Genomic DNA, 576,716 nt, shown 5'->3' on the forward strand with positions numbered 1-576,716 from the left:
TTGAGGCATAGATGGGACAGTCTTTGGGTCTTTGAAGCCAGGGTTAAGCTCATTTTGAATTTCTCCCATATTAGCGTGTAACCGTTGCCACATTGACATTTAAATGTCCACTTTAGCATCTTAAGCTTCCTGAAGTGGTAACTCCACCTTCAGTAGAAGAGGGAGGAAAAAAGCAGGAAAATTGGAACTGCATGAGTTCTACAAAAGCATGTTGGAGTCATATAATGAAAAAGCAGGTTTTTTTTTATTATTATGTTTCTCCATATTTGGCATTGCTGTAATTGGCTAACTAACATTTACTGCCAATTCAGTACAAATGTGTGGTTTGGTAATACCAGAAGAGCAACTTTAAATGAAAAATAAAAGTTAAACATTTCCACACAAGATTTTACAGTCTGACATTTCACTGCGTAGGTAAAAAGACACTTTTTTTTTTTAAACTACAGATTATTATTCAGCATGAATAAAAAACTACAACTTTTATTTTTAAACAGGAGTCACTGGTTTTAATTTTTACACATTTTAAAATTACTGTGATAAAAAATAATGAAAAAGCTTCTTAATAATGCCATACACAGTATAATATAGATTTGTCCCCATTATATAGCATTTGTTTAATATACAAAATAGAATATTGACACACTTGAATCTATGTGTAGTTAAGCAAGTTATTCGAGGAGGGTATTTTCATACAGCCTTTCATCAGAAAATAAAATCCTTCTTTCAGGCATCTTCTAGAGAGAAGGTAATCCTTTCCCAAAAACCTGGTAACTAATCCTTGGTGGACCAGGCTGACTGAAAACGATAAACTTCCATTCCAAGTGGTTAACATGTCCTCCTTACACTCTTACTTCCAATTCTCAAACCAGGCACAGAAAAACACTTTCATCTACAGCTACAGTCTTTTGGGTGATCCACCAAGATCAAAATCTCACTGAGGGCTGCCACAGTTCTTGACTTCTATCAGATCAAAGTATAATAATATTGTTTATCTCATGGTGATGTAGTTTTAGGATATTTAACAGAGAACTAAAATGATAAGACTTAACGATAATAGGTTGTGTAGATAGATAAGTGAAATTGGAATTGCTCCTTCTCCCATCCCCCAGTTCTGAAGTGAGGCTGGCTTTCCTTTATATGCATATCCAGAGCTCATCCTATGCTAAATATTAAGCTCTTCATAAACACTAATCATGCTGGTTTTCCTTTTGGGGTGTCTTTTTTTTTTTCAGGAGAAGGAAGGTGCTCTTTTAGGGTCCCCTCCCATAGTTTTAGACAGTTGGGTATACATATCCCAAAGCACTTGTATAGTATCCCATAGCAAGGCCTAAAAATACAGAGAGGGTCACTTTTTTCTACCAGTAATTAAAAATACTTTTCAGGATTTGTTGTGAGTCACCTAGGCACGTCACCTCTCGCTGAAATTACTACAAACGTCAACAGTTTGGGATGGCAAGATACAACATACATAGAAGATGAAGCTGCTTTCAAATAGCACCATAGCTTTCTTCACTTAAATCCATAATTATACTCACACATAATTCAGGTAAATTTCTTCTTTCCCACATATCCTAAATTGTCACAGCTTCTTTTTCCATTTAATGTACAGCCTCCTATAGTTTTATGAGTGTCAGTCCATTTCCTTTTAACCACAAAGTGCACATATCTTTTATTCACTGAGCTCTATTTCTGGGGAGCCAAGGTTGTTGGGGCTAAAGTCCAGATTCCCGTGTGATGTGCTTTCTGCAGCGTTCTATAAATGAATAATAATTTATCTTTCAGAAGCTCTTTCTGAAACGTAACACTGTCGCTGATGATAATATTCAAGCGGTATTTCTTAGGCACCAAAAATTTCACATCCAGCTGGGTTACAAACCATTCTAAAATACTTTGAGATCAATTTAAACAATTACAAAGGAATAGCCCCTTTTAGAGAGCATTCAAAAAGCAAATGATTACATTTTTTATTAAATAATTTCTCTAAAATACCGAAAAATAAGAACATTCAAAAAGCATTCAAAGAAAACATAAACATGTCCTCATTTGGAAAGGAACTCTTGTAGGAAAGAAGGGAATTAGTGTATTATTGGCAACCTATGAGATTCTGCACTATTTACATATTGCTGGTACCTCTATGCGTATTATTGCCAAACTTCTAAAGCCTCTGTTTTTATTAAACTGTTGGAGAGGCTGTACGTGATGGTGCCTGTAGGTGTGTAAGCACCGCCTTTCTGTCCCCTGTTTAAACACTTTAGCGCAAGGGGAGGTTCAGTAAACTAAACCTGCGCGGACAGACTCACTGTTGGAATGAGAAGGGTGGCCATTCTGGGAGGCAGAGGGTGACTTCCTCTCTGACCTCAATGGGACGGAGCCTCGAGAACCTTCATAGCACACAGGGCCAGCCTCCATTTCCCTCTTCCTATAGAGCAGACCTGTTTGGTTTCTGAGCCCACTGCTGCCTGTATGAATGCTCGCACACATTATAAATCATAGAGGTTATCCGTCAACATTTCTTTGACCCCTACAAAAAATATATAACATGTCATGATAAAACAATCTCATCTAAAAATCATTCTTATTTTACACTATACAAGCTATTTTACAATCATTTTAATAAATTGCATGTAAAGCTGCAGTAGCCCTTCCCTTCCCAGATTAGTGAATACCAATATGATATATATCTGAAACTATAACTAAATATAAAAATATATTAGAAGTTTCATATTTTTAATATTAGATTTTCAGTTTTCTATTACACAAATAATTTGGCCACCTTGAATAGAAATCAAATTTCTTGTGGCTTAGTAAATACAAGTTTTGAGTTTACAGAAAGTTGGTAAGGTGCACACAGAAAGGGCTACTACAGCTTCTATCTTGTTTAAAATGATAATTCTCAACAGTGAGGAGGAGAAATTCACATGACTTTTGTTGAACTCCATGGCACACATAAGGATGTGAGGGATGTATAGTTTTACGAACACGGAAGTCTGACGTATAGTCCTAAATCAGAAAAATCAGTAGCTGAGCTTTCCTGTACCCCCAGGAAAGAAAGACCAATTGGTGACAAATGGGAATGTGAAAATGGGTGTCTAGCCACTTTTGCCATATTACAGACTTTGGGGGGGGGGGGGTGTAAAGTTTAGAGGGAGGAATTACTTGGACAGATTAAAATCTTCTCAGCTGTGTTTCAGCTGGTTATCTGGAATCATAACTTTTAAGAAGTTATACAAACTACAACAAAAGGTCCTGAAAGACAGTTTACCAACTTTCTTGCCATCTAACCATTGCAGTGATAGGGCGTTAGGTACAAACAGGGCCTCTTGGTAGTTTTATTTTTTTTATTTTTTATTTTTAAATTTTTTTTTAATTAGTCTTTTGTAATCCATGGTTTACCCAGCAGGTCACTGGACTAGCTGCTCTACACCAGTTAGGATGGTTAATTTGCACAATCTATATAATTCTCCACTGAAGCAGATATGTACAAAATATGAGCTTTTTTGACAAGAAAACTGGAGATTTGAGTCAATTTTTGTGGTCTTCTGATAGCTAAGTGCCATCAGGTTAGAAGCACCAACCCATTTTCACACAGAAGATTAATGTTTAGAGTTTATTTAGGAAAGCTATGAACTAGCTGCCCATCTTAAACAGCTATACAATAACTTGAATACAAAAATTATGTAAGAAAAAATGAGCAAGCATAGTTCACTGAATATAAAGGAAATTGTTAAAACCAGACAGTAATAGCTATAAAAGGCACAACTTCCCTTTTCTGATAATACACTTGTAAACTTTTTTCAGGTTTCCATGCATAAATCAAAAAATGCTATCCTAACTATACAGGGGAAAATACACCAACAAAAAGTCTAGAAAATCTTGTCCAGCCAACTGTGAAAAGTATGAGCAGAAAGTTCATCACGCAGACTTCGGGCACTGGTGGTTTAGGTGCCATCCTTCTCTGAAAGTGGAGCTTACCCCTGTGTTATTGTTTCTAATTTCTGGGATCCACCAACTATCACTTTCTACTTTTCCCATCACTGAAAAGTGATGGCTCAACTGCTTCTGTTGCCAAGTCTTGGCCCTCTATAAACCACATGTAGTGCGTATTTAAAACAAAACAAAAACCAAAACCAGACAAAAACAAAAAAGAAAAACAAAACTGCTACAGGACAGATTGACAGTGTGTACAATAAAAGCTATAAATTCAACTTTCTTTAAGGCAACCCTTCTTATTAAGGCAGTCACTTTTGATGAAACAGAAGTTTTTTGATATTTCCACTTGAATATTTTGGTATCTGATTGGTGATGATTTCAGCTAACATCTCTGGGAATTCAATACTCATGGTCTTATCCAAAAATGTTTGGAAGCAATAGTTAAGGAGATTTTCAACCACCTGCAAGAGAATATATAGTAATGATCAGTCTTAAAAACTTAGCAGTAGGGATATCTCATGCTTGTTGTTGGCCTCTTTTTTTTTTTTTTTTTTTTTTTAAATTTCTGACTTAGAATATACCAATCTCTGCTGGAATTCCCCAGGTGAAAAAGAAGTTTACCCAAATAAAATGAGCACTCAGGTACCAAAGATCTTTGAATTTCTTAAATTGTATATAGAATTATACGGAATTAAGTATTTTGTGAAGAATTGCAGTACCATAGTATATGAAGGACACATTCGAACTTACTGGATAAATTCATACAAAAATAAGGAATTCTACCTTTTAAAAAAATAGTGCTGTTAAATTCTGTACTAGCATCATGATGTTAGATGCACATAACTAGATGAAACAGTATTTCATAATTGGCCTTAGGAGAAATGTGTGCCAAACTGAACTTTATAGGTTGAAATCAAACCATCACGAAAATCCATAAATGGGAAAAAAAAAAAAACCCCAACAACTACTGGTATATAATTATATACACTAATCAGGACATACTTTATGTCTCAGAAAATTCTTTTGATATTTGGATTTTTGTTTGACACTTACATCATGCATGGAGTCCAAGAGTTTTGTCAGCTGGTAAAACCGCTGCCAGTTCTGACTGGAGTTTCCTTCTCTCTTGACGATGGCTTTTCCTAGCTCTTTGATGTAGGTCATTCTAATTTCATCAAATAGCTCTTGACTCTTCAAACCTTCCTTAGGAACTAAAAGGTTAAGATGTAATCAATTAAAGAATTTTCTTGTGATAACTTTTCATTTATGCAAGTAGGGCATTTATTAGTAGTAGCACATTTCATGATTTACATAGTCTATCTGTTCTTAATGCACTCCATTAAAACAGAAGCATTTTTGAAGGATTATGAAACTACAGCCATGAGAGAATATGGGATAATAGAACATTGGAGGACTTAACTTTGGGTTTATCACTTTGTTTCTCATTTATGAATGGAGCTGGTAAGCACCTTCCTCCTTAGTTCACAAAGCTAATTTGAAGACCAAATGAATAATACAGTGACTGTCATTCTGCCCTTGAGTTTAATTCTAGTACAGACATAGACGGTTTCAACAAAACAGTGTTTATTCTTTCAATTACATCTTGGAATATCTGTGATATCACCAGTCAATTAGGACCTTAAAATCAGCATGCAATACATTTTATTAATCAGTGTGTTAACATACTGAGTTGGTACAATTCCAGTCTAAAAAGAAACTTGTTTTTTTATGTGGCTTATATATAAGCCTTACTGGGGAGCAAATATCTGCCTTTCCTTATGTACAGAAATACAGAAAATACCTCATGGATCATAAAGTTGGTATAAAATCAGTTTTTTACATTACTCTTCAAAAAATGATACCAGTAAGAGGGACTGTGAACAGAGTGTTAACCATGGTTTCACTTAGTCTTGCAGAGATTATGACTTTTGTGGATGCTACATTTCTTAAAGTGTGCTCCTAGGAACTCTGGTTCTGTGTTAATGATGATTAGGGAAAAAAGGATTTGATGGTCAGAATTTAGCAAAACTAAGTGTTTAATACAAAGTTAGGCAGATTTCTGGATTTCAGGACTTCTCAGAGCTATAATTATGCACTCTCCAGGGAGGGGAACACATTGTTTCCCGAACTTAAACTTCATTGCTGCTGACATCTTAGAAAATGCTGGAATAGAGGAAAAGCAGTGGGTTCAGGAGAAGGAAGTCTTTTTCATTCTTACTTGCCCTGTGGACTTGAGTATAACCTCCCTGAGCCCGTTTCCTACTCTTTCTCAGTGAATTAAAAAAAATTTTTTTATTTAAAAAAATTTAGATATAATTAATATATAACATTACAATTTCAGGTGTATAACACAATGATTTAATATTTGTATATATTGCAAAATGATCACCACAGTAAGTCTAGTTAACATCCATCACCATAAATTGTTACAAAACTTTTCTTGTGATCAACTTTTGAAGATTTTACCCTTAGCAATTTTCAAATATACAGTATCATTATTAACTGTAGGCACCCTGCTGTACATCTCCATGAATTATTTATTTTATAGCTAGAAGTCTGTACTCTCTAAACTCTTCACCCATTTCTCCCATCCCCCAACACCAGCCCCCCAACACACACACAACTCTGGTATCCACCAGTTTGTACTCTGTGTCCATGAGCTTTTGTTTTTAGATTCCACATACAAGTAAGATTATATGGTATTTGTCTTCTCTGACTTATTTCACTTAGCATAATGCCCTCAAGGTCCATCCACGTTGTTGCAAATGATGAGATTTCATTCTTTCTTATGGCTGAGTAATATGCCAGCAAATATATATACCACATTTTCTTTATGCAGTCATCCATCAGCGGACACTTAGGCTGTTTCCATATCTTGGCTATCATAAATTATTCTGCAGTGAACGTGGGGGTGCACTTCTCTTTTCCATATCTTTTTTTGTTTCCTATGGTTAAATACCCCAAAGTGGAATTGCTGGATCATACAGTAGTTCTATTTTTAATTTGCTGAAAAACCTCCATACTGTTTTCTATAGTGGCTGCACCAATTTACATTCCCTGAAGAGTGCACAAAGGTCCCCTTTTTCTCCACACCCTTGCCAACACTTGTTTTCTTTGGGCTTTTTGATAATAGTCATTCTAATAGATGTAAGGTGTGGTTTTGATTTGCATGCATTTCCCTGATGACTAATGATGTTAAGCACCTTCTTATGTACTTGTTGACTGTTTGTATGTCTTTGTGAGATGTCTGTTCAGGTCCTTCGCCCATTTTAAAAACCAGGGTATTTGTTTTTTTGCTATTGAGTTGTATGAGTTCTTTATACGTTGTGGATATTAACCCCTTATCAGATATATGATTTGCAAATATTTCCTCTCATTTGGTAGGTTGCCTCTTCATTCTGTTGATGGTTCCCTTTGCTGTGTAGAAGCTCTTTAGTTTGATATAGTCTCATTTGTTTATTTTGCTTTTGTTGCCTTGGCTTTTGGTGTCCAATCTGAAAAATCAACCCCAAGACGGACATCAAGGAGCTTACGGCCTATGTTTTCTTCTAGGACTTCTATGATTTCAGGACTTATGTACAAGTCTGATGTATTTTGAGTTAATTTTTGTGTATGGTGTAAGACAGTGGTCCAGTTTCATTCTTTTGCATGTAGCTGTCCAGTTTTCCCAACATCTTTACTAAAGAGACTGTTGTTTCCCCATTGTATACTGTTGGCTCCTTTGTCAATATATGCACGGCTTTATTTCTTGGCTCTCAATTATGTTCCATTGATCTATGTGAATGGTTTTATGCCAGTACCATACTGTACAGCTTTATAATATAGTTTGAAACCAGGGCGTGTGTTCAGCTTTGTTCTTCTTTCTCAAGATTGCTTTGGCTATTCTGGGTCTTTATGCTTCCATACAAATTTTAGCATTGTTTGTTCTGTTTCTGTGACAAATGCCATAGGAATTTTGATAGGGATTGCATTGAATCTGTTGATTTCTTTGAACAGTATGGACATTTTAACAATATTAATTCTTCCAATACATAAGCACACAATGTCCATTTATTTTTTTTATTTCCTTCAGTTTCTTTCACTGAAACGTCTTAGTTTTCAGCGTACAAGTCTTTTACCTCTGTGGTTAAATTTATTCCTGTGTTTTTTGTTCTTTTTGATGCAACTGTAAATGGAATTGTTTTCTTAATTTTTTGTAAATTGAATTTGTATCCTGCAACTTCACTGAATTTATTAGTTCAAACAGTTTTTTTTGATGGCATCTTTAGGGTTTTCTATATATAAAATCAGATCATCTGCAAATAGTGAGGGTTTTACCTATTAAAAAATTTTTTTTTCAAATAGTTTTATTGATTACAATTAAACAGGCAGTAATAATTAGACCACCCAGGATGTGCAGACCCCAGTTAGAGTTTTACTTCTTCCTTTTTTGATTTTGGATGCCATTTATTTCTTTTTCTTGCCTAACTGCTCTGGTTAGAACTTCCAGTACTAGGTTGACTAGAAGTGGCTAGAGTGGGCATCCTTGGCTCTCACTCCTTATTTCAGAGGAAAAGCTTTCAGCTTTTCACCACTGAGTATGACATTAGCTGTGGGCTTGTCATATATGGCCTTTATTATGTTCGGATACCCTATTTCTATACTGGGTTTGTTGAGAGTTTTTATTATAAATGGATGTTGAATTTTTCTTTTTAAATAACATCTCTATTGGAGTATAATTGCTTTACAATGGTGTGTTTGTTAGTTTCTGCTGTGTAACAAAGTGAATCAGCTCTACATATATCCCCATATCTCTTCCCTCTTGCGTCTCCCTCCCATGGATGTTGAATTTTGTCAAATGCTTTTTCTACATTTATTGAGATGATCATATGGTTTTATCCTTCATTTTTTTAATGTGGTATATCACTCTCATAGGATTTTGGTTAGGATTAGACCAAAGAATACATATGAAAACGTCTTGATTCCATAAAGCAAAGTCGACACTTCTAAGATGTCAGTATTAGTGTGAAAATGAAGGCCACTTAATCAGGAGTGATACTCTTATCACTGCCATGTTTAAAGTGGGTTACAAATAATCTAGTTATTGCTAATTTTTAAAATAATGACTGCTTACTTATAAATTTTTTTCCCTGCTGGTTGTCCTCATTCTAAAAATAATTAGGGGAGAAATCCTATTCAGTATTTATATTTAAAAGAATTTCATCCATTCCAAATTACCGCCAATAATCCTTGGGATTTTTGCTTTATGTAGTTCAGGGCCATATATTCAGAATTATTTTCCTGGTGAGTAGAATGCTGTATCTAATGAGTATCTTTAAATATAGAACTGTTTTGGGGGGCCTTAGAGTCTATTTTGATAATAATGTAGCTGCTTCAGCTTTCTTTTGGGTAAAGCCGTGGTCAGCAATGACCCACTACCTGCAGCCTGTTTTTGTAAATAAAGTTTTACTGAAACACAGCCATGGCTGTTCTCCTTAAGTATTGTTGATGACTGTGGTCACGTCACAAGGGGCAGAGTTTGAGTACTACTGACAGAGACTGTATGCAAAGCTGAAAACATTTACCATCTGGCCTTTTACAGAAAGTTTGCCACCACTGGGTTACACTATGCATAGTATATCAGCCACTCAACATCTTTATTTAGGTATATCTCTTGTAAATAGCACAAAGTTGGATTGTTTTCTTAATCCAGTCTTGCACTTTCTATATCTTTTTATCTTGGAGCCTTGCAGCATTTAGTCCATCTATATTTAATGAAATTGCTGATATATTTGAATTATTTGTACCATCTATTTGTTACTTCCTCTTATCATGCCTTTGTTTATGCTTCCCCACCCACCGCCTCTCATTTCTTTTATTCTTTTGGATTGATTTTTCTTACCATGTTCTCCCCCCAACCCCTCATGGTTTGGTATGTACTTTGTATACTCTGTACAGTCTTTCTATTTCTTGTTGTCATCCTTGAAATTTAAACACTCATTTTTAACTTATCAAACTTGCCTTTTTTTAAAAAAATAAATGTATTTATTTATCTTTGGCTGTGGTGGCTCTTTGTTGCTGCGCGCGGGCTTTCTCTAGTTGTGGCGAGTGGGGGCTACTCTGTTGCGGAGCAGGGGCTCTAGGTGCATGGGCTTCAGTAGTTGTGGCACGTGGGCTCATTAGTTGTGGCTCGCAGGCTCAGTAGTTGTGGCACACAGGCTTAGCTGCTCCGCAGCATGTGGGATCTTCCCGGACCAGGGCTTGAACCCATGTTCTGCATTGGCAGGTGGATTCTTAACCACTGCGCCACCAGGGAAGCCCACCTTCTTGCATGTATGTAACTATTGTGTACTTTAGTTGTATTTTTTAACTCCCCAAAGACACTATTACTGTTATTTTATACAGTGTTAGTTTAAATGTATCTAAATATTTACCACTTTCTGTGTTCTTTTTTCCCCCTACAAAGATGGGATTACTTTCCTTAGCCTAAGTATATCCTTTAATATTACTTTACTGAGGATCTGTGGTGGCAAATTTTCTTTTGACCTTCATTAAAAATAAATAGGACTATTGGTATATTTAGGTCTTTCAAATTTAAAGTGGTTGAGATATTTGGATTAATATCTACATGTTTGTGACTTTTCTACTCACTGTTCTTGTTATTTCCTTTTTTCTGCCTTTTCTAGTTTTTATTGTGTTTCGTATGATTCTATTTTTCTCTCCTCTCAGTATATCAATTATTACTTCTTTTTAAAGTTGTGTTTAGTGGCTGCCCTAGAGTTTGCAATGTACATTTACAACTAATCTACATCTCCTTTCAAATAGCACTGCACTATTTTATAGGTAGTGCAGGTATCCTTAAAACAGAGTATTCCCAATTCTTCACCCCCATCCTTTTAACATTGCTAACATTCATTTCACTTATCCATATGTTATAATTATCCCATACACTGTTGCTATTATTACTTTAAACAGTTATTAGATCAATTAAGAAGAAAAATGAAATTTTATTTTCATCTATTCCTTCTCTAGAGCTCTTCCTTTCTTTAAGTAGATCCGTGTTTCTGAACTAAATTAATCTCCTTTCCTCAGCAGAACTTCTTTTAACATTTTATGCAAGGCAGGTCTTCTACGACTAATTCTCCCAGATTTTTGTCTGTGAAAGTCTTCCTTTTGCCTTCACTTATGAAGGGTACTTTCACTGGACACCAAATCTTACATGGGTGATCTTTTTCTTTCTTTCAACACTGAATAAATAGTTCACTACCTTCTTGCTTGCATGGTTTCTAATGAGAATTCTAATGTAATTTTTATCCTTGTTCCTTTATAAGGAACAAGTAAGCTGTTTTTTCCTCTGGCCTCTTTCAAGATTTCCTTATTGTCTTTGGTTTTCTGTAATTTGAGTAAAATATGCCTAGGTGTAGATTTTTTGCTGTTTATTTATCTTTCTGGGTATTTTCCGAGCTTCCTGGATCTGTGCTTTGGCGTGTGTCATTAATTTTGGAAATTTATCAGCCTTTATTGCTTCAAATATTTCTTCTGTTCCTTCCTTTTTACTTCTGATATTCCCATTACTTGTACGTTACACCTTGTGCAATTGTCCTCACAGTTCTTGAATGTTTTGTTGCATTTTTTTCATTCCTTTTTCTCTTTGCATTTGAGTTTGGGAAGTTTCTACTGAGGTATCTTCAAGCTCAGTGATTCTTTCCTTGGCTGTGTCAAATCTGCTGATGAGCCCGGCATTCTTCATTTTCATTACAGTATTTTTAATTAATTTCTAGCATTTCATTTTGATTCTTTCTTAGAGTTTCTACCTCTCTGCTTACAAAACCCATATATTCTTATATGTTTACTTTTTCCATTAGAGCCCTTAATATATTAATTGTTGTTATTTTAAATTCCCTATCTGATAATTATAACATCTGTGTTATATCTGAGTCTGGTTTTGATGCTTGTCTCTCCAGATTGTAGTTTTAAATTTTTTGCTGAGAGCTGGATATGACATATCAGAACTGAGGTAATTAATTAGGCTTTTAATCTGGTTAGGAGCAGGTTGTGTTTAAGGCTTGCTGAAGCTATAGGTGTTAAGAGGTTTCAGTTTCCTCTAATTTCCTTGTTCTTATTTTTTTTCCCCCTGTTGTCTTTGAGTTTCCCTAAGAACACCTTCTTAAATAGCTGTGTTCTGTAGGTCTCCCAGTTGTAATTCTGGATTATACTGGAACTCTGTTAATATGATTGTAAGGTGTTGGGGATGTGGAGTGTTTTATACTTTTATGGTTAAATCTCAGGTTTTTCTTTTTTCTTTTTTTTTAAATTAATTATAGTAGGCCTGAGTCCCTAGGCTCTGACCTTTAGACGTGCTTCTGAACCTTTTTTTTCCCCTCCTCCTTCTCCTCCCTTACATGAGATACGAAGGTAAAGGGGGCTGGAATTATCTATTTGCCCGTTTCGCCACGTCAGAAACATGAGGGAATCTTTCTCTGATCTTCACCTTGAAAACCTGGTGGGGCTTCTGGAGGTAAACCCCAGAAAACTGTGGGGGACAACCCCCCTAAGACTGGGTCCCCAGAGTTTTTAACGTGCCAGCTTTTCCTCACTTCATCTCCAGAAATTCATCAAAAATACTGTAAGTGTTCCTATGTTACTGGCTCCAGTAGCTTCTGTTTCCAGAAAGCTGATCTTGGCTGAGCTTCTCTGTATTTGCCTGTTTCTCCAGATTTTCAGGTAGTGGTTTGCGCCCTGTGACCTTACTTTACTGATGGATCTAAAAAGAAGTCATTGACTGTCAGTTTGCTCAGCTTTTACTTATTTGTGAGGATGGGAATGATAACTGCCAAGCTGTTTAATTGTGAGAGCTGAAACTGGAAAGCCACCCTCATTTTTCAATTTTTTTTTCCTTAGCTTTCTGAAAAAACTTACTCCGCTTTCTTCAATTGCTGCTGTTCTGGAAAGTTTTCAGCCATTATATCTTTTCTCCTTTCATTTTGGATCTCTCATAATTATAATAAGACCAGAGCTTTTTTCAGCTGGTGTGCTATGAATGGGTTACGAATGTGTTGATAATGTCTGTTACGCTGGTTGCCACTGGTTGCAAGTAGCCTTATTCATTTACCTCATTGTGCTATGTATGAATGCTATTTTTTATGTTCATTATGACACGAAAAGAGTTGTGAAGCACTGTTTTAGACCTCCTCCCTCAATCATGCCTCTTATTGTTGTTCATTTACATACATACATAACACACATATATAAATAATGAATACATGTACATGTATACACACATATATATGCATCTTAAAAATTGTATTCTGGCTAATTTCTTCAGATACATATTTCAGTTTAAAGTCTCTTCAAATGCATCTAATCTGCCTTTAGAGCCATCATTTTTTTTTTTTACAATTGCACTTGTCTTTAAACTTACTAAGTATACTAATTTACCAGGCTTTGCAAATATCCTCTAAGAGAAAGCTAGCTTCAGAGTGCAGCTTACCTCTTTCAGTACCTGCCTGCACAAAGTTTTAGTCTAGCATTTTTTTAGTGGGAGGTAAGGATACCTATGTCAGAGTAGAAGTCTAATTATATCTTAAGGTATGTATTTTCATTCTTCTGATTTTATTTTTTTTTTAAAGAACCAGTGATATATACTGGTTCAATTTACTTTTTCTTATCATCTACAATGGAAAAAAAAATACATATAGCTCAGTGAGTCTGGAATGTATAAAACTTAAAGCATCATTTTTTACCAGTAAGGTTAGTCAGTATCTTAGCACTGACCTGTACCTGGATATTACCAATCAAAATGATTCATGATCAGAAATTTAACTGTTTCCTCAAATAACATCAAGCTCACTTCTTTAACAAGAGTACTGCTATAGGTAACCTTAAAAATTAGTATTTTTAATGGGTTGTGGAAATTTTTCTTACTTTGATTGAAATATTAATATTCCTTAAATCTAGTGACATTAAACAACCTTTTGTAAAATGAAGATAGTATGAAAGCATTAATATTGATGTGTGCTTTGGAAAAGCTTAAACAGATATAGTCGTGCAGTTATTTAGCAACTTTGAAACCACAGTTGTTACTAATGGAATGAAGGCTTTTTTAAAAAATTGGAAAGCTACTTGTTTGTATATGAAAGAGGTACTCAGCTATCAACTCTGTATTTTATAAATACTAACCTAATCATTTTTACTGGAGTGACCTGAAGTTTATAATGCTAACTGGTTCACAGACCTTCTTTTATTAGTTGTTGAAAATGCCACATTTTTACTAAGGTAGATAGACGAGATACTTCGTATTTTTCAAAAGTTTTCTAGTATGCCTTTCCTAGCTGAAAGTAGTCTCACTGAAGTTCATATACCAATAACTTCATCTAAACTTTCAAGATTGTTCTATAAACTCTAGATAGAATCTGTCCAGCAGTCCAGCTCCAGTGCTGCATTAACCAACCTTCTAATAGTAATCAAGCACACCTTTTGTAGGTTATATCTTTTTCTCCCATAATTTTTTTTTTAAATTAATTTTTACTGGAGTATAGTTGATTCACAATGTTGTGTTAGTTTCTGCTGTACAGTAAAGTGGATCAGTTATATTGTATATATACATATACCCACTCTTTTTAGATTCTTTTCCCCTATAGGCCATTACAGAGTATTGAGTAGAGTTCCCTGTGCTATATGGTAGGTTCTTATTAGTTATCTATTTTATGTATAGTAGTGTGTATATGTCAATTCCAATCTCCCAATTTATCCCTCCCCCCGCTTCCCCCTTGGCAACCATAAGTTTTTCTACATCTATGACTCTTTCTGTTTTGTAAATAAGTTCATTTGTATCATTTTTTATTAATTTATTAATTAATTAATTTATTTATTTTTGGCTGTGTTGGGTCTTCACTTCTGTGTGAGGGCTTTCTCTAGTTGCGGTGAGCGGGGGGCCACTCTTCAATCGCGGTGCACGGGCCTCTCACTGTCGCAGCCTCTCTTGTTGTGGAGCACAAGCTCCAGATGCGCAGGCTCAGTAGTTGTGGCTCACGGGCCTAGCTGCTCTGCGGCATGTGGGATCTTCCCAGACCAGGGCTTGAACCAGGGTCCCCTGCATCAGCAGGCAGATTCTCAACCACTGCGCCACCAGGGAAGCCCCATTTGTATCATTTTTTAAGATTTCACGTATAAGCAATATCATATGATATTTGTCTTTCTCTGTCTGACTTACTTCACTCAGTATGACAATCTCTAGGTCCATCCATGTTGCTGCAAATGAATGACATTATTTTGTTCTTTTTTTATGGCTAATACTCTACTGTATATTACCACATCTTCTTTATCCATTCCTCTGTTGATGGACATTTAGGTGGCTTCCATGTCTTGGCTATTGTAAATAGTGCTGCAGTGAACACTGGGGTGCATGTATCTTTTCGAATTATGGTTTTCTACAGATATGTGTCTTGGAGCGGGACTGCTGGATCATATGGTAGCTCTATTTTTAGTTTTTCAAGAAACTTTTTATACTGTCCTCCATAGTGGGTGTATCAATTTACATTCCCACCAACAGTGCAAGAGGGTTCCCTTTTCTTCACACCCTCTCCAGCATTTACTGTTTGTAGATTTTTGTGGTGCTAGCCATTCTGACTGGTGTGAGGTGATATCTCATTGTAGTTTTGATTTGCATTTCTCTAATAATTAGTGATGTTGAGCAGCTTTTCATGTGACTCTTGGCCATTTCTTTGTCAGTATTTCTTCTTTGGAGATATGTCTATTTAGATCTTCTGCCCATTTTTGATTGGGTTGTTTTTTTGATATTGAGCTGCATTAACTGTTTGTATATTTTAGAGATTAATCCCTTGTTGGTCACTTTGTTTGCAAATATTTTCTCCCATTCTGTGGGCTGTCTTTTCGTTTTGTTTATGGCTTCCTTTGCTGTGCAAAAGCTTTTAAGTTTTATTAGGTCTCATCTGTAATTTCGTATACACAGTAGTACTCATTGTATAACTAAAATTTTTCACCAAATAACAGTGCAGTAGAGAAACAAAAATCATTCTTGTTGGCATTCTTCTCTGTGTCTTCTATACTGGCATTGTCAAAGGTTGCAGGACGGAAGAAGGCTGTAGATATTCCAGATCAGTAGAGACCCCCTCCTCCCTGCCATGTGATTCATATACCTCTCCATTTCTCCATGATACCTATCTATCTATCTTATTAATCTTGGTATCACTGACTGTACCTTTCTAAAATTTTACATTTATGAAAATCTAAGGTACCTGACTAGCAGGAAATAGTAGACTTGGTATAATCATTAGTGCTTTGTATACAAATAAACCTTTGTTTCTAGACTTCTATATTTTTACGCTTTTGAATATTTAGGTGACTATTTATTAGAAGAGAGTAGGTGTTCTACCAACCTGAAGAGAGAAGCAGTAAGGTTTTCATACAGAGATACTCTTCATAAGATACCTGAAGTCTGTTTAACTCAGAGGAAACATATAGCATATGTTTACATTGGTCATACATGCAGGGTAAAGCCATTCTCTGCCTGTGAAAGACAAATATCAGTGTTTGAGTTAGGAAGAAATAATTCTTGTTCCCCAAAAAAGTACTTTTTTGTTCTATTTTGCAAAGCCATGAACTCATCTAACTATTGCAATTAATGCTAATTCTCTCTGGATTAGAATTTTGGAAAACTTTCCTTAATATAGTGGAGAAATTATTATTCTACATTTGTTTTATTTAAGTATTTTAGAATTTATTTCTACAGAATTTATTACCAGGTTTTATGGTAGTATTTGAATATGTCCAGTTAGACAACACAGTTTTTAAAATCCTACCCATTTGAAAATCAAACGGTATTTTTTTTCACAGCATTCCATTCTAAAGACAACTATATGTGATACTGTTTACAGTTACGTAGAGGGTCAGAATTAGAACTTGACTGTAGGCTTTCTGATACCCAAAATCCGCCTCTGACTGACATTATGCGACTGAATATTCTTCCAACTAAAGGTACCCCAAATGAATTCTCAATTAGGATTCTCAACAGTTAGTATCACATCTATGATTTTCAAATAGACTCTCAAACACTAAGAGCCTGAAACTGAGCCTCATTCATGCTTTTAAAAATGCCTCAAGATCTGTTTTTTTTAAAAAATTTTCTGACAGAAAGTGATCTTGGACTTCTTAACAGAAAAAAAAAAAGATGATTATTATCACAACAGCATAAGGATACAAGAATGGGAAATAAGAATGCCCACTTAAAAGCTGTTGTTTCTGTAAGCCATTTATCCTCCAATAAAGTTGAACACTGAGAAAAAATTTCTGTTAACTCCTACTTTATGTAAGAAATACCAGGTTATGCTATAACTGTTAAAGTCTAAATTTGAGTGCCCCCCAAATAAAAACTCTGAATTAGATTAATTTTATAAAAGAGGATATGTTGGTGTTTCATATAAATTCAGAGTTTTAATCCCAATTAAATGACTTCAAATTGCCTTTTAGAAAGTGACTATGAAGAGTAAATACAGTCAACAACATGTTGTTTTGGTTTAAAGATTTTTTTTTTGATGTGGACCATTTTTAAACTCTTTATTGAATTTGTTACAACATTGATTCTGTTTTATGTTTTGGATTTTTGGCTGCGAGGCATGTGGGATCTTAGCTCCCCAACCAGGGATCGAACCCACACCCCCTGCATTGGAAGGCGAAGTCTTAACCACTGGACTGCCAGGGAAGTCCCTGTCAACATGTTTTTAACTTTTTAAGTAAGCATGGTCAGATTCTGAAATGAGCAAGTACTAAGAAATTTCAAATGTCTTTGAATATACATATAAGCTACATATTTTGATCAGTTAAATTTGATCAAACAACTTAAAATCTTGTCAAATTGTGAGGCAGTGGTTTGAGCAGTCTTTTTTGGCAATAGATAGTCAAGGTGACTTCTTTCTTTGAAGTAGATACCTAAGAGTATGTGTGGAGATCTGGTCTGGTGAACCACATGGCAGTGCCTACTAACTGAGAGCAGAGATATGGCCCCTTCTTGGAATACAAAGAGTCTGATTATAGTACATATTTCACATGCCTCTTGTCATGTTTCTTCTCACTATGAAGACTGGTCTTCTCCTTCAGGTCTCACTCAGCTCAAATGAATGACACCTCCTCCAAGAAGCTATTAGCCACCCTATCTGAAAAAGACCTCTCTCTAGTAAAAACTCCATCACAGTCTGAGATTACTTCTGTGTCTCCCCAACTAGAGTGTAAGCAATAAAGGTCAGGAACTTTGTCTTGTCCTCTGCTAATACTGTACCAGGCACATATTAGGAGTGTGGTCAGTATTTGATGTTCCCCTGTAATCCATTTTCCATCATGTTTTCCTCTGTTTGAAACCCCCCCTCCCCCGTGCACTGGTTTCTTCATGCTCTGAGAATAAAATCTAAACTCTATTTCATGGCCTACAAGATGCTGCTTGACTTGGTCCCTGTCCACTTCTCTAAACTCACAGAATATCCTCAGTGGCTTTCTCTCAGTTCCTTACACATGCCAAGGTTGTTTCCAGCCTTTGTACTCATCTTTTCTGCCTGAGATGCCCTACCTTTCCTATAAGCTTGTTCTTTTGTACTATTTAGTGCTCAGCTATTTAGAGAGGCCTTCTATGGTCCCCGAATCTAACGTAGCCTATACCCCTCTCCCTTCCCCTCCCCACACACTATTCTATCATGGCTCTCGGAAATAATTTTGGTCATTTATTTGATTTTCCTCATCAGTATGTTAGCAGGGGCCTCATCTATTATATAGTTCAAGCTCTTAAATAGTGTCTGGCACTTGGTAAGTACTCAAATATGATTATTACCAATAGAGCAACAACACCAAGTTTAACTCAATAATTCAGCCTCTTTTAAAATAGTTAGAGCTAGCATCATCCAGCCTCTACTAAAATAGATACAATAATTCGAGCTTACTACATAAGGCAAGCCCCCTCCCATTTCACACTCAGCTCAGCTCAAATAGATGCTTTTCTGTAACTTCTACCTGTTATTTTTGTGCCTGGCATACCCAACAGATAAAACACTATGTTTGCTTTATCTTCACAGGCTATCTTTTTAGGCTGTCCTCATCATTCTCAAGTGTCCTTTTCTCCTTCCTCCATTCATCCTCTGTTCATCAGTTGATGTTAATTTCCAAACTCCTTGCCACTCTGGACATATTTACAATTGTCAGTCAGTCACTGTTACTTTTAATATGGCATCCTGAACACAAACTACTAATGCCATCATTAACTCACATAGAGTACAACAACAAGACTATTATTCTAATAATGTGGTTTAAGACTTCATTAATTTTTTTGGAATCCTTAGTCAGTAGCACCCAGAGCTCACAATTTTAAAATCTCTACCTTTTTTCACATGAACACGAATCTCCTTCATTTTTCACTCTGCCCAGACCAATGGGTATGTATATATGAGTGTGTGACTCTCCTGTTTGCATTCTAATAAAGGAAATAAGCTGTGAGTACTAAAAGGTAGAAAGTGATAAGAGCTAGGGATGTACAGCAGAGAGGTTTTACATGGTGGTATGAACATCATGAGCTAGGGGTATGTTTGAAGAATAGATCATTCTGAGTGGGAACAAAGAGTATGTGAAGGAGAACGACGAGAGATAAAATTAGGCCGGATTCTGGGAAGCCAGAAACCATGCTGAGTATGCACTGAGTGCTCACTGAAGACACCTGTGTGTTGGGGTGATAACATTATATGATCAAACTGTGTTAGGAAGAAAAACTTAGCATGATGGAGGATAAACTGGAGGCGGAAAACTAGTTAGAAAACAACTGCAATGGGTAAGGGGGAATGGATATCTGAAGTATTTCACAGGCCTAGAGGACTAGAGAATAGCTGATTTATCAAATCTTAAAGTGTGGTTGGTTCTCTCCCAAATTTAAAAATAAAATCTTGTTCCCATGTTCTTTCCAAGTCACAGACATTGAGTGAGCCTTGCCATGCAAAGAGATACCTCTTGTCTCTGGGTCCAGACCTGTCATCCCCTCATCCTAGTTGTCCTCATCTGTAATTGTCCCTGCTGAAAGCAAGATCAGTATGAATTGCATCATACAGTGCAAACACTGCATCTGTTTCCTTTCTGAAATAGGGTTATATAATTAAAACAACGCCACAGTAAGATTCCTTTTTACTTGCTGTAGACTTAACTGACCCAAAGCAATGCTATTTAAAAAAATATCCTTAAATATGTCCTGGTACAGTAATAATGCCACATGTAATTTGCTCTGCATTACACTTGGCCTGCCTTAAGCATTGATAAACTCTATTTCAAGTTTGCCCAGTTCCAAGACACCTGGTAGGATTGATTCAGTCCTGAAGGAATATGAATACAGGGAAAATGACTCACAAATGACTTACTCATTAATAATCAGATCAGGAGCAAAACACAGCAAGTTTGAACTTGATTGTCTATATGATCTCCACCCCAGGGCAAATGACATGAGGAACATCCATGAATATTGCAGTAGGGTCATTTGGTCATCCAGATGTAAGTTCCTGAATCCTGAATTAAGAGGAATAAAGGTATGAGGAAACATTCTAGTTGCCAAAGAGAAGATCATCTCCCTGGGAACTGCCAAAGACAGTTTTGGAGGACTCTTAACAGATAGAGGAAATGAAGGACAAACTGGGCACAGTTTTCCTTTGTCATCTGACATGTTAAGCACCAAAGCCCTCAGTACTTTTTAATAGCATTCAATGTAAGAAAACTTAAGAGTTGCCAGTTTTTGTCACCTTTTGCCTATGTGAGTAAATATGGACTAAATAGTAAAATAGAAAGCCAAGAGTCCTGTCCTGGGATGTTACTCATTCAGTGAATTTAAGTTAAACAAACTTCCCCTGATATTTATACCTCTTTCCCCCTTGATGGAGTGGGGATGGCAGGAGGCCATGGGACCAGGGCGATAGAAAGCCCGAATGTTTTATTTAAAAGATTCTTAAGACTTGTGCCTTAGCTATGTTATCTTTGCATCTTACCTGGTATCGCCTTCGCCCATTTCACCGCTGCGATCACCTGCCGCCCACCTAACATGTTGAGTGTGGTCATGATCCGCCAAGTTGTATCTGGAATGGAGCTGTCGTAGCCCGCATATATCACCTCCGGCTCAATGACCTCCAGCAGTGACACCAGGGTAGGGGTGAGTTGCGGTAACGTTGCAGGGACTATTGTTTTGTTAGCAGAATTTTCAGAAGTTTCTTGTGAGACTCCTGTAGTGGCCTGCTGAATTCCTTTTATCTTTTTCTTTGTTTTTCGAGCTGTGGGTATATTAAGAAAAATACACAGAAATCAGCTGTAATGGGAAAATCTGGGCAGCACAGTTTATTAAAGAGGTATTTTAATATCTGCAACTATTTAATTTGAAAGAAGAGAAATCTTTTATTTAGCAATTATGATAAGAAGAGAAAAACACATTTTTGCCTGAAAGCAAAGGATCAAGAGGAACCCGTTCATTCATTAATTTCCTCTACAGATAAGCCATTCTTCATTATAGTTATACTTTATATAAAATTAAGTGTCTTACAACACTATGTTAAAACAATATAAACAAATCACTCACCTAGATTCTTCCATAAAGTAATTTCTGTCTCAGTTTCACCCCAAAGTAAAAATTTTCATTAGTTATACAAGGCAAATTACTTTTATTATCAATTGAAAGAAAGAATCTCAGTTTGTAATCCCAGACTAGTAACTGTGGCTTACGGTTAATCTAATTATGGGTATATGTAATGAAGAGAGTGATACTGTTTATACGCTTGCAAAAAGTCCACTTCTTATCAAGACAGTAAGATGACATAGGAGATCACACACTAAAAAGAGTATTAGTTCTAACAGCAGAAAAATCCACTTTTTACCTTTATATGATGGATACTATATGGGACTTAAAAACCTTTGTGGAGATGAAGAGAAAAACTTTAAATTTCTTTACATAAATTACCAGTGGGTAATTTCCCTTTTATAAGAGATTTATATTCATGACTCTATAAGCCTGAAGTATCCATTTTCATGTAATAGATAAAGTAACTAAAACCATCTTTTATTTTTGACTTAGTTTGGAACAGTACAGTCAAATTACAGCATGGATTCTATAGATTTTTTAGTCTTCATACTCTTGAATTTACTTGTTCTAGTGACAAATAAAAATATTAGGCAAGAAAAGAATTTTAGTATTCCTAAAGAGAAAGTACTCAGAACTCCAAGGAAGGGTAAGGAATGTAATTTGTATGAAAGAAGAAATGTACCTATCTCAGTTGTCAGGTATGCGAACCATTTTGCTAAGGGAAAAGTAAATGCTAATCACATTTAAAAATAATTATTAGATCCTCTGTCCCTAAAATGCCAAAGTACCTAGTTTGTGGAGGACAGATGTGGTGGCGAGAACTATGTATCTCAACGTACAGTGTTAGAAAGGGAAAAAACCCTGTTGTTTACATTGAATAGAATGGTCCCATTTCTTATTGTGCTCTGTGCTGAGACATTTAAGAATTTTTAGTTAACATTTCAAAACAGAGAAACAGGATCGCGATAGATCTGTTCTAATTTATTTTACCATGCTCTATTGAAGATACAGTATGCTGTAGTAGTAGAGAGAGCATAAATATGAAACCAGCATGTTTGACTATAACCCTGACTCTGCCACTGAGTAGTTGGGTATCTGTGCAAGTTACTCCCTGGGCCTTAGTTTCCTCTTCTGTAAAATAAGGATAATATTAGTACCTACCTCACAGGGTCCGTTGATAATTAAGTCAGTTAAAATATATAAAATGCGTAAAATAGTTCTTGGCATATGTTAAGTGCTATATATAAGAATGATCACTGCTGCAACTGGTAGTAAAATACAGTTGTAGAATATTTTGAATTCACGTAGTCCAAGTCTACAGAGAAGTGATGAAGTTTTAAAAAAGGAAGAGCTCCTACACGTAAGGAAACCCTTTAAACAACCGAAGGTATCTCACTGACACCCAGATCTCCAAATCGTGGAATGTACTTTGTTGACAAAGTAAACAAGAACATGCATATCCCCAATCAATACACTGAAACAGTACTGTAAAAACTTCAATTAACCATAACTTTAAATTTGTCTAGAATATGTGTTCCTACACTCCACATTAGAACAAAGAAGAAAGGACAATGACAAACTGGAGGATTTTAAAGTCTTCTCACCATAAAACTAGAAGAGAACATAAGAAAACATTGGTATGATTTATATCAGAATGTTTTGCCTAAGTCTGTCTCCCAAGGCAATAGAAATGAAAACCAAAATAAACAAATGAGACCTAATCAAACTTACAAGCTTTTGCACAGCAAAGGAAACCATACAAAAAAAAAATGAAAAGACAATCTACAGACTGGGAGAAAATATTTGTAAATGATGTGACTGACAAGGGATTAATTTCCAAAATATACAAACAGCTCATACAACTCGACAACAAAGAAACAAACAACCCATTCGAAAAATAGGCAGAAGACCTAGATAGACAGACAGTTCTCCAAAGAAATACAGATGGCCAATGGGCACATGAAAAGATGCTCAACACTGCTAATTATTAGAGAAATGCAAATTAAAACTACAATGAGGCACCACCTCATGCCAGTCAGAATGGCCATCATTAAGAAGTCTACAAATAACAAGTGCTGGAGAGGGTGTGGAGAAAAGGGAACCCTCCTGCACTGTTGGTGGGAATGTAAGTTGGTATAACTACTGTGGAAAACAGTATGGAGGTTCCTCAGAAAATGAAAAATAGAGTTACCATATGATCCAGCAATCCCACTCCTGGGCATATATCCAGACAAAACTGTAATTCAAAAAGAGGGATGCATCCCTATGTTCATAGCAGCACTGTTCACAATAGCCAAGACACGTTAACAACCTAAGTCTCCATCGACAGATGAATGGATAAAGAAGATGTGGTACATGTACACAGTGGAGTACTACTCAGACATAAAAAAACCCAAAAATAATGCCATTTGATGCAACTAGGGATTAGCATACTAAGTAAAATAAGTCAGAAAGAGAAAGACAAATACCATATGATATCACTTATATGTGGAATCTGAAATAGGACACAAATGAAGCTATCTACAAAACAGAAACAGACTCACGGACACAGAGAATAGACTGGTGGCTGCCAAGGGAGAGTGTGGTGGGAGAGGGCTGGATTGGGAGTTTGGGATTAGCAGATGTGAACTGGTACATAAAGAATGGATAAATAACAAGGCCCTAATGTATAGCACAGGGAACTATATTCAGTATCCTGTGATAAAGTATGACGGAAAAGAATATGAAAAGAATGCATATATATGTATAACTGAGTCACTCTGCTGTACAGCAGTAATTACCACAACATTGTAATTCAACTATACTTCAATAAAAAATAAATTAAAAACGTAAAAAAATAAAGATCAAAGGAAAAAAATGAAAAAAATCATCTTCTATACTCAATATATAATCAGTTTAATTTCTTACTGCTTATCTATAGTCCTAAGAGAGAACTGATGCTTCTGAATAAAGCTCAGAAAGGCCTGTTGAGCCCAACTGTGTTGTGCTATGTACTATTTTCACATAACTGGGGCAAGGAGTCGTTAATTGAATTAGTTAAGCAATCACTATTTTTAATCACAATTTAGTTAATAAGATTTTACTCTAAAGTTCCTGACGCCTTGGAGCATACAGGAGATTAGCAGTCAATATATGATCTCTACAGAAGTGTTCATGAGTCTGTGATAGCTCCATTTCATTCTTAAGAAAAGTAAAGAAATCTTATTTAGCTTAAAAATATTAGTTATGAAATCTGATACCATAAGCCTCCTTGCCTATAAGTTCCACTTGACCCTTATGACAAAAATAAAACTATAATTACCTTAAAATGAAAAAACATTTAGGATCACCGTTAAAAACCTTACTGTACTCTAATGCCAGGCACTTTAAGCAGTGAAGAAGGCTGCCTTAAAATAAATCTTGAGAATCACTTGGTATGGAGCAACAGTATCAAAATACAGCACTTGCAGTACTAAATTACATTTATGGAGAGCACTGGGCTCTGAGAGAGTTGACTGCTTCTGCAGAATTACTCTGGCGCTATCGTGAAACTGCCTGGCTTAGGGGAAACACTCCGATGAACAAGAGAACATTTTTAAAGATTGTTTAAAAAAAAAACAAAGAAGAACAATGTAGTTCAGCCATGTGTTTCATGCTTAAGTACTAAGTATTACTGCCCACCAAAGACTTCTGAGACACACACATACCTACTCCAAATAAGTTTTATATATACTGGAATAATTAAAAACAAAAGTGAGGCTTTCACACTAAAACCACATATACACAAAAACTCTATTAGATTTTTTAAAGCCTTTCTTTAAATTTTTCTACAAGTAGAGTTACATTATCAACTGCATGATATGTGCTACCTAATATATTATTAAATAACAAACTAGAACTGTGTAGTGTAAGTGGACATAAGGTTAATCTTGGTTCTACTTGAAGGTGGTTTCAATATGAGGGTCCAAAATAACCTCTTTGAGTAGAAGAATGTATATCAAAGACTAGCATGTAGTAGCTCTTGACAAAGGCTAGTTTCCCCACTATTCTGATATTTTATATGACAACTTATAGAAGCATGCACTGTGGTGGTTTTTTATTTCAGTGTTTTGAGAAATTGCAGCTTAGTTTAAATTGTACGTTTAAATTTTATTCATTCAAAAAAGTTGACTTTTCAACGGAAGACTTTTCAACGGATTAGAAATGGCAGTGATGGTATATTTGATAATACAGAGAAAATGAGATGTCACTCGCTGCCTTGGTCTTCTGGTGAGGTAAAGGCAAAGGGCACTACAGTTGTTACTAAATTGTAAGAAGGAGGAGAAATGGGACAAACTTACTAACCTGGTCCATCAGAATCATTATTTTATAGGTGATATATCTTATTTCTTTTGAATAAAAAAATTCCCTTATACTTGGGATAGGGAAGGAATTGCTCAAAAGAGCATTATATGCTTAAAGCTCCAAAGATCAAAGTTAAGCTTGATGTGTATTTGGGAAAGCATCTAAAATGTTACTGGGTAAGCAACCACACTATATTAGTGATATGACAGAATTTTATTTGAGCTTGTCCTTTGAGTAAACTTATTTCTAAATATAAAATAGCTGAGATGAAAACATGGGGATTAAAGGAAAGTAGTAAAACTGGGGCTGGAGAAAAAAATATATAAACCAAGCACTAAAACCTGACATGCGTTAGTATATATTTATTTAAATGGTGAGAGAACAGAAAAATGAAACTTAAAATATGCACAGAAATGTGATATGTAAGAAAGTTAGGAATAACTGGTTTTTTTTGTAACAAGAAGAAATTATCCTTGTGGCACTGAAAGTGAACTTCTACATGAATGTGTAATCAATCTCTGTAGCTTTTGTAACACCTACAAGAAGATGGGCATTTATCATTTTCTTTTTTCTTTTTTTTTTTAACATTTTTGGGGTTTTGTTTTTTTGGCCGCAGCATGCGGGATCTTAGTTCCCCAACCAGGGATTGAACCCATGCCCCCTGCATTGGAAGCGCAGAGAACCGCTGGATCGCCAGGAAAGTCCCAGCTTATCATTTTCTTTAAAGCAATGTTTAACATGTTGATACTCTGTAATAAAGTGATTGGTGTGTCATGAAGGTCTGTAAACATGGTGAAGAAAAGACTAATTTAATATGTCTTTTTTGCTATCGAAGTAATATGAAGAACTGAGAAGATAATGTTGTGTGTCTGGTTTGGTTTGGGGAATCAGACTATAGTCACACCCATAAATCTATTTTATATTTAAAAACATATACACACAGTGTGTCCTAGATAGCACCAACAGTCTCTCTTCTGTCAAAAGAACCACATGGTTTCCATTCTCCCTCTAATATCACCATATTAGACAAGATTAGTCTTTCCAAAATACAAGTCTGATCATATCTCTGCCCTTATTTTCCACCTAACTCCTAGATTTAAAATTCAATGTTGCTTCTTCTAGGAAGCTTTCCCTGCCTTTTAGGACAGAATTAGGTGACCTTCCTTTTGCTCCTGTAGCTCTCTATTTCTTTTGTAGTGTGCTGTACCATTTTGTGATTGACTCTGCAACCTAACTAGACAGTAAAGTACTTGAATAGAGGCACTATTTTACTGATGTTGAATGCAGACACTGTTTTATTCGTTTTATGTCTAGTGCTTGCCTTGGTGAGTACTTGCTGAATCAAAGTGCACAGGGGTTATTAGATCACCACTACCACCTTCATGGAACTTGCAGTTTCAACTAAGGCAAAATTCCAAACTTTTTTCCAGAGGAAAGATTTTAAATGATGAGATCAATTTTAATTATACAGCTTGTTATATAAACCAGGATATGAAACTTATAACTAGTTTCAGATTTCTTCTTTGCTTGAAAAACAAAACAAACAAAACCCATCCAATGCCTCCTTGAGGAGTTTTTCCCCCCCTGTAGATTTGTAACAAAAGATTTATATATACACATATGTGCCAAGTAAAAGGTAAATAACAGAATAATGGACATGCAACTATATCTGGTATAAAAACATTTCTAACCCTAGCAAATAGTTTTGAGCTTGAAAAAAGATCAAAGTAATGTTTCTTCAAGTCTTATAAGTTTCATTATTACATAATTTTCTTTCTTAGCATATAGTCTGGCTACACTGAATTCAGTGTGTACAGTAAAAGTTGGTGAATAAACAAGCAGAATATGAAATACTCATTAAAAAATCCTGCTTTTAATTATTACATCTGCTTATGTATATTTTAAAAAGTAAAACAATAAATTTTTATATGATGCAGAGACAGTTCATTTTAGATATTTACATTACCTTCCAGGTTCATTCCTGCTTGAAGACATTTTCTATAGCGGCATGCTGGGCAGTTTTTTCTTCGAATTTTATCAATGATGCAATCATTTCTTCCAGCACAAAGATAATTGTGCTGTCCTATATGGAAAATAAAGGCACTGTTAAAATTTCACAGGCCTTAAAGGGTATTTTTATGGAGAGGCTCTTTGCTGCTGTTGTTGTTTTGGGTGGAACATAGCCAAGGACCAAAGGCACTGATTAAGGAACATATAGTGTACTTTCTTACATTCATTACAAAGTTGAGAGGTCAACTTAAAATAAAAAGCCTTTCGTATTCTGTTTGACATAGTTCATTAAAAAAAACTTTACTGCAGTATACACATAGAAAAGCTCACAAATCCTAAGTGTACCACCTAACCTAATAAATTTTCATAAGCCAAACACTTCCATGTAATCAGCTCTCATATCAAGAAGCAGAACGGTTCCCCCACAAACCCTCTTCTTGCCCCCTTCCAGTCACTACCTACCAGGGGTAACCTCTTTCTTGATAAGCTGTTCTTTAAATTGTGCTTTAAACAGTTTCTTCTTCTAACAATTATAGAAGATCTCTGTATTTTATTTATTTATTCTATTTATAGAAGATCTCACTATTTTATTATGACTTCTACCTTAATGCTAAGGAGGACTAGAGAAAGAGGAAACTGGTTTAAAAATACTGTGAGAGTCCCAAAGGGAAAATGACTTTAATTCAGCATTGTACCACCGTATGCAAATAAAGCGTGCTCCCCTTCCAAATTTTTAAATAAAGTGATAGGTAAACACTTAAATTATGTTAAGGTCGCCAGCAATTAGTTAGGTGTATCACAGACTTGGCAAACTAAGCTACTGTATATAGGACTTAGGGAGATTTGTTCATTATTTCACATGCTTTTTGACTCCAAATACTGAAGATCATTACTGTCCAAAATCTTCTGCCACCCAGTATTAAATGTGCTAAGAGGTAGAAATGCAGTTTTCACCTGTCAAAAATTTTCAAGGAAAATTTAAAAGGGAAAGACAGAAAGTCTTCCTACCCTCTCCCTCCCCTCAATTGTACCCTCTTTTGTTGAAGAAAACTATCTGAAGATTTGCTAGCCTGGCAAAAACTGAAAGAATCCTCCTACACAAGGCCAGCATATCTAAATAGATACACTAGATAATTAAGAGTCTGTGTCTTTACACTAGAGGGGATGGTCTTCAGAAGACTACAGGACATTTGTCTTCTCAAAAATAAATCATATTCAAAGAAAAGAGAAAACATCATAATCATCAGTTCATTAGGTTGAATATACCTAGTCTGATTTCTGGGAAAAGATACTTTATGCATAGAATAATCTACTTGACTTGGATGAAAAAAAACTATATTCATTTCTTCCTAACATGTTAAATCACAGTGCTAACTGTTAAGCATTAGTTTGGGGTAGATGGTTAACTGTATCAGGTTCAATTCTTTGTGAGAAATAGGCCACAGAATTGACTAACGGTCTACAATTCAGCTTTGTTCCAGAGTTGTTCTCCAATGCCAAATGTCTGTACGAGCTGTTTCAATTCCTTTCTGTATTGTGTAAGTTTGCTAGCTTCTTTACTTGGACATGAAATGGAAGCACTAATGCAATAATTCTATCCTCTATACAGTTTAAGTAGGAACAACAGATGCCATCATAATTGAAGCAGTTATAATACAAAGAAGTTCTACCCCATAAGAATATCCCTGAATCATTGTCCTGTAGTTGATTGAAAAAATTACTCATTGCTAAACACAGAAAAAGTTTCAGTGCGTTATTTATATCTAACCAAAAGATGAGAATGTGCATGTTATGCTAATAATGATTTCTTTATCCCAGGCATGTCTTGAGCACGATTAAGAATCTGAGCTACACGATCAGGGGGCATTGTACCTTCATAAGTTCAAATCAGCTCTATCTGGTTATTAGTATGAAGTTGGACAAGCCTTTGGGTGTCTTATCTATAAAAAGAGGAGTTTCGAATAGTGGTCACTATTTACAAGGCATGGACATGTACCACTAATAGTCACTCCCTGTCAGTCATTTTTATAAGACAATAAGCCATCTTAGTTTGGAATTCCTGTGTCTTCTACCACTTGGTAAATTCCCTTTCTAACTAAAAAGAGAGAGTAGATGTCAGGAGAAGAGCCTTGGGGCCAGCTGGAATTTCTCAACATTGTTTTGTTTGCATTGTATTTATTTTTATGGTAAAAATCTATTTTTGGCAATTGATTCTATTTCTGGTAGGTGTGGTAGCCAGCCTCCAAGATGGCCCCCAGTGGTCTCTGTTTCCTGGTATTCACACTCTTAGATAGTCCCTTCCCAAACTATACCAGCACTGGTCTGTGTGACCAATAAAATATGGCACAAGTGACAAGTATGTCACATCTGAGATTAAGTTATAAAGATATTACGTTCCCATATTCATCACAGCCTCTCTTGTGGATCATTTGTTCCAGGGGAGGCCAGCTGCTATGTTGAGAGCGGCACTAGAGGAGGCCCACATAATGAGGAACTGAAGCTTCCTGTGAAAAGCAAAGTTAATGGGCTGGGAAGTGGATCCTCTAGCCCCGCTCAAGCCTTCAGATGACTGCAGCTTCCACCAACAGTCGGAATGTAACTTCATGAGAGTCCCAGGACTACCCAGCTAATGAGCTGCTCCCAAATTCGTGACTCTCAGAAGCTGCGTGATATAATAAAAAACATCTGTTGTTTTAAGCTACTAATTTTGGGGGTAATTTGTTACACATCAATAGATAACTAATACAGTAGGGATAGTAAAGTTGTTTTAAAATAAAGTTATAAAAAAGACTAATCCAAGAAAAATATTAGGTAGTAAATAGAACAGTGATGCTTGGACATGATCAAGATAATGAAAGTGGTATAGGAAATGGGCAGCACAGCAAAGGGCATGTCCTAGGGTTTTCTGTAGTTTGTATACCCTATTGGAAGTATCCAAGTTTCAAATGTGAGCTGTGACTGTCAGCTTGAGCATCTTTCTTTACTGCTCTCAGAAACAGTGTGGTATAGTGCAAAGTGCACTTGGCAAAGGGCCAGGAAGCCCTTGGTCTGATCTGCAGCTCTACTGCCTAGCTGTGTGATCTCAGTAATGTTTATTAACCTTTCTGAACCCCCCGTTTCTCCATCTGTAAAGTTGGAAAATTAGCACCTACCTACCTTGCTGTGCTTCTGCAAGGGTTAAAGGCAGCTGTGTAGAAGGTTCTTAAAATAGTGCCTAGCACATTGTAAGCACTCAATAAACACTAGCTATTAAATAATTCCCTTGTTATTGCTTTCATCTCAGTATTTAACTAGATTACAAACTGCCAGGAGATGTGATTTTTATCCTTTCAGGAAGTCAGTATAGCACTGAGATTGAGCCTGTTTGGAGACAGCTATGTTTGAATCCTAGCTCTGTCAAACTGTGTGAGCTTCAGTTTCCTAGTCTATCAAATATGGACCATAATAGCATCTAAGATCTCACGGAGCTGTTAATTAAGTGGTATGACATATAAAACATAGTGCTTGGTACATCGTAAATTAAGGGTAGCTGATATCCATCTCCATTATGACCCACCAACAAAGATTATATGCAATTTGTGCAAAGGGAACATAAGAAAAAGGGACTCAGCGAAAAAAAAGATCATTCAGCTAGTATACATCTAAAGAAATGGAGCTACCCAAATTCTTCTCTGTATGCAAAAAAGCAACTCCCAGAATAATGAATAAAAAAATTCAAAATATCAATCCTCGATCTGGGTTGTATGGATAATAAATAAGTAAAACTTTTGCAAATTTCCTAAAAATATTTAAATGTTTGGGTATCTACAATACTTTGCCAGTTTGGTGGGCAACCTATAATTTCTAGCAGGTGTTAAAAATGGAATGAATGTAGTGTAATGAAAATCATACAAGCTTCATCTTTGTAACTGTTCAAGAAAGTGCTCCAAAATATGTATCTGGACTTAAAAACAGATTTCCATCATGTCTAGAAGGGAAAAGTAGAACTGCCATGAGTTAGGTTAGCAAATGATTACAGAATTTTAGAGCTGGAAGTGACCCTGGAGAAAATTTAAGTCCAAATAAAGGATTTACTTAACACAGTTCACATTTTAACCTTTTCTTATTAATCATGTAATCTAGCCATCGTATTTAACTGAAATACTTATATGATATACATTTTGAAATAGTATAGCTAATATTCAATGAAATTTTACCTTAAAACAAATACAAGAATTTAATTCTAAAGCAGAAATTAAGCCCAGAGGGCATATGGCCTGCAGTGATGTCTTATTTGTAGTATGTTTAGCTTTTTTTTTCTTTTTTAAATTGCATTTGGATGCTTTTAGGTAGGGCATGCTTGCACTCTCTAACATAAATAACTGCCCTTCTTTGCCCAGTTGTATTATATTTGGCCAGAATGACCCACACTCAGTCCCTGTAGGCATTGGAATTGGAATTTGTAGCCCTGTTTTAAGGAATGATTTTAGTTAAAATGAGGACAAATGAAAAAAAAATTTTTTTTAATTCCTGTATTTCTCTTAAGGCTCCATTGTCTCATTCTGAATTTCACTTTCAGAATTAAAGTTTGTCAATATTATTTTGATATACAGGAATACTGTAATACTGTTACCACTGCATTTACATATACCATGGAAAGAACTAATCAGTGAAGAAAGTGCTGAATAAAGTAAAGTGAGGACAAGAAGAACCTTCCGTCTGTGGTGAATAACATCTACTTTGTTAGAGACATTGCATTAGTTAGGGGTGGGCTTTACTTAATGACTCTACTCAGTAGTTGGATGATACCAAACTGGTTAAAGCCTGCATCCCTGTGCTCTCTGCGGGATAACACGAGTAATTTTATAGTTTGTTAATATACTAAAAGCAATCCAAACAAAAGAAAATGACTCATCTAACTCTTAAGGACATGCAAACTCAACTGAAGCCAGATAATAATAATAATCTTTCTCGTACTGTGAATGAATATGTTAATTTTTAAAAAATATAACTATCTAATCAGAGCTTTAGGTAATCCATTCAGGCCACACTGCCTTCCAAATGCTTTACAAATAACTAAATTACAAAACAGTTTTTTCTAAGACGATTCACTGGTAATATTAAAAAATTTTAGTGTGACTTCCAATAATTTGCTTATGGAATGAATTTTTCCTTCTTTAAGGAGCTGATGTGCAGGCTGAACCTGTAACAAGGGTAAAATTTATATGAATATAATATTTGTCAAGTGAAATCACCTTCTCTAAAACACCTTCTTTCCTGACCTCCTCAGGCAGTTTGTCACTTGCTCCTCTGTATTATAATCTCTGTACCTTGTAACTGTTAACTCATCTTTCACTTCCAAGTACACTGTGACCTCCCAGAGAGCAGGGATCAGGTCTTACACCACATTTATATCACAAAGCACAGCCCTGGCTTATTGGAAAACAAAACAAAACACTTTCCCCCCTCACAGTTCTCATTATCACTCATTTTTGCCAGACTGGAATAGTTGGTGGCTTTAAAACCAGCTAATTCATGGGAATTGAAGCCCATAATACTAACACAATGAGCACTAATTACTGCTGAAACCTAACACCATCATTTCACATGATAGCACTTTCTTAGTTATCTTCTGTTCTCTGACCATACTCCCTTCAGTTTATAGTTTTCTATTTTATTCTAGTTTGTTTTTTAAAGTATCTCTTCCCCACTAGAGCACTTAGGAGCTACCCTCCTCTCCCTGCTTTTACTGACTTCTAGCCTTAATGGGCTTTGCATATAATAGAAATTTCAGAATCCACTCTGAGAAATAGGAACCAAATAGAGGAATAAAACTCTTCAAAACACACACTACCTTCCACTGCTCTTTTGAAGAATACTTTACAGCTTCCACAAGTTAAGACCCCATAATGACATCCCGAAGCTTCATCAGAGCACACTAGGCAGAGTTTGGGAGGTGGTCCCGTTGCTGCTGAGGAGCTGGATGGAGGAGAGCTTACATCTGGTCTCATTCCAGGGCTAAAAAAGGAAGAAAGCAGTGTTACAATTTAATTGTCATGACTGTCAAAGAAGTATCAAAATACAGTTCTCTTGCCTTCTCACTCCACAGTGAGCATGTTCACACTGAACTCTGGCTTCGAGTACTAGCAAGCATTAAAATATCCTACCTAGATATAGTCAAATAATGTTTTATTCTTCTTCTATACACAATTAAGAGCGAAGTAATTTCTTTTTAAGTATTCCTTGGGAGTTCCCTGGTGGTCTGGTGGTTAGGATTTGGTACTTTCACTGCCATAGTCCAGGTTCAATCCTTGGTCGGGGAACTGAAATCCCAGAAGCCATGTGGCGTGGCAAAAAAAAAAAAGAAAAGTATCCCTTTAAAAGAATGGACTTAGATATTATAATTTTTAGTTGCTTGGGAGTTGTTTATAATCACCTTTACTAAAGTATCATTTACATACAGTAACATTAACCATTTATAAGTGTACAATTGATGAGTTTTGTTAAATGGATAATTGTGTAACTACCACCATGATCAAGAGATATAGTATATATCCATCAACCGCCAAAGATTCCTTAGGACATCATTTTTTTTCCTCCAATTTTACAATATTGTACAGGCATAGGACAATTCTTTAATTGCTTAGGACATCATTTTTTTTTCTCTAATTTTAAGATATTGTACAGGGATCTTTCTAATTTCATTCAAGTCTCATTACAATTCTACCCATTCCTCTACTTGAGTTAAAATTTCTTACAATACACACATAATTTATTCTATTGTGCTTCACTTTATTGCACTTAACAGATGCTGCAAAATTGTCAGATGGTTAGTATTTTTTAGCAAGAAAGTATTTTATTTTTTTTTTGAATTTTTGAATTTTATTTTATTTATTTTTTATACAGCAGGTTCTTATTAGTTATCTATTTTAGCCATATTAGTGTATACATGTCAATCCCAATCTCCCAGTTCATCACACTACCCCCACCACCACTCTCCCCGCTTGGTGCCCATAGGTTTGTTCTCTACATCTGTGTCTCTATTTCAGCCCTGCAAACCGGTTCATCTGTACCATTTTTCTAGGTTCCACATATATGCATTAATATACGATATTTTTTTCTTTCTGACTTACTTCACTCTGTATGACAGTCCCTAGATCCATCCACATCTCTACAAATGACCCAATTTCGTTCCTTTTTATGGCTGAGTAATATTCCATTGTATATATGTACCACATCTTCTCTATTCATTCGTCTGTCGATGGGCATTTAGGTTGCTCCCGTGACCCAGCTATTGTAAATGGTGCTGCAGCGAACACTGGGGTGCGTGTGTCTTCCTGAATTATGGTTTTCTCTGGGTATACGCCCAACAAAGTATTTTAAAATTAAGGTATGTACATTGTTTTTCAGACACACTGCACACACACTTCACAGACTATAGTATAGTGTAAACATAACTTTTATATGCACTGGAAAGTGACTTGCTTTACTGCAACATTTTCTTTCTTGCTGTGGTCTGGAACCAAACCAGCAGTATCTCTGAGGTATGACTGTATTAAAGTTTGGTCCAGCATCTCTCATTCCCAACGTCATCCTAGCTGAAATATCAGTTTTTTATGACTTAGAAGAGAATGATGCAGAAACATTACCTCCTATAACTTTCTAGTCTGGCTTGCAGCAAGTAAGACTTTTTTCCAGCACTGGGCTTTCAACAGTAAGAACTATGCTGCCCTCCCCACTCTGTGTACATATGTCCTGGAGAAAAAGATGGAAAATGGGAATCTGCTTCTCCTGCTAGGTCTTGTTTTCATTTTGTAGATTTCTCACCACAAAAGATAAATATTCTTTTTCTAATTTGTTGTTTTGAGAATTTTCAGACACTCAAAAGTTGAAAGTATTGTGCAATGGATATATAGCCTTCACTTATACTCACCAATTCTCAACATTTTGCCACATTTGCTTATAAAGATATATCTTTATAAACCAATGAAACAGTGATCCCTTTAATGCTAGAGGAAAAATTAACTATAAAACCTTCATTATAGATGATACAGTGGTTTCCAGTGTTGTATATTTCTAAGGAATGTTCATCTTACATGCTAACTTTAGAACCAAAACTGTATTGTATAACTCAAAAGAGTTCCTAACCTTTCTAACCTTGTGTAACTAAAAAGAGTCCCTGAAAATAGTTTCTAGAGACTGCTAATTCCTTCTCCGGTTATGTGTTCTTCAAAAATATGGATGGTAGCAATCTGTTGATTTTGGAACTTTACACATTAAAGTGTATTGTTCATCACCTATATAAGAAATCTCTCTCTGAGATTTTCTTTATCTGCCTATTCTCTAAAAGAGATGGTATTTAGGAATAAATTATCCATAAATAATAAATTATTATTAAATCTCAATTACAAATACACTTAAACTAAATCACAGAGCAAACTGACTTAAGAAATTGTTTGGGTTATTAACATGGTTAGAAATTATATTTATTAAGTAACATCTTTTTGTTATTCTGTTTTTGGAATAAAAGTTAAAAGTTGGACTTCCCTGGTGGCATAGTGGTTAAGCATCTGCCTGCCAATGCAGGGGACACGGGTTTGAGCCCTGGTCCAGGAAGATCCCACATGCCGTGGAGCAACTAAGCCCGTGCGCCACAACTACTGAGCCTGTGCTCTAGAGCCCGTGAGCCACAACTACTGAAGCCCGCGTGCCTAGAGCCCATGCTCCGCAACAAGAGAAGCCACCGCAATGAGAAGCCCGTGCACCGCAACAAAGAGTAGCCTGCGCTTGCCGCAACTAGAGAAAGCCTGCGCGCAGCAACGAACACCCAACACAGCCAAAAATTTTAAATAAATAAATATAAAAAACGTTAAAAGTTAATTGTAGAATGACAATTTGTTTTGTAAATGTCACTTTAAATAATTAGGTCGATAAACTCCAAAGCTCCCCCTGAATTCTGTCCTCAAAGGAAGCTAGCCAACCCTATGTTTATCTAGAGGCTTAGCGAATGACAGCATTCCCACCACTCCAGTTCTGGGAATAGGCCCCAGGGTTTCATGTTGTTCTCTGAACACTGTCAAGGAGAATTTCTGGATGCTTCCGTATCACAAGGCATTGATCCCCTGCTAGATTTGGGAGAGTGTACTGAGTGCATATTGAAAGCCTACAATGGAAGAGAATTACCTGAAATGACTCTGCTGTAGGTCTGGCATGAACCATCCTTGATTAATGGAAACTTGTGACTAATGTAGCAGAGCTGCTCTGGGCCAGAGTTTTACAGAGAAGTAGGAAGGTCTTGGAGTGAGTGAACAGAGCAATGTGTTAGGGAAGCAAAAAATTCCTTGGCTTCTGTTCTGAAGATGCTCCTATTCCTGCTCAGCCAGTCTCTGTCATCTGACATCTATTTTTAGGGACCAACCAGTTGTTTGTATATTTAGTTTATGGAAAATAAGTGCAATATTTATTGATTTGAAAGGTTAACTCTGTAATGTTTCCTCAACTAATTTTATATATATATATATATATATATACACACACACACACACACACACAGAAATACATATTAAAAATGTCTAAACAGTACTTCGGTACTATTTTATAGTTTTAAAACACTTTCATGAATAGAATCTCATCTGTCCTCTCAACAACCCTGTGAAAAGGATGCCATCACATCTAGATGAGGTCACGTAGTTGTTGGAAGTTGATCAGGGAGCCTGTTTGTGGTCAAATTGACATGTTTCAGATCCCAGTTCTACCATTTCAAAGCTTATGTGACCTTGGATAGGTATCTACTACTTTGAACCTCTGTTTTCTCACAAGTAAACTGGAAGGACATCACCTGTGTGTGTGTGTTGTGAAAACAAGAGAACACACAGAAAGTCTAGCACATAGTTCCTCCCTCTAGCAGGCACCTGATAAATGTTCATTCTTTTCTCTTTCAGGAAAATGAGATTTTTATGAGAAAGCCTGATATAAGTATTATGTAAGTAGTATTAAGTCTAAAATCTAGGACAGTATTCCCAAATTCTCAGTTATAATTAGAGCACATGCAAAACATGTTCAGGCCACTCAACTGTGAGCTAGAGATGGCAAACAAAAGAGAAAGTTAAAACTAAATGAACAGGGCTTTCCTGGTGGCGCAGTGGTTGAGTCCTCCTGCCAATGCAGGGGACACAGGTTTGAGCCCTGATCAAAGAAGATCTCACAAACCACGGAGCAACTAAGCCCATGCGCCACAACTGCTGAGCCTGCACTCTAGAGCCTGTGAGCCACAACTACTGAAGCCCATGCACCTAGAGCCTGTGCTCTACAACAAGAGAAGCCACCGCAATGAGAAGCCTGTGCACTGCAATGAAGAGTAGCCCCTGCTCGCCGCAACTAGAGATAGCCCGCAGGCAGCAATGAAGACCCAACACAGCCATAAAAAAAAAAGAAAAAAAAAAAAAAACTACATGAACAAATGGACTGATCAAACTGCAACTAAGAATCTGGAACTTAAGTCAGGCCTTCGGCATCCCTTCTGGCAGTCACTCTAGGCTACATCAGATAAAAACTAAATAAGTGGAAAGCTGCTAAGTGTACCATTGACATCAATGGAAAAAAATCAGTTTTTGTCACACAAATATGAGCACTATGATGGCCTATAGTGAACACCACTGGGAGAAATGAATGAACACAAAATGTTATTCAATTGCAAACGTGACCCTATGATACTGCTAAAAGGGCTGGGGTTCAACAAAATGGTTAGAACTCAAAGGAAAACCATATGGAATCATCATCTTTTAATAAGGATACATGACAACAAGAAAGAAAAAGCACACCATAATAAGACTGCATATTACACCCCTTTTGAACAGAAAAGCTGAAATGTCCCGGTCTTTGCTCAGTGTGTGTTTACAGCTGTGTCAAACATTCTGAAGATGCTAAGAGGTTCTATTATGAACTGACTGTATCCAGAGTGCTTTCTTTTAAGTGAAGAGTGTAAATAACACAATGTGTTGTTTCAGGTGAATACCTGAATGCTGTCTCCCACTCAAAATGGCAAGTGTGCTGGACATCAAGTTATTCCTGAGGCTACTGAGTTTACATTAGAGAGAGAAAAGACACATATAAAGCAGGTTTTTCTATTTAATTGTTTTGCAAGAAAGACAGTTGATGAAAGGAGGATCACGGATGGATGGAAGTTACACACCTTGAGAAACATGTAAAATGTGCAGGTAAATTACACCCTTTCAGCACATGATTCCTGGCATCTGAATGCCAGGCACTGTGAGGATACAGAGGTCATATCCTATATGGAAGTCATATCATACCTGAAAATGTGTTACTGAAATGATAGTGGACCTAGAAACTTTGATCCAGGTAGGAGTAGCAGAATATTTTTGGCTGCTTCAGTGTCATGGTAGCACTACTAGGAAGTGATTCAGCTATATATATAGACAAATCTGGGTTTACATCCTAGCTCCAGTGCTTTAACAACTGTGTGACTGTGGCTAGCTGATAAACCCTTGACTCTTTTTCCTTATTAGTACCATTTTAGGACTTTCTGTGTAGATTATATATTTGAGTTACATAAAGTACTGGCACACACTTGGTGATCATCAAACAATATGTTTCTCCTTAACCCTCAGTCATTAACTTCTTTTTTCTCCCTCCCCCCAACTTCTCCTTCCTTTCTGGAGGATCCCAAGGAATGAGAAGTGCTTTGAAGAACCTTCCCTGTGAGCCAGGGGAAGGTTAATGGTCCTCCAGAAACTTAAGTTCAGGTAATTGTAGATATTCTTTCTTGATTCTGCACCAAAAATCGACAATTTAGTTTTGTAAAGGTTAGTGTTGCAATGAGGAATCTAAAACCATATCAGTGCACTTTTTTGTATCTATGTTACATTAAAATCCACTGGTCTGTTTTGAACTTTGAATGGATCTTTTACCCATGCATGATTCTGAACTATCATGCATTAGTCATTTGGAAAATACTGGTTCACTAAGTTATGCAGATCTTCCAAATGTTGACACAGTTCATTATACAGTATAAGAGTTGTATTTGTCAAGCTCACAGTGGCAGATAGAAGGTTTCCAAAATTCTGAATTTTGTTTGGAAAACTCTAATTTTTATTGATTGGCAACAAGTACTGTCAGTTGTCTTCTTTGAAGTGATAAGCTCACTTCAGTCATTTTTGAGAAAACATTTGCCATATTCCCAAGGCTGAAAACCCGTAGTTTATCCATTCTATACCATGAAAAAAGTAGTTTGTTCAACTCACAACTTAAAGAAAAGCACAAGTAAGACTGTTTGAGACAACCCTCAAATACTATATGCAGCATAAGTGCTTTACACAAAATGGATATTAAGAAGACACATATATTAAAGGGTGGAGATTTAAGTGAATTAGTATATTGCTTCCTCAAAGGTATCTTTAAGTGGAACTGGCTTGCTCTCTTCTTTAACTGTGAGTATACTGCAGTTAAATACAATGACTACTGTACCCTAAGACACCAGGAGTTTTACTCATCATTGGTTTTGGTACCATCAGTGCAAATGTCAACAGAGTGAAAAATGCAAATAAAGACTATGTATTATCATGAAAATAGTTTTGAAAGGAATGGGGACTCCCAGGGGTCCATAGATCACATGTTGAGAACTGCTGTTACAGAGGATAGTGAGAACTTTAAGTCAGACATGCTAGAATTCATAACCTAACTGCAATGTAGTAGCTTCATGACCTTTTAATGTCTCTAAATCTCAATTGCCTTATTTCTAAATGGGGACTGTAATGTACTTGGCAAAATGATACAGTATTGCTTACTAAGTGAGAGGCTTTCCCCCACAGAGGAAGGAAGAGAGATGATAAACTACTATAAACCCAAATGGTGTGGTTGGCTTAGCCTTCAATTTAAGTGAATTTAATCAACAATTTTTCAATGAAATGCAAGAAATTCATTTTGGAAAAAAGCAAAACTGATATTATCTCAAAAAGCAAATATTAATTAACATGGGAAAAACTCCTGGAAATAAAGCTGCTACAACTCGATTAATTTTTACCAACTACAAATGGAATAGGTATATTCTCACTGGCTTACCAGTTTCTGTCCTTATACCATAAAGCAGTGGTTCTCAATTGGGAGCAGTTTTACTCCCCAGGGGACATCTGGCTACCTCTGGAGACATTTTTGGTTGTCACAGCTCGGGAAATGCTACTGGGATCTAGTGGGAAGAGGCTAGGGTGCCGCTAAACCTCCTACAATGCACAGCAGACAGTCTTCCACAACAAATAATTATCCAGCTTCAATGTCAATAGTGCTGAGGTTAAGAAATCCTTGCTATAAATCTTTAAGCAACATAAAAGTGGAAAAAAAAAAAAAAAAGAAAATTCAACAAGGACCAGAAACTTATTGTAAAACCTTCTAAACTATCTTTTAAAATGGAACAACTGCCCTACTGAGGTAGCTGTAAATATTCTTTGATTCAAGACAAGTCCCAAAAGAGATTCAAAACAGAGCTGAGGCCAGGGACTATACAAGTTTAGTGATTAGCTTGAGTTAGTAATTTACTTTTATTTTTCCCTCTAGCACTAGCATTAAGAGGTGATTTTTACACATTAAAGTCACCTGCACTTTTCTTATCTTTGTTCATTAGGAAAAATGTAAATACTCAGCTGCACACACCAGGTGATTATATTTTCTGACTGCCCATTTATCCCTGCATTAGCTAAAGGATTACTGATTTGTTTGATAATAAGCTATGGAATAGTTTTCAAATCAAATAGAAAAATACTCTGGGGGAAGGCTTTCACAATATTTCTGTTAAATGGTTTTAGCAGAGTGCATTTTATCTTATTTAGCAAGCCAAAAAAAAAAAAAAAAAGAAGACTGATTAAACTCTTCGTATTTGTTGAGAGAGGTCTCTATTGGTTTTAACTTTAGGTGCCTACTAAGACAGTTTCCTCCAACTATGCATCCTTTATACTCACTCATCTTAGGGAGGAAGTTAGAGCAACAAAACCTGTACTGTAAACCTGTACTGTAGTGACCAGGAACATTTTCAGTAAAGGATGACTGTTAGAGGAGATGTCGTTTTTTAGATCTCTGAGACACCAATGGCCTGTCATTTAACATCTCTGCACTTAGTTTCCCTGTCTGTAAAATGAAGGTGTTGAATCAATAAACTCCAAAGAAGCTGTCACTATTTCCCAAGGTAGGGGTAGGAAGTAGGCAAGAATATACTTGGGTCTGTGAAAGACTTCTTTGGACCTGTTACTTATATGAAGAGAGAATATGGTCACCCTATCTATATGCTCCTTTCTTAAAGTCTAATCTAACATGTTTTCCTCTGTTTTTCTTTCTCTCTGGAAGGATCAGTCCTCAGTCTAGTGATTGTGCTGGGTAACTTAGTTCCTGAGAGATGAAATCTTGTTTCATGTTTTCAGTTCCGTTTGCTCAGGCCTGCACTGAGGGACATGAGTTTCAATGAAAGGAGGAGTAATGATGCTCTAGTAACAGAACACTAAGACCAAGAGTAAGTAGCAAGCACAGTGAGGAAAAAACTTTTTTCATTACATGGTTATTTCTAGAATGAAGACCTGATTTTGTTCTATCTGATGCTTTCTTGCTTCTTAAGAGCACACAAGAATAACTATGATTTCATACATGCAGAATTATGAATGTGACATCTTCAAATAAGGCAAGAACAGGTTTGAGACAATGTTACACTTACTGCCTTCTTCTAATATATATATTTATATATCTAGGGTTGATGGCTGTGGAGTTGTATTTTTGAGCTTGAATCTCACTTGTGATTAATTTTTAAAAATGTCCTTTCATGACTTGTTTTTTCTCATATACCAATGTATTTGTAGTTTTACTTGGGTTTTATTTTTAGGGAGTGGGGCGGTAATACCTTGTCTTCCTACAGTACTATTCAGTAGGTAACTTAGGAGTCAAGTCCCATAGCTGAATGCCATTGTTACTATAATTATTTGTAATTCCATTATAAGCTTTAATTGGGGCTTGTACCTGCATCTTTTGTATTTTGTACATTCAGTTATTTGGACTTTGGGAGTCCTCTTTGGTTTTAGTAATGTGTGTCTGCTTTGTAGATTTCACCAACTGTGGTCTATTTTGGGTTTGTACTTTAATTTAGAATAGTGTTAAGTTGATGGTTTGTATTTTATTTCATTTTACATTAGTTTGAAGTAAATTATTTAATTTTTGGATTCTGGAATTTTGATCATTTACTGTAATTTGTAATACAACTGCTGTGAAATGGTTGACAAGGAAAAACGCTGTTCATTTCCACCTCAACTACAACCACCACATATTTCTAAATATCTTACTCCGTTCTCAGAGAGACTTGACTTCCTCTCACTATACTTAGTAACCCTTAGTACTTAGTTGCCAATTCCAACCCTTTTCCACATCCTATTTATTATTCCCTATGATGTACCTTTCCCTTTCTGTCCACTCTGCCTCCATCTTAATGCATGTCTTCCCTCACCTCTTGCCTTAACCACTGCAGTGGTTTATACTAAGTAGTCCTCCTGGCTCTGGCTGCTTCTCTTTCCATTATGCCCCCTACAATGCTAAAACTCATTTTTCTCATCATCATTAAAAATCTCCGAGGCTCTTCCATGTAATAAGCAGTACAAGCCCAAGATGGTCCACAATCTGGTTCCTCTTTCTATCTCCAATTATATGTTTTCCCACTCCTCTACACAAACCATTTGGTTTCTTTATCACCTTAGGGATCCTGTATTCTAAAAATATTTATTTTTTATTTAATATTTATTTTATTTATTTATTTGGCTGTGCCAGGTCTTAGTTGTGGCACATGGGATCCTCATCATGTGCGGGATCTTTTTTAGTTGCAGCATGAGGGATCCAGTTCCCTGACCACAGATCAGACCCAGACCCCCTGCATTGGGAGTGCGGAGTCCCATCCACTGGACCACCAGGGAAGTCCCTCTACAAATGTTTATGAAGTGACTACTATGTGCCTCATTTCCCTCGAAGCTTGTCCTAAGATCTCTTCTTCCAGCCTGGAGTGTCTGCCATGGCCTTTCTGATCCAAGACAACCTCTAGACTCCCTTAAACACTGCCATGTAGCACTTTACACATGATACCTTTTGATTTATATTTCCATCAGTAATTCCTTTTAGGTAGGGTCCATGTCTTAGGCCTCTTATATCACCAGCATCTTGTTACAGTGTCCAGTATATGTTATTTTATTTAGCTTATTTATATGTTACATCTTTGTATGTTCTGCAAATGAATTTGAGGCAGCTAACATGTTAATTGTATTATGGGTACAATCTCATAAACATCTATCACCTCACTACTACTAGGAGCTACTCTGCAAGCTCTTTCTTTATATACATTATCCCCTTTAATCCTCTCCACAAACGTACGAGGTGGGTACTGTTTTCAGTGTTTTACAGATGAGGAAGCAGATTTAGAGAAGCTGACTTGCCTACAGTGACACAGTAACTAGCAAAGTCAGGATTCAAATGCCTATCTTTCTGACACCAAAATCGGCATTCTTAACCAGTATTCCACCTCCCTCACTACAATAAAGTGGCAAAACTGAGAAGACGAGGTAGATCTAGGTCTTCAAATTGAGGAATGAATTGCCTTCTACTTTGAGGGCTGAGGTTTGATCTCTCAGTGTTATACAGCAAAAGGAAGCAAATTCCCTGTGCCTGCTTCCAAACATGATCTGCAAAAGATTTTTGCCCAAATAAGGATTGCCAGAGCAGGTCAAATAGGTAAAAACAATTGCCTTAAAACTGTGCGACAGTCTGTGTATCATTTGAAAATTTAGTCAAACTAATGTATAATCTCATACTGTACAATTAGCACAATTCCTACTAAGATGTTTATAAAATCAAACAAAATGCAGAACAGCTATGTCTACATTCATATTTATTTTAGTATAAAGGAAAGAACAAAACCCTCAAAACCAACCTGAACTTGGTCTAAAGCCACAAACTCCCACCTTCAGTCAAAAGCCAAGACTTGATTCTTAAATTAGATTAGATTCTTAAATTAGTATGAGAACTTCCTTACTTATATACATTTCCCTCAGGTTTTGATGACGATGCTCTCACTTCACACCCTGATTCTTAGATATCCACTGAAACAATTTAAAGGAGTAATTTGAGGTATTTATATACAGTGAGAACATTGGTAAACTTGTCCCTAGAAGAGGAAGGAAGAAAGGAGTAAGAAATTACTCTCTGGAATGATGTAAAAGTTACTTATTCCTTTCTTCCTTCCTCTTCTAGGGACGTCTGCAATGCAGGCAGTTAGATGAAAAATTTAAGACTGGGAAGGTTTTCAGGTAGGTGGAACAAAACACTCCCATCATAGTAATAATCATATTGGACACCAATTTGTTGACTTTTAGTTCTACAAACCAAGATCCATGGCTAAGTACTTTAATAAATGTATTATCTCAAATAATCCTTACCACTAGTCCATTTTACAAATGAGAATACAGAAATTAAGCCATGTGTTTGGCCAAAGTCGCATTAGCACAATCTGGATTTGAATTCAGCACTGTCTGATTCCAAAATCCAGGCTCCTTACCCTCATCACTGTGTTACCTGGCAGGGACCCGCAGGGTAATATCTGTTCAGCTTGACAGAGTTTTTAAAAGTGTGTGTGAGTCATCAAGTAGATAGTCTTGAGGTAAAGGTAAACATCAAAAATAATTTCTGTTTTTCCCTCTTCTGACTATCCTGGTTATCACAATGAAGTAGAAATTATCTATAATTAAAAAGATACAAAAGTATCCTAGTCACTTCCATTTTTCCTTTAGATTCTTATTATACTGACTTAAATCTTAAATTAGCATATTCACATTCTACATTATTAAGACAATGTCACACGAGCCATTAAATACTGAATTAATAACACGGAGACCTCGTATCAAAAATACAAAAATAGAAATAGGAGTGTTTTGCATATTCAAAACACCATTTTTGCCCTTAGAGGAGCTTTGAAGCAGTTATGCCTGACTTAATTCTATTAGACCTTAGAATTTTTTGAAATGCATTTAATTTTTATGAAATATACTGCTCCACCAAAGTATCCAGCTGGGGATATACAATGATGTGAATAATTTCTGTATTATTTTGAAAAATGCATAACACTTAATAGGATCCAGCCTTAACTAGAAAGGAGCTGTCTAGCCACAGTACCAGTTTTATAGATGGAAGATTTACGTCTATTGACTAGAAGAAAATCATGGACATAAATTAACATGTCCACTGATGTCAAGAAGACTGATAGAGCCAAAAAAGAAAAAAACTGTAGTTATTTAATTTAAAGGTGCTAAGGTAGTAGAATTATATATTCAACTGGACTACATAATAACAGCTACCATTTAGCACTTCTTATGTCTTAGGCACCTGACATACTCTATAATCCTCATTAATATCCTGAAAACAGATGTTACTAATCCCATTGTATAGAAGCATAAATTGAAACTCAGAACTTAGAAATTAAAGCTCAACTAGTTAGAGAACTAGTCCCAGGACCTTTATACAAAATCAGTACACAGAAATCTGTTGCATTTCTATACACTAACAATGAAAGATCAGAAAGAGAAATTCAAGAAACTATCCCATTTACCATCACATCAAAAAGAATAAAATACCTAGGAATAAAACCTACCTAAGGAGGCAAAAGCCCCGTACTCAGAAAACCATAAGACGCTGATGAAAGAAATCAAAGATGACACAGACGGAAAGATACACCATGGTCTTAACCTGGACGAATTAATACTGTCAAAATGACTGTACTACCCAAGGCAATCTACAGATTCAGTACAATCCCTATCAAATTACCAATGGCATTTTTCACAGAACTAGAACAAAAAAACCTTAAAAATTTGTGTGGAGACACGAAAGACCCTGAATAGCCAAAGCAATCTAGAGAAAGAAAAACAGAGCTGGAGGAATCAGGCACCCTGACTTCAGACTATACTACAAAGCGACAGTCACCAAAACAGTATGGTACTGGCACAAAAACAGAAATATAGATCAATGGTACAAGATAGAAAGCCCAGAAATAAACCCACGCACCTATGGCCAATTGATCTACGACAAAGGAGGCAAGACTATACAATGGAGAAAAGACAGTCTCTTCAATAAGTGGTGCTGGGAAAACTGGACAGCTACATGTAAAAGAATGACACTAGAACATTCTTTAACACCATATGCAAAAATAAACTCAAAATGGATTAAAGACCTAAATGTAAGACTGGATACTGTAAAACTTTTAGAGGGAAACACAGGCAGAACGGTCTTTGACATAAAGTGCACCAAGATGTTTTTCGATCCATTTCCTAGAGTAATGGAAATAACAAAAACAAACAAATGGGCCCTAATTAAAATCAAAAGCTTTTGCACAGCCATAAACAAAATGAAAAGACAACCCACAGAATGAGAGAAAATATTTGAAAATGATGTGACCGACAAGGGATTAATTTCCAAAATTTACAAACAGCTCATGAGGCTCAATATCAAAAAACCAAATATTCCAATCGAAAAATGGGTAGAAGACCTAAATAGGCATTTCTCCAAAGAAGACATACAGATGGCCAAGAGGCACATGAAAAGATGCTCAACATCATTAATTATTAGAGAAATGCAAATCAAAACTACAATGAGGTATCACCTCACACCAGTCAAAATGGCTATCATCAAAAAATCCACAAACAATAAATGCTGGAGGGGGTGTGGAACGAAGGGATCCCTCCTACAATGTTGGTGGGAAAGTAAATTGGTGCAGCCACTATGGAGAACAGTATGGAAGTTCCTTAAAAAACTAAAAATAGAGCTGCCATATGACCCTGCAATCCCACTCCTGGGCATATATCTGGAGAAAAACATGGTTCAAAAGGATTCAGGCACCCTAATGTTCATTGCAGCACTATTTACAATAGCCAAGACATGGAAGCCACCTGAATGGGTAAAGAAGATGTGGAACATATATACAATGTCATATTATTCCACTATTTAAAAGAATGAAACAATGCCATGTGCAGCAACATGGATGGACCTAGAGATTATCATACTAAGTGAAGTAAGTCAGTTAGAGAAAGACAAATATCTTATGACATCACTTATATGTGGAATCTAAAAAAAAAAAAAGATATAAATGAACTTATTTACAAAACAGAAACAGACTCACATACTTAGAGAATGAACTTATGGTTGGGGGCGGCGGGGATAGATTAGGAGTTTGGGATTGACATGTGCACACTGCTATATTTAAAACAGATAAACAACAAGGACCTACTGTATAGCACAGGGAACTCTGCTGAATACTCCATAATAACCTAAATGGGAAAAGAGTTTGAAAAAGAATAGATACATGTCTCTATATATAACTGAATCACTTTGCTGTACACCCCAAACTGACACAACATTGTCAATCAACTATACTCCAATAGAAAATAAAAAATAATACTATTGAGAGGCAAAGTCTAAATCTGTATCAAAATTCAAATTTAAAAATTTATTTAGATGTATTTTCAGTTTATTTGAAAAGTCTACTGCTTTTTAAATTTTTAGCACATATAGTAATAGACTTCTGGCTAACTATATGGTAGATTAAATTAGTACAACATTATAGTGATAATAGGATGTTAAGAGCTCCTATTTCAGAGAAACTAAGGTCAAGTGATACCCAAAGTAACAGTTACCATAGATCTAGAATTACTACTTTTCACCAATTCTCACTTATTATCTATTTACCGTGCATTCTCCAGGCATAGATAAAAAAGGCTGACTACATTTTGAAAACACATGTGAATTGTTCTAAAATTCCTGTGCTAAATTATATAATTAAATATCAGTCTAAACATACTGAAAATATAATGTACTATGACTTCAATATGTTTGTCTATGTACAGATTTTCTCAATAAAATTTCATAAATAACAGTGATAAGCAACATAAACTATCATATAGTTTCACTTTGCTGAACTAAACAATAAAGAACAAGCAAGCTTTAATTTTTCTGTAGATTACTGCAGTTCAATTTAGAATATTAGACAAGTAACTTGTTTCTTCTAAAATGGTGTCTGCTAACATTTCAGAAACCATATGGGAATGGAAAAGAAACTTTGAAAGCAAGTGATGACATGATTTTTGCTTTAAAAAGTTTTGGGGATATTCCTAGGAGTATAAAAATTTCAAGGGCACGAGCAGCGCTTTTTTGAGAACAGATAAATGGTAGCTACTGTTGTAGTGGGAAACTTGCAATCTGCAAGCTCTGAATTTGATATGCAATTATGACCAAATAATAGTAATTCTTTTTCTAAAATAATTTGCAGAAGATTTAAAAACAAAATCAACGCTGTATTCTCACAAACTTAAACACTTTATCAAAAGTATTACAAAAATTGTTTTTAACTAAACCACATCCCTTCCTTAAAAGAATAAGAACATGAGTAGTCAGCCATTAGAGAGTGTTTTAAAATTGAGTTCTTATGTAAGCAGTTAGTTCTGTACGCAGGAAACAGAACGTGCTGAATACCAGTGCAGATCTGACATCCCTGTTTGAAATTTCAATTTTTCTCACGGTCCCCAAAAAGAGTAATATAAAGGAAAATTTTTATTTCTGAAATGTAGTGTAAGCCTGAAAAGAATGAGAAACAGTTTTACGATAGAGAACATGAAAGGCTCACACTTTCTTGCCACTGCAGTGGGTAGCTGAAATGACTCGTTGACTCTATTTGTGGGCTTGAAGGTCTCATTTGGAATAGAAAATTGCTTCTCTCCCTGCAAGCATCATGCGCAGTAGAGTGTTACTTGCTAAGGCGGTTCTAGGTGTGGACTTGCCCCATTTTTCATTCATGTGGGAAAGGAAAACTGAATAAACTCAATACAACTATGATCCCCACACTGAGGAAAACTTGTTACTATGTCCATAAAAAGCCCAAACTATTTTTTCCTAGTTTATTTCTTTATATCTAATCCATAATCTACTCCAGGATTATTGCTTTACATTCATTTAGAAATATACAAGTAGATACATTAAAAAAGTAATTTGCCAAATAAAGCTAAACTGGAAGATACTTTTTAAAATTATAAAAATAATATTTAGTTAAGAAATTTGGAAAACACCAAAAAGTTTAAATTAGAAAAAAATGCCATCTTACTTTTGTCAGAGAAAACCCAGCAAACACTTCTATACAAATCCTTCATCTTATTTAATTTATTTTGGTGATAACACTATAGATGGCTCAGCGTTTTATATGTGAGACATGGTTCATTGCTGTTCGTTACTTAGCATTTTGAGAAAACGTCCTATATGTCAATAGATAATCTTTTATTACATGATTCTCTGATGGTGGCAAAGTTTTAACTTAGCCAGTCCCTCATTATTGGTCATTCTTTGTTTTTGTTTTTTCACTATTATAAATACCACTGCATAAACCTTTCCAAACATCTTTGATTATATACTTAAGTTAAATACCTAGAAGGGCAAGGAAAGCCAATGGACAATTTAGGGCTTTCCACACATGGTGTTAAACTGCCTACCCTCCCTTGTTCCAGGAAAGCAGGCACATGCATGTCCCTACATCCACTCCAAATAGAAAACAAATCTGGTCAGCTGTCAACTGATGATCACTGCCTATTTCTCTACTGGGGTATTTGTCTTCTCTTGATTTGTAAGAATGTTTTAGACATTAAGTATTTCAACACTTAGTCCATTGAGGATGTATCTATAAAGCCCTAATTTTAAATCAATTTAAAAATATTTCAAGTCTGATGGTACGGTCTATGATCATCAGAGCCTGTACTATTGCTCACTTGATACTTCTTTTAGCCATATTATTGTTTGAAGTGTCTGTGAGCTTGAAAATAAAATGACCATCCATCTATATAGTTCTGGTTAAAGATGATATTTTTAACGCAAGCTTTTATTTCAGCTCCCTCTGGAGCCCAGCAAAATGAGAGTAATGACATTTGTTTTAAAAGGCATAAACCTCTAAGAATAAAGATAAGAGAAGTGATTTTTTGTCAATTATACCACAATAGCGCTGGGGGGAAAAAGAGAAGAGATAATACCAGCAATATTTTATATTGGATTGGGTGTTCTGGGGTCTGTTAAGTTACCAGTGGGGAAAGCTAAGAAGCAACCTAATTAGTATGACAGAACTTCCAAAAAGCTCAGAAACTTGGGTTAAAGGTAGGGTCAAAATCAGGAAGATTGGTTCAAAGTCTGTTGAGCATTTACAGCTTTCTTTTTATAGAAATGGCAGGCCAGGTTATGGGGCCAACTTGCCTGACAAAAACAAAATGCTGGATAAAAAATTTTTTGAAAAATCACCTTAAAAGCACTAGTGAGCTGATAAAATGATACAGGATTTAGGCTAAAATCTAAGGAAAAGCACCCTAGCCACTTGTCCTCTGAGAATATTTACAAATTTAGGTTTCAAATAAAAGGACAGAAAACCTGCTAGAAAAAATGGACAAAAAACTTATACTTTATAAAATAGGAACTCCAAAATTTTATCAGCCTTGTTAGTAATCAGGGAAATGTAAATTAGAACCACTATGAAATACCATTATACACACACACCAACCAGATGGCCAAAAATTAAACATTTAACAATAAGAAGGAACTGAACTGAGTTTAAATGGTACATCACTTTTAAAGGCAGTTTGGCATTACCCAATAAAGATGAAGACAAGAATATCCCAAGATCCAGCAACTGCACCACCTGACATATACCAAGAAATTAATATTCATCAAGACATTAATGTGCATATACAGTAAAATGTATACCAATGCTGACAGCAGCATTTTTTGTAATAAACCAAAACTAGAAACTACTCAAATGTTCATAATAATGGAATGGATATATAAACAGTGGTACAATTCTAAACAGCAGTGAACTACCGTTAAATATAGTAACATGGATGAATTATGTAATGTAGAGTGAAAGAAACTAGACACAAAATAATACATGGAATATTATTCTATTCATTAAAGTTCAGAAAGATGCAAACTAAGATATTGTTTAAGGATGTATGTATAGGTAGTAAGGAAAGCAAGAAAATAATTATCGTAAGTGTCAGGATAGTGGTTACCTCTAGGGAGGGGGAGCAAAATGGGACTGTAATCTTGGAAGTTCACACTGCAGGCTTCCAGGGTACTGGCAATGTTCTTTTTCTTTTCCTGGATGATACTGACACAAGTGCTAGCTTTATAATTATTCAATAAATTGTATATACATGTGTTTTGTTTATTCTTTTTTAAAAAAAATAAATTTATTTATTTTATTTATTTATTTTTGGCTGTGTTGGGTCTTTGTTGCTGGGCGCGGGTTGCTTCTCTAGTTGCGGCGAGCGGGGACTACTCTCTGTTGCGGTACATGGGCTTCTCATTGTGGTGGCATCTCTTGTTGCGGAGCACAGGCTCTAGGCGCGCAGGCTTCAGTAGTTGTGGCTCGCGGGCTCTAGAGCGCAGGCTCAGTAGTTGTGGCGCACGGGCTTAGTTGCTCCACGGCATGTGGGATCTTCCCAGAGCAGGGTTCGAACCCGTGTCCCCTGCACAGGCAGGCGGATTCTTAACCACTGCGCCACCAAGGAAGCCCTGTTTATATTCTTATGTATGCTTTGTTTTATAGTAAATTCTTTTTTAAACTCTAAATAAAATAAATAGGGAAAGGCACAAATAACTTAATCGCTATATTACATCTCCTATTCCAATCCCTGATGATTTCTTTCCTTTTGTTGTCTGCATTTTCTCTTTCTGGAACTCTTTGGTCCTCTCATTTTCTCTCCTATTTTCCATTTCTTTGTCTCTTTTTTCTTATTTCTGGGTTAATATCCCAATCCTTCTACTGAGCTTAGCACCTATGCTGTCACCTTTTTAATTTCCAAGAGTTTGCTTTTATTCTCCAAAACGTCTTCCCTTTTTTAAAACCCCTTACTCTTATTTGATGAATGCAATATTTTTCTTATCTCTGAGCATACAGATGATAGGTTTTTGGAAAGTCCCTTCTCTCTGCATATTTTCTGTCTCCTCCAAGGTGGATTCCTCTGTTATTTTGATCCCAGTTTTTGAAACTAGATGTTATCATCCTTCCTTTCACCCTATCTATCCCCCTAGACAGAAGATTGAAGGCCTTTCTCTGTAAAGAGCAAAATAAAAGGGCTCTGGAATGAAGGATTCCAGACAGAGCTGAGGGCAGAGGTACCTTACAAAAAAACAGGAGGATTAAGTGAACTGTTACATACCCAATATCCATGGAATTTTCATATGGTCTGAAGAACAGAAAGGTAAAAAAGACTTGATGAAAAATTAATAGTACTTAAGGGACCTGAGAGACGATATCAAATTGCCTAACATACATGTAAATGAAGTCTCAGAAGTGGAAGACAGTGAGAACGAAGCAGAAAGATATTCAAAGAAATACTGGCTAAAAAGAAATTGGAATAAATCAATAAATTTAGTATGGTGACAGAGCACAATATATAAACCTCAACCCTCTTTCTATATATTGCAACAAACAATTCAAAAATGAAATTTAACATTAATGTCACTTACGATTACAGCAAAACAAATACATATATATACACACAAAACATAGGAATAAATGGGAAAAAAAGGTAAGAGCTCTAAGGGAAAATTAGAAAACATTGTTGAAAGAAACTAAAGAATATCTAACTAAATGGAAGGATATAAAATGTTAGTTATGTGTGTTCTCACCATACTGATTTATAAATTGAATGCAATACCAATCGTAATCTCAGCAGGCTTTTTGTGTGTGTGTAGAAACTGACAAGCCGACTCTCAAAATTTACATGGAAATGCAAAAATTTAGAAGATCCAAACCTTGGTTCTGCCTTCTGGGAGGGTTAAATATTTTGAAAGATGGTATCATTCATTTACCAAATATTTTTGAGTGCCAGCCATTAAGTATACATAATGAAGGCAGCTCATCCATTAAAAATGAAACAATTTTTCAATCTGTGGGCGTATGCAAAACTCTTCTTTCAGATGTTTTATAAGCTCTTGTAGTTTCAAAATATTAACCTATATTACTTGGTTTAGTCAAAAGCCTGAAATATACTAAACAAGTCATTGCTCCAAAGAAAAAAATCAGCAAAAATTGACAGTGGAATGTTAAAGGAAAGCAAATCAACTTAAAGGAAAGTTCCTTTTGCCAAAGGCTTGGTTGGATGTGTTGACTCCGAATTATAGCTGTTCTTTTATTTATGAGGTTCTCATTTGAGTACTTTAAAAAATTAAAGGTAAGTGCTCTGATGGCTTATAGTAAAAGGAGGTGCTCTACTTAAGCAAAGTCATTAGAACAATAGTGACTTTGAACAGAAGAAGTGAAAACAGAAGTCAATCACTCAGCAACCAGAATGCCAATCACAAAAGTACAAAGAACTACATCCACCGTTGGTCTTTTCAGGGACATCTGTATATACTGTTCACAGCTGCCCTAAGGAACATGCCAGAAGACAAGTCTTCTAACTGCCAAAACTCTTTTAACAGGACATATGCTTCATATCCTTTAGTATTAATACAGTTATTTTGCTTTACAACCAGAAAGTTGAAAGTGAAATGACATTAAATACTTAATATAAACCTGCTCTTAAATATTCTTAGAGAATTATTATTCTTCCATTATTAAAGTAGTATCCTTGGTAAAGAAAAGGCCTATTTGAAATAAATTATGACTGAATATAGCATTATTCAGTTTACAACAGATAATATACACAAATGCCCTCAATTTTTATTATGAATTGAGCTGAAATGTTCTTACTATGGAACATTTGGGCTTGACATGACTAGAGTTTTGTGGCAAAGAAAACACAGAGAAGGAAGAGAGGAGAAATGAATGTCTTTCATCTCATCATGTCCTGGCTCACACCCATCTGATGCTCGTCCAGGATGACGTGACTGATGAGTCATAAGCTCTTCTACTGACGCCACGTTCAAAGTGACAAATTGGTCTCTCAGACCTTCAGCAGGAATCCAGGACGGCCACAGTCAAAACAGTATGAATAACAAAGAGGTGCCTTGCAGGTGTTTCACAGAAAAAAGGGCTCTGAAACATGTTCTAACTGAATTTCTTTCCTGTTGGTTACCTCATGTAATCTGTTAATTTGCTTATTTAATCTACAATTAATTATTGTTAATTTTCACTTAATATGTGTTACGCACTGTGCCAAATGCAGCACAGGAATTATCTTGATTATTTTCATCTTGGTGACATCTTTCAGAATGGGCTCTACTACTATCCTCACTTTAAGAATAAAGAAACAGGGCTTGTTTGAATAATCCAAATGATGCTGAATATATGTTGACTGAATGAATAAATAATTACTGAATGAATAAAAAAAAAAAAGAAAGAGGGCTTCCCTGGTGGTGCAGTGGTTAAGAATCCTCCTGCCAATGCAGGGGACATGGGTTCAAGCCCTGGTCCACGAAGATCCCACATGCCATGGAGCAACTAAGCCCGTGCGCCACAACTACTGAGTCTGTGCTCTAGAGCCCGCGAGCCACAACTACTGAGCCCACGTGCCACAACTACTGAAGCCTGCACACCTAGATCTAGCCCGTGCTCTGCAACAAGAGAAGCCACCGCAATGAGAAGCCCTCGCACCACAACAAAGAGTAGCCCCCACTTGCTGCAACTAGAGAAAGCCCGCACGCAGCAACCAAGACCCACCACGGCCAAAAAAAAAAAAAAAGAATAAAGAAACAGGCTCAGAGGGTCAATTGTCCAAGGCCACCAAGGTGGTAGCTCTTTGAGAACTGGAATCTAGATTCTCAAACATCTTGCTGAGGAGTTTCTTTACTGAGTTCTGTGCTCCTCTGCATTTTGATGACAGATCAATAATATTTACTATGCATACACATTTGAAGAATCAATTTTTAGGAGAAGCTGGAAAAGCCATCAAAAGGCAGTAAGATAAAAATGATAGCAAAACCAAGAGAAGGAGATGCCCCCAAATGTTTTGAGATGGAACCATAAAGTCCTGAGCAAGGAAGGAAGGATGACCTAATTCTTAACCAGGAGCTATAGGAGATAGGAAACGTGCTATGTACTTAGGATTACAATGAGAAGTTAGATAGACACAGATTCTGTTTTCATGAAGCTTCTATAGCCCACTGTAAGAGACATGCAAGGAGATGGGCAGTTATAATATTCTATGATTCATGCTGCCATGGGAGAATATGGTAGGACCTTTAGGTAGAGAGAGGTGTCAGGGAAGTGTTCCTGGAGGAGATGACATCAATGCTAAAAGCTGGAAAGGTAAGGAGAAGAGGGAGTGAGGTCAAGGGAGAAAAGATAGCATGTGCAGAGGTCTTTTGATATAGAGTATGGCTCTTTTGGGAACCTCAAAGTAGAGACAACAGAACAGGACCAAGAAAAATACTAAAGAACAGTAGAAAATACTGTCTAACCAAGGTCCCAAGAGATCTGGAAGCCATGAAGTGCAAACGTTAGATAGCATCTAGGGAAAGGTAGTAAGACAGAAATTTTAGTAACAAATGGTCATAGTGCATTTTCATATTTAGAAAGGCACAGCATTTTAGTGCAAAGCAGATCCCTGTCCCCCCCATTCCCAGAAATGGGCAACCAGAGAAATTCCAGATGTCTTACCACCAACTCACTGAGTGACCATCGATAACTTATTCAGCTTCCCTGGAATTTCAAGCTCCCTCTTCTGTGACTCACAGATAAAGCCACTTATCTTGCAGGTGGCAGGAGCTGGACCTGATACTTTTCTCAGGATTTTTTCAGTTATAATATCCATGATTCTCTAACTCAGACACATAATGGCAAACAACCAGAGATGAACAACAACAGTAACACTATCTTAGTGAGAACCGGTAATAGCAGGTGTGTATTAAGGACCAAGCAATGTGAGTGAACTCGACATTCCTTACCTTAATCAATCTTCACCACTGCCATATGAGGTAGGTACTACTGCTATCCCCAAACAGACAAGGAAGATGCAAACTCAGAGAAGTTACCTGTCCAAGGTCATGTAACTAGCAATTAGTGGAGCCAGATTTCTCTTCTAGGCATGCCAGCTACAGAGTCCACGCCCTTAACCAGCAGCATGTGCTCTGTGCTGCCTCTCTTTTATGCACTGTTAGTAGCAATAGTCCCAGTACTGTCATCCTGTGTATATTGATAATACTTAACCTTTTCAAAATATTTTCACATTAGCAATTTGTCTTATTTTCATAATATTCTTGGAAGGTAAACAGTATTATTACCCCTATTTAGAGATGAGGTAACTGAAGCTCTGCAAGGTCCCGAGGGATTTAGTGATGGCACTAGGACTAAAATCCAGATTTTATGACCTCCATTTCTGTGCTCTTCCAAATACAGCAAGTAATATAGATTTAAAAAGCCAACATCATAGAGAGATAAATTGCATATGTTCTCACTCAACTGTCTGTGGTTAATTAATTTATAAAAGGACAATTAATAAAAAGTATTTACTTTTATAAATCAGTTTTAGGCTAGCATTTTTTCTGAATTATAGTTTAATTATGTTCCCGTAAGGCATAACATGGAGCAGTCTTTAAGTTACTTTACTGTGATGTAGTACTTAACATTTAAATATTATATATTACTGTATCTAGTTTGGGGAATCCAGACTTTAAAAGGACTAGGATAAATTAGACACGAAAGAGAGAAAAATAGACTCCCAACAGTCTTCCACTACTTATCATCATTGTATAAAAGTTTGCTTTTCTCTAACATGAAGTCAGTTCTTAAACTTTATTTCAGTGTATCCTGTTAGCACACAAGTCAACCACATAGAGCCATATCAAAATAATAGCGATGATAACAATTAATATTGAGTAATTACTATGTACTAAACACTGGTCTAAGTATTTTATAAATATTAGCTCTTTCTAACCCTTACAAAAACCTTACCTTATTCAATCCTCACTACAACCATATGAGGTAGATACTATTATTATCCCCAAATAACCAAGGAAAATGCACTCAGAGAAGTTACCTGCCCAAGGTCATATAACTAGCAATTAGTGGCGCCAAATTTCTCATCTTGCACATGCATTATTTTTAGCCCCATTTTATGGATGAAGAAATTTAGGCTCAGAAAGGTTAGGTAATTTTCCCAAAGAAAGTGACACAACTAGAAAATACCTGTATCTGGATCCCAAATGAGGTAGACTACTCCAGATGCCACTCTCTTAACCACTATGCTAAACATACAATGTTATACCTTTAATAAAGGGCAGATTATTAAGAGACATACATTGCATGCTGTCAGAATCCTAAATCTAGGTTATCAAAGTAAGTTACTGAAAAGCTAGAAACAACTGGCAAGCGATTGAGCTGATATCCACTTGGTTAAATGAGACAGTGGCTGTGGTCAGCCAAGGGGCTATGTCAGGGTCACTGTTCCACTGTTTCCTTTTTTCCTCCTTCCTCACAACAAACTTAAAATTTTGGGCATTTGCCATTTCAGGTATGGCACAGTCTCCTAATTTGTTCCCACCTAGGTCCCACCCACAGACCTCAAATCTTCAATCCATACAGAGTGGTCTCCCAAAGAAAAGATGAGACAGGATGGAAGAGGAAAATAGGTCTCTATCCAGCTACTTAAAAAGTGAGCGTCAGTTTATGATTTTTCCATCTACTATGCCATCAATACATTAAAATAATTTGACAAAAGGCCTAGGGCCTTGAACATTATATAGGAAACTGGATTTTTGTGTTTCTATAATAAAATTATAAATCTAGAAAATTAAAATTTCCCAAATTTGGATACTCTCAGGATTACAAGGAGAAGACTGCCACCAAAATAACTTTCAGATCCCAGGAGTGGTTAAAATGAAACATTCTTAAAAGATGTTAATAAAGTATAGCAGCAAAACTGAAATGACGAGAAACTTCAAAACTTAATTATACTTTTAAAAACTAAAAACGTAGCAAGCAGTTTTTAAATTTAGGGAGAAAAAATTAGAATCAGAAAATCAAATAAGATTCTTTTATAATTAAAGGTTGCTTGGCAGAAACACAGTACATGTTACAAAGGTTACTGAAAACTGGTTTCTAATATTACCAAAGCAGCAAGAAGAGGGTGACCTTGTATGTGCTCCGTGTCTTATGATTTACAATACAGGCTTCAGTAAGTAGCACTGTAAAAGACATCCCTTTTCAGAGGAGAAGCTCCTCTTAATAAGAAGTCCCCCCTCAATCTTTTCCTGATGCTTAGATGTAACAGTATATAAAATGTATATTTGATACAAAAAATGCCAAATATCCACATATCCATAAATATACAAATCTTTTGCAATTATCTTTAACTGCAATTTATTCTAATTGTCTTTTATTAAAGTGGTAAGAAAGTAGAGACTAAAATTCAAAATATTCTCATTTGTTACAAAAGGGAATAAAACCTGTAACATTTTTATAAATTGCAGTCACTACCATTTGTAAGAAATGAAACTGGAATTAGTACTGGCATTTCCCCCTTACTTCTATTAAAAAACAAAGAGAAAAAAACTTGCACGCGAAAACTTGTAACTTAAGCCAGTGCCACTACCTCTGTGCCCCAAATCTTATGTTAATTATTTTTACAGGGTTATCACACTGTTAAAGAATTAAAGGCCTTCTTCTCTTGTAAATTCCACTTAAATTATATGACATTTCTGATATCTGTCATAGACATGAGAGGGCATACACAATGACTTTTTGGGAAACCCATTTTACTATGCATAGAAATGGAGATTGCCAAGAGCTTAATTAGGTAGGAACTTTTGGTACCCACGAATTTCAGCTCAAAAAGGCCACCACCTCTCCCTAGTCAAGAATGTGCAATCGCACTCCCATGGTAGAAACTTAGACCAAACTGTACACGGAGGAATATCATTTGGTGAAATGACGTTGATACTTTCAGGCAGGTAAAAGCTCTATCAAATATATGTCACTAAAATGCAGTTTTGGGGGCTTCCCTGGTGGCGCAGTGGTTAAGAATCCGCCTACCAAGGCAGGGGACATGGGTTCCAGCCCTGGTCCAGGAAGATCCCACATGCTGCGGAGCAGTGAAGCCCGTGCGCCACAACTACTGAGCCTGCGCTCTAGAGCCCACGAGCCACAACTACTGAGCCCACAAGCCACAACTACTGAAGCCCACACGCCTAGAGCCCGTGCTCCGCAACAAAGAGAAGCCACCACAATGAGAAGCCTGTGCACCGCAACAAAGAGTAGCCCCCGCTCGCCGCAACTAGAGAAAGCCCACGTGCAGCAACAAAGACCCAACGCAGCCAAAAATAAATAAATTTATTTTAAAAAAATGCAGCTTTTATGCAATCCCTCAAAAACCAATAGCTTTGCTTTGTAGAAGATAGAGGCCAAGTTTCTTCATTTAGCAAATACAGCTCTCCACAGCCTGTGCCCAGTCTGCCTTTCCAGGTTGAGCTCTTGCTCCTTTAAGTACACACTCCAGTGTCAGCTTTCAAACTCTGTCCTCTGACCGCATTATCTGAAATCCTGTCCATTTGTGTCTTTTTGGTCTGAGGCCTAGACCCTCAAAATACAGGTAGCCTGATAGAGTTACCCTGCACACGATTCTTTAGTATTCATCTCAAATCTCAGGACCTCCATGAAGGTTTAAAATTTTTTCCAGCTCAAAGTTATGATGATAGATATCTGTTGATTTTGCCTCACATCCTCAACTCACCTTTCGTATAGCATACTTTGGGACTTCAATTATAAGATATGAAACGTGACTTCTGATAAAACTACTGAAAATGCCCACTGAAACTATAAGCTACAACACTGACTAAAAATCAGGGCAGGTTCTAAGGTACTGTAAAACTACTTTTAAAAACTGATTTAATGATCAGATAAACTGGTATAGGCGATTCTCATTATCTGCAGCTTCCGTATCTGCAAGTTCGCCTACTTGCTGAAATTTACTTTTAACTCCAAAATCAATTGCTCACAGTGCTTTCCTGGCCTTTTGTGGATAAGCACAGAATGGTGAAAAATTTGAGTTGCTTAATGCGCACGTTCCCAGCTGATGTCAAACAAAATGACACTATGAAACACTGTTTCAGATCTCATACTGTAAACAAGTGTCCTTTTTGTGGTATATTTAATGCCATGTTTTTGCATTTTTGTGTTTTTTGCTGGTGACTTCCCTGTTTAAAATGAACTGTTTAGTATTCCTAAGCACAAGAAGGTTGTGATGTACCTTAAGAGGAGTGATACAGTATCAGAAACGCTTTGATCAGGCCTGATTTACAGTGCTACTGGCCATGAGTTCAATGCAAATGAATTAGTGATACTTATTAAATAAGGCATCTTTAAGTAGGAACACACATGAAACAAGGTTACATATTGATAGGTTGGCAAAAACATTGTGAACAAAAGGATCATAGAAACCTAACCCTGTATTTTTCCTAGTAGTATCTGCCTCTCAGTATTTGCTAACTTGATGTTCATTGAGAGTACTCTGGAACATAACTAGAGTGAATAATGAGAACAGACTATATATATCCATATGATGAATATCATACACCCACTGAAAAGAATGATTAGATGAAGGGTCAGCAATTTTTTTCTGTAAAGGGCTAGACAATAAATATTATACGCTCTGCGGACCGTGTGTCACGTACTCTTTGTTTACTTGTTTGTTTTTACAATCCTTTAAATATGTAAAAACCATTCTTGGCTCATGGCTTTTGAAGGGCCAGGTTTGGCTTGTGGGCTGTAGGCCTGCCAACCCCTGATGTAGATCTAGATGCATTATCCATACCCATCCATTATCCTTATCATTATGCATATCCATCCATCTATCCATAAATACGTTCATGCATTTATCCACTGAATCACTCCTTCATTCAACACATTATTATATGAATATACTTTTTTGTCAGAATATTAATTGCTTTTCCTTTTTAAAAAAATCTAAGGGCTCAATTTAAAGTTTGTATATGAATATAGAAAGAGAATGGGTTTTACTATATTGTAAATATTTTTCCACAAATACTCCTTGGATGGGCGGGGGAAAACATCCAAATAATTACTTTTCTCTCCATGCATGCCATCCTAGTGAAATTTTATACAAATTCCTAATTATTGCTGAGTAACGTGTGGTAAAAACTGAAATAAGGAATGGGTGGAGGGTAGAAGCTTCTTAAACTCAGAAGAATTCTTCTCTTCTTAGCCCTCCCAAGTCCCTGAGAAAGGATGGAGAGTCAAAGATGATCATACTGTCTTTTTTTGGTGGTGGTGGTTAAAAAATGTTAACACAATCTTCCTTAGCTGCACTGCTTTACAAAACACCCAAGCTTCCCCATTGACACCATTTTCCTTACGACACTGTCTGACGATGGCTACTCCTCCTCTCACAGCTTCAATCTGAGATGAAAGGCCAAGAAGAGGAATTAGAAATCTCTGCCTTCCCTCTGCCACTGCTGTTACTCTCTTTACCATGACTCAGTAATCCCTTATGTGTGAGAGCTGTACGTGGAATAGGCTTATCTTTCCATCCCCTAATCCTCCTTGCTAGTATTTATCATTTCAGAGAATTTTAATCCTTCTTCTAGGTCTACTTTGGAGCTTGGATATCTTTCCATTCTGTCACCTACCACTATCCATTGGTTGAATATTCTGCCCACACCCAGGCCTCAGTTTTTTGCTTCAGTTACAGTGGTCTAAAACACAGTATTTCCTAAAACAAATTCAACTCTTCTACCTCTTATCCTGCTCCTTTCCTACATCTTTCATAGTCTTGTTTCCTTGCCTTCCAACTTCCTCTCTCTTCCTGCTCACTTTTTCATATTTATTTTTTGCATAAATATTTTGAATATTTATTTAATATTTATTGAGCACCCATCATGTACCAGGCACTGGGTATATCACAGTGAAAAAGACAGACACAGTCCTCTACTCTCACAGAACTTTTAGACTAATGGGAGACAGAGATAAGTAATGCTAGGATAGAGAAAATGCCTGGTACTGAGGAGGGGCATCTAACCCGGATGTGGGGGATCAGGAACGGGCTTGCTTGAGGATGTGAGTTTTAGCTGGCTTTTGGCTACCCAGGAGGAGGAGCTGGCTAGCCAGGTGGAAAGGATATGGGGTTAGAGGTGGGGTGATGTATACAGAACAGCATTATGCAAAGGCACAGATGCAAGAAAGAGGGAAATAATAGCAGTTTGGAAAGGTTACACAATAAAAAGCTTATTGCCAGATCCTAAAAATCCTTGAAATCACGGTAAACTGTTAGACTGTCCTGAAGCAATGAAGACTGTAAGGCATTATAAAGAGCGGAGTGATCTGATCATTATCTGTATGTTTGAATGCTCTAGCTGCAGGACAGGGTATAAGATTAAAGAAGGAAGCAAAAAGGAAGCATGGCTTGGAATAAGTTGATGAATTATTTTGGACGTGTTGAGCTTGAGAGGACTATAACTCATCCAAGAGAAGACAGTCAGTAGGTAGTTGGAAATAAGGGTCAGGAGGTCGAGAGAATGCATCTGAGCTGGAGATACAGAAAATACGGGTGTCCACTGCATGTGGACAGGTTGCAGCCAAAGCAACAGAAGAGATAAGATTATTCAGGAAGAGGGAGAAAGTGAGAAGAGGGCCTAGTTCAGAGCTCTGAGAAACTCTAAAAGGAAGAGGAACTTGCAAAGAGGAGGCCAGAGAGGTAGAAGGAGGAAAACTAGAAAGAGTACTATGTTACAAAAACCATAGGAAGAAGCCTTTACAAATAGGATCCTGGTATCTAGCACAGGGCTGGTACACAGTAGGTTCCTGGAAAGTGTCCACTGGATTTAAGAACAAGAAGGTAATCGGTAACTTTGGAAAGATGTCAATAGTGTAGACAGAAACCAGTGATTCTCCAAGGTCAAGCGGTTGCCTCATCATATCTTCCAAGTGACTCTCACGTCTGTCCATGTATTTCCTTCTCCACTGCCACTACTCCAGTTCATGCTTTTACTACTACTTGCCTGATCTTTGTTAATGGCTCATATAACCACCTTTCTATATGGTCTCTCTTCTGCAGCTCTCCCTTCCTCAAATAAAACAAAGCAATATATAACTAATCCTACAGGTGACTGCCAGAGTAATTTTTTTAAGATACAGCTTAGAGCAAATCAGTCCTGGGTCAAAAACATAATGGTTGGGGCTTCCCTGGTGGTGCAGTGGTTAAGACTCTGCCTGCCAGTGCAGGGGACCTGGGTTCGAGCCCTGGTCCGGGAAGATCCCACATGCCACGGAGCAACAAAGCCCGTGCACCACAACTACTGAGCCTGCGCTCTAGAGCCCATGAGCCACAACTACTGAAGCCCGCGTGCCTAGAGCCCGTGCTCCGCAACAAGAGAAGCCACTGCAATGAGAAGCCTGCGTAATGCAACGAAGAGTAGCCCCTGCTCCCCACAACTAGAGAAAGCCCGTGCGCAGCAGTGAGGACCCAACACAGACAAAAATAAATAAATAAATAAATTTATTTAAAAAAAAAAAAACAAAGAACATAATGGTTCTCTACTGCCTTCAGAATAAAATCCCAACTCCTTAGAGTGACACTGAAAGACTTCCATTATTTTGTACCAATCTGTGTCCAGTCATTTTGCCCACACTCTTAACAGCCCACACTCCACACACTTGACTTTGTAAAAAAATGATCTTAAAATTTTTTTTAAACATTTTTAAAAAGTCAAGATTTTAATTATAAGCACATAGGTGAGAGTAATTTTTTCTTTTATTAAGAAAAAGGGGGGTGGATGGGTCCGGGGCTGTATTTACCCCACCACCATGAACAAAAACATCTGACAGAGCAGAACTGTCATATAACTCAGATACTCCCTGTTGTGTTATGGCATGAAACATATAGCTTAAAGAGGGAAAATGGTGTTTTATTTTTTTAATATTTTATTTTTTTGGAAATGGTGTTTTAAACACTTAAAAATGAATTTTATAAATACTAAACTGTTTGTAGAAAATATTTCCACCCTCTTATCAGTTCACTCATTCTACTACATTCTCAGCTAAGTAAAATGACAAGAAATAATGGCTTTCTTTTTAAAGGTTTTCCCCCTACCAATCTTGTAGAAGCTGTCCAATGGTTTGTAATTGGAAGATAGTAGTTTGTACATACTGTACTAGACCAGCAAGTGTCATAGCTTCATAACTTTCCAGTTATACCACATGCTTATTAGGAAATAATTATATGGGTCAAAAGCCATTTAAGACTTTCAGACCAATTTTACTCCAAACAGATCAGAGAGGCCTGGGACACATCTAAAAGAGATATTAAAGATGACCTAACAGGTCAAGTGGGTTTTGTTATGTAATTTTAGGCATAGCTGAATCCCTCACAACATTCCCATTCCCTTAATTTTGGGGGTTTTTTTGGTGGCTTTCTAAGATTTTGCACAATGACATATGTGGGTAAACACACACTTGATGCAGTGCAGTGATGATAAAAATGCTTAGCAATATGTTGCCCTTTTATAATTTATGCTGCTTGCCTTGGTACTACATTACGTGGTGAATGAAATAAATGATATACAAATATAAATGCATATATATGTTCACATATATATAGATATATAAATGAAATGATCCTAGGATCAATCAGAAGATTACTGTGCACTTTATAAATCCTATATCCCAAACAAATAATATTTATGAAAAACTTTTTCTTACTGAGATTGGTACAGCAAAAATTTATTATTGTGGACTTAAAATTTCACTTAATAGCATGAATTGATTATCATGGACATATCTTCTTGGTTTATAGAGGAATGTCATGAAGTCTGTTCCCCTTCTGTAATTGTAGTTTATCATGTTCTCAATTAGAGAAAAAACATTTTCATTCATATTGCTGAAAATCTCAACATCTTCTATAACGTGTCTTTTTTACATGCTGGGTTAATTTTTCAGTCACAAAATATTGTTAATATTTAAATATGACAGAATACTCCTACAATGGCCACAGCTATCATGTTAACAGCAATTCTCAGAAGAAATATCTGAAGCATTTAGAAGGCTTTATCAATATATAAATAACCAATCCAGAGCCCCCAAATTTGAATTTATTAAATCTGCTATTTTCTCGGCAGCCCGAGAATTTCCCAGGGGATTCTAATTTGGTGATTAGCTACTTTTTACTCATCACAGTCTTTGCACCAGTTAGAAGTGACAGAACATATAATTTATATGTTACATACTTGGCGCACACAATCAAAATAATTTAGTGCCTCTGTCATTGCTAAATTCTAGTTTAATTCAAATTAAGATAAATGTCTTGACTTCACGTCTTTTTGGTAAACTGCCATGGATACTTTTTAGAGATAACGGCCAATTTCTTAGTATTGTTTACATCACCAAATATCCTAATTTTTAGCCCATTATTACAGTTCAAAATAAGTAAAGCATTATTGTACAAAATGGCAAATGCTAATCCCAGTTCTGACCTGCTTTTTTAGTTTTCAAGAGCAAAGGAGTTTCACGTTATTTGAGTTCCGTAAACTTTGGTAACAACAGAGATGTTCAAACCTAACCCTTCTAGATTTTATTCTTTCTGAAATGTTGACAGAACCATAGGGCTTATTTATTAACTTGAGTTTCATGAATGAGCTTTAGCTAGTTCCAAGAATTTCCTCATTGGTAAAATGATAAAATATTGTATGTATCTGTGTCTCGTGAAGTTTTTCTTTGGGAGCAGGTCAGTTACTTTCATCAGATTCTCAAGAGGGCTTATGGCCCAAGAAAACTTAAAAATACTGATTCAGTGAGAATTGAAACATTCACTAAAGTACACTGTATGCTCTAAAAAAATTATTTTCATATTTTAACAATGAAAGAAGGACAGGCTATCTAAAATCAAATGTCCTTCTGTTTACAGCTTGCAGTTATATTAGTTTTAAATGCATTGAAAGAACAGACAGGAATATAAGTGATCTTAGAAAGGGAAACATATGCCACCTCAATAAATGTCTCCTCACTGAAAGAAAACTTACTGATTTGTTTTAATAATCAGGTATTACGCCATGCAGTTAAATCCTACCTGAAAGACTTTCAGGTATGAAAGAGGTTTTAAAGTATTTAAGGGTGAAAGATACAAACTAATGTATCACTTCATTCTTAAGTGATAATATAAGATTTTACTGTCAAAAGACACGTATTTTTCTTAGATTTTAATGCTTTAATTTTTTCTTAACATCTTTATTGGAGTATAATTGCTTTACAATGTTGTGTTAGTTTCTGCAATATAACAAAGTGAATCAGCTATATGTATACATATATCCCCTCACTTTTGCATCTCCCTCCCAACCCTCCCTATCCCACCCCTCTAGGTAGGTGGTCACAAAGCACAGAGCTGATCTCCCTGTGCTATGTAGCTGCTTCCCACTAGCTATCTATTTTGCAACTGGTAGTGTAAATATGTCAGTGCTACTCTCCCACTTCGTCCCAGCTTACCTTTACCCCTGCCCATGTCCTCAAGTCCATTATCTAGGTCTGCGTCTATATTCCTGTCCTGCCCCTAGGTTCATCAGAACCTTTTCTTTTTTTAGATTCCATATATATGTGTTAGCATATGGTATTTTTCTCTTTCTGACTTACTTTACTCCGCGTGACAGACTCTAGCTCCATCCACCTCACTACAAATAACTCAATTTCATTTCTTTTTCTGGCTGAGTAATATTCCATTGTACGTATGTGCCACATTTTTTTTATCCATTCATCTGTCAATGGACACCTAGGTTGCTTCCATGTCCTGGCAATTGTAAATAGTGCTGCAATGAACATTGTGGTACATGACTCTTTTTGAATTATGGTTTTCTCAGGGTATATGCCCAGTAGTGGGATTGCTGGGTCATACGGTAGTTCTATTTTTAGTTTTTTAAGGAACCCCCATACTGTTCACAGTGGCTGTATCAATTTACATTCTGAACAACAGTGCAAGAGGGTTCCCTTTTCTCCACACCCTCTCCAGCATTTACTGTTTGTAGACTTTTTGATGATGGCCATTCTAACTGGTGTGAGGTGATACCTCATTATAGTTTTGATTTGCATTTCTCTAATGATTAGTGATGTTGAGCATCCTTTTATGTGTTTGTTGACAATCTGTATATCTTCTTGGGAGAAATGTCTATTTAGATCTTCTGCCCATTTTTGGATTGGGCTGTTTGTTTTTTTGAGATTGAGCTGCATGAGCTGCTTGTATATTTTGGAGATTAATCCTTTGTCAGTTGCTTTGTTTGCAAATATTTTCTCCCCTTCTGAGGGTTGTCTTTTCATCTTGTTTATGGTTTCCTTTGCTGTGCAAAAGCTTTTAAGTTTCATTAGGTCCCATTTGTTTATTTTTGTTTTTATTTCCATTTCTCTAGGAGGTGGGTTAAAAAGGATCTTGCTGTGATTTATGTCAAAGAGTGTTCTGCCTATGTTTTCCTCTAAGAGTTTTATGGTGTCTGGCCTTACATTTAGGCCTTTAATCCATTTTGAGTTTATTTTTGTGTATGGTATTAGGGAGTGTTCTAATTTCATTCTTTTACACATAGCTGTCCAGTTTTCCCAGCACCACTTAACTGAAGAGGCTGTCTTTTCTCCATTGTATATTCTTGCCTCCTTTATCAAAGATAAGGTGAACATATGTGCACGGGTTTATCTCTGGGCTTTCTATCCTATTCCACTGATCTATATTTCTGTTTCTGTGCCAGTACCATACTGTCTTGATTATTGTAGCTATGTAGTATAGTCTGAAGTCAGCGAGCCTGATTCCTCCAGCCCCATTTTTGTTTCTCAAGATTGCTTTGGCTATTTGGGGTCTTTTGTGTTTCCATACAATTTGTGAAATTTTTTGTTCTAGTTCTGTGAAAAATGCCATTGGTAGTTTGATAGGGATTGCATTGAATCTGTAGATTGCTTTGGGTAGTATAGTCATTTTCATAATATTGATTCTTCCAATCCAAGAACATGGTATATCTCTCCATCTGTTTGTATCGTCTTTAATTTCTTTCATCAGTATCTTATAGTTTTCTGCATACAGGTCTTTTGCCTCCTTAGGTAGGTTTATTCCTAGGTATTTTTATTCTTTCTGTTGCAGTGATAAATGGGAGTGTTTCTTTAATTTGTCTTTCAGGTATTTCATCATTACTGTATAGGAATGCAAGAGATTTCTGTGCATTAATTTTGTATCCTGCTACTTTACCAAATTCATTGAGTAGCTCTAGTAGTTTTCTGGTAGCATCTTTAGGATTCTCTATGTATAGTATTGTCATCTGCAAACAGTGACAGCTTTACTTCTTCTTTTCCAATTTGCATTCCTTTTATTTCTTTTTCTTCTCTGATTGCTGTGGCTAAAACTTCCAAAACTATGTTGAATAATAGTGGTGAGAGTGGGCATCCTTGTCTTGTTCCTGATCTTAGAGGAAATGGTTTCACCTTTTCACCATTGAGAATGATGTTGGCTGTGGGTTTGTCATATATGGCCTTTATTATGGTGAGGTAAGTTCCCCATATGCCTACTTTCTGGAGACTTTTTATCATAAATGGGTGTTGAATTTTGTCAAAAGCTTTTTCCTGCATCTGTTGAGATGATCATATGGTTTTTATCCTTCAGTCTGTTAATATGGTGTATCACATTGATTGATTTGCATATATTGAAGAATCCTTGCATTCCTGGGACAAACCCCACTTGATCATGGTGTATGATCCTTTTAATGTGCTGCTGGATTCTGTTTGCTAGTATTTTGTTGAGGATTTTTGCATCTATGTTCATCAGTGATATTGGTCGGTAGTTTTCTTTGTGACATCTTTGTCTGGTTTTGGTATCAGGGTGGTGGTGGCCTCGTAGAATGAGTTTGGGAGTGTTCCTCCCTCTGCTATATTATGGAGGAGTTTGAGAAGGATAGGGCTTAGCTCTTCTTCTCTAAATGTTTGATAGAATTTGCCTGTGAAGCCATCTGGTCCTGGGCTTTTGTTTGTTGGAAGATTTTAAATCACAGTTTCAATTTCAGTGCTTGTGACTGGCCCGTTTATATTTTCTATTTCTTCCTGGTTCAGTCTCGGAAGGTTGTGCTTTTCTAAGAATTTATCCATTTCTTCCAGGTTGTCCATTTTATTGGCATATAGTTGCTTGTAGTAATTCCTCATGATTCCTTGTATTTCTGCAGGGTTAGTTGTTACTTCTCCTTTTTCATTTCTAATTCTCTTGATTTGAGTCTTCTCCCTTTTTTTCCTTGATGAGTCTGGCTAGTGGTTTATTAATTTTGTTTATCTTCTCAAAGAACCAGCTTTTAGTTTTATTGATCTTTGCTACTGTTTCCTTCATTTCTTTTTCATTTATTTCTGATCTGATCTTTATGATTTCTTTCCTTCTGCTACCTTTGGGGATTTTTTGCTTTAGGTGTAAGGTTAGGTTGTTTATTTGAGATTTTTCTTGTCTCTTGAGGTAGAATTGTATTGCTATAAACTTCCCCTCTTAGAACTGCTTTTGCTGCATCCATTGGTTTTGGGTTGTTATGTTTTCATTGTCAGTCATTCGTTTCTAGGTATTTTTTGATTTCCTCTTTGATTTCTTCAGTGATCTCTTGGTTATTTAGTAGTGTATTGTTTAGCCTCCCTATGTTTGTATTTTTTAGTTTTTTTCCCATAATTGATATCTAGTCTCATAGTGTTATGGTTGGAAAAGATACTTGATACGATTTCAATTTTCTTAAGTTTACCAAGACTTGATCTGTGACCGAAGATATGATCTATCCTGCAGAATGTTCCATGAGCACTTGAGAAGAAAGTGTATTCTGTTGTTTTTGGATGGAATGTCCTATAAATATCAATTAAGTCCATCTTCTTTAATGTGTCATTTAAAGCTTGTGTTTCCTTATGTATTTTCATTTTGGATGATCTGTCCATTGGTGAAGTGGGGTGTTAAAGTCCCCCTACTATTATTGTGTCGCTGTCGATTTCCCCTTTTATGGCTGTTAGCATTTGCCTTATGTATTGAGGTGCTCCTATGTTGGGTGCATAAATATTTACAATTGTTATAACTTCTTCTTGGATTGATCCCTTGATCATTATGTAGTGTCCTTCTTTGTCTCTTGTAATAGTCTTTATTTTAAAGTCTATTTTATCTGATACGAGTATGGCTACTCTAGCTTTCTTTTGATTTCCATTTGCATGGAATATCTTTTTCCATGCTCTCACTTTCAGTCTGTATGTGTCCCTAGGTCTGAAGTGGGTGTCTTACAGACAGCATATATACGGGTCTTGTTTTCATAACCATTCAGCCAGTCTATGTCTTTTGGTTGGAGCGTTTAATCCATTTACATTTAAGGTAATTATTGATATGTATGTTCCTATTACCATTTTCTTGTTTTGGGTTTGTTTTGTAGGTCTTTTCCTTCTCTTGTGTTTCCCACCTAGAGAAGTTCCTTTAGTATTTGCTGTAAAGCTGGTTTGTTGCTGCTGAATTCTCCTAGCTTTTGCTTGTCTGTAAAGGTTTTAATTTCTTCGTGGAATATGATGAGATCCTTGCTGGGTAGAGTGATCTTAGTTGTAGGTTTTTTCCCTTTCATCACTTTAATATGTCCTGCCACTCCCTTCTGGCTTGCAGAGTTTCTGCTGAAAGATCAGCTGTAAACCTTATGGGGATTCCGTTGTATGTTATTTGTTGCTTTTCCCTTGCTGCTTTTAGTATTTAATTTTTGATAGTTTGATTAATATGTGTCTTGGCATGTTTCTCCTTGGATTTATTCTGTATGGGACTCTCTGCAGTTCCTGGAGTTGATTGACTATTTCCTTTCCCATGTTAGGCAAATTTTCAACTATAATCTCTTCAAGTATTTTCTCAGACCCTTTCTCTCTTCTTCTGGGACCCCTATAATTCGAATGTTGGTGCGTTTAATGTTGTCCCCGAGGTCTCTGAGACTGTCCTCAATTCATTTCATTCTTTTTTGTTTATTCTGCTCTGCAGTAGTTATTTCCACTATTTTATCTTCCAGGTCACTTATCCGTTCTTCTCCCTCACTTATTCTGTTATTGATTCCTTCTAGAGAATTTTTCATTTCATTTTTTGTGTTGTTCATTATTGTTTGTTTGCTCTTTAGTTCTTCTAGGTGCTTGTTAAATGTTTCTTGTATTTTCTCCATTCTATTTCCAAGATTTTGTATCATCTTTACTATCATTACTCTGAATTCATTTTCGGGTAGAATGCCTGTTTCCTCTTCATTTGGTCTGGTGGGTTTTCACCTTGCTCCTTCATCTGCTGCAAATTTCTCTGTCTTTCCATTTTGCTTAACTTACTGTGTTTGGGGTCTCCTTTTTGCAGGCTGCAAGTTCATAGTTCTCATTGTTTTTAGTGTGTGTCCCCAGTGGGTAAGGTTGGTTCAGTGGCTTGTGTAGGCTTCCTGGTGGGGGGACTGGTGCCTGTGTGCTGGTGGGTGGGACTGGATCTTGTCTTTCTGGTGGGCAGGGCTGCATCTGTGTGTGTTTTGGGGTGTCTGTGAACTTAGTATTATTTGAGGCAGCCTCTCTGCTAATGGGTGGGGTTGTGTTCCTGTCTTGCTAGTTATTTGGCATGGGGTGTCTAGCACTGGAGCTTGCTGGCCGCTGGGTGGAGCTGGGTCTTAGTGTTGAGACGGAGATCTCTGGGAGAGCTCTTGCCGACTAATATTACATGAGGCTGGGAGGTCTCTGGTGGTCCAATGTCCTGAACTTTCCCTCCCACCTCAGAGGCTCAGGCCTGACACCAGGCCGGAGCACCAAGACACCGTCAGCCACATGGCTCAGAAGAAAAGGGAGTAAAAAAGAGGAAAAAAAAAATTTTTTTAATAAATAATTAAAATTTAAAAATTATTAAAATAAAAAAAAATACTAAAAAAAAAGAGAGCAACCAAACCAATAAAGAAATCCATTAACGATAAGAAGTGCTAAAAACTATACTACGATAAACATAAAAATCAGAAACAAGTCAGTTGCAGAAAGCAAACCCCAAGGCTACAGTTGCTCCCAAAATCCACCGCCTCAATTTTGGGTTGATTCATTGTCTATTCAGGTATTCCACAGATGCAGGGTACCTCAGGTTGACTGTTGGGATTTAATCCACTGCTCCTGAGGCTGCACGGAGAGATTTCCCTTTCTCTTCTGTGTTTGCACAGCTCCTGGAGTTAAATTTTGGTTTTGGCCCCACTTCTGCATGTAGGTTGCCCTCGGACTTCTGTTCCCACCCAGACAGGACGGTGTTAAAGCAGTGGCTGATCAGGACGCTCTGGCTCACTCATGCCGGGGGGAGGGAGGGGTATGGTAGTTATAATCAGAATGCGGGGCGAGACTGCAGCAGCAGAGGCCAACACGACATCGCAACAGCCTGAGGTGCGCCGTGTGTTCTCCCAGAGAAGCTGTCCTTGGATCACACAATGCTGGCAGTGGCGGGCTGCACAGGCTCCGGGGGCGGGTGTGTGGATAGTGACCTGTGCTCGCACACAGGCTTCTTGATGGCTGCAGCAGCAGCAGTAGCGGTTCATGCCCATCTCTGGGGTCCGAGGTGATAGCCGCGGCTCACACCTGTTTCTGGAACTTGTTTAGGCGGTGCTCTGCCTTCTGTGGGCAGACAGGGAAGGAATCCCCTCTCCTCGCGCACCCCGACACAATGGTCTCTTGCCTCTTAGGCAGGTTCAGAGTTTTTCCCGGACTCCCTCCCGGCTAGCTGTGGCGCACTAGTCCCCTTCAGGCTGTGTTCACGCAGCCAACCCCAGTTCTTTCCCTGGGATCTGACCTCCGAAGCCCGAGCCTCAGCTCCCAGCCCCCATGCGCCCCAGCAGGTGAGCAGACAAGCCTCTCGGGCTGGTGAGTGCTGGTTGGCACTGATCCTCTGTGCAGGAATCTCTCTGCTTTGCCCTCTGCACCCCTGTTGCTGCACTCTCCTCCGTGGCTCTGAAGCTTCCCCCCCGCCCACCCCCTGTCTCCGCCAGTGAAGGGGCTTCCTAGTGTGTGGAAACTTTTCCTCCTTCACAGCTCCCTCCAGAGATGCAGGTCCCGTCCCTATTCTTTTGTCTCTGTTTTTTCTTTCTTCTTTTGCACTACCCAGGTACGTGGGGACTTTCTTGCCTTTTGGGGAGTCTGAGGTCTTCAGCCAGCGTTCAGTAGGCGTTCTGTAGGAGTTGTTCCTCATGTAGATGTATTTTTGATGTATTTGTGGGGAGGAAGGTGATCTCCACATCTTACTCCTCTGCCATCTTGAAGGTCCCCCCTAATGCTTTAATTTTTAAAATAAATTTCAATTTAGACAAAATGTCCTCCATCCAATTTCCAAGTAAATAAAAATCTACAAAAATCTTTTAGAAACCTTCAAATTAATAATTTGATTCCACAAAACTGCTCTAACCTTAATAGAAAAAAAAAAAAAAAACTAACCACAAGCATTTCTTGAATTGTGGATACAGTATGATAGAATATTCAAGAAGACCATTAGGCCTTGACTAGTTTTTCAATAAAAAATTGTACAGAATTCAGGAGCCTCCACTTTTCATACAGGGATGACCCTCAGTGGGCTTAGGTGGTTAAATGATTCACTAGCTCCAAACAACTGCTTTGGGCATAATACATCTTTAAAGGAAAGGTAAGTTCTTTCCCTCTTTTCCAAGATATTTTTTGGGTTTATCTTATGTAAGTAAAAAAATAAAATGGAAAAAACTCAGTTTTTTATATAATATTTTTTTCCCAAAATAGTGTTGGTCAGTAAATTAAATTCTCTGAAACTAGGTCAGAGAAGCTCCCAAATAAAATCCCAAATAGACAAGGTGAGGGCAAGCCAATTCGAAAAATTTGTTTTAATATTTAAAACTGCCTTTTAAAACTTATCATTGTTATGTGAGAGGTATTCAGATCCAGTGACATAGTACTGATAAGTTCCATGGGATTCCTAAAAGATCTTGTAAGCCTTGAAAGATCTTATGAGGTACTTAAATCAGTATAGTTGTGCCTTTTTTCCCTGTTTAAAAGAAGCGGAAATGAATAAGTTAAAAGGCATTTTCCTAACCCTGACTGCAAATCACAAGCTTGAGGCTGCTTGAAGCCAGCTGGCATGGTGCCCATTTACAGTAAGTTGTTTACTCCTTGTCGACCAATCACGCCACAAAGAATGAATGCCGACAGACAGAGTCAGACTGTCTTTTCAAGACAGAGCAAAAGAGAGGTTTATAAGCTTTATTAAATTCTTAGAGGTATTACTTTTAATACTGCTCTAAAATATTATAATCCAGTTTCCATAACCTCAGCGTTTTAAAGTCAAATAATTGCCCCTCAATAGACAATCTTAAAATAATAGTTTATCAGTGGAACGAGTGGTGTCCTCTAATCATTTTAAGTACCTTTTAAGTATAACTTTTAAAGGCTACAATATCTATCTTAAAATGGATTTGAACTTAATTAGACTGAAACCTTTAAATATACAGTGTTTAGCACGCAGATTGAGAATAGTAAAAGAAACAGAATGTCCAGAGGAAGAGTAAAAAACATAAAAAATGAACTCTCATTAACAAGAGAGACGTGGGTAAGAATAACACGATGATTCAAACAAGTGATTCCTGGTCTGCCCTCAGAAATCATGTTTGCTACCTGGCACTTGGAGAGCCTCTTCCCACCCACACTGGCTAGTTTAGGGAAAACCAGGTAGTAATAAACCTTTTTCTTTTGGACCAAACTTGTCTACTATTGCTATTCCCTAAATGTCTCCCCAGGGTTATCTGCCATCATTGTTATCAGCTGCCATTGAAAAGTTCAGAACATATCTTTCACTCAGTGTGTTCAATGAATGTTAAAATGAGTGACTGACAGACATAAAAAGGGAATGTCTCATCAAATAATCCTAGAATCAAGCCACCAACCATTTTGAACAAACCCCAGCTCAAAGGGCCCCAGGAACCAAAAGTACTTTTTTTTTTTTTTCAAAAGTACTTTTAAAGCTGCATATCTGGAGCAAAAAGATGACCAAACACAGAAATGAGAGATACCTTCAACAGCTTCTGTGGAAAGAGGACGAAGCTAGTAAGACCACAGAAACATCCAAAGCTAACTACTGTAAAACAGAAAGCACTATTATGTACGACTTGGCGTCTCTGGCTTCTTCCTTATATGCTTCTTGAGTCAATTTTTCAGTAGGTTCTAGAGACTTACACCTTTTACTATTAGAGGACCCTAAACAAATCATTTCATGACAGACATTTTGTAGTTATCTCAGTAATTTTACCTAATTTCCAAGCCCAAATGGCAGAGTGAATCATTTTATTAAATGTAGGATTATTTAGGCTCTCGGAGCTAGTATGGGTTGTTTTTTGTCTGTTTGTTTCTCCATGTTCTAAGTCCATTATGCCCAGTAAATTCGGAGTGTTAGTTCCTGCAACCTTTGGTCCTATGATAATAATTCTTCTGCCATGTCTTTAAGTTTTTTGTGTTTCTCACTTTCCATTTTTTTAAAAAAATCATGTGCAAATTCTATCAAATAACTTACTAAATTATCCTATACTACTTTCTAAAAAAATTAGGGGTGGGGGGTTTAGTGTTAATGATCATCATACTTAGGTTAAATTTCTCTTTTAAGAGCCCCGAAAGAGGCCCCGAAAATATACACAGAGTACTGGGACTAGTTACAGGTCAGAGTACATGATATTTCTAAGATCTCACTAGGGTGTGAGGTTTAAATTAGACTTCACTAGGTAAATAAAATCAAATTCTATCTTTGTTACAATAGTTAATACCTGGAAAGGTGCCACACTCATGGCCTTGGGAATTATATAGTTTATAAACAGGATTTCAAAATAATGATGAGACAAAAGTGGTACTTCCTCACTTCCTCAGTCACTTCTAAACCCAAAGGGCTAACAATCATCAATTATTCATTAAATAGGTTGAAAGTTTTATTTTATATGGGTAATGTATTTCCTAGTACATTTGCTACAGGACAGCAAGTTGGTTTGTCAACACAATGATAAATAGCCTGGTAATAAGGTTATGCATAGTACTGACAAAATTCAAATTTAATAGGTTGATAATTAAATATAATTCTTCTATAAATAGTTCCATTTTTCAGATAAATTTCTAACCTCACTTTCCCTTTCAATTTTAACCAATGAAAAAAACATAAACAAAAAACAGTTTTGTTTAACAAAACAACTCTATTCCGTACAAAATTGAGCATCAAAGCATGAGAAAGCTGAAACTGAAGGAAATCAAAAGATGTGCATTTTACCTATTAAGTGAAAAATAATTCTATAATTAAAAAAATTTAAATGAATTCTGTAATCCTCATTTTAGAGCTGAACGAAAGAAGGGCAATGTAGGCACTACAAATAGGGTAATGAACTACAAGTAGGGTAATGCCAGAGGCTTTTTTTCCCTCCTTTTCTTCACCTCGCCCACTATTTTTTATAAAAGTTTTTCAGAGTAGTACCTTCAAATTCGCATTTTTAACATTCGATAAGAAAGAAAATTCTGTGGTATTAGTTGTCCTCACTGAAAAATACATACCCTTCATAATTGTAATTTAATTGTCTCATATTAAGGTGGTATGTATTCCTAAGTATCATCTCATCTTCCCCCAAGCCTCACCTTCCCTTATATAGTTGTTAGACATCCAGAACTAAAAGTAGTTCTGAAAGTTTGGTTAATAGGTAACCAAAAAACCTGAGGTAAACAAGAAAAAACTTTAGCAGATATTTTCTTGAATATCTTTTCAAGCCAAATGAACAGTTCTTTCATCTGAAAACAGCCCAGTTAAGATGCCTTGATCTTTAGGTTATTATGTGCTACTGAATAGGAAATTTATTTTCAGTAAAGTATGTCAGGATTTGGTTAAATGGGGCTGGGCTACAAGGAAATGAAAGTAGACATCTCTTCTCTTTGTATCCTCTCTTACCAGCAGCTCTTCCCATTCCCCACCCCAATAAACAAAACATTTATAGAATTGTTAAGTTTTGTTCTTTTTACTTCTTTATTCATCCTTTCAAATATTTTGCTGCCATTTTCCAAAAGACATTATTATTTAACATTCAGTATATAGAGAATTCTCCATCAGAGAATTTTTCTTAATCATATTCAGTGAGACCCATGTTAGTTCAGCAGTGGACAGGTCACAAGAGGACATGAGAAAGGAAGAAAGGCTCTGAGACACCTGCATTAACAGCAAGTATTCCACACAAGTAAATGATGTAATTTTGAAGAGGGATAGCCTTAATGTCATTTTGATCATGAGTCATGAATATCGTAGCATCCTCTTAACACTTTAGCCATTACAACCGTCTAATATCTGGTACCATTAAATACTTCTGAAAGGAATTCTACTGTGTAAATGTTACCAAAGAAATCTGAACACAAGAACCTCGTAACTATTCTCTTTGTCTGTAGTTTTACCTGCTTTAATCCGTTTTCCTAAAACAAGAGTTTTCAAGCCCTTAGCTGCAAAATCCTTCGTTTTAAAAAGTAAACCTTATGCAGAACCCCCAACACATAAAACAGGTAGAAGTGATATTATACTGATAAAGCATATTTTATACAAAATCATAATACTAATCTATATAGGAAGCAATCAGATCAGTGAAGCTGTTTTGCTAAAACCAGTAAAACTGAAATTGGAATGCCAGGCTTACCATCAAACTTGTATTTGTATTTAAACAGAGTTTGGAAACCACTGCCCTAAAACCTCACATTGTCTCCATTATCAGCCCCAAGCCTCATTTCCAAACCTCTATCAAACCTTCTTTTCCTTATAAAAATAAAGCCCGAACTTTAACAAGGCCCACCAAAATCTGGACTGTAACATATCTCTCACCAATTTCTTGCGGCAACTGTCTTCTAGTCAGTATGTTTTCTTAGTGTCCCTCAATATGCCAACTTAAATTCCTTCATTCATTTACTTAACGTATATGTTCTGAGTGCCTATAATGAACCTAGATTTTTGCTTATTCTGTCCCTTTTTGCCTTAGAATCTTCCTCAATGATCCTCAACAAAAGCTTTCTCCTCTTATTTCCCAAGTACTCAGTGACTTCTGCCACTCATGAATTCTGAAGTGATTGCCTTTATTAATTAATGGGCCACATGGTATATAGTCAATACTAATAGAGAAATGTACCAAAGTACACAATTGTTTCCTCAGTTTGGATTTTTAAAAATCAACCTTTTATTTCTACTAAAGAAAATAAAACCATTTTTGAATTTCAAAATTAAAGATTTGAGTTTCATATATTTTATAGGAAAAAGTATACATGAATGCATAGTTTAAGTGGTATGTGTGGTTTCAGCTTACTCTGTTGAGTAATTAAAAATTTAAAAGCCACAGTGACACTGTGAAAAGCTTACTAGGTTGCAAAAGAAAAGCCACATTTTTCACATACGTGATTAAAGAATAATTATCCAAGGTATTTTTTATAGCACAATATTTGATCAAAATTTTGTAATATAAAATTTTTGTTTTGAAATATACTAAATGCATGAGTTCTAATCTCTGCCACTATTTGCAAACTTAGTAAAACTACTTCTAGTGGATTATATATGATTTGGTTTTGAAAGATGTTTAGATTTTTTTCTCTGCAATTTTATGTACTATCAAGCTATTTTTTTAAAAAATTGGTAAAAGACGCCAGCCTTGTTTCAGAGAGGACTTGAATCAGCTTTAAAAGATAGGTAAAATTCAAGGTGGTAATTTTAAAGAGGGTGAAGTTTTCAAGCTCATCAATTACATTTCTATAGGAGTAGCTTACTAGATCACTGTTAAATTATTTAGAAACAAAATATTCAGGATACTCTCAAACTTTTTCTTTGCTGATTAATATAAGACTAATCTAAAATTTACTACTGCCACATAAAACATCAATATAAGAATAAAGAAATTTACCCATATTTAATCACATAGTTGCCAAAAGTGGTACTAGGCTTTGTCTTACCTGTAACATATAATGAAACATTAAAGACATTGCTCCACCTACTGATGTTTCTTTGGTTTCTGTTATCTCATTAAGGGACCCCTGTAAAGCAACTGATAAATAGTAAGCAGAGTGACTTCCAAGTTAAGCACACAGCCTAGCTCTACTGTCAACTGTCTCCACTATAAACTGACAGCTACTGCTGTACAGCACCTAAAGAGTTTTGTCTAGAGTCTATCCAGTGAAAAATAAAAACAAACAAAGCACACAGAAGTTACAACATACTGATTACTATTTAAAATAAGTTAAATACCCCACAGAAGAAGGAATGGGGATGAAGAAAAATAATCATGTCGCAGAACAATTCTGGATGGAGCATTTTCCTTTCAGCAACTGGAGAGTACTGAATATTTAGGTTGAAAACAGATTAGAGCTGTTTATCTAAACTCAGTCAATAGCTTTCTTTTTTGATTGTTAGATTAAGCTAGTTTTATGGACTATAAGTAGGAAGCACTGCTGAATGACAGAAGACAAACTAGGCAAGCAACGATACAGGAATTAATGTCCCTGGATTAAGACCTTTGGATTACGGCATAATTAAAAATAACAAATTTTAATAGAATTATAAAAGAAAAGGAAATGAAAGATAAGTTAATTGGCAAAAGTCTTCTATCAGTTATTTCCTAGACTATGGAGAGTCTTATATTTTTTTTTTTCATTGCGTCTTTGATCAGGTCTTTATTCAAAATCAGCTGTCCAAAATGATTTGACCTTTACAGAATAAACAAATGTAAGTTTATGCAGCAGCCTTCTTTTCCTCTGTGGTGGGTTTTTTTTCTGTGGGCTTCTTTTTAGTGGGCTTCTTTTCAGATGCTGGTTTCTTGGTCACTGCAGCTTTTTTTCCCACCAAAGGCTTCTTTGGTTTCTTCAGCTTCTCAACGCAAACAGCCTTCTTTCCTTTCTTTTCCACCACAGGCTTCTTGCCTGGAACCTCCTTCTCATCTGATTTGGCTTCTAGTGCTGCTGCTGCCCTATCCATCTGGATTTTGTGGTTCTTGGCCTGGCGAAGAATGGTGTTCCGGCTCACCGTCTTTGCACATGGGTTTAGCTTCAACACGATTCTCAGGTTTTTCAGTGGATTCTTCTTTAGGACTCTGCGATGAACCTTCTTGCATGGTGCCCGGAGGGCTCTTTGGATCTCTGGGCTTTTCAAGATTCTGCTAAGGTGTGTGTTGAGCATCTTGTGCATGGGGAGGTTGTAGTTACTCCTGAGGAGGCAGCTTTATGCCAAGTGCCATACAGCTCCTCTAACTTGGGGAAAGCACTTGCAGTCCAAATGCAGGAACGTCCCACACGCCCACTAGGAGCAAGTTTCAAAATGTTCCGTTTGCTTACATTAAGCAGAGTAATTCCAGGGATGTTTCTGAAGGCCTTGATGATACCACTGTCCTCATTATAGATGATGCAGGGTCCCCTGCGCTGGATACGGCGACGGTTTCTCATTTTGCCTTTGCCAGCTCTCACTCGCTGTGAGGCGTAGAACTTTTTGATATCACTCCAGGCCTTAAGTTCCTTCAGAAGCAAAACAGCCTCCTTGGTCTTCTTGTAGCCTTCAACTTTATCTTCAGCCACCAAAGGAAGTTCAGGAACTTCCTCTATACGATGACCTTTAGACATGACCAGCGCTGGTAAAGCCGGGGCAGCCAACGCAGAGCGGATGGTATATCGCTTCTGCATTGTATTCACCCTGTGGTGCCAACGTCGCCAGGTCTTGGTTGGCGCAAACATGAGCCCCACCCACGACACATATTTCCAAAAGCACCCTGGCCAGAACGGTGAGTGCCGCCACCTCGAACCCTGGGAATTCAAGCCACAGCTCTGCCAGTACCACAAGACTCAGCACTGGTTTGATGACCTGCTAATTCACTGGCAGCATAGGGCTGTCTGTTGTTTTTGCGCAAGTTGGTGTGAACAAGGTTCACAACATCTGGTTGAATGGGAGCCTTGAACACAGCAGGCAAAGTGACATTTTTGCCAGATGACTCCCCCTTTCCAGAGTACACTGATATCAGTGGACGAGCACACGCCATGGTGAGGAGAGGAGAAGGCCACACTCCCCTCAACCCGGCGGCTTCCACAGGAAAAGCCGATGGAGAGTCTTGATTCGGTGATAAATCAAGCATTCCCTGTTTCTATACACAATGCTTTTTAAAAATCATTTGTGATAAGTGAAAAGACACATGTTTTACAAGGGGGTGTGGGGATGAGGTGGGTAATGTCCTATTCCAAGAAAGCTAAAGTATACTACAGAATCCCTAGTTGTACTTCATTCTAAAGATACAATATTCAGTGATATATTTCTATACTTCACACGTTCTCTGATTTTTTCCCCCTTTATTACTGAACAAAAAGTACACCTGATTAAGTGTAAGGAGCACGCAGGTAAAGCCAGAGATTGACTATTTGGTGCACACTCACAATTTCTATCACTGTCCTAATTTTATTAAATATAGAAACCCAACATTTTAATCCCTAAATCAGCACCATAATTTTTTCTATTTTCAATTAATTTCACTAAAATTACATAAAAATATAATATAACAAATGGCATTTGAAATAAATTTTAAAACCCTAGAACTCTTTCTTCAAAGAAAAGCTTCACTGGAAATAAGGTATGTAATAAAACCTGGGTAGATTTCTCTGTGTTAGACCCCATCTCCTGGAGTTACCACTATAGTTCGTGACAGTTCTTCAGAGTAGTCTGAAAAACACTACTAAATCAATCAGTTGCTCAAATACCACCATACAGATAAAGATGACACTACTACTGAAACTTTTGGACGGTGGGCAGTACCACCACAGAGTGGCTTGAAATGTTTGTCAGCTGCTATAAGAATTTTCTAGGTTTACCAAGAAAAGCAGTTTGGTGGAAAAGGCATAAATATGTACTTTTCAAACAACTGCAGCTTCTTTACAAAATAGCTCATTTGTTCCAAAGTTGAACTTGTGACAGTTCAGGACCACTTGTGTAGTAGCCAATATACAAGACGATAGATTGTAAAGTTAAGACCAACAGTAAAACAGTTTGCAAGAGCTCTAATGCTGGCTTTTGGTGAATATGAATTCATTTTCCAAACCAAAGGGCCATAATAGTATTTTCCATTATTCAGAATTGGAGAGACTTCAGAGAAAAAACATTTGGGTTTTACAAAAAGCACTTTTAATATGAGAGTGAAATTAGCACTCTGTAATGACTTAAATGGAAAAAGAATCTAAAAAAGAGTGGATATATGTGTATGTATAACTGATTCACTTTGCTGTGCAGCAGATACTAACACAACGTTGTAAATCAACTATACTCCAATAAAAATTTTAAAAAAGCGAGTGAAATTAGCAAAAATGGTGGAGTAAGGAACTCCAGATTCCACCCCCCACACGAGCAATGAATAAAAAGGCACAAACGGTCAGAACCAATGTTTCTGGAGCCCTCAAAGGCTTGCAGCAACCCAGACAAAGCTTATTCCAACACCCACCTCCCCGCCACAGCCCCGCCACCGATTCTTGGTTAAGAATAGCAAACTTTGTGGTGTTTTTAGCTTACCCAGTCCCATCCCCTACTCTCCAGCTTAGCAGTAGTCATGAAAATAACAGCCCACATTCCTAGTACCAGAGGTAGTAAAATGAACCGTATTTGCAAAGAATTCTAATTATGTGTTCTGACCCTTCTGGTGGCTCCCTAGAAGACCACCTCAAAAAGACTGTCTTTATTTTGCCCAACTCAGACCTGGCTCAGTGCTAAAGTGCTATATTTCAGCGCTAGGGGGCAGGGTTGCAATGTGTGGCTGGGGGTGAGGGATTTTTGGCAATGTTCATGCTAATGTCTTAGTTTGCTGTTGCTTGGGGTGATGGATAACAGTTGGGGGCAAACAATAAACTAATCAGAAAGCTTACAAGGAAAGTCTGGAGCTTTGAAAAGGTCTGACATATTCTGGAAATCTAGAAGGCCGAATGCATGGCCTCAGGAAAGATCTAAGAAGGCCCTAGGATTTCACCTCCTATTGACCTTGAAGCTCTATGGAAGCTGGAAGTAAAGGCTAAGGCAGAGTTGTAAACTCCAGGAGTTAAAAGTTAAAGGCTCACCCTAACACACACACTGAGCCCCCGGGCAAAGATTGGAAAATTTTATTGTTTCCAGATATTTAATAAAACCACTGTTCAATCATTAACTGACACTAAGCAAATGGAACAGAGACTTCAGGGTCCACAATGGACAAAGAATACAACCTTTACAGAATTAGTTCAAACAGTCACTAAACAAACAGCATCTACAATACACATCGAAAACAACAAACACTGCAAAGGGAGAAGAGGTACCATATTGTAATATTTGAAATATCCAGTTTTCAAAAAAAAATTACAAGGTATGCAAAGAAATAAAGTATGGCACATGCACAAGAGAAAAGAATAGAAGTGGACTGAGGAAGCCTAGATGTTGATCTTTCTAGACAAAGCTATTTTAACTGTGTTCCATGACATAAAAGTAAACTATGTCTAAAGGACTTAAAGGAAAGTAAAAACAAAAATGTGTCATTAAATTGAGTAGATTAATAAAGAGATGTTATGAAACTGAACCAAATGGAAATTTTGGAGCAGAAAAGTATAATAACTGAAATGAAAAATTCACTGTTGGGGCTCAAAAGCAGATGTGAGCAGGCAGAAGATTCAGTAAACTTGAAATGGAAAAAACAAACAAACACACCAGAGGCTCAGAGACCTGTGGGACACCATGAAATACACCAACATATGCATAATGGGAGTCACATAAGGAGGAGAGAAGGGGGCAGCAAGAATATTTAAACAAATAGTGGCCAAAAATATGCCAAATTTTATGAAAAATATCCAAGAAGCCCAACAAACTCCAAAAGAATAGACACAAAAAGATCCACACATAGGCACATCATAAACTATCAAAAGCTAAAGACAGAATCTTGAAAGCAGCAAGAAAGATGCAACTCATTATGTTCAAGTGATTCTTAATAAGACTAACAAGTGATTTCTCATCAGAAACTACACAGGGGCAGGCCAGAAGACAGTAGGATGACATATTCAAAGTGCTATAAGAATTCAGAGTTAGTCAAGAATTCTATATCTGGCAACACAATCCTTCAAAAATGAAGGAGAAATTAATACCTTCCCAAATAACAAAAACTGAAGCAGTTCATCATTAGAAAACCTGCCCTCCAACAAATGCTAATGGGAGTTCTTCAGGCTGAAATGAAAAGACACTACACAGTAACTCAAATACACATGAAGAAATAAAGTACACTAGGAAAGGTAACTACGTAAGTAAATGCACAAGACAGTGTAAATGTACCTTTTGTTTATCACTCCTTTTCCCTTTCTTATTGAAAAGACAACTGCATCAACAGTAATTATAAATCTAGGTGGATAGGCATACAATATATAAAGATGAAATCTGTAACAATAACAGACAATCTAATATAGAGATATATATATAGACAATATGTAATCTCCAGGGCAACCAGTAAGAAAATAACTCAAAAAATAGAGTAAAAGAAATGACAAGTGAATTAAAATTATCACACTAGAAAACTTTAATACAAAAGAAGATAGTAATGGACAAACTAAGGAACAAAAGACTCCTCCTTGCCAGTAATTATATTAAATATTAACAGATTAAACTCTCAAATTAAAAGGCAGAGGATGGCAGAATGGATTTAAGAAAATGATCCAACTATATGCTGTCTACAGAGACTCAGATTTAAAGACAGAAATAAACTGAAAATAAAAAGATGGAAAAAGATATTCCATTCAAACAGCACACACGAGTGGCTACACTAATATCAGATAAAACAGACAACACAAATATTGTCTCCAGAGACAAAGATGGGCAGTGTATAATGATAAAAGCGAGTAACAAATATAAACATATATGCACCAAACAACAATATGAAGCAAAACCTAACAAAAGAGAAATAACCCAGTAATATTAGTTGGAAATTTTAATACCCCCACTTTCAATAATAGAACTAGAAAGAAATATAGCAAGGAAATAGACACTTGAACACCACCCTATAACAATTAAATCTAAGAGACATCTGTAAAACACTCCAAAAGAAAAACACTACAAAAGAATAATATTAATTCTTGTCCAGTGCACATGGAACATTCTCTAGGATAGATGATACATTAGGCCATAAAACAAGTCAAATAAAATTTAAAAGGCTGAAATCATACAAATTATGTTCTCTGACCACAACAGAATGAAGTTAGAAATTAACAGAAGAAAATTCAGAAAATTCACAGATATATATAAATTAAACATTCCAAATAATTAGTGAGTTAAAGAAAGAAAAAAAAATCACAAGGGAAATGAGAAAATACCTTGAGATAAATGAAAACAAAATATAAAACATACCAAAATTTATGGGATGCAGCAAAAGCAGTGCTAAGAGGGAAATTTATAGCTGTAAATGTTTACCTTATAAAGAAGAAAGAACTGAAATCAATAGCTTTATCTCCCACCTTAAGAAACTAGAAAACGAAGAAGCATAAATAAAGGAATAATAAAGACTAGAGTGGAAATAAATGAAGTAGAGAATAGAAAAACAATAGAAAAGATCAACAAAACCCAAAGTTGCTTCAATGAAAAATCAATAAAAACTTTAGCTAGATTGACCAAAAAAAAAAAAAAAAAAAAAAAAGACTTAAATGACTAGAATCAGAAATGAAAGTGTGAACATTACTACTGACCTTAGAAAAATAAAAAGGATTATAAAGGAATACAATGAACAACTGTATACCAACCAATTAGATAACCTGGATGAAATGGACACATTTCTAGAAACTACCAAAACTGTCTCAAAAAGTAACAGAAAATATCATAGACCTATAATAAGTAAAGAGATTAAGTTAGTAATCAAAAAAATTCCAACAAAGCCCAGATGGCTTAGCTGGTGAATTTAACCAACTGTTTAAAGAAGAATTAAGAACAGGAGAGGAGGGAACACTTCCTAACTTGGTCTGAGGCCAGTATCATGATATCACAGCCAGACAGATACATTACAATGAAACTACAGAACAATATCCCTTATAAAGATAAGTGCAAAATCCTCAACAAAATACTGGCAAACTAAATCTAGATGCATACAAAAACCGTTATAAACCATAACCAAATGAGAGTAATCCCAGGAACACAAGGTTCGTTCAGTGTATGAAATCAATTAATATAATAAACTATACAAGAGACTGAAAGCAAAACCACATAATCTTCTCAATAGATGCAGAAAAAACATTTGACAAAATCCAACACCCTTTCATGATAAAAATACTTAACAAACTAGGAAAAGAGGGAACTTTTTCAATCTGATACAGGATATCTATGAAAAACCCACAGCTAACAACATACTGAAACTGAAAGTTTTCCCTCTGAGTTCAGGACCAATACAACATGCCCACTTTCACCACTGCTATTTAGCATTACACTGGAGGTTCTAGCTAGGGCAATTAGGCAGGAAACAGAAGTAAAAAGCATCCAGATTGGAAAGGAAGAAACAAAATTATTTCTACTTGGAAATGACAGGATCTTATGTATAGCAAATCTTAAAGAATCTACCCAAAAAACTTACTAGAGCTAATAAATTCAGCAGTTGCAGGATACAAAACAACACAACATATCAGTTGCATAACTATACTGTAGCAATGAACAACCTGAAAATGAAACTAAAAACAAACACAAAAAAACAAATTTACAACAGCTTCAAAAAGAATAAAATACTTAGGAATAAATTTAACCAAAGAAGCACAAGAGTTGTATACTGAAAACTACAAAACACTGTAAAGAAATTAAAGATCTCCACAAATGGAAAGATATCATGTGTTCATGAACTGGAAGACTTTAATATTGTTAAGATGGCAATATACCCCAAAGTGATCTACACGTTCAATGCAATCTCTATCAAAATTCCAACTGCCATTTTTCGGAAATGGACAAGCTGATCCTAAAACTCATGTGGATCTGCAAGAAACACAGAATAGCCAAAATAATTCTGAAAAAAGAACAAAGTTGGAGGGCTCACATTCCCAATTTCAAAACTTAGTATGAAAAAATAGTAATAAAAACAGTGTAGTACTGGCATAAAATCAGGCATGTATACTGATGGAATAGAACTGACTGTCCAGAAATAAACCCATACATTTATGGTTGGTCAGTTGATTTCAACCAGGGTATAGAAATCATTCAATGGAGAGATTAGTCTTTTCAACAAATAGTGGTGGGACAACTGGGTATCCATATGTAAAAGAATAAAGTTTGATCCCTACCTCATACTATATACAAAAATTAACTTAAAACAGATCAAAGAGTTAAATGTAAGTGCTGAAACTATAAAATTCTTAGAAGGCAACACAGGTGAAAAATCTGTGACCGTGGATTAGGCAACATTTTTTTAAAGATATGACAACAAAAGCACAGGCAAAGAAAAAATAAATTGGACTTCATTAAAATGAAAAACATCTGTGACTCAAATAACACGATCAAGAAAATGAAAGGACAACCCTCAGAATGGGAGAAAATATCTGCATATCACGTATCTGATAAGGGTCTAGTATTCAGAACATATAAACAACTCTTACAAACAACAATAAAAAGACAACCCAATTAAAAAACAGGCAAAGGATTTGAACAGACATTTCTCCAAAGATATACAAATGGCCAAGAAGCACTTGAAAATATGTTCAATTTCATTTGTCATTTGAGAAATGCAAATCAAAGCCCCAATGAGATACACACACCCACTCAGATGGCCCTTATAAAAAAGAGAATAACAAGTATGGGCAAGGATGTGGAGAAATTAGAATTCTAATATGTTGTTTGTGGAACTGGAATATGGTATAGCCACTGTGCAAAAGTTTGGCAGTTCCTCAAAAGGTTAAACATAGGTATCTATTAATGCCCCTCCTAGGTATCTATTAAAGATAAATTAAAAACATATGTCCACACAAAAACTTATACACGAATGTTCGTAACAACATTATTCACAATAGCCAGAAAGTGGAAACAGCCTAAATGTCTATCAGCTGATGAGTGGATAAACAAAATGTGGTATAGTCATATAATAGAATATTATTTAGTCATAAAAAGGAATGGAGTGCTGTTAAATGTGACAACACAGATGAACCTTGAAAACATTCTAATTGCAGGAAGGCAGACACAAAAGGCCACTTATTGCATACCATTTATGTGAAATTTCCAGAATAGGCAAATCCATAGGACAAAAAGATTAATGATTGATCGCCAAGGATGTTGCTAAACATCCTACAATGAACAGAACGTCCCCCAACAATAAAGAATTACCCAGTTCAAAATGTCAGTAGTGCTGAGGCTGAAAAATCCTGTTCTAATGTGAAGTTTAATCTATTAAATAGGAAAAAATAATCCATCATGTAGAATTATATTAATATGATTTTGAGACTACTCCAAACTTACTAGAGCTCTAATTCCTCATACATTTTGACAATATCAAATCAGATGGTAAAGGTGTGTTCAAGTATCAGTTTCAAGTTTAGAGTGTACCTTAAAGGTCACCTATTTTAAGACATCCTTAAGATTTTGCAGTTCAAGTAAGTTTCTTTTTCTGAGAAGAGTTCAACCATATTGGATATAAGGATTCTGGGAAATTTGAAAGCCATCACAGTGTTTTTAGAACTTGTTTTAAGGATGTTTCATCTGTAGAAATCTCCTACCTATTGTACATTTACCTCTACTCATTGGAGAAGATGAGATTATGGGTTTTGAGGTTGGGATCCAGGACTTCATATTTGGCTTGGTGATCAGGTCATCTGGGCATCGTGCTGAAGAGGCTCTACACAATAATGTGTGTAACTGTAAGAAAGCTGTGAGCACACTGGTACCTGTGCATCTTTTCTAATCAATTTCCCTGGAACTGGAATCTGACCAATCACTAGTCATTTATTCTTCTTTGAAAGATGAGATAAAAGATGTTCACAAAAGCTTTCAAAGAGAGCTCCTTATGGATGAAAGTGTTTGAAAACCATGAATATGGGCAGAAATGCCTTAATTTACAAAATCAATGCACTTTTGAATGAAAAATATGAGACGTAAATATTCATGTTTATAATTCTTTGACGCAGAAAGCACTCAAGTATAGTGGGAAAAGGCACAGACTCAGAAGTAATGACCTAGTTTCAAATCGTGGCTCTGCTGAACTAACATCCAAGTCACTTAATCTCTCTGAACCTGTTTTCTTATTCAAAAGAATAGGGATAATTTTATATTTGCTCTAAGTACCTCACCAGATTATGAGGATCAAACAATAATACAATTTGTGAAAGGTGTTATAATAAATACTTACTTGCCTAATAAAGAATGTATTTCAATGGAGAGGTTTTTTTTAATGAACAAAGTTAAAAATTCATGGAAAAGGAGATTAAAATGGAATCTTGCTCTTTGGTTTAAGATACTAGTACAATACTAAAGCAGCTCAGTGGATCTTCATGATAGTAGTCCCTCCAAACCCTTTTCCCCCAACCCTCAAAAAAGATGTTTTCTGATATCTACTCAAAAATAATAGCTCTGAAACACGTTGCAGATGCTATCAACTTAAGTTTACTCTCTTTGGCTGACTTTATGTCATCTTGGGCTGGCAGCTAGGAGCCAATGACAAAATGGTACCACTTGCACAGTCTCCAGGCAGAGGAAGCCTATTGACTTTTTGTTTTTAAAAGACCTACAAAATGGTAACTCTGAGGTATAATGTGCATTATCATCATCCTTCTCAAAAAGCCACTAATTATAAATATGTCATTACTATTTAGCCAACTTTACTTAAAATGAGGGAATAAGTTAATTTTCAGACTCTCTCTTCCGGGGCAGAATGATAATGAATTTCTTAAGCTGCATATTTACAGATGGGAGTCTTGAGACATGAAGCCAGTATATTAAGGACACTGGCTACAGATGTGTGTTTTACAACACATTGGTCTTCCCAGGCTTTAGCAATGACTGGCCTTTAGCTGAGGTTATACTGGTCTGGCTTCAGGCTATTATTGGTTGTACCCCTACTCAAACACCTACTCGCCTGAGCAGTTTCATGACAGATGCAGAAGCCCCAAAGTTCTCACAAGTTTTTATTGACTCCCAAGAAATCAATAAAATGGCTTGAAGAAAAGAAAACTCAAGTTCAAATACAATGGAATTAGGTCTATATAAAAGCAAATTATCAGGAACTATAAGTAGTTAGAAGCTTAGTATCTGAGATCGTGAAGGCAATCTGACACTAACGATGTATCAATTCAGAAAAACTGTTAAAATTTGTTTTTTAAATGTCCATGAATTCTTTAGACCACAGCCAAACGAAAAATAAAATCAAAAGTATGGAGGGCTATTAATAAAAGTATAGAAATATAGGAAACTAAATGTTTTCCATGAGTCTTACTCATAACTAAATGAGTCCTTAAGTGACCAAAGACCAGAAAAGGAAAAAACTGTATTTTACATTTGGGTAGTAGTCTTTAAAAATGTTTTTGTTTTTTCATTATATGTACATCCATGTTACATTACGTGGCTACTTGAAGTTACCAGACAAATTAGTAATACCTTAAATACCAGAATGAAAGTGTTTTTCTTAAAAGAAAACTCAATTAGAATTTTGAAAATAACTTTAACTTTCAATTTTCACACTTTTATTCCATTCTGGAAAGTGCCCTTGATTTCTCATTTACAACTAAAGCAGATTTGTACTGCACAGTCTAGCATTTAATTAGAAACCATTTTGATCTCTTCTTGTTACATATCAGTCTTTTTCATCATTCCATAAGACTGTAAGCTCCTGAGCAGGAATTCGGCTTTTTCTTTTTAGTCCTTACCAGGATATCAGAGTGCTCAGAAGACAGAGGAGCAGTGCTTGTTGACAGGCATTACCCTCAGCAGAAACTGCAGCTGTGACGCTCAGGAGTAACCAAAGTGATGAAGCAAAAGAACTGTGAGCTTGAGAAGAAGAGCCCTGAGGATGCACCACGTCTCTGTCACTTACCAGATGGGTGTCAACTTGTTTCACCTCTCTTACCTTTTGTCTCTTTATCAATAAAGCAGTGGTAAATGATACATTTCTCCTAGCATTATCATTAAATGAGATAAAAAATGGGAATGTTCTGTATATTGTTAAGAATTCCGTGTTACTATAACTTACAATTACCTATGCCGCTGTTGCTAGTGTAAAATACTAATCACATTTTTCTTTCCTTTCCCAAAGAATTGTTTTGTCTACTCACAAACTGCTCAACTGATTCTCTCCAACCTTTTTTCCTACCTCTCTTCCTTAGCCTTCATTTAACACTTGTAGTAAGTTTCAAAATTTTCTGCAGTAGGCCCCTATGTTTTTTTTTTTTTTTTTTTTTTTTTTTTTTATTATTTATTTATTTATTTTTGTTTGTGTTTGGGTCTTCGGTTCGTGCGAGGGCTTTCTCTAGTTGCGGCAAGCGGGGGCCACTCTTCATCGCGGTGCGGGGACCGCTCTTCATTGCGGTGCGCGGGCCTTTTCACTATCGCGGCCCCTCCCGTTGCGGGGCACAGGCTCCAGACGCGCAGGCTCAGTAGTTGTGGCTCACGGGTCCAGCTGCTCCGTGGCATGTGGGATCTTCCCAGACCAGGGCTCGAACCCGTGTCCCCTGCATTAGCAGGCAGATTCTCAACCACTGCGCCACCAGGGAAGCCCAGGCCCCTATGTTTTAACACAGCTGGTCACCATCATTATCATCTAACATGAGTCTTTAAAGCTTGCTGCAACTTTTAGCAACTAAAAGTTGGGGAGGCCGAAAAGGACCCACAGCACGTGTCCTTAGTACAGTCACTCAGAAACAGCTTACTATCATTCTGTTCAATAGGCAAAATTATTGCTCTGACTTCTAAACCATACATGTGTAATTTAACATACTAGTTTTATTCAATGAGGCAGAGTAGCTCCAGAACACCAAAAAGATTTCCTTTTTTGGCACTTTTGTAAACAATGTTTATTCCAAGTCCTAATCTCAATTTCTGCATTAAAAGAAAACAAGAAAAAAAAAAAACTGCCTTGATTTCTAAATATTTTTTAAAAATCTACTTATATGGCACCATGAAAAACCAAAATGTAAATATTTCACATACACCAAACTGGCACAGAAGACCAGCACTACCACATGTTGGTGAGCATGTGGGGCAAAAAGAATACTTATAACACTGCTTGGAAACAATATAGAATTATCTGTAAGTTGTGGATGTGTATACCTTCTCACTGAGTTGTTCCACTTCTAGATATAATTCCCTAGGAAAACACTCTTACAGTATGTACACTAAGAGACATTTTCACAGCAGCATTGTTCGAAATAGCAGAAAACTGGAAACAAACCCAAATGTTCATTAACTGGAGAGCAGATAAATGTACTATATTTATTCAAAGGCATAACATACATCTGTATTAATATACTTCAGATTATATGGATGAACCTTAAAATATTGAATTAAAAAAAATATGTTGTAAAGACTACATTCAACCTGAGTCCATTACATGAAGTTAAAAAACATCTAAAACAGGGGCTTCCCTGGTGGCGCAGTGGTTGAGAGTCTGCCTGCCAATGCAGGGGACACAGGTTCGAGCCCTGGTCTGGGAAGATCCCACATGCTGCGGAGCAACTGTGCCCGTGAGCCACAACTACTGAGCCTGCGCGTCTGGAGCCTGTGCTCTGCAACAAGAGAGGCCGCGACAGTGAGAGGCCCGCGCACCGCAATGAAGAGTGGCCCCCGCTCGCTGCAACTAGAGAAAGCCCTCACACAGAAACGAAGACCCAACCCAGCCAAAAATAAATAAATAAATAAATAAATAAAAAAACTCCAAGGAGACCCAGTTATAGCGGAGCCTCCACAATTAAAAAAAAAAAAAAAAAACAACATCTAAAACAAAATTATGTATCATTTGGGGATACATAAATAGGTAATAAAATCATAAAGCAAAAGAGAGCAAAAACACAAAATTCAGTATTATAGTTACCAAAGGTTGGGCAGGAGGGTGATATGACTGGGAAGGGGCATGCAGTGAGCTTCAAAGGTAATAGTAATGATCTCTTCCTTATGTTAGGGAGGTGAGTACAAACAAGTGTTTGCTTTATTATTCTGTAAATCATACATATGTTATATACTTTTTTTGATATGTATGAAATAATTCATTTAAAAAGGTACCTATGGGAGCCTGAACCAAGACGGCAGAGTAGAAGGACGTGCTCTCACTCCCTCTTGTGAGAGCACCAGAATCACAACTAGCTGCTGGACAGTCATCGACAGGAAGACACTGGAGCTCACCAAAAAAGATACCCCACATCCAAAGACAAAGGAGAAGACACAATCAGATGGGCACAATCACAGCAAAATCAAATCCCATAACTGCTGGCTGGGTGACTCACAAACTGGAGAACACTTATACCACAGAAGTCCACCCACTGGAGTGAAGGTTCTGAGCCCCACGTCAGGCTTCCCAACCAGGGGGTCCGGCAACAGGAGAAGGAATTCCTAGAGAATCAGACTTTGAAGGCTAGTGGTTTTTGATTGCAGGACTTCGGGAAACAGAGACTCCACTCCTGGAGGGCACACAAAAAGTAATGTGCGCATCGGGACCCAGGGGAAGGAGCAGTGAACCCAGGGGAGACTGAACCAGACCTACCTGCTACTGTTGGAGGGTCTCCTGCAGAGGCGGGGGGTGGCTCTGTTTCACAGTGGGGACAAGGACACTGGCAGCAGAAGTTCTGGGAAGTACTCCTTGGTGTGAGCCCTCCCAGAGTATGCCATTAGCCCCAGCAAAGAGCCCAGGTAGGCTCCAGTGTTGGGTTGCCTCAGGCCAAACAACCAACAGGGAGGGAGCCCCGCCCCACCCATCAGCAGTCAAGTGGATTAAAGTTTTACTGAGCTCTGCCCACCAGAGCAACACCCAGCTCTACCCACCATCAGTCCCTCCCATCAGGAAACCTGCACAAGCCTCTTAGATAGCCTCATCCACCAGAGGGCAGACAGCATAAACAAGAAGAACTTCAATCCTGCAGCCTGTGGAACAAAAACCACATTCACAGAAAGATAGACAAGATGAAAAGGCAGAGGGCTATGTACCAGATGAAGGAACAAGATAAACCCCAGAAAAACAACTAAATGAAGCGGAGATAGGCAACCTTCCAGAAAAAGAATTCAGAATAACAATAGTGAAGATGATCCAGGACCTCCGAAAAAGAATGGAGGCAAAGATTGAGAAGATGCAAGAAATGTTTAAGAAAAACCTAGAAGAATTAAAGAACAAACAAACAGAGATGAACAATACAATAACTGAAATGAAAACTACACTAGAAGGAATCAATAGCAGAATAACTGAGGCAGAAAAACGGATAAGTGACCTGGAAGACAGAATGGTGGAATTCACTGCTGCAGAACAGAATAAAGGAAAAAGGATGAAAAGAAATGAAGACAGCCTAAAAGACCTCTGGGACAACATTAAACTCAACAACATTCACATTATAGGGGTCCCAGAAGGAGAAGAGAGAGAGAAAGGACCAGAGAAAATATTTGAAGAGATTATAGTCGAAAACTTCCCTAACATGGGAAAGGAAATAGCCACCCAAGTCCAGGAAGCGCAGCGAGTCCCATACAGGATAAACCCAAGGAGAAACACACCGAGACACATAGTAATCAAACTGACAAAAATTAAAGACAAAGAAAAATTATTGAAAGCAGAAAGAGAAAAACGACAAATAACGTACAAGGGAACTCCCATAAGGTTAACAGCTGATTTCTCAGCAGAAACTCTACAAGCCAGAAAGGAGTGGCATGATATACTTAAAGTGATGAAAGGGAAAAACCTACAACCAAGATTACTCTACCCAGCAAGGATCTCATTTGGATTCGATGGAGAAATCAAAAGCTTTACAGACAAGCAAAAGCTAAGAGAATTCAGCACCACCAAACCAGCTCTACAACAAATGCTAAAGGAACTTCTCTAAGTGGAAAACACAAGAGAAGAAAAGGACCTACAAAAACAAAAACAAAACAATTAAGAAAATGGTCATAGGAACATACATATCAATAATTACCTTAAATGTGAATGGATTAAATGCTCCAACCAAAAGACACAGGCTTGCTGAATGGATACAAAAATGACACCCATCTATATGCTGTCTACAAGAGACCCACTTCAGACCTAGGGACACATACAGACTGATGGAAAAAGATATTCCATGCAGATGGAAAGCAAAAGAAAGCTGGAGTAGCAATACTCATATCAGATAAAATAGACTTTAAAATAAAGAATGGTACAAGAGACAAGGAAGGACAGGACGCTACATAATGATCAAGGGATCAATCCAAGAAGAAGATATAACAATTATAAATATATATGCACCCAACATAGGAGGACCTCAATGTATAATGCAACTGCTAACAGCTGTAAAACAGGAAATCAACAGTAACACAATAATAGTGGGGGACTTTAACACCTCACTTACACCAATGGACAGATCATCCAAAATGAAAATAAATAAGGAAACAGAAACTTTAAATGACACAATAGACCAGATAGATTTGATTGATATTTATAGGACATTCCATGCAAAAACAGCAGATTACACTTTCTTCTCAAGTGCGCACAGAACATTCTCCAGGATAGATCACATCTTGGGTCACAAATCAAGCATCAGTAAATTTAAGAAAATTGAAATCATATCAAGCATTTTTTCTGACCACAACGCTATGAGATTACAAATGACTTACAGGAGAAAAAAGGTAAAAAACACAAACACATGGAGGCTAAACACTACGTTACTAAATAACCAAGAGATCCCTGAAGAAATCAAAGAGGAAATCAAAAAATACCTAGAAAAAAATGACAATGAAAACACTATGATCCAAAACCTATGGGATGCAGCAAAAGCAGCTCTAAGAGGGAAGTTTATAGCTATACAAGCCTACCTCAAGAAACAAGAAAAATCTCAAATAAATAATCTAACCTTACACCTAAAGGATCTAGAGAAAGAAGAACAAACAAAACCCAAAGTTAGCAGAAGGAAAAAAATCATAAGATCAGAGCAGAAATAAATGAAATAGAAACAAAGAAAACAATAGCAAAGATCAATAAAACTAAAAGCTGGTTCTTTGAAAAGATAAACAAAATTGATAAACCATTAGCCAGACTCATCAAGAGAAAAAGGGAGAGGACTCAAATCAATAAAATTAGAAATGAAAAAGGATAAGTTACAACAGACACTGCAGAAACATAAAGCATCCTGAGACTACTACAAGCAACTCTATGCCAATAAAATGGACAACCTGGAAGAAATGGACAAATTCTTAGAAAGGTATAACCTTCCAAGACTGAAACAGGAAGAGATAGAAAATATGAACAGACCAATCATAAGTAATGAAATTGAAACTGTGATTAAAAATCTTCCAACAAACAAAAGTCCAGGAGCAGATGGCTTCACAGGTGAATTCTATCAAACATTTAGAGAAGAGCTAACACCCACCCTTCTCAAACTCTTCCAAAAAACTGCGGAGGGAGGAACGCTCCGAAGTTCATTCTATGAGGCCACCAACACCCTGATACCAAAACCAGACAAAGATACTACAAAAAAAGAAAATTACAGACCAGTATCACTAATGAATATAGATGCAAAAATCCTCAACAAAATACTAGCAAACAGAATCCAGCAACACATTAAAAGGATCATACACCATGATCAAGTGGGATTTATCCCAGGGATGCAAGGATTCTTCAACATATGCAAATCATTCAGTGTGATACACCATATTAACAAATTGAAGAATAAACACCATATGATCATCTCAATAGATGCAGAAAAAGCTTTTGACAAAATTCAACACCCATTTATGATAAAAACTCTCCAGAAAGTGGGCATAGATGGACCCTACCTCAACATAATAAAGGCCATATATGACAAACCCACAGCAAACATCATTCTCAATGGTGAAAAACTGAAAGCATTTCCTCTAAGATCAGAAACAAGACAAGGATGTCCACACTCACTGCTATTATTCAACATAATTTTGGAACTCCTAGCCTCGGCAATCAGAGAAGAAAAAGAAATAAAAGGAATACAAATTGGAAAAGAAGAAGTAAAACTGTCACTGTTTGCAGATGACATGATACTATACATAGAGAATCCTAAAGATGCCACCAGAAAACTACCAGAGCTAATCAATGAACTTGGTAAAATTGCAGGACACAAAATTAATGCACAGAAATCTCTTGCATTCCTATACACTAATGATGAAAAATCTGAAAGAGAAATTAAGGAAACACTCCCATTTTACCACTGCAACAAAAAGAATAAAATACCTAGGAATAAACCTACCTAGGGAGACAAAAGACCTATATGCAGACAACTCTAAGACACTGATGAAAGAAATTAAAGATGATACCAACAGATGGAGAGCTATACCATGTTGCTGGATTGGAAGAATCAATATTGTGAAAATGACTATACTACCCAAAGCAATCTACAGATTCAATGCAATCCCTATCAAATTACCAATGGCATTTTTTACGGAACTAGAACAAATCATCTTAAAACGTGTATGGAGACACAAAAGACCCCGAATAGCCAAAGCAGTTTTGACGGAAAAAAACGGAGCTGGAGGAATCAGACTCCCTGACTTCAGACTATACTACAAAGCTACAGTAATCAAGACAATATGGTACTGGCACAAAAACAGAAACATAGATCAATGGAACAAGATAGAAAGCCCAGAGATAAACCCATGCACCTATGGTCAACTAATCTATGAAAAAAGAGGCAAAGATATACAATGGAGAAAAGACAGTCTCTTCAATAAGTGGTGCTGGGAAAACTGGACAGCTACATGTAAAAGAATGAAATTAGAACACTACCTAACACCATACACAAAAATAAACTCAGAATGGATTCGAGACCTAAATGTAAGACCGGACACTATAAAACTCTTAGAGGAAAACATAGAAAGAACACTCTTTGACATAAATCACAGCAATATCTTTTTCGATCCACCTCCTAGAGTAATGGAAATAAAAACAAAAATAAACAAATGGGACCTAATGAAACTTCAAAGCTTTTGCACAGCAAAGGAAACCATAAACAAGACGAAAAGACAACCCTCAGAATGGGAGAAAATATTTGCAAATGAATCAACGGACAAAGAATTAATCTCCAAAATATATAAACAGCTCATGCAGCTCAATATTAAAGAAACAAACAACCCAATCGAAAAATGGGCAGAAGACCTAAATAGACATTTCTCCAAAGAAGACATACAGATGGCCAAGAAGCACATGAAAAGCTGGTCAACATCACTAATTATTAGAGAAATGCGAATCAAAAGTACAATGAGGTATCACCTCACACCAGTTAGAATGGGCTTCATCAGAAAATCTACAAACAACAAATGCTGGAGAGGGTGTGGAGAAAAGGGAACCCTCTTGCATTGTTGGTGGGAATGTAAACTGATACAGCCACTATGGAGAACAGTATGGAGGTTTGTTAAAAAACTAAAAATAGGGGCTTCCCTGGTGGCGCAGTGGTTGAGAATCTGCCTGCCAATGCAGGGGACATGGGTTCGAGCCCTGGTCTGGGAAGATCCCACATGCCACGGAGCAACTAGGCCTATGAGCCACAACTACTGAGCCTGCGCGTCTGGAGCCTGTGCTCCGCAACAAGAGAGGCCATGACAGTGAGAGGCCCGCGCACCGCGATGAAGAGTGGCATCCACTTGCCGCAACTAGAGAAAGCCCTCGCACAGAAACGAAGACCCAACACAGCCAGAAGGAAAGAAAGAAAGAAAGAAAGAAAGAAAGAAAGAAAGAAAGAAAGAAAGAAAGAAAGAAAGAAAAAGAGAAAAGAAAAAAAAAAAACTAAAAATAGAATTACCATATGATCCAGCAATCCCACTACTGGGCATATACCCAGAGAAAACCATAATTCAAAAAGACACATGCACCCCAATGTTCATTGCAGCACTATTTACAATAGCCAGGTCATGGAGGCAACCTAAATGCCCATCGAAAGACGAATGGATAAAGAAGATGTGGCACATATATACAATGGAATATTACTCAGCCATAAAAAGGAACGAAATTGGGTCATTTGTTGAGACGTGGATGGATCTAGAGACTGTCATACAGAGTGAAGTTAAGTCAGAAAGAGAAAAACAAATACCGTATATTAACGCATATATGTGGAACCTGGAAAAACGGTACAGCTGAACCGGTTTGCAGGGCAGAAATTGAGACACAGATGTAGAGAACAAACGTATGGACACCAAGGGGGGAAAGCCGTGGGCGGGGTGGTGGTGGTGGTGTGATGAATTGGGTGATTGGGATTGACATGTATACACTGATGTGTATAAAACTGATGAATAATAAGAACCTGCTGTATAAAAAAAAATAGAAAAAACCTATTTATTAGGTTTACAGACATGTGCAATTAAAAAAAAAAAACAAAACACTACTGTTACCTTGAGGAAAAAAAAAGGTACCTATGGTAAAACAGAAAAATGTGTTTTCAAGATATCACATAGATTCATTTTTTTCTTTCCTGTCTTTCAGCTTCTACAACTGTCTTATTTAAGCCCCTCTATTAATATATAAAGTATGCCACTGCCTTTATTGTCTTTTCCAAACGTTTGTTCACTCTTCAATATTTATGTCGTTTAACTTTCCAATATTCTACATTATTAATAACTTGCCTCAGCCTCATATCAGCCTAGGGAGTGTTTTACAGAGCAGCAGGATTAAAAACTCATGGTGAATCAAAAAGAAAGACAGAAGATGGGACTTGAATTGTCAAGTCACGTTTTCATTTAGTATCTAGATTATGCTACTTTTCCTAAGCTCCTTAGGCCTTCATATTCTACCTGTTTTCAGAGGCCCCATCTTATAACTTGGGATAGTTATCATGGAGTGATGAAACCCACAAATCTCAGTAATGGGATGTTGGCATGCAGGGAGATGCTAGATTCAACACAGTACCTTGCCAGACTCCAGGCTGACATCAGGTCAGCAGCTATATTTGAACTTATCCAAAATCCTTCTCAGGCCCTCATTCTTTCAGCTAAGAAAGTTTAGTCATCCCACCTATTCCTTTTTCTTTTTTTTTTTTTTATTATTTATTTTTGGCTGAGTTGGGTCTTTGTTGCTGTGCATGGGCTTTCTCTAGTTGCGGTGAGTGGGGGCTACTCTTCGTTGCGGTGCTCGGGCTTCTCATTGCGGTGGCTTCTCTTGTTGCAGAGCATGGGCTCTACGCACGCGGGCTTCAGGAGTTGTGGTGCATGGGTTTAGTTGCTCCGCGGCATGTGGGTTCTTCCCGGACCAGGGCTCGAACCCGTGTCCCCTGCATTGGCAGGCGGATTCTTAACCACTGCGCCATCAGGGAAGCCCCCACCTATTCTTTTTTTTTTTTTTTAATATTTTATTTATTTATTTATTTTTGACTGCATTGGGTCTTCGTTTCTGTGCGAGGGCTTTCTCTAGTTGCGGCAAGTGGGGGCCACTCTTCATCGCGGTGCGCAGGCCTCTCACTATCGTGGCCTCTCTTGTTGCGGAGCACAGGCTCCAGACACGCAAGCTCAGTAGTTGTGGCTCACGGGCCCAGCCGCTCCGCGGCATGTGGGATCTTCCCAGACCAGGGCTCGAACCCGTGTCCCCTGCATTAGCAGGCAAACTCTCAACCACTGTGCCACCAGGGAAGCCCCCACCTATTCTTAAACCAAAGATTTTAGGAATTTTCTGCAGAACATGTTAGTGAAAGCTAATCATTGGAGGACACATAATTTTTAAAGAAAAATACAAGAAAGCTATTTAATGCTTCTTATGTTACTTAAGGCAGTTTTAGAACTTTTCCTTTCTAAGACTTAAACCTACAGAAATACCTGAAAGAGTGAGGGTGAAAATATACGTATATAAACAAACACAGAGATGAACACTGCAACACTGCATAGCAACAAATGAGTTAATCTAAATTCCCTTCAGTGGAGATCTGGTTAAATATAGTATATCCATTTAGCTGTTAGAAAGAAAGAAGCAGATCTACCATATGATCCAGCAATCCCACTCCTGGGCATATATCCAGAGAAAACCATAATCTGAAAAGATACATGCACCCCAATGTTCACTGCAGCACTATTTACAATAGCCAGGACATGGAAGCAACCTAAATGTCCATCAACAGAGGAATGGATAAAGAAGTGGAGTATAACAATGGAGTATTACTCAGCCATGAAAAAGAATGAAATAATGCCATTTGCAGCAACATGGATGGACCTAGAGATTGTCATACTGAGTGAAGTCAGACAGAGAAAGACAAATATCATATGATATCGCTTATATGTGGAATCAAAAAAGGGTACAAATGAACTTATCTACAAAACAGAAACAGTTACGATGTAGAAAACAAACTTATGGTTACCAGCAGGTAAGGGTGGGGTGGAGGGATAAATTGGAAGATTGGGACTGACATATATATACCACTATATATAAAATAGATAACGAATAAGGACCTACTGTGTAGCACAGGGAACTCTACTCAATACTCTGTAATGGCCTATATGGGGAAAGAATGTAAAAAAGAGTGGGTATGTATATATATATATATATATATATATATATATATATATAACTGATTCACTTCGCTGTACACCTGAAACTAACACAACACTGTAAATCAACTACACTCCAATAAAAATTAAGAAAAAAGAAAAGATTTGTTTGACACAGAAAGATGTCTGTGATACATTTTTAAGAGACAAAACTTTTTTCAGGAGAAGATGGCGGAAGAGTAAGACGCGGAGATCACCTTCCTTCCCACAGATACAGTAGAAATATATCTACACGTGGAACTGCTCCTACAGAACACCCACTGAACGCTGGCAGAAAACGTCCGACCTCCAAAAAGGCAAGAAACTCCCCCTGTATTTGGGTAGGGCAAAAGAAAAAAGAAATAACAGAGACAAAAGAACAGGGATGGCACCTGCACCAGTGGGAGGGAGCTGTGAAGGAGGAAAGGTTTCCACACACTAGGAAGCCCCTTTGCGGGCAGAGACTGCGGGTGGCAGAGGGGGGAAGCTTCGGAGCCACGGAGGAGAGCGCAGCCACAGGGGTGCGGAGGGCAAAGCGGAGAGACTCCCGCACAGAGGATCGGCGCCGAGCAGCACTCACCAGCCCAAGAGGCTTGTCTGCTCACCCGCCGGGGCGGGCGGGGCTGGGAGCCTCAGCTCGGCTTCGGTGGGATCGCAGGGAGAGGACTGGGGCTGGCGGCGTGAACACAGCCTGAAGGGGTTGGCGCACCACAGCGGGCTGGGAGGGAGACCGGGAAAAGGTCTGCAGCTGCCGAAGAGGCAAGAGACTTTTTCTTGCCTCTTTGTTTCGCGGCGCGCAAGGAGAGGGGATTCAGAGCGCCGCCTGAACGAACTCCAGAGAAGGGCGCGAGCCGCGGCGATCACCGCGGACCCCAGAGACGGGCGTGAGACGCTGGGGCTGCTGCTGCCGCCTCCAAGAAGCCTGTGTGCGAGCACAGGTCACTCTCCACACCACCCCTCCCGGGAGCCTGTGCAGCCCGCCACTGCCGGGCTCCCGTGATCCAGGGACAACATCCCCGGGAGAATGCACGGCGCTCCTCAGTGTGCTGCAACGTCACACCGGCCTCGGCCGCCTCAGGCTCGCCCCGCCTCCTCTGTACCCCTCCCTCCCCCCGGCCTGGGTGAGCCAGAGTCCCCGAAGCAGCTGCTCCTTTAACCTCGTCCTGTCTGAGCGAAGAACAGACGCCCTCACGCGACCTACACGCAGAGGCGGGTCCAAATCCAAAGCTGATCCCCAGGAGCTGTGCGAACAGAGACGAGGAGGGGAAATCTCTCCCAGCAGCCTCAGAAGCAGCGGATTAAAACTCCACAAACAACTTGATGTGCCTGCATCTGTTGAATACCTGAATAGACAACGAATCATCCCAAATTCAGGAGGTGGACTTTGGGAGCAGGATATATTAATTTTTCCCCTTTTCCTTTTTTTTGTGAGTGTATATGTATATGCTTCTGGGTGAGATTTTGTCTGTATAGCTTTGCTTTACAATAGCTTTATTTTACTTCACTATATTATAGGCTCTTTCTTTCTTTCTTTCTATTTTTTCTCCCTTTTACTCTGAGCCGTGAGGACGAAAGGCTCTTGGTGCTCCAGCCAGGCATCAGGGCTGTGCCTCTGAGGTGGGAGAGCCAGCTTCAGGACACTGGTCCACAAGAGACCTCCCAGCTCCACGCAATACCAAACGGCAAAAATCTCTCAGAGATCTCCATCTCAACATCAAGACCCAGCTTCACTCAACGACCAGCAAGCTACAGTGCTGGACACCCTATGCCAAACAACTAGCAAGACAGGAACACAGCCCCATCCATTAGCAGAGAGGCTGCCTAAAATCATAATAAGGCCACAGACACCCCAAAATACACCACCAGACGTGGACGTGCCCACCAGAAAGACAAGATCCAGCCTCATCCACCAGAGCTCAGGCACTAGTTCCCTCCACCAGGAAGCCTACACAACCCACTGAACCAACCTTAGCCACTGGGGACAGATACCAAAAACAACGGGAACTACAAACCTGCAGCCTGTGAAAAGGAGACCCCAAACACAGTAAGATAAGCAAAATGAGACGACAGAAAAACACACAGCAGATGAAGGAGCAGGGTCAAAACACACCAGATTTAACAAATGAAGAGGAAATAGGTAGTCTACTTGAAAAAGAATTCAGAATAATGATAGTAAGGATGATCCAAAATCTTGGAAATAGAATAGACAAAATGCAAGAAACATTTAACAAGGACGTAGAAGAACTAAAGAGGAACCAAGCAATGATGAAAAACACAATAAATGAAATTAAAAATACTCTAGATGGGATCAATAGCAGAATAACTGAGGCAGAAGAAAGGATAAGTGACCTGGAAGAGAAAATGGTGGAAATAACTACTACAGAGCAGGATAAAGAAAAAAGAATGAAAAGAACTGAGGACAGTCTCAGAGACCTCTGGGACAACATTAAACGCACCAACATTCGAATTATAGAGGTCCCAGAAGTAGAAGAGAAAAAGAAAGGGACTGAGAAAATATTTGAAGAGATTATAGTTGAAAACTTCCCTAATATGGGAAAGGAAATAGTTAATCAAGTCCTGGAAGCACAGAGAGTCCCATACAGGATAAACCCAAGGAGAAACACGCCAAGACACATATTAATCAAACTGTCAAAAATTAAATATAAGGAAAACATATTAAAGGCAGCAAGGGAAAAACAACAAATAACACACAAGGGAATCCCCATAAGGTTAACATCTGATCTTTCAGCAGAAACTCTGCAAGCCAGAAGGGAGTGGCAGGATATACTTAAAGTGATGAAGGAGAAAAACCTACAACCAAGATTACTCTACCCAGCAAGGATCTCATTCAGATGTGATGGAGAAATTAAAACCTTTACAGACAAGCAAAAGCTGAGAGAGTTCAGCACCACCAAACCAGCTTTACAACAAATGCTAAAGGAACTTCTCTAGGCAAGAAACACAAGAGAAGGAAAACACCTACAATAACAAACCCAAAACATTTAAGAAAATGGGAATAGTAACATACATATCGATAATTACCTTGAATGTAAATGGATTAAATGCTCCCACCAAAAGACACAGGCTGGCTGAATGGATACAAAAACAAGACCCATATATATGCTGTCTACAAGAGACCCACTTCAGACCTAGAGACACATACAGACTGAAAGTGAGGGGATGGAAAAAGATATTCCATGCAAATGGAAATCAAAAGAAAGCTGGAGTAGCAATTCTCATATCAGACAAAATAGACTTTAAAATAAAGACTATTACAAGAGACAAAGAAGGACACTATAGAATGATCAAGGGATCGATCCAAGAGGAAGGTATAACAATTGTAAATATTTATGCACCCAACATAGGAGCACCTCAATACATAAGGCAAATACTAACAGCCATAAAAGGGGAAATCGACAGCAACACAATCATAGTAGGGGACTTTAACACCCCACTTTCACCAATGGACAGATCATCCAAAATGAAAATAAATAAGGAAACACAAGCTTTAAATGATACATTAAACAATATGGACTTAATTGATATTTATAGGACATTCCACCCAAAAACAACAGAATACACATTTTTCTCAAGTGCTCATGGAACATTCTCCAGGATAGATCATATCTTGGGTCACAAATCAAGCCTTGGTAAATTTAAGAAAATTGAAATCGTATCAAGTATCTTTTCCGACCACAACGCTATGAGACTAGATATCAATTACAGGAAAAGATCTGTAAAAAATACAAACACATGGAGGCTACACAATACATTACTTAATAACAAAGTGATCACTGAAGAAATCAAAGGGGAAATCAAAAAATACCTAGAAACAAATGACAATGGAGATACGACGACCCAAAACCTATGAGACGCAGCAAAAGCACTGCTAAGAGGGAAGTTTATAGCAATACAAGCCTACCTCAAGAAACAAGAAACATCTCAAATAAACAACCTAACCTTGCACCTAAAGCAATTAGAGAAAGAAGAACAAAAAAACCCCAAAGCCAGCAGAAGGAAAGAAATTATAAAGATCAGGTCAGAAATAAATGAAAAAGAAATGAAGGAAACAATAGCAAAAATCAATGAAACTAAAAGCTGGTTCTTTGAGAAGATAAACAAAATTGATAAACCATTAGCCAGACTCATCAAGAGAAAAAGGGAGAAGACTCAGATCAATAGAATTAGAAATGAAAAAGGAGAAATAACCACTGACACTGCAGAAATACAAAAGATCATGAGAGATTACTACAAGCAACTCTATGCCAATAAAATGGACAACCTGGAAGAAATGGACAGATTCTTAGAAATGCACAAACTGCCGAGACTGAACCAGGAAGAAATAGAAAATATGAACAGACCAATCACAAGCACTGAAATTGAAACTGTGATTAAAAACCTTCCAACAAACAAAAGCCCAGGACCAGATGGCTTCACAGGTGAATTCTATCAAACATTTAGAGAAGAGCTAACACCTATCCTTCTCAAATTCTTCCAAAATATTGCAGAGGGAGGAACACTCCCAAACTCATTCTACGAGGCCACCATCACCCTGATACCAAAACCACACAAAGATGTCACAAAGAAAGAAAACTACAGGCCAATATCACTGATGAACATAGATGCAAAAATCCTCAACGAAATACTAGCAAACAGAATCCAACAGCACATTAAAAGGATCATACACCAAGATCAAGTGGGGTTTATCCCAGGAATGCAAGGATTCTTCAATATACGCAAATCAACCAATGTGATACACCATATTAACAAATTGAAGGAGAAAAACCATATGATCATCTCAATAGATGCAGAGAAAGCTTTCGACAAAATTCAACACCCATTTATGATAAAAGCCCTGCAGAAAGTAGGCATAGAGGGAACTTTCCTCAACATAATAAAGGCCATATATGAGAAACCCACAGCCAACATTGTCCTCAATGGTGAAAAACTGAAACCATTTCCACTAAGATCAGGAACAAGACAAGGTTGCCCACTCTCACCACTATTATTCAACATAGTTTTGGAAGTGTTAGCCACAGCAATCAGAGAAGACAAAGAAATAAAAGGAATCCAAATCGGAAAAGAAGAAGTAAAGCTGTCACTATTTGCAGATGACATGATACTATATATAGAGAATCCTAAAGATGCTACCAGAAAACTCCTAGAGCTAATCAATGAATTTGGTAAAGTAGCAGGATACAAAACTAATGCACAGAAATCTCTTGCATTTCTATACACTAATGATGAAAAATCTGAAAGTGAAATTAAGAAAACACTCCCATTTACCATTGCAACAAAAAGAATAAAATATCTAGGAATAAACCTACCTAAGGAGACAAAAGACCTGTATGCAGAAAATTATAAGACACTGATGAAAGAAGTTAAAGATGATACAAATAGATGGAGAGATATACCATGTTCCTGGATTGGAAGAATCAACATTGTGAAAATGACTCTACTACCCAAAGCAATCTACAGATTCAATGCAATCCCTATCAAACTACCACTGGCATTTTTCACAGGACTAGAACAAAAAATTTCACAATTTGTATGGAAACACAAAAGACCCCGAATAGCCAAAGCAATCTTGAGAACGAAAAATGGAGCTGGGGGAATCAGGCTCCCTGACTTCAGACTATATTACAAAGCTTCAGTAATCAAGACAGTTTGGTACTGGCACAAAAACAGAAATATAGATCAATGGAACAGGATAGAAAGCCCAGAGATAAACCCACACACATACGGTCACCTTATCTTTGATAAAGGAGGCAAGCATATACAGTGGAGAAAAGACAGCCTCTTCAATAAGTGGTGCTGGGAAAATTGGACAGGTACATGTAAAAGTATGAAATTAGAACACTCCCTGACACCATGCACAAAAATAAACTCAAAATGGATTAAAGACCTAAGTGTAAGGCCAGACACTATCAAACTCTTAGAGGAAAACATAGGCAGAACACTCTATGACATACATCACAGCAAGATTCTTTTTGACCCAGCTCCCAGAGAAATGGAAATAAGAACACAAATAAACAAATGGGACCTAATGAAACTTAAAAGCTTTTGCACAGCAAAGGAAACCATAAACAAGACCAAAAGACAACCGTCAGAATGGGAGAAAATATTTGCAAATGAAGCAACTGACAAAGGATTAATCTCCAAGATTTACAAGCAGCTCATGCAGCTCAATAACAAAAAAACGAACAACCCAATCCAAAAATGGGCAGAAGACCTAAATAGACATTTCTCCAAAGAAGATATACAGATGGCCTACAGACACATGAAAGAATGCTCAACATCATTAATCATTAGAGAAATGCAAATCAAAACTACAATGAGATATCATCTCACACCGGTCAGAATGGCCATCATCAAAAAATCTAGAAACAATAAATGCTGGAGAGGGTGTGGAGGAAAGGGAACACTCTTGCACTGTTGGTGGGAATGTAAATTGATACAGCCACTATGGAGAACAGTATGGAGGTTCCTTAAAAAACTACAAATAGAACTACCATACGACCCAGCAATCCCAATACTGGGCATATACCCTGAGAAAACCATAGGTCAAAAAGAGTCATGTACCAAAATGTTCATTGCAGCTCTATTTACAATAGCCAGGACATGGAAGCAACCTAAATGTCCATCGACAGATGAATGGATAAAGAAGATGTGGCACATATATACTATGGAATATTACTCAGCCATAAAAAGAAATGAAATGGAGGTATTTGTAATGAGATGGATGGAGTTAGAGTCTGTCATACAGAGTGAAGTAAGTCAGAAAGAGAAAAACAAATACAGTATGCTAACACATATATACGGAATCTAAGGGAAAAAAAAAAAAAAAAAAGGCCATGAAGAACCTAGTGGCAAGACGGGAATAAAGACACAGACCTACTAGAGAATGGACTTGAGGATATGGGGAGGGGGTGGGGTGAGATGTGACAGGGTAAGAGAGTGTCATGGACATATATACACTACCAAATGTAAAATAGATAACTAGTGGGAAGCAGCTGCATAGCACAGGGAGATCAGCTCGGTGCTTTGTGACCACCTAGAGGGGTGGGATGGGGAGGGTGGGAGGGAGGGAGATGCATGAGGGAAGAGAAATGGGAACATATTGTATATGTATAACTGATTCACTTTGTTATAAAGCAGAAGCAGAAGCTAACACACCATTGTAAGGCAATTATACTTCAATAAAGATGTTTAAAAAAAAAAAAAAAAGAGACAAAACTTTTATATATACACATATTTTACAAATTAGAATGTTACTCAAATTTTTAAAATATTTTAAAGAACTGAAGATCATGTACTTTCATTTACAAGCAAATTGTCAACTTCTGGAAAGCACAAAAAATATCAAAAGTAATCAAAAGATCAGCACCTATCATAACAGCACACCGCCACTTAATTTCTGTCAATCTACTTCTCTGAGAACTGACTATCAGTTTGCATTGCTTGCCCAATTGATTAATGAAAGAGGAATAAAAGGGTTAAGTGTAAAGTGCTTTTTTAAAAAACTAAGAAAAAAATCTTTATTTCAAAAAAAGTCATGTTAATTTCTTAATGGTCTCTGGATGAATATTTGAGAGATGCAAAAACAGGGCAGGGTTTGGTATTTGGCAACTTTTCGCTATTTTTCCCCTTTTAAAGGAGGCACAGTGCTCTACCATAGTTTTGGAAACCCTCAGTGTTATTTATTTAGCTTTCAAGTGAGGCTTCCTGAAATTAGGTCTGTGCCAATTAGAATTTTTCTAAGGCAAAATAGGAAAAGTCATCACCCAGTAGAAAGTTGAAAGGTGCAGAGGAAAAAAAGAGTAAACTTAGATAATTACAGGAAGCTGAAAAAGTTCTCATACTTGACACACAAGAGAAGTGGGAGAAATAAATTGAGAAATTGAAAGGGGTTAAAGCACAGCCTTTCTATGTCTCACAAATGCAGTAACAATTTGATTGCTAAGAGTGGTAAGGAACCTTAGGTAAGTTCTCAGATAAGGACTTGGAGGCCCTACAGATCTACGACATTAAGAGAGCCTCCTCTCGTACAGGATTCTTTCTATCTCACCTTCTCCGTCTTGCCCTGGAACGCTCTTCAGCACCTGCTACAGTTCATTGTTTCTTAATTACTTTATGGATCTATACATCATGTCTCCCCAGCCAGATGGAGGCTCCTTTGAGATCAGGCAGAATATGATTTCTCCACCTTCCCTGAAGCACAAGTGCAACACTGAACAGGTGGAAGGTCCTCAGTAATACACTTAGTGACTCACATGCTCAGCAGATACTAGTGGGGAGAAACACTCTTCTACTGCCATCTCTTTATGACCATCCACTTCTGAGAACTGAACTTTTTACAAGCCTGACAAAATTTTCTTCTTTCCAAGTAACTGTCCTTCCAAACTAAGGTTCTTTCCTTAGCACAGTCTATTTTTGTTGGTTTGGCAAACATGTACTGACATGAAATTAGCATTAATGTTTCGGGAAAATATCCCTGGATCCTAAGTATATTTGGGGAAGCTGGTTTCCCTTGGTTTACGGTTGAAAATGGTCTTTGTAAAGAATGAAATTGGGAAATGATCCAAAAAAAAAAAAAAAGCGAAGATTGAAATCCATAAATACCAGTAGCTTAGCGTTAAAAAAAACTAAGGGCTTCTAAACTAAACACTTTCATTGTCCACGCTAAAATATTTTATTTATCATTAATCAAATAAGTACAGTTGACCCTTGAATAACATGGGGGTTGGCTGCCAACCCCCATAATGCAGTGAAAATCTGAGTATAACTTTACAACTGGCCCTCCATGTCCCCCGTGTCCTTGGTTCTGCATCTGTGGATTCAACCAACGGTGGATTGTGTAGTATAGTAGTGCATACTCAGATTTTTTTCAATAATATAAGTGGACCCTCAAGATTCAAACCTGTATTGTTCAAGGGTCAATTATATACCCAAATGTTCTTCTCTTAGAATAATGTGTAATTATTAAGCATGAAAGGTGGCTGAGGTACAGACAGATCACCTGACTTGTGTTCACACCCTTAGGTAATGCCAGAGGTGGTTCAGTCTCAGTTTTCAGTTTTTGAGAACATGTACCTGGGTACCCTCCTAGAAGAGGCAATAAGAACTCCAGCTAACGTTTCTGATTGTCTGGATTCTGAAATACCTGGCTCTTTGTGTGAGTTGAGCTAATTTAATTTTACCATATATATATGTGTTTGTGTGTGTGTGACCTTTCCTATTTCCTACTAGTAGGATAGAGAGATTTGTGTCTAGTTGCTACCCAATACAACAACTGTTTTCAACACAAGGAAAAGAATTCATGTGATTTTATTTCTAGGTGGCTCCTTTAATTTTTTAAAAGCAGTCTACTTAGAACTGTTACTGTGGGATGATACTGCTCTTTTCCCTATCTCATGTAATACCTGATTTAGGTATGACAGTTCCCAAATCTGATGTTAAGGCACCCAGTGTGTCTAAGAGGGGCCAGAATTCTTTTTTTTAATGTAGATTTGGATTGTGTCTAATGTTACAACTCTCACCCCACGAATCACAGTGAATCCTACCCAAAGAGACCTATGGATTTTTCTCTCTTAACTTTAATTTTTTCTCTTATGGGTCTCAGCCATTCTTTTCTTATAGGGAAATACCCCAGTGAATGGTCACTTCATTTTGAGGCCACAATTAGTCAAATATTCCTCTTCCCTTCCCTAACACGCTTTCCCTTCCTTTTTATTCCAAAGAAGTAACTGAGTCTTACACCTTGATTAGAGTATGGGAGCCAGGAATAAAAGCAATTTTTACCTTGCATGAATAAAAGCAATTATTTAAGTACTTAGCAGATACCTAACCTAACCCTTTCTTTATAATAAATTACACATAAAGAATATGAAATTCAGGTGAATCAACCATTACTGAGTGCCTACCAGGAAGGTTAAGTAAGTTGTGCAGGACTGCAGAAATAATGACAGAGCTGGAATTTGAACCTCAGTCTCTGAATTCCAGGCTTTTATCCTTTTGATCACAGTGACTCTGCCTTTCCACCCTGGGCAAGTTTCATAAGCAATTAGAGTATCACCAACCGAAGGATCACAATTTCAAATCCACCCAGTTCCCATAACTGTTGGGACACAACGCAAAAGAGGACCCCTCCCTCTAGTCATGCCCTTTGCAGTGTAACTTTCCGGCTCCTGCACCTCCTACCTGAATCTTGACCTGGACTTGTAACTTGCTTTGACCAACAGAACCTTTGACAATAATAGGCAGAAATAAGTCTAGGCCTTACGAAGCTTTGCATGCTTCTGCTGGTTCTTTTGCAGCCCTGCTGGTACACTCTGAATAAGCTCTGGAGAGCCTGTTGGATAATGAGACATGGCTGTCAGCCTTCATCACTACAGTCAACCAGCCAGCTGCCACAGACACACTGAGTGAGCCCGGCTGAAATCAGCTGAGCCTGGCCAGATCAGCAGAACTGCCCAGCTGACCTGAAGACTCATGAGGAAAAAAAAAAGGTTATTATTTTAAAGGCATTAAATTTGGAGATGGTTTGTTATAGAGCAAGTACTACGTGATACAGCTATCAAACAAATTCACTTTGAGAAAGCAGAGAAAGTGAAACAAAGTTGCTCCTAAAAGATGGCTCCAACACAGAAAAGCTTGTTGAAATATAATAAATTTAGATATCACAGGAACAATTAGGTATTTGAAAATCTACATCCAGAAAGTAAAGTCCTTTTAATTGTGAGATTTAATTCATTTTGAATCATTAAAAAACTATTTTCTTAAAGTCCCTCTTTGAAGAGGTAGAAACTTTATACTGTAATGACTTTTATAGAGTTAATATTCTCCTTAAAAAGAAGCTAAAGATACATAAAGAGATCAGATGATAGAAGCAATGAACTTACTTATAAAACCGAAAAAGTTTTCAAGACGTGAGAGGATTGCTCTTCTTCAATTATCCTGATTTACCTTAACGGAGTTCCTAAGAGGTTCAAATAGTGGAAGAGTGGCTCGGAGTAGAGGAACTTGGTGGGGAGGGAGGACGGAGTGGGGAGGGAGCCAGAAGGGAAGCACTCTGCACTCATTTTAACAAAACATCCATCACATATGCATTTTTCAGTTCCTCTTCAAACTTACGGCCAAAAAATCTGATAATGGTACCAGAGGTTAAAGTCTCCATTATGTAACTATAATTACTTAGTTTGAAAGTTAAGATCATAATGAAGCTAGTTTAAGAATTACCGTAATTAAAAATGGCTTATGAATAGCATGGTATGGCATAATGGACACAGTTCTCAAGCAGGAACCTTTGGCATTTAAGGAGCTGTCTAATCTTAGCCATGTCACTAAAATTAGCTAACAGTTTCACAAGTGCTTTACAACTGCCAGACACTGTGCTATGAGGTTTATACCCATTATCTCACTGTGCCCATTTTAAAGGTGAGGGAGCTGAGGGCTTACAGGGTTACAAACTTGCTCAAGGTCACACAACTGTTAAACAGTCATACCCAGAGAATTTGACTGCAGAGTCCTAATTCTTACCCACAGTACTGTACTAACTGTACTCGGCCTTAGTTTCCTCATATGAAAAGTGAGGACTGGACAGAAAGACTGGCTTCCGCTGAAGTGAATGACAGGAGCACACTCCTTAGTGGTTTGTGTTTTAGGTAGTGATGGGGATTGGCACCCTTCCTGAACAAGGAATGCCCTTGGAGTACATGCTAACAGTAACTACTCTGTCTATTCCTTTGCTGCTATACACAGATACAGAAATGGTGAAGCTAGTTTGGGAAACAGGTGTATCACCAACAAGCAGTCACTCTGGTTAGTTTGCTGCCTCCCAGCAAAGGTCTGGCTGCCTTTGGGCTTTCTCTTCAGTGCCTGGCAGAACTGGCACTAAATGTTGAATGAATGAATAGATAAATATTCCACAGCCTCTGCTGGAAAGAGCCTGAAATTGGACACCATTGTTTTAACATTTCCTACAAATATTTTAAATGTAACATCCATAAGACCATAAGCTTCACAAAGACAGAAACAACACTGGCCTTTCTCGCTGCTGTATCCTTTGCAACTTGACTTGTGCCTTGCAATATAGCAACTGCTGGACACAAGTGCTGTTACTGTTATTGCTGGTACTGGATTCTTACAGTTCCAATTTGCCCTAAAAGGGGTAAAATACATGACTAAAGGTAAAACCACGTTATTTGCTCTTCTTCTCTGTGGTTCTTTGTTTAAAAAGCCAACCTAAATTGAGTATCTTAAGTGCTAAGTGCTGTAGCATTAGCTTTGCTTCTTAAAAGAATGGATCTGGTTGAAGAGATAAATAATAAAGAAAACAGTGTTAGTCCAACAAGTATTTATTGGGCACCTACTATGTGCTATATCACTGACTTAGGTATAAAAACCTGTATGGTTAGTAGTTGCCATTGGATACCATCAGATGAGGGAAGAGGTTGCTATGGGATGGGCTACATAAAGGAAAGTGTACAAAGTGAGTGGGCATCAAACTGGTCTAGAAGGTCACACAATGTTAAAAGCAGAGAGGATGAGGCTGAATTCCAGACTGCAGTAGTCCTCAGCTACATCATATGGCACGCTGGTATGTTGTGATCAATTTTAGGATTTGTGGCGAGGAATCTGTTATTAATAATGATTTACCTATTTTCATTATAAAGTAAAAACACTGCCAGCTTAGACTGATTTGCTGTAATCCTTGTGAAAGGATTTTGGAAATACCTGTCAAAAACGTTAAGTGTATATACCCTTGACTCAGCAACCCTACTTTGGGGGAATCTATGTTTAGAAACAAAGTTGCTATTTGTAAGGATACATAGAAAAGGGTGTTTATTGGAGCCTTGTTTGTAGTGGCAAAAATCATGAAACAACCTGAATGGAACACTGTACAACTAATTAAAAAGAATGGGATCTACATCTGTTGATCTGGAAGGATGTTCAGAGTGTACTGTTAGAAAAGCAAGCTGCAGAGAAACTGGTATATGATGATCCTATTCTTATTTAAAAACAAACAACCCAGAACGCTTTATATGTGCGTGTGTATGCTTATATGATTATATGGAAATGTGGAAGATAAGGGGAATCAGGAAAGGAAAGGAAGGAAGAAAGAGGAAAGGAGAGACAATGAGGAAAAGTTTATTAAATTTTCTTGGTATAATTTTGCTGAAGGGAATGAACACACTATTTTTGTAAATTTTGAAAAGGCATTTGTAAAAATAGTAATAAACAAAAACAATCTTTAAAAGAGCCAATTCACAGACTATCCTATGATCTCAGTTACACTCAGATGTGCTTTCCTGGATATGATAGATCAGGATACAGCTGCATGAATTGTGCATAACCCACGTTCTCCAAGGGTTCTGGAGTATCCATGTGGCTGCTATTTGGCGTATGGGTTGTGGTGGAAAGAAGATGGAGAACCACAATGCTATAAGTAACAGAACCACTGACATTTTTTGACTAGGGGAATAATAGTGAAAGCAGTGTTGCAGTCAATTTGAACTAGGGTATGGCCAGTTTATTTTGGTTTTTGTTTTTCTGTTGTGCTGGCTTCTCCGGGAACAGAAACTTAATTCCCTCCTGGTTTCCTGCCTTTGTCTCTTACTCCTAACCCAGTGTCAGGGTCTTTGTGGTCTCACAAGCATGTTTCTTATTATCCACTTCAATATTTTCATCTAAACTTGAAAGACTGATTAGGCTCTCAAACTTAGGGTTTCTTCCTTTCTTTCTGAATTTAAATAACTAAATTAAATCTAGTTGTGTTGTTGTTCCATTTAGGATTTCACTGATTTCTCTTTGACTTTTGAGAACGTTTATATATTTTAAAGACTGGCTTCAACAACCGTCTCTCATATTTATGATATTCTGTTCTCTCTCTTCTACCCTAGTTGACTTGACCGCATATACTACTCTCTCCCGCCCCAATTTAAAATTGCTGTCTCCTAATTCTCCAGCTATTATCTTTTGTGGCTGCTCTCTCTGGATGCCTTCCAGAGCACTGTCCTTGGTCCTCCCCTCTTTTTTTCCTGAATACTAAAGCAGTTCATTCTTAAATGACCACATCTGATTTTCTGGCTTTAGCTAATACCTACTTACCTTACATTTTCTCTTTTCTGTGACTGTCTTTACCATATTAGGTTGAACTCTCCTACCACTCTTAGTAGAAGAGATAACTTATCTTACTGACTTTGAATTGCTGCTATATACCATAGATAGAAGAAGTCAAAACTATAGGTAGAATAAGTCAAATCTAAATAAGCTGAAGAACGATAATTTGGAAGTTCAAGCAAAAATAAGATACCTCCTCTCTTGGAGTATTCAGTCATTATACACACAGTTATCTGAAAAATGGGCAAACTGATTTCTTGCCTGACTTGTCTAGATAAATCAACACAAATGTATACATTAGATGTCTGCAAGCATAACCTCAATTCTTAAACAAGTGAAAAACATAAAGATGAAAGCTACAAAAGGTTACCATCTCAAGCAGGATAAATTTTAAAAAGCCAAACCTCAAACTCTTCATTTCAAAGCTTTGGTTACGCTAATTTGTTCAATGGTAAATGTACCAGAGTTGTTGTAAGACACTGTGAAAAAGCAACTCATTTCAAAGTCTCAGAGCAAACTTAAAGGCTGACAACAATTAAAAATAAAATTCTTTATGTACACTTTGTCTCTGGATACATAAGCACTTACCCATCTTAAAACCTGTTTCCTATCTGGAGAAGATAACCTGGGCTATCATCTCTCAGTGATACTCACTTTCTGCTGACATTTCCTTTCTCTGGAAAGACAGCAGTGCAATCCATTCTTATACATCTTAGTTGATATGTCAGGTTTGTTTATTCATACATTCAACGTGCATTTATTGAGGTCTTACTATGTGCTCTTTGACTTGCTGGGATATAGGAATAAGCCAGGCAGACAATATCACTGCTCTTATGGAACTTAGATTTCAGCAGGTGAGCAGATAAGACACAAACAATTAGGTATATAATGTTGAGGGGAAGGGAAGAGTATGTGAAAGATGCTACTATTTCAGATAAAGCAGTCAGAGAGGTCTCTCTTAGGAGCTGATGTTTTAAGTGGAGACCTAAATAAAGTGAGAGAAAGAGTCATGTAGATATCCGGGGGAGAGTGTTCCCAGGCATAAAATGCATCAGGGGACCTAAAAAGAGGATTATGCTTCTTCTAGAGAGTAAGGAGATATTCTGAAGTGGCTAGAAGACAAAGAAAGTCTTACACCAAGGGTGCATAACCTGAGGTTATGCACTAAGCGTGCAAATCATGTTTTCTCCTTGTCTTACATCACATAATGTATAGGGTGACAACACTGTACATATTAGTTTCCTCCACAGGTGACGAAGTCTCCTGCTGGCTCACTGCCAACTACTCATTCCTCATCTAATCAGCTCATTCTTTCCATCTGTCTCAGACTCCTTGTTACCACCTTTTTATTCCAAATAACTGAGGCAACTCCTGTTTCCCAGGCATCCACACACTCTCCTCCTCTGTGAAGTTTCAGTTATGCCTTCTGGGGTAAGTGGACATTTCCAAAAGCAAAATGGATGTGGAAAGTTGTGGGGTGGGGGGCAGTGGGAGGCATGGTGGAACAAGTATGAAGGTCTCGAGAAGATCTGTGAAGTCGTGGTTGGGGATATTTCTCTTCTTTATCTGTGGATGCCCAATGCCTAGCTCAGTAAGTGTTTGCTGCTGCCACGGCAGCTGGAAGGACCTTTGAGATGTTGTAGTTAACCTCCCACTCCACCCATCTCAAGAATTCCCTTCCTAGGACAGGCCTTTGTGGCTCGTCCACCTATTAACACAGTGCAACTAGGCTGCTTATATATTTCCCAGTACTCATACAGAAGCACTTAGGCATTAGAAAAATCAGATTCAACCAGGCACTGGAACTGGCATTTAGAACTTCCATTTTCTTCTTCCATGGATTTCTTAGTTCTAACTTTTTCTTCTGGCTTCTCTGTTTTCTCTTTCAAATAATGTCTTTGGTACCCCCAAAGCACTGCACAGTCTTGTTAAGTGATTATTATCTTGTTAAATGATTATTATCAATTAAAGGATCACTCACCCCTAATATATTGAATTAGAGATTATTTCACCTATTTTTCTTACCTTTCCTTTAAAAACACTTCTTCTTAGATTATATTCAAAATCTAGTACTCATAGACTGCACCTACACCAGCCCATTGTATGTGTTTAGTGATAAGAAACTGCCACTTAACGTGTTTCTGTACTCGGTTCTTTGTTATCTAAAGAGATTTATATCTTTGGTTTAATCCACTAAATTTGTTTTTCTGAAGTTTTTTTCAACCACTTTATCAAAAAGAAAAAAGTTAGTAAATAAAGTCAAATGAGCTTCATAATTCTCCCAAATTTATGAACTTAGGATAAATTTTGGTATTCATTATAGTCAGAAGCTCTTTTTCTCACAGCATTTCAAATTAAAGTTTCTTAATGACAAAGAATCTTTGCATACTTGATTTTACAAGAATACCAGACAGTAAAACAGAAAGGGGGGTATTCTAGCATTTATTAAAAAAAAGATAACAATGTGATTGAAGTTATCAGTATGGCTATTAAATTTAGATGGCATTGAAAAGCTAACAAAAACCCCAAACTGAAAAATATATCAATGTAAAAAAGTGATCTTGGCACTAGAAAGTTTTAAATATATTAGTCCTTATAAAACTGGGATCCATGACCCTTCAGGGATTATACATAGTAGACACTGAAAAAGTCTTAGTGCTTGATAAATAGGAAATACCTACATAGGCACAGATGTCCCAATGTACTTAAGCCAGTGAGGATCATGCTGGTTTGAGCTCAGTAGACTTTGCAGAGCTTTAAGAATTCCACGTTGAGTTTTTATAGTACTTTTTAATTTTCAAAGTAAACAACCATGCACAAATCTCGCAAGCAAGAATGCTGGATGCGGGCTTCCCTGGTGGCGCAGTGGTTGAGAGTGTGCCTGCCAATGCAGAGGATACGGGTTCGAGCCCTGGTCTGGGAAGATCCCACATGCCGCGGAGCAACTGGGCCCGTGAGCCACAATTACTGAGCGTGCGCGTCTGGAGCCTGTGCTCCGCAACAAGAGAGGCCACGATAATGAGAGGCCCACGCACTGCGATGAAGAATGGCCCCCACTTGCCGCAACTAGAGAAAGCCCTCGCACAGAAACGAAGACCCAACACAGCCATAAAAAAAATAAATAAATAAATAAACCCAAAGTTTAAAAAAAAAAAAAAAAAAAAAAAAAAAAAAAAAAAAAAAAAAAAAAAAAAAAAAAAAAGAATGCTGGATGCTCTCACTATTTTACAGAAGCTGAAACTGTGACAGGGAGCAGTAAGTGACTACACAAATATATGCAAGACAGCAGAGAGGCATGATCCCATTTCTCCTGTATATATTGTTTAAAAATTCACTGATGACAAATAAAAATTATTAAAGATCCAAGAGGGATTTCTAACACAATATTAAATATTTCCCTTCAGATCACTATTAAGTATTCCTATTTTTTTCTCTTTTTCTTTAAATGTCTCAAATTTCCCCACCTATAAAATTAAGGTAAATAACAGCTGCCTTCAATACTACAAAGCTATGGACAGAATCAGTAACAATATAGAAACTAGAATTAAAAATCTTCATAGGATTGTTAAGAGGTTTAAATGAGATGAATGCATACAAAGTCCTTAGCATAGTGGTGCCACAAAATTATATTAAAGATTTTTAATAATCTTTTTTCCTAAGATTTTTAAGGTTAAAAATATATAGGAAAGAATATGGATAATATTAACTTCAAAGTAACTTTTGTAGAACACCTGCCTAATCTGTATTATGTTTCAGATCTCTACAACTAGAGACCAGATGTTGAGAGAAGCCTGCTGAGGAGCTTAGACTATTGAGAATTAGGTATTCAAAGTGTGATACCACTAATTCTGTGATCTTTCTCTAGACACTTTCTATAGGTCTCATTTCCTCATCTCAGAAATGAGAGTGTGGGGAGTAGATGAGCTTCAAGTCCCTTTAAGCTCTAATCTAAAATCATTGTACCAAACATAGAAAGCAAGCTTTAAGAACCCAAGAGCCCCACCTCTCTGGCTCTACCAACAACAGTGTTTACATATTATTTTCTATGTACCACCAACTACATTATTTTAAATCTGGGTTCATTCTTGTCTTCTACTTCTTGATAATGTACAAAGACCCAGTTTTAGTATATCATTCCCTACCCCAGTTGCCTCCTTCACTAAAACAATAGGTTAAGATGATTGTAGAATTTTAGAAACAGAAGTACATGTTTTGAAAATAATTCATATATAATTGTAAAGAAAATATTTTGACTCTAAAACACCTAATTACTCAAGGTCATAGATTGGTTCAGCTCAGCCTTAGAACTCAAGTCTTCTAATTTTTAGTCTAGTTCCTTCTACTATGTCTACTATTGAATAACTAAATTAAATTGTTTGGAAGGGATTTGAAGATTGAAAAAAAAAACCCACCAAATTTGCAATTTATATCATCTTAAAATTAAGAAAATCCTTATCCCCAATAATTACAAAAACACAAAAACTTTAAAACAACAACAAAGTAAAACAGTGTCCATAGCAAACCGGTAGAGCTTTAAAGTTCAACATGTGACAATCATAAGGTCATAAGTCATTGCATTGCCCCAACCAGCATGAAATAATAAAGCACGTACTAAATTAGATGTCATTTCACAACAGCTTTAAAAAATTGGCTATCAAATATACTTTCATAATAGCCACAGCTAAATATTAAGAATTATGAAATCAACTAGAATAAAGGTTAATTTTATTATAAAAAGAAAAGCTAACATTTATTGCAACAAACTGTATGCCCTAAACACTGCATACTTAAGTTGAACTCTCAAATTGTTAAAAACATAAAAATTCAATGTAAGATAATGTGCTAAACATTTACAACTAATCATATCATTAAACCTTTCTCTCCCCATAGATATTTTTGGAGCGCTAACAGCGTGAATGAAAAAAATTCTAAAATAAGAGGCTTTCACTAAATTTGTTGTATTATAGACATTTTTAATCTCGCTGAAACTTGCTCAAAAGAAAAAAGTTTTAAAGCACTCAATATTAATATTTGAGTTACTCTGGAAAAGTATGTTTAAGCATGCAGCTCTACTAAGATAAGTCATTAATATTTAAACTGGCCCAGAGATAAAATTAGGTGATGACACATTTCCATTCAAAATAATTGGCTTTAAGGACCATATTGCAATATAAATAGTTTAAATGACCATCTGGCAATTGCAGAATCCCATAATTTATTATATATATGTAACATAAATAAGAACTTATTTCCTTAACATTCCAGCAGAAAAATATGCAACCCATGGAAATATATTACTAAAGAAGAGGGTTGTACTCCATAGTCAGATGACAGTGTATGTCAAAGTGCACTAGGAAATATAAAGTGGTTATATCAACATAACACATCGTTTCAACTACATGCCAGTAATTAGGTTTTTATTGATTAAATAGCAGCCTATAAAAATGGGGAAAATATGAACTTGATCTTAGCTGAAATAATCTAAAAGGAATTAAAATTTCCATTCCATCTTTTTTTTTTTTTTTTGGTAATAAAGTATAGCAAAAGACAACAACGTAATCCTATAAACATCAGGGTTATATTGCCACAAGTAGCTTTACATTTTTACCTCAAATAAAAGAAACTAAATTGTAATCCTGGTTAATGCACTCCTTTGTACATAAACACAGCCCCAAATTTTTCTTTTTTTAGTCCTCTGAATTCATGACAGCTGATCCAAATTGTTGGTTTTGGGAATTGCTCTTGATGTTTCTAAACTTATCTTCCACCTTTCCACATCTCTACTGCTCCTCCCTCTCTTGCCTCCCTTCCCCCAATACCCTTTAATTCACAAGCTCCACTGGAAACCCGTATTCAAGGGACATTTGTGACGGTAGTGAGGAATAAAAAGGCAACCTGTCAAAATTAGGTGTTTGGGGGTTGAAATCATTCTCTACAACTAATTTTTGAACCACTATAAAACTGCTTACTTTCTAAAATATAACTTACTGGGTAAAATCAGTACAAAAATTACCATTAAAACTCACACTCTAATCCAGGTTAACATAAAAATGATCATGCACAATTCAAAGAGAGAGGAACACTTAACAGATCTTTTCTTTTTTTCTTCCCCTAAATGGAAGTTCTCCATAAGAATATTTTTATTTACTTGAAAATACAAAACACGAGTAGAACAAGCCAGAAGGAAATGAGAGCAGTTGGCTCTCTGAAATTACAGAAATAAGGAGAGCATGGGCTTTTAAACACTCCTATAAAGGTCAATAAGTAATTGATTTTTTTTCAGTTATAGTTTAATTCAACAAAATATTTCTTGAAAATTCTTCTGCAACACGATTTACCAATATACATTTTCCTTGACTCAGAAATACGGAAGCAAGTGCCCATTAATTTGGCAAATACCTGTAAAAACGGCATTACACAATTACCAGGATGTCCTCAGAAGGGTAAATGCTATTAGGCACAAACCTATTTTGTCTATTTAATTTGCTCAGATAAACAGTAGTACATAATGAGAACTTACTGCTCAGTAAAATTAGGTGTGATCTTAAAAGTAAGAAAAAGTGGGTTTTAAGAAATATGCCCCAGGCTTATTTTAAACCCAACGTAAATTAAGATTTCCTAACAACTAGCCTATTACAATCACCTGCAGGCCAGAGTGGATTAAGACTTATAATCAACCAATTAATACAGATGTTCTTTCACATTAGCCACTCATACTAAAATAAACCCTTTTGATCCAATCTCTCCTTCACTAAAATCTCAAAAAGCCCCTAAAGTGATCTCTACACACATATGAATTTTACTACTATTACAATTTGCATTTAAGCTGCATTTATGGAAGGTATGTTTCAGAGTAGGTCTTTCATAAAATTTGTAAACAGTCAACATAATATTGAAAGTGGTCAGATTAACTAAAATATCTGTAACATCAATAGATAAAACCAAAACAGCATTATAATACAAATTACTTTATCAGTTATAAAAATATAATGGAATAGCCAAAAAAACATCACAAGAAGTAATTTCAATAAAATCTGACCACACGCTAATCACACATTTCTGTACTGGAGTCATTCCACACTAAATTGACACACCTGAATACACAATGTGTTTTACCTTGTGGGTTTTTTTTTTTCCTTTTACTAATAATATAGCCATAAAGAAGTACAGGGTTTTAAAAAAAGGAAAATATTATCATAAAGCTAAAAATAAACAAATAGCCAAAAGCAAATCTCCTTTAACATTCAGAAATCATTTTATGAGTGAATATCAGAAACATTAAGGTTAAAAAAGACACTGATTGAAACACTCACTGCCAGAACCTTTGGAAGGAGAGGAAAAAGGTAGAAAGTAAAGAAAGTATCCATTAAAAAGGGGAAAAACAATAAAAATCTCTTCTTTATGCCTCCCTTCTCTGAGAAAACATTCAACACGATGTTAATAAGAAAAATAAAAAAGGGACAGAATTTGCTTCATTCATCCTGTGTTTGTACAGGTCTTCATTTGCATTATGTTAATAAAATTAGACATAGGTACAATTAATAATGAGATGTTAAAATCTACATAAATTTTCAAAGCTTCATTAAATGGCAACCAACAGAGCCCTAAACTCCACCTAAGACTGAATTTACAAATTCATCTTGCATCATTCTTTCTCTCCGATCATCATAACCTTCAGAAAACGATCAACTTTTTAATACTAAAGTTTCAACATAATCCCAATAAAAACTCTAATTCTACCTGAAACCATTTACTTCTTTGCCTCTTTTCAGCACTTTCACCATTAATGCTCAAGTGAAACAATGCTGGAAATCAAATCATGCAGAAATCTGCCTTCATCAATGTTACAAGTTTATGCTAAATTTACTGAATTTCAGAATTTAAAAAGCATATTAAGGTAGAATGGCTAGTTCGTTTTACTTAAAGAATGTATTTGAGTATCAATAAGGTTTCTCTTGTTTTACTATCAATGAACTTAAACCTTAAAAAAAATACTTTACTATGCTCAATCATGACACTCATAATTTTACAATTTAACGTAATAACGGGATGTTGTGCTATGTTGACACATCGGAAGGAATTGCCTTCCCTCCCAAAACAAAGTGTAAAGTGCCTTTTTTCAAGCATACTAAGAAAAAGCAATTTTAGGTGACATCTTAAAAAGTCAAATTACAATTTTTGCTTTAAAAAAACTTAAATAGAATGCAAGTTATTAGTGGATTTAATATTTCTATATCTAAATTCAGAAAGTCAATATTCAGTATAGTTGTGGTCTCAACATGTTGATTTACCTGCTGATTACTCAGGGTCACTGGTCTTAATGTTTGGCTGGAACCAAACAGTAACATATAGAGAAGAGAAAGCAACCAATTTCAGTTATATCAAGGCTATTGTTTGGAAACAACAGGCTAATTCAATGATGGTAAAAAAGAAACATTGTTTCAATTTATTTGGAAGAAGCTTTGTTCTGGGTAATCACAGTTCCCAATGTTAATCCCATAAGGTACAAAATTTTCAAACTTTCTCAAACTATCCTATAAAGATATTATACCTTTTCATTAGGACACAAACTACTGATTATAATTCCAAATCACACATTGGCATAAAATAATCATTTCACTGGATATTAAAGAATCTTGAAAGAGCCACATCATCATTGCTTTGTCTACCATCATATGGCTGTTATGAGGCTGACACACTTTAAATGTTATAAACTACTAGAAAAAGTATTAAAATGATCTTTAATGATTTAAGGATAACTGTATTCATCTAAGACTTATTCTACAGATCCTAGATTCTATAGGGCTTAATGAAAGTTCACTGTGAATGGAAAATGATAAGTTCTTGTTCCATGCCTTTTTTATAGTAAGGAAAATGATAACATTACCATGCTGATTATCAGAACAAAAAGCATTAATAATCACCAAGCTTCTCCTAAGATATATGATTTTTCTTTGTACAACTACATGTTTTATAAATCAATGTAAGTTTCCTACAGAAAGCTTAAGTCAAACCAACTGTACTTACTCTTTCAAGACAAACAAGCACATTCAATCATGAATTCCACTGCCAAAAATTTGAGATTGAAAAATTTAAAACACAGCATGTCTTTTAACATTTAAACACAACAGCTTATGAGATAATAGCTCAAATCTCCTTACTGAAAACATTTTAAACCTTCAATTCAGAATGATAGCAATAAAAAGTTGAAGTGTTCTTCTAAGTAAAAGATAATTATTATTTTAATAATAGATTAGTAGGTAGTTTACCTTAAGACACACAGAACCAAGGATTTTTTTTTTTCTTTTGATAAGAAACATCTAAGCCTTTTAAAGGAACAGAACATAGCCTAAATCTAAGTCGAAATTTTTTCCCCAACAAGCAAAGCTTCCTACTTAAAAAGAAAAGAGACACCTCAGTATTAGAATATACCTTTAACAGAAAAAGCATTTTTAAAGACTGTTTTAAATAAAATCTTCAATGACTAGTTAATGTGAAGTGACTATCACTAATATTTAAGAACTTACAGTACTTACATACAAAGAAATCACTGTGTCTACTATGCCCTTCCTCCCCCCTCAAAAAAACCCACTGATTAATCAATCTTGTGTCTCTACAATTACATTTTTATATTTTCCTTCACAACTAAAATGTGATATACATTTATCTGAACTGGGGGTGGGGGGGGGTGCAGGATAGAGAACTTAACCCCTATGAAGATACACCTACATTTAGAACTTTCTCCTGGTAATTACATTTTAACAGACCTTTCTGAGGTCAAACGGAATACTTATAAATGATGGAGAAAAAAGGAGACAGAGAAACAAATCAAACACAGCTGAGACTGAAGCTCAACAACGTTAGCCATCAGCTAATATACTTGAGAACTTGTAGGAACATTTGAAAGTAAAATCAAGTACCGTGTTGCCACCAATTCCTTTCTTAAAGAGACCAATCAGCAGACACAACTTATCTGCTTTAGGTCAGGAACTCTGTGGGCAAGTCCCACGTCTAATACTCTTGTCAGGTACACTGTGCACTGACTGCATTGCTTTAGCAATCTCAGAACTCAGATTCTTCAAGGTTCAGTTTTAAGAAAAGGGTTCATTGTTAGTACCTCTAATTTTTAACCCTTTAATCTCCTCAGGCTAACACTTCACAAATGTACAAATACAGCACAACGTTTGATTACGTGAAGTATTACGGGTGTTTTTCATCGTAATGTAAGAGCGTATTCTAAAACAGCTTAAAAAATATGCACAGTAAATATATATTTCTAAACATTATACCCCCTTGAATTTACATAGTTTTTACTAAAGACACCTGTTAATGAGCAGTATTCTTTTAAATTTTTACATAAAAATTTCAATTACTGGCCAATGGGATACTAAATACCATTATTTCAGGGGGAAAAAAAAAAAAACTGGGAAGGGTTTTGTACAGACCAATCACTTAGGTTTTCTACCATGCCTACTTTCAAAAGCCCGCTTAAACTTTTTCACATGAAAAAGCACTTGAATTGTTGTCGAACACATTCAAATAAATGAATATTTAAACCTATCAATTGATCTTAAATGTACCATTCTCAAGAAACAGAAAGCATTAATCTTACCTTGAATAGCCATTAGAAAAAACCGATCGACCGGAGAAGTTCAAAGTCCCTAAGGAAGTCAAGTTATCATCTCCAGATCCTTGGCATCTATTCCAATTTTCTGAACCAACAGGAATTGGTGGAATGACATTAAAAATAGGTTTCTGATCCTGCTGTTGAGAAAGGGATGCTGTATTCATGTCATAGTGGTACATCTGTCCCCCAGAGGTACTCACACCATGAACAGAAATGGCAGACATTTTATTACCAATTATATTTGCTCCAGAAAAGCTGGCCTGACAGTAAACTGGGCCCAGTTTCTCCTGCTTAATTACTCCAGGGGTGCAGAGTTCGATAAAATCTTCTTTTTCTGTTTTCACTTGGGGCAGTGGCACACTGTTAGGGCTTGATAAGATAAGATCTCCATTATCCTTAATTTTAGGTTTAGTGTCCGGTAAAACAAGAGGCTTACGGTCCTCTTTCGAGTTTCCTTCCAGAAGGAATGGATCGTCCTCTCCTGCCAAAGGAGAAAGCAAACAGTTTTCATCTATCAAGAGGTCTGAGCTCCAAGGACTCTCACTTGTCTCTTTACCTGGGGACCCAGAAGAAAACTCCAAATCCTGGAGTTTTTTCCTCCATATGTCAAAGGTGCTTTGGTCTGTGGTATACAACTTCACATTACCCCCATTAGTGCCAGTCTGGCCCTTCAAATTTTGCTGTTCTGAAGATACATCAGAGTGAGTTTTTGGAAACTCCTTCTCTGTGGGGGCAGCAGAGGCAGCAGCTGATGCTGAATTCTTGGGGTTCTCTGGAACACTGGTCGACCTATTGAGGTTTGCGATGCTTTCTTCCAGAAGCCGGAAGTCTGTTTCCCCAGAGGAAAGGCTCATTTGGCCCTGCTGTGGGAATCCCAGGTCATTTCCCATCACTTTTGTCTCTGTCTCTCCCATATACAGTCCCATTGAGAGTGAAACTGCCTTGGACAGATCTGGCTGCTGCACATTGCTTCCTGAGCCTTTTGGAAAATCAACCAAAAGTCTTTGCTGCTTGGAGTCTGCCTGAGAAGCAGCAGCCAGTGAGGGTGAAGATGCAGAAACCTTCACAGTAGCTCCTCCCCTTAGGGTTTTATAGAAGTCCATCACATTTCCCCTCTCTCGACCAAGCACACTGCTGGGGATTTCTTCTCTACTGGGGGGGCTTAATGATTCCTTGGGGTCCATCAGTGAATATCAGCTACAAAAAAAAGAGAGGCGGACATAATAAGCTATAAAATCACATTATCTCTGTGATCCGATTAGTAAGAGCCTGTTAAATGAACCTTTTAGTTAATTCCGAATCTAATTCCTTGTTATCAGAAGAGTAGATTCTGTCTTCCACAATATAAAAGCCGTGTCTCCTGCTCCCATTCAGTGTGCCACATTTAAAAGTACAGTGCAGTCCATTTGCACAGCTGAGAACAAAACTGTATCAAACTAAGCTTGGCTATTCATCCTGCCACTCACAAATTGGTAACTCTGTTAATCACAGACATTATAATTCATTACATCTGATTATTCTGAAGGTTCAAGTTGATGTCAAAGTATTTAATTAAAAAAAAGGAAGTATGATCATTGAAATTCCTACCTCTTTTCAACCAGTCAAGGCTGTTGGCTTTTCTGAGAACTAATAAACATAAAATCTGATAAACACTATGCTAGAATTCTCTATCTCTGATTACTCCCAATTTCTCTCCTACCGGCTGGTCACACATCCAAACCTTTTAGTACAATCTACTAGTGAACCATGCGCTTCACTTGGAAAATAAACAATGATGGTCTGCTCATCTTCCAATAGGGTAGGAAAAGGCTCCTATTTTTAACCCATATTTCTTACTGAATGTGCCTAATAGTGCCTGCTTTCAAATTTTGGACATATGAAATGAAACACACTGTATACGGGCTAACTAAAATTTAGATTTAAAAAAGCAGAATGTGTAGTAGCTTCTCATTACAATTTTTAAAATATGGTATAAGAAATATAGCTCTCTCAAACCCTTACAACACAATAAATTCTAGATGAAGCTACATTTTCTTTTAACACTGCTTAAGACCCTCAGTATGAAATACTATTATGTCTGTAAATTAAGATTTTTCCTTTCCAAATATCGAAGTATTGAAAAACAAAGGGGAAAAAACCACCCCAGAACTGTAAAATCACATTCATATAAATCCAAGTAAAATAAAACATAATACAATGCTCAGAATAATCCTCCCTGCATTCTAAACCTTCACCTATCCTAATTCTGAGCCTACTCTCAAGAGGGTTAGGTTGCTAGAAGATTGTTGACAATCAAAGATGTTTTAAGAGGCGGGCAGAGACTTTGATAAGCATATTTGCGACAGTATAGTCAAATCCTGTCCAATGAAAGAAAACTTTTCCCGTACAGAGACTTCAAGAAGCATAAACTTCACTGGCCCTCGCTAAAAGTGGAGCGTGATTAAGGTAGACAGAGAGGTGGGGACGTGTCCCTACAAATCTTGAGGGTAAACTGCTTATCTCCCCGCCCCTCCGCCGTGTTTAGCTGATAACGATCTCTAAACACAAGGTATCAAACGGAGCCTAATGAATTTCCACGCCACTTTGACAGCTGCCTTCAAACTAGAAACCAAAACAATACTTCATAAAACGAAACAATCCCTCAAACGATTTTATCCCTCCGTTTAAATTGCAAATAACCCTGTCACAGTAATTGGCCTTAATGAACCATGCCAAGGGGTCTTAAGCGGCATTACAAGGCTGCAATTACCAAGTCTGCAACCTCAAAACGTCCGACTAGCGCTTGTCAAAAATCGCAGCACGAAACTATTACGGTTAGGGAGGGTCTTCTTCTAAAAGGGGCCACTTCAAAACGTCAGAAGCGAAGTGATGCCAAGCGCTAAAGAACAAACCCTCGCGGGGGCCGGGGGTAGAAAAAAGCGCGAGGTTAAAAATGAAATGTGTCCAGACCTGTTGAGTTCTTTCTCCGACACACCCACTTCCACCAGATAACACCAGCCCTGGCCGAAGTCTCCGAGTAGCAGGCTGTCAGCCCCCTGCGTGTGTACACGCGCGCGCACACACACACACTCACACACACCCCTGCGCGCCCGCCAGAAAGGAGACGCGCTGGAGCCTCGACACAAACCCTGCTCGCGCTCGGGCGCTCTAGGGTGGAGCGGACAGAGTCGGGCGAGCAGGATTCAGACGCGGCTCAGCGTTCACCAGAAAAATGGGTGTCTGGGAGGCCCCCTGGGAGGGAAAAGAAAAGGGACTTAGAGAAGAAGAAGAAGAAAAAAAAAAAAAAAGAGGCCAGGATTCCTCACCAGGGAACGAGAGCCTGGAAACCCGGACGGCTCGACGAGGCTCCACTCGCAGAGAGCTCGGGTTCCTCCCCCTCGGCCAGGGGACGGCGGTCCAGGGAGAGAAAGAGGCCAGCGCTGTCACCCGCGCGCTGCCCTGTCGTCACCGTCCCCCGGCCCTCGCCAGCCCCCACCCCCACTACCCGAAGCTAATAAAACTTTGCAGGCTCCCGCGGCGCCCCCGAGCCGGCCTCCCGGCCCCGGCCCGCACCTCGGGGAGCGAGCGCCCGTGGGGGCCCAGCCCCCGGCCCTCCCCTCCCCTTACCTCTGCCGGCGGCGCCACTCACCCAACACCGTCCGCCGCTCCCACCGCAGCCGAGATAAACAACTTAGCGTGTGAAAGCAGGAGGAGCGGGAGCGAGAGATTTTTTTTCTCTAAAAAAAGGAAGTAAACAGCCGCCCCCTTCTCCATGGGGGGAGGGGAGAGCCCCTATTTGAGAAAGTCTCCCATTTCCCGGCTGACAAGCCAGCTCCCCGCCCCGCGCCCGTCTTCGCGGGCCGGGGCTCTCGGGCGCGCGTCCTTCGTGCCGGCGCCCCGCCGCTCCCGCCGCTCCGGCTGCGGCGTCTCTTTCCACCCACTAGAATCCGTCCCCGACGGGCGGGCGGTGACTGGGGCTCCCGTCACAGACTCTAGCTCGCAAAATGGAGGAGGAGGAGGAGGGGAGGCAGCGCGGACACGCGAAAGGGCCGCCCGGCCGCTGCAGGCGAGCGGGACCGAGCGGGGGGCGGGCGGAGGCGGCGCCGCGGCGCGCACACACACGCGCTCCCACCCCACCCCCGGCCGCTCCCCGCCCGAGGGGCCGCGCGGCGGCGCGGGGAACGGTGCAACCTGTTGGCGACGCTAGGCAACTGCAGGGGCGGCCGCGGCCCCCGCCCCCACGCCCTCCGCGAGGGCCCCGCCACCCCGGCCGCGACGGCGCCTGCCCGCCCGCGGCCCCCAGGCACAGCCCCCGCCGAGGCTGCCTCCCTGGCGCGCGAGGCTTCTCCTCGCCCCCCACCCCTCACCCCCCAGGAAAAAGGAGAGGAGGCGGCGGCGGGGGCCGACCTGGTCTTTCTGGGGCGGGCTTCGGAGGGAAGCCGAGTTTCTCTAGTTTCTCTTCTCGCTGCTCCTTCCCGCCCCAGCCCAGCTCCGCGACTCCCGACCCACTCCGGAGCTCGCCCGGTCCCTCGGCGGCAACCGTCAGCGCCCCTGCGGGTGACAGCGGACTGGCTGGGGGAGCCGGGGCGCGGCCCGCAGCAGAGCCGCGAGGGTGGTCCGCGCCGCCGCCCCCGGGCGAGTTGAGCGAAGTGTGTCACTTCGCACGAGGCTACAGGGTTGCACGGAAACGGTGCAGCGGCGTCTCGGCCCCTCGTAGGGCCGGACGGCCAGACACGCCCTCTGGGGAGGCTTCAGGGAGGGGAGGGCAGGGAAGGGGGTCGGCGCATACATACTCTGGGCCGAGGGGGAGTCGCGTGCCGGCGGGTCCCCCACCCCCGCATCGTCTGGGCGGCCCAGTCTGCACCCGCCGCCGCGTGCTCGCACCGGGAGAGAAGTTGCAAAGTAGAACCCACCCTCCCCTGCGCCCCGACTGTCCTCCACCCTCTTCTCCGAGCCTGCGAGGCGGCGGCGGCGGCGGCGGCAGAAGGAGGCACCGCCTGCCAAGTTCAACCCCCATCCCTCCCTCCCTCCTAGCGCGCTCACACTTGAAGGAAGTTGCACGCCAAATGCAAAACCTCCAGCGAACTGGATTTCTTTGCCTTTTTAAATTATTATTCTTAAGGAAAGCGGGAGGTGGCAGGCTTAAAAGCAAGTTGCAAGCGAAACAGTAAGTTGCTTGCACAGTACGCCCTCCTTCCCCCCACCCCAACTCCTGACCTCTCCTTCCACCCCCTTCGGGGCCCACGTCCAGGTTTCCCGCGGAGGCCCCTCCCCCGAATCTTGACATTTGCTGCACTCGCCTCAATGCGTCGCCCACCCCTTCGTGTTCGTGGGACCCCCATCCCTCCAAATAAAACAGAACACACGCAGCTTTAAAATGTCAGCATTAAACTCCTTCCAGCTCTTCCCGTTACGTGCCTTCCCCCTCTGTCCGAGGGAAACACGTGGCCTGTCCCCAAAGAGAGGGGAGTGGGGCTAGAGGAGTCCGCGCCAGAGGCCCCCGCCCCCGCCCCCGCCCCCTTCCCCAGCTCGCCGCGTCCGGAGGGCTTGGGCGACGCCGGGATCGAGCCTCCTACCTTGGGCGGCACATATTATGATTTGTGTGACTCGGAGAAAGGTTGTCCTGTGTTGCTTTAGGGTTTGGGGAGGTAACTTTTGCGACCCCACAGGTGACAGCGCTTGCCAGCTGCAGCCGGGGGCGGAGGCTGCCGCAACTCCACCTAGCCCTGCCCGGGCGCTCGGCCTCAGCCACTCTCTCTCCAGGCCGCGCTCAGACTGGCGGCGGCTGCTCTGCCCTGACATGTTGCAGAGGATCTGGGGGGAGTGCGTGCCGGAAGTCGCCTGCCGCCATCTTGGTAAAGGCAGCTGACACCGCCCGGCCGCGCGTCCACCATCTTGGCAAAGGTTCTCGCTAGCGGGCAGCCTAGGTCGCCCTTCCTCGGTTCTGGGGGTGTAGGCGCTGCCCCGTGTGTCGTTCGAGATGACGGGAGAGAACTAGGCTATTAGCGAGCCGCCTGCCCGGAGGCGATCTGCGCGGGCCGCCTCCAGATGATGCCGGGGCCGCCATCTTGGCAAAGGAAGATACGCTCACAGCCTCGGAGGAGTGAAGGGAACCAAGACCTTTGCCAACCCTCAGCCAACCCTGGCTGGTAGAACCCTCAGCCAGGAGAATTTTTATGAAGGGCGCCGAGCAACCCAGTTGTTAACAAAACCTCTCTGGATACAGACGAGATGACTCCTCTTTTCTTTACCTTGGCTTAAGTCAACTGGAGGGAGGCCCCTGTCTTGGGTGCTCATAGTGGATACTAAATGAGAATTGACTCGAGAACGCTACTTTGCCTACTTGCCAGGTGTCCTACCTTCTGAGTCTCAAATACTAGAATCAGATGTCTTGACTGCATTGGGTCCCCAAAAAACCAACAGCTTCATGAAAAAAAATCAAGACTCAAACCTACAATACATAATATGTTACGCATGTTTTAAAAATGAGTTAAATAACATACTGAAATGATCATCCTTGTACATCTGCTTAGAAGTTATAGTAGGAACTATTTATATATGTAATATATTATATATAATAATTTGTACATATATATGTAAAGGGACCATAACAGATACCTAATCAAGTACCTCTTCCCATACCATAAACCTATTTCATAGTTGAATCTGTGCTCTAAAAAAAAATCCACCTCATCTCTCTTACCTGTTCACATTGTAGGTGGTGGATACCCTGCTTTTAAACAACATCTGCTTTTATAAGAGTTCCCAATTAACTTTCTCCCCACTCATTTTTTCCTGCAGGTCCAGTGGATCACTTTAAAATGGGAGAGGACACATCATTTCAGATTAAAAATCGCCCTTGAAAACACTTTCAATGGAGCAAAAGTGTGGAATTTTCCTGATTTTTTCTTTTCAGTGGTCTAAATATGCCTGTTAATTTTTTAATTTGATAGAAAAAACTCTCATTCTTTAGTCTTGCATGTTCATTTGAAAGCATGCACAAACTGTAGATTAGCCCAGTGTTTGCTTTTCAGAGTTAGAATTGTGCTTTATGGCTAACATTTACTGATTAACCCAACACACACATACACACACGTCTGCTGCCCACAATAGCTGAATAGATAGGTATTACTCTAATTTTTCAACATGAGGAAGCTGAGGCTTACAGAGCTTGAGGTGTATCCAAGATCACACAGCTAAGCATGGAGGACAGAAATAGACAATATTAAAGAGATTTTTCTTCACTGATCTTGTAACTTCCATGAAAGAATATGTAAATTCCATGATAGGCTTGCAATAAGTGTGTATGGGATTTAATTCAAGAAATGAAATCCAGTGTACCAGAAAAGACATGAGATTAAGCATTGTAATAATAAAAGCAATTCTAACAGTAGTTAATATTTATTGAACTTCTACTATCTGCCAGGCACCATTGAAAGTGTTTTATATATACTATCTTAAATCTGTAGATATGAAAATTACTAATCTGTAACCTGGGAAGTTATAATTACTACAGGAGAAGAAATAGGATGAATCCCCATCTGAGGGGGAATATATTTGATTGTCTCAGAAGCAAAGGTGAGAATGAAGGTAATATATCCAAACTCCATCAAGGCAAGAACCTTTTCTGTCTTGTTCATTGCTATATGTCCCACTCCTAGAACAGAGACCAGTACGTAGTTATAATAAAACATTCAGTCAACTAGTCATAATATCACTTTTACTGAATTGTTGTGGAGGCCAAATGAGTTAATGAAATGTGTACAGGTAGTACTCAAGATCCTCATTTTAACTGTCTTATGTTTAAACACCTGAGTACTCCTTCCTAAAACAAACAAACAAAGACCTATTACTGTTTGTTCCCATTACTGTCCTGTACTTTACTTTGGTAGCACATTACAGTGATAGTTTGTTATTTCTGGATTCATTTGTTAAATTTCTGTGTCCCCCACTAGAATATAAAAGCCCTGTGGTGGCAGAGCCTGTGTCTGTCTTTTTCATCGCTATATCACTAGTGCATAGTAGGTGCCCAGTGGATATTTGTTAAAGGAATGAGTGAAGGAAGGAAGGAAGGAAGGAATGGAAAGGGTCTGAGACTGTATCCTAAGGTCGATAAAACCTTAAACCTGAATAGTAACCAAACCACTTTTTACATTTATACAGCAGTTGATATATTATCCAAGTGAGTACTCCCATTTTGTTCATCTCTTGTATCATTTCTATTAAAATAATCCAGGCCTCACTGCCAGATTACTCCTCCAAATCAATTAAATCCTGTCATGCTCCTGCTCAAGTATCTACAGTCAATCCCTATGCCAGTGTACACAGATCTCAACTCCCATTCTGGTATGTATTTAAGACCACCGTTTTCACTTGCCCCTTTGTAGAGGGCAAAACCTTCTCACTGATGGGATTGGACTGGTATTTAATTCAATTAAAAAGTCAGTTAAAAAAAAAAGTTAAAGCAAGGGAATCGTAAAAAAAAAATTATACTTGGAAATTTTAAGCTTTAAAACCTACAACCTGTGATTGAACATTTATTTTCTAATCCTCTGATAAAGGTCTAAAGCTTTGAGGAGCCCACTGACTGGCGTTCCGTGTTTTCATTCATGTATAAACTGTACCCACATGGCATCAGTACAGCATAGCTGTTAAGAGCCAGACTGGCTGGCTGGCCTCCACCACCTCTATGAAGAAAGTAACCTTGGACAACCTAACTCTCTGTGCCTCAGTTTCCATCATCTGTAAAATGGGGATGATAATGGTACTAATTCAAGTTATTATAAACAGTAAACAAGTTCGACATATGTGATGTGCTTAGACTAATTCCTGGGGTATATTAAGTGTTCAATCATCATTAGCAATTATTATTAATATGTAGTATTACTATTTCCCCAGTTTTCCTTAAAGAGCAACAAATTAAAATACTTACAAAATGAGTGTAGATTTCTAAATTTTTATGGTTCATGCCCCCTGCCCTTGCCACAATCTTTTAAAGTAGTCATACGTCCACCTAGTTTGACAGCAATTATTTATAGGGCGTTTTTCCATTTAGATTTTATAGAACAACAACTATTTCTTCTATTACTCATATTTCATCATTTTACTTAATATTTAATTAAATCGAGTAATTACAAGAATGACACAAATGGAATAAACATATTTTTGGGGGGAAAAAACTCCCAAAACACCAGGAAGTGTTGGTAAGCATAGAGCATAACTGATGGGAATAGCAATGTGTGGAGTACAGGAAGTCATCTTGGCCCCAGTGTTCAGCCTGCCCTGCATCAATCAGTACGTTTTCCAGGGAGAATGGAGAACCTGGATTACTTGAGATGAATGCATTCAGTAGTTTCAGTTAAGAGACAGCCTGATGAAGAAAGAGCACAGCATATACCACATTCATTCCCACCTTTACTGTTGTTTATCACATATATTTCCTTTGACATAAGGAGACCTTGTAACTTATTTTCCTATAGCCCATGATTCCTTGTCGTGGCTGTAGTTTCCATTTATTCTATCCTCCTATCCCTCCACCCCACTTTAGATCTATGATATTAAATGAAAATTGGAATCAAATAAATTTTTATCATTTTTGTATGTATTAATAATTTTGAATATGATAGTTCACTGAATATGTTAATTTTATATTAAGCCAACACAAGCATCTTGTTTGGGTTGTCAGAACTTACTTTAAAAAAACTGTTCCTGGAATGTCTCTGTGTGTCTCATGGTTCTGTTCAGAATCAGCTAGGACCCCGTTTGACCAGGACATCTTATTGCCGTGTGGCTGACAGGGTCTTGGTGCTACAGCTGGGTGTCAGGCCTGTGCCTCTGAGGTGGGAGAGCCGAGTTCAGGACATTGGTCCACCAGAGACCTCCCGGCTCCATGTAATAGCAAACGGCGAAAGCTCTCCCAGAGATCTCCATCTCAACGCTAAGACCTAGCTCCACTCAATGACCAGCAAGCTACAGTGCTGGACACCCTATGCCAAACAACTAGCAAGACAGGAACACAACCCTACCCATTAGCAGAGAGGCTGCCTAAAATTATACTAAGTTCACAGACACCCCAAAACACACCACCAGATGCAGTCCTTCCCAGCAGAAAGACAAGATCCAGGCTCATCCACCAGAGCACAGGCACTAGTCCCCTCCACCAGGAAGCCTACACAACACACTGAACCAACCTTAGCCACTGGGGGCAGACACCAAAAAAAACGGGAACTACGAATCTGCAGCCTGCGAAAAGGAGACCGCAAACACAGTAAGTTAAGCAAAATGAGAGGACAGAGAAACACACAGCAGATGAAGGAGCAAGGTAAAAACCCACCAGACCAAACAAATGAAGAGGAAATAGGCAGTCTACCTGAAAATGGATTCAGAGTAATGATAGTAAAGATGATCCAAAATCTTGGAAATAGAATGGAGAAAATACAAGAAACGTTTAACAAGGACCTAGAAGAACTAACGAGCAAACAAACAATGATGAACAACAAATTAATGATATTAAAAATTCTCTAGAAGGAATCAATAGCAGAATAACTGAGGCAGAAGAACAGATAAGTGACCTGGAAGATAAAACAGTAGAAATAACTACCGCGGAGCAGAATAAAGAAAAAAGAATGAAAAGAATTGAGGACAATCTGAGAGACCTCGGGGACAATGTTAAATGCACCAACATTCGACTTATAGGGGTCCCAGAAGAAGAAGAGAAAAAGAAAGGGACTGAGAAAATATTTGAAGAGATTATAGTTGAAAACTTCCCCAATATGGTAAAGGAAACAGTCGAGCCCAGGAAGCACAGAGTCCCATACAGGATAAATCCAAGGAGAAACATGCCAAGACACATATTAATCAAACTATCAAAAATTAAATACAAAGAAAAAATATTAAAAGCAGCAAGGGAAAAACAACACATAACATACAAGGGAATCCCCATAAGGCTAACAGCTGATCTTTCAGCAGAAACTCTGTAAGCCAGAAGGGAGTGGCAGGACATATTTAAAGTGATGAAAGGGAAAAAACCTACAACCAAGATTACCCAGCAAGGATCTCATTCAGATTCCACAGAGAAATTAAAACCTTAACAGACAAGCAAAAGCTAAGAGAATTCAGCACCACCAAACCAGCTTTACAACAAATGCTAAAGGAACGTCTCTAGGCAGGAAACACAAGAGAAGGAAAAGACCTACAATAACAAACCCAAAACAAGAAATTGGTAAGAGGAACATACATATCGATAATTACCTTAAATGTAAATGGATTAAATGCTCCCACCAAAAGACACAGATGGGCTGAATGGATACAAAAAAGAAGACCTGTATATATGCTGTCTACTAGAGACCCGCGTCACACCTAGGGACACATACAGACTGAAAGTCAGGGGATGGAAAAAGATATTCCATGCAAATGGAAATCAAAAGAAAGCTGGAGTAGCAATTCTCATATCAGACAAAATACACTCTAAAATAAAGACTATTACAAGAGACAAGGAAGGACACTACATAATGATCAAGGGATCAATCCAAGAAGATATAACAGTTGTAAATATTTATGCTCCCAACATAGGAGCACCTCAATACATAAGGCAAATGCTAACAGCCATAAAAGGGGAAATCGACAGTTACACAATCATAGTAGGGGACTTTAACACCCCACTTTCATCAATGGACAGATCATCCAAAATGAAAACAAATAAGGAAACACAAGCTTTAAATGATACACTAAACAAGATGGACTTAATTGATATTTATAGGACATTCCATCCCCAAACAACAGAATACACTTTTTCTCAAGTGCTCATGGAACATTCTCCAGGATAGATCATAGCTTGCGTCACAAAGCAAGCCTTGGTAAATATAAGAAAATTGAAATTGTATCAAGTATCTTTTCCGACCACAAGGCTATAAGAGTAGATATCAATTACAGGAAGAAATCTGTAAAAAATAGAAACACCTGGAGGCTAAACAATATGTTACTAAATAACCAAGAGATCACTGAAGAAATCAAAGAGGAAATAAAAAAATACCTAGAAACAAATGACAAGGAAAACACAATGACCCAAACCCTATGGGATGCAGCAAAAGCGGTTCTAAGAGGGAAGTTTATAGCATCACAATCCTACCTCAAGAAACAAGAAACATCTCAAATAAACAAGCTAACCTTACACCTAAAGCAATTAGAGAAAGAAGAACAAAAAAACCCCAAAGTTAGCAAAAGGAAAAAAATCATAAAGATCACATCAGAAATAAATGAGAAAGAAATGAAGGAAACAATAGCAAAGATCAATAAAACTAAAAGTTGGTTCTTTAAGAAGATAAACAAAATTGATAAACCATTAGCCAGACTCATCAAGAGAAAAAGGGAGAAGACTCAAATCAAGAGAATTAGAAATGAAAAAGGAGAAGTAACAACTGACACTGCAGAAATACAAAGGATCATGAGAGATTACTACAAGCAACTCTATGCCAATAAAATGGACAACCTGGAAGAAATGGACCAATTCTTAGAAAAGCACAACCTTCCAAGACTGAACCAGGAAGAAATAGACAATATAAACAGACCAATCACAAGCACTGAAATTGAGACTGTGATTAAAAGTTTTCCAATGAACAAAAGCCCAGGACCAGATGGCTTCACAGAGGAAGTCTATCAAACATTTAGAGAAGAGCTAAGACCTATCCTTCTCAAACTCTTCCAAAATATAGCAGAAGAAGGAACACTCCCAAACTCATTCTAAGAGGCCACCATCACCCTGATACCGAAACCAGACAAAGATGTCACAAAAAAAGAAAACTACAGGCCAATATCACTGATGAACATGAATGCAAGAATCCTCAGCAAAGTACTAGCAAACAAAATCCAACAGCACATTAAAAGGATCATACACCATGATCAAGTGGGGTTTATCCCAGGAATGCAAGGATTCTTCAATATATGCAAATCAATCAATGTGATACACCATATTAACAAATTGAAGGATAAAAACCATATGATCATCTCAACAGATGTAGAAAAAGCTTTTGACAAAATTCAACACCCATTTATGATAAAAACTCTCCAGAAAGTAGGCGTAGAGGGAACCTACTTCAACATAATAAAGGCCGTGTGTGATAAACCCACAGCCAACATCGTTCTCAATGGTAAAAGTATGAAACCATTTCCACTAAGATCAGGAAGAAGACAAAGTTGTCCACTCTCACCACTATTACTCAACATAGCTTTGGAAGTTTTAGCCACAGCAATCAGAGAAGAAAAAGAAATAAAAGGAATGCAAATTGGAAAAGAAGAAGTAAAGCTGTCACTGTTTGCAGATGACATGACACTATACATAGAGAATTCTAAAGATGTTACCAGAAAACTACTAGAGCTAATCAATGAATTTGGTGAAGTAGCAGGATACAAAATTAATGCACAGAAATCTCTTGCATTCCTATACAGTAATGATGAAAAACCTGAAAGACAAATTAAGGAAACACTCCCATTTATCATTGCAACAAAAAGAATAAAATACCTAGGAATAAACCTACCTAAGGAGACAAAAGACCTGTATGCAGAAAACTCTAAGACACTGATGAAAGAAATTAAAGACGATACAAACAGATGGAGAGATATACCATGTTCTTGGATTGGAAGAATCAATATTATGAAAATGACTATACTACCCAAAGCAATCTACAGATTCAATGCAATCCCTATCAAACTACCAATGGCATTTTTCACAGAACTAGAACAAAAAATTTCACAAATTGTATGGAAACACAAAAGACCCCGAATAGCCAAAGCAATCTTGAGAAACAAAAATGGGGCTGGAGGAATCAGGCTCGCTGACTTCAGACTATACTACATAGCTACAATAATCAAGACAGTATGGTACTGGCACAGAAACAGAAATATAGATCAGTGGAACAGGATAGAAAGCCCAGAGATAAACCCGTGCACATATGTTCACCTTATCTTTGATAAAGGAGGCAAGAATATACAATGGAGAAAAGACAGCCTCTTCAGTTAAGTGGTGCTGGGAAAACTGGACAGCTACGTGTAAAAGAAGGAAATTAGAACACTCCCTAACACCATACACAAAAATAAACTCAAAATGGATTAAAGACCTAAATGTAAGGCCAGACACCATAAAACTCTTAGAGGAAAACATAGGCAGAACACTCTATGACATAAATCACAGCGAGATCCTTTTTGACCCACCTCCTAGAGAAATGGAAATAAAAACAAAAATAAACAAATGGGACCTAATGAAACTTAAAAGCTTTTGCACAGCAAAGGAAACCATAAACAAGACAAAAGGACAAACTTCAGAATGGGAGAAAATATTTGCAAATGAAGCAACTGACAAAGGATTAATCTCCAAAATTTACAAGCATCTCATGCAGCTGAATATCAAAAAAACAACCCAATCCAAAAATGGGCAGAAGACCTAAATAGACATTTCTCCAAAGAAGATATACAGATTGCCAACAAACACATGAAAGAATCCTCAACATCACTAATCATTAGAGAAATGCAAATCAAAACTACAATGAGTTATCACCTCACACCGGTCAGAACGGCCATTATCAAAAAAGCTAGAAACAATAAATGCTGGAGAGGGTGTGGAGAAAAGGGAACCCTCTTGCACTGTTGGTGGGAATGTAAATTGATACAGCCACTATGGAGAACAGTATGGAGGTTCCTTAAAAAACTAAAAATAGAACTACCATATGAGCCAGCAATCCCACTACTGGGCATATACCCTGAGAAAACCATAATTCAAAAAGAGTCATGTACCACAATGTTCATTGCAGCACTATTTACAATAGCCAGGACATGGAAGCAACCTAAGTGTCCATCGACAGATGAATGGATAAAGAAGATGTGGCACATATATACTATGGAATATTATTCAGCCATAAAAAGAAACAAAATTGAGTTATTTGTAGTGAGGTGGATGGACCTAGAGTCTGTCATACAGAGTGAAGTCAGAAAGAGAAAAATAAATACCGTATGCTAATGCATATATATGGAAACTAAAAAAAAAAAAAAGTTTCTGCAGAACCTACAGGCAGGACAGGAATAAAGATGCAGACGTAGAGAATGGACTTGAGGACACAGGGAGGGGGAAGGGTAAGCTGGGATGAAGTGAGAGAGTGGCATGGACATATATATGCTATCAAATGTAAAACAGCTAGTGGGAAGCAGCCACAGGGAGATCAGCTCGGAGCTTTGTGACCACCTAGATGGGTGGGATAGGGAGGGTGGGAGGGAGACGCAAGAGGGAGGAGATATGGGGATATATGTATATGTAGAGGTGATTCACTTTGTTATAAAGCAGAAACTAACACACCATTGTAAAGCAATTATACACCAATAAAGATGTTAAAAAAAAAACACAAAACTGTGCCTACAGCTATCATAGCTATTAGATGTCTCTTTAAAATAGTATCTTGTCTTTGGGAAACACTGCTGTTTTTGTTTAAGTTTAGAAGGTAAGAGGTTCAAGGGAATCCACCTGAGCTTCGAATGCGCCATCTCTCTCTGTTTCAATATTTGCATGTTACACCAGACATGCCTTTTATAAACAATTCACACTTAGAACAGCAAGTTCTTAATCATAATGAATTCCACTTCGGCACTTCTTTTTGTAATTGGAATTAACATTCTCACATGAACTGGGAAATGTTAAATGGTTATCAGCATCCCTGGTGTTTTGCTGCTTCTCATGATGCTTTCAATGATTTCATCATAAGCTACCTAAAATATCACAATTTGTACTCGTATGCATGATATGCTTCTGAGTGTCCTGTTAAGTCTATATTCTTTATGCCGGCAGAACTTAGTCTAAGCAGTACCTGATTCAAAGTTGAAGTAAATATCAGCAGATAAATGAGATAAATGTTGCAGTGAGCAGGAACGTAATGTTTTTAGTGTCTGGAGATATTACAGCAAGCACACTGAATCATTGTAACAAGTATTATGTACTTTGTTTTTCATCCGTGGCATTTGTGGCTGGCCATTATGTCATTAGCTTTCTTCCTCTTCTGATTTAATCTCCTTTTATATCCCGTGTTCCTTTGGTAGAGATTGTCTCAATTGGCTCCATTTCTAGGTGGGACCTCAGCTCATTTTTGAAAACCTACATTTCCATTTTAGTGCTTACACCTTGTTTATTTATTAGGTCACCCTGGGCTTTTGTTTTGTTTTAAGCTAAGTTAGAAATAGTGGCGTTAAAAGATCAAAACATCCTTGGCATGGGGGGGGCGGGGTCCCTTAACAGGATATGAATGTACTTTATATCAGACTCTGAAGTGTTAAAAAGGACATTGGTTACAACTTCTAAATTTGATGTCAGTATTAGTCAGTTAAATTTTCTGTAGCCTCTTGTTTGTCAATATGAGACCTGAATTTGAAATCCAGTTCTGTCACTGGCTTAACTGAATCAGCTGGGGCCAGTCATTCACTTCTCAGTCTTGCTTTTCTATTTGTAAAAGAAGGATAATGATATCTACCCCTGCGACCTCACAGGAATCTGTAAGTCAAACAGGATGATGCATACAAAGGGGTTTTTAAACACCAAGTTTGGGAAAACAGGGAGCAATGTGTAGAATTTTTTCTTTGTTAATTCACCACAACAAAAGTAATTATTAATTTTATAGAGAATTGTCATTGCCTCTCTTTACTCATTGCCCAGATAATCAGTGCAATGGGTGGCCTGGAAGTGTGAGCAGAGGAGTGACAATTCAGAAGAGTGCTGGAGCCAGCTGTACCAGCTTGGGGAGCTGATTGCTAAATTTTCAGGACTTCTGTAAGTCAGTTGTTCATCATGGCCAAAATTAAAAATGAAATTATTTAGAAACTTTCAATTAAATAAAATACTTTAAAAAGAAGGGTAATAAATGCTCAAAACTTTACTTAATTATTTTACTATTATCTATGCTTTAAAGTTATTTCTGTCCGTCCTGCATAATGGATATCCTATATAATTGGTGTGATACAGTATCTCTTCCCAACTTTGCACTCAGAAATGTTATTTCAGTAGTTTGAAATCAATCATGGTGTAGTATTTACACTATGGAAATTGGAAAACACTGCAAATCAGAGCTTGATTTATTGTGTTGATTGTCTAAACCTAAGAAAGTGATAGGAGAAAATTTTAACAATAAAGATTGAACTTCAAAGTGTGTTCCTTTATGAATAACACAAAAAATTGAGGAAATATTTTTCTAGTACTTGAAAACTATTATCTGATCAGCAAAGAAGCACTCATATTGTTGACAAAGTGTAGTCCGAACGTACATCTTTGCTGTTTCACTTTCATCTCGCCCATTAATGTGAAGAAATCACCAACATTCATGTTTGAACTTCAGTGGCATGAGCACCTTCTTTGCTGAATTGAATATTAACCAAACATGATCTGCTTTTGCCAAACATAATTGAATCGCAGCTGTAGGTTGACTATGGATACAAGAGTTTGGCAAAAATCATTGAAACCATTCTGTGAAAATCAATGGGTTATATATGGATAGAATTTACTGTAAAAAAAGTGTTGTATATTTTATTCCTTTTTGGTAAATTGTGTGATATGCATTCTTTATATCAGTAAAATGTATAATAGATACACAGATACTCTCTCCCAGCAGCTGTTAAACATTTATCAGCACACTGATTATGGATGTAATCTAATTTACTACTTGAAAGCTTATTCTGCCTGTAACATGGAGCCTGGGGCGCAGAAGCTAAGACAGGAAGCAGGGAGAGCAGTGAGGAGGGGGGCGCATTGGTCCAGGGTAAGACACAGGTTTGTACTGGGGTGGTGGCAGCAGAGGTGGGAAGATATGGTTGGACAGGGGAAGCGTTTTGGAGGCCAAAGGAAGGCGAACCAGTCATTTAGCAGCTCCATGGAAGAGATGGACTTTCAGAAACTGCTCTTGCTGAAGGAAGACTGTCTGGCAAAGACTGAGAAGGCCCAGTAGTTGGAGGAAGTGAGTGCATAGACAGCTGCACCTGAGAGAAGGAGTCGGGAGCGGCACGTGGAAGGAGGAGAGGAAACAGACGCAGTGCTAGAGCTCAAGTCCAGATCTTTGAAGCACATGAAGAAAGTTAGGCTTGATTGCTCTGCAGTGGGAAAGGGGAGGGGAAACCCCAAATACCAGTAACATGTCATAACTGGAACTCAAGTACTCAGAAGTTTTCTTACTCATCTCAAAATTTTATTAAGATTTTGGCCCATGTATCTGGAGAAATTCATAATTCGAAAAGACACATGCCCTGCAGTGTTCATTGCAGCACTATTTACAATAGCCAGGACATGGAAGCAACCTAGATGTCCATCAACAGAGGAATGGATAAAGACGGTGCGGTACACATATACAATGGAATATTACTCAGCCATAAAAAAAAGAATGAAATAATGCCATTTGCAGCAACATGGATGGACCTAGAGATTATCATACTAAGTGAAGTAAGTCAGACAGAGAAAGGCAAATATCATATGTCATTGCTTATCTGTGGAATCTAAAAAAAAGGGTACAAGTGAACTTATCTACAAAACAGAAATAGAGTTATAGATGTAGAAAACAAACTTATGGTTACCAAGGGGAAAAGGGTGGGGGAGGGATAAATTGGGCGATTGGGATTGACATATACACACTACTATACATAAAATAGATAACTAATAAGGGCCTACTGTATAGCACAGGGAACTCTACGCAATACTCTGTAATGACTTATATGGGGATAGAATCTAAAAAAAGAGTGGATATATGTATATGTATAACTGATTCACTTTGCTGTACAGCAGAAGCTAACACAACATTGTAAATCAACTATACTCCAATAAAAATTAATTAAAAAAAGATATTTGCCCACATACAGGGATTATTTTTTCATCCCAATGCCTTGATCCTATCCCAATCTGCAGTAGATTTTTTTTTCTAGAGTTCGCCCATATTAATTGTAAAACTCACTCTCACTCGATCACCCTGTGCTACACAGAGAGTGCTGCCTCTTTTTTATACTTCTCAGGATCTTGTTATTCTTTGCTTTGTCACAGAAGGCCCCTACTGTAAGACACCCTACTGGATTGCCTACTAGTTACCAGCAAGCTTCTGGCTACCACTGCTCTCCCTGCTTCCACCCTTACAACCCACAACCTATACTTCATGTTACAGGTTGTATATTTCAGTCTTAGCATTTTGCGAGAAGTTATTAAATTTTATGGAATTTAAAACATAGCCGATGTTTTGCAAAACAGACAAGCAAACATAAACAACAACCACCTCCTTCCCATTCACCCAGCTTCTCAATCCTAATGACCAGAGAAAAGACAATTTCTCAACTAAACAGCCACCAACGACTGACAGTTTGAGGATTCAGTTTGGATATATCAGTTTGGTGTACTTTGGTCTTCTGATACTAGTTATTTTATCCACAGTTCCCATTAATCATGGAATCTTTATTAATAGAAGGGACTTTTCCAACTATTTTTCTCTCCCATTCATTCATTTCTTCAGCAAAATACAATTTCTTCAACAAAATAGCAGCTATTACATGTTAGGCCCCAGTGTAAGGCTGCAGGGATATAAAAATTATGAAGATACAATCTGTGTTCTGGAGGACACGGAGACAGACACAGTAACAAGTCATTATCAAATAAGGCAGACTGGTAGAAATGTGGTGATAGCTGCATCCGCACTACATATGCATCAAGTCATCTGGGTGTTTAAGGGTAGGGAGGAAGGTGTGGGTGTAGAGATGGTGGTCAGGGAGGGCTTCTAGGAGGTGAGCATGACTCGTTTGAATTATGAAAGGTCTTCTCCAGCTTATTTGGTTATTTCTCATGGGAATAACACAAAGAAAACTTGCCATTAGTATTTTATCAGGACATTTTTGTGATGGATTTAAAAGAAACCCAACTGTTAAAGCATAAAGAAAGTTTCTTGATTTACTTAAAAGTCAAAAGGAAGTTTAGTTTTAGGCATAGTTGGATGCAGGGGCTCAAATGATATCAAAAGAACTTGAACTCTCTCTCTTAGCTTTACTTTCCTCTGTTTTGGCTCTATTCCTGGGAAAGTTATCTCCACCTGGTGGCCCGCAGCACCTGGATTTAAAACACTCTACCAGCTTAGTAACTTCAGTGGAAAGAAAGTTCTCTTCCAAAAATTTTAGTGGATGTCCTTGGGAGGAGCTTCGTAGGTCTAGTTGGGTCATGTGCTCATCCCTGAAGCAATGACTATGACCAAGAGATGTAAGGGATGTATACTCTGATTGCCAAAGCCTAGGTCAAGTGCCCACCACTGACATTTAAGAGTAGGGTACAAATGGGAGAGAGCGAGAGAGAAGGAGAGAAGGACAGAGAGAGAGAGAGGAGAGATGCTCCTCCCAGTAATTGGGCTTTTAAATTAAAGTAGGAGAAAAGGCCATGCAGAAAACAATAGATGTCCACTACAACAGCTCTTCATCAAAATACAGTGACACAAATATCATATTTTACATTTTAAGGGAATTAGTCATGACCTAAAATGTTTGTCAGCAAAGAACCCTGAAAACTTAGTTGTTACAAGTCCTACTGTTTCCTCTTCCCAACTTTAATAGAAGAATAAGGATTTGTACTTTAAAAATTTCAAATAGTGTACAAACAAACTGACTATTGCTTTGCAGAAATAATGCCTCTAGTAATCGGCTCTTTTCAGTTGATGTAGTGATGTTTACAACTTTTAAGCTAGTTTTATAGTCTTTCACAGAAGGAACTTATCTCACTTGCTTGTGATTCCAGTGAACGTGATGGGGTATTAGAAGGCTGTTGTGAGCCTCTGCCTGCTTATTTTGCTCCTTCTGTCTTGACAAGCTGACTGTCACGCAAATGTCTCCAGCCTGGGCACTGGGCAGGCAGGAAGCCAGAACCAGTAATAGAAGCAGGAGACACTCCATGAATACTTGCTGATTAATTTTAGCTCCATAGGCCTGATGGGTTTTCCATCCCTATAATTACCATCAGCAAATAGTTATTGAATTATGTCCAGCATATTTTTATTCCTCTTTCCTTGGTCCTGATTTTCATTTCCTATTTTACCTCCCTGCGATTTCACATGTGTTTCTGTTCATCAGACCAACAAATCTGTTTTGAATTGCTCAATTTCATTCCACATATGAGATATCTATCTATCTATCTATCTATCCATCCATCCATCCATCCATACACCTATCCATCTACCTAAATTTAGTTTTATTATAAAGAGTTCAAGTACTCCCTGATATTAGTGAGGGGATAAATTGTGAGGGGGGAAAAAATAAAAGGTTATTGAATGGCTATTCTGTTAGTACATTCCACATATGCCTTACAAGTCCATCTTTTTTATTAGAAATAATGCCTAATAATGCTGTAAGTCTCGACTGGGTCGTTCTGTAGAGCAAATGGAGAGCAGTGAGGAGTGAGGGTATGAGTTATGAAAATGATAAGTGGAGAAAGATTTTACAGAGGGAAGATTGGGGGCTCCCAAGAAAAAATGACTAACTTCGTATGGATGGCATTAGAAGAAGAAAACATAATTTTAGATATTACTTCTGTCTTAAAAAAAACTTTAAAATATACATGCTAAAAAATACATACTTATTTTTAAAAATCCAAACATACAGAAGACAGAAATGCATAAATTAAAAAGTAAAAACTCTCCCCCATATGATCCCATCTTGCAGGTGTAACAGTTTTAACGAGTTGGTGTGCATTCTTCCAGACCCTTTTTGTCTATGCATGCACACACAGTTTCTTAAGGAAAAAAAATGGGATTTTACTATACGTTTTTTCAACTTTATTCATCAAGTAAGATGTTTCTGGACGTCTTTCCATAAAACATTTTCAGGTAATACAGCACAACTTTCTACTGTTTGGCTATAATTTATTTAACCTTTCCCTTATTGACAGATATTTAAGTTGTTCCCAACTTTTCACGATTGTCAGCCATGCTGCAATGAATATCTTTGTATCTATATCTTTAGGCACCATCGTGAAAGTATTTCTGTAGTATAGAATTGGAATTACTAAGGCAAATGTGATTCATGACAACCATTAAGCACCCAAATGTGCCACACTTATGGGCTTATTAAAAAACTGCTTGTCTATTACCAGCTCACTTTCTACTTTCATCTTCCTCCAGGCATTCTAGAAAAATTCAGTTAGAGCACTAGTCATGGATGGCTATGCAAAACAAGCTACCACCTGAAGATCCTTCACGTCTTGCTTATGGATCCAGTTTTGCTGGATGCATCCTTATGTTAACTTATTATAAATTCAAGAGGATTGGTTTACCTATGAACTAAGAAGAGTCACCTGCATGGGATCATTTAGGGGCACCACAATGCTTCTGATGCTCAATCTCCATCCTGTGAGGGTACCTGGTATGTCTTCTACAATAACCAGATGGGGTAGATACTGTTCATGCCTGCCACACATTCACTATCCACATATGGTACTAGGACCTCAATTTTCCTTTGGAAAACTATCCTCTTCCCAACTTGAGTCCATGTGTTTGTGGTGGGATTAACCCCATCCCAAACTCTATAGATGGGATAGGACTGACCTTAGGTCAGAGATGGGCATGTGACAGGCACAAATGAGCCTTCATTCTAAGGCCTTCAGGGACTTGCCCTTTTTCAACAGGAGTAGCTAAGCTGATAAGATTCCAGCTTGGAGCAGCTGTATTCTACTACTTAGAACCTCTGTCAGGAAGAGGTTTACAAAAAAAATAAGAAAAAGGAAAGGGATCTGGAGATAGATAGATTCTCAATTACATAATATGAATGTCTAGATCCTCAGGCTAGGGCTACCCCTAGACTTGACAATTACACACTCCGATAAATTCTTTTTTTTTTTTTCTTTCCCTTCTGCCAGTTCGTGTTAGCTCTTTAACACTTGCATCTGAAAGGATCCTGACATAAGAAGTAAAGATCTCAAACACAGGGCGCTGCTCCTTCTGGAAGAGAGAGGCAGGCTAAGGTTACTAGGCATCTAGGGTGACCCCAAAAGAGAAGCCAGAGAGAGAAGCCAGTTGAACGCCTGAAAATAAACTTTACCTGCTTCATGAGTTTGGCTAGAGTTTCCTGTTAATGATTAACTAGGTGAGATGGTCAATCTCCTTCTTTATTTAAAACACATGTCTATAAATGAGAACATCAACTTGCAGTTAATTCACTCATTCTGGCTACATCTGCCTCAGATTTCCATTTTTTAAAATTAATGTAGAAATTGCTTCTCTATTTTAGGTTGTGCTTTAAAAGAAAAAATAAAGCCTGGTAATATTCCAAAAGAAATGTCTTACCTAGTTACTCTTTAGGGAAGCCTAAATTATTACTCTGCTTTCCATATTGATCCAGCCTTATATTTTACTGCTTTGTTTAGAGTAGACTTGATAATATATTAACTGAAATACAGTATCTGTAAATACAGCTTAGTGAAGTATATATTAAAATATTTTTATATCTTCTTCTAATTTGTGTTTTGAAACTCTAACTTGATAGCTGAAGGAAAACCTCCAATAATATGAAAAACCAATCCTCAGTTGAATTAAATCCACAATACTTATACAAATATTGCTACTGTTTTCCATATGCAAGCTTTATACTTTTCTCTCATCTGTAGCAGGGGAATGAGAGGTGGTGGTAGATAGGGATATCATTAATTGGATTCAGTAAACATTTATTTAGTTATTAATAGCTCCAGCTCTCTCTGAAATAAACTTGAGACTGTACTTCTTAGTAGACATGTGTCTTTAGGCAAGTTAGCTAACCTCTCTGAGTCTTAGTTTCCTTATTTGAAAAATAAAGGTAATAATAGTATTTGCTTCATAAGTTTCTTATACAGCTTAAACAAGCTATTCTATGTTAAGCATTTAGCACAGTCTCTGACGTTTCATAAGTGCTGTTATGTTACATGATTATTGTCACTAAGCCCTGTGCTAATGACTGGCAATGTAAGGAAACCAACAAATCATAAGCCCTATGGAAAGTGAGGCGGACACATAGGCATACACCAATCAGAAAGGACACACACACACACACACACACACACACACACGCACTCACTGCACTAGCTTCCTCCAAATTGAGCCACTTTCCTCCTTACATCATGGAGTGTGAAGTGAGACTCGTTGAGCACCTGCTGGGGATTCTGTAAAAGAAATTCAGCTGGAAAATTTCACTGTATGATTTATCAGGCTCCCCAGAGCTTTGGGGTTCTATAATTGTATAAACCACACAAGTTACAGATCACTGTGGGATTCTATCCTTCTAAAACCCAAGAGAACCGCAGATTTCCCCAATCCAGCTGAGCATGCTCAAATAGAGAAAGACATTTAAAAGCACAGAAGCTGATCACATGCTCTTTAACCAGCAAAATTCCACAGCCCAAAGAAAGAAAAGCACAGAGAAATGGAATGATTTGACTGGAGTCTCACTGATTTGCCAAGAAACCAAAATGAACATGCAAGCTTCCCTAACTCCTGGTCCAGTTCTCTACACAGTAAACATAGTGACATATAATCTTCAGATGTCAATATTTGCCTTTTATGAATTTATTGTTGGCCATGTGTCAACCCACAAATTCATTTGTTTACTTATATCAGTGCCATCAAAACCCGTTTCAGGGGCTTCCCTGGTGATGCAGTGGTTACGAATCCGCCTGCCAATGCAGGGGACACGGGTTCGAGCCCTGGTCCGGGAAGATCCCACATGCCGTGGAGCAACTAAGCCCATGCGCCACAACTACTGAGCCTGTGCTCTAGAGCCCACGAGCCACAACTATTGAGCCCACGCGCCTAGAGCCCGTGCTCAGCAACAAGAGAAGCGACCGCGATGAGAAGCCCACGCACCGCAACGAAGAGTAGCCCCCCGCTTGACACAACTAGAGAAAGCCCGCGCAGTAATGAAGACCCAAGGCAGCCAAAAATAAACAAACTCACTTCACCATCAATGTTTGTATAACACAGTGGACAAAGCACTGAGCAGGGGAACAGGGACTGGGTTTTGGTTTTGGCTTTGGGGACCGCTTCTTGCCACACCCTCAACTACATGATCTTGGGAACGTTTCTTTTCCTCTTTTCAACTGTCTTTCTCCGCTCTGGTCCCTGGACTTCTCCTCCCCATCTCTTTCAACCCATGCGGAAGTAATCCTGTTCCTAGCTGCAAAGTTTTTACTGGACAGCCCATATTTATTGGGCTCCTCCTGTATGCCTATATGTAAGGCACTGCAGATAGAGATAAATAAGGGAAGCTTCTGACCCTCAAAGCTCTCCCAGTGAAGAGGGGTCAGAAACACAAACAGATGATGTGACACAGTAAATGCAGTAATGAAGGTGTGTACAGGGTGTGACAGGAACAAAGGAGGTCAGGGATCAGGGAAGTTTCTGGAGGAGGCAGATTGAGACTTAAAGGATGAGCAAGAGTTGGTGTCGAGTAGGGGCAGATAGATATAGTGTGAGCCTCTCGAGAGATGACAAAGCTCAGGCTGTGAGAAAGAAACTGGCTTGGACTAGGGCAGAACCAGAAAGAACACAGGCTCTGATGCTTCTGATCTGATATGTGATCTTGACTTAGTTACCTCAGTTTCCCAGTCTATTAAATAGGCATAATGATTGGATTCCCTCTTAGGGCTGTTGTGAGGATTCAATGAGATTATTTATGCTAATTTTAGCACAGTACTTGATACTAATAACAGTAGTAGTAATAGTTAATAGTAATAATAATAGTAGTATTAACCAATTTACTATCACCAAGAACATATGTGTCCCTCTTCCAAGGACACAAACATATTCATATTCTATTAAATGTATTTTGTTTATAAATATTTTTAGGGATAACACCGGAGTATTTGAAGCACTGTGCTTGAAATGTGAACATTTCATGCAAAGCGTGAAGAGATCATGGAGGAGCCATTAATTATAATGGTTTCCCCCAGATCAGTAGTTGTCAGCTGGGGGTAATTTTTGCCCAGTGAACAGTCGGCGATGCCTGTTTATCACAGCTGGAAGGGGGGAATCTCACTGGCATCTCATGGGTAGATGCCAGGGATGCTACCAAACATCCCACAATGCACAGGACAGTCACCACGACAAAGAATTATCCAGCCTAAAATGCCAGTAGTGTGGAGCTTGACAATCCCTGCCCTAGACGTAACCCACTCACTGCTGGCTTTCAGTCACCATCAGGAAACACAGCAAAGCAATGTTTCTAAAGATTCTAAGGTCAGATGCAAAAGTATATCCTCCAGACCTTTCACATGTCTTAACATCTCCAGAGATAAAAGGGGCTCCTTTAGAGCTCCTGGTAGCATCATTCAAACTTTTCTTGCTACCAAAATAGTGGTAATTAAAAAAAGTCATTTTCCCCTACCTAGATAACTCAGGACAAGTACATTCTTTTTTTTTTTGGATGGTTGCTTTAATGAAATTTACCAAAAAGAGACTCAATTAACCCTAATTTGGGAGTCTTAGACACTTGGAACAGTCTTGGCTTGTCTCCACTGCCACAGGAGTCCAAATGACCAGCCACCCATGGTGGCCCCTGTAGTCTCTGGGAGGAGGGAGCTAAGTGCCCTTTGGGCTCCCATGGTCTTCCTAACATTCCTGCCAGAGCTGGGCCAGCAACAGGGGGCCTCAGAAGGGTTTGTGTGTTCACTTCTCTCAAATGAAAATTCGCAACAAAGTCACTTTTTTTTTTTTTTTTTTTGGCCACACCGTGCACCATGTGGGATCTTAGTTCCCCAGCCAGGGATGGAACCTGTGCCCCCTGCATTGAGAGTGCAAAGTCTTAACCACTGGGCCTCCAGGGAAGTCCCTCCAAGTAGCTTTTCTGAATCGCACCATTAATGGCCTCATCCTTTATTCCTTCTTTTTATCTTTCGTCTAGAAGCAGCCTGAGAGTGTGAGCTCTTGATTCCTAGGTTTGAATCCGGCTCTGCCATTTATTACCACGTGACCTTGGCAAGCTTCTTAACCTCTGTGTACCTCAGATTCCTTACCTGTAAAACGAGGGAAGACAATAGTACCTGCCCCATAGGATTGTTATGAGAATTAAGTATAAGTTCTTATATATAAAGCATCTAGAACGTAGCCTGGCATATAATAAGAAGTAAATAAATGTTAGTACTTTCTCTTACTATTCGTTCTTATTTGCCCTTATGGTTCATTCATTTGCTCATAGGACGCTCTGAAATCCTATGATTTTAGGTATGATAAGGACTTGGTAGAAGGTACGTGTCATTGCAGGATACGCCACGCAGTGACAGCCAGGGCCAGCTGGGGGCTAGAGTAGGGGGCAGCTGACGTGGTGTTCACTGCTCGGTCAGTCCTATTTCTTGTTTAGACTACCAGTAGCTTGTGTTTTTCTTTCCCCCTCGTCTTTACTAGTACCCAGTTTTCTCTTGCTTTTCCTGGTGTTTCCTCCCAAGTGTGACATCACAACAAAATCCTCCTTGCTGTGACCCTCCATTGTGTTTTATTTGGCCATTCCTTACAGCATCGGTTTCCAACTGAGCTCTCCACCAAATCATTTGGGACTTTGTTTAAAGTACAGATATCTGGGCACCACCTCAAACCTACTGAACCAGTCTCTAAAGGGAGCCCAAGGATCTTTATTTTAGTCTTTATTTGAGAGGCAGCCTGGCATAGTACTGAAGAACATGACCAAGGCGCCAGACTGCCTAGGCTACTTGCGAGCTGTGTGACTTTGGGCAAATTGTTGAACTCTGTCACTCATGTTCTTTTTTTTAAATTAATTAATTAAATTTTGGCTGCATTGGGTCTCTATTGCTGCACGGGCTTTCTCTAGTTGCGGAGAGCGGGGGCTGCTCTTCGTTGTGGTGCACAGGCTTCTCATTGCGGTGGCTTCTCTTGTTGCGGAGCACGGGCTCTAGGTGCGCAGGCTTCAGTAGTTGTGGCGTGCTGGCTCAGTAGTTGTGTCTCGCGGGCTCTAGAGCTCAGGCTCAGTAGTTGTGGCGCGTGGGCTTAGTTGCTCTGCGGCATGTGGGATCTTCCCGGACCAGGGCTTGAACCTGTGTCCCCTGCATTGGCAGGCAGATTCTTAACCACTGCGCCACCAGGGAAGCGCCATCACTCAGGTTCTCATCTGTAAAGTGGGGATTATAGGAGTACTTATCTCATAGGGTTGCTGTGAGAATGCATGAGATAACGCCTCTTAAAACAATGCCTGGAACATTATAAACATTTAGTAAGTGTTAGCTATTTCTTTTCTCTTTCTCATTTACTTTGCTTCCCTTCTCAAGTATCCTCCCTTCTTTCATTATTGTCTTCTCTCTTTCCAACAAACACATATTGGCCTTCTACTCAGGACATGACTTTGGGGATCCAGAGACAAATTAGACATGATTCTAGTCCTCTATGGGGTTATAGTCTAATGGGGGGAAATAGACACATAAACAAATAAATATAATAAAGTGTTCCAGGTGCTGATAGATGTACGTATAGTGTATGAATGAAGAAGTTACTGGTTTTCTTAGAAAGGAGAAAGGGTTGAGGAAAGGCTCAAAAGAAGAAGTGACTTTGGCATTCAGAATTAGATTAGAGATTAAATCAATCCAGTCTATGCAATAAACATTTCGAAAGTAGCATATACCAAGCACAGGTCACAGTGCCTGCTTGAAACTGTCTTTCTTTAGTGAGTTGCAGCTTCATTTTTAACTTGATGTTTTAAAAAGTTATTAACCCAGAACAGCAAAATAATCTTTTAAGAGGAGAGTAAAGTTGGAGGACTCATAATTCCTGATCTCAAAACTTCCTACAAGGTCATAGTAATCAAGATAGTGTGGAATGGCATAAGGATAGACACTTAGAGCAATGGAATAGAACTGAGAGTCCAGGAACCTTTATGTCCATGGGCAACTGATTTTCGCTGAGAATGTCAAGACTATTCAATGAAGAAAGAATAATCTTTTCAACAAATGGTGCTGGGACAACTGGATAGCCATATGCAAAAGAATGAAGTTGGATCCTTACCTCATATCATATACAAAAATTAACTCCAAATGGAACAAAGAATTAAATGTAAGAGCTAAAACTATAAAACACTTAGAGAAAACACAGGTGTAAATCTCCATAACCTCGGATTAAGCAATGGTTTCTTGGATATGATACCAAAAGCACAGGCAAACAAGGAAAAAAATTGATAACCTGGACCACATCAAAATAAAAAGCTTTTCTGCTTTGAAGAACACAATGAAGAAAATGAAAAGACAACCCACAAAATGGAAGAAATATTTGAAAATCATGTATCTGATAAGAGTCTAGATGCAGAATATATTAATAACTTTTACAACTCAATAATAAAAAGACAACTTTATGTTTTAAAAAATGGCCAAATGGCTTGAATAGACAGTTCTCTAAAGAAGACATACAAATGGTCAATAAACACATGCAAAGATGCTCAGCATCATTAGTCATTAGGGAAATGCAAATAAAAAACACATGAAGTATCACTTCAAACCCACTAGGATAGCTAGAATTAAAAAATAAAAAAGGAAAATAATAAGTGCTGGTAAGGATGTGGAGAAACTGGAACTCCCAAACATTGCTGATGGGATTATAAAATGGTGCAGCCACTGTGGCAGTTCCTTAAAAAGTTAAACATAGAGTTGCCATATGACCCAGCAATTCAACTCCTAGGTATCTACCTAGGAGAAATAAAGATATATATTCACATAAAAACTTATACATGGCAGTTCATAACAGCATTATTCATAATAGCCAAAAAGTGGAAACAACCTAAATGTCCATCAACTGATGAATGGATAAACAAAATGTGGTGCATCCATTCAACAGAATTTTATTCAGCCATAAGAGGGAATAAGTACTAATTGATATATACTATAACATGGATGAACCTTTAACACATTATGTTAAGTGAAACAAGACAGACACAAAAGGCCATATATTATATGATTCCATTTATGTTAAACGTCCAGAATAGGCAGGTCCACAGAGACAGAAAGTTGATTAGTGGTTGCCAGGGGGTTTCAGAAGAAGGGAATTGGGAGAGACTGCTAACAGGTGCAGGTTTTATTGTTGGGGTGATAGAAATGCTCTGGCATTAAATAATGGGGATGGTTGTACAAAATTAAGACTATACTAAAACCCATTGAATTGCACTTTAAAAAGTGGTGAAGTTTATGTTATGTGAATTATGTCCATAGTAATAATAAAAAAGAAAAAAATTATTAAAAAACAAAAACATATGCTTTCTATTTTCTTTGGAATGTTGCTACTTTATTACAGATCAGCTAAAAGAATAAGGCACAAGAGTTATTCCATTACTATTTGTTTTGTAAGAATACATGTGTTCCATTCTAGGTGAGAAGTTAAGGTTCATTTAGATTATGATCAAGAGTAGTTAGGGGGCAAGGGAGGGCCAAGTTTAAAGGACCTGCTTGTTAAGAGTCTGTTGACTAATTTTTAAACTCCCACATGATAATTCATCTGCTCATTAAAGCAGCACTTTGAAAAAACAAAGTTTATTACAACTTTATGGTGCACTAATTCGTGGGTCAAACACTGTCCCAAAGTCACAAGTTCGTCCTTTTGAGAGACGTGCAGGCTCTGGAGGGCACTGAACAGCTGTGTATCTGGGGCTAGCCCATGGAGCCCTGTGGTTACTGGCTCCCCCAACATGTTTCACAGTGAAGTACCTCGCTTGTTCTCTGGGTGGTGCATCCATGTTAGTAGATGGAGGATTTGACTTGTTCGTGGGGATGTAATACATAAGTCGTATGGACCCCATTTTGTTTACCAAAGCAGACCTTTTCCTCCATTGCTGCTTTCTTTGAAGGAGTTCAAAAGTTGGATGCTCTCCCCAGTGAATATTTCTAACCCTTGAGTAAGAGCCCTGGTCCACACTGTTAGAGATAAGGATTTTCATTATTTAGTGGGACAAACTGTGTTCTTCTTAAACATCCCACTTCAGATAGGGCTGCTTTCTTTCTTTCTTTCCTTTTTTTTTTTTTTTTACAGAAGGATATAAATAAGGATTCTGAAGCACTTTGCATATTACTAGGTAGGGATGATTAATCATGTTTGGGGACTGCCCTGATGGTGGGGTGGGGTGGAAGGAATTACCCTCATAGTTTGACTATGAAATTCACTTAAAATAGATGCAAAGTCCTCTAAAGGGGCAGAATGGCAGATAAGACCAGATGCAGAGGGAAAAGAGAGTTGGCAAAACAAAACTCAGAACTGCTTTCTTAGGCCCCATCTAGGAGATAACAGGATTTGGGAATGCCTGTTTTAGCAGGAAGGCCATGGCCAGGGTGGAAGTGGGTGGAAGGTTGTAACCAAAGGACTTTGTGAGGCGAGGACCGGCTGGCAATATCACTCTTCTGTGAAACGGTTGCACCTTAAAACTGGATTTTCTGCCTTCCTTTCCCTCATGGATTTAGTGTCCCCTAGCAACCTTCTGAGCCTATTTGCCTTCTCTGGGACACTGTGTTGTAGCAGTTAAGAGCCCCGACTCTAGTTTGTACCGTGTGGTTCAGTTCCTGGCTCTACCGCCCACTAGATTCGTCATCTTACAAGTTACATAACCTCTGGCTTTCTCTGTAAAGGGGGCTTAACCACAGTTCCTACCTGATAGGCTTGTGGTGAAGATGACACAAGGTAATCAGGCTGAGTGCTTCATACCATACTCAGCACGTGTTAGTAGGTGCCAACCATCATGATTATTGTTATGTTATTCCAATGTAGGCATGTCAATGGGGATAGCTCACCTGTGGCAACTACGGTTTTCATTGACAGTTACTAAGCTGGGCTTCTGACTTAACACGTTTATCACTTGAACTTAGTGTAAGTCTGACAGGAAGAAAGAGATGTGGGCTGACAGATTCGGGGTTCCGATACTGCCTTGGATTAATGCTAAAGCCACGGCAAATTCACCAAGGTTATAAATGCTGCCTCATGAGGTGCCTTGGGGTCTGGCTGCTGATACCATCTCAGTCAGAAGCTTGCTCTGAGTTTCCATAGGAGGCTCTACAGAGGAAGTAATCAAGGGGGACCAGTGGTTCACATGGGGATTGAAAACTGAAATACTGGTCGACTGAGGGCTTATACATACCAGATCATACTCTTTCCAAAACCCTATGAAGGCGTCCCTTCTGCTCTTCAGGTAAAAAGAAAACTTCATGCTGGGGTCCACAAGGTCTTTCCTACGGGGCAATTTCTGCCTTTCCAGCCATGTGGTACAACTCTCCCTTGCTTGCTGCGCTCCAGTCCAGGGGCTGGCAAACTACAGCAAAGTTTCATCAGGTTGCATTGGGATATAGCACACGCATTTGTTTGCATACTGCCTAGGGCTGCGTTCATGCAGCAGTGGCAGAGGTGGGTGGTTGAGACCGAGACTACAAGGCCCACAATGTCACATAGTAACACTTAACCGCAGGGGACCTGGGACATGGGGTCCACTTGTGGGTCCAAGGAGATATGGTTTTGTTTATCAGCTAACAATTTTTGCCATGAAAACAAAGCTATGTTCTTGGTGGGGGGTGGGGGGTCTTGAAATTCCCATTGCCCTTACCATTCAATTTAGCATGCCGTTCCCTACCAGGTCCCTGGGGCACACTGCAGAACTGATAACTTCCAGGCGCACATTTTGAAAAACACTGACTTTACTAATTTGCTTGGGCCTTTTGAATAAAGTTACCTCGGTCTTCTGATAACATTTGTAACTGCGTGATATAGACATACTCACACCACCAGTGCTTTAAGAACATTCAACGGGAAGCCAGTGACTTCCAAACAGCTTCACCCTGAGTCTAAATCCACTGCTTAATAGTTAGTTACAATGACAATAATAGTAACTCACGCGTGCTACATGCTTTAAAAGCATGATCTTACCTAATCCTCACCTATGAGGTGCTTTTGTTACCCATTTGATAGATGAGGAAATGGAGGAAAAGAGAAGTTAAGTAACTGGCCTAAGTTACATAATAATAAGTAATGAATGATGGATCCAGAAATCAAAATCAGCTGTCTGAGGCAGAGCACTGATGAATTCACTTAGCTCTATAAGCACATTATATGGTTAAACGAATGCCTCATCTTGTGTAGGAGTTTATCGTTTACAAAACCCATGAGGTTGTCCTTGTTTTCTACATAAGGAAACTGAGGCAGGTCAATTAAGTGATTTGACAAGGTCACGTATCCACTTTAAGATAGAAGAACATTAGGAACTGGGTGTCTGGATTCCTCCCACCAGAAACAAAAGCTGAAGTTGAACCATGTGCTGCTGCCTGTTCTCCAGCCCAGCCGCCCACCTAGAACCCGGTACCACATCACAACCGGCTGTTTGCATGGCATTATACCCACAAATGCCAAATATCTATCCCTTGAGAAAGAAGTTCTGCTCCTAAGTATATGTCCTACCTCACTAAGAATAAGAGAGGCACTGTGTGCTAATAAAAAACTAGAAAGCACCCTAATCTCAACCAGTGGGAGAATGGTTAAATAAATTATGTTGCATCCGTAAGATGGAATGCTGCCATCATAAATCATGATTTCCCCTTAAAGGAAAATGACATTTTTTCTTCTCAAGCTAGGACAGGTAACGAGAACTAACAAAGGGTCAAAGAGGATTTTTGCATGTGAACATGCAGGTTTTGGTTAACTCCGTATCTATTTAATACAAAGAATATGCTATACCTGAAACATTGTGGTCTATTGTTATTTAATAAACAAACCTATCTAAAAAAACCCCATGATTTCCTAATGACCTGGGGCATGTTTGCAACCTTGGAGAAAGGCACAGTGGGTGTGACTTGGGAGAATGATAACCCTATAACGGTAGGAACACATGGGCACTCAAGCAACTTTGCAGCGGGCCCCCTAGCTGAGTGTACTTCAGCAACGACATCCTTTGGCTTGGAATCCCAGTTAGCCTGGCTTGGGCACAGAGATGACTCTCCCCGAGGAGATGAGGGCAGCTGCAAAGGTGACAGCAGCAGAGTTTCAACCTTGGAGACGCAGTGCTCGGGGAGAGCTGTCAGGGTGTGGGCTGACAGCGCCCTGCTTGGCTTCCCACACCCCCGGGTGAGGAAGCCCTACCACGAGCCACTGTGACCTCTGAGGTTGAGCACATGTGCCGTGGGACTTTTGGCTGAATGTCACCCTGAGCGTTCTCCTCTTGCTTTGCTGAGCGGGGAAGTGACAAGAGCTTCCAGTTTAGGGAACTGGCAGGTATTCCCAATTCACCAGGATTGCAGGTGGTGGTCACTGTAACAGCCACGGGGATGGGGACAGACTTCTAGCCCTGACGTGCATCCCTGGGGAAGCGTCAGAGTCTGGGTCCATGGATTCCCGCCATGGTGGGGACACTCAGCCAAATTATTTCTGATCACGTGTCAGTATCCCTGGGCATTTCCAGAAATATTTAGGGGAAAAGAACTCTGTAAAAGGCTGAGGTAATGTAGGGGCACTCATAATTAGAGAAGCGTGAGATGTTTGGGGGGAGTTTGTTTAAACAAAGCAAGCCAAAGGGGCTAGTAAGGCATGCTATTCTCCATGAATTCAACGTTTTTCTGAAACAGTTTGGCTTCTGTAGCTGCTTGTTGCAATTATTTCAAGGAGGTGCCCTTCTAGGACTGCATTATTATTAGATGAGAGAGACACTACGACGTGAGGCAAATCTGGATAATATTTCACAATAGACAGAATTTATTTTTGGAGGTTCTCCCTGCAAGGGATCTTCTCAATCTGTCCACAACATACTCAGCAACTCCCCAGCTGTCGCATTCTCTGCCCCATATTTATTCTTTCCTTCCTCCCATTCAAACTTAAGTCAGCTATAATGGCAGAAAGGCAATCTGATATGTAAATTCACCCAGAATGGCAAATGACCGGCAGTAGCTCGAGTTAGAGTTTCTGTTTTAAAGGAGGATGTCTGGGGTCCACGATGCCTGAATAGGGAAGAATCAGACTAATTGTGAAATCCTTTCATCATGAGAGGCCATTAGAGGGAGACTTTTGGGCAGGGGAGCTTCCTGGAATCTATTAATGATACCCCAAAGGCAACTCAGCTGACTCATAAAGTTAACTCTGAAGGTGCTTATGACGTTAACTAATAATCCCTAAGCCTGAGCTGCCTAAATTCTAGAGTTTTGTTCAACACCTCCTTCTGAAGTAAGTAGAGAGGAAATGACCATCCCTAATTCTCAGCCAAGATACTGAGGAGCCCTCACGTGCCCTAGTCTCTCACCTAGTAATGGGTGGAACCAGGACTAAACAGATAGTCATCTCGTCAGGCTGAAAGGCCGAGTGTCCAGGAGAAGGGTGGGTATTCCTTCGCCCGATGGGTATCCTGGAATATGAGGTTGTAAGGGATTGACAGCACAGCTAAGTTTTCTGATCTGCAAGCCTCTCTTCCTCTCATACCCCATCCCCCATCCTTCAGCCAATCCTGCAGACTTCACGCTGAGAACCCGTGCGGAAACGACCACCTTCACCAGCCCCTCTGCTCCAACCTCCACCCGAGGCTTCACCGTCTCTCATTTACAGGATAATTTTCAGCAACGGCTTCCTGACTGCCTCCCTGCTTCCCCTCACCTCGCTCCAGTCTGTGCACACACCAGCCAGAGGGATCCTGTTCAAACTAAGTCAGGTCATGGCAAGTCCTTGGCTTAAAGCCCTTGATTGCTCCCTGTCTCACTCAGTGTCAAAGCCAGAGTTGACCCCCTGGCCCCTGGCGGCCTTGCTGGCCGCGTCTCCCCACCACCCCAGGTTCTGTGTGCTCCGGCCACGCTGCTGCTCAAATTTGCCAAGCACCTTCCTTTCTAATTGAGGTTCCCCTGCCCTGAGTCCCCCAGATAACCACATAACGAGCTCCTTCCCTTTATTCAGACTTCTGTTCAAATGTCATCTCTTCAGAGAAGCCTCCCACCCACTCCATCTAAAACAGCCCCCTCCCAGCATGCTCTATCCCCTATGTTTTCCTTTTCTTCATAGCACTTTCCACCTGATGCACCATATATTTTTTTAAAAAATGCCTTGTCTGGCTCTCTTATCTAGCACCATATGAGTTTCGTTATATCCTCATTGCTAGAATAGCGCCTGGGACCTACTTGCTGAATAAATGAAACCGAGAAACTCAGAGGAACACATTTCTTTTTAGATAAGAATGTTTTCTTCCTTTTCATTTTAAACTACTCAGCTACATGACATCAGCCCTGTGATCAATTTTTTTTTTTTTTCTGAAGTTCTGACCTCTGGGCGACCTTTAGCAAGTAACTTGACTTCGTTAGAACTCACTTTACCCAGCTGTAGAATGGGAATGAAAATACCACCTACCTCCCTTCCCTGACACTTGACTGAAGCAGCCTCTGACATGCCTTCTTTGTTCTTTGGGGGAAGGAGCCACACACAAGAAAATTCTCCTCACGAAGTTACAGTTAAAATCCCCAAGAGGGTAGGAGCTGTACTTTGTTTCTCTCCATTCTTACACAAAGTAGGCCTCCATTAAGTGCTTATCAAAGTTAGTATCTGTGGGACATAAATTGCACCTGCTTCTGCAGCCCTGCTCACAGAAGCTGGCCCCTTTCTGGGCTAACACTCAGAAATAGCAGAAGAACGAAATCTAGCTTAGTAGTGACACAGATTCCTTTTTCCAGAGGAAGCCAACTGCACAGCCCTTGATGGACAAATGGTGACCATCGATGTGTTCTTTGCTTTGAACGTGGAGCAGGGAATTTCACAAGATGAGAAAAATTCAGATCAGAGGATTCTTCCTCTCGGCTATAACTTTTTTTTTGGAGTGACCCTGATTAATACCATGATTCTCTTAATTTGGGTGAATTTCCTTGTTCAGCTCAGAGCTACTGATTCAGCAGATATTCCCAGAGTCAGACCCTAGTGGAAACTAACATGTGACATCTGGTGCCAGGCACTTCCCCATGCTCAACAAGGATTTATAGATGAGTGCGTGGATATTCACACCACACTGTTTCTGTCTTCATCTCTTTGTCTTTCTTTCTTCTTCTCTTCCCTTTCTGACTCTTTTTTATTCCTTCCCCATTTATGCCCCAGTGCTCCTCTGAGACACGTGGGCATTTTATGGTTTTGTTGGTCTTGACAGATGACTGACCTTCCAAAGCCCAGTGATTTGGTATCAGAAGATCTAAGTTTTTTCCTTTTCTCCACGTTCTAAAGAAGCGTGCTGTAGTTTCCCCAGCAGAAGTGAAAGTGATTAGCGGGCGACTCAGATGTCTGCACAGGCACAAGAATGAGGGGGAGAGGGGGCAAGACAAGAGGAAGAGGGGACTTTTGGAGGGGCTGAGAGCAAATCCCCACACACGTTCTGACTACCCAGTGGAAAGAAATGAAATCCTGTGTTCCAGGGCAATATTGCCATTGATGATAATTCTCTGTCATCCAGCAGGTGCCAGGAAAAAAACCTTCATTTTGATTTTTATACATTCATTTTAACAACTGGGACTTCCTCATTTGCCTGAGGAGGAGGTATACAAGGGTGCACAATTTATAGTTAATTTGAAGATGAATAAAATATTAGCATATCTTTTGTTGCCCCTAAAACACAAAACCTAAATTAGCACAGTGCCCTGATTGCCATCCCCACACACGCATTTAGATTGTAAATGAGCTCCATTTCAAGCACATTTGTAACGGTTGAGAAAGTGAGGGACCAATTATGTGGCCATATTGATACTAATGGTGACGTCCAGAGAACTGTCCCAGCCTAAGAACACCCACAGTGCAACCAACAATCATGGCTTCAGTCCCAATCAGAAGGTTTTCATTCAGTCCTAATCATAGTGGAATCTGTCAAATGGATTTGTTTCCAGAAAGCTTGCTCGACACAGGTCAAATGGCAGAAGTTGCAAAAATGTCATCGTTTAACATAAAATATCTGCAGAAATTACACCTAGAAACTGTTGCCCTTTTATCCCATTAACTGGCATATACAAAGTAACAGCCAGGTCAAATGGTTACCATGGTGGCAACCATCATTTTATGGTACATTTGTAATTGTTCTAAAACAATTAGTATGAAATAAAAGTTACCAGAATTAAGAGGTGATGTTTTGCTCAAGAAGGGGAAAAGATGAACAATTCATTAAGAGCCTAAGAAGAAACTGGTTCTAAGAAACGTGTTATTGTATTTGTTGAAAGAATATTGTCAAGGTCTTTATCCATATTATGTGGCTCCACTGAACATAGCTTCTTTGGATTTTAGTCTTAGCTTCCACGATACTGCTGGTTTATTTTAACCTTATAGAAACTGTAGGTTTTTATACATTATCATATTTTCTTCTTTGCTTTGGTTGGTAGGGAGCTCAAAACCAAACTTATAGACTATCTCTAATGACTCTGCAGAACTTCATGTTTGCATTTGTTTTTCTTTCTTTTGCTGAGGGAGGTGAGTGGTTGTGTATTAATTTTATCCTTCACTTTATTTTCTTATCAATATTTTCTCTCTGTTTCCTTCACTTGTTTCTTTTCTGCTTTTCTATTATATACATTCTTAAAAGCTATCATACAAGGATATGGAGCATGAATATATAAATAAATCTGGTCTCAAGGTGATAAATTTAACACATCCAAATCATCATCCTGGTGCTACTATTTATCCTATCTTGCTATCTTTTTAGAACAATAAATTTAGAATGCTGTCCTCCTTCTTGAAGTTATAAAAACATTTTTCTGAATTAGCATATACTGAACTTAGGTTTTCCTCTTAGTCTTTTAAATTTTGTTCTCTCTTTTTTTATCCTTTGCCTCAAAATAAATTAATGTGAACTATTACCCTAAGTTCTATTAGTCATCAGCTTGGGGACATACTACACTGGCTACACTTATTTTTTTTTAATTGTTCCAAGAGGGGTGATGAATCTATCCTGAGCCATCACATTCTTTTACTCTGTCTGCCCAGTGGATGTCTCCTTGCATTTACTTCTTTACTTTCCAACTCAACTTACCTATTTATTATTTGGCCATTTCATATTCTCTCTCTCTCTCTCTCTCTCTCAACAAACCACGCCCCCCCCCCCAACCTTTGCCTAGCTTTTCCCCTTTAGCTCTCTTTTTTTTAAAAATTGAAGTATAGTTGAGTTACAATGCTGTGTTAGTTTCAGGTGTACACCAAAGTGATTCAGTTATATATATATATATTCTTTTTCAGATTCTTTTCACTTATAGGTTATTACAAAATATTGAGTAGAGTTCCCTATGCTATACAGTACGTCCTTGTTTGTTATCTATTTTATATATAGTAGTGTGTATATATTAATCCCAAACTCCTAATTTATCCCTCCCCCTGTTCCCCATAATCATAAGTTTGTTTTCTATGTCTGTGGGTCTATTTCTGTTTTGTACATAAGTTTATTTGTATCATTTTTTTTTTTTTTAGATTCCACATATAAGCAATATCATATGACATTTGTCTTTCTCTGTCTGGCTTACTTCACTTAGTATGATAATCTCTAGGTCCATCCATGTTGCTGTAAATGGCATTATTTCATTCTTTTTTATGGCTGAGTAATATTCCATTGTATATATGTACCACATCTTCTTGATCTATTCCTTTGTTGATGGACATTTAGTTTGCTTCCTTGTCCTGGCTATTGTAAACAGTGCTGCAGTGAACATGGGGGTGCATGTATCTTTTTGAATTATGGTCATATGGTAGTTCTATTTTTAGTTTTTTAAGGAACCTCCATACTGTTCTCCACAGTGGCTGCACCATCCCTTTATCTCTTTCCTCATCCATCCATCCATCCATCCCCTCCTCCCTTCCTTCATCTCGCCCTCCCTCCCAAGTATGCTTCCCCAGTTAAAAAATAACAAAAGCTCATATACAATCAGGCCATGAAAACATAAATAAAATTCTAGAAACCATAGGAAAGGAAGAAGAAACATGTACAACAAAAATCTAGTTACAATGACAGTCAAACTCAGTCTGGACTCTGTAAACTCATATGAAGGGAAAATCAGAATAGATTCTGTAAGGCCTAATGGCAGACAACTTGTATTAACATATTGGCTGTAAATATAACTGGACCTGGGATGGGTGGAGGTAGAGAAGAAGAGGGTTGCGATGGATGTTGAAGATTTATGTGACTATATAATGGAATGAAGGTAACGAGACCGTACTGAAATCATCCTGACTCCTCCCTTTCTTTCATGCCTCACATGCAGTCCATTAACAAATTCTCTTATTTCTAGTCTCAGTATATCAGAATCTGCCACGTACTTCCTTCCCCAGTACTATCATGACACAAACCATCACCTCCTGCCTGGATTGGCATTATCCCTTTTGGTGGGTCTGCCCCTGCCCTTGCCCTTCTTGCTGTTCTCCACCCAGCAGCCACTGTGATAGTGTGAAAATGCGGATCACAGCCCTCTGCTTGAGCATCCCCAGTGTCTTGTCTTTTCATCTCACTCACAGTTAGAGCCAAAGTCCTTCCAATGGCTACTCAGCCCTACAAGCTCTGGGCACCAACCTCTCTGAGCTCTCCCCTTCACTCACGGTGCCTCCGCCACTCAGCCCAAAGGTCTCTCCTCAGGTTTGTTCCCTTCTCCTGAAAGAAGCCTCAGATAAAGTCAGCCCTCGGTATCCGCAGGTTCCACATTTGTGGATTCAACCAACTGCCGATGGCAATTTGATCACTTTACATAAGCGACTTGGGCATCCATGGATTTTGGTGTCTGCCGGGGATACTAGAACCAAGGGACCGTATACCTGTGTCTCACTCCTTATCTCTTTCAGGTCTTTGCTCAAGTGTTTTCTCATCAGAGAGCCCATCTGCCTCGGCTCCTTATCTTCCTACTGAAAATTAAGGCTCCTTTACTACCCCTGCCCTTTCTAGCCCCTTGTTTCATTTTCACCATAGCACTTATTACTTCCTAACACACCATATGTGATCATACCAATTTATTTATGGTCTATATCTGCCCACCCTCCCACCCGAGTGCCAATTCTGTGAGGGCAGAGTTTTTAATCTGTGATGTTTATGCTGTATGCCCAACACCTAAAACAGTACCCAGTGGGTACTTAGCTCAATACGTATTTGTTGAATGAATGGATGAAACTAAATACTCTGACAGCATTGGCACCAATTCTAAACAGCTAAGATAATATAGCAGAGTGCCATCCAAAATAAATTAATAGAATGAAGCAAGTTCCCCATTGCTAAAGTAAAATAGAAAGTCAAAGCAATAACTGGGTCATTTGTAGAGACATGGATGGACCTAGAGACTGTCATACAGAGTGAAGTAAGTCAGAAAGAGAAAAACAAATATCATATATTAACGCATATATATGGAATCTAGAAAAATGGTACAGATGAACCGGTTTGCAAGGCAGAAATAGACACGGATGTAGAGAACAAATGTATGGACACCAAGTGGGGGAAAGCGGGGGGCAGGGGGAGGCGGGGTTGTGGTGGGATGAATTGGGAGATTGGGATTGACATATATACACTAATATGTATAAAATAGATAACTAATAAGAACCTGCTGTATTAAAAAAATAAAATTCAAAATAAAAATAAAAACGGGCTTACAGAAAAAATAACTGGTTATTTAGGGCAAAGGGATTTTTTTTTTTTTTTTTTTTTACCATTAGAGGATCATAGAGAATCATAGGAGTGAAAGAAATCTGAGCTCTCACTCAGTCCTGCCTCCTGACAACAAGAATGAGGGGCACATTTACATCAAGTGAAAGGGGATCTTTTCTGTGTTTAAGGGCATTTGGAGAAATACTATGGTTTTCCAGTCGTTCATAATTTTTCCTTTTGATGTTCAACCATTCACCATCCACTCCCCTTCTTAGCAAAGTCATATCTCGAACTTAAATCACACTCACTGAAGTGAAAAGCCAACTGCAATTACATCCACCTCCCGCTTCTCTTTCTCTTTGACTATCTGTTCCTAAACAGCAATAGAAAAAAGCACAATGTTTCTCAGGTATCTATGGCACAAAATCAAAATTCAACCAAATAGTAATGAAGACTTTGGCCTTTTCCTAAGTTAAGTCATTTCCTTTGAAATACATTTTTCTATTATAGGTTGCAAACAGCTTTCCCTTTTAATTTTTTTTTTTAAAGTAGGAAGGAACCGCTAGCTCATTTGTTTTTTTGGTGTTTACACATTATAGGTTAAATTCTGTTATGACAATGTGTTACAATTTTAAAAAATCACATGGGGTAAGATTTTCTGGTCTAGCAAAAGGCCCACTTTGGGATATAATATTATTTATGTTGGAAGTTGTTTGAAGTCAACTCAAACCAATAGCAAGTTTCCAGTGAAACAAAATGTGAGAGAAGGTATATTAGACTGGAAGTCAGGAGACTAGGCTGGAATCTGATTCTCATTTGGTTACGAACATGCTGTGTGAGCTTGAGGGAATTTACTCAACCTTACTGGGCTTCAGTTTTTCTTCCTGCAAAAGGAGAGCTTTAGATTTAAAGGAACTTTGTATTCCCTTTCATCCCTAGGATTTATGATTCTTTGTATAATTGAAATGAATTTAGCCTGAAGTTTTATATTTTGATTTCTCTTTCCGCCCTCCCTCCCCCCTTCCTCCTTTTCCCTCCCATCTATCCATCCATTTACCCATCCATCCATCCATCCTCCAGCTTTACTTATATTTTGATTCTCTTCTTTCTTTCCTTCTATTCTTTCTCCCTTTTTTGCCTTTCCATTTTCTTTCAATAACTTTCTTTTCTACTTCTTTCTTTGTCTTTTTCTTTTCCTATTTCTTTCCTTTTCTTTTATTCTGTCATTTCCTTTTCTCTTTGTTTATTTTCCCTCTCCCTCCTTTCCAGCTTTCTTTCATTCTTCTCTTTCTTAAATTCTTTCTCTCAGCAGCAAATCACTCAACATTTCAACAAATCCATAAATTAGCGGTAGTTTTATGGGCTGGCGTTAACACCTATTCTGATCAACCAGGCATTGCAAACTGATGGGAGTGCTGATAGATAGTGTGGCTCAGGCCTTGCATGGAAAGTAGCCAAATCAGCACATGGCTATTATTTAATGATGCCAGAGACTAATAGGAAGTCTTCTGCAAATTGCCTCACAAATTATACAGTAGTTCCCTGCCTTCTCGTTATTGGCGCGAAATAGATTTGTGAAACTAGACTTAACATCCAAATTCTTTCTCTGTTATAGGAAGTATCAAAGCTACCTTTTTAAACATAAAAATGAAAAAATAAATTTTTACAGAAAATGCCATTAACAAAGAAAGTATAAATGACAAACTTGGGGAATACACTATAATGACAGTCAAAAGGTCTAATTTCCATAACATATAAAATGTTCTTGTAAATTATTTATATATACACGCATATGTTTCAATACAAAATGGTAAATTTTACGGATAATTCACACAGAAGGAAATAAAAATGGCCAACAGACATAGGACGCTCAACCTCAAGAGTTAAAGAAATTCAGTTTGAAAGGTCATGTTTTCGAAAGAAAATTTATTATTTTTAACGAAGTGTAATGCTTTAAATTAGCCTGAAGAATAATATTAGTATACATTTTATCAACTTTTTTTTTAAAGGAATAGAAAACTATTTATTGACCACTGTTCACCAGTATTTACAATAAACAACATATAGTTGAATAATATTCTGATTACTACAAAGTTATTGTTTTTCCTGGCTTGTGCTGAACCAGTAACCCCAAATACTGAGAAGATTGAGCTTACATGTAAGGAATGGGTTGGGGTAAAGTTTGAAAAAACATGCAGGTCAAGTTTAGATTAGAAAAGTTTGTTCACTCATTTATTCCTGCAGATCCTAAATTGCCAATATCTCTAACCATCTGATTAGGTTTCCATTAACAAGTCTGAGACATTCCATGTATCACAGTCTTTCAGTGAACACAGCACGGGGATTTCAACTTCTTATAAAAGAATGGTTTGCCAAAAGGAAGCTTTAAATGTCCATTTAACTAAGTCTTGCTTGGCTAATTAAAACATACCAGAATTTTTCTAGTTTTTTCATTTGCGTTAACAGAGATAAAATTTTCCTTTCAGGGGTTTTACATATAAAACTGCATTTATACGATGGTAGATATGGATGCAGATTCTGATGGGGCTGCCTTAAAAAATTATCCAATTTAAATTGTTTACATTAATTTGTCTAATTAATTACAAAATTATTTAATTTGAAAGGTTAAGATTTAAATTTTCAATTTAAGTTGAAGTGATTTCTTATATTGCTCAAAATGACAGAATCCCAGAAACATGGGTTTATCCATGGTTGTGAAAGGCTGGTTTTGTTTTGGTAAATGTATTTAAACAATAACCAAAAAAACCCCCAAACCATTTACATATGTATTTTATGTATACACATACAAAAAGCCCAGAATGGTCCTTAGGCATATATGAGTTAAATGCAAATTCTAAATTCTGATTAAGTAATGACTATGGAGATTTTCCCCAACATTTAGAAAAGCTGTTCTCTAATGCAGAGGAAATAATATACTGTGGTATCAAACGTTCTTTTCTGCTAAAGGAAGCAACTACAGAAAGCTTTATTTGTTCAAAGTAACCAGTGCTACAGATGCAAAAAAAGCAAAAACAAAACCCCCAAAAAACCCCCCCAAAACCCAACAACTTCCCCAATACTACTTCAAAACGAACATATCAAACTTGATTTTCATTAGAATGTACTTATTTCTTCACACTAATAAATCAAAAAACCAAGACCCAGATTTTATATATATATATAAATATATATAAAAAGCAATGCAAACAATTATTGAGCTTCATCTTCTGGACAAGAACGCGAAGTTAGTCTCTCTTCATAAAAAGCAATTACAATTTGAGGACACTTCATATTTGCCTCTTTTGCCAGCACCAAGTCCATCTCATCTGAATCTTTCCATTCCATGAGAAACATGAATTCTCCACTGCTGTCTGTGGCACCAGTTATTCGCTCTGGGTCGAGACCTCTGGCTAAACCTCTTGGTTTGTCAGCAGCATCTCTTTTCTTCTTTGATTTGCTATCATCAGGTTCACTGTCAGATAAAGATTTTCTTTTTGTTCCATCTTTCTCTTTACCAGCTTTTTGAGAATTAAGAAATGCTTCAATTAACTCTGGACAATCTAAATTTTCTTCGGGTTCCCAAGTATTGTCTGCATCTGTCAATCCCTTCCACTTCAGGAAATACTCCACCTTCCCATTCACTACACGATGGTCCAGTACTTCTTCTACCACAAATTCTTCAGGTTCTGCCTCTTCGACTTTTTTACTCTTTCCATTCTGTTTCTTTCCCATTTTTTGCAATGTCCTTTTTATTCGAGGCCATTTTTTATTGCAGACTTGAAGAGCTATTATTCACTGCCTCTGAGTTGCTCCGGGTCCCGGGTCTGCCGCGTCTCTGGCCCCGCACGCCTCAAGCTCCAGCCACATCTGAGGCGGAGGGGGCTGGGGAACTATTTTTCCTTAACTTTTTTAATCTCGCCATGCACACCTTTTTTTTTTTTTATAAATTTATTTATTTATATTTTTGGTTATGTTGGGTCTTCGTTGCTGTGCACAGGCTTTCTTTAGTTGCGGCAAGCGGGGACTACTCTTCGTTGCGGTGCACGGGCTTCTCATTGTGGTGGCTTCTCTTGTTGCGGAGAACGGGCTCTAGGTGTGTGAGCTTCAGTAGTTGTGGCACACAGGCTTCAGTAATTGTGGCACACGAACTTCAGTAGTTGTGGCTCATGGGCTCAGTAGTTGTGGCTCACGGGCTTAGTTGCTCCACGGCATGTGGGACCTTCCTGGACCAGGGCTCAAACCTGTGTCCCCTGCATTGGCAGGCGGATTCTTAACCACTGCGCCACCAGGGAAGTCCCTAACCATGCACACCTTTAAATGTGACTTTTAAAAAATACTGTCTCTCAATAAACAATTTTGCCAAATCGTCTCCCCTTCCTGTTCTCTTAAAAATGTAGGTTATAAAGAAATGGGGGATGTTTTTCTAAGTAATGTTTTACTTAAGCCCAATTCTTCAGACTGGGCTGCCAATTATTCTTCCCCATTTCCCATCCCTACTGAAATACTCAGAATATTAGGTATCACTGCCATTTTTCAAATATATGTTTTAAAACTTAATGAAACAGGAAGGAATTGGGTCACCTTTGAGATCCCCTTCATGTTTATCTCTTGCTTAGTCAGTACAACGGCAAGGTAAGATCACAGGATTTGGAGTCAAACCGAACTTGAGTTTAATCTTTGCTCTGGTATTTAGTTACTTATATCTGATATCTGATATAAGTTTCTTATTCTCTTGAACCTCAACTTTCTCATCTGTAGAACAGGACTAATACTGGCATGTGTTTCACTACTCTAAGTGATACAAGGCATGTGGAGCACTTAGAGTAAACAGAGTAACAGAGGACCAGATAAATACACTGCTGAGACAATGATGGTGATGATGACGGGGGTGGGGATGATGGTGATAATGATGAAAGCTTAAGAACGTAAGAAAACTGATCAGAACTATGAGGGGAACTCCAGGTCGTACCTACTTAATTTAGAAGGAACAGATGGAATCTCACCTAAATGCTAAGAAAAGAACTTTGCAACTTATTCAAGGCTTGAATCTAAGTCCCTTGAAATCTCACCGAGTCAGTATAAAACAGAATATCTCATTCCGGTAAAGAGCCAGGCTTTAAAATCTTTCATCAATTTAAATACAGTAGAATGAGGGAAACAGATGAGAAAAGAGAGTGAGAGTAGTCAGAGCAGTAGGGGAGGCAAACACACATCCAGGTCTATGTATAATTTTGACACAATATGGGTCAACATCTAATAATATTTCAAAGATGATGAGGGTAACCTTGACAACCTAGCTGATGCAGGCACTGAAAGAATGAGAGATTCACAGGGAGACCCAGGAGAAAATCTGGGCCAATTTCTTGGTTGACTGATGGCTCATAGCTTTTACTCTGTAGAAAATTTGTTATAACTCGTAAAGCAGTCTTTTTTTACTTAATCAACAAACATCTATTAAACGTGTGTAACATGCCAAGACACTGTGCTAGGTCTTGGGGATATAGAGACATTCCCTGCCCATGAGAAGCTTCTCAAGAAGGACATTCCCATTTACAGCCAGCTAGAATGCAACCCCGCACTTCAACCCCACTCAGGAACCCTGCAAGTCATGGCTTATTAGTGCCATTTTATCGACCAAGGTAACTGAAGTTCAGAGAAAATACAACTAGAAAGGGCCAAGGCTAACATTTCAACTTCATTCTGCCTGGGCTCGATTCTCAGGAGAAGAGTGACAAAAATGAAGTGATTTATTTTGATTGGGATAATGCTAATAATGAGAATAAAAATAGGCTAGGTTTGTTGCAGCAGCAGCAGCAGTAAAAAAAAAAAAAAAAGCTTCACATCTCAGTGGCTCAACACAATTTCATCTCTCGATCATGCGCCATGTCCATGTAGGCTGGCAAGGGACTCTATGACATGGAGCTACTGAGCTCCACCATCTAGAACTGGCAACCTCCTCAGTTGCAGAGGCAGAGGAAGAGGGCATGGAGGATTGTCCAGTACTGGCTCTTGAGGGTCACTTCCAGGTACAGCTCACTGGCCAGCCCTCGTCACATGGCTTTACTTGGGGTTGGGACGAGGCTGAGAGGAGTGAAGCCCTTAGTGTGACATCTAGGGAGCCCATTGGCTCTTTGGATCATGCAAACACAGGACTGGCACTGGTGTGACCCCAAAAGCCAGTGGCTCCTTATATTTTTTATCTTAGGCAACTTACCGGCCTCACCTTAGTCCCAGTCATGGCCCTCACCTAACTGATAGGACGCTGGAAAATGCAGTGTCTCTCATGTTTGGGAGGGAGAGATAAGGTGGATACTGGTGAGGACTAGGAATGTCTAGTAACCTGGGCTTGAAACCTAACCTTCATCTGTGACACTGACTTCTGCTCCTTTTCTCCCTACCTCTCTACTCCAGGCAGTTGCCAAGCTTTGGGATTTTAACCAAATATAGCAAAAGCTGTATGTCAGATGCTTGCTGTGTGTCAGGTATTACACTATCCATGCTTAGGCTCATCAATGCATTTATTCATTCCTCACAACAGCCCTCTGAAGACATTCCTATGGGTGGGATGGGAGGGAGGTCCAAGAGGGAGGGATATGTATAGCTGATTCACTTTGTTGTACAGCAGAAACTAACACACCATTATAAAGCAACTATATCCCAATTTAAAAAAAAATTCAGTTTTTAAATGAGAAAACTGAGGCTTAGAGAAACTGAATAACTTGCCCAGGTCATTTCTATAAAAGGTAAAGTCGAGATTTGGATTCATATCTAACTAGAAAGACTTTTTTCCTGCTCTTTAACCCTATGCCACCCATCCTTGTGGGAGCTTACAGTCATGTTGTATTCCAAGTTTATTAAATGAGAGTGTGGCTACATCAGCCCAACCCATGAGACAGTTGGAGAGAAATACTGACTTGCCACTGGTAGGAAGTATCTGTAGCATCATCATCAGTGATACTAAGCCTATGTCATTGATAAAAGGTGATGGGATTTCGTTGTTGTTGTTTTCTTTTGGTTTTCCGAATGAAAATTCAGTGTCATTTGTTATTAGCAGATGTGAAATAGAGAATGAGGGTCAAGATGTCTTTACCAATTAGATGTATGACTAGGGTAACTCCCTCTGTTTTGCCAGCTACCAAAAAAGGGGGCTGAATCAGATTTCCTAAGGTCACCTCCACTACTGACCTTACAAAATTCAGTGTCAATGGCAGAGATAGGTAAGATCATAAGGGTGGAAAATATTTTATTATTTTTTAAATTTTATTATTTTTTAAATTTTTTAAATAGATCTTTATTGGAGTATAACTGCTTCACGATACCGTGTTAGTTTCTGTTGCACAAAAAAGTGAATCAGTCATAGGCATACACTAGTCCCCATATCCCCTCCCTCTTGAGCCTCCCTCCCATCCTCCCTATCCCACCCCTCTAGGTCATCGCAAAGCACCGAGCCGATCTCTCTGTTCTACGCTGCTGCTTCCCACCAGCCAACTATTTTACATTCGGTAGTGTATATATGTTGATGCTACTCTCACTTTGCCCCAGCTTCACTCTCCCACCCCATGTCATCAAGTCCATTCTCTATGTCTGCCTCTTTATTCCTGCGCTGCAACGAGGTTCATCAGTCAACTTTTTTTTTTTTTTTTTTTTAGATTCCATATATATGGGTTAGCATACGGTATTTGTTTCTTTTTGACTTACTTCACTCTGTATGACAAACTCTAGGTCCATCCACCTCACTACAAATAACTCAACTGCATTTCTTTATATGGCTGAGTAATATTCCATTGTATATATGTGCCACATCTTCTTTTTAAATTTTTTTATAATAACTTTTTTTAAACATCTTTATTGGAGTATAATTGCTTTACAATGGTGTTAGTTTCTGCTGTATAACAAAGTGAATCAGCTCTACATATACATATATCCCCATATCTCCTCCCTCTTGCGTCTCCCTCCCACCCTCCCTGTCCCACGCCTCTAGGTGGACACAAAGCACCGAGCTGATCTCCCTGTGCTATGCGGCTGCCTCCCACTAGCTATCTATTCTACATTTGGTAGTGTATATATGTCCATGCCACTCTCTCACTTCGCCCCAGCTTACCCTTCCCCCTCCCTGTGTCCTCAAGTCAATTCTCCACATCTGCGTCTTTACTGCTGTCCTGCCCCTAGGTTCTTCAGAACAACTTTTTTTTTTAAGATTCCATATAAATGTGTTAGCATATTTTTGTTTTTATTTCTGCTACTCTAGGAGGTGGGTCAAAAAAGATCTTGCTGTAGTTTATGTCAAAGAGTGTTTTTCCTATGTTTTCCTCTAAAAGTTTTATAGTGCCTGGTCTTACATTTAAGTCTTTAATCCATTTGGAGTTTATTTTTTTTTATTTTTTATTTTTTTAATTATTATTTATTTATTTATTTATTTATTTGGCTGTGTTGGGTCTTCGTTTCTGTGCGAGGGCTTCCTCTAGCCGCGGCAAGTGGGGGCCACTCTTCATCGCGGTGCGCGGGCCTCTCACTATCGTGGCCTCGCTTGTTGCGGAGCACAGGCTCCAGACGCGCAGGCTCAGTAGTTGTGGCTCACGGGCCTAGTTGCTCCGCGGCATGTGGGATCTTCCCAGACCAGGGCTCGAACCCGTGTCCCCTGCATTAGCAGGCAGATTCTCAACCACTGCGCCACCAGGGAATCCCTGGAGTTTATTTTTGTGTATGGTGTTAGGTAGTGTTCTAATTTCATTCTTTAACATGTAGCTGTCCAGTTTTCCCAGCACCACTTATTGAAGAGGCTGTCTTTTCTCCATTGTATGTTCTTGCCACCTTTTTTGTAAATTAGGTGCCCACATGTGTGTGGATTTATCTCTGGGCATTCTATCCTGTACCATTTATCTATATTTCTGTTTTTGTGCCAGTACCATACTGTCTTGATTACTGGAGCATTGTGGTATAGTTTGAAGTCAGGGAGCCTGATTCCTCCAACTCTGTTTTTCTTTCTCAAGATTGCTTTGGCTATTCGGGGTCTTCTATGTTTCCATATGAATTGAAAGATTATTTTGTTCTAATTCTGTGAAGAATGCCATTGGTAGTTTGATAGGGATTGCAGTGAATCTGTAGATTGCTTTGGGTAGTATAGTCATTTCCACAATATTGATTCCTCCAATCCAAGAATATGGTATATTTCTCCATCTGTTTGTGTCATCTTTGATTTCTTTCATCAGTGTTTTATTGTTTTATGAGTACAAGTCTTTTGTCTCCTTAGGCAGGTTTATTCCGAGGTATTTTATTTTTTTTGTTGCAATGGTAAATGGGACTGTTTCCTTGATTTCTCTTTCTGATTTTTCATTGTTGCTGTATAGGAATGCCAGAGATTTCTGTGCATTAATTTTGTATCCTGTAACCTTACCAAATTCATTGATTAGTTCTAGTAGTTTTCTGGTGGCATATTAAGGATTTTCTATGTATAGTATCATGTCATCGGCTAATAGTGACAGTCTTACTTCTTCTTTTCCAATTTTTATTCCTTTTATTTCTTTTTCTTCTCTGATTGCTGTGGCTAGGACTTCCAAAACTATGTTGAATAAGAGTGGCAAGAGTGGACATCCTTGTCTTTTTCCTGATCCTAGGGGAAATGGTTTCATATTTTTACCATTGAGAATGATGTTGGCTGTGGGTTTGTCATATATGGCCTTTATTATGGTGAGGTAGGTTCACTCTGTGCCCATTTTCTGGAGAGTTTTTATCATAAATGGGTGTTGAATTTTGTCAAAAGCTTTTTCTGCATCTATTGAGATGATCATATGGTTTTTCTCCTTCAATTTGTTAATATGGTATATCACATTGATTGATTTGTGTATATTGAAGAATCCTTCCATTCCTGGGATAAACCCCACTTGATCGTGGTGTATGATCCTTTTAATGTGTTGCTGGATTCTGTTTGCTAGTAGTTTGTTGAGGATTTTTGCATCTATGTTCATCAGTGATATTGGCCTGTAGTTTTCTTTTTTTGTGACATCTTTTTCTGGTTTTGATGTCAGGGTGATGGTTGCTTCGTACAATGAATTTGGGAGTGTTTCTCCCTCTGCAATTTTTTGGAAGAGGTTGAGAAGGATCGGTGTTAGCTCTTCTCTAAATGTTTGATAGAATTTGCCTGTGAAGCCATCTGGTCCTGGACTTTTGTTTGTTGGAAGATTTTAAATTATGGTTTCAATTTCATTACTTGTGATAGGTCTGTTTATATTTTCTATTTCTTCCTGGTTCAGTCTTGGAAAATTGTACATTTCCAAGATTTTGTCCATTTCTTCATGGTTGTCCATTTTATTGGCATATAGTTGTTTGTAGTAGTCTTTTATAATCCTTTGTACTTCTGCAGGGTCAGTTGTGATTTCCCCTTTTTCATTTCTAATTTTATTGATTTGCATCCTCTCCCTTTTTTTCTTGATTAGTCTGGCTAAGGGTTTATCCATTTTGTTTATCTTCCCAAAGAACCAGCTTTTAGTTTTATTGATCTTTGCTATTGTGTTCTTTACTTCTATTTCATTTATTTCTGCTCTGATCTTTATGATTTCTTTCCTTCTACTGACTTTGGGTTTTCATTGTTCTTCTTTCTCTAGTTGTTTTAAGTGTAGGGTTAGATTGTTTATTTGAGACTTTTCTTGTTCCTTGAGGTGAGAATGAATTGCTATAAATTTTCCTCTTAGAACTTCTTTTGCTGTGTCCCATAGGTTTTGGGTTGTTGTGTTTTCATTGTCATTTGTTTCTATGTATTTTTTTATTTCTTCTTTGATTTCTTCAGTGAACTCTTGGTTATTTAGTAGTGCACTGTTTAGCCTCCGTGTATTTGTGTCTTTTACAGCTTTTTTTCCTGTAATTGATTTCCAATCTCATAGTGTTGTGGTCAGAGAAGATGCTTGATATGATTTCAATTTTCTTAAATTTTCCAAGGCTTGATTTGTGACCCAAGATGTGATCTATCCTGGAGAATGTTCTGTGTGCACTTGAGAAGAAAGTGTATTCTGCCACTTTGGGGTGGAATGTTCTAAATATCAATTAGATCTATCTGGCCTATTGTGTCATTTAAAGCTTGTGTTTCCTTATTTATTTTGTGTTTGGATGATCTGTCCATTGGTGTAAGTGGGGTGTTAAAGTCCCCTACTATTATTGTGTTACTGTTGATTTCTCCTTTCATGGTTGTTAGCATTTTCCTTATGTATTGAGGTGCTCTTATGTTGGGTGCATAAACATTTATAATTGTTATATCTTCTTCTTGGATTGATCCTTTAATCATAACGTAGTGTCCCTCCTTATCTTTTGTAACAGTCTTTATTTTAAAGTCTATTTTATCAGATACGAGTATTGCTACTCCAGCTTTCTTTTGATTTCCATTTGCATGGAATATCTTTTTCCATCCCTTCACTTTCAGTCTGTATGTGTCCCTAGGTGGTCTCTTGTAGACAGCATATATATGGGTCTTGTTTTTGTAACCATTCAGCAAGTCTGTGCTTTTTGGTTGGGGCATTTAATCCATTTACATTCAAGATTATTATCAATATGTATGTTCCTATTACCATTTTCTTAATTGTTTTGGGTTTGTTTTTGTGGGTCTTTTTCTTCTCTTGTGCTTCCTGCTTAGAGAAGTTTCTTTAGCATTTGTTGTAAAGCTGGTTTGGTGGTGCTGAATTCTGTTAGCTTTTGCTTGTCTGAAAAGCTTTTCACTTATCCATCGAATCTGAATGAGATCCTTGCTGGATAGAGTAATCTTGGTTGTAGGTTTTTCTCTTTCATCACTTTAAGTATATCCTGCCACTCCCTTCTGGCCTGCAGAGTTTCCACTGGAAAATCAGCTAGTAACCTTATGGGGATTCCTTTGTATGTTATATTTGTTTTTCCCTTGCTGATTTTAATATTTTTCTTTCAATTTAATTTTTGTTAGTTTGATTAATATGTGTCTTGGTGTGTTTTTCCTAGGGTTTATCCTGGATAGGACTCTCTGTGCTTCCTGGACTTGGGTGACTATTTCCTTTCCCATGTTAGGGAAGTTTTCCACTATAATCTCTGCAAATATTTTCTCAGACCCTTTCTTTTTCTCTTCCTCTTCTGGGACCCCTATAATTCGAATGTTGGTGCATTTAGTGTTGCCCCAGAGGTCTCTGAGATTGTCTTCAATTATTTTCATTGTTTTTCTTTCTTCTGCTCCTTGCCAGTTATTTCCACCATTTTGTCTTCCAGCTCACTTATTTGTTCTTCTGCCTCAGTTATTCTGTTATCAATTTCTTCTAGTGTATTTTTCATTTCAGTTACTGTGTTGTTCATCTCTGTTTGTTTATTCTTTAGTTCTTCTAGATGTTTGTTAAACATTTCTTGTATTTTCTCAATCCGTGCTTCCATTCTATTTCCAAGATTTTGAATCATCTTTACTATCATTACTCTGAATTCTTTTTCAGGTAGATTGCCTATTTCCTCTTCATTTATTTGGTCTTGTAGGTTTTTACCTTGTTCCTTCATCTGTGACATATTTTTTTGCCATCTCATTTTTTTTTTTTTATGAGTGAGATTGTGTTCCTGTTTTACTGGTTGTTTGGCCTGAGGCTTCCAACACTGGGGTTTGTAGGCTATTGGGAAGAGTTGGGTCTTGGTGCTGAGATGAGGAACTCTGTGAGACCTCACTCTGATGAATATTCCCTGGGGTCTGAGGTTCTCTGTTAGTCAAGTGGTTTGGACTCAGAGCTCCCACCGCAGGAGCTTCCCCCCAACCCTGGGCTTTCAAATCAAGATCCCGCAAGCCATGTGGGGTGGCAAAAAAAAAAAAAAGAGAACAATAACAAAGTAAAAAATAAAATTAGACTAGGAAACTAACAGATATGTTAGAAAGAATGTAAAAATAAAAATATAAATGAATCAATAACTGGAAGGTACATTAGTACCACAATAGTAAAAAAGAGGAGGAGGGAAAAGAAAAAAAAGGGGGGGGAAGGTCTTGGCTTTGGAGGGCGGGGCCTAAGCAAGGGTGAGGTTTGGGTGTGGGCGGGGCCAATGCTCAGGACCCACAGGGCTGGAAAAGGTGCTGGGGGCTGTGGAGGATGGGGCTTAGGCTCAAGGAACAGAAGGGGCCCAGGCCTGCCCCCCAGCCCGGTCTCAGAGGGCAGGGGACCTCACCCGGGAGCTAGCAGGCTTCCTGGGCTCGAGAGGGCAGGGCAAACGCCCTCCTCTCCTCTTCTGCTCCTCCAGTCTGGGGTCTGGGAGGGCCCCTCCCACCTGCCTCTCCTGATCTCCCCCATCTCAGGGGCACGGATCTTCTGGAAAATATTTTAGAATACATAGAAGTATTCTCTAGCAAAGCTGAAAACCTTGCTATGTGAAACAAAATAGAGCCTGACTGCTAATACGGATGCAAACTTATCATAATATTTCAACACAGAGTGTAGAATCATCCCTTAATGAGACAAAACTGTAAGGTTAACTGGAGAGAGAACAGCAGTTTCACATGTTAATTTGCAGTGATTGAGTTCTCGTCGGTCAAAAAACTGAAGTGTTTACTCTGGGTTTTAAAAATATAGGATGAGTGTGAGTGAAGCTGTTTGACCCCTCCTGAGGGCACACGGGGCAGTCACACATGGCTGAAATGCTGAGAGTTTGTGAAGATGGAGACAATAGATGTTCTCTACACAGGAACTGGGGGAGAACTAATTCACTTAATTAAGGAAGCGGAGCATTTTGAGGCAGTTATTAAGGATGAAGTCATATGCACCAATGCACACAAAAAACTTTGCCTTACACTTTTTTTTGGTGGAAACATCTGGCAAAAATATGTTGAGAAAAGAGAACTTTTGTGTAGCAGGATCTTGCTGTGAAGAGACGAAAACTTGAGCTAATTACAGGATGTCTGTAAAAGGAAAGGGCTAGCTTTATATTTTAGACCCATTTTTCTCCCGATAGGGTAAACATCTAATGTAAAAGCAGTGGTATGCTGTGGGAAATAAATATGGGGTGAGAAACAATGAATTGCATCTAATATATAATACTGTACCATAAAGGTTATTAAAATAGCATTCAGTTTATACTTGTTTTTATAAGTGTGCCAAGAGAAAACCAGACAAGTCTGAAACCTGTATGATAAAGACCACAAAACTGCACAATTTCTTATATGTAGAATGTTGCAGACCTCTTAATTAAAAATGACCCAGCTAATGTCTTATTTAGAAGTAAATAACGCACAGTTTGGAATTTTGCTTCACATTTATTTTAAAACTATGATGACCCCAAACTCTTCTGAAATCTCCTCTCTCAATGTCCTTTAGCTCCTTTTGCCTTTCCCTATAATCCTACTTTCATTCTGTTCCTTATCCAGAGTCCTGTGATGCTTCAGCCTGAAGACCAAAATTTTAAAAAAAGAAAAATTAAAAAATAGTTGGGTGGTCCTAATCTCTCTTGGAGCATCCCATGTGACTCTGTCAAGACTCTAATCATAGGCATCCAGGAGATTAAGACCAACCCCAGCCATTTAACAAGTCCTATAGACATTAACCATTCTAAAAGCACTAAGATTTAATCTAGCAGAGGGATGATTAATTCTATTGGCTTCTTCCCACAGGAACAAGATACTTAAAATCACCTGGAGAGGAATTTTCTGACAGTCTTCTCAAGACAATTGAATGAAAAGTTTTTTTTTTTCCTTCCCCATCTCTATAATTTGGGTGAATATTACAAATATCTTTATAAAGAGGTAGGCCAGTCATTATCGTCCTAGTTGTGCAACATTGCCTACACTGTCAGGTACGTGGCTGAGCCTTGTGGGCTCAGGGACTCAGGGAATATGGCTCCTATAACCCAGTCTTCTGGAAATCATACTATATCTTACCCATGGCCCTCGCAACTGCCTGCCACCCTCTGTCCATTACAAGCACCCCACTGTCGAAAATCAGTTCTCTTCGGACTGATCTGAGCCAGACATCTCAAAACCATTCGGAGACTGTGCCACCTTTACTGTTCAGTAGTGGCATTCTCCTCTCCAGTGAACCACACTTCTTACCACGCACTATTGTCTCTAAAACTGAGACTATAGTGTCTGCCATTTACTAGCATTTTTATAATGCTGTTTTTTTTAAAGATGAAAATGATTTCTCTATAACTATGTGTCTACCATAAGTGGGAAAATTAAAGAGACCAAAAAGATTGTGTGGCTTTTCTGACATCTGCCTGTTCCCTGTGAGTTTTTGATTTGCAGTCTTTGCAATAGGACTCTTGTCTTCATGAGGGCCATGACTGCACCTGTCTTTGCTCATCTTTGTTCCTTCTTCCAGACCCTAGAACTGTTTTTGGTACCCAGCAGATGCTTAGAAATTTAACCTGTCAAGTAGAGGATTGAATGCATCTACTTTGGCCATACATTGTGCTAGGTGCTTTGAGTATAGATATGAATAAGACACAGTTCTTGCCAGCAAAGCCTGACAAAGGACTAATCTTTCCAACATGACTTTCTGTGCCGTTGGACTTAAGCAAAGCAATTTAAGTGGACATTCCCATTAAAGCTCTGGTTTAGGAATCCTAAAGGAAACTCTGCTCCCAAATGTCTCCCCCATGAGCCAGACAGCACGTAATATTTTCTGCATTTATTAACAATGGTAACAGCCATGGCAAACATGACTTGTGGGTGCCTCTCCTATGTTGGACACTTGTACAATGTGCCTTGCATATATTCTATAATTCTCACAGTCTCCCCTTTATAGTAGATGTTACGATCATTTTATTGATGAGGAAAGAGAGGCTAAGAGAGGTTATGTGTCCTAGTCGGTATACCAGCTACACAACTGGTAAGATGAGGTAGCTGCTTTCAGCCTTGGCTGGTCAGATTTCAAAGACCAGACCCATAACCACGCTCTGTTCTACCTCCCACTGAGAAAGTAATTTTCTCAGGAAAGGGCATTACATTGACAGGTATTACTTGGTCTGACTCTGTCACTTGTGAAAAACAAAATTGGGTACCTTTTGATTTCATTCTTCCAACCATTCTTTGATATGCAGACCAAGTATTGTACCAGTACTTTGTATAGTTGAGGGACTTGGGACTCCCCAGAGTCACATGGGTAACAAGTAGCAGACTGCTGGTCTGACTAGATGCCTGTACAGTATTCTCTCCACTGTATAGGGAGGGGAGCCTCCAGGCATTTCAGAAAGACATTTTCTGTCCCATGTTTTCACCAAGGGATGGGACTCTATGAAGCATTTCGGCATCCAGTCCGAAGTGGTTTAAGGAGACCAAATTGATGATTGGAAAAACATATGACCAAAAAAGCCAATGATGGGTCTTGCCTCATCTAAGTCTGCCTTTCTTGAAGGATGAAGAAACAGTCTCTGCCTGCTAGCTTCTCCCACCCTCTAAACCAACGGTTCTCAACAGTGATGATTTTGCTCCCTGGAACATGTGGCAATGCTGGGAAACATTTTTGATTGTTATAACTCTAGCTGGGTGTATGCCACTGGAATCGAGTAGGAGAGGCTAAACCTCCTACAATGTACAGAACAGCCCCCCAAAACAAAGAATTGTCAGGTCCAAAAACCCTGCTTCAAAGTAATGTTCTACCTATCCCATAAAAAATCCTTATTCTTTCAAAAAGTATAGAAAACCCAGACAGTTCAACAGCCTGGATATCTAAATTAATCGTATAAAATACGATGTGTAGGACCGCTGAAGAGAAGGGAGATGTTTTACTTATTTATTTGAACATGATGTTCTTAAAAATTACTTCTCTCACTCCCAAATAGGAAAGACACGTATAGTATCCTAAATTTTAAAAAAATCCAGTACTTTGAAAACAAATTATTATATAGCAACTAATAAAATATCAATTGGGGTCCTTTTTCTATTTAAATAACTTAGAACAAAACAGAATGTTGCAGCTATTTTTTTAAAATACAGTCAGTGACATAAACATCAAACAGCTGCACACGGAAAATTAAAACAATTTCCTGTAAATGAAAAGAAAAGTGAAATGAGGTTAATATAAACCTTTAATTCACTGACTCCTTTCTGAGGCTTTGAGAAGCATTATTTTTAGCAATAATTCTGCTTATGTGGCACGCAGTCTGTGCTTCGTTCCCTCTGCTATTTGTTTTGGGGACATATGTGGGTAACCAAGTATTCACCCTTAAGCGTACTGCGGCAGGATCTGGGACCCCAGAGGGGCCGTTGCCAGGGGCCCAGGGCTTCAAACCCAGAGGCTGGGTGGTATCTCTCCAGGGACAGCAACAGCAACCTGTTTTCTTCTTCTTCTTCTTTTTCTTTTTTTAAGTTGAAGTATACTTTATAATCTTATATTACCTTCAGATGTACAACATAGTAATTCAATACTTTAATAGATCATACTCCCTTTAAAGTTACTACAAAATAATGGCTACATTCCCTGTGCCTTGCAATGTAGTATTCTTGTTGCTTATCTATTTTAAACATAGTAGTTTGTATCTTTTAATCCCATATGCCTAGTTTGCTCCTTCCCCCTTCCCCCTCTCCCCTGGTAACCACTAGTTTGTCAACATGGCTAATCGTCAGGGAGATGCAAATCAAAACCACGAGATATCACCTCACACCTGTCAGAATGGCTATCATCAAAAAGACCGCAAATAGCAAGTGATGGGTAGGATGTGGAGAAAAGGGAACCCTTGTACACTGTTGGTGGGAATGTAAATTGGTGCAACAACCTGTCTTCTGAAGCCAGGCTCCTCATTTCAGCCTTCTCAAGGCTGTGTCCTCTGCAGAGTAAATGCTTCTTCTCATTAAATATTTCAAGAAACATTTATTTATTTTTTGATGCAAACCAGGCACTGTGTGAAACACTGAGTATGTACAGCAAGAAAATGACGGACGTGACCCCTGCCTTCAGGGAGCTGATAGCCCAGTCAGGGAGAGAGAGAGGCAACTGATAATCTCGTAAATGACTATTTACAAATGTGATTAATGTGATGGGCTAAATAACATAGGATTTGGTGAGGGCATATACAGGGGACCCTGATCAAGTCTCCATATCTGGGGGTAGGAGTGGGGTAAGGGGGTGACAATAGGGTTGACTAGGGAAGTTTCTTCAGGGAGGTGACGATTAAACTGAAATCCGTCAGATTAATGAGCAGTCTGGGGAAAACGTGTTCCAAGCACAACGAGCCACCTCACAGTTTGTGCTTGCTTATACTTCTGGCTCAAATGTAAATTTACCTTGCACACAGGTCTTCCTGCCTTTTCAGCTGCTGCTATTTCTGCTTATAGCCTTACTATCGAATAGTTCCTCCTTCATTTCATAAGGGAACCTGGTGAGGTTGGTTCATCTTTTCACCCTTGGCCTGTAGGACTTTTGAGTTTTTCCTATTTCTGCAACTGGAGTCAAATTTTTTCTTGGGCAGAAGCCAGGGTCTTCACATAATCTTGCTTTGCGTACTCTGGAAATCTTCCTGGCCACACGACAATCCCTCTTTCATATGGGCAAAGAGGGAGTTTTGGACTGCGTGGCAAATGCACCACTTGGGCTAATCCAATGTCATGTGTAATTTCCTTTGTGACAATGAGAGGTGGAAAGGAGAACATGAGATACTCTTCTACATCTTTATATCTTTCTCTGAATAAATCATTTGGGGCACAAAAGAGAGAGAGGCATGTCCTCCCCCTCCATCTCCACTGAGCTTGACTATAGATGGACCTCTCTATCTGTGCTTCTGAAAATAGGGTATGATCTTGTTTGGATTTCTCAAACTATTTAGGTAAGATGCCTTATACTTAGAACCTGAGAAACAGCGTGGATAATATCTTATTATTACTTAATATTATCTTGAGTAGAAAATAAAAAGTCTTTATTGAAAAATGCTTTTGGATGATTCCCATCCTTGAGAGTTCACAATCTTTCACCCAATTACTTAATTTAGGGTTGACCAGGAGAAGGGGATCTCTTATGTCAGGCCATGAATTATCCTAAAACACACAGGGATGCCATCTGATACTTCTTTTGTATTCACGACAATGCACAGTAGGGTCTGAACAAAAGGTGATGCCTAAGAAGACCGCCCCATAAATATTCAGCTCAACGAACAAAAGAGGGACAGCATGAAGTCTTAGACCTAACTCTTTGGAATCTCACTGACACCCTTTCCCAGAACATTTTCTCATTCTTCTGTTGTAGCACTTACATTACACAATCATCAGTATTATTATTATTGTCATCATCATTGCCAACACCCATTCTGAGTTGCCTACTAAGGGTTGTTACTAAGGGTGACCTCGGCATGATTGCAGAAGCTTGACTGTCTCGGTCATTCACTTTTCTGTCCGTCCGTCCATCCATCCATCCATCCATCCATCCATCCATCCATCCATCCATACATCCATCTAATCATCCAGCCTTTTAAATAAGAGCGTCAGGTCCCTAAGTTATTTAAAGTCTGAAAGCACCCTTTTGACCACAGACAACTACTTCTTAGTGGTTTGAGTCCTTAAGATACATACAATGGGAGAGTGGGGTAGCGTGGGGGACATAAGAGAATGTGTGTGTGTGTGTGTGTGAATATGAGTACTCATAGTAGCAAGGACGTACAGATTCCCTTATCAGCTACTTTTGAATGAGACCAATAAATATGTAAAACTGTTTTAGAGATTTACATGGCTTTCTCTGGGAAAACCCCAAGGTCTTGAACAAAGACCTTATATGAGAAGCCACAAATAAAGAAAGCCACCTGTTTAAAGAAAGCATGCACAAAGAGGAGAAACTAACTCAAGGGAAACGTTGAGAAACAGGGAAGCATTGAGAAACAAGGAAGAACCTTAGTGAAGAGGAAGTAGGGTGGGAAGGGGGTAAGCAAAACCCATTATGCTTAAAAAAATTAGTGTCACTATTTTACTTCTCTGCCAAAAATAATCTCAGGCATTGAGGCAGAAAGTGGGACTCCGGAGGAGAAAGGACCCTGACTCTGGCCCTGAAGAATTCCTTGCAGTTTCTCTAGACTCTGCACCCCACCCTGCCACTCAACACCACTAAGCCTGTTTTTTTAATCTCTGTGAAGCTGTCCTTGATTTTCCAAGTCAGTATAAGGCATAACCTCATTTCTGCAACCATAACTCCCACCCTGTTCATCTTCCTACTAAGAATTAATTGTTTTATCACACGTTATTTACTTGTCTGGACCCCCTCACCTGGCTGTGGACTTGTGGGCAGGAATTCTGCCCAGGTTGTCTTTTGATTTCTAGAGTTTAGCACAGACAACCTGTTGATACTTAATAAACATTTGAGAAAGGGAGGAGAATTAAAGGAGCAGTTAGATGACTCTATTATAGTTACTAGATAAAAAGACACATTCCGTGAGACTTTAGACATTCATTCATTCATTCATTCACTTGTTCAACCAACCAACAAATACCAGTATTTACTAAATGGCAATCACTGGGATAAGATGTGATTCTAGCCCTTGAGGGTTTACTCTCTATTAGGGGATTCACACTTATCAATAGGCAAGTAAAATGCAATGTGATACTAAGAGGTAGGTAGTAGTAATGGTTGCACACATTGTGAATATGATTAATGCCATGGAATTGTATACTAAGTGATGGTTAAAATAGCAAATTTTATATTAAAAAAGAATATATATATTTGTGTATAACTGAGTCACTTTGCTGTACAGCAGAAATTAGAACATTGTAAATCAACTATACTTCAATAAAAAATAAATAAAATTTTTAAAAAATGGCAAAGTTTACTGGTGATTACATGGGTGTATACAATTGTCAAAACTCACCAAACTGAGCATTTAAGATCTGTGCTTTTAATTGTGTGTTACGTATTTCTCAGTTAAAAAGTAAGGTAAATTTTTAAAAAGGAGGTTAGGAGAGGCGTTTATATGAGCAACAGGAAGAGCACCAAATCCCCCTAAGTGATGGGGGTCAGAGAAGGCTTCTTTAAGGACAGACACCTAAGTATGTGCAACATCAAAGAGATGTTTACACATTTGAAGGAAGGGAAAAGAGACTCAGAGATGGGAAGTGACATGTTCAAGGTCACACCTGGCTGATGGCAGAGCTGGAAAGGAAACCCAGTGTTTTGATGCCTAACCCAGGGCTCATTCCCTAAACCTGTTGTTCTGGTTATTATCTAAGGTCTTTCAGCCCCAAGCTCACTGCCCCATGTTCTGCTCTGTGATACTGCATTTCCCAGACACCTGAGTTTCCAAGTTAGGTTCTACCGGTGGGAAGCAGTGGTGGAAATTTGGAAGGCAGGAGACAGGCAGGGAGAGGGTGCAGCGTGAAGGCTCTAGTCCATTGTTTCTCAGTGTTCCAAGTACCAGTGACAAACATCCATTAGAGGTCTGAGCACCAGCACTGCAGTTTTCCCACAGAGGTTCAAGTACTAGTCACCTAGTGATCCCACTGGGAGGTCCCAGTGCCAAGCCCCTAATGCCAGAGGTATGAGTTCAGGTCTGAACAATGAAATGAAAACCAAACTCATGACCTTTCCCCCCACAACCAAGTCTTCTTTTGGTGCTTCCAAGCTTGGGGAATGACAGGTTATCCAAAGAGTTACTCTTGACACCTGCCTCTCCCTCACTCCCTCTGTCCAAAACCAACACCAAGTCCTGCCCATTCTACTTCCTAGAAGACTCTTAGATATGTTCACTTCTTCTCCCTACTCTCACCCTAGGCTAGGCTACCATCATCTCTTGCCTGGACCTCCATAATCAATTCCTAACTGATCTGGCCTTCACTCTGTCCCTCCTTGTTGACTTTCCATTCTCCCTTGATTTAATGCAGTTTTCAGCCACTGAATCAGGAGACTTGATGTCTAGTCACAGCTCTGTTGGTATCCAGTACAGTCTTGGGCAAGTCAGTTAATTTCCCTTATTTCTAGTTTCCCCAAATATAAAATATCAGGATCTATACATACACCAATGTTTTTATGAAAAAAGAAGGTTTTACAGAGGAAGTAGCACTGGACCTGGACATTGAAGGATGAGAGGCTTTTGACCTGTGTTTCAAGTGAAAACTATGGCCCAAAGAATGGGTAACGTGTCCTTGTGTGTTTGGAATAGCACAAAGATAGAAAATAGCTGACAACTGTATTACAAAGTTGACTTCCTGGGATATGTGATGAGATGGCCAAGAACAGTGCTCCTTTCCGTCCCCCTCATCTTATTAAATGGCACCACCGTCTAGGAACTGCTCAATCCAAAACCTGAATCCAAAGCCATCATCTATGATTCCTCTATTTTTTCCCCACCAACCCACATTCAATCCATCAGTAAATCTTGTTGACACTGTGGCCAAACCCAGTCAAACTCCTTCCCACCTCCCACTTCTCTCCTCTGCTGCCACTCAAGTCCATGCCACCACTGTAATTGCCTCTTAAGTGCGTTCTCTTCTTCCACACTCATCCACTTAAAATATGTACATAAAGCAGCCAGACTACTCTTCAGAAAGGTCAATCAGATCATTTTTCTTACTGCGTAAAACTCTCCTTTGGCATCCTCCTTCACTTGGAATAAAATTAAAATTCTTTACCATGATCTGAAAGGCTCAGAGGGATTTGCTCCTACTGTGTTTTGCTGCCCAGATTCCCTTCCAGGACAAAGGAATTTATCCTGGAAGGGAATCTGGGCAGCTGTTGGCAGTGCTGCCAACTGACAGTCCTCACCTATCAGCACTAGCTGGCAGAGAGCAGCCCAGGCCTACTGACTATTCAACATTGGGACATGAAGGCTGTCCCCCTTGTCCCAGCACTGAAGGGCATCCCAGTTCAGAGCTCCCTGCAGAGTCAGCTGAAGTCTTCTTGTGACTGCACCATAGCCCAACTTCTCCATCCAAGTAATCTTACTCTTTCCTCTTCTCCTCCTAGTTGGTGATCCCAAGAGCCAGGGAACCCAACTGACAACAGCCCCTGTGTAGCTTGTATGCCATTTCCCTTCTCCAAGCCAATCACCTCACTCTTCTTCGCTTCCTATATGGCACCATGCTCCTTCTGGCCTTGGGGCCATTGCTCTTCTGGTTTTCTGTCTCTGTCTGCTTTTTGCCTGATTAGTTCCTACTCCATCAAAACTCAGTTCCAAAGAGACTTCCTCAGGGAATTCATCCCTGATCTGTCAGACTAGGGCAGGGGTTCCTGTTACAAACTCTCACAACACCCTGTAACTTTTCCTGGCATTTAGCTCTTATGACATGTTTAAGATCAACCTTTCATGCTAGAATATAAGCTTCAGGCAGGTAGTGACTTTGCCTGCTTTTTTCCATCATGTCTGCTTAGCACTGAGCAGGCCGCCTTACGTTTAATAGATGCTTAATACATTCATTTGTTGGATGAGTGAATGCGTGAACGATTTAATTCCCTTGTTTTGGCCCATGGTGATAGGCAGACAAAGGCAATGATAAGGGTCTCTGAGTAACTGTGACTGACAACTGCTTGTTTTTCCTGCTCATGAGAAAACAAAGCAAAACAAAGAAACGCAACAATAGAAACAAAAGCGGCAACTTAGAAAAAGTGTCTGGACCACAGCCAGAGTGAGAAACATGAGTTCCCAGTTAGAGCTGCCATCATGCTTCAGCCAACGGGATAATCAAAGTAAAATGTCCCCAGGCAAGATTAGCAAGATTCCTTCTTTGTGTCTAATGTGGAGTTAAGTGGGTCCCCAAACATGCAAAATGTGTCAATTAAATTGGACTCAATTCAAGTCAAGAAGCATCTGTCGTTTCTTTTAATACTCCCGAGGTTTCCATTTTTACAGTGAAATCTTCCATCTTTTTGGATTGTTATCTGTTGTACAGTGAAACAGCCAAATCAAAAAAAAAAAATATGAAGGCCTTAATAACTATGACTCAAAATCTAGTAGCCATAAAATAAAAGATTAATAAATTAAAGTATGTAAAAATTAAAACCACTTTGCCTAGCAGAAACCGTAAGAGCAGAGAATAAATTCAAAGGACACACTGAGAAATTGCAATTCATACTGAAAAGTATTCATCTCTCTGATATATAAGGAGTGACTTGAAACTGAAAAGAAAAAGGGCAACAACTGTAAAGAAAAATGGGCAAGGGATAGGTATAGACAATTCACAAAGAAGGCAAAACAAATGGTATATAAACATGTAACAAGAGTCTCAGGTTCCTATAAGAGAAACTACATTGAGACACCATTTTCTACTTATGATTTTGGTAGAAATCCCAGTGTTTGATCACTCATTTATTGGCGAGGCTGTTGGGAAACAAGCAGTGTCATTCATCGTTTGTGGATATATAAATTGGTAAGCTCCTAGGGAGGACAATTTGACAATATCAATTAACAATGCATAGATTCTTTACCCCAGAAATTTCACTTTTAAGAATTTATACTACGGTTGTACTGGTACGTGTGTGAAAGGCCTGTAAAAAAGTTTTTCACTATAGCATTTTTGTAACAGCAAAAGATTGGAAATAACCTATAGCACATTAATCAATGGGACATTTTATGATTGATTTCTATGAGTGATTTGCAAAGAGGTTCAAAATATATTGTTAGTTGAAACAAAACAAAATGCACAAGTGTTATGGTAGCTACCTTTTATGTAATGAAGAGGGAAAAATAAGAATACGTATCATATTTTCACAGAGAAATATGTGGAATAACAGGAGTTTTCTTTTTTTTTTTTTTTTGGTGGTATTGGGGGCATGCGAACCAGAGAGAAGAGAGATTGGGAAGAGACTCATCACTGAATACTTTTTATTATTTAAAATTCTTGAACAATGTGAGATTCATCACAATATTCCACCTTAAAATTTTGTACTACCTATTCACAAATTAAATAATAACACGGAGAAGCAACTGTGGAATACCACCTGGGTACCTCCCGTACTCCTGGGGCGTGGAGATAGCAGAGAGAGTACTGGCCTCAAGGAGCTTGCAGTCTACTGTGGGGATCACATTTAAACACAGGGAAAAGGAGGAGAGTGCTAGAGGGCTCTATGAAAATGTGAGGTGGAGAAACAAAGTGCTGAGCAAGAGAAGGATCAAGAACAAAGTGGTGAGGGCTAGAGTTTAAGAGGGTGAGTTCATAGAAAAGATACAAGGACTAACTAGGTCTTCAAGACTGAGCCTATTTGGGAAGGCAGGAGATCAGGTCAGGCACTGTGCTAAGCTGGTTTCAGGGGCTACATTCTTTAATCTTCCCAACAAACATAATGAGATTGGTATTATCATCATCTCCATTTTTAGATGAGGAATGTGAGTTACGGAAGGGTAAGTAACTTGCTCAAGGTCACTTAGCTAGTAAGCGGTCAAGCCAGGATTCATAAGTACATCTTCCTTCAGCAGCACCCTGTCTCCCCTTTAATAGAAAAGAGATCATTGTTTCTACTGAGGTAAATTTTACATATGGTGAAATGCAAAGATCCCAAATATTTATTCAATTTGGTGAGCTTTGACAAACATATAGACTTTTGTAACCAATACTCCAATCAGGATACGGAATGCTTTCTTTACCTCATTATTATTTCATAACCTTATTACTACCTTAGAAAATTCTCTCGTGCCTCCTTCCAATCAATCCTAATCTACTGCAGAAAACCACTGCTCTGATTTCTATCACAATAGTTTTGTCTATGTTGTTGGACATATCAGTACTGTGTTCATTTTTATTGCTGAGTAGTATTCCATTATACGAACATACCACAGTTTGTTTATCCGTTCTCTTGCTGATGGACATTTGTTGACAGGTTCTGGATGTTAAGAATAAAGCTGGTATGGATATTCTTGTATAGGGTTTGTGTAGACATATGTTTTTATTTCTCTTGAATAAATACCTTGGAGTAGAATTGCTGGGTTATAGAATAAGAGTATCTTTAACCTTATAAGGAATTGCCAAACAGATTTACAAAGTGGCTATTCCATTTTGCAATCCCACCAAAAACGTATGAGAATGCCAGCTGCTCTACATGCTTACCAAAATTTGGTATTGCTTTTTTGATTTTAGCTACTCTAGTGGATATGAAATTGTATCTCATGGTTTTAATTAAAGGTATTGAGCACTTTCATGTGTTATTGGCCCCTCATACATCTTCTTTGTGAGGTATCCAAGTCTTTTTGCCCATCTTTACTGTTTTTTTAAATTAATTTGCAATAGTTCTTTATATATCTGGATACAAACCCTTTGTACATAATCTATACATTATATTTTATCCCTATCTTTTGATGAGCAGAAGTTTTAAATTTTCATGAAGTCTAATTTATCATTTATGATTAGTGCTTTTTGTATCATCTAAGAAATCTTCATTTATCCCAAGCTCATGAAGATACTATCCTAAGTTTGTTTGTTTGTTTTTTCCTAGAAGTCTTCATGTTTAGGTCTAAAGTTCAAGCTTTTATGTTTAGCTCTAGGATCCATTTAGAATTAATTTCTGTATATGGTATAAAGTCCTTCCTTCCTCCCTCCCTCCCTCCCTCCCTTCCTTCTTTCCTGCATACTTATCTAGTTTTTCCAGGACAAATCATTGAAAAGATTTTATTTTCTCCAGTAAATTGCCATGGGTTCTTTGTTGAAAATTAATTGAAAAATACGAGTAGGTCTACTTCTGGATTCTGTATTCAGATTCATTGATTTGTTTACCCTTATACCAATGCCACACTGTCATGATTCCTGTAGTTTCATAGAAAGTCTTAAAATAAGGTAGTGTGAGGCCCTCCAAATTTATTTTTCTGGGTCAAAATTGCTTTGGCTGTTTCAGGTTCTTTGCATTTCCATATACATTTTAGAATCATCATATCACTTTCCTCAAAAAGCCAACTTGACTTTTATTGGGATTGCTTTGAATGTCTTTCAAGGAAAGACAAGTTATTTTTCAAGGAATTTGTCCAATTAATCTAAGTTGTCAAGTTTTATTGGTATAAAGCTGTTTATAATATTTTCTTATTACCCTTTAATGTCTGTAGGATCTGTAATGACACGCCTTCTTTCATTACTGACATTTGTAATCTGTATTCTCATCCTTTCTTCGTTAATCAGTCTCGCTATGGGTTTATCAATTTTATTAATATTTTCAAAAAACAGCCTTTCTGTTTTGTTAAATTTTTCTATTGTTTGTTTTCCATTTCATCTCATTGAATTTTGCTCTTATATTTATTATTTCTTTCTTTCTATTTACTTTGGTATTGATTTGTTCTTTTCTTTCTAATTTCTTAAGGTGTAAACATAGATCACTGATTTTTACCCTTTTTCTTCTTTTCTAAATAAGCATTTAAATTTACAAATTTCCTTCTAAATGCTGGTTAACCAACATTCCACATATTTTGATATGCTGTATTGTCTTTAGCATTCATTTTGAAATATTTTCTAATTTCTTCTTTGGTCCATGTGTTATTTAAAAACGCACTGTTTAGTTCTAAAATATTTGGAGAGTTTTAAGATATTTTACTGGCATTAAGTTCTAACTTAATTTCGTTGTGGTCAGAGAATATGCTTTTATCTTAATCTTTTAAAAGTCATTGAGACTTATTTTATATTTGAGGATATGGGGTATTCTGGTGAGTGTTCCACATGCACTTGGAAATAATGTATATTCTGCAGTGATTTCATATGGTCTATAAATACCATTTAGGTCAAGGTGATTAATAGCATTTGGATATTCTTTATACATCACTCGCTCTATCAGTTACTGTCTACTTGTCTACTTGTTTTACCAATTACTGAAAGAGGGAGGTTAAGATCTCCAACTATAATTGTGACTTTATCTTAATTCTGCCTTTAGTTCTGTCAGCTTTTGCTTCATGTATTTTGAACCTCTGTTTCTAGGTTAATACACATTTATAACTGCTATGTCTTCCTGATGAAATGACCCTTCTATCATTATGAAATGCTTGTCCTTTTCTCTGATGTTACTCCTAAGTCATCTTTGTTTGATATTATGTAGCCACATTAGCTTTCCTATGCTTACAGTTTGCATGAGGTATTTTTCCATCTTTTTGCTTTTAACCTTACTTGATATTTAAAGTATGTATCTTACAGACAACAAATAGGTCTTGCTTTTGTTTCCCGTTTAAAAGTCTCTGCCTCTTAATTGGTGGCTTAAGCTATTTATTCTTAATGTAATTATTGATAAGGTTGGGTTTAAGACTACTGTCTTATTATTTGTCTTCTATCTGTCCATTCCTCTTCATTCCTCTATTTGTTCTTTCCTATTTCCTGTTAGGCTAATCAGGTATTTTTAAATATTCCATTTAATTCCTTTCTTGGCTTTTTAGTTTTTTCTCTAGGATTTAAATAGGCATTATCTCCTAATGGCAGTCTCTTTAGAATTAATATTGTACCACTTCCTACAAAATACTTAGAAAAGTATTTTATTATCTCTATGTCCTTTGTGCTATTCTTGTTTTGCATCTTCCATCTGTCACACAGTAGGAACATGATAAATATGTATTGAATGAATCGATGGCAGGTCAGAGTAAAATATCCAAGAGAAGAGAAATGTCTCATTATAACTTTGACCACAGTTAGTCTTGCTGTGTTTCCTAAGTCCAAGGTTAGTGGTACTCGTATGACTTCACTGCGATCATCATTTTCAATTAACTGCTTACTGAATATCTAGGGGGTGCAGTGGTGACAGAGCAGAAAGAGGAGGAAACAGAGTCAGGACTCTTGTTTTGCAAGTTAAAGAAACCCATGTCAAACTGGTTAAGCTAAAAACGAAGGAGAAGGACAGGTACTGATCAGCTTTCATAAATGAGAAGTTTAGGAATGCTTTCTCCAGAGGCTCAAACAATGTCATTAAGCCTCTCTGTGTCTTTCTCTCTCCCCTCTCTCCCCTCTGTCTCTGCTTCCCTTTGTTTGTTGGCTGGAGGTAGACTCTCCCTATGTGGCAGAAAAATATTTTCTGGAAACCCCAGGCATGTATTTTTTCAGCTTGTCAGAGTTACAGATTTTGATTGGCTCTGCCTAAGTCACATGGTCTATTCTGACCCCATCACTGTTCACCAAGGAACTTGGTATTGTGATTGGCCACCACTGAGTCATGGCTCTCGTGCTCATTGGCCAGGGAATGACTGATACTCCCAACAGGGTCCCGTGGAATGAGGAATGAGTTCCTCTAAGGAATCTGAAGAAAGCAAATGGGAAAGTCTGTTGGGCAAACAAAAACTGGCCACTGCAGGGTACTATAATTTCCTTTAAAGTCCTGTGTCCACTAGCTTCTCTATGACTTTAGCCAAATCACTTCCCTTCTCTAGCTCCATTTTCTCATCTGCACAATGATCTCTGATATTTATTCTATCTCTACTTTGGGAGCAATATAAATGTCTCCCAAAAGTGGAATGAATAAATTATAAAATACTCCTATAATGAAATACAACACAGTAATGAAAATGAATTAACTAAAATTACATATTCCAACACAGATAAATCTTAAAAACATAATGTTGACCAAAAATGTAATTTGAAAAAGGCTACGGACCACGCTATACCACTTAAATAAAATTTTAGAACACAAGATAAAAATATAAAAGCATGATTAATACAAAATTTGGGACCGTAGCCACTGCTATAAAGGGAGGGATGGGAATGGGAGGTGGGAAGAGTACAGAGGGGGCTTCAATTCAGTAACACTTGGAATGTTTTGCTTCTCAAAAAAGATATGAAAAAATATGGCATAATATTATGATTTGATAAAGTTGAGTGGCTGGGGCATGAGTATTTGTTACTTTCTATGCTAAACTTTTCTGTATGCTCAAAATATTTCAAAATGCCAATGCCAATAGCTATCAATACAATACTATTTATCATGTTCCAGGCATTCATGTAATGACTTTACATAAATCACCTCATTTAATCAATGTATTAGCTATCTATTGGACGGCACACAGCATGACTGGGAAACTCTGAGTGACTGTGCAGGCAGGTAGTGGGAGGCAGGTCTAGAACTACAGGATGTAGTGTAGTGATGGAGGCCAAGAATACCAGCCCAAGGCCTAAGGAAGTCTAGAAAGATAGCAAGGCGGAGAGAGGCACCTCAGAGCTAGGCTTTAGGAAGGACAAGGGCAAACTGGGAGATTAGAGGGAGGAGCCTAAAGTATGGAACCAGCCATGAGGCTATCCAGCAAAGGGGGGGGGGGAATGGAGGTGGTGGTTGACAGTTGGACAGGTGGAGTTAGACCAAGAGTGTCCGAGAACTGAACTAAGTGTTTTACAGTTGCTGTCTTGTTTAATCCTCACCAAAGCCCCATAGGGTAAGTACTATAACACCCATTTTGTTGATGAGGAAACTGAGTCCCTACTCTCTGAGACCTGGTTCCTGATGGCGAATCCCTCTGCTCTAGAAGGAAAAAAAAATCTATGACATCTACCTTCTGTCAGCCCTTCCCAACGTGCAGTTTCTGAGAACTTCCCTGCAATGACCTAAAAAAAAAAAATCTTCCTTGCTACTAAATATAGACCAGTGAAATTACTCATTATTAGATTGTTCTTGCCTTAAAAAAAAAATCTCCAGATAGATTCCTGGAATGGTGGAGTAGAGAAGAAAATAGCCTCATTTCTTTCAAAAGTAAATGGGACTGTTAGAAGTGGCTCATGCACTGGAGTTTCACAAGGAGAGTTAACCTCCGGTAAAACTGTGTGCGGCAGGAAGTTTGCTTTGGTAGTGCTGTGCCTCTCTGTTCAGGAACTTTTAGGAAGAGAGGTGGTGCTTCCTAGAAGTTTTTCCTGGCAGTGTCTATTACCAGCTTTAATGAAGACCCACTGCAGGCCAAGCCCTGTGTGTGGATGGGTGGTACGGGACCCTGCCCTCAAGCTGCTGATGAAAGCTTAGCCACAGATAACAGCAGGGCACAGGGCACAGAGAACCTTCACAACTACGCTCGTAAAATTAAGTTTGTCAGTTTGCCTCTCATCACATCCCAGGAAACAGCTGGATAGACTTTCATGATATCTGGAGGGTACGTTTGGGATAGTCTGACATAATACGTAGGCTCTATGGAGTAGACAAAAATTAACTTTGGATGCCAAGGAGGGTATTTCAAATAGACGGGCAATTACCCTCCAGGGCACCTGAAACTGGATAGAACAAGTCTGTGAGACCAACAATTGGGAGAAGTATGGCGTGGCATAATAATACTATTAAGAAGAACTAATGTTTGTTGAGTGCTTACTTTGTGTTAAGATGAAGCGGACAGAGTACCAAAACAATGGCTTTATATATGAGCCTCAAGAGGAAAGTCACTGACAGCAGATGCTCCCAACTGTCGACACTTATTAGCAACGGTCTAGTTGCTCTCACAGGGCAAATATATACAGTGCTTCAGGATGAGTAGCAGCAGGAATTTATTTATTTCACTATACTTATTAATTCTCCTGAGCAATGTCAAGGAGGCCCATTACTTCTTCTACTACCACCATTAATAATAGCTACCATTTGCCATGGGCTTGCTACGTGCCAGGAAATGAGCTACGTGCTTTTACATTGGTTATCTTGTTTATTCCTCGCAACAACCTATGAGGCAGGTACTATAATGATGCCCATATTATAGAGAAGGAAACTGAGGCTGAGTAATGAACCACTAACATGTGCTAGGCTGCCACGATTAGGATAAAACCTTCTCAAACCCCAATCAGACACATGGAACGACAAAATATCTCTGCGTAATTTATGTATTTATAAGAATTCTAACCAATGTATAAAAATTCACATACACTCATTCAATAATGAATCACTTCTGTTGAAAATATTAAAATGATATCAAATTAACACTGTCCTTGGAAAGTCTGGGCTGGAGGGTTACTGGTTTGGGGTACAGAGGGGGAAATCATCCCTATCAGAGCGATGCCAGTGCCACTTGATTCCTCCCTGTACCACCTCTGCCCTGTTTTGAGCATCTCTGCCCAGACTTCTGTGTTCTCCATGACTCCAGCCTCCTTCCTTTGCCAGTCCTGAAATTCCGATCCAATCGCACTCCTCTTCTGCTAAGAAACCTTTAATGATCCATTATTTTCAGAATTAAATCCAAACTCTTTAACATATCTTCTGGGGCTGTTCATAGTCTTCTCGCAGCCTGCCTAATCAGTCTCTATGCAGCCTCACACCAAGAATAATTTTAAATATTTAAAAGTAATTTAATAATTTAAATTAAAATTTTTTTAAATAAAAATAATTGTATTGAAATAAAATCATACTTAAATCCCTTTCATATCTGTGGTGTGCAGCAGAGTTTAGAAAGTACACTCACATACATTAAGCCATTTGATATTCATAACAACAATACCAGGCAGGCAAGCAAGTGAGCATCCCTATTTTTTTAAAATAAACTTTTCATTTTAAAATAGATTTAGATTTACAGAAAAGTTTAAAGACAGTGCAGAAACTTCCTAATACCCCACAACCAGTTTCCACTATTATTTATATCTTGCATTAACATGGTACATTTGACACATTTATGAACCAGTATTGATCCATTACTATTAGCTGAAGTCCATACTTTCTCCAGATTTCCTTTCTTTTTCCTCACTGTCCTTCTTGTGGTCCAGGATCCCATCCAGGAAACTACATTACATTTAGTTCTTATGTCTTAGGCTTCTCTTGGCTGTGACAGTTTTTCTGACTTTCCTTGTTTTTTATGACCTTTGCAGTTTGAGGAGTACTGATCAGGTGTTTTGTAGAATGTCCCTCAATTGTGATTTTTCTAATTTTTTTCTCATGATTATTCTGAGGTGATGTATTTTTAGGAGGAAGACCCTAGAGAAGAAGCACTTTTCTCATCCCATAGTACTAAGCGTGCATACGTTCAAGATGTGGTACATATATACAATGGAATATTACTCAGCTTTAAAAAGGAATGAAATTTTGCCATTTGCAGCAACATGGATGGACCTAGAGATTGTCATACCAAGTGACGTCAGTCTAACAGAGAAAGACAAATATTCCATGATATCACTTATATGTGCAATCTAAAAAAGTAATCCAGATGAATCTATTTACAAAACAGAAACAGACTCACAGACATATTAGAAAACAAACTTGCGGTAATGAAAGGGGAAAGGGAGAGATGAGGGATAAATTAGGAGTATGGGATTAACAGATACACACTACTATATATAAAATAGATAAGCAACAAGGATTTACTATATAGCCCAGGGAACTGTATTCAATATCTTGTAATAACCTATAATGGAAAATAATCTGAAAAAAAATATAAAACTGAATCACTTTGCTGTACACCTGAAATTAACACAATATTGTAAATCAACTATACTTCAATAAACAAAAAGATGGCTTATCACTTTTGATGCGAGCTTTGGTCACCTAGCTCAGTCAGTGTTTGTCAGATTTCTCCCCTGTGAAGTGACACTTTTTCCTTCCTTTTCCACGCTGCACTGTTTGGAGGGAAGTCGCTATGCACAGCCCACCTGGTGGTGGGGACAGATGCCCTCCTTCTTGAGGATATTTACTTAAGTTATTTGGAATTCTTCTGCATGGCAGATTAGTTCTTTGCCCCCATTTATTTATTCCATCCATCATTTATATCGGTGTGGACTTAAGAGTATTTTTTACTTTGGGTTCTAATTCAATACTACTTTATTTCTTCCTCAAATTGCTCCACCTGGGGCCACTGGGAGCTCTTTCAGTGGCTCTATGCTCCTCTGACAGGCTTAACTTGTAAATTTCCTGCCCCAGTTCTAGGGTTTGTCATTTCTCCAAGCAGCCCTGGTTCCCTTCATTGGAGGATGGTATTAGAAACCGAGATCTAGGCATTGGGAGGTAGTTGCTCCCAGGCCTTCTCAGCTAAGGTAGCTATCACCCCTATTTTCTGTTGGAGAACAGTAAGGGTCCAGGATATTTTCATTATTTCTTAAAAACACCAAAAAACGTCCTACAGTCTCACCACCTTTGAACACCTCTGCCTCACTCTTCTGTGCGGTGAAGTAGCTTCTGGGGTGCACCTTGTGAGTTTCCTCCTCTGAAACGCCCTCTCCCACTGCACTTGTTAATAGCATCAGCATATGTTAGAATTAGTTAACATCCGCCTGATCAGCTGCTCTGTGTTGCTCATCTAGCATACCTAGTAGGTGCTCAATAAACACTGAATGAACTGTGTTTACAAACACAGATACTATTTGAAAATAAAGAATAGGCAGAGGTATGAAGAGGACGCCTTGCAGGATGCCTGAAGTCCCCTGACCTCTGCCCTCCCCACTTCCCACTAAGAATTCTTCCATTTAGTTAAGATTTATGGCATCATATGTGGAAGACAGGGCCATTGCGTCCTTGTAGGTCATCCAGGTAAGGTTTTCTTGGTCTGAGTCCTATAGCAGCTATTCCTAAACATGACTACACATAAGAATCCCCTGGGAGCTGTTAGTATACTGAGTCCTTCCCCCAACCTCCACTCCAGATATGTGGTTTCCCAATGTCTGGAATTGGGACTGGAGAACTGTATTCAACACCCTCCCCCAAAGAAAGCAAGCCAGTAAAGCCAAAGCAGACTGTCTGCAATCTAATAATTTTGGAACAGCTGTGAAATACAGCCTCTCCAATCCAATCTGTAATATTTGAACAGTTAAAAAAACTGCTGCTGGAACCTACATCTCCTCCCATGGTAGACATACAGGGGAAGTAAAATATACCAGCTTAAGTGGGGAGGCTGCCTCAGAGGATCCTGTTGAAGACTTTCCAGTATTATAACCTTAAAATTCTCTTCACAAGGTTCAACTGGGACAAATCAAATTTGAAAGGGACAGTTCAGAGTCTGATAAGTGGGCAGTCCATCTAGTCTCAATGGTCACGATTTATTTGAAGCTCCCTCATCCCGTGCTGTTGTTTTGAGAAATATTCTGCTGGGAACAAAGGACTGAGTTCACAGGGTAAAACCTGTCAGTCCTTACAGCTGTTCCAAAGTTGCTTAGGGATGTGGCCTTACTCATCTTCCACAAGCAAAGATGGTTTTGCAGTAAACCTGTTTTCTAGCAAATATCTTCTTTACAAGTAAATTTATAAAAGACTTTTCTTTCCTCCTTTCCCTTTCCTCCTTCCCTCCTTCTATACTCACAAAACTCATTTGTTTGAATTCAGAATAGGGTAAAACCTGAGTTTTAGAATATTTTAAAAAGCATTATAGTTTATAGCTTTCAACTATATTTAGTGACACAAATGAAGCTGGAAACATTGACAGAAATGTTGATACAATGAGATTTTTCAAAGCTAGGCATTATAGACGAGCACACTTGTAACTAGTTTGAATGCACCATTTCTGGGAAATTGTTTTTTGTAAAAATTAGTGTTGCTGATGTCTTAACATTTTTTTAATTATAGAAGTATACTCTTTCTCTCACAACCTTGCTTATTTTATGATTTTTCTTAACAGGATGAATTTTTTTCATAGTCTGTTAAAGGTAAACACTTCAGTCTGGTCCCAAATGACCACACATTTTACTAATTTTTGTGATGATGATGATTATGATGATAATAATAAAAAGTCAATGATTTTGAGTGCTTGCCTTGTGCCAGCACTCAAAACATGCATTGTTTTATCCAACCCTCATATCAACCCTATGAAGTGGATAGATATTATTATTCTTCCCATTCTCAGAGAGGTTAAATAACTCGCCTAAAGTCAAACTGCTAATCAATGGAAGACTTAGCTTGACTCTATAGTACAAGAGACCACACTTTGGACCATTATGCTATAGCATCTCCAGTGACTCATACAGGAGCTAGGGCTGTACACATTGATATGAAGATGACAACAATGATGATAGAAAAAAATTTATATACAAAATTTTTAAAGTCTTCTCAAGCTTTCATTGAAGAGTGACATCAGCAAAATGGTGGAATCAGAGTTTTCAGCTGTCATCCCACCCACAGAACATCAATTTTGACAACTTCCATGGATGAAAGTACCATTGTGGGAGTCTGAAAATCCAGCAGAGAAGTTCCAGCACATGACTGGAGAAAAAAGTAATCCATGAATACACACAATGAAGAGGGTAAGAAGAACAGTTTCACTTTATCAGCATCACCTCGCTCCCAAGGTGGCACAGCCCGATGCCAAGAAAGACCTCCTCAGCCCCAATTTCTCCCACAGGGGAAAGTGAGAGTGTAGCCAGTAAGAGCCCAGCTTTCCAGCTGTATGGAATGTAACCCAAGAGGCACACTTGTTTCTCCCTCACCCAAAATACTGAGGGGATCAGCATGGCTAAATGGTTGGGAGAGACTGGGAGCAGGGAAGAGAAGTGGGGACTCAGAGCCACCAGGATTCAGAACTCAACAAAGAGGGCTGTGGGTCCCATTAACTGCTTTACAGACCCCATCAGGAGGTCAGCCTTGCTTGTGGACTCCCCAAATGGCCCAGAGGCACCCCCAATTTTCTGGTGCCTCCCCCCAACCATAGCTGGTTCCCGTGTGCTCCCCCACCACTAGGTGAGTGCGAGATTTTGCAGACAGCTCACAAGCAAACCCAGAAAGCTGGCTGTGGTATTGGGAGAAGGCACACAAACTTGAGCATGTCCAGGTAGCACCCTGGGGAAAACAAACAGAAGGCTCCTTGTTTGGTCCTGGTGATGATTTTTTGGGTTTGACAGCAAAAGCAAAGGCAACAAAACAAAAAATAAGTGGGATTACATCCAACTAAAAAGCTTCTGCACAGCAAAGGAAACCATCAACAAAATAAAAAGGCAACGTACTGAATAGGAGAAAATATTTGCAAATCATATATCTGATAAAGGGTTAATATAAAGAATATATAAATAACTCATGCAACTCAATAGCAAAAAAACACAATCTGATTAAAAAACGGGCAGAGTATCTGAATAGACATTTTTCCAAAGAAGATATACAGATGGCCAAAAGGTACATGAAAATGTGCTCAACATCACTAATAATCAGGGAAATGCAAATCAAAGCCACAATGAGATATCACCTCACACCTGTTGGAACAGCTATCATCAAAAAAACAAGAGATAACAAGTGTTGTACAGGATGTGGAGAAAAGGGAACGCTTTTGCACTGTAGGTGGGAACATAAATTGGTATAGTCACTATGGACAACAGCATGGCAGATCCTCAACAGATTAAAAGTAGAACTACCATATGATCCAGCAATTCCACTTGTGGGTACTTATCTGAAGAAGAAAACACTAGGTCAAAAAAATATCTGTGCCCCAGGGATCATTGCAGAGTTATTTATGATAGTCAAGACATGGAAACAACCTAAGTGTCCATCAATAGATGAATGGATAAAAAATGTGATATATATATCCACAATGCAATATAAAAAGAAGGAAATCTTGCCATTTGCAACAACATGAATGGACCTTGAGGGCATTATGCTAAGTGAAATAAATCAGACAGAGAAAGACAAATACCATATGATCTCATTCATATGTGGAATAAACAAAAACAACAATGAACCCAAGAAAGCCTGAAGCCTAAACTCATAGATACAGAGAACAGATTAGTGGTTGCCAGAGGTGGGGGTTAGGGAGTGGGTGAAACAGGTGAAGGTGGTCAAAAGGTACAAACTTCCAGTAATAAAATAAAATAAATCCTGGGGATGTAATGTATAGCAATGGTGACTATAGTTAATAATACTGTATTGTATATTTAAAAGTTGCTAAGAGAGTAGATCTTAAAAGTTCTCATCACAAGAAAAAAATATGTAATGATGTGTCGTAATGGATGTTAACTAGACTTAACTGTTGTGGTCATTTTGTAATATGTACATATATCAAATCATTCTGTTGTACACCTGAAATTAATATAATTTTATGTCAATTACATCTCAGTTAAAAAAAAAGAAAAAATTAAATTGAAGAAGTTGATCTGGTGTGATGATAGGTATGCCTGAAGAGGCATCTTTGAGACTCACATATCCCCTTGGTACTTGATAATGCAAGAGGAAAGCATTTCTCAAATAAAAGCAAATCTTCCAACTAAAGCATGGGCAACATTTAGCCTGATTTCTTACAAACCTTATAGACAGGTGTTTTTTAATGCTTCACCACCAGGAGTTGAGAAACCATGTCTGTGGGCCAAATTCTATGTTTTTTTTTTTTTTTGGTAAGTAAAATTTTACTGGAACACACACACATACACACACACACACACACACAATGCAACTGACTTGTATGTTGATTTTGCACCCTGAAAACTTGCTGAATTCAGTTACTAGTTCTAACAGTTTTTTGATAGAGTCTCCAGGATTTTCTATATACAAGATCATGTCATCTGCAAACAGGACAAATTTACTGTTTTTTCTGGTTTGGATGCCTTTTATTTTTTTTTCCTGCCTAATTGCTCTGGCTAAGGCTTCTAATACTATGTGGAATAGAAGTGGTGAGAGTGGGCATTCTTTCTTGCTCCTGATCTTAGAGGAAAAGCTTTCAGCTTTCACCATTGAGTATGATGTTCACTGTGGGCTTGTCATACGTGACTTTTATTACGTTGAGGTACATTCCTTCTATACCTAATTTGTTGAGTTTTTATCATGGAAGGATGTTAAATTCTGTCAAATGCTTTTTCTCCATAATTAAGATGATCATATGATTTTCATCTTTCATTCTGTTAATGTTGTGTATCATATTTATTCACTTGCATGTGTTGAACTGTCCTGGAATCGCAGTGATAAATCTCACTTGGTCATGGTGTATTATCCTTCTAATGTGTTCTTAAAATCAGTTTGCTAGTATTTTGTTGAGTATTTTAGCATCAATGTTTATTATGGATATTGGACTGTAATTTTTTTTTCTTGTAGTGTTCTTGTCAGGCTTTGGTACCAGGGTAATGTTAACCTGGTTCTGGAAGTTGTCACTCTTCTTCAATTTTTAAGAAGAGTTTAAAAAGGATTGGTATTAATTATTTAAATGTTTGGTAAAATTCACCTGTGAAGCTATCTAGTCCTGGGATTTTCTTTATTGAGAGATTTTTGATTACTGATTCAGTCTCTATAATCATTATTGGGCTATTCAAATTTTCTTTCTTTATGACTTAGTCTTGGTAGGTTGTATGTTTATAGGGACTTAATTTTTTCTTCAATTTGTTGTCATATAATTGTTCATAGTAGTCTCTTATGATCCTTTGTATTTCTGTGGTATCACTTGTAATGTCTTTTCTTTCAATTCTAATTTTATTTACTTGAGTCCTCTCTCTTTTTTTTCTTGTTAAATCTAGCTAAAGGTTTGTCTATTTTGTTTAGCTTTAAAAAAACAGCTCTTAGCTTCATAGATTTTTTAACTGTTTTTAGTCTTTATTTCATTTATTTCTGTTTTGTTTTGTTTTTAGAATTTTCAGGATTTGGTAAGCATTTTTTTAAAAATATTTATTTATTTATTATGGCTGTGCCGGGTCTTAGCTGTGGCACACAGGATCTTCATTGCAGCATGCAGGCTTCTCAGTTGCAGCATGCAGACTCTTAGTCGTGGCATGTGAACTCTTAGTTGTGGCATGCATGTGGTCTGATCTTTCTTATTTCCTTCCTTCTACTAACTTAGTTTGCTCTTTTTCTAGTTCCTTGAGGTATAAAGTTGTCTTGTTCACTTGAGACTTTTTCCCCTTAATGTAGGCATTTATCACTATGAACTTCCCTCTTAGAACTGCTTTTTTTGTTTTGTTTTGTTTTATATCCCATAAGTTTTGGTATGTTGTATTTCCATTTTCATTTGTCCTAAGATTTTTTTTTTAACAGATCTTTATTGGAGTATAATTGCTTCACAATACTGTGTTAGTTTCAGTTGTACACCAAAGTGAATCAGCCATATGCAAACATATGTCCCCATATCCCCTCCCTCTTGACCCTCCCTCCCATCCTTCCTATTCCACCCCTCTAGGTCATCGCAAAGCACTGAGCCGATCTCCCTGTGCTATGCTGCTGCTTCCCACCAGACAACTATTTTACATTTGGTAGTGTATATATGTTGACGCTACTCTCACTTCGCCTCAGCTTCCCCCTCCCACCCCAAGTCCTCAAGTCCATTCTCTATGTCTGCATCTTTATTCCTGCCCTGCAACTAGGTTCATCAGCCATTTTTTTTTTAGATTCCATATATATATGTTAGCATACGGTATTTGTTTTTCTCTTTCTGACTTCACTCTGTATGACAGACTCTAGGTCCATCCACCTCACTACAAATAACTCAATTTTGTTTCTTTTTATGGCTGAGTAATATTCCATTGTATATATGTGCCACATCTTCTTTATCCACTCATCTGTCAATGGACATTTAGGTTGGTTCCATGTCCTGGCTATTGTAAATAGTGCTGCAATGAACACTGTGGCACATGTCTCTTTTTGAATTATGGGTTTCTCATAGTATATGCCCAGTAGTGGGATTGCTGGGTCATATGGTAGTTCTATTTTTAGCTTTCTAAGGAACCTCCATACTGTTTTCCTTAGTGGTTGTATCAATTTACATTCCCACCAACAGTGCAGGAGGGTTTCCTTTTCACCACACCCTTTCCAGCATTTATTGTTTCTAGATTTTTTGATAATAGCCATTCTGACTGGCTAGAGGTGATACCTCATTGTAGTTCTGATTTGCATTTCTCTAATAATTAGTGATGTTGAGCATCTTTTCATATGCCTCTTGGCCGTCTGTATGTCTTCCTTGGTGAAATGTCTATTTAGGTCTTCTGCCCATTTTTTAATTGGATTGTTTGTTCTCTTGATATTGAGCTCCATGAGCTGTTTGTATATTTTGGAGATTAATCATTTGTCTGTTGCTGCATTTGCAAAAATTTTCTCCCATTCTGAGGGTTGTCTTTTTGTCTTGTTTATGGTTTCCTTTGCTGTGCAAAAGCTTTTAAGTTTAATTAAGTCCCATTTGTTTATTTTTATTTTTATTTCTGTTACTCTAGGACGTGGGTTAAGAAAGATCTTGTGGTGGTTTATGTCAAAGAGTGTTTTTCCTATGTTTTCCTCTAAGAGTTTTATGGTGTCTGGTCTTACATTTAGGTCTTTAATCCATTTTGACTTTATTTTTGTATATGGTGTTAGGTGGTGTTCAAATTTCATTCTTTTACAAGTAGCTGTCCAGTTTTCCCAGCACCACTTATTGAAGAGGCTGTCCTTTCTCCACTGTATGTTCTTGCCACCCTTGTTGTAAATTAGGTGACCATATGTGCATGGGTTTATCTCTGGACATTCTATCCTGTACCATTGATCTATATTTCTGTTTTTGTGCCAGTACCATACTGTATTGATTACTGTAGCTTTGTGGTATACTTTGAAGTTGGGGAGCCTGATTACTCCAACTCCGTTTTTCTTTCTCAAGATTGCTTTGGCTATTCGGAGCCTTTTATGGTTCCATATGAACTGTAAAATTTTTTGTGCTAATTCTGTGAAGAATGCCATTGGTAGTTTGATAGGGATTGCACTGAATCTATAGATTGCTTTGGATAGTATAGTCATTTTCACAATACTGATTCCTCCAATCCAAGAACATGGTATATTTCTCCATCTGTTTGTGTCATCTTTGATTTCTTTCATCAGTGTTTTATTGTTTTCTGAGTACAAGTCTTTTGTCTCCTTAGGCAGGTTTATTCCGAGGTATTTTATTCTTTTTGTTGCAATGGTAAATGGGATTGTTTCCTTAATTTCTGTTTCTGATTTTTTGTTGTTGCCGTATAGGAATGCCAGAGATTTCTATGCCTTAATTTTGTATCCTGCAAGCTTACCAAATTCATTGATTAGTTCTAGTAGTTTTCTGGTGGCATATTTAGGATTTTCTATGCATAGTATCATGTCATCCGCAAAGACTGACAGTTTTACTACTTCTTTTCCAATTTGTATTCCTTTTATTTCTTTTTCTTCTCTGATTGCCATGGCTAGGACTTCTAAAACTATTTTGAATAAGAGTGGCGAAAGTAGACATCCTTGTCTTGTTCCTGATCTTAGAGGAAATGCTTTCAGTTTTTCACCATTGAGTATGATGCTTGCTGTGGGTTTGTCATATATGACATTTATTATGTTGATGTAAGTTCCCTCTATGCCAATTTTCTGGAGAGTTTTTATCATAAATGGGTGTTGAATTTCGTCAAAAGCTTTTTCTGCATCTATTGAGATGATCATATGGTATTTATTCATTAATTTGTTTATGTGGTGTATGACATTGATTGATTTGTGTATATTGAAGAATCCTTGCATCCCTGGGATAAATCCCACTTGATCATGGTGTTTGATCCTTTTAATGTGTTGCTGGATTCTGTTTGCTCGCATTTTCTTCAGGATTTTTGCATCTCTGTTCATCAGTGATATTGGTTTATAATTTTCCTTTTTTGTAATAGCTTTTTCTGGTTTTCATGTCAGGGTGATGGTTGCTTCGTAGAATGAATTTGGGAGTGTTTCTCCCTCTGCAATTTTTTGGAAGAGGTTGAGAAGGATCAGTGTTAGCTCTTCTCTAAATGTTTGATAGAATTTGCCTGTGAAGCCATCTGGTCCTGGACTTTTGTTTGTTGGAAGATTTTAAATTATGGTTTCAATTTCATTACTTGTGATAGGTCTGTTTATATTTTCTATTTCTTCCTGGTTCAGTCTTGGAAAATTGTACATTTCCAAGATTTTGTCCATTTCTTCATGGTTGTCCATTTTATTGGCATATAGTTGTTTGTAGTAGTCTTTTATAATCCTTTGTATTTCTGCAGGGTCAGTTGTGATTTCCCCTTTTTCATTTCTAATTTTATTGATTTGCATCCTCTCCCTTTTTTTCTTGATTAGTCTGGCTAAGGGTTTATCCATTTTGTTTATCTTCTCAGAGAACCAGCTTTTAGTTTTATTTATCTTTGCTATTGTTTTCTTCGTTTCTATTTCATTTATGATTATCTTTATGATTTCTTTCCTTCTACTGACTTTGGGTTTTCTTTGTTCTTCTTTCACTAGTTGTTTTAAGTGTAGGGTTAGATTGTTTATTTGAGACTTTTCTTGTTCCTTGAGGTGAGAATGAATTGCTATAAAATTCCCTCTTAGAACTGCTTTTGCTGTGTCCCATAGGTTTTGGGTCGTCATGTTTTCATTGTCATTTGTTTCTATGTATTTTTTTATTTCTTCTTTGATTTCTTCAGTGAACTCTTGATTATTCAGTAGTGCACTGTTTAGCCTCCATGTATTTGTGTTTTTTACAGTTTTTTTTCCTGTAATTGATTTCCAATCTCATAGCATTGTGGTCAGAAAAGATGCTTGATATGATTTCAATTTTCTTAAACTTTCCAAGGCTTTATTTGTGACCCAAGATGTGATCTATCCTGGAGAATGTTCCATGTGCACTTGAGAAGAAAGTGTATTCTTCCACTTTTGGATGGAATGTTCTATAAATATTAGATCTATATGGTCTATTGTGTCATTTAAAGCTTGTGTTTCCTTATTTATTTTCATTTTGGATGATCTGTCCATTGGTGAAAGTGGGGTGTTAAAGTCCCCTACTATTATTGTGTTACTGTCGATTTCTCCTTTCATGGTTGTTAGCATTTTCCTTATGTATTGAGGTGCTCCTATGTTGGGTGCATGAACATTTATAATTGTTATATCTTCTTCTTGGATTGATCCTTTGATCATTATGCAGTGTCCCTTCTTATCTTTTGTAACAGTCTTTTCAAAATTTCAAAGCTATTTTAGTGAACTGGAAAAAACTTTAGTCTGGGGACTCATACTTGAGTAAAATGTGTTTCTCTTGCTATTTTTCTTCCATACTAGGCCACCTTTAGAGTAATATCAGTAATGGTAGAGTTAATTTTGACCAAAAAATACTGCTCTTTGCAAACCAATTATTTTTAACTGGTCTTAACTCTGGCACCAAGTCCCCTTAAGGCTGTAACCTTCCATTCTGTGAAAAAGTTTCTTCCCAGGTTCTGTCTTCAACTCTCTTTGAAAGGTTCAGATAACTTAGAAACTTAGTGCAATCTTTTCCCAGCCTGTGTTGACTCAATGGGAAGAGAGACTGAAGCAGTCATGCATCAAGCACCCATGGATTGTTATCTTCCTCTCAGTACCAGCATCTCCTTCCCTACCTAATTGACTCTTTGAAGAATCCACCAATGTGGTCACTTTGAAGAAAAATGTTTTTCCATGTTCGGTTATTTATGTTTCTGGAATGAAAATCGTTTCTGTCATTCATTTGGCTTCCTCTTGACCTAAAGCATGTTTCTCTTAATTTTACATCCAAGAGTGGTAAGGGGAGAAAGCTATAGTCTTACAGTAGCGTCACATCATAGTTCTTTTCATAGACGAGAACATATTTACCAAAAATGTGCCATTCTTAACACCAAGCGGTTATGAGAAAATTTTATAGCATGCCTTTTTCTATGTCACGTGTAAGTATCATTCTTTCATCTAACTGGTCAACAATATTTAAGGAGTACTCCCTGTGGAGGTAGTCACTGCTTAGTGAACAAAATAAACAAGATCCTTGCCCTCATGAAGATTATAGTCTACCACAGAAGGTGTAAAAACAGAAGAATAAGTTTTTCAATTTTCTTTACTGACACATATTATGATTTGCCCTAAATAAAATAAATAAGAGGATGAATAAAGATTTTTGTTTTGGACCTTGGTAAGGATGGAATGGCCTCCATTTTGGTTTGGGCTAGCTGATTTCACTCGGTTTTTCCATGGTTATTAGAAATAAATCTCTCACCTACCAAACCTCTTGCAAAATTCATTTTATTGATCACAGGGGGCCTGCATAACAGAATGTAGATGGATGAATCTGCCCTTACATTGATACCTAGACCCAGCAGTCAAAATGTGTGTCATATGGTCTGACTGATAATGCATCCAGATGGCTTATCTATCATCAAATGCCCAGATTGCCTCTTCATGATGCCTCCTGAACACTTGCTAATAAACAGAATTCAGCCTAAATTATATCATGGAGAAATAGATCATCTCTCTATGTCTTTTGGAGTTAAACAGAGGCTTCAAAGTTCAAAAGTGAAGGCAGTCCAATTTAGCATTGGAGAAGGTAACATTTTAGTTTGCCTAATAAAATAATTCCAGTCTTTTATACTGAAACAATAGAACCCACTATTCATTTGTTCATTCATTCACTCACTTATTTTTTCTACAAGCACTTTTTACCTGCCTGTAATGGGCAGAAACTATGCAGGCACTGCTGACAGAAACCTGAATAGTATTTGGTCCATAGCTTGAAGCATCTTGCAAACTGGAGATGGAGGAAAACACATAAGCACAGCGTGCAATTCAGGTGTTAAGTGTGTGGGACCTGAAGCTTGTATAGGGGCTCGATCTGATGCTTAGGGAGGCCTCAGAATATGCACCATTTTTTCCCAGGTGGAGGGAGGGGATTGGGGGTAACTTCAGAAACTGTGAGTGGCTTAGCAAGGCTCAGCATAGCTTGTGTCTGGGGAGATTAGTAGGGAGGGTAGCCAGAGAGGAACTGGTCAGGTGTAAGATGTAGGAAGTAAAGAGGATCCTACAGCATACAAATGATTGTAGAGTTTCACAAGTTGTTTAAAAGACCTCTTAGAGAGAAACAAGTTTGTGAAAGTCTATTGATTTTCTTCTCTCTCTTTGCATTAGCGTCAGGCTGTTTGGGTGCTGTTTTGTTTCCACTTGTACAAACTTTGTCCTACATCATAATGCAATCTCATTGCTGTAGTTTTACATTTTTGACTGTAACCTCTCCAAGCAGGTCAGAAGTACTATAGCAGGAAAGAAAACTTACACAGTCCAGGAACTTTGTACCTCAGATCAGAGAGAAAATTCAGCATGGGATTGCCAAACTGGCAGCTTTCTTGGTGCTGAAATCAGTATGAATTTGTCGAACTTTTTACAAAGAAATTTAAAAACATCAGAAGTTATGTAACTTGGCTTTGAGAGCCAGTTTCTCTTTTGGGGGGGTATTGGGCCTCTCCTCTCTGCCTGGTGTGAAGAAATGTGCTCATCTGAGTTGCTCTCAGAATGGGCCTTGCACGTTCCTCCTGGGCCTTCATTCACAGTAGATTTTTCTAATTGATCACAGCCCCCCTTTCTTGGTGAGTCAGATATGCCCAATGGAGGAGCGAGGCAGGAAAAGCAGAAACCTCTGCATTTTTTTGTCTGAATGTGAGTCACATAAAGAAAATTTTCTAGTATCTGCATTAGAACACATCCCTAAAAAGGGACAGGGGAAATTAATTTTAATCATAGATTTTATTTAACCAGATGTATGCAAAATATTATCATTTCAAGATGGAATCAAAGTGAAAAATTAGTCACGAGATATTTTACATCTATATTTTCATAGTAAGTCTTCGAAATCTAGTGTGCATTTTTATATTAATAACACATCTTAAGTCACACATTTCAAGTGTTCAAGAGCCACGTGGGGATAGTAGCTGGTCCGTTGGTCAGCTTGGGTCTTGATGTTACCCCAAGTTGCACAGGTGAACCTGCTCAGAAACACTTCTCTTCCTTTGGTGGCCAAGCCCCTTCTGTGGTGGGGAGGGGTCCCAATTGGGGTGGGACTAGAGAAAGCCCACTGTCACGCTGGCTCCTACAGAGCACGTCCTAGGGCAGGAGGAACCTAGGGAATGTTTTTAGATTGGCAATTGACAGAGCCTATCAATACTGTTACATATTTCCTATGGATGTTAGAGAGAAAAATTGTGTGATCAAAGTGAAAAACATTCTTTTCATTCAGCTTTTGTTTTTTTTTTAAGAATAATTTAAATTTGGAGATCATAAGAGGACTACAAACAGAATGTTGGTATTTAGAGAAGATATTTAGAACAGATCAAGGACTCCAGAATGTTAGAGCTGGAAGAGACTTTGAGTTCAAGTTTACATGTTTGGACACTGAGAGCCACAGAATTTAAGGGGCTTTATCCAACAGCTGGGTGGAGACAATGCTGGGTCTAAAACTCAGTTCTCTTAAATCGCTATCCTAATACAGACACCTTGGCCCTATATCATGAGGCAACATGACATCAAAAATGAACCATTACTGAAGGAATATGGAGCTAATTTTAAGACTGCAGTTCATAGCAGCATTATTTACAATAGCCAAGGTATGAAAGCAAGCAACCTAAATGTCCATCATCAGATGAATGGACAAAGAAGATGTGGTGTACATGTGTGTATATATATATACACACATACATACACATATATGTGTGTGTGTGTGTGTGTGTGTGTGTGTGTGTGTATTGGGTTGGCCAAAAAGTGCCTTCAGTTTTTAAGTAGAAATGAAAGACACAGTTTTCATTTTCACCAAGAACTTTATTGAACAACATATTCACCCTTTTGTTCCACTACCTTCTGACATTTTTCAGGCAACTTCATAATTTCATCTTCCCAAAACTTGTAATCTTTTGGAGCAAAGAACTGTTCCAGGTACCTTTTACAGTCTTCCAGAGAATTGAAATTTTTTCCGTTAAGAGAATTTTGTAAAGATCTAAATAAATGGAAATCTGAAGGTGCAATGTCTGGTGAATACTGCGGATGAATCAGAACTTCCCAGCCAAGCTGTAACAGTTTTTGCCTGGTCATCAAAGAAACATGCGGTCTTTCGTTATCCTGATGGAAGATTATGCGTTTTCTGTTGACTAATTCTGGACACTTCTCATCGAGCGCTGATTTCAGTTGGTCTAATTGGGGGCAGTACTTGTTGGAATTAATCGTTGGTTTTCCAGAAGGAGCTCATAATAGAGGACTCCCTTCCAATCCCACCATATACACAACATCACCTTCTTTGGATGAAGACTGGCCTTTGGTGTGGTTGGTGGTGGTTCATTTCGCTTGCCCGGTGATCTCTTCTGTTACACATTATTGTATGGTATCCACTTTTCAACGCCCATCATAATTTGTTTTAAAAATGGAACGTTTTCACTACGTTTAAGTAGAGCATCTCATGTGGAAATACGGGCAAGAAGGTTTTTTTCTCTTATGTGGAACCCAAACATCAAAGCGATTAACATAACCAAGCTGGTGCAAATGACTTTCAATGCTTGATTTGGATATTTTAAGTATATTGGCTATATCCTGCGTGGTATAATGTTGATCGTTCTCAATTAATGTCATGATTTGATTGCTATCAACTTCAACTGGTCTACCCGACCATGGAGCAACGTCCAGCAAGAAATCGCCATCACAAAACTTTGCAAACCACTTTTGACACATTTTTCAGTCACAGCACCTTCTCCATACACTGCCCAAATCTTTTTTGTGTTTCAGTTGCATTTTTACCCTTCTTGAAATAATAAAGCATAATATGCCGAAAATGTTGCTTTTTTTCTTCCATCTTCAAAATCAAAATGGCTACAAAAATTCACCAATTTAGACAATTTTTTTTTGTTTTAAATGCATGCTGATATGACAGTTGTCACAATACAATCTAACAAAATTGTTTCGAATAAAGTTAAAGACAACTAAGCACTACTAGAGCCATCTTACGGAGTAAAAGGAACAAACCTTTTGGCCAACCCAAAACATGCATGCGCCCACGCGTGCGCGCGTGCACACACACACACACACACACACACACACACACACACACAATGGAATACTACGCAGCAATAAAAAAGAATGACATAATGCCATTTGCAGCAACATGGATGGACTTAGAGATTATCATACTAAGTGAAGTAAGTCAGACAGACAAATATCATATGATATCACTTATATGTGGAATCTAAAAAATACAGCAAACTAGTGAATATAACAAAAAAGAAGCAGATTCACAGATATACAGAACAAACTAGTGGTTACCGGGGGGCGGAGGGGCAATATATAGGTGGGGAAGTGGGAGACACAAATTATGGGGTGTAAGATAGGCTCAAAGGATGTATTGTACAACACAGGGAATATAGCCAATATTTTATAATAACTGTAAATAAAAGTAACCTTTAAAAATTGTATTAAAAAAAGACTGCTTCTACGTATCATAAAGTGGAAACCTAGACATCATCTGGCTAACCTCATCTATGAGAGCAAATAAAAAATTGTTAACATGAATTTTTTTTTTGTGGGTGGAGGTGGAGGTGGATATTGGCTTCCTTTTTCAGATGTGCTTGTTTTTATCCTGGTCAATTTACCAAGCAACAGTTACTTTGCTCTACATTATGGAGGGAAAAAAAATAAAAAGAGAGAGAGGTGTACACAAAGAAAGTAAAAGAAAGAACAAGGGCAAATATTTGGATAAACGAGGCCAAATAAGACTGTCATGTGAAGACTGGGGATGAATGACAGTCAGATCCTGCCTCTCCCACCCACCCCATTTTGTTGGACTTCTCAACCTTGAGGGTTCCCTTCAATGTCAAACGCCCAAGAGTCTTAAGATCTGTTTGACATTGCTTCCCAGAACTAGGGGGGAAAAACGGTTCTGGTTCTGAGTGATTTTTAAAGGGAAAAAAATGTAAGCAGATGATTTAATTACCAGCTCTTAAACTGATTTATTTTCAGCAGTAACAATAAAGTCATATAAACCAGTGACATGAGTCAAGTGATTACTCTTTAAATGTGGGCGATAAAGAGGAGAGAGAGAGAGAGAAAAAGCTCTGACTTCATATGATGGCTTCAAGCCAGACTGCAAAGAAGGAATCTGTGAAATTCAAGGTCTTGGAGTCTATTATTTCTCTTTGCTATTATTTCTGAAAGAAGACCTGGGCAAAATCAATTCAGGTTCAGAAAGAATATGACTTTAATTTTCTACATAAAATTTTCAGGAAGTCTGGGCTAGAAGAGGGGAAAAGACAGACAACTATCACCCAAGAAGAAATTAAATGAAGAAATTAAATGAAGCACAGTACATTTATATTACCAGAACTCTGGCCATGAGACAAAACAAATCTTCTGGCACAAACTCACAGGGATATAAAAACACTAACCAGCAACAAAGATGATGAGGTAATGCCCCCCAAAATAAACTCTCCCTTGAGTGTTAGAAAATCAGTGCTAGATCAATCAAATAGAATTAATTTTATTTTGATGCAAATGTCTCCTTAACGCTTTGATTATATTTCATCCTAGAATATGTGATTTTCCTAAAAGTTTAACTTATATTTCCCCCTCCTCAAGTAACTGACATACAATTTTTGAAAAATGGGGAAGCTCTTGGGCAAGTCATTCTGCCTAACAATGATGAAATACTGACTTTTTTGTCCTCCTTTCAGATTAGGTTTTCCACCAACCATAAATTCAATCTGCCTCTCATTCAATCTCTACCAGATGTCAAAAGAATAGCAAAGGAATCTGAAGAAGTGGGTGATAACACTTAGATGAGTCTTCCCTGCAAATGTTCAAGTCGTTCACAGTCTGGTGGGACTATCTTATTGCTGTTAAGCTTTCAGCATTTTATGGAGCTTTAGTTTTTATTCTTTAAGTTTTTGTCCTTCCCTCTCGGTTGGCAAAAGCTTTTTCAGAGGTTTTTCGGGCTGAACTGCAGGCCTTGTGGGAATCTGTCAGGATAGTCTGTGGCTGTTTTTATAATGTTTGTATGATGTTTCCTTCACTCTCCCCTTACCAGGTAAATGCCAGTCCATCCTCTGGGTGAAGAAGCAGAAAAAGTTGGGTTTTGGCATTCCATTCAACAAAATTGTTGAGTGCTTACTCTGTGACCAATGCATGCTAGATGCTGTGTCTGTGAGTGGCCACATGCTCTATGTGGTGAGCTTACATCTGGAGATAAAACAGTTCTATTTTTCATCACTTTGTTTTGGATGCACACTAACCTTATTCCCTCTTAAGTATACAGAATTCATGTGCTGCCCAGTTTGGGCTGGGGTATTGCCTCTTGGTTAGGACTTATTCTGAATCTTTGCCCGCAAATCAAAACTTACTTTCTCTGTGTCTCATTCTCTCCTGAATTTTCTCTCCAGTGACAAGAGCTAGACTGATCCCTGACCTTTCAGAGCTGGAAGGAACCTCATAGCTTATACAGTCCAATGTTCTCATTTTAGATAAGGGGGAATGGAGTTCTGAAATGTTCAGTTCAGTAAATATTTAATAAGCATCTCTTTGGGGCCAGTGAGCATGCCAGCACCTGGGGTGGTATATATAAGTAAGGTGAGATTTCTCCTACAACTATTTTGTTGGATTAGAATCACAAGAAGGTAATTAGAATACTTCAAATGCTAAGGGTATGATGGTGCTCATGGAAGCACAGAGTGGAGGGCTTCTTGGAGATGATGTCTAGGCCAGGTTATCAAGGATGAGATGGAGTTGGCAATGGAAAAGTTGGGTGAGGAAAGGTGAAGGGCACTGCAGGGAAAGGCATGAGCAAAGTCATGAATAGACTCAGCCTGGGGTGTGTGTGTGTGTGAGTGTGAGCTACATGGAACTCAGGTTGCTGGGATGACAGTGTGAGGCCAAGGGGGATGAGGTAGGAAAGCAGGCAGAGGGTCTTGCATGCTACTGAGGGGCTTTGGACTTGATCCTGCAGGCAGTGGGGCTGGGAGATGGGGGTGGGATGGGTGGCAGCGAAGAATTTCAAGCTGAGGCATGGTTAGAGTTGCATTTTAGCTGGATCAGCATGGCAACACCGTGGAGATGGATCTGGGGATAGACAAGAGGCAGGAGAAATAGCGAGTCTAGAACGCTGGTCTCTTCCTTCAGCGCCCAGTGTTCCACCTACTACACCATGTTGCCTCCATGCGCTCAGCTGGAAGCAGATGCCTCCAGAAAGCCTTAAGTGATTCCCTTGGTTTTCTGGGCATCTGCTATTTTTGCCTGATGGGCATCCATTCCTTTATCTTATGGTAACAACATTTCGATTTCCTTTTTGGGGAACCATTCCCATCCCAAACGCAACCCGAGCTTCCACGGGAGGCTGACCACTCCCCCAGGCTCCAGGGATTGGTACCTGACCCAGATCTAGCTAATCAATATATCCTGTCTTCCTAGGAAAGTGACTGGGTCAGCGCTGGACGTGTGACCAGGACAGAACAATGAGACTCAGCACTACCCCAGAATTTTCAGTTATGTGAATCCCTCTTTCGGCTTCAGTTTCATCGGCTATTGGAAGGTTCCTAACAGATACGTCCAGAAACATTTCCAAATGCTTTCTATATCACAGGCACTGTTTTAGGATAGACCCCACATGGAGAGTCCAAGTGCCGTCGCATGGGTGTGGACAAGGATATTTGGGGACTTATATCTAATGGTTAACTGTTTTCTACTTTGGCCAATCCTGAAAGCCAGCCCTGATCTCCAGGTCCAACTGACTATAGCAATATAAACTTATTAAAACATTAGCCCTACAAAATTACTGGCTTCCTTGGCAGGTAGAATAGGTGGTAAAACCTCCAAGGGTGAGGCTCAGGGAAGCTCAGTGGCTTGGTCTCCTTCTGTGGGTGGTGACCCATTTCTCTCTTCTTATCGGAATCACAGCTCCTGGCACTGAGGGAGCCACTCAATGATGACTGGTTGATTGAAGAGATCACTGAATGAGCCCTGTCCTTGGTCCCTCTGCATTGCAGTTTGGGCTTCTAAGGAGCCGAGTAGTTTGGAAAACCCAGTAAGGCATAAAGAAGAATAAAAATATTGCCCGAGTCCCACTGTGCAGATCTACCTGCTGTTAAGAGTTTTTTGTGTACTGACTTCTAGGCTTCATTTCTACGCAAACATATTCATGCATACTTATAAGTGCATGCGCACTTAGAGACACCCAGGGCGTTAGATGCTGCCTCTGTTGCTTTGCCCCTGGCTTTTCCCACTGCACAGTGTAGCTTGGGCATTTCCCTCATATGCATGGCATTCTTAAGCAGGCTAGTTTAACCTCCAAACAGTTCCAAGATGCCCTTATCTAACTCTCACGTTTCTAAGTGTGTGCCAGCTGCCTGAAAGCAGTTTCTCTTGGCTACTCTTCCAGGGGAACATCTGCCTGCTGCCTCTTTCTCCCTCTGCTGCAGCCAAGTGATCCATCGACCCCAGAAAAAGTGCAGGGGCCAGGGTCAGGGATAAACCCTGTGGACATGAAGAGGAGGGAGCATCTTACTAACTCCAAACATGTATGCAGTGCTAGTCGCAGTAACATTCGCATTATTGTTGGTGTTGACGAGGATTCAAATATAAATCTGATCTCTCCACACACACCCTGCTTAAAAATGCTCCTTGGCTGCTCAGTGCTTGTAAGATAACTACCTACATCCTGATCAATGGAGGGGGCCGCTGGGTAGTTTGGTCTGGGGACCTCCCTGGCATCATGGCCCCATCTGCCCTTGTGGTCTGGCCTTACTTCCTCATTCTTAGAAGTTAGTCTGCACTCAGCATATTTGCAAACGCACACCAGCTGATGTGATTGCTTGCTTGAATCAAATTCCATGAGGGTAGGGATACTGCCTGAGCTGTTCACTGGGTAATCCTTAGTGCCCAGGTCAGTGTTGAGCACGTAGTAAGTTCTCAGTAAGTCAATGAAGGAAGGAATAATGCTGTCATTATTGTCACTTGGGTGGGAGGAGAGGAAGGGGGCACACAGAGCGGAATCCGCTTCATGGTTGTCCCTCCCTCCCTCTCTCCTTGCCTCTCTTTCCCTGCCACCAACTCTGTTGCCTCTTCTAGCAGCCCCTCTCCCGATGCAAACCCCCAGCCAGGACTCCAAACCCCTTTAGCTGGCTTCCCTCCTCTATTTCCCTGCTAGAAACGGGAGGCAGGAGGGAGAAGGGTCAGGACCATAGCATTTTGTTTCTAAAACACACAGATGTGAATCCCTGCTCCCAACTGCCCTAAGGGCCTTGGGTCTACCAGAGCAAGCAGAGACCTCATGCTAGTCAAATTAGCCAAGGTCCTGGAGGCAGAGGAGATGAAAGCTCTGCTGTGGGAACCTTGGATGTGGTGCAGCCCATGCTTATGTAACTCACCAAGTCAGAAATTATAAAAGGACAGTAGTTACTGTTTTCCTGCTTTCTTTCTGCCGGGAGCTCTGGTTTCCTACTCTTCTCCTTGGAGGGAGAGGCAGTGGCTATTACTATAATAACAACACCTCTAAATCGGGCCTCCCTTTGAGGGTGGAGAGTTTCCCATCCGTGAGCTCACAGAACGGCGCAACAAATCTGCCCACTCGAAAGAGTGTTTTTGTCCTTCGTTGCTGAATCTCAGCTTGATTTTGTGTTTCGGAAGTGTGCCCCCACCCAGTTACTGAGAAGGATCGTACCTCCCACAGCTACCAAACATCTGTCACGGCTTTACATAGTTACTTCTGGGCTCAGAAACCAACGATGGGTCTTTTTTGTTGGAGAGGAAGATTCCAGTTCTTCGCCAGACATCCAAGGCCCTCCTGGCCCAGGCTTCCTCTCCAGGGTCCCCTTCTGGAAGGTGACTGAACAGGAAAGTTCCACTGTGACACACATTGTACCCCAAGGGCTACTCTGCTGTTTGGGTTTTAGGTAGTGCTGTTCCCCGGCCCAGAATGCTTGTCCTCCTCCTCTCCACGTCTGGGTACCATCCCCACCCTGCTCCTCGGGATCAGCCCAAGCCCTGACTTTACCACCTCAAACTAAAGCCAGTAACTCCTTCCATGCCCTCATTTACTTGGCATCTCAGCAGCATTCAACTCCCCTGACCTCTCTTGCTCCCTCTTCTCTGTGATACCCACCCCTGCCTTCCTCTGTCTCCTCTGTGGATACATCTTTTTCTATCCAGCGTTTCTCTAAGTATGGCCCTAGGCTCTCTCTTCTCATTTCTCACCTGTGTACAGATGACTCACAGATCTGTATCCTATCCTAGATATTTCCTCCGAGCTCTAAACTCTTGCATCCAGCTCTCGGACTCTCAACCATACCTCATCCCCAGAATGGCCAAGACAAATTCATGATCGTTCCCCTGCTCCCCGCTTCCTCGGCTGTCAGTCTCCACCTTTCCAGTGTTTCTTCTCTCAGTGAAAGGCTTTACCATCCGTCCAGGCACAGAAGCCAGAGCGCTGGGGTCCCTCCTGGGCCCTCTTGTTACAGACACACTTACTGATGCTGACTATGGACCAGACTCTGGCTTCCATTCATGTCTGTCATATTGTCTTTGTTCTCTGTACACATGTGACCTCTCTCTCCACTAAGACTGCAAGTTACTGGAGAGTAGAGACTCTATCTCTCACACATCCTGCCGGTCCTAACTCCAACACACCGTCGCATTCCCAGCAGGCACTCGAGTAGATGTTTACTGACCACTTAAGTGGCCATATACCAATCTACGATGTGCAAACAAGGTAGATATTCAGAGGGTAAAAGAGGAGTGCTCTTTCATTCTTTAGTGCCGCCCAATACCAGAGGCCCGACTTGAGTAAACATAAAGGATTTTACGGTCTCTTCCTGCTTTAAAATCTGTGATTCTAGGAGAATGTGTGTGTTTTTAAACCAATGGAGAGCCTAATTCCAAGCTTTACTTCTAAGTTTTCAGATGCATGTATGGTAATAGAAGGGCTGGATTCAGAGCAGTAATTTTGTTCCTCATAGAGTAGTGCTGGGATAGGAAGCAAATCTTTCTTCATCTTTTCTCAAGCGTTATGGTGTAACACATTAGGTCATCTGCATGAAAAAAAGGTTGAATCCTTTCTGTCATAATGTGAAGGGTTATGTAAATTGAAAAGGCCGTAAGGGAAATGATTTATGAAACTAACCACAGGCATAAGAAAGGGTCAGATTTATGGCATTTGGTGAGCAATCGCAAGCATTTGAATATGAAAATCATCAGATGGACAGATATGAATTTTACACATAATCATGAGGGATTTTTTTTAAAAAGTGGGATCTTGGGACTTCCCTGGTGGTGCAGTAGTTAAGAGTCCCCAGTGCAGGGGACTAGGGTTTGATCCTTGGTCTGGGAAGATCCCACTTGCCCCGGAGCAACTAAGCCCATGTGCCACAACTACTGAGCCTGTGCTCTTGAGCCCACATGCCACAACTACTGAAGCCCATGCGTCCTAGAACCTGCGAACCACAACTACTGAGCCCATGTGCCACAACTACTGAAGCCTGTGCGCTCTAGGGCCTGCATGCTGCAACTACTGAGCCTGCGTGCTGCAACTACTGAAGCCTGCACGCCTAGAGCCCATGCTCTGCAACAAGAGAAGCCCGCAATGAAGAGTAGCCCCCGCTCGTCGCAACTAGAGAAAGCCTGCGCGCAGCAATGAAGACCCAATGCAGCCAAGAATAAATTAAAATAGTAATAATAATAATAAAAAGTGGGATCTTGAGTGAACTAAAATGATACACTGCATTTTATAAAATTTCCGGGAATAGAGAAAGACCTTACTAGTCCAACTCCTTATCTAATGTTTTATTCCTTATACAATGGGTTTGCTCGGTAGTTAATCAGGCTGTTCTTGAATACCTCCAGTGATGGGGTATTCACTACCCTATCTTTGAACATATCTGATTATTAGAAAGTTTTTTGTTATGTTTGAGCCCAAGTCTTTCCGTGTAGCTTTTACCTGTCTAAAATTAGTCTTCCCTTTAGAGCAATACAGAGTAAGTTTGAGGACTTGTCCACACAAAGACCACAGAGGACAGCACCCAGATTCCTTAGAATTGTGTTTATTGGTTGTTCATTCATTCAACAAATCTCTTTATGTGCCAGACAGACTTTAAGAACTGTAAAGACATAATAATATCTCCAGGGCAAGGATCTGTATCCCCAGTGCTTTCACAGTGTCTGGCATATACACTAGTGGATATTAATTGAATGAATGGTGGAAGCCATGACTCAACTAGAGATGCTCATGGTCTGGCGGGGGGAATGAGACATAGAAAGATGTGAAAGATAAGGAAAAGAAAACGAATTCATGGGAAAATGGGTGAATGAGATCAACAGGAAATTAAAGGAAGGGGAAAGCTGAACGGCCAATAAAAATCTGACATAATGCTCAATCTCGCTAGTAATCAGGGAAATTAAAGAGACAACACACCATTTCACACTCATGAGATTGGCATAATCTGAGAAGCCTGACAGTACCAAGAGTTGGTGAAAACGTGGAGCAATTAGAACAATAATACCCTGTGTTGGATGGCTAACTGATAGATCAGTTTGGAGAGCCGTTTGGCAATATTTTGTAAAATTAAAAGTTCAGAGAACTTTTGACCCAGCAATTCCACCTCTGGGTATATGCCTCAGAGAAATAATTTCATGTATGCAGAAAGAGGCATGTACTAGAAATTCACTGCAGCATTCTTACAGTAGCAAAGAATTATAAATAAACTAAATGTCTATCAATGAAGGAATGGATAAACAAATTGTACTATTTTCAACAAATGCTTTTTATACAGCAGTTGAAACTGAATGAACTAGACCATATGTATAAACATGAATCGTTCTCAAAAATTATAATTAGCTAAGAAAGGAAATTGAAGAGGGCTAAGTTACAGTATTTGCGCAAATTTTAAAACAGCCCAAGTGAGATTATGAGAATAACCATATATAGTGAAAATACGTGTGGGAATAATAGATCCCAAATTCAGGATAGTGGTTGGTTATGGGGTCAGGGTAAGGAAATGCAACTGAGAAGTGTACAGGAGGCTTCAGTTGGATTTGTGAATTTTTTTTTTTTTTTAAGCTGAGTATTCTTGCTTGGGTGCACATTACAAACACTTTTTATAGTAATGAAACTTTTGCAGTTGTGTCTGTATCTTAGCCATAGCTGATGGGTCAGGGTGGATACCTGACTAAGCTAGACCAATCAGACTCTCTCTTTTATATATACCTGAAATGTTTCTTTTTTTTAAAAAAGGAAAGGAAATAATGCCAATCGTGGCAGATAGTAGTGTTTGGCTGAAATACAGCTATTGTAGATCTCATTTTTCCTTGTCACCTTCTAGCAAATACCTCCCCAGCCTCTCTTGCATTAAAGGTGACCATGAGACACAGTTCGAATGAATGAGATATAAGAAAATGTCTTCTTTGAGTTTTCTCAGAGAAAGCTTTTGCTTTTCTGATACTGTGGACAGATCAAGCTAATAGCCCTCTTTCTCCACTTTTCCCTGCTTTGAACATGGATGAGATGTCTGGAGCGCTGACAGCCATCTTGCAACCATGAGGAAAGGTCAATCACATCACAGAGATGCTAGCCTTAACATCATTGGACCAATGACCCGACACCAGAAACAATCTTCTGTAGACACTTTCCTATGTAAAAATAAATAAATAAATACATTTCTAACTGTTTAAGACCCTGTGGATTGGAGTTTTTTAAAGCTTTTCTAACTTATATGAAGGTATGCTGTAAAGAAGTATTGATATTATTAAATTCTGCCATATCCTGTCTCAGTTTGCCAATATCTCTTTTAGTGAGGTACCTCAAACTCAAGACTCTACTCCACAGGAATCAGATTTTTATCCAGTAGAAGAAGGTTGTCATCGCTCTCATTTTAATGCATATACTTATATTATTATGATCCAAGATCATGCTTGCTTTTTTGGCAGCCTCATAAGACTCGTGATTCATCTTAAACTTACAGTCAACTCAGGTCCCAAAATCCCTGACTAGCAATTTAAGGTTTACAGAGTAGTGATCCTTACAGTAGGAGGTATAATCTATTTTACTGATAAACAGAGGCTCACAGAGGTGAAATCACTTTCCCTGAGGTCACACAAGTCACAGAATTCCTTTAACCCTTCTTTCCTCTGAGAGCATCTCTTCAGTCTGCTCGGGTCGGGTCCATGCACCCATGCTTGCATTCTTGGTCCTAGTTGTTTGGCTCAGGGATGGATACCTGATTGAAGCTGGACTATTTACATTATTTCTGTGGAATGCTTTCAGCGTTGGAAACTGGCTCTGATTTTTTAGAATTCACTGCAATAAAATATGAAGTGAGACTCAGAGACCAAATATTATTTTAGGGACATGTTAATCTTATAGAGCTGGTATGCACAGGTAATCAGAGATGGGAATGGAAAATGCCATCTGCAGAGACTGGTGTGCCTCTCTTATTTTGTGCTCACACCTTACCTGACCCAGCCTGGTGAGCATGTCCAGCCTGGTCCAACACCACTGTGGTTTAGGTATCCCATGCCTTTATCTCTGTCTCCTGTTTTTGTCTCTCCACATTCAACCTAACATTCTCCTTCCTTCCTCACTTGAAGCAACTGTGTGCTACCACATCTCTTACCATGGAGTAAGAAATTAACATTTTTTTTTTTTTCCTAAGTAATATACACTCATTCTCTTTCTGTATCTACCTATAGGCATATCTACAAAAAGAAAGCAATGGGAAGAAAACACTTATAATTCCAAGGTAGGGAAAGATTTAACAAATTGACTGCAAGTTATTAGGGATTGATTACATTTTCCCTCCTGTGGTTATTAGGGATTTTAGGGCAGTTTTCACAAAAGGTAGAATTCACGCATTAGAGGGAGAGAGATTTTAGGGCCTCTCTGGCAACACAGGGACAGCACCTAGGGGTTGGCCTTCTTGGCTTGTGCATGCGATTAGCTGTGAGTATAAACCAAAAGTTTATGCAATAACTTGGGTGGATCTTGGACTTTCATTCCTGAGGAGTACAATGAACTTTTTCTCCTGAGAAAGCCTACATTTGAATGACATGTTTTAGATTACAAGAGCCCTCAAATTTCAATTTTAATTAGCTGAAACAATCTGACATTTTTTTTGGTGTAGAAGATTTGAAGAATAATGATTATTCTTTGTCTCTGAAACAGTCTTGAGGAAAAACAAAATAGTTAAGGTAATTTCCATAAAGACCCCTGTGCATGGCAGCAAACTCCATTGATAGTTAAACCCATTCAGAGAGATGGGTATGGAATTCAGCTAACATCTTTTTTCTCTGCAGGAAACATTTAAATATCTCCCATACTGCTGACTGTCACTTGGGACTAAGAAAATTTTAGAATGTAAGGGGAAGATAGAAGAGACTGTTTGGAAGCAAATAAAACAGCCTATTAGGTCAGGATGATCATGCAAGGAGTCCCTGTGGGGTTTGCATTGAGCATAGCTTTACAGAAAATACAGATTGAGGCAATTAGTCCCTTCCAATTTTAAACAAGCAGTAGCAATGGGAAGTATGCCAAGAGGGATGATTAAGGATTAAACAACAGCATGGGCACTTGATCAGAAGTTCCAAAATTTTGTTGCCAGCACCTGATATTTCTACGTCACCAACTCCTTGATTATGAAAGGTGGGGGCCCTTCTCCTGGACCCCACCCCTTAGTCCACTTATTGCTCAAGGGAAAGTTATGGAAGAGAAGGCTTCTGTCTCCACCAACTTTTAAGAGAGAACACAGCCAAGAGGGGCAGGAAGAAGCATGCTCACTTCCAACCTTTTTGGCAAGCTTGAGTGGGAGCAAAAGCCATTGCCAGTTCTATTTTTTAATACAGATTTAAAAAGGGTTGTGTCTACACATGCAAAGGGAAGTGCTCAGTGAGCTGTGTTAAACAGCACAACATTTTTTTTTAATTAAAAAAAAAGCCTAAATCTTTGCCTGACTATCCAGGTATTTGTTTTCCGTGTGGTAGGTAGACCTAGTGGACCCTGATGTGAGTGGCACTTTGGTACTTCTAGCTGGACAGCCGTCAAAAGAGAGGAAGATACCAAAGGGAAAAGCAGGGGAGGGATAAATTAGGAGGTTGGGATTAACACATACATACTACTATATACAAAATTAACAACAAGGACCTACTGTATAGCACAGGGAACTATACTTGATATTTTGTAATAACCTATATATAAAGGAAAAGAAAATACATGTATATATATATATATATATATATATATATATATATATATATATGTATATATATATATATATAAACAAACACACAACTGAATCACTGTGCTGTACGCCTGAAACTAATGTGACATTGTAAATCAACTATACATCAACAAAATAAATAAATTAAAATAAAAAAATAAATTAAAAAAAAGAAGAGAGAGGAAGAGAATGAGAGGGAGAGAATACACAAGTTCCAATTCTCTCTCATCTAATCTATGAATATTTCCCACAGCCTGTTCCCCAACAATATTTAAAAAGTCAATTTGTACAAAATTAATGCACAGAAATCTCTTGCACTCCTATATACTAATGATGAAAAATCTAAGAGAGAAATTAAGGAAACACTCTTATTTATCATTGCAACAAAAAGAATAAAATACCTAGGAATAAATCTACCTAAGGAGACAAAAAGACGTGTATGCAGAAAACTATAAGACATTGATGAAAGAAATTAAAGATGATACAAACAGATGGAGAGATATACCATGTTCTTGGATTGGAAGAATCAACATTCCAAGATTCAAAGCAATCAAGATTCAACGCAATCCCTATCAAACTATCAATGACATTTTTCACAGAAATGGAACAAAAAATTTCGCAATTTGTATGGAAACACAAAAGACCCCAAATAGCCAAAGGAATCTTGAGAAAGAAACACGGAGCTGGAGGAATCAGGCTCCTGGACTTTAGACTCTACTACAAAGCTACAGTAATCAAGATAGTATGGTACTGGCACAAAAACAGAAATATATATCAATGCAACAGGATAGAAAGCCCAGAGATAAACCCATGCACATATGGTCACCTTATCTTTGATAAAGGAGGTAAGAATATACAATGGAGAAAAGACAGTCTCTTCAATAAGTGATGCTGGGAAAACTGGATAGCTACATGTAAAAGAATGAAATTAGAACACTCCCTCATACCATACACAAAAATAAACTCAAAATGGATTAAAGACCTAAATGTAAGGCCAGACACTATAAAATTCTTAGAGGAAAACATAGGCAGAACACTCTATGACATCAATCACAGCAAGATCCTTTTTGACCCACCTCCTAGAGAAATGGAAATAAAAACAAAAATAAAAAAATGGGACCTAATGAAACTTAAAAGCTTTTGCACAGCAAAGGAAATCATAAACAAGACAAAAGGACAGCCCTCAGAATGGGAGAAAGTATTTGCAAATGAAGCAACTGACAAAGGATTAATCTCCAAAATATACAAGCAGTTCATGCAGCTCAATATCAAAAAAACAAACAACCCAATCCAAAAATGGGCAGAAGACCTAAATAGACATTTCTCAAAAGAAGATATACAGATTGCCAACAAACACATGAAAGGATGCTCAACATCACTAATCATTAGAGAAATGCAAATCAAAACTACAATGAGGTATCACCTCACACCAGTCAGAATGGCCATCATCAAAAAATCTACAAACAATAAATGCTGGAGAGGGTGTGGAGAAAAGGGAACGCTCTTGCACTGTTGGTGGGAATGTAAATTGATACAGCCACTATGGAGAACAGTATGGAGGTTCCTTAAAAAACTAAAAATAGAACTACCATACGACCCAGCAATCCCACTACTGGGCATATACCCTCAGAAAACCATAATTCAAAAAGAGTCACATACCACAATGTTCATTGTAGCTATATTTACAATAGCCAGGATGGAAGCAACCTAAGTGTCCATTGACAGATGAATGATAAAGAAGATGTGGCACATATACACAATGGAATATTACTCAGCCATAAAAAGAAACGAAATTGAGTTATTTGTAGTGAGGTGGATGGAGCTAGAGTCTGTCATACTGAGTGAAGTAAGTCAGAAAGAGAAAAACAAATACTGTATGCTAATGCATATATATGGAATCTAAAAAAAAAAATGGTTCTGATGAACCTAGGGGCAGGACAGGAATAAAGATGCAGATGTAGAGAATGGTCTTGAGGACACAGGGAAGGGGAAGGGTAAGCTGGGACGAAGTGAGAGAGTGGCATGGACATATATACACTACCAAATATAAAATAGATAGCTAGTGGGAAGCAGCCGCATAGCACAGGGAGATCAGCTTGGTGCTTTGTGACCACCTAGAGGGGTGGGATAGGGAGGGTGGGAGGGAGATGCAAGAGGGAGGAGATATGGGGATATATGTATATGTATAGCTGATTCACTTTGTTATAAAGCAGAAACTAACACACCATTGTAAAGCAGTTAAGCTCCAATAAATATGTTTAAAAAAAAGAATACATATATATTCAGAGCTGTCCTGATGGATATCCTTAAGATTTCATTTCTATGAAGAGGAAAGCTGGGAACAGAGAAGCATGTGACACCAGAGATCTGTTAAATCTTTTAGTCCAGAAATCAACAGAATCACAGGACTACGTATATTTCTTAGACTGGGAATTAAATGGCACTGATTAAGGAAGTTGTAATGACTATAAAAAATTAACCTTCCATCTGAGGAAACCAAAACAGGGGGGTGGAGCTAGCTACATAACATGAACTTGGCTGGGAACAACGGACTGTCAGGCCAAACAATCTGGAGAAATTCTTTCCAATCAAGTAAAGTGTGATATTCCAGAAGGGGTAGGTTGGGTTCCTAAAGGGTGAGACTGGTTGCTCCAGGTTAAGTCCTTTACATGCATCATCTCATTTAATTCTCACAGCAGCTGACCGAGGCAAATGGGATTATTGTCCCTGTGTGGCCAAGGAGGAAACTGAGGCACAAAGAGGTGATGTGACCTGCCCAGGAGTCTGTGCTCTTACCCATCACAGTTAGCCTGGACAGGAGGTACAGGTTTGTCCCACAGAGAGCACGGTGAAGATGACATAGATGGGGGTTTGTCCAGGTGGGTAACATTGGGCCACATACCTCATAGCTGCAATCCTCTGTGTTCTCATCTGTAAAACGGGCATAGGCATGGTATCTAACTTATAGGTAGAGCAGTACATAAGGCAACTCATATAGAACACTGAGCACAGTGGCTGGTACATGGTTAGCACTTGAGAAATACATTAAGAACCATAATACACAGATTTCTTCTTCTTTTTTTTTTTTTTTACTGGTATCAAAAATCACAATGATTAAGATTAGGCCCTTTATATATAGATTGTAACTATTTTATATTGTAATGAGTATCAAAGTGTCTCTTGCCCAGGAAGTAGAATAAATATAGCGTAGACCATATGTCACTAGTTCTAATGAAGCCAAGACGACAGTTATGGATTTACTATTTTTACCAGCAACTTGCTGGACTCCATGTGGCTTCAGAATTGTCCTCTGTGGGACTCAACTGTGCCATCCACAGAATAAGGTTCCAACTACAATTTCTAAATTCTTAAGAAAACTGAGAAATCTAAGACAATTCTAAAAATAATCCCCCTGCACACAGAATAAACCCTTGCTTGGCTCTCACTGATGGAAGAGTTTGTCCTAGGGGTAGAAAGTCTGAGTTATGGATTTTTTTTTAAAGAGAAATAGTGTTGCATCATAATATGATGATAATAGTGATCGTTTATGAGCCTTATGACTCGGCCTGGGCCATGTGCCTGACACACATCAGCTTATTTAGTCCTCTCAACAGTTCTGTGAGGTCAATAGTGGTATTTATTCCTTCTTAATTAATAAAGAAGTTGAGGATCTCAGAGAGAAGATATATCAGCTTCTCTGTTATCCCATTTCCCCCAAACCTTGTCATAACAGATATATGTGTCATGAAGTCCCTGTAAATAGCTGGAATGAAACAGCCAAAAGAGTCCTATAATGGGTTATCTAAAAATTGTTTTACATATAGTTATGGTTTTTATTGTATGACATGATGACCTGTGGCAAGTAGTTTCCTGGCTTAGTTCAAATCACAGGCTTTCTCAATTATGTGCTATCATGAGCTTCAACCACGTAGGCTGTGCTGTTTTTGAAATCCTGAAGCAAAAAGGACAGGGAAACAGACTGGCTAGCTCTCTGTGCCCCTAACCCAGCAAGGTTCCCTCCTGTGTGTAGTTGGCCCAGGGCCACTGTCCCCTCCCATAACCTCAGGAAGACCCCTTCAGGAGGGTCCCCTTGCCCTCCTGGTGTTCGTGCCGGCAAGACTGTTCAGCCTCCTGCTTGTAGGCAGCGGGGAATGATGACGAAAACGGCTGTCCTTTAAGTTGTTCAAAGAGAAAGCACTTGGGGAAAGATTAACCTGGAACTAAGAACCTTTAGTGTGATTCCCAAGTCAAGGTCAGCAAGTTTCAGAGAAGCACGCTTGGAGGGTGCCTCTGAGCCAGAGTCTTAGGACAGGTCTGCTGCAAATAGGAAACAGATGGGGTGGGGGGGAAGTCCAGGCTCCCCATGGAAGTCTCCTTGGTGGACCCGCCTTCAGGCTGAGAGAATCAGGCTGCGGAGGGCGTGCCAGGTTCACCATGGCCAAAGGCAGCTCCAGAGGGTCACACCAGCTACTCTGGCCTTAAACGGCTTCCATTCTGCACAATTACGCACAGGATTTTCAGTTTCCTCGCTTACGTTTCCTTGAGCACTTCCCACGCTTGCTGCCCCCTCTGTGAGGAAATGTCTTTCCTCAGATCCTCCTATTTCAGGTCTCGCCTTCTCAGAGCTCTTCCCTGACCATCTTCTCTGTAAGGTCTTTCCTGCTGTCCTCCCTTCACTCTGTTTGCTCCCTTCACGGCACGTGGCATGAGTCTAATTCCAAATCTTTTTATTTGTTCGTCTGTTCAGTGTCTGTTTCTGCCATCAGTCTGTAAGTCCCAGAAGGGCATGTCTGACTGCTCAGCGTTGATTCCAGTGCTGAGTGCAGAGCTGGGGACAGAGTGTGTGTTCAATAAATGTTTGCCAAATAAATAGAGGGAGGAGTGAAGCTCCCAAACACCCACAACATATTTGGAAGAAAATTTCAATACAGCCATGGAGTAAGGAATTATTAAGGGCCTTTGGAAAGAGCTTATTCAACTTTTCAAACATCCTCAGAGAAGAATCCCAGGAGGAAAAGACACATAAGTTTGTTTGTGGTATTTTCTGAAACTGTCTTAATGACAGACCTATCTGACATCCAAAACCTGTGGGAAGGTTGCCCCTTTCAGAGTCCTTCTCTTCCCAGTCTCATTTCCAACACATTTATCACGATAAAAGTTCTAAAAAATACCAGAAGAGTTAGGTTTTCCATTATCCTGGGATTACATTCATGGATTTGAAGGGCTGTCATGCCAATGTTGTCATATTGGCCACTTGACTACTCCTCAGCACGAAAAAATGAATATGAAATCTGGATATTTATGAACAATTTTAGTAAAGATGTGGGAGGAGAGGGTGTAAAAGCTATTGGCCAGACTGAAGTTTATATTAGAACAGAAAATTTCATTTATTTAGATATCCCTAGGCCCCATGACCGTGGTCTAAGATTGGGAGTATCTGAATCACAAACCCGGCTCCAGATTGAGACAGTGATGGTTGTGACTGTGACCGGCTGGGGCTGGACCTGGGCCTGGTGGGGCCTCACAAGTGGCTGCACTGACCTGCTGGTTGAGGCACTTACCCCCAGCTTCAGGGCCATTATCAGGGCTGCAGAATTAATTTGAGCACAAAGCAGATCTACTCCTTGGAATATGGGCCATGCATTCAGATGGAGAGGAAATGTCAAATCACACTGGCGAGGGAGGAAGGGAATATCCTCTTTCATTCTTAGTGTTTATATAGGGGAGGCCCACGTAGGATTCATTCATTCATTCATTCATTCCCTCACTCATCCAGACTCAAAATTATATCTGTGTGAGTGTGTGTAGCAACTAAGTACAATGCAGCAGTTCTCACTTTGCACAGTAGCGCAGGACCATAAAAATTACCCTGCAAACAAACTGGCAAAGTGATCATCGATCGTAATCAATGGGAGAAGTATGATTTTTCCAGGACCTTTAAAAACTCTCTTATTGTTGGTTATAAATGTACAGGGAAATGAAAAAAATAGTAAGACCATTATTTATTTAGTACTCTGTAATTTAAAACATTAGAACATTGAGAATTAGTATAAAAAACGTATCCAGAGTCATTTGAACAGTGTTTCCCTTCTCTTTTCATCATATAACAACACGGAACAAACGTACTTTCTATGTCTTGGGAAATGATCATACTCCTTTTTAAATTTGGATCAGCTTCTAACATTTTACCCTTTGCTCTTTCTATGTCAACGTGAAGTATCTCGGAGAGTTCCTTCAATGTGAAATGGTTTGCCAGGATCACTTCTTCTGGGACATCAATCATCCTTTTTGTCATGACCACTTTGCTCATTTATGTTAATAAATTTGCCTTCACCAAGTTCCTCTGGCTGCATATCTAGACCACGTCCAATGGGAAAGATGTCAACATTCCATGGTCAGCTCTTTCTTCTATAACTCCATGTACATTTGATTTAAGTTTGACTTCCAAGGTAATCACTCTTCATTTCTTTGCTGTACTTCAATCTTTTCTGGCTAATTCCCTCTTTCAATTATCCATATTTATAAAATGTCACATGGGTTTATCACTGGGAGACAAGGAGGCAACACAACTACTCCCTTTGCTGCCTTTGTGTGAAATGAGTAACGAAAGTGCAGTGACCACTCACCAATAGAATTTTGAAAAAGTGACATAATTTGTTAGTGATCATGATGTGAATCTGTTCTTCACCAAGTGATTTGTGGACTGAAAAGCCAGCAGTGAAGTTTATACAATTACTCACCGTTCACATACCGTGGTAACTGAAGTTTGAACTGTGTTGTTGGAGGGCTGATATTATATAACTAAATAGCGGTAATTGAAGTTCATGCATACCAGAACTACACAAAATGAGAACTGCTCACACATAATAGGGGTAACCAGAGAATGTCATGGCGGGTGCGTAATAGAGATTCCCAGCCTGTGGAGGCAGAGGTTTCTTGGAGAAGGTGACATACAAGCTGAGACTTGATAAATGAATAGAAATTAATCTGATGAAGAAGGAGTGTAGGGAAGATTGTTCCAGGCAGAGATTAGAGTAGGTATAAAGCCCCAAATGTAACAAAGTGCATGGGGCTTGGGGTGGCAGCGATGATTGCTGCAGGCTGATTGTGGATGATAATCCCATTCCATTATCTTGACTGCAAGCTGTTGTTCCTGGTTACCAGGCATCACTGGCTGCTGTGATTGGGAATCTGGAATGCTCTGTTTTGGGACAGTCACCTGAAGAAAGTGTTAAAGGACAGTCTACTGCTTCCCCCAGACCAAGGGGCCCACCTCTGACAGCTAGGAAAGTCACCAGGAAAATGGAACCAAATCAAAGTGACCTTAAAGGCTGGTTTGTTTACATGATCCAGGAAACACTAATGATTCAGATACAAATGCCCTAAGTACGGGATGGTATAAAGCAGAGAAAATCCCTTTCACAAGTCACAATTCAAAGGTTCAAATCTCTAAATGATAAACTGTATTTCTAGTCAATCTAAATACAGAGTACAGTATCTTAATCTATTTTGCTAAAATCTGAATGGTTTCAGCCCAGGCAAAGCACTGAAAATAATCTCATGTAATTTCCACCACACCCTTATGACTTAGCTATTATTGTTCCCATTTTACAGATGAGGAAACTGAGGTTAAGTGACCATGGGGTCACAGAGCTGGGATTCAAATGTAGGACTTACCCTAAAGCCTGTTCCTTTAGCTAATACAACATCAGTATATTTAATCGCAATAAATGTAAACAAACACAAATGCCAAATTGAGTTATTATTCCGTATAAGATAAATAGACCAAGATAAGTGCTAGTTGAAGAATAGGGCAAGAATGTTCCAACCTCATGGAAACATTGAGACACAGAGAATGCTCAAGAGCAGCAGTTTTAAGAAAAGTTTGGTGCAACTGTGTGGAGTCCCAAGCATGAGAAATGCATTCAAGATTCTATTAGGAAAACAAAACAATGAGATTATCTCAATTATTGAGTTAACCATGAGATTTCACCATCTACCTTCTAGCCATGAGTAAGACGTTTGTTTGAATTAGATAAGAAGATATAATGTCATTTGAAGGAGGCCCAGTAAAATTAATAACAGAGATAAATGAAACTGACAATGATCTCACAGTTTATAAATCTAAACATGGGACCAAGGTTAGACACAGGGACCCTAGCAGTTGATGAATGAGCTTGAATGCTGCTTTTTACACCACCAACGGGAGACCAGACATGATTTTTTATGTTCCTTTCTTCTAACCAAGGAGATTAAGAAAGAATTAATTCAATTCCCTTTAAACCAAAGCACAGGAGGAAGAAACAACCTTGAACCTTTCCTCCTCAAATAGCAGCTTTGTTGGTAATTTAATCACTAACTGAGTTGTGTAACTTGCCTATGACAAACGGTAAAACACCTTTCAATGTGGAAATGTGCCAGAGCCATTCCTTCATAGGAAGGGGAGGGAAAGCCTTAGCTGGCGTACATACATTTTCTGTCTCCCTGTCTTTTGCACCCTGCCTTAATTGCTGAAATTACTTCTGTATTAGGAGAGAATATGGGAACAAGTCTGGATCTAGCAAGAGAGTGAAGTCACTGAAGCGTTTAGGATATTCTGCTTCCCTCCCCACCCTTCCCCCCCAGTTCTGTACTTGTCAGCATGTAGCCCCATACCAGGCTCCGTCAAGTTGAAATGGCAGCACTGTGGAGAACAGTATGGATATTCCTTAAGAAACTAAAAATAGAGCTACCATATGATCTTGCAATTCCACTCCTGGGCATATATCCAGAGAAAACCATAATTCAAAAGATGCATGCACCCCTATGTTCATAGCAGCACTGTTCATAATAGCCAAGACATGGAAGCAACCTAAGTATCTATCGACAGATGAATGGATAAAGAAGATGTGGTACATATATGCAATGGAGTACTCCTCAGCCATAAAAAAGAATGAAATAATGCCATTTGCAGCAACATGGATGGACCTAGAGATTATCATACTAAGTGAAGTAAGTCAGAAAGAGAAAGACAAATATTATATGCTATCACTTATATGTGGAATCTAAAAAAAGGATACAAATGAACTTATTTACAAAACAGAAACAGACTCACAAACATAGAAAACAAACTTATGATTACCCAAGGGAAATGGGGGGGTAGGGAAAAATTAGGAGTTTGGAATTAACATATACACACTACTATATATAAAATAGATAACTAACAAGGACCTACTGTAGAGCTCAGGGAACTGTACTCAATGTTTTGTAATACTGTATAAGGGAAAAGAATCTGAAAAAGAATATATATATATAGCTGAATCATTTTGCTGTACACCTGAACACAACATTGTAAATCAACTATACTTCAATTAAAAAAAAAAAGTTGAAATGGCAGCAAGGAATGAATGGGAGGTCCTGCATGGTCTGGCTTCTTCCTCATTATCCAGCCTTATCTCATGCTTCTTTCTCCCTTGCTTGCTCCAACGTTAGTTTTAGACATGGACATTTGGAATACAATTAATCTGGGCTGTTCTTCCCTTTCCTAATAACTAAATCTTTTCATTCTTCAGTCTTGGCTTAAGTTTCATTTTCTCTTGGAAGCTTTCCTAGGTCATCTGAATTATATTTGGTCTCTGTGTCACAAACTTCCATAGCCCCCTGTGCTTCCTAGCACGACACCTGCTTCTTCTATCTTCTCTGCTAGATGAGAGGGTCTGTGACAGCAGGTGCAGCGTCTACCTTGTCACCACGTACTCCAGTACCCAGCACCATGCCTGACATGGTACCTGCCCTCAGTCAATGTTTGCAGAATGAATGATTGCCTTCTTCACTTTTCTTTTTGAAAAAGGTATTATAAAATATTTAAGACATACACAAATGTGTAAAGAAAAACATCACAACCCCCAGGTATCCATTACATATGCAAGTTTACATCCCTGCTTACCACTCCCTGATCACATTCTGCTCTTTGGAGGCAGCTAGTAGTCTCAATTTGGTTACTATTTCCACACATTTCTTAATACTTTCACTACACACATATGCAAACTTATAGTATTATTCTGTGTTTTTATAGTTTATATAAGTGTTATAGGTATCCTTCTGCAACTGGCATCTTTCGGTTTTTGTGATTCACTCACGCTGTTGAATTTAGCTAGTGGTTATTTATTTCACTGCTGTGTAGTATTCCATTGTATGACTACCCCACTATTCATCTGTTTTCTCGTTGATGGATTATTTTCTAAATTTTTCCTTTAACACATTGCCATGAGTATCCTTACTTGCAATGTTTTTCTTTGTTTGGATTGCACTGTGGTATCCAATATACTGGATCTTTTCATTATTTGCCCATTAACACTGACATGGACTGAATTTCTGAAAGCTATATGAGAGACAGATAACTGGACAACCCAATTAATGTTTGTGTGAAAGTGTGTATGAGTGGATTTTATGAGAAGCTGTGTGGAATAATGATAACTGTAGAGCACTGATTTGGGAGTTAAACATGGGTGGGTTCCAGTGCCCACTCAACTGCTTAGCCATTGTGCCACATCCAAATACAAAGCCTCAGTTTTCATTCTGTAAAACTGGAATAATAGTCTCCTATCTGCCTACCTCACAAAATGATCAGATGAAATAATGCTGCTGAAAAGATTTTGAAACCTGATGTATTACACATTGGAACACCAACAACCAAATTTTATTACCCAAGTGTAATATGACAGAAGAGTTGTAATAAAATAACAAGACCACAAGAATGTTAAATAATTTATCATCACCTATATTTAAATTTGTTATTACCTATTGTTATTACCTATATTACCTATATTTAAATTTGTTATTACCTATAAATTTGTTATTACCTATTACCTATTTGTTATTACCTATCTCCTACCTCTATTTAACTGGGGTGTTCTAGAGATAATACCTTACCCCCAAAGGGCAGACTAGGGGAAAATCAGGCTCTTGAGAGAAATATGTTTAGGTCAATGGGTTTCCACTGTCTATAAAGTCCTACCGGGAAGGTTACTGAAATGAGTCAAATTGGTTCCAGAAAGGTATTTACCGCAAAGGTTATTTCTTCATGCTTAGATGTACGTTGAGTTATGAGACTTGTAATGGTTAGAGGAAGGGTTTTAGAGCTTGAAAGACTTGGGTTCAAACCTTGCTCTACTTTCCTTCTCTTTACCGAGGATAATAAGATAATCACGTAGGACTGTTGGGAGGATTAAACGAGCTAATGTATATAACGCAGAATACTCATGCCCTTCAGGATGTGGCTGAAAACCAGCCTTAGTTGAAATTTCCCAACGGGTGAGGCTAGGTTGTTGGGCTTTTGTTCCTCCCACGTGATCTCAGTTACCTCGGTTTAACTCCTATTTATTTATTTATTTTTTACAAACTTATTTCTCACAGTTCTGGAGGCTGGGAAGTCTATGATCCAGGTGCTGAGTGATCTGGTTCCTGGTGAGGGACCTCTTCCTGGCTTGTAGATGAACAACTTCTTACTACATCCCCAGGTTTGGAGAGAGAGAGAGAGATCTCATCTCTCTCGTGTCTCTTATTTTTTATTTTTATTTATTTATTTTTTTGGCCGGTCTGCATGGCATGTTGGATCTTAGTTCCCCAACCAGGGATCGAACCCATGTACCCTGCAGTGGAAGCGTGGAGTCTTAACCACTGGGCCTCCAGGGAAGTCCCCCTCTTCGTTTTTTTAAAGTGTTGGTCAGGCCATTCTGTCAGGACCTTCAGCTGTCATATGTCTAACTGCCACTTCTGAATATATGACCAAGGCAGCTACAATGTGTTCAGTGCACAAAGAGTGTTGCCACTGCTACAGTTTTAGATGTGCCAGGGGCTTCTGACCAGAAATCTTGACTTCTGGTTTGGAAACTGAGAAAGAGCAGCCCGGTTAATTTGTCTGATTCATTAGCAAGGAACCAAAGAGAGGGCTCCAAATGAGTCAATAAAATCCAATTTTAACCGTGCCGTCTTGGTCTCTTGTAAATGCTGGGGACAGATAAGGTTAAAACCCAGTGTCACAACTCTGGGTTTCTGCAGAATTTTCGCTCTCCATATTCTGCTGTACCAGAATCCTGTTTTATTCTTACAATGATAATGGGTCAAAGAATAGATTTACTTTGTGCGTTTGCTGATATCTGGGTTCCTGGGAACTGGCTTGCTTTGCAAAGCACATATTTTTCTCTATAAACATATCCCCTGTAAAGGTCTTTCCACGACTAGGAAGGAGGTAAAAGAGCTGGGAGGAGGGACAACAGAACAATGTCCTTTCTGTTCTAGTAATCTGGGGAGGCTTCCTGGAGGGCATATGCCTGGAAAAGATGGGTGGAGGTGAACAGATGGAATTTTGCTGTCGTAGATTTCTTTTGTTGCTCTATATTCTCTCCTTGTTTACTCAAAGAGGTTTATTAAGCTCCTGCTACCAGGCAACATAGTCTAGTGGCTTGGGTGCTAGAGTCTTGGGTTTAAATCCCAGTTCTGCCACTTACCAGTCGTGTGACCTTGGGCAAGTTATTTAATCTCTCTGTATCTCAATGTCCTCATCCGTAACATAGGGATAATAATAGTACCTATCTCATAGGGCTGTTGTTGGTAAATTAATTATTTATATCTCTATCTCTCTATCTCTATATATTTAAAGAGTGGCTGGGCCATTGTAAAAGTTCAATAATTATTAGCTGTTATTATCACTCTCTGCTAGGGACTGTAATTGGTACTAAAAATAGTAGTCTTGCGAATCTTAAAGATGGAGCTTTTCTGATAGGTTATCAGTTCTTCAGGGTTAAGAGAAGGCTTAAAACAAAACAAAACAAAACAAAAGCGCTGAGGTTATAATCTTCTTGGTCATGACAAATAACTTAAACTTGGTGGGCTGATGCCTAGAACTGGTTTGGGAGGCAGACACCAAACTATGTTCAATGGTAAAGAAAATAAATGTTATTATATATCTGCTAAATAAGCCATCCTTTCCAAATGGAAAACATCACTGTCATTTCAGTTTGCCATTGAGCTCGGCCAGTGCCATTGGAGAGCACAAATGGAAAGTAATATAAAAGTATACACATAATGTACTGTTCTAAATTCAGAGTGCATTTCTCTTACATGGCTGTTCTCTGAAATTTTCAGAGAGAGGATGCATAGAATGAGGTGGTTATTAAGCTTAAAAATGAACAACAGTGAAACAGAGGAGAGATCCCAAGGCCTGATAGAGCTGAAGGGAAACCATGAAATATTATAGGTAATAGGAATGAAGGGGGATTATAAGAAAATGCGTTTGCTCTCTTACTTTATGAGAAGACGAAACCCACTGCAGTTTGGAGTTCACAGATGAAAATCTTTAAAGAAACAAACAAACAAACAAAAAGATGTCCATAGATGGAAAACTTACATGTTTGCTCAATAGCCCATTGTTCAACAATGTTCCTAAGAAAATGACTTTTGTGTAACCTAAATTCCTCAAGCTGCAGCCAACGTCTGCCTAAAAGATGCTGCCGCAACTACAGAAAAAACTCCACATAGCTAGAATTCTTAGGGAATGGGTTGGTCTTATTGTTGCTGTTTTAGTCGTTCTGCTTAGCTTGGACTAAGAAGAAAATTTATTTCAATCTTTCTGTTCACAGACTTTTTGGGGTTGGGGGGAGGCTTAGAAAACATTAGAGAGAAAATATTTTAATTTTCTTTGACTAATTCAGGACTCTCTAGGGTTTCAGGGCTCAGTAGGAGGAAGATGATTATGACTGGGCAGGAGAGCAGATGTAGAAAGTTTAGAAGACCTGACCTAATCTTCATTTCTTCCACCTCAGTCTTGGAAGTGGCGTTTTTTTTTATGGGAGACGGAGGGGTGGAAAGACACTCAATATCAGAGCCTTTTCTCATGAGTTAAGGGTGAAAAATTAAAAAAAAAAAATGCAGTTCTACCCTCTTACACTGTTGGTGGGAATGTAAGTTGGTACAGTCACTATGGAAAACAGTATGGAGGTTCCTCAGAAAACTAAAAATAGAATTACTGTACAATCCAGCAATCCCACTCCTGGGCATATATCCAGACAAAACTCTAATCCAAAAAGATACATGAAACCCAATGTTCACAGCAGCACTATTCACAGTAGCCAAGACATGGAAACAACCTAAGTCTCCATTGACAGAAGAATGGACAAAGAAGATGCGGTACATATACACAATGGAGTACTACTCAGCCATAAAAAAAATAAAATAGTGCCATCTGCAGCAACATGGATGCAACTAGAGATTATCATATTAATTAAAGTAAGTCAGAGAGAAAGACTACTACCATATGATATCACTTATATGTGGAATCTAAAATATGACACAAATGAACCTATCTACAAAACAGAAACAGACTCACAGACAGAGAGAATGGACTTGTGGTTACCAGTGGGAGGGGGTTGTGGGAGGGATGGAGTGGGAGGCTGGGGGTAGCAGATGTAAGCTATTATATATGGAATAGATAAAAAACAAGGTCCTACTGTATAGCACAGGGAACCATATTCAGTATCCTGTGATAAACCATAATGGAAAATAATATTTAAAAAAATGTATATATAACTGAATCACTTTGCTGTACAGCAGAAATTAACACAACACTGTAAATCAACTATACTTTAAAAAAAGCAGTTCTAGTAAATCTGAGGATTGTAACAGTACTTCTAGTTCTTATAAGTTTTTTAAAACACCTTTATGGAAGTATAGTTTACATACCATAAAATTCACCCATTTAGAATGTACAACTCAATGGTTTTTAGTATAAGATGTTATGGAAAAACCCTAACGAACTTTTTGGCCAACCCAAATTATTTAGAGTTCTGCAACTGCCACCACAATCGTAGAACATTTTCATTACCCCAGAAAGAAACCTCATACCTATTAGCAGCCACTCCCCATCCCTGTCCCAACCTCGGGCAACCACTAATCTACTTTCTACCTCTGTGGATTTGCCTATTCTGGAAAGTTCACATAAATGGAATCAACAAAATACTAGCAAACAGAATCCAACAACACATTAAAAGGATCATAAACCATGATCAAGTGGGATATATCCCAGGGATGCAAGGATTCTTTAATATACACAAATCAATCAATGTGATAAACCATATTAACAAATTGGGGAATAAAAACCGTATGATCACCTCAATAGATGCAGAAAAAGTGCTTGACAAAATTCAACACCCATATATGATAAAAACTCTCCAGAAGGTAGGAATGGAGGGAACCTACCTCAACATAATAAAGGTCATATATGACAAACCCACAGCAAACATCATTCTCAATGGTGAAAACTGAAAGCATTTCCTCTAAGATCAGGAACAAGACAAGCATGTCCACTCTTGTCACTATTATTCAACATAGTTTTGGAAGTCCTAGCCACAGCAATAAGAGAAGCAAAATAAATAAAAGGAGTCCAAACTGGAAAAAAAGAAGTAAAATTGTCACTGTTTGCAGATAACATGATACTCCACATAGAAAATCTTGAAGATGCCACCAGAAAACTACTAGAGCTAATCAATGAATTTGGTAAAGTTGCAGGATACAAAATAAATTGCACAGAAATCTCTTGCATTCCTATACACTAACAATGAAAGATCAGAAAGAGAAATTAAGGAAACAATCCCATTCACCACTGCAACAATAAGAATGAAATACCCAGGAATAAATCTACCTAAGGAGATAAAAACCTGTATGCAGAAAACTATAAGATACTGATGAAAGAAATCAAAGATGACACAAACAGATGGAGAGATATACCCTGTCCTTGGCTTGGAAGAATCAATATTGTGAAAATGACTATACTACCCAAAGCAATCTACAGATTCAATGCAATCCCTATCAAATTACCAATGGCACTTTTTACGGAACTAGAACAAAAAATCTTAAAATTTGTATGGAGACACAAAAGACCCTGAATAGCCAAAGCAATCTTGAGGGAAAAAAATGGAGCTGGAGGAATCAGACTCCATGACTTCAGACTATACTACAAAGCTACAGTAAGCAAGACAATATGGTACTGGCACAAAAACAGAAATATAGACCAATGGAACAGGACAGAAAGCCCAGAGATAAACCCAAGCACCTATGGTCAACTACTCCATGAAAAAGGAGGCAAGGATATACAATGGAGAGAAGACAGTCTCTTCAATAAGTGGTGCTGGGAAAACTGGACAGCTACATGTAAAAGAATGAAATTAGAACACTCCCTCACACCATACACAAAAATAAACTCAAAATGGATTAAAGACCTAAATGTAACACTTGACTATAAAACTCTTAGAGGAAAACATAGGCAGAACACTCTATGACATAAATCACAGCAAGATCTTTTTTGACCCACCTCCTAGAGAAATGGAAATAAACCCAAAAATAAAGAAATGGGACATAATAAAACTTAAAAGCTTTTGCACAGCAAAGGAAACCATAAAGAAGACAAAAAGACAGCCCTCAGAATGGGAGAAAATATTAGCAAATGAATCAATGGACAAAGGATTAATCTCCAAAATATATAAACAGCTCATACAGCTCAATATTAAAAAAAAAAAACCCAATCAAAATATGGGCAGAAGACCTAAATAGACATTCCTCCAAAAAAGACATACAGATGGCCAAGAGGCACATGAAAAGATGCTCAACATCACTAATATTAGAGAAATGCAAATGTAAACTACAATGAGGTATCACCTCACACTGGTTAGAATGGACATCATCAGAAAATCTACAAACAACAAATGCTGGAGAGGGTGTGGAGAAAAGGGAACCCTCCTGCACTGTTGGTGGGAATGTAAATTGATACAGCCACTATGGAAAACAGTATGGATGTTCCTTAAAAAAGTAAAAATAGAACTACCATATGACCCAGCAATCCCACTACTGGGCATATACCCAGAGAAAACCATAATTCAAAGAGACACATGCACCCCTATGTTCACTGCAGCACTATTTACAATAGCCAGGTCATGGAAGCAACCTAAATGCCCATCTTCAGACAAATGGGTAAAGAAGATGTGGTACATATATACAATGGAATATTACTCAGCCAGAAAAAAGAACGAAATTGGGTCATTTGTAGAGACATGGATGGACCTAGAGAGTGTCATACAGAGTGAAGTAAGTCAGAAGCAAGGGGGGAAAGCAGGGGTGGGGGCAGGGTGGTGGTGGTGGGATGAACTGGGAGATTGGAATTGACATATATACACTAATATGTATAAGATAGATAACTAATAAGAACCTGTTGTTTAAAAAATAAATTAAATTAAAAAATTTATAAGAATAATTCTTCTATGAACATCTGTGCACAAGTTTTTATGTAGACATATGTTTTCATTTCTCTTCATTACAGTTGAATTGCTGAGTCATATGGTAGCCCTAGGCTTACCATTTTAAGGAACTGTCAAATTGTTTTCCAAAGTGGCTGCACCATTTTATATTCCCACCAGCAATGTACGTTCCAATGTCCACATCTTTGCCCAACATCTGTTATGTCTTTTTTATTATGGCCATCCTTATGAATATGAAGTGACATCTCACCAAGGTTTTGTTTTTCTAGTCCCTAGTGACTAATGATGTTGAGCATCTTTTCATGTGCTTTTGGCCATTTGTATATCTTCTTTGGAGAAATGTCTATTTAAATCCTTTGCCCATTTTAAAATTGGGTTATTTGATTTTTAATCATTGAGTTGTAAAAGTTCTTTATATATTCTGGATACAAGTCCCTTGTCAGATATATATGATTTGCAAACATTTTCTTCTATTCTCAGGACTGTTTTTCCAATTTCTTGAGAGGGTCCTTTGAGGCATCGCCATTTTAAATTTTGATGAAATTCAATTTGTGTTTTGTTTTGATTGCTTGTGCTTTAGGTGCCATATATAAGAAACTGTTGCTTATTCTAATGTCAAAAAGATTTATATTTATGTTTTCTTCTAAAAGTTTCATGGTTTTAGCTCTTACATTTAAATCTATGATCCATTTTGAGTTAATTTTGTGTATAAGGTAAAGGAGGGGTCTGACTTTATTCTTTTGCATGTGGATATCCAGTTTTCCCACCATCATTAGTTGAAAAGACTATTCTTTCCTCATTAGTTCATATATAGTTGATCCTTGAACAATGCGGGGGGCGGTTAGGGGCACCGACCCTCTGCTCAGTCGAAAATTCTCATATAACTTTACAGTCAAATCTCTGTATCCATAGTTCCGAATCTGCAGATTCAACCGACCACAGATCATGTAGTACTGTAGTATCTATTTACTGAAAAAAATCTGCATGTAGGTGGACCTGCACAGTTCTAACCCATGTTGTTCAAGAGTCCACTGTACTTTTAAAATTTATAGCAAAATATTAGAAAAATCAGCTATAAAACATATATGTATGTGATATGAAAATTTGATTTTATGGATTTTTTTTCCTCCCTAGCACAATTATTTGACTTTGGAGCAAACAGTTTTCATGCACTCGTCCATTTGTTTCATTCATTTATCAGTGATGTGCTGAATGTGTATTTGGCAACAGTGGGCACACAGTGGAGAATGTGACAGTGGGTGGATTTAACTTGAGGCTATTCCCTCTCTTCGTAGAGAAAACGACACAAGAAGGTATAAGAGAAGGGATGAGGACAGTACATTCTTGCATCTTCTGTCCTCTTCCCCTCCAACACACCACTATTTCTTAATATGTCAGGGTCTTCAACTATACTGTTCCCCTCTCTCTGAAATGCTTTTCCCTTTTCTCCTCTCCTGGTTAACTCCTCACGTCAGCTCTCAACTGAACCATCACTTTCTCAGGGAACATTTCCTGATCCCCCAGGTCAATTCCTCCCGTTCAACACATGCACAGGGTCCTCTACTTCAACCATGTAAATAGTACTTTCCATAATGGTAGGAAATAATTAATTGGGTAATTAGTGGCTGATTGTACATCTCCTCTGTTGTTCTGATAGATTCTACAGAGTGGGTATCATGTCTATCTTTTCATGCACACTATTCCATAGTACTTAAGAGAGCACACTCCAGAGTCAACAGACAGACCTGCTGAGAATCCCAGCTATAGTTAACAGCTATGGATTTCTCTTTTCCCGTCTATAAAATGGGGATAATAATGGCTCCTGCCTCTCAGGGCTTTTTGGAGAATTAAAGAATAATAGCACGTGAAATGCCCAGGTTGGTGCTTGGCACGTGGCTGTCAGTTGGTTAAGATATACTGAATGAATGAATGCATCAGCCCTGTGGGGCATCTGCCATGCCCAATGGACCTGTGTGGGGATGTGCACTTCCCATGGTGGCTGGGCAGAGAATGCTGAATGACAGAGCGGCCCGATGACTCCTTAATAACATCCTGGAATCACAGGTATTCCCTCAGCATCCTGGGTGGAGGTCAACCCACTCTAAGGGGGGGATGATGGCTTTCTGAAGCATTGTCTATAAAGCCATTAAAAACAATTAGCCAAACTATATATTTTTTTTATTTCCACAGAATTCCAAGCAACCAATTTGGCTAATTTAAAGAAATAATTTTTATGCCAACATTATTATATCTTAGTGTTTAACCTAGTGCTTAAGAGGGGAAGCTCTGGAGTCCCATTGCATGGGTACCCATTCTAGCTCCTCGACTCAACATCTAGGCAAGTTACGCACTCTTATCGAGCCTCAGTTACCTCATCTGTAAAATGGAATCATGCATCATTATCTTCATTGTGGGTTTGTTGAGCAGATTCGGTGGGACAGTGTACACATAGCACTTAGCTCAGTGCCTGGCACATCCCACGGGCTCAGAGAACTTGAGTTCCTTCCAGTTGTTAGTGTTGGAGAGGCTCTGGTTTCTTGTTATGAGAGATTTAAATCTCCAAGTATTAGCTTCATTAAACCCTTGACAATCTTCCAAGGAGAATGGGAAACAAAGGGCATATAAAACACCCATTTAGTGCTATTTTATTGTAAGCTACAGTTAATCGGATTGCCAAATTTTCCATTCATTCCCAAGAAGTCATAATTAGGAGGAAAAAAACTCTGTGTGTGTGTGTGTGTGTGTGTGTGTGTGTGTGTGTGTGTATTCGGTGGTGGTTAAAATTCAGCCAACTTATTTTTGTCTGAGTTTATAGAACATGAAATAAGTTAATCTCTTGAGTATTTCCATTGTTCCAAATTAAGGTAAAATGTCAGTATCCACTCATATTATTCCTGTTCTTCAGGGAAATTTCTTTTGCTTTAGGTCTCCCACAGTCATTTTTCCTTCTATCCCTGAAGAAAGCTGAGAGCTCTGCCCCTTTTTTCCTCCCTCCTTCCTTTCCGTCCTTCTGTCCTTCCTTCCTTCGTCTGTTCCCACCCCCCCTTTTCTTTCCTTTCTTTTCTCTCTCTCCCTAATAACGAGATAATGGCATCTCATTATTATTTTAATTATCCCCATTTGACGTAAAGATGCAACGCAAAGTGACACCATTGCATCTTCATGTCAAATGGGGACAATTAAAATAATGACGACTTCACAGGACTGTTGTAGAATTAAACGAGGCTTGTTGGTTCCTAAAGCAGGGCTTGGCATGTAGTAAGCCCTTCTACCTTTTGATCATGGTTCTGATCACCGTTTGAGAAAAGGCAAGTTACCTATCTTATTCCTTTCCTCTTGGTTCTTCTGTTTTGTCTTTTCAAACTCCAAGTCTTGGGAACAATTTGCCTGTATTTCTTCCCCTAGTTCTTTCCATTGAGGCCTGCTAGTGGCTGTCAGTAATATGAGAGAGTCAGAGCTGTGTACGAGATGGCTTAGGAGCCATGCATCGAGCCAGTGTCTCATATGAGCTGGGATATGCTCAGGGCACGGTTAGTGTCTGCTTAGGACCTGGTTGCCGCTGTCATGTTCAACCTGTCCCAAGGGTGCAGGGGCTGTGCAGCAGATGGGCAAGGGCAGGCTCACAAGCAACACCTGTTTCCATAGCAACGGGTCAATACCCCCAGGGTCAATCGTGAGTGCCTACAGCCTTGTGCACCATATTAAGTAGCATCAATGGATCTCTGAAGTTCAGTGTCTTAAATTAATGCATAGAGAGGGCCAAGTTCAATTCTTCATCTTCTGATTGTCGGTCATTTAGCCTACTGGAGATGATTCTCTCTAGTCCTAAGGACTGGGCCCATAAGAAAAGTAGGAAAGATGCTGGTGTTCTCCTTCTCTGATTCCTCCCCTGTGCCTTACCAGGGGGGACAGTGGTCCTTAACTTCAGCGAGCATCTAAATTCCCTTGTGAAAAGCATATTTCCAAGATTCCACGCCCCAAGACTCAGATTCAGTACGTCTTGGGGGAAGACCAGGAAACTGCATCTTGAGAAGAACTCCAGGTTTACCACTTTTGAAATCCTTTCTTTATCTGTGGTCCCTTTTGCCTCCCTCCACCAGTGTGGAAGCTGTTGGAAGACAGGACCTTGTCTATGTTGTTTACTGCTGTATCCTTATGGCCTGCCTTCCAGGAAGGGAGGGAAATGCAGTCCAGCATCTCCCAAACTTCAATCTGCACACGAATCACCTGCGACCTTGTGAAAATGCAGATTCTCATTATTTCAGTCTGGAGGAGGGTCCAAGAGCCTGCATTTCTAACTCTCTCCTGGGTGATGATGCAAGGTCGCCACTCCGAGTAGGCAGGGGAGCATCTCGAAGAGTACAACTGGTATCAGACCACCTGGATTTGAATCCTGCTTCCACCTCTTGCTAGTGGGGAGGCCCTGGGACATTCTCTTTTTTTGTAAAGTGGGGCAATGACAGCACCTCCCTCACAGGGTCCTTTTGGGGTATTCAGGAGGTAACATATTGGAAGCATTTAGCCCCATATATGGTGAGTGCTCAATTAGTTTTAACTGTTATTATAATTATTATGAAAAATACTAGGAAGTTAAATATCGGTCACAATTTAAGAAACTGGCCTTGTGGTTAGCACACAAAGTTCAGCATCAGACTGCCTGGGTTTACATCCTGGCTCCACTACTTATTAGTTGTATGACCTTGGGCAAGCTTCTTAACCTAGCCATGCCACAGTTTCCTCATCTGTAAAATGGGGCAAATAGTGGCACCTACCTCCTATGGTTGTTGGGAAGTTTGGACAAGATAATGCATCCAAACTCCTCACTCCAGTACCAGGCATCTGGGAGCCCCTTTTACTCTTACTATTATTATCGATCAGTTGTAGCTGGAGAATTTTGGTGTGAGGTTGTAAACTACTGGGACGTCTGAGTTGGCTATTCCAAACTACTGGTCAGGTGCATCGAACACACCTGTCTAGCCCTAAGATGTCAATGCAGGTACCACTCTTCAGCTATTCCTTTAGAATAATCACAGCTGCATTTATTAGCTGTATGCCTTTGAGAGTTATTTAACATCTGTGTACCTCGCTTTCCTAATCTGTAAATAGGAAAAATAATAGTAGCTGACACACAGTATTATTATATGCATATAAAGCAAAGAATAATCAGAACAGAATTTGGCCCATGGTAAGTGCTCAATAGATGTTAGCTATAATAGCAGTTATTATTATTGTTAGATTATCATTACATTATAATATAGTGTATAAAGTAGATGTTAGCTATGACAATAATTATAGTATGGTTGTATATTATACAAAGTATATATTATAATATAATAATTAATATCATATGTTAATACTTATAATTAAACTGTAATAGTTTGCATTATTTATATCTGGAAATATCTTTATTTTGCCTTCATTTAAAAAATTTTAAACTGTGATAAAATACACATAACGTAAAATTTACCATATTAACCATTTTTAAGTGTAGAGTTCAGTGGTATGGAGTACATTCACAATGCTATGCAATCATCACCACCATCCATCTCCAGGACTTTTTTCATCTTGCAAAACTGAAACTCTGTACCCATTAGGCAATAACTCCACATTATCCCCTCCTCCTCACTGCCTGGCAACCACCATCCTGCTTTCTGTCTCTAGGAATTTGTCTACTTTAGGTACCTCACATAAGTGGAATCATACAGTATTTGTTTTTTGTGACTGGCTTATTTCACTTAGCATAATGTCTTCAAGGTTCATCCATGTTGTAGCATGTGTCAGAATTTGCTTCTTTTTTAAGGCTAAACAATATTCCACTGCATGCATATACCACATGTTGTTTATCCATTCATCCATCAATGGACACTTGGGTTGCTTCCACCTTTTGGCTACTGTGAATAATGCTGCTGTGAACATGGGTGTGCAAAATCTCTTCAAGATGGTATTACTTTTGTGGTCACAGAAGTTGTATCTGTCCTTGTAACTTCTGACCCTAGTCAGAGATGTTTCTCTTTTACACTATCATACACCATGTAGAGGAGAAAGCCAAGAAACAAATAAGCAACAAAAACTTCTTTCATTTATTTACTCATGCTCTTGTCTATTCATTCCCAATATTTTTTTTTTTAGGGTTCTAGGCAGATTTTTTTTTAAACCTGGGTACATGTTCACTTTTTAACAATTCACTGAGTTCTCTGTGCATTTTTTGATACACGTCTTCTGATACATAATGCAAAAGATTTTTTTAAAGATACTTTTTTAAAAAACAACAAAAAATAAGTACTTAGAAATGAATCTAACAAAGGTCATGCAAAACTAACATAGAGAAAATGATAAAGCTTCACTGAAATATATTAAGGAAGACTTAAATAAATTCAGTGAATCGCTACTCAAAATTCCAGTAGAATTTTTCATGGAACTTGACAGGCTGATTCCAAAATTTTTTGGAAAATCAAGAATTATATTTAAAGAATAAGGTAAGGGAACTTGCCATACCAGACATCAAAAGACTTATATGTGTGTGTGTGTGTGTATACATATATAAAATTTATATATAATTTATATATATATAAAATATATATATTTAAGACCTCACTTGCAAACGAATAAACAAAGAAAAGTGGAACATGTTGACCCAGAAACACACCCACGAATGTGGAAACTAATATATGACACAGATGACATAACAATCCTGATCATCTCCTACGTAGCAAGGTATGTGCTACGTGCTGTAAGACCCTAACAGTGGCCAGTATTCTAGTTGGCTATTGTATAGTGTGGAAAAGTTATATATACATAGTGACTTTTCTTCTTTCTCACATGGCTACCTGGAAGCTCCTTCCTCTGGAGGAAGGAGAATTCCAGCCTCAGGCACACTCAGGAACTTTGCCTGAGTCCCAGATGGAACAGCCCTCTCAGATGCAGCAGTTTTTTTTTTTTTTTCTTTTTACCCGAAGGATTTCAAAATAGTCTCAATCAAGACTCTGCAGGAATTTGGAGTCTGTAGAGGTAAAACTTGTGTAAAAATTGGAGAGTTTTTTTGGGGGGGGCGGGGGGAACATACAATTTCGATTTAACTTTAGGTAAGCCAAAGACGTAAACTTCTACACAGAAGCACTTTCCAGTCCCCTGTGTCTTAAAACCCTTGTGGTGAGGTGCCTGCAGTGGCAGGACCCCGTGCCTGTGTGGAGGCACAATGGCTAAGAGTGTGAGCGTGCACGCCAGACAGCCTGGGTCGAAATCTCAGTTCACTTCCAGGAGGTGAGACCTTTGGTTCAGGTTTAATATCATGAATCCTAACCTTCCTGATTCACAGTTTCCCCTTCAGTAACACGAGGTGAACCATGGTCCCTACCTCAGAGGGTTGCTGTGCAGATTTAGTGAGCTAATACTCATAATGGGTCTGCTTGTCAAAGGCCCGGCACAGAATAAGTGCAAATTAATATTGGCCATCCATCACCAAAATGAATGCACTCCCTGCTCCCTGCTGCAGCTGCACAGACCATTTTTTAATCCCTCAAATATGCCACTCTCTTGCTCCTCATCTGGCCCCCCCTTTTTTTTTTTAAATGGGAATTATTTATTTATTTGTTTTTGGCTGTGTTGGGTCTTCGTTTCTGTTCGAGGGCTTTCTCTAGTTGCGGCAAGCGGGGGCCACTCTTCATCGCAGTGCGCGGGCCTCTCACTATCACGGCCTCTCTTGTTGCGGAGCACAGGCTCCAGACGCGCAGGCTCAGTAGTTGTGGCTCACGGGCCCAGTTGCTCCGCGGCATGTGAGATCTTCCCAGACCAGGGCTCGAACCCGTGTCCCCTGCATTGGCAGGCAGACTCTCAACCACTGCGCCACCAGGGAAGCCCTCTCATCTGGCCCTTTGCCCATGCTCTTTCCTCTCTTCTCCTCCCCAACTCTGCTCCTACTGTCATTCTAACCCTATTCATTCTTCATGTCCCATCCAAGCTGTTTTCTCCAAGCAAACTGGTTATATGTGTCTTCCTTGAGCTCCACAAATACCTTGCATGTATCTCTGCCAGGGCACCCATCACCCTGTACTGTCACTCCAATCTGGTCACACTCTCCCTGAGCTGTGAGCTCCATGAGGCCAGATGGAGGTCTCTGGGGGACCTCAAGTGAAAGGAGTTAATGAAATATAGACCTGTACGTGGAGTCAGCTTCCACCGGCAGGACTGCTACTCTGGACCCCCAATCTCAGTCACCCTGGAGACCCCCGGTGCAATGTACGTCACGACCCTCCCACACAGCGTGTCTTAGAAAGGGTGTTAGTCAGCTCCCAAGGCACCACTGGTTGGCTACCAAAGTGCCAAGACTGACTTAGCTTCTCAGGACTCTAATTCAGCTCTTGGATGGATCCATGAAGATTTTTGGATACATGCTCTTGTTCGGGACCACGGGCTAGAGGTTCTGTCCACAGCACACTAGACTGACTGGTCTTTTTTCTTCCTCAAACCACTGTCTCAGTCCTCATTAGCCATTCTCCATCCTGATTTTTACAATGGCATATTTGTCCCTCTTTCATTCCAAATGAATTGTAATTAGCTATTGGCCTTGCTGGGCGGCTGATTTCTCAGAAAGGCTATGTTCTCGGTGATAAGACACTTCTGTGCTATTTCTATTCAATCTATCAACATTCCTGCCAAATTAATTCCTCTTGGATTAATGTAAGACCCATGGCTATAATAATAAACATTTATTAAGTGTTTCTTTGTGCCAGGCACTTTGTGAGGGCTTTACCTGTGTTATTTCATTTAATTTTTACAACCACCTTGTTAAATAGAAACTGCAAATATCCCCTTTACAGCTGAGGAAATTGAGGCACAGAGAGATTAAATAATTAGTTCAAGGCACACAGGAAGAAAGTGACAAAACAGGAACTCAAACTCAGGTCTGCATAACCTCAAAGGCTGTGCTGTTAACCATGAGTTTCCATCACTGACCTATAATTTTCAGTTATTATAATGTCCTGATTTGAAAGCACCAGGTACACTCAAAAATATACACTTTGTACCCAAAGTGACTTAGCTACTGTGATCTTACTCAACTTGTGCTTTTTGTATTACATCCTACCTTACATTCTGTCTTTTGTTTGAAAAGTAAATGGGACAGAAATATTTCATTTTCTCCTCTACTTCCTTTTGGAATCAGGCACTGTCTTGTTTGTTTTGGATGAATGCAGAAGGTTATAGGATTGTCAATGGTTACCTGGTTAGCTGGTTACCTGGCTAAGCAAGATGAATCTGATGATTGTTTTTATGGGAGGCACTTTGCTCCTCTTTGATTCCAGAGCTGTGGCATAAACCATACCACCCATTTAGCAAAAAATATTCTTGTACATGAGAGGGAACGAAGGGACAGTCTGGATAGCTCTGCGTGCAAATCCCTTCCTGTTACTGAACAAAATAATACGCTCACTAAACTTTCTCCGTTGTTCGTGTGTGTGTGCGCGCGCGCGCGTGTGTGTTTCAAGATGAAGAGAGATGGGGAGAGATGAGAGAGATTGAAAATCAGTAACTCCCACCTTTGATTTCAAAGTAAATTCTTCTGATTTACCAAATTCAGAAAATTAAATTTGATACACAAAGCAAATTGTTCGTTCTTATTCAAACTGCTTTTATATACAAACTATGACAGTGGAAGAACTTAATACTTCTTGGAAAAAAACAATAAGAAATAGTGTTTAAATCTCACATTCATCATTCATTAAACACTTATTGGCCTTCTAACATATACTAGGTACCACGTTCAGCACGGGGCTTGTGGAGGCAAGTCAAAACTCCCACCTTCGCTAAATTTATAGTTTGCATACAAATACTTAGAGGTGATGAACAAGATTAATTTGACAATGGAACATAGAAAGCAAGAACCATCTCACAGGTATTGTTAACACAATGGATGAGACTCTTGGATGGAATATAAAATGGAGGAAGTAGTACTTCCTTGCCTTTGGTCTACATAATCTTCTATTAGGAAAGTATTTTCCATATTTTTTTTTTACCTAGCTTGGTATCAATAGAAATCATAGTTAATGTCTATTGCTTTTTATTTTTTCTATATAACATGACAAGCGCTTGATTTGCTTTGGCTTTATCAGTCAAAAATATGGGGGAAAAAAACCCCGCAAGAGGTTTCCACTGTTTTTGCAATGGGTAAAAGTCCACTGATTAGTGATGTGGAAAGGATGAGGACCTGGGAGAAGGTGACCCTGCCATTAAAGCTAGGTGATTCTAGGCACTCAGCTGTGTGTCCCAGGTTTTGGAGATAGCTTTCAAATGACCTGAGCACGAATGTTATGGCAGAAATTCTAAAAGAGATCTAGATCAAGAGATGTAGGTACTAAAGATGGTAATGTTGACTGCCTATTTGTGAATAATTCCAACGAAGAGAAAAGGGAATATCTAAATCAGGCACAGTGAATAAATGTGATCTCAAATGTCAACCCAGAATAATTGGTAGCAGGGATTGAAACACTGTTTGAGAAGGATTCTGAATCTTATCTAGAATACCACTGATAACAGACTAAACACTAAATGCACTGACATTAGATTCAGATGTCCTTGTATATTGTAACTCCTCTTGAATGTTTGACTGAGTTAGGATTCAGAATAACTTTAATATACTAAAGCAGTGAATCAAAACCAACAAGATAAAAGCTAATGAAGATAACTATATGTTCCTGTATTTAAATTCAAAATTCAGTGATGGTTTCCATTGTGGGATTGGGGAAACTTGGCTTGATAGCAGTTCAGGAGAAAAGACTTGATCCTAAACTCCATATGAATCAATAGGATGGTGTGGCTAAAGAAAAATACCAGAGCAACTGTGGACTGCTAGAGTTGAACAGGGTAGCCTAACATCAGCCACTCCACTGGAAATGAATTTCAGTGTCTCTTTTTCCCAGCCTGCTGCTTTGCTTGTAGACTTGAGGATGTGGATAAGCTCCTAGTTTCTGGAGCTGGACATTTTCCCTCTCTGAGGATGGTAAGGAAAGTGCTCATATAGAAACAAAGAGTAAGGGTGCCTAGAAAAATCAGGAATTCTTTGTCCTTGAAATAGGCTAGATTTTGAATCAGTAAAAAAAGTGCATCAAATGATTTTTGCAAATATATGGGTTTTTGAAAAGCTTGGAATATGTTTTGCCCCAATTGCTCTACCCTTAAACATACCCACATGCATTTCAGGAAAAATTTCATCCATATGGTATATTCATTGGCAGTTAACTCATCAAAATCACTGTTGTGTCAGAACCATTTGATTTTGGACTTGCCATTTAAGTTGTTCCAAAAAAAAAAAAAAAACCCACTCCTGAAAGCTTATTTTCTTGAACTAGGATATGGAGTTGGTAAAAGGAATAAAGAGGGCTTCCCTGGTGGCGCAGTGGTTGAGAATCTGCCTGCTAATGCAGGGGACACGGGTCCGAGCCCTGGTCTGGGAAGATCCCACATGCCGTGGAGCAACTAGGCCCATGAGCCACAACTACTGAGCCTGCGCGTCTGGAGCCTGTGCTCCACAACAAGAGAGGCCACGATAGTGAGAGGCCCGCGCACTGCGATGAAGAGTGGCCCCCGCTTGCCACAACTAGAGAAAGCCCTCGCACAGAAACGAAGACCCAACACAGCCAAAAATAAAATTAAAAAAAAAAAAAAAAGGAATAAAGAGAATGTAAATTTCTCAGTTTGAATTTACTTATTTATTTATTTATCAAATAACTTTAATCAAGTTAACAGTAAGCAGTAAAAATACGATTACAGGAAAAGCTCCATATTTTACATGTAAATTGTTTTTCATTGTCTTTACCTGTAAGGTGTTGAAGGTGGGACCCACTCCTGAATCTTCTTTCTAGTGGTGGAATAAGATACATATTGTTGTGGAGTGCCACTCATGTTGAATTTATGGTTTGTCCAAATGAATTTACTAGCAGTAGGTGGTTTTGTTGTCGGAGGATCATCAGTCATAGAGTGAAGCCAACGATGCCGTTCAGGGGGGCACCATGCTTCCATCCACACCCCAGAATGTGTTTTTTAAAATTAATTAATTAATTAACGTACTTATTTATTTTTGGCTGCGTTGGGCCTTCGTTGCTGCATGGGCTTTCTCTAGTTACAGCAAGTGGGGGCTACTCTTGGTTGCGGTGCGCAGGCTTCTCGTTGCGGTGGCTTCTCTTGTTGTGGAGCACGGGCTCTAGGCACGGGGGCTTCAGTAGTTGTGGCACGTGGGCTCTAGAGCGCAGGCTCAGTAGTTGTGGCACACGGGCTTCATTGTTCCATGGCATGTGGGATCTTCCCGGACCAGGGCTTGAACCCATGTCCCCTGCATTGGCAGGCACATTCTTAACCACTGTGCCACCAGGGAAGTCCCCCAGAATGTGTTTTTTCCATTCATTTCAGTAGTATATATAACCCATCGGTGAAGGCCAAAAAACTGCTTGTTGCCTTTGTAGCATTTGTTTCCATATTTGTGTTTCCCCACTAATGCGCCAACCCTCACATCACTTGCCCTGAAAAAAACCTGTAGATAGCCGCAGAGGCCGCTGTGGCCACTGATCTGCTGCAGCCGGAGCTTCAGAACCTGCAGCAACTCCATCTTGTCCCACAGGCCCCACCTCTCTGGCGCACTGCCTCAGTTTGAATTTAACACAGAGAGAACATTCAAGAATTTTAAGCTTCCTGGAATTTTTTTTTTTTTTTTTTTTATACCAGGTTAACCTTGCCACCTTCTTATAAGGACAATGATGATGATGATGATGACTGTGGTTATTCAACTGATTGCGTTTGGATTATTTTCTGATTGTTCCTGGAACAAATTTTTCCTAATAATTATGCTGTAAAAATAGAACAGGCATAAGAACTGGAAGGGAAAATTAGAAAACAGCGATAGTCGGGCTAAAAGCAATGGCACACATAAAGGACATTAAGTTTGAAGGCAGAAAATCTAGTCTGTGAATTGACTTTCTAAGTAAAAGGTATCTAAGCAGCTTTCACTTAGTCTCCTTGCAGGAAGGCAAGTTCCAAGGTTGGGAAGTTAACAGTTGGGTTGTTAATGCCTATGCAGGGGCCATCTGGTTGACATGCAACTCACAAGAGGGACTGGGGACCTGGCTTAAGCTAAGATAGTAAATGCAGATTGGAGCACAAGTTTCCAATAGCTTAGTGGACATTTATGGTTTTTTGATGAATTTTCACATTCTCCTCATCTAATTGTCTTTTCATCAAAGATGTGAAAAAAGACTAGAGGAATAGTCTCTGGCGTCTTGCAAAGTAAGTAAAAGTAACCCATGTGTAGACTTGAATCCACAATTTTCATCTCATTAAGACTTGGTCTAATGATTGGTCAGAGGCCTGTTTTCAGGTCAGAGCCCCAGCTGCCTTCTGACTTAACAGATGACAATTGAGAGGGGTAAGCAATTTCACTTTATAGTCTTTGAATTCACTTTTCTCAACTGATATTTGAAGAGAAGGCCATGAAGAATTTTACCTAAATTGAGATTCATGATAAAGGTTAGAGAATAGATACCAAATCAGAAGGAAAGGTATAGGTGGTTGTAAGTACAGTTGACTTGAACAACAGATTTAAACTGGGTGATTCCACTTACATGCAGAATTTTTCAACAGTAAATAGTAAAGGACTGTACAATCTGCAGTTGGTCGAATCTGTGGATGCTGAACTGTGGATACGGAGGGACCTCAGATACTAAGGGCCTACTATGAACTATACACAGATTTTCTACTGTGCAGAGGGTCAGTACTCCTACCCCTCATGTTGTTCAAAGGTCAACTGTAACATCAACTTGGGTATTTTGGTGAGTACATAATGAAAGGCCATGGAATAACAGGTAATTGTTGGATGGTAAGGAATCAAGAGGATTTAGCGTCTCTCATTTTAATTCTAGCATCCTCTGGAAAGTATTATTTGTTACGCACTGTATTATTATTCTATAGGAATAGTTAACTTCAAACAGGCCATGCCTCATCTCCTATGCTTTTTCTAGCCAAGGAACTTCGAACATTTTTAGTGACAAGAAGTCATTACTGTAAGTTGTAAGTTATAATAGACACAAACAAGTTGCACGTTTATGGCTGCTAGGTATTCATTTTGCCAAGGCTGTCATAATAAATACATATTTACCCTAGCAACTCTTCATAATATTCTACTTCTGTGCTCCTTTGTGAGATTCTAATATTTTCTCTAAGGCCAGTGGAACTGTTAAATTGGCTCCAACATTTTATAAAACAGCCAGGGTGGTTTTGATTTTGAAAACAAAAACGTAAATATACTTGTCCAAGGGAAGAAAACTCACTGTCTTAGGAAGAAACTTCCCAGGTAGCTGGCTAAACCAGACTTACTTCGTGAACAATTTCTAAGAACAATTTAGACTCAAACTTTTAAAAAAGCCTGAGTTCTATTTACACATTATAGATTCTCTCATTCTTCCATTGGTTTGGTTATTGATTCCAACCTCTTTTGGGCCAAGAGTGTTAAGTAAGTAAGGGAGAGAGGAAGGCTTTGGTTTACCATTCTATCTAGCCATAGAGAATTGGATTTCAGGGAGCTGGCTTTTCCCGTATCATCTAATGAATTCTCTGACCAACATGGTGATATTCTTTGAATAAATAAAAAGGATTATACTCTTTTTAGGAAACTGCAAATCATATCACTATGGTAGAATTCCATTTTGCAGTGACCAAAAACTATCACTTTCCTTGGCAAGCTCTTTTTTTGTTCTTTTTCTTTTTTAATGCTCAAAGAGTTTGTCTTACTTCCCATTATTTTATTTTTCCCTACTTCTGTCATTTCTAAGCCCAATTAAAAAAATCTCATTATATGAATCTACTGTTTATTACTTATTTTTACTTCTATTAGCATTAAATCACTCTTTGAAGCACACTTACAGCCACAGAATAGGAAATTATAACACATCCCCTGAGAAAAGAGGAAGTTCTCAGTAAAAGTTTGTTATATCAAGTAGCCAAAAAAATAAGGTCTAATGCAAGAATCTAATTGCCTAGGAATGCTTCATTCATTCATTCGTTTATTAATTTAGCAAATGTACCATGTAGCAGACACTGTTGTGGGCGTTGAGGACTTTGCGGTGGATAAGACAGATAGGGTCTTTGTGCACATGGAGTTTACTTTCTAGTGGAGGGAGGCACACAGCAAGCAAGGCAACCAAACAAATAAGGAAACTAGCAGAGTGCCATGCATCATTTAATTTTATTAAAGAAGGTGATGAGATAATTGGGTCACCACTTTAGATTGGGTGGTCAGGGAAAACCTCTCTGAGGTATTTAGGCTGAGGTCTTATTTCAGCTACTACGGCTGCATACTGAAGTACCCGGGACCTTGGTGGCTTTAAAACAACAGCTTATACTGTTCACGGATTCTCTGGATCAGGGATTCTCAGAAGGCATAGTGGAGACAGCTTGTCTCTGCCTCATAATATCTGGGGCCAAGCTGAAGGGCTCAAAGTCTGGGGCTTGGAACCATTTCAGGGTTTGCTCAGTCACATGTCTGGTGGTTGATACTGGCTGCTGGCTGAGTGCTTAAGTGGGACTGCTGGCCAGCCCACCTCCACAGGGCCTCTCCATGTGTCCCGGTCTCCTCACAATGTGGTGGCCGGGTTCCAAGGGTGAGTGTCCTGAGAGAGAGAGTGAGTGAGCCAGGTGGAAGCACTATTATTTCTTGTGACCCAGCCTTGGAAGTCACTTCTGCTGTGCTCTATTGGTTACGATGATTACAAAGATCCACCAACTTCCAACAGGGAGCAACAGAGACCCCACCTCTTGAAGGAGGAGTATCAACCTCATATCACCGGATATATAGTGATGTGGCCATCTTTGGAAAATCTCATCTGCCACAGGTCTGAATGACAAGAAGGAGTTAGGAACGTGAAAATCAAGGGGAAGAACACTCCAGGCAAAGGTCCTAAGCGAAAGCTAACTCGGCACATATTTGAATCACAGCTGGAAGTCCAGTGTGTTAGGATGAAAAGAACAAGGGAAAGAGTAGTACAAGGTAAGTTGGGAAGGTAGGTAGGGCAAGATCATGAAAAACTAAGAAGTACCTCTATCTACTCCAGGCAAAAGGAGAAAGAAGACTGGGTTTGTCTTGGAACTCATTCATGCCTTCTTTGGGTCAGTGTCGATTTAGACCTAGAAGTCTTTAGATTCTCACAGTACTCTTCCTAGCAGTGCTCTCATTGGAAATTCCCCCAGCTCTAAATTTTTCCCCTTTCTAGATATTGTGGAGTGGGGAATGTAAAGAAGCATTTTATTCCTTCAGCCTTTCAAGTTGCTTTTAATCTAGTTGGAGAGATTAATATGGGCAACGCACATACACAGATGGTAACTAAAATATGAGTCAGTAAAAGTTAAGTATCAAATATGTGCTAAGAATCATGTGATTCAAGAATTATGAATTCTTGATTCTGATTCAAGAATCACAACATTCTGATTCAAGAATCAGAAGTCACAAAAAAAAGAAATCATCAAATGTATAACTAAAATGAATATATTCCAGCAGTTATAAAGGAAAACCACATAAATGAAACAATTCTGTATTGTAAAAAATGCCATAGAGAAAGTAAAAAGATAAATAATAAACTAGGAAAAAAATATTTTCTTGAATGCCTTTTTTCCCTTTTCAGTTCAAAAAAACTTATATACTCCTTAAAAACAGATTTTTCAAACTTTGGTTTTTGACCTATCACTCTTGAGAATCCATAAATAGTAAAATTGTACTAAAACAAAATGGTTAAGATAGTTCAATGACAAGGACAACTACATCAGTTAAGACTGTCCTGATTTAAACAATGTTAACTTGTGAAAATATCCTCAAATAGCTGTGTACTAAAAAAAAAGAAAAAAAACTATTTGCTGCACACATGACAAAGCCTATCTTTATATAGAGATAGCTTGTAGCATTCACTGTACAAAATAGAAAAATTTAAAAGTGAGCAAAGATTACAAAGAAGAGGCTCACAGAAAAATTAAAAGTGACCAATAATCATGAAAAGATGTTCAACCTCATCATAATGAAAGAAACACAAAGTAAAGCAACACACTTCACTAGATTGACAAAACAGTATCAAACAAAATCTTTTTACTAACTCGACAATAATTACTCTGCATGATAAAACTCAGTATTGGTGAGGAAGCAGGGGAATATAGGCACTTTTGTACACCACCGGTATAAACTTTTTCCATGGAAACTTGGTAATATTTATCAGTTTAAAATGCATATTTTCTTTGCTCTAGCAATTCCACAGTTTGAAAACAATTTTATGAACATACTCACTTCTATATGCAATTATATATATTTGAGGATGTTGATTTCCATATTATTTATAATAGCAAAATAATTAAAATTATTCAGATGCCTGTAAGTAGGGGACCAGATTTATAAATTATGGTGTATGGACCTCTGAAATACCATGCAGCTATTTAGAAGAATGTGGAAGATAAAAAAGTACTGACTTAGAAAGATGTCCAAAATGTATTAAGTGAAAATGTGAGGTAAAGACAGTAGGAATAAGAGGATGTTATTTGTTTAAAGGGCTTTTATGCACTGACATTTATACATATATGTCTACCTTTCTATCTATCTATCTATCTATCTATCTATCTATCTATCTATCTATCTATCTATCGTACACTACCCGATTTCTGGAAGGATATATGGCTTATGAAATGTTAATAGTAGCTTAGTAGCTTTTGAGGTATACAACTCGAGGCTGAAGGAATTGGAGAGAGAATTTTAGCTCTCATTGTATAGCCTCTGTAATATTAAAAAAATTTTCTTTATAATCTTGTACATTGATATTAATTTTAAAATAAAGACTAATACTAAAAACATCATGAGCATGTCTCTACCAGGCCCTTAGGTAGTGAGGTTAATGGCAGGAATTTCAGGCACTGATATATTGTCATATTTTAGGCCCTTTGGTGCCCCTTAAATTATATCACTTGCCATCCTTGCTGGCTGGGTGTGCCAAAGCATAGACCACAAACAGTACTCTGAGTTGAAAGTAAAAAAGTCATAAACCATTGTTCCTACCTCTTTGACTCCTATTACCAAATCTTAAAAGTTTCCATCCTTGAGGAAATTATACTCCAGGGTATAATTGCAAAAGTACCCTGCTCTAATTTCAGTGGCAGTTGCTTACGTCACTATTCGACTCCTTCATTTTAATTTAGAATCACTGTGGAGGTGTTGGGAGTATAAGGGGTGATATGGGGGGGGGGGGGACGGAAAGAACTGTATTATGTAAGAGATGACAGTAGTCTTTCTTGGTCTCCTTGGGCCTTTAACACCTGTAGATGCCTATCTTTTGTTTTCCCATTTTTAAAAGTTCCATGATATGACACATCATCATAAGAACCCTGTGCCTAGATTCTGCAGGAAACAAGTATCACGAGTAGTGTACTTACAATTGTTATATCTAGATTTAAAATTTAAGTCTGAGGTTTTAAATGTTCTTGAGTTTAGAAAACCTAGTTGATTACAAATGGGTCACTAATTTCTTGCTGATAAATACCCTACTGCTCTTCAGTGCAAATCTGTCATCTTCTGTGAAAATTCATCATTGTGACATGTATATTCTTTTTTTCTCTTTACGTGGTGTAACCGTATATGAACTGGCTGTCACTTACCCACTTCTTTCTCACTAAATAAGAGTTCTTTAGTTTCCCTTAAACATAATTCAAAGTCACTTTTCAAGTCAATGGTAAACATTCAATGATAATACATGCCTGTCTGACTCACCCACGTGTGTGCACACACACAGTCTATAGCAGGTAAGACCAGGATACCCACTTAAGCAGAATACCCAGCAGAGTCTGGAAGGAGAATAGAAGGCCCAGAAAGGCAGAAGGCAGTCTTTGGATTGAGAAAAGATCACCATAACTTTAACCTTGACAGTGAATGGGTTTCGGGGGCTGTTGGCATGAAAATAAATCTTGGAGGCTTTTTAAAAGCAGCTAATCACCCACCTCCTTCATCTCCTTTCTGACTTTCTTGAGTCCCTGTAGAGACCCCTTCCCTTGGCCCTCTTGCAAATAAGAGCTCTTTGCTCCAGTTTGGCAGCACCATTTAAAAATAAAAATGTGCCCCGTGACCCAGCAGTAACATCTCTAGGTATCTACCCTAGTAATCCCTTGATTGTGCCCAGGGGCCCACAGATAAGGATGTTCAGCGCTGGATGGCTTAGAATAGTCCCACAGTGGAAACAACCTCTAGGTCCAACAGAATGGAAATAGAGAAACTACATCGAAATCATAAGAGGAGATGCCACACGGCACTTGAAAGGAATAACTGGATATGTATCATTATGATAGATCTCCCAAACACATTTTGCACCGAAAAAAGGAAGTTGCAAGCAGTATGATACCATTACTGTCCAAAAAAAAAAAAAATCCAAAACCATATCATATATTTTATAAAAATTATGAATATGTGTGTGCACACATGTGCATGGGTATGCTTAGGAGGCAAAACACTCTCATTACCTCTGAGACACGGGGGATGGGACTGAATGTGAGGATATTGGTCAAAGGGGACCTCAGCTTTATTTGCAACGCTCTCATTTTTAAAAGGAGGATTGAGTCATGTGTATTACTTGGGGAACTAAAAATAAGTTTAAATATTTAAAGAATTCTTAACATTCTGCCTTTAAACAAGGTCTGGATAAGGTAAGATAACATTCTCCAAACTGGGTTCTATGGAACATTTGTGCTCTGTCGGGGTCAGAAGGTTTTTATTGAGATTTAATGTTATTAATCCAACAGAGGTCAGAGACCGAAACAGAATTAGCAGTGAACTCAGAGGGAACAGAAAACTCTCAGACTTTCCTCCCATCTTTAATCCCTGCCAGGATGGTCCTGACGGCTCCAGCAGCTTCCCTTTCTTTTAGCTGCATTAGAATATTTCTGTTAAACAAATACCTCTTTAGAGGTAAGGACTTAACTTCAGGCCTCTGTAAATGAGGGTGAGGGAGGTAAAGAATGCACGTTGCCTTCTACCTATAAATTGAGGTTTCTGAAACCTAGTAAAGGTTCAAAGCAGCCTTGCCGTGGCCTGTGTGCAATATTCAAAGAAAGGATGAGACCTAACAGGACAGGGGCTGCCGTCTCTCTTGGTAAGCTCCGTCTCCTCCTCTCCAACTTCATCATGACATAGGAAATCACGTCATCGTGACAGTGTCCGTTAGGAGTGGTTTAGAACTGCCGGAGCAGATTGTGGGCAGTTGTTTTCATTTTGGATCGCTGTGAAAACCTTTCTGGGTCAGGATGTTCCGGAACTCTCAAGAAGGAGGTGGGGCACCATGAAGTCAATGCAATTCCTTGATTCCCTGATTCCATTGTCTTTTGCATGCTGTATTTTTCATTTTCATGACCCCAGAATCCGGCGGGGCCATGGCCACTTGGGGGAATGTGGCTTTAGAGCCACACGAACTCCCATCCTCAAAAAGCGTTGGGCAACACTTGGGAAAGCGAAGTTAATATGTGTCTATACTGCAGGACTCCTCAGAGCTTTTGATAGATCACCTCCTATCATGACTCTCCAAGGGGGGAGGAGCAAATGTAGTGGGTTTCCACCTGCTTTTGACCTTTTCTCTCCTGGCTCCTTGCCTAGCCCTGCAGCGGGGAGCACCTCTGGAACACAGGTTGGTAAAAGGCAGAATCAGGAAGAATGACCTCATCTCAGTGAAAGTAAAGTTCCCAAATCGCCAACTAAAAAGTGGCGCTTCCTGGACTCAGTGGCTGGCTCTCACACTGATTCTAGCGAGGGAAGAGTTGAGACTGTGTGCCACTGTGCGAATAAGAACTTATAATTCTTCTTGTATAAAAGCCTGCTGTCGAGGCCAGCAGAAACGCCATGCCTTTGGTATGCGGAGCTGCTGCCAACGTGGCTGGCACATGGCGGGCACGCATCACTGTACTCATGGCCTCTGACAGTGAGGCGAGAAGGCGCGTAAACAAGTGAGCAGCTCTGCCCCACTCAGGGGAGCGATCCACGGGGAGATCTAAAATTCAGGTTCGGGAGTTTTGTGGGCTTTGAGCAGAATTCAGTTTCTGCTCTTTCTCCATTTCTTGGAGGACACAGTGTCATCTTAGCCATGACTGGTGTCTGTCTGAGCTGTATGGAAGTCCATGGTGACAAATGACCAAAAAGACTGAGGCAATTACCCCATTAATTTAGGCTGAGCACCTATATTATCTTCAACTCCATAAAAATGGCCTTCTGCTTGCAGTAGAGCTCATCTATTAACAGGATGGCTGTATAACAAAAAACGGCGATGCAAAGCAGAGGATGACTGGGTCCTGAAGTCTACATGTGCTCGCTGACAATGAACAGACCAGATAAAGCGTGACAGGTCGTGATTAACTTAAAGTGTCTAAATACGTCTGAACCCTGCAGAATAAAATACGTAAATCTCAGAATGGCTGTCAGGGCAGTGCAAGCTTGTGGAGGATTTCCAACGTCTGTTTTCTTTTACGGGTACTCTATGGTAGATGAAGTGCAGAGATGTGCTTCTAAGCAAAGGCTCTGGAGTCAGGGGCCTGAGGCCACATCTCAGGCCTGCTGTGTCCTAGCTGTGCACACTTGGATACTCGGGCAGGACTTTTGTGTGTACGTGTGTCTGCCTTACAACACAAAAGCCCTGGCTTGTTGTAAAAATGAAAAGGGTCAGTGTGAGAATCCAAGTACTTGGCACACAGTGCGTGCTCAGTAAATGAGAGATATCATTGCCACTGTCACCACCAACATCATCACCATCATCACCATCATAATCATCAGCACGTCACCATATTTACAAGTAGATGCTTGGACAGGAGTACAAACCATAATGTTTGGTTTCTAGTCTGACAGAACCGTTAAACAGGTGTTCCAAACCTATCTAATCCTAGTCACCTATGGGAAAGCAGCTTTTTCCTTAATATGTTCCAGAAATAGTTTTTTTTTTTTTTTTTTAAGGTTATGGTTTGGTGGTTTAGTTGGGTATGTGGTGGGGAGGACACAATTTTTTATTCACATGAACTCGGGCTTGAACTCCAGCTCTACTCCTAAGCAGGTAAGTGACCTCAGGCAATTGGCTTCACTGCTCTGAGCCTCAGTGGCCTTATCTGCAAAATGGGGATAACAGTTTCTGGGTTTCAGGGAGGATTAAGAGTCAGACAACATTTGAACGGCACCAGGCACATCCACTTTCCATCACTGTTAGTTACCATTTCCAGGGGGACCTGGATGAGCTCATGGGAATTTTAAGGGAGCGTTTTTAAACTGCCTTACAACACAAACACATGGCTCACAGGTGGCTGGATCTAGTATTTCAGCAATGCCAGTGACACAACTAAATCATAACTCAGTTGATCCGAGCTGTGGGGGTCCCTTAACCCGGCAGAAAAACCCATAAGGACGCAACAGAAACTCTTCTGAGAACACATAAGTCCTCTGCCCATACAAGGTATTATTATTAGCGGCTCATTCCTAAAACAGGCTAAATCTGGGACTGGGGTCCCTGCCAGAGTTGTTCTCCAGGTCATAGATGAAAACATCTGGGCTACATCCACAAACTGATTGCCTGGGTATTTTTTGCTTCCCTCATCACGGTCAAAACGCCTTCCTGGCACGTTTCCGCTGGTCTTGCCTTCATTCCCACCCCAGGCATCATGGCAGCAGCATAACTTCAGGATGACGGTGTCTCAGGGGCTCTGCCTTCAGCATATCAGCTGCCGGCTGGTCTTCCTCGGGGCTCAGAGGGGCTTCTACGCTGGCCTGGACAGCCTGACAGGGGGGGGGGGGATTGAGGAAGAGGGCAGCAACGTGGAGGTGGCCTGTGGAGAAAACTCCTGTCTGAGGAGGGGTCTGGGGCAAGGGGCAGTTAATGTGCAAAAGGGGAAGGGCAGAACCAGCTGCCTTGAAGGACTGAGGGGGTCAAGGATGCTGCTACAGCATTTGTAGTAGTCAAAATCTGGACCCAATCAGAATGCTTGTCAACAGGGGAATGGCTCACTAAGGAGGGATGCATCCCTGCTATTGTAGAATATTACCTAGCTCTTAGAGTTAGTGAGAGCTCTATCCCTTTACCCTGAGGAATGTCAGTGCTGCAAGGAACACATGGCCCAGAGAAACGTATGTAAAAACAACCTCTGTATATGCACAAATAATAATGGTTTACATTTAGTATCTATTGTATGCCAGGGACCATGCTAAGTGTTTCTCAGGTGTTAACTAATTTAAATCTCACAACCACCTCATATAGGTACTATTATTACTCTGATTCTACAGAAGAAAGATTCTAAGGCCTAGAGATGTCTGTGGACATAGAGCTGCTAAGAGCGGAGGCAGAATTTTAATCTGGATGGCAGCCAGAGCTCTTGACCTCTTCCTGTACTGTTTCTCATATATGCTTGTGTGAGCAAAGAAAAAGCTATGGAAGGATTTATATCAGAACCAGGCCATCCGCGGTTAACTGGAGGAGATAAGGAGAACATATTACCCAATAATATGGGAAAACTTTATGATTTTTTCCTACTTTTATCTATGATTACTGCAAGTATGAGAAAAATGGATGTTCACATGGACAAAGTTCAGAAGGGAACATAAACAAATGAAAACTTTGATTTGATAGGAAATCAGGCTATGGCAATTTAAACTTTGGATTTCATTGATTATTTCAGTTTTGTTCTAGCAATAGAGCAATTTTTAAAGGGAATAATCCATATGGTGATATTCATGGTAGGTAGGCTGGTCATTCCTGTTCTCAAAGGGTGGTCTCTGGGCCAGCAGCAACTTGTGAGAAATGCAAATTCTCCGGGCTCACTCCAGAGCCATCAGAAACCTCAGGGGAGGGGCCCAGCAATCTGTGTTTTCACAAGTCTCCTAGGTGATTTTGAGGCACCAAAACTTGTAAGCCACTGGGTTAAACAAACAAATGAACCAGCATACCATTCCAAGCCAGAGGAGGTATTAATGAAGGTGGCGCTTGCAGAAAAGACAGAGGGCTCCTCTTCGCTCGTTTATCCCCTTGGCAAAATGTAATTCATTCTTCGGTCATCTCTGAAGGTGCTCAAGTTATTTTGGCCAAGTCCAGCCTTTGACCATGCATGGTCTCAAATGGTTCTGCCATTATTTTAGATGGGTCATTGCACCAAATGCATTGGGAGATTTCACAACATTCCCCTCAGCCCCCTTCTGGGGCAGAGTCAAGACTAATAGTCACTGGGACTTCCCTGGTGGTCCAGTGGTTAAGAATCCACCTTCCAATGCAGGGTATGAAGGTTCGATCCCTGGTGGGGGAACTAAGATCCCACACACAGAGGGGCAACTAGGCCTTCATGCCACACTTAAGGAAGCCCGCATGCCACAACAAAAACCCAGCATGGCCAAAAAACCCCCCAAAAACAAAAAAACCCAAAAAACTAATAGCCCCTAACTAGTGGTGACCGGTTGTTAGCTGCTGCTGTTTCAGGTCATAGAATTGACTCTGGGGTTTGAATTTTTTAATTTGGTTGACCTCAGTGGTCAAATTAACTAGACACTTGATCACTTGACTAATCTCCCTTTCTTACAATGTGTAAATGGTCTTTTGACTGCGTTCTGTCTCCTATTACGAAAGTAATAGATGCTTACTTTTAAAATTTTGGAAAAATACAAGTAACTATAAAGAAGAAAAGGAAAGTCACCTGTAATTTTATAACACAGAGGTAACCACACTAACATCAACTCAATATTTAAGATACAGATTTCTAGGCTTTTATCAATGTGCACATATACTTTTAAAATAAAAATGTGATCATACTATCAATTGTCCTCTAATATGATTTTTTTCACATAACACAACATAGACATCTTTCCATGTCAACAAATACTGATCATTTACAATGACTGCAAGGTTATTCCATTGTATGGACAAAGTGTTTTAACTAGTTCCCATACGTATGCAAATTCTAATGTTACTTACGTCCAAGATATGATTGTAATTTATATACATGTATTACAAAACACCGGTCTGATGATTTCTTCAGGCTAAATTATTAAAACTGGTGTTTCCAGGCCAAGGGACTTTTAAGGATATTGATATATATTGCTAAGTTGGCCTTCAGAAATGTCCTAATTTACACTCCTAACAGGTATATACAAAAGTGCCTGTTGCTCTAACCCCTTGGTAATATAGGGTGTTATCACTGTTTTCATTTTTGCCCTTCTAATAGGTCAAATGTGTTTCTTCATTGTTTTAACTCCCATTCTTTGATAACTTGTTAGGTAGACAAATTCTTATATTTCCTGGCCATTTATGATTGTATCTCCCATTCTTTTACTGATTTTTCTATTGTGTCAGTCTTTCCTTCACATAGTACCATACTGATGAGGTGATTTCTCTGAATGCCTTCCTTTAAAATTATAATCCACAATAGTATTTACTGACCAGTTATGTAAGAAATAGATGCGGTAGTAGTAGTGATAATATCAGCTAGCATTATTCTAAGTATGCTTAAAATATTAACAACTTAGTCCTCATAACAACCCTACAAAAGTAGATGCTATTATTACACCCATCTTATAGCTGAGGAAAGTGAGATCCTGTTTGCAGTCCAGAGCGGGTGTTCCCAGGCGTGCAGCCTGTTCCCAGAGCCTTTGCCCTGAACCACCACACTTCACTACCAGTCTTTTCCCATCCCCCACGCCGTCCACATCACCGCCGTTGCCGCCTCAGCCACGGCCGCCGCCACCGCCATTTCTACTGCCTGTCATCACTGTCGTCCTGTACTATTCACTGGGCACTTACTAGGTACATTCCAGTTTCCAAGTAAATGCTCTTTCTTTTGATTCAGCATTCTTTCAACTAATGTTGCCTTTGTTGAAGGCCTACTATATCCTTGGCACTATTTTAGTTGCTGGAGATACTATAGTAAACAAAACCAACGAAGTTCCTTGCCCTGATGAAGCTAACTGTTTAGTGGGGAAGAAGACAACAAAAATTAACTGTATAAAATTTGGTGCCTTGGGGGCTTCCCTAGTGGCGCAGTGGTTGAGAATCTGCCTGCCAATGCAGGGGACACGGGTTCGAGCCCTGGTCTGGGAGGGTCCCGCATGCCGCGGAGCAACTAGGCCCGTGAGCCACAATTACTGAGCCTGTGCGTCTGGAGCCTGTGCTCCGCAACGAGAGAGGCCGCGATGGTGAGAGGCCCGCGCACCGCGATGAAGAGTGGCCCCCACTTGCCGCAACTAGAGAAAGCCCTCGCACAGAAACGAAGACCCAACACAGCCATAAATAAATTAAAAAAAAAAAAATTTGGTGCCTTAATAGGTGGTCTCAGTCAATCCCTATGGCAACCACATGAGGTGCTGTTATCACCCCCATTTTGTAGATTAGGAAACCTAAGCTAGAGAGATTGAGGGGATCTTGCCTAAGGTCACTGAGCTAAAAGTTAACTGAGCCCGTGCCTTCAGACTCTTTCTCCATTAACATTCTTGTATATCCATCTAATGGTGACAAGGGCACATCTGCCATGTGCCATGTTCCCAAACCATGCTCTCTTCTTGAAGATGAGGGCAGAGAGTTCTGTGAATGGAAATCATTTTTTGTGGTTTCTAGCCCCTCCCAAATTAATTCACTTCAGGATCATTTGGTTTCCTTTGTCAATCTCAAGAAAAAGTACTGAAGCACCTAGAAGTATATCAGTATGAATGAAAGACAAAGATGGGGGTACAGAAGGTATCATACACACACATATGTATGCATGTGTATATATACCTATATAGACATACATACATGCATATATACACATACATATTATATGTATTTAATCTTTAGACACTTCCCTAGAGAACTGAAGACATTTAATTGAAAGGGGAGGATGGTCAAAACCCCTCCCTACACATATTCTCTCTACCTCTCTCTTTTCATTTATTTTAAAATATATGTGAACTAGATGAACCTGTTTGGCTGTGTCTATTCAATTACTAGATTTAATTTGTGTTGTCTGACAGCTTTTCTTTTTTAAAATAATTAATTAATTAATTAGGCTGCATTGGGTCTTCGTTGCTGCTCGCGGGCTTTCTCTAGTTGCGGTGAGCGAGGGGTACTCTTCATTGCAGTGCGCGGGCTTCTCATTGAGGTGGCTTCTTTTGTTGCGGAGCGCGGGCTCTAGGTGCGAGGGCTTCAGTAGTTGTGGCATGTGGGCTCAGTAGTTGTGGCTCGCAGGCTCTAGAGCACAGGCTCAGTAGTTGTGGCGCACGGGCTTCGTTGCTCTGCGGCATGTGGGATCTCCCTGGACCAGGGCTCGAACCCGTGTCCCCTGCATTGGCAGGCCGATTCTTAACCACTGTACCACTAGGGAAGTCCTGACAGCTTTTCAAAAGAAAGTAGCTTCACTGAATCCTCAGGACCCACATACAACACACATTAAAAGCCAAATATAAATAAGGTACCACTCACCCCAAAATACTATCAAAGGTTTTTCCTCAAAAAGTATATTTTTGAGGCCTTAAGTGAAATATACACTGCTTAATAAAAGCCTTTACTCTCCACTCCATAATTGAGTGGAGAGTAAAGGCAGTAAAAAGACAAACAGAATCAACAATTGTTGTTCCAAGAGTTCAACTGCAAATTTAAAATAATGTACCCATGTTGGCTATGTTAAAATGTCCTTTTATATAAAATAAGCTTTAAACCCAAGAAGGCCAAATAGTGCCTATTAATTGTCATTATTTATAAAATATTGAAAGTGCACAGGGAGACTCAGGGCCATGCAGAGGTTATGGTCTCCCCCTGGAAGTGTTCTACTTGTTTACAGATGAATTTAGTGCCTGAGAAAGCACGTCTGCCTGAGGATTTAACAATGGGGCATGGGTGTTTGAAAATATCAATATTTTCTGAAATTAGGTAAGTTTTATGGATTAATTTCAGTGCAAAGCAGAAATAGCCTAAGTTTTTTCTGATTATATAAAAGAAATATCCTACCCATGTAAAACATTCAGACTACAATGAAAAGAACATGGAACAAATTAAAACATAGAAACTATCTTTAATCCTACTCTTGGAGATAATTTCTCACATTTTGCCATATTTCTATCCATCATCATAGTAAGTTTTATGATCAGTTATAGTCTAATAATTTTGATGACCTAGTTAAAATGGATCAATTCCTATACAAATGATGAACTGCCAAAACCGGTATAGAGTAGAACTATAGAATTTGACTACATCAGTGTGTACTGAATAATTTGAAACAATAAACAAAGACTTGTCTTTCTCAAAAAACTTCAGGCCCAGATGGGTTTTTTTTTTTTTCCCTTAATACTTAGCTATACTTTATTTTTATTTTTCCTCTTCAAGAAAGAAGAGCTAGCGAGAGCAGAAAGGAGACAGAGACATTCATTTGGTAATTCAGTCAGACTGAGTTGCTAATGTAAGCCTTACGGAGGACCCTGAAGGAAAGCGTGAAATGAAGGGCACATAGCAGCTCTGCTCGCACGGGCTGTTATCCGCAGTCACTGTCTACTGAAGTGGACCGGCCAGTTAATTTACAGGGAAGGGACTCTTCCATGTGCAGGATTATAACAGAATTTCAGCTATCAACAGCACTGGATTTAGAATCACAAAACCTGAACTTGAACCCTACTCCTGCTATTTACTAGCTCTGTAAACTTAGGCAAGCTCTTTTACCTCTGAGTCTGCTTTCTTATCTGGAATGAGAATTTTCCAGGATCTTCTGACTGGAACAGGAATTCTCCTGGGCTTTTAGAGGGATTAGATTGAAATCACAAAAGAAGAAACACTCCAGACAATACCTGATACATGATAGACATAGAATAAATATTAGGCTATTTTCTTCCTTCCCATTTTAATTAATAAAGTATAGCTTTTGAAAAATTGTTTCTGAAGTTACACTTCTAACTACTTAGAGCATTGGCAGAGACAAAAATCTGTGTAAATTACTTTATAACGATTTTCAATGCACTATCAATCACACACTATCCCAGTGAAAAGGGGTCTGACCTTGGCAATCTTCTAATCCAATTCCCTCATTTTGTAGACAAGAGAATTGACACAGAGGTGTTAAGTGAGACACACGGGTACACGGTAGCACAGTCAAGACTTGAAGCCAGGTCTATTGTCTCGAGTCCAGAGTCTTCCCTGTTCAGGCCCAGATGGTTTTAATGGAAAGTTCTACAAAAGTTTTAAGGAATATTAATTTCTATCTCATACAAGTCTTCAGAAAATAGAAAAAGGGGAAAATCTATACAGATCACCTTACAAGGCTAGCCTAGCCTTATTCCAAAATTAGATAAGGACAACACATAAAAGAAAATAATAGGCCAATTTTACTTATTAACATGGATTTAAAAACCCTATATAAAATATTAGCTAACAAAACTGTAGTTTAAAAATAATACATTAAGATCAAGTAGAGTTTATCTCAGATATACAAGATGGTTCAACAGAGAAAATTTATTTATATATGTTAGTGTATTAACATATTAATGGAGAAAAAATTGTATGATGATATAAATCAAGATAAAAATACATTTGATAAGATACTATTCAAATTTATGATTAAAACTCTTAGCACTAGGAATAGCAGAGGATTTCCTTAACTTGATAAAGGTTATTTATACTAAGAACCTATAGTAAGTATTATACTGAATGTAGAAACTTAAGATGTATTCTCTTTAAAGTAAAAGTAAGATAAGGATGCTTACTATTATCATTAGAAGTCTTGGCTAAAGAAAAAGAAGCTAAAGACAAAGAAATAATATGAATGAGGGTTAGAAAGGGCGGTAGATTATATTCTTGTTCACAATAATTTACTATTCCCTTCTCAGCCATATAATTTGCAGAGCCTTCCTCTGGAGGAGGAAACTTTAAACCCTGTTGTCATCAGGCTTGACCATGGAATTTATTTTTGCCAATGAATATGAATGGATTTGGCACTATGCCAGTTCTGAGCAGAAGCTTCAACCGTCATCATGTGGATTAACTGGCTGCCCTGTGCTTTTCCTCTGCTATAAGAATGGCAGGTTGCTGATTAGGGCAGAGCTGCAGCCAACATGTATGCAACACGTTACAGAAGTGAGATATAAATTTTTGCTGTTATAAGTCATTGAGATTTGGGATTGTTTGTTATCATAGCATAACTTAGTGAGAGCTGACTAACAGAGAATGTAAGAGATAGAATTATCTTCATTTGCATATGATATGATCATTTATCCAGAAAAACCAACAGATTCAAAAGACAGACTATTAGAACCAGTAGGAGAATTAAGTAAGATCAGTGACTATGAGATCAATTTTTAGCACTAGCAACAACAAATCAGAAAATATAATAAATAATAATATATCATTCCCACTATCAAGAAATCTATTAAACATCTAAGACTTAATTATATTAATGAAATAATGTACAAGGTATATACAGAGAAAATAGAAAACTTCAAAATATTCATAAAGTATGTAAAAGATGATCTAAATAAATGAAGAAAATCCTATGCTTTTAGATGAGACAACTTAATATTATACTACAATGACATCAATTCTCCCATTTAATTGATAAATTCAATACAACTCCAAAAAAATTCTACTTAGATTTTTTTGAGGAACATAATGACTTACTTTAAAATTTATTTGGAGGAATAAGAGTTTATGAATAGCTAAGTCAAGCTTGAAGAACATGAATAGAAAGGGAGCTTGCCCTACTAGATATAGAAATACACAACAAAGCCATAGTAACAGAAACAGTGGTGCATTGGTAAAACAAACAAACAAACAAACAAAAACCAAAACAAACAAAAAAACCAGATAAATAGACCTATAAAATAGGACAGAGAGTTCAGATACTGATATTATGTATATGTGGAAAACTAAATATGATGAAAAGGATATCACAACTCAGTACCTAGAAGCTTACATTGGGAAAATTGGCTCACTGTAAAGACAGAAATAAAACTGGATCTTTGCCTCATATAACATACAGATGTGGACTCCACATGGATTAAAGATCTAAGAGAAAAAGGTACAACTATAAAGTTAGTGGAGCATAATGTAGAAGAATATCTTGGTGACCTAAGGGCAGGGAAAAGCTTTTCAAAAAAATTTTTCAAAAGCACAAATCATAAGGCAAAGTACTGATGACTTTGAGTTCATTTACATTAAGGCTTTCTGTTCAAAGAAGACACCATGGACACATTTATTACACAGAAGGCAATATGAGAAAAATACTCAAAATGTCTAAACACCACTACATGAATAACACAAGTAATTTCTACAAATTAACAAAAGAAAGGCATCGACCCCAGTAGAAAAGTAAGCAAAGGATTCAAAAAGGCAATTTACAGAAGAGGAAACTTGAATTACTACTACACAAGTGAAGAGAAGTAATGCCTCAAATCATTAGCAATCTGAGAAATTTTAAAGAGATTGCATTGAATCTGCAGATGGCTTTGGGTAATATGGACTTTTTAACAATATTAATTCTTCTGGAATATCTTTCCATTTGTTTGCGTCTTCTTCAACTTCTTTCATCAAAGTCTAGTAGTTTTCATTGTACAGATTTTTCACTTTGTTGGTTAAATTTATTCCTAAGTATTTTATTGATTTTGATGCTATTGTGAATAGGGTTATTTTCTTTATTTGTTTTACTTTGTATTTCATTGTTAGTATGTAAACATGCAACTTCTTTGTGTATATTGATTTTATTTTTATTTTTAATTATTTTTTCTTTCTTTCTTTCTTTCTTTTTTTTTTTTTTAACGAAGAGCAAAACCACATTATCACAACAGTTTAATAAATCACCTGCTCTGATTTTCTCTGGGCTAAGTACTTGGATGTCTCTCTCTCTGTTTTTTTTTTTAATAGATCTTTATTGGAGTATAATTGCTTCATTATACTGTGTTAGTTTCTGTTGCACAACAAAGCGAATCAGCCATAGGCATACACATGTCCCCATATCCCCTCCCTCTTGTGCCTCCCTCCCATCGTCCCTATCCCACCCCTCTAGGTCATCGCAAAGCACCGAGCCAATCTCCCTGTACTATGCTGCTGCTTCCCACCAGACAACTATTTTACATTTGGTAGTATATATATATTGATGTTACTCTCACTTCGCCTCAGCTTCCCCTTCCCACCCCAAGTCCTCAAGTCCATTCTCTATGTCTACCTCTTTATTCCTGTCCTGCAACTAGGTTCATCAGCCATTTTTTCTTTTTTAGATTCCATATATATGTGTTAGCATATGGCATTTGTTTTTCTCTTTCTGACTTCACTGTATGACAGACTCTAGGTCCATACACCTCAATACAAATAACTTAATTTCATTTCTTTTTATGGCTGAGTAATATTCCATTGTATATATGTGCCACATCTTCTTTATCCATTCATCTGTCAATGGACACTTAGGTTGCTTTCATGTCCTGGCTATTGTAAATAGTGCTGCAATGAACATTGTGGTGCATGTTTCTTTTTGAATTATGGTTTTCTCAGGGTATATGCCCAGTAGTGGGATTGCTGGGTCATATGGCAGTTCTACTTTTAGCTTTTTAAGGAACCTCCATACTGTTTTCCATAGTGGTTGTGTCAATTTACATTCCCACCAACAGTATAGGAGAGTTCCCTTTCACCACACCCTTTCCAGCATTTATTGTTTCTAGATTTTTTTATAATAGACATTCTGACCAGCAAGAGGTGATACCTCATTGTAGTTCTGATTTGCATTTCTCTAATAATTAGTGATGTTGAGTATCTTTTCATGTGCCTCTTGGGCGTCTGTATGTCTTCCTTGGTGAAATGTCTATTTAGGTCTTCTGCCCATTTTTTAACTGGCTTGTTTGTTTTTTTGATATTGAGTTCCATGAGCTGTTTGTATATTTTGGAGATTAATCATTTGTCTGTTGTTTCATTTGCAAATATTTTCTCACATTCTGAGGGTTGTGTTTTTGTCTTGTTTATGGTTTCCTTTGCTGTGCAAAAGGTTATAAGTTTAATTAAGTCCCTTTTGTTTATTTTTGTTTTTATTTCCATTACTCTAGGAGGTGGGTCAAAAAAGATCTTGCTGTGGTTTATGTCAAAGAGTGTTTTTTCTGTTTTCCTCTAAGAGTTTTATAGTGTCTGAGAAATATACCATGTTCTTGGATTGGAAGAATCAATATTATGAAAATGACTATACCACCCAAAGCAATCTACAGATTCAGTGCAATCTCTATCAAACTACCAATGGCATTCCTCACAGAATTACAACAAAAAATTTTACAGTTCGTATGGAAACACAAAAGACCCCGAACAGCCAAAGCAATCTTGAGAAAGAAAAACAGAGTTGGAGTAATCAGGTTCCCTGACTTCGAACTATACCACAAAGCTACAGTAATCAAGACAGTATGGTACTGGCATAAAAACAGAAATATAGATCAATGGTACAGGACAGAATGCCCAGAGACAAACCCATGCACATATGGGTACCTAATTTATGACAAAGGAGGCAAGAACATACAATGGAGAAAAGACAGCCTCTTCAATAAGTGGTGCTGGGAAAACTGGACAGCTACATGTAAAAGAATGAAACTAGAACATTCTTTAATACCATACACAGAAATAAACTCCAAATGTGCATACTGATTTTATATTCCACAACTTTGTTAAATTCATTGCTTAGTTTTGACAGTTTTTTGGTTGAGTCTTTAGGATTTTCTGTATTTAAGATTATATCATCTTCAACGAAAGACAATTTTATTTCTTCCTTTCCAATTTGGAAGCCTTTTATTTCTTTTTCTTGACTGATTGCCCTAACTAGGACTTCCAATACTATGTTGATTAAGAATGATCATAGTGGGCACACTTGTCTATTACTGATCTTAAAAGAAAAAGCTTACAACCTTTCACCAATGAGTATGATATTAGCTGTGGGTTTGTCATATATGGTCTTTATTATGTTAAGGTGTGTTCCTTCTATATCCAATTTGTGGAGAAAAATAAAGCTGGAGGCATCATACATCCTGATTTCAAACTATACTATCAATACAAAGCTACAGTAATTAAAACACTATGGTACTGGCATAAAATTAGGTGCATAGAACAATAGAATAGAATAGAGAGCCCAAAAATAAACCCCCACATATATGGATAACTAATATTTGACAAGGGAACCAAGAATACTCAATGGGAAAGTATAGTCTCTTCAATAAATGATGTTGGGAAAACTAGATAGCCACATGCAGAAAAATGAAATTAAACACCTTCTTACACACTCACCAAAATTAACTCAAAGTGGATTAAAGACTTAAATATAACTCCTAGAAGAAAATATAGGGTAAAAGCTCCTTGACATTGACCTTGGCAATGATTGTTTTGATATGACACCAAAAGCTCAGACAACAAAAGCAAGAATCAACAAGTAAAAAGCTTCTCTACAGCAAATAAAACAATCAACAAAATGAATAGGTAATCTATAGAAGGGGAGAAAATATTTGCAAGCTATATATCTGACAAGGGATTAATATCCAAAATATAGAAAAAACTCATACAACTCACTAACGTAAAAACAAACAAACCAATTAAAAAATGGGCAGAGGAACTAAACAGACATTTTTCCAAAGAAGACATACAAATGGCCAACAGATACATGGAAAGGTACAGAATATCACTAATCATCAGAGAACTGCAAATCAAAACCACAGTGAGATATCACCTCACACCTGTTATTATCAAAAAGATAAAGATAACAAGGTTTGGTGAGGGTGTGGAGAAAAGGGAACCATTGTATAGCCTTGGTGGGAATGTAAATTGGTACAGCCACTGTGGAAAATAGTATGGAGGTTCCTCAAAAAATTAAAAATAGAAGTACCATATGATCTAGCAATCCTACTTCTGGGTATATATGCAAAGGAAATGAAAATAGGATATCAAAAAGATATCTGCACTCCCATGTTTATTGCAGCATTATTCACAGTAGTCAAGATATGGAAACAACCTAAGTGTCCATCGATGGAGGAATGGATAAAGAAGGTATGGTATAAATGTATACACACACACACACACACAATGGAATATTATTCAGTCATGAGAAAGAAGAAAATCCTGCCATTTGTGACAATCTGGATGGAATTTGAGGGTATTATGCTAAAAGAGAGAAGTTAGACAAGAGAAAGACAAATACTGTACGATATCACTTATATGTGGAATCTGAAAAAGCTGAACTCAGAGAAACAGAGAGTTGAATGGTGGTTACCAGGGGCGTGGTGTGAGGGAATTGGGAAGATGTTGGTCAAGGGGTATAAAGGTAAATAAATTCTGGAAATCTAATGCATAGTATTGTGATTACAGCTAACCATAATGTATTATGTACTTCAAAGTTGCTAAGAGACTAGATCTTAATTGCTCTCACCATAAAAAAGGAATGACACGGGGAGGGGGAAGGGTAAGCTGGGACAAAGTGAGAGAGTGGCATGGACATATATACACTACCAAACGTAAAATAGATAGCTAGTGGGAAGCAGCCGCATAGCACAGGGAGATCAGGTCGGTGCTTTGTGACCACCTAGAGGGGTGGGATAGGAAGGGTGGGAGGGAGGGAGACGCAAAAGGGAAGAAATATGGGGATATATGTATATGTATAGCTGATTCACTTTATTATAAAGCAGAAACTAACACACCATTGTAAAGCAATTATACCCCAATAAAGATGTTAAAAAAAAAAAAAGGAATGATAACTATGTGACATGATGGAGTTGTTAGCTAACACTATGATGGTGATCATATTGTAATATAAATGTATCAAATCCACGTGTTGTATACCTTAAACTTACACAATGTTTTATGTCAATTTAAAAAATAAGATAGACTTTTGGATGATGCTGAAAGATGCTGAAGGAAGATGATAAATTTCACTCATGTGGATTAATCTTAGCAGTCTAAAAACAACTATGTCCACAATGATTTTTCTGGGCATGCCTCAAAAGAGCTGATTCTACTCAAGAAGATAACAATAGCTTCAAAGGATGTAAGCTCATGAGAAGGGAAATGTTTAACAGCTTGTGCTGGTTACTCTTCGTAATAATGATAGCACATGGCATTGGAACAGAGCTTTACACTTTTTAAACTGCTAGCACAGCCACTGACCCATTTGATCCTCACAACAGCCAAATGACAGTGGTCAGGGAAGTGACATTATCACCTCCTTAAAAATGAGGAAACTGAGGCTCTAAAGATTTAAGAGATTTCCCCAAGTTCACAGCAGTATCTTCCTGGGAACTCCAAGTTCAGTGTTCTTCCTACTACTCCATACTTGCGTACTTCCTCTGAACCTGAAAGGGAATGGCATTACTTATGCTGAATTGTACAAACTAATTAACTTAAAAAAATGATGTAGAGGATGTACAGTGGCAGGAAATATCAGAACTGATTTCCATGCTTGTTTAGATGAGCCTGCTTTGTAGTACATAGGTTTAGCAAGCTCATGCGCAAACAAGCGTTTTAACCAACAGAATGCAGTCCAATAGTTAATAACTTGTCTGTACTCCCACACAGTGGATTTTGGTTGGAGAGGAGAGTGAGGTGAGAGAGGGTGGGAATTCTATACTGTTTTGAAGCACACAGGGTGGAGTTTATCTGAGAGGCCAAGTGTTGACAGATTTTGTCCCCTGTGGGTTAGACAAAGGTCATTCACTGTGATGTCATGCAATAAAACAAACCTCAAAACAATGCAGATTTCCATCAGATCTACTGCAAGGAGCAGCTTTACAGAAGCCCTTATGCTGAGCAGTGACAGTCTATTTAAGACACATATGTTGAGTATCTGCTCAATTACCAGTTTGATATTTTGCAAAGGTAGTAGAAATACTTCAATTGCCATTTGGTAAACAGAAGAATGCAGCTGGCCTTCCATTAAAATTGGAGGTACAAAGTACTATCAAAACAGAGGGCAGAAATGGATCACACTGAGGGGCGTGGGAGAGTAGGGAAAGCAATTTGAATGGGAATTTCAGGTCCAGGAAACTGTTAATAGGCAGAGATGGAGGGAAGAGGCAGGATGGGATGGTATGACAGCCCAAGAGGTCAGAGGTGGGGCACCTGAAGGCATTTTCAGCAAATCCCTGTTGAGCTGGTATCGCTGTGGGTAGTAGGGTCCTTTGAATGTCACATACCTTTTCCTATTCCCATTCGGGTCCCCCTGCTTTGCAAACATGGCTTATTCCCTCTCCCTCCTTGCTATCCTGGAAAATCCCTATTCATCCTCAAGAGTAAGCACTGGTGTTTCCCACTTTGAATGCACCCTTTTCTGATCCTTCCAAACATGATGCATCCTTGTCATTGTATCTAAACACCCCTCCATTGCACTTGTCCCGCAGTATGACATCCATCTGCTTGGGTGTCAGTTTCTACCACCAGCCTGTTGGCAGAGTAGGAGCATCATGTCTTATTAGCCTTTTTATTTCCACTGCCCAGCAGAGTGCCTCGCACACTGTAAGCACTTCATAAAATATCCTTAAATAGATCGCTAATTTTCTACATAAAGCTTTACACGTCCATTGTAGGATTTGTTCATCAATACCTTACATTTTAGAACCTATTATAGTGGTATCTTTTTAAAAATATAAATTTTCTACCTGCTTATAGCTGGTAACTAGATTTGCAATTGACTTTGGTATATTGATCTTATATCCAGTAATATTGCTAAACTCTCCATACATTTCAAGAATTTCTCTGTAGATGTTTTTGTGCTGTCTATGTAGATAATTATATCAGTTGTGCGTTTTATTTCTTATTTTCAGTGCTCATATGTTTTCTTTTTCTCTTGCTATTCTGGCTAGGATCTCCAATACGTTGTTGAACACAAGTGGTGATGGAGGGCATCTTGTCTTGATCCTGATTTTAATAGGAATGCGTGCTGTGTTTCTCAACTGAATATGATGGTGGCTCCAAGTTTTCTATAGATACCATTTATCAGGTTAAGATTGCTCCTTCCCATTCCTAGTTTGCTAAGAGAGTTTATCATGTATGGTTGTTGAATTTTCTTAAATCCTTTTTTTGATCTATTGCAATGATCACTTTTTTCCTCCTTTCACTGGATGGTGGTGGTGAGCTACATTCATAGATTTTTGTATATTGGAACTAAATTTGCATTTTGGAAATAAGCCCAAAATTTGCATTTTGGGAATAAGCCCATAACCCAAGTTATGGGTTATGTCTTTTTATACATTGCTTAATTTGGTATCCTAATATATTGTTTAGGATTTTTTGTATCTATGTTCATGAATGAGATTGGAGGATAATTTTCCCTTCTATTTTTTATTGTCAGTTTTCTCTATCAAGGTTACATGAGCCTCTAAGATGAATTGGAGAGCGTCTCCCCTTCCATCATTTTCTTCCCCCCTATTTTCTGAATAGTTTGTCTATGGTTGAGATGATCTGTTCCTTGAATGTTTGATAGGACTTAACTGTAAAACTGTCTGGATCCTATGTAATATTCAAGGAAGTTTTGTAACTACTGATTGATTTCGATTAATAGTGATAGCACCATTCAAGTTTTCTACTTTTTCTAGGATTGGTTTGGGCAATTTTCATAGTCCATTTTATATACATTTTCAAATTTGTTGACATAATGCAGTTTATGATATTTTCTCACGTTGTTTATTTTGAGCATCTTTACAGCTTTGTTGCATAATTTAAATGCAATAAATTAATCCATTTTAAGTGTAAAAGTTCAACAAGTTTTGGTAAATACGTTCAATCATGCAAATGATGCTACAGTATGCTCTAGAATACTTTCATCACCTCAAACAAATTCTCATACCCTATAGCGTTCAATCCCTGCCCCTATGCAAACATATATCTCTTCTGCCCCTATAGTTTTACCTTTTTCAGAACTTAATATAAATGGAATCATATGATATTTAGCCTTTTGTATATTACTTCCTTCAATTAACATGATGTGTTTGAGATTCATCCATGTTATTGTGTCAGTAGTTTATCTCTCTTTACTGTTAAGTAGTATTCCATTGTATGAAGTAGTATTCCATTGTATGAACATACCACATTTTGTTAAATCCATTCTCCAACTGACAGGCATTTGGGTTGCTTCCACTTTTTGGCTGTTATGTATAATGACTGCTATGAACATTGTGTACAAATCTTTGTGTGAACATACGATTTCATTTCTTTTAGGTAGATACTGAGCAGTGGAATTCCTCAGTCATATAGAAAGTATATGCTTAATTTTTTCAGAAACTTTCAAAGTGTTCTTCAAAGTATCTGTGCCGTTTTGTATTTGCATTAGTAATATATCAGAGTTCCAGTTGCTCCACATACTTCTCAACACTTGGTATCATCAGTTGTTTTTTTTTTTTAACCAACCTAAAGAATTTTAGCCATCCTAATATATGTTTAGGCATATCTCATTGTGGTTTTGATGACCAATGATATTGAGTATAATTACCTATACTTGTTCATATATCTTCTTTTGCAAGTCTTGTTCAAATGATTTTCCTATTATTTATGCATGTGCCCATTTAAATTTGTTTATTAGGTTGTTTGTTTTCTTGTTATTCAATTTAAGATTCCTTTATATATGTCTCAGGTCAAATCTTTTGCCAGACTCTATTATCTTTTTAATGCCTGAACCATATGTTTTTTGCATTTCTAATATTATTTATATATGCCTTCTTTCATTTTTACCTTGATCAAGCTTGCCAATTATTTATTGTATTGTAAATTTTATTAGTCCTTTCAAAGAGCTAACTTTTGGTCTTGTTGATCTTCTCTATTGTATGTTTTTTATTTCATTGATTTCTACTCATATCGTTATTATTTCCTTCCTTCTACTACACCTTTCACAATTTTCCTTACAACCAAAGTAGATACTTAGCTAGATCATTTACAACCTTAAAATTTTTCTAATCTAAGCATTACATTTCCCTTTGATTGCTACTTTAGCAGTAGCAGCACATATATTATTGCTGTAAAAGATTTTAATTCCATCCTGACTTAAAAACTTTGCAAATTAGACAATTTCTCTTTGCTTTCAGTTTTGCAGTGTCCACTATATGTCCACTAGCATGCATTATTTCTTTTCATTTGTTCTTTTTCCTCCTCCTTCATCTTCCTCCTTCTAAATCATGCTTAATTTTTTTGAAGTTGAGTGTTTCATCAATTCTGGAAAATTCTAAGCCATTTTCCTCATCAAATATTCCCATTATGTCTATGATTTCCTTCTGTAACTCCAATGAAATGTATATATAGATTTTACCACTGTTTCCTTTGTCTATTATCCTCTTTTACAGCACTTTCTCTTTGTGCTTCTTTCTGGAATTATTCTTCTGTTCCATCTTCCAGTTCATTAACTGTCTCTTTAGTTATGTCTAATCTGCTTTTTAATCCCTCCATTGAATTTCTAATTTTTATATTTTCATTTATAGAAAATATGTTTGGTTCCTTTTTTATATCTGCCTAATCAATCTTGATAGTTTATTATTTCTTTGTTATAACTTCAGTAGTATTTTTATTTATTTAGATATTTATTCAAATATTTTTATGTTCTGTAGCTGATACATTGATTGTAAGTAGACTTTTTGATTTGTCTGATTCTGTAGTTTGTAGTTTTACTGTCTTTCACTAATGGTGGCTTACCTCCCATGTATTTATAAACTTTTGATGGGGCTCTCATTTTTTTTTTTTTTTTGCAAACTTTATCTATGAGATATTTTTGAGATCTGTTTTGAAAATATATTATTTCCAAGAAGATTTCTGTTGGCAGAAGCTGGCTTCTGGGGAAACCCCTGACCCCATACCACTTTAAATTTTCTCTTTTTTTTTTTGCCACAAAAGTTTTATGAATTATGGTCCCAAATCTGTGGGACTGCAGTACTATATTTAGGAATTCTCAGAGAGACTCTATTTTTTCATATGCCACCTAAGGCTTTAACCCAAATTGGCTCTATCTCCACAATCTCCTTCTGGATTCTGGAGATTCTTTTCTTTTTTTAAATAATGAAGCACCATCTGTGAGTCTCATGATCTAGGGTCCTACTCTGCTTATGTCTCAGAATTTGCCTCTATCTTCTAGATTCAAGTCCTTTTAAAATCCAAATTTGAATTTGCCAGGAATTGGCAGATAATCCCACGGCAAATGCCACTCCAGTGCTTACTTTGCCTTCTAGGCTTATATTTTTAGCCTTCAAGGAATTCCTTTACATTTATGCCAGCTCAACATACATTTGTGGGTGTGTGTGTCCATCACCTTTAGATGTCCTGTTACAGGAAGGGGCTCCCTAAATATCTAGTCCACCTTTGACTAGAAACGGAAGTTTTCACTTGGATGGTTTTAAAGCTGTTTGGCGGTGTTTAATCCAGAGTTCCACCTGATCATGCCTTACTCAAAGGCCTCCAGTGACTTTCCATCATATTTAGAATGGTATCCAAAGTCCTCACCATGGTCTGTGAGGCTTGGCAAAATCCAACTTCTTGCTGCTCCTCCAACCTCATATTCTCTCACTTCCTCCTCACTCATTCAAACATACTGGCTTCCTTACTGGTCCTTGAGTATGGCCAAGGATGCTCCTGACACAGGGCCTTTTCCCTTGTTCTCCCATCCACCTGGAACTCTCTCTAGATATTTGTACGCCTTGCACTCTCATTCCATTTTGGTCTCTTACCTAATTACACCTCTTCTGAGATGCCTTCTACTTCTGTGTCTCTTATCACTCATCATTCTTTATCCCCTTTCTCTACTTTCTTTTTCTTCACAGTACACGCCATTATATATTTACTTATTTGTGCATTTGCTTTTGCTTTTTTGAATGTAATCACTATGAAAGTGTGTCTGTGTTGTTCACCACTGACTTCCCAGTGCCTAGAACAGTACTGCACACAAATAGGTACTCAAATATTTGCTGAATCAACAGATGAATATCACTATCATTTTAATAAAAAATTGAGTCATTCTCTTTTAGAAAGGGAGCTATATTCTGGGGCATGTGGCTTTGAAACTAACACTAAAAGAATATCATGTAACACATGGAATAACATTTTTTTAAAACAGGTCAGCTTGGTTCTTGCAAAATGCACAATTTCCAAGCAGCTGCTTAAAGACGAGGCAATTCATTTCCAAGCTGTTTCCTGCAAGTACATTTGATAGTGTCACATATTTATTAAGTGCCAGGGTGCTAAATTAGGTAATGGTGGAGAGTGACCACATTTCAGTTCAGCTAGTGTGGGTCTAGAGAACACAAGGAAGAGAGTTGTGGAGTTGGCCTGGCCCCCCTTCCTGAGAGCCCTCAGGATTCACTCCCCAGATGGGGAGAGGTAGCTTTAGAGAAAGTGGAATTATTGTGTGTTGAGTGTTACAGTGGCCCCAAGCATTTCCCAATTCAGTTTCCCTTGTTGCAAAAGTAATTTAGACAAGAAGGTAGGTTGGGACTTTCTTCTGGGCCACCTTGTTGTTCTTGGAATGACTGGGTGCTTCTTAGTAGTAGGGAACTTAAGAATCTCATGGTATAAGCTTGCTATGTATTCCTGAAAATGGGAATTCTACCTGAATCTGCTCAATAAGGAGCTGTTAAATTATGTTCCTGGGACTGTGCTTTAACATGGGCTCTCCTGGTTCCTTTAAATCCTCTGAGTCCTGACTTACCGTGGATCCTAGCTGCTTCCAGCAGCAGGTCATCCTCCCAGGTGACAGTGACATTTCTTACATTCTTGATATTGTTGCAACTTCCATAAATCCCCAATTACCTGCTGAACTTAGCTCTCTGTTTTGTCAACCATTTCCTTAAAAACACATTGAGCCTTCATAAACTGGCATTTTAGCATCATGTTCTACCCGCACTTAATTTCTTCCTGGTGAGTCCAGCTCTATTACCTGACCACCTTCATCAGCCATTGTGAGTCAGAACTGTCCACCAAGGCTGAAATGAACGGCAGGAAGAGGCCATTCATATGCGGTAATAACCCACCGTGTGGGACCACACTCAGCTCAAGACGGTGCAGTGGGGCCCCCCTCGGCTGAGAGGGTAGGCTGTGTGGTGCAGTGAAATTTAATGGCTGAAGTGGAGGAGAACTCTCTCCAGTCCTGGCTTGAGTTTAAAAGTGTACATTCAGTATATACTGTAATAGATCATTTTACCTTTTCATTTAGGAAAATGTTCCAGAGATTTTATTATAAAGAATTGGTACTATGCAGCGTGGCTTTAACCAGAGAATGCATACTGTAGCTGGAATTCTACAACATAACTGACTTTAGCTGTGGTCACACACAAATGAGTACTATGGGCTTTTTATAGTTTTTATGTGGGAAGATCCAGGGCATAGCCTGCCCTTTTAGGATATCCACCCACACAGGATATTTATATAATATGTACATGTATGTAAACATATATTATAGATATGTATAAATTTTGCAGGAATCCAATTTAATTTAGTAAAATTTTACTGAGCACTCACTGTGTGCCAGACAATTTTCTAGAATACAAAGATGGATCAGGAATAGACCCTGCCCTCAAGGAGTTCACTGTGGTTAAATAATATATGGACTTATTCCTTCACTCCTTCTTGGCAAGGGTGGGTATAGTTCCCAAGACCCAAGAGGGGTTAAACCATTCATTTATTTATTGTTTTAGCAACCACATGGCAAGTTGTTACTTGGCTTGAGTTGGATGGTAAGTTACAGTTTGGCTTTTTCGTATTTTTTTTTTTTTTCATAAGCTTTCAGCTAAAAAATATCCAAACCCTGCAGCTAATTTAAATAATTAAATTATTGCTTAAGGTCTCTTCTATTTTGACATATAACATGGATTCTTTTTTAACTTTTTATTTTATATTGGAGTATAGTCGATTAACAATATTGTGATAGTTTCAGGTGCACAGCAAAGGGACACAGCCACACATATACATATATCCATTCTCCCCCAAACTCCCCTCCCATCCAGGCTGCCATATAACATTGAGCAGAGCTCCCTGTGCTATACAATAGGTCCTTGTTGGTTATCCATTTAAATACAGCAGTGTGTACATGTCGATCCCAAACTCCCTGCCTATCCCTTTCCCCCCATCCTTCCCCCCCAGGTAACCGTAAGTTCATTCTCTAGGTCTGTGAGTCTGTTTCTGTTTTGTAAATAAGTTCATTTGTATCATTTCTTTTTAGATTCTGCACATAAGGGGTATCATACGATATTTCTCTTTCTCTGTCTGACTTACTTCACTCAGTATGACAATCTCTAGGTCCATCTATGTTGCTGCAAATGGCATTATTTCATTCTTTTTAATCGCTGGGTAATATTCCATTGTATATATATACCACATCTTCTTTATCCATTCCTCTGTCAATGAACATTTAGGTTGCTTCCATGTCTTGGCTATTGTAAACAGTGCTGCAATGAACACTGGGGTGCATGTATCCTTTCAGACCATGTTTTTCTCCAGATATATGCCCAGGAGTGGGATTGCAGGGTCATATGGTAGCTCTATTTTTAGTTTTTGAAGGAACTTCCATACTGTTCTCAATAGTGGCTGTACCAATTTACTTTCCCACCGACATTGTAGGAGGGTTCCCTTCTCTCCACACCCTCGCCAGCATTTATTGTTTGTGGATTTTTTGATGATAGCCATTTTGGCTGGTGTGAGGTGATATCTCATTATAGTTTTGATTTGCATTTCTCTAATAATTAGCGATGTTGAACATCTTTTCACGTGCCTCTTGGCCATCTGTATGTCTTCTTTGGAGAACGTCTATTTAGGTCATCTGCCCATTTTTTGACTGGGTTGTTTGTTTTGACGATGTTAAGCCTCATGAGCTGTTTGTAAATTTTGGAGACTAATCCCTTGTTGGTCACATCATTTGCAAATATTTTCTCTCAGTCTGTGGGTTGTCTTTTCATTTTGTTTATGGTTTCTGTTGCTGTGCAAAAGCTTTTGAGTTTAATTAGGACCCATTTGTTTATTTTTGTTTTTATATCTGTTATTATGGGAGACAGATTGAAAAAGATATTGCTGTGATTTATGTCAGAGAGTATTCTGCCTACGTTTTCCTCTGGGAGTTTTATAGTGTCCAGTCTCACATTTAGGTCTTTAATCCATTTTGAGCTTATTTTGTGTTAAAGAATGATCTAATTTCATTTTTTTTTTTTACATGTAGCTGTCCAGTTTTCCCAGCACCATTTGTTGAAGTGACTGTCATTCTACCATTGTGTAGTGTTGCCTCCTTTATTGTAGATTAATTGATCATAGGTGCATGGATTTATTTCTGGACTTTCTATCCTGTTCCACTGATCTATATTTCTATATTTTTGTGCCAGTACCATACTATTTTGATGACTATAGCTTTGTAGTATAGTCTGAAGTCAGGGAGCCTGATTCCCTCAGCTCCATTTTTCTTTCTCAAGATTGCTTTGGTGATTCGGGGTCTTTTGTGTCTCCGTACAAATCTTAAGGTTTTTTGTTCTAGTTCTGAGAAAAATGCCATTGGTAATTTGATAGGGATTGCAGTGAATCTGTAGATTGCCTTGGGTATTATAGTCATTTTGACAATATTGATTCTTCCAATCTACAAACATGGTATATCTTTCCATCTGTTAGTGTCTTCTTCAATTTCTTTCATCAGCATCTTATAGCTTTCAGAGTACAGGTCTTTTGTCTCCTTAGGTAGGTTTATTCCTAGGTATTTTATTCTTTTTGATGCAATGGTAAATGGGTTTCTTGAATTTCTCTTTCTATCTTTTGTGACATGGAAAAATTTTGATTATGTAAAGTGAAAGACCACTTAGTGTTGAATGTTTAAACTAGACTCAACTCAGCTTGGTTCCACTTATCCCATATCACAGATAGTTAAATAAATGAGGAGCATGGGAAAGGAGGAACGAAAACAAAAAAATGGAGGAGAAACAAAGAGTAAATATGTCAATGAGCTGATGATATTTTTCATGTCCTAGAGATAATCTTTGAAGGCAGAACATGAACTGAGGAATACATTTGGTAGAAGCTAATCTCTCTAATCTCTTTCTTTGTATAATGAACTTTCATTCACTCAACAGACAATGAGCGCTGACTATGCCAGGCACTTTGCTAGGCACCCAGGAAATGGAAATAAACCAGTTATACTCCCTGTCTTCAAGGAATACATAATTTAATAGGGGGAACTAATCATATTAACAAATATGTACTAAATGAAAAAGAGAGAAAGAGACAGAGACAGAGGGACAGATTTTTTAAAATTAAAAAATATCCAAAAAAACCTTATGGTTACCAGAAGGTAAGTGGGGGCAAGGGATAAACTGGGAGATTGGGATTGACATATACACACTACTGTATATAAAATAGATAACTAATAAGGACGTACTGTGTAGCACAGGGAACTCTACTCAATACTCTGTAATGACCAATATGCGGAAAGAACCCAAAAAAAGAGTGGATATATGTGCATGTATAACTGATTCACTTTGCTGTACATCTGAAACACAACATTGTAAATCAACTATACTCCAATAAAAATTTTTTTAAAAAAGTATCTATATACAAGGGTAATCTTGATGATGGGTCAGAACTATTCATCTCTTCAGGGACGTGAGGATTTTTTAAAACCTGGCTTGTGGCATTTCATATGAGTAATCTACTCCATTTGGTTAAAGAGAGTACATGTCATAGACCTGGATTATGGCCAGAGTTCTTCCAGTTTATGGCTGAGTGGCCTTGGGCTAGTCACATCACCGCTCTGAGCATATTGCCTCATTTGACAAAAATGGAGTTAGCTTTCTACAGGAGGATGTTGATAGAAGAAAGCACTTTGCAAATGAGAAGTACTATAAGGTATGACTACATTCTTCTTAAACACCCTTTTAGCAGTATGATCTCTAATTTTTGCAGTTGCCCATCTTGCATATCCAGTAGACAAAGGGATCTTAACCTAGGTCCACTGATAATTATTGGCTCCCAAGTTTGGGATACTTGCTAAGATCACTTGTAAAGTTTTGCATATATATTCACATGCACATTTTACTAGTTCTACAGTTTTCATCAGATTCTCAAAGGGGTCCATGGCTGAAAAAGAGGTTAAGAACTACTGGTCTAGATAGAGTGATTGCGGGGGAGGGGTGTGGAGAGGGTACCTTATTTATCTTTGTATTCCAATAGCTATGTCACAATGCCCTGTACACAGTAGAGGCTCCTAAATTTGTTGCAAAAATACATATCAAAATGGATATGTGTTATGATGGCAAACATCCACTTTCAAAGTGGGTCTGGCTTTATCCTAGGGATGAAGTATTGAATTTTGATGAAGCCTATCATTGGTTGTCAAGTAGGAAGAGGTGCTAAGTTTTAGAAGTCCTGGCAATGGCACAGTTTTAAGCAATTGTTTTCAGAAATCTATGTTGCTTACATTCTCAACCAACTTTGAGAATTTTGAAACTCCATCTTTCCTCTTTGTTGAACTTGCAGGTGGTTTTGTTTGATTGTGTCAAGGTTGAAGGCTGCTCAGTCATGCAGGCGTCCTAAAGACTCTCATCCAAACACATGAGAAGGACCTGGTGATCATGTGCTCCCTCCAGGAGAAACCACAGCCTAAAAGCAGAGGCAACTTCAGGGGAACTGTAAGGTTCAGGGGAGCTACACCAGAGACGGTAAAGTTTGAACATATGTCTCATACAGAAGAACAACCAAAACAGGTGAAGCACTTAGCCTGTCAAAATGTGTCACAGGTACAAGGCTGTTCATGGCATCATTACTGTAATATTGAAAAATTGGAAAACAACCTAAATGTCTGGCAACAGGAGACTAGTTAAAATCAGTACCCTATACCTTAGCAATAAAATACTAGTAAAGCATTCAACAGAATGAGGTAATTATAATGTACTGAAGTGGCACTATAACTAGGATACAATTTTTTAAAGTGAAAAGTTTATTGCTTTTTAGAAAACATTTTATTCTGAAATATTTATGGGCTCAAGAGAAGTTGCAAAAATAGGGCAGTAAGTCCCATGTACCCTTCACCCAGCCTTCCCCAATGGTACATTTAAAATAGGTTTTAAAGACAAAGTAGGTTGCAGAATGGTATATATGGTAGGATTCTATTTAAGTAAAAATAAAGGGAATATATCAAATTGTTAGCACTGGATATCTCTGGGGAATGAGATATGATAGGCAGCAGCAGGAGAAGAAAATGAACTTTTAGTTTTTAATTGATAAATATCTGTGCTATTTAATGTAGATATCTATACAGATACCTATATATCTATATATAGATAAATATTTCAATGAGCGTATATTGCTTTTAAAAACACCCAAAACAATAAACTTAGGAGAATGATTTCTATGATTTAAATCCATGCAAATTAATTCAAGCTTTAAAAAATTAGTTATTCTAAGGTTGCCAAATTTTAAGAGACAATGGAAGCTACAATTCAGAATTGTATTATGGGCATTTGTGCCTGTTGCCCCAGAACTCACCACAACATTCCTCATAAAATATGTCCTGGAAGAGGGCATTTTTCATGAAACAGAAAACCTATTTTCCACAATTCCATGGATGTTGGACCCTTCAGGCATGACTAGATTACATATTTGGAAACCAAAGTATTGGGTTGGCCAAAAAGTTCTTTCGGGGGTTTTCCATCAGATATTCTAAAAGGCCTCAGTTTCTATATTTAAAGTAATTTTACCAGCAGAATTATACTATGGCCATTTCTCCCTAAGCCAGCTTTTGGATGTGCACGAACCTTTAGTAGCTAGAATTCAAACCTGGCCTTGGTATGCAATCTTGACTATTTTAAGCTCTCTGATTCCTCACGTGCTTTTTCGCAACCTTTCTCCATTCTACAACTATTTAAATTATCCGGTACATGATCAAAAATGCATTCCCAGCTGTATTGTACCAGTCAGTAGAGGGTGACGGGGCCTTCCCATATCATTTCTCTTTAAGCTTCAGCATACGTATTTGGACTCTTCATTCTATCTATTTGGAGCTCTCCCAAATTCCACAGGCTGCTCCACTGTGGGGAGGTGGGGAGGGAAGGGGGAAATGAAGGGAAGTGACCGCTGCTGAATGTGCAGGGTGTGTAACGTAACACTCAATCGGGTGCTGCTAATGCATTTAAACGTTTGTTTAGTGAGTAATTTATCTCTGGCATGTTAGGAGGTTGTTAATGGTGTTAGAGAGGAGTAATTGCTGTTTTTGTGATTAAGTGGAAATGAACACAGGCGCATAGTTAACAAGACGTGGTATTTATATGATATTTGTGAGTCATATAAATAGATTTTTCTCCCTTGAATGCTAACTAGAGGCACATGAATCATTCATGGTGTTTATGTGACTGAATGAATGCTGATTCCGCAAGCAGAATTAGCAAAGAAGTCGATTCATGTGAAGAACACTATCATTTCTACTTTTTGTTGATCAGAATAGCCTATATTAAAGAAACCAAAAATATACTTTGCAAGTTACATTAGCAATATCCCCGTTCCTTGACAGACACACACACACACACTCATGTGTATCCATCCATCCATCCATCCATCCATCCATCCATCCATCCAATATGAATTGCAAGCCAACAATGTGCCAGGCTCTATTGTACGAGGTTGACGAGCCAATGCTGAGCAAAAATAGATCCAGTCTCTGTTCTCACAGGGCTTACAAATTCTGGGGTGGAGACTGCCACTGATAAAGAATTACCCAAATTGTTATATAATTGCCAACTGAGTCAAGTACTCTGAAGGAAAAAAAATAGGTTCTATAAGAATGTATAAGATAAGAACCTAATCTAACATGGGAGGGTCAGGGTAGGCTTTCCTGCAGAAATGGTGCTTAAATTAAGATATGAAGGATGATGAAGAGTAAACTAGGTAGGCACATATATACAATGGAATATTACTCAACCATAAGAAGAAATGAAATTGAGTTATTTGTAGTGAGGTGGATGGTCCTAGAGACTGTCATACAGAGTGAAGTAAGTCAGAAAGAGAAAAACAAATACCATATGCTAACACATATATATGGAATCCAAGGGAAAAAAAAAAAAAAAGGTCATGAAGAACCTAGTGGCAAGACGGGAATAAAGACACAGACCTACTAGAGAATGGACTTGAGGATACGGGGAGGGGGAAGAGTAAGATGTGACAAAGTGAGAGAGTGGCATGGACATATATACACTACCAAACGTAAAATAGATAGCCAGTGGGAAGCAACTGCATAGCACAGGGAGATCAGCTCTGTGCTTTGTGACCACCTAGAGGGGTGGGATAGGGAGGGTGGGAGGGAGGGAGATGCAAGAGGGAAGAGATATGGGGGCATATGTATATGTATAACTGATTCACTTTGTTATAAAGCAGAAACTAACACACCATTGTAAAGCAAGTATACTCCAATAAAGATGTTAAAAAAAAAAGAGTTAACTAGGTAGAAGAGGATTAGTGATTGATGAGTGTATGTGGTTGGTAAGTGTACATGTGTGTGTCCATGGGTATGTGGTGTGAGTTGTCCAGCACTGGGAACTATATGGACAAAGGCTCTGGGATGGGAGGGAAGATGATGGTGTCAAAGAATTGAAAAAAAATGACAGGTGGCTGGACCACAGAAAAACTGGGTCAGGTGACTGAGCATGAAATGAGAAAAAGCAGGGTTTAGACCATGCATGGCACTGTAAGCTGTGGCAAGAAACAGGTGCAATGGGAAAACTTTGAAGAGCTCTAAGCATGATAAAAAATGCTTCCCTTCCCCCATCCCTAATACACATTACACACAAGATAAACAAAAAGAACATATGTGTCCAAAAGCCACTGGGCACTGTGTTGTATTTTAGACACCATCCCATTAAAACTGGCTCATATTCTTATTCAGGGTTCTGTGCACAACCATGGCAGAACAATTCCCAAAGAGATTTTTTTTTTTTTTTTATAAATGAAACTTTCATTTATTGTTGTGATCTGTCCATCACAGAGCTCCTTTATGCAACTGAGAACATAAATGTATATGACCACCCTGCAGACATCAAGAAGGTACAAAATTCCCAGCTGGACCCATAAGGCTAGTTAAGAGCCTGTTTTGGGCTTTTGTTGTGTTTCTAGAGCTAGTGGAATCTCACCTTTATGGAGACAAATGAGAAAATCAGTAGAAATCGGATGTGTTGCAAACTGATTTAGAACAATGGCAATGAGTGTGGGCATTTCTGAGACCCCAAAACAACATCTTTGGTGTCAGAGAGCCCACTGTGTGCTCATTCTATTAATTTACTCCCAAAGAGTTTTGATGATTAAGATGTGTTTTATGCGGCTGCCTCCTTGCGGAACCGTTTGGCCTGAGAAGATACCACAGTCTCTCAATTGTTTTCATAAGAATTGCCCACCATCCAGAAGTGTACACACCCAAGAAAAGTCAACATGCTACAGTCAAAGGAGGAAGGCTGAAGTGGTGGACTGAACATGCTGTTTATTTAGTCATCCTAGCTTTATGACTTAGAAATATCAACAGAGATATGCATCCATCAGTCACAATGGCAGGGATTCAATAGCCCCCTGTGTTGCAGAAGGACACAGCTTGGATCTAGAGAATGAAGACCTCCTGAAACTTGTGAATAAACCCTCTGTGAGCTCATCCAGAGCATTCATGTCAAAGAAATAGAAATAGCAACTAAAACCCATCACTGGGCAAGCTCAGGAGGGCTGTCTAGCCAAAAAATTCTGAACAAGGAGGTTAGGGGAAGAGGAAAATCTATGCTTCATACATATGTATGAAAATCATCCCTTCTACTAGCTTTGAAACCAAGGTAATAAAATAATAGCAGGTCTTGGAGGACAGTAAGATGAGGGGACTTTTATTCGTAATTTGTAAAACAATAGTGTCTGCCTTCAGCAACCAATCTCGAGGGAATCAGAGTCCAGAGTGGAAGAACACTTAACTTGGAAATTGCTCATTATAAACATTAAGCAGATGGTCCACAAAAGTCTATGAGATATGAAAGCTATTTTAACCCAAGTAGGCAAATCAATCGATAGTTGTTCTAAATATCTGTATACCTAGTTCTCTGCTAGGAGCAATGGTGTGTGTGCATGCACGTGTGTGCGTGCATGTGTATGTGTGTGTGTGTGCGTGCGTGTGTGTGTGTGTGTGTATGTCTTGGGGGTGGAGAGTAGGTGTATTCATTCAGGTAGAGGAAAGGCTTTTTTTTTTTTTTTTCTGACCAGTTTTTTTTTTTTTGATAGAATGGGTAAAACTGTTATGGTGTCATGGAAACCTAGCCATGGAAACCTTATAGAAATATCAGGAGATTAAGGGAGGGAGTGTTGAAGAAAGCATCATAGAGACTGCTACCAACTGATTCCTGTAGACACTACAAAAATAACCACTCTTATCTCCCTATTGTTAATGAATCTCACTATTTAGAAAATCGTGCTTGCTGTTCTGCAGCTTTTCTCTACAAATAGCTCATAAAACAACTTGGAAAACAGTCACTCATTTTTCTTGAATTGAACTGAATTGAATAGGATGTCTAGGTTGGAGGGCTGAGGAAATGAAGCTCACCTTCCTATCTGTGCCCTCCCTCAGCCTCCATATCAAGTACATCAGCAAGTCCCTTCATCTTAGGTCATCACTATGCCTTGAACCCACTTCTCTTCTCTTCTGCCTCCAAGCTACAACCATTATCACCTTCCCCACCCCAGTCGCAGTCTCCTGCATGCTTCCATGGCCCTCTATGCTCTTCTCTCATAGCACCCACCGCCCTTTATGTTTATTTGTGTGATACTTCATTCATTCACTTGTTCTTGTATTCATTCATTCATTTATTCACTCAACAAATATTTATCAGGAGGCTACTCTGGGCAAAATACTGTTCCAGCCACTAGTGACAGAGGAGTGAGAAGCCACAAGGTCCCTGCTTCCAGAGAGCTGACACCTGATGGGCACAGACAGGTATAAGGGAATAAACAGCAAAAAGAATAGTGCCTACTGTCCAGGGGGGGAAGACAGACATTCAATCCATGATCCCCTCAGCACACAGCATGAGCTGTGAACGCAAACCAGCTCAGGTCAAGCGCCCACCCAAAATCTTTCAATGGCTTCCCGTTGTACTTAGAATAAAACACAACTCCCCAACATAACCTTACTGTGTTGAGCCACAGAAGATGGTACTTTGATCTGAATATATCATAAGGTGGACAGATAGGGTTTCAGTTCTACTTTACGAAAAGCAAATGAATGCTCGAAAGAATGGGTGTGCTCTCCAACCCCTTCATTTTCAATATCTACTTGGATGAGCCGGTGATGCATTTTGTTTTGTACCAACACTTTTCTAAAGTTTATCTATTTTTTAAAAGATTGGTCTTTTTTTTTTTTTTTTTTTGATTATCAGATCATCTCCTAGAAAACCGCTATATAATGAGTTATTTATGAACCTTTCCGAGGTTCAGCTTCCTCATGTAAAATGGGGATGGTCCTATTCTACTTCATGCATTTGCTTTGAGGATTAAATGATCTAAAGGGCAAAACAGTTGCCACAACAGGAATGTTGAGTTATGTATCCTTTCCTCTGAGCAAATGAAACAGCACACATCCTTGAGAAGTCACTGAAATACTAGTAACTGTTTAGTAATCATTTACTTCGCAGTAGGGTAATGGTTGGGGCAAGGAGGCATCTGCAGTCCAGGTCACTGGTAACTTCTCTGAGAGACTGAGTTGACACCAAGCCTTACTCTGAAGCAGGTATTTTTGTGCAGTTAACCTTCTCTGGGCTTGTGATTATGCAACATGTTTGTTCCCAGAGCACACACTGTTCTCATGTGGCTGGCATGGTCACTAAAAATCCTACCTACTTTAGAATCTTCCTATTTGCAAATATCAGTCAATGTCACCAAAAAGGCTTCCAGGCTGGGAAGAGGAGCTGAAAGAATTTTGAGGTCAAGATGCATCTGCTTCGTGTGTGGTACTTTCTGAGGGAAAGACGTCTTCATCTGTCAGACCTCAACCCGAATGCACGCTCCTGCCCCACCTCCCTGTCACCACCTCTACTACTTTGCTCTTACAAACCCGCTCCTTCCATGTTTTTATAATGCTATCAACTTTTTCTCATCATACAAGTAAAATAGAAACAGAGAGAGATGGGTGGGGGGGAGGGGAAAAGAGAGAGAGAGAGCGAGGGAGGGAGGGAGAGGGAGATAACGAATGAGAATACAAAATACACGGCAAGAATAAAGTACAGATTGCTAGTCGTTCCACCCTCTCTCTATCTCCAAACAACAATGTAACTTTTTAAAAAATTAATTTTATTGAAGTATAGTTGATTTACAATATTGTGTTAATTTCTACTGGATAGCAAAGTGATTCAGTTATACATATACATAGGTTCCTTTTCATATTCTTTTCCATTGTGGTTTGTCACAGGATATTGAATATAGTTCCCTGTGCTATAGAGTTAGGACCTTGTTGTTTATCCATTCTTTATATAATAGTTTACATCTGCTAATCCCAAACTCCCAATCCAAACCTCCCCCACCCCTCTCACCCCTGGCGACCACAAGTCTGTTCTCTATGTCTGTGAGTCTGTTTCTGTTTCATAGATAAGTTCACTTGTGTCATATTTTAGATTCCACATATAAGTGATATCATATGGTATTTGTTTTTCTCTTTCTGACGTAGTTCACTTAGTATGATAGTCTCTAAGTCCATCCATGTTACTGCAAATGGCAGTATTTCATTATCTTTTATGGCTGAGTAATATTCCATTGCATATATGTACCACACCTTCTTTATCCATTCATCTATTGATGGACATTTAGGTTGCTAAACAACAGTGTAACTTTGATTGACATTTGGTTACAGACTTCCAGATATTTTTCTAGTCATCTACATAGATATATTAAGTTGGTAAGAATAAGTTGGTGGAATAAGACCTCCTGGCTTAGAACCCAGGTGTGTCACTTATTAGTGAGGAGGCCTAAAGGACATTATTTTTCATTCTTCTGTCTCAGCTTCCTCATCTATAAAGTTGAAATTTCTCCTGGAGTATTGTGAGGATTCATTAGATAATACATGTAAAATGGTTAGAACAGTACCTAGCACATAGTAGGTACTCAATAAATGTTATCTAGATATAAGATAACATATAAAAACTGAGTTGGGAACACTTAACTGCGTGTCTCGGGAAAGAGAAGAAGAATGTCTCTTGTTCACAGCTGAGTCCCCAGAGCACATAGTAGGTGGTTGATAAATGTTTGTTAAATGAGAGAGTGAGGCAATGAATGGATTAATAAGTATAAGAGTGGATCAATCATGAGAATGGGTCAATGGAGTATAGATGCAGGCGAACCCAGAGGAAAATTACTGGATGAAGGGAATCTTTGGGTGCTGGTGATTTTTCTAGAAATATTGGTAAAACTTACATCAGGCACTTGAGGCCTTCTTGGGAAGAATAGGATGGCATGGAATCACTCTAGAAGGCAGAGGGAGGAAGGCAGGTGACTGAGGCTGATGGGGGTCTCCCCATTTGTTACCACATTTCCTCCTGCTGCTCGAATGTCATGCCCACCTTCCTGAGGGGAGCTGAAGGTCTCCGTTCCTGAGTGGGGCTCCTGCTTCTCCACACGCTCAGAAGGAGGCTCCTGACCTGCAAATGCTGGAACCCTCCCCTGACTCAAGGCACCTCCTGCTACTGGGTTGTATTTACTGTCTTGAAGGAATGCAGACATCTAGTCACTCGCCTTGAGGCCTCCAGAAAACCTCTGCAGAATTTCTCCAAGCAGAGTGCCCCATCGATCCTTCCAACTCAGACCAGGGAAGCCATTGCAGCTGAGGAGCCTCTCTGAGGTCTTGAGGAAAGGCAGTGCCTGGGAATGGCCCCAGTATTCGTCCTTTCAGTCATCGGGCTCTTAGAAGGGCCTGGTCTCAGGGAGGGCTTGCAGAGCGAGTGTGACGAGGTGTGTGTGGCAGAGATGCACGGTGGAGCGGTGAGGGCCTGTCTGGGGCCTGGCAGGACAGAGGGGGCATTTCACACTTCTCACAGTGAGGCCTGTTTGCCACCCCGGTCCAACACCATGACATCACTCTTTTACAGTTACAGGAAACCCAGTGAGTGCCAGCCGCAGCAATTCCCTGTGATCCAAAGCAAACACAGCCGTCCCTCCTCAGTCCTGGAGGCTGACGACGTGCAGAGAAAAAGCCAATTCACAGCATCCTTCTGTTGAGCCTGAGAGGCTGAGAGCAAATCCACTGGGTGGGCGGGCAGGCAGACAGTGGGCAGCTTTCTGAGGGCATAAATGACCAGGTATTGGGGACACACACTCCTGTCTTTTTCTCTTTCTAAAGAAACATTATTTGAATTCCATTTTTCCATTTGACAGACTACCAGGGCTGGCACCCCAGGTCTACTGTTTCTAACAGTGAGAACTTGGGCAAGTCCCTTGACCTTGCTAAGCCTGTTTCTTCATCTGTAAACTGGGGCTAATAATAGGACCAATCTTCATGACACATGTGAGAATTAAATGAAGGACATCCACATAAAGTATGTAGCACAGTGCCTGGCACGTATTACACGCTCAATAAATGTTTTCTTTTACTGTTATCACCAATGAGGATGGTCAGACCATATTATTCAGGGCTTTTACTGCCTTCTCTCTCTCAAATACAGAAATTATTTTAAAGTCAAGTTTTACTGAGTTAAAAAATCTACACTCGAAGGACCAGAAACCATAAGTGACTAGTTTGATGAACGTTTACAAAGTGAATGGCCCCCATATAGTCACCATCTAGATCAAGGTTTGTAACATCAGCAGCTCCCAGAAGCTTTCTGTACCCCTTCAAACTCATTATATTCACTATTCTGACTTCTATTGCTATAGATTAGCTTTTTAAAAAGTGAAATCATTCTCCTAACCACCACCCAAATAAAAACATAGAACATTTTCAGCCACCCAGATGGATCCCCACTCCACCCAAAGAGAATTTCTCTTCTGACTTCTATTACAATAAATTTTTTCCCTGAATTTACATAAATGGAATTATACAGATTGTGCAGTATGTGCTCTTGGGTGTCTGGCTTCTTTTACTCAGCCATATGCTTACTTGAGAGATTTATCCATGTTGTAGCATGGAGCAGGCATTCACTTCTTCTCATTGCTGTATAGTGTTGCATTGAATGAATATTCCACAATATTTGTCCATTTTATGGTTGATGAGTATTTGTATTGTTCCCAGTTTTTTTCTATTACAAATAATGCAGCTGAGGATATTCCATTGTATATATACACCACATCTGCTTTATCCATTCATCTGTCAATGGACATTTGGGTTGCTTCCATATCTTGGCTATCGTAAATAAAGCCGCTATGAGCGTAGGGGTGCAGGTATCTTTTCCAATTAATGTTTTCATTTCCTTTGGAAAACTACCCAGAAGTGGAATTGCTGGGTTGTATAACAGTTCTCTTTTTAATTTTTTGAGGAATCTCCATACTGTTTTCCATAGTGACTGCATTGATTTACATTCCCAACAACAATGCGTGAGGGTTCCCTTTTGTCCACATCCTTACAGACACTTATTTGTCGTCTTTTTTGATAATAGCCATTCTGACAGGTGTGAGGTGTTGTCTCATTGTAGTTTTGATCTGCATTTCCCTGATTAGTGATGTTGAGCATCTTTTCATGTGTCTGTTGGACATCTGTACGTCTTCCTTGGGAAAATGTCTGTTTAGGTTCTCTGCCCAGTTAAAAATCAGATTTAAAAAAAAATACTGAGATGTGTGATTTCTTTATATATTTTGGATACTAACCCCTTATCAGACATTATTTGAAAATATCTTTTCTCATTCAGTAGGTTGCTTTCTCATTTTGTTGATGGTTTCCTTCACTGTGCAAAAGCTTTTTCATTTGATGTAGTCTCTTTTGTTTATTTTTGTTTTTGTTGCCCTTGCCTATGGAGAAAGCTGCAGAAAGATATTGTTAAGACCAATGCCGAAGAACATATGGCCTATGTTTTCTTTTAGGAGTTTGGTGTTTTTGGGTCTTACTATTTAAGCCATTAATCCATTTTGAGTTTATTTTTGTATATGGTGTAAGAAGGTGGTCCAGTTTTAGTCTTTTGCATGTAGCTGTCCAATTTTTCCAAACAATTTACTGTAGAGACTATCTTGTTCCCACTGTATATTCTAGGCTCCTTTGTTGTGAATTAGTTGACTTATATAAGTGTGGGTTTATTTCTGGGCTCTCTATTCTGTTCCATTGATCTGTGTGTCTTTTTTTTTTTTTTTCTTTTTGTCTCAGTACCATATGGTTTTGATTACTACAGCTTTGTAGTATAGTTTAAAATCAGGAAGCATGACACCTCCAGCTTTGCCCTTCTTTCTTGAGATTGTTTTGGCTTTTCAGGGTCTTTTGTGGTTCCATACAAATTTTAGAATTGTTTGCTCCAGTGCTGTGAAAAATGCCATTGGTATTTTCACAGGGATTACATCGAATCTGTAGATTGCTTTGGGTAGTATGAACATTTCAACAATATTAATTCTTCCAAGCCATGACATGGAATAACTTTCCATTTATTTGTGTCATCTTCCAATTTCTTTCATTAATGTCTTATAGTGTTAAGAGTACAGGTCTTTCACCTCCTTGGTTAAATTTATTCCTAGGTATTTTATTCTTTTTGATGCAATTGTAAATGGGATTGTTTTCTTAATTTGTTTAGTTTATAGAAATGCAGGAGATTTTGTATCCTGCAACTGACTGATTTTGTATCCTGCAAATTTACTGAATTCATTTGTTAGTTGTGATAGTTTTTTGGTGGAATCTTTTGGGTTTTCTATACACAGTATCATGTCATCTGCAAATAGTGACAGTTTTACTTTTTCCTTTCCATTTTGAATACATTTATCTCCATTATTTTTGTCTGACTGCTGTGGCTAGGACTTCTAGTGCTATGTTGAATAAAAGTGGTGAGAATGGGCATCCTTGTCTTGCTCCTGATCTTAGTGTGATGTTAGCTGTGGGTTTGTCATATATGGCCTTATTATGGTGAGGTATGATCCCTCTATACCCACTTTATTAAGAGTTTTTTTTTTAAAGGATCCTCACACATAGACTGTGTGCACAGAACTCTTTTTTTTTTTTAACTTTTTTTTGGGTTTATTTGTTTATTTATTTATGGCTGTGTTGGGTCTTAGTTCCTGTGCGAGGGCTTTCTCCAGTTGCGGCAAGCGGGGGCCACTTCTCATCGCGGTGCGCGAGCCTCTCACCATCGCCGCCTCCCTTGTTGCGGAGCACAGGCTCCAGACCAGCAGGCTCAGTAATTGTGGCTCACGGGCCCAGCCGCTCTGCGGCATGCGGGATCCTCCCAGATCAGGGCCCGAACCCGTGTCCCCTGCATTAGCAGGCAGATTCTCAACCACTGCGCCACCAGGGAAGCCCAAGAGTTTTTTTTTTTTTAATCATAAATAGATGTTGGATATTGTCAAATGATTTTTCTGAATCAATTGAGATGATCATATGATTTTTATCTTTTGTCTTCTTAATGTGGTGTGTCACACTGATTGATTTACAAATGTTGAATCATCCTTGCATTCTGGGATAAATCCCACTTGATCATAGTTCAAGTCAAGTTCAACCACTTGATATGGTTCTTTTAATGTATTGTTGTATTCAGTTTGCTAGTATTTTTTGAGGATACCTGCATTTGTGTTCATTAGGGATATTGACCTGTAATTTTCTTTTTTTTTGTAGTGTCTTTGTCTGGTCTTGGAATCAGGGTAATGCTGACCTTGTAGAACAAATTTGGGAGTGTTCCTTCCTATTCAATTTTTTTTGGAGTAGTTTGAAGAGGATAGGTATTAACTCTTCTTTAAATGCTTGGTGGAATTTCCCTGTGAAGCCATCTGATGCTGGGCTTTTTGTTGGGAGTTTTAAAATTACCAATTCAATTTCAATGCTAGCAATCAGTCTATTCAGATTTTCTATTTCTTCTCGATTCAGTCTTGGGAGATTGTGTGTCTCTAGGAATTTACTCATTTCTTCTAGGTTGTCCAATTTGTTGGCATAAAATTGTTTATTGTAATCTCTTATGATCCTTTGTATTTCTGTGGTGTTGGTTGTATCTTCTTCTCTTTTATTTCTTTATTTATTTGGACCCTCTCTTTTTTTCTTAGTGAGTCTGGCTAATGGTTTATTAATTTGGTTTATCTTTTCAAAGAACCAGCTCTTAGTTGCACTGATCTTTTCTACTGTGTTTTTGGTCTCTATTTTATTTATTTCTGTTATGATCTTTATTATTTCTTTCCTTCTACTAACTTTGGGCTTTGTTTGTTCTTCTTTTTCTAGTTCCTTGAGGTATAATTTAGATTGTTAATCTGAGATTTTCCTTGTTTCTTGAGATAGGCCTGTGTCACTATAAACTTTCCTCTTAAAACTGCTTTTGCTCAATCCCACAGATTTTGGTGTGCTGCCTTTCCATTTTCATTTGTCTCAATGTAATTTTTTATTTCCTCTTTGATTTCTTCATTGACCCACTGGTTGTTTAGTAGCACATTGTTTAGCCTCCGCATGTTTGTATTTTTTCCATTTTTTCTTATTGTAATTGATTTCTAGTTTCAGACCATTGTAGTTAGAAAAGATGTTTGATATGATTTTGGTCTTTTTAAATTTATGGTTTTGTGGCCTACCATGTGATCTATCTTGGAGAATGTTCCATGTGCATTTGAAAAGAACGTGTATTCTGTTGTTTTTGGATGAAATGTTCTGTACATATCTATTAAGTTCATCTGGTCTAATGTGTCATTTAAGGCCAGTGTTTCTTTATTGATTTTCTGTCTGGATGAACTATCTACTGATATCGTGGAGTATTAAAGTTCTCTATTATTATTGTATTACTGTCTATTTCTCCCCTTATATCTATTAATATTTGCTTTATATATTTAGGTGCTTCTATGTTGGATGCATAAATATTTAGGAATGCTATATCCTCTTTTTAGATTGACCCATTTATCATTATATAACACCCTTCTTTGTCTTTTATTACAGGCTTTGTTTTAAAGTCTATTTTGTCTGATGTAAGTGTTGCTACCCCAGCTTTCTTTTTGTTTCCATTTGCATGGAATACCTTTTTCCATCCTTTTACTTTCAGTCTACCTGTGTCTTTAGGTTTGATGTGAGTCTCTTGTAGGCAGCATATAGAAGGGTCTTGTTTTTTATGCATTCAGCCACCCTATATCTTTTGAATGGAACATACAGTCCATTTACATTTAAAGTGATTATTGATAGGTATGTACTTATTGCCAATTTGTTAATTGTTTTTGTGGTTGTTTTTGTAGTTCTTCTGTTTCTTTCTTCTTCTTTTAGTCTCCTCACTTGGGGTTGATGATTTTCTTTAATGTTTAGTGTTCCTTTCTCTTTATTTTTTCTATTATCTATTATAGGCTTTTGGTTTGTGATTACCTTGAGGTTTTTATATATCAACTTACATACATATAGCAGATTGTTTTAAGCTGATACTTGCTTAAGTTTGAATGCATTCTAAAAGCACTACAATTTTACTCCCCACCCCAAGCTTTGTTTTTTACTTCATATTTTACATCTTTTTACTTTGTGTATCCCTTAACTACTTATTGTAGTTATAGTTGATTTTATGACTTTTGTCTTTTACTTTTCATACTAGCTTTTTAACTGGCTGATCTACTGCCTTTACTATGTACTTGCCTTTACCAGTCAGTTTTTCTTTCATTTATTTTCTTACTTCTTAATGACCTTTTCTTCTCCACTTAAAGAAGACCCTTTAATATTTCTTGTAAGGCTGATTTAATAGTGATAATCTCTTAGTTTTTTCTTACCTGGGAAACTCTTTATCTCTCCTCCAATTCTGAATGATAACCTTACTGGGTAGGGTATTCTTGGTTGTAAGTTTTTTTCTTTCAGCGATTTAAATGTATTGTGCCACTCCTTTCTGATCTACACATTTTTTGGCTGAAAATTAGCTCTAGCCTTATGAGGATTCCATTTTTTGTTACTAGTTGTTTTTCTCTTGCTGCCTTTAAAATTCTCTTTAACTTTTGCCATTTTAATTATGATATGTCTTTTATTATGATATGTGGATCTCTTTGGGTTCATCTTTTTTGGGGGCTTTCTGTGCTTCCTGGACCTGAATATCTGTTTCCTTTCCCAGGTTAGGGAAGTTTTCAGCCACTATTCCTTCAAATAAATTTTTTGCCCCTTTCTCTCTCTCTTCTTCTGAGACACCTATAATGCAAGTGTTAGGATACTAGATGTTGTCTCAGATGTCTCTTAAACTATCCTCATTAAAACAAAAATCTTTTTTTCTTCTGCTCAGCTTGAGTGATTTTCACTACTCCATTTTCCAGATTGCTGATCCGTTCTTCTGTATTATCTAATCGACTGTTGATTCCCTCTAATGTATTTTTCACTTCAGTTATTGTATTCTTTAACTCTGACTTGTTCTTTTTTATATTTTCTAACTCTTTGTTGAAGTTCTCACTGTGTTCGCCCATTCTTCTTCTGAGTTCAGTAAGCATTTTTATGATCACTACCTTGAGCTCTTCATTGTGTAGACTGCTCATTTCTGTTTTGTTTAGCTCTTTTGCTGAATTTCTTTGTTTTTTCATTTGCAGCATATTCCTTTGGCCCTCATTTTGCCTAAATCTCTGTGTCTATTTCTATATATTAGGTAGGTCCTTTACATCTCTTGATCTTTGAGCAGTGGCTTTATGTAGGAGGTGTCCTAGGGGGCCCAGCAGCATGCTCCCCTCTGGCCACCAGAGCCAGATGTTCCTGGGGTGTACCCTATGTGGGCTGCATGTGCCCTTCTGTTGTGGTGAAGCTGACTGCTGTAGTGCCATGGTATAGGTGGGGCTGGTCCCCAGCCTGGCTGATTGTGAGGCCCTGCCTTTTATGGTTGCTGGTGGGCATGCTGGTGTGCAGGGCAGGCCCCTGGTGCTCTCTCTCTAATAGGCTAGAGGGAGAATTCCAAAATGGCACCTGCCAGTGCCAGTGTCAGCATGGTAAAATGAGATCAGAAAAATGGCTGCTGCCACTGTCTCAGTCCCTGGGTGAAGTGTCAACTGCCTCCTGACTCTGGGAGGTTCCCTATGATCAACAAGTGGGTCTGACCCAGGATCTTTTCAAACTGCTGATTCTAAGGTGGGATTTGGAGTGAGTGAGTTTTTGCATGTACCCTTTAAGAGCAGAGTCTTAGTTTCCTGCAGCCCTCCAGCTCTCCTGAACATAAGCCCGACTGGTTTTCAAAGCCAGATATTTTGAGTGCTCATTTTCCTGGTGCAGGATCTCCAGGCTGGAGAGCCCAATGTGGGGCTTGGACCTCTTGCTCCTTGGAGAGGACTTGCATGATTGTGATATCACTCCTGCTTGCACCATGTTGGGAGTGTTGGTCCTGACTAGACTGCGTCTGCACCCCTCCTATCTGTCTTAGTGTGGTTCTTTCTTTATATCTTTAGTTGTGGAATATCTTTTTCTCAGAGATAGTTGTTCTGTAAGTAGTTGTAATTTTGGTGTGCCCATGGGAGGAGGTGAGCTCAGGATATTCCTACTCTGCCATCTTGATCCTACCTCTTGAACATTCTTGTACATGTCTTATGTACATATATACATATTTCTGTTTTTTATATATCCAAGAGTAAAATTGGCTATTTCTCAGGGTGCTTATGTGTTTAGTTTTAGTAGATAATGTCAAACAATTTCAAGGTTGTACCAATTTACATGCCAGTAGTACATGAGACTTATAGTTGCTTTACATTCTTACCAGCACTTGCAATTATAAGTTCCTTTAAAAATTTTTTAAGCCATTCTGGTGGGTGTGTAGAGTTATCTCATTGTGGTTTTAATTATCACTTCTTTGATGAGAAAGCCATTGAGCCCTTATATTAGCCATTTTCATATCCTCTTTTGTGCAGCCTACTCAAGTCATTTTGTCCATTTTGCTACTGCACTACCTGTCTTTTTCCCACTGATTTATGAAAATTTAAAAAATATATATTTTAGATACATGTCCTTTGTTAGTAAGATGCATGCAAATATCTGTTCCCACTCTGCAGCCTTCTTTTTCATTCTCTTGACAATGTCTTTTGATGAGCAGAGTTTTAATTTTAAGATAATCCAATTTAAGAAAAATTTCCTTCATAGTTGGTGCTTTTCATGTCCTGCTTAAGAAATCATTGCTCATCCCAATGTGTTGGACGTATTTTCCCATGTTATCTTCCAGAAGATTTGTGTTTATCCTTTCACATCTGAAATTGATTTTTGTAAGTGGTGTGAGGTAGAGGTCATGATTAATTTTTCCCCATATGATAATTTAATTGACTCAGCATCATTTTTTGTAAAGGTCATAATTCCTCATTACAGAGCAATGACAACACTGTCAAAAATAGCATGACTATATATGAGGGAGTCTTCTCTGGATTTTATTCCATTGGTTTATTTGTCTGTTCTTATGCCATTACTGCACTTTCTTAATTACTGTAGTTTTATAATAAATTTTAAGATTTGGTAATTTGAAATCTTCTAGGTTTCTTCTTTAAGGTTATCTTCACTAACAACTTGTCAATTTTTTTTGTGTGCGTGTACACACACACGCACATACAAATCTACTGTGTTTTTGATTCAGACTTCATTGAATCTATAGACCAATTTGGACAGAAAAAGGTTGAGTCTTTTAGTCAATGAACATGGTAAAGCCCTTTATTTATTTAGGTATTCTTTAATTTATTTCAGTAACGTTTTGTAGTTTTCATTGTAGAAGTCTTATACATCTTTCACTAGATTTATCCTACTTATTTCATGTGCATTTGATGCTATTATATATGGTATTTAAAAATTTTTGCTTTCTAATTGTTGCTGGTGTATAGAAATACGATAGATATTTCGTGTACTGACACTGTATGCACCAATCCTGCTAAATTCGATTATTAATTTTAGTAGCCTATCTGTTAATTTAAAAAATTCTGTGTACACACTCATATCATCTACAAATAATGACAGTTCAAATGAAGTTTTGGGGAACTTAAATTACTTTCCAATTTACAGAATAGACACATCTCCCATCACAACATTTAAAATAAAAACCAAAGTGCTTTTTACCCTCTTAAAAGGTTTAACTTATGATTTCGTAATTATGTTGAATAAATAGACCCATGTCCCCAAAATAACATCTACTTCTGTTCACAAGAAAATTCAGCACTCAAATGAATTCCCAAATTTCTGAAACAATTTTTTCTCTTACATTTTACCATGCTAAGGTGGAAACTAATTTCTGGGGACAGAAGTCCTAAAAAGTAAATACAAACTTGCACATATACCAGCAAGTATTCCCCCCATATGATTTCATACAAATGTGTTGTATAAAATGTATACAATTTATCATTGGTATATAGTTTTCAAAATACGTTATTTTCTACCTAAATGTAATTGGAGACTACATTCAAAGTAATTGTCAATATCCACTGAAATTGGAGGACCTAGGGAAGGGATGGTAAATATAAGACACATGGGCACCCATGCCCACATCCTATGATTATGGCAGACATAGCTAATCAATCATGACTATTTAGCCCAGAAGTGGACTCAGAATCCTTCTTAACGCAGGATCCCAGGGAATCACTCCCATCAGTTGATTGGAATTGTCAGGTAAAATGAAACCTATTTTCCACCTTTAATGTAGAACTTCTGGCAGCACTTAATTCCACTGTATCCTTGAAACTTGCTCTTTCCAACATAATCATCCTAAATTTTTCTCTGAGTTCTCTAATACTGTATAGTTGTGATTGAATTATACTATATTTAAGGTGTTATGAAAGAAGATAACTGGCTGGCTGGCTAGCTGCCTCCAGCAGGCCTGCTCAGGTAGGCAATTCCTTGGTAACATAATCTCAGGACAAGACTTAGCCCTCACCTTTGTAGCTTTAGACACTTTATTCAATCAGCTGTCTCTGAGTTTATCAAGCTCCCAGGCACTGACTCATAAGGAAACTAAATGGAGACAGATTTATAAATCAGAAAGCTAACAGAGTGATATATAGTGGGAACATAAAACTTTTCAATGGGAAGAAAACTGGTTTCACTCCCTCATATTGAGCTACTTGGGAAATTGAATTAGGAATTTGAAGGTTAGTGATTAAGAGCTAAGGCTCTGGAGTGGAATCCTGCATTTCAATCTAGGTCTTGGTGATCTCAGGCAAGTTGCCTTTAGCTTCTAAATCTCAGTTGTCTCATCTGTATATTGAGGGTCGCGGTGGGGAGGGTAATAGTAATTACTTCTGAGGATTCAATGCACCAATGCATATGCATAATTTAATAGTTTAGGACCAGGAACATAGTAAGAAGTCAATAAATGATAAATTATTAGTACAGACTCAGCACAAAAGGAATAGAATACTTTTAAGAGCTGTTTTGCCCGGGCTATGGAAAAGCTTTGAACTGCCCCTTCTTCTCCTTTTTAGGGGCCAAAATCATTAGCTTCCTCTGATAAAGTATCTGTCACTTTCTTTTTGTTGGATAGTTCTGGATGACTACTAACAGTTCTTAAACACCAAATCTCCATTCTGTAGATTTCATGCCCACTACTATCTTCTTCTGATGACAGTCATCATAAAATTAGATCAAATAAAAGGACTGCAACATAACATTTATGTTGGTCACATTCTAACCCCGAGGATAGAAGCCGGGCATCTTGATTAGATGACAGACTGAGAGATACTTCAGTCTTTTGACCGGCCCAAGAAGATACCTTGACCTCCTTGACAAAGCCTTGGGAAAGGCCAGGAGGAACAGCCAGGTGCAGACGTGTCCATTTTGATTGTGATTTTATTGGAGATGGGGTGAAGAGGAAGAAGGAAATGTTTCCTGAGTGGTTGATGTGTGTTATAATCACTTCACATGCTCTATCTCAGTCTTTATAATAACCCTATAACTTTGGTCTTTTATCCACATTTTATGGACAGTGTACAGAAAATGTAAATAACTAGACTAAGACCCCCACAGCTAGCAGGTGGTGGATTTGAACATCTGGTAGACTTGAACCTGGAGCCATCTGATATCAGAGTCCATGTTCTCTTCATCACACCTTACGGACTAATTTTAGCTGAATTTTTGGAGGTTGACATTCCTTCTGACCTCATCTCAAAGATGATGGTTTGCAGACTCTGTAGCAGTTAGTGTGATCACAAAATCTTAGTCCATTTATATCAGGATTAGAAGACAGAGAGCTGTGAGCAGATCCAGGAGAATGATACCCAGTGGGAGGAAGAAAATTATTTAAACCAGTGGCTCTCAGACTTGAGTGTGCATCAGATTCACCTGGAGGGCTGGCTAAACTATAAATTGCTGGTCCTTACCCAGAGAGAGTTAGTGGGTCTGGAGTGTGACCTGAGAATCTGCATTTTTGATAAATTCACAGGTAGAACTGATGCTGCTGGTCCAGAAATTATACTTTGAGAAGCATTGGGTGATTTATAAAATGAGAGAAAAGGGAAAAAGAATGGAAAAACACTGGGCCAGAGTGTTAATTACTACCCAAGGCAATCTACAGATTCAATGCAATCCCTACCAAATTACCAATGGCATCTTTCATAAAACTAGAACAAAACATTTAAAAATGTGTATGGAAACACAAAAGACCCTGAATAGTAAAAGCAATACTGAGGAAAACAAACAAACAAACAAACAAACAAATGGAGCTGGAGGAATCAGGCACCCTGACTTCAGACTATACTACAAAGCTATAGTAATAAAAACAGTATGGTACTGGCACAAAAATAGAAATATAGGTCAATGGAATAGGATAGAAAACCCAGAAATAAACTCATGCAGCTATGGTCAATTAATCTATGACAAAGAAGGCAAGACTATACAATGGAGAAAAGACAGTCTCTTCAACAAGTGGTGCTGGGAAAACTGGACAGCTACACGTAAAAGAATGAAATTAGAACATTCTCTAATACCATACAAAAAAATAAACTCAAAATGGATTAAAGACCTAAATGTAAGACTGGATACTATACAACTCTCAGAGAAAAACATAGACAGAACACTCTTTGACATAAATCGCAGAAATGTCTTTTTGGATCCACCTCCTAGAATAATGAAAATAAAAACAAAAATAAACAAATGGGACCTAATGAAACTTAAAAGCTTTTGCATAGCAAAGGGAACCATAAACAAAATGAAAAGACAACATACAGACTGGGAGAAAATATTTTCAAAAGAAGCGACTGACAAGGGATTAATCTCCAAAATATACAAACCGCTCATGCAGCTCAATATCAAAAAAACAAACAACCCAATCAAAAAATGGGCAGAAGATCTAAACAGCCATTTCTCCAAAAACAACATACAGATGGCCAAGAGGCACATGAAAAGATGCTCAACATCACTAATTACTAGAGAAATGCAAATCAAAATTACAATGAGGTATCACTTCAGACCAGTCAGAATGGCCATCATCAAAAAGTCTACAAACAATAAATGCTGGAGAAGATGTGGAGAAAAGGGAACCCTCCTATACTCTTGGTGGGAATGTAAATTGGTACAATCACTATGGAGAACAGTATGGAAGTTCCTTAAAAAACTAAAAATAGAACTACCATATGATCCAGCAATCCCACTCCTGGGCATATATCCAGAGAAAAACCATAATTCAAAAAGATACATATACCCCAATGTTCACTGCAGCACTATTTACAGTAGCCAAGACATGGAAGCAACCATGACATTTAGCCAAGACATTTAGCAACCCTAAATGTCCATCGACAGAGGAATGGATAAAGAAGATGTGGTACATGTATACAATGGAATGTTAGCCGTAAAAAGAATGAAATAATGCCATTTGCAGCAACATGGATGGACCTAGAGATTGTCATACTAAGTGAAGTAAGTCAGACAGAGAAAGACAAATATCATATAATATCACTTATATGTGGAATCTAAAAAAAATGATACAAGTGAACTTATTTACAAAACAGAAACAGACTCACAGACTTCAAAAACAAACTTATGGTTACCAAAGGGAAAAGGTGGGTCAGGGGAGGGATAAATTAGAAGTTTGGGATTAACATATACACACTATTATATATAAAATAGATAATATACAAGGGCCTACTGTATAGCACAGGGAACTCTACTCAAAAATCTGTAATTACCTATATGGGAAAAGAATCTGAAAAAAATGGATGTATGTATATGTATAACTGAATCATTTTGCTGTACACCTGAAACTGACAAAACATTGTAAATCAACTATATTCCAATATAAAATAAAAATTAAATTAAAAGTTTTATTCCCTTGCGGCGCTCTCTGCTTTGTTTCATTGGATCCATACTCTTGCTGTCTATTCACTTCTATTACCAGGCCACATGCCTATCAGTTCTGAGAGTGGTGGAGAGGTGATTGAACAGGACAAAGGCAAGGAGGGCCAATTAGTAGAGAAGGAAGAGGAGGCCATGAATTTGGTGAATCAGACGGGAGCTCTGGTATGTGCCAGGGTCCAGGCTGCCCTTTCCAGAGAGAGAGAACTGACTTTGCCCTGGCCTTCTGCAAGGAGGGCTGGACCAGATCAGACAATGCTATCAGGCAGCATATCTTTTGGACCAGCCAGGCCTCCAACAGGGAAGGCTCAAACCACAAAATTGGCTCTTGAATTGCTCACACATGTTTCTGTACTGTACTGATATGTGAGCCAAACTAAGCCAAAGTTTTCCTATCAAACTGCTCTCCATGTGTCTCCCACCGAATTGCAAAAAAGAACAAAAACCAAGGAGGAGGCTTCCCCCCCCCCACCACTACCGGAAGACGTGGAAACTCACCTGGGCGGGTGGAGCGGGGAAGAACAGGAGGAGGTTAAACAATTCGCTCTACTACTTATTATTCAATATTGGACTTTGAGTCTGGAATGTGGTTTGAAGAAAAATATTTTCTTCTTAACAGATTGTCCTTGGGCAAAGAAGAATGTCAACAAACCCAAGAAAAAGCTTTATCTGCCATTATCTGCCTCAGCAGAGGTGTTTGTTTTTATCTCTCTCTAGCTTCATATATTGCTTTAGGTGAAAATAATAGTGATTAATTGCAGGCGCTGTTGACTTTATCTGAACCATAGGTTTGCAAGATTCCTGAGAGGCCTGGTTTTCTTGGCCATAAAGGAGAAATGTTGATACTAGACGTTTTGAGTCACTTTGAGAGGGGATGTGATGTTAATTTACGTTGGGCGAGCATTTGTTGAGCACCTGGTGTGTGCTAGGCACTGTTAGGTGCTAGAGGTATCTGTAGTGGAAAGAGCACTGATCCCAAAGTCTTAAGACCTGGTTTTGAGTCCCAGCTCTACAGCTTACTAGCTGTATGTTACTGAGCTTTTCAGAGCCTTAATTCCATCTGTAAAATGGGTATACGCTCGGCATACGGGATTGCTACAAAATGACTTCAGAAATCATAAAAAGCCATACAAGTACAAAATGACTTCAAAAATCATAAAAAGCCATCCAAGTACAAGCCATCCAAGTACAAGAGGATGGCTCAAATGCTCAATGCTCTTGTAGCATTTGTGCCATTCTCTCTTGGCATTATTCACATGGACTTTACTGTGTGGCCTGGGGTCAGCACAGGGCCTGGCACATTCGTGGAAAGAAGGAAAGAAGGCAGGAAGGGCACTGTAACTCGCAGATCCTTGGTCTTGGCATTTTGGCTTCAGTTCTCCCAGAGCAAAGGTCCACGATAAGGGCAAACTAACTGGCGAGGTGGGAGCTGAGTTATGTCTGTGCTGACTCACTCCAGGCCAGGCCTGAGCACTAATCCACGTTCTCTTGCCTACCGACCACTGACCCTTTGAGATGACCTCACTTCTGAGCTAAAGTCTCCAAAAAATGAACATGTATTTCCCACTCTGCCCACCTCACCGGCTGCTTTGAAGATCAAACAAGATAGTAGCCATCTCTGCGATACAAACAAGGTGTTTGCTTATCTCTATTTTTATTTACACCTGCCTCTTTTCAATGAAAGGCTTAAAAGGAGGTCTTATATTATTTTGTTGGCTTGCTAGGGTCCTGCTCTCTCATGAACTTGGGGAACTACTTGTGGAAAGATGAAAACAAGAGAAAAATAACCTTCTGAAACCCCTTTAAGGGAAAGACCACAGTAAAAATGATGGGTCGTAAGAGAGGTGAGAAAGAATATTGTTGTGAGAGGGAGAGAAAGGATCCTATGATCAGTAGCCAGCAAGGAGGGCAGGAAGGACAGGCGATGGGTGATCAGGAGCTCTTGGTTGATGGTGGAGATGATCAGAGCAAACTCCGGTTGCTACAGCAACAGACCTGTCTTCCCTGGGTGGAGACGGCTGGTTCATCAGAGGGCATGTCCTCCTCTCTTTCTTCAGCTTTGGCGTTTACCGGGCAAGGACCTCTGCTTTGCTAACTGCTACCTGAGCTGCTCCCTGGTCCAGTGTGTGAGCCTCAAGAGCAGGGCACTCTTTGTAGATCCACAGGGCCAGGCCAGGTGTGCAAACAAGGAAAGTTTGCAGGCAAAAGAAAGAGGGAGTTTTGGGCACTGGACAAGCTCAAGAACAAATACCTGAGCTAAAAGTAGCAGCTGCTCCAGTTAAATGAAGCCAGTCTGGAATATGATCCAGTTTTTCTAGATCATCCAACTCATAAAGAAAAGCAAGAAATCTGCATTTCAAAGGTGAGATCTACTGATTTTCAATGTTAGAAATACTGTGTAGGGCCAAGAAGATATCTCTCTGATTTGCCTGTTTGCGATCTCTAGCTTAAACCCTCGTAGGTAGCACAAACACACTTTTAATTATTTGTATGAACTCCTCATAAGAACCAGCAGCATAAGCTCTATGTACCCTCTACTATCTCAGAGCATGCTGACCTCTTCCCTCTTAGAAAAGCCACTGTACATCTGGTTGGGACACGAGCACTAAGGTGCAGTGGTTATGAGCTTGGACTCTGGAACTGGACAGCCCTGGGCTTGAATGCCTGCTTTATCTCTTTCCGGCTGTGTGACCTCAGATTAGACACTTAACCTTTCTGAGCCTTGGGTTTCTAATCTGACATGGAGCTAATTATACTTTGTTCTCCAAAGGGGTATTGTTAGGATTAAATGAAATATATATAAACTACCTGGTGCCATGCCTGGCACATCAGTGAACACTGAATAAATGTTAAATATTCTATTGTTAATAATAACAAGCTGTTGAGTAGTTAGTTTTTCCAAGCATTTTAAATTTAATCTAACCAAACATTCTTCTTTGAAGCAGCAATTCTCTCTCCAACTTCTAGCTTATATCCTTCAGAGTCATGGGCCCAGCCCAGGCCCTCAAATGCTGGATGATGATACTTACTACTACTACCATCATCATCATCATCACCATCACTTCAACATCATCACCTCCAACATCACAACCGTCACCATCACCATCATCATCACTACTATTACCACTGTCAACATCATCACCTCCACCATCATAACTGTCACCATCACCATCATCATCACTACTATTACCACTGTCAACATTATCACCTCCACCATCACAACTGTCACCATCACCATCATCATCACCACCATTACCACTGTCAACATTATCACCTCCACCATCACAACTGTCACCATCACCATCACTACTATTACTACAGTCATCATCATCACCTCCACCATCATAACTGTCATCTTCATCATTACCACCGTAACTGCCACCATCGTCATCATCATCTCTAGAGCTATTATTTACCATGTACATCATGTCCCATCTCCCATATTGGTGCTTTCCGTATCTATTTGGTTTACAGTCTCACAGCAACCCCACTAACTGGGAATTACTCCTCCTCTCTCCCCACTTTATGAATGAGGATGACTGGGTGCTAAGGAACTAAACATCTAGCTCAAGGTCACCTCTACAGAACATCAGGACTAGATTCAGACCCAGGCCCACCTGACTCCCAAACCTGAGCTGTCTTCCTTACACCAAGCTCCTGATCAATTTGGGAAATGGAGGTGGTGGGAGATACAGATCACGCAACTGGTCTTGCCTCGCTCGGCATTCTGAGGTGCGTGTCCCTGTGCGTTTTGGTACATTTGAGATCATTTTGTCTTTTTCAGATGGCTGATAGCAGTTTATTTATAACTGAGGACTGACTGTCTGTTTATCCAAATTACTCTTTGAAAGGTTCCAATTATGGTTCCGCCCCATCTCTGAAGACTAGTGGTGGAGATCCAGCTCGACACTATCTGTGCCTGCCTAGGTACAACACACAGCAAAATGCCATTCTTTGAGAGGAGCCCCAGTTGGGGCTGGGATAGCTACACCCCAGGGGAGGTCAATACCAAACAGAGCCTCTAGAATGGACGCTGACCACCTTTCAGCTCATGTCCTCTGTTGTGATTAATTCTCCTGGACAAGGCATGGTATCACAGATCTAACTAGGAAGTCCTCTGTCTTGTGTGACTTCCAAAATGTGGGTTTCTTCTCAGCCCTAATTGATAACCTCAGCCATGAGGATATGACCTCCATTCTCACCTCTGCCTCTTCATCAAGATAAGCTAGTGAGGTCACAGTGAACTTGTGGTTGGTCAGTCCACAGCGACAGAGCAGCTTCTGCGGCCCAGGTCCTACGCTGAGCACCAGAGAGACACTCAAGACAGAGGATTCAGAACCTTGGCCGCTGCTGGGGGAAGAGATGAGGTCAGATGTGTAAGCTGGGGCTGGCCTGGGGGTGTGCTTCCTATCAGGACGCTCTGTGTTCAAGTGTGATTCTGCACTTCGAGGGACTGCATGGAAGCAAAAAAACTTGATCAGCAGACGCAGCATAGCCGAGTGAACAGCTTATCAGACATCTTTGGCCACAAACTTGCTATGTCAGCTTGGGCTGGCTGCTTCAGCTGGAGTCAGACTGTCTGGGCTTGATTCCCAGCTTTGCCACAGGCTAGCTGTGTGACTTTGGCAGGCTGGTTAATTCCTCTGAGCCTCTGTTTTGTCTTTTGTACAAGAAGGACACTAGTCAATTTCGCACAGCGTTGTTAAGAGGATTAAACAGGATGATGCAGGTGAAGTGCTTAACATTGTACCTTGCACGTAGTTAGAGCTGAAGGAGCGATAGCTAGAAGAATAAGAATTAAAATGAGCAAATATTCTTATTAGTATGTTCCAGGGCTCAGTGCTAAGTTTTGTTCTCCTTTATAGCTCCACTCACTCTGCGGATGACATCATCCTCTCTTGACTTTAAATACTATCTCCAAATTTATACCTCAAGTCTCAGCCCTCTCCTGAGCTTCACCCTCACCACACACACACAAATGCATGCATATGTGTATATGTATATATTTGTGTGTATGTATGTGTATATACATGTGTGTGTATATACATATATATATATATATATATATATATATATATACTTTGCATAGACCAATAGACCTTTAAAACTCTGCAAGACCTTCACATAATTCTTGATTACACCCCTACTCCACCAAACCTGCTCTCCCAGCTCAGTAATATCAGCCCCACCTTTCTTGATGCTTAAGCCAAAAAGCTTGGAGTCATCCTTGATTCCTCTCTCTCACTACCACTTGTCTCCTACATCAGAAAATTCTGTGGACTCTACATTCAAACCCAGAATTTGACTACTTCTTCATCTCTGCCGCATCCATTCTGGTCCCAGCCACCATCCTACCTCCCCTGGGTTATTGCAGCAGCATCCTCACTGGTCCCCTTGCTTCTGCCCTTGCCCTCCCGCATTCTACTTTCACACAGCAGCTGGAGGGATCTTATTAAGACCTAAGTCAGGTCACGTCGCTGCTGTGCTCAATACTTTCCAATGGCTTCCCATCACCCTGAGAATGAAACAAAGTTCCATGCAGCCTGCAAAGTTCCTTAGCCCTGGCTCACAGCCTCATCTGCCATCAGCCTACCCCTTCTCATTGAGCTCTGCACCAAGCACACTCCCACTCAGGGCTCCATACTGTCTGTTCCTTCTGCCTGGAACGCTCTTGTCTCAGATATCCACATGGCTTGTCCCTTACCCCCTTCCGGTCCTGCTTAAATGGTGTCTATCAAAGAGGTCTTCTACATCTACCCTATAAAGGAGAAACTCCATCCCTTGTCCTCCTTTACTCTCTCGCTCTTTATATTGCCTTATTTTTCTTTATAGCACATATCCCCTTCGGACATATCATATACTATGTTGTTGTTGTTTACTGCTTCTCTCCCCCTAGTAGAACATAATCTCCATGAGAATAGGATTTTGTTTTGTTCACCGTTGAAGAGTATGTACACAGTAGGCATTCAAATAAATATTTGTCTTATTATGAAGGAAGGAAGGAAGGAAGGAAGGAACATTAGAAGCTTCATTTTTCCTGTCTCTAAAGAGCAGTGGTTGGGTTAGATACTCTCTAAAAGATCCCTCCAGCTCAAACATTCTGTCACTCTATCAAGTCAGTAGAAGTCAAATGAGTGGTTCTCAGCTCATGCATCTTAGCAAGGCCAGCTTACTCAGAAGACCAGAGTCCTTCTTTACCACAAATTAAGACATTTACCAACACCCCCAGCCCCCAAGTCTCATGAACTGAATCAGATTATCCTTAAAAAGACAGTCTTGAGCAAACTTCAAACCCGCTCACTCTGCACCCCAGGGCTGGTTATTTTCCATCTGTCCACCACAACCATCTCTCCTCTGACATCTGCCCCTCCTCCTCCTTCTCTGTGCCTCAGGAGGCTGGGCCATGGACCACTCCATCAGGGCTCCCTTGCCTGCTGGCTTGTCTGCTAGGCTTTGGTCCATGGAAGCAGGAGACGAGGGGCAGGAAGCGAGAGAGGCTGGCATACTTTGCCCCTGCTCCTTATCTTCTCCTCACTGTCTTTTGGCCACACTCCTCTGTGGCCCCAGCACCTGCCAGGCAGCACCCCCCTGCCAGCCCCAGCTCTACTGGGCTCCCACGACACCCTTTTTTTTTTTTTTTTTTTTTTAGCTTCCGGGGTGGAAATGAAGTCATTTCCTCTTGTTGGTCCCTGAAGCTTCAACATTCTTGGTTGGTCCATTTACCCTACAAATAATTCCTTTATTAAAGTCTCTTCAATTAAAGCCTGTGAGAGGAATTCTGTTTTCTATCTGCCAGGACTTTGACAGCACTGAGTGGATTTAGTTCCCTTGTACTTTGAAAGGCATGTAAGTTGAGATACATGGTGCTTTCTCAGTAAACACTTGAGATGGTGTATGTGTGAGCCATGCAGTGGTTTAGAACCGGACCTAGAGATCTTTCACAATCTGGGAAGCAATCCATGCGTTCTTTTTACTTGGTTCAATTCCCAGACCTGTGAAATGAAGATTTCTTGAAGAAATGTCCATGGATTGACACACAGTGGAATTTCCACTGATACAGACTCCAGGGTTGGGGGTAGAAAAATCTGGCTGAGTATTACTTAATTTTATATTCTTACTCTTCAAAGGAAAAGCTTGAGTCATCTGCTTTACTGTATAGGTATGAAAAATCACTCTGCATGCCTTTCTTGGGACAAGAGTTTTGAATTCCTTTCTTTATCTTTATTCAGAACCGTTCTGCACATTCCTGAAGAAACAAGCTTTAAATCCAGAGAGCTGGGTGACAGGACAGTGGCAGAATGCCAGGAAACATATTATCATGCGTGCTAACCCTGTTTAAGAAAACAGATCATTTTAAACTTAAGCAGGTTACATAGAAAAACAAAGTGAAGCATAACCAAGGAGCCCTAGCTGAGAGAATGTAAAATGAGACCATAATACAAACTCAAATAAGAAAAAGAGAAAAAGGGGAAAATATATTGGGGAGGAGCAAAAGAGTGAAAGAAAAAGCCAAGTTAATAATCAAGTAAAATGTTCTATTCTTTTGCCTTTGTACCTTTGCTAGGGATAGGGATATCTCTGAAAATATGTGGGTTTCAAAATAAGATATCCCAGCTAATCTGAGCTATCTAGCCATCACCGCAATAAAGAATGAGCTAGATTTCCCCAACTGGTGAAAGGCACTAAATTCACAAACATGGAGCTGTGGGTGGGAAGGTTTTATAAACTGGAAGGTAGCAGTGTTCTGTGTATGTTAATTTCACCTCTGCGGGCTGCTGAATACACGTATCCTTCAAAACAGAAAGGATATCTGAGTTCACTAAATAATAAGCCCTCTAATGCCTACTAGAGAGAGGACAAAGAGGAGAGGCTGAAAACTAGAATGAACACCTGATGAGGGGAGAATTGTTCCCTCCCCCAGACCCTGTGATTCACCAGATGCTACGGTACCAGAGCTCTTAAGTGGAGCTCAAAGCTGATCTGTGACTTGGGGCACAGCCAGAACACACACACTTCCCTGTTTCAATAGAGCTCTGAAAGGACCCTGTATTCCCACATGAATCCCTTGTCTCCATCTAGTTCTATAAGCAAGGCCATATGAGAATCTTTCTCAACCTTCTGAAACTTACTATTTATGCTAATGCTCACTGGGTCCTTCCTTGACACGAGGGTCCATGCGATACATTGCACCTAGGACTTAGTGCTAAGAGTTTCCCTTTCCAGGCAAATTGGTAGTCCTCCTTTTCCCAGCAAACAAAAGCTAACGGACACATTATTTTTATTCTTTATTTTCTTTTACAAGTAATGTCACTCATTATATTTCTCTTTTTGTCTCAGTGGACAGGAGTCTCAGAGCAAATACAACAATATTCAAAGTATAATTTTTTTAAACAGCAAGGCAACTCCTTCAATGCAAAGCTATAGGAGTCCAAATATAAAACAGATATACGAGGCACTATTCTGAGTGGAGCAGAGACAGAAAAGCCCACAAATATGGTCTCTTCTCACCTCTCTCCTTCCTGGGTAGCCTCTAAGTCACCTCGAAGAATCCTCTCAGGGTAGAGAGAGGATTCTCAAACGCAACTCAGAAAGCACACACCACAAAAGAAAAGATCCATACACTTGACTGTGTTTAATCAGTTTCTGCATTTTTTTGGAAAAGGCACCTCAAATGAAGTTACATAAGTAAGCAATCAACTGGGAGAAGATATTTGCAATTCTTATAATGAGCAAATGTGTTTCTGGATTATATAATGAATTACAAATGAACCAGAAAGAGATGAACCTTCCAATTAAAAAAATGGACAAAAGTTATAAATAAGTAATTTCTAGAAGAGAGAAACTGGCTAGTAATTAGGACATTATAATTAAAAGGAAAGTTTCACACATATCAGGGAAATGTTTTAAAAGTCTGACAATCATTATTGCTGGGCAAATTCTGATGTGCTGCTGGTGGGTGTGTAAATCGGTGTGAGCCCTTTGGCAACGTCAGGAGAAGATGAAGCTGCACAGATGTGCATAGCTTATGTGCTACGAGTTCTCTCCTAGATGTAAGTTATTTATACACAAAGTCTCCACACGCAAAATTACATGCACAGGAGAACTCACTATAGAGGTTTTTGTAGTAGCTAAAATTTGGAAACACGCTCAGTGTCTCTCAGTGTGTAAATAAACTGTAGTTTATTCATTCAGTAGAATGCTATTCAGCAGTTAAAACAAATAACTTAGATCTCCATATACCAACATAAACACTGCAGACATAATATAGAATGGAAAAGGCACACTGCAGGATGAAAGGTACAGTACACTGCCACCTGTGTAAGGCTGACACTAACAATACACTGTGTTACATGGGTAGATGCACATGTAGAATAAGTATGGAAACTTGGACATAGAGGATTCCCACCACTTAGGAAGAGTGGTTACCTCTGAGGAACAGGAGGGGATGAGAGCTGGCCAGGCACAGGAGGACTACAACATATCTGGGACTTTTTTTTTGTTTTTATCATAAAAAGAAAAGATCTGAGTAAAATATGGCAAAAGGGCTTACATTAGTGAAATCTGGACAATGGGTAGATTGATATTTGTCATAGTCTCTGTTCTATATCTTTGGATTTTTTATAATAAAAATAATATATTTCAATGAAAACTACTACAATTATGGAATCGAGGAACCCCAGCCATGATTTCTGGAACAATTTTCTTTCCCTTTCACGGTCCAACTCTTGACCTTCTGCCCTCGTTGTAGAGGTCTTGCAATGTATATGCCCCAGTCTCTGTTTTAAATGAGATGATGTATGTAAAGATCCTAGCATGGTGTGTAACACAAGGCAAGCATGTTGTCACAGTGCTACACATTCCAGGCACACCATCCCACTTGAAAGCCTTTCTGCAGCAGTAATATGGCATATTTGAATAATAGCTAGTTGTCCTCCATGTTCCTAGTCACTGGCACACCAATTTACTATCTCACAGTTCTATCAATCAGAAGTACAGTGGGCTTGGCCGTGGGTCACACAAGGTCAGAATCAAGGTGTTGGTCTCCCTGGGGTCTAGGGAAGAATGCACGTCCGGGCTCATTCAGTTCGTCGGCAGAGTTCAACTCCAAGCGGTTCTAGGACTAAGGTCCCATTTCCTTGCTGGTTTTCTGGCTAGGGTTGTTCTCAGCTCCTAGAGGCCTCCCACATTCCTTGGCTCATTATTGCCCCTTCATTTTCAAAGCCAGCAACAGTGGGGTGAGCCCCTCTCATGCTTTGTGTCTTTCCTGCCTCTTCTGATTGACTCTTCCACCTCCTCTCCTTCTAAGGGCCCATGTGATTACGTTGGACCCACCCAGATAATTGAGGATAATTTTTCCACCTCAAGGTCTGTAACCTGAATCATATCTGCAAAGTCCCTTTTTGCCATATAAAGTAACATATTCACAGGTTTGGGGATTAGGATGTGGACATCTCTGGAGAACCACTATGCTGCCCTCCATATCTCCCATTCAACTATTATGGGACCAAAAACAACAACAGCACCAACGATTAAAATAGTAATGCCAGTGTTACAGATGACAAAATATAGGCCCAGTAAATCCTGGTGCCATGATAAGAAATCAGGCAGTCTGACTCCAAAGGCTGTGCCCTTAACCACTATGCCACTGCAAAAGTGCTTGACCTAAAAATTTTGGAATGTGTAGAAACAATAGATTGCTGTTTTAGCTCTGACTTTCATTATGCCTTGCTAATTTCCTTGCAGTACTCCGAAACAGAAATGATGCCTCAGGATGAGGCCTGGAGAGATGGGGCTTGAAAGTCCTTTCCATTTACAGAGAAAATCTGATTTCTTTTACTCACACGATAGTGACAGAGTCATGGAATTAGGGTCTTAAATATGTCACCTATACACATAGGACTGGACATAGAATCAACTATAAAAGTGTTAATCACAGAAAATGCTCACAATGTAAAAAGTGAAAATAGTTGATAATGGACTAGGAATCAATGACTATTTATGGAGCACCTGGGAAATACCAGGCACTGCACTAGGCACCTGGATATAAAGTAAATAAAACAGATAAGCTTCCCACCCCATCCTACAGGGACTTACATCCTATGGGTTGCTGGGAGACTGACAATAAATAATAGGCATTGAAAATAATATATATATATATATAAATTATATCTAATACATATATAATATAGTATGTTAGAAAGTGATAAATGCTTTGGAAAAAACAGAACAAGGTAAGGAAGACCAGGCGTGGTGGGAGGTGGGCAGGTTTCAGTTTTAAGTGGGGTGCTCGGATAGGATTCATCAAGAGAGGGATACTGCAGCAAGGACTTGCAGCAGGCGAAAGATCTGTCATGCAGATATTAGGGGGAAGAACATTTCAGGCAAAAGCGATCTCCAGTGCAAAGATCCTGAGATAGAAGCATGCCTGGTGTGCTTGAGGAAGAGCAAGAAGGTCAGGGTGTCTGCAGTGGAATTAAGAAGGGGACATAATAGAATAAGAGTCAGGAAGTAAAGGGGCCAAATTATGTGGGACCGTGGCTTTGACCCCAAGTAAGCCACTGGCGGGCTGTGGTCGGATTTGCTCCATGTGGATTGGCGTGGCTGCTGGGTTGAGAGTAGACTACAGGGGGCAAAGTAGAAGCAGGGTGGCTAGTGAACCTGGCAGGTCTAGACCAGGTAGTAATAACTGGAGAGTCTGGACTCTAGTTCTGTTTTCAAGATAATAATATGCTGCTGGATTGGTTAGAGTCTTGAGCGAAAGAGAACTGCGGGCTCCCATCAACTGAGGTGGGGAAGACTGAGGGCAGAACAGGTTTGGTAGGGATGGGAGTGACTGGAAGGGAAAACTGAGAGTTCATCTTGGACATGTTGAGTTAAAAAATGCTTATTAGACATTCAAGTTGGGTGGGCTATTGGTTATGAGTCTGAGGTCCAGGAGAGAGTTCTGGGCTGGAGAGAGAATTCCTGGAGTTGCCAACAGAAGACTAAAGTCACAAGATGAATGAGATCACCAAGGGAGTAAAATGAGAGTGGATGGGGTCCCTGGGGCACCCCAACTTTGTAGAGAAGAAGGGGAGGAACAAGCAAAAGAGACCAAGGAGCAGAGCCTGGGAAGGTAAGAGGAAAACCAAGTGGTAAACTGTAAACTGATGTCAGAACTGAATACTGACCATTGGATTTAGTGACCAGTGGTCACTGGTGACGTTGAAGAGAGCTCTTTCCATGGGGTGGGGGAGTTGGGGAAACTAGGCTGGACTGGGCCTAAGACTTCATGGGAGGGGAGGAGTTAAAGTCTCGAAGTAAAGACAATGGTTTTGAGGAATTTTATTGCCAAGGAGAATAGAGAAATGGGGTGTAGCCTTGGGGGATTTGGAGGTTATTAATATTATTATTAAAGATAAGGGAAATAATGGCATGTTTGTTGGCTGATGGGAATGATTCAATAAAGAAAGGGAGGGAAGAATTGCTGAAGTATTGTCTCTGATTGGCCAGAGGGGATTAGGTCAAGGGCATAGAAAAGGAAGACTGGCTTTAGATAGGAGGACAGGATAAGAATGCTCATCACTGGGGCTGAGGGAAATAAACTCTTGAATGGCTTTTGTATTTCCTGGTCAAAGAGGGTACTTCTCTCCCCATGAGGTCACCACGCCAGCAATTGGAATGTTCAGTATCTGGGAGGCTAGATTCTTTTGGTGACCTCAATATTCCTTTTGCTAGAACCAAGCTGCCTTAAGGCTTTCTACCTGTTTAGTCTTTCTCTTTTGTTTTGCCAGGGAAAGTTCACTCATCAGGTTAGTACAGCAAAACTTACTGGGCAAAGGTAGCTACCTGATTCCCTTCTGGACTCAGGACTGGATTTTTCAAAAGACAGAACACGCCTGTACTTAATGTCCCACCAGCAAATGAAGGGCACTAAAAGAGAGATGAAAGAGGGCAGAGGAAAGAAGAATTCAGATTAATTGCATTTATTCAGAATTCTGCCATCTCTGAAGCCAAAATTAAGTTATTCTGATCCCTGAGTGCATGTAAATCTTGTGTTTTACAGTTAAACACTGCTTTGTTTTCAACTTCAGAGGGCACCATAATTTGTCAATGCTTATGGTTTCTAAATATTACAATCCAGCCCTGTTTAAACCATGTCCCTTTGAGTAGAAGAAATCCTGTTCTATGGTCAGAGATTATAACTCAGACTATACAAACAGATCTTTTACAAGTGCATGTCCCAAAGGGGATTGAGAAAAAGCATCTGCAGCTCGGCTTTAACTTATCACCTCTGAGTGAAGAATTGGAAATGCACATCCTAAAATAGTGGGCCAGAGTATCATGTCTACATGTGACAAATGGCACATGGTCAGTCTAAATAAAGATTTTATTTTATGAAATCCAATTACATCAAAGCCGTAGGCAGCTCCAGGTCTGCCCCACATTGCTCCACAGCCAAAAGGCACTGAAGTTATGGATGGGTGCCTTTTCTTATAGTGCAGAGGAGACACATCATTCTGTAGTTGACTTTCTCAGTGAGGTTACTTCACATGATCAAATAGTCAAGCATTTATGTTCCTTTTTTCCAAATTCTATTCTCCAGAAAAGAAGCAGAAATGGTGGATGGTGGACTTGTCTTTCCCTAGCGGTGGACCTTTTGAAGAGATGGGAGGCAAGTGTATGGAAGAGGAGGGTAAACATAAGGATATTAACAAGAGAGAAAACAGAGATGGGCAGTCGGGCAGTAAGGGAGAACAGGAGTAAATTCAGTTCCCACTTGTCACGTGCTATAGCCACAAAGAGAAATAACCCACACTTCCTGCCCTGAGCAGCTGACGGGTTAGAACAGAGGTTCTCAACATCTTGAGTCATATCTATTAGACAGTATTTCACATGCCACGCCCACTCACATTATCAGTTAGGGCACTTCTGGACTGCGATAAGATACTCTGCAAATGATGTAGAGTTCTGGGCTCAGTAGCCACACATCTTCCCTTTCCTCCACTGCCCTCTGTGTGTTCATTGCTGCCAGCCCTCTACCTCTCACCTCTCCCAGTGCATAATACTCATGGGGTTAGGTTGATACTGACCCATCCTCAGCTCTAGGACTTAAGCAAACCCTTCATCATTCTGTTTGGTTCGGGAGAAGGAGTGTGAGCTCTCTTTTCCTGGAGAGAACACCAGGACTGTGGGGTACTGGTTGGGGTAGGGGGTCGGGTGAGGAAGACAAGCTCTTCCTCCTACCTGCGGTGCAGTGTGGACGTGGGACCTAGAACTGCTGCTGTCATTTTGCTACCATGAGTGACGTCAGCTGAAGAGGAAGCCAGCAGAGCCAAGAGCATTGCAGCTCAAAGGATCTAGAGCCAGACACAGACATGCCAAAAGTCTCTATAACGTATCTATATGTGTGTGCCTGTACACATATCTATTTATTTATGTATTTTAGTTATAGGAGCTAATACATTCCTTTTATTGTTTAACCCAGTCTGAATTGGGTGTTGGGAACTTGCCACCAAAAGCACTGATACACATAACAAGTCTCTCAACACTGTAGCCAAGAACGTCTGGTCTAGAGTAAGTTCAAATATGTTACTAGTTTGACAAATAAAACAATTATATGCTCATAATAATAACTATTTTCATAATATTATATATGTTACATAGATTATATCATGTCATATGTAAGTATATATTATATATAGATATGTAAAATCCAAAAGCAAACAATAGCATTAAGAAAGATGTCCTGGGATCGAGGTGGTGATAGCAGTTGTGATATGCAGCATAAGAGACACAAGACAGAGGATGAAAATGAAACCTCCAGAGGAGGAAATACTTATAATTCTTCATTGGCTCTAAAATATATAGGGTTACCAGAGAGGTCTTCCCATCATGAAGCTCTAAATTCAGGAACAGTAATGGGAGAGGTGTTGCTGGACGAAGAGAAAGCCCCTGTGGATAGGGGGCGGCAGGTCCAGACAGGAGACGCTAAAGCATTACCGGACCAACCAACAAAGCTAAGGCTCAGTGTGGCTGACGTATTACAACCATCTCGGAGGCCTGGGGTATTAATGCCACTGGGGTATTAATGCCACTGCGGTATTAATGGGTAAACATTTGGTCCTTAACAGAGAAACAAGTGTCCCAGACACACAAGCAGCCAGTTTGCACAAATGGAGTGTATTTAAACTAGTGTGTTAGAGGGTCCTCCAGAGAACACAGTACCTGAGGATACCTGAGGGTCCATCAATTTAGTTGATTCAATGAGACATGCCACCTTTGGCCACGTCCTTTAACTACAGTGTTCATGTCCTTCTTTTAAGATCTTTTCCCCTCTCTCCCTCTCAGCTCTCCTTTTATTTTTTCCTTCCTTTTCCTTGTGTGTGGTTGCTTGCCTTTAAGTAGAGCTTCTCCTCTGATACTTGAGATCATTACATGCTGGGGCCTTACATATGATTGTGCAAGTTCAGCCTGAGTGGCTTCTAGGCAGTTTCTCGAACTTGATTGCATTCGGGAAATTTTTAATATTTCCTGGAAATTGCCTAAGTCAGCTCAAGAATCAATGATAAAACATATCCTGTAAGTCCTGTGTACAACATGTGGGCAGAGAAAAGACAGAGCAATTTTCCAGCTGTTTAAATCATAAGAAGAGGATTCCCTTCAGGGAGTTCCTTTGCGTAGGATAGAAAGTTAAGGCAGGATGGAGTGGGCAGGAAGCTTGGATGAAGTCTGGAAAATGAAGTGGGAGAGAACGCAGTGTGGTCGTGGTCGTGGTCGTGGGAAGGCCTCTGAGTACCAAGAGGACAGGTCCTGGGAAAGAGTTAAGACTGGAGTCAAACCAGAAACTCCCCTGATTTTCATTTTTCCAAACACAACTTTGTTGGCATCTAAGAGAGCCGCAGGAAAAGAAAAGAGCGAAGCGTGTTTGGAAAACTCAAAAGAACAAAACGCACGTGGCTTTTCTGTCTCACAAACCCTGTATCTTACCTTGCGATTCTTAGATTACAGATGGGCAGCGTCACTCAATTCAGATACACGGCTGGGTAATGTTTTAGAAACAAAAGACCTTTTCTCTTTCGTTCCAAGTGCTCAGATTTCTCGGGTACAGCAGAAATCTAGTAACCTTGAGTCTCTCCACTTCACACAGAGTTTTACTAAATCTCCCTGGGTTTGGGACCGTCAGGGAACCGACTACTTTCTTTGCCCTCCCTTTCTCCCTCCCTCCCTCCTTCCTACCATTCATTAAAACAACAGCTCAGAGACCACTGATCACTACCAGACAGTATGATAGGTGCTGGGCATACAAAAGTGACTAGGCATGATTTCTGTCCCAGAGGAGGTTATTCCCTAGTTGAAGAGCCAAAATATGACTAGATAAGTTACAATATAGAAAGAAGACTGTTACAAAGAACACCCAACAGTGGGAGCCCGAGCTGGCAGTGGGGTGCGTTTCTAGCTAAGGTAGGGAAGAGGGCAGCTCACCAAATACCTCCACAGAACCGGGCACCCAGGAGATCGTCAGCTACCAAGAAGTTCTGACACCAAGAATAACATTTTAGCTGGCAGACAAATACTCTCAGGCAGAGGTTTGAGGAGTTGGTGTTACAAAATTGCCACATTTCCTTTCATAGACTCTTGGTTGGAGGGGAAACCGGCATTGTTTTTTATTTGCTCATTCATTTTTTTCCAGGAGAGAAGTAATCTGGCAGTTTTTCTATCAAAATAAAAATGGACATAAAAATACACGTCTTTGACCCTGCAATTCTATTCCTAGGAATCTGCCCTCAGATATATTCTGAAGAATGTAACACGATAAATGTATAAGTAAGCTCATTGAAACATTGTTTGTAATAGTGAAAACTTATAAATGACCTAAATGTCTAATTATAGAGGAATGGTTAAATAAATTATGAAATGCTCTGTAGCACTTTAAAGGAGTAATGTAGAGATCTAAATGGAAAGAGATTGTTGAGTACAAAAAGCATGTTGCAGAATAATTTATATAGTCTAATACCAATTAGGATTTTTAAAAACCCTACACACATACACATACATTCTATCTATTTATCTATATATCTACCTAGAAAGAAGCATGGAAAGATGTCCACAAGTTAATAGCAGCTGTATCTAGGGAAGGGAATAAGGTTGAAAGTAGGGATGAGGGTGGGTGGAATGGATATTCACTTTTCCTTTATCTATTGCTACGTCATTTGAATGTTTTGTTTTACACTCAGCGTGCATTTGTGTGTTACTCTTACTAAAACATAAAAATGACATTTCAAATTCCAATGGCATCCAAAATACCACTTTGGGCATGAGGCAGGAACAGAATCTCTAGTGAAGTGGTGAATGGTTGGCAAATTTCAGCTGCACAGAAGTGGCCTCTGACATCCCGAACATGCCCGAAAGGGAGAAGGCCTCAGACTTGCTCTTTCACAGTCAAACCTAGGACCCGAGGGAGTCAGCCAAGCTTATAGGAACGTGTGAAACCTCTGTGCTGAGCTTCTGGTCCTGTCCATATGGTGCCACAGGGACAATCGGAAAAGTGGAAAGTTCAGTCAATTTAACTAGTTGCTTCAACTACAAAACTGGGCCCGTCCCTCCCCAATAGGGCTCATTGACAGAATCAGTCAAACCAGTTATACTTGTTGTCATGCAGGCAATAAGCCCAGTTATTAGACAGAAACGTTCCCTTTTCCACCAGTAGCGGTCCCTTCTTGCACAGACATAAACAAAAATGTGCATGGTGCTCTCCGGCTATTAACCTTAGTAGTCCGATTCTCCTTTGTTCAGACAATCTTTGAAGCTGCTTCTTGGCAGGAGTGTGGAGGGGGCCCAAGGACTTCTCAGCGCATGAGATGAAAGCAATCCAGTTTGCAGGTGGGCAGGAAGGCACAGAGGAAGACTGGCTTTGGAGTCTGACAGATCTAGAGCTGCACCCTGTCTGCCCTCGCAGGCTCTGTGACTGTGGGCAAGTTCCTCCACCTCTCTGGGCCTTACTTTCCTCATCTGCAAGTGAGCAGCACATTCTGCCATTCAGTTGCTTTTTGCTAGAAGGATTAAATGCACCTTAGCAACACGCCAGCCACGTCATCCCTGTGTTATTGTAAGCATATTGATGAAAAACATTTGCGTTTGTTTTCCAAGCAGAATATCCTTGAAATTATCATCTGGTCCATAGTTTTCCTTCTCGTTTGCCTTTTTCAATGCAGCAAAGGCCTCTTTTCTGGCTGGAGAAATGTCTTGGACTTCAGGTTCAAGGCAGTTTGGCTTTCAGGTGGGGTGGGTTCAGCGCAGTCTGGGGGCATCCTAGTGGGATTCTGTTTCCTGCAGCTTGCCCATGTCTTCAAAATATCTGGTAAATACTGAATGCAAATTTCACCAAGCTGGTAATTCCAGGGGAAACAGGACTTCAGACTGTTTACCAAGAAGACACCCAGGTAGGCACTAAACTATTTGGTCTGACTTTTACCACTGGGGACAATTTTACTTTTGAGTCCTCCCAGTTGTCCTGCCGCTGCAGCGAGAATCCTTTGGGGGTCAGAGCTCTGGCCGTTCTGTGGGCTGCAGTGAGCCCCACCCATCTCGTGGTCCTCTTTAGAAGGCCAGAATAACAGGGGCAGGTATAAAAAGTACATTCAGCTTCTTGTGTCTGGAAGCAGACCAACCTGAAGTATGGGGAACAGTGGACTGTATTAAAAGCCCAGTTGAGAACACGGCCTTTATACGTCCAGAGGGGAGAAATGAACGCTTTATGAATGTGGCTGCATTCCCGCTGAGCTGAGCTCCCCATCAATTAGCACCTGGTCACGTGGCTGGGGCAACCATCAGGGTGAGCAGGAAAGTCACCTCACAGAGCTGCTTGGCAAGGCTGCGGAACGGGTGAGGGGGTCAGAGGAAGATGGCCCCGCGGGTCCACTGAGGAGCTTGGATTTTCATCTTTGCTGTTTGGCCCCCAGGTCTGAGCTCTGAACCTCTGGGGTAATGGAAAGTCCTATGGACCCTGTCACAGTGGACCGACCAGCCGGTGACTCTGAGCAAGTGGTTAAACCTCTCTGCAGCCTCAGTTTCCCCATCAGGAAGAATGGGAATAAGAAGAAGCTCTCTCTCAGAAGCCAGTTGTATGGATTCAGTGATTCAGTACATCTAGAGTTGACTGCACAAGGTCTGCACACAGCGAGTGCTCACATGCTGTTATTTATGGGTATGGTGCTTATTGCTATTTCTGAATGCTGGATGTCTACAACAGCTCCCCCAGATAGCCAGGATGGCCGTTTCACGGTGAGGAAACTGAGGCTCAGAGCTCTTCAGTGACCTACTCAGATGAGCGAGACAGTAAGTGGCAGAGCTAGGGCCCTCTGACTCGACGTGTTGTACCAAAGCTCCAGTTACCCACGCCTGCGTGGAGGTGGGAAGCTGGGCATTAGCAGATGGTGAGGGACGTGCCCTGGAAATACAAAGCACTGAAGTAACACATGAACCTTTTAGCCTAGGGGTGAGCGCTTTGTTTCTCCGCCCAGGCTCCTGACTGGTGCCCTAACCTCTCTCCCAGGTTCCCAGGCAGAGTAAGCCCTGTCACAGCCCCGGTCAGCAGCCTTCCTCTTCACCCCATCCTCAGTGGAGGCCTGTGAAGAACCAGCCTGTCTCCTTCACACAGGGGAGAGGGCAACTTGGCAGCCAGGGCTGAACCTTCAGAGGCAGGCGGGTTTGAGAGTCTGGACCTTGGTTTCTGCCTGAGGATCAGCAGAGGTGGCCTCCGGCCCTTCTAGACCGTTTGGCTGTGACAGAAAACTAATTCCAGAGTCCCCCACGTGACAGGAAGCTGCCTCTCCGAATCAGTCTGTGCTCATGGTGCAGCTCTGTGGATGTTCAGGGCGTGGGGAAAGCAGAAACCTGTGTCAGGCAGTTACACGAACAAAATGAAAAGGACAGGAAGAAAAGGCCCTGCAGGAGATGTTTAGGACTTTTTGGTGTTTTATGCACAGTGATGATGTATGCCGCTTTCTGGAATGGACTTAGACAAACAGAATCTTCTAGGTAAAATCTTTTTTGTATAGCAACCTCTGTTAGTTATTTAACAATATTTACTATGTGCCTAATTGACGCTGGGTGCTTGCTGGGTGCCAGGTAGAGCAGGGAACATGATAGACCCCATCCTTGCCCTCAGGGAGCTCATGTTCTAGAAGGGGGACGGGCATTAAACATGTACTTAAAAGAATCATTATATGCACTGTAATAGACATTAGCATAATGAAGGAAAAGGCAAAGAAATAAGGAATCTGACATAATGGGGTGGATGGTGGACGGTCAGAGAAAACGATATTTAAGCTGAGGTCTGAAGTTTGCAGAGAAGTTTGCCAGGCAATCAGGGTGGGACAGATTCATCCTTCATTCATTTATTTGACAATTTTTTTACTGAATACCTCCTACTGCCAGGCACTATACTAGAATATTAGGAAACACTAGTGACCAAATCAGACTCAAACTGCTACGCTTACAGAGTTAAATTCCCAGCTGTTCTGATTATCCATGGCGATGCAACCAACCACCTAAAAACTTAGTGGCTTAAAACAACCGTTTTATCTGACTCACAATTCTGTGTGCCAGGAAATTCAGGAAAGGCTTTGCAGGCTGGCTCATCTCCACATGGCGTCACTGCGGCTTCCTCACTCACGTGACTGGGTTTTGTCTGGGGTGGCGGGTGAGTGATGCTGGCTGATGGCTGGGAGCTCTGCAGCGAATACCCACTGGCCTGCCCATAAGGCTTGGGCTTTACAGAGTGAGCATTCCAAGAGGCCTGGGAAGAAGCTTCAGGGGTTCTTTTTCTTTGTTCTCTGTTTTGTAAATGATACTGATTTATGCTTCAAGTGTTCTTATGATCTAGCCTCAGATGTCTCAGAATGTCACTCCTGTCACCATCTATCGGTCAAGCAAATCACGAAGGCCAACCCAGGTTCAAGATAAAAGGAATTAGATTCCTTCTCTCAACAGGAGGAAGAATAAAGGATTTAGGTCATCGTCAGCCTACCACATGGAGAGAAATTAATATGTGATATTTTACAGGTCTCCAAGGTCAGTCAAGTGTGGGTAGGACCTCCGACCCTGATTTCAAAGCCAGGCGCAGATTACTGAAGAGTTTGGAACTCTTAACACTTACATTTGTTTAATCGCTTTGGCAACAGCAAACCAATGAACATGAATTGAGCACCTCTGACATATGCCTATATAGCAGGAGTCAACAAACTGGTCTGCAGACCAACTATAGCCCTCTGCTTGTTTTTATAAATAAAGTTTTATTGGAACACAGCTATGCCCATTTATTTAGTTTTTGACTGTGGCTGCTTTCACACTACAATGAGTAGTTGAAGAGTTGAATGTTTGTGACAGAGACTCGTCTGGCCCACAAAGCCTAAAATATTCACTGTCTGGCTTTTTATAGAAAAAGTTTGTTGACCCTTGCTATATAGCTTCCATTAATTAAATACTTATGATGCATCAGTTACTGGACTAGGACTGAAGAGCCTCACAGCAGTTCTTTGAGAAAGGTATCACCCCATTTTATAGATGGAACATAAACGTTCAAGGAGGTTAAATAACATTTCCAAGATCATAATGAGTTGTGGAACCGAGATTTGAATCCAAGTTGTCTGATGTTAGAGACCTTCTTTTAGACTTTGGTGATGGATTTTTAGGATACCAGCCATTTAAACTCACAATTACAATAAGTGACAAGTGCTGCAGACAAGGTGTCCAGGAGGGCCAATCATGGAGGCAGCCCCTTTCAGGCCATGATGAAGTGCTCATACTGTAGTCAGGAAGCAGTGGGAGGCAAGGAGGAGTTTTGAGTAGGCAAGGACAACAGGAGGGTGGGAGCAGGGCAGATTGGTCCTTATACCCAAGGACTCCCCTGGGCCTCAGGCCCCTCGGCTTATGGTCTGGGACGCAGATCTGTCCCCTGGAGAACTCCTATGGGGCCCTCCATACTGGTATTGCTTCCACAGGTTGGGGACTAGAGGCAAAGCTAGGGAAGTAATAGCAGGAATGCAAAGATGGAGATGGATGAGAAAAACTTAAGGAGAGGTGTGGTAGCAAGGATAGTGACTTCCCAAAGATGTCCATGGCCTAATTTCTGGTGTTGGTGAATGTGTTAGGTTACATGGCAAAGGGGATTAAGGTTGCAGATGGAATTAAGGGTGCTAATCAGCTAGCATTATAATAGGGAGATAAAAATCTTGGATTATCTAGGTGGGCCCAATGTAATCACAAGGGTCCTTCAGAATGAAGGAAGGAGGCAGAAGGGGAGTCAGAGAGAGATTTGAAGATGCTGCACAGCTGGCTTTGAAGATGGAAGAAGGAGCCTCTAGAAGCTGGAAAGATCAAGGTAACAGATTCTCCCCTGAAGCCTCTAGAAGGAATGCAGCTCTGCTGACACCTTGATTTTAGCCCAATGAGACCCATGTCAAACTTCTGAGCTCCAGAACTGTAAGATAATAAATTGATGTTGTTTTAAGCCACTTAGTTTGCAATAATTTGTTATAACAGCAATAGAGAACTAAGACAGGGCACAACCCACTGGGTCATCATATTGCAAACCCAAGTACTTCAACAAGGGAGGTGGGCAAGGAAGTCCTGATTAAATGAGAGGAGATGCCCTTTGAGGCAAAAATCCCATCAGTTCAACAAAGGCAAAGAGAATGGCCTAAGGGGAACATATTGGGTGCAGTCTTAGCTCTAGCTGCTCACAATGACGGGAACATCATCGACCATGACTGAGAGCTTACCATGCTTTAGGCCCTCTGCACACATCTCTGTTCTGTATAACAAGTTCAGGACATAGGTTTTGGGCTCTATTTTTCCATATGAAGAAAGACTCAGAGAGCTTAAGTGACCTACAAGAGGTTACACATGTAGTAAGAGGTTTTGAACTCAAGTTTCACTCCATATGCAACATTGTTGGAACAACTCTACCACGGGTTTGTTTTACACTTCCAAATCATTTGGGGGAGAGGAAAGACAGAAGGTTATATACCCCACCGGGGAGAGATGGTATCCGTCCTGCTTATTACTTAATCCCTCTGCCTAGAACAATACCTAGGGCATAGGAGGTACTCCATGTATATACATTTTTTTCCCAATGAATGAATACATACATGGATGGATGGAAGGAAATTCTCGTGTAGGAAAATGGAAACCTAAGTTACAATCAAAGAGCCTTAGAGCTGGAAGTGACCTCAGAAATGGTTTAACCCACTTTACTTTTGTGCATGGCAAACTGGGTCCCAGTGGGTAGAAGAGAGTGATCTCATGAGTGAGTTCAAAAAATGCTCTGCTGAGGAGGGGTGGTTTTGCATGAATAAACATTTAAGAAGAGCAGGTTATTGGATTACAAACTGGAACTTCACATGTAAAGGATTCCATTCCAGATATTCTAAGCTGAGCTCTAGAAGATAAAGGCTAATGTGGGTCATTCTACTATCTCACTTTCAGGACTAGTCATCATCTACAGACAGTGGGAGAACAGGGGATGCCCAAGCAGACAAGAGAGAAGGCAAGAGAACAGAGAGACTGACTTTTAAAGCTGATCCTTTTCTTCAGCCCTTGGTAAAGTCGCAGGTGCTACCTGACCTTGGAAAACTGTGGTGCTTTCACCGCAGTTCAACAGTGTTGTACTTGTCGAAGCATGCAAAACTGAGAAGGAGGAGGTTATAGAAGCAGGTGGGCGGGGGAGTAGTTGAAAGTAGTTTTTGTAAAAGGAGAAAGAGAACAGAGCAGGAATGTCTGTTCCCTTCAGGGAAGCTGAGACACCTGGGACACCTGAGACTGGTGAGTATGTAGCTAATAAAGTGAATGCAGAACTGTCTGAGCTCCAGAGACCCTTGTGGGCTTTAGAGCAGGTCTGTCCTTTAAAGGCTGGAGGTAGTAACAGCAGAGATAGGACTGGGCTATAAAATGATTGTGTAACTTCACCTGTTACGTTAGGCAACATGTGAAGGTCAGTGTTTCAACGGGTTGAATGAAAAGTTCAAAGTTTTCTCTTTATTTGTTGTAAGGAAAATGTACTTGACAATTCAAAGGTGTGCTTTACAGACTGTGGATTTAGGGTGGTATTAAGAGGCTTTTAATTTGGAGAACTGGTTCTTTGCAAAATAGAAAGGATTGCTATGATAATATAATCAGGTGCAGACAGATTGATTCATCTTCAAAGGGAGACAGCACAGTAGTGGGCTAAGAACTTGAACTTGGAGTCAAGATGGACCGCCTTTAACTTTCTGCAGACATTGGCTCAAGCTGCTTCATCTATGAAAACAGAGTAATAACGGCAACCCTTTCATAGGATTGTTTTGAGGATGAATTAACACAGATAATGCACGTGGTGCATAGTACGTGCTCACTAAACACATGTTATTTGTATCCATTTCTAAGCTTCCTGGTGATATTTTTCATCACTCGATATTTTAATGAAGCTACTGTGTGTATATGCATCTCTGCCTCCCTGGTTGATCTTTTAAAATGTTAGATCGCATGTGCCCAGAGCAAGAGATGAAAATAACACTCATCCTCCAGCTTTGCAGCCAGATGAGTCCTGGAGAAGAAAAGGACAAAGGAGGCTGTGTGTGGAATGCAGACCTAGCCACTTAGGGTGTGGGTAGGGATCTCAAGCCTGCTCCCCCAGCAATCTCGTGCTGAGGACTGATGCCTCTCTCTGCCTTAACACCTTGTAAGCCCGGGGCCATTTTCCTGTGGTCTTCCCTCAACTCAGGCCTCTTACTTATAGAGACAAACACATATACTTTTTATACAGGCACCATGTGGAGCAAGCCCTAGATCTTTCCTCACACGGATTCCAGACAAATGTGGTTTGGTTCCTTGACCAAACACCGGTGTGTGATTTGTTTACAAGTATCTGGCGAGCAAAACCAGGAGAGGTGCCCCATGGAGGCAGGCTGTGTTGACCCCAGGAAAAAAAAATCCAAAAACCCAGCCTCCCTGGCACCTTCCACACCTTCCTGGTGTGCTGACTGATGTGTGTGCTGATTAAATTCTTACCCCGTACCTATTTGGGGCTTACGTCAGTTTTGCGTCTTTGATCCTTAATTTTGCAGTGCTTTGATTCTCAATTTATTGTTTTTTTCAGTAAACTGCATAAATGACTCATCAGCAGGAAATGTGAATAAATAGTCAACTTAACTGAAAATACAAATAAACATATTTCTTGTGTGGGGAGGATTTGCTTAAAGGGGAAAGAACCTTGGGAGGACAGACTGTAGTTCCCAGGGCTTGTGTTCCCAAATCTTCTGCTTTCTGTGGGATTCTAGCCCCCTTCTCTGGGACAGAGATGGCCGGAGCCCAGCTGCTAAGGTGACACCTACCCATGTGGTGAGTTTGGGATTACTGGTTTGGAACTGGCTGTCTCTTCATCGGGAACTTAAGTGATTTTTTGAAGATTTATCTGATAAGCGTTTGTGCACGCACACGCGTGCCCACGTGCACTTTCTGTAATCCTTATGAACAATCTTTCTGGTCACTCATACAACTAATAATATAGCCTCATATAAACGGAGGTCTATTATTTTATTTATTTGTTTTTTTTCACCGTGCTGCGCAGCTTGTGGGGTCTTAGTTCCCTGACGAGGGATAGAACAGCAGTGAAAGTGCCGAGTCCTAACCACTGGACCACCAGGGAATTCCCCAAATGGAGGTCTAATTCTATTAGTCACCAAACAGACAATGACCCTGAGCACGATTAAACATACCGTGAAAAGACTGAACGAGAAATTAGCAGCTAGATCGAATCATTCCCATATGGGAACAGCCTTTGGGGACCTAAAGACAGTTTCTTGATTACAATGTCCCCATGCCCTTTGATTCCGAAATCTTCTGAATTTCCATGTAAACAACTTTGTTAGCATGGCAATCACAGGGAGCGGTTACAAGAACCTGTCTTGTATCTCTTGACCAAGATGAAAGAGAGGCAAAACAGCGGTGGTGATGAAAGCGTTGCATCAAGAGTGCCTTTCCATATTTCATGTCTGGACTAAAGCCAAGCTGCAAAGTTCAGGAGGCCCCCTGAGCCTGCTGGAGAGACTTGACTCATGAGAGGTGGAAATATTTCTCTTCCTTTGTTCAGGCCTTGCCATCAATGCCCTCGGCTCTCCCACCCTTACCTCCTTGTGAGTCCTGAGGTGGGTAATTCCCCATCTTTCCCCTCTGTGATGTGCCTAAGAGCTTACTGGGACACCACACTGGTAGGAAGGGGGGCACTCCCAGGAAGTTTCTCTCCATTATGACTTTTTCTATTTAACATAGAAAATATGAACCTCCAATTAATTTTCTGATACTGGAGACCTAGAAACTTGGCAAATGCAAAATAAAATTCAAGGCAACATGTTATCTAGTCACAAGGAAACCGAAATGGTTTTGTTGTGTTTTAAAGTAGTGATTAATACTAAAGTTAAAAAAAGTTAAATTTACTTGAAAGGATAAAGAATAATTATGGTTACCATCACTTCATAATAATACACCAAAAATTGGTAAAAGGTGGAGGGGAATTCAAGACTCTTCCTACAAAGCCCTAAATAACTAAATTAAACTCTGAAATATCAGGGTGCAGTATCTAGACACCAGCTACACTCAATTAAGTTTCAGGGGAAAGCCAAAATAGACTCTTCTTTCTCTGACTCTGGGAATTCTGACTCAAGAGGAGCATGGAGAGATACAGGAACACTTGCAGGAGAGTCATTTTGGCAGATCTTCTAGGTGTTTCAGCAAACCCCTTAGTGATATGACATGAAAATTCATCTTGCCTATGAGCTTAAAGTACTCCCTCATATTGATACTGCCTTCAATATCTTTCCAATTTTATTAGATGCAGATTTCTGGTTTTGAGAGAATACTACACTACTACTCCTAGTAATCATAGTTGCTAATCCTTGTTTAGTGCTGACTATCCTCGTGTAGTTGTAAGCACAGTTCTAAGTGCTATGCAATTATTTTCTCATTTAATGCTCACAATACATTCATGAGATGAGTATTCATATTATTCACACTTGACAGGTGTGAAAATGGAGACATTAGAGAGAGGCCAAGACCTACCCAAGGTCACGCATCTGGTGGGAGCAGGGGTGGGGCAGGATTTGATCAGAGAAGCACCTTCTCTGGCCATGGGGCACAGACACGCAGAGCGCTGAGACAAAGGCTCCAGCACTCCCTTCATTCTGAACTGCTCACCATGGCTTGCTTCTCCTTACTTGTAGCACCCTGATGTATTTTTTTTCCCTAACAGCTCTCACAACAGTCATTAAAAGGTGTTCTTTGTTTAGGTTCTCTCTTCTCTCCCCAGTTATAAGTTTCTTGAGGGCAGGGACTATGGGTCCTGCTGAATCACCAGATCCTAGCAGTGACTCAAACTTAGTAGATATAAAATAAAAATTTGCCGAGTCAATGAATTCCCTTCTATGGAGATGTATGATGTTTGGGAGGCATTCACCCACACACCCCTAGAAAGTCAGGACATTCAACCTTTTTCAAGACATATTTTTAACCTCAAAGATGAATAGCTGTTTCTTTAATATCATAAAAAAAAATTTGGAATAAAATTCCTCATGGGCCATGGATAAGGATGAATTTGCTCTTTGAAACAATAGATATCACAGTATGTGTGTGTATTTTCATTTCATTAAAAGTGGCTGGATCAGTGCAGTGGTTAAGACCTCACAGATATAAGCCAGATGCCCTGGGCTGTCACTTACCATTTGCAAGACAGTGGGCATGTTATGAATGCACTGTGCCTCAGTTGCCCTGTCTATAAAATGGGGACAATAAAAGAACCTATCTTAATAAGGATGGTTGTGAGAATTAAATGTGTTAACGTATGCATAATTTCTGAAGTGGTGGCTGGCACAAATTAACTGTTATATAAATATTAACTACTATTCTCCTCCTAATGTGCTATGGTATCATGTCTATTTTCCTACCATCTTTATTAACCTAGTTTATCGTCACTGAATATTATTTTTATTATTTCAGTATTTCATATTTTCTGGCCTCTTACACCTTGTTCAGTCATTTGCTCATTCATTCATTCATTCTTTCAACCAATTTTTTTTTTTTTTTTTTTTTTTTTTTTAGTATTTATCATGAGCCAAGAACATAAGAACATTTGAATTACTTCTTTTGAGCACATTAAAAAGAATTGCTGGCCTTCCTTAGTTGACATTTTTTTTTTCTTTTTCCTGTAATTACAGACACATTTAATAGTCTGTCTCACTGGCAATGAACCTCACCTTAGCGAACCTCACCAACATTTCTGCCAGAAACTATTTCCTCAGAAATGTTTCTTTGTCAGTACTCAGAAAAAATATACGTAGGTGCCTACATATTTACAAAGGAATCAATTTTGTCCTTCTTTCATTTCTTTTCTTTCCTATAATAAATACTTTACTGAGCATATGCTAAATGCCATCCACTTGGCCGGGCCACTTGGCAGGTACAAATGCGCCAGTGGGAAGACAGATGTTCAACAGAAAGCACACAAATATATTTGTGATTCCAAATTATTATTAAGTGTTATAAAGAAAAAATTAAAAACGTGATGAGAGAATATTAACGGGTGACTGGATTTAGAATGGCAGGGTCGAGGAAGGGTCCCTGAGGAAGTGACATTCAAGGTGAAGAATGGATGAAGGGCCTTAGGGGCAGAGGGAAGGACTGTGTGAGGAGCCTGGGGCAGAAGAGCCCATGCAGCTGCTGCAGGGTCTGAAACAATCCCCTGGTGGAGAGAGGCAATGGGGGTGGGTGAGGGGTGTGGCTGGCAGGGCAGGCGAGGGGTGTGGCTGGCAGGGCAGCCTGGTTCAGGGTTCTGTGCTTTGCTGTCACGTGCAAGGACTGCCTCTGAAGGGCTGCAAGCCATGGAGTTCCGCAAGCAGGTTTACTTTTGGGAAAGATCATCATGTGCTCTGTGAGCTCACTGGGCTAGAGGATCACTTGGGGACCTTAGCAGCTTTGGGGAGGTGCTAAGCCCACGACCCACCATCACTTGATTGGATCAATGAAGACCATCCAAAGTCCTGCTGATGCCAGCATCTGCTACTCTTACCACTGAGCCCACTACGAGTTTAGCGGGGGGTGGCTTAATCCAGTGGTCTCCACCATGGGGTGACACACCGTAAGAAGTGCAGGAGACAATGCACTGTAGGGTGGCAGGGAAACATTAGGACTTCTATTTTAAAAAATAGCAAATACAAAAATTAAAAATCTCATTCTTTTCAAATTATCCATTTCTTTGTATATTTTATAATGTACAAAATGTAAATACATAAATATATATACATATGTTCATATACACACATATGTGTGTATACATATATATATATATATAATTTATAAGCAAACACATATACAAATATGGGGTGGTGCTAAAAAGCTTTTTACTGATTGGGTGGCTTTTCCTCCCATGCTGTGAATCTGTTATCTGTGTTAAAGGCTACTCTGGCTCAACCCCTGAATTATTATTCTAGGATTTTTATTGAGATTTAGGGAAAACTTAGGCCAAAATTTACACCAATAAATGAAAACAAATAAAAACAACAAATTAAAACTGAACTTCTGCTCAGCCTTTCCAAAACCTAGGACAGTGCCTGACACACAGAAGGTGTTCGATAAATGTTGAATGAATGCATGGATGAAGAAAGAACTAATTTATTGAATAAAACTAAAATTAATTCTGTGACCTAAAATGTACCTATGAATGATCTTAAATTGCTTAAATGCACTAATAAATAGTACTGCTAAATCCTGACTTGTCTGGATACAAACATTTCAGACTCTTACCTTGTTTTTCTGTATGACTCCCTAGTTCCTTTGCGGGGCTGTTTCAACTTGCACCCTTTGCCCCACTTTGCCCCATCCAGGCTTTGACAGTTTCCGGAAGCTGGCTGGCTCTCCTGCCTGGCAGATCCTCAGCTGTGTGTTGTTCTTAATTTCATTCCCTCCCATCCTCACTGGCTCCCCTTCCTCAGGGCCATTCACAGTAAACTCCTGGTTCCGGTAGCAGAAGCCAAAGTGAAATGGAAATCCCATCTCAAATGGATCTTATTTTCTCCAACTAGTCTGGGTATCGATTTAGGTTCTTTTCCTCCAAGTGATGGCTGATGAAGCGTGACAAGATAAACAGTGCAGGTTCACATTCTTAAGAGCAGCTCAGTTTCCGGGGTGAGTAGAGAAGCTCAGAGAAGCGTCTGCATGGGCTCTGGTGGCCACAGCTGCTGAACTATCTAAAGCAGAGGTTGCAAAATACAGATGACTCTGGGGGGCTAGCAGTTAATGTCAATGATGAGTAGGTTTCCACAGATGTAGACAAGAATTTAGGCAGCGTCCAGAGGGAACAGGTGCTCTTCGATTCTACCCTAATGCTCCCATGCAAAATCTTTTTATAGGAAATACTCTGATGTTTAAATGTTGGCATTTCATTCAATTTAAAAGATCCCACTGTCCTGGCTGAAGAAAACATGGCTGAGGGCCTGAGTCAGCCCTGGAGCCACCTTTGCAACTTCTGGTTAGAGCTAGTTTCTTCCACAATCTCTCTAGTTCCTTCTTGGCTTGGTGTCACGTTTGTTTCATATCTTTCCGTCCTCTCATCTAAATAGCCTTAAATTAGGCCAGATTTTTTTTCTTCATTCCTTATGGAGGAGGAAACAATAGGGATTTTTAAAAATATATATAAATAAATGTTGTTTGGAATTTAAAAATTAAAACCACCACAGATCTTCCTTTTACGATGGGACAACAGAGCTGCCTGGCGTAGACTTTGGAGCCAAGGAGCAGGTTAGAAGGAACTTTGGAATAAGAGCCAGGTAGTCTGCTTTCCCTCCTTAGATCTTTACCTGAACCCCATGTCGATCCTTTGTTCCCCGGCAATGCCTTTCCTGCCTTACTGTTTCAAGGGATCTCTCTTCTGGCTGAACCTAGGGCTGGGGCCCCTTGCATCCAGGTTTGGAAGAACCTTAAGTTCTCCAGTCCCTTGTGGTGGATATGGGTGGGTTTTGCTTAATGACAACTCCATTTTCCTTTGGGAAAACACTCCTCCCCATTGGGATGCACGGGTTGTATCTATCCACATGCCCTTCCCTCCTCTTCCTGGGGACTTGCACTTGGGCACCAAAAGAAAAGAGCCCGTTGGCTGGGCAGGCAGAGCTGACTGGTGACCACCACACCCAACACTGGGTAATGTGAATTTAGGGAAAAGGGCGGTTCCCAGAGAAGCCCTTGCCTAGTTCCCTCATGCTTTGGAAGAGGAAGCTGAAGCTTGGAGATGCTGGCTGACCAGACTGAAGCACAAGAGATGGGACCTGCATTTTGTCATCCACTTCTGATACAGCTTAGGAGATTTGGGCCATATTGGTTTGTCGGTCCTCTACCTCAGTTGCCTTATCTGCAAAGGGATCACAATGGTTTCTGACTCAGATAAATTTTTTGAGCATGAATGAGTTCTTATCTTGAAAGTACACTGCGCCTTGAAAGTACAGAAGTGACTAGTAAACAGATTTCCGTGGAGGGGTTCACATCCGGTAAAATTAAGTAACACAAAGCCTTGAAGAGAAGGCTTCTCCTTCCATCCCAAGTTATCTCAGGGACTGGAGGACCCCAGTCGTACTGATTCTTGACCAAGTCAGATCGCTCTGGAGAAGTTTCCAGTTGTTGATTTCTACCACAGAGAAGTGGCATAGTGTGGTGCCTAAGAGTGGGCTGAGAGACCCGGGCTCCAATTCTGGGTTTGTCACTTTCTCCTTTGACCTTGGGCAAGTGACCACAATTCTCTGTGTATCAGTTGTCTCGTCTGTAAAGGGAATGAATGGTTGTAGCTACCACAACAGTGGTGAAGACGGAAGGCAATCGGAGAGGAAGTGCTTAGGAGGCTAGGGGGTATACATGCAGCTCTCAGTAAATGCTAGCCCGGGAGGCTGCTGCTGAACTCCTAGTGCTAGTAGGAGCTTCTGGTGGTGCTGGTCCTGACCGGGTGAGTTCTTGGCTACATACTGATTTTTAGTGAGTATATGGAAGGATCAAGGGTGAGCGTATCACAGAGAAGCTGGCTCAAGTGGCCCTCTGCTTTTCCCCTTACTGCCCCAGGCAAGTCCCCCAAGGCCAATTGTTAGAGGCAGTAAGGTCACCCAGCCTTGTGAGGCTTGTGCAGAGAAAATGTCCTCCTTTCTAATAGATGGAATGACTGTGGAGGGAAAGAGAAGGGAAACGAGGCAGGATTGGCCTGGTGATGGTTGTTCTTTCTTGCCTCACTGTCAACCTAGCATGATGGTTTCTCAGAGAGTCCTTTTCCAAATATCCAGGGTGCATAGGTCTCCCTGTTATAACCTCCTGTGCTTTTTTCCTAGCCCCCATCACAAAATAACTAAATGTTTATTTGCGTAGTTAACTGTTAACCATGTCTCCCCCACCAGACTATGAGCTCTAAGAAATCACAGACTATTTCTGTCTCATTCACCACTGAACTCTCGCTACCCCTGTCTTTCCATATAGTATGCTCTCAGCAAATATTTGCAGAGTAAATGAAAACATGAATCTGTCACGAGCTTCCTGGTTCTACTTGTATCTGAGAACATGAAACAGGATGAAGTTTGTGACAAAACTGCCTGAACTGATCAGGTAGCCCTGGCTGGAATCTTCATTTCTCCTCCAGAAGAAATTCCTACATGAGGTGGAGACCGAGCCACAGTGACACTTCTTACTGGGAGTTATGCAGCCTCTCTCCATCTGGGTTAACACTCACACACTGGCTTTGCCCATATCAAGCAAGTCAGGCAAGGATTCATTCAATTTGGGCCAGGCCTTGGGAATTCAGTGAGAAGATAGACTGACGAGGTCCCTGGTCCTCAAAGAATTCACCTTCTAATGGAGGAGACCAAAAATTAAAAAGTAGAAAAGATAATTTCCGGTAGTGATGGGAACCATGTTGAAAATAAAAGATGGCTGAGGGATGGGAGGAATCATATAGATTTGGGTGCTCAGGGAAGGCCTGAGGAGGTGGTGGTTGAACTGAGACCCAAATGACAAAGGGAACCAACCTTATGAAGATCTGGATGGAGACTATTCCAGGAAGAGGCAAAGGCCCTAAGGTAGGGGATAGGCTTGGTATGTTTGAGGAGCAGAAAGAATGACATGGGAGCACATTGAGTCTCTGTGGAGTAGAACGAGATCAGTCAGACAGGTAAGGAGGACCCGGATCCTGTATGATAAAGCATCCGTACTTTATCCTAAGTGTAATGGGAAGACCTTAGGGGGTTTTTACCAGGGGAAAATGGGTTGTCAGGAATCGGCAGCAAAATCAGGAATGTTTTAGCAGTCCAGGTGGGAAACGGAGAAGGCGTGGACTTAGAAGAGCAGTCGTAGACAGGGGAACATGTAAATCACCCGCTGATGGACCCGATTCGAGGGAAAAAGTGGAATCAGTGATGATTCCTAAGGGTGGGTTTGAGCAAGTGGGTGAGCGATGGTACTATTTACTCATTTGGGGAAAAAGAGGCAAGAAGTAGGTTCTTGGGGAAAAACTTCCACAAAGTTCTGTTTTGTTTAAGTTTGAGGCCCTAATGAGATGATCATTTGGAGATGTCGAGGGGCAAGTGACTAGTGCACAAGCTTCGAGCTCAGTGGAGAGGTCCAGGCCTGGAGGAGCCATGGAGTTATCAGTGTGTGATGGTGCTCAACTCCATGGTTCTGAATAAGACCACTGATGCAAAGTACTGAGATCATGAATAAGGAGGGGAAGGTCAACACCTTGACTATTTAAGCCTATCATCTATGCTGATTTATTTTATTTTAGGAATCAGCCTGAGAGTTTCTTCAGTTTGGCACCATAGTTTGCCTCTGAAGAGTCACATGTTTTTATTAGTTAGGTATTCGGTATAGAAATTGTTACTGTACGCTATCCGTAATCCCATTCTATAAATCAGTTGGCGGGTAACAGATGCACATATGACCAAAGGAAATGCCAGAAACCCACTTCCCATGGTTGTTCCTCTTGCTTGTACACATCTATTTTTAACACTCATGATTGCAAGGCCAAGCCCTAGGCGCTTGAGGGAACTGTGTTTCCCAACAGGGACCCACAGAAACCAGACACAGGGAGTGGTGTGCCCTTGTGTGCCAACATTTACTGCTGCTGATTTGGCAACAGAACTCAAACCGCAAGGAAATTTAAGAATGACCCTTGGTAGCTTTTGTGTGTGTGTGTGTGTCTGTGTAGGGAGATGGAGTGGTTGCAGAAAACCAATTCTATAGTTCTAAGGATTTCCTAACATGTCAAAATTTCTCAGAAAACTTTGCTAATTTAGGACTTTTTGACTAATGGTCAGAAGTATTTACTCATCTCTTTCTTAAGAACTCATCCTCAATAAACCCTCAGCTAAACGGATTTTTTTCTTTTCTATCATGTGGCAGGTCTTGACCCAATAACCTGAGAGGGAAACCTTGAGATTCAAACCCTAACAGGTCTCTGCTGATTCCCTGGAGCTGTGTTTCCATGGCTCCTGAATACCCAATTGAAAAGCTAATTATCGCTTAACAAACTGCTTGAACTAGCTACAAATAAATCGTTTGTTTTGGGGCTCAAAATCAGCTATTCCAGTTAAGTGGCTCCGCTTAAAGGTAGCCTGTTTTGTAACCATAAGCCCTTGGTTTGGATTCAGACTCTAAAACTTACCAGTTCTATTACTGTGGGAAGGTCACCAAATATTTTTGGTCTATTGTTTCATTGTCTATAAAGTGTGTGTTGTCATAGCTACTCCAGAGTACTAGAAGGACTGAACTGTGCTTTTTAAATCACTAAGTGCCACATAAACCTTGAGATAGTGGAAAAATCCTTACTATTTCCCCTTTTGTTCAGAAGGATTTTTGGAAGGGAGTGGAGGGTTAGATGGAGAATTCCCATCTCCAAGGATCTGCTGAGTTCATGAATTCTCAATCACAGAGGGCCTGGGCTTTAGTTGTCACATCTCAATCTACCAGGCAGGATATGGGTAAATGTGAATATATATCGTGGTGACTCAATATGGTCAATTAAGAGCTCAATGACCTTCGTTATATCAAATGAGGCAGAATCGAACATCTTTTAGCCTCTGTCATACAAAACCACATTCCCTTTCACACTTCAGTGTTTTGTGCTTCTTCTGACTCACTACTCCACACCCTTTCTGGCCTCACTTATAGGAGGTTTTAATGCCCCTTTCTTCAAAGTTAGACTCATGGAAGGGGAGGCAATTAAATAATATTTATTGACCTGTAGAATGCCTAAATCATGAGCCCCAGCAATTATAATTTAAGAATTTATACTGCAAATAGACTCACAAAATTACTTAAAGATACATGGGCAAGATATTGCTGCATTAGTTATAGTACTAGAGAACTAAAAACAACCTAAATCCTAGGGGATTTATTAAATAAATTACAGAATTTCCATACAATGAGATATCCTACAGCCTTTATAAATAAGAAGATAGATCTATATTTTTGGACTTTGGAACATATCCTAGGTGTACCACTCTGTAAAAAACAAGATGCAGGGCATTTATAAAATGATTCCATTTATGTAAATAAGATATAAATACATCTGCCTCTATATTTATAAACACTTTCTTAGGAGATAGATAAGGTACTATTAGGGGTACTGATTTAGGGACTGAAGATAGAGATAAGGTACTATTAGGGGTACTGATTTAGGGACTGAAGATAGAGGACAATTTTTACTTTTCATTTCGTATGCCTATACCATGACCATGGATTAATTTTTACCATATATAAATCAAATTTAGTTAAAGCTAGATTAGCCTAATGGAAGGTTTGGAAGCCATTAATGCCCCTTCCAAGACAACAGAATGAAAACATATTACTTAGGACATCCTGGTTTCAAGTTACAAAAAAACAACTCAAGCTACACATAAAGGAGTACCTTTTCATAAGAGAGTCTTATCTTATGGCAGGGAGCACAGCCAGGCCTCAGAAACACCTGGAGTAGAAAACCATTGTGAAGTCAGGCCACAACCTCTCTCTAGTTCTTGCCTCTGCTTCTCTCCGTATTTCTATCTCATTCTTACTCTCTGAGACCTGCTTCTGCTACTCCCCAGTTCTCATGGCAGAACCTGGTGGGCCATGGTTCTCAAACCCAAATATTGGACTACTCATACTAAGTGAAGTAAGTCAGACAGAGAAAGACAAATATCATATGATATCACTCATACGTAGAATCTAATTTTAAAAAAAAATGAAACAAGTGAACTTATTTACAAAACAGAATCATACTTACAGATATTGAAAACAAACTTATGGTTGCCAAAGGGGAAAAGTAGGGGTGGGGGCAGGGATAAATAAGGAGCTTGGGATGAACATACACACACTGCTCTATGTAAGATACATAATCAACAAGGACTTACTGTATAACACGGGGAGCTATACTCAATATTCTGGGATAACCTATATGAGAAAAGAATCTAAAAAGAATGAATATGTGTATATGTATAACTGAATCACTTTCCTGTACACCTGAAACTAACACAACATTGTAAATCAACTATACTTCAATAAAATTAAAATTTAAAAAAGATCTTAAAACAAAACCAAACAAACAAAAAAAGAAGACAAGTCAAGTGGAGAGACTAAGGGGAGGCTAAGTTTCTTTCCCATGATCCTAATTTAGAGTCTTTGATTAGCTCAGCTCGTGCCCAGTGTCCGGCCCTTGTCCACTCAACAGTGGCCAGTGGATGGGGTCGTGTAGTAACAAATGATTGCTGAGGACCCATTCAGGCTGAGGGTAAGGAAAGTCATCGTGGGAAGGCACTCCAAAAGGTATCTCCAACAAGACTATTTATTAGATGCTTTTGGCAAGCTTGAAAGGCTGGGTTGCTAGGTTACAGATGATGCTAGTTTTACTTGCCAAGACACTAATTCACTCTTTTTTGTTGTGCCACTGATTTATTTTGCTAGGAAAGTTCACATTGAGAAACTTGTAGTACAGAAATACTGGTTACAAGAAAGAATATTTTTAGTGCTATAACGTACTCACTTTAGATATATTGATATTTAGTAGCTTGACTTTGCTAGTATCTAACCAATTCACACAGGCTGGAGTCACTTGGTGTGTGAGACAACTCAACTATCATATTGAGCAGTGTCAAAATTATGAGAATGAACACTTTATATCACCAGAAGAGATTCTTTCTTCTCAGCCTTTAATCAACTGACATACCAAGAACTGACTGAAGGATTGTTGTTCAAATATATTTTTAAGATACACCAAAAGTAAAATGAAAGAATAAAAGTATCCTACATAGAAGTTGTATATTCATATCCATCTATCCATCTAGCTAATATTTATGGAGTACCTACTATAGGTCAAGCGCTTGCTAGGCATGAGGATTAAAGGGTGGTAATAGCTGCTCTCAAGAAATTCAGTCCAGTGGGGGAAACATTCATGCAAATAAAAAATAATGTACTATGTTAAAAGATATGGATATGGGTAGGAAGTTAGAGTTCAGAGGAGAGGTGGAGGGATGAGCCTTGTACAGGGTACGAATCCCTCTACCTTTGAGAATGGGTGAGGAGGAAATGGTGAGTTCAGTTTTAGGGAAAGTGAAGGTTTAAAATCTCTTAAACACACCCAAATGAAGAAACAGTCACTAAATTTTGGTTTTCTGTACATCCATCTCTGAGCTTCAAGATGACCTGTCCTTTCTACACAAAGGAAAAAAACAGCTAGCTCATTTAATCATTCACTGGAGTGAGTCCCATGAGGTCAGAGCCCATGTTCCTCTTGTTTACCACCATGTTCCCTACACCTTCGTCATGTCTGGTGCGTCATAGGTGCTCAGTAGCTATGTCGAAAAGAAAACTGTTTATTGAATGGAAACGTACATACAGGAAAGTGCACAGATCGTAAGTGCACAGCTTGATGAATTTTCATGACGTGAACACAACCAACAAGATCAGCAAATATTACTGGCAACCCAGAAGACCCTCAAGCCACCTCCCAGTCACTACCCCTAAAAGGGTAAACACCATCCTGAATTTAATCACCATAGATGAGTTTTGACAGATTTTGGACTTTATGTAATAGAATTACACAGTATGCATTCATTTGCTTCTGGCTTCTTTTGCTCAATATTACGCTTGAGAGGTTCATCTGTATCCTTGCATGTATTAAATCTGTTCATTCTCTTGCTAAATAGCATTGCATTATATGGATATACCACAATTTATTCATTTATCTGTTAATGGATATTTGGGTTTTGGGCTCTTAAGAATAATGTTGCTATTAATGTTCTTGATTACGTCTTTTGGTGTAAAAATTTCTGTTGGGAATATTCTTAGAAATGGAATTGTTGGGTTGTGAGTAAATCCCCAATGCATGCGTTCAACATTTGTTCCCACCAAAGTTTTCAAAGTTTACCAATTTACATTCCTCTCAAAAGTATGTGAGATTCAGTTGCTCCTCATGCTTGCCAGCAACTTGGAATGAGCAGTCTTTTAAATTGTAGCCATTCTGCTGGTTCTGTAGTGGTATTTCATTGTGGCTTTAATGTGCATTTATCTGATAACTAATAATGCTGATCACCTATTCATATATTTGTGGTAATATGAATACCCTCTTGTGAAGTGCCCTTTAAATCTTTTGCCCATTTTTTCTTTTAATTGAGTTATTGGTCCTTTTCCTCTTTGAAGGAGTCCCATATATATTTTGGATATAATATATATATCCTCTGTTCAGATATAAGTTATCACAAATATATTCTCCCACTCTGTGGCTTGCCTTTTCACTCTCTTAATGGTAGTTTTTGATAAATAGAACTTCTTACTTTAATGTGATCCAATTAATCAATTTTTATGGCACTTTAATGCTTTTTGTGTCCTGTTTAAAAATCTTTGACTACCTCAAGGTCATGAAGATATATTCTCCTATGTTTTCTTATAGGTATTTTATTGTTTTGCCTTTCACACTTAGATCTAAAAATATGATTGGATTGATTCTTGTGAATGGTGGGGTCAAAATTCCATATCTAGTTGTCCCAGCACCATGAAAAGGCCATCTTTTGTTGTAATTCAAGTAACTGTATAATGGATGGGTCAATTCCTGTACTCTCTATTCTGTTCCACTGTTTATTCTAGTGCCAATACCATAGTGTTTTAATTATTGTAGTTTTACAATGAACTCTGATATCCAACTTTATTCATCTTCAATGTTACCTCGGCATTCTTGGCCTTTGCATTTTCGTTTAAGTTTTAGAATCTCCTCGTCAATTTCTATGAGAAAAAACTTCCGGAATTTTGGTTGGAATTGCCTACCTCAAAGCCAGCTATTTAATCAATAAATCAACTGATAATATTTATACATTTATATACTGTATCTTCCAATCACTGAACATGAAATATATTTTCATTTATTTAACATCATCTTTACTTTCTCCTAATAATGTTTGTAGGTGATTTTGTGTAGGGTTTTGCCTATCTTTTGTTACACTTATACCTAGGTATTTGATGTTTTATTTGCCGCTATTGTAAATGTTATTACTGTTTGTTTTAATCTGAGACTATATTTATTGTATTTAGCTTAACAGAATGGTGCAGGGCATACCATATAGCAGTAGAGCATCTTTAATTTGTTGGAATGCCTGGCAGCTCCCCAGGTACACAGTTTCTTATGTCCTTTCATCCACATGGAGTGTATATGTATGCTACAGGTGATTTCCCACCACTATATTTTCCCCAGCTTTACTGGGGTAAAACTGACAATTAAAAATTATATATAGTTAGGATAGATGAAATGATGACCTGATATACGTATACATTTGTGACATACAACATGTTTACAATACCTGAGATATGAAAACAATCTAAGTACTCATCTACAGATGAATGGATAAAGAAAATGTGAGATACACACATACACATACACAATGGAATATTAATAAAGGAAATCCTGCCATTTGTGACAACAGGAATGAATGAACCTGGAGGACATTATGCTAAGTGAAATAAGCCAGTCACGGAAGGTCAAATACTATATAATCTCACTTATGTGAGGAATCTAAAATAGTCAGACTCATAGCAACGGAGAGTAGAAAGGTGACTGTCAGGGCCTGGGGAAGGGGAGAACTGGGGAGACATTGGTCAAGGTGTACAAAGTTCCAGCTATGCAAGATGAGTAAGTTCTGGAGAACTGGTGTGCAGCAAAGTGACCCCAGTTGATGATATTGTATTGTGTACCTGAAATTTGCTAAGAGGGTAGATCTTGGTTGTTCTCACCAGAAAAAAGAACAAACAAGGTAAACATTATTGCTTTTTAAGTTCTTTTTTCTACTTCTTATTGTTGGTTTAGTCAATAATAATATAAATAAAATAAAAAATAATGAAGCAAAACAACTCATCAATTTAATTGAGAAAAGGTAAAACTAGTTATTTGGTATGACAGACAAAAATGAAGTGGTTAAATTTCTTTCCACTTTAAAACAGAATATGGAAAAGCAAGTATGTGAGGTGGATATTGCCCAGAAAGAGAACAGAGGTAGAACTGAGAGCAGAAGACAGGCAACCTTTCTCCTTCCCTCCCTGGTCTAATCACTAAAATCAGGGGTTTTCATCTGTTGAACCATCTGGCCTACAGATGTGATTTGTTTGATTGTCACAATGAATTTTTAAAATAAATTGAGTCAACATGTACAATTGGGAGATTTAAAAAAATACAGACTTCAAGATTTTCTTGAAAAGTTGGAGATATGACACTCAGGGCTTCAATTTCTGTACGACAGAAGCTGAGCTGAGCAAAGGTGTGCTGGGTCTCCAGTTTTACCACTGTCTTTGTGACTTACTGTCTTCTGAAGTGGACTCCTTTAGTTCCCAGACTAGCTTTATTTTTAAATTTCCCTTTGTATCAAAACTCCTTAAAAGAGTTGTTTAGACATAGTGTTTCTGCTTTCTCACCTCCCAGTTCCCTTCTCATCCTTCTTTAGATGGCTTTTGTCCCCATCCACTCCACTGAATCGGCTCTTTCAATGTCTATACTGACTGAAATCTTACCAAATCCAGTGGCTAATTCTTTGTCTTCATCGTACTGGGTCTCTTGCTATAGCCATGGCTCAGGTTGATCATGCCTTCCTTCTTAAAGATGAAACCCTTAAAGCTTTATGATGCCAAGCTCCTTTTGTTTCCCTTCTATCTTACAATGGACTCCTGAGTCTCTTTGCCTTGTTTTACTACTGTCAGATTCTAAATGTGCTCCAAAGCTCTGGCCTCAGCTTTCCTCTCTTCTTTATCTGTCTTCTCTCTAGATGAGCTTATCCAGGAGGGGAGAGTCTTCATCATGTTCACCCCTGTCTTCACTGTCTATAAAAATGCCTAACACAGGATAGGAGCTTGACAAACGTTGGTTGAATGAACAAGTGTAAACATTGGGAATGAGGGTTCTCTAGGATTCTTGGTTTCCAGTATTGTTTACCTTTCACCCCTTTCACCCTTGGACTCCCAGAGCCTCCTTGCTGACAAATGAGCTCATTAAATGGGACTGAGGAAGCCTAGCATTAATTCAAAAAATAATTAGTTTAACAAAAACTTATTGGAAATAAAGAAATGCAGACACTGAAAATTATCTGTTGTTGAGTTTCATATATATGGTCATGCCGGTTTTTAAAATACAAGAAATATAATATTACAGTGCAAAAAATGCAAATGGGGTCCTCTTCATTAAATATGACTCAATAACACTCCTAATGGGGTTGGGCTGTCTTTAGAGGATCTTTTTTTTAATCTCAATCAGATGTCCTTTTCTCCTAACTTTTGAGAAAACACTCGTGATACCTTTGCTTGTCAAATGATCTGATTTTACTATTAATGAAAATTACACTGAAAACCAAATTCAACTTATATTCTTTACCATTGCCAAAGTCTGGAGAAATATCTTTTGATCATTTCTGTAGTTTTAGCTTTACTGTTTATCATGCAGTTTGCTGTGGACCCCAGAATTTTATGCATTTCTGCATCAATGGTCATAGAACTAAATTTTATTTTTGCCAATTGTTCCAATGAAATTCCTTTCCAAAGACAAATTACTATATTAAGGACAAATGTCACAAGAAAGGTATTATCCCTATGTGCATATATTAAAACTCAGAGCAAACTGTGTAGCCTTTATTTCAGGCACAAAGCTATACTTCATTGTGTATCTTTATTGGTGTTAAAGCTTAGAAGTCAGGGAAATTCTCTCCTTTCTGCTAGTCTTCTTAGCTGTACCTTCTTACCCATAGGTGGACATTTTCCTTTCTATTAAATACTTCCTAGAGATTTGAGTACTCACTTGCTAACTACATTTAGATGAGCCGCTTTATCTCAGCCAAGACTTCTTCCCATGCGTGCATGGAGCTTTCTAAACAGGGTTCACGTTAACCACTCTAGGATCTTTTAGAGTTGCTCTTAATAAGACAAGGTCAGCTTAGTTTAGGGAGTAGACCACCATGTAAAGGAAAGGCTGTGAGGACCATAAGGAGGTCAGATGGCTACTTGCTGGATATAATCCTCTGAGCTATTTGATAAAGATGATTATTACAGCACTGCCTAGTCACACGAGTATCAGAGCCCAGCTGTCTGCGAGTGAAAGTAAGAGGGCTGTTAGCTCTTGATGAAACCCGATATCCAGGGCAAGAAATAGTCTCTATCCTTTCCACTCTCATCCCTCCACCTGTGCTTTTGATACTGGGCTCTTAATAATTCTTGCTCTCCTCTTTGTCAAGATTTCCCCCACTCCTGGACTCTTTCTCTCTGCTGACAAATGAGCTCAGGTCACCCTTCGGTGGGATTGAGGATATAAGGCATTAATTCAACAATTAACTAATCTAACAAATATTTATTGAACAACAGTCAGGGACAATTCTAGACTTTGCAGATACAGACTGTCTTGGACAAGACAACCAAGATGCTGTTCTCAGGGAATTTACATTCTAGGGTGGAAGGGGGTGATGGTGGGGAAGACAATAGACAAATAGATGGACAAGACAATATTTGATAATGTCAAGCACTAAATAAAAAATTAAAAAGAGTGATGGGATTGATAGAGATTGAAGGGGCTATAGGGGAGGCCACCCTAGAATAGCCTGGAGTTTGGGATGGAAGTGTGATGGGATCCAGTATGTCTGTTTCCTTTCCTACATCTTCATCTTCTGTAGCATCTCTGTTCATTCAGGACCAAATGTCCAGTAAGTGCACCTGGATCTGCTGGGACCTGAATCCCTGCTGCCCACTCGTTCCTTTACCTTTAACATGCTGAAAGCACTGAAATAACTCTAAGGTGTCTTCACAACTGTTATTTAAGCATGTCCTTTGCACCTAGGCACTGCTCTAAGTCGTATTCTCCCTTAGTTGTCACAACAGTGGAATACCTTTATTTTTCATTTTATATATGAATCCCACAGACATTACATAACTTGCCCAAGACTCACAGCTAATAAGTGTCACAGCCATAGGGACACACTGCCTTTCAAATCTCACCATTTTACAGGCAGTGTAGCCCTGGCACTTACTCAAACTCCCATGGCTATATAACAAATCTTGTCTTAAAGCTCTCTCATCCCCTTGACATTCCTGCCACGACCCTCCCAGACTTTTTCCTACCTGTCTGCCTGACACTCGCCCCAGGGATCTGCCTCCTTCTCTGCACTCATCTCTAACCCTGCCCTAAACCCTCCCATGCCCAGAGACTCTCAAACCTCTGTCCAAAGCCTTGGTTTTTCTGATTTGCTATGGTTGGGTAGGGTTTCCAGAGACTGATATTCCCAGGTCTTGTAATCAAAAGGATTTGTAAGAATGGTGATTTTTTTTCTCAGAATCACACAGGCCAGCTGTACTTCTGGAAGAACTGGGGTTATTGGGTGAAACATTCTTGGGTCTATAGGGCACTGAACAAACTCAAAATACACAGTCACAACATAACCAAATGTACTGAGTGTGCACTATTCCAGCCCCTGGAGGCAGGGACAGGGGAAGGGGTGGTGGATGTACTGCCACTCTCCTTTCCCACAACAGCCACAGCTTATCACCCTGACCGCTCTGTCCCCAACCACGGAAGAGACTTCCTCAGAAGCACTGCCAACTGCTCAGAATTAATATAAGAGAAGAAAAACATTTGCAGTGGGATAAGCCCCAGGGTTATGCTAGGCACTGGGAACACAGAGATCAGGAGGACAGGACCCCCGCCCCCAAGGACCGTCAGGGAGAGACCCAATACAAACAGGTAAGAGCACTAAAGCGGTATGGACGCGAGGAAAGAACTGTGTGTAGGGAACGGCAGAAGCACAAAGCTGCCAGTTTGACTAGACTGGGGGTTTGGGTGGGGAACACGGGTGGACGACACCAGAAGAGACTCCACAGAGGGATTCTTTTTCACTGTGGGCTAGTTACTTAGTCTCCCAGGGCCTCAGCTTACTATTCTGTGACCTTGGGCAGGCTACTCAATATCTCTGAGCCTCAGTTGCCTCATCTGTAAAACAGGGGTAATAATAATACCTACCTCATAGGGTTGTTGTGAGGATTGAACGGATTAATCCACATAAAGTGTTTAGAAAGTATCTAGTTCGCAAGAAGTACTCAAGTGGTAGGTGATGTCACCTCTTAATTCCTCTCGAGGCTGAAAGTGCAAGGGTCTCTGATTTCGTGGGGCTGTCTAACATTTTCAATGAGAAACAAAGATTAACTCGGGGACAAGTCACCTTCTCAACCTGGGGGCAGGTGGCGTCCCTCTGTGGCTCGCTTGAGCGGCCCTTGCTCTGCACACTGACAGTCTTCCTTTCCCTTCCTCTCTGGGGCAGCTGTTAGGCGGACACACTGGTTATTAGTCACAGTGGGGCCGCAGGAGCTGTGTGTCGAAGGGTACATGCAACTTGTGCGGTTACTTGGGGGATCTGTGGCCGGACCTCAGTGCTGGGCAGACTGGAAACAGGAGGCAGCCACGGGGAGCAAGGGACAGGCAACAGGGAAGGAGACAAGATGGAGATATAGATCTGCCAGATAATTTTAATTATTCTATATGTCTTATAGCATAGTACAAACAAGTCTCTATTTGGAAGGGATCAAAGAAAAGCCAAATCTCTTCATGTAAAAAAAAAAACAAAAAACAAAAACAGTGTCGATTCAAATTCATGATTTCAAACTAGAGAATGACCCAGAATCCCACAACTTAGTTTCCCATTTTCCGGCTGTATTTATACAGAAGCCAGAGAAAATCTAGCTGAATTAACTTATCTTGCACCTAAATCTTCTTTCAGTGAGGGAGAGAAGAGCTAGGAAGGACTTTAAGTAACCAACTAAAGGGAAGTCTTTGATTTTTTTCTGCCATTGGGTCTATGTCTTTGTTTTCCCAGGAATAAAATGTCTTTTGGGCATTGAACAAAGAACAACTTGGATACCTCTCTTCATCTTTATAGGCTCAGAGAGGCAGCTCTACCATAAAGTTGCAATTCCTAGGTCTGAACGTTTCAGAAGCAGCTACGTTTTAATTTTTATTTCTTTTGCTTGAAGTAGATCCTAGAAAACTTCACTCTTTCAATCAATTTTTTAATTTGACTTAAAGCTAGGCTCCACTTTGATGTATCTCTTTTGCCTTTATTGTTCAGGCGTGGATGGGAATGCAGTCCCACAAATTCTGCAGTTAATCAACTGTTACCCACAAGTAGATACTCCAGGTGCCATGTATACGCTCACTCCTCTAGCCAGAAAGCATGCACTCCTGCATATTCCTCATCCAACACACGGCAGGCACTTCATAAATGTGCCTGAACGGGAACATTTAAAAAGCGAGTCTCACTCTTTAAAAGAAGAAGAGAGCATAGCATGACTTTCAGTACTGCGTGTCAAAGGAACTTTTAAGAAATTCTATTAGCTAAACCAACCGTGGTGACTTCCTGTCAGAGCAGGAGGCAAGAGGCATTTCCCAGCATTGACAACAAATTTGGTTTGGTCAGACTGCTTATACGGTGCCCTGACAAAGTGAGCGATAAAACAATGTGTAACATTTCTACCTCAACCAGAGCAGGATCCTAGCTGTCAGGTGTTGGAAACAGACTCTGTCAGTGATAAGTTAATAAGTTTAAGATGGTTCAAAAGGGCTTCTTCAAGGGCTTTAACATGCCTTAGAAACACGCTGCCGTTGACCAAGAGTCAGTCTCTCCTTTCTTCTTAATCCTTAGCCCTTAACAGTTAAACTCAAGACCTAAACACTCCATTAGCTTTCAGATGGTAATTTCAGATTTTATGAGTTTTTAAATCTCAGTTTCAGATTATCTTTGATGTTCAGGCCCTTCTTTTCATGCTTCATCTCCTAAGAAAATGGCCATTGAGGCTCTCATATAGACTGTGCCCTCTCATATGGTAATGGCAAGCCTGGACCACATGGGCTATGATCTCATCCCTCATCCATCTCTTGTGATCTCACTTGCTGTCAAAGTCCAGCTTCCTGGTCCACTCTTTTCTGGCTCCTCTCATCCTCTGTGGAAGGACTGGAACATGTATTTGCTTCTTCAAGTCTCCTGGGTTCCTCAACTCTTTTCAAAGAGCTGTTGGAACAAGTGCTCCATTGTGGACTTGATGATGGAAGTCCCTAGTGGATGTGCTCTGTCTCTTCAGTTATTATCATGGATAGAGGGTTGTTTGGTTCAACATTTTCTGTTCATTGCTTACTCAACGGACACTCAAATCAATGTGGTCTTCCAGTTCAGCTTTGACCTTCCTATCCATTTAGGAGGGAAAAATACTCTGACCAATCCAAAGTATTAACAATTAACGTAAGCGAGTATTAGTTGAGTGTGGTATGACTGCCTTATTTGGGGAGATTTTGAGATGTGTGAGGATATATCTCGTAAGGTTGTTAAACAAACATGGTTTAGGTGCTTCTGTCACACTAAATATTTAATCTAATCATGCTTTTCCTTTGTTTAGAACCCATTAGTAGCCTCCCACTGTATTTAGAGTTTAAACTTTGTGCCAATGACCCCCACGGCCCTGCAAGATATGGCCTTTTTTCCTAACAACTTGGAGGAAATGTTGAAATATAATAACCTGCACATATTTATAATGATCTGCACATATTTAACATATTCAACTCATTCAAATATTAGAGTAAAATATCAGTGCAGGGGAAACTCCATGAATTTTGAAGTCCCCCAAATTCTTTAGAATTTACTTCTTCCTATAAAGGCAAGACAAACACAACGGTGACCTAATGGGATAAGACGTGTTTAAAATATGTACAAGAACTCAAGGGACCTTTTTAAAAAGGCAAATAAATAAATAAAAGGAGCAGTCTGCCTAATTTGGACGGATGGTGGCCCTGACTTGGCTCACTGGAGTGAGGGAATAGACCCAGAGCTCTTGAAAAGTCCCAGGCAAAACTTGTAATGGAATTCAGAAGAAAATATGCCAGTTGGCAGACGAAGGGCATACTTCCCTTCTTGCTTTGCTTTTGTATGGAAAGTTTGCCACTCTGACACAGCTGGTCAGACACTTCAGATAAACCATAAAATCCAACAGGATCAGGGAGAGCTGTCGGAAACGTTCGATGGCGGGGCTTTACTGTAAGGCTTGGGTCCCTTCAGATTTGTTTAGAAATGTAACTGGGAGAGACTGATGAGTTTTGGAGAAGGGGTCAGTTTTATTTTGCCCTTCGCAAAGGATGTAGAAAACTGAACTAGACAGAAGGATGAGAGGCAGGAGGATGAGTAATCATCCCTACAACCACAACATCTAAGAAAAAGAGAAGCAAGCCACTGAAACTGACAATACCTTTTTTTAGCCTCAATCCGGAATCCATACAAAAGGGCTTCATCTAATAACTTCAAGAGGATGCACTGTACTTGATGGTAAGGAGGGAGCAGTGCAAACTGAGGAGCCGTAGTAAAGCAGTTCTACGTTTAATCCCTAAAGCCTCTGCTTCCCTGCTGTATGACCTTGGGTGAGTTAGTCAACCTCTCTGAGATTTGACAGTCTCATTTGCAAAGGCAATAAAATACAAGTATAGATTGTGCACGGTAGCTGTGGGGATTACATAGGTCTATATCAGCATGCTAGCACGGTACTAGCCAGGCAGCAGGTACTCATAAGTTATAGCCATCATTATTATTTTATTTTTAGGAGAAATACAAGCAAAAAAAGTTACTAATTTGGCCTTATGGGGCTTTGGGTTTGAAAAATCGCTTCAACAAATTTGAGCACTTAGCATGATTTAGTGTGGGGAATATGGTGGGAAACAGCACAGAAAAGTCCCCTTTTCCTTCACAGAGTGACAATCCAGAGAGAAGATACAGACAACAAATAAGTAAACAAATAAACATGGCACTTTTAGGTAAATATTAGAGCTTTGAAGAAATTATAGAAAGAAAACAGGGGCTACGATATGCTTGCACTGTGCGTGTGAACAATGGCTGAACCTATGACATTTGGGGGAAGGATGTCAACCCTGAAGGCTGATGTGAGGTGTATAGATTTGGCCCAGTGACTTTATATCCCACAGTCATACACTTATGGAGTCTTAATACATCAGGTTCCAAACAAATTGGTTCATTCATTTCAAAGGGATTTATTTCAGGACCCTCATACTTCTTTTGGTCTCAGGCAAGTTAGATTACTCACTAAGTATTTTGGCAGAACCTTCAACTTATGTGTATTTTTAGTACTGGGTTCGTGTGTAAGAAAAATACATATGGAGGGGCTGAATGGATAATGGGAGAGGAGAATAAAATAGCAAACTGTGTTTCTCAAGTGTCAGCTCTGTAGTTATGGAATAGAAGTTATTGGGTGATTTATGAAGTACATGAGGCTAAAAAACAAACATAAGCAAAATACCAAATTGCTCAGTCTCAAAAGTGAGGGTGTCAATTATCAAAGAGCTTGAGCTGACAAAGAAGAAGGGCCAGAATGGGGGATGTGGGGAGACAGAGACACTGACACAAAATGGTAAGATTTTAGGAGCATGCCCTATTTGAATGTAATGCCCCCAAGTAGGTTTTGAAAGAGTTCGGAAGAACTTCCCTTCCTAGGCCCAGATGAACAATGTAGCCTCTGAGTAAAGAAGGAAATCGTGGTCTATATCTTTGAATTTTTAGTGTGACCCTGAAAATGTGCACTGTGATTTAAAAAAAGGTAAGAAGAGTTTTCAACAACAGAAATAGCTTTTAAACATGATTGTAAAACACTTAGAGGGCTCCATATAAATGTTGGTAAAGAAGATGGCGACCTTTAATAACAGCTCCATCTCATGAAGTTCAAGCTGTTAACTGCATATACTTTACACGCAAAATACTTTAATATAATTTATGTCATCACTTTGAAACCTAGTCTAGGGAATATATCCCAGATTTGGTTCAGATTCTTCTTTTCTGTTATCCATAGCTGAGCCCCTGATTCAAGCTAACATTATTTATTTCTTCTGTAGACTCTTTAGCCTTAAATCTACCTTTTATTTTAGTTTATCATTTTTCCTTTCTCTGAAATGTCATCTTCCCAATCCCCTTCCTGGCTTCCTTCTACCCTTCAAGGTTTAGCTCAAACGTCTCTTCTTCAGCGAGCCACTTCTTAAGCAGAATCACCCATACCTTGATTTGGCTTCCTGGAGCATCTTATATATGTTTTTATGATCCTTTTGCTCATCATTGTCACATCTATCATTTATTATGTGCAAGCTCTGTACTGGGTACTAGGTTAAACATATTACATAAATTCCTTAATTTAATACTTGCTAGAGCCTCATGAGATAAGTATTATCATTCCAATTTACTGATGAGGTTAAGTAACTTGCTTCATTTCATCCAGCTAATAAGAGATGGCAGCAAGATTTGAACTTAGTCTTCTTATTCTAGAGTCCATGTTTTTGAGTACATGCTGTGTGGCTCTCATCCCAAGTTCCTTGCTTTTGCTGGTGCTGTAGTTTCTGTTCATATCTATTTCCCTACCTAGATGACAAGCATGTACAAGTCATACCTAATTTGGACGGATGGGTGAATTCCAGGACTACCAAGTTCATCCTTTGGTTCTGTCCGTGTTCCAGTAGATAGAAGTATCAGAGGAGTCAAGGTTGATTACTGAGAGGTCACTTGAAGGAAAATGCCATAGACAGAGCTGGTAGCAAGAATTAAGGGTCAGAGATGAAGAAGCCATTTAGGGCAATGGAACTTACATAGAAAGCAATGAAAAAGCAAGCTCTTGTTCAGGGCAAAATTTAACTGGATACAAGGTTTAATTAGACACACAAAAGAAAGGACATTCTTTTTTACTTGGCATCCATAGTGTCCGGCCAACTGTGATAAACTGTTTTGATTTCCTGGTTATATAAACTTAAAAAAAAGTCTATACTCTCCAATCATATCAATTCCTCCTCATTTAGGACTTGTGCACATTTATAATTCTTATTGTCTTGAATTGTTTAAGAGTTCACACTCCTTGCTGGGCTTAGATCTCTTCAAGAACTGTGCATGTATCTTACTCATCTTTGTGGTCCAATGTTTAGAATCACAATTATTGAACTACAAAAGGCAGGCTAGTGCACAAATAAAACTGAAGCAAGGAAGAACATTTCCTACAACTTTATTTGTGAATTGATTTGACTATATACCCAAATTCTTGATTTCTACAGACAAAACATGCAGTGCTTTTCTAGAGAGATAAGGATTCATTCAACACCAGATAAATGCAGACAATCACAGAGAATTTCAGAGACAGCATATCATAACTATGCTTCCCCTCTTCCTCCATTCTTCTGGAATGGTAGAAATACAAACCCTTTCACAGCTTACCATCAAGGCCTTGAAATATTTAGAAGGTAATATTTACTGGAGAATTAGGCAAAATGGGCAAGTTTTCATCCCTGAAATAAGTTTTCTTACTACTAAAAACAGCATCTGGTGATTGAGAGAACAATCGATCATTTATTTGTGGATTGCTTCATTCATGCAATGAACATATATTAAATGCCTTTTGCATGTGAAGCTTTAAGCTAGCTACTAGGGATCTAGCAATGAGCCCAAAGAAATGTGGTCACCGCTCTCTTGCTGTTTATTTTCAAGTGAGGGAGACAGTCATCAAGCAATTTAAAAAGAACAAAAATTGCTCCTGTGATTATTGCTACAAAGAGAGATGTACGGGGCAATGAGAACAAATAGGGGAACGAGAGGCATGGTCTAAGCCCAGTGTGGAGACGTGGGGACAGAGCTATCTTGTTGGGTGTAAGACCACATTAGGGATTCTGGTATTTATCCCAAGAGCAATGGGAGAGTTTTAAAGCACTAAGCTAATGTAATTAGTTTGTGCTTTCAATAGACCACTTTGCTTATAGTGTGGATAATGGGATGGAGGGGGCAAGACAGGACGTAAAGACACCAATTACACGGTTATTACATTGGGCTAAGTGAGAGTAGATAGTAACACGGACCAGGTTTAGGGTCTCTGGAAGCTGAAAACAAATTAGTTTCACTGCTCTGACTTCAAAGAGAAACCAATGAGTTTAGCTAAATCTACTGAGGCTACTTGTTAGCAGGTGGAGGGAAATGATAGTTGCACCACTTGGAAGAAAAATATCTGCTGTTTGCTTCTAGTTCAGATATTTAAACTTAAACATGTGACCTAATCAAGATTCTTTAGCTTGAGGAAAGAAATGGATATTTGAGATAATCAGGGACCGACATGCGTGATCACAAAGGTACAGGTTTAGAACTTGATTTCTTTCTACCTTCAGCTGTAGTTTATTCACAGTTCTTCACTGAAAAGAGTAATACTCCCCACACCCCCCAAAAAAGGGTTTTAAGACAGTTAACAGATTAAATTAATCCATTTACTCGTTCATTAAAAAAAATTTTTTTTTACACCTAAACTTTGCACAAGGCACAGGATTAAACCATGATTTGACCAGGGGCAGGGTCTTATTTGATCTTTGCATCCCCAGTGCCTGCTTTTTTAAACTGAATGCATAAGAAGAAAGAAAACCTCATTAACTGCAGAGGGACTTCAGATTAGTGGAAAAGAAAAAAAAAAAAAAAGTAAAAAGACTTAATACCTTAATGCTACACGGGAATGGGAAACTTTAGGTGGACTTTGAATGTTTTCTATTTCAATTTCCAATCTGACTGTCTGATTTGTAATTTACATTTGTTTATAGTTGTCTTTATGCCAAGACTGGCTTCTTTCCATCTGGATGTACAAATGTAATAAATTAAATAGTTATTGGTGCTGTGGTTATCTCTGGTATTTCCAGAGGTCTTTAGTGTAACCATGAAAATAAACACTGAACTTTTTCTAAAAATTCTTGCATACTGAGAATTGGATGGTGGATCCCAGGGAAACCTGATACACCAGACTTGTCTTCTCTCCTCTCCCGGTTTTGATTGCACAGGGCGGCACTGCTTGGGGGAAACAGTGGGAGTCTGGGTCATCAACACATATTTTCTGAGTCTAGAGAGCTGGGTGTGCAAGGAAATGAGGGCTCGTAAAGATGCCTATAAAGAGGAAGGGATGACACTGATTAATGTGTACTGGCCAGAATCAATGCTATGAGCCTAGTGGCTCTGGGGAGCTATTCACAAGGGCGGTGCATGTTTTCTTCCGCTTTATAGCTACTGGAAGGCCAAGGTAACTGACTCAAGGTCACAGAGAAAGTAAATCAAGGTTCAAGCTAGTCCTAGACCCATGAGCGCCAAACTACTCTTTTCTCTTTATTGGTAAAGCTCTATCCTGAATTACCTTCCTCCTGAAGACTTGCTCCTCTCCTGGGTTAACTCCCTCAGTTAGAGGCACTATCATTCATCCTGTTGGCCAAGCCAAACCCCCTCGTGCTCAATTTCAAAAGCTTTCAGCCTCAGGCAGGTGTCAAAGATATATGAAGTGGACAAAAATAAGGCAAATGCGTATAGAGAGCCTTTGAACAACTGCAGGCCATCAAATATAAATTAAAAAACACATGCGAGTCTGAACTGCTAGCCTGGTCTTACAGTCATCCTCAACTTCTCCTTTCTCCCTCAGCCATACATCTTAAAGTTTACTCTGCCCAAGTGAGCCTACCTTTAACATGACAATTACATCTTGTTACTTTTCTCTCTTCCTAGAGTCACTGCTCTGGTTCAGTGTCTCATCTTCTCTCTCGTCCTACCTGACCTCCCTGACTCCACTTCAGCTGCTCTACTCTCCCTGCATCTTTCCACTGCATTGTGAACGAAGTCATCCCTTTAAAGTCCAAATGTGACTGTGTTATTCCACTGCTTATGAACTTTGATAGCTTCCCACTACCCATGGGGTAAGGTGAACCTCAGCATGGCTAAACCAATCTAACTGTGAGATGAGAGCAGCCTCATTTTTTCCCATTCCTCCTCTCTTGTCCTCCACTCCAAAACATCAGACTATGTGCTAGTCTCTAAATATGCCCCACAGAGCATCCCTCACTTATGTGGGGTATGAACTCCTGGAAATGGAAATGCCTGAACCAACCGTATGTTTCAGCACGTACATTTCAGCATGGGCTCCCCAGAGAAGTATGTCTGGCAGCATACACTGGCAGTGGCTCTTCAGATTTTCTCAAATCCTCTAAAAATCATGACAGCTTTCTGGTCATAGCTTCTTCTAGGTCACGGGTCACACAACTGTCAGTCAATCATTCCAAGCTGCAGCTATACTATGATTGGCCTCATGCCATTGAAGGGATGGATGATCTTTATTGTTTGTGCCCTTGACTGCTTCATGAAGTGACTCAAGAAGCAAAGCTCACTTTTTTTTTTTTTTTTTTAAACACTGAACATGGTACTCTTCCTTTGTCTTCGCGGGACCTTATAATCCAGGACTAATACTGGCAAGTCTTTCACCAATCGTGATGGGTAAAACCTGTTTCCTAGAATACAACATCAATGGCAGAAGGAAAGGTCACAGAAGAGAAATATGGCCATACGACACTGCTGCTGATGAGATGTAAGTAGACGTTTGCTTTCTCTTCTTTTGCCTGAAACATGGATACAACCTTGGAGGTACAGCTCCGTTGCCGCCATGAGACCAAACAGCACAAGCCAAGGATGGTAGACCAAGAAGACAGAAAACTCTGGATTCTTGAGGGCATCCTTCTGACCCCAAACTGCTTCTCTGTCGGCTCCTTATGTGAGAGAAAAATGCACCTTTATGTGTTTAAATGACTTCAGTCAGTTGGCTATTAATCGAGCTGAATGCATTTCTGACTAGTACACTGTCTAATCATTCTGAGAGGTAAAATTGAATTTGCTCTCTTTACTGGTCCCGGCTGAACTTTCTCAAGGTGGAATAGAATCAGGTGTTAGAACAATGGCTTTCTGTTGTTCCCTTTAAAAGAAAAAATCTATTTCCCTAAATAATTGATTTAGAATAACACTGACTTGCCATATTTCCCCAGTGGGTAACAGGGACACGGAACATCTAAAATTTACATGACTTGAAATTTTGGTGAATACGTACATCTTGGTCTATCCAAGAAGTTAGTTAAGGTCTCTGGTCAATATTGGAACAGAAACCTCTTCCTCTGTTCTTCTTGATACCTTGACTGTCACACAAATGGGAGGGGGCATACACATGAGGACTTTAAAAAAATATGGCAATTATGATTGCTTTAACAGGAGCTTTGTGCAAACATCTGTCTCTGAGTTATGTTTATATCCGGCCGTACTGCTCTACTCCCATGGCACGGGGATGCTTTGGGTCATTACCGCCTCTCAATATCTCTCCTATGTCAGTTAAGCACAGGCTACATTTCACTGGGAAACACTGTGATGGCCAAAGAGAAAAACACGGTGCTGATAGCCATGATAAATGTAGTGGGATTTTGCGGCATCAGCCTGTGTGGCGTCTTGCTCCCCACACTACCCCATAAACTCTGGGTGGTATTTTGCCCCCATTGCAGGGCTCTATCTTTGTCAGAATCTGGCAGCTGCTTCATGGCCCATGACTGTCAAAACTACCCTCAGAATCCAAATCATGCAAGCTGAGCAGTCCTGGAAAAGTTATGTGTCTATTTCTTGGTACATCTGGCCTCTGACCCACAATCTGGTGTCTCCCGGAGTCTAGGAGGTTATCCTTTGTTATCCTGTAGTAGGGCCCCATCCTACCTAGAAGAGCCACATTCTCAGACTGTCCCAGATGGGTGCTCTATTTACGAATACCGAGAAAGGACATGGGCACAGCAGCTCAAAGGCATGATAAACATGTCTGAGGTCATCGCCTGAAGCACATTCTTTTTCAACACCCTCAACACGGAAACCTTGGTCCTCTGAGGCTGAATTTGAGTTTGAGAACCTGACAAAAGACATTTAGAGATCGGCCTGGTAATCTAGCTGCATGATGTGGCTTTTTGTAAAAAAAAAAAAAAAAAAAAAAACCATCCAAATAAGGAAACAAACAAACAAGATCCACTCTGATCCTAGTCTCCGAAGGTACTTTCCAAAGAGAAGGGTTCATCTGCCTAAAGAATGAAGTATGGCTGGAGCAAGTGCTTATGGGAAGGCAGAAGACCGTGTTCCTGAGATGGGACTTTGTGCTGTCTTCCTTAGATAATCAGCTTCATTTCTTAGTCCATTGGTTCTCAAACTTCTGTCTGCGTTAGACTCGCCTGAGGGGTTTTGTAAAGCTCAGGTAGCTGGCTCCTGCCCTCAGGGTTTCTAATTCAGCTGGGCTTGGTGGTGGGACTTGATAATTTGCACTTCTAATAGATGCCCAGGAGATGCTGATGATGCTGGCCCAGCACCACACTTGGAGGACCACTGCTTTCGTCAGACCTCGCACTTGCATCCCATCCAGCCATCTAACGGCTTGACTGTCAATCTCGAGCTTCTTTTCTTTTAAAGCAGTGTGCCCCAGTCACATAGCATTTATTGTACCCCAATTCTCAATGATCCCAACCTCTCGTATTTTATGATTACGTGGTTCATGATGCTGGATCTCAGACAGTGCAGAACCAGGCACACCGAGTGCGAGATCAGGCTAGAGAGAGAGACTTGCTGTCAGAGACCTTAGGGGAGATGGCGTGAGCAGGATGTGGAGGTGTGACAGCCATAAGCAATTATGACGACTACTGCACAGGACGATCACCCATTCTGAACCCTGCCAGTGAGTTCGTGAAAGGATTTCATTTGCTTTCAGCATGTAAAATTTTAGTATTTCTAACTTGTGGAAGAAGCTGCTGCTCCTCTAGTCACAAGTTCGTCACCTTCTCCCGGTTTGTGTGCCCAGGTGTTCTAAATAGGTATTTTCCCCACTTTCATGTTGTCTCCTTCCTGCTCAGGTACACAGCAGCTGAGCGCCTGGTGCATGTTCAAGATTTCTACTCAAGACTCCCAGGTGAGTTTTCAATTCCTTCCCCACTTCTCTTTGCCCAGAAAAGAAATCTCCCACTAACTCCAAAGTACCAGCTAGCTGTGTTATCAATCCCTATAGTTTTGGGCCATGGATTAGGATCTTATTTGTCCCTTCAGTAAATGCTTAATTATTCAGAATTTTAATATTCTCTATTTCCTTTTAAAAAATCATGGTGGTGCTCAGAGGAAAGCCAGTGACCTCCAGGAGGCCAGCTGCCCTTTCCCACAGAGCACGGCCACCTGGCCTCTCTTCCAACCCCACCAGGTGCCCGTCCCCACCTGACTCACATCTATCAGGCAGAGGGCCAGGTCCTACTGTCAAGCTGCAAAGGGGCTGAAGCACATCCTCTGCTCTTAGACAGTTACACAGTGAAGAAGAACATCCAGTTCTAATTTCTAACCCCTTCCCTTCCTCTTCTTGCTCCTCCTCCAATCCCTTGTCATGGAAAGCCATGGGGAGAGTCACTGGAAGAGTAACTCTGCATATCCAAAGTCACCTGCCTTCATGAAGAGGACACTTAGGACCAGAAAACAAGGCATGTTTGACAGAGATTTACAAGCACAAAATGGGGGGTGGGGTGGGGAAATAACCCTTGTCTGACAGTTTGTTTCCTTTTATCCTTGCAGGTCAGGGAACTTCAGAAGCAGGGCTCATTCATCTTGGTTTGGGGACACACCGCGTGTGTTTAGTGCTCTGAAGAGTGCTAAACAACCACAGGATTTCTAAATATTTGCATTCCATAATTGTCCTTGGACAGAATCTGCTGGGTTGAGTCAACCTGGGGCCACTTTCCCCCTTTCCCTGGTGAGGAACTGCTGACTGGGGAACCGGTCTCACTTCCTCCACTTGGTGGCTGATAGGCGCTCCTTCAGCCTGCTCACATCTCCCCTTGAAAATGGCACAGGGTCCCCACCCGTCTGCCTGCCCCTACTGCTGAGACCCGAAGGGCCTGACTTGCCTGAATGAATAAGCCTTGTCATTCCCCACTGCCAGCCGCTTGGGTTCCCTCTGAGTCTCTCCTCTTTTCCTTACTTCTCCTCTCTTTCCCAGGCCAAGATAAACCTAAACCAAATCCTCCGGATAGGGGAGTTTCCCGATGTGTCTGCTGACAGCCAGGGATCGGAGTATTAGGGGATTAGACAAAAAATATTGAGCGTGGCATTTTAATGGAGTCGTAACTCAGTTTGATGGGACAACTTGGGAACTATAAAGGCACCTGGAAATGAGGAAACTTGAGACTAAGCATCGTGATTTTTTTTTTTCTTCCCTTCACAAGCAAAGAAAACAAAGCCGACCATTTTTCACCTATGACACGAGAGGATGGGAGGGTGTTTCTCCAAAAAGTTTCCTCTCATTTCGGTTTTGACGTTGACTAGTGGGTTTGGCTTCAGAAAATTCCAGATGGATAAATTTCCTGGGGGTAAGGAAGTGATTTTTTTTTTTTTTAAAGGATGTATTTTGGCTCTTGGCACTACTGACCACATTGAAGGCCAACCCCAGGACCTCAGATGAAGATGTTTTACCTTTGCGAGGTACTGTTTTTTCCCCCTTCCTGGTTGGGGCCTTCTCTGATACAGCCTCTCACTGAAATGTTCACATGTACGGGGACCAGCTGTGGATGCTGGCGTGTGGTTATCAATGTCGGTGTACACTTCAGTGCACAGCTTTGTGCAGGCCTCATCTCTTTACTGTGCTTTATTTCAACTGAAGTCGAATCTCAGTGCCCGTCCTACCAGCCAGCATGGCAGGAAGGCTAAACTCAGTCATGGCTGGAGCCATCCCCTTCTTGGGTAGCATAGGAGGCTAAAATCATGCCCAGTCTCCAATTTGTCATGGTTGCTGCTGACATCCTCATCCTCGAGTTCTCTTCAAGCCCTGCAGTCTATTTTTGTGTCTCACTCATGAACGGTAACTTTGCCAAGGCTGGAGAACACCTGCCCAGGGTCAGCCCTGTCAGGTGTACCAGGCTGCCTTCCCCTTCCGAGTCCTGCCCCCTCCTTGCGGTGGGGATTATGAGTGGCACCGACATCCGGCTCTTCAATAGCTGTCTGACTTTCCCCTTCCCAGGCACAAAGACTTGTCTCCTTTCTCTCGCCTCACCCTTGAGGGCATCCCTCTGTCTGCCTCCTCTTCCTTTCTGAGGATATTTAGCATCGTCTCCTCAGATAAGAAGAGCCCTTGTCTTCAAAAGCCTTCTGTTTTTTCTGCCCTGGAAATCTCTCTGAGGCAAGGAAATAGTAAAAGCACAGCAACTGGAATAAAAAGGTTGGAGGAAGGGCTTTGGAAAACGTGCAGAGGGCAAAACTGAAGTAAACTGAAGTAGATTCAATGTAATGCTGGATATATCTAAGAAGATGTGGCCATACACACACACACACACACACACACACACACACACACACACAATGGAGTATTATTCAGCCATAAAAAAGAATGAAATGTTGCCATTCGCAACAACATGGATGGACCTAGAGGGTATTATGCGTCAGTAATAGTTCACAGAGAAAGACAAATACTGTATGTTATCTCTTATATGTGGAATCTAAAAAAAAAATGAAATGAAGGAATAAATATAACAAAAAAGAAACAGACTCACAGGCATAGAGAACAAACTAGTGGTTATCAGTGGGGAGAGAGAAGGAGGGAGGGGCAATAGAGGGGTAGGGGATCAAGAGGTACAAACTACTACATATAAAATAAATAAGCTACAAGGATATATTGCACAGCTCAGGGAATAGAGTCAGTCTTTTATAATAACTATAAATGGAGTATAATCTATAAAAAAAATTGAATCACTATGTTGTACACCTGAAACTAATATAATATTGTAAATCAACTATACTTCAGTAAAACAAAAACAGAAACATTTCAGTCAGGGAAGCGAGCATTGTACCTAACCATGGTTACACCTGCAGAATGATGCTATAATACAAAGGGACTATTTCGTCCTGAGGGCGGACGTGCGTGAAAAGATGGAGAAGTCATCACAGTGGGCAGTGTGGTACTGTAAGCATGAAATGTCAGCAGAAGGTAAACTTCTTCCAGGTCCCTCCTGCACACAGCATCAGGAACAGGAATGAGAAGGATTAGAAGAGAAACAAAAGCAAATCGGCTAGGGATTCGCTTGGTGGAGAGATAGTAACATGAGGAGATGCTGTTATTTTTATTTGGGAGGGAGGGGATGCTATAAAGGACATTTTGGGTAATTGATAAATGGAAAAATTAGGAAGGAGCTAGTAAAACTCAGCAGTAAATTACCCTCACAGGTTCATAAATAATAGCTCATATTTTGTAAAATGTATACTACTTGACAGGTGCTATCCTAAGTATAAATAGCATTATCCCTAGTTTATAGATGAAGAAACTGAGGCTCCAGAGATACCGTATCAGAGAGCTAGAAAGGGATGGGCCTAGATTGGGGCCTGGGCAGTCCAGTGCTCACTGGCCCAAGTGGGTCAAGTGCCCTTTTCGGGATTGCCTTTGGGGTGAGATGGATCAGAGACCCTCGCTGATTAGGCCTGAGTCTCATACACACTCATTTCTGAATTTGGCAGAGGACAGAGAGTGGTGGATTTCTAGAAGACAATCAGGGTACTCTTACCCGAAAAAGGTGGGGAAATAAAAGCATTCCCCAGCAGAAACCCATTTCATAAAACACAGAGAAGAGAACCTGCTTGATGCTTTGGTGGTAGCAGGGGCCTGCCTGGAGGCACCCAGGATGGTGCACCCCATCCCTGCACCCCTGACCCCCCACCCCCCCAAAACCCTTTAAGCATCTCTCGGAAGCTTCTATGAACTGAGGAGCATATATGAAACCACTGGTCTCAAACCAGTAAGGAGAATCCAGAAAGAAGCATAAAAATTCTTTAAGCAACGAAACAGAGGTCACTAAGTTCAGGCAGTGAATTTTGCACATGTGACTAAAAAGGGAGTTCCTTCGATCTCACCCAGAAACCATTTTTGGTTTTGTATCAAGTAATTTTAATAAGCTTGGTTATCTGGCTCCCCCATCCCAGCCAACAAAGTAACAAAGGGCATTCCCTGGCCCTCGGGAGGTCACGTCACCTTTTGCTGCCCTATTCTCTCACCTCCAGCCAGCGGGGGCAGAAAGACGGGAACACAGATCTTAGTTATACAGCTCTGGGACCTTGAAGCCTCCTTCAATGAGTCAAGCACAAATGATTTCACAGTAACAGAGCCGGTGTTCCTGGGATAATTTTCATTCCACTTTAAACTGTAATGGTTTGCAAGAGCAATGAGTATGCTCAGTCACTGTGGCCACACAGTTTGGATATTGTGCTTGGCACCACTAAACTGGATCGGGGAGTGCCTGCCAACTTGTGATTTGTAGATGGGTTGGGTAGAGAGCACAGTGTGTAACTCCCTCCCCTCATCTCTCTTTGTCATCGCTCCCAGTCTCACTCATCTCTGCTTCAGGGAAGGTACGGCCCAGTGTGAACTTGCCCCCTCCTTGGTTAATGCAAACAAGAGTGGGCTATCTCTCCACAAACTTACCTACAAAACAGACTCACAGACATAGAGAACAGACTTGTGGTCGCCAAGGGGGAGGGGGACTGGGGGAGGGATAGAGTGGGAGTTTGGGATTAGCAGATGCAAACTGTTATATATAGGATGGATAAAAAAGAAAGTCCTACTGTATAGCACAGGGAACTATATTCAGTATCCTATGATAAACCATAATGGAAAAGAATATGAAAAAGAATGTATATATATGTATAACTGAATCACTTTGCTGTACAGCAGAAATTAACACATTGTAAACCAACTATACTTGAATTAAAAAAAAAAAAGAGTGGGCTGTATCCTATCTACAGAGATACTTTCTTCCAATATTGTGCCCGATGCCAAGGTAGATCCACATGGACGGAAGTATTCTTAAGAGAGAACTGGCTTTTCAATAGCAGAAAGAGCCAAAAATCCTCCCACACTTCCTTAGGGAGACTTAGGGGACCCTGTGCATCTTCTGGTACCCAGCAGCAGTGCATGTCAAGGGTGAAAATTGGGGTTTGGGCTTGATTGATTTGGATGCTAATCCCAACTCCCCATGTACTACCCTGTGCTCTGGGGCAATTTAGTTTTCCCCGGCTATAAAATGGGTATATGATCAGTACCTTACAGCCCAGCATGGCTGTGAGTCTCCAGTAAGATAATATATGCAAAGTGCTTAGCAGTGAGTCAACCCCCAGAATTTCCGGTTATGCCAGAAATGTTAACCTGCATGGTTATTACTACCACAATTGTTATGATTATTAGTAGCTATATAGGTAACTCAAAAGTGTTAAGAATGTTCCTTATTTGAACAATGTCAAATTGTTTTGCCAGTGGTTTCTGTTTTCTTTTCTGATGTGTAAAGCCAAAAAACCTAAAGACTATCTTTGGAGTTTGACAATCCTGGACTTAAATCTCCATTTGATTGCTTATTAACTGAGTAATTTAGGAATCATTACATTCAATCAGAAGCCTTATCAGGGTAGGCTGAAGGTACTAAACATGGCTGGGGATCATCAGGAACAAGGCAACAACAATCCATTCAATGATGGAGCAGCGTTTGTGCAAGCGGTACCCATACTGAGGTCAGTAGGATAAGGCACTTTGTTTGGTTGCTAGGCAACAAGGGACCTGCTGTTCTGTAGTCCATCAATATCAACATGAAGCATTAACCAAACCACACTCCTGGTTCCACTTATATGATGGCTGCATTGAAATGCTGGGGAACAGAGAGGATTATGTAATGTGGAAAAAGTGAGAGTTGGCGCTGTACAGCAAGGCTTCATTTCTGAAGCAGGAGTGACTCAATAGGGATCATCGGCTGGTTGTGGTTCCTGCTTAAATTGAAGATCTTAGAAGAAACATACTATGTAGTCCCATGCCAAGTCTGCCCCACAAGGTGAAGCAAAAATTTGGGAATTTTCAGCTAATGTGATCCACATCAACAAAGCAGGTAATTCTTGTTCATAAGTATAGTTTTAAAGAATGAGTAACTGTTTGGCTCTGAAATCACCAGTTTATCAGGATATTTCTTGTAAGGGTCATTTGTAGCTTTAATTATCCCAATATACAACTCAATAATGCATTTTACTTTGACCTTATAGAGAAAGGCTTAGCCTCTGAAGTTCCCAAACAGATGTCAACACAGTTACACTTCAGAATATTCTAGATTATAAAGGTACTTGCCCTAGGGACTTCCCTGGTGGTCCAGTGGTAAAGAATCTGCTTTCCAATGCAGGGGATGCAGGTTCGATCCCTGGTTGGGGAACTAAGATCCCACATATCACAGGGCAATTAAGCCCGTGCGCCACAACTATTGAGCTCGTGTGCCTCAATGAGAGAGCCAATGTGCCGCAAACTACAGAGCCCATGTGCCCTGGAGCCCGTGCGCCACAACTAGAGAGAGAAAACCTGCATGCCACAACTAGAGAGAAGCCCGCACGCCGCAACTAGGGAGAAACCCGAGCAGACTGTGTCCTGTAATGAAAAGATCCTGCATGCCTCAACAAAGATCCCGTGTGCCGCAACTAAGACCCGACGCAGCCAAAAAAAATAAGGAAAACAAATAAATATCAAAAAAAAAATAAAGGTACTTGCTCTAGAATTTATGTGGTTTTCTACCTAGAAAGGAAATAAGCATTGCACTCTATCCATTTATTCAGCAGTATGAACTGCCTCTACGCTAGCTTTAAGTGAGTTGATGATGTGAAAGTCAATAACCTAGTATTTTGATCTGATTTCCTGAAGTATGCTCTTATTTATTAATTCAGGAATAACAAACAATAGGTTATATTTAATTGGAAATAGAATTTTCAACTGGACAGTCAGTGTAGTTGAAGTATTATATGTTTGGGTACAAGACCACCCAGGGTATTGCCTGAAATCAAATAGATACAACTGGCTACAGGAAACACCAAAAGAGGCTAATTAGATAGAAATATGGAACACTGAAAAGGAAAAAAGGAGATATGTGGAAAATTTTGAGATTTTGAATCAATTTTGTGACTCTAAGAAAGAAGCTATGGGGAAAGGTTGGGGGAAAATGCAACAGTATACAAGAAACTGAGGGAGTACCAGAGTAACCGCAGGTGAGCAGATTGGTCATAATTAGTCACTGCTCATTTGCAGCATCCATCATCACAGCTGTTTTGACACAAAGTAGCTGTTGGCCATATCTTTCTTCTACCCTTCTGGTTTCCACATGTGACTTTACTTAGAGAACTGGCCCACACACCCAGGCCACAGAACTCTTCCGAGATAAATGGAGATGCTCATGGAGCCTCTAAAGGACAGGATTTCATTTGCCGTTGCTGAAAGCTAATGAGAAGAGTAAAAAAAAAGGCGCCTACAGGAATTATACTGGTGGGGCTCCTGGGCGGCTGCCTGGAACCCTGGCCAGGTAATAGCTATGACAATTAAACTGTGGCCACTGAGCCAACACCAGCATCTGCCAGGTCAGGCTTAAGCTCTTCTCTTAGCTCCACATGGGTTTGGTCCAGATCAGACACCCTAGAAGTGCCTCACGCTAATACAAAACAGCTTGTTCTGAAAACTTCGGCTTGCTCATGTCAGAGATGTCTTTGCTGATGTCTGGAAGATTGCGCAAGGAGAAAAACATGTCTAGTCAAAACGGGTGAAAGGACCTAAAAAGGCTAATCAAAGTAATCAAAAGATCAGGTGAACACACAAAGAAGTTTTCAAAGGACCTGGATGGATCCTCACATGACCAACTCGCTGACCTTTAGGCTACTCTTAGTCATGGATTCTCTTTCTAGAATAGATCAGAAGAGTTAAGAGAGAATCACATCAAATGACTCATGGAACCACCCTGCTTTTCACAAATATTTACTGAGAATTTCCTCTGCTTCAGACACAGGGCTAGGTATTATGTGCTGGGTATAAAGCAGTAAATAAAACAGATATGGCTCTTGCTTGTTCTGAAAACTTGAGATGGCCCTCAACTAAAACATTAGCAAATAGAACCAAGCAGAACATTTACAGCATAATATATCCTAATAGAATAGGATACATTCAAGTAATGCAAGGATAGTTCAACAACAGTCAATCTATTAATATCATTAACCATAGTAATAGATCAAAGGAGAAAAGTCATTTGATCATCATAGGTGCCAAAAATCCATTTGACAGACTTCAGTATCCAGTAAAAATGTTAATAGATAGTAGATATAACCTGCCACAAGAAAAGCCATTTATAGTCTGATAAATATAAAAGGATCAGACATATCCCATTTATAAAAATAATAAAAATATAAAATATTTGAAATAAATGTAGCAAAAAATGTATAAGATATATAAAGAAAACTTTAAAACACTACTCTCAAAAAGAAAACTTGAATAAATAGAAACCATACCATTATCTTGGGTAGAAATATTTAATATTGTAGAGATATTAATTCCCCCTAAATTGATCAATTAAAAGTGATTTTTTTTAAAGTGATATTAATCACAATAGCAAGGCTCCTCTCTCTGTCTCTGTCTCTTGCTTGCTTGTGCTCTTTTTTTTTTTTTTCTTCCAGAACTTGACTAGCTGGTTTGAAAATACATATGGAAAAGTAAACAAAATCAAATAAAAATTAAATTTAAAAGGGTAAACTCTGAAAATCTGAAAAATAGGAGATTCAGTGACTAGACTACCTTATATAGGGATTAAACATAAAAACAATAGCAATTAAACAGTTTTGTTCTAGCATAGACAGATAAAACAACAAATATCAAGAGCCTAGAAATAAGCTTAAATATACAGGTAGTCTCATATGTGCATATGATAAAGGAAGGTTTTTCAAACTAGAGAGGAAAACACAGATTATTCAAATAAATGGTTTTGAAAAAACTGACTAACCATATTAAGAAAATATTAAGGCTGTATTACTCCTTCCATTGGACAGCTCAAAGATTTAAATATATGTATTGAAAGAGTGAAACTGATAAAGTACTAGAAAAACAGAAAAAAATCCCAAATGGTGAAGTTTTTCCTAAGCAAGATATTGAACACAAAAGCCAGAAAGGAAATAAATGATAAATTTAAATCCATTTAAAGAAAAAACAAAACAAAACAAAACTTTCACATGGCAGAAACAAGAACTGGGGAAAAAATGTTTCCAATACATATAATAAAAAGTAGCTATTTTTAAATGTTAAAAGAGCTCATATAAATCAAGAAGATGAATCAATCATGCAAAGGAAAATGGGACTGGGGAAAGATGAACATTCAGTTTATAAAAAAAGAAACATAAATGGCCTGTAAACATGAAAAGATATTCAACTTACTCAAAGATAAGACAAAAGAATAAGACACCATGTCTCACTTATCAGATTGGCAAAGATGATAATGTTTAATAATATATAATGTGGTCAAGAGTGTGGAGAAACAGGTTATCTTATACCCTGTTGGTAGAGCTAAAAAACAGGTACTAACTCTTCAGAAAGCAGCTTGGAAATAGGTGTCAAATTTTAAATGCACAAATTCCTTGACCTAGCAAAGTAAAATCTATCTATCTAATACCTATATTTCACTTCAACATTCCGATCTAAACAGAAACAACCTAAATAGGCATCAATAGGAGATAATAAATATAGCTATAGCTTTAGATGTATTGACACAGAAAGATGCCCGAGGTATATTATTAAGTTTAAGAAGCAGAAATAAATCAGTATTGTTCTATTTATTAAAAATTAAGATACCAAATTTATGCTTGTATATGCATTAACTATTGCTATAAAAACATATAAGAAACTGTTAACTACAGTTATCACTGATTAAGAGGCTGGGGAATTGGGAGTTATGGAAAGTAGCATCTTACTTTTTATTTTATATCTTTATATATTATTTGACCTTTTTCTTTGCCATGCATACTTATTGCTTTCTTATAAAAAGACTTTCCTACTTTGCTGCACTGTGTTTTTAAACAAGGATTACACATGTAGTAGTATTGTTTTGGATAAAGGCTGAACTTGCTAAAAACGTTGAATGTGCCATCTAAACTCTCAGTTATCTGAATGAAACAAACTCCAATCTTTGTGAAATATACTTAAGTGGCAAGCTGGTTTTTAAAGACTGAAGTAATCTCTCTTCAGAAGCATTCACTTCCAAAACTTACAACTGGATACATTCTGAAATATAGATTTTTCCCCCATGATAAAAGATAATTCTCCAAGCGATATGACTGACATACCTGTATATATGTGTATGTTTTAATTTAAAAGTATACTTTTTTATAATTAAAAAACCCAGTAAAGATCTACAAATAATAAAGATGGTGTTGCTGTGATAAGCTGAAGCTGATAAAATTTCCATTATGGTATATTACCTGGAAGAGGTTAAGATGTTAAGAATTTATAGGAAACTGAAATAAAAACAAGCACCTGAATATGATGTATCACAGATGGAATTTAATTTAAAGAATAGTCTATATTCTTTTGTACACCATAGCCACTTTCATTACCATTCAAATGATAGCATTACCTAATTAGCATGTAATTACTCTGTAATCTTTGTTTAAAAATGGCTTGAAATTTTAGTATTTTTTCTGTACTTAAAATCCTAGCAAAGCAATTTAAATATTCAAATGCAAATTAAGTATAGCACCAAAATGCAGTCACCACATTGCTTGATATCTCATGATTTAAGAGGAGTTTTGAGCTTTGTTTCTGGCATGGAACCTCAATGGAGTCGTGCCTATAAGACCTCCTAATAATGATCAGATGTTTCAACTTGGACTTAATGAATGAAGAGGGAGAACAGCCAGTCCTCTATTATGCTGTAAAGTCAGATGACAATTGGTAATCAAGAACAAAGATTAATAAGCGAACTTCAGTTTTTACCTAAAGTATAAAATTAGGAAGTCAAGTATGAAATCTGTAGATGTTGGTCAAATGTTTTTTTAATTCACTGAATTCTTCCTGGGCTAGACAGAGTAATAATTTATTACTGTTTCTAGCAGCATTGGACTTTGCATTCTAATACAAATTGAAGTTAGAGATGAACAAAACTATGTCTGTGACAACTTGTTCAATCACTCTTAATGTCTTCAGTTAGAACAAGAAACAATAGCATGTCGAGTTGAATTCATCAATAATCTGGGCCTAATGAGAGAGAATGTATTCAAACCTTCTGAAAGGGAATAAATTAACTTTTGCCTGCTTTGTTTATCAGTGCTAGTCCAGAGAGGATGTAGGTTTGGGTGAGAAAGCAGCCCACCGTATAACTGAGTAGAAAGCATCCCAGACCAGGAAAGAAGGGCTCTGGGTCCCAATTCTGGCTCTGGCAGGAGTGAGCTGGGTGATTTGGGGGAAACGACTGAATCTCTGGCTCACTCAATTTCTCATTTGAGAAAGGAAGGGATTGAATTAGGCTCCTAAGAGCCCTTTTAGCTCTTGGTCCATAAATAACACTTGTGACTTTTGCCTGGAAAACAATGGTAGAGAATCTGAAGAAATAGATGGACACTGTGTTGTCACCTATGACTATATCAGTACATCTGGATCAGTGACTTCCCCTAAAACATGTAGGATGACTGACTCATACATGTGTGAGTACTGTAAGCACTGTGCTAGGTGCTACAAAATATACTGGTGAATAAAAGACACCTCCCGACCCTTGTGGAGTGTATGTAGTAGTGTTATTAGATGGGGTGAGAGGGCAGTGGAGTGAGACACAAGCAGTTAGAATAAATTAGATTGTTCATTGAATTATAGTTTCAAATACTTTGGTAAAGCTTTCTAAAAACCAGTATGCCAAGTATCCAAACTTTGAGACTGATACAATTCATGTTAATGTGACATGGCAAATTCAGTCTGGTACACATGAATAGCTTTTCAAACTAATCCACGTATGTTACTAATGTTGCCTTTTCTCTCTTAAAACAAACAAACAAACCAACCAATTTTTGTATTCAGGAGTCATCAGTGGTAATACTGTAACCTTATTTTCTAGTTATTATAGGTATATTATAAAGTAAAACAAATAATTATCTTAATGTTAAGGACCTAGAATTTCAGCATAAAAGGAAACACATGCAAGTAAAAAATCAACCAAAAAAACATATTATTTGAAAATATCAGTAGGAAATCATGATTTTTTTTTCCACTTCATTTTTATGTCCTGGCTTTGCCTACTGAAAACACATAGAAACAATGATCATCCAGGAGCGATGAGCAATCCTAGCACCCAGATTGTGGTCTCTAAATGCTATGTCTCTCTAAGAGGAACCAGAGTTCTTAGAAAAGGCTGAGTGTAGGTCTGGAACAGGAAATGAATGAGATGAGCCTGGGAAATTGCCTTAAGCCTGGGCTAGTAAGCAAGGAAGCCATTAAAGACTAATAGGGAAAATGCCAAAAGACACAGAGCCCAACCATAAGGTGTTTCCACTGCACTAATATAGGGCAACTTGAATATCAAAAAGAATAATTGTAACAGATTGAAACCCACCTAACAATAATATTAAAAAAAAAAACCCCACTGTTTCCAGGGCACACCTTATTGCTCTGAAAACTGATAAATAAAGGAAAAGAATCAAGAATTTCTCTTGCCTTTCTTATATTTCAGGGTAACCAAATGGTTGATGAGGTAAATTTCTTCACAGAAGAATTCCAGCTAATTAGGAATGATAGACAGAAATAATCACCATTTTGCAACCTTAATAAAATAATGGATGCAGGCAATGCTAAAATTATATGAAATGTTGTTGGGCAAAGTTTATAAAGGAGGGATCAAGCTGAAAGCATATAAACCCACCCCTCAATCCCTAAAAGTGGGGCAAACAGACATTATATGCCTCAGAACATAATATAATAGAAAGTATACAGTGCCACCTGTGAAACATTCTTGCCTAAGAAATGAACTAGAATCTAATGACGCCTCTAAATCTAGCCACCAATTGTAAGAAATATGGATGACAGAAGAACAAGTTAAATAATACCACAGTGAAGCAATCAGACAAATCCAGAATATGTAACAGGACATAGGATGGATGACTCAATTTCTCCAACAAATCAATGGTATAAAAACAGGGGGGCTGTTATGAAAGAGATCTAGGAGACAAAAAAAAAAAAAAAACCAAATGCATCTTGTGGTCATGTTTTAATGCTGATTTAGACCAAACTTGTACAGAGACATCTTGAAACAACTTGGGAAATTAGGTATTACATGTTTTTAAGGAATTTGTCAATTTCATATGAGTGATAATAGCATAGTAACTATGTAAAATATTCCTTAACATTTAAAAATGCATACTGAAGTATTTGTGTCATTATGGTTGACACCATGTCTAAAACTGGCCTTAAATGCTCTAGCCCCATTCCTCACCCAAGTCCTATGAGGCTAGATGAAACAAGACTGGCATAAAGTTGATTATTGTTGAAGGTTGGCGGGTGGGTCTACGAAGATTGTTAACTCACTCTCGCTTTTTTGTGTATGCTGGACAATTTCCATAATAAAACATTTAAAAAGTACACACTTCCAGAGAAATATTTGCTATTGTACATATCGATATTCAGCCAGGCTTCACTTGCTCCTAGTAGTTTCTCACTTTTTCTCAGGGACTGGTTGCTGTCTTGTTAAATTTCCATTTTGTTGATTTCCCAGTTTTCTTTGAAGTCAGCACATTTCTAATTCCACTTGTCTCCTCTTGTTGTCTCCACAGGGGTCTTGAGATGGGATCTTGCAAATATAACGAGTTTCCTGTGCTCTTAGATAACATAAAACCCTGTGTCTATTTTCTCAATCATCTCAGGTTGCCCTTTATTTTTCTTCCTGAGAAACTTTTCAATTTGTGTTGGATTTGTGGTTGAATTTCCTGATATATATACTTCTTTCTAGGAAAGAACTTCAGGAATTCGAGAAACAGTTTCAATCTTTACATTTAGAACCTCAAACAAACAGATGATTAATATTTAACTCATTTCATACCAGTAAAAACAGGAGAATGTGTTCTACATTACAGAAAGCTGCTTTCTGTTCACAGAACTTCTTCACTCCTCGTAGGCATGGCTGACATAGATTGTTCACTATTTATTTTTTTTAGAATTCAGTATGCCATGCTGATCATATACAACGTAGCCTTCAAGTGCACATCTCAAAATAAGCCACACAACATTCACACACTAGATTGGTATCAGCTAAAACCGGGTCATGAATCATCATCTATTTACAGGCCTACTGCGAAGAAAGCTGTTGATGAGGGAATGTTAGCCCATATTTGCTAAGTACGTACTGTATACGAGGCTCTGTGTTAGGTACTCCACATACACCGTTTCATTAATGATAGTTAATAGTAATAAAAGCAGACGTTATCATTACAAAGATCATTTATTTGGCATCTGCTGTGTTCCACTTGATATATTTTCCATTTGAACAGATGAAAGCTCCGAGGTTACTGCAGCTATTCTTAAGTGAGGTTAAGTAACTTACTCAAGTTTACTCAGTTATTAAGTGGTGAACTCTGACCCCCAGACCTCTGTTGCCTCCACTAGTTTTTTCCATCAGTCATTTGCATATGACTTGCATGATCTTTGCCACCTCACGTACCACTCGTACAATTATTTACATAACATTTTAAACTTGACATATTTTTCCTTAAGTGTATTTACCCAAAAAGGAAATGAAATATCGCTGCCATAAGTGGAAAACTAATATAATTTGCCATGAATAGAAGGTAACCATATAAATAAATACAATGAAATTTTGGCCTCTGTAGCTTGAGACTGGCTCTCACTCTGATGGAGCAGACTGATTCGCCTCCTCGTCTCTCATTACCCCATGGAGAATACCACCTAAGTCATCTTGTGTACCGTTCATGGTGTGGGTACCATATTCTAGGCGAAGCTTTGTTTAATGTCATCCAATGTGGCTTCAAATAGGTGAATCTATTATGCATCATGGGTCTCTTGTTATAAAATTGAAATAGAGTAAAACCTCACTTATACTTTGGCAAACACACTACTGACATTAGGCATGAAAGCTTGAAAGAACAGCTTAGTTCAAACAACTAGATTAGAAAACAGAGATATAAACAGAAACTTAATGAATAAATGGGAAATTGTATTTCTTGGCAACAAATTTTGACCATGTTCAGTTTTCTGGGGAGATAGAGTATTTTATATGTAGCTATGCAAAAAATATGTGTATGCATATTTCTGGGTATGTATATGTATGTGTATACATATATACATACATATATATATATATACACACACACACCTACACATGTATCTCAATATATGTATCATTCCATTTATACTGGGAATGCTTATGCTGTACAGGTGCCTCCTGAGGATTATGTGTGCCCAGACTAAAATGGTCCTGTAGGTGTAGACTATAGGCTACAGTCCTGATTTATGCACAAGAAGCCAATTCATGAGCAACTGTAAGCAAAATGTCAATCATAGCCATTATCTGGATGAACACTGCACATTCATTAACTAGCCTGAAGATCCCTCCTGACGGTTTTGGGTTGGCATGTGTGTGGACAGAGGGGTCAAGAATGTCAAATCCATTTAATAAGCAATGGAAAGCTCATTCTTCACCTTTTTTTTTTTTTTTTTTTTTTTTAGTTCAAGGGTTAAGACCTAAGAACTTTGGTCTAAGATCACAAAGCTCTGTAGGCTGGAGTTGGATGTCTTTGGATATTAAGAAAGTTCAAAAACCTCTCTCTTGTGAGAAAAATTTCCTACTGGAAGGCAAAACAATTTGGGAGAAATAAAAGTGACTTTGGAGTCAGATAGATCTAAAGTGGAAATCCCCACTTTCTACCTACAAGCTGTAAGACTGTATCTATGCCTTCATTTCCTCGTTCACCAAGTGAGGATAGTAGCTCCTTCAGAGGATTTTCATAAGGTTAAACAAGAAAATATTTGTAAATTATTAAGCCCAGTGCTTGGCCCATTCTATCACCCGTTTATTTATTCATCAAACACTGAGTATCGTTATATGCCAGACCCTGTGCTAGGTGGAGACACAGCAGCAAATGAGGCAGCCATGGTGCTCCAGCAGATAAACCAGATTAAGAAGATGATGAATGTGCTATAAAAGCAACTGGGAAATAAATTAAATGAGATAGACAGTAAGTGGTGGGCACTGTAGTTAGCAAAATTCTCTCTGAGGAAATTTAATCTGATTAAGCATTTAATCTGAGACCTGACAGTTGAGATTGAGCCAGCCATGGGAGGAAACTGGTGGTATTTGAGGGGGAGGGAGGGGCAGTGGGAAAACAGGAGGCCATTACTATAGTCTGGGTGGAGATAATGGTGACTTGGTTGAGCGCAGTAGCAGTAAAGATGGATCAGAATCTTGTAATTAATATTCATTCTCTTCTCCTAAAATTTCTCCAAAAAGAAAATTATATCATTGAATAATTTCCACTAGTAGAAATTCAAAGGAAGACAGTAAAAATGCTTCTTACATATAATGCAGGTTCTTAAGATCTCCAAGCCTAATGGCCTTCCTTTCTATGAATAATTTTTCTTCTGGACCAGACCTTGAGATTAGATATGTTACCATGACAAATAGGTCTGCTTTAGATTTGATTATTATTTTCATTTAGTATTGCCTGTTCAGGAAATACTACCAATTTATTCTTGGTAATAAAACTTTTCAGAGATAATATATATAAAAAGAGAATGAATGTTCTCTTTTTCCTTTATGGATACTCACTCAGCTGACTCACTGGCAAAGAAATTTAATCATAGAAATTAATTGTCATGTTGTGGTCCCTCTGCCACCAGTAAGGGCGATTCTGGAGTGGCTTGTTGGGACAGCCACAAAAACCCTAAGTGAAAGGCATGAGACAGGACATGTTCCACAGAGAAAAACAACTCTCAGTTCACATTCTTCCTTTCAGTGCTAATACTGGCTTGATTTGGAGAACAGGCAATGGAGACCCAACACTCGGTCTGTTTCCCCAGACAACTGGCTCAGGGAAGTGTTCTCTCTGTAGGAACTCTGTTGGGTATCCATGTACTTGAAAGCACAGACAAGCTACACACCTTCTACTTCTGCAGTTCCTGATTGGAGACCCCCCTCCTTCCCTAGCTGCCTTTCTCTTGCCTTGGAGTATGGATCTCCAGCACCGTGCTAGCCTCGACTTGTCTTGGATGGTTATTTAATTTAAGGAAACCACTTATCAGTGATGAGTGAGCAACATCTTTAAACTTGCAGGTATGATCAGGTAAGGATTTCTTGCTACTTAACAATCCTAATTGCCTTGGAATGGATTCAGAAGCAACACTGGAGGATAATCACTGAAATGGTCTGAAACAGCTCACGCCTTGCCCTAACTACCTTCCCCCCTCCTTTGGTAATTTTTATGTGGCTGTACATATAACTGCATTTGTGCACAACTTAGCATTGCCTTGTTCATTTCTACAGCTGATGGGTGCATCGAGACATGTACACATAAAGCAGGCAGCTACATGTTAATGTCCTCCCATGGGTAAAATTAATTGGAGGTGTTCCTATTTTTAAAAAAAACGATTCAACCTCTGATGCATATATCAGAGAAAACATCATCAGTATAGTGAGGTGGGAACAGCATGGGCTTTGGAATCAGGCTGAACAGGTTGGGTCAGGGTTCCAGTACACGGTAACTGTGTGATCTCAGGAGTAAAAATGGGGATATATTAATAGCACATACCTCATAGAAATCTTATGAGGATTTGATATCATAGTGTAGTGAAGCAGCTCAACGTCTGGCACATAATAGGCATTCAATAATCATTTTTGTTACCACTACAAATTGCCACTATTCTTTTGGATTGAATAAAGAGTATAGAAGAATTGCCTCTGGCTGAAAATGAGTTTCCCATAAGGATCTACTAATGACTTTGGTAGAATATCTTCTCTTTTGTATAATTTCTGCCTTGGACCTGCTTCAATACACTGCTAAGTGTTCCTTTATCTCACTGTGGGGGCAGAGAGTGTGCCTCAGTCTTTGTGTATCCTCAGTGTCCTGCAAAGTGCCTGGTGCATGGTAGGCACTCAATACATATGTGTTGAATAAAAGAATCAAACTCAAATAACTTATTTTCTATAATCTTCTGAGCCTCAGATGCTGAAAGCCTTGAAAAATCAGACTTGTTTTAAAATGGCACTAAAAAAAAAAGTTCACAAACTTTTACAGCTGTTCAATATGGTATTATTGGACAAATCCTAAGTATTAAAAATATTTTAAAAAATTTTGTAGATTTCAGACAGCTGGATTTAAAAACAATTCCAAATAATCTTCATTTTCTTTAAGCCAATTCACTCTTGATCTGACTTAAAAAAAATTCAGAGACATAATTTTGTAAACAAAAGACTTGGTTAATTTTTCATAGTGAGTTTCCCATAGATATAAAAACCAGAATTGAAAAAAATCTACTTAAAATACATTTTTAAACTATACTTAATAATACTGTATTGTACATTTGAAAGTTGCTATGAGAATAGATCTTAAAACATTTTGATCACAAGAAAAAAACATTTTGTAACTATGAATGGTGTTGGATGTTAACTAGACTTACTGGGGTGATCATTTCACAATACATACAAATATGGAATCATTATGTTGTGCACCTGAAACTAACATGTTATATGTCAATTATGTCTTTAAAAATGTTTTTTCAGTAAACATTTAACAGAGAAGCAACTAATTAACTTACTAAAGAGTAGTAGAGTGATATTACTTCAAGACGTTCACATTTTCTTAGACTTGAATGACAATATTGTCCAAAAGGAAAGGCTGTGTTCTCTGTCAACAGATGCTTCTTTAGAGATTTTTAGGTAGAACTTTTAGGAGGGTGTTTTGAGTCAGTGATGGTGGCTGGGATTGGGGGTAAAAACATGACAACTGAAGACAAATGCAAGGTCTACTCTGGCGGGTCTTTGTAATACCATCCCAAATCAAGAAACAACCACACAGCTCTACCCACCACCAGTCCCTCCCATCAGGAAACTTCCACAAGCCTCTTAGATAGCCTCATCCACCAGAGGGCAGACAGCAGAAGCAAGAAGAACTACAATCCTGCAGCCTGTGGAACAAAAACCACATTCACAGAAAGATAGACAAGATGAAAAGGCAGAGGGCTATGGACCAGATGAAGGAACAAGATAAAACCCCAGAAAAACAACTAAATGAAATGCAGATAGGCAATCTTCCAGAAAAAGAATTCAGAATGATGATAGTGAAGATGATCCAGGACCTCGGAAAAAGAATGGAGGCAAAGATCGAGAAGATGCAAGAAATGTTTAACAAAGATCTAGAAGAATTAAAGAACAAACAGAGAAGAACAATACAATAACTGAAATGAAAAATACACTGGAAGGAATCAATAGGGGAATAACTGAGGCAGAAGAACAGATAAGTGACCTGGAAGACAGAATGGTGGAATTCACTGCTGCAGAACAGAATAAAGAAAAAAGAGTGAAAAGAAATGAAGACAGCCTAAGAGACCTCTGGGACAACATTAAATGCAATAACATTCGCATTATAGGGGTCCCAGAAGGAGAAGAGAGAGAGAAAGGACTCGAGAAAATATCTGAAGAGATTACAGTCGAAAACATCCCTAACATGGGAAAGAAATTAGCCACCGAAGTCCAGGAAGTGCAGAGAGTCCCATACAGGATAAACCCAAGGAGAAACATGCCGAGACACACAGTAATCAAATTGGCAAAAAATAAAGACAAAGAAAAATTATTGAAAGCAGCAAGGGAAAAACGACAAATAACATACAAGGGAACTCCCATAAGGTTAACAGCTGATTTCTCAGCAGAAATTCTACAAGCCAGAAGGGAGTGGCATGATATACTTACAGGGATGAAAGGGAAGAACCTACAACCAAGATTACTCTACCCGGCAAGGATCTCATTCAGATTCAATGGGGAAATCAAAAGCTTTACAGACAAGCAAAAGCTAAGAGAATTCAGCACCACCAAACCAGCTCTACAACAAATGCTAAAGGAACTTCTCTAAGTGGGAAACACAAGAGAAGAAAAGGACCTACAAAAACAAACCCAAAACAATTAAGAAAATGGTAATAGGAGCATACATATCGATAATTACCTTAAATGTAAATGGATTAAACGCTCCAACCAAAAGACATAGACTGGCTGAATGGTTATGAAAACAAGACCCATCTATATGCTGTCTACAAGAGACCCACTTCAGACCTAGGGACATATACAGACTGAAAGTGAGGGGATGGAAAAAGATATTCCATGTAAATGGAAATCAAAAGAAAGGTGGAGTAGCAATACTCATACCAGATAAAATAGACTTTAAAATAAAGAATGTTACAAGAGACAAGGAAGGACACTACATAATGATCAAGGGATCAATCCAAGAAGAAGATATAACAATTATAAATATATATGCACCCAACATAGGAGCACCTCAACATATAAGGCAGCTGCTAACAGCTGTAAAAGAGGAAATCGACAGTAACACAATGACAGTGGGGGACTTTAACACCTCACTTACACCAATGGACAGATCATCAAAACAGAAAATTAATAAGGAAACACAAGCTTTAAATGACACAATAGACCAGATAGATTTAATTGATACTTGTAGGACATTCCATCCAAAAACAGCAGATTACGCTTTCTTCTCAAGTGCGCACGGAACATTCTCCAGGATAGATCACATCTTGGGTCACAAATCAAGCCTCAGTAAATTTAAGAAAATTGAAATCATATCAAGCATCTTTTCTGACCACAACGCTATGAGATTAGAAATGAATTACGGGGAAAAAAACATAAAAAACACAAACACATGGAGGTTAAACAATATGTTACTAAATAACCAAGAGATGACTGAAGAAATCAAACAGGAAATCAAAAAATACCTAGAGACAAATGACAATGAAAACACGACAATCCAAAACCTATGGGATGCAGCAAAAGCAGTTCTAAGAGGGAAGTTTATAGCTATACAAGTCTACCTCAAGAAACAAGAAAAATCTCGTGTAAACAATCTAAACTTACACCTAAAGGAACTAGAGAAAGAAGAACAAACCAAACCCAAAGTTAGCAGAAGGAAAGAAGTCATAAAGATCAGAGCAGAAATAAATGAAATAGAAACAAAGAAAACAATAGCAAAGATCAATAAAACTAAAAGCTGGTTCTTTGAGAAGATAAACAAAATTGCTAAACCGTTAGCCAGACTCATCAAGAAAAAGAGGGAGAGGACTCAAAACAATAAAATTAGAAATGAAAAAGGAGAACTTACAACAGACACCACATAAATACAAAGCATCCTAAGAGACTACTACAAGCAACTCTATGCCAATAAAATGGACAACCTGGAAGAAATGGACAAATTCTTAGAAAGGTATAACCTTCCAAGACTGAACCAGGAAGAAATAGAAATTATGAACAGACCAATCACAAGTAATGAAATTGAAACTGTGATTAAAAATCTTCCAACAAACAAAAGTCCAGGATCAGATGGCTTCACAGGAGAATTCTATCAAACAGTTAGAGAAGAGCTAACACCCATCCTTCTCAAACTCTTCCAAAAAGTTGCAGAGGAAGGATCACTCCCAAGCTCATTCTATGAGGCCACCATCACCCTGATACCAAAACCAGACAAAGGTACTACAAAAAAAAAGAAAATTACAGACCAAAATCACTGACGAATATAGATGCAAAAATCCTCAACAAAATACTAGCAAACAGAATGCAACAACACAATAAAAGGATCATACACCATGATCAAGTGGGATTTATCCCAGAGATGCAAGGATTCTTCAATATACGCAAATCAATCAATGTGATACACCATATTAACAAATTGAAGAATAAAAACCATATGATCATCTCAATAGATGCAGAAAAAGCTTTTGACAAAATTCAACACCCATTTATTATAAAAACTCTCCAGAAAGTGGGCATAGAGGGAACCTACTTCAACACAATAAAGGCCATATACGACAAACCCACAGCAAACCTCATTCTCAACGGTGAAAAACTGAAAGCATTTCCTCTAAGATCAGGGACAAGACAAGGATGTCCACTCTCACCACTATTATTCAACACAGTTTTGGAAGTCCTAGCCACGGCAATCGGAGAAGAAAAAGAAATAAAAGGAATACAAATTGGAAAAGGAGAAGTAAAACTGTCCCTGTTTGCAGATGACATGATATTATACATAGAGAATCCTAAAGATGCCACCAGAAAACTACTAGAGCTAATCAATGAATTTGGTAAAGTTGCAGGACACAAAATTAATGCACAGAAATCTCTTGCATTCCTATACACTGATGATGAAAAATCTGAAAGAGAAATTAAGGAAACACTCCCATTTACTATTGCAACAAAAAGAATAAAATACCTAGGAATAAACCTACCTAGGGAGACAAAAGACCTGTATGCAGAAAACTATAAGATACTGATGAAAGAAATTAAAGATGATACCAACAGATGGAGAGATATACCATGTTCTTGGATTGGAAGAATCAATATTGTGAAAATGACTATACTACCCAAAGCAATCTACAGATTCAATGCAATCCCTATCAAATTACCAATGGCATTTTTTACAGAACTAGAACAAATCATCTTAAAATTTGTATGGAGACACAAAAGACCCCGAATAGCCAAAGCAATCTTGAGGGAAAAAAAATGGAGCTGGAGGAATCAGACTCCCTGACTTCAGACTATACTACAAAGCTACAGTAATCAAGACAATATGGTACTGACACAAAAACAGAAATATAGATCAATGGAACAGGATAGAAAGTCCAGAGATAAACCCACGCACCTATGGTCAACTAATCTATGAGAAAGGAGGCAAGGATATACAATGGAGAAAAGACAGTCTCTTCAATAAGTGGTGCTGGGAAAACTGAACAGCTATGTGTAAAAGAATGAAATTAGAACACTCCCTAGCAGCATACACAAAGATAAACTCAAAATGGATTAGAGACCTAAATGTAAGACCAGGCACTAAAAAACTCTTAGAGGAAAACGGAGGAAGAACACTCTTTGACATAAATCACAGCAAGATATTTTTTGATCCATCTCCTATAGTAAGGGAAATAAAAACAAAAATAAACAAATGGGACCTAATGAAACTTCAAAGCTTTTGCACAGCAAAGGAAACCATAAACAAGACGGAAAGGGAACCCTCAGAATGGGAGAAAATATTTGCAAACGAATCAAGGGACAAAGGATTAATCTCCAAAATATATAAACAGCTCATGAAGCTCAATATTTAAAAAACAAACAACCCAATCCAAAAATGGGGAGAAGACCTAAATAGACATTTCTCCAAAGAAGACATACAGATGGCCAAGAAGCACATGAAAAGCTGCTCAACATCACTAATGATTAGAGCAACGCAAATCAAAACTACAATGAGGTATCATCTCACACCAGTTAGAATGGGCATCATCAGAAAATCTACAAACAACAAATGCTGGAGAGGATGTGGAGAAAAGGGAACCCTCTTGCACTGTTGGTGGGAATGTAAATTGATACAGCCACTATGGAGAACAGTATGGAGATTCCTTAAAAAACTAAAAATAGAATTACCATATGATCCAGCAATCCCACTACTGGGCATATGCCCAGAGAAAACCATAATTCAAAAAGACACATGCACCCCAATGTTCATTGCAGCACTATTTATAGTAGCCAGGTCATGGAAGCAACCTAAATGCCCATCGACAGACGAATGGATAAAGAAGAAGTGGTACATATATACAATGGAATATTACTCAGCCATAAAAAGGAATGAAATTGGGTCATTTGTAGAGATGTGGATGCACCTAGAGACTGTCATACAGAGTGAAGTAAGTCAGAAAGAGAAAAACAAATATCGTATATTAACGCATATATGTGTAACCTAGAAAAGTGTACAGATGAATCGGTTTGCAGAGCAGAAATTGAGGCACAAAAGTAGAGAAAAAACATATGGACACCAAGGGGGGAAAGCAGCGGCGGGGGAGATGGTGCTGTGATGAACTGGGAGATTGGGATTGACATGTATACACTGATGTGTATAAAATTGATGACTAATAAGAACCTGCTGTATAAAAAAATAAATAAAATTAAATTAAAAAAAAAAGAAACAACCACAGAAGATAATCAAATTCATGAGAAAAACAATCAGCGAAACTACAAGAGTCCTTTCTCTTTGTAGCAATGAACTTTGGTCAATTCTCTAGAAAGACATGTTTTTCCTATTTGCTTATTCTTTAATAACTGCTCTTTCCTCCTCTTGTCTGTCCCGTCTGGTGAACTCCTACTCACTCTGAAAAGCCCAGCTCCTGTGTTTCCTCCTCTCTGGAGCTGTTCTTAATCTTCCTCTTCTCACTGCCAGGCAGAATAGATACCTGCCTTCTCAGCACTGTGACATGTTGTATTGCAACAGCTTTGTCTTTGTCTTTTTCCCCACCAGACCAGGGGTCAGCAAACTATGATGCATGGGCCAAACCTGACGTGTTGCCTGTTTGTGTACAGTCTGTAAATTGAGAATGGCTTTTATTAATACATGGCCAAGTGATGGAAAGAAAAATCAGAAGGAGAATATTTCATGACATGTTAAAATGATATGAGAGTCAATTTATACTATCTGTGGTTACTTCCATGTTACAATGGCAGAACTGACAGAGACCATATGTTGGGACAGAGACCATATGTAGCCCACAAAGCACAAGATATTTATTACCCAGCCCTTTACAGAAAAAGTTTGCCACCGACTGCTCTGTGGGCAGGGACCATCATGTCACAGTCATGTAGCTGACATGTCCTGTTACCATATGCTGAGCACGATGCTTTATCTTCCTTGATCCAACAACCCTAAGACGGAACTGCTACATCATTTCCATTTTACAGATGAAGCGACTGAGGCACAGAGATGTTGAGAACTTCTCTGAGAGTTATATGAGTAGCAGCTTTTAAATATGGGATTCAAATCTAGGTCTGTCTGCCTCCAGCCGCCAGCAGGCACCCACGTGGTCATCATCACCCAGGCCCTGAGGGCAGTACTTGGCACTGTTTGTGGACTAAATCAGTTACATCCCTCCCTCAACTGTATTCCTCTAGAGGAAGGAACTCCAAAACAACTTCCATGAGTTTTTCTGAGTAGAGTGAGCCCATTACTAGTAGATGGGTTAATTAATCTATTAATGGTATGTGTTGACCATATCCCATGGGCCAGGCTCTGTTGCAGGGCTGAGATACAGAAAAGAAGGAGCATGCTGTCTAGAGAGGAATCCTGGGCCCTGAATATTGGAATAAGGAGGCAGAAAGCTCTTTCTGGACCCTATCCAGCAGGATAGTTGAGTAGCAGATACAAGATTTCATGGAAGCTTCATGGCAAATGTTCTTCTGTTGTTTTCATAGGGAAGCCCTCACTGATTTTGTTTAAGTGTTTTCCCCTCACGGGGAAGATTTGGTGATCAGTTTCAATGGCACTGTGCTTGCTACCACAACAGTGAAGGTTTTCTACTTTGCTCACGACTTCATCTCCCCATGCTTAGGAAGGAAACAGCTGCCTTTTCCATGTCCCTGTCACTACTTGGGTATTTACTGCAACCCTTGGAGTACAGTGATTCCTTTAATGACCACATACAGCCTGAGGGCCAAAGGGAAGGTGGAGGGGAGACGACGGGGGGAAAGGATGGGGGCATCCACTAATTAGTTGTGTGACCTTGTCACTTAAAATACTTCCTGTGTTTTATTTTCTTTACTTGGAAAATGAGGATAATAACAGTAATTACCTTGTAGGGTTGTTGTGAGGATGAAACGAGACAAATACAAGGATCTTTTGCACTGTAAGTTCTCCAATATTAACTGCTGCCTTGACCATTACTCCTAACAGTGTTCTAACTACTGCTATCATAGTATTACTAGGTTCTAGAAATCTAGCCTTGAAAAGAGCAGGCAGAGTCAGGCTAAGGACATATGCCGAGTGTTGTGAAGTGTGCTGAGCAGTAATGGAATCATTATAACAATTTCATAGTGTGCTATTTGCTGGAATATTTTTCCAGGCAAAATATTATCTTGAGATCCCTACCTGAAGCCCCTTTGGTGTCCAGTTTAGAGGGTCTGATTGGAAGTCATGTCTTCATTCTTGAAGACCATGGGTCCAAGCTGGCACCTCTAATGCCACATTGCTTATGGTCCCTCAACACTTCCTCGCCAATGCTCTCGTCCCCAGATGGTCGTAGGCACCGCCCAGCCTTGCACCCACCTCCAAGTTTCATCTTGCTCAGGGCTCTTCCTTCAACACAGAGCCCTCACCTGTGGGCTCTGTAAACTCCCAATGGGACTTCAGTTGTAAACTTTACGGCACAAAATGTCTGTGGACCAGCAGCATTGGCATTACCTGGGAGCTTGTTAGAAATGCAGAATCTAACAACAACAACAACAAAATGCAGCGTCTCCAACTGTTATATCTTGATCTTGGATTGATCCCTTGATCGTTATGTCGTGTCCTTCTTTGTCTCTTGTAACAGTCTTTATTTTAAAGTCTGTTTCATAAATATATATGCACCCAACATAGGAGCACCTCAATGTATAAGGCAAATGCTCTATGGCCATACCATTCCACCCTGAATGCACCCGATCTCGTCAATATATGAGGCAAATGTTAACAGCCATAAAAGGAGAAATCAACAGTAACACGATAATAGTGGGTGACTTTAACACCCACTTTCATCAATGGACAGATCACCCAGACAGAAAATCAATAAGGAAACACAGGCTTTAAATGACACATTGGAACGGATGGACTTAATTGATATTTATAGAGAATTCCATCCAAAGGCGGCAGAATACATATTCTTTCAAGTGCACATGGAACATTCTCCAGGATTGATCATATGCTGGGCCACAAAGGGAGCCTCAGTAAATTTAAGAAAATTGAAACCACATCAAGTCTCTTTCTGAACGCAACGCTATGAGATTAGAAATCAACTCAAGAAAAAAAACTGTAAAAAACACAAAGACGTGGAGGCTAAACAATATGCTACTAAACAACCAACGGATCACTGAAGGAATCAAGAGGAAATAAAAAACTACCTAGAGACAAATGCAAATGAAAGCATGATGGTCCAAAACCTATGGGACGCAGAAAAAGCAGATCTAAGAGGGAAGTTTATAGCAATACAATCATACCTCAGGAAACAAGAAAAATCCCAAATAAACAACCTAAACTTACACCGAAAGCAACTAGAGAAATAAGAACAAATGAAACCCAAAAGTTAGTAAAAGGAAAGAAATCATAAAGATCAGAGCAGAAATAAATGAGATAGAGATGAAGAAGACAATAGAAAAGATCGATGAGACTAAAAGCTGGTTCTTTGAAAAGATAAACAAAATTGATAAAGCTTTAGCCAGACTCGTCAAGAAAAAAAGGGAGAAGGCTCAAATCAATAAAAATGCAGAATCTCCAGCCCCAGGCAGACCTATTGAATCAGAATCCATATTTTAAGATGACTCCTGGGTGATTTACATGTACCTTCATGTGTGAGAAGGACTGTTGCAAAGAATAACTCACTTAGGAAGGCAACATCTATCCTCAGGGAATGCAGAATCCATGGTAGGATAGAGATGTGAGCATAGCAGAAGGCAGGTGATTCCTCCCATCGCTCATCTGAGAGCCATGCTCATTGCAGTTCAGGCACCACACTTGGCACCGAGGAAACCTCAGGCAGTCCTGGATTCGAATCCGAGTTCTAATGGCGCCCACTGTGCCTCTGCTCTGAACACTTCCTCCTTCTAAAGATCTCTGCAAAAGCAGGAGACCATTTAACACTCAACATCAGCCGTTTTATAGATCACTTTTTAGCTTGGTGCTCAAACACACTTTCCCTTGTTGCAATAAACACACAGAAATAAATAGGACTTGGTCCCCCCAACATCTTTGGATTCCCAAGAAGAGCAGAGATGAGTTAACAACATACCCTTCTCGGGTTCTTACCACCTTCATTCTGAAGATGGCAATATCAGTAACAAAACTTCCTCATGTTCTTTGAAGCTTCAGTAATTTATGAAGTGCTTTTGGATAGTTCTTTGGGCTCAAACTTAGAGGTGGGCAGGAGGGATTGTTATTACTATGCCAGTTGTACAGTGAGGAAAGGTGTTCAGGGAAGTTATCTGCCAATACATATGATGGACTGATGATGGGTCAGAGCTACACACAGGTATGGACCCCCCGGAGCCTATCACTGAGCTGTGGGCTCTTTCTTTTCATTGCCTCCACAGGAGACACAGACCTCATTTGATTGCACTTCACTTTATTGCCCTCCATATTATGTTTTTTTTACAAATTGAAGGTTTGGGGCAACCCTACTTCGAGCAAGTCTATCGGTGCCATTTTTCCAACAGACACTGCTCACTTCATGTCTCTGTCTCATTTTGGTAATTCTTGCAATATTGCAAACTTTTTCACTATTATTACATTTGTTATGGTGATCTTTGATGTTACTACTATGACTCACTGAAGGCTCAGATGATGGTTAGAAGTTTTTAGCAGAGAATTATATTTTAATTAAGGTATGTGCTTTTTGTAGACATACTGCTACCGCATGCTTAATAGACTACAGTAGAGTATAAACGTAGCTTTTATATGTACCGAGAAACCCAAAAAATTGTGACTCGCTTTACTGTGATATTTTCTTTACTGTGGTGGTCTGGAATCAACAATATCTTTGAGGTATGCCGGTACTATACATTGGTACGTTTTTGCATTTAAAGAGAGAGACTTCTAGCCCATGTGCAAGTGACTTGTGATCACCAGGGCAAGATGGGCCCAGGTGTGTCCAGCTCCAAAGCTCAGGCTCTTAGCTATCACGGAATCTCTTTTTCTGTACATCATCCAGGCAAGGGGACTAGGTACTTCCTCATCTACCTTAGAATTATAAGGTAAAATTATATATGAAGGCAGAACTTTTAGAAGAGAAAATGCCTAATCAAGAGTAAGAAACATCCTGTTCTGTTTCTCATTCCCTCCCCTTTACTAGTAAAAGGAAAAGTTCTACCCTTTCCTGTGTTTCTTTTTTTAAACTTTTTTTTTTTTTTTTTTTTTATGGCTGTGTTGGGTCTTCGTTTCTGTGCGAGGGCTTTCTCTAGTTGCAGCAAGCGGGGGCCACTCTTCATCGCGGTGCGCAGGCCTCTCACTATCGCGGCCTCTCTTGTTGCGGAGCACAGGCTCCAGACACGCAGGCTCAGTAGCTGTGGCTCACGGGCCTAGTTGCTCCGCGGCATGTGGGATCTTCCCAGACCAGGGCTCGAACCCGTGTCCCCTGCCTTGGCAGGCAGATTCTCAACCACTGCGCCACCAGGGAAGCCCCCTTTGTTTCTTTTGTGTTTTACATCTCAACCTGATACAGAGGGGGCAACTTGGAGAGAGTTAAGCGAGGGTGATGCCCCAGAGACTGGTCCAGGGCGAGGCTAATAGCACCAGCAATATACAACACAGATAATACTAATGATTATTAATAATAATATAGATGCAATGCCTTTTTCTTGAGGGCTTACCATGTACCAGACACTCATTTATATATTCTATCACACTATGAGGCTGGCATTAATATCCCCATTTCATAGCTGAGAAAACTGAGAATCAGAGAGGTGGAGAACGCTGCCCAAAGCTGCATGGCTGCGTTCAGGTGAACACGGATGTCTCTGACTCCACAGCAGGGGCTCGCAAGCACCATGTGATGGACATTCAGGGGCCAGTTATGAAGGTGGTTGTGCTTTCAACTGCCTCTTAGATTAGTTAAAGTAAGGCAATCAGACAGGCCTGAAACTTCCGGGTAAATACAGCTGTAGGGTTCTCGAGCTTAAATGATTCAGACCAGTGGTTCTCAAACTTGCCCATGGTTCAGAATCACCTGGAGGCTTGTTAAAACACATGCTGCTGTCCCCCTCCCTTCTCCCTCCTGGTGAGTTTCTGATTCTGTTGGTCTGGCATGAGGCCTGAGAATTTGCATTTCTAATAACTTCCCAGGAAGGGCTGTTTAGTTTGCAAGACCCAGAGCAAAGTGAAGATACAGGACTCCTTATCCAAAAAGCAGGAAAAAAAAAAAAGTGCCATTAATTAAAGTACTAAAAGATGAAACTGTTTCCTTTCTTCCATGGTCCCTTTCAACTAGCCATGGTGTTTTTTATTTGCTATTTAATGTTCTAAAGAGAAATTAAAATTATTAGCATGAAGTTTACTGTTCATCTGTAAGTTGCACAATGCCAGTTTTAAAGAGTATTTAACTCCTCTGTGGAATCACCAAAATTATACAACTCATCTTTTGTAGCTCATATATATACATATATACATATGCATACATACATATACACACATATATTCCTTTCTAACCAGAAGAGTGGAACTGCTGCACAAAACTGAGTCCACTGTTTTAAATTTCATTTCTTGATATATATGCATTCTACCAACTTTTGCTACTTTTGAATTACTGATGGGTAAGGAAGTTCTGAAAAGATAAGGAACCATGTGTTGCCCTCTGTCTTTCCTTCTTTGAGTGTAAGTAGTTGGCTAGTTCACAAGTTAGAGAAGATATGATAGGGTTTCTTGGTGGACTGTTGTCCTTAGAATGCCATTGCTTTTTTTCTGGGTTCAAAGAAAGTTCTGATTCAAATAGAAAGTGTGACCTCTCTGGGCTGTCAGTGCCCCCTCATCTCCCTAACTTCCCCCTAGTTGATTCAGTTGCAGACCTAACATGCTTACCTTATACTTGCTTTGAATCTCAAGGAACTCTCACACATATGCAGTACCCTGGAATTCTGTGCTCATGGGGTGCTGTGAATGCTTTCTGTGAATGGGGAAATCTACTCATACCAGCGCTCTGCTGTCCTCTTTTCCCACTGGGCTTTACTTACAAAGCAAAGTTAAGAATTTCAAGATGGCAACGGCATCAAACCAAGTATGAGGCCGTTCTTAGTGAGAGGGCCCTGCCCAGGTGATAATGATGATGCTGGTCTGGGGCCCACACTTTGAGAACCCCTGATTCAGAAATTTCTATAATGTTCCAGTTCACTTTGAACGTATACACTCTAGATCAGGCAAATTTTTGCTTCTCATCCCAACAACGAAGGCTTCCAGAGATTTTCCAAAAGAAGCAGATTGCTTCCCAAACAAATGACTCCTACAACATAATATTTTAATGAGCTAAAGGGCAAGAAAATAAGAAACATCCAAATTAAATTTGTTAAAAAATACATATGGTTTTCCAAAAGTAAAGGCTCGAGGCAAAATTTAAATCATATTTTACTGAACCCAAAAGTTTGGGAAAACACTGCAAGATACTCAGCTGGACTCAGGATGCTTGAAGCATTCCCTATTTCTAGAATTTCATTTTGGCAGGTTAGCTCCTGACCTAAGCTTATTCCACCAAAGAGTATAGGATTTCAGTAGTGCAGAGGAGAGGCTATTTTCAGAGTTAAAATTTTTCTTATTTGTCATTAATTTTCACTTACTTTTTAAGGTTAGTATAATTAGCTCAAGTTATTTCTGTCCTCTTAGCAAGGAAGAGTTTCCCTCTTCCTCACTCCACGTTTATTTTTTTCTTTGTGGGTATGATCCGAGGATAAAATCTGCAAGCTCCAAGGTGAATTCCCTCAATTCTGAAGCGTATCCCTTTCACCTTGACAGAATAATATTTTTACTCCCAGCAAATGTGAACATTTATAACAGATGTACAGAAGCAGGTTTTGTTTGAGAATGAGCTCACAGGTGAAGCCGGCTCTACAGAAGTGCAAAGGATCCCCCAAATCCTCACCATTACCGTGTGGATACCTGGGTACACACACAGCTTTCTGACCCTGTCGTCTGGTCCAGCTAAGGACTGAAAAGATCTAGTCAGGGGTTTTCACTTTTTTTAAGCTTATGAGTGTGAACCATTAGCAAATTTATGCTTGATCAAGTGGTTTCCTCTTTTCTGGGAAAACTGTTTTCCCTCCTCTCTTTCTGTCTTTTTGGCTTTTGTTCGAATTTGCTAGCATGCTGCTTTAATCTGTTTTCCTACACAGTTCTTTCAACTCTTAGGGCCCCAGGAAAAGAAGAAGAATAGAAAAGATGGCCTCTCAGTATGATCTTGAATAAAGAGCATGACTTGCATTACGATGGGGCTTTTATACATCAGAGATTTGGAGCTGACCTGAACTAAGAAGCACAAGCAGCTTTGTCACTAAATTTGTGTGACCTTGCATAAATTGCACCATCTCCAGGCTTCAGTTTTATTATGAATAACATAGGACCATTTATTCTAGAACAAATGTTCTTGAACACCGGATATGTGTTAGAATACAGATTCCAGGCTCTACCTTCAGGGTTTGATCAAGTAGCTGTGCCAGAGACACTTCCTGTTCACTGAAGAGGCGAGGGCTGTTTGGCAAGGCCAAGAGCAGAAGTGACATGCATTTGCCAAAGCGTTTCAGAGCTGGTGCATGACCATCTAAGTGCCCTTTTCCCTTTGCCAGATGACCCTGCAAGCCATGTGTTCCAGTGGTAAACCTCCAAGATGGAAACAGCCCGGAGCCCTGAATCATTGCTTGGAAGGGAGTCACTAGACCCATGGTAGACTGTGAGTAAAAAATAAACTTTTATATGTTAAGTGACAGGTATTTGGAGGTGGGCTTGTTTCTGCAGCATAAACTAACTTACGACAAATGCAGAACTTGACACCAAAGGTGGAGTGCTGATTTAGCAAGCTCTAAAATGTACAGCATTCACTCAGCAGTCAGGTGACAGGCAGTGAAGAAATTGATAACAAAGATTAGAAATGTGGAGACTGTTATTCAGTGACAAAGAAATTCTGTTAAAACTGTCATCTGTGATAACTTGGGAGGGAGACCATGTGAGTGCTGAGCTGGCAGCTGTAGGGGAGGAGTTTTAGAAAACAGAACATCAGTAGTGTATATCGGCCACCACTGGCTGCAGTCAGCACATGCTATAAAGAAGAGAAAGAAAGGAAAAAGAAAGGCATGCTCTAGAAAGAATTAGCAGAAATGAAAGGCAACAGGGCCCAGAAATGTGATGTCTTTAAAGATTGGAAAACCCACTGCAACTGGACCATGAACTGTGGGAAATAAGATATAAAAAGGCTGTGAATAACAAATGTCCAGAAACACACATGATCCAAATGACTCAGGGCAAAGATCAGATTTCATGTGTGGCTGTTCAGTTGGAAGGAACCAACAAAGAAATGAGGCAGTTTTGAAAGCCATGTCTCAAACAAGATGTGGATGGGGTTCCTGGCACATGGAACTGATGGCAAGCAAATGTACTGGAAGTCTTCTGAATCTTTGAGAAAGTTGTATTTGTCTAAAAAATCAAGAGACTTAAAATGACCCTTAGCTCTCAAACTCCCTTGATTAGAAAGCCCTTAAGGAGGGCATATGCCACAATATCCATTTTATATGGCGCAAAGGAAAATCAGGTGAGATTAAGAACTTCCCAGATGGTGGAGCCAGGTGCTGCAGAAAGTAACAGACAAGGGACTTGCCCTCTCCTCCCAGAGAACAGAATCAGGGTCTCATTGAGGAACCTCCCCCCACATTTGGGTAGGTAGCCTCCATAGCCATTGTCCAGGGACATCTCAGAGTGCAACAAACCAGTGACTGTGGTGCATCTGCCTTTCTCCCCTTTTCCAAATGGGAGTATCAATTGCAGTTACCAGGTCCCCGTTCCATCATTCTACATTGGGATTATCTGTGGGAGAGTGGCAGCTAACTTGCCCTTTTAATTCATAGCTCTCTAGCCCAAAAGGAGTCACACCTGAACCAGGTAATGACTATTGGCCGCCACCCAGAAATCCTAGATTTTGAGCTTGGCGCATCTACTGGATGGGACTTTGGGTTGTCTTTCTTAGGGAGGGATTCAATATGTTCTCTGTGTAGGAAAAAGAGGCAAAGGATGGAAAGTGCCAGAGACATTTGTTGCCCACTCTATGGACTTGTGTCTCCTTGCGTTTCCCAGTCCCTTGCAGCAGGGTGGGTCCCTGTACTAGTCAAGGCAATGGGCTACCAAGCCAAAGTGTAGTAGGGTGGCATGGATTCTCCATGCCCTTTTGTTGACATAATAGAACCAGAAAATATCAGCACACTGGATCCTGGGTTGCTACTTGGAAAAGAGTATTGGGGAAAACCATCAAACCTGCAGCAAACTTTAAGTGAGGGGGAAATAAATCTTGGTTTTGTCTAGTCACTGAGATTTGGAGGTTAACCTAGCCTCCAAATCCTCAAAGACAGGAAACGCTGTCTTTGAGGATTGCCATTAGCTAAATTGTCTAAAAGGGCCTTAGAAGAGAGGAATAAAACTAAAATTTATTTTAATCATGGTTTCCAATAAATGAGTACATGCATTCTTAGAATACTCAGAATATTTCCTGCTTTAATGCATGATGATTGTATTGTCGTTTTTTTTTTTTTTAATTTTTATTGGAGTCTAGTTGCTTTACAATATTGTGTTAGTTTATCCTGTATAGCAAAGTGGATTGTATTGTAGTTTAAGTGGAAACTGGATCTACTGTTGATGCAACTGGTGTAAACTACAGACCTGTCAAGCGAGCCAAACAGCAACATAATAAGCACTGGGGACATCACACAATGCATACCTCCTGGGCCATGTTTCCAGGGTGCAAAGTCTCAGGTCTCTTCCAGACTGAACAGGCCCAGGGAGTTCACATCTCTCCACTGCCTCCCAGCCAAATTCATGCTCTGAGACAGGCCAGTCCTCTTTGTGAGCAGAAAGAGTTACTCTCATTCCTTATCCCCTAATACCCACTCTTGCCAATTTGGAACCCACAGACCCTCTGAAATGGGTGAAATTGTACCTTATCCAAGAACCCTTCTGAGATTTATTCCAGCTGGTTCTGATAGATCTCCTTACTTCTGGGTCTATTCCATCCATTGTTAAATATCATTCTTTTTGCGTCTCTTTCCTTAAGCTTAGCAGCTGAAAACTTAGGTTTGATTATTGCACTACTATATACTGAGAAATGTTTGATGAGCTCTTTCTCTCTCCCCTCCCCCACCCCCTCCTGTTCACTCACCTGTGAGGGGAAAATAACAGCGCCTGCACTGGAGGGTCACCACGAGATTTACACGAGACAGTGCACGTTAGCACAATGCATGACATACCATAAGTGGTTAATTAAACTTGGCTATTCACATCAGACTGTATTATTCTCAATCTAATCTTGCATTTTAGCCTTTTTCTGCCATGCTCCAAACTTTGGAGACTAGTAGGTGCCCAATATGTAGTCAATGCCAGACCTCCTGCCTCTCTGGGATATAAAGGAAGGCTTTCCCAAACACTTTAAACCATCCCATAACCAAGTTCACTTACACTATACTTGAACAAATCTTTTTTTTAAAACCTTAAATTATGAGTTTGGGATTAACAATATACACACTACTATATATAAAATAGCCGTATGGCACATGGAACTGTACTCAGTATTCTGTAATAACCTATATGGGAAAAAGAATCTGAAAGAGAATGGATATATGTATATGTATAACTGAATCACTTTGCTGAACACCTGAAACCAACACAACATTGTAAATCAACTATACTCCAATATAAAATAAAAATAAAATAAAAAAAATAAAGTAAACCTTGACACTGAGCTTGGTGGTACTTGTGGGCTAACAAGTTAGAAGAGCCTTTTTGGTAAGTGGGGGAAAAAATGGAACCTTGAAGAGTACATTCTTCCCATCAGAATCGTTGAGAAACTAGCTTGAAAAACAGCCAGCTTACCCTGGGTTTAGAGTTGTGAGCCGGGGGAAAGGATTCTATCTTGGGTTTACATAAGAGTTGTGTATTTCTCCATTCAACCTGCATTTTGTGTCTAAATTAGAGGCATTTCAGTGAAGGAGAGGACCTTCCATGTTAATTACTCTAACCATCTACCCAGGATGAGGTCTATTGCATTAATGCTGTCAACACTTTGATAGGGTACCCACTCTTTCATGAATTATTTCTACCTGTTAGAAAAATGTATTGAGCTTAAACATGCCTCCCTGTAACTCATACCCATTAGCCAAGTCCTGTATCTGTCTCAGCTCCAGTGTCTACATTCATGAAATTCGAATCTGTCCTTGCTAAGGGGAAGGGCAGTCATGAGGAAAGACTACCTTCAGGAGGGGAGCAGTCCCTCCCTGAGCCCTTTCCGAGGCTGTGTTCTGATTATTCAAACAGTCCAGCAGTCAAGACAGAATTTCCCAATAGCTCATCTCAGATTCAGGCATTAAAGAAATGTTGCTTCAAATTCTTCCTTTCCTCTATCCTCCTCCCTTGCCCACTGCTGCTGCTTTGGTAACTTGCTCTTCCAAAAAGAAGACAGAAAGATAGACAGACAGACAAATGAACTCTTCCTGGGGGTGCTAAAGTGAGTAAATCAACAAACAAGCAAAGTAAAAGTTTATTTAAAATGGTGTCTATAATTAGAAATTATGATGTGATCCTATTCATGCACAAGTGTAAGAATTACTGAAAGGGTGGCCCATGAATAAGAAAAAATAAAACAAAAATAATACCACTCATTCCTCAATCCTAGCCTGAGCATCTTTTCAACTTTCTTCCAGTTCTGAATACAAAAGCCCTAAAAATCAGGGAGGGAAGCTCTTTGAAGTTTATCAAGGATGGAGAGAAAATGCGTGGACAGAACAAGACTCCTTTAGAGTGGGCTGGGGAAGAGTGGGAACACAATTTGTCCATCACATGCAGCACTTAAGAAGAGCGCCATAATCACACTGATGTGACCGCAGCCCTAGGGAGTCTGTGGCAGACATCTGATTCTCTTTCTCAATTGAACACATTGAGGCAGATGAATATTTCATTCCTTCATCCAAATATTTTTGAGTGCCTTTTATGTGCAAGGCACTGCTTCTGTAAGTTAGTCACCAATTACATGGCAGTTCTTCAGATGGTAATAACACCTTTATCTCTACTGTAAGATGAGCAGTATAGTCCTACAGGTGTTCAGTACCGTATGAGACATTCTAAGTTTCAAATATATCTGTATCTCTGTATCTCTGCATCTCTGTATCTATCTATCTATCTATCTATCCATCCATCCATCCATCCATCCAACCATCATGACTGGAGGCAATTCAAGAGAAAAAACTTAAGAAACAGAAGTTGGGCCCTGGGGAGTGGTAGATGGATCTGTCATTTCAACAAGAAATAATTAAAAGTGTTTTAAGAATTCTGTTAAGTCTCTATAAAACATAACACAAACCTAGAGCTAAACTCTCTGAACCTGCACCAAATGTCCAATTTGTTGGATGGTCACTCTGTTGGGGATTCATATCTATATATCTTTTATTTTCTTCCTAATCAGCACCTAGCACAATGTCAAACACATAGCAGACTCTTAATTCTGTAGAACTCAGAGCTGTAGGTGGCTTTGGAGACCAACAGAGACCAACCCCTGAATTTTTGTAGGTGAGGAAACAGGAACTTGCCTGGACCATTAGAACAGCTTCCTAACTGATTGTTAAGCCTCTAGCGCCCCCAAAGTCTACATAGACATTATCTGTCTCTTAGCTTGGCCAATGGCTGCCTATCTGTCAAGTTCCAGCTGGGTGGCCTCATGTGACCCAATTCCCACTCAACCTCCAAACAAAATTAGTTCTCCCTTCTAATTCTCAAAGCATTTCTTCACCCTCTCCTATAGTTTTCCACTACTTATAATTAAACTTTAATTTCTGTGACTAATTTGAACACATCTATCTCCTAACCAAGCTGTGAGTGCCATAATAGCAAGAACTAGTTAATTCATCACTGTATTCCCAGCGCCTAGTATGGTTCTGGCACATCAGAGCCCAATGAATATTTGTTGAATAAATAAATGGTTGGAAGGCATGCACCAGAGCTCTTTTTTGAAGACACAAATCTGATTGTCTTTCTCCTGCCTAAATTCCTTCTCGAGTTCCTCAGTTTTTAACAGTGAAGAAAAAATGTCTTAGCATGCCTGAAAAGAGCCATCACAATTTAAAGAGCTTTTCTCTAAGCTGCTCAGGTCCTTTCAGACCCCCAAGTCTTTGCATACCCTGTTCCCTCTAAGGAATGCCTTGCCTGCAGTTCCTGAACAAGTGGTAAGCACCCACTCATCTTTCCCCTTGTTGGTAAGGTCCAGACTCCCAAAGTGAGAGCTGGTCAGTTGGTTCTTGTTGTTCCCATAGCACTTTTTCTGTTTTCCTATGGGAACAGAAGGGTGACATGGAAAGGGCATGCTTTCTTTCCTCAAACCTGTCCCTGGATTCCCTCTACTGCCCTTAAGGCTGTTGTGAATGATGAAAGGACAGAGGCAACACGCAGCCAGTGTTCCTTCCACCACTTGCCATTGTTTCTCCCACATCTCTGTCTCCTGTTACTTTCCTGGGCTTTCTCCTCATCTCCCTCTGGCTTTGCCAGGGTCCTCATTTTTAAATTTCACTCCTGGGACTTCCCTGGTGGTGCAGTGGTTAGGAATCCATCTGCCAATGCAGGGGACACAGGTTTGATCCCTGGTCCGGGAAGATCCCACATGCCCCGGAGCAACTGGGCCCATGCGCCACAACTACAGAGCCTGCGCTCTAGAGCCCATGCGCCACAACTACTGAAGCCTGCATGCCTAGAGCCTGTGCTCCACAACAAGAGAAGCCACCGCAATGAGAAGCCCACGCACCGCGTCGAAGAGTAGCCCCCACTCACCGCAACTAGAGAAAGCCCGCGCACAGCAACGAAGACCCAATGCAGCCAAAAATAAGTAAGTAAGTAAGTAAGTAAGTAAATAAATAAATAAATAAATAAATAAATAAATAAATAAATTTCACTCCTGTTATGTCAGGTGTGATGCTTTAGCTCCTCTCTTATTTTTTTGGAAATATGACCTCTGAGAAAGCGGGCAGGGGTTCCCATATCATACTCAAGGAATCCTAGCAAGGTATTTTCCAGAATGAAAAGCTCTCTCTTCTGAGGGAGATTCTGCCATTCCCTTCCCATGCAAAAAAGAAGGCAGTCAAGTTTCTGGCTTTATATTGTAACTTTTCCTTCCTCCTGCAGATAACTTAGAACCTAAGCGAAAACAAGGATCTTTTATAAAGCCCCTTCACTTGGACATCTCAAATTCTCAGTGGGCTCTGTAACAGTGGCCACCCATTTATCCGTCGGGGGCCCTTTTGAAGCTGACTCTATGAACTCCATGAAGCTCTATGAAGAAAGGCATTGTCAGGAAGGGGCTGTTCTTAGAAATGGCTCTGTAGGGTTTAAATTCCAATTTCTCCTTCTGTGTTCAGACCAACTGCTCTTCAAGTGTTCAGTAAAGATGATTGTTTTATGACTCCCGTACTTGACAACATAGAGAGAAAACAAGCCCCACTAAGACAGGGCAGCCAGACCTGATGATGCTCCTGTTTCACCTCCCTTGTGTGGAGAGGCCAGAAGCTCAATCAATTTTGGTCCTTAGAGAACAGGGTTTCCCATTTCCCCAGCTGTTTATAGGCAAAAGTGAGACACAGGACTGAAGATTTCAGAGATTCGTTTCCTCCCCATCACCCCTCCAACCCCCAAAGCAGACAACTGGACTATGGCCTCTTTTTATCATCTCCATCCTTTTGTTTGTTAAGTCCAAAGGACATGAAGAAGAAGGAAGAGAGAATAGGAACAGAGAATAAGCATAGATAGATGTAATTCAGATAAATCCTACTAAACAAACAGAAACCAGATTTCAATTGACTCAATTACACTTAAATATGGTGCTTTTTTACTGCAACAAAATCATTCAGAAAATATGACATGACATTTAGTTAAACTCCTGAACACATTGAAGGCATTAAAAAAAAAAGCAGATTAGCAATGGATGATACCACTTTACATTTATGTATCACTCTGCATATTTGAAAAAATTTTTCAGTACCAATAAAGGACACTCTCACATTACTTGTGAAAAGAAGGCAGGAAGGGTATTTTTATCCCAGTTTATGGATAAGAAAACAGTTTCAGAGTCCGAGATTATACGATAAATCAAATAAAAAGATCCTCTCTGCAGCAATTGGGGTTATGGAAAAAATGGTCAAGAGATTCTAGAGGGTTGTTGTTTTTTCAAACTAGTCTATCTGCAATTCAACCCGGAAAAATAAACGAGGGTAAAGCAAGTCAGTGGAAGAAGATAAAAAGGATGTTTCTTTTTCCTTTGAAACGAATTACATTTAACTGCAGTCCTCAGAATTTGAATATGCAAAATATGAAATTAGTTGATACTATAAACTCCAAGTACCAGTTTGAATTTATAAGACAAACAGTGAAACACACTCTTCGTACTTTTAGATTAATATACCAATTTTGATCTGCATAAACAATAAACGTTTATGTTGCACTTGCACACATAATTTTACAAACATTATCATACAAAATCTCACTTTTTTTGCGGCTGACAAATCAGCTTTCATGAAAAGAGTCTTTGGGACAGGCAAAAGAAAGAAACAAAGAAACAAAAACCATAGGATCAGGAGGGGCTCAGATCACAATGGACTCTTATTGCCCAATTAAAGTCACGGGCAAAGTGTATAGAAGGCATACTTAGCTATGAAGACAAAGTGTCCAATGCTATTACAGTCATCCATGATTAGCTAGCTGGTACAAGTCAGGCTCAGTTGGTTATAGATAGATAAATGACATGTACCTTTCAACATTCTACATATGACACAGAGATCTATGAGAAATCAATTCCTCAAACATTTAGCATGAAAGAAAGTGACCAACGACTCTAGCTATATCTGTATTACTCTCACACACACATTCTACCCACCCCCAACCAAATTAAATTTTGATTTCTCCCCTCAACATGAACTCTACCTAAAATCCCAGCCTATTGAAAGCCTCAGGTAGGAAGTCACCATCCTGACTAAAGAGAAGTTCTCTCTGTATACACAAATTGTGACAGTTGAAGTCCACTGTGGATCTCTGCTAATGGATCCCCAATTTAGACCCTGGGCAACTGCAGCCAGGCCTTGTTTAACAAGGGGCCCTCGGCTCTGGAATCCCTTGTCTGTCTAGGTCAATCAAAGCTCCACTTGCCAACATTCTGGGCTTCACGCCAATCTTGTATTTTTAGACTAATCAAGTGGCAATCTGGGGCTAGAGTTTTGATAATGTGATTTTTTTTTTTTTTCTTAAAGAATTGTTTCATTCAAAGCTGGTACTATGTGTTTTCAATCATTTGAATTAATCTATTTTATCAACATAAACTATTTGTTTAATGGATTTCTTGAATTTTAAAATTACGTTCACTGCAACACTCCTGGGCATAAGTACAGAAAATGAACACATCAATTATAATAAAACATTCAAGGACTGAAACAAATAAGGAGAAAAGACAGTAACACATGGGACTCAACATCTACCATACTTGTATACGCATAGAGTGCCTTTTTCTGTTTAAAATGCATCTCCGTATCTTCTACCACCCGCCTGTTGGGCTGTGGCTCTGCTGATGACATTCTGGTGAGATCAGAAAAGGAAACGATGGTGTGTGGTCATCTACCCACGTTGTTCTCCCCCCAGCCCTGTGCCATGCTCTGAAATGCCCGTAGCTCACCTCTGAGAACATTTGTAGTTTCATGCCACAAAGGAGACACACATTAATTATAGGTTGGAAAGGGGGGGCCTGGAATGCTGTGGTGGCACATTCCTTTTCAATAGAGAGGATCTGAGTGCATGTGCTTGGAGCGTTTACCCTCATGCATGCCCTGACTCTTGACTGCTCCCTTTCTCCACGTTGTGATTTTGTTTTCTTTACTCTTGCTATTACATTTGATTTACACCACTCAAAGATCTGAAAATCACAGTGAGAGAAAACAGTGATAGAACACTGTGTGGAAAGAAAGACAGTTAATGAAGAAATTTTAAAATATGTATTTTGTGTGTTAGAGTCTTAATTGTAATCCAATTTGATGAAGCTAGGATCAAACTACTTGATCCACGACTGGACCAGTCAGATGAATTATCTGGGAAGTCTTGCTTTGGATACAAATGGTAAGTATTTCCCTCTTTCCTTATATCCCTTACTTTCCAGTCTGCTATTTGATCTTGGATATTGCTCTCTGCATTTTCACTTTGTCAAATGCCTTCAAAACAAAATAGGTTCACTTTAAACATTATAGAACTCTCCTGTATATAAAATAGATAACCAACAAGGACCTACTGTATAGCACGAGGAACTATACTCAATATCTTGTAATGGACTGAAATGGAAAGGAATCTAAAAAAGTATATGTATGTATCTGTAACGGAATCACTTTGCTGTACATCTAAGCGCCATGAATTCTCTATGTAAAAGAGAGACATGAGATCTGTAAATAATTTTTAACATGGATAGAAATGCAAATTTTATGTGTGTTCCATCATCACATTTGTACTGGACAGAATGACCCATATGCAGATTGGTAATACAGCTTCAAACTTGTTTATGCAAATGCTTCGGTCAAGAATAATCAACATACCCCTGTATAAAAACATTTACAAAAAATGGATTAGAGATGATTAAAGATCGAAATGGTAAAATGTGAAGCAAGGTGAAAATACATAAAGAAGAATAGAAGTATAAAGTACTATGCAAAAGAACCATTGCAGAACTGTAAATTTGACCTCTTACCACTTGTTCTCACAACATTAACAATACTGCAACATTTCACATTTTTCAATATGGCTTTTAAAACTTGTGTTCGTGATGTGCTGATGAGATGTTAGAGGCTCTAGTTCATTATAGAGGATGTAGTCAAGGCTAATATGAGCAGAGCTTCCCTAGCAACCAAGCATCAGATTTCGTCCCAATATAAGAAGACCAGTCAGTTTTCTACTCCACTGATGTCTGCTATTACAACAATGAAGTAGAGTAGGCTTTCTCTGTAACCAGATGACTAATTTGGTTATTGGCTTTCTGTTTCAATTTCATCTTTTATTTAAATTAGTTGAAAATAGACTTTCTCTATTCTTCTTCTGCACATTCAGGGTCAGATATAAAAGCAGTTTATTCCATTTGGCTCCAACATTAATTCAGAAAGGGATTTTTGTCTTGTCATTTTTTTCCCCTACTTTTACAGGCTCATTATTACAGGTAAGATGATCAACTGGGATTCATAGCCTATAATGCTGCCCAGTCCAAAGGGAAATTGTGGATATATCTCAAAACTTGCATTTGAATGTGAAATCACATAGATGGACTAAAGCTGAGAAATCTTGAGAGAAAAAAGTCATTTCTTATTGTGTGGGTCCCTTTCTCTTGAGGCCAGATGCTACATTTTAGAGACAGAATTTTCTCATGCCAGTTCACTTTGTGGTAGATGGGATAGTGGAGAACTTCAAAACGCTTATGCAGATGACATTTTGATTATATGGACTTGAACAGAGAGTTTTCTGAACATTGGCCTTGTTACTCCCATTAGTTGATGGCTCTTTGAGAACAGAAGCCATATCTTAATACTTCTTTGTATGGTAACTAGCGAAGCGCCCTGCACAAAATAGATGCACAAGAAATGTCTCTGTTAAATAAAGCATCCAGAGAGGTATAGACGAGGGAAAGGTAGGAGATAAGAGGTTCCAAGGACGTATCTCTAAATAGGTACTTACATGTGTTGTGTGCTTTAGTTTTGTTGGAAGTCCCTCTCTGAACCCAAATGGCCATTTACTTGAGTCTACTGGGATGCAACCATTCCCGCTTCTTAGCGTAACAGTCCTGCCTTTGAAGTCACTAGTGCTAAGTCAGGAACGGTCAAGAGGATTCATCCCATAAATCAATCAGTTCTGTTGAATTGGTGGTGATCCCTTAGACTAGTGTATAGGGAAGGGAATTCATACTATACCTGGGCTCAGTGGAAAAAACGGACAAGATGGCCATCTCTGGATTTGAGAGTTAAGACAGCCTTCTCTGCCTGGTAGCATGATCCTTCTCCCAGATTCAGCCCTCATTCATCTTTCAAAGCCCGTATCAAATTCTATCTCTTCTAAGAGGGATTTGCAGATCCCCAGCCTTCAGCTGGAATTAGTCACCCTTCCATCCCTGCTCACATAGCACATTATTCTGGCTTTTATTCTTGTATTTGTCACTGTCTCATCTATCTATGCATCTCTTTATTTACCTACTGACCTACCTAGTTAGTCATTTATGTCAATTTCACTAAAGCAGTTGCTCTTGGAGGACAGGGACAATCTTTTTCACTTGTCTGACTCCATATGCCCAGTATGGATGGGCTTTACTTATACGACATGCTCCATAAATGATGATGAAGGAAAGTGAACAGTAGGCTAATGGACAAAAGGCCACCCAACAGATCACTGCAGGGATTAAGGCACTGATGGTATGTAAGAGGGGTAGAACCTCAGTCACTGCAGAGTGATTCAGATCTATGGCTATGGAGGCATAGCCCGTGTCAATGGCACGAGATCATTCTTGACTTTTTGCCAGTCCAAGAGGAGATTAATAGCAATCTGAGTCATCCAGTGCTATAAACGTCACTCTACCTCGTGCTCTGTCACCAAGAGGGGATGACCTCAACCGTCATTGAGAAAACAAAACAAGGAAAGTAGACATCAAAAAAAGGGCAAGGCTCTGCAATTCACAGCCTGTGACTTGGCCAAGTTACTTCATATCTATAAGCCTTAATTTCTTCTTCCCATACAAACAGAGATAATGGTGTCTATATTCTGGAATTAAGTGAGATAATATATGCAGAGCTTAGCATGGTATGCTCAAGTGACATTCACATAATAATGAAGATGACTGGATCCACTATTTTCTTTTACCTTCTTTGCCATTTCATTTCCACTCTTGTGATTTTGTTTTACTGTGTATGAGTGAAAAACTGTACACCGGTGGAAAATAATACAGCCTGAGTTTTTTGTTTTTAACTGTCTAAAGCTAAAACAATTTTCTCTTTAACATCATGGAGCGTCACTGAAATAAAAACTGATGTCATGTGACTTATTTAGTTTTCCCAAAAGGACATGTTTTCTGGTCTACACACAGCTAGAGCAGTTGGCCTTTTTGTTAGGAATCACGAATCCTTCAATTCATTGATGCATGAGTCAGTAAAGTTGGGATAAATGCCTTTAATGTACGTTCCACAGGACCCCCAGACTTTTATGTCCCTTCCCACTCCCTAACTTAATCCTAAAATGTTAGGCATCTAGACAATAGCATAAACCAAAAACTCATTCTTTAGGACCCTTCTCAATCATTTTCATGTGTGAATATCTTTGACTGTAGATAGAGCAGCCATCTCTGTCTACAGCAAAGAAGTCCCAAAGGTTAAGTATCGTAACCATAGCAACCAAGCTAATCAATGGTCAAGTCAGTACAAAGAATCATTCCAGTTGCTCCAGAGATGAAGGAGATAGCTATTTTCCTCGGAGAGGCACAGGCCTAGCTGTGGTCACCTACCTGGGCTGATACCCACATAGTGGTAATGAACAGCCTATGGAAAAATAATAAACTGAATACTAAAATCCCAGGCACAGGGCCAAGCACTTTACATGAATTATCTCTAATCCTCATAACAAATGGATAAGGTGGGACTCTTATTATCTCCACTTTCTAGATTCGGAAATAGGCTAAGAGATATTAAACAATTTGTCCAAGGTCACCCAAACAACAAGTGGTAGAGGATAAGGCTTAAATGCAGGTCTTCCTGACTCCCAAGTCCAAACTCATAACCAATATGTACACCACTTCTTTAAGCCACTTAACACTGACTATGTCTATCCTATGACTAGATTTTATACTGACTTTGACCCAGCTTTTCGGAGAAATGGGAGGGGGTGTAGTGGGATGGGGGTGTCAGAGAGAGAAGGAGGTGGGAGGAGGGAGGAATGGCTTGTCCACTCAGCCATTGTTTGCCTTCCATGTTTATTCATTCCTACTACGTAGCCAGGTACCATGCTAGATGCTCGGTCACAGCTGTGAAGACAAATAACCTTCTGGCTCTCAGGAGGCCGAGTGCCCCAGGAATCCTGCATCTACTTCTCCCAGCAAACCGAATGTATATGAACACTTGAGAAGATGTGAGTACCACGCTGTAACATCACCTACAGCTTTCTAGAGGTAAGCTGATATGAGAGAAGAACTGTCTGATGCCTGAAAACACCTAAGAGGACGTCCATGAGAAGATATGACTGTTTCTCTTAAAGCCAGTTCTGAAGCCCGTGTTCTGACTTAGGGTAGGTATGCTGTACCATACCTTCCCCTTGATGTGAAGTGGATCATATTACAGCCCTGAAGTTATGTGTTACCATAGTGAAGCAGCAGGCATAACACTGCTGTTGGCTGGTGACTGTTTCTAATAACAGATGGGCTGTCTCCATGCAGCGTTCTGAATGCATGGCAGGACACAGCTAGGGGCCTCCTTGTTTTCTGTGACCAAGGGTGGAGCTAGCCCCAAGGCAGCTCCCCAGAGCTCTTCTAATGACTCTCCAAGCTGCCCTGGAATTCGTCCTACCCTCTTCCTATCCATGCCAGGGGTGGCTTCCCTGATAGCCAACTCTGTCAGTCATTAAGAGTTTCAGGACAGGAAAGAATGGGCCAACTATAGATCACCCAAATGTGTTCAGCAATCATGCCTCACTGCATCATCTGGCACCAAAGAGCAATTCTGCAAATACTTCTCCTCGTCATCTCTTTCCATCAAACTAAAATGGCAGATTAAAAAAAGAAAAAGCCCCAAGTAAAGGATGAAAAGTTTCATAATGGGATTTGAAAGCCTGGGCAATCATGTCATTAAAAAAAAAAAAAAAAAAAAAAAAATGCTGGCTGCCAAACAGCTCTCTCAAATGACACCAGGCACATTGCCTAGTAAACTTCAGATGAATAGGTGTTGGAGTCTGTCTGGGCCTGATTTTTGGAGGCTTCTTAAAGAGGGGAATCTAAGGCAGGCATGCAAACTACAGTAAGACTGAGCCGTGCGTGGTTAGCTTGAAGGAGCTTGGACGGTGGTCTTTATTGGCTTGCCAGAATTTCTGTGTGGAGTCACGCCCACCATTCCTTCTCCCAAAGAGACAGAAAAACAGACACTCCCCTGTTCCGTGAAATATGGTGAACAGATGTCTGCCTCACACAGCTGAAGTGGGTTGGATTTCCTGAGATGTAAAGGTAGCAGACAGTGTCTTGCGAACAGCGAGGGAAAGAAGCTAATAAACCATGCACTGCTACCATTCCAGGATGGGGACTCAAATATCCTTCTGGGCCATCCATCAGTAGCTCCCTCCAGTTCAAGATCCAGATGCAAGAGCATGTAACTCAAGAAGCAGTATCTACCAGGTAGTTCTCAGAGCCTTGGTCACCTTCACCTGGGCTGACAGTGACATCACTGCTACCCTTAACCCTACGTTTACATTTACACATTCAAACTCTACCCTGACTCACATCCTTTGTTTCCTTCACAGACTTTTTGTCTCCTAGCAACTCTGGGCTAGGAGACATCCACCTCTCCCTGGGCTCACCTTTTTCCTGAGCTGACCCCATGGACCTGTGAGACAGCCAAGGGCCTTTGCCTAGCCCTTGAGTCAGCTGAATATACAGATGCCTGTACCTGTGCCAGTGCATCTTTATCATACTTGTGGTCCACCTGCTCTTTGTTTACCAGCTTCTGTACATATGTAAGTTAACTCTGAGTTCTCCCTTGGCAGACATCAGTGCATAGTGTCTTATGTCACTACCTAGGGTGAATCAAGAACATTACTTACATTGAATCAGGGACATTTTTGTTCATGCCACAGAAACCGGTTTTGTCTTTTTTAAAAATGTACCTCATTTTACGAAAGCTTAATATGTGAAAATGCAGATCCAGGTAAGAAAATTAAATTTACACACAGCTTTTCAGGAACTCAGTGGGCTGCCCAAAGCAGTGGTTTTCAAGGAGGGGGATACCACCTCCCTAGAAATGTTTTGGCAATTTGTAGGGGCACTTTTTGCTAGTCCCAGTGATTGAGGTAATGTGGTTGGCATTTAGTGAATGGGGTCCAGGGAGGCTAGATTAGACAGTCTTACACAACAAAGCATTCTCCTGACAGACATCGTGGAGCCTAAAACCAACTCTTTTAGACATAATCACGAAATGTTTTTATACAGTTTTAATGCAGTCTGAATTTTCCAGGAATGCAACTACTGTAAAAATCAAAGAAGGAGATTGGCTTTTGATTTCCTTGGAACTTTACCAAGAGGCTGTCATCATTGGGAAGGTGGGAGGGAAGAGCAAAAAAAAAAAAAAAGTCACACCACAGATAGCAATACACTAAGCAGTTTTTGAGTCACCAGTGTACACACCTATATCAAGCTGCACTGTGGTTGCATACATGGTAATACATACTATCAGTATTATTAATAGCAATATCTATGGTAATACGCTGTGTCTTTTAAAAAATCTCTTCTATGGTTGTCACACCTGAGATTTTTACTGATGAAATGTTATGACTTTTATTTCCCTTTTTACATTACATATAGGATATTGTATTCTTTTCTAAAATTTTATATGAGTTATCAAATCTATGAATTTCTATATAGGATGGTCAAGAAGATGTTATTTTTTTAGAAAAGTGAACTTTGGGTTTGATGGAGACAAGAATCATTGGCATAAAGCAACATTTGTCTGCAATTCAGACAAACAGAAGAGATTTCCTGCTGTACTAGATAAGAACAGTGGAGTGAAGATTTTCTATGTTAAGTGATGTGATAGTCTGAAAAAGGTGTTCTATTTGATTGTACTTTAATTTAGTCAGCCACCTATCAAACAATCCTGTTTATGCTTAGATCATTTTCATTCTAATATTTCAGACACTTCCTGATTACATCACTTTGCCAGATATCATGTGGATTAAGAAATTCAGGGACCTGACCATCTGGAAGCATAGACTGCCTCCTCTTGGAGGGCAATCTGCATTAAGATGAGAGCATTTAACAAATTGGCATTCATAACCTTGACACGCAGGGCATCAAATGATTTCTTTGAACTGAAATTCTGAAATGCCCCTGATCCTTTCTTATAACATCACTGAGGTGGTTATAATGCAATGCTGGTGTTCTCAAAATCAATTTAGGTGTCAGGTGGCTCATAAGGAGTATGTATTATAAAAGAGAAGGAGAACAAATTGATTCAGAGGAGTGGGAGGAGAGATGGGCTTTAGAGTTAGGTAGATCTGGGTCCACACCTTGGTTCTACCACTTACTAGCTGTCCAACTTGGAAAAGCTCAATTTCCTCCTCTGTATAATGGGCATAATATCAACTGCCTCACTGAGCTGATCTGAGGATTAAATGAAATGACAAGTGTAAATCCCTCCGTAGATTGCCTAGCATACAACAGGGACCAAACAAAACGCACAAATCACCATCATGCCATTTTCCTTGGGAACTCTTCAATGAGTCCTAGGACCTAAGAACTGAAAGCAACCTAGTCAGCAAGTCAAATGCTCCATTAGACTATTATATAAACGTCTTCTGTAGATGATGAACGAAAAATTCTAAGCCCATATTGTTCCTGTCTTGATCAATGGTAACTAATTCTATTTTGGTCACCTGAATATCTTAAGAGTCAAAGCAAAATATGAAAGCATATGAAGTTTAATTTATTGAAACTTATAACCAACTTCTCCCCTCCACAACCATCTCCCTCCCCCTGCCCAACCAAACTGCTGTGAGTCATAAAAACAGAATGAATGGCCAGCTTAGATATGATATCTATTTTCAAAGATTGCTTTTTAAAAATGTTAGTGCTCAGCATATTAAGGGCCAAATTGCTATACAGAACATCCCCCCATTCTCTATGTACTTGAGCTCAAGATAACAAAGAAATTTATTCTTTGCCATGAATACAAGACCATTTACGGTGAAATTCTGTTAAGATTACTCAAATGTCGTCCCAAAGAGATGGGTATTTCATAGTCTTGAATATGTGGGCAGAAGAGGCTTTCAAGATTGGGCTCTTGATAGAGATAATTGTACCTCCTTCCTGAAAGAGGCCCTGCTTACAGATTACTTCCTCTTTCATTACTAATAGTTGTGAACTTTGCCCTGTGAAAATAAAATTCATCATAATCAACTAGCGTCAGAGGTCTATAGCATTCTTCCACATAAACACATGACCGATAGGTATGTGCTCTGTTTCTGATGTCATTCTACCCATAATCTATCTGTTCTCTCCCTGAAACTAGGCCTTCCTCAGTAGTCATCAGCGGAAGAGATTCTTTTAGTCCATTCTAGATAGGCAGCTGAGGTCCACAGACCAGTATTGGGGCAAGATTCTTTGACCTAATGTTTCTTTGGGAATCATCAATTCATTACTCTCTGCGTAGTTAGTTTTCTCCTTTCTAAAAGGAGGGGGGGTCTTACCTTGCCTTTACCATATGTATGTGAAAGTCCACACCACCGTATACCACGTACTGCTTTATACTGTAACATTTTTTAAACCGACATATAATTGACGTATATGACATATAACACTCTTTTCACTTTAGGTGTACAACATAAGTATTTGATATATGCAAATACTGCAAATGATCACAATAAGTCTAGTTAACATCTGTCACCACACATAGTTACAAATTTCCTCTTGTCAGGAGAACTCTTAAGATCTCCTTTCTTAGCAACTATCAAATACAGAATACAGTCTTGCTAACTATAGTCACCATGCTGTACATTACATCCCCAGGACTTACTTATCTGATAACTGGAAGTCTGTGCCTTTGGACCCTCTTCACCCATTTCACCCATTCCCGGCCTCTGGCAACCACCAATATGTTCTCAGTATCTATAAGTTCAGTTTTTTGTTTTTTGTTTTTTTAAAGACTCCACATGTGAGTGAGATCTTGTCTTTCTCTCTCTGACTTATTTCACTTAGCAAAATGCCCTCAAGTTCCATCCATATTGTCACAAATGGCAGGATTTCCCTCTTTTTTTTAACGACTGACTAATATTCCTTTGTGTGTATTTTTATGTATATGCATGTATACACACACACGCACACACATATACACATGCAATTTTGTGTGTACATCTATATATCTCCCTATATATCACATTTTCTTTATCTGTTCATCCATCCATGGTCACTTAAGTTGTTTTTATGTCTTGGCTATTGTAAATAATGCTGCAATGAACATGGGAATGCATATATCTTTTCAAGATAGTGATTTCATTTCTTTTGGTTAAATACCTAAAAGTGGAATCGCTGGATTATATGGGGGTCCTATTTTTAATTTTTTGAGGAAACTTCATACTGTTTTCCATAGTGGCTGCACAAGTTTGCATTCCCACCAACAGTGTACAAGGGTCCCCTTTTCTCCAAATCCTCACCAACACTTGTTATTTTTTCCTTTTTGAGAATAGGCATTCTAACAGGTGTAAGGTGATTATCTCATCGTGGTTTTGATTTGCATTTCCCTGATGATTAGTGATGTGGAGGACATTTCATGTATCTGGCCATCTGTATGTCTTCTCTGGAGAAATGTCTATTCAGATCCTTTGCCCAGTTTTTAACCACGTTGTCTTTCTCTATTGAATTGTATGAGTTCTTCATATATTTTGGATATTAGTCCTTTGTCAGATATGATTTGCAAATATTTTCTATCATTCTGTAGTTTGCCTTTTCATTTCATTGATGGCTTCCTTTGCTGTGCAGAAGCTTTTTAGTTTGATGTAGTCTCACTTGTTTATTTTTGCTTTTGTTGCCTTTATTTGTGGCATCTATAATGTAAAATATTAAAGATGACAGAAGGAGGGTGCCATCCTTTGGTCATTCCATGAGTTAGGCTTCACTCATTATTATCATTAATAATAATAATAATTAGTCTAATTCAAGGAATGACTAGAGAATGTCATCAAGAACAGCATAGGGTTCTCATATTTTCCTAACATATGTGCCTTGAATCTATTGGCTTTTTAGCTATATTTCTTTGTATTATTATTTTTTGTGGCTGCCCTAGGGATTACAGTATACATCCATAACTATTTACTGTCTATGTGCAGTTAATATTTTACCACTTCAGATAAATTATAGAAGTGTTGTATCCAGATAGGTCCATATCTACCCTGCTTTCCGTTATGCTAAAGGGTTATTTGTATTACATCTACATACATTATAAATCTCACAAGACAATGTTGCAATTTTTGCTTTAAACTGTTACATGGTTTGTAAATAAATTGAGGGAAAAGGCAAATGTTTTGAAAGTCTTCTGTGTTTACTCAGATATTTACCATTTCCAGTGCTTTTCATTCTTTTCTGGGGATTTGAGTTTCTATCTTATATCATTTCCTTTCATCCTGGAGAACTTCCTTTAGGGTATCCTGAAGTTCAGGTCTGCTGGTGATAATTTATTCTAGTTTCATTTTATGTGAAAATTTCATTACTTAGTCTTTATTTTGCAGGGCGATTGCTGGGTAATGAATTCTGGCTTGACTATTTTTATTCTCTTTTATTACTTTAGAGAAGTTGCTCTGCCCTCTTTTGGTCTCCATAGTTCCTGCCATGAAACCATCCAGTAACCAGAGCACTCTTCCCTTGTATGTAGTGTGTCATTTTTCTCTTGCTGCATTAAAGGTTTGCTTTTTATCTTGGGATTTCTATAGTCTGACTATGATGAGCCTTGGTGAGGGCTGCTTTATGGTTATTCTGCTTGGTTTTCTTTTTTTTTTTTTTTTTTTTTAATTTTTTTAGTAACAAGTTTATTGAGATATAATTCATCCACTATATAATTTACCAATTTTAAGTGTACAGTTCATTGAGTCTTACTGTATTTGAAAAGTTATGCCATCATCATTACAATCAAATTTGGAACATTTTCATCACCCAAAAAGAAGCCCCATGCCCATTTAGCAGTCACTACCCATTTGCCCACAACTCCCCTAGCCCTAGGCAAACACTGATCTACTTGCTATCTCTATTTGCCTATTCCCAACACTTTATTTAAATGGAGCCATGCAATATGTGGTCTTTTTTTTTTTTTTTTTTTTTTTTTTTCACACACACACACACTGTATTTTATTTTTACAAGAGATAAATCGACTGACACCAAGCATTGTACATGGATGACCACAACAAAAGCAACAATGATTGCAATTACCAAACATGAAACACACTCATACTATGTCATAGTATTGACATTCAGTCCAGTAATCCTCCACTGTAACAGCTCCTTTACTTTGCAGTGAAAATTGATTTGTATATTCTTTGCCTCTGAGTCCTTGTGGAATTTTTTTTTTTTTTTTAAATTCAGACAGAAAGTCACAAAAATTATACTCATCCTCATCAGTTCACTCAGTCCCATGTAATTAATTTTTTTTTTTCATCTTGATCTTTTGTTAGCACTTTTATGAGTTCATCAGTTTTTCATTAGAGTTCTGAAAATGCTTATTCATTCAGTTCAGCAGTACAGTCCGTTACCAGAAACCTGTACTTGTCAGAGTCTTTTCCATGTATTTCTTGAAGATGAAACCCTTTTATAGGAACATATTTGCAAAATCATCAGAGTACACCCAGAACTGTCTGTAAATGACAAAAGACTTAAAAATGACCACGGTTAAAGATTTGATGACAGTTCATAATAATGCAGTTGACAAGAAAATTAGTTATTTCTGAGATATACATTTTAAAGTAATAAATAGGATTATTACTTATAACATTATACCAGAACATATAAGATTTTTAGAAATTTCATGTAATGTCTGAAACATTTATATTAACATATTTCCATACATATTTCCATACAAGTACAAATATAAGATTTTTAGAAATTTCATGTAATGTCTGAAACATTTATATTAACATATTTCCATACATATTTCCATACAAATACAAATATGATTTTTAGAAATTTCATGTAATGTCTGAAACATTTATATTAACATATTTCCATACATATTTCCATACAAATACAAATATAAGATTTTTAGAAATTTCATGTAATGTCTGAAACATTTATATTAACATGTTTCCATACAAATAACCCAATGAAAGTTTAGTATTAGTTGTTTTGTTTGTTTTTTTATACTGCAGGTTCTTATTAGGCATCAGTTTTATACACATCAGTGTATACATGTCAATCCCAATCGCCCAATTCAGCACACCACCATCCCCACCCCACCGCAGTTTTCCCCCCTTGGTGTCCATATGTCCATTCTCTACATCTGTGTCTCAACTTCTGCCCTGCAAACTGGCTCATCTGTACCATTTTTCTAGGTTCCGCATACATGCATTAATATACGATATTTGTTTTTCTCTTTCTGACTTACTTCACTCTGTATGACAGTCTCTAGATCCATCCACGTCTCAACAAATGACTCAATTTCGCTCCTTTTTATGGCTGAGTAATATTCCATTGTATATATGTACCACATCTTCTTTATCCATTTGTCTGTTGATGGGCATTTAGGTTGCTTCCATGACCTGGCTATTGTAAATAGTGCTGCAATGAACATTCGGGTGCATGTGTCTTTTTGAATTACGGTTTTCTCTGGGTATATGCCCAGTAGTGGGATTGCTGGGTCATATGGTAATTCTATTTTTAGTTTTTTAAGGAACCTCCATATTGTTCTCCATAGTGGCTGTATCAATTTACATTCCCACCAACAGTGCAAGAGGGTTCCCTTTTCACCACACCCTCTCCAGCATTTGTTGTTTGTAGATTTTCTGATGATGCCCATTCTAACAGGAGTGAGGTGATACCTCATTGTACTTTTGATTTGCATTTCTCTAATAATTAGTGATGTTGAGCATCTTTTCATGTGCTTCGTGGCCGTCTGTATGTCTTCTTTGGAGAAATGTCTATTTAGGTCTTCTGCCCATTTGTGGATTGGGGTGTTTGTTTCTTTGATATTGAGCTGAATGAGCTGTTTATATATTTTGGAGATTAATCCTTTGTCCGTTGATTCATTTGCAAATATTTTCTCCCATTCTGAGGGTTGTCTTTTCGTCTTGTTTATGGTTTCCTTTGCTGTGCAAAAGCTTTGAAGTTTCATTAGGTCCCACTTGTTTATTTTTGTTTTTATTTCCATTACTCTAGGAGGTGGATCAAAAAAGATCTTGCTGTGATTTATGTCAAAGAGTGTTCTTCCTATGTTTTCCTCTAAGAGTTTTATAGTGTCCAGTCTTATATTTAGGTCTCTAATCCATTTTGAGTTTATTTTTGTGTATGGTGTTAGGGAGTATTCTAATTTCATTCTTTTACATGTAGCTGTCCAGTTTTCCCAGCACCACTTATTGAAGAGACTGTCTTTTCTCCATTGTATATCTTTGCCTCCTTTGTCATAGATTAGTTGACCATAGGTGCGTGGGTTTATCTCTGGGCTTTCTATCTTGTTCCATTGATCTATGTTTCTGTTTTTGTGCCAGTACCATATTGTCTTGATTACTGTAGCTTTGTAGTATAGTCTGAAGTCAGGGAGTCTGATTCCTCCAGCTCCATTTTTTTGCCTCAAGACTGCTTTGCCTATTCGGGGTCTTTTGTGTCTCCATACAAATTTTAAGATGATTTGTTCTAGCTCCGTAAAAAATGCCATTGGTAATTTGATAGGGATTGCATTGAATCTGTAGATTGCTTTGGGTAGTATACTCATTTTCACAATGTTGATTCTTCCAATCCAAGAACATGGTATATCTCTCCATCTGTTGGTATCATCTTTAATTTCTTTCATCAGTGTCTTATAGTTTTCTGCATACAGGTCTTTTGTCTCCCTAGGTAGGTTTATTCCTAGGTATTTTATTCTTTTTGTTGCAATGGTAAATGGGAGTGTTTCCATAATTTCTCTTTCAGATTTTTCATCATTAGTGTATAGGAATGCAAGAGATTTCTGTGCATTAATTTTGTATCCTGCAACTTTACCATATTCATTAATTAGCTCTAGCAGTTTTCTGGTGGCAGTTTTAGGATTCTCTATGTATAGTATCATGTCATCCGCAAACAGTGACAGTTTTACTTCTTCTTTTCCAATTTGTATTCCTTTTATTTCTTTTTCTTCTCTGATTGCCGTGGCTAGGACTTCCAAAACTATGTTGAATAATAGTGGTGAGAGTGGACATCCTTGTCTCGTTCCTGATCTTAGAGGAAATGCTTTCAGTTTTTCACCATTGAGAATGATGTTTGCTGTGGGTTTGTCATATATGGCCTTTATTATGTTGAGGTAGGTTCCCTCTATGCCCACTTTCTGGAGAGTTTTTATCAGAAATGGGTGTTGAATTTTGTCAAAAGCTTTTTCTGCATCTATTGAGATGATCATATGGTTTTTATTCTTCAATTTGTTAATATGGTGTATCACATTGATTGATTTGCGTATATTGAAGAATCCTTGCATCCCTGGGATAAATCCCACTTGATCGTGGTGTATGATCCTTTTAATGTGTTGTTGGATTCTGTTTGCTAGTATTTTGTTGAGGATTTTTGCATCTATATTCATCAGTGATATTGGTCTGTAATTTTCTTTTTTTGTAGTGTCTTTGTCTGGTTTTGGTATCAGGGTGATGGTGGCCTCATAGAATGAGTTTGGGAGTGTTCCTTCCTCTGCAATTTTTTGGAAGAGTTTGAGAAGGATGGGTGTTAGCTCTTCTCTAACTGTTTGATAGAATTCTCCTGTGAAGCCATCTGATCCTGGACTTTTGTTTGTTGGAAGATTTTTAATCACAGTTTCAATTTCATTACTTGTGATTGGTCTGTTCATATTTTCTATTTCTTCCTGGTTCAGTCTTGGAAGGTTATACCTTTCTAAGAATTTGTCCATTTCTTCCAGGTTGTCCATTTTATTGGCATAAAGTTGCTTGTAGTAGTCTCTTAGGATGCTTTGTATTTCTGCAGTGTCTGTTGTAACTTCTCCTTTTTCATTTCTGATTTTATTGATTTGAGTCCTCTCCCTCTTTTTCTTGATGAGTCTGGCTAATGGTTTATCAATTTTGTTTATCTTCTCAAAGAACCAACTTTTAGTTTTATTGATCTTTGCTATTGTTTTCTTTGTTTCTATTTCATTTATTTCTGCTCTGATCTTTATGATTTCTTTCCTTCTGCTAACTTTGGGTTTTGTTTGTTCTTCTTTCTCTAGTTTCTTTAAGTGTAAGGTTAGATTGTTTACTTGAGCTTTTTCTTGTTTCTTTAGGTAGGCTTGTATAGCTATAAACTTCCCTCTTAGAACTGCTTTTGCTGCATCCCATAGGTTTTGGGTCGTCGTGTTTTCATTGTCATTTGTCTCTAGGTATTTTTTGATTTCCTCTTTGATTTCTTCAGTGATCTCTTGGTTATTTAGTAACGTATTGTTTAGCCTCCATGTGTTTGTCCTTTTTACGTTTTTTTCCCTGTAATTCATTTCTAATCTCATAGCGTTGTGGTCAGAAAAGATGCTTGATATGATTTCAATTTTCTTAAATTTACTGAGGCTTGATTTGTGACCCAAGATGTGATCTATCTTGGAGAATGTTCCGTGCGCACTTGAGAAGAACGTGTAATCTGCTGTTTTTGGATGGAATGTCCGATATATATCAATTAAATCTATCTGGTCTATTGTGTCATTTAAAGCTTCTGTTTCCTTATTTATTTTCATTTTGGATGATCTGTCCATTGGTGTAAGTGAGGTGTTAAAGTCCCCCACTATTATTGTGTTACTGTCGATTTCCTCTTTTATAGCTGTTAGCAGTTGCCTTATGTATTGAGGTGCTCCTATGTTGGGTGCATATATATTTATAATTGTTATATCTTCTTCTTGGATTGATCCCTGGATCATTATGTAGTGTCCTTCCTTGTCTCTTGTAACATTCTTTAATTTAAAGTCTATTTTATCTGATATGAGTATAGCTACTCCAGCTTTCTTTTGATTTCCATTTGCATGGAATATCTTTTTCCATCCCATCACTTTCAGTCTGTATGTGTCCCTAGGTCTAAAGTGGGTCTCTTGTAGACAGCATATATATGGGTCTTGTTTTTGTATCCATTCAGCCAGTCTATGTCTTTTGGTTGGGGCATTTAATCCATTCACGTTTAAGGTAATTATCGATATGTATGTTCCTATGACCATTTTCTTAATTGTTTTGTGTTTGTTTTTGTAGGTCCTTTTCTTCTCTTGTGTTTCCCACTTAGAGAAGTTCCTTTAGCATTTGTTGTAGAGCTGGTTTGGTGGTGCTGAATTCTCTTAGCTTTTGCTTGTCTGTAAAGCTTTTGATTTCTCCATCAAATCTAAATGAGATCCTTGCCGGGTAGAGTAATCTTGGTTGTAGGTTCTTCCCTTTCATCACTTTAAGTATATCATGCCACTCCCTTCTGGCTTGCAGAGTTTCTGCTGAGAAATCAGCTGTTAACCTTATGGGAGTTCCCTTGTATGTTATTTGTCGTTTTTCCCTTGCTGCTTTCAATAATTTTTCTTTGTCTTTAATTTTTGCCACTTTGATTACTATGTGTCTCGGCGTGTTTCTCCTTGGGTTTATCCTGTATGGGACTCTCTGCGCTTCCTGGACTTGGGTGGCTATTTCCTTTCCCATGTTAGGGAAGTTTTCGACTATAATCTCTTCAAATATTTTCTCTGGTCCTTTCTCTCTCTCTTCTCCTTCTGGGACCCCTATAATGCGAATGTTGTTGCGTTTAATGTTATCCCAGAGGTCTCTTAGGCTGTCTTCATTTCTTTTCATTCTTTTTTCTTTAGTCTGTTCCGCAGCAGTGAATTCCATCATTCTGTCTTCCAGGTCACTTATCCGTTCTTCTGCCTCAGTTATTCTGCTATTGATTCCTTCTAGTGTAGTTTTCATTTCAGTTATTGTATTGGTCATCTCTGTTTGTTTGTTCTTTAATTCTTCTAGGTCTTTGTTAATCATTTCTTGCATCTTCTCAATCTTTGCCTCCATTCTTATTCCAAGGTCCTGGATCATCTTCACTATCATTATTCTGAATTCTTTTTCTGGAAGGTTGCCTATCTCCACTTCATTTAGTTGTTTTTCTGGGGTTTTTTCTTGTTCCTTCATCTGGTACATAGCCCTCTGCCTTTTCATCTTCTCTATCTTTCTGTAACTGTGGTTTTTGGTCCACAGGCTGCAGGATTATAGTTTTTCTTGCTTCTGTTGTCTGCCCTCTGGTGGTTGAGGCTATCTAAGAGGCTTGATGGGAGGCTCTGGTGGTGGGTCTTCTGCTTGGTTTTCATTGATCATCGTGTATCTTTACATTTTTGTTTCATCAAATTTAGTAATTAGTCATGAATTCTTCAAATATTTTCACTCTTTCATTCTCTCCCCCTTCTCTTTATAGAATCCCATTTACACATATATTGGACTATTTGATATTATCTAACAGGTCTCTGCAGCTCATTTTTTGTTGTTTTTCAATCTTTTTCTTCATTATTCACATTGGATAATTTTTTACTAAGCTATCTTCAAATTCACTTGCTCTTTTATTTTACATCCCCATTCAACTCTGAAGTCTGTCCAGTTTATTTTTAATTTCAGATATTATATTTTTCAGTTCTAGATTTTCGTTTGGTTCTTTTTCTTCCATTTGATTCTTTTTTATTGTTTCTATTTCTCTGAGGAAATTTCTTATCTTTTCATTCAGCCTATGCATCATTTAGGTTATAAGAACCATGTTCAAATCCTTGTCATTTAGTTCCAACATCTGGATCATTCTGAGGTCAGACTCAACTGATCTTCTTTTCACTTGAGAACATGTCCCATTTTCTTGATTCTTTGTATGTTGGATAATTTCGGACTGTATCCTAAACATTGTGAATATTAAGTAGTGGAGATTCTGGATGTTGTTATTTTCCTCCATCAAGTGTTATTTCTTTTGTTTTGGGTGGCAATTATCTTATGAACTTCAACACCAAACTGTTTCTTAGGTGGCAGCTGTAGTCTCTGTTCATCTCTTCTGTCTTCAGCTTAGTTGCTTTCAGTCTACACCATGCATGATAGCTTAAGAGACAGTCACAGATATGGGTAGACAGAATTTGGGCATTCCCTACATCTCTCTCTCCAGATCTTTCCTTTTGGCTATTCCGCCACTCTTTTCAGTGTATCTTGGTTCTCCTGGCCAGAAAGACTTTCTTTTTTTTCACAAGCACCCCTGCTGCCTTGAGTATGCTGTGTCATCTGTCCTTAGCCTAAGCTGTGAACATGGAACTTAATTTATACAGCTCCCCTTCTACCCTCCTGTAAGTGCGTCCTTCCTACTGGAGCGTCTCTTGTTCACTCTCCAATATCTCCAGCTTTTTACATTATATCAAAGTTTAAAGTGGTTTTCTGCAAGGAAGTCATCCAAGAAGGTCTCATTCCATCATTTGCAGAAGAAGAAGACATATCACCAATTCATTATGAATGTGGAAAGCTGGGAAGTCCCACTATTGAAAAGATACTGAGCATGAACCTAAGAATTGCTTAAAATCTGAGCCATTCTCTTAAAAGAATATCAACTAACATTTTTTCCCTCTTCACTTAGAAATATCACAACCATTTAAAGATGACTTACTCCATCCTTAATTACCATATTCAAAGTTATAAAAGAAGTATTTTAATTTGACAGGATTTGGTTTTCAGAAATTCATCTGGCTATAGATCCATTTCCCTAAATTATCCCTGACTCACTTCAAAGACTGTGGAATAGTTTGAGCCTTCACTTTTTGTTCCCAATAGATGCCCAGCCTGTAGTTTCAGAGATGTGCATGAAAGAGGGTTTAAACCAGTTCACATTTATGGGGTCAGTTCACATTATGGGGTCAATGCCCTTTTTTATTTCTTCTAATGAGATTTGCAGCAACACTGGAACTTTGTGGCTTAGGCTCTGTCCCTGCTGGTTATTTTCCCTCTAAAGCCACAATCTTTCATGACATTATAATCATTTCCACAGTCACCAACTTTTGTGTCACAAGCTGAGAAGTAATACATTCAGATGAAAAATATGTAATAGGAGGAGAAGGGCTACTAGGAAATAACCTGTTTTTAATCACATAAATGTCATTTGTAATAAGACACAAAGAATAAGAAATATTAAAAATATAAATTAATAGGAACTTTTCTCTACCAGTTTCCCGTTTGGCTTCTGTATCTCTTTTAATATTATTGACTTGACTTTCCTTTTAAGTACACTATTTGGTGGATTTAAGAGGCAAAAGCATGAAGTCTATCTTATTAGCTTGCCAGCAGCATCAGTATCTATTTGGATGAGTGCAATGCTAATTATGTAAAAACAGAAAGTATGGAAACAAGATTAGAAGTTTGCTCAAATGTTAACAACAGGCATCTCTGAAAAGATGGGGCTAAAGGAATTGATTCTTTCATCTTTTTACTGGCAGAAAAACATATTTAAGCTCATGATCCTTAGACCAGATCCAGGATCAGCACCGTCGAGATGAAAGGATACTAAATCAGAGTTAGAGTGTACACTCTGGGAAGATGGGTTCACCAGGACCCTGGAAGGCTGGTACAGGAACCCATCAGCACATATTTACTTTTTCTAGCACCACCCCTCACCTCCACTACACTTTTCTTTTTCTTTTTTTAAATGCGTATTACTTTATTATATTTACTTTTTATTTTTTGGCTGCACTGTGTGGCTTGTGGGATCTTAGTTCCCTGACCAGGGACTGAACCTGAGCCCTCGGCAGTGAGAGCACAGAGGCCTAACCACCGGACCATGAGGGAAGTCCCTCCACTACACTTTTCTTCTCACCCCTGCTTCCTGTCCTTGCCAATCGATAACTCTTAAAAAATCCTTGTACTGTCATTTTAGCAGGGTTTGAGAAGAGAGAAGAGGCACTATTCTAGGCTCTGAGGACAGAGCAGTGAACAAGACAGAGAAGTTTCCTACTCTCCTGAGTTTATGTTCTAGTGAGGGTTGTTAATACATAAATGTAGATGAGTAGAGACACAGATGACTTCACATAGTATTAAGTCTTACGAATACAACAATATAGGGGGATGTGACAGAGTGCAACAGGTGAGGGGATGATTACTTTAGAAAAGGTCATCAAGGAGGTTTATCTGAGGTGGTAACATTTGAGTTAAGAAGAGTGATGACAAGGAGCCAGCCTCATTAAGTTCTAGGAGCACAAATTAAATCAATGGTGTGTTTTTACAATAAATGGGGTCATTGAAGCAAAACCAAAATTATATCTATGTTTAATGTCTTAAGGAAATAAACCAATATATCTACAGTGGTTACATCTGGATATAAATTAGAACCTGGGAATCCATTTGCCACTGCATAGTTTTCCACATTTTTAAGAATGAGAAGAATATTTAAAAGAAGAAGTCAACATATATCTAGAAGGAGATACAGGGCTCAAAACAAAGGCAAACTTAGATCCCTGTAAGCAACATTTAACCAGCTCAAAATAATTGTGCATTGGAGAGGGGTGACCATGAGGATCTGAGGGAGTCCTCAAACACAGAGTGTGACAGACAGAACTCTCTAGGGGTTGGAGCAAGGGCAGCAGGGTCAAGCGAGCACAGCGGGACTCCTCTTACATCCAGGCCTCATTCATGCCAGCAGGGACCACAGCACAGGGACCACCTCTGCAGGGAGCCCTTGGGGTCAAATGCTGCTTCCTGGAGGGAATTCCATTCTCAACACAAAGAGGAGACCGAGTGAGGCACAAGGAGCTGCTAGAGGGAAGCGAGGTAGAGGAAGAGGTTTACTGATAAAGAACTTGGTGGCACTTCTAGTTTCATGACATGTGCAGAAATATTTTAACTATAAGTCATTAGTTTAACAAAACTCATTTGTCTTTAACTTAAATCATAGGCTTTTGAAGGAAATTTAATTAATGAAAACACAAACTTTTAACTATCTGAAAGCATATGTTATGCCAACAAGAGATACTCTTGTGTCTTAATTTTTATTTTCTGGGAACCAGGGGCAAAATCGGAAACATAAAACTTTCATCAGTTTGAGGCTCATGTTTGGCTAGAGCCTAAGGAAAGAAAATGCAAGGGATTTGAGCTGAAGTCTAAGTTTAGACAAAGAAGTCCAACCATTTCTATATAGAGGCAAAAAAATTCTTAACTCGTAAAAATCAGGTTTTTATCCCTCCCACTCCCAGCATGTCAACCATGATAGAAAAGGGACTGAAAATCTCAAACAGTTAACCCCATTTTTATACGTTGCTCTCATGTGCATCAAAGGTGGGGAATGAGCAAAGCAGGGAACCTTCTTATAACACACACAACTCAATATCAAAAAAAAAAAAATCCATTAAAAATAGGCAGAGGACCACAGATGTTTTTTCCAAGGAAGATGTACAGATAGCCAACGGACACATGAAAAGATACTCAACATCACTAATCATCAGGGAAATGAAAATCAAAACCACAATGAGATATCACCTCACACTTGTCAGAATGGCTATCATCAATAAAAAAAGCATTGGTCAGGATGTGCAGAAAAGGGACCCCTCGGGCTCTGTTGGGAATATAAATTGGTATAGCCACTATGGAAAACAGTATGGAGATTGGTTCCTCAAAAAATTATAAATAGAACTACCATAGAATCCAGCAATTCCACTTCTGGGTATTTAACCAAAGAAAATGAAATCACTAACCCGAAAAAATATACACACCATTATGTTCACTGCAGCATTATTTACAATAACCAAGATACGGAACAATCTAAGTGTCCATCGACAGATGAATGGATAAAGAAGATGTGGTAGATATATACAATGGAATACCACTCAGCCATAAAAAAGAATGAAATCTGGCCACTCGTGACAACAGGGATGGACCTAGAGGGCACTATGCCAAGTGAAATAAGTCAGAGAAAGACAGACACCATATAATTTCACTTACATGTGGAATCTAAACAACAAAACAAACGAACAAACGAAACAAAACAGGAAGAGGTTCAGAGATACAGACAACAAACTGGTGGTTGCCAGAGAAGAGGGGAATGGGTTTGGGTAAGATAGGTGGAGGGGATTAAGAGGTACAAACTTCCAGTTATAAAATAAGTTACAGGGATGTAATGCACAGAACAGGGAATATAGTCAATAATATTGCAATAACTTTGTATGATGATAGTTATTAGACTTAACCATGGTGATCAGTTTGTAAGGTATAAAATGCCAAATCACTGTGCTGTACCCCTGAAACTAATAACATATTGTAAGTCAATTATGCTTCAATTTAAAAATTATGCTTTAATTTACATTTTTTTTAATTAAAAAAGAGAGTAGTTTCTTGGTCATGGTCAAGATGGGAGTAGCAACTCAGAAGCTTTGGCATCTGCAGCTTTGGACTCATACCTTAACATGCTACAAACCCCCCTTCCAACAGGGAGGTTGTGGATGATGGTCTCTGAGGACATCCCAGCTCATAGGTCTCTATATGGACTTATGAGACTGCTTCACAGTGGCCACGGACAGGCAACCCATAGGCCCAATCTAGCCTTGTGGACACACTTGGCTTGGGCCCCCCCTTTTTTTTTTTATTGCTCTAACATTTAGAAATTGGAAGAATAATCCAAGTTTATGGATTTTGGGGAAAAAAATATCAGAAGATCTGGCAACTTTGGGCCTACATTCTTCTGTGGTCATACTTGGCTGGAATTAGCAGTGGCTGCCCCAACCGCATGCAATACCCACCTTGTATTTATGTTATTTTGTACACACTTTTGTTTGCTCTCTCTGCTGCTGCTCGGGCTGGACCAAAACAGTCAGCCTTTTCCACTGTGGCTCACGATGCCTGCCACATAAACACAGGAGACCTGGCTGTGGCCAGTTGAAACGGCCAGCACTCATGCACATAGGTTGGCTCCATCTCTACTCCCTGAGCAACAGAGATGGTTCTTGCTTCCACTTGAAATTGAGAGAGCAGACTTTCAACACGCTGGGGAGTGATCCTCAGTTGGGTGAATAAGTTTGAGGTCAATGAAAAGCCAAGTACTAATGAGAGCTCTGTTCATTTTTTTCCCTTTTCTCGAGGACATTTTTCTTCTCTATCGTATCCCTTGGGGGATTTTAAAAGGAGTATTTGGGAGCGAGTTTCATGGGAGAGTCACAGATTTTAATGAGAGGGCTTAGAAAAATTTAGTCAAGTGCCAGGGCTTGCATTTTAACTCGATTTCCTGGTGTGAGAAGGGCCGGCAAGTGGCCCACGGCCAGGCAGGCGATTGTTAAGGGTGGGGATGACTCACTCTGAGGGGTGTGGAGAAGATGACCCAAAACTTTGGAAAATCTAGTCTTAACTCACATTAGGAAACAGCCCCAAACAAATATACTTTCCACCCCTACTTTCCCCTTTTTCTTCCAACTGTGTTACATTCTATCTGTAAGTGTATTTGGGCTTTCTAAGTCTTGTATGGGTCAGCGGAGTAAAGTAGTCCTTTCATATGGTCAGAGCCCTGGTTGAAAATCATTGCGCAAGATTTTAAAAAGCAAAAAGATCCTTCACACAAGCTTGGACTCTCCTCTCCCTTATTTGTATTATTCAAGGAAGCAGATATTTCCTGGCTCCCAAAACACAGCTCAACCTTTGAGTACAATGTGGTCTCAGGTCTTAACCTGGATCTAGGCCACAGCTACCTGCTTTGATTCTTCATGGAAAGAAAGCCCTAATAAGCTCACAATATGACAAGCAGGCCATTTTAGTGTTTCCAGAATTATTTGGTAGGTAGAATAAGAAAGTACCCTCCTCCCAACTTTTCTTAACTTCTTGACCCAGAGTGTCAAGTGGTCAGTAATTATTAACATTTCTATTAGTCGTCCAGCTACATGTTTAGAGATAACATACTTTTGCTACTGATAGATAAAACTTTACAGGGAGTCATGTGTGAGCCATCTTGCAGAGAGCAGTATACTGTAAGATTAGGAAAGCACTGTTTTGTATTAAATATGTGAAAATTTTTAAAAACATTTCCTGGGCTTCCCTGCTGGTGCAGTGGTTGAGAATCTGCCTGCCAATGCAGGGGACACGGGTTCGAGCCCTGGTCTGGGAAGATCTCACATGCCGCGGAGCAACTAGGCCCGTGAGCCACAACTACTGAGCCTGTGCGTCTGGAGCCTGTGCTCTGCAACAAGAGAGGCCACGACAGTGAGATGCCAGCGCACCGCGATGAAGAGTGGCCCCGGCTCGCCGCAACTAGAGAAAGCCCTCACACAGAAACGAAGACCCAACACAGCCAACAATAAATAAAATAAATAAATAAAATTTAAAAACACAAACAAAAAAACATTTCCTTAAGCCAACAATAGCCCACAAGAGTTTCATTCATGCGGTAATCAACAAATATTTACTTTCTACTTCATTTCTGGACTTGTGGAATTGAGTGCTGACCAAGATCATCACGGGCCTTGCCCTTTAGAAACTTGACTTCTAAGGTGTACAGGGGTTGATGGTGGGGAGATGGAGATGGACACTGATACAGTCAAAGAAGATGAAGCAGATAATAGACAGGGAAGTGACTAGGGGAAAGTGGGATTCTTAGATTAAGTGCTGAGGAAAATCCTCTTTGAGAAAGTGTTATCAGTATTTACTCCTGAATGATGAGAAAAAAGCTAGCAGAAACAGAGACACAGACGTAGAGAACAAACGTATGGACACCGAGGCGGGGAGGAGGGGTGGGATGAATTGGGAGATTGGGATTGACCTTATATACTTATATGTATAAAATAGATAACTAATGAGAACCTGCTATATAGCACAGGGAACTCCACTTTGCCGTACAGTAGAAACTAACACAACTCTGTAAAACAACGATGCCCCAATTTAAAAAAATAAAAGCTAGCCATGACAAGGGAAAAGCATTCTGGGAAAAGAAAACATCAAATGCAAAGGCCCTGAAATTGGGAGGGTGGTGGGGGGAAAGCTTGGCAGATTAACAAAAAGAAGACCAGAGTGGCTGGCATCAAGGTAAAGAGTGGTACCAAAGTCAGAAAGGTAGGTAATCCCCAGTCATAAAAGGAAGCCATCATAAGGTTTTTCATGGTGTTGCAATGCATCTTTTGGGAACTCTAAACCAGGTCTGGCAAACTACACCCTGTAAGCTAAGTCTGGCCCTCTGCGTGTTTTGAAAATAAAGTTTTATTGAAGCATAGCCATGTCCAGTCATTTATGTAATGTCTGTAGTTGCTTTTGCACTGAAATGGCAGAGTTGTGTAGTTGCAACAGAGACTAAATTGGCCCATAAATATGAAAGATTTTAATGAGCTACCTGGCCTTTGACAGAGAAAGTATACCAACTTGTACTTTCAACTATGCATTCTTAATGGTTTTATTGGATGTTGCATTTGGTTTATGCAAAACTGACTACCATGTTAGCTTCATTTTCTCAAAAGACACTAGATAAAACTGCTAAAGCAGGAATATTTCAGAAAATAAAAATTTGCCTTGAAATAGGGATCAGACTCACTTGTATCACTTTAACAAGTAAATTAGCTAGCCACAGTCTGTTTCATCACAGCAAGAAGCTATCTCACACTGCAAGAAGTCTGTAGGCAAGTTTGACGATTTCTGTGGGAAGACACGGTCATCAAGGATCCAGGTGCTTGCCATCTTTCTGCTGCCTTCAAGGTGTGGGAAAGCTCACTCCTCCTGGTAGCAAGATGGCTATCATGAGCCAAAGACGGTTTAACTATAGGAGTTACTGCAGACAAGATGTGAGCTATCTAGCAACAAAATAGGTTGGGTATTTCCTTCCACATGCCTTTTTATTAGGGAAGAAATATCCTCCCTGACCCACTGCTCATATCGTCTACTTATATCTCATTGGCTAGATCAGGCTGTGTGCACACCAGTGTCCGGTAAGGAGAATGGACTTACCATGATTGATTTAAGCTACCTAACACTCATCACCTGGGAGCCTACACACATACATGGAGAATGAATGCCCAAACAAGGTCAGGCTTCCACCAGCAAGGAAGGTAGGCAGGAAAGGCTGAGAGCTGGGCAGCCAAGGGTACCTGCCACAGGGTGGGATCTTCGTAAGACAATCCTGTGTCCCTGTCTATTCAGAGAATGAATGGGAAAGGTGGAGATCAGCAGAGAAACAGAAACTGAGCAAATCCTCCCATTGGGAGGTGGGTGAGCAGTGGTGGAATATGGTTGATTGCTCAGTTCTTCCATTTAATGTAAATATCATCTATTGTGTCCACAACAGGTTGAGTAATTTATTCCCACATGCGGAAAACTTGCTCACAAGGCAACATATACATTTAGCCTCTCTGGTAAGTCATCTTACTGGACAGCTGTCTTCTGAGCTCAAAGAAACCACAATTGTTTGAATGTGGACTTGTTTCAATTGAGTTTTGCAAGTAGGGGCTTAATACCATATTGGGCTTCCCTCCAGTTCCCAAACAGGTTCTTCTCAAACACATCTCTAGTTATTTTCATTCTTCACCTCTCCAGCTGGCTGGAAACCACAGCCTCCTTTAATTGTCTACATTAGGGTTTATTTATTTATTTATTTTTTGGAAAAACTCCCCTCCTGGGAAAAGCTACATTTGCTTCTTCAGTCTCATGTCTATTCCCCATGTATTTAGAGTGCCTAGTACTTGGCCCTCGGGGAGCTTAAAGTCTGATTCTCAGGAGGCTGAATTAGTTGCTGTGTTAATGGCATTTTCTGTGACAGCTGAGAAGTTACTGTAGAGAAAAATATTAAAGGTCAGGAGAGCTGAAACCCAGCAAAGACAAGACCAGAAAGAACTGCCTTGAGCTGTGCTTTATTAGATGAATTTCTATAATATCTGAGTCTTGGTTATGTTTGATTTTGTTTTTAATAGGGGAAATTACAGCAACAGGGAAGTGATTGAAGTTCTGTGACATTTGTGGAGGACTGGCCAAGGCCAAGTCATTTCCATTGTGAGACTAACTCACTTGGATTAAACTGAGTTTTGCAAAGTACAGGCTATAGGTTCAACCTCTGAAGAGACTAATTGTCTTATTACTATGCTATGGAGAAAGATTATTCTTTTTGGCCTCAGTAGCCATCACTCACACCCTCTTTCTTTCACTCATTTACTTATTTTATAATGAGAACACCTATTACGTGTTAAGCACTATATCTGGCACTGAGAAAACAAATGGATAAGACATTTATTAAGCACCTGTTATGAGCCAGGTGGTGGTTAAGGCAGTATCCCCGCCCTTAAGGATCTCCCAGTCTGGTGGGCGCAAGCTGGCATCTAAACAAGTTAACTCCAGCTCAGCAGGATGAAGTGTAAAGGGCATAGGCAGGACTGGCTCATACTTGAGAGCATGAACTTGAGCGCCAGATTCTGGACTCACAGTGTGTGATTCTGAGTGAGTTACTGAGAGTTTGCAAGCCTCAGTTTCCACACTTGTAAAGTGGAGGTACTACTAGGGTGTGCACCACATGGTTACTGTGAATACTAAAGAGATGTCGGCTCGAAAGTTGTTAGCGTTAACAGTTGGCACGTGGTGAATGTTTCAGAGTTTGGTTAACTGTCAGCTATTGTTATGTGTCACCAGAAGGGCAGCTCTGCCAGAAGCCTGCTGGTTAAGCACAAAAGTGGCTTGGAAATCAAATTCTACCACTTAATGTTCTGTGACCTTGGGCAAGTTATCACTCTCCCTATCCCTCAGGTTTCTGCTTTGCAAAATGGAGGTAATACCTAACGCAAAGCATTGTTGTAAGACTTAAAGATGTGAAACACGTAAAGCTCTTAGCATGATGACTGGCCCGTGTGAACTCAATAAATGTCAACCACACTACTTCAGCTGCCGTGGCTACTGGAACAACAAAGGCAACCACCCGTAGGGCCAGAACACATTTTGCGGAGAAGATGACACTCAAAAACGTGTGCTGTTGGTTGCAGGGCAGGGGTCAAAGCCATCTGCCTCCATGGCTGTGAAAACAACTCTGCACCTGTTTTCTGGATCACGGATCAGTGGCATCTTGTTTGTGCAGTTTGAACAGAACATTCAATTATGGAAACTTTGAGAGTTGCTGCCTCTGTATTTTCATGGGATAGTACAGGGTGTGACAAGTCCTGACTCTTGCCTACCTTCTTCCTAAATGGCCAAACTTTCCTAGAAGTTTTCTTCTCAAGTTACAGAAAACACCTTCAAAAGCATCGAGGTGAGTATCCTATGCTACAGTGACCCCTAATGTCCTCCCTTCCATCCCCCAAAGCTCTGCTTGGGCACAGGACTCTAATTTTAGTATGTGGGCAGCTCTGTGCACTGGCAGAAATTCTAGGAAATGGGTGTGAAGGAAGCAAATGACTGGTGAGCAGGATAACAGGAGAAACCTACAGATGCGTCTGTGCTCTCCAGACCCTCAGTGCCTGGCAGGCAGCCAGTTTTTCTTACCGGCAGTGACATCACCAGGGTGGCGGCATATGTCCCTCCTCTTCCCTAGTCTCCTTACAATAGTGTTTGGGTATTAAGTGTTCTTTTAGAAACAGTATCACTATCTTTTCCTTTTAGGGGATAACTCTTCCTCTACTCACTGTTCAAGTACTGCAGTAGAGTTAACCGTACTGCAAGCAGTTCCCTAGGGGTACATGCCCGGCCCAGGCGTAAGCCCACCAGAAAATTCCCTTCTGCCAGCCTTGGTTTAGAAAGGGGCACCAACTCAGTTCAGCCCTGCATCCTGCAGAAAGCACCATGGCGTACCCGAGAATGCCACAGATCCCATGCAAGGCCGAGGAGAGAAAAGAAAAACAAGGCCTAGGGATGTCAGTTAAGTCCCTGAAACCTCCCAAACCCTGGACTTTTCATTTATATGCACCTATAAGTTCACCTTTTCGTTTAAGCTGGTTTTATGTTCTGTTTTCTGCCTCTTGCAACCAGCAGAATCCTAATGTCCTCAAGACTAGTGTTTACACCTTACACAAGGGAACGGGCAAGATGCACACAGTTGAGCTACAAAAGGTTATACTTCTTGCCCAGCCAAACCTTGTAGAATACAGCAGAAGAATGTCCAAAACCACTTTGGCTCAAGGGGAGAGTACAAAAGAAGCACTAGCAAATACTCTGTTATCAGTTAAAAGCCTGGACCTGAGGCCTGGCAATGGCTTGCTTTTGCGTCCCTATTTCTATCCTCATCAATCAGAATACACTCACAGCAGCCCTCCAGGGGATGATTCAGAGAAAGAGGCTATCCAGGGACTTGCGCAGGGTTGGCTCGATCTAGACCCTGTCCCTGGAAAGTAAGTCTCTGCGTAAGACTTTTTACCCAGAAAGCGAACTGTTTTCAAGAACCATATTCTGACTTCCTTCGAAAAATGAACAATTATCCTTAATTTTTATTCTTGAGGCCAAACTGGGTTATTATTCCCTATCGTGTTTTCTGAAAATGAGAAAACATTGACTGGCTGTAGGCTTGTTCCTAGGATTGGTATCAGGTTTTACTGTGTTGTTTATTCCAAGTTGTCTTAAACTCAGACTGTTACTCAATTTTTGAGGGTTATTTGGTTTGAGGGTGAGGGAGGAACAGCAGCAATAAAACCAGCAGCAGCCATGAACTGAGCAGTTAGCTTTGTGCTTTGCTTCTGTCAAGCATGTCAAATGTAGGATGTGCATTCACAAGCAAGGTCCTTAGAGCAGGGGTAAGTGTGATTACCATCCCCATTGTATACATGAGAAAACTGAGCCCAAGATAAAAGCCATTATCTTTGAGAATCAGACCTTTGACTCAAAGCCCTTAAACATAACCTTACCTTCTTGATATTACCCAAATAAAAATGACCATGATTTAGTTAGCCATAATACTAGCAAACACAAGAGTTACATAAACCTGAATTCTCTACCCTGAGAAAAATGTACATTTTAGGGGGATGCCAAGACTCACTGACTCAAGACTCAATGAGAAAAATGACAAAACAGTCTATTTTTTAACCCACATTGTGAAGGGCTATAGAACATCAGAAAAGAGAGCTTTCTTGATGGAGTAGCTGTGGATATGCTGTGGAAGACACTGGGGGTTTTGGATGCTTAGATCACTTTGGACTTTTAAAATTTCTCCAGTCCTTGAAAGCTAAGCAAAGAAAGACATAACTATTTATTTTGCTTTCTGCAGCCCTTGTTAGGAGCTTGTACAGCCTAATATACACAAACAAATAAATACTGTTTGGTCCACTTAGATAATTACATGCAACTATGAACTCATGGATCTGAAAGGTTGTTGACTATCAGAAAGAGAGACAACTACAAGACCAAGCAGATAATGAATTCAAGATTCTGGCTTCTTTTTTCATCCTGTCTTTAAGCGTGAAGATCCCTGGGATAGACTTTAATCGGTCAGCTGAGAATTAATAAGAGCAGCTCATGCGTTTTGAATGCTGTTCTTGGGACAGAAAATATTAGAAGAAAAACAATTTGGTTTAATGATCATGAGTTACTTCAAAAAAGGGAAACAACTTGCTAAATCTGATTTGCAGCACCAGCCCTGCCCAGCCATCACCTTCCCTTTGACTTTACACATGGTAGCAAATGAGTCTTTTGTAGATTTCAATCCCCAAATGACAGTCTTAACACAGAAAAGGCTATCAGGCACCAAAAAATTGAAGGCGGTGAAGTAAAGCTGCAAAAGCAAACAATATGGGGTGGGCACAGCTAGGAAGTACATGGCTTCCTCTCCTTCTCTGAGGGGACATCACAGCATTACTGGAAAGCGGATGGCTGAGCCCTGTGCTGGGAGCAAACTCCCACTTCCTCTGACTCAGTGTGCACATCTTTTTTCTGGTCCTTCTACCCGTTGAGGAGCAGCTTTATTTTCAAGTGAAATTCAGAGTCTGAGAGAAGTTTACGTTGTGGTCCAAGCTGTGGAATATGCTTTAAGTGGCATGGCCTCTTGGGAAACATCTGTGGCTAAGCAATGTTTGCTTTGTATATGCAGGAGCTCCCTTATGTGTAGGTATGACGACTTGGTTATATATGCATCATGCACCCCACAGGATGATCTTTTAAAGGTAAGTCTTTGAAGGGACAATTTCCTGGTTAATGTTTTCTCTTTCCGTACTGACCTCTTAAGAATCTCTGACCTGGTGCTCCTATGTTTTCATGCCATGGCCTTCACCTAAACACTTGAAGATTATCATCAACAGCTACTTTTTGTGGCATACCCCCCTGACCAATGATTCTGAGATTTGGGTAGATGGGTAGGTAACTCTGCACAAATAATTTTACTAATAGGCTCAGCTTCATTCAAATGACAAAGGGGATTGGGAGGGAAGGTTGGAAAAAGCAGCAATAGATCATGTCACTTTGAATAAACTACATGCTCCATGAGAACAGAGACCAGAGCTGGGTACATTGGGGATTAGCAGACTATGGTGGGCCATCTGTTTTCATATGGCCTGCAAGCTAAGAATGGTTTCACATTTTAAATGGGTACATGTTATGTGGGTATATAAGTCCCTACACAATATCCATGATTTCGTTTCTTGGCCTGCAAAGCCTAAATTTTACTTTTTGACTCTTGAATAAAGTTTTCTGAACCCCTGGTTTAAATCATTTTAACTTCAAAGACTAACACAATGTCGGACATGGGCATTAGGTTAAACTGGATATTTGCTGGTTTGTATTATCTAGAATTCACAGTACTGACTGTGATTCAGTACCATGGTCCATGTGCCTCAACTTGGCAAATGACCAACTTGGGCCACTGATACACAGGGAAGTTTTCTAGGGGATTCTGGACAAGAGCTTTCAGATGGGCTCATTGTGCATGAATGAGAGGCCCAGAACTGCTATGGATGAAGCCAACTAGAGTGGGTTTCAGCCAAGAGGATCACAGGGAAATGGTGCTCTTTGGATGCAGCAACCTTACCTCTGGCCCTCCTGTCGAATGAACTAACAGGTCTCCATAATACAGTAACTATTAATTACTTGCTTATGTGGCAGTCACTGGGTAATTGTTTTATAGACTTTACCTCATTTCATCTTTAAAACAACCTGTGAAGAAGGTATACTTCCACTGACATATGAGGAAAAGGAGGCACAAAGATTTTTTAAAATAAGCTTGTAGCTAGTAAGTGGCAGAGCTATGATCCACACTCTGGTTCTACTTCAAAGTTGATTCTCTACTCTTAATCACTATTCTACACTGCAGCTTTCAGCTCTATACAACTGCGTCACATGCAACACTATATAGCATGCTTAGGAGAGGCCCTTTTTTGACAATTTGCACTTATAAAAGATGCAAGAAACCAAAACATTTTTCTCAGTGCTCTTACTTATGAGCCTATAATATTAAAATTATTTTCTCATCTCATTCTACATAGGATCTTTGTTTTTGTTTGGTTTTTAAACGTAAAGATAAAAGAGGTTTTTATTAATAGGTACAGGTGGAGTTATATAGCTCTTAAGGTGTTATGCATCTTTATGCTTTTTGGTAGACTGTAAAACATTTTATTACCATATTAAATCGCTGGGACACACATGCTTTCCAAAGATGAAAAAGAATGCTATTTTAAGACAATTTATTAAAAACAATTGTCCCTTTGAAAAGTCTGTTTCTGTGTATTTATTATATCGACTATTAAGATTACTTTGTTTTCTTGGGCACACACAAATAAGAAATGTCACATAGTCAAGTTAATTCCTGGGAAACTCTTTGGCACTTTCATTGTGAATAAGCTCTTTCAAACCAGGAGGGCGGTGTTTGGTAATTTACTGTTGAAGTAGACACCAAGTGGCATTCTAGGGATGAAAAGTAGGGTTCTCTCCCTGGGAGAATCTAGCCAACACATTTTGTAAGCTACTGGAGAGAGGATGAAAAAGAATGCCACATCAGAGTGACTGTTCAGTGACACCCAACACCAAATACTTTGACTTTCTACAGACTAAATTCAGGTGGAACAGCTAGATCACAAGTCTGCTAACTAGAGACAGAACTTGCCTTTTGTTTTTGCATTTGAATGAAACTTTCATAACCTAGTGGTACTGAAATGTCATCTGGCGTCTCTCTAGATGGCTCTAGGGAGAGTTGGTGGTTTTCATCCAGTTCTCAGAGTATAGTACTTCTCATCCCAGAAATGTTCTGAGTTAGACTAAATTTTGCCAAACATAAAATAAGCACTCTTTAGAATACATTAACATTAAGAGCTGAATGAATCAGTCAATAGCATTTATTTGTTGCCCACTATGTTCAGTCCCAAGGAGGGGGTGGAAAGTCACAATTAAAAGAGAACACATGGGTTGTAGATAGGGAACATTTCACAAGCGAAAATGTCAACTATCAAACTTTAGAGTCTAAAGAGAATTTGGAAAACCATTTTCCAAATTATTTTCTAGGCAACAAAGCTCTGTAAGATATGACTAAGTGCTCTGGGGTCAAATAAGTTTAAAAAAGTGCTGTTAACAGGTTTCTTCATGCATGAACCCGTGGTGCCTTTAACATGCTAATATACGCGGCAAAGAATCTCCAAGTGTGGACCTATAAGGTGCAGCCTTCCCTATTTGGACCAGATTTGGGAAATATTGCCTAGAAATTATTAGTCAACTTTCATCACTTTTTATAAAAGAAGAAAATGAGGTAAAGTGATTTATCCAAGATCACACAGCTAATTATTGGCATAACCAGGAGCAGGACTTAGCATTTTCATTTTGAATCCAGTATTTTCCAGCAGAGGCCGCTGTACAATCCTAGTTTCATAAAATATGTATTTGAGTGATTGCTCCTCATCTCACTAAATTGATTGGTTGTATTATTACATAATCACAGGTTAGGAGAATGAAAGAAGATCAAGGATTTAGGGGATAGCTCTGGCCTTGAATCTCCCTCTGCTACCTGGGAAAAGTTTGCAAGCTTACTTATTCTCTTTGAGCCTCAGTTTCTGCATCCACCAGGTGGGAATAGTAACACCTGTCTGGTTGAATTGTTGAAGCATCTTATGTAGAGGCTGGTGGTAGCCAGACCATCTAGAATCTGAGCTCTGGCTAGGAGGTCAATCTCACTCCCAAGGCAATGGAATTCACTGGAGGAGTTAAGAAGGTCAAGGTCATGAGTTTGGTCAGATTGGAACCTTTTTGAGGAAAAGGGTTTCCTCTCTTTTCTCACAGTGCCTGCTCTAACACATTGTACTAAATAGATGTTTAATCAACAATAAATGACAGCACCACACAAAACACGAAGAGAAGCACAAACAATAACAGCCTTTCCATGCTACACATATAAAACTACACATACGTATATAGATACCATTAATGGTTTTTGTATCTTATGAAAAATATGTTTTGAATAGTAAGACTCCTCTCTTTTGAGTTCTATTTAATATTGGAAAAGGAAACATCAGCATGTTGAAAAATAATGGGTGCTTAAATGGCTGGGCCCAGGAGGGTAATTTATAGTACTTAATAGTGTAGTTAAAACTAATTCCATTTTCCTAAGATGGATTGCTTTTCCAGTGCCCTGGCAGGTTACCCATGTCATAGACTTTTAGTCAGAGGCATCAACTTCCCCAGGACTAGATATAGAGTTGCCTTGTTACCTTATTTGAAGGATGGGAAAAATAAATTCATTTGTCAGGAATTTTGTAGGGTCATTAACTTCACTCTGCCTTTCCAAATAAATATGCCAGCTTTAATTTTTCATGCAAATGGTTCACCTACATCCACAAATCCAGGTAGACCTTCTTGGGAGACAAATGTCATAAAGCAGAAGGAGCTCGGCTCTGTATAATCCCACAGAGCTGAGTCCCCACCTCTGAGTGGTTGGAAATGCAGATAAAGAGGAAAGGTACAGAAGAGGGACTTTTATTTACTTTTGTTTGCCTTTAACACAATTTCCACAGTCAGTCATAACCACTGAGAGCTAGAAACGGTAATGACTCTACAACTTCTCTGAACCTTCCAAAATACTCTTACAAATAAAAACAAATGATGTAATAAGTACAATAAGCCTTTGGGGAAACTAACCATAAAGGACACCGGAGTGCATACAAACATATGTGGCTCTGCCCCACCAGGAACACATTCCTTCTGAAGACTAAACAGGATCTTACACTTCAACAAGCCAACTGTGACCAACAGGCCTCAGTGTTGTGAGAGCTTTGTTGTTAAACCACAGCCTTTCATTGTCCCTTCAAGACGTTCTGAACTATTCTCAACATCTGTAAGATGTGCCACATTAAGCATAACAAAGGAAAAAAAAACATGCTCCTGCAAACAGCATTATCAAAAATAAGTATATTACACAGTGGCTTGCCTAGTTCTAATTAAAGGGAAAGACCAGGGACAGGAAATTTTGTTTTTGGTTTTTTTTAAGTTTCAGTGATTTGACCTAACTAGTATATTTGTGTAATTTTGTTAATGCTCTAATTAAAGTTATGCTAAATAGCCAAACACTGAAGTGTTAAGGAAAATGCCACAGAATAATTTTATGTGGAGAAGAGGAGCTTAATTAAAAGTGACTTAATTTATATCCTCAGGGAGCCTAAATGCTAGAAGTAATGTCATTGGGAAAGAATATTTTCAGATTAAAAAAAAAAAACCCACAAATTTTGTTAAGGAGCGGATTTGGGTATTTGATAATACAATAGTATAGTAGGGGTTTTTTTGTTTTTTTTAAAACTTGAGTGCTTTCTTGGAGTTGTAGAGGCTTGCATAAAACTGAATTTATGTTGGCTTAGGTTAGCCACTAATGTTTTTCATAAAACAACTAAATGTGTACTGATTTGATGACATCATACTTTGCACCCCCTTCACCACCATGGCAGACAGACTCAAAGGTGGGCCCCAGGACTCTTGTTTCCTAGTGTTCATGTCATGCTGTAATCCCTTCCAACTGAGTGTGCACAGAAACTCTGACTTACTTCTAACCAATAAAATACAGCAAAGATTTCAGTATATAAGTGGTTACAATACTTATGATTATAATGTCTGTCTTGCAAGGAGCTCTCTCCCTTGCTGGCTTTGAAGAAGCAAGTTGCTCTATGTTGTGAGCTGCCTGTGGAGAGGGCCACTTGGAAAGGAACTGAGGAAAGTCTCCAGCTGACAGTCAGCAGAAAACTGAGGCCCTCATTCTGACAGTCTGTAACAACTGGATTCTGTCGCCAACCACGTGAGCTTGGAAATGGATCCTTCCCCAGCTGAACCTCTGATGAAACCCCAGCCCCGGTCCACACCTTGACTGCAACCTTGCAGATGATCCACTTAAGCCTTAGGTCTTTTCTAATGCTGTGGCATGGGGTGTCCACGGGAACCCACTCTGTACTCACAAATGCACAGATCCAAACTGTAGGGGACTTAATGCCTGTGGAACCACTGTTGAACATTGGGCAGTGGAGGATATGGATACATACTTCTCCCCTTTCTCCTTAGGAAATGCATTTCATAAATGTCCTCAAGAGGTCTAATGGAGTTGAGCACTCAAAGTCTATAGCAGGTGCCGACTTGACAAAGCTTCCTTGCATTGGCCTTTCCTCTTGTTTCCATCTTATCCCTTATTCACAGAAACCATGAGATAGTAAATACGTATTGTTTTAAGCTGCAAAATTTGTGTTAGTATTGCTAAACAACAATAGATAAATAATACTCTTAACTAATTCTAGATATTAAATGACCCACAGCTCTGGGGAAAAAAAAGAATGAACCAGTATCACTACTTTTGGCAGCCAATTGTAAGCTATGTTTATGGGAAAACAGACCCGTCTATACCACATTCATTGGTGTTATATGGATGCACGTGATCTGGCTTTCCACCCTTCAAAGCCCTTTGATTAATAACAATAATCAGTCGAATTAATTATAATTTCTCCAAACAAAAATATATTCTTGCATGATACAGCATAGTTCTGAAAATGTAAGTTTTAGTCAAAAATCAGAATGAAACATTTCTGACCTGACACATACTAATTTTATGTTTTAAAATAGCAGAAGCCATCAGGGCAGCGAGAGTGTGCCCTTACTGTTGCCTTTTTATTTCCCTGTATTAAATTATATGTTAGAATAAAACATCTAAATGGTTTATCTTCTGCCATCTAATATGCCCTTGGGCTGATGGAGAGAGTCACTTTCTATAAGTAGGGCACGGAACGCAGAAGTGGCTGGACTTTCTGTTCACAGAGTACTTTCTGCACCAAATTCCACAGCATCTAATCCCACTGAAGACCCCTTACATATCTCGTTAGGTGGCGGATACTACACCCAGGGAAATGGGGGCAGCCAGAGGCTGAGGAGCAGAAGGTCTCATGATGAGGTGGTCCAGTTCTTGCTGCCTCTTCAAGTTGCACTGGTGGGAGGGGGATGACAGCAGAGCCTGTTGGGGCATCTTCCCTTTGTCTGGTTGACTAGGCAGCAACACATGCTTAAATGGCACAAACATGTGAATGTGGGTGTTTAAATGAGGTTATAAGACACAAGAACAAGAGCAATTGCAAGTTGTGGAGCTTGGATGCAGAAGCTGGTTAGATCCAGCACCAGACAAAGCTCTAAAAAGTCCTACTCATTTGTTCATTAATCATCTGCCCATTTAAATCTATAGGTCAACTACTATTTGCAAGGAATGAGGCTTGGTGTTGGGGATCAATGGTATACAAGAAAGATATGGTCCCTGTTTGAAAAAGAACAGCATATGCAAAGACCCAGAGGAATATGGTGAGCTGTAGGACCAGGCCAGAGGCTCTGAGAGGCGGGAAAGAGAGAACAGGCAGAGCTTGGAAGCCAAGGCAAGGGTGTCTGAAGAAGTACAATTTGTAAACAGTTTCCCTGACTTACTCTTTTGTACTTCTCACTGCCATTCTATTGCTGGAACCCTTATATTTTGCTTCTGCCAAGTGACCCCATGCCCTTTGCCTTGGCACTCTGAAGAGGCCCAGCCTTTCTTGGCATTCTCTGGACCTCTTCTATCTCATTAAAGCATATTGGGGGTCATAGAGCATAGTAACGGGGGCATGTATGGGCCCTGGTGTCAGACAGCCCTGGCTTAACACTTCATTTCTACCACTTCAAGTCCAATGACCTTGGGTAAATTGTCAAACCTTTTTAAGAGCATAAGGTTGTTGAGAGCGTGTTGAGCTTCTTGCCTGGGAGACAGTGTGTGCTCAAACAATGATAGTCATTATTAATATTTTCTGCTCCTGGAGCATTGGCTAATGCTGATAAATTAATATGCAGTAATGTGCCAAAGGAGTCCTCTATAAATACTCTTGGGAGGAGCATTTTAAAATGCCTAAACCCATTGAATTGGTCCTCTAATGCTGGGAATGTCAAATGGCAGGGCAGGCCCGTGTGAGAAAGAGCTCCCATTTTTCGTTGTGTACTGGGGACCAGGTAACATGCTAAGTGCTTTGCATGTCTTTTCTAATTTAATCCCCACAACAAATTTATGAAGTAGAGCTACCACTACCTCCTTTCTACAGATGAGATATAACTGAGGTTTGGTAGATTACATTATTGGTCAAGTCACGTGACTGTCACTGTCAGTAGGGATTTTTCTATAGTCTTCCCAAATGAGGTTTCCAGGGTGAGAGATCCCCTTGAATTATGCTCATGGTATCTGCACATGTGTGCACTCTGGGGCAACCAAACAGGGTACATGGATCCAAATGGAAGTTTCCTTTTGGTTTTTGGAGAGTAGCTAGCTCAGCCCCACACCCTCCTTGAAATATAACGCAGTTTACGGTTTTTTGTGTCCACCGCATTACCTGCTTTCCAGTATTCCGGGCCTCTGCTTCCTCACCACCCTGGTCTGACTGTCCCCAAGCCCCTACCCAAAGCCATCCTTTGGACCAAAAAAATGTTTACCTGGTCAGTGCTTAAGAATTTAACTAGTCTTGAATTTAGCCAACAGAATTTGAAAAATGTTACCCATGGTTCCAAAGCGAAAACAAAACTAAACTTAAAAAAAGCCTGGTTTCCTCCAGGCTCATTGCACCTGGGAAGGGGTACAGGAAGGTGAACAAACAAAGCCACTTTGTCTTGACTTCAGGCACAGAGGAGCAAAACTAACAAGAAGGAACAGAGGACCGAGGTGTCCCCCGGTTCAATGGGCTTGGATATGGTGCTGGTACAGAAATGATGGGCATATCTTAGAACCCAGATGAATTGCTGGGCATGAAATAATGATTCCACAACAACTGACAAGTCTGAAAGTAACTGAAGACTTCAAGAGGCAAACAAAAAGATGATTTCCCGGTGCTCTTCCAAGCCAGCCAGTGAATTCAGAGGGAAAAAGGAAGACAAATAGCTGAGACTCATGGAGGAGACAGAGATAGCCAGGGGAGACGATGAAGGAGAGAGGAAAAGAAAATATGAATTACAAAGACGCTCGGTCAGTCAACAAGCACTTGGAAGCAGTAGAGTGCCAACAGTTGAATGCGTGGGCTCCACTGCCTGTTGGCTGGGAGACTGGGCCTTGCCCTGTACTCCTCAGTCTGTAAAAGGGGGAAAACATAGGGATATGACTAGTATTTACTTCTTAGGGGAGTTGGATAAAGCTCTTGGGGTACTATCTGAGACATAGAGCCCCCTAGCTGTTACTGTTATTATTTGTAATATTATTTACTTGTTCACCATTTGCAAGGCACCTGGGGGGAAGGCATTAAGGTGACAGAGACAAGAACCCAGCTCTGACCTTATAATCTAGTGGAAGATTTAAGAGGAGTGCACTCTCCTGCCTTTGATTGCAGTTCTGAGTCTCATAAGTTACCAAGAATTATGGAATTCAATAAAGTTGCTCAAATGAATAGAGTGCCAAAGAGATACGCGCAGGCATTGTTGTTTTATGGCCAGATAGCAATACTGGAAATAGAATGCTCAGATGGATTAATTGCCTTCCTGGGCCAGGAGATCAGAGAGAGGGTAGAAGGTCGCAGAAAGGAGCTTACATGCACAACTTTCTACCTTCTGGTCATCTTCCTGCATTATCTAGACTTGTATACAGGTGTTTGTTGTGTTTCTGGAGCTAATTTAAGGTGGAGATAATTAAGTGCATGGATTTAGAATGACAAAAGTTGTCTGTTTTGTGTCTCTAATATTAGGTTTCTAAGCAACAACAAGACGTCTGGTCAGATAGGTCTTCACAATATATTAATTCCTCTGTATTATTGCTCAAAGACAATTTACAAATGCTATTCAAATTACGTAAGAGGCTGGCCTAGAGATGATCCTTTTCTAGGCCAAAATTCTCAGCTTTTTACGACAGTAGCAGCAACCTGAACTTTTAAGAGGAATCAGAGGTTGTTGGGAAGGTTGTTAAAACCCAAATTCGCAGTTGGAACGCTTGCTGAAAGCACCTGGTTAGCTCAGCAGTCAATATCAATTACGAGAGGCTTTCGTCCTTATCCCCTCCTGGGGCACGTGGAGCACAGCCCTTAAGGGAACTCCTATTACTCTTTTCTCCAGTGCTCCAGGAGACGTGCACATCTGTTGTTAACACATGTGGAACCTCAGCTTTCCCACCACCTCTCACACTGTTGGTGTGATCATGATATTTTCAAACCTAAGGAAGGACCTCCAGGCAGAAGGAAGACACACCTGACACAATTAAAACCAAAACAGTTGGCACGTTGGGATACAGATGAGGAATTCACTGCCTTTCTTTGTACACTCCGAGCTGCCGGATGTTAGTGAAGGGTTAAGCTAAGGACAAAATGAAAGAATTGTATCTGTTTTCTCATTACATGAAGAGGTTGCATCACTTGGTTTTTCCTTAAAATCTCTGACCATAAAATTGTGACCCCTTTCCTAATTTACCTGGGCTACTTCAAGCTTACTTTGGGGAACTCCTTTCCATAGACAGATTGACATTGCCTTTTAGGGTCTTCCAATGCATGCTGGTTAAGAATCTTAGCCTGGGAACCACCCAGACCTGGGTTTGATACTTGACTCACCACCTACTTACTAGCTGGGTGACCTCAGGCAAGTAGCTTCTCCTCGGCAAGCCCATCTCCTTATCTGTAAAGCAGGTGGGACACCCCACTGCCAGCTTGGGAGTATTCTTGTGAAGATTCAGAGACACCTTGGTATCAAGTCTTCCTCTCGGTGACCGAAACATAGTTAAGTACTCAATAGTTTCTTTGCTTTTACCATTGTAATTGTTTTACAAAAGAGACTCGAACAAATAAAATGCACAAGCTGATCTGTAACATAATTGAAAAACTTAAGGCAATGCACATGTATTTTGGCAGTTTAGAATGTGATAATTGGACAAACGTTTCTTCCTTCAGAGTCTGCATACTGTGCTATTATAAATGCCTGTTATAAGGGGAACAAACCTCCACCAGGTTCATAGGATCATTTGAATTTGAAGGCATTCCTTTCTCACAAAAGGAATTGCCATTTGAAAGGACAAGTCCCTATGAGGAGTAGAACAGACAGCAGAAGGTCTTGGCTTTTAGCTGCCTGAGCCATCTCAAATAATTCATCCAGTCTTCTTGACCTCTGCTTCAATCTCTCTGTCCAGAAAAGCAACAGGTATATTGCATGCAAGGAGGTTATTGATTCCTTCAAGTTTGACTTTGGGGTCAGATAGAACTAACTTCAAATTCTAGCTGCACAGCATGCAAGCTGTGTGGCTAATGATTTTGAGCCCTAGTTTATGCCTCTGGGAGTAGGGGATTAATGGGGTACCTTCCCGATAGGTTTGCTGGGAGGATTAAAAGAGAGCAAATTGCCCAAGCTTTGCAAATGGCAGCTAATAAAATAATGAAAACTTTTTGCTTTCAGAACTCTATCTTAAATTGAGGAAACCAAAGAGCTTCTGTGACTATTATTAATTTTTAATTAAAAGTAAATTAAAATTTATTTTATTACTAGGAGAAATGAAATGAGAAACTTTAAAAATATTTGTATATTAATTTAAAAATCACAGCAAACTCTTTATATGCTAACATAAAAAAACATTTTTAATGAAAAGTAACTTTTTAAAAAAAAAGAACAAAAGAGAAGACTTCATTATTGTTTTTTTTTTTTTTCAAGTCTCTTTAATGTCTTAGTAGGAAGGAGTGGAATTCTCATATCTGCTTCCGTTAAAATCTGTTGCAGTATCTATCACACATCACGTAGCTTCTGGAAAACTCCACTTTACACCCAAGACGGAATGAAAGTAGAGAAAAGCAAATAATATCTTGGTATTATAAAAACAGTTTTGACCTCATGGACTCCCTGAAAGGGACTCAGGGACCCCCACGCTTTGAAAACAACCGACTTGGGACAACTGTCTTTTAAACTCTCAAACTGTAGAAGATGATCCAAAGGCTTATGTAGAAAAAGAATGAGACAATGCATAAGAGAAAGAGAAACATCAAGACCAAGAATATAGAATATCTGAGTCCCACTGAAGAATTTACTTTTAGAAATAAGCTTGTACTTAAGTAGGGGGCAGGAGAACAGCAGGAGCCCGAACATATTTACAGAATCGGGCAAGTATCAGGCAAATATATTCTCCAAACAGGTTGGACAAACTTCTGTGATGCCAGTAATCCAGACATCACAGATCACTGCTTCTATGTCTCTTTCTCCCTTCTCCACCACTCCACCCCAGCACTGCAGGAAAATACCCATTTGCTCTCTGGATTATCGAATGTTGTAGTTATACCCCACCAGGGCATGGCGACTCAAACCCAGAAAAACTCATGGGTTTTTCAAACACACAGACCTGTGTTCAAATGCTAGAATTGCCACTTAAGAGCTATGTGGTCTTGGAAAAGTTACTTAAATTTACTGAATCTCATGTATATAATGGGGATTGTGATGGATTAAAAATGACCATATTCTCTGCAACTCCTCCCATCAAAAGTGTGGAATGCAATGGAATACTACTCAGCCATAAAAAAGAAATGTTACCATTTGCAATAACATGGATGAATCTAGAGGGCATTATATTAAATAAGTCAGACAAAGACAAATACCATATGTGACCTCACTTATATGCAGAATCTAAAAAACTAAACAAAATGAAAACAGACTCACAGATACAGAGAATAAATGGATGGCTGCCAGAGGGGATGGTGGGTGAAATAGCTGAAGAGGATTAAGAGGTATAAACCTCCAGTTATAAAATAAATAAGCCCGGGGATGGAATGTATAGCCCAATAATGGTCAATAATATTGTCATAACTTTGTATGTGGACAGATGGTTACTAGATTTCTCGTGTGATCATTTCATAATGTATGCATACGTCAAATCTCTATGTAGTACACCTGAAACTAACATAATATTGTATGTCAACTATCTTTCAATAAGATTTTTTTTAATTAATTAAATTTATTTAATACACATAGAGCTAATTCAAGTAATCTCCTTCTTGAGTGAGCTTTGGAGTTTTTGTCTTCAAGGAATTTGCCCATTTCAAGAAAGTAATCAAATTTTTTAGCATAAAGTTGTTTATTATATTCTCTTAATCCTTCTAATGATGTAGATCTCTAGTGATATTCTTTTTTCACTCCTTATACATAATGTATATATTCTACCTTTTTTTTGAATTTTTGAATTTTATTTTTTTATACAGCAAATTCTTATTAGTTATTCATTTTATACATATTAGTGTATATACATCAATCCCAATCTCCCAATTCATCAATAATGAATCTTTCAATAAGATTTTCTGAAAGTTGAAGTCTATTTTCTCATGCCTTGAATTGGGCTGGTGCTGTGTCTTCATCACTCTATGTGGTCGAAGTGGCAATATTTAACTTCTGAGCATGGTTTCAAGAGGCCCTGCAGCTTCCACACTTGCCCTGTGGAACCCTGAGGCCCCCATGCTGTGATGAAAGATTCCATGGAGGAAGAGGGCCAGCCATCTCTGCTGAGGCCCCAGACATCTTATCCCATCCAGCCTCAGCCAAGCAGCCATATGGAGAGTTCCAGTGAAAACAGCAGAACCACCACCCATTCAGCCCACAGCACTGTGAGAAATAATCGTTCTGTTTTAGGCTACTAAATAGATGGGTAGTTTCTAGGGTTACCAATTTGTCCCAGTTTGCCTGGGACTTGCCCACTTTTAGCTGCCAGTCCCACATCCCAAGAAACCCCTCAGCCCTAGTTGGTCACCTATTTGTAGCACAACTGCAAATACCTTACACAGGAATAAGAGCGCGCAACTCAGTGTTTGAGAGAATTAAGTGAAATGATGAGGTAAAGGCAAAATACAGATAGAGCCCATAAAATGAAAGGTTTTGTTTTTCTTGTTTTCAATTTATAAAATAACTTTATAATAATTTATAATTACTCTATCTTTAACAAAATAATAAATATTTCCATAGCTAATTAAAATTTGATCTTTTATCTTTGTCTATAACTGAACTTCTCATTCAGGGCCCTAATTGTTTTTCTTTTTTTTAATTAGTTTATTTATTTTTATTTATTTTTGGCTGCGTTGGGTCTTCGTTGCTGCACGTGGCTTTCTCTAGTTGCGGCGAGCGGGGGCTACTCTTCGTTGCTATGCGCAGGCTTCTCATTGCGGTGGCTTCTCTTGTTGCGGAGCACGGGCTCTAGGCACGTGGGCGTCAGTAGTTGTGCCACACGGGCTCTGTAATTGTGGCTCGTGGGCTCTAGAGCTCAGGCTCAGTAGCTGTGGCACACGGGCTTAGCTGCTCTGCGGCATGTGGGATCTTCCTGGACCAGGGCTCGAACCCGTGTCCCCTGCATTGGCAGGCGGATTCTGAACCACTGCACCACCAGGGAAGTCCCGGGCCCTAATTGCTTTAAATATACCAGAGAGCATTCTCTGCTGGAGAATGCTGCATTTCAAGCTAAGCACAAAGGTAGCAGGCCCCTGGGAAATTATGAACCAAAAAGAGAAAGAAAACATTGGACTTAACTAAATTCAAACTGGCTGTGAGTTCTCAAAACAGTATCACTGTTGAAGATGGAAAACACTTAATATTATGTCATTCTGGGTGGGTCTAGAACAGGACCTTTTTTTGGACAATATTTTTTCCCCAGGGGCATGTCTAGTGAAAACATAATCCACGGAGATGATCTGCAGATAAGGTCAATGCCATGCGCCCACAAAAAGGCAGAATCCCGGGGGCCTACTGGGTAAGAGAGTTGAAACCTTTAAAACTCTATTTTAGAGCTGTTCCTTAGGAAGAAAAGTGGGAGGCTGGGGTGGTGGTGTGGGGTGGGTAGAACGCTTGTAAAAGTCTGAAATTCATTAAATGATGGTGTAATCTTTCCCTCATGTCATAATTATTTGACCTAAAAATGTATTTTAAATGACCAAGAGGTAACATATCTTTCTGCCTAACAAATTGCCTGTTATTCACAGAATTAAAATGACTTCCCCACCCTAGTGGCCAAAAGAACTTCATGCTGCCAAGAAAATAACTATCCTGTACATTGCTAAAGAATTCTGACTCTGCAAAAAACACATGTGAAATCATTCAGCAGGCTGAACAACAAAAAATGTCAGCCTCCGAGAATTTAATCAAGAAGGTATTTCCTCCTGCAGACTTCCCACAGCCAGCATGCTGAAAATGGTCCAGACACATCTGTACTGCATGTGTCTTCCATGCACAGAAGGACATATCAAGACACTAAGGAAAGCATTTCTGTTGCTCTGCAAACAAGCTAATGCCCAATTCTTGAACAAGATCAAACTAGGATTCGATCAGCCAAGTATTAACTGCCTTTGCTCCTTAGAGAGAACAAATATACAAAGAATATAGATCTTAACTTTTTAAAGAATGGAAGGTAGCAGGACTCTACGTTGTTTAACAGCCTTTAAAAGCAAGAGACTGCTCTCCATGGCATGGATCTGTATATTTGACGATACCCATGAATTGATGGATATATGGATATCTGCATCTATCCCCATTTTCGGCATCTCTAACCCTATCTACATCCATCCACCAGGCATGATTATAACTCACTGAACCTGAAGTGATACTGAAGATACTGAAGACTATAGTCCCTTCACTTTGGAACACTAGAGTATTTACCCCCAAATTTAACAAATTCTTTATTGTGTTGGCAATCAGAAAGCCACTACAACTGTAACTGGAGGTAGACTTAAACATTGGAAAGCAGTGGGTTTAAATACTCATGATTTTCCAAATTAAAAAATCAGTCAGGAGCCAAGTTTGAGACACACTGGGATAGATTTTCTAGCCATTTTCTAGATGTCTGTAGGAATTTCTAGAATTTCAATTTTCATTCTCTAAAATTAAATACCTCATAGTTTGCTAGTATAAAAATGTATACAAAGCTACATGAACTAAAACCACAAATCAAAAACCTGTTTTTCAAAGGATAAAGCTGTAACAAACACTAAATGAAATAAAAGTATGGCAAGAATCATGCATTCAAGAGAATAATCAAAGGAGACAGGGACACATTTGAAAGATACATGTTTCATTGTAAAAGTTTTTCTAAGTAGCCACAAATGCCACCAATATGGTAAAATATCAAAAAGCTTCATTCCTTTCCCATAGCCACCATCCTCTTTCATCTGAATGGGGATACAGGCTTCTAATCTGTGTCCCTTTTACCTACAATCTATTCTTCACATAGAAATGAGTAGGCTTAAATTAAAAAGATAATTAGTTTCATCAGCTCCTCTGCTTAACATTTAACAGCTTTGGACTTTTATTCTAAGAGCAGTGCAAACTTCTTACCTTGGCTGACAAGGGATTAGGTGACCTGGCCCTTGTCTACCCTCTTGACTTGTTTACAAATTACTCTGTCCCTTGGTCACTGTGTGTCGGTTGCACAGGTCTCCTGTTCTGCTTCTTGAGAACATCTGAGTGCATCCCGCTTTCAGGTTTTTAATGTCCCTCTTCCTGTTGCTTGGGATGCCATTACCCTGGTGCTCAACATGGCTGTCTCGTCTCATCCTTCAAATCTAACCCAACATCATCTTCCTAGAGAGATTTCCCTGACCACCTTAATTTAAGTAGCCTCCTCCCTGCTTCCCTTACTCCCAATCATCTCATTCTGTTGCACACCTCCATGGCTCTTATCAAAGTCTGAAATCATTATTCACTAGTTTACTCGTTCGTCATCTATCTTGAATGTTAGAAGGTAAGTACCTTGGAAGCATGACCTTGACTTACTCATTTACTTCTGGATTCCCTCCCTGTGCTTAGAATGATGCCTGACTTTGGTTTTAGGAAAATTGTTCTGTCTGATACCTAGAGAATTGATTGGAGGATGGCAAGGCTGGAGTGGGGAGAACGTTTAGGAGGCTGCCATCATCTAGGGGAAGGATGATGGTGGCTGCAACCCAAGTGAGGGTAAAGGGGATAGAGAAATGGGGATGGATGAGAGAAATCTTCAGGAGATAGAATCAGCAAGGCTTGATAATTGGTTGGATAAGGGAGATTTAGGGTCAGCATCCAGTTTTCCCCCTTTACACTGAATTTCCCAAACAGGTTTCTTCCTCCTTAAGTTTACATGACTAATAAGATTTTAGTGAAATCAGCCTGCTACTGACTGCAGCTGATTGGTACAGGGAGTGATGTATGACACATGGTACCCATATGTAGGTCATAAGTAGGAGGGCAAGACATTTCAGTTTTCCCAGGGAAGTCCTGGGCTATTGTTCCTGGATATTATTTGCTCTTGTTTCTTTTCTTAATATATTTTTTTTCTTTTTGGCTGCACCACACAGCATGTGGGATCTTATTTCCCTGACAAGGGATTGAACCTGTACCCCTTCCATTGGAAGCGTGGAGTCTTAACCACTGGACTGCCAGAGAAGTCCCTCCTGGATATTAATACTACCGCCTTTCCCTCTCTAAAGTGTCCTGGTTTGAATGGTAACTTACATGGTCACACTAGGTGCTTAGGGAAGGTAGCTGCCCCTACAAGTATCTGGTATTAACTCTGCCCAACAGGAGTGCCCAGTGTTGAATGGTGCCTATGCCAGTAGACTCGGGCTTTTAGGAACACAAATGCTATTTGAACAAAGAGAGAGTGGGTCACAGAAGGTGGTGCCTCTATCTAGGTCATTGGCTACATATTCCAGAGCTGTATGTCACTGTGAGTGACAGTAAGACTGAGAAATTCTCCCCTCCCTGATCCCTGGCACTCCCTGCAGGTTACTTCCATCACTGAGAATCATTTGAGCTAATCTCTTTCCCACCATTAATGAGCTGAAGTGACCAAATTACCACCCTAAGGCAGCAGGAGCATCAAGTGGGTGGTGCCTACATTTTGTAAGGACTTGCCTTTCATGGACAGAAAGTTGCACTAGGAGATCCATGAAGGCTTCTCAACCTGTAATGGTGAGTCATAGAAGCCAGCAAGACTAAAGACTTGACCTCATGCTAGGTCAAAGAGCTCGGAGCTGGCAACCTTGAAATGAGAAATAAGTTCTCTTAATGATTGTGAGAAGGAATGGAGACCCACCACCAAAACACCTCTTTAACACATCCACAGATCCCAGGATTTGAAGAGGTTTTGAACTTAGAAAATAAAGAGTGATTTTATAAGTGATAATAATTTTAAGGCCTCATGGTTCAATAATGTCTTAGAAATCAAAATCAATTTCCATGTTTCTTAATTGTTGGTCTGAGCTTTCAATGGGCCGTTGGTCTATAAACTGCAGCAGTTCCTGGACCTTCCCTCTACCCCTATTTTTTTGTTGGGAAAAAAATACTAGTTATGACTCCACCAGGCATTTCCATAAAACTGAAGACTAGGTGGTACTGTGACCTGATTGATGTTCAAGAAAGCAGTCTAAAGTTTCAAATGCTTTATACGCCTCTATACTCCAGCTTGTGGAGTTTATTTCATATAGTTAGCCTCCTATAAAATGTTATTGAGGCCCCCTTTCCTCTGTCTATTGGCTATTAGTCACCACCCAGAAAGAGAAACTCCGAGTTGGGCTGGAAGGTAGGTCTTAGATCGACTGAAAGTGTAGAAGCCTTGACCATAACTTGATTCACTGGGAGGCAGAAAACCTGAATGATAATCAGCAACTTAAAAAATTGCCAGCTCTGCAATGCAATGGTACAGCTTCAGAAACTGAGAAAAGCACTTATATAAATACATTCCAAGCACTGAAGACTTATACAACTTTCTATCCTCCAAAATGTAATACGTATATATAGAATAACGCAAAAGAAAACAAAAGGAAATAGGGCTACAATAAATGAAAAGGGCCCCCAGATATTTAAATCCAATAAAAATATCATTACTGGCAAAGTTGACTGAAGTGTCAATGGAAAAAGCAGTACTGACATTTTCTGCTCTTTCTTTCTCCTTGCATTTTTTTCCCTTAAGTTAAAACTCACAGTAAAACAAAGCCTCTGGCTGAACTATGAGGAACACTATTCATTTTCCCCCTAACCTGATTAGTCAGAACATCTTCTGAATGATTAGTTTTCAATTTGCACCACTGCCAGAGAGGAAGGCCTCCAAATTAATGGTTGCATAGATTGTTTATGCCTCTGAGAGGCACATTAAAAAATTTCAGCAATGCTAAAAGAAATGCTGATCTTCGGAAAGGATTTTATTTAATGGATTTTTAAAAAAATTAAGGGTCTTGGAAACTTGCCAAAACTTGTTTAAAATTCCACTTACAAGTTTGTCTGCCTAGAGAGTTTGAGTGGTGAGGGCTTTGTCATTTCTTAGTGTGAAGAGATTTGTCCTTAAATTCTGGGAGCCTTGGACCCACCAGTGGAGATCTTGATAGAACTGCAATTCTGGCTCAGATGTAGGGCCCATTTATTAAGGACTTTCCCTTAATAACAAATGCAGTCCCTCATCACTCCCTCAAGTGTCCCTCCTGGGTGGTTTCTCCTCTCTGCCTTAGCTTTTGGAGCCACACTTAGGAAAAGAAAGAGAAAAGACATTGGTCTGTTTGGTTGGCACAGAGGGATGGGAATTTGCACAGAGCTTTTGTTGGGCAAGTTTTCCTTAGCTCCCTGCCAAGGAAGTTCTAATGCTGTGCCTCAAATGGAGGAAAGTAACAATGGATTAGATGACTATTCCTTCCATCCTACATTGACTCTAAAGAACTGCAACATGTATCTGCAGCAGGGCAAGGACCACACCAGAAGCAAGCTCTCTTTCATTATCAACATCTCCCATTTTGAAATTAGCCAATATAATGATGGAGTGGCTTATTCATGACAGCAGCATGCACAAAGTAACAGCTCATTGAGGACTCATGAACAATATTCAGGGATGAGAAGTAGAATCATTTCTGTTCTTGCTGAGATCTGATGACTACGGTTTATGCCATGGCAAATGAGGGTTCATTAGCTATTGAAGTAGTTCCCATTATTTAAAGTGGTACTCAACACTCATTTTTCTCAATCCCATCTTATCTCCTAATCCTTTTTATGTGTGTCTTAAACAAGCAGCCATACTCCCCCTCAAATGCCCACATGCTTCTGGGTTAATGCTTTGATCTGGGCTGGCACAGAAGAGAGGTGTCAGTCTTAAATGTCACTTCATTTGAATGCGGTCCAGTGATGGGAAAAGAGATGGTCAAAACCAGGAGCTTGTGGAGCTCTGGTAAAAGGTAGAGGTCAAACTGATTGAGACTTGGTATCTAGCATTTGGAGCCCTACAGCCACCCCTGAAAGCATTCCTGGGCTCAGACCTGCTGTTGGCAGGTCAACAAAGTCATGACTAGTTCTCCACCTTCCACCTGTATGAAACAACCACTGTTGAAAGTAGCAGGGCTCTGCAGTCATTGCCTACAAACCCCACAACCTTAATACTGATCACATGTTCCATATGAATTATGATGGGGTACCTCCAATTTTTCCCCTACCCAAAGCCACAGCACTACATATTCACAGCTGAGTGGTGGTATTTCTATTATTGTTGCTTTGACCATGTGGTATGAATACTCATAGGGACCTGCTAACTTCCTTCCAAACACAACAGAAAAGTTTGACACTCGTCATCTGAGTTTCATGCCTGCTACCCCAACACACCTGCTACCCTGTTGTTTACTACATTCTACCTAAGGTCATCTCCCATTTTTGGTTCACTTACTTAGTTTTGGGGTTTGCCATCTTCTTTATCCAATGCATGGAATGGTTTTCTTCTTAATTATATTGTATTCCTCAGGTCCTTTTACAAATCTTAAGAACAAACTGTTGCATAAAGCTTTCCTGGAATCATTGGCTCCACTTTTCCGGCCAAAAATAATAGCCTATGTTTCAGTCAAAAATGCTGTGATTGTATTTCCTAGTAGGACACATCTCCTGGTATACTAAAAGCCTTGAAAATTATCCTTAAAAGATACTTAAGGAAGATGCTGAAAACCAGGGGAGATTGGTTCAAGATGGTGGAGTAGAAGGATGTGTGCTCACTCCCTCTTGCAAGAACACCAGAATCACAACTAACTGCTGAACAATCATCGACAGGAACTCACCGAAATAGATATCCCACACCCAAAGACAAAGGAAAAGCCACAGTGAGATGGTAGGATGGGCGCAATCACAATAAAATCAAATCCCATAACTGCTGGGTGGGTGACTCACAAACTGGAGAACACTCATACCACAGAAGTCCACCCACTGGAGTGAAGGCTCTGAGTCCCACGTCAGGCTTCCCAACCTGTGGGTCCAGCAACGGGAGAAGGAATTCCCAGAGAATCAGACTTTGAAGGCTAGTGGGATTTGATTGCAGGATTTCGACAGGACTGGGGGAAACAGAGACCCCACTCTTGGAGGGCACACGCAAAGTAGTGTGTGCATCAGGACCCAGGGGAAGGATCAGTGACCCCATAGGAGACTGAACCAGACCTACCTGCTAGTGTTGGAAGGTCTCCTGCAGAGGTTGGGGGTTCCTGTGGCTTACTGAGGGGACAAGGACACTGACAGCAGAAGTTCTGGGAAGTATTCCTTGGTGTGAGCCCTCCCGGAGTCTGCCATTAGCCCCACCAAAAAGCTGGTAGGCTCCAGTGCTGGGTCACCTCAGGCCAAACAAGCAACAGGGAGGGAACTCAGCCTCACCCATCAGCAGACAAGCAGATTAAAGTTTTACTGAGCTCTACCCACCAGAGCAACACCAAACTCTACCCACCACCAGTCCCTCCCATCAGGAAGCTTGCATAAGCCCCTTAGATAGCCTTATCCACCAGAGGGCAGACAGCAGAAGCAAGAAGAACTACGATCCTGCAGCCTGTAGAATGAAAACCACATTCACAGAAAGACAGACAAAATGAAAAGGCAGAGGACTATCCAGGACCAGATGGCTTCACAGGTGAATTCTATCAAACATTTAGAGAAGAGCTAACACCCATCCTTCTCAAACTCTTCCAAAAAATTGCAGAGGAAGGAAAACTTCCAAACTCATTCTACGAGGCCACCACCACCCTGATAACAAAACCAGACAAAGATACTACAAAAAAAGAAAATTGCAGACCAATATCACTGATGAATATAGATGCAAAAGTCCTCAACAAAATACTAGCAAACAGAATCCACCAACACATTAAAAGGATCATACACCATGATCAAGTGGGATTTATCCCAGGAATGCAAAGATTCTTCAATATACGCAAATCAGTCAATGTGATACAGCATATTAACAAACTGAAGAATAAAAACCATATGATCACCTCAACAGATGCAGAAAAAGCGTTTGACAAAATTCAACACCCATTTATGATAAAAGCTCTCCACAAAGTGGGTATAGAGGGAACCTACCTCAACGTAATAAAGGCCATATACGACAAATCCACAGGAAACATCATTCTCAATGGTGAAAAACTGAAAGCATTTCCCCTAAGATCAGGAACAAGACAAGGATGTCCACTCTCGCCACTATTACTGAACACAGTTTTGGAAGTCCTAGTCACAGCAACCAGAGAAGAAAAAGAAATAAAAGGAATACAAGTTTGAAAAGAAGAAGTAAAACTGTCACTGTTTGTAGATGACATGACACTATACATAGAGAATCCTAAAGATGCCACCAGAAAACTACTAGAGCTAATCAGTGAATCTGGTAAAGTTGCAGGATACAAAATTAATGCACAGAAATCTCTTGCATTCCTATACACTAACAACGAAAGATCAGAGAGAGAAATTAAGGAAACAATCCAATTCACCATTGCAACAAAAAGAATAAAATACCTGGGAATAAACCTACCTAAGGAGGTAAAAGACCTGTACTCAGAAAACTATAAGATGCTGATGAAAGAAATCAAAGATGATACAAACAGAGGGAGAGATATACCCTGTCCTTGGAATGGAAGAATCAATATTGTGAAAATGACTATACTACCCAAAGCAATCTACAGATTCAATGCAATCCCTATCAAATTACCAATGGCATTTTTTACAGAACTAGAACAAAAAATCTTAAAATTTGTATGGAGACACAAAAGACCCCGAATAGCCAAAGCAATCTTGAGGGAAAAAAACAGAGCTGGAGGAATCAGACTCCCTGACTTCAGACTATACTACAAAGCTACAGTAATCAAGACAATCTGGTACTGGCACAAAAACAGAAATATAGATCAATGGAACAGGATAGAAAGCCCAGAGATAAACCCATGCACCTATGGTCAACTAATCTATGACAAAGGAGGCAAGGATATACAATGGAGAAAAGACCATCTCTTCAATAAGTGGTGCTGGGAAAACTGGACAGCTACATGTAAAAGAATGAAATTAGAACACTCCCTAACACCATATACAAAAATAAACTCAAAATGGATTAAAGACCTAAATGTAAGACTGGACACTAAAAAACTCTTAGAGGAAGACATAGGAAGAACACTCTTTGACATAAATCACAGCAAGATCTTTTTTGACCCACCTCCTAGAGAAATGGATATAAAAACAAAAATAGACAAATGGGACCTAATGAAACTTAAAAACTTTTGCACAGCAAAGGAAACCATAAACAAGACAAAAAGACAACCCTCAGAATGGGAGAAAATATTTCCAAACAAATCAACAAAGGATTAATCTCCAAAATATATAAACAGCTCATGTTGCTCAATATTAAAAAAACAAACAACCCAATCAAAAAATGGGCAGAAAACCTAAATAGGCATTTCTCCAAAGAAGACATACAGATGGCCAAGAGTCACATGAAAAGCTGCTCAACATCACTAATTATTAGAGAAATGCAAATCAAACTACAATCAGGGACTTCCCTGGTGGCACAGTGGTTAAGAATCCGCCTGCCAATGCAGGGGACACGGGTTCAAGCCCTGGTCTGGGAAAATCCCACATGCCGCAGAGCAACTAAGCCCATGTGCCACAACTACTGAGCCTGCGCTCTAGAGCCCGCGAGCCACAACTACTGCGCCTGTGTGCCACAACTACTGCAGCGCATGTGCCTAGAGCCTGTGCTCCGCAACAAAGAGAAGCCACTGCAATGAGAAGCCCACACACTGCAGCAAAGAGTAGCCCCTGCTCGCCGCAACTAGAGAAAGCCCGCATGCAGCAACGAAGACCCAAAAATAAATAAATAAATAAATTAAAAAAACACAAAACTACAATGAGTTATCACCTCACACTTGTTAGAATGGGCATCATCAGAAAATCTACAAACAACAAATGCTGGAGAGGGTGTGGAGAAAAGGGAACACTCTTGCACTGTTGGTGGGAATATAAATTGATACAGCCACTATGGAGAACGCCATGGAGGGTTTTAAAAAACTAAAAATAAAATTACCATATGACCCAGCAATCCCACTACTGGGCCTATACCCTGAGAAAACCATAATTCAAAAAGACACACGCACCCCAGTGTTCATTGCAGCACTATTTACAATAGCCAGGTCATGGAAGCAACCTAAATGCCCATCAACAGACGAACGCATAAAGAAGAAATGGTACATACATACAATGGAATATTACTCAGCCATAAAAAGGAACGAAATTGGGTTATTTGTAGAGACGTGAATGGACCTAGAGACTGTCATACAGAGTGAAGTAAGTCGGAAATAGAAAAACAAATATCATATATTAACGTGTATATGTGGAATGTAGAAAAATGGTAGAGATGAACCAGTTTGCAGGGCAGAAATAGAGACACAGATGTAGAGAACAATTGTATGGACACCAAGGGGGGAAAGTGGGAGTGGTGGGGTGGTGGTGGGATGAATTGCTAGATTGGGATTGACATATATACACTAATATGTATAAAATAGATAATTAATAAGAACCTGCTGTATAAAAAAATAGATAAAATTCAAAAAAAAAAAAGATACTCAAGGTGCCTAGCAGTTTATCAAACTGGGTTGGGGGATAAACGTAGTGGGTTGTGTGAGCAGTTTGCTCTGGTAGCAAAAGTATTTTGTTACTGGCATCGCTTAGAATTACTGTTGCATAGCCATAGTGAAAAGCAGACCAATTTTTAGTTGGTTTTATTATTGTTTTAAAATTCTCTACAGACAAGGAACCCCCTTATCCTATGTCACCTTTGGCAGAGTGCTCCCACCCCATCTTTGTACGCCACTGTTCAAAGAAAGTCCAAAATGACCAACTTCTATTCAAAGACAAAGCAATTCTTTAAGAGCCTCCTTACTGAAGCACCTATTTTAACCAATAGCCAAAGATTTCAAAGACTATAGGAAAAAGAGCCACACACCTGTAGAACAAGCAATTACTGTCATTCTTATGTAGATCTAAGATTGCAAAAGACACTTGCGTGGACTTTCATGCCCTAGCTTATTGCTTCTGTGTTAATACAAATAAAGTACACCATTTAGAGTCTATAAAATCTCACACTTCCCTTTAATTTGGTAGTTTTGTCTCCACTATACCCAGCTGAATTTCTTTTGGGGTCTCCTCTTATTTAGGTAAAACTAGTAACTCTTAACAAGAAATGACCAAACCAAGTGTAAATATTTTTTTTCTTATCTTTCTCTGGGGACTTTCCTGAGACTCAAGGCTCCCCACATACAAGGTCACGTCCAATAGTTTACCTTCCTGTCACTGAAAACACTTTCAATAACTCTTTCAATGACTTTCTTCCCTAGTATACCAGTTAGGAAGTTTAAAGTGCCCATGAAATTACGTGCAGAGTTAGGTACATGGGAGGGTTTTTGGGCCAGGCCTGGAATGACACACCTCATTTTTGCTCATTCTCGGTACCACTCATTGCTAGAACTCAGCCATGTGTCACCTGCAGCAGCAGTGGAAGCTGCTAAATGTCTGGCCGGGAAGAAGAGGAAATAGATGTTAGTGGCTAATTAGTGTTTGCATTATCCCACCAGATGGTTAGAGCCACGAAGGCAAGGCATGCTGAATCCTGTCACCGCCAAAAATCTGTGCTCAGTACAGTACCTCATACACGGTCGAGTTTTAGTCAACTTTTAGCCACCGGATGGGAAGTAAGCATCTTATGAACAATAAGGAAAGAATTGGGCCTAGAATAAAATTCAAAGACTTTAACTTTAGAGGTAAGACTTAATCTGCTAAAATCCAAAAGGAGACTCACTAGACTCCATGAATGCTGATGAATTTCTACCATTTGGTCGCGAATTTTAAAAATCAAGGACAATTTACAGCAATTCACTTAAAACTGTTCAGTTTTTGTTAACCTTCTAAATAATCAGTTTATACACACACACTTATGATTATATAAGCTGCTTGCACGTGTAAACGTGCAGAAAAAAATTTGATTTCATGTGGTTTTCTGAGACCAAAGAGAGAACATGTAAACACTACCATGAGCAAACAGAGCGTAAATTCAGTATCTTGGTACAAGGAACTTTGGAATAAATGGGAAAAAATATTCTGTTTTGAGTTTCCCACGAAGGACTTACTGCATGTCACTCAGAAAGCCTCGCAACAGTTTATAAGCTCTCACAAATCAATCACTGCCAGGCAGTGGCCCACATTGTGTTCCAATTTTAAGAATTGCTACCTTGCGAGAAAGGAACACCGATATAGAAGCTCTGGAGATGTGGTTAATTCTTTCAGGCACAATATGACAACAGTGATGACTAATGGGCTACATTTTTAAGATCATAAGAGAACTGTAGGTTAATAAGCAAAAAATGTTAATTATCCCCAAATAATAGGCATTAGCAAACCAGGATTCTGTGGAGATGGACTGCTCCTGCACACCAAAGAAACTCATGAAATCATTCCCCCTTCTATGCGCCAAGATAAAAAATTAAGTGGCAGATCCCTTTTATTTAGGACTGTGCTGTTTTTTCCCTTGATAACTGATGATATTATACGAAGGTTATATAGGTAAGTCATACTGCATCAAGTCACTGCTTAAACAGGCTGTTTCTGAACCATTTAACCTGTTACTACAGAATGAAACATATAATCATATATATACATATATAAACATATAATCAAAACATATAATCAAAATATGCCAAAACATATAATCAAAACAAAGAATGAATAAATAAAAAACCAGAATCGTCCTCCACTTACCTGCAGAATGTACCTGGATTTTATTCAGTGACAGTTTTAGTCGATTGTACCTTCACCTTGATTGTGACATCTAGATCACCATATTCCTAGTTGTTGGTCATGGGGCTTGTTATACTTGGAAGTGCTCTAGTTTAATACCTATAAATATGAGGAATATAATGTAAGAACGTCAGTATTGAAGTACTGCTCAGACCCATTCCCTAGCTAGTGGCTCCAATTAACAGTAAATTTTAAATCAGAGACCCTCAAGCTTTAAGAGGATCATCAGAATCACCTGGATGGTTTATTAAAACCCAGTCTGAGTTTCTGATTTAGGAGATCTGGGGTGGAGTCTGGGAATTTGCATTTCCAACAAGTTCCCAGGTGATACTGATGTTGTCGGCCTGGGGCCACACTTTGAGAACCAAAGTATTAAACTGATAAACACCTATTTGAAGTCCCTCCATATACCTGGAAATACAGAGTAGAGTTTTGCCCTTAAAGAGCCAGAGATGTCACCCAAACCATTGCACTTTCATGTTAGTGTTTGTCATATCAACATTTAAAATCTTTTAAAATATTTTGTATAAAATAAAAATTTGAATAAAATGCTAGTATTAACGGTAATCTGTAAGAATTCATAATATAAATTTAAAAACAAGGGAAACTGATGATCTAATACCTTTTAAATACACATATTTATGAGAATAAAAATCAAGTAAATAAATTATACAAATATGAACATTAAACAGTAAGTAAAATAAATTATACAAATGAAATTATACAAATATGAACATTAAATTATACAAATATGAACATTCTTTTTTTCCTTTTTTGCTGGAAAATAAAACTAGGGATACATTTATTTAAAATCTTCACCTTCATTTCTCGCATCAAAAAAATAACAAGCGACCAACCCTTCCCCATGTCCTAGCATCAAAAGTTTCTTGGAAGTTTTACCAGAATAATAATGCATCTTCCTTAGAATCTTTTTTCAGCCTCGTTACCTTCAGGAAAAATATCGGTTCCTCGTTGGCCTGGTGTCCTCAGCTTGTCCTTGGGAAGCTCAGCAATTTGCCAGTCATCCTCAGTTGAAGTAACAGGACTGAGGTCATCAACTTCTATCGGGTCTCCTCCATCTCCTCCTGATTCTGGCTAGTTCCCAGCAGGCAGAGGACATGTTGATCCCCAGTGGTCAACAAACTCTAAACGTTGTGACTGTGTGCCGTAAGGCCTCCGAGAGATAGTCTATCTGGGGTCAAATTCAGCTGTAGCTGCGTTCTGTTTGGCTGGTACAGTGCATGGGGAGACCCGCACCGGCAAGCCCTCAGGAGAAGCCTGTCCGCCGCAGCGCACTTCCTGCTGACTTGCTTCTGACCGCTCGTTTACATGACTTGCCTGGTCTCACGAGATGGCTGAAATGGAAGCACCTGAACAAACGGGAAAACCATGGCTTGAATAAATTAAGCAACTTCCCTACAGGCACCGTGGTAGCTTGTGCCACTTGCTCAGAATGACAACTCAAGGCTCAAGGTCACTTCCTTATGCTGTGCTGTGCCCCCCCACTTCTGGGGTTTCTGTGGTGTCAACAATAGAACTTAGACTAGAACTTGACCAGCGTTGTTTACTGATCCTGCTGAGTCGTCCTTAAGGACCCAAATATCATCTATCAGGTGTGCCATATAGGCCTGATCAACACGGTACCTTCCTCAACTTGGTACCTTCCTCTGGAGTGTTTTGAAACAGGTTGAGACTCCACTTTCCATTTATAGGTTTGTGGAGGAGGAAAATATTATGTAAATCAGTGCAGTGTAAAGAAATAACCTGAGCACTGGCCTTGGAGTCAGAGACAGAAAAGGTATAGGTTTTCACAAAGGCATTCTTTAAAAACAAAACAAAAAAGAAATTGGACTTAAAATGTCCATGGCACAGTCTGGGTTGGAAAACATGAAAGTCAGGGGAGATAAAGTTTCTCCTTGGCTCTTCCTACTTTGGCTGCCTGAGCTATTCTCCCGGTTCTTTTTGTCATCATTGCAGAGACAGCATTCACCTGTTCCAATTTGACCTTCTCGTTCTCTTAACTGGCAAGGCAGGGACAGAGGCAGAAGAACCAAAGGCAGTGATTCTCAAAATTAAGCATATATAGCAATCACCTGGGGAACTTGTTGAGGCTGTAGCGTCTTTGACCTTAGCTTCAGGGATTTCTAGTGGGCCTGGAATCTGCGTAGTTCACCAGCACGCACAGGTGTTTTTGATGTTGGTGGTACTTGAGTACACTTGCAGAAAACCCATTTGCTTTACAGCAGTCCTCAAACTTTACTGTACCCACAAATCTCTGTTAAAATGCAGAGTCTGCTTAAGTAGATCTGGGGTGCGGTCTGAGAGTCTGTATTTCTCGTAAGCTCTTGGGGGACGCTGGGCCAGGAACTGCTCTTTGAGGAGCAAGGGTTTAGGGCTCTGACACAGCAATGAGTCATACTGCCTGGGTTCAAAACTCAGCTCTGCACTTGACTAACTGTGGGTCTGGAAAATTTACTTAACCTCTCTGTGCCTCCGTTCTGTCATCCTCGAACGGACCACACTGTTGGTACTCACTCCTTATGACTGTAGTGAGGTTTCAGTGAGATAATAAATGTAAAGCTACTAGTTTATAGGGAGGCCTAACAAACGTTAGCTATTATTGTCAGTTTGGGATATTATGCTTTGAGTTTTGTTTGACATATTCATTCGTCAGTAAGGGGACTTACAGAATTGCAAACTGGTGGCTTGATGGTCTGGGCTTGTCTGGGTCACTTGAATTCCAAGCCCCTCTCTCCCAGCCCCTCTTCCTTACGTTCCCCACAAGGAGCACATCCTGAACATGCCCAGGTGGCCGTTCCTTCCTCTGAAACCAGAGGTTCCTCGAGAATAGCTAATTAACTGGCAATCTTGGCTGGAGGAGGAGATAAAGAGATAGTACCAAGTTTTCGAGCTGTGCCCAGGCTAACAGATTACAACCTCCTTAAAGAGGTACCACATCTTCCTGGAAAACCAAACTCCAGGATTTTCCACTTAATGCATCTTTTGCAATCACAGGCTCCCAAGAACCCACTTCTCTTCTGCCACCGCCAGGAGCATTTTCCCTCAGAAATCAGTAAAAATGACTCAGTTCCAGGTTGGCCAGCTGAGAGAAATCCAGACAGCAGCTCATTGGCCACCACAAGTAAGGGTGGTGAACAAGGGACCAAGTTCACTTCTTGGTTCTACTTCCTTGCATAATGTTGAGACCATGTGTCTGCTTCCTTCAGCCTCGGTCTGTAGGAGAGTGACGGCGATGGTTAAACCACAGCCAAGCTGAGTCTTATCTCTTCATTTTAATTGATGATTCTTGCACCTCAGTCTGCTGAAGCATCTTCTGGGAACAATTCTAAAGTTTGTAGATACCCAGACCACACTTCTCAAGATGCAGATTCAGTAGGACTGAAATGAGCACTGATGTCTGTGTTTTTACACTGACACACCAGGTAATTCTGAAGCAGGTGGTCCATTCTCTGAGAAATAAAGCTTTTTAAGAGTAATGAATGATGCTTAGATATGGTGCTGGTTTAACAGGAACAGCTGCCTGAACCTTGGTTAGTGTGAAGTGATCTAATTGTGGTCTTTTTGAACGACCCCATAGAAGCTGCCGTTCACTGAGTGGGCAGGGACCAAGTGTTAACTATTCCTATTTATTATCCTTTACACCACCTTGTTATTATGACTCTTATCCTCACAGAGTAGAATAAAGTCATGACTCAGAGAGTTTAAGAACCTCGCCCAAAGTTTTACCATGAGTTAGTGTCCAAAGTGGACCCTATCCCATGTCTATTGGACCCTGAGTCAGTCTTTTCTATTATGCTGAGCATCTCACGCTTTAGCATACATTAGAATCCCCTGGAGGGCCTGTTAAAACAGATTATTGGGCCCCACCCCCAGAATTTCTGATTCAGTATGTCTGGGGCGGGACCTGAGAATCTGCATTTCTATCAAGCTCCCAGCTGCTGCTGCTGATGGTGGACTTTGAAAACTACGGCACTAGAGTCAGCTGGGGGGTCTTTTTCTAGAAGTCTGATGCTGTGTGTCTTTAGCAGTCCTAGCTACTCACCCAGGATAATTCAGAAAAGCTTTCTTTTTTCTTCCCCTGTTGCTTAGCCAATAAGTACATGGCAAATGGCCAATAAAGTCACTGTTAAACCAGTTCTTAGGGACTTCAGGTGTTACTTCTGGGGGGGTTTGAAGTTGTAATATGTCATCCTGTCCCCTCAAGCAGAAAGAACAATGGTCCCTTTGTGGTGGGTCTTTCCTAAGAATTCTTCTGCTCTTTTATTTCTTGCTTGAAAAATGCTGAACTGTGTTTCTATTCCAAGTAAGCAATGGTCAGTGAAATGCCATCCTAATCACTTCTGTCCCACCAGGTACTAAGGAAATCATCCAGTCCCTGCATCTCCTTGCTCTCTCAGTTTGGTGATGGAATTCCAACTGGGGTCTGGATAGGCCTTCCCTTTATGTTGATGGCCATGTGGTTCTCTCCTGGGACTTCTGGGGTTCACTCACCCCCAAGGCCTTCACCCTAACCAAGAGCACAGACGTCTTTGTAAGGAGGGTACGTTGTTCTTCCCCAGGAATTGCATGTATGGCCTGCTAAGCTATTCCTACAGCAAGGTGAGGGAATACCAGGCAGGGTCAAGCAAGCAGGATGACCCTGTGAAGTTTCTAAAGGGTGCGATGGCGATTCTCTTGGGACACCTAAGTTGGCAAGCTCCGAGTCAAAAGTCTCCAGCGACTCTGTCTGTTCTCTCCTGGTGCTTTGTGCACATTGTACAGATCTCTGTCCCCAGCAATAAAGCCACATCTCTGAGGTCCCTTCTTTTGTAGGATTCAAACTGCAGTTTGATTTGATGGATCCCATAACAGCAGTTCAGCTGGCCTTCTGGATGACTCCCCTCCAAGTCAAGCGTCTATCAGCCTGGCTCCTGCTTGGGCAATGACTGGTGGAGTAGAAGACCTGGGTGCCAGACCCCCTGTGCCACTTACCGAAGCAGTGTGACTTGACCACTCTGAAGTCAGCATTTCCAATTGTCAACAGAGATATTTCTACCTACTGCCCTCGATGGAATGGGTTGAGAGGATGGAATGGGATTTTTTTCCCCAAGTGCTTGGAATGTTTAGACCCTCAGAAAATATAAGTAGAATCTGAGCCCCACTAGGCACCTAAGTCCAATGCTCTAATCTTTTTCTCTGGGGAAAAACAACATGAGAAATGATCACAAAGTCTGACTTGGGATTCGGCAAAGTTCAGAGGGCACATCGGTGGAGGCAGTTAAGGCTGTAGGCTAATAACTGTGGCATGAGTCCAAGTCCTTGTTTGCCATGCTTTAGTGGTGTGACCTGGCGAGGGTGACTCACGGTCTTCGATTTTCAGGTTTGTTTTTTACTGTTACAGAGTTGTAAACATGAAATAATTGTGTATGAAACTTTTAGTAAATACATATTAAACACTCAATAGATGGTAGTTGTTTTTACTGTCAGCTATTTTCATATGTATTTATATTTCATATATCTATTTCATGTATGTATAATTACATTTTGCATGTAATTTCAGGGAGTTCATGGATTTCTTTGAAGCCTATCTATGCATATATGGACACTTGGGGCCATACAATTATATATTATATAAAGTGTATGATGTTATTTTTTTTTAAACACTTTGGCAGTTTCTTTTTTTATTTATTTATTATTATTATTTTTATTTATTTATTTATTTATGATGTTATTGATTCACCATCCAGTGAGTTGGGCTTTGCAGTGCATATTTTTCCTGTATTCTCAGATGATGGGTGTATGGACTTTCAAATATACTTCTGTGACCAACTGAATGTGAAACCCTGATGTAGCCCAGAAGCCCTCTGAATCTTGAAAATCTGGTCAAAATCAGCCTGGACTCCAGTTATGTGGCCTGTGATGGGACAGAACTTCTTCTATGAGTCCTTTGGTGTCACTCTCACCTTTCTCTCTGGTTCCTCTCTGGTCTCTGCTGGCCCCTTGCATACTGTTTCTGTTGTGCTCTATGACATCCCATACATAGAACTCAGCCCCTTTACTGATTTTTCACGAGAAATCTGCATTGAACACTTTGGGACTCTGGTGAAGGTTCACATTGTGAAGCCTGACTTTTCACCATATTAGTCGCTCCCTCCCACCTCCTCTCCTCCTCTCTGGTGCATCAAAAGCACTTCTCCCTTTGCTTCATTCATATGTAGTCCTCAGCCGTATCTAGGCTTGTCAGGGTATCACTTTCTATTCCATCCATTCATCGAGAATGGCTTTTACAAACTAATACCGTTTCTTTCCTGAGAGAAATTTGGTGAAAAAGTTTTCTCCCTCTTATTCCATGTGAGTTAATGTCATTTGTTACTGGGCTGTCTTATTCTCTGTTCCTAGTGCCTGGGAATTACCCATCACAGAACAAGATGTTTACCCATTGGATGAGAGAAAGAGGGAGAGAGGGAGGAAGGGAGGGAGGGAGAAAGCAAGGAAAAGGCAGAAGAGGAAAGAAACCCCCAGACTTGTTCTGGACCCACATGATGATTCCATTAGCCAGCTGAGAGACCACTATCTAAGGTAGTTGTCCCCCTGCTTATTACTGCTGAGTAGGTTTTGCCCTCTGTTTCTTTCTCATTCCCAGTATCTCGGTGATTTTTTCTAAAGTCAATTTCTAGCCCTCCCAATAGAGTTACATGGTAGTTCTTCCATTTTTCCCCCCATAAAGCAAGAGAAGTTCACAAATCACTTCATAATCTCCTCGCAGGTAATTAGTCAACTCAGGGGGCATCCTCAAGAAGCCAGAAGCATGTTGGCTTTAATTTCCCTTTCTGAGATTCTCATTCCCCTATTAACTTCACCTTTCCTGAGCCAGGGCAAAAACTAATTTATGGGCGTCATTTGTCCCTCCAAAAGTTTTTTTTTTTTTTTCCTGAATAGTCATGTCCCTGTAAATTGTAATCCTCTTGGTGTAGCTTTTCCCTTTTCAGAAAGAATATACCTGGGAGTGAGTCTGCTTTAACTCAGAATTGAAACAGAAACGTGGGGATCTTTATTTCTTTGGAAGCCCTCCTTGTGGGATTCTGGGAGAGATTAGGGTTCATCCTTACAGACAGGGTTATCCCGTTTCATATTGGAGGTGGCCCAGATTGAGGAAGGGCTGTGAATTAAACAGAGAAAAAGGAAGGCGAGGCTAGAAGAAGCCACGGCAACTTCCTGTTTCTTAGGACGACGGAACTTGATCTCAGCTTCACACAATTACACTCCCTGCTTCAGCCCCAGGTGGCACAGGAAAATGGAAGGTGGGTCTTTCCCTTGTGAAGCTGGATTGACAAATTCAGAGAGGTAAGCCTGAATTGAGTGACCAGATGGTTAGCCTGTAATTTAATCACATATACAAGATTTACATCCGCACCCAGTTTGTGTGGTGTGGTGTGTGAGCAGGACAGACAGTGACTTCTCATTTCTGTATATCAAGTACTTGGGCCAATGCATAGTGGAAGTCAGAACTATTCTTGGAGTTGATCTGAACTGGTGAACTGGTTGCTTGAACATATATGGGGCTGAGGATATCACAGGAGCTCACTAAAGTAAAGCGGAAAGGCTGCCTCCCGAGGTTGAAATATTTGAAGGAGAATCCTCCAAACCTCTGGAAGATATTGGTGGGAAGATTCCTGGTTTAGTTTCTATTTATATCAAGCTCTACAGCAGATGACAAAGGTTAACTGGAAAGAAGATTCAGTCCTTGACTTCATAGTCTGGATGGATATTCAGAGAGGTAAATGGATAATTAAAAATACATGATAAAATAGTATGAATTTCCAGCTGTTGACGAATTAAGGAGAGTTTTCTTAGGCATTAAAATTACACTTGTAAATGTAAACTTGAAAAACACTTATGAGATAATGTTATATTGAAAAGCAAGATACTCATTGTATGTATATATGAAAAAAACTGTATTTTAAAAAATGTCACTCTTCTAATGAAAACCCTTCAATATTTTCCCACTACCTTCAGGACGAAACTGAACCCCTTCAGGCTGAAGTCCATAAGGCTCGCTGTTACCTGCTCCTGCCGGCTACATCTCCAAAACCCTCTCCTTCCATTTTTCTTCCACCACCTCTCCCCACATCAGACCCACTGCTAACTCCTCCAGAGCCCTGAGAAACAATTCTGTCTCCCCATTAACATTGTTTCAGGGTAAATGTGGAACAATGTTGCACCTAAGAGTCAAATTGTATTTGTATTTTCTCCAATTGTATAAATAATAAAGTCTTTAGGCTTTTTCATTACTTTACCCTGCCTTTGCCTCCTTCATTTACACCACTCTTGATCTAAAACATCCTGAAACTGGAAAAATTTGAGACTAAGTACTTGAAAGAAAACTTATCTTCCTTTTTTTCTTGAGCTTTGTTCTATAATGATATGTCTGTCTACAGCTTACATCCAGGTAGAATTAGAAACAGACGTGGGTTTTCTCCTTGACTGGCTTCGAGATCAAAGACAAATGGACAAGCTCTGAGGATTGGGATGAAGTTTGCACACATTTTAATCCACACTCTGTATCGTGAAGCCTTTTGCACAGACAGGTGTGAATGTGGTGAGGGGAACCATACTACAAACAGTAAAGAGAGCAGTGAGGTGATTACTGATCGAGTTGCTGAAATACAGACGTACTTTAAGCTCCAGATGCCACACCAGCTCTCCAGACCCTCTGTGAGCTATAACATGAAAGCATCACCAAGGAACATGCCTCCTATGCCTTTCCTGATCGCTTGAACCCCTAAACCATGCTGCATGAGCAGAGTTGACACTTGACACATCACTGAACTTCTTAAAGTAACCCTGGAAAAGAATGGTCATACTACTGTCATTTTTTTTTTTTTTTAAGATTTTTTGATGTGGACCAGTTTTAAAGTCTTTATTGAATTTGTTACAATATTGCTTCTGTTTTATGTTTTTGTTTCTTGGCCCCAAGGCATGTGGGATCTTAGCTCCCTGACCAGGGATCGAACCCTCGTCCCCTGCACTGGAAGGCGAAGTCTTAACCACTGGACAGCCAGGGAAGTACCACTACTGTCATTTTTAGCATCAGGAATTCAGTCAAACCACAATGCCCAGTGATGAATCTAGAATGTGAGTCAGGGATGCTGACATTCTCATCTTTCTGACACTAGCACCAAGCAAAGTATTCAACCTGAAAGAGGTTAATCAATCAGCAAGTCAGCTATATGATTCCCTTTTCAGAAGGAATTTGCTGGACTTTGGAAAGGAGCCTACTTTGATTCAGAATAGAAATGTTAATATGGTGTTCTTTATTTCGTTGGAAGCCCTCTTCATAAGATTCTAGCGTTGATCCTTACAGACTGAATGTCAGTGTGGTGCCAGCTAATGGGGTCACCCAAATGGCACTGCAATGTAACAACAGGAAGACAATTATACTTTCCTGGATTCCTCTCTTGAGAGTCAGGAGTCCACTGTATATATTTGGATGAATATTCTAACGAGCCACTTGAGGATGGAGCGGGTAGGACTCTAAAGGGACATGGGCAGTCACATGATATAACCACCAAATGGCCTTCTAAAAAGTTGGTCCCATTTCTCTGCAGGGCCTCACTTTTTCAGTAGGGAGAGGGCAAGTTTGGGGGCTGGAGTTAAATAGCTCAGAATGTTAGTGGAGAGGTTGAGTGCTGCCACCAAGGTCTTTTTCCCTGCCCAGTCTCTGAGCAGTTTTCCGCCTCTCTGATAAGTAAATGTGGAACAACTATTCGAAGGCTATTTAAGTGTACGCTAATGATCAGTTCTTCTGTGGAGCCCATATGTGTCTCGATGCCATCATGGATCTGGACCGTGATAAGGGGTGCCCTACAAGTGTGCCAGCCAGATGCAAGCAGTGGTTCCCATGCCACTGAAGGAATTACGCTCATTAATTCATCCCTTTGGAGGGAGGGCAATCAATGAAAAGTTTGAGTTAGAATAGCCTGAAAGAATTTGGTTTAGGATTTTCAAGTTCCCACCAACAGGAACTGGTTGAGGGGTTTGAGGGGAAGGAAGGGAGAGGGAGGAGAAACCACATTCTCAGAGAACACTGCGAATGTCTCAATTAATAGATAAGAATCTTGTTCACTTGGCATTTTCAATATTAGAACACAAATAGGACCAAAGCGGGGCCTGAGAACTGCATGTTCTTCCCTATCAAGAGAAGAGAGATTCTACAAAGCCATGCACCCTCAGACTTCATGATTGGTGTAGGAGAGCATTGAGACTGGGTTGGACAGTGTCACAGAAGAGACTATAAATGATTAAGCTGGTAAACAACAAAGGAGAATCGATTTTCCCTCAAGTGCCCTCTACAGTATTGTTTATCTCCAAAATGTTAGAGCTATTTTAATAATAGCCCACTGTCTTATGAATTCCTACTCATCCTTCAAAACCCACTTAGATACCTATATTACTAACCAAGAAAGTGTTCCCTAATCTCTCCCTGCTTACAAAATTAGTCTACATTTTCTGCACGCAGGTATTGTTACTCTTACCACGGTGAATTGTCATGTGTTCATTTATATGTCCTCTACTGGACAGGAGCTACTGGAGTCCAGACATTGGCTTCAGTTATCTCTGGGTCCTTGTTTTAACCTAGAGTTTGGCTCACTGTAGTGAAGGAAGACACATGATAAGTACAGTATTTATTCTGCAACTTTTGCTGGCCATGAATAAATATTCAGGTTTTCTTTCTGGATGCAGGTCATGGCTTAGTTACTCTACTCTAATTAAATTATTTCGTGGGTGAGGTCATTGAAATTAAATAATTCTCCCAAGGTTGTAGGACTTGTTAAATGGCCCAGCCATTTTATTAGTAAGTTTGTGACAAACTCACTTAGTGATAAAAACTGACCTGCACTGACATTAGGCTATTTATAGTTTTTAATTATCCCATTTACTATGAATAGTCATATATTACATGATAAAATATTTGTGCATTTGATTATTGTGTACCACCTCTTTCTAAAATATGAAATTTCAAAATTATATACTATATTTTGCCCCAGGGATTTCAGATAAGATACTATGAACTTGTACAGTATGATTTCATCAAAAGAACCTGTATCATGTAGTAAGTGTCTTTATATTGTGAGTGTTTATTTCAGCAAAGCAACATCAATCATGTTAAATTGGTGTTAGTCATCTGACTTGTGTTGTTTATGTTATTTTGGTTGCATTTATTTGTCGATGTATTTTGGGTTTAAATGTATTGGAAGCTATATACATTTACTATTAATGTCTAATTTTATAATATTTAGGTATATATTTAGGATTATATTTTATAACAAAAGTAATCTAAGTCAATAAAAACTTAAGAAAATCAAGGGAAAAATTACATAGCTAAAATTAACTTTAAAACTGCCTTACATAGTCCTGAGGGACAGCATAAATGCTTTTGTGTATGCTCATATTCATATATATGTAGATGTAAATAAATAATGTGTGTGGTAAAAAAGATAGGCATTGTATACATTCAGATTAGTCTTCCTCTTCTGTTGACAACCCTACTTCTTCTCCTCTTTTGCCAAAGGCATATCAAGTCCACCCAAGTTAAATAGATTCTAGTGGGTTACTATGAGGCACTCAGCTAGGAAACCCTGTCTATATTTACAGTCACAGAAATAACTGATTCTTTCACTCAGCTAGTCCTTTGGCTGATCCCACTCCCACCTCTCCAGTGACCACATGTATACAGAGGTTTTGGAGAAACTACTACAATCAGCCAGTTGATTTGGAACCACAAAAGTAGAGCCACAAATCAGAACACTTGCGTATTCACTCTCAGCCAGAAGGATGGAAATCTAACAACATCTGTGGGATAGTTTAGGACAGTAGTTGTATATAGGGCCCAGACAGATAAAATAAATAGGTGAGATAGGCAGACTATAAGAAAGAAAACAATGCAAGATGATGAATGGCAAACTGAAACTATTTTCAGTCTCAGTGTGAAAATAGGCAAGGCTGGGACTGTAGGAGGGAAATAGGCAGTCATGGGAATTTGTACTTCAACACCAGCTAATTGTTGCCACATTTGAGATTGTAGGCCCAGTGTTGCTATAGCTTTTGTTTTTATTTTTTTTCTCAAGGGGAAAAAAGAAAACCAGAGTTTTATGTGAATTCTCCTGCCTTTCCATATTGGCAGATAATTCAATGAAAAAAAATAGCATGGATCAAATCAAATACATATGTGGGCCAGATTTGGTCCTTGGACCATCCCTTTGCATCCTGTGACTTAGAATCTGATGGCAGTCATTAGCATCCTGAACAAACTTGTCACACATGGCCCCCTGTTCCTAACCCTGGATGAAAGGAGACAGAAACGCTTCTCCTGTGGTAAATCATTTTATTTTCATCTGAGGTGATAGCTTTGGCTGTGGCCCAAGGGTTCACTTCTGGAAACCAGAAATCTCTTCCTGCCCTTGTTAATGTTTTTGGCTAGTTGCATTAGAAATTAAACTGGATTGGAGCAAATTTAAATGGATACTCAAGGACCAGTTTTAGGGCCTTATAAAACTCCTCCTTTCAAAGTGAATCCTTAACTGAAAATCATCCTCTTTCCATTCCCTTTATCTAGACTTCCCAGAGTTTATATAAGGTGCTGAATGTTCAACACTGCATATTTCATTGGGCCAATAGAACCTGTGAAATCAATCTGTTCAGTTAACAAATGACAAATACTTGATGATGGAATGTTTTCCCTCATTTCCTTGAGAGCAAAACTGTTTGGCAACATGTTTGCAAAGTTGCTAAAGAAGAGAGTTTTCACATTTGAACCCTCACTTGTGTTCTGTTCTTTTCTTCTTGCAAAAAATATGCCTTGCATGCCAATAATGTACTGGGGGCTATTTTACAAACTGGGGATACAGCAGAGACTGAAACAAAGCCCCTAAATTCCTGTAAGTACAAATCAAATATGTAATAATACATTTCATGCCATGTCTAATACATATATTCAAAGCAGAAGTATAAAATATGTATTACACAGAACCAAATCTAAAATCACAGACTACCCTATTCTCAAAGGATAGAAGAAACAGTGGTAGCCATCCTGGGAAGAAGAGGAAATAAAGCATAGAGAAGGAAAGAAAAGACAATGAAAAAAGGATAATAGTGAAGATAGTGAAACTAAGACACATACAAAAGCAGGTGAGCACAGGTAACGCTCTGGATCAGCTAGTAAAGAGTCTTGGGACTTCATTTATGTATCTCTGGTTCTCAGCTCTGTATTTCATGAATTAAAAATTGGTAAAAAGAAATGGCTACTTTTGTGAAGTTGAGGCTGTGGTTCACTGTAGCTGCATTAATAACTGTATTTCCTAGGCAGAGTTTAAAGAAAATCCCTATTGGAATAAATAAGTCAGTAAAAATGTCCAAATAATAATCACAGTTTAATTTGAAGAGGCAATGGGACGGAAAACAAGCCAGTACTGATATAAACAAAGATGGTGCCTGCTTATCGAAATAGCTCAAGCAAAGAAACTCGACAAACCTGGGTTCTAGTGTGTTTTGAGTAACTCTTGATCTGCTTGACTTTACCTTTTATATTACATTTTTTTCTGAATAAAACTCTTGGAAAAAATATCAGTAGATTAGCTGAGATCATCCAAGCAAAATTGTTTTACAAGTCAAGTTTCCCCATCAGCTGGTTTTCCCAAGGCAGATTGTAGCATTTGTATCAATAAACATCAAATTAAACACTTCCTGTGTATTTCTGTAGGCAAAGCCGGAAACTGCCAAAAGCCAATGAGCTAGGAAACCTTATGTTTTAAGAATTGAGAAACATTTCCCCCAGCTTATAAATACATAGATTTGACCATGGATTTTATTAGTCCCCTAAAACTCTGCTAACAAGGAGAAATAAATGTTAAAAAACAAACCTTCATCAAGTGTAAGAATTTTTGTTTTTCTGTTTATACATATAATCAAATGAACAGAAACTGAAGGAATTATCCAGATAATCTTATAATATTCACAAATCAATTTCAATTTATAAATAATTGAGAATGGAGTGCTTTGTATTGTTGGCACAATTCAGGTAATACATCTTTCTTTTTCATTGCATATGTGTGGACCTACTTTATAGATCCTAGAAAAAAATAGAATAGGCTTGGGATTCAGGAGAAATGATGACTTCTGAAAATTAAGAAGTGGCTTCCTAGTGGTCATTCATTCAGTCATTCAGTGAAATATTTATTGGACACTTAACTCTAGGCGGGTGCTATACTCTCAATACTGAAGATAACAGTGATGAATAAAATGGGCATGGTCCTGCCCTCCTGAAGCTCATAACCTACAGGGGAGACAGACAGCAAATGGGACAGCACAAAGTGTGATGAGGATTGTGAAGGAGAAGTTCAGCTATAAGGGAAGAGACCCATTCCTGGAGTCAGGGCTATCTGCTTGAAGGAAGTAGCATTTCTGCTGAGACCTGGAGGTTCCACAGAACCTCCAGGAATGAAGGGAGAAGGGAAGAAGGGAGGGAGGGAGTGACGCCATCCTGGATGTTCTAGCCCAGCTCTAAGCTGACTACAGCGCATGAGAGAATCAAAGCAAGAAAGACACAAAAACCAAAAAGCCAAGTCAGCCCATGGAATCACGAGCAATAAGGTGGTTGTTCTTGTAAGCCACTAAATTTCTTATGCAGCAAAATAAATAAATAAAACACGCTGCCTTCCCTTTCGTAAAGAAGAGTGATCTTTCTTTGTGGATTGTGGAGCCGATGTTGAAGCCTAACCAGGAAACTCAGTGCATCAGTGTACGTGCCTCCCGGACATCTATTTCATGGGGAGAGAGAGAGAGTTGGAGAGAACAAGTTTTATGTGTAGGTGCTTGGATACTGGCAAATCCCAGAGGTGAAGGGAAGGAACCCCGGTGCTTTTTTTTCTAAGGCCTCACAGCATAGGTCTGAGTCCTCACATCTGGGTGCGACCTAGGGCAGGGCTGTGAAGCAGCGGGGACCAGAGGGAATATGGCCATTCTTGGCAGTGTCTGGAAGATTCTATGGCTTTCGGTGCTCCTGAATGTTGCTCTGTGGGAAGAGGAACCACTTCGGAGAGGAAGAGTTGAGGTATCATGCTCAAGGCAGCCGAAACGGGGAGCAGGCTAGAGTGAAGGATCATGAGTGGGTGTCCCTATGAGTGTGGGCTCCCTGAGGCAGCTGTGGGAGATGGGGCAGGAGGTCAGGGTGCTGTGGTTACAAGTCGGAGAAATGTGAGTCTCTGTGTTCCTGGGCTCTCCATCCCCAGAGCAGCTGTTTGCCTTTCTGTTGCTTTTTTACTTCCTCACTCTTCATTCTAGGAAAAGTAACCACATTTTCTTTATCTTTAAAATAGGGAGAATGACAATATCTACTGTAGGAATTAAGTAAGATGGTGCACGTAAAGCACGTACAGAACTTGGCATATAGTACAGGCTAAATACTTGTTAAATATATTATTATTCTACTCGGAAAACACTTCTAATCGATTTGAAAGCAATTAGCTAAAAGCTGGCTGTAGTCTGCTTTCAAAGGATAATGACCATTGGTTAGGCACAGGATTAAACTGATGGAGAAGTGTATTGGTGGGCATATCAATGATTATTCTGTCCTTGTGTAAACCTCCTTAGAAGATGTCTCTGAGAAAGCTAACAGGAGAGACAGAGCACATTAGATAGTCAACAAATACTTCCTGAACATCTACTATGTGCTAAACACCGGAAATACAGTCATGGACAAAACAAACAACATCTTCCTCACAGAACTTGTAAGGAAAGGGGAAAGCAAATAACTAAAGAAATAATTACCCAAATAATTATCAATTGCACAACTGCTAGATACTACAAAACACCCACTGCCTACTTTACCCATTTAGGTACCATTTTGTATCTTCCCAGCAGACTACTGGCCCAGGAATCAGATTTTGTTTTTCTTTAAAAAAAAAAACAAAACTCGGATCCAGGCCACTTATGATCAGTATCAAGTAGGCATTTAGTTTCTCTGAGTCTCAGTTTCCTTATAAGTAAAATTGAGATGTTATAATAATTCCAATCTCAAAGGATTATTGGAGGGCTCATTAATTGAGAATGTATGTGAAAACATCCTCAATGCCCAGCTCATAGTGGGTGCCCAACAAATGTTAAGTTTCCTTTCTTCTACCATTTCAGGCACACGTTAAACTTTTGAGTAGGTTACTGTGAGCAATAAACTTGAAGACAGAGATTAGATGAACAAGCATAATCTACATATGTGAGGTCTGTGTGCTTAATTGAGAGAATTAGGTGCATTAACATTTTTTTTTTTTGGCGGTGTTACTGAAACTCCCTCTCCTTTTATATTGTTCTGTATTAATTATATTTTAAGCCAGGCACTGATAAGAACCAAACCTAAACCATTCCTTTTAAGCAGCAGCAGGTTAAAATTTGTCTTAACATCATCCAAGAAAAGGCTATCCCCTAGTGAGGAGGAAGTATTCATGATGTGTGTGTATAGATGTGTGTGGTGAGTAGTGCGGAGCTGGGGGCGGGGAACGGAAACATTCAGGCAGCAGTTTGCTCTCATGGAAGAGCCAAATTGTTCCTTTGATAAAGGGAAACTTGATGATCATCAAATTATGAAATTGGCAATTTGGGACTTTTTTTCATAACCAGTGGTTTAGTGAGCCAGCATCTTATTGGGAAATGATTTGCTTACCTAATTGTGGAATGGTTCTAGTTGACAGTTTCAGGACAAACTGGAAATTTGGTCAATAATGGCAAGGTACTGAATAATGATAGAATATTAGAATTGGAAGGATCCCAAGAAGTCATTTTTTCCAGCTCTTGTTAATACTGGTATTCTTATTTGTAAATATACACACTCACACACAATATTCTAATGTACTTTATTATACTTTACATCAAAGTTATTTGAATAATTTGGATGGCTCTAGGGATCAACTTTTTGATATCTTAAAATATTCCCTTGTTGTTTATTGCAATGGGCAAGAACAAAGGAGGGAAAAAACATTTTTTTTAAGTACCTCATTTGCCTTCAGCAATTTCATAGCTTCCACCTTTTGCTGCAATCATGGACTGTACTAATTTATAGCAGACTAGTGTTCAAGATAGTTGGCAGAGAAAGGAAGATATGGCTAACACACTGCATTTTTTTTCCCTGGGAAAATAATTTAAGATGATTTTAATAATTGGGCTCATTAATATAGCCTAATATCAAAATATTCAGTTGTGAAACCAAATAATGTGTGGATTTTATGTTTCTGTGTACTTTAGGAATATGATCACAGATGTTGTTTGGAACCAACTGAAACTCAAAGGAGTGTTTTTTAATAGCTAACAGGCTCTAAATATTAGATAAAGTACTTGAGATTTCCTACTCTAATATCACAATATTTAACTAAATTTTTAAATTATTAAGAAAAAAAAGTGCTGTGTAGGCTAAAGTCAATTTTGCTAGCTGGTGGGATCTCAGATGTTTATAAATTCTCATGCACAGATCTTCGATCTTCAGAAGAAGACCATTACTTTACCACTTGGCATTTGGAGAGACAGCCTTCAAAACAGTAATTTGTTTTATTATTTTATGTTTCCTGCTCTATATCCATGGGTAAACTAAGGCCCAGATTGTTGAGAAAGATTAGTTAAGATTTTTGGTTTACTTGGATAGGACCAAATTTTGTATATTTTACTGCAGTCTTAATTTTTTTAAGTATATAGAATCATATTTCCATAGGGAAAAGTTTTCATTGTAATGCAAATTGAAGAATTCATATTTTCACGGACATTCAGTCCTTCTTAGAGACTCACTGTTTAATGGATAATAAAATATAATATACTTGTAGCGTAAAACAAAACAAAAAGTGAATTTCTTGCATTGAAACATCACCAAAAAATCCACGACACCAGGCTTGAGGGACTGTGACCTTTTATGCCTAGAAATTGGATTTGGAAACTTCCAACAGCTTGACACTAAGTTGAACCTTGAAACATTCTCAAGGTCTCTTAGGAAACAGCTGCAAAAAATATGTGAGCAGCTGAGTGCCTGAGCATTTGTTAATAACAAACAAATGGGTACATGAGGAAAGGCAAAATAATCTCCCAAGTGCTTCAATATGGAAGGCTCTAAAATTTCTTAAGTAGTTCTTTTTCTTTCTGTTTGTCAATAATAAGCATTATGGTGTGCCTGAAATTATAGCACATTTTTGCCGAAAAGCAGGACTAATTAATTGATTCTTAAGGTCATTTGGGTGTTTTGAATTTGAAATATTTAAATTTCCGACTACCATACCAACACACCAGCATGGTTAAAGTAAAGTCTTCCAAATTATAGAAAGATGGTTGTATTTTTCTCAGTAGGAAATGCTGCATCATAACTGCGTTGTCTCTGGGTACTTCTTAATTAGAAGGGTTTCTGCCAATGTCGCTACAGTTGGGATAACTCTATGCTATCACTTTCCAGAAATTAGGGTTTATTGCCCCATAAAGACAGAGCCACTGGGGTTCCCTGTATGGCCATGTAAAAGTGGACCACCTGTTTTAAAGCAGGAGGACATCTTAGGACAAAAATTACATTTGAATTAGGCAAGTTATGTGTCCTCAATTTAATACCAGTTAAATACCAATTAAATACTCTGGTTTTTAGTTCAAACCAGAGATCCCTTGTAGTTTTATGGCCACAGAAGAATGACTTTTCTCTCTGAATTTAGGTCTATGTTTCTTGGGGTGACACCAGTATCTGAGCACTCACTTGGATTCTGCATACAGAATATCTTGCACTGAATTCTCCTTTTTTGGGCACACAATCAAACTGTTTAGATGCCAAGTCCCACATCTGCTGTGAAAGCCATTTCACTTGGTTGCCCCAAACAACTCTAGGACTTAGCTTCTCTTCATGAGTTATCCTGTCTTTTCAAATCATCTGAATCGTTTTCTTCAAGTTTCAAACTTCAATTCGACATTTATTGTGTATCTTCTACACCAGTGACTACATTAGACATATAAAGCTAAATAGAACCCTGCACTCTGTACTTACACTCTGAGGGGAAATACCATAGATACGAATATCTGCATGACATCATGCATAACTGCTATGATAGCTGATTGAAAGAAGCAAAGTGAAGAACCAGACTTGCATCTTGGGCTCTGTCTCTTACTAGCCTTCTGCCTTACACAGGTTATGAAATTTCCCTGAGCTCAGTTACCTCCTCTATAAAACCAGGATAATCTCATCACATGCCTCATAGGATTACTGTGAGGACAAAGGGAGATAACGAAAGGGAGCCTCTTATCATGGTGCTTAGTGTGTAGGCATTTGTCATTAATGGTCAACTACTGGCATTATATTTGTGTAATACTTGTGATTTACCCAAGTGCGTTTGTGTATTAGGAAATTTTAAAGCTGGTAGGACTGCAGAAATCACGTAGTTCAATAACAGACACCTATATCAGTTAGGGTCCAATGAGGAGACAGAAAACCCACCAGTTATTTGAACAAAAATAATTTAATACAAAGAATTGTTAACCAGGTATAAGGTTGTCAGCTTTGTAACCAAAAAGATAAACCTGAAGGTAACAACTGCAGGAAGCAGCTATCACCCCCAAGGCTGGAGGAACAAAAGCAAGAGGATGGAATTATTAAAACTGAGGAGCTTGGAGGAGGGGCCCGAGAGCTGAAACCCAGACCTAGTTTCAGAGCCCTCAGTCCTCTGTGAGCTCAGAGGAGAAGAAGCCCCATGGGGCTGGTGTTAGACTCTGAGGCGGAGGTACTGGCTGGCTGGGGCTGGGGCTGATGTACTGATGGGGCGCAATGAAGCTGGTTCTACCTAAGTTCGAACAGCTGCATGTTGGATTCAGCTACTACTATTGGAAGGCACCACCACCTCTGAGATAGCAAAGAGAATGCTACCTGGCTTCCTAGTTCTGGTTCTTTCAAGAACTGGCTGCATCTTGACCTGAGTTTCAAGTCAACCCCATCCATGTCTTTAACATAAATCCTCCACTCTTATTTAAGCCAACAAGACTCTCTATTACTTGGGGAAAAAGTCTTACCTAAAACAAATATAGTGAATCAGAGAAGCAAAGTAACATCTTGCTTGAATGTGATGTACTTTCTGCCACACCACCAAACTCCATATGACCATGCATCTTAAAACCCCACAATAAATGTTGCACTAAGCTCAGGGAATGGGGTTTTATAAAAAGTTTTGCTTGTATAAATTCTGACATGACCCTAGATACTGTCTGTACACTTTACTGGGATTTATTGAAACACATCCATAATTTTGGAACTATTCTCACTGCTTCTTTGAGTGTACCATGCATGTAAAACTATGCAGGATGATCTCAGCAAGTTGCATCCTTTAATTGACAACCTTTAGTTCTGCCTCACCCTTACAAGGCTGATCAAAGGAAATATCTAATTTCTTAAAGAGAATGTCAGCCCTCTTTAAAGTGAGTAAGCTAACAAAATATGTTCATTCTGCATGTCAAGTTTCGTGGTGTGGTTCATTTCAGTTAACACTTTGGTGCATCTAACAGTCTCAGCATCATTATCGTCAACTCTCTGTGGTGCCAAAAATGCCTAGAAAAGCCTGTTGTAAACACTGTAGTGGTATAAGTCATGAATGTTCATCTGGAAATTGTTTTGAACAGAAAAACACTGGTGTTCCCCTGTCTCATCAAGAACAATTATTTCAGATCTCGTATTAGGCAGGATTTACTGTTCAACACAAAATCCGGCAATAAAAGAGGTAATGGGAAGAGAAACCAGCAAACAATATTAGTGGGGGAAAAAAAGCAGCAAATTAGCAGCACAGAGTATTAGCTGGACTTCTATTTTCCTTCAGTCAATGCTTTTCTGATAAATACTTGTCTAAATTGTAGGGTAAGCATGGTTGAGGGATGATGGGAGACGTAGAAAAGGAGGTTTAAGCTCAACTGAAATCAAACACTTGATCTGCACAATATCAGGATTTGATGACCGATATTTTCACCATCATCTATTGCTCTGTGTGTGTGTGTTTGTGTGTGTGTGTGTGTGTTTGTGTGTTTCAATTTTGTGCCTCAGCCACATACACCCGCTGTCAGTTCGGAATATTTTGCAGGTACTTTTGGTTCATGTGGTGGGAAATGCACAGTTCACCATCATATTATGTGTGTGGCGCTGACTCATATTTTACATCTAGGCTCTTCTGAGATTTAATCTCGCCTGGATGTATCCTTGTGAAGTCTCAGTTCATTTGTATAGGCCAAAGTGTTTGTGACCAATCCTTTTCCTTCTGCGCCGTATTTCGTTCGGCTGTATGACAAGCATTTTAAAAAGTGTTTAGAGGAAAATGCAGTGATGACAGTAAAAAAGCCTTTAGCTGGATATTAAAGGAAGACTCCTGCCATATTGGAAGTTCAAGTTGTATAAGACTAGAAATTGAACAAATAGTATAAGTCTGGAAGTAAATAATTTGTGGTGTTTGTGTAGGTTTGTACCTGAGCCTGTGTGCTACCAGAACTTCTCTGAGGACTTCACAGGTTCCCTTCTGTTTCTACCACCCTAAAAGCCTCAATCCCAGGTGTCAATTTGGTATGTAAACTTAAAGTTAGGTTCTGAGAAGGTGGTTGCTTACAGCTCAGGGTTAATGAAGAGGGATTCCTAATTCTCCTTCATAGAGAGATAAAGCTAGGGCTTAAGTTATGGGCTGATTCCATTGATTTAGAAAACAATAATGGACCAGACAGAGACACTCAAAATAGAAATCAGTAGCTAATTTCTGTTGAGCATATACCATATGCCAGGCACTACTATAGCTATTTCATACGTATTAGCTCATTTATTCCATTCAAAAACTCTGTGAGGGGGTATTATGATGATGACTTCCTTTGGATGAGGACACTGAGAGTCAGAGAGGTAAGAAAGTTGCCTGAGGTCATGCAATTAGTAAGAACCAGAGACTATTCAAATCAAGGCAGCTGGATCTAAAGCCCACCTTCCTAACCTTGGACTCTACTGCTGCCCAAGGGCCTCTTCAAAACCCTGGACTATCAATGCGGACTCTTAATTCCTTAGTGCTTAGATGTCTTCTCCATTCTGCTACAGCAGATCTGTTAATGCTATTATAGCCCAGTTGTCTTTTACCTTATCGACCTTATCATAATGGTAATTAGATAAATATTAAGGTAATTACTTGTTTAATGTGTTTCCCCTGACAGACTATAAGTAGCATAAGAGGAGAGACCAGATTTGTAAATTCACCCCTGCATTCCCAGTCCCTAGGTCCAAATCCAACACATTGAAGGCATTCAAGAAATTCTTGAAATAAAAAAAAAAAAATGAATGACTGACTATTGTATTAATTATCTAGTGCTGCATAAAAAATTATCCTAAACCTTAGTGGCTTTAAACAACAAATACTTATCTTCTCACAGTTTTTGTGGGTCAGGACTTCAGGAATGGCTTAGCTGGATGCTTCTGGCTCAGGGTCTTTCATAAATTTGCAGTCAAGGTGTCAGCTGGGGCTGCAGTCATATAAGGGCCTGCTAGGGCTGGAGGATCCATTTCCAAGATGGAGTACTCACAGGGTAGCAAGCGTCAGTTCCTTGTCTTCATATAGAATTGCTTCATAGAGTGTCCTCACAATACAGTAGTTAGCTTTCTCACAGGAAGCAGGGGGGTGGGGAGAAGCTGCAATGCTTTTTATGACATATAAAAAGTCATACTGTGTCACTTCTGCCATATTCTATTCTTTAGAAGCAAGTCTCTTGGTCTAACCCACATTTAAGAGGAAGGGAATTAGACTCCCCTTCTTGTAGATAGACTTATTAAAGAATTTGTGGACTTATTTTACAACTACCATACCTTCTAACCTTATCTTACATGGGCAATATTTCAGCCTATAGGCATGGGGCTCCAGAAAGGAGAATTTTCTAGGCAGAGAACAAATACAGAGTAAGGACACACAGATAGAGAAACAGGGTTTGTTGGAGAACTGCAGGTATCCTAAATTAGAAGGTAGAGGAAGGATAGAGGAAGAAGAGAAGAGAGGGAAAACAAAATGGGAAGAGGGAGGAGACCTTGATGAGCTTTTTAACTTGCAATGGTGGACAAAGGAAAGCAGTGGAATGACATGATTAGAAAGAGCATTTCTTCAGGAATATTTACCTGGGAAGATGGAGTCAAGCATTGGAGAATGAAATCCAAAATCATTAGAAGACCGTTCTCTTTGCACTCAGGTTGCAGGGATCTTAACTTGAACAGAACAGTGGGAGTAGAAAGTCGGGGACAGATATTACAGTGCTTGGTAATTAAGTAAATGAGATAGGAACTCAGAAGGAGTTGCCAAAGGTGAAACACCATTTTGGGTCTGGGCAATGGTATGTTATTAATCAAAAGGGAAATAAGGAGCACCGGGGAACAGAGGTATGGCTTTCCTAAGCAGACTCCATAGGATCAGAAATAAGCACAGGGCATGATTGTGTACTTTGTTAGGAAGATGACGAGACTGGATTGGTTTGTTGACACTGGGTTATGGTAGGACATCCAAGGGGAGATGCTGAGCGGGCAATCAAATGTGAGTCTAGATGTCAGGGGAGAGGTCAAGGGTAAAGAGCAGCCCTACTGTCCACTCAAGTGGACAAACAGGCCATAGACACACTGGAGCCAACCATGTTACTGGAAAGTGTCAGGAAAGACATTTCTGTGACTTATTCATAACATGAATCCTGCAGATACAAGTGTTTCATGTTAACAGTATGACTTGTCTTTCAAAACTCATTTTTCTTTGAAGTGTTCTTCTGAAGAAAAAGTGCTCAGGTGGGGATTTCAGTTCTGCCTAGTGAGTCGCTATATCCTATTTCTATTGCTGCTATAACAAAGTACCACAAACCTAGTGGCTAAAAACAATGCCACTTTATTCTCATAGCTCCGGAGGTTAGAAGTTCAAAATCTGTTTCTTTGGGCTCAAGTCAAAGTGTCTTCAGGGCTGGCTCATTCTGGAGGTTCTGAGAAGAGAATCTGTTTCCTTGACTTTTTCAACTTCTGGCAGCCACCTAATTTCCTTTGTTTGTACCCTCTTCCTCCATCTTCAGCACATCGATCCAATCTCTCTTCCTTCCTCACATCGTCTTCTCCTCCGACTCTGACTCCTCTAGGGCCTCTCTGACAAGGATGTTGTGTTTACATTGGACCCACCAGGTTAATCCAGGATAACTCCCTATCTCAAAATCCTAAACTTACTCACACATGCAAAGTCCCTTTTGCCATATGAGGTAATATTCCCAGGTTCTGGGAATAGGACATGGACCTATTTGGGAGGCCACTATTCAGCCTACCATGTTCACCCAAATCCAATTGCATACAAATCCACCCTATGTGCTTCCAAGTCGCTGCCCTCTCAGCTGAATACACAGAACCAATGTGAGTCTTTAAATATCACTTCCTCCACCCTCTCAGCTTCATGAGGTTTTATGTTGGTTTTTAAAAATTTTTCATCAACAACATCATCACCATCATTCTGAAAAGGCCTTTGGTTTCATCACAGAAGTTCATGGTCTAAAGGGACCTCAAGTTTCTTCTAGCCCAGCTTCAGCTGAATATTTATTACTATTGGTCTTCAGGTTTGGAGATGGAAATTGAAGTACTTGAATTTACTTCTCCATTTCTCACTCAATCTGTCTTCCTCACTTACCACTGATTCCCTGGCAACTCACTCTACCCATGGTTTCTCTTTCTTCAGCAAAGAGTAATCCTAGAGAATTTACAACTTGATGTGTTAACATCCTAATAGAGCAACAGACATAAATCTCCAACTATGATTACACTATATACAATTTGAAGTCCCTTCAGACCCTCAGCTTCTATGATTCTGTTAAACGTTTTCTCAAAGTGCTGTTGATGTTAGCTCCACTGTAATATAAACGCAACATTTTTCACTAGAAATAATTTTACTTTAAAGAAATGACTGAACTGTAAACAGTTGCATTATTGCTCATGATTGAACTGAGGCTGCTAGAACTTTGTCAAACCTATGTATTACATAGTATGTGAGTAATTTTCAGTGATACATATGTTTAGGTATGAGGAACATGGTAGAAAGAGCTGTGACTTAGAGTTGAATGAATCGGGACTCACATTTTAGCAATGCAACCAACATGTAGGTTAATTTATCCAAACTTTTACTTCCTTATTGGAAAAATGGGAATTGTAATACACACACAAGGACTGGGGGGGATTGAATGTGACAGTGATGTGAAGTACCGAGCACTGCTTGGCACCTAGTAGATACTCAATAGACACTAATCCCAGTGATTCAACTTGTGTTTATCTTCTACTATGTGTCAGGAACTGGGCTTGACTCCAACTCATTATTGCCTCCTCTTCACACTCATCACCACGTAAAGAATGGAAGTAACATGGCCCTAATTTGACACTCAAGATCCTTAACAAACTGGGTTAAAGTCCAAGAAATAATGATTAGCAAATATGTTAATTATTAGCAGATTTATAGTTATAATGTAAAAGATAGTCATTAACTTGAATAATGTTTACTAATGGTAGCTATTACCTAAAACTATAAGCTGTAAGAAAGAAAAGGCCAGTAATGGTCACAAGTGCCTGGCATATTTAGGCAGGCAATAACAACTATTATAATCAATGAGGTCTTAAGTCAAAGATATGATCATTGTTGAAAGAGCAAACCATTACATTAAAAATTAATTCAAAAATTAAAATCCATTCCTTCTATATAATTGTAAATAAATTAATTACCATTTTCAGCTACACTATCATCAAGTGTGCCTTCTTTTATTTCTTATGACTGGAGCAAATTAACCAAAAATAGACTTTAAAACATGAGTTTATCTTGTAAGTTTCTTATTTCTCTAAATGTAAAAAAAAATATTTTGTGTTCTATATGGGAGAGAAAGATGGTGTTGTTATGTGGCAAAAGGAGATTGTTGCTCTACACTGGGCCTGAACAATGTAGGTTTTTGGTGAGGAGGTGGAGTTTGAGGTCATCATGCCCCCCCCCCAGTACAAGAAGTATATACTGCTTAGATATTTCTCAAGTTTAGCTCTCTCTCCTTAAACTCCATCTTTGTAGTATCTCATATGGAACTGCCAACATAGGTTACAAATTCAGCAGTGATACAAAAGTTAACTTTCAGTCTACTCATTCCTTTGGGTTTTATTTATTTTTTCTCTATTTATGAAATTGCTTTCCCCTTATACTATAGATACATATATTTGGAAGACAGTGTAAATTTCACTCACTGATTTAAAGCACAAAATAAAACAGGGTGCACTCAGTGTCTCCATATATAGCAAAATATCAATACACTGAATATATATTAACGGAGGTGGAACCAAGGGTATGGAGAGTGAGTCTTCATTAATCTAGGATGTTAAAATTCATTCAACTTGAGTGCTCATTTATTATCCCTTCTGGAATTATGATTCTCAATATCTAAATGAAATTTAAGCCCATGAGACTTATGGGGTAGTTTTATTAATAAAGAAATTCTGGAAAAATAAAATTCAAAGCCAGGAGTTCAACAGGTTAACTGCAGAAGGAGTAAAAACTCATTGAAGCATTAGTGCAAGCCAAGGAAATTTGTAAGCCTTAAATTCATCTCATTTCAGAAAAGAGCACTTGGAATAGTTTGCTACTTATACTGTGTTTGCTTGTCAAGACCAAAGTGTTTTTCTTAATCCAAACCATAGCTTGCTAGTGACTTCCTATGGCATGTATCTAGCGTGGCTATTAATTTGTTGTAAATCTTCTCATGAAGATGTTGTTAACCACGAACTACTACTGTAAAGTGTGGCTTAATGCTCTCGGTTACAGTAGGCTTTGGGACTGGCCCATGATAAGGATGGAGAGAAAGTATGATGTATTTTATCATTTTTCCTTTTGATAACTTGAATGGCATTTATCTTGATTTAAATTTTCCTGGTTGTTATTCTTTCTTTTTTTTAATTGAAGTATAGTTGATTTACAATGTTGTGTTAGTTTCAGGTGTATGGCACAGTGATTCAGTTATATATATATATATGTATATATATATACATATATTTTTTCAGATTCTTTTCTTGTATAGGTTATTACAAAATACTGAGTATAGTTCCCTGTGCTATACAGTAGGTCCTTGTCAGTTATCTATTTTATATATAGTAGTATATATATGTTAACCCAAACTCCTAATTTATCCCTCCTTCACCCCCCTCCCCCTTGGCAACCACAAGTCTGTTCTCTATGTCTGAGTCTGTTTCTGTTTCATAGATAGGCTCATTTGTGTCATATTTTGCATTCCACATGTAAGTGATATCATATGATATTTGTCTTTCTCTGACTTTCTTCACTTAGTATGATAATCTCTAGGTTCATCCATGTTGCTGCAACTGGTATTGTTATTCTTAAATTTTAAAAAAGTGTGGTTATCAACATTATGAATGAAAACATATATTGTATTCCCTCATAAAAATTCAGAAATCTAGTTATTTCTCTAACCACCTCAATGTCCCTCTTTAATTCTTTGTATATTCTGGATTTTTGACACAAAAATTTATTATTGTAAATTATTATTTTTCTAGTATTACACATTTTCCTCTTTAAGAATTATTAAATTCTCATGCTGTTTTGTAATAATGTTTAAGACAATTACATGAACAGTTCTGTATTGAAACAGTATTAATCTTCCGTATTAATCATTTTTAAAATAACTTACTCATTCTTGGGTTCTTTGTTTTGATTCATGTCTTTTGGTCCTTAGGACTTTTGTCTTCAGAAGCTTGTGGATTTGTTTTATTATTATTTTAATTTATTACACTACCTTACATATATTATTTTAAATATTTTTTTTCTTATTATTTGACTTTTAATATTGTATAGAAGGCCTCTGAGGGCAAGCTGATTTTTTTCCTTTACAAGTAACACTTTTCCCTCCGTAGAACCCAACCCTCTCTGACTCTTTGTAGGAAATTGTCTTTACTTTTGAAATTCAATTATTTAACCAGGACATGTGTAAGCGCCAAACTCACTTTAACAATTTTGCTTGCTACATGATAAATTCCTTTGACCTGCAAATTCAGATCTTCAGCTCAGGAAAGTATTTTCTATTGTGTCTAACTTCTATTTCAATTTTCCTGTGCTTCTCTCCCCTTTTCATTTGTCTTTTAAATCTGGGAGAGTTGATTCAATCTTTTTCTTTACATGACTAATTCAGTTTTCTACAGTAGTAATTCTATTCTTTATTGATTATAATTTAGTTTAAAATTTTAGTTACGGTAATAGTTTCTTAATATTTTTTCACTATCTACATAGTTCTCTTTCTTTCTTAGTTTGAGACTTTCATCTAATCTTTCTTCTTTGCCTCACAGACGATGTTTTATTGTATTTTATTGTGGAGCACAAAACAGGTGTTATGTGAATTTTATATTTGCTTTGATGTCATATTTTTTTCAGATGGGTGTTCTTTTTCTATTTCTTGATTTCAACTTATCTATGTTGAATTTCCAGAATGTTTTTTTTAAAATTAATTTATTTATTTATTTATTTATTTTTGGCTGTGTTGGGTCTTCGTTTCTGTGCGAGGGCTTTCTCCAGTTGCGGCAAGCGGGAGCCACTCTTCATCGCAGTGCACGGGCCTCTCACTGTCGCGGCCTCTCCCATTGTGGAGCACAGGCTCCAGACATGCAGGCTCAGTAGCTGTGGCTCACGGGCCCAGCCGCTCCGCGGCACGTGGGATCTTCCTGGACCGGGGCACGAACCTGTGTCCCCTGCATTGGCAGGCGGATTCCTAACCACTGCGCCACCAGCGAAGCCCCAGAATGTTTTTTATAGATTCTGTATTGTTTATCCATTCCTGAACATGAAGAGATTGATTTAGGCCTAGTATTAAGTCCAAAACAGGTGGGCAGGTTCTGTGTGGATCCTCATCATTTGCCTAAACCATGTAAGTATATTCTCTGCAATGCTTAAGTTGGAGGCCCAACTGGTGTAAGTTTCCATGATTAGTTCAGCGATTCCCCTAGCTCCTTGGGAACGCGGAAAGATTTAGGGCTGTGGGTAGATCCAAAGGAACCACTTTATCTCTGAACCATTTCTTCCCTGTTTTTGGTGAGGAAGTGGAACCAGCAGTCACCTTTCTATTTTATCACTTTGCCTAGCTTTCACTCCCTATACTTGAGGTGTCTGTTTCTGGTCTCTTTACTGCTGTTCAGTGTCTTGGAAGAGCTCTACCACATCCAGGAGATGCCAGCCACTCTGGGTTTTTCCTTTAATGGAGTCTTAATTATCCTTAACTTCCCCCAAACAGCTGCTTGGAAAGCTTTCCATCCACGGTAGTAGAGCAGTTGCTAATGGCGAGTTCCTTATTCTTCTGCTTTCTACGTTCGCCTTCAATACCCTCCTACTCTATTCAGGGGTATAGGTGGGTCCTGTCTATTTATTTAATAAGCATTTGTTAAATTTAATTGTTGCTGAATTGCCTTCCTACAATTTTATGTAGAAAGACCCCTCCTACCAATAAAAAAAGACCATAGAAAATTCCTAGAAATACAGCTTTTGTAAAATGATACTTCTGATACTCAGTCTAACAACTTTAATATGACATTGCTTAGGAAAATCCGGCATTCTCATTGTGCAGCAGCAAATTTCAGGTGGAATACCATTTACAGTGGTCACTGTGGCAGGTCAGCGGGTAGCCTCCCTGCCCTTAAGGGAGAAGTTACCAATGTAAATGTTAAAAATAGAATATCAGTATCTGGTTACAAAGCTTGAGCAATTTTAAGAGCATTAGAAATGTTTGGAGTGGTGATGATGCTAAAATTCTAATCATTTCCTGAGAAACCTCTTCTAGTTAGGTCATAACTGTGTACCCCTGAGATGACACAATTGTCTTCCAAAGCCTTTTCATCAAACCTCTAGGTTCTACCCTTTTCCCCATCATTTATTGGTTCTCCTGAGCACCTTATGCCCAGACCAAGAAACTGCTTATGATAACTATTGCACAAATTCTTTAGATTAACCTTTGGTGCTCCAAAAAAGGCCTGAGTATATGAATCTCCATAATTAATATGAATTAATTGTCAAGGCATGGCGGAGCTTCTAGATGCAACATATGTTTTTAGAAGAAGGATTGGTAAGCAGCCTGGGTAAGAAACTCCTACAAATCAAAAGATAAAGGCAAACAACCATACAGAATAATGGGCAGAAGATACAAGTAGAAATTTCACAGAAAAAGAAGTCCAAATGGTCAATAAGCATATGAAGAGATGCTCAATCTTACTAATATTCAGGGAATTAAAATAACCAGATGATATTTCATAATCATAAAATTGGCAGAATTTAAGAAGTTTGCTAACATCAAGTGTTAGTGGGGAAAAGGAAACTCATAATCAGTGGTAGGGGTGCCAACTGGTGTAATTACTTTGGAAAGTGACTCGGCGATATTAAGCACACTTGAAAATGCCCATGGCCTATTACCCTCCATTCCACTTCTGGGTTTATATCCTAGTGAAACTTTTACACATGTGCAACAGGGAGACATGCCAAAGAATGTTCTTTGTAGCAATGTTTTTAATAACAAAAAATTGGAATTGACTCAAATGTCCATCTGTAAGAGGACGGGGATTAATAAATTGTGATATATTGATAAAGATGGAATGTTGTGCAACAGCTAAAATAAATGAGGAATGTCTTCATATGTCAGCATGGACAGATCTTAAAAACACTGCTGAATGAGAAAAAGCAAGTTACATTTTGATGCTGTTTATTTAAATGAAAAATGGTGAGCATGGTAATGCTATACAGCATTTTTGGATATATGTAGACAGACACACAGTAAAAGTTGAAAAGGCTGGGTTAGACAAACTCCATATTTAGGATGAGAGTTGCTTCTGAGATTGGAACAAGGTAAATATGTTTGACACCTGCAGAGTAGGTGTCAGCTTTCTCTGTAATGTGTGTGTGTTTATTCCTTTCAATAAAAAAGATCTTGAGGTAACTACGGCAAAACATTGGTAACTACTCCCTTAAGGGTATTGAGTGGTGGGTGCATCAGTATTTGTTGTATTAACCTCTGTAAATGTTTTTTTCATTAAAAGTATTTCAGAGTTTACCCTCCAGGTACTTGTATCCTGTCACTGAATCCCTTGAGGGGCTTTGGGTGCCAGAGCACCTGGAAGATGATCTGGGGCTTCCCTCTCCTCTCTGTACCTCGGAAGCTGTTTGGTTAGACCTTGATTCAGTCTAGACATGGCTTTTCTGGTAGCATTCTACTCAGTGGCACAGACCTTAAAAGACAGTGTCAATCCAGCTGCAGCAGGAGAAACTATTTTAAAATTGCAATCCATCTGTGGTGATTTATTATTTTTTACACTTTAGGATAAATGTTAGAATACTCTCTAAACATAAAACAACTCGAGATTATTTCTGTACTCAGACATTATTCCTATTTGTCTCACCTGCCACTCTAGCTGGAATTCTCAGGAGTGTGCAATTCTCAAAGTAGATGGTGATCTCCCTGTTTTAAAACTCAATGACATGGGAGGTAGACACCCATTTCTCTGACTTTCCGCATCTAACAATCCTCCTTTTGCACATCTAAAGCAAGAGACTGAGGGTTATGAAAAATTAAAAAATCCAGGGGGAAGAACTGCACTTCTCTGGATTTCACCAGAATGATCTGGAGTGTTTTGAAATGTTTTAAAGGAAACTCTGTCTTGCCTAGGGCTAGAGTGAGGGCTGAGAGTGGAGTGGATCAATACGGGAGCCATCCCAGGTCTGCCTGAAGAGCTGTGGTAATTAGAGGAAATGGCTTATCAGGTTTTTTACAATCTGGAAAAGAAACCATTTGTAGAATCAATGGATTCCTGGCAGAGCCCATCAACTGTAGTTCAAAGATATATATCTTCATTACTCTCAGATACCTGAGTCAGATGGAACCTAAATTCCACAGCCCAGTGCATCATCCCTGGCTAAATGCATCCCACTGGTTAGTCGGTATGGCTATTATATGCAGTGGGAGGCTAGACATTAATTTGTCTCATAGGGAAACAAACGCTGGTTTTACCTTTATTATCTGGACAGCTTAATAGATTCCTCATAAGAAAATTTAAATCCATCACGACTCACTTGCAAGGACCAGCAGAAAAAGTGAAAGGATACAAAATACAGTCACTCTGGCAATGATGTGTGCAATTGCTTCAGCTGCTGGAATACTTTGGGATATTCAGACAAACTCTGGCATGTGAAGTCAAGAAGGAGAGAACTTTCTCCTGATTAGTGCTGTATAGGGAGTATGGAAAAGAGAGTAGAGAAAATGCTCGTAGCCATGTGCTACTGCCTAAGCAGAGGCGACATAAGACTCCCTTTCATTCTGCAAGTTATTTCTGGGCTAGAATGTTTAAATAAGAGCAAGATGGATAGTTCCTCAGGATTTCAGAGCTGGAACAGAGAACCTTTTAGAGGCAGGGTGGAACTGGAGAGGCAGTCACATTCCAAGGAAAAAGTCCTCAACCAGGGAGGTTTGGCTCAGAAGACAGTGGCCAGGCAGCTGGAGTCCTAAGACATGCACCTTTTAACCAGGAAAGTCTGTATATAGGTCCTTGAAAATGTTGGATCCTTGTGGTCTGGCCTGGCTAGGGAATTGCATCGTCGTATAAATAAGGCATATTGAGCTTGAACATTTTTCTGCTAAGTAATTCAAATAGATCCCAAGATATTTATTGGGACTTTGGGGCCCACATAACTAACAGCTCACTTCCTTCTCTGGGTTCAGATCTCATTGAGAAATATATCACTGGAAATGAGATAGTTCGAGGTTAAAATGCCAGCTTTTACTGAAAGTTGAGCTGGAACAGAGCATGGGTCTGCAACCACTAACACTTTTCTCTCTGAATGAAAGAAGCCCTCCCACCCGGCCAGGGTGGAGGGGGACAGCTGCCGGCCTCTTGTCGGACAGTCCCCTCAGCACATGTGTGTGGAGGCATAGCTGCTCCCTATAGAAAGAATGCTGAGCCCCAGGCCCCCACTCACTCAACTGTTCAGAGAGGGGGAGGGGGAGGGTAGGAGAGGGGGAGGGAGAGGAGAAGGAGGAGGAGGAGGAGGAGGAGGAGGGAGCGAATGGCCCAAGTGTTTCTCCCACACTTTTCCTGCCTAGGGAAATGTTTCCCTCTATTGAAATACAAAAAGTACTATATTATCTGTAATTTTCGACTTTTAAATTCTCCATCCTAGACAATGTGATGGATCTATTCATTTTAATCCACATCCTAGAGGTGTGGTTAGTTAATCTAAATAGAAATACACTCTTTAGCATTGCCAGGAGCTCTCAGATCTCACCTCTGGCAAGTTATAAGTTTGTAGCTGTTGAGAATCAACAATACCAGTTCAACCTACACATTACTTACAGATGCAGAATCAGGGGCCTTGAAAGACCGACTTACTCAGGGTCAGAGTTGGCTAACTGTGAGCTAGGAAGAGAATGCAGGGCTCCTTCTCAACGGGCCAGTGGCCTCTTCATTTGGACCTGTGCTTACTTTAGTGTTGGGATATTATTAGTTAACATTTTTTGGGTGCTTATTACATAACAAACACGTTTCCAAGCACAGGTGTTATCCTTACACTCACAGTGCGATTGGTCATATTATTATTCCCATTTAACAGATGAGAAAATTGATGCCTAAAGAAGCACTTATCCAATGGCACTCAGCAAGTGAAGGGTAGAGCAAGGACTCAAACCCAGACACTGGAGTCCAGAGTCCAGCCCACTTCACAGTGTCGGGAGGGGCGAGAAAAGTATTTTTAGAGAAGAACCTGCCTAACCCTCCCTTTCCACCACAAGGGAAACAGGTCCAGAAAACAAAGAAAGCATGACTGAATTTACTTTATCAATGTAGCTGATCTTGCCCAAAGATTTTTTCCTGATGGTTTGTTGAGTACTTTCCAAAGAAGTGGATCAATCAGCCTCTTACTCATATTAGTATACAGAGTTGCACATAAGTATTCAATGGATAACACAATAGAGCCTGTGACTTCTCACGCTGTTAATGATGACTATCAGACTATTTGGTGGGTTCAGCTAACATACTGTAGTTTCACTCATTGAGATGATTTTCAGTTAAAAAATTATTAACCAAGTACTGAGGTAATAAGATAGACCAAATGCCAAAATATGGCATTCTTTAATTACCCAAAGAAGTCTTTGGAACCAAAGATTAGGTAAAGTATTTTGATCTTTCTATAATGAACAACTAGTCCTATTGGATTCTACTTATTTACAGGAATGTTTGATACCTGAAACACCAGAGGTGGAAAATACATAGAATATTTTTTTGTTACATAAGATTACTGCAGCTGTAGTAGTGAGATACAGAGGGGCCTTCCAAAATTTTTGATACGTCTATATAGAGTCAATGAAATGGACAGTATAGTTCGTTTGATTCATGTGGCTTATCAGGATATGTTGAGCCTCATCTTCTGCCTACTCCCCTCATCCACACACACACAAAGGAGGCTTTGGGGGGGTGTAACAGGATTACCTGCAAATAATTAAAGGAAAGAAAGACATCCAGGGCATGGGATTCTTGCCATACCACTATCCCAGAGGACCATGGGGGAAATTCATCAATAGAGAACAAGAAAATTAGTCTAGAAAATAGGTACTTTTTACCATACTGACATTTTGGTCCCAGATCCTAATGTTGAACTTGATCAACCCAGCTAGGCTGGGTCAAAGGAAGGATTCTTTTCACTGATCCTAGATTGGTTCAAGTGGTCTAAAACTCAGCAGGCTGAAGCTTCACCTTTTTCTCCAAAATTCAAGGCCCTATTTCTTCAATTTTACCATTTCCATGTGGAGTTGGCAGGTCTGAAGCACACCTATCAGTAAGAGAGACCTAGGGAAGCAAGGATTTGCCCATTGGAAGCCCATGGACAGTAGCTGGCTCAAAGATATGTTTTATTTAGTTTCAACAGGGTTTAAAATTTCAACTAATTTTAATATAAAGAGATTTTTACATGAAACAATTAGACTTCTAGCTCTCTTAGAAAGTTAGCAGATCTAGGCTAGAATGGCCATCATCAAAAGTCTACAAATAATACATGCTGGAGATGATATGGAGAAAAGGGAACCCTCCTAACTGTTGGAAGGAGTGTAAGTTGGTGCAACCACTATGGAAAACAATATGGAGGTTCCTTAAAAAACTAAAAATAGAGTTACCATATGATCCTGCAATCCCACTCGTGGGCATATATCTGGAAAAGATGAAAGCTCTAATTGGAAAACATACATGTACCCCAGTGTTCATAGTAGTGCTATTTATAATAGCTAAGACATGGAAATCTAAATGTCCCTCTAAATGTCCAGCAACAGATGAATGGATAAAGAAGATGTGGTATATATACATACATATATATATAGAGAGAGAGAGAGAGAGAGACAGACAGAGAGAGAGAGAGAGAGAATGGAATACTATTCAGCCATTGAAAAGAATGAAATAGTGCCATTTGCAGCAACATGGATGGACCTAGAGATTATGAAGTATGTAAGTGAGGTAAGTCAGACAGACAAATGTATGATATCACTTAAATGTGTCATCTAAAAAATGATACAAATGAACTTATTTACGAAACAGAAATAGACTCACAGACACAGAAAACAAACTTATGGTCACCAAAGGGGAAAGGGGGTGGGGGAGGGATAAATTAGGAGTTTGGCATTAACAGATACACAATACTATTCATAAAATATATAAGCAAGGTCCTACTGTATAGCACAGGGAACTATATTCAATATCTTGTAATAACCTATAATGGAAAAGAACCTGAAAAAGAATATATATATATTCCTTCTCTTTCTTTCTCTCTCTCTCTATGTATATATATATATATAATCACTGTGCTGTACACCTGATCCTAATACAACATTGTAAATCAACTCTACTCCAATAAAAAAATTAAGTTAGCAGATCTAGCTGACTGGGATACCCACATGCCTCCAGGAGGCTGGAGCCACACCATGGCTGCCCCTCTGATGAATTATGGACTTTGCAGTTTATACAGAGTCCCCAGCCCAGTCTGTTCACCTCACTACATGTATTAATTGACTAGCTCTGTAGTATTTGACTTTGTAACTCCTGTCTGATCTAGATTGCTGGAGACTCCGGGGAAGTCAAACCAAGCAAAGAGGCAGACTCCTTCCCGTCTTCACTCTGGCAGTCTGTCCTCAAATCTTGGGTTTTGAGCAGCATTGGCTTTCCTTTGTGAAGGAAATGAAGTAAAATCTGGCAACTATCTTCATAGGAGGGGGAGGAGGAGGGAAGATTGGAAAGGAGTATTGACCCCACTGGAGGCCAACGTGGTGTCTAGAATAGGTGTGAAATAAACGTTCCTTGTCCTTGACTACCCAACACCATACCATCATTCAATCTTGTCAATTCTGCCCAAAATGCAGTCAGTCGAGTCGGTGAAAAGTAGATCAGCCAATCCTACTTTTTTGACCTAACTGACCACTAACCTTCATGCTCACATCTAGTTTAGTGAAAAGGACATCTTTATTTCTGGGATAATTAAGGAAAAGACCTTGCTGGTCTGGTCAATGACTGTAAAATGTAGCTTTCTTGCTACAAAATTGCATCAGGTAAGTGAGATGGGGATGCAGGAACTTCTGTGACACAGAAGAAAGCAGACCAGGGATAGCATGACCCATCATCAGTATTCAGATAGTTAAAAAGCTTGCAAGTAAGTTAACTGCAATTTATTCAGTGTTCCCAGAGTAATTCATTCCCATTTCCTTCGCTTCTGAATAATGAGCTTCATATCTTTTTGAGTGGTTACTATTTCTAAAACGACCTGATAATTTATTTCACATTGTCTTCTTATAATAATTCCTTTTTTGTATTAGAGCTCTAGCTACAAGGGAATAAATAAATGGGTAAAATCCTTTGCAGCAAATTTCTGTGCTGCAGGATGAGCTCATACATTAAGGAGACCTGGGTCATAGTCTCAACCTTGCCGTCAACCACTGGATGATTCAGCAGTCACTTCCCGTCTCTGGGCCCCAATTTTCAGAGCAGTAAAGAGAAGATATGAACTAGATGACCCCTCATATATTTTGCCACTCTTATCTTTTGAGAGGCAAAGACTTGTGGGAAGGGTCCCTAAATTCAAGACAGGCCAGTACCACTGAGTACTAACACTTGATTAGGTCTAATTATAGTATGTGGTTCCCCCTTGGTTTCTGTATACAAAGACCTCCTATTCAATTTGATCAGTTAATTAAATTGAAAAAATATAGTTAAACCAAAAAATCATAATTAATGGTATACAGTAGACCCTCTGTATCTGTGGGGGAGGAAGTTGCAGATGCAGAACCCATGGATACCAGAGGGCCGACTGTACTACGTCGTTTTATGGGAGGGACTTGAGCATCTGCAGATTTTGTATCTGTGAGGGCTCCTGGAACCAATCCCCTGTGGACACTAAGGGACGACTGTATCCCTTAAGTATTTTAACTTAGCACACAAAAACGTTCATTGATTTCCCCATTTTTCATAGGGCCAAAGCCTTTTCTTTGATTTTCGGTTGGCTGATTGTATCACCCACTAGGAACTCTCTGTGATCTCCAGTTTTGACTTGCTTAAATTGGAACAAGAACTTCAAATCGCTGAGAAGCAATGCAACTTAAAAACTCCTAGAATGTTATAATTTGGTACCGTTTTCTGATTGTCTTCTCACACACACCTAATTTATCACAGCATTTTTAAGTTGCTTAACTTTATCAAGGCTCCAAAGAATTCAACTTGTTTTTCACAAGAATAAACACCATTTTTGCCTTTTCATTTCATTAGTTAATGTATATTTAATTATGTTACCAAACTGTAACGATATGCATAATTGCCATGAATAGGATGATGCTTGTTAAGTACAGAACTCAAATGCAGTATGTGGATATCCCAGAGTAGGGCATATTAGATATCAGTGATCAGGGTGCTGAGGCACTAGTTAATCCATGTGGTTAATAAAAAGTCAGTTAAGTGGAGGTTGATCAGTAAGACTGCCCCCTGTATGTTGTATCAATTCAGGTTATTTGCAAGTAACCAAAGGCAATTCTAACAAATTTAGGCAAAGAAAGGAGTTTATTGGAAGGATCTGAGATTGAAGGAAAAGCTAAATAGCCAGTTCTCAGAAAGACGGGAACTAGGGATGCACTGGGTATCTTGGGAGCAGGCATGGATGGACAATCTCTTCAGGGTATATCACTGGATGATTGGCTCCAACTGTTTTTTCATCTTTGTGTCATTCTGACTGAGATTCAGATTGCCATGAGAGGGACTCTGTTTGGCCTATGGATCACTTGGACTCTCCTCAACCAAGGAACATCAGACACCAGAAAGGACCACCCCCAAGACCGCACGCACTGGGGAGGGGTCTTTCTGCAAAGGCCGCCAGAGGTGCTTACCAGAGGACGGGGAACGTGCATGGTGAACCTAGGTCCATAAGTGTGGGCAAGAAGCAACGTTAGCTCTGGGGAAATTTAGAGCCCTAGAAGTGAGTCCTGATTCTGTCTAGAAGAAGGTGAAGGACAAGGAAACCTTCAGCTGCTGACTGTTGCTTTACGCCTTGACACCCACTTTCCCAGCAGCTCTGAAGGCTTCTACCTTCTGAAACTCTCACTGAAACACTCCAGTTTCCTCAACTATCCACATTGTTCCAGCTGAAAGCAGGTGTGGTGTCTGGATCCGGGCCCCAGCTTGTCACTTATTAGCTGCATGATCTTGGGTAGCCATTGCTTCTACAGACCCCAGATTGTCCATATATAGGATAAAGGTTCCTTCCAGATATAATGTTTTGTCATTTCTCTATCTGGACACATCCCCTTCCTTCATACATTTGACTATAAATCAGTAAAGCAGATATATCTCTATAATGTTTATTGAAATTATTTTGCAGGCCAGTAAAAATTAAAGTGAAAGTTTTATTTTAGGTTTGAATGGAGATATATAATATGTAAATATGGTGCTTAGAGATAAATTAAAATACCAGTTAAAAGCATTAAAACACATGCTGCCATTCATTCGCACTGTAAACTGGCTACTATACTAGATTCCTTATCTCCAGTTGCTTTTCTATTCTTTTATTAAGATAGGTGCACAAGAGATTTCCCCTTCTGCCATGAATTTTTTAAATGGTTCCCCCACCCCTACCATGACAGTGACTTCTAATTTTCCTATTTTACTTTGTTTGCTTGTTTGTTTTTCAGTACTGCTGGGCTTGTTTTTTTTCCTTTCAAAGACTATTTTAATGAGATGCTCAAGATGGTTTCCTGGAGTATTCTAAGGATAGGAGATGCTCTTGGTTTCTTTCAGAAAACCCCTCCGAGACAACCGCTGAGAATCTTATGCCTACTTAAGGCTTTGGCATTGTGATACCCCCAAACTCTTAGGCTCCACCCCAGATAAAGGGGGGGGGGATATTCTGAATGAAGGTTAAGCTTCTACTGCCTGGCAGGATGGGAGCTCAACACTGAAGTTAAATTCAATCATAGACAGAAATATTACTTGTATACTGGAGTTTATGGACTGAGAGATTTATCTTACAGAGATTTGAATTTTATTCAGTCGATGACAGGGAGCTAAGTAAGGCAAATGACAAGTCAAATATTTATTTTAGAGAAGTCACTTTGGCCGCAGTGTAGAAGATAAATTGAAAGGGAGAGACAGAGGATGGGGAGACCAGTTAGGAAGTAGCTGGGAAGTTGAGTCAACAGGCTGATTTGGAGGGAATGCAGGGGAGGCAAGCTAACTCACCCACTGCCTGTTCACCAGACCCATTTCCTTTCCACTGGGACATACAACTAGACTACATTTACCAGCCTCCATTGCTGGGTGGGGCACTGTTACTGAATTTGGACCAGGGGAATGTAGGCAGAACTGAAGTGCACGATGTGTAGCCTCCGATATGAACCTCCATCTGCTCTCCCTTCCTCAGTCCCCCGGCCAGATGTAGATACCAGGGTAACCTGGCAACCATATGTTGATGGCAGAACCTCCACGGGGCTGGGTCCCTGAATGGAGTACACACACGTGCACGCACACACATACACATCCCCTTCAACGTGTGTGTAAGAAATACATTTCTATTCTATTAAGATGCCAAAATTTCCAAGTTCATCTGTTAGCTGTTAGGACATCTTCACTGACATAATCCCTGAACCTCTCTGGTTAGAGCAGGGCTCAGTCCTTTGTATGCACTGCTGTGTGTCCACTCCGTCCCTATCTACACCCTCATTATAAGAAAAACAGAGAAGTTGAAAGAAGAAAACACATTATCTATCATTTCAACCCTACAGGGATATGCACTCTTAACAATCAGGTATATTTCCTCTCATTCTTTTTTTTTTTTTTCTATAGCATTAAAGGTTATACTTAGTCTGTTCAGATCTTATATTCCTCACTTCGTGACTTATTTATTCATTCATATTCATTATGTGCCTGTGTGTCAGGCACTGTACTCAATGCTAGGGATAAAAGGACAGACATGACACAGTTCCTGCCCTCAAGGAAACTGCAGCTTCATGAAGGAGAGATGTTTACGCAGGTAATGACTAAGATAATGACACAGAAAATGTGTCAGCGGAGTGACAGAGAAGGGAATTAAGGCAGCAGAAAGGAAGAGTCTCTAACATATTTTAAAAATGTTTGTTGAGTGCTTGCTATGTATCTTGGACTGTTCTAAGCACCTTTCATATATGAACTAATTTAATTCTCATGACAATCACATGAGATAAACATCACAGTATCTCAATGTTATCGGTGAGAAAACTAAACCACCGAAAGCTTAAGAACTTGCCCCTTGTCCAGGGTCTCACTGATACTTAGTGTTTCAGGATTCAGTTATGTGTGTGTGTGTGTGTGTGTGTGTGTGTGTGTGTGTGTGTATTCAGAGTTGGTTTCCCAGAAGAGTTTCAAAGAGGAGGGTAGGAAAGCACAGAGTTACAGGTGAGAAACTACAAATGGTTTCCTGGTTAAGCTGAGACAGAACATATGACTCAGACCTTTGGATCATACTCCATTCCTATTGGAGTCCTGACATGGGAACTTGATGTGAAGATGTGTTTAGGCTCATTTGAGGAAGTGAGACCTTAAAGGGTGTCTGGCTCAGCTTATACATTCTGCATAGAAGAAGGAAAGCTATTCATCTGTGTATAACTTTTGAAACCATACTGACCCCACTAGCTAATAAATGTGGCCCAAGTTCTGGAATCTGGAGAGATTTGTAACCCCTCCTCCCTGGAGCCAGGGGCTGGTGGAAATTCAACAGGGAGTTAGAGAAGAGTGAAAGACCTCCTTCCTCTACAATGATGACAGCTCAGGGCTCTACCACATCCAGAGGGGACATGCATTTTTTCACAGACCCAAAGCCTAAATGTTGAGTAAGGAATAAGGTGCATATTTCACTGATGAATTAGGGAAAGTGGTGATACTGGGGAGGGGGTGGGTCTTCAGCACAGACCTGTGAGCAAACTTGGCCAGAATCCATCCTTAAATCAGCTGTAAGGCAGCCTCGCAACCTTGCTGTCCTCATCTAGAAATCATGGAGATAAAAGATCTTGAAAACTCACGCTCACCAAGGCAGCCTTCTCTTCCTTTTCTTTCTCATTGCTGAGTTCCACCCCTTGTTTCTTTCACGATTTTCCTGCATAATTCAAATCTGAGTTCTCCCCATCAGAAATTCTCTCCCACTTGTCTGATATTCTTGCCCTTTTTTGTAGGACACCACAAAGGGACCTGCTTTCTGTTCCTGCGCCAAGAATCCTTCTCTAGAGTTAGAATTGTTCCTGTCCCCATACAGACAATGGTTTCCACACATACCAGTGACTCAATGACTATGGTAGAATAAAGTGCACCCCCCCCCCCAAATATTCACCTCCTAATCCCAGGAACCTGTGAATATATTACCTTACACAGCAAAAGGGACTTTGTGCTTGTGATTAAGGATCTTGAAATGGGGACATTTTTCTGGATTAGCCGGGTGGGCCCGATGTAATCACAAAGATCCTTAAGGAGGGTGGGGGAGGGACAGATTGGGAATTGGGAATAGCGGATGCAAACTATTATATACAGAGTGGCTAAACAACAACTATATAGCACAGTGAACTACATTCAATATCCTGTGATAAACCATAATGGAAATGAATATGAAAAAGAATGTATATATATATATATATATGTATAACTGAATCACTTTGCTGTACAGCAGAAACTAACACAACATTATAAATCAACTATACTTCAGGAAAATAAATTTAAGAAAATGATCCTTAAAAGTGGAAGAGGGAGGCAGAAGAGAGAGGCAAAGGGAGATGTGACAACAGAAGAGAAGGTCAGAGTGATACAACACGAGGAGGACTCAAGTCACCCTTGCTGGCTTTGAAGAGAAGAGGGCTGTGAGCCAAGGAATGCAGGCCATCTCTAGAAGCCAGAAAAGACAGCTTCTGAAATCGAGGCCGTACCCTAGAGCCTCCAGAAGGGAACACAGCCCTGCTGACATCAAGATTTTAGCCTACTGACACCCACGTTAGATTTCTAACCTTAAAAATTGTGAGATAATAAATTTCTGTTGTTTTAAGCGATTAAGTTTGTGGTAAATTGTTACCGCAGTAACAGAAAACCAACACAATGACATATGAAATTTTCTCTCTTTATCAGGCAAGCATAGCTCAAATAAATCTTCTGTACTACTTGCCTCATTTTGCAGCTTCTCAACCTTGGCTAATTTCCTCATTTATGCTGACCTGTGCTATCCCAAGAGTGTTACAACTCTTGCTTTCAAGTCATCTTTTGAAGGGTGCTAGCTTTCTATGCTTGGGGAGACCACTTCCTCTTCCAGCTGGAATAAATCCCACTGGCTGACATCATGATTTGATTTTGAATCCATGCACAACATATATATTTGAAGGAAGCCACAGACTGGGAGAAGATTTGACCATTATAATTTTGTTAGAGCACTGCTCACAGTAATTCTCTTCTCTTGACTCTCTTACTCATTCTCTACTGCTCTTGGAAACTTATTTTCACATTTTACTTTTTACTGTATCTTACATTGAAGACAGGCATTTCATCCACCTTGTTTGGGGAAGACCAAAGGGCTGTTAAAATCTGCAGAATTTGGGGGTATGAAGAAACTCTGAGAAGTCATAATCACTCAGGGGCTTAATGGGAACCTGGAAGGGTATCCTGGTTCCTCACTTAAGCAGGGTTGGTCTAGAGTCATTGTTGCATCAAGATTAAAAGCAAGTCTGTAGATTTCCAGTTTCAGTTCAAAGTTTATTAAATAAAGTCACCTGATAATAGTTTCTATACTCCTACAATGTTTTTCCTGGTCCAGTGTTTCCCAAAGCATAGGGTGGATGTTTACCACCTGCTGATATATGAGATGGTTTAAAGTGATCCATGGACACAGCATTTAATAACACTGAATGAATCACATGAGGCAAAAGTGGTTCCCTTTTGAATTCTCTTTTTTAATCATTCTTTGTGCTTCAAGGTGAAAGTATCCTCTGCTGGTGTGCCTTTAACACCACTCTAACCTGAGCTAATCTGCCTTATATTAAAGAAAGAACAGGCCTCAGGCAACAGAATATTTTTAACAGCTTTATTGAGAAATAATTGACATAAAACAAATTGTATACTTAAAGGGTATAATTTGAAAAGATTTGACAAGCATATACACTCATGAGACCATTACCACAGTCAAGATAATAAATATTTCCCTCACCCCAAAAGTTTCCTTGTGACCAGTTGTGATCCCTTCCCTTCGAATCTTCTTGTCTACACCTGGCTCCTAGGTAAGCACTGACCTTCTTTCTGTCACTAGAGATTAGTTTGCACTTTTGAGAGGTTTATATAAATGTAATAATACAGTGTGTACTGTTTTTGTTTGTTTGTTTCTGACTGCTTTCACTTAATATTTATTTTGAGATTCAGCCACATTGTTGTATGTGTCAATAGTTCATTCCTTTTTATAGCTGCATAGTATCCCATTATATGAACATATCACAGTTTGTTTATCTCTTCACCTTTGATGGACAGTTGAGCTGTTTCCAGTTTTGGGCTGTTACAAATAAAGCTACTATCAACACTGATGTTCAAGTTTTTGTATAGACATATGCTTTCTTTCTCTTCAGTAAATATCCTGGTGTGGTATCACTAATCACATGGCAGGTATGTGTTTAAGGTTACTGTCAAAACATTTTTCAAAGTGGTTGTACCATTTTACATTCACACCAGAGAGTATGAGAGTGCTGGTTTTCTCATACCCCCATTAAGACTTCTTATAGCCAGTCTTTTTAATTTTAGCCATTCTGGTAGTATGTAGTCATATCATACTGTATTTTAAATTGCATTTCTTTAATGACTAGTGATGTTGAACATATTTTAATATGCTTTAGTTGCCATCTGTTATCTTCTTTGGTGAGATATCTGTTCAAATATTTTGCTAATTTAAAATTTGGTTGTTTGTCTTATTATTGAGTTTTCAGAGTTCTTTATCCTGGATGTGAGTACTTTATCTGATAAACGACTTGCAAATATTTTCTCCCAGTCTGTGACTTCTCTTCTCATTACCTTATAGTATTTTTTAAGAGAAAAAATTTTAACTTTAACAATGTCCAGTTTATCAACTGCTTTATTTTTATGTATTGTAATTTTTGTGTCTTATCTAAGAAATCTTTGCATAAGTCAAATCACAAAGATTTTCTTCCATGTTTTTTCCTAGAAGTTTCATAACTTTAGGTTTTATATTTAGGTCTATGATCTATTTTGAGTTAATTTTTGTTTATGGTGTAAGGTATGAATTTAAGTGTTTCCCTCCTTTCCTTCCTTCCTCCCGCTCACCCTCCCTCCCTTCCTTCCTTTCCTTCTTGCATATGATGTCCAATTGACCCAGTACTATTGTTGAAAAGATTACACTTTCTCTACTGAATCACCATTACACCTGTGTCGAAAATTCGTTGTCCATATATATGTGGGTCTATTTCTGGACCCTGTTCTATTCCAATGATCTGTATGTCTATCTTTATACCACTACCACACTGTCTTGATTACTGTAGTCTTATGTCGGTTATTCTAGAGGTTCTTTTCCTTTCCAGATAAATTTTAGAATCAGCCTGTCAATTTCAATAAAAAGGCCTGCTGGGATTTTGTTTGGATGCATTGAATCCATAGGTCTATTTGAGGAGAATTGACTTCTTAAAAAATATTAAGTCTTCCAACCCATGAGCAGCAGATCTTTCTCAATTTGTTTAGGTCATCATTCCAGTTCCAATGCCCTTCATTCCTTTGCACACAGTTCACCTAGTATTTCTTTTCTTCCTGAAGGACTTACAATAATATTTCCGGAAGGGCAGGTCTGCTGGTGATAAATTCTTTCAACTTTTGCCTTTATGTTTGAAAATTATTTCCCCTTGTATAGGTTTCTAGGTTAACAATATTTTCAGTACTTTAAAGATGGTTCTCCACTGTCTTCTTGCTTGCAAGGTATCCAACGAGAAAGCTGTTGACATTTTTATTTTGGCTCTTCTCCATGTATCATGTCTTTATTTTTTCTTGGCTGCTTAGAATTTTCTTTTCTAATTATTGGTTTTTAGCAATTTGACTATGATGTCAAATTAGTATAGTTGCCATTGAGTTTTTTAGATCTGTGAATTTTTAGTTTTATCAAATTTGGAAAATTTTGGGCCATTATTTCTTTAAATATATTTTTTCTGTCCTCCCCTGTTTCCTTTATGGACTCCAAACACACAAATATTAGGCTGCTTGCAGTTGTTCCACAGCTCACAGATGCTCTTTTCATTAAAAGAAAATTCTCTTTGCTTCATTTTGTATTGTTTCTATGCTGTGTCTTTAAGTTCATGAATCTTTTTTTTATTCAAAGTCTAATCTGCCATTATGAGGTATTTTTCATCTGAAACATTGTGTTTTTCATTTCTAAAAGCTCAATTTTCAAAAAATTAGGGTATAGTCTTTTTTATATCTTCTTTGACTCCACTTACTTTTTTTGAACATATGGAATATAGTTATAGTAACTGTTTTAAAATCCTTGTTTCCTAATTCAGGGTTGGTTGTAACTGATTGTTTTTTCTCCTCATCATAGGTAGTATTTTCCTGCTTCTTTGCTTGTCTAGTAATTTTTTTTATTCATTGCAAGACATTATGAATTTTCACTTGGGTGCTGAATATTTTTGTATTCCTGTAATTATTGCTGAGTTTTGTTCTGAATCACAAATGTGGAAACAGTTTGATCCTATTGGGTTTTTGCTTTCAGGATTTGTTGGATGACATGAGAGCAGTGATCAGCCTAGAGGTTCACCATTTCTAAGGCAAGATCTTCTGAGTGCTCTACCCAATGAATGATGAATCAGGAGGTTTTCCAATCTAGCTGAAAGGAACAGGCACTATACTTGGCCCTGTGTGAGTCCCAAATACTATTCCTCTAATCCTTTTGGGTGATTCTTTCTCCATCCTCAGGTAGATTCCTCACACACATGTGCCGGCCAGTCCTGTGCTGAGTACTTCTTAAGGGGGAACCTCTGCATATCTGTGGGGAACTCCTTCCGTGCAGCTCTCTCCTCTTCTGAATTCTAGCCACCTTGTTCTCCCTGGACTCTCAACAACATCTTGATTCAGGGAGACCCCTGGGCTTCATCCGGGTTCCTCTTCCTGTACTGCTGCTTGGAAGCTCTAGACAGTAAGCTGGCAGAATTGTAGGACTCCCTTCATGCGTTTCCTTCTCTCAGAGGTCACTGTCCTTTGTTGTCTGATGCTCACTGCCCACTGGCAACATGGTAACCTTCTCCATTCTCTGAGAAGCAGCTGCTGACTGAGCTAAGATCTGAAGGATGAGTAGGAATTGTCCAGGAGAAGAGTAAAGGGGCTCACCATGAATGCTCACCTCTGCCCCAGGGTTTTTTGGATTTTTACCATTTTATTCAACTATAGAGATTTCATAAAACTCAATATTGCCAAATCCAATATAACGTATTTGTAATTTTTTCTCATGTTGGAAGGGCTACCATCACTGTAGCACCAAGTCAAACAATATGTGTCTATAACTGTTTTATTTCTATGCTAATCTGTTACATGACTCAGAAGGAAGGGTCCTTTCTCTGTCAAATTTGATAGGAAAACAAAACAAACAAAAGTTCCAGAGTCTTTTTCGTCATGAGAAAACCATCTATGAGAGTTGAGGTTCCTTCCAAAATTCAAGATGGGTGTCCTGAAGTCCTTCTACACCAGAACTACCTGTGCTTTACTCTACAGAACACCACTTATTTCTGAGAAGACCCAAGGAAACATGAAGGAGCCAGCAGTGCCTCCTTAGTGTTCAGGGGAAGTAGAAGAAGTGGATAAAGGTACATATACCTGACTGAGTTGAAACATGCAAGGTTCCACATGATTTGGTGCCTGTCTACCTTCCTGAACTCACCCCTCCCATTCTTTCTCACCTGTACCCCATGCCATCCTTATACACTTGCTAACCGCCTGGCAGCTACTTCAGCCTCCTTTCTGCTCCTCAAACAAGCCAGCACCTCCTGCTTTGGGGCACTTGCTCCATCCTCTGCCTGGCAGGCTCTTCCCTGTGTCATCACATAGCCAGCCTCTCTTCATCCTTCAGTGCAGGATCAAATACTGCCTCTTCATAGAGGCCTTCCCTGGGCATTTAAGGACATGTTCTATTTTGCTAATTTACTTCTCTGTCTTTCTCTCTAGAATGTAAGCCCTATGAGGGCAGGGGTATCACCTCTACTATACTTAGCTGTATACCGAGTGCTAGCACAGTACTTACCATATAGTAGGTGGTAAAACTCAAAAATTATTCTTAAATAAATGAACTAATATCAGACACCATGCTAAGTAATGGTCAATCATTTATAGGTTAAATAATTCTAAAAAAATTGGGGGAGCTATCTGGCTTGCCATGACATACAAAGAGAAACAGCTGATTGATCTTTAACTTTCTAGTATGATGACAGGTCTCACTAAATAAAACCAGGACTATACACTTTCATTTAAATGGGTGATATACATCAGCTTTTGTTGGCACAAATGCTGTCACAGACATGGCAAATAAACTCCTTAGAGACTGGTTCCTCTAACTGATGGAAACAAAAATTGCCATTCTGGTTCGATTGGGATTGAACATGTGGATAAGACCCAAATTTACTTCTAGCCTTGATATAAACTCATCTGCCATTTGCCTGGTACAATTGAAAGTAACATTCTCACAGCCAGCCTGCCCTATAATGATTTATCATACTTGCTGTTCCCAATGTTGTCAGAACTACGTCCCCAAAATAATATGCCAATACCAACTTCTGCAGAAGTCAATAATTATGCAGGTTTATCAGCCTAGAAGGTCAGCATATATTATAGAGTAGACAGTTCTGGCTGATTAGAAATCTCAAACACTGATAGCAACTTGAATATCTATTATTGTTTAAAACAAAACAAAAAACCCCAGCAGCTCTCTCTCCTGTGATTTATTCCTTGAGGATACAGTCAGAAAGATGATTGCATCAGATTGTCCAGAATCACAGACTTGCGGCATCGAGCACTTGCCTACTTGCACTTGGATCTTTCATCAGGAAGCATAAAGGAACACAAAGACTGTGTGGCAAGACAGGAAAGGCAGAAAAAATAAAGAAGCTTTCCTTCGAGGTCTGAGAACTAATGGTAAGGCCAAGGCAGAGAGGGCTGTGGAGACACAGAAACTGGGTTTGAATCCGGGCCTGATTACCACTTACTGGCTATGGGACGCAAGATGGGTTCCCTGACCCCTCCCAGCCTCAGTATTCTGTCTGTAAAATAAGAAAAAATAATATTTACCTCCCAGGTTATTCTGAGGATTAAATAGTATAATGAATGGGTAACTCTTTAAACTAAAATTTACTGTGGAAATACCAGGCATAAGTTACATTCATAGGTATGCCTTTTTAATTTTTTAAATGGACTTTTGGAAAATGGTAGAAACTTCTGGACATCAAAGGCCTTTGTGCTCTTTGAAATGCCCTGAATTGGGAAGACAATACTGTGGCAGGAGAAGTTTAGGCATCCAAACGACCTGGGTTTGAATCCTGCCTCCACTACTGCCTAATGAGGTGACATCAGTAAAAGGATTATTGCAAAATTAAATGACATAAATGAGTTAAGCTACACAGTTACTGGAATTATCTGTTCTTAGTCAGAGAAAAGTAGTTCCGTGAATAATGTTAGTCTCTCAGGCATAGAATCACTAAGGATCTGAAATCATCTGAATTTTATGGAGGAAGCTGTATGCTCACAAGTAAGGATAGTCTCATGGGATAATTTCAAGTATAATTTAATGTCTTTCTATATTAAGGAATTCTCACTGCCCACAGCCATCAAGCTTAAAACTAATTCTGTCCACCAGCCATAATCACTCAACTTATATTATCACCAAGCAAAAAACTTATTTATTGCCTTCATGGAGAAGCAGACCCTTCTGTGTCATCTGTCATCTGTGTGGTCTTTGCAGCCCACACATGTTGAACATAAGAGTAAAAACCTGGCTTGAGGTCCCTTTTCAGCAGGGATGACACAATCACCCATTTCCTAAGCTCACAACTGCTCAAATGGTTCAGCCCCTCTTTTCCTTACAACGTCAGGCAGCTATTAAATTTTCACCCTGTGATCAGCCTCCTGTCTCTTTTCCTGAGGACTGGTATGGGAAATTTTCTCCCTTCCCTGTGAATGGTGCTGGGTTCATTATTAAATTTTGTCTGGTGAATGAGGAAATCAAGGAGACATGAGGTGATTTCAAAAGTACATGTTCCCCATTCTTTTTGGCAGGGCCTAGGGGGAGAAAGAACAATGAGATTGTTTTAGGATTTCGTTTTATTAAGAGACAATTAGTGGTGTCTCTAGAAGTATACATATCTGAAAGAAATCAACTTACAGTGATTCAAGTGATTTAAGTAATTAGGAAGTCAGTTTTGTCAACAGTGAAAATATCAGCTGAGACCCTAAGGACCTGGAGTTCGTAACAGGGGGTGAAAGGAGGGAACAACAAGTTAGGTACCAGGTAGATGGAGCTACACGTCCCTGTAATATATGGCCACTCTATGTCCAATCTTGCAGGAGCAGAAGCAGATTTTCTGCAGGGCCGTGATTCACTTTCAATCCCTCTTGCCCCTTGCAACACAGAGCACACACTGTGCTGCTCCCTTGGCTATTTTCAGATTGAGTCCAGCACGGCAGCTTCCTATCACTATGCTTCAGGCACTGAGCAGAACATTTTACATTCAAAATTCACATAAGCATCAAAATATCCTTGTGAGGATACACGATTGTTACCCTATTTTACAGAACAAAAATGGAATAGAGGGACATAAAGTAGCATGCTCCCTGTCAACAAGTAGGGAGTGGTGGGGTTGGAATTCAAACCAGGTCTGTGCTCTTTAGCGTTACCACGTGAGGCCTCGCTAGAACGAACGATCCTCTTCCTGCAACCCTACCCACCCTATGAGGTTCAGCCCGAGTGCTACCTTCTGCAGGAAGTAAATATTTGTTAAACAAATCTCAGATAACTCTCCTTCTTTTAAATAATTGGTAATATGTTACCACCCAACATTCCACAGGATTCCTATTTCCACAGGATCTGTTTTGTATTTAGATCTCTAATCATCTTTTTGGTGCTTTATCTTAATCAGTTTCATACTTTACTACATAAATTTATCCATCCATACATCCTTTCATTCCTTCCACATCCCTTGCTAAATATATAGTGACCATCCATATTCTCTAGGCACTGAGCTACCTATTTGGAATAGGTAATAAACAAAACAGACATGGTTCCTGTCCTCATCAAGCTTACAGTCTAGCAGAAGAGAAGAGACATGAATTAATCAAATAATCATGTACATATATAACTACAAATTGAGACAAGTCCTATAAATATGGAAGGGCAGGAAGTTATGAATAACAGGTGGTTCTGACATCTTCTGAGGGAACCGGAGAAGGCCTCCCTGGGGAAGTGCTCTGTGAGCTGAGAGCTGGGGATGAATAACGGCCAGTAAATAATATCCATCACTTATGGAGTGTTTAGTATGTGCCAGGCTTTGTTCTAAGACTTTTCATGTAGTAACTCATTGACTCCTCAATACAACCCTACCTATTATTTCCCAGAACCAGTATTCTTAACCACCACCCTACCACTTTCTGGGTTGGAGAAGAAGAGGGGGAAGCATTCCAGAGAGCAGGAGTAACTGTTGCACAGGAGTTGGAGGCTGACGTACAGAAAGCAGAGGAGAGCACGCTGTGATGAAACCCCAGAGGCAGGGAGAGCCGATGCTGAGGTCTTTGGCCTTACTTCTACGAGTTTTGAGAATATTTTTTTCTTAAACTAGGGAAGTGACATAATTAGATTTGAGAGCTCAGAGATCACTTTGGCTGCTGAGTGGACCTTGGAATGCAGGAGGGCAGGGTGGTGTGAGGAGACCCATTGGGAGACCACTGCTGCCCTCTAGAGGAGGGCTTGGACTAGAGTGGCAGCCCTGGAGACGGAGACAAATGGATGGATTCAAGTATATATGGGTAGCTCTGTATTCAACTCCAGTTATATGTGCAAAATTCCCATAGATTCATATGATAAAATATAGTCTTTAAATGTATATTCACCCTGAGTTGCTCTGGTCTATGTCCCCAAGTCCCGGAGGTTTATGGAGTTCACTCTTAGTTATCGGTCCTCCTGGTGGGGATAGTTTGAGAGATGCTGTTTCTTATAATCAGATTCCCCAGGGGCTTCAGGGCTTAGGATGCATATAATTAACCTGCAGACAGCAGTACTAAGGCTCTTGGCAAATTGGTGGATGTTACTTGACATCGAAAATCGGAGTTGAGAAAACCTAAATTCAGCAAACCCATGACTTTTGTTGGTTCAGTGCTTTAGTTTGCAGATTAAAAACAAACTGTCATTAATTCCATAAGCTCTGAGTGAAGGTTCAAAGGGCAATTTCAAGAGATTTTTCATAACTAGAAACTAGAAGTCCTATTGTGATAACTTGCCCATAAACATATGAGAACCACATAGACTTAATATTTATTAAGCTACTCCTGAGGTTTTTAAACTAAATGGAAAAGTGCTAAGGGCCAAACATTCTTGTTTGCAAGTATTACAGAAATTCAGGATTTAAGAAAATCAGATATAGGAGAAAAATCTCCATGGTTTATACTTATAACTATAGTGTGGGTACTCAAACACATATATAAGATGAAGTAGACAATCAAGGCATTCATCTACCTAATTATTACCCTCCAAACTGTCAAATCAGATACTTGAGGTCAAACATGGTTTTGGTTTTTGGAAGTGTGCTTTGTTTTGTTTAGTTTCAGGGAGGCCATGTCTGAATTTGAGTGATTGAGCAGAAGTATCTTAAATCTATTCAGAGTGACTGAATTGTTTGGGGGCTGAAAGAATATTATTAATACAACATGAAGCTGGAAATGGTGTTTCTGGATTTTTACAGTTGCAAATACAAGGCATGGGGAATTTACATAGGATTGAGTTTCTTATTCAGTTCGATCCCTAAAGCCTTGCCAGGTGTGACCATAGTTCCGAAGAGTCCTGCAGAACTGCAGCTTCCCAGGAGGGAAGAGCTTCTGTTAGGTCTACAGGAAAGAGCAAAACCCCACGTGAAGCAATGTGTTCATGTGTATAAGTACCTCTGGGAACATGTCTCATTGGATCGTCATACAGCCCTGTAAGGAGAATAGGGCCAGTAGCGTGAGCTCCATTTTGGGGCTAGAGGATAAAAAAATCCAATGAGCTTTCAAAAGTGGTGAAAGAGATGGAAAATGGTGAGACTGATCTGCAGTCATTTGTCTTGGACCTCAACTCTGGTGGGTATTTCAAGCGGGTTTGCTTACAAGGACCCACCCTCCTCTTCCCTCTCTCTCTCCCTTTATCCCTTCCTTCCTCCCTCAACCTATATTTATGAAATGCTTCTGTGAACAATACTATGGTAGTCACTGCTGAGAAACCAAGGCAATAAGCCAGATAACCCAAGCCAAAATCAAAACAAAACTGTTCCTGGAAAAACGAACAGTATAATTTCTGAGCCAGACTTTCATAACGTCAAGCTAAAATTAAGATAATTGGACTAATTATGATTTGTTTTGTCTATTTGACTTAATTAGCTGACTAATGTCCTTATTTCTAATTATATCTGGAATACTGGAACCCCAAACTGTAAGATATTCATGACCTGGGTGATTTGGGACAAGTTGCTTTACCTCTCTGATTCTCAATTATAACATTTTTCTCAATTAATAGATATTTTATATATATTATAAAAGTTTCCTCAAGTAAAAAAATTATAAAAGTGCTCTGAAATGAAACCTGGAACTGCTTGGTATATACAGAACCCTCAGGAAGAACTTGTTATTGTTTTTATTAAGGTGAGACATGAAATGGAACTTACACGAATGCAAGGGAAGGTGGGAAAGGCTTCCAAGGAACTAACATTTGTTAAATGTCTTCTATTTGCCAGTTCATTCACCAAAAAGCGTGTCTTCTTACTCTGTATGTTGGCCATGACACATGTACTTTCCTTGGGCCCCAGGGAGTTGGTAGCTCCCTATAACCAGAGAAAGGGGGTTGCTTTTAGCACCCAATTGGAACATACTTTTCCTAGTTACTGACAGTCCTTAGATAAAGCATTAAATCTCCTTGACCCATAGAGTGAGGAAGTGATTCCTTTTAAAATTCTTTTCCAGTGCTGATCTCATCAAGCAGAAAGTCTCAGTTTGGAGTTGTTAAATCTTTAACACATCTTTTACACTTCATAATTTTCATCCTTAACAAGGTCACAAGCTCAGAACCTTAGTCAGACAACTGTCTAGTTACAGTTTAATTTTTAAAATTACTTTTTACAGTGATTTTATATAATTAAAATAATAATATGAAGTTTTCTTTTAAATAACTTTGACTACAAAGGAGAGGTGATTTAAAAGAATAGTAAGTAAATATTAGCCAACTATGATAAAAACATATGAGGATAATGTGAGTTGGTTTGCTGATACAGCAAAAATTAAATTAATTAAATTAAAATGACTGAAGTTTGGGAACTACTGCTCTAGCTAAAAGGGAAACCGGACTGTTCTGTTTGGCCTTATGATCTCTTAGCCTTATTTTAAACTATCTAAGGCTCTTTGTCGCAAGAGAATAAAGAGATGATACACTTGCTTGTCTAGATTCACCAAGAGCATGAGAATTGCAGTGTTCTTGAATAGAACAGTAAAAGCACACTTATAGAGACCATACACAGTCAGCCGGAAAGAAATCTCTAGGCCGATGACACAGCAACCAGGGGGAAGAAGGGGCCTAACCCAACTAGCTCAGACCTCCGTTGGGCCCCTTCCATCTATGTTCCAGAGGACTGGCATATCCAGATCTAGGGTGAATGTTATGGGGATGCAGAGATGGAATGTCCAAGAAAAACAAGAACAGTAGCCAGATAAGAAGAAACCTTTCCTTGGTATCAGTGTACTTGCTATACTCTTACTGCGTGCTTCTGTGATCAACCTAATAAATTCCCATTTCTCCTGGAAAATAGTTTAAGCACAGTATTTTGTAAAAAAGGATTATTAGTGAACATATTTCAAGAGGAAAGATACTAAATAGAAAATTCCTATCAAATGAGAAGGACCCGTAAGACCTTTACCTTCATGAACTCAGCTTAGTATATATATACTAACTTAATACTCATACTTCCAAGCAAGTATGATGATGTCATTCCACAGATGGGGAAACAGGCTCAAAAGAGTGAAATAACATCCTAGTTAAACAGTTAGTAAAGATGAAGCCAGAGTCCAAACTTAGATCAAACCTCATTTGTTTTTCACGATATGAACTGCATGGAACAGTGTTTTTGTTTTTTATTCAGGGTCTATATATATGACTTAAAGGTTCTGGGTCCTTTTCTTGGAATCGGAGACACCTTTATCTGCAAGCAATTTTTTAGATGTTCAGTGCAAATTTGGATTCATTTTACTGTTTCGTTTCTTGATGCAGTAGATTATTGATGATGCAATAAATCTATGACCTAGCAGAGAGCTTGGACCCTTTCTATAATGTTTTCCCTGTATACACACAGTTTTTCCACATACTTGCTTTTTGTTTATTGACTGTTCCATTCATTTGACTGTATTTACCAAATATTTGCTTTGTTCTTGGCATTGGCCTTCATCCTCTGCATCTATCTACAAATGAATTTGGAACCATCTGCAACTCACCAACATCATTAACTTTCCTGCATCAGGTGTGTTGCACACACCACCGTTATGTTAAATGTGTTCCCACCATGCTTGATCATTTATTATATCAACGTGGGCAAAAGTTCTCCCCAGGGAAGGTGAGTGAAGATGAGGTAAGAAACAAATGCTTTGATTAGAGAAATGGTTTCTAGAAAACATTTCTTTCTTCCTTTTATCCCCGTTTAAAAGGGGAAAAAAGTGAGAGAGAACAAAACCCACAGGCAAAAGAAATCATTTCTTCAGCATACTGATGGCCTCCAAAAAAATCTTCATAAATATCGAAGTGCATTCACATACTCTGTTTCTCAACTACTCCTTCCAGCACAGAGTTTAGAACACTCAGGATGTACAGATGGTATGATGTAGTTCACCAAGAGTCTCACTAGAGTCTGAAGGAGAAGTTAGTAAATGAGCTTCCTTCTATTTTGCTTCAGGGCTCCTCAGTATGACTTTTTCTTGTAGTTTCTATTTAGAAAGCCAGTTCAACTTCCTGTCTTGTTTAACCTAAATGGGCTTTTCAACACCTCCACATTCTTGTCTTTTCAGGTCTTTATCATTCTTGGTTTGAATGTAAACCTTCACCTGTACTTGCTTTTCTTTTCAAGAGTGGCTTGCAAGCCTCTCTGTTTTGATGAGCCTTGGATCCTCATTATTCTGTTCTTTCAAAAGCAAAGACTGATTTTTTTAGAAAAAGTTTTTTTTTTTTTTCTTTTTTTTTTCCCTGATGCCTCCTTGCCTTCTTTGTCCTGAAATACCAAACAGATCTCTGACTCTGTAACATAGGTTTTTATTTTAGATAACGTTCAGGAGTAGATCATGCAAGATATTATAAATTGTGTGTGCCCTTTTACTTATTCCCTGGATGAATTTAATGCATTATTCACTGACTAATTTATTAATGTAACATGTTCATTAAATGCCTACTATGTGCAAGACAGTATGCTAAGGTTTGGCGACAAAATGAACAAAGGTACACATTGCATCAGACTCTGTTTAACAGAAGAGGGTGATTGTACAATCAAATACCAGTTATCTTCAGGAATCATATATCATTGTTTTCCTCTGCTACAAAAACACGATTTGGTTATTGATACCAAGCAGGACCCTGGGGGCTCCTGGGCATAAAAGCCTTTCTGTGTCCCCTTGTCTGAGTTCCAAAGGGCAGGTTCAAACAGTTGCTAATCAGGGAAGGAAGGGGATGCAGAGACAAGGGAGAGGCAGCCAAGAAACAACAGTGCAGCCCTGAGGGCAGAGTCCTGGTTCTGCCTCAAGGGAACTTTTGCTCTTCTGCAGAATTAAAACCCCCAGCCAGTGGAAGACCTGATGAAGCACTCTTCATTCCAGAGATCACAGTTCGCCTATCCTCACCTGACACCAGATGATCTCTGGATGGAAGGAATGCAGGCACTGCACACCCTGACCCTTAATCAGCAACACACCCACCCCCCAGGCTACAAGGCTCCTTACGGGCCATGCCCCCCATCTCCCGGGGGACACACAGGTTTTTGTTTGTTTGTTTTTGTTTTTTGTTTTAAATGAACTTTATTAGTTTCTTCTCAAAAGTCAATTTAAAAAACATAACAGCAAAAGAAGTATTATCAGTTTTGAGGGCATTAGCCCACTGTGGCCCCGTTTGCCTGGCAAAGCAATAAAGCTATTCTTTTCTACTTCACCCAAAACTCTGTCTCTAAGATTTAATTTGCTGTTGGGGTACAGAGGCCGGATTCGGCTTCACTATTACATAAAGTTTGTAGCTGTGGATGTAATATAGCAATATTTAGTAAATCTTTGTTGAATGAATGAATAAAGGAATACAGAGCTAGAGAAGAAAAGTTTCTGGATAAGATCTAGAATTAGGGATTTGGGTAAATATATAAGTGAGAAAATAAGCACTCAGTAAAGAAAGAGCAAGACTGAGAAGACCCAGGATTGATGTTTTCAAAAACCAAGGGGCCCAGAGGTGAAAAACAAATGTATTTACAGTTGTGGACCTCTAGAACCAGGTCAATTAAATTGCTCAGTGGACAGAAAGTTATTTTCAGAACAAAAAGAAATAGGAAATAATGCTTTATATACCACTTTGTTGATTTATAGCATTTACTCCCCAAGAAGTGATATAAGCTGAAAAAATATAAATTGGTCTATATATTTTAACAGGGAAGAACAAAATCTGACTCCATGTTGGATCTGTTTCTTCTACTTTGACCTTTGCTTTTCCATTGCTTTTGTTCTGTCTATAAGCTATAGGCATACATAACGCCTGCCTCAGGGAACCCTGCCCCTCTGCCTGAATGTTAAACTAAAGTGCCTTTGTTCAGCTCACAGGGAAACACCCTGACCCTGCCCACCTGTGAATGGGGGCAGAAAAGAAGAAATTAACACATCCCCTCTCAGAGGCTGGCCAAAATCAGGAGATATTTTGCAAGACTTACGGCCTTTTTACTTTACATCCTCACCTCGTCCCACTCTCTGTTCTATAAAAGAAACTAGCATCCAGACCCCAATAAGATGGTACTCTAGGACACTAGTCCGTCATCTTCTCGGACGCCCTGCTTTCTGAATAAAGTCACTATTCCTTGCCTCAGCACCTCGTCTCCCGATTATTGGCTGGTCGTGAAGCGAACAGACTGAGCTTGGATTCAGTAACAATATGAGCCATGTTAAGAATGGACCCAAATCAATTTGGTCACTCACAATTATTAGGTTCTTTATAGAACTGGTAGCCTTAAAAAATGTAGAGATAGGGCTTCCCTGGTGGCGCAGTGGTTGAGAGTCTGCCTGCCAATGCAGGGGACACGGGTTCGAGCCCTGGTCTGGGAAGATCCCACATGCCGCGGAGCAGCTGGGCCCATGAGCCACAACTACTGAGCCTGCGCGTCTGGAGCCTGTGCTCCGCAACAAGAGAGGCCGCAATAGTGAGAGGCCCGCGCACCGCGATGAAGAGTGGCCCCCGCTCGCCACAACTAGAGAAAGCCCTAGCACAGAAACGAAGACCCAACACAGCCATAAATAAATAAATTAATTAATTTTTTAAAAATGCAGAGATAGTTTACAGTTAAAGATCTCCTCCTCTAGAACTTTGCTACTAGGTTTAAATTTTAAAAAGTCTTAAACTAGAACCTTCCACACATATACAATGTATTAGAAAGCAGGCACCAGACACTCTAGAACCCATCACTTTAATCCCAATTCTGTCCTTTTAGCATCACAATTTACATGAAAGTCTCACTGGACATAAACTGATGTTATAGTTCATGTATGGAGCAGGATATAGTTAACTCTTGGCTGGCGTTGTGCAAATGGAGTCCTCCAAATCAGCAACCTAATGGACCCAGCATTTGCTGTCATTTCAAAAGGTACAGATAGGGCCTCCACTTAGAATGGAGTGGTTTATGGCAGCTTAAAACTCCCATCTGAGTGTAACTTAACAAAGCTAGATACAATTAAAAAAAAAAAATCTGTTTCAAGGCATCAGAGAGATGCAAAAACAATGAAGATGAGATGGGCTAAAATTCCAGGTGGGAACCTCCCTGAGGGGTGATCTAAAGAACTTCAGCAGCCTTTTCCCAGGGGGCATTTGCCAGGTCTGGGTGTGACCAAGAGGCTAAACAGCCTAATTTGCCTCCAGCAAAGGCCCCTGGTGGGAGGGAGAAAACAGCAAACTGTGGCAGTTGTGAAGCCCTGGGGTAACCAAAACTGGTGATCTGAATGGTCTCCACACACAGCTATTGTTCAACACAAGACATTTGCTTAATTCTTTGTTGTTCTTGTTGGCAGTGGCTTCCGTGATCCTAGTTCCCCACCAGGGATCGAACCCACACCCTCGGCAGTGAAAGTGCAGAGTCCTAACCACTGGACCGCCAGGGAATTCACTAACATTTGCTGAATTCTGAAGCTGTGCAGCATGAGGCTTAGAAAATAAATTGAAAAATCTCTGAAAAGGAGAGTAGAATTTTCCTTAAGTTCATGCTTTTGAGAAGACTTTGACCTGCTAGGGGACGAACTCTGGTTAACAGGGTCCCGGAGGCAGTGGTGAGCTGACCTGTCCAGGAGCATTTGCCAATTCCAGGTGCGGCCAGAGCTGAGAATCCAGATTGGTCCAGCAGAGGACCACTGCGAGGGGATAGGAAACCAGAAATGTTGACTTTCATGTGAGACTGGAAGGACAAAACTGGAGAGTTGAGGGGCCTCAAATACACAGCTGGTTTCCCCTCAAGAAATGTGTAGAATTCTAAAGCTTCAAGGAGGAGGAGACTAAAAATCAAAAGCCTCTGAAAAGCAGAGTAGAATTTTCTGTATTTTGTTAGTACTGAGAAGTCAAGGATTTACAGGGGAATGGAGTCCTGGTCAACACGGCAGGCTCACTTGAAAGGAGGGTCCCATCCTGGTCAAAGAAGCAAACCCAAGAGAGACCCAGCCCAGTCACAGGTTTGGGGTATTTCCTTCAGCCCCAATCTATCCACCCAGCAGAAGAAAGGTTTGACTTTCTGGTGGAAGATAACATTATCTAGAGCTTCCATAAGTTTTTGTACACAGCTTACGTCATTCAATCAAAATGCAAAGACCACCGAGGTCAGAAGATGCTCAGATTCTGTCATGCAAGGATGGTGTATGTTTCTAGACTATTTTAGCCAGTTGACATCTTGAACACCCTAATTTCACGAATGAATGCCTTTCTAGCATCCATTATGCTAATAAGCAAAAGCTATTGTTGATCAAAGATAAAGAAAGCTGAAACTCTTGTAGCACCCCAGCTTCTGGGGTGTGGCCCTAATGGTTAAATGCTGGCTGACCACCCTGCAGTGTGCATTTCTGATTAGGATGTGGATAAATGCATATGTATCTACAATACATTGTCTATGATGAAGTGTTTTTAAAGTAAATTATAGACCACATAATAGACCAAAAGCTCCTTGAAATCAGGGACTTGTTAAATTCAGCTCTGCGTGCCCAGCTCATTTGGGGCTTAGCACATATCAGGGATCAATGATACTGGTTGAGTGGATTACTAAATTAAATATTTTGGTAAAGTTGTAAATGATGGATGACTTTTGACAACATTCCAATGTTGAAGAGAGTCAGAACAAGGGGTTGTTAGCTACTTTGCACCTCTTCTCCCTAAGTCATGACTTTGAAGCCCCTATCATATTCTGTTGTCCCTCTTGCTTCTCATTTCCTGTCTTAGATGGTTGGGCTTTTATCCTGATCCTTTTCCATGCATTCCCAGGAAGACAGCTTAGCACAGTGGTTGGGAAACAGCCACTCAGGTGTCAGGCCGCCCTCATCAGGGGCCTCTGAGCTGCACTTTACCACCTGTCAGACCACTGGCAAGTTACTTAGCCTCTGGCTCCCAGTCCTCTACTATCAAATGGGTACAGCAGTAGTAGCTTTCGTACAAAGTTAATGTGAGGATTAAATAACGTGTCAAATGCTTACGAGTGTGCCTTGCACTTGGTTACAGTGCAATAAAATATTAGCAATTACTGTTTTCCTATTCAAGCCTATGCAATACTCAGTTTGGCTTTTTCAATCAAATACCTCTGGCACTTACATGAAGACTGTACTCCTCTTAACAAAACAAGGACTCAAGAAACATGAGACTTAAACGTGATTTGGAATGTATACTTTCAAATTAATATTGCCTCGTTTAAGCAAGTCAACTTGAAAGAGTAACACGCTGGGCTGAAGATATTTAAAAGACAATTTCCCAGTTTGTTAACATTTTTCCAGTCTATATGGGCTTTCACCAGTTTGGGAGCCCTCCCAAAACCAGCTCATTGCTTTGAGGCCACATCCTTTTTTTCCCCTAAACCAAAATTGGTATTTCCAACAGAATTTTCTTACTTAAACACAAGATTTAGCTCAAAATGACATTTGCTTTTCTGGAAATAAAATCCATCTTTAAGAGATGAGGACTTTGGAGACTCATAGAGAACAATGGAAAGAGTGTGTTCTAGATTCTAAATGCCACTCCCAAAGAGAAGTTCTTTTAGGTCAGGACTCATTTATTTGGGGAAGGGTAACACATTAGACTGTCTGGCCTCCATTAAATTGAAACCATGGGAGATGTGGACATTTGTCATTGGATCTAACTACCTCTGCTGTCCAGCTACTGAAAACTATAATGGCTGATACATGCTCAAGGAACATGGCATAAGGGCGATAAGCAAATAGCCAATCCAGTAGGTGTATATGACAGCCTGGATTAAACATCAGTTGGTTTTCTGATTTCTGAAAGACAAAGCTGATCTTAAGTCATTTTCAGTGTGTATAGTAAAAGTTACATATAGTCCGCATTGCCCTTGACAGTCCCTTAGGAAGATAACGAACTGGATACCTGTAAGCCCAAAACAGTCAGTTTTCCTCCACCGTCCAAAGCCATTCCTGTTTCTTTGGTTTACTTCCAGATGAAGCAGTTGGCTTGTGTTTGGGGGTTGTAGGTTAGGAAATATCTTTATCTTTAACCACTAGTAGCACATACAGGGTAGAGAGATGCCCATGCTATGAGAGGCACATGTGGGAACTGGTGCCCAATGAGAGAAGATCATATTCATTCTTCCCATCTCTCCTGCTCTCCAAGCATATGCTAATTGAGAGAGGTGGTCAGACAGAATCCCCTGAACTATGTACACAATTTATCATATTTTCTTTTCTCTCATCTTTGGCCTGGGCAAACCCTGTGAACTGTATCCGTTGACTCTATTAAATTAGAAGCATGGAGATGTACTCTATACTACAGTCTTTGAAACAACTAATAGCTAAAATCTACTATGTGCCAGGAAGTATACTAAATATGCATTATTTCATATACTCTTGTGTAAAGTTTTATTTTTTAAATCATACAGTAAAATTGACTTTTTGGTATACAGTCCTATAAATTTTAATGCAGGCATAAACTTATGAAATGCCACCACAAGCATGATACAGAACAGCTCCATCACCCCATAAACCTCTCTACTATCTCTTTATAGTCACACTTTTCCCCTACCCCTAATCCCAAGCAGATCCATTGTAACCACAGGTCTGTTCTAGGTCACTAGAGATTTGTCTTTTCAAGAATGTCAAATAGGGACTTCCCTGGTGGCGCAGTGGTTGATAATCTGCCTGCCAATGCAGGGCACACGGGTTCGAGCCCTGGTCTGGGAAGATCCCACATGCCGCGGAGCAGCTAAGCCCGTGCGCCACAACTACTGAGCCTGCGCTCTAGAGCCCGCGAGCCACAACTACTGAGCCCACATGCCACAACTACTGAAGCCTGCACACCTAGAGCTCAAGCTCTGCAACAAGAGAAGCCACTGCAATGAGAAGCCCACGCACCGCAATGAAGAGTAGCCCCCGCTCGCCGCAACTAGAGAAAGCTTGTGCGCAGCCATGAAGACCCAACATCGAAGACCCAATGCAGCCAAAAATAAATAAACAAATAAATAAATTTTTTTTAAAAAGTCAAATAAATGGAATCATACAATATATAACCTTTGAGACTGGTTTCTTTCACCCAACATAATTCCTTTGAGATTCCTCCAAATGGTTGCATGTATCAATAGTTCATTCCCTTCTATTGCTGAGTAGTATTCCATTGTATGGATATACCACAGCTTATTTATTCATTCACCCACTCTTTTGGGTTATTTCTAGTTTTTGGTGATTATAGATAAAACTTCTCTAAACATTTGCATGCATTTTTTAATGTGAAAATAAGTATTAATTTCACTTGGGTAAATATATCCAAGGATGAGATTGTTGGGTCATATGGTAACTTTATATATAAGAAACTACCAAACTATTTCCCAGAATGTCTGCAACATTTTGCACTCCCACCAGCCACAGATGAGAGTCTTAGTTGCTTCACATCCTCATCAGCCCTTGGCATTGTCAGTATTTTTAATTTTAGTTATTTAATAGATATGTAGCATGTAATCTTTTAATGATGCTATAAAGTAGGTACTATTACTACCTCAGTTTTATGGGTGAAAAAAACAAGGCTCAGAGAGACAAAGTAAATGACAGGAGGCCTCATATTTTATAAGGGTCAGAGACAAGATTTGAACCCAGTCTGTCTAATCCCAGAATTCTAGAAACTTTTCACACTGTGGTACAGAGGCAATGTTTTCGACCAGACATGTGTCTCCACATGTGACTTTTATTCACAAATCATGGTGCTTTGTTACACCTTGTTGATGTTTTTCCAAGTTGGGTATATTTCATATAATTGTGACTTTTGTGAAGAAGCTTAAAGATGTCTTCTATTCAAATAGTTTTTCCTTTGGGGAGGTAGTAAGAGAGGGCCCAGGAGACAGATTAAAGACAGTGATTTGAATTTTCTCTCGAGTGAAAAAAAATATTCTGGGCAAAAACAAAAAGAACAACAAACAAGCAAAATATGCTCCCTGTGACCTTTACTTCCTTTCTGCTCTTTCCTCCCACAGGGTAATCAATTTTTTTTTTTTTCTGGACAAGAAAATGCCAGCTTTTAGAGCCATTTTTATAGATTTGAAAATGGACATTTTTTTCCTGCCCTCTTTTCCTTCTCCCAATTTTTTCTTTTTTCTTATACTTCTTGAACTATGGTCTTAGGACAATTTCACAGCCTCCCAGCAGGTATGATGGAAAGCCTCAGTAGCGGTAAAGCTGCAGAGGAATGAAAGGCTGACCACTGGGTTCATTTACAAAGAAGAAAACTTAAAATAATACACGGAGTTTCTTACAATATGTGTAGATCATAAGCCTGAAGATATTAACCATTTGCCTATAATTTGGTTAGATTATTTCCACAGGTTTTTCTTTGTTTGATAGGCACTTGAATTAACCACAGGCAGCCAATAGTAACCTGGAAATGAAAGAATGCTCAAGACTCAGACACTGGGCGGGAACTGGTTACCTTTCCTAAATAGGTGAATTTTCATCTCTGAGAGCGAGAAATGATTGACTTTTCTAACATCCAGGCCATCATTGGCACAATCAGTTCTCAACTCTCTGCTTCTGAATGTGCAGGCTTTTCTCCCTCTTGTAGCTTCCTCTCCCCCCACCCACCCAACTCTCCCTCCCACTTGGGAAAGTCCTTCTGTTGTGTACAGGGTATATATTTAAAGCCATGTACCAGAACGTCAGTGCAGCTGGGGAATTCCTCCTGAAGGTGGCTTTATGTGTAAGAGAAGAGCATTTAATGCTGGCTTTTTCAGTATTTGATTACACACAACAGATAGAGGGGTGCCTCCTAGGGCAGGTCGGACAGAATCTTTGGATTCTGCTTCTCTGTCCTTTCTGTATGGGTCCCAGATATCTTACTCCCTCCCTCTTTTCCATCTCTCCCACCCTGCATCTTCTGTTTCTTTCAGGCACATTGGTCCAAAGCTCTCACCGTCTCTGGAGAAAAATAAAACTGGATACTTTCTAACACCATATTTAGAGGTGGACTCCACATGTATTTAAATGTAAAAGATAAAATGATAAATGTAATAGAATAAGATGTAGAAGAATACCTTTGTTTCCTAGGGTGGGAAAATAATTTATTGAACAAAACATTAAAAGCATAAAGCCAAAATACTGGTGAATATGATTACTTCAAAAGTAAGAATTTCTGTTCAATGAAAGGCAAAGTTAATAGGCAGATGACAAAATTGCAGAATATATGAGTCACATCTAAAACTGACAAGGGATTTTTATTTACATGGTATAAGAAACTCTTACACACCATAAAGCAAAAGAAACCGCACTATAAGAATGAACAATGAATATAAACAGGCAATCTGTAGAAGAGTACACTAAAAGGACTCACAAACATTGAGGAGATGCCCCAAATCATCTGTAAACAGATAAATGCAAATTGACATAATAATAATATATCACTTGACTGGAAAAGATTGGATAGCAGGAAAATGCCAGCAGCTGACGGGGATGTGGAGCTGAGAAACCCTTAGGTGTTCTGCTGTTGCTGAAGGGGGAACTGTTTTGGGGCTGTAATTTTGGCACTACATTTTATGACCCAGCAATCCTGTTCCAAGTGTGTATACCAAATAAATTCTCACACAGACCCTTAGGGAGCTACGTAGGAGGATGTGAACTATAATCTGTGGTGGCTAGGTGCTGGAGGCAACCTGGCTGGCCATCGTTGAGAAAGCAGGTGGGTACAGTGTGATGGGTGAGACCACATGGCCTTCAGAGGCAAAGGACTAGATGTACATATAGCGACACAGAGGGACCATAAATCGCAGTGACTGAGAAAGAAGAAATGGAATGAGTTATAACGCAGCATCATTTATGTAAATCTAAAGCACATACACAAAATATCATTATATTCATTTTGTAGCTAAAGAAAATTACATGCTTTAAATGCATTCAACTAGACTGACTGGGGAGAGGGGTGTGGAAATGGAAAATGGACGTGAATGAGAATAAATCAGTCCAACAAGAGAGGAGCCTCCCATGGGTCCACAATGGCACCATGCCACGAACCAAAGAGTATTATTTATTTATTTATTAGGCGTGCGGGCTCAGTAGTTGTGGCATGTGGGCTCAGTAGCTGTGGCTCGCAGGCTCTAGAGCGCAGGCTCAGTAGTTGTGGCGCATGGGCTTAGTTGCTCTGCGGTATGTGGGATCTTCCCGGACCACGGCTCGAACCCTTGTCCCCTGCATTGGCAGGTGGACTCTTAACCACTGCGCCACCAGGGCAGTCCCCCAAAGAGTATTATTAACGCAAGCGAGCCTCTGTTTCTGAAAGCTACAGTAAACAAAAACAAAACAAATTTGCTTGGCTGCTATTTCCACACTTTATCCAGATCAGGCTCTCAAACCTGGGGCATCCTCTCTACCCACAGTAACCACTCCTTCAGTCCTGAAAAACAGTGAACTTGTCCGAGACTGCTAGAAAATAGTTGACGGTGTCCTATTTTTCCCCTCAGTCCTGTTAGTGAATTGTCCGTAATATTGTGATTCTCAGTAATATTTGCCTCTATGTGATGTAAATCTTTTACTGCCTACTTATATTTGGGTTTCATGATTCTAAGTCCCACATATGGAGGTGTCCATGACAAAATGCCCATATTAAATGATACGTTTTTGCTGCTCCTCTTTTCTTTCATAATAGTAAATCATTGAGAAACAACCTAAATGTCCATCCATAAGCAACTTGTTAAGTGATTATGGTGAATCCTTCCAATAGGTGGACTGTACAACCACAAAGAGAAACAAAGAAGTTCTTAACGCACCAATATAGAATTATCTTGTAGACATATTTTTAATTGAAAAAAGTAATAATGTGGAAAATACTGTGAATAACATGCTACAATTTATGGCAAGAGGCAAAAGAATATGTAAGCATATTTGCTTGTATGTATCAAACATCTGTGAAAGAATGTATAAGAATTGGATAATAGTGGTTGTCATCTGGGAAGAGAACCAGTGACTGACTGGTGGACAGAGGTAGAAGGAGATTTTCTGCCTTTTTATATCATTTGAATTTTTGAATCACATGGGTTCATTAACTATTTTAAATTAATATTTGTAATCAATCAATAAAAATTATAAGTGCATAATGGCCAAGGATAATGTTTTCAGATTTTCACTTTATAGGTATGTAGGTAAATACTGAGTAAATATATTAAAATTATGATAAATATGCTCTTTATCAATAGTTACAAAATTGCTATGGGGTGAAAGATGTGGAGCTAAATTTAGAAAATAACCATGTATGTCAGAACTTATGCACCAATGAAGAATAACCCCTTTAGTTGTCACCTTCTGAAGTAATACACTCATTTAAATGTAGCTGCTATTGTTGAGTCTATTTTGAATTCCTCTAAGATAGGATTTTTAAATTTGGGGTCCATGGGGTCTACAGATAAAATTCAGGGGACCTATATACCTGCATGGGGGAAAATTATATCTTTATTTTTATTAACCTGTTTATGAAATTTAATATTTCTTTTCATTATGAAAGCGTTAGTAATTCCTATGACTTTGTTGCCAATAGAAATTAGATATTAGACCAATTTTTTAGATCTTGTTATTTAATGTGTCAATAAAGTAGCAAATAATATGCTACAAGTTTTTATATTTTGATAACTGTATTCAGTATTATTGGTTCCTTTGTAATCCCATGAATTTTATTTTATGCTCTTAAAAACTTTGTTCTGTGATGGAGGGCAAAGGCTTCACCACAGTGCCAAAGGCTCCAATTGCACAGAAAGTTAGGTCCTTGCAAATAGGTCTAACCTTAGGGCAAGAAAACAGCCATAATAATTTATGACCATATGTTCTTCTTCTTCAGAAAAAGTTCTTTAACATTTTGGCTAATTGCAAAAATCAAATGTACTCTCAAAGGATGGAGATATGCCACCACTGGAAATATTTTGAGAAAGTTTGTTGACAGAGATTGAGTTTTATATACAGAATTATCAGGCCTTCTATTATACCTCATCTTCTAACATGCAAATAATTCATTCATTTAGCAAATGTTTTTTGAGGGTCCATTAGGTACCAGGCACTATTGTAAGCACTGAGCAATGTGTAATAAGCCAGACAGGACACCCATGAAGCTGATGTTACAATGGAAGGAATCACCCACAAAATTGTCAGGAAACATCAACAAATCAGACAACATCAGATATTTATGAGTGCTATGATGAAAATAAAGTGGGGCGATACTCTAAAGAGCAAAAAGAAATAACATGGTGACTAGGAGCTTGGTTCTGGCACCACACTCCCTTGGTTCAAACCCTGGCTTCATGTCTCACTGGCTCTGTGACCTTGATCTAGCTACACAACCTCTCTAATTCCCAATTTTTGTTATCTGTAAAATGGACATATTAACATTACCAATTTCAAAGTGTTTTTTTCTTTTTAAGAACCTGGCCATTCCTAACATCTCCCCAAGAACCAAGCACAGAATCTTGAAGGTTTTAATATTCTTAAATAAGTTTCTTCCTTGGCATTATATAAAAGAGTTATTTAGATTAGAACTTAAGAGTTATTCTGTAATTTTTATCCTAAATTACCCAACACTGACTGAAATGAAAATGAGAGAAGAATTAGTTTCAAAGTCACCGTTGTTTGCTACCATATCCTATGAGAACACGGACCTGGGCAGATGAGAAAAATGAATGAGGGTAATTATCCCAGAGCTGATGGAGAAGGATAGGTAGAATTTCTGGCCAGCAGAGATATTTCTAAGTAAAAAATTGTGTAGTTAGGAGATAATCTCAAGAAGAGGGGAGATGGGTCTCACGGCAGAGGGAGGTTCTTTATTCAGCATTTATTGAAAGAATACTACACGCAATGAAGATAAAGAGTGAATAAAACTGACAAGTTCCCTCTCTCACGGAGCCTCCATTCCAGTGGGGAAGAAAAACAATAAACAAGTACAAACACACAGAGCAATTGATGAGTAAATAAAGATCATTTCAGGCAGTACTGATTGCTCGGAAGAGAATACACAGGGTAATGAGATAGACAATGACGGTAAAGGAGTTTGGAGGAATTTAAGTAGAGGAGTGAACAATTGCATCCACATTTTTAAAGGTCGTTTTGGCTTCTGCCTGGGTAACATCTTGAGCAGGGATAAGAACGGAAGCAGGGACACTCTACTAGCAGGAGGCTACTTCTGTGGGCCTTGTGATGGTGGCTTGGACCAAAGTGGTGGGGATGCAGATGAAACAGGCAGGTGGAGAGATGAGTCAGCTGAAACAGGAAAAGCAGGCACAAAGGCAAACAGAACAAAAGGTAACAGAATGGGAGTTTACAGTGGAAAGAACACTTGGAGATCATTCTGGTCCAACCCCTTATTTTCTGCACATGAAGAAACCACATCCCAAGAGGGTGAAGCCGATTGCCCACCATCTCAGAACCGTGACCAGTCTCTGAGCCTCCTGACCTCACGTCCAGCACTCCTTCTGTATACCGTGCTGGCCAAACCAGACCTGGATGAGGAACACGCATGCAGGGAAGAATAAGGGCAAGAAAAGTGAGGGAGTGAGGAAGCGGGAGAAAAGAAAGGGAAAGGGGCAGCAAAGGGTCAAGATGGAAGGCGATCATGATGGAGCGGGTGAATCAAAGGATGGGAAGAGGCAGGGGAGGGGAGTGAAGTGGAGGAGGGGACCCTGTTGCTGGGATTATTTAGGGCTGATGGTTTCCGGTTGGGGTTTGGTTTAATAGTCCATTGCCTGGCCCACCGCAGCTGTCAGGGCACCAGTGGCAGCAGTTGGAACAGCTGCCTGAGGCATCTGAGCCACAGGAACAATGGAAAGGGAAGTACAGATGGGTAGGAAGTCGCCCTGGGTCAGAGCCAGGCTCGCCTGGATCACCGTGTTCTTACCCACCTTGTGGGATGTTCAGAGTCTTCCCAAGGCAGCCCAGAGACCAGACCATTCTACACCATCACCATCACCACCAGTCAATGCTGTCACCGTGCTACCATTCCTCTGGGTAAGACAATGTGCGTAGGCCTTACTTACATTTCTCTCTTTCATCCTCACAAAAACACTTGAGGGAGGGATTAGTTGCCTGGGTTTGCAGATAAAGAAACTAAGGCTTAAGTGACTTGTATGATGCCATCTCAGAGCCAGGAAGTGGCAGAAAGGCCCTGCTATCTTTTTTTTTTTTTAAGGAAACATGAAGTGTTGGACAGACTTTGCAGGAGGTGTTTGTGCTTTCTCTCTTTCCACAAATGGAGGACGCTTGGCCTGGGAAGACAGGGCTGATGGGGCCAGATGAAACGTCGTTCCTCCAACCATCTGTCTGGTCCCGCAGCCACCCCCGCCCTGGATGAATGTTGAGTTCCAGTGATACAGGCAGCTTACAACATACAAACTGAACCTTCTTTTAGAGTTTTTATGCTGTTTCATTGTTTAAAATGTACAATTATTGACCTTCTCCTTTTCCTTCAAGGCCCTTTCAAATGTCACCCTTTCTATGAAGGTTTCATTTCTCTCCAGGCAAGATAAATCTCTCCCTCCTTGGTGCCCTCACAGTCTTGCATTTTGGTTTGAGGCACTTGTTTGCCTCCTTCATCACAGCCTGGACTTCTTGAGGAAAGGATCTGTGTTTTAATCATTTCTGTATCCTTGGCACCTAGCACAGTGCCTGACTTAGTGGAAGCAGTCAATACATTTTAACTAAACTGAAAAGCAAAACATGGAAATGGAATTTGTTGAGGCCACTATAAATCAGCTGTTTCCAACTATGCTTCCTTAACTCAGAAACTCATATGTGCTCATTCCCATAAGCACATCCATATTTTTTCTAATGGTGAAAGGTTAAAGAGCATATGGGATTCTTTTGGGAGAATAACTAATGAAAGTATTTTATAAGGATGTGAGTTATAAAACTGACCATTTGTTATTTCCAAATTGTCATTTTGTAGAAAAAATATAAGTATATATATATATATATATATATACACACATATATATGTATATATGTATGTATATATATGTATATATATACACATATATATGTATATATGTATGTGTATATATATGTGTATATACATATATATATACACATACATACATGTATTCTTTTTTATTTTAAACTTTTTAATTTCAGACTTTTGCTCCATAGGCAATAGAAATAAGATGACCAATTATAATATTGAAGAATATGTACAGATACAACTCATTTTAGAGGCAAATGTCATATGACACATGATACTGACACATTTTTACATGTTACTATGAGTAACATTATTGCAAATTCACTTTATTTCTGATTTGGTCTGTGTAGCTCCTGTTTTATTGTTAACTGAAACTTCATAGACAGTATCATTCTCACTGACATGCACTGAAGACAAAAATAACTATATTTTCCTCATCTATCCTTGCCTTGTTATTTACTAAAAATATAGACATGGACCAAAAAGGAAATGGCGGTAAGCATACTGAAATCACAACATAGACACATGACAATAATCCATAATCACCACACCTGTCAAGGAATCCTCCATGGTGGGAGCTCACTCAGACTTACAGGACAGGCTGAGGGCTGAGTGTAATTCCCAGCCCAACCCCTCACATTCTACCCCCTTTTTCCCTGCTCAAGATACTGGAATACAAATATGCAAGGATGATCTCATTATAGGGGCAACTTTCAATCTTCCCTAATTACATTTAAACACTTAAAACATTTAACAAACATTAGTGTAATTAACTATTATCATCACTATAACCCAAGTCATTTGGTCTCATCTACACGAGGCTACGTATAGGGTCATATACATAAAACTTACAATGTCTTTCAGACTCTTACTTTCTCAAAATAGGATTTGCCCTCACTAAAAGAAATCCTCTCAACTGGTGCTTCATCTATGCCTACAAAGCCCTCTGGCTAGTGCTATTACCATGTGGCATCTACCAGGTTTTCTTCTCCTCATCTAGCTCCCATTTTGCTGATGTCTGTTATCTGCTTTCAAACCTTCCTGAAGATCACTCATTTTGCAGCATAGATGGTGGCAAAAATGTGAATGTTGTTACTGTCTGCTCCTGATCCCAAACCTGGCAACTTGCAGGATGCCAGCATGGGGCAGGTTCCATGAACAGAGGGTGACTCTGAACTATACTGTATTAGTTTTCTATGGCTGATATAACAAATTATCACAATCTTAAAGGTTTAAGCCAACACTATTTATCATCTTACAGTTCTGGAGGTTAAAAATTCAACAGGGGCCTTACTGAGCCAAAACCAAGGTGTTGGCAGGACCACATTTTTTTTTTTTCCTGGACAGCCTAGAGAAGACTCCATTTCCTTGCCTTCTTTAGCTTCTAGATGTTTCGTGCATTTCTTGGCTCATAGCCCCATCCTCCATCTTTAAAGCCAACAACACTTCATCTCTCTAATCTTTCTTCTGTGGTTATGTATCCCTCTAGCTCTCCTAGTTCACTTAAAGGATGCTTGATTACATCAGACCTGCCCAAATAGTCCAAAATAATCCCCCTCTGCTAAAGTCAGTGGATTAGCAATCTCAATTCCATCTACAACCTTAATCCTCCTTTGCCATGTAACCTAACATAGTCACAGGTTCTGAGGATTATGACATGGACATATTTGAGGGAGTGGGGTTATTCTGCCTACCAAGTATACTTTGTCAATTGAACCCCAAAGCGGGATTTTTCATGTCTAAAGTCTCTCATGTCATTAATCAACAAATTTCTAGTATAATAAGGTCACAGGAAAAAAATTTAATACATAAAAATCAATCATATTTCTATATACTAGTAACACACAATTGGAAAATGAACTTAACATAATATTATTTGTAATAGCATCTAGGAACATCAAATACCCAGAAATATATTAATAAGTGACATACAAAAATTCTACACTGAAAACTATGAAACAGTGCTAAGAGAAATTCAGGAAGACCTTTGAAAAAATGGAGACATATATTATGTTTATGGATTAGAAGACTCAGTATTTTTAAGATAGCAATATCCTCAAACTGATCTATAGATTCAATGCGATTCCAATAAAAATACTAGCGAGACTTTTATTAGAAATTGGCAAGCTAATTCTAAAATGTGCAAAGCACTCAAAATAGAACACATTAGTCATTTATGGTCAATATTAATGCAATTCAGTTGAAAAAAATATTGAGCTTCTTCTATGTTCTAATAGGTATAGTAGAAGAGAGGGCAGCAGCATAATGAAATGACAAGATAGATCTGGGTTCAAATCCCAACTCTGTTACCTACAACTTTCCCATGCTCAGCAGAGCTTCCCGGGAGGGGAAAGGGATGACAGATGTGTATAATTTAAAAGGGCACTCAAGGAGGCTTGGATATAACTCACCCTTGCCCCCATCCCCCCACCAACCACCAGGATAGAGAAGCATTGTTCTAAATAAATCATTTAAATGATACTATGCTATTAGATTTGGAAGGGACCTTAGAGAATATTAGATTTACCCAAGCTCCCCATGTTCAAAAGGGAAAACAAAGACACAAATGGGGTAAAGTGTCTTGCTCAAAATCGCACAAATGTCAAGATAACTGTTATTTATCAAAGTTAGACCAGAGACCAGCCCAAGCCACCCAAATCTGAATACACATCCCATATCTGCCACCAACTAGCCATGTAACTCAAGAATGAACGTCTGAAATTCAGATCCCTTACCTGAAAACATGGGGGAAAATAACATCCATTTTTTAAGAGATACTTTGAGGAGTAATAAGATAATAATTTTTAAGGTATCTAGCAAATTGCCTGACACACAGAGGGATCTCAATAATTTTTTTCTTTCTTCTTTCCTTTTCTGTCCTCTATACCTAGCTGATCTCTCCTTAAATATATACTCTAACATGGGCATTAGTTAGAACTTTTGTTTCAAGTAACAGAATTCTATTCAGGTTAACGTAAGTAAAAGTGGGGTATCTGTTATAAGGATAGAGAGGATTATCATGAAGACCCCAAAGTCAAGAACTCAGTCAGGCTTCAGGAAATCACCAGAACCAAAAATGATAAAGACCTCTCTTCTATCTCTTTTCTCTGCTCGCCTTTCTTCATCTGCTTCTCTGTCTGTCTGTCTGTCTCTCTTCTCTATATACATGGTAATAGAAGATGGGAATTTCACAATTCATAACAGATTTCTCCCATTTACCAGCCCAGACTCAATCATATTTTTTAGTCTAAATGCCAAACTTCCTTGGAAAGAGAATCTGGTTGGCCAGTGGTAGAGAGGGCCAGGAGAGACACACAATATAAATTAGTTTCCAGGCACTCACCACTCAAGCTTAAAAGAACAGTTGTGTGGGTCCTTGTAAGTTGGGCAGAGACAACCTAAAAATCTACTACAATGGGCTGGCAACTTGTTGGTAGATAATCTGAGAGGAGTCTCCATCATGTTTGAAATTTTCCAGCTTAACATATAGTTTAGAGAGGTATTGCCACAATGGAAATACCCTATGTATCAGTCTGGGTACATTAAGAATTTAGATTTTATCTATTTCCAAAGCTCCCTGTTGATTTTTTAAATACCCAGAGTCATGACCACAGAACAAATTTTCTCAAATCTCTTTCCTTAACTTAGTCATGAGGAAGGTGGGATTGGATATTCTTGCTCTTAAAACCTGGGCTTATGGAAAAACTGTTCTTAAAAGAATCATCTCATTTTAGATAGGCTTGGCTCTAAAATAAAAGGCCCCTTTCATGCAGTTGCTATGGAAAGCTGCCATGAAATATACTATATCAGGAAAAATACTGGCTTAATGTTTTTCTGCTATTCAATAGTTATTCCCAGTGTCCAGTTATTAGAAACTCTCCAGCTCAGCAGTCTGGTTTTCTGCTTGTATACATAGCTGCCTTTCTAACGAATGAATTACAGGTGAGCTAATTATAGAAAAAAAATTTTTGGTAGGACTTAGCATGGTCTGTTATTGGCAAAACCAATTGCCTCTTCAAGTTTTAGATTTCATAATTTTCTCCTTAATTAAAACCACTGATTTTAGTGGAAAATTAAATGAACAACATGCTTTTCTAATGGATGTAAGTTTATGCTATGCAAATACAGAAGAGTCATGCATTGCTCCAAGTATGGCCCCAGTTTATCACCGTATAAAACAAAAACAAAAACCAAAAAAACCTTAACACAAGTCTCCTTTACCCCAGATGATGTCAGCTCTGCTTTGGGGTTTTGCTAATAATAAGCAGAAAATACTGCTCAGAAGTTTGAAGCTCAATTCTCAAGTGGCCCATTCTTTCCATAGTCTCTCTTCATGTTTAGATACATCTGAACTGATTAAATTGAAAATTATGTGTATCTATGGCACAGGTCTTCCCCCACTTATGAATGTTGACACTGGTACGTCTAGCTGGAAGCCTAGAGTTTTCATGTGGATGCACGAGGGTGATGAGCTGATTGTGAAGAGGAGTTAAATCAAGGAAGCAGGAAACATGCCCGTCGCCTTTGCTCTGTAGAAAAGTCCACGTATGAGCTTGTGTGTCTCTCATTTTTACAAACCGGATCAACCCACTGTGCTCTATGGACTAGTAGCTTCCTTTCCTTTCTGTTAACTCCTCCTCTGAGAGCATCTAGATTCCTATCAAAAAGGGCAGTGACTTCAAGCAAATCCACACTAAGCCGGAGTTACTAGTGGTTGGTAAGCACAGAGCCCTTCTTGCTAACATACTACTGGGAAACAAGCAGTTAAAGCGTTTGTGTAGAGTGATGCGACAGTCAGTACACATCACTTTTTTTCTCTCCTGTGCCAACCTTTATTTTTAGGAATACAACCTTTAGAAATATGTCCTAAGGAATGTTTGCTTGAGTATATCAGAGTTTTTATTGTGACACTGTTTTTCAAAGGAAGAAAACTTAAGAACAAAGTTAAGTGCCCATAATTGGGACAATAGTTAAATAAATTATTTAATTTATTTAAATAAATTAAATGTGGTACGTCCACATGATGGAATACTAAGTGGCCAGCAAAAGGAATACCATACAGCCATATATTAGGAATAGGAAAATGTCCATAATACTAGGTTAAATGGAAAAAGCAAAAGAGCACATATATTATGATTTAATTTTTATAAAACAGTATATTTCTATGACCTTGTGTGTGTATGTAATGCACACACACACACACGCACACACACACATACACACAAAGATCCAAAGGATACACAACAAACTGTTCACAGCAAGAAATGGGCCTGTAATGGATGGTAAAAGAACTTACACTTTTTACTCTATACATTGATATCATTGAATTTCCTACTATTAGAAGACATTACTTTATAATTAAAAAATAAATATGATAGGGTACAGAATTTCAGTTTAGGATGATCAAAGAGTTCTAGAGATGATTGGTGTTGGTGGTTGCATGACAATGCGAATGTGCGAATGCCACTGAACTGGACACTTAAAAATGGTTGAAATGGTAAATTTTATGTTATGTATATTTTACCAGAATAAAAAAATATGGTGTCCTTCACAGGGGCACCTCCATTACATAAGAAATAGGCAGTGGGTGGCCTTAAAGATGAGCCACCTGTTCTCAGGTAAGCTCAGGTAAGTGAGCCTGGACCTACTTGTAATGTGATGCCAGTGAATTGGATAGGGTCCCTGGAGTTACAGATTGCTTATCCTTGAGCAATTAGGATAAGATAAAAGTCACCTTCAGCTGTTAGCATCACAGGGGGGTTCCCTTTGGTAAAGTAGATATTTAGGGGCAGGTTCTTCATGATATCTCTTATGTATATCACCATAACCACAATCCCCTTCCCCACTTCAGTAATGACTGTTTTCTCTCTTAAACCTGAGCCTGCCAATAATAATGTAATATGTTACACCTTCGTACACAGCTGCCTAAACTCATTTTATCTTATTAGACCTGTGCTGGAATTCTTTAGAAGTCCATATTACACTTCCTGACCATTTAATTGTATGGAATTATACCTTTCAAGCTTACACATGTCATATTTGACACAAGAAACAGTTATCAGTATCTATAAGATAGACAGAAATGAGTGTCTTTAAATTTAAGTGAACCAATCAATAAATATTTATTAATTACCTACTGTATGAGTTAGGTAGGACATACAAAGAAGCATAATACAAATGTCTAAGCTTAAAGGGCTTACACCTTATAAAGGAAATATCTAATATACAAGCATTGGGTTGAACTGAATTGAATCGAACTGAATTGGATTGGATTAGACTGAATTGTGTTCTTTTTGATTTGATACGACAAACATTTAATATCCATAAACATATTGCACTGAGCAAGGTAGCACGGGTTTGAAGAGGAAGATAAAAACACTAATAAAACATGCACGGATTCACAACTCAGGAGAGAGCAGGAATGAAGTAAGTGAAATGCAAGTCATATTACACTAGTGATATAATAGAGATATAAACCCAAATTGTGAAGAGGATCATCATTCTCTATGCGGTGATCAGAGTAGATCACTGGAATAGACCCGAGGTGCAGGGTGGGTGGTATTCAGGCTGAGAGAACAGCTTGAGTAAAGGCCTGGAGGGGGGAATGTGCCAGAATGTTCAGAAAACAGAGTGGCTCATTTCTTCTAGAGCATAGTGTACAGGATGGGGGACAAGACTCTCTGCATGACATAAATTAGGGGAGGGAGATTGGGACCAGAGCCTCGAGGCACTTGTGAAGAATCACACAGTCCAAGGGCCGCAGAGGTTGAAGGGAACTTAGTGTTCATCTAGAAGAGCTTTTATCCACAGGAAGCTGTCACCTCTCACCCAGATTACTGCACCAGCTTTCAACAGTTCTTTCCATTCCCACTCTGGCACTCTCTAATCCGCTCCCCACACAGCAGTCAGTTTGGCCTTTTGGAGACTGCAAATCAAATCATGTTACACTTCTTCCCAGTATCTTTCCTTTGTCTCGCTCTCTCTCTAAGTTCAAAACGTTAACATGACCTCGAGGTCCTGCAGGGTAGAAGCCCAGCTGCCTTCATCTTATAGCAAGATACCCCGTCTCTCCCATAATGCTTCAGTCCACCTGAGCTGCTCCTTCCTGATCCTAGACTGCTTTGCGGTGTCTCTGTGCCAATTGCAATGCTGGAAAAATGGCAAGTGCTCAATACACAGCCGTGGAATAAAGTAGAGCATGCAGGCAGGTATGAATGAATGAATGATGTTGACAAAATTCATCTCAAGTACCATTCACCCTTATCATGGAATGCCTACAGGGGCAAGAGACTCTCTGTTCTGCCTAGAGAGCAAAAGACAAATGGGCACAGATAGAGAAAGATTCTGAGGAAGGACAGGAGGATTTTAGAGCGGAAACAAGGCCATCGCTAACCTGACCTTCCATGGAGTCCAGATTGGGCAAGAGACGTCAGAAAGGGGGATACAGCCTGAGAGCATAGCAAAGACTGACTAGGATCCAAGGGAGTGTGAGAGACACGTGCTCATGAGACTACCATCACAGAAGGATTTGCAAACGGGATCGCAGCAGAGAAGACCTGCTCCAGGTGGCTGGAGTGCAGAAGAAGGTCATAAGAATCAAGGTCAAGACATTGTTGGACAGAGCACTGAGGTCACCAGGGATAACAGCTCACCACTGGACCCTATTTATGGTACATATAACTGCAATTCCACATTTTTTTGTTGGTTTATTTGCTATCATCTGGTTTTTTGTTTTTTTTTTTTTAACCACCCCAGCTAGATTACAATCCCCTCAAAGGCAAGGACCAGGTATGTTTCAGTGTGATACCTAGTGTCTATCATAATCAGAGATACTTACTATTTGGAGACTAAATGAATGATTGGGTTAGGGTTATTGAGTGTACCTCACTCTCTCATTCATCCTTTTATATTTGAAGGTGACTCTGCTTATAGAAGTCATGTGGTACGAGAGAAAAACATTTGAGAGTTGTGTAGACATAGTTTTACCAAGCTATCAAACTCTGGATTATGTATGTATTTGTATTATTCCTTAGTTGCTTAATTAATTCTTTCCACTCTGAAAGTGTATGCTCTTTGAGGCCAAGAGCCAAATCCTATCCAACACTTCATTTCTATCCCTAGAGCACCCAGCCCAGTGCTAGGACGTAGTACGTAGATGCATAGCAGCCTTGAGGGGAGGTTTTACAGTTAAACAGACTTTTGTAGTTACACAAAACTGCTTTTTTCACTGATTTTCATGTCTTCATATCAGTTTCTGTATCAGCAAAACAGGGGCAAAAACCAGGATATGAATCCCAGGGTTTATACAAAACTTAAATGAGATAGTGTATATAACCATTTATTAGTGCTGGCTATATAGCATTCCATGCATGGTAGCTAAAGATAATAATAATTTTTTATCTGTTGTTTAGACTGTGTGAGATGCAGTTGCAGTTAGGGTTTGTCATTTTTTCCAGCAATGATACTCTCATGCTCTTCTTGGTACCTTGGTTGAAAGGAACATTTCCTTTCCTGTTTTGCTTTAGCAGCAGTGATTCCACCCCAGCACCACTCCTTCCCAGGATGAGTTTGGTCTGCATGCTCTGGCAGAGGGGAGGGGGGGGTGCTGATGACCTCAGGGGCTGTTCTGGGTGTGCACAGCTCCATGCTGCCCTCTGGTGGTGGTATTTCGGGCTGCCCCTTGTCTGCCTTGGACTTTTCTCAGGGCTGTGCTGACAGAAAGGTCCAAAGATAAACTATAGAAAGAGCAGCAATAAGGAGACTCCCTGAAGATTACAGGGTGGTGATGAGGGGTGCACTGCACCAACTGTTCTATTTGCCTCAGTTCCTCTTAACGCCATAGTCCCATCTCTACTCAGGTTACTATTAGGATGTGCAGTCTACACCAATGAAAAAGCCAGTATCTTCAAGAGTTATAAGGTCTTGGAGCTCAGTGGAAGTGGTTCAGAGGCTCTGAGACGGGCAGTATCGAGCCTAAGATCACACACACAGCTAAACAAAGACTCTGGCCTCAAGTCCTGAATGATAGCCCACCTGCAGACCACTTTCCTTCTGTAAGGAAAAGTCAAGGTGCTCAGCATAAAACAGAATTTCCTTCAGCATTGTCTCAGCTGAAATTCATCTCAATGGCCATAGTAGACCCAGGAGCCATCTTTATTTCTTCCCTTTCCCTCATGCTTCACATCCAATAAATAGGCAGACTCTGTGTTTCACAGGTCATGTATCTGCTCACTGCTCCACCCCATCTGCTACTAAGTAACACCATTCACTGTTTCTTTTGCTTGGATGACTACAGTGGTCTCCTCACGACTCCCTCTGCTTTCTCTCTCCTCCTATCTCTTTCACAACTCTCCCTCCTCCCAGCAGCTGGAATGAGCTGCTATCAGATCACAGATCGGTCCTGAAAGTAGCATGGACATATATACACTATCAAATGTAAAACCGATAGCTAGTGGGAAGCAGCCGCATTGCACAGGGAGATCAGCTCGGTGCTTTGTGACCACCTAGAGGGGTGGGATAGGGAGGGAGGGAGGGAGATGCAAGAGGGAGGAGATATGGGGATATATGTATATGTAGAGCTGATTCACTTTTTATACAGCAGAAACTAACACACCATTGTAAAGCAATTATACTCCAGTAAAGATGTTAAACAAAATGAAACAAAAACCCCATCTCATTGTATTTGAAAACACCAACCCTCCACCACGTTCTACACGTCCCTATGTGACTCCAATCTCATCACATACCTGTTCCTTCTCAGTTGTCCACATTCCAACCAACATGACCCCTCTTCTCTGCCATCAACAAGGCTAGCCTTTGCCTTTGTACTTGCTGTTCTCTCTTTGTGGAATATTCTTTCTCTTCTTATGACTGATTCTGCCTCTTCCTTCATCTCTTAGAGAGGCCTGCAATAACCAGGCTACCTGAAGTAGCCTCTCTCCTCACCACACTCTCATTATGCTTGATCATGTTTCCCTATTAATTTCCTTCATAGCAGTAATCACTGCTTGTAATTATGTTCTTTCTTTGCTTAATGACTATCCTCGAGAAGAGGTCTCCCCTTCCCGCTGCTGTATGCTCAATGTCTGGCACATCATAGATGCTCCAAAAGGTGCTCGTTGTGAGGAGAAACAGCCCTGTAGATCTTGTGGAATTGGCTAACTTTCCACCACTTGCAGCTGCTTCCCCCGCCACATCCAACAACATGGCACCATCTTAATCAGACTGTGCTCTTATGTTGGTTGACTGAGTGAATGAACACGTAGAAGGGATCTCATTTCCTCCACAGCATGCCTTGTGTGCGTGTTTATACATGCACAGACCAAATTTTATATATTTACACAAATCACATTTCTGCCTCCCTGTAATTTACGATAGTTAGTGAATTTGTATTCCTTCTCTTATTCTTCATTGTAAGTCATAGTAACAAGATTTTACACTAAATGCCATCCCAGTACATTAATACAAACTTGATATTATGTTTATTTGGTGATTGTTTCTCCCTGAAACTAGGCATTCAGGAATTATATCCAAGAAAAATAACTGAATGGGGAAAGAGACTGTAGTTGCCATTAAAATTAAAACCAGGTATCACTTTGTGTGTGTTATCCTTCTCTGGTTCCACCTACAGCGATGACTGGAAACAGGACCTTAAGGGTGAGTAATACGAATAAAAGTCATAAGAGTCAGAAATAATGAGCCAGTATCTTTAGACACTACAGCATGTGCCACCAAAGAAAGAAGACTGGGTAGGAAAGTAGGTCCATGTTAAAAACATAAACATCCCAGTAAAGAAATGTGCAGAAGCACATTGATATGTACACACAGCGTCATGTCTCCTTTTGAGTCAGCAACGATAATATGGTTACACAAGAGTGATATTTCAGTCAGATCTGGTCCTCAATGTAAAAGGTGCTGAATCACCTGCCCGGGGGAAGCTGCAGACATTTAGCACTTTCACAGACAGCAGCGAGATAATAGAATTAGTCTGGCTCACTAAGCACACATCACTTGGCTGTGCCAGCCTCTCTTCAGAGCAAACTGCATTCTCAAATGCAGACCGCAATTTACTCTCCCTGCACCATTTCCCTTGTATCTGTACGTCCTTCTCTATGGTATATGCAAAGTGAAAAGAAGGTAAGTTGAGAGGGGGAGGAATGGAATTAATGACAGTCTCCTAGACTTGTTTGTCTAATCCACTCGTTAGCCCACTAATAACACTAGGGTTTTACTTCCTGGATCTTATCTTCGATTTAGAGTAAAAAGCATTTATTTTGGCTTAGGTGATGGTCAAATACTCTTTTTTTTTTTGCCTCCAAATAATTTTTACCTTTTCATTTAAATGTCTGCTATTCAATATGTGAGGAATCCATGCTTTCTTTTTTTAAGTTTTTTAAATTATAGTTGATTTACAATATCATGTTAATTTCAGGTATACAGCACAGTGATTCAGTTATATATATATATAAAACTGAATATATATATATATATATATATATTCTTTTTCAGGTTCTTTTCCCTTAGAGATTATTACAGAATATTGACTATAGTTCCCTGTGCTATACAGTAGATCCTTGTTGGTTATCTATTTTATATATAGTAGTAGTGTGTATATGTTAATCCCAACCTCCTAAAGAGAAATACATGCTTTCTAATTCAAGATTTGAATGTTTTAGGAAAACTTGTTTCAAAGATACATTTGGGAAGGGACACCAGCGACAATGAAAAGTCAAGGTTAGTAATCCCATGATCTAACATGTTAAGTCTAATTCAGAATTTGAAAGAAGGTTTTTATCAAAAGACACATCAAGTAGGCCACAGACATTTATCTGGTTGACCCAGCTCTCCTCTTTAAGAGTGATTGGTCATAGAAAGTTTATTTGCTGTGGTCTGTGTTTGCTGAAGGGAAGAATCCAAGATGTAAGGGGAGGTTCAGTTTCAGATGACAAAACTCTAGAATGACTTCGGTTGATGGGTAAAGCTCATGAACTCTGGCCTCAGCAGATCTCAGAGAACAGGCCAATGGGTTGATAGACTCAAAAAACACCCATGTATCAACAAGGTTTCATTCTAAGCTAGAGTTCACCCAATAGCTTTGTGAATGCCTTAATCCCACAGTTCAACAATCTGATTCAGAAGAGGTTTCAGCAAGGTAAGGAATGATCTGTATAAAAGGCTAAGTCGTGGAAAAGCAGTGTGTGCAGGGAGTCAGATTTCTTAGAGTCTAAACACTCCTCTGCCTCATGTTACCTTGTAACTTTGGGGAAATTCTTGGATCTGGCTAAGCCTCTGGGGTTTTTTTTGATTATAAAATGTGGATAAATGATTCTTGCCTGACTTGCTTCTCCACTTGGTAATTGTGAAGTTCAAGTAAAAAGGAAAGTTGTTTTAAAACTATAAAGGACTGAAAAATGTAGGATCCGATGAGTGTGATGATGATGTTGATGATGGCCTGGCGGCTGGTTGGGCATCTAGAGGTATGGATACTCACGTCTCTGCCCAAAACCACATAAAGGAATGGATTGAAGGAGCCAGATACCTCATAACAGTGGAGAACAGGCAAGGGGCTTTGGCTACAGGTGTAATGCTTAGTAAGTACCCAAGCCCAAGTCCAAAGGAACAGGGTCATCTAAGTTTCAACACAGCCATGATGAAACGTTCAGAATGTGATACCAAGCAAATGACTTAGCCCTTCTGGGTACCTTGGGTTTAAAGTCTACTTCTGGCTAGTTGTGTGACCTTGGACAGGTAGCTTCACGTTTAATTTTTGATTTAAAATTATTTAAAATTAATATACAGTGAAACTGACATTTTGGGGGGTACAGTTCTACAACTTTTGACACGTGTATAGATTTATGAAGCCACCTGTGCAATTAAGATGTAGAACAATTCTATCACCCCATAAAACTTCTACAAGTTTTCCCTTTGTAATCATATCCTTCCACCATCCATAATCCACGGTGACCACTGAGCTGTTCTCCATTACTAGAAGTTTGTCTTTTCAAAAGTCATATAAATGAATCAGACATTAAGTAGCATTTTGAAACTAGTTTATTTCAGTCAGCATAATGCCTTTGAGAGTCTCCAAGTTGTTGCCTATGTTAATAGCTTGCTTCTTTTAAATACAATTCCTTCCAAATATTCCCATTGTATGGTCATAACACAATTTCTTTAGCCATCTATCTGTTGAAGGGCATTTGGGTTGTTTCAAGTTTGGGTGATTATGAATAAAGCTGCTGTAAAAACACTGTGTACAGGTTTTTGGGTGGACATATGTTTTCATTTCTCTAGAGCAGGGGATGGTCTCCTTTTTCTGTATAAGGCCAGACAGTAAATATTTTAACTTTGTGGGCCATGTAGTCTCTGTTGCAACTAGCGTAAAAGCAGCCATAGACAATACATAAAGGAATAAGGATGGCTGCATTCCAGTAAAACCTTATTTACAGAAATAAGCAGAGTACTGGACTTCATGCTCATCACAATATGCCAATCCATGCTCTTTTATAAATAGCCAGGAGTGGGATTCCTGGGTCATATTATAGGTATACTTTTAACTTTGTGATAAGATGCCACACTGTTGTTTCAGAGTGGTTGTACTATTTTGCATTACCATCAGCATGTATAAGAGTTCTAGTTGTTCCACAACCTTGTCAACACTTGGGATTGTCAGTGTCTTTAACTTTAGCCATTCTGATGGGTACTCACTCAGTGGTATTTCATAGTGGCACTAATTTGCATTTCCCTAATGGCTAATGATGTTCAGCATCTTTTCTTATTCTTATTGTCCATCCCTATATTATCTTTGCTGAAGTGTCTGATCAAGTCTTTTGTTCAGTCTTTAATTGGGTAGATTGTTTTCTTCCTGTTGAATTTTGAAATTTCTTTACATATTCTGGACATAAGTCCTTTCTGAATATATTATTTGGAAATATTTTTCCCAGTCTGCATCTTGTCTTTTCATTCTCTTGACAGTTTCTTTTGCAACTAAAAATTTCTAATTTTGACGAACTGCAAATGTTTTCTTTTATAGATACTGTTTTTGGTGTTATTTCTAATATCTCTTGGCCTAACGCCAGTTCATGAGGATTTTCTCACAAGTTCTCTTCTAAAAGTGTTGTGTGTCTACATTTCACATGTAGATCTATGTAAGTGGAGCTATGATTCAGTTTAAGTTTTCATATACATTGTAAGGTTTATTCTTTTATATATGTAAATGCAAATTGTTTAAGCACCATTTGTTGAAAAGACTATTCTCTTCCCATTTAAGTGCTTTTGCACTTTTGGCAAAAATGAACTGGCCATTTGAATGTTGTATCCTGGATTAGATCCTGGAACACCAAAAGGATCTTAATAGAAAAACGTTTGTGAAATCAAATAAAGTCTAGAGTTTAGTTAATGGTATTGTACCAATGTCAATTTCTTAGTTTTGTAAAATGTACCATGGAAATGTAAGATGTTAACATTAAGGGAAACTGGAAGAGGGGTATATGGGAATTCTGTATTACCTTTGCAACTTTTCTATAAATCTAAAATTATTCCAAAATAAAAAGTTTACTTAAAAAAATCAATTGGCTGTGTTTGTGTGGGCCTATTTCTGGACTCTCCTTTCTGTTCCATTGATCTTTGTGCCTGTCCCTTTACTAATACTACACTATCTTGATTACGGTGGTGGTTTCACTGTTACTGAACAATTTACAAACGTTATTTTGTTTGTGAATCTCCCCTACAGACTAGAAGCTCTGCAAGGACAGGCATATACGCAGAAGTTGAGTCCTGGTTTACTAATGAATCCCTAGTACCAGGACTAGTATATGGCAAGCAGTGAATCAATTTTTTTGTCAAATGAACTGAAAACTGAATCTTAGTAACTAAGATTTTCCCCTGTCATCAGTTCTTTCTGTCCTATGGGGTTTATAATCTTACTACCAAGGAGTTCCAGGTTAAATAAGGCCAGGAGCTTAACAGGCTCATCAGGGAGATGATACAGGTAAAGCTCTTAGCATAGAACACAAAACATGGTCCATGTTCAGCAAATGGCTGGCTTAACTCCTATTTTTAATCATTAAAAAATAGATTTGAATAGTTTACTTGAACTTCAAATTATTTTATTCATTCATTCATAAAATACTCATCCATTTGACAGGATTTGTAGCCTTTGTACTGCAAGCCATGCATTTTGCTAGGAGCTGGAGACACAGCAGAGAGCAGTGAAGACACGACCCTGCCTGCAAGAGTAAATTATCTGAATAAGCATTCAAACCATTTACTCCATGTGTCCAAACCTAATGCACTGTGAAGACCTTACTCCACATGGGTTATGCATTTGCTTTAGAAGTAAAACTCACCTTTATCCATTTTTTAAAAGAAACCCTGTCTGGATTCTGACAAGGTAGATCTGTGCTCATTTTCAAGTAGCTTGTGATTTCCAGGTATGTGAGAAATATGAAAGAGGAAAGGGCTAATTCTGGAAGACCTGTTGAGGGGACCAAGGAGAAACAGTAGCCTTCAGAGCTTTTTCAGCTCCAGTATGTGACTGCTGTTTTATTTTTTCCCACTTCAATATAATATGCAGAGTGATTCAGTAATTCTCTCTCTCTCTCTCACACACACGCATCCCTACCAACCATACTTCCTTAATGTAATTAATGATTATGATTTTTATCATTGTCTTTAACTCTCAACCAAAACTGGAAGAAAAAAAAGAATATTCAGTGATTCTCTTACCATCTGGGGAAAGTTATTTTCCAGTCCAACTTCAGGTAGCTTAAGGAGGTCCCCTTATTTAAAAATCCTTTCTCATTCTGCATCAAACAAACTTTTCCCTACCTGCATCCTTGCTTGCACACATACATTCCTCAGCTTCTGTAACTGTCATTTAATAACCCAAAGAGGCTCTTCAGGCCCCTCCTTCTGATTGAATTAGGCAACAAGTAAGCACATCTGATTTCTGTCTTGTGTTGTCCCCATTGGCTAGGAAGCAATGGAGTTATGTACTAGAGGAAGCTAATTAGACATTTTCCTCTTTTAAATACGCTTTGCATCTTGAATACTTTGATCTCAGTTAAACTGCATCCTTAGCTAATTAACAGCAAAACAATTAGGAAACTATTGGCTGTTGAAAATAAACAGTTTCCCAGCAAAGCCAACTCATTACACATGGGCAACTACGGTCTTAGAAACCAATTTCCTGCAAAAACTAAGACAAACAGTTTTTTTCTGAATAGCCGCCTCTAAGATGTAACTAATTCTGTTTACAGTGATAAAATCTTCCCAGTGGACTATCCCTCTGATCCTCTAACCTTACAATAAACATAGCAAGCTGACTGATCTACATCATTCCTGTGAACCAAATCAAAACATTTGGCTTCTCTCATCATCTTCAGGGTCAGCATATCCAATAAAATTCGCCATTATCATGAATGTTATACTTCACATAATTCAGATAATTTGAAAAGACATTATGTGTTTTGGGAAGTTTTTTGGGAGCACAGCAATCTTGGCAGCATGGTGCTAATATTTAATAAAGATCTATAGAATAATACTACCAGTTTTGTAGACATTTATCTTCTTTACATCACCCCAGAGAAAAGCCAAACTTTAAGGTAGGTATATTTTTGATATCCATTTTGCAGATGAAGAAATACAGCACAGTAAGTTGCCCAAGGTCACACTACTAGTGAGTGGTGGATCTAGGTTTGAACTTGGGCTGTGTGGCTCTACAGCCCACCACACAAACTGTATTCTGGAGAAGGCGGAACGCCAAGTTCCTGTTCTAGAAGACCTTAACATTGATCTGGGAAGCCAACATTTACTAACACAAGACAAATAGAAGGTATTTTCAGAGTCATGTGTGCAGAACTGTGGTTTGTAGTTTAAAAGTAGTTCTAAAGGGATGCAGTATAAGGTGTGGTTGGGTGGGACAGGGTAGGTCCTGAAAAGTTCCATAGCTTTACAATCAACAACAAGGGGAACAGGCTTTGGAATCATTTGGGTTCAAATGCTGCCCTACCACCCACCTCCATCACCTTCACCTCTATGTCACATGTCCCCATCAATAATACAGATGCTGGTACACATCCACTGAGGCTGTCTGGAAGACCAAACAGAATAATATATGTAAAGCCTGGTACACAGGAAGCATTAAATAGATGTTAGATCTTCTTGAGGTGAAAGGTTTTCACGTGGATCTTAGCAATTTTAATGTGTACAGATTGGCAAAGAAAGGGCAAGAGAGTGGGGACAGATGGGCAATACATAGAAAGACTCAGAATTAGAAATAAGTCAGACATTCTCAAATTCAGCCAACTAAGCTCTTTTCCCCTTCCTCATTCTTGCCTCCTCACAATCATTCTGGATGTGCTGGACTCTAAATAACAAAATTAGACACTTTGTGATGATAACACACACACAGAGAAACAGGAATACACCCAAACCTGTACTTGAAGGACTTAGAATTTAATACTGACTAAGGCAGATTGTGTTTTGCCTAAGCTCATCTCTAGCAGGTAGGTAAGCCCTCATGGAAGCTTGTACTGATATAAAGTGAATTTCGGCATGAGTAATGTTCAGTAATCCACTGGCCCATTGTGTTAGTTGGCACCCTCATTTCCAGAAAGAATGGAAACAGATTCCAGTCCAATTAAGCAACCAAACTGAGAGTATTTGTGGAATGTTTACTCCATGCCTAGTACTGTGCTTGGTTCTTTCCTTCTTCCTGGAGAATAGGCGGACATTGTAAGAATCTGGTTAATTGCCTGTGAATGTGCGATGTGGAACGGTTAATACAGCAAATCCTGTCTGGGACCAGTGAAACAGAACACTTGCTCTCTAAGCACTTATTACAACATAGTATAATAGGTGCAATAGTACACATATTATAGTCATGCCTTATAAGCAAATGTTTCACCCATGAGCCCTGAGTATTTCCAATGGGTAGTATCAATATTTCTTTTTATTTTGTTCTTAAAATATCGTTCACTGGTCTCCAATGCTTAACTTACAGTAGAAATGGGAGCTTATAATTGCTAGACAAAAAGGATGCAAATATCACCTAACTTAAGAGTGGATATTTAGGAAATATTAATGAGAAACATTTGGGATCTACTTAGGTAGATCTACATGCTTTTGCTGGACTCAAGAGAATTGGGTCAGTTTTCTAATGTATTTTCTAGGATCTGGAGTACACTGTTGGGCTGATACCATGTCACACCAACTCAATCATTTCTCCAATTAACTCCAATTATACAAAAATTACAGTATTTGCTATAAGCAACTCGCACTTTTAAATCCAATTTTTAAAGTTGAGATCTCAAATGGAATTAGTTCATGGGGCATTTCAACAAAGCATTGTCATTGTGGGACACAATGAACAGAAGACAAATTTTAAGTGAAATGGAAAACAAAGCAGAGGTCCTAAGAGTTGGAAGAAATTTTAGAGGGCATCCAGTCCAACCCTTTACAGTAGCTCTTATGCAATGTCTCTTGTAGCACATTATTCAGTTCTTATTGTCAAAAAGAAGGGGGAAAGTTTTGGTCCTTTCATTTAGTCTCAGAAATTTTGTTTTCACTGAGATATACTGAAGAGTATCTTTGTAACAACTTTTGTCAAGTCTCTTTGGAGTCAGCTCTAGATGATGTTGGAGGCCTTCAGAATAAACATAATTACATTGATGTCAAGCGAAACACAAAATAGTGATGATAATAAATAGTGTTTGGTTACAAACACTATGTCAGATCTTGCACATGATGGAAGCCAGGCATGGTTCCTGTTTGGGAGCATCCAATAAAATGTTATGAGTTCTGCCTCAAAGAGCTTGAGAGTGATGCTATACTGTCGACCCTGGAGTTTTCCAAATGCTTTTTTGATTCTGTGTTGCAAAATTTCAAGTAAATATGTTTGTCTTTGGTTGGTTGTTTACTTGAAGTGTTGAACATGGTTGATATTTTTGCCATGTATAAAACTGAGATGAAGCCACTACCCAGCTTGGTAGCTGTTAGAGTTGCAGTAGGAATGAATGAACACATTTATCCTCAGATTTAAAGTCAAATTAAATTTGAACCATTCCTGTTCAAACACTCTTCAGGTGAAGAACCACTGTGCAGACTGAGGACCCTCCACATTTTCTGCAGAAACCTAGACTGGTTGGCTATAGCAAAGGGCACAATTTCCCTTGCACAGCTCAGAGATACCCACGGATGTCCAAGACAGGGCCATTCGTAATGAGAAAGGCTTTGAGGTCAGACCCATCTGGGGTTAGGGTCCAGTCTCTGGGTGACCTCTCTGAGTCTCATTTTCCTTATCTTTGAGTCACATCTTAGGGAGTAGTGATATCTAAATGCATTCAGATATGGGAAGGGTACATAGTAAGCCACAAAGTACAGTTGGTAGGCATGCAGATAGCTGAAGGCACCCAGACCAAGTTTCTATTCTCAGGTCTGCTGCTTACTAGGTTGTCACCCTAGACTCATTAATTAGGTTCTCTGAGGCTCAGTTTCCTCCACTGGAAAAGGGGGGGGGGGTCACACAATAGTAACTCAAAAGGCTATAGTGAGGATTGAATTGTATTAAGTGGAAAAAGCATGAAAAGTAGGTAAATACTATTTTGTGTGTGCCCAAAGTGCCTTGCCAAGTGCTCAGTACAGAAATACTTCTTCAGTGATGGACTGACATATTGAATATACCAAGATTCTGGGTTGAGAATTTCCATAGATTTCTCTTCTAAATATACTGGAGGAATGCCAGTGGAAAGACATGGCAGAGGGTGGGGGAAGGGTGGGGTGGAGAGATCCTCACTTCTGGGCTTCTTTCTTTTCTTCTTTGAGGGATGACTAGAGGATTCTGGTGTTAGACTGTGGCTTTAGCATCGATGATAGCCCTTAATGTTATGAACATGTAAAACAAGAGACCTGGTGGCCCATTTTAATATCTGTGATTTCCCCAATTCCATTCACTAATTCCCTCAAGCATCATCGTCCATAGATAACAACATTGATTTTTAGGGACTCATTTATTTTCTCTGTATATTTGGGGCAATACTTTAAAAAGGAAATGGGTGAAACTTAGTGATAAGCATCTCCTTGTGGTCCCATGCTTCCATTTTCCAAAGGGATCACCTCGCCTTGTGATTTCATCAGGAAAGATAAATGATTAATTTCACAATAGTCAGGGACCAGGTATTATAAGGCAGCTTGTGCTCAAGACCGTGGCTCTACAAATTAGCATGCTTTGGTTTCCAGTCTTAGCCTTGCCACTTCCTAGTGTTTGACCGACCTTGGGCTGGTAGCCACTTAACCTCCTTAGCTTCAGTGTCCTAATCTACAAAACGGGGATACCAGTAGCCACCTCCTGGGATTGTTTTGCAGATTCTCTGAGTGGATGCACATAAGGCTTGACATCGTCAACAAATGTCAGTCATCGTTATTATTGTAATAATTAGCTACTACCCCAAAGCCACCTTTCTCTTGAGACTGATGAAGTCAAAGGTTGTTGAATGTTATTGTAATAGGATTCTTGCAACCTGGTATTTTCCAGTTCATCTTTCTTAAGAATGATCGTCTGTCAGGTCCATCTGGAGATCATAGTGTATTCATGAGAACACAAGGAGCCATTGCTTCCTGTTACGCCTGAGCAGAAAAAAAACACACCAACCCCATCCTTACCTGAAAACTGCTCTGGACAAACGTTTCCCAAAGGAGACTCAGTGCAGAGCAGAGCAGTAAGAAGCAAGGGTGTGCATTCAGGCAGAAACTCTGCCGTCCACCCCCTGCAGGACTGCACATGAAACTGTCTTACGAGCCCCATCTGGTACTAATCAGCCCATTTCCTGTCTCTTGAGTGCTCATGTACACTACAAGCGCTGTATGAATTTATGCTCACATAGTGTTCCTCGCATGGGTCTCTGCCTTTTTAAAAGAGGGCCTCTTTCTTCCTTATACCCTCACGGAGGTGGAGAGCAACGACTTTGGAGTCAATTAGATCTGGCTTCAAATACTCACTCTACCCCTTACCATCTAGGTTACTGAACTTCTTTGAACTTTGTTTTTCTCATTGGTGAAATAGAGAGTTAACATGTGTAAAGGGCTTAATAGAGAGTTGACACATAATAAACACTAAATAAACATTAACTCTGTCCTGAGACCCTGCTTCCTAAACAGTGGTGGTGGGCAAAGACATGGTTATGAGAACGAATTCTCTTTGGGCTGGAAAAGCTACTGTCAGAGAACACCTCCCCCACTATCCTTAGATATGACTGCACTGTATTAGCCTCTATGTAGGATAATCCAATTCTAAAACCCCAAAGCCACTTGAGCTCTTTGGAACAATCTCATAATCTCTTAATTTTATGAAATAAGTTTAACTCTTACTTTTAGACAAAACTGAGGAAAACAACTCTAAGCGGTCCCTCTAGGTAAAAGAATGAAGGAATGGAGGTAAACACTCTTTACCACCAGCAAAAGAAACTCAAAAAAGATACTTTAAAACTTTTTCTGTCAGCAAAATAATTAAGTGAAATAGATGCCTGGGTATTAGATTCCACATTTTCATGTTTCCCCGCCAACACTCTTTTTTTTTTCCCCTAAAATGCATTCTTTCTAGACTGTGGGAGAAGTAATAAAATTTTGGTGATAGCCTTTCCTAGCTGCTGAGAAATTTAGTGCTTTGGAAGAAGGCTAGTTACATTCTCCAACGGATGGCCGTATGGCTTTTCCAAAATGTTTAGAAGTCTTATGTGAGTATGAAGGACATACAATTGAAAGGAATTTCAATTAATGTTCAAATATTTCCTTATCCAGCCTCTTTCTCCTGGGTTCTTTACAGCCAGGCTCAGGTGAGAGAGCGAGTTTTGTGAGTAGAGGTTGTCTGGGAATCACAGAAGCTCTGAGTTCCAAGAGATCTCAGAGTCATCTGGACAACCTCTAACAGCTCTAGTGATTGTTAACACTTGGGGTGTTAGGGATTTCTTCATGAGGCTGAAGGAAACTGTGAAACACCTCCCAGAAACATGCATACATGTGTAGGCTCAGACACAGTTTTGCACCAGGTTCCAGGAGAACTCACTGATGCATGTCCAGACTTCTAAGTCACAGAGTCTGCAAATGAGTTCCTGCCTAGGGCTTGGTCTCATATTGTCCAAAGGCCTGACAATGAGGGCCCTGCCAGGCCTGTACTTTATAAAGACCCACTCTGGCTCTTTTCTAGCTTTATTTCCACAATGGGATAAAGAGTCCACAGAGCAAGATGATGTGCTTGCCTGGAGCCCAGGTCGTGTATCCATTTCTAGGCCACTCTCTGGGGACCCAACTTTTAGAGCATGTTAGAGGCCTCTTCCCAGAGTTTGCCACCTTCAAGGCACACCACATCACAGAGTGCATAACTCTGGGTGGCGATTTGCCTTGTGACGGGTTAAGAGCTTGAATGTTTAGGATGGGCGTCCACACATAAGCATAAATCCCCTCACAGTACAGAACGGAGGCAGAAAGGAAGAGGGTGGACTTTGGATCTGGACCCTACATTTGCACTCCTGTCCTAGAGCCAGCCAAGGGGCAGGCCTGGTCTTTAAACATCTCTTTACTCCCCTCTCTTGGCTAATTCCTACTCAATCTTTAAACTACCGCTTAGATGTTCTTCTCCTAGAGAGGCATTCCTGGACACTCAGTCTTAATTCCCTGGTTAATGGAGAGCACCTTCTACTTCCCCTTCATAACACTTATTCAAAGGTTATTTGAGTGATTTTTTGAAGTGTCTGTCTTACTTAAAAATTATTTGTGGTTGTTTGTGCACACTCAAGCTTGTTCACTGCTATGTCCTCAGCACCTAGCATCATGCCCGGCACTTAGTTGAGCCTTAGCAAGTGTTTGTAGAATGAATAAATACCACCTCTGGGACCTATGTTCTCCATGTTCTAAGAAATAACCCTGTTCCAGTCTTTGAAAAGCAGGTTTCTTCCTCCCTACGAGGTTTCTTCTTAACCTTGTAGGACCTACAAGCCAAAATGAACACATAATGGCCCTATAATGTGAGTGAACTGAGGAGCCATCTGGCCTGTGGGGCTCTTGGGCCCTGGCTGTGGACTTTGGGGGATGCAGTAAACTATTGGAAAGTGCTGCAGACTAGTGCTAGCAGGGTGCAACAAGCCAGTAAGAGTCGAAGAACTCCCATGTAGCACTGTGTATCCTTTGATTCTTGTGATCACTGGCTAATACTGTGATGTAATAATCACAGGAATCTACTATGTGAGTGCAAATAAAGGCAGTCCAAATCTGGTAGGAAGTGTGAATAACAAGCGGAAACTTCTTTCTTCAATATTCCCCTTAAAATGACAGCCTGACCTCGATAAAGTGAATATTCTGATTTCAAGCCATTAGCAATTGGATTATCTACCAGTGACTCAGCTCCCCTTGTTCAGATTGGGAAAATCATTGTCCGTGAGAACTAATGTTGTCAATACAAGTAAATATTGCCTGGATGTTATGGTACAAATTAGATTTTCTAAAGATATGGTATTAAGTTCAAGATTTTCTGCTGTGGAATCATGGAGAGAAGGTGAATCACCAAAGTGAATACAGTACATGTGTATTAATAGTCATGGTTAGAATCTATTGAACATTTACTCTGTGCCTGGATCTCTGCTGGGTGTTTTATGCTCATTGTCTCACTTAAGTTGTATAAAACCCTGAGAGGTAAGAATTATCCAATTTTACAAATAAGGGATAGGCACTTTGTCTAAGGTCACATAGCTAATAAGTGGCAAAGTCACACTGTAAACCTACATCTTTAGGACGCCAAAGCTTTGTTCTTAACCATTTTACATTCTATCACACAGTATATTAAAATCTCTTTATAACAGAGATAACTCCCAGGTCAGTTTTAGGAACAGGAGAAAAGGGACAGTCTCAAGGGGGTACCTAATACTGTTTTGTTTCCCACACCAGCCATCAAGGGAGATGTCACTGCAACACTGCCTTGTCCATCCTCCATTGTGTCAACCTCAAGAGGCTAAGACTGTGCTCTATCATCTGTTACTACATAATAAACTACCCCCCCAAACACAGTGGCTTAAAACAACCAATTTATTTTGCTAATAGCTTTGTGGATCAGGAATTTGGGAAGAATTTGTTTGGGTGGTTTCTTTCTTTTTTAAAATTAAAAAAAGTTTTTATTTTCTAAATACATTTTTAATTTTCCCCCCAGCTTTACTGAGGTATAATTGACAAATAAAAATTGTATATATTTAAAGAATAAAACATGATGATTTGATATATGTATACATTGTGAAATGGTTACCACAATCAAGCTAACACCTATGTTATCTCACATTGTTAGTATTTTTTTCTTGTGTAATGAGATCACTTAAAATTTATTCTCTTAAGCAACTTTCATACAATACAGTATTATTAACTATGATCACTGTACTGTACATTACTCAGGACTTACTCAACTTATAATTGAAAGTTTGTATCCTTTGACCAACATCTCCCCATTTCCCCCAGCCGCTGGCAACCACAAATCTATGCTCTGCTTCTGTGAGTTCGACTATTTTAGATACCACATATAAGTGATATCAAATGGTATTTGATATCTGTGTCTGGCTTATTTCACCTGGAAGCATAATGGCTTCCAAGTTGATTCAAGTTGTCACAAATGGTAGCATTTCCCTATTATGACTGCATAATATTCCACTGTGTATGTGTGAGTTTGGGTGTGTGTGTGCATGTATGTATACATATACACACACACAATTTTCTTTATCCATTTATTTATTGACAGACACTTAGGTTGTTTCCATATCTTGGCTATTGTGAATAATGCTGCAATGAATATGGCAGTGCAGATATCTCTTCGAAGTACTGATTTCATTTCCTTTGGATATAAACCCAGAAGTGGTATTGCTGGATCATATGGTACTTATATTTTTAAGGAACCTTCATACTGTTTTCCACAGTGGCTGCACCAATTTACCTTCCCACCAAGAGTGTACAAGGGTTCCCTTCTCTCCACATCCTCACCAACACTTTCTATCTCTTGTCTTTTTGATGATAGCCATCCTAATGGTGTGAGGTGATACCTCATTGTGGTTTTGATTTGCATTTCCCTGATGATTAGTGATTTTGAACACCTTTTCATACACCTGTTGGCCGGTTGTATGTCTTCTTAGGGGAAAAAAAAAAATCTATTCAGATCCTTTGCCCATTTTTAAAATTGTTTTTTTTTTTTTTTTTTTGGTGTTGAACTGTATGAGTTCCTTATATGTTTTGGATATTAACCCCTTATCAGATATATGTTCTGCAAATATTTTCTCCATAGGTTGCTATGTCATTCTGTTGTTTCTTTTGCTGCACAGAAAATTTTTAGTTTGATGTAGTCCCACTTGTTTACTTTTGCTTTTGTTGTCTGTACTTTTTGTGTCATATCCAAAAAATCATTGCCAAATCCAATGTCAAGTAGACTTTCCCTTGTTTTCTTCCAGGAATTTCAAGGTTTCAAGTCTTACAGAGTATCAGTTAGGGTAGCTGGGTATGGAGGAGCCACTTCCAAGATGGGTCTTTACTCACATGAGTGGAGTCACCATGCTCCTTGATGTCTCTGCCTCTCTTCACATGTTTCATTTTGTTTCTTATTTTCCTGGGGTTCTCCATATGACTTGGGTCTCTCACAACACAGTAATTTTGGAATAGATTAATTTATTACCTGGTGTCAACTTCTCCTAGAGGGATTGTTTCAAGAGACCTGGAGGAAGCTGCAAGTCTTCATAGAACCTCTTCTTGTTAGAAAATGTCACTTCTGCTACATTTTTTTGGTCAAATAAATCACTAAGGGCTAGCTAGTTTCAGAGGGTTGGGGGAAGAATAGATTTTACATTTAGATGGTACAGTGGCATAAAAATATAGGAATACAGAAAAGGATTGATGGTGGCCCTCTTGGAGACAAGTTACCATAGACTGTCTCCTAAGACCATTCCCGCCTTATCAGCCCGAATAAATATTATGAGTCTTTCCCTTTCCCTTGACAGTACAGCTTAGAATAAAGGGCTCTTAGTGGAAATCATAAGCGGTAAATAACATTTAATAATCACTTGCTACATGCCAGACCCTGAGCTAAGTGTTCTACATGTGTGATTTAATCTAATTCTTACGACTCCTGAGGAAGGTCTGATCAGTCACAATATTAGAGAAGGTCAACAATTTACTCAATGGCACACAGCAAGTAGAGGCTTTGAGATTTGAACTCAGGTCTTCTGAACACCAAAGTTTGTACCCTTAGTACACAAAACAGATAAGAGTTTGTGCGGAAGGTGAGATCACGGTTGGTGTTAGACGAAGTGGCAGGCAAATCTGAGTAAGTGAGCAGGACAGAGACAAAAAGGCAACAACATGAGTGCAGGTATAGAAGTGGGGACTGGCCTCTTGGATCATCAAAAAGTATGAGGACTGGAATTGGACAGATTGGCAGGAGAAAGTTCTGATGGCCATGAAACCCCAGCAGAGGAGCCTGATCCATTGAGACAAGAGTCAGGCAGCCCACTCATTCCAGAGGAAACCCCTATACCTAACTCAAGACCTCAATTGACAGCTTTGCTTTTCTTTTACTAACAAAGTGTCCACTCTTGGGCATATATCTGGAGAAAACCATAATTTGAAAAGATACATGCACCCCAATGTTCATTGCAGCACTACTTACAATAGCCAAGACATGGAAGCAACCTAAATGTCCATCGACAGACGAATGGATAAAGAAGATGTGGTATACATATACAATGGAATATTACTCAGCCATAAAAAAGAATGAAATAATGCCATTTGTAGCAATATGGATGGACCTAGAGATTATCATCCTAAGCGAAGTAAGCCAGACAGAGAAAGACAAATATCATATGATATCACTTATATGTGGAATCTAAAAAAAATGATACAAATGAACTTATTTTCAAAACAGAAATAGACCCACAGACCTAGAAAACAAACTTATGGTTACCAAAGGGGAAAGAGGAGGAGGGATAAATTAGGAGTTCAGGATTAACATATACACACTACCATATATAAAATAGATAACCAACAAGGACCTACTGTATAGAACAGGGAACTATACTCAATATTTTGTAATAACCTATAAGGGAAAAGAATCTGAAAAAGAATATATATTTAATAACTGAATCACTTTGCCATACACCTGAAACTAACACAACATTGTAAATAACTATACTTCAATGAAAACGAAAGGAATGATAGCTGGAAAAAAACCCAAAGTTTCAGAATTTGCTTCAGTTATCTCAATTCCCAGATATAACTCACATTAAGAGTGGAAGAAAAGTTCACACAAATCAATGAGTAAGGTCAAACAATGGCCCCATTTCCACTTCAGAGAAGGTTTCCCTTGTGTGTGAAAAACTCTGTTCCTCCTTTTTCTTAGTATTGACTATATTTGGGAGAGGAAAGGGAACTGTTAACTGGTGAGGCAATTTCTAAATCAATACTTCAACTTTGATCCAACTGTAAGACTTCATAAGGCAGTATCTTAGGTAAACATTTGGTCAACTGAGTTTTCGTAAAAGTTCAAGATGAAGCAGTCTTGAAACATGGCTTTACAACATAAAGTTTCACTCCTTTAGTAAAGTACAGTGTCTAAGAATACTGGCTTCAGAGCCAGACTAAACTGGGTTTGTTTCTAGCTCCACCACTTACTAGCTGGGTAACTTTGGATGAATCACTTACCTCTTGGAGCCTTACTTGACATGTTAAAACTGGAAGAAGCACAATACCTAGAGGAGGCAGTGAAGATTTAATGTGATAATACACAAGGTCTGGCTTGCAGAAAATGCTCAATGCACATTAGTTATCCATGTTAGGTCTTAGGTTCACTGACATTTAGCCTGACTTCAGGGTCTAGTGCTTGCTCCACTGCGTAAGGCTAGGAATGGGAGTGCTGCAGTGGATGCTATGATTATAGTCATGAGACTTACAGCTGTCCAAAAACTCAGTCTCCTCAATGACCAGAAATGGGGGTGAAGGAGGAAGTTGAGTTAAAGTCTTCCCCTGTACTGTATTAACATAATGATTGAAGGTATAACAGTACCTCCCTCATGCGGCTATTTTGAAGCTTAAATTATATAAATCACACAATGCTCGGTAATATTGCCATAGTAAACAGTCCATGTATCATCTATTATTATCATGCATTCAAATAGTCATTAAACGGCATCTGTGTGGCAAACACTATCCTTGGAGCTTCTTCAGGACAGACGGGCCTATGCACAGAAGATTGACTCTTGGCAGACATGTAAGACTTGCTAACCGCCATTTCAGCACTTGAATACAATATTGAAGAGGCGCATATTGTCTACACTGTGGTTGAGGCAAACCCAGGGAGTGTGGTGTTTCTGAATACCAATGTCAATGTCTAAGCTTCCAGAGGCCACTCCAAGCCAGAGAGGATGCTTATTATACAGCATGTCCAAAACATGACATAGTCAGGGGAGAGTCTCATTGAGGCTGAAGGAAAAAGCAGAAAGATGAAGCCAGGTCAATAGCGCCAGATGTTATGTAAAAGAGAAGTGAGAAGTGAGGACATATAGGAAGCAAAGCACAAGCTGGGTCAGGTCAGAATGAAGACCATGGTCAATGTGGATATTTGAGGATGACTTTTATGTGATCATGGAAGCACTGTGCAAGAGTGGGTCTTGTACCTTAAAGTGATGGTGCAGGACCATACTCAAAAGATATTTATACATTTCCATAAATTTTGGGCCTCCCATTTTTTGGAATGAGGTCCAAGTTCAAGTCTCGGACACTGTAAAAACAGAAGTTTCAAGAAGTAATTGATCACCAAGGTATTTTTATTTTCAACTGCTTCTGTAGAACAACCAGTCTAAACTTGCTGACCTTGAAAGCATACTAGTGGTTAAACATGATTTATGCTAAGAAGCAAATCATAGGACATTGGATGATTTAATTTAGATGCTAATCACAGGTGTGTGTTTTCATTGGCATGTCTCAAGCACTTTATTTGCTGACAGAGACTGTAAATGGACTAATGAGGTATATATCTTGCATGATACTGAGGCTGTGTAAGAGCAACATGGCTGGTCTGTTGGTTCTGCACATTAAACACTAAGTGGAAAAGGTGAAAATGACTGACTTTGAAATGAACTTGAGTTAAATGCTTTTTGTAAGAAAGCAAAGAAAGGAGTCTTACTTCAGAGGCATTACTAATATAATGAAAATGAAGGCTTCACCTCAAGGTGACTGGGGAAAACCAGTGCCAAATTTTTAGTTAAACAAGTACTGATAGGATTAAGTAAGAAGATAAGTAAGTGTTCAAGCCAATCACTGTAGAGAAAAGAAAAATCCAAACCAGGTGCATGGCACTGAGCAGGCAAACCTACCATTTTGTGATCCAAGCTTTCGGCTTGTCAACTGATTAAGGTCAGTCCCTTCATATCTGAGAAAATGTATAGGACATAACATGTTGCTCCTTTCCCCACCCCCTGCCCAAAGCCCCTTCTGGCTTCATTTACCATCTTACTTAGTCTTGATTCCATCATCCATCATTATAATAACTTCCTTACAAATCCACTTAGCTTGACTGTCCATCATTCCCTTCTCCATCTTCTTTTTTTTTTTTTTTTAATAGTTTTTTATTTATTTTTTTGGTTGCACTGAGTCCTCGTTTCCACGCGAAGGCCTTCTCCAGCTGCGGCAATTGGGGCCACTCTTCATCGCGGTGCGCGGGCCTCTCACTATCGCGACCTCTCCTGTTGCGGAGCACAGGCTCAGTAATTGTGGCTCATGGGCCTAGTTGCTCCGCGGCATGTGGGATCTTCCCAAACCAGGGCTTGAACCCGCGTCCCCTGCATTGGCAGGCAGATTCTCATCCACTGCGCCACCAGGGAAGCCCCCCTTCTCCATCTTCTGCTGGAAAAACCTCAGTCCACATGAACATCATCTACCTTCTTTAAGATTACAGCTGAGCACATGAATGGTACGAGATAAATTCACAGAGTTATTTTCACTTTAATTCCTGTTATACCTCCATGAGGTACTCAATGCACTCCAGTAATCCTACTGCTTCTCCAGTAGGTTGGATTCCCTATTTTCTCAGAAGACTATTTCATGCCTCCTCCTATTTCCTCATATTTCCCACATTCCTTCCTCCACTAATGATGAGCTCCCCTCATGCTGCATCAAGAAATTAGAAGTCACCAGGGAAAACTTCCTCGTCTTTCGACAAACAAAGGACCAAACCAATCTATACTTACAATCTTGAATTCTCTCCTACTTCTCTCTAACCACATTGAAGTCAAGACCTTCTTCCTCTCAAAGCCAGCTCCTCCTCTGTGCTCCAGATTTCATCCCCTTCCCTTCCATTTGTTTCTCTCTTTCCTTTGTACTGGTTCACTTTTCTCAGCAAACAAACATGCTCCAAGATCTCTCATCATAAAATCAACAAATCACAAAACCAAACTTTCCCTTAACCCCACATATTCTTCTAGACACAGCCCCATTTCTCTGTTCCCTTTTATATTAAACTTCTCAAAAGAGTTGTTTACATATGTGGAATCCACTTTCTAACCTTCAACTCACTCTTATTTATTCACAAGCTGGCTTCTTCCCAGTTACTCCACTGAAACTGCTCTTGTCAAGGTTCCTAGTAACTTCCATTTTGCCAATGCAATGTCCTCATCTTAGTGGCTCTTTAGGCAGGATTCAGCATAACAGTCTGTCCTTTTGAATACACTATCTCCTCTTAGCTTTCAAAGGATACAGCTCAGAAACAGACAAATGGAAGAGATGCATAGGGCAAGATATGGGGAGGGAGGATGCAGCTCAGGATCAACTAAATGGAACAGAGGAGGCCGAAGTGCAGAGCTTCCATGCCCTCTACGGGCATGTCATGCTCCTAGCATGTCAATGTGTTCACCAACCCAGAAGTTCACCAACCCTTTCATTCAAGAGTTTTGTCGGGCTTCCCTGGTGGCGCAGTGGTTGAGAATCCGCCTGCCAATGCAGGGGACACGGGTTCGAGCCCTGGTCTGGGAAGATCCCACATGCTGCGGAGCAACTGGGCCCGTGAGCCACAACTACTGAGCCTGCGCGTCTGGAGCCTGTGCTCCCAACAAAAGAGGCTGCGACAGTGAGAGGCCCGCGCACCGCGATGAAGAGTGACCCCCGCTTGCCGCAACTAGAGGAAGCCCTTGCACAGAAACGAAGACCCAACACAGCCAAAAAAATAAAAAATAAATAAATAAATAAATAAAGTGCAGTTCCATCACATTTAAAAAAAAAAAAAAAGAGTTTTGTCAAAGTTTCTTTATACAGGCACGACTGATTAAATCATTAGTCACTGGGGACTGAACTCAATCTCTAGCCCCCACTCCTTCCCAGAGGTCAAGGTGTGGGGTTGAATGTTCCAGTCCTTTAATTACATGCTTGGTCTTTCTGCTGACCAGCTCCTAACTTGAAGTTATTTAGGGGTCCTGCCTTTAGTCACCTCATTAGCATAAATTCAGGTATGGTCAGAAAGGGGGTTGTTATGAATAACAAAAGACTTCTACCACTTAGGAAATTCCAAGGGTTTTAGGAGCTCTGTGCCAGAAAACAGGGCCAAAGATCAAGTATTATGTTTTTATTATACCACAGTAGCAAAACACTTTTGGAATATACATAGAATATACTGCTGAAGATTGGAAGAAATAACTTCTAGAACAGATGATACATGGTAGGAGTTTTATCCTACAGCTAAGATGAAAGTACAGATATTTCTAAATGTCTTGATGTATGCCATTTGCTAGATTAGGTTTCAATAATAAACAACATGAAGAATTGCCTATTTTTGGTGTGTCACTAAATTAAAGATAACTGAGAAGATATATCTTCTAGAGTAGATAACTTCTATAATTAAAACAATGTTTTATGAAGAAATATTTAAGTGTATTCACTGATAGAGTGGCTTCTCTTGAGACAGGAAGGAAGGAGGCAGGGTACAACCATTAAAAGAATGACATCATCATTAAGAAAAACAGGATACTGAAAAAATAGTAGAACCTACTAGGCCCAAGATGGCAGATGATTTGACTTCCAGTAGACCTTTAGTCTCATTATACGCTCATCGTGAATATTAGCGTATGCTACATGACACAGCCACAGGTGCCATGACAGTTCTGAGGTCCACCATAAAAGCAAAAAGTGCGTGGTGCCCCAGTTCCTAGAAATATCCATCCCTTCTCCAAGATAGTTAGAATATTCCTCCCACTCATTAGCCTGTGAAATTACCCAGCCCATAAAAAACTAACCGCCTCCACACTTGGGGTCTACTCTCGCCTTTTGAGATGGACTGCATTCTGTTATGCAGTGTGTATCTCTCTAAATAAACCTGCTTTCACTCTACTATGGCTCATTCTTAAATTCTTTCCTTCGTGAAGTCAAGGACCCTCACTCAGCGCCCCATCCCAGGGACTCACTGGAACATGACCGTCCTCTCATGCCCCAATTTTTCCTGCAACACTCTGATTAGAAAATTTTTTAAAAGTTTCCGGGATAATGTTACATACATAGTACTAAAGTTGAAATTCATTCATCATATCATTCATAAGTAAGCTAATACAGTCAAGAAGTCAAATTCACAAAAGCACAAATGGCTACACCGATGTGATTAATTTTAAAAATTAAAAACTTTCAAAAATCAAGACTTTTAAATTACAGTAGACTTTATACCTACTTTTGTAAAAGTAGACTTTTACAAAGGAAATTCTTGTTTTGGATAGAGCATTTGGAAAATAGATATTTGGATATATTTCCATTGCTTTCTGATTCTGTAAACACGATCATGTGCCAACTATAAAAAAATCTCCTATCTGTACACTGAAACAAATTAGAAGCAGGATGTGTTTACCATTGCTGTACAACAAATTACCAGAAATTTGGCAGCTTAAAACAACACACACATTTGTTATCTCACAGTTTCCCTGGGTCAGGAGTGTGGGCACTGTTTAGGGTTTACTGCCTAGGGTTTCACAAGCTGCAGTTAAGGTGGCAGCTGAACTGTGTTTTTATCTGGAGGTTCAACTGCAGAAGAATCTGCTTCCAAGTTTATTTAGGTTGTTGGCAGAATTCATTTCCTTCTGACTGTTATGACCCAAGATTTTTGCTGGCTGCTAACTAGAGACTGCCTGTAGGTCCTAGAAGCTGTTCACAGGACCTCAGGGTCACCACAGTTTCTTGCCATGTGGGCTTCTCCAGCATGTCTACTCATTTCCTCCAGACCACAAGGAGAGTCTCTCATTTCAGTCTGCTAAGCCAGAATCTAATATAACCAAACATAATCATGAGAGTGACATCAAATCACCACTGTCATATTCTATTGGCTGGAAGCCAGTCACATGTCACACCCATACACAAGGGAGGGGGATTCTACCAAGGCCTGGACTTCAGGAGGAGGAAACCATGAAGGTTTCTTAGGGCCTGACACACAGAATTTTCCAATGATTTTACAAATCTTCATAGTACAGAGTTTCAGTTGGCTTTGACTCCATTTATTAAAAATGCAAGAATGCAACTAAACGAACCACTGACTGACATCAGGGAAGTGGAAACTTACATGTTAAATTACAGCAAACACTTTTGCATAATTGGTGGATGGGATGAAAACTTAGTATCATGATTTCAAGCACAACCAATAATGCAATTCTTTAATTTAGATCTATTTCTCTTTGGGAGATATCAGTTTTTTTTTCAGTTTTGACAGCCATTAAAATCAAGAATCAAAATAAACTGAACATAGTGACAGATCTTTGGGTTGCTGAATTTAAAGTATTACACATGTTCAATCGAGATTTTCAAAGATAATGAGGCTTATTTTATCACATTGTATTTACTAATAATAGTCATATTAGTGAGATAAAATTTTGAAATTAACAGTAAGTGAAAATTTTGAACATGTGCCTATGAGGAAAAAAAAATGAATGTATATCCCAGCATATATGTATTTATTTCTTTAGAAATTGCACACATGGGTTATGTTATAAATATATACATTCTAAAACATACAAAAATACAAATCAAATGAGATACAGATTTTTAAAAAAGATGTTTTTTATGTATTTAGAATATACTCCATGTACACAACTTCTAAAGAAATACACATGCACATGTTGAGATGCATGCTCGCTTTTTTCCTAATGGGCATGTATCCTAAAACAAGTTTGGCAGCCACTGCTCTCTCTCTGTGCTGTGCAGTACAGTAGGCACTAGCCACATGTGGCTATTAAGCACTTGCAATGAGGCTAGTGCAAGATTTCTAAGGCTCAGCCAAAAAAAAACAACTAAAATATCTTTGATTTTTTAATATTAATGACATTAAAATGATCATATTTTAGATATACTGGGTTAAATAAAATGTATTATCAAAATTAATTTCACCTGTTTCTTTTCATTTTTTTAATTAAAATTACACATGTGGTTCACATTATCTATCAGATAACACTATCCTAGAGAACGTGACAGAGTGTTAGAAAAAAACAGAAGGCTGCTTAGTTTTATTTTCTGCGCTAAGCAGCAATGGGATTAATCTAAGTGACTTGTAGGTTAAGTCTTGGCCTTACCTGAAATAATTTGCTATGCTTCATGCTCTTGTAGCTATTTTTTTCCTCACTCATCAGTAGTGGTTAGTGTGATATTTTAATATCTTTAATGGTTGAAGCAGAGTCTTA

The 576,716-nt window shown here is 39.3% G+C and overlaps 2 protein-coding genes and 2 pseudogenes across 10 annotated transcripts; all 4 read right to left on the reverse strand.

Moving 5' to 3' along the window:
• Window positions 1–225: 225 nt before the first annotated feature.
• On the reverse strand, window positions 226–471,292 carry NR3C1 (nuclear receptor subfamily 3 group C member 1). 9 transcript variants are annotated; one of them, XM_059917379.1, is made up of 10 exons: window positions 131,920–132,018; window positions 131,534–131,677; window positions 127,133–128,344; window positions 33,672–33,838; window positions 27,798–27,914; window positions 20,928–21,206; window positions 20,310–20,454; window positions 16,308–16,438; window positions 4,984–5,141; window positions 226–4,391 (listed from the first exon to the last, which is right to left on the reverse strand). In XM_059917379.1, exons 3-10 carry the CDS (start codon window positions 128,329–128,331, stop codon window positions 4,239–4,241), a joined length of 2,349 nt encoding a protein of 782 aa, XP_059773362.1. In that variant the 5' UTR covers window positions 128,332–128,344; window positions 131,534–131,677; window positions 131,920–132,018; the 3' UTR covers window positions 226–4,238. The 9 variants fall into 9 exon arrangements, with proteins under 9 accessions (XP_059773362.1, XP_059773365.1, XP_059773360.1 ...); XM_059917382.1 differs by lacking the exons at window positions 131,534–131,677; window positions 131,920–132,018 and adding an exon at window positions 471,272–471,292; XM_059917377.1 differs by lacking the exons at window positions 131,534–131,677; window positions 131,920–132,018 and adding an exon at window positions 132,703–132,901.
• LOC132363834 (large ribosomal subunit protein uL4-like) lies at window positions 80,524–81,853 on the reverse strand (annotated as a pseudogene).
• Window positions 171,881–172,414, reverse strand: LOC132363835 (chromobox protein homolog 3-like). The gene has a single exon (XM_059919529.1). The coding sequence runs from the start codon at window positions 172,400–172,402 to the stop codon at window positions 171,881–171,883; it is 522 nt and encodes a 173-aa protein (XP_059775512.1). The 5' UTR covers window positions 172,403–172,414.
• Window positions 258,320–259,115, reverse strand: LOC132363836 (NADH dehydrogenase [ubiquinone] 1 alpha subcomplex subunit 12-like; annotated as a pseudogene).
• Window positions 471,293–576,716: the final 105,424 nt, after the last annotated feature.

This window comes from Balaenoptera ricei, chromosome 3, assembly GCF_028023285.1.
Source record: "Balaenoptera ricei isolate mBalRic1 chromosome 3, mBalRic1.hap2, whole genome shotgun sequence".
Classification (NCBI taxonomy): Eukaryota; Metazoa; Chordata; class Mammalia; order Artiodactyla; family Balaenopteridae; genus Balaenoptera; species Balaenoptera ricei.

Excerpts from the sequence above, each read along its gene's own strand:
- NR3C1 (XM_059917382.1), bottom strand. The coding sequence starts at position 128,331 with ATGGACCCCAAGGAATCATTAAGCCCCCCCAGTAGAGAAGAAATCCCC. Across the intron at positions 27,915-33,671 it reads CAAAAGAGCAGTGGAAGGTA|GACAGCACAATTATCTTTGT; the intron begins GTGTGTGTTTTG and ends TTTTCCATATAG. Across the intron at positions 4,392-4,983 it reads TCTTGGACTCCATGCATGAT|GTGGTTGAAAATCTCCTTAA; the intron begins GTAAGTGTCAAA and ends ATTCTCTTGCAG.
- LOC132363835 (XM_059919529.1), bottom strand. The coding sequence starts at position 172,402 with ATGGGAAAGAAACAGAATGGAAAGAGTAAAAAAGTCGAAGAGGCAGAA.